Source organism: Oncorhynchus mykiss, chromosome 1 (assembly GCF_057628025.1).
Source record: "Oncorhynchus mykiss isolate SJ-2025 chromosome 1, ASM5762802v1, whole genome shotgun sequence".
Taxonomy (NCBI): Eukaryota; Metazoa; Chordata; class Actinopteri; order Salmoniformes; family Salmonidae; genus Oncorhynchus; species Oncorhynchus mykiss.
In genome coordinates, this window is record NC_143022.1 from 68,299,977 (window position 1) to 68,709,284 (window position 409,308).

At 44.5% G+C, this 409,308-nt stretch overlaps 10 protein-coding genes across 27 annotated transcripts; 5 read left to right on the plus strand and 5 right to left on the minus strand.

Annotated features, from left to right (window-relative positions):
- The first annotated feature begins 46,047 nt into the window (after positions 1 to 46,047).
- Positions 46,048 to 51,200, plus strand: prop1 (PROP paired-like homeobox 1). The gene is made up of 3 exons (XM_021608196.3): positions 46,048 to 46,298; positions 47,033 to 47,256; positions 48,996 to 51,200. Exons 1-3 carry the CDS (start codon positions 46,160 to 46,162, stop codon positions 49,392 to 49,394), a joined length of 762 nt encoding a protein of 253 aa, XP_021463871.1. The 5' UTR covers positions 46,048 to 46,159; the 3' UTR covers positions 49,395 to 51,200.
- On the minus strand, positions 50,718 to 53,882 carry mcfd2 (multiple coagulation factor deficiency 2, ER cargo receptor complex subunit). The gene is made up of 4 exons (XM_021608207.3): positions 53,684 to 53,882; positions 53,015 to 53,198; positions 52,650 to 52,809; positions 50,718 to 52,519 (listed from the first exon to the last, which is right to left on the minus strand). Exons 2-4 carry the CDS (start codon positions 53,179 to 53,181, stop codon positions 52,388 to 52,390), a joined length of 459 nt encoding a protein of 152 aa, XP_021463882.1. The 5' UTR covers positions 53,182 to 53,198; positions 53,684 to 53,882; the 3' UTR covers positions 50,718 to 52,387.
- Positions 53,883 to 55,126: 1,244 nt separating this feature from the next.
- On the plus strand, positions 55,127 to 100,925 carry LOC110527046 (tetratricopeptide repeat protein 7A). 8 transcript variants are annotated; one of them, XM_090237440.1, is made up of 21 exons: positions 55,127 to 55,377; positions 58,537 to 58,700; positions 60,423 to 60,591; positions 64,586 to 64,716; positions 64,862 to 64,986; positions 65,311 to 65,389; positions 65,588 to 65,757; positions 66,700 to 66,763; positions 66,934 to 67,071; positions 67,661 to 67,744; positions 68,337 to 68,441; positions 70,136 to 70,253; positions 70,626 to 70,683; positions 70,808 to 70,880; positions 71,003 to 71,163; positions 77,233 to 77,349; positions 77,892 to 77,998; positions 78,874 to 79,008; positions 85,161 to 85,363; positions 91,686 to 91,762; positions 92,606 to 93,812. In XM_090237440.1, the coding sequence occupies exons 1-20, from the start codon at positions 55,245 to 55,247 to the stop codon at positions 91,722 to 91,724; spliced, it is 2,373 nt and encodes a 790-aa protein (XP_090093566.1). In that variant the 5' UTR covers positions 55,127 to 55,244; the 3' UTR covers positions 91,725 to 91,762; positions 92,606 to 93,812. The 8 variants fall into 8 exon arrangements, with proteins under 8 accessions (XP_090093566.1, XP_021463889.1, XP_021463887.1 ...); XM_021608214.3 differs by having other exon boundaries at positions 78,859 to 79,008; positions 92,606 to 92,720; XM_021608212.3 differs by lacking the exons at positions 91,686 to 91,762; positions 92,606 to 93,812 and adding an exon at positions 99,156 to 100,925 and having other exon boundaries at positions 78,859 to 79,008.
- A 7,303-nt stretch (positions 100,926 to 108,228) lies between these two features.
- On the minus strand, positions 108,229 to 113,053 carry stpg4 (sperm-tail PG-rich repeat containing 4). 3 transcript variants are annotated; one of them, XM_021608227.3, is made up of 7 exons: positions 112,811 to 113,053; positions 112,423 to 112,479; positions 111,910 to 112,161; positions 111,661 to 111,725; positions 111,456 to 111,501; positions 109,524 to 109,628; positions 108,229 to 109,278 (listed from the first exon to the last, which is right to left on the minus strand). In XM_021608227.3, exons 1-7 carry the CDS (start codon positions 112,883 to 112,885, stop codon positions 109,168 to 109,170), a joined length of 711 nt encoding a protein of 236 aa, XP_021463902.1. In that variant the 5' UTR covers positions 112,886 to 113,053; the 3' UTR covers positions 108,229 to 109,167. The 3 variants fall into 3 exon arrangements, 2 of the variants coding, with proteins under 2 accessions (XP_021463902.1, XP_090093609.1); XM_090237483.1 differs by lacking the exon at positions 112,811 to 113,053 and adding an exon at positions 112,626 to 112,749; XR_016496596.1 differs by having other exon boundaries at positions 109,034 to 109,278; positions 111,456 to 111,581.
- A 5,113-nt stretch (positions 113,054 to 118,166) lies between these two features.
- Positions 118,167 to 123,061, minus strand: calm2a (calmodulin 2a (phosphorylase kinase, delta)). Its single transcript, XM_021608230.3, has 6 exons — positions 122,986 to 123,061; positions 122,031 to 122,061; positions 119,773 to 119,916; positions 119,586 to 119,692; positions 119,376 to 119,511; positions 118,167 to 119,285 (listed from the first exon to the last, which is right to left on the minus strand). Exons 1-6 carry the CDS (start codon positions 122,986 to 122,988, stop codon positions 119,257 to 119,259), a joined length of 450 nt encoding a protein of 149 aa, XP_021463905.1. The 5' UTR covers positions 122,989 to 123,061; the 3' UTR covers positions 118,167 to 119,256.
- A 19,039-nt stretch (positions 123,062 to 142,100) lies between these two features.
- Positions 142,101 to 170,438, minus strand: si:ch73-105b23.6 (uncharacterized). The gene is given in 34 exon segments (XM_036982882.2): positions 142,101 to 142,308; positions 148,470 to 148,632; positions 148,919 to 149,047; positions 149,389 to 149,575; positions 149,837 to 149,904; positions 150,058 to 150,078; positions 150,197 to 150,316; positions 151,316 to 151,435; positions 151,689 to 151,881; positions 152,061 to 152,239; positions 152,370 to 152,522; positions 153,586 to 153,819; positions 154,213 to 154,512; positions 155,460 to 155,535; positions 155,656 to 155,870; positions 156,392 to 156,541; positions 156,708 to 157,311; positions 157,594 to 157,773; positions 157,882 to 158,049; positions 158,714 to 158,847; positions 160,021 to 161,418; positions 161,421 to 161,591; positions 161,594 to 161,705; positions 161,707 to 161,825; positions 161,828 to 162,025; positions 162,028 to 162,054; positions 162,229 to 162,351; positions 162,543 to 162,959; positions 162,962 to 163,793; positions 163,795 to 164,147; positions 164,150 to 164,284; positions 164,287 to 164,628; positions 164,807 to 164,862; positions 170,434 to 170,438. Coding segments are annotated over 34 exon segments (7,842 nt in total). The 3' UTR covers positions 142,101 to 142,148.
- Positions 170,439 to 172,832: 2,394 nt separating this feature from the next.
- LOC110527082 (tumor-associated calcium signal transducer 2) lies at positions 172,833 to 177,187 on the plus strand. The gene is made up of 7 exons (XM_021608241.3): positions 172,833 to 173,089; positions 173,574 to 173,675; positions 175,345 to 175,603; positions 175,850 to 175,915; positions 176,005 to 176,167; positions 176,309 to 176,548; positions 176,729 to 177,187. Exons 1-7 carry the CDS (start codon positions 173,032 to 173,034, stop codon positions 176,750 to 176,752), a joined length of 912 nt encoding a protein of 303 aa, XP_021463916.1. The 5' UTR covers positions 172,833 to 173,031; the 3' UTR covers positions 176,753 to 177,187.
- A 5,599-nt stretch (positions 177,188 to 182,786) lies between these two features.
- Positions 182,787 to 251,395, minus strand: plekhh2 (pleckstrin homology domain containing, family H (with MyTH4 domain) member 2). Of its 6 annotated transcripts, none has more exons than XM_021608248.3 (30): positions 251,143 to 251,395; positions 235,658 to 235,807; positions 213,352 to 213,414; positions 212,532 to 212,681; positions 212,212 to 212,295; positions 211,889 to 211,970; positions 211,618 to 211,797; positions 203,130 to 204,016; positions 202,974 to 203,049; positions 202,772 to 202,866; positions 202,425 to 202,602; positions 202,089 to 202,222; positions 195,740 to 195,853; positions 195,122 to 195,208; positions 194,796 to 194,954; positions 194,182 to 194,262; positions 193,896 to 194,075; positions 191,887 to 191,995; positions 191,601 to 191,713; positions 191,219 to 191,398; positions 190,528 to 190,625; positions 190,228 to 190,405; positions 189,503 to 189,658; positions 188,842 to 188,939; positions 188,594 to 188,735; positions 188,071 to 188,216; positions 187,603 to 187,732; positions 186,382 to 186,468; positions 186,114 to 186,263; positions 182,787 to 185,845 (listed from the first exon to the last, which is right to left on the minus strand). In XM_021608248.3, exons 2-30 carry the CDS (start codon positions 235,778 to 235,780, stop codon positions 185,660 to 185,662), a joined length of 4,446 nt encoding a protein of 1,481 aa, XP_021463923.3. In that variant the 5' UTR covers positions 235,781 to 235,807; positions 251,143 to 251,395; the 3' UTR covers positions 182,787 to 185,659. The 6 variants fall into 6 exon arrangements, 4 of the variants coding, with proteins under 4 accessions (XP_021463923.3, XP_021463918.3, XP_090093624.1 ...); XM_021608243.3 differs by having other exon boundaries at positions 202,089 to 202,225; XM_090237498.1 differs by having other exon boundaries at positions 202,947 to 203,049.
- A 78-nt stretch (positions 251,396 to 251,473) lies between these two features.
- Positions 251,474 to 355,908, plus strand: LOC110527084 (THADA armadillo repeat containing). Of its 3 annotated transcripts, XR_016496608.1 has the most exons (39): positions 251,474 to 251,652; positions 252,477 to 252,556; positions 252,658 to 252,767; positions 256,465 to 256,598; positions 256,888 to 257,042; positions 257,132 to 257,164; positions 257,283 to 257,331; positions 257,556 to 257,749; positions 258,060 to 258,154; positions 258,312 to 258,535; positions 258,694 to 259,412; positions 260,107 to 260,258; positions 261,320 to 261,475; positions 261,649 to 261,756; positions 261,906 to 262,029; positions 262,677 to 262,825; positions 263,119 to 263,350; positions 263,774 to 263,909; positions 264,002 to 264,138; positions 264,276 to 264,428; positions 264,519 to 264,574; positions 264,754 to 264,914; positions 272,366 to 272,475; positions 276,275 to 276,407; positions 277,212 to 277,334; positions 277,730 to 277,852; positions 278,016 to 278,107; positions 281,760 to 281,849; positions 285,854 to 285,985; positions 289,452 to 289,620; positions 301,750 to 301,853; positions 307,261 to 307,343; positions 315,612 to 316,018; positions 319,742 to 319,866; positions 330,636 to 330,708; positions 330,806 to 330,956; positions 331,303 to 331,425; positions 354,733 to 354,902; positions 355,136 to 355,908. XR_016496608.1 is itself a non-coding variant. In XM_036982928.2 (38 exons), the coding sequence occupies exons 2-38, from the start codon at positions 252,484 to 252,486 to the stop codon at positions 355,460 to 355,462; spliced, it is 5,829 nt and encodes a 1,942-aa protein (XP_036838823.2). In that variant the 5' UTR covers positions 251,474 to 251,652; positions 252,477 to 252,483; the 3' UTR covers positions 355,463 to 355,908. The 3 variants fall into 3 exon arrangements, 2 of the variants coding, with proteins under 2 accessions (XP_036838823.2, XP_090093618.1); XM_036982928.2 differs by lacking the exon at positions 264,519 to 264,574; XM_090237492.1 differs by lacking the exons at positions 264,519 to 264,574; positions 354,733 to 354,902; positions 355,136 to 355,908 and adding an exon at positions 342,800 to 342,923.
- Positions 355,909 to 358,600: 2,692 nt separating this feature from the next.
- Positions 358,601 to 361,619, plus strand: LOC110527092 (mRNA decay activator protein ZFP36L2-A). Of its 2 annotated transcripts, none has more exons than XM_021608259.3 (2): positions 358,601 to 358,675; positions 358,912 to 361,619. In XM_021608259.3, the coding sequence occupies exons 1-2, from the start codon at positions 358,625 to 358,627 to the stop codon at positions 360,094 to 360,096; spliced, it is 1,236 nt and encodes a 411-aa protein (XP_021463934.2). In that variant the 5' UTR covers positions 358,601 to 358,624; the 3' UTR covers positions 360,097 to 361,619. The 2 variants fall into 2 exon arrangements, with proteins under 2 accessions (XP_021463934.2, XP_090093653.1); XM_090237527.1 differs by having other exon boundaries at positions 358,916 to 361,619.
- Positions 361,620 to 409,308: the final 47,689 nt, after the last annotated feature.

Consider the following 409,308-nt stretch of genomic DNA (forward strand, 5'->3'; position numbering starts at 1 on the left):
CCTACAGGGCAGGCGATGTTGCCAGGTAGAAACAGAGACGAGCCCCCATCACCTACACCTCTGTCTTGCACCTGCTCTGGCCTCTGCCAAGCCATTTTGTGCTACATTCACAATGTACTAATGAAAGGTAATGTTATGGTTTGGAGGCAGAAGGGCAGGAAAGGGTGTCATTGTCAATAGTATAATTGAGGCATGTGTGTGATAGTTAAATCAACTAGATGCTCTTTTTCATATCCAACCCTCCCTCCCTCCCTCCCTCTCTCTTCTGTGGCCTAAATCCAATCAGACAGAACTTATTGTTTTCAGAAAGCTTGGAGATTGCATGTGAAAATCACCCATTTGTATGATCTATGAAGGGCTGTGGAGGACTGTTTGAAGGGGGAAAAAATAGGTTGACATATAAGTCACTTGCATGTGCACTTGTATGTTCTATATCCACATCCATGTCTGTCTATCACCCTGACATCTTGTATGGGATAGCTGTTAAAAATTCACTCTCCTGCACACACACACCTACTCTTTGCCACCTGTCTATCATGCTACGGCGATGGCCTACTGGCACTAATCACTGGCTAAATGTACCTCACCAGGATCTACATTTACTGTGCTGTGCGCATAAAGGGCCACTGTGTTTCCTAATGGGTGCCCCTCTCTTTCTCTGACCACATCCTCAACATGACCCTGCTGATGCTGCTGGGATATGTGGAGGGGACTTAGGGGCTCTTGTTTATGCTGGTGGCTGCTTTCCCCTCCACGTTCTGCGGCCGCCCCAGCCCTGTTTGGGAGCTAGGCTAAAGTTAGCATTAAAAGAGAGTAGCGCCTTAGTCACACAATGTACCATTGAAGGCCCGGTTTCCTGCTGTGGGAATGGGGGGAGAGAGGGGGGGTCTAGGGATTTGTTGAAGTAATGGCACTTTAATTGTCTGTGCGCGTGTTTGTGTTTTATTTGTTCAAGGTGGAGATGTGGGTGTGAGTGGAGTATTTCATTTGTGTTCATACATCACAAGCAATGTTGGAGGACAGATTTATGATATGTGGAGTTGCAGACTCGTGTGTGTGTGTGTGTGTGTGTGTGGACCACATATTGGGGGTCTGGTGGAGGGGATGTGGAGTCTGCTGTGAGGGGTACCCCCCTATGAACAATGCCTCTTGTCCACCAATTCTCAGGCAGGCCCAATGTTAGGCTAGTTCCAGGATCTCTTCTCAACTTACTTGTTATAAATCTGAGACCGGCAGGTCATATCACCAGCCAACCCTGTTTGACCACATCACGACCCCTGGCCTGGATCAAGGTTTCAGCTCTTAGAGGAAAAATACAAGTTTTATTCTCATCTTTCCCCTATTTTTTTTGGAAAGCTGGGTAAAAATGCTATATGCAAACGAGGGGGGAAAAATGAAAAGATGTATGACTAAAGAATTATTATTTTTCATTATTCTTCTCCCTTATATGCAATGGAGTGTACTGTAACAATGGTCGCAATCCTCTTGTCACTTTAATGCTGTATGTGCACATCGGTTGCCATGTGGGTGCCATGGCAACAGGACTTGACAATGATGGGGACTAATGGTTGTCATTCTACAGCACCATTGTGTTCCCAGACTGCCTTATTCATTCTGACCAATCACGAGCCCTTTCATATCTGGGGCCGCAGGCACTGCCACAGACTTTAAAAAAAAACTCTGGTCAGACGAATATCGCCGTTCCATTATTATAGTTTTTTTTTTTTTACTGTTGTCAGGAAGGATTTGGAGAGTGCAAATGTTCACATTTCAATGTCTTTGTTATTCTGTGTATCTGCTTCACCATTCAGACAGTTGTTTCTTTCCATTATAACCTGTTCATTTTAAAGAGCCGTATGATGCGACACTTGTAGCTGTCACTCTTGGTGCTTGGCTTATGCTTCATTGTCTTAATATTCCAAATAAAACTGTTAAGCGTAATCTACATTGGGCCGTGTTTGATTTCAGATCTCTCATTCTTCTCTCTTTCTCACTGTGCCGCATTTTCTTACCTTTCATCGTTCTCTACCATAAATGAAAGGGATAATTCACAAAAATAACTAAATGTGTTTGTTTCCTAACCTTTTAAAAAGTGACCTGGGGACACCGTGATCAGTAGGAGTATCTGGAGCCAGCCCACTTACTTAATACTGTATGTATTGCCCACCTCTCTGCATTCTATCCTTGGTCCCACCCCTTCCTCCCAGCTCAGGCCTGGCTGCTGCTCTTGTCTGGTTCGGCCCACCTAGGGCAAGCCTCCCCACTCCTCATCCTCCCTTTCCCATCAGGGCCTACCAGTAGCTGACTGGAGACACGAGCACGACCCTAGAGTTTAGTATTTGCTCCTTGAAATGAAGTATAAATAGCATGTGGGTTATCGGTTTCAAGTTAGCTAGCCGAGACGTATAAATAATTGAAGCTCGTCCAGAGGGAGAGAGGGGGACAAGCAAGCACAGGATATAGGCTTGCAGGGTTTGACTCAAAAGCTTGAACCTGTTGAAAAATCTCAACAGAGCTCAATACATAAATACCTGAACATGCATAAAGCTCACAATCCTGCTCAACACTCAGCATGTTTGAGGAGATAAGCCTGAGGAAGGTGCTACACAGATTTGCTCAACTTGATCACATAATGAGTGGTTATTTGGCATGTAAGGTGAATTTTAGATCAGTGATTCTGAGCAGCACCTTTCTGCAAGCAGATCCCCAACAAATATGCTGCACTACCAATGCCAACACTACCAATGCCAACATCAAGTTCACTTGTAAACTCGCCTCAGGCCCTTCAAAGCTTCAGCCTTCAGCCACAAATACCCCAAGGTGCTCAGGGAATTTCCAATAAGTTGTGGAATCCTGAGCTGGACCAAGACACCACTGGAACGAGGTGGGGATTCTAGCAGTGAGCTCTGGGCCAAACCCACAAGACCTGCTGGGCTCTCGCTCTGTTCAACCTGAGACACCTCATCAGTAGCGAGTCTTAGTGTTAGCCTCCACAATATACACACGTATCTTTCTTGAGTTTATTGAGCTGGAATAAGCAGTTATTGTTGGAAGCACCATCAACGAAAAGTTGCCTCGGTTCCAAAACACACGTCTTCTGGAGACTTGTGGGAGGAGTGCTGATGACGTCGCCCACTGTATGCGCTTTCGGTAGTCTGATTGTGTCCAGACTGAGGAGAAATCCGCACACAATGCATCCCTGACCACCACCTGAAGTGGTCAGACAGATCTGAACACAATCAGACCACAAAGCAACTTTTGTGTGTCTAGACCCGTCGAGCTTCGTACAGTGCATTCAGAAAGTATTCAGACCCCTTGACTTTTTCAAAATGTTACATTACAGCCTTTTTCTAAGATTGATTGAATTGTTTTATTCCCTCATCAATCTACACACATATATGAAAGAACAAAGGTTTTTTTTTTTACATTTTTGCAAACGTATAAAAAAAAACTATCACATTTACATAAGTATTCAGACACTCTACTCCTTACTTTGAAGAACCTTTGGCAGCGATTACAGCCTCGAGGTCTTGGGTATTACGCTACAAGCTTGGCACACCTGTATTTTGGGAGTTTCTCCCATTCTTCTCTGCAGATCCTCTTAAGCTCTGTCAGGTTGGATGGGGAGTGTCACTGCACAGCTATCTTCAGGTCTCCGGAGATTTTCAGTCGTAAGAGACCTGACTAGTCTCCCAGTCCCTGCCGCTGAAAAACCCCCACAGCATGATGCTGCCACAACCATGCTTCACCAAAGAGCTGGTGCCAGGTTTCCTCCAGACGTGACACTTGGCATTCAGGCCAAAGAGTTATATCTTGGTTTCATCAGACCAGAGAAACTTGTTTTTCATGGTCTGGGAGTCCTTTAGGTGCCTTTTGGCAAAGTCCAAGTGGCCTGTCGTGCCTTTTAATTAGGAGTGGCTTCCGTCTGACCACTCTACCATAAAGGCCTGATTGTTGGAGTGCTGCAGAGATGGTTGTCCTTCTGGAAGGTTCTCCCATCGCCACAGAGGAAGCTCTGTCAGAGTGCCCATCGGGTTCTTGGTCAACTCCCTGACCAAGGACCTTCTCCCCTAATTACTCAGTTTGGTCGGGCGGCCAGCTCTAGGAAGAGTCTTTTTTTTTTAATTATTTTTTTTAGAGGGTGGATCAGATTTAATATTGCGGATAGATTGTTGCTTCCGTCCATGTAATTGTCTGCATCATTTCCAATCCCCCATATTTTTGGGGTAAATATATTAATACACATACCCACATATATACAGTTGAAGTTTACATGCACCTCAGCTAAATACATTTAATCTCAGTTTTTCACAATTCCTGACATTTAATCCTAGTAAAACTTCCCTGTCTTAGGTCAGTTAAGATATGATATGCATACGATATACGTTCAACTCTAGGAGCTAGAATGCGTCTCCTTCCTGAGCGGTAATACGGCTGCGTGGTCTCATGGTGTTTATACTTGCGTACTATTGTTTGTACAGATGAACGTGGTACCTTCAGGCGTTTTGAAATTTCTCCCAAGGATGAACCATTTGGAGACAATTTTGAGGTCTTTGCTGATTTCTTTTGATTTTCCCATGAAGTCAAGCAAAGAAACAGTTTGAATATAGGCCTTGAAACACATCCACAGGTATACCTCCTATTGACTCAAATTATGTAAATTAGCCTATCAGAAGCTTCTAAAGCCATGACATCATTTTCTGGAATTTTCCCAGCTGGAATTGTGATACAGTGAAATAATCTGTCTGTAAACAATTGTTGGAAAAATTACTTGTGTCATGCACAAAGTAGATGTCCTAACCGATTTGCCAAAACTCTAGTTTTAATGATTCCAACCTAAGTATGTAAACTTCCGACTACAACTGTATATCCATATATATACGTAGACTACCGTTCAAAAGTTTGGGGTCACTTAGAAATGTCCTTGTTTTTTAAAGAAAAGCACATTTTTTGTCAATTTAAAATAACATAAAATTGTTCATGTTGTAAATGACTATTGTAGCTGGAAACAGCTGATTTTTAATGTAATGTGTACATAGGCGTACATAGGCCCATTATCAGCAGCCATCACTCCTGTGTTCCAATGGCACGTTGTGTTAGCTAATCCAAGTTTGAAAATAAAAGAGCGCCGCACACTCTAGGAGCTCAGATGCAAAAATGTAATACCAACGTTTCGACAGCCAAGCTGTCTTCATCAGGGTATAATCACAAACACTGTGGGATGACTCGTTTATATAGTGTCAAAAGACACAGGTGTCTGTAATCATGGCCAAGAGTGGCCTAATATCATTGGTTAATAATCAAATATTAAAATGTCATACAAAGAACAGCATACAAACAACAAATGGATAGCATACGATCATAGATTAATTCGTATGCTATCCATTTGTTGTTTGTATGCAGTTCTTTGTATGACATTTTAATATTTGATTATTAACCAATGATATTAGGCCACTCTTGGCCATGATTACAGACACCTGTGTCTTTTGACACTATATAAATGAGTCATCCCACAGTGTTTGTGATTATACCCTGATGAAGACAGCTTGGCTGTCGAAACGTTGGTACTACATTTTTGCATCTGAGCTCGCCATCACGGGTGTTCTCTCCCCACGAAAACATTGTAAATGTGTTATAATCACCGTCTAAACGTATCTATAATCAGCTCATCTTGATGGAACACAGGACGGTCAGTCTGCGCGCTAGGAGTCAGTGCGTTCTGAAAGCGATGAACGAGACCATAGAGTGTGCGGCTCTCTTTTATTTTCAAGTTTCTACTCCGCTAGCCAGCACCTCGTCTTAATAGGTGTGCGTTTCTTTTTCTTCTAGCTAATCCAAGTTTAGCATTTTAAAAGGCGCTGTGTACTACTCCCTTCACAGATAAGTGCAAACTGGCACTAACCTGAATAGAAAGAAGAGTGGGAGGCCCCGGTGCACAACTGAGCAAGATAACAAGTACATTATAGTGTCTAATTTGAGAAACAGATGCCTCACAAGTCCTCAACTGGCAGCTTCATTAAATTGTACCCGCACAACACCAGTCTCAACGTTAACAGTGAAGAGCCAACTCCGGAATGCTGGCCTTCTAGGCAGAGTTGCAAAGAAAAGGCCATATCTCAGACTGGCCAATAAAAATAAAAGATTTAGATTGGGCAAAGAACACAGACACTGGACAGAGGAACTCTACCTAGAAGACCAGCATCCCGGTGTCGCCTCTTCACTGTTGACGTTGAGAGTGGTGTTTTGTGGATACTATTTAATGAAGCTGCCGGTTGAGGACTTTTGAGGTGTCTGTTTCTCAAATTAGACACTCTAATGTACTTGTCCTCTTGCTCAGTCTATGAAGGAAGTAGTGCACAGCGTTGTGTACTACTCGTTGTACGAGATCTTCAGTTTCTTGGCAATGTCTCGCATGAAATAACCATAATTTCTCAGAACAAGAATAGACTGAGGAGTTTCAGAAGAAATTCTTTGTTTCTGGGCAATTTGAGCCTGTAATCGAACCCACAAATGCTGACGCTCCAAATACTCAAATAGTCTAAAGAATGCCAGTTTTATTGCTTCTTTAACCATCACAACCGTTTTAGGATGTGCTAACATAATTGCAAATGGGTTTTATAATGATCAATTAGTATTTTAAAATGATCAACTTGGATTAGCTAACACAACATGCCATTGGAACACAGGAGTGATGGTTGTGGATAATGGGCCTCTGTACACCTATGTAGACATTCCATAAAAAATCAGCTGTTTCCAGCTACAATAGTCATTTACAAAATTAACAATGTCTACACTGTATTTCTGATCAATTTGATGTTATTTTAATCAACAAAAAATGTGCTTTTCTTTCAGAAACAAGGACATTTCTAAGTGACCCCAAACCTTTGAAAGGTTGTGTGTATATATAAACATTCATACATATACACATACGTATATACACATACACACTTTTTTTTAGAATATACCTACCTTTATTATTCCCTGCAAACCCTACCACCACTCCCAAAATTGGAGTAAACTAATAAACAATAACACTTAGGCTTCTACTTCCGGCTTATAAATATGTTGTGTCTTTGGCATCATTAAACTGAATAATAATCTTTATCAAATAACTCTAATTGTTATTACGCAATTAAACTGATTAATCATGTAACTGTAATTAACTAGGAAGTCGGGGCACCAAGGAAAATATTCAGATTACAAAGTTATATTTTTCTTAATATAACTTTCAGATATTTTTAATATCTGATCCCTTAGTCTTGTGATTAATGACGTATTCTTTACCTCACGTTATTCTCATTCCAAACGTTGTAAATTGTTGGTTATCTGCACGAACCCCGTTTTCACTATGAGTCATCCATACATCGATTGTCTTAAGATAGTTAGTAAATAAATTAAGTAATTCCCATAAATGCATCACAGAAAACAATAGATAGTTACAAGGAAATGATAGCGGAGTTTCCCTATTGGGATACACCGGTATCGCAGCTTTGTAGACAAAAAGGGAAGTGGGGATCAACTGAGATGAGACACTACAAAGTTGATAATTATAACAATTGAAATGCTAATCCTTTGCACATGAACGCTCACTCATTCGGGAATAATTGCAATCAATATATATATTTACACTCAGTGTCGTCGGGATCTCTGTTGAAAAGTTTGTTTCTGTTAGAGATTTTGTCTGCTCTCTCTCTCTGTCGTGGTTAGATGGAGTGACATTCATTCATGTCGATATAGAATAGATGTTTCGGCGGTTGTCGGTCTTCGCGTTCAATGATACCGAATTCCTAGCTGCAGACTAGTAATTAATATCAAAGACTTGTTCTTATTCTGTCGGTATCGATAGTCTAAGAGTTTAACCACGTGGGATGGTTAAAGGATTCAGCAATCTGGTCTCAAACCTTGGCCCTCTCGTTATCGAGGTAAGCTGGTCTGCAACCTTTGTCCTCTCGTAATTGTGAGAGACATGGTCTGGTGATAGAAAACCCAGGTGGGGGTTTTATTCGGAACATCAAAAAGGGCTGTCTCATGATGCCCGGTCCTGTCTGTGCCCCTGGGGGCGTGCCAAGGACTTTTTAGGGTATTGGAGTGTCCTTCATTAAACAGTACAAAATCACATTACACAATTTCACAAACAGTTCCATTCTCACTCATTCATTTTATACAACAATTAGATGTAAAGCCTCATTACTGAGGCTATTGTATAAATAGCGTTATGGTAATGTGGCCGTATTGTCTCTCATGAGTTTCACAAAATTGTACCAAACGGACCAGTTCATAGCTGGATTCTTCACCGATATTTTATACCTTCTCCAGAACATAAAGGTTGTTCGGTTCTCCAGTTCTGTTGAGGTGTAAGAAATTCCTTTGTTCTCTCTATGAAACTCACTCTCTCTCTCTATACTGTGGCCATGAGGAGATAATCTCCTCCAGGAATTTACGACCTGAGGTCGCAGCAGCCGAGTGTAGGAGACAGAGAGAGGGGGATGGTGATCGCTGTACCCAAAGAGGGCAACGTCATGACACATACTACACACATTTTAAAGACACAATCTATTTTACAGTAGTTATATTTTGTTTTTAGTGCTGGCCTTCCTCTATTTCTGATGTTCATCCAGTTTGATTTCTATTTGATATATATTTGTAACTGTTTTATTTCATAAATGTTCTGAACCTATATACATTTTACAGACCCCGTATGTTTTACATTGGTTATCTTGTTATTAGTCCCACCCTTCAGCTCCATTCAACCCCTTCCATCTATCTCTTAACACCATCCATATTGAATTTCTATTTGCCATATATTTTTTAAATGTGCGGTGATGCTTCACAAAAGTAAATTAAAGACAAACATTTTTGCTAAAATAATTATATTATTGGTGGATTGACTATGACTTTTCAAATCACCCAGTATTGCTATCTGCAGCGTTAGTTCTGGGTAAATGTTGCAATTCTTCAGCCATTCCTGGACCTGTGACCAAAACCAAGCTACCAATTTTGGTCTTTAATGCAGGGTCGACAGAAAAGTTCCTTACATTTTCCCCCTTTCACTTGCCTCTTCCATTTTTGTGGTAATGCTGCAATTAATTGGTTGTAATTTTGGGTAGAGCAGACATTTCCATATGTCTGTGTTAGCTGCATGTGTGACATAACTCCACCAGTCCTATTTAGGATATAATTTACAAAGATGATATATTTTCTAAATCTTATAAAATATATAGATATTTTTGTTGTTGATCAATTAGTATATTTGAGTTTAACCACAATATTTGTTGTATTATTTGTTCTGTCTTTTCAGGTGGATTAAACTGGAATTGCAACCAACTTTCTATGGCTTGTTTAAAAAATAACAATATTTTGGAGATTATTTTGTTTTCAAATAACCGAACGTGAGCAGTTGCAATCTGAATAAAGATAAAAAGGCCATTCTTGAACATGGGGTGAGACATTCTTACAAAAAGTGGTTCTCTAGTAAATTAGTATGACTGATGCCTTTAGTGAGAGGTCTAACGCTTTAATATTTAATCATTTCTGTCCTCCGAATTCATATTCATTATATAAATAGGCCCTTTTAATTTAGTCTGGCTTGCCATTCCAAGTCAAATTTAATATTTTTTGCTCATATCATTTAAAAAGCAGGTTGCTATGTGTAGGCAAAACCATAAGCAAATAGGTAAACTGTGATGTGACTAAAGAGTTAAATCAGGGTGATTTTTTCCACAAATAGACAAGATATTGCTACCATGGAAAGGAAAATACCTATCCATTTTTGCTAACTTTCTATTAACATTTATTGAAGGGGGTCATTTCTTTCTTTCGGGATTTGTATACCGAGTATGTCCACATACCCGTCAGACCATTTTATTGGTAAACTACATGGGTATGTAAAAGTTGCATTTTTTTGTGATCCAATACGTATTATAGTACACATATCATAATTTGGTTTTAATCCAGAGAGATTTGAAAAAGTATCTAGATCCTTCATAAGGCTGTGGAGGGATTCTAATTATGGATTTAAAAGAAAACATGAATCATCAGCGTACAATGACACCTTTGTTTTTAAGCCATGGATTTATAATCCCTTAATATGATTGTTGGATCTAATTTTAACAGCTAACATTTCGATGGCAATAATAAATAGATATGTCGATAGTGGACAACCTTGTTTTACTCCTCTTTTGACCGTTTAAAACTTTAAGATGTAGCCATTATTTACTATTTTACACCTAGGGTTACTATACATAACTTTAACCCATTTTATAAGAGATTCTCCAAACTTGAAATATTTGAGGCATTTAAATATAAACTCCAGTCGTACTTTATCAAAAGCCTTTTTAAAGTCAGCTATGAAAAACAGGCCTGGTTTCCCAGATATTTAAGAGTGTTATATTGTTTCCAGTACTTGTCTTATTATCTCCAATGTATCGTCCATGTAAAAAACCTGTCTGATTAGGATTAATAATATCTGACAAAACCTTTTTAATTCTATGTGCTAAGCATTTAGCTAGAATTTTTGCATGACAACACTGAAGTGTATGAGGCCTACAATTTTTTTAATGGATCTTTATATCACTTGGATCCTGTTTCAGTAATAATGAAATCAGACCTTCTTGTTGAGTGTCTGATAATCTACTATTTAATAGGAGTGGTTAAAACATGCTAATAATGGTTCTCTGAGTATATAAAAAAAAAACGTTTGGTATACCTCCACTGGTAATATGGCCTTCACATGAGTCTTTCTGTACAGATGTTGATTTTACTGTGTTAATAGGGAAAAAATCCATACAATTAGCTTCGGTTAGTGGAGATGGAGGAGACTGAAACGAAAACATATGCATAAAGTACTTCCTCTTTCAAAATATTGTTCGGTGAATCATGTGTGACTCCATAATTTGTAACACGTTTCAGTAAAACATGTTTGGTAGCATTTCTATGTTGAAGATTGAAAAATAATTTTGTGCATTTTTCCCAATATTCCATCCAATTCACTTTGTTTATAATATATTACACGGGATCTTTTTTGATTAAGTTCCTCCATTTCTTTTTGTTTTTCCTCCAACTTACTCTGAGCCTCTATGGCACAGTTTCTATTGCTATCTATCTGTACTGTTAGTCCTTCAATTTCCTTTGTTAATATGGACTATTTTGACCTAAATTGCATTTTGTTTTATAGATGAGTGCTGAATTGCATGGCCTCTAAAGGCACATTTAAAAGTGTTCCATACAATAAGGGAATCTGCTGTACCTATGTTATGTTTGAAAAAGTCTGTTATATAAATTCTTCTTTCCTAGTTAAAAACAAGTTATCATCCAATAGGCTTTGATTACATTTCTAATATCCTCGCTCACGTGGAAATTCTGTAAGAGTAATATATATGCCAATTATGTGATGGTCCGACCGCATTCTGTCCCCTATCAACACTTTTTAAACTTTTGGTGCCAGAGAGAATGACATAAGAATGTAATCAAGATGACTAGCTTGATGAAGCCTCCGCCATGTACAGTATATCTCACTAGGTCAGGGTATTTAAGCCTCCATATATCCACTAATTCCAATATATCCATGACATTCATGATTTCCTTAAGTGCCTGAGGGTGATAGTTTGTAGTGTGATTTCCTTTACGGTCCATAGAGGTATTTAAAACCGTTATGTAATCTCCCACCATAATAATAGAGTCTTGTGTTGCTTGTAGGGTTGATAAATTATTATATATATTTTCAAAGAAGCTTGGATCATCATTATTTGGACCATATAGGTTAATGAGCCATATCTGGTTATGGTCCAATAACATATTTAAAATCATCCGTCAACCTCGAGGATCTGGTTGGACAATTTGCACATTTGGATCAAAATGACTGTTAATTAATATCATCACCCCTTTTGAATTTCTTTGCCCAAGGGAGAAATATATTTCACCTCCCCCAGTCCTTTTTCCACAAAACTTCATCTAAAATTGTTGAATGAGTTTCCTGTAAACAGTAGACATTATATTCCTTCTCTTTTAGCCAGGTAATTACTGATCATATTTTATTATCTGCTAAGCCATTACAATTATAACTGGCTAAACTTATTTCAGCAATTACCATAAAGAGACACAAGTTTCAATTATATTTGTCACAATATATGTTTGTAAACTTACCATTAAAAAATAACATGATGATTGAGTGTCCATACCATGATATTTGCATTTGTAGCCGATGTGTAATGGCAAGCTAGTAAGCGGGGGTGCGCGCTAATAGCGTTTCGATCGGTGGCGTCACTCGCTCTGAGACCTTGAAGTAGTGGTTCCCCTTGCTCTGCAAGGGCCGCGGTTTTTGTGGAGCGATGGGTAACGATGCTTCGTGGGTGTCAGTTGTTGATGTGTGCAGAGGGTCCCTGGTTCGAGCATGGCGAGGGGACGGACTAAAGTTATACTGTTAAACATTGCTACTAAGTAAACCTCCAATTGGTCCCCACTCTCCACCCGCTAAAACCCTTCCTCATCCTGAGTTGGGTTGTCATGCCAATGACCGGCAGACCACACCCGACCCCACCGTATCCCATGGCCCCGGAGAGACCGGGACCCACCCTTCGAAAAGTGCCACCCACAGAACAGAAGCAGATCAACCGTCAAAAGCATTTCCATCGCCCTCACCTTGATTTCGTATTATATATAGCTATTAAAAAATATATATTTTAAACAGGATTTTTATCTTAATTTCCATAATTAGCTATTCATATTTGTAGTAATGTAGGCAGTTTATGCAAAGGATTGTTACCTCTTACCAGTATTGCCATTACAAAAATTACATTTGGGCAAGAAATTATTATTTTAGCAAACAATTTGTTATTCATCCTAACGTCTTTTACTCCCTCACAACAGTTGTGGGATACACACACACACACACACACACACACACTCATATACTAATACACACTCACACTCAGATGCTCAACAGTTGCACCATCCCAGAACCCAACTCAGGAAAGGCATGCAAAAATGGGGAGATTTGATTAACCATTGTCACATCCTAGGTGATGGAGATCAGATATACACCCTTCCCCTGAAACGCCACAATAATTTGCTCCCTCTCTGAATATCTGAGTATGACCCCCCCCTGGTTACTGCAGCTAGTGTTGCCAGCACTGCCACTGCCTGGGTGGGGGCACCCCACCGGAATCCCCTCCGGCTAGGTACAAGGTCGTCAAGGTTCTCATTAGCAGCTTTGAGAATTTCATTGTGTATTATGTTCCCCCATCAGGGGGCTCTGGCTTTGTAGGACCAATCCTGCCAGGCAGGCTCAGAATCTTGAGGAGGCGGTGCTTCTCTAGTAGGTCTCTGACCACATACAGTGGGGCAAAAAAGTATTTAGTCAGCCACCAATTGTGCAAGTTCTCCCACTTAAAAAGGTGAGAGGGGCCTGTAATTTTCATTATAGTTACACTTCAACTATGACAGACAAAATTGGGGAAAAAAATCCAGAAAATAAGTATCTTTATAATATAATATAATTTAATTATTTATAATATAATAAGTCTCTTTTAGCTTGTTTTTGTCTTTCTCCAATGTCGCAGATTTTTCGTCACTCATCTCGAGGCCTTCAACTCTTTTATACAGTGCCTTGCGAAAGTATTCGGCCCCCTTGAACTTTGCGACCTTTTGCCACATTTCAGGCTTCAAACATAAAGATATAAAACTGTATTTTTTTGTGAAGAATCAACAACAAGTGGGACACAATCATGAAGTGGAACGACATTTATTGGATATTTCAAACTTTTTTAACAAATCAAAAACTGAAAAATTGGGCGTGCAAAATTATTCAGCCCCTTTACTTTCAGTGCAGCAAACTCTCTCCAGAAGTTCAGTGAGGATCTCTGAATGATCCAATGTTGACCTAAATGACTAATGATGATAAATACAATCCACCTGTGTGTAATCAAGTCTCCGTATAAATGCACCTACACTGTGATAGTCTCAGAGGTCCGTTAAAAGTGCAGAGAGCATCATGAAGAACAAGGAAAACACCAGGCAGGTCCGAGATACTGTTGTGAAGAAGTTTAAAGCCGGATTTGGATACAAAAAGATTTCCCAAGCTTTAAACATCCCAAGGAGCACTGTGCAAGTGATAATATTGAAATGGAAGGAGTATCAGACCACTGCAAATCTACCAAGACCTGGCCGTCCCTCTAAACTTTCAGCTCATACAAGGAGAAGACTGATCAGAGATGCAGCCAAGAGGCCCATGATCACTCTGGATGAACTGCAGAGATCTACAGCTGAGGTGGGAGACTCTGTCCATAGGACAACAATCAGTCGTATATTGCACAAATCTGGCCTTTATGGAAGAGTGGCAAGAAGAAAGCCATTTCTTAAAGATATCCATAAAAAGTTTGCCACAAGCCACCTGGGAGACACACCAAACATGTGGAAGAAGGTGCTCTGGTCAGATGAAACCAAAATGTAACTTTTTGGCAACAATGCAAAACGTTATGTTTGGCGTAAAAGCAACACAGCTCATCACCCTGAACACACCATCCCCACTGTCAAACATGGTGGTGGCAGCATCATGGTTTGGGCCTGCTTTTCTTCAGCAGGGACAGGGAAGATGGTTAAAATTGATGGGAAGATGGATGGAGCCAAATACAGGACCATTCTGGAAGAAAACCTGATGGAGTCTGCAAAAGACCTGAGACTGGGACGGAGATTTGTCTTCCAACAAGACAGTGATCCAAAACATAAAGCAAAATCTACAATGGAATGGTTCAAAAATAAACATATCCAGGTGTTAGAATGGCCAAGTCAAAGTCCAGACCTGAATCCGCAATCGAGAATCTGTGGAAAGAACTGAAAACTGCTGTTCACAAATGCTCTCCATCCAACCTCACTGAGCTCGAGCTGTTTTGCAAGGAGGAATGTGAAAAAATGTCAGTCTCTCGATGTGCAAAACTGATAGAGACATACCCCAAGCGACTTACAGCTGTAATCGCAGCAAAAGGTGGCGCTACAAAGTATTAACTTAAGGGGCTGAATAATTTTGCACGCCCAATTTTTCAGTTTTTGATTTGTTAAAAAAGTTTGAAATATCCAATAAATGTCGTTCCACTTCATGATTGTGTCCCACTTGTTGTTGATTCTTCACAAAAAATACAGTTTTATATCTTTATGTTTGAAGCCTGAAATGTGTCAAAAGGTCGCAAAGTTCAAGGGGGCCGAATACTTTCGCAAGGCACTGTATCCTCTCTGACTAGTTCAAGTATGTCCAGTTTGTCATTTATTGATTTTAACAGATTGGTTTCGATCTTTACCATTTCCGGTGGTGAAAAGATGATATTGTCTGGGTCTATTGAAGAGTCACATTTTCGTTTCGAGATAGGTTCCCCTGTTTTGCTCTCCATCATGTTTGGGTGATGCTTTTGTAATATTTGTCGATAAATCTCTCTAGTCTTACAATTTGTTTTGTGTTGTTATCCAGATTGAAGGTTAATACTCACCAGTTTGTGAAGTGCTAATATTTATTCTAACTTACCGATATTGAATATTACATTTTTATCTTGAAGTGATCTACACTGCTGTGTTCAGTACGTCATCTTGATCTAGGAAGGGACTTGGTGGTTCCAAACTTCTTCCATTTAAGAATAATGGAGGCCACTGTGTTCTCGGGGAGCTTAAATGCTGAATAGATGTTTTGGTACCCTTCCCCAGATCTGTGCCTTGACACAATCCTGTCTCGGAGCTCTAAGGACAATTCCTTCGACATCTTGGCTTGGTTTTTGCTCTGAAAACTGTGGCCGGCTGCGACAGAGCCTGGGCGCGAACCCAGAGACTCTGGTGGCACACTGCGCCACCCAGGAGGCCCGTAATTCTTATTTACAGATGGCATACAAGTTTGTTATTAACGTACATGAAAGTTCAAAAAACGCATTTTGCTAAAAATTTGTTCAAAGTTAAAATTCCTCTCCTGTGAAGTAGTGATGCGCGACATATGCCTAGTTTCCTGAAATGAGTCACATTTTTCAGCAGGTGATTGTCAAGCAAACTGTCGGTCTCACGGTATTTGACCGTTAATTAACATAAACACATTTAGCATCTCCTGGCTTCCACACATAGCCTACAAGCCACTGATGCAGACCGTTGGAACATCTACATTTTAAAAAGTCTAATAAATCCATTTAATATATCCTACACCATCACAATTAATCCATAATTTATTTTCGACAGGTCTAAAGAAACATGATATGAAGAAAATGTGGTATATTTCAGAAGAACAGAATAGCATACACTTGAGTTGTCCTTATGTTAGGCCCTGATCTGGCTATGCCAAATGGCTGTGGGCTACACTAGTTCATTTAGCAGACAAGATTTGCTTAGAATTCTGTGGCATTATTTCATATTATTTATAGTATGAAGAATAAAATTGAGCATAGCTGAATAAAATAGAAAGGATGTTTTCTCCAACCGATTTCTGAGGGAGTGCGCACAGCACTATTCTGTGTTGAGCTGTTAATTAACAAAGAAACAGGTCCTCCTATATGCTTAATTTAGAGTTATTTATGTAACTTTAGTTGTGATACAAACGTTTGGCTATATGTTTTCGATATTTAATACATTCTAAGGCTGCATGATGCAACTCTAATGTTGATTTGCAGTAGCATGAAAAGCATGAGCTCTGCTTTGTTTCTTGCACAGACTGCACACACTTCATCAGTCTCTCATTCACAATTTGACAAGCACTTGATAATGCCTCGAATTTCCCGGGGGTATCCCCCTAGTGTGGCTGTAATGCCCCCTAAAAAAATCTGCACCTTTTGCGGCCAGTGGCCATTGTGCTCTTTGGGCTAAATACAATCATTATAATTCCCTTCTCCTGGCTGCGTGCTCCGAAGCACCTCTCACTCACATGGCTCTCTCAGATATTTCAATTCTTATTAGCCAATGCCCGTCACGTGATCTGGTTATTCTCACAGACATCTATCTCAGCTCCGAAGTCGGCTACAAATGAAGACAGACACATCGGGGATGGACCTGCGCTCGACCTTCTTATCAAATTCCGAGGTAATATATTGAAGATTTTTGAAGAACTGGGGTGGCAGGTAGCCTAGCGGTTAGAGTGTTGGGCCAGTAATCAAAATGTCACTGGTTCAAATCCCCAAGCCAACTAGGTGACAAATCTGCTGATGTGCCCTTGAGCAAGGCACTTAACACTAATTGCTCCTGGAAGTCGTTCTGGATAAGAGCGTCTGCTAAATTACAAAAATGTGACTGTCCACATTTACTTTTCATCAGCCAACAACATTAGTAGGCATAACAAACAGCAAAAGCACTAGCCTATGTCAATCTACTATCCCCCATAGTACAAAAGTTGACCTATTCTATTGGTCACCTTGTCCTTCTGTGCGAGAAATAAATATTCCAAACAGTCTTGGACATTTGTGGGATGCGATAGATCCCAAATAAATACCGCTACTCGCATCAAAAAATGTTTTAAAGCAATGAGGCTGATACAACAGATCAGAACGTTTATCTTAAAATATTGCTAAACTATTAAGCTATTTCTTCACATAAGCACAGCAATGTGGACATTGCAGTAGGCTATAATGTTCCAAAATTCTATCAATTAGCGGGAAAACACCATTCTCAAAAGTGACCACACATGCGATTATGCATGTAATGCTTTATTATAAAGGTGCATTTTTATGGTGAAAATGATCTTCCCCAAACTTGAAACTCAAGCACTGCCTATGTATGCCAGTTATGTTCTACACCGGTTGTAAAGCAGATGTGCTTAATCTTAAATTATTTGGCCACTTTAGTTGTGATGCAAACCTTATCAAAACATATAGGCCTATGGGCTAGACCACATGAGGTGAGGGACTATGATTTGAAAAAATAGCAAAAAATTGAATGAGCTGTTTCTTGCCTTACTGCACACAAGCTGGGCATCATTCACAAGTGATAATACATCATTCACAAGTGATAGGCTAATATTGTTACCCATCAGATTATTCTTGATTTAATCTTGCCTTTACATATACTAAATAATATATGTGTGAAATTAGTTTTGTTTTAGAAAGGACCATTATCATGAACCTGTCTCGGAACAGGAGCAGGGGGAAAAAATACATCTATGCACTTAAATAGCGAATGGAGGACGCCTTTCCCTGTGGTACATTTTCATGCCATTTTCATGGCAGTAAAGCGAATCATTATGCTTAATATTAGGAAAGTTGAGAGATAAATATAGTAAACCTAATTTATAGAAAGCTGATGGGATCCTCCTCTTTTTAATAGAGGCCATCAAAACTCTGTTTTCTCACGCAATTGCATAGCCTATAGAATTGTTGCACAACATGAGCTCATGGGCTCTCATGAAGTGTTTGATTAGATTTTCCATTACATTTGCATTGATGTCAGAGTGATTAGAGGGACAATAGAGTGTTGAGTACTCGGCAGTTAGCAAGTTTGGTAGGCTACTAATGACCAGCAGCATCGAGCTTGGAGAAGCCTAGTGACCGTGACTAAACTCGTGACTCGTGACTGCCGGCGTGGCGGTTATATGGTCTCCGTAACAACCCTATCAGTTGTAAGGATTCAATCCATGGTGCTGAATGGAAAGCTGTGCTGTTGAGACAGTTTTATGTAGGCCCTAACAGTTTGTTGGCAAAGTTATAGTACAATTCATGTATTGTTTAGTGTTGCCCCACCACTGCAGCCACCCAAGGCATAGACTGTTCTCTCTGCTACTGCATGGCAAGCGGTACCAGTACACCAAGTCTAGAACCAACAAAACCCTGAGCAGCTTCTACCCCCAAGCCATAAGACTGCTAAACAAGACTGCTAAATAGCTCATCAAATTGATACCTGGACTACCTGCATTGACCCTTTTTTGCACTAACTCTCTTGCACTGACTATGCACACACACTGGACTCTACCCACACACACACACCCACACATACTGACATTGACACCCCAACCAACCAACAAACACACTCACACACTTAATACGCCCACACACACATAATATGTGCACACATGCCCTACTGATGCCATACACAAACTCACAAACACACACTCACCCCATATGCTGCTGCTACTGTCTATCTATCCTGTTGCCTAGTCACTTTACCTCCATCTACAGTGCCTTTAGAAAGTATTCGTACCCCTTGACTTATTCCACATTTTGTTGTTACAGCCTGAATTCAAAATGGATGTAATATATTTATTTATTTACACACAATACCCAACGATGACAAGGTGAAAACATGTTTTTAGAAATGTTAGCACATTTATTGAAAATTAATAAATATCTCATTTACATAAGTATTCACATAACACCCCTGAGTCAATACATGCTAGAATTGCCTTTGGCAGCGATTACAGCTGTACGTCTCTAAGAGCTTTGCACACCTGGATTGTACAATATTTGCACATTATTCTTTAAAAAATGATTCAAGCTCTGTCAAGTCAGTTGTTGATCATTGATAAACATCCATGTTCAAGTCTTGCCATAGATTAGCAAGCCGATTTAAGTCAAAACTGTAACTTGGGCACCAAATAACTTTTAACAAGGCACAGCTGTTAATTGAAATGCATTCCAGGTGACTATCCCATGAAGCTGGTTGAGAGAATGCTAAGAGTGTGCAAAGCTGTCATCAAAGCAAAGGGTGGCTACTTTGAGGAATCTCAAATATAAAATACATTTAGATTTGTATCCCACTGTTTTGGTTACTACATGATTCCATATGTGTTATTTCATAGTTGTGATGTCTTCACTATTATTCTACAATGTAGAAAATGGTAAAAATAAATAAAAACCATTGAATAAATAGGTGTGTCCAAACTGGTACTATATATATAAAAAAATATATATTTAACTCTTAATTGTTGGAAAAAAGACCCATAAGTAAGCATTTCACTGTTGTATGTTTTTACTCCCAACTTAACGGAGGGTAGCTCTCCAGAAAACACTGTTAGAGTGCCATGCTCTAGTGCCTTTCTAAGTATACATTCCTATCAATGTTGTACAATGTCACTGAGATATCTGATTCTGAGAGATTAACTGTGCTTCCATTAATGCCAAATAAATGTCATAATCAAACTCCTGCTTGTTGATCTGACTCCCCCTCGCTCCTGAACCACTTACATTTTAAAATGTTATTACACTTGTCGAGCTCACAGCTCCACATTTCTTCACAAGTCCAGCATTCAACAGAGATCCACACCACGTGGCTCTCACATGTCATCTGCACGCAACCGGGCCTACAGTACTAGGAAGGAAAGAACAGTAGGGAAAAGGGAGAGAGCTGCTTCTGCGTGCCTGTCTCTCCAGTGTTGGACTGCCTCCAAGTCTGTGGCGGCAAAGTGAGCTGTGACCTCCTGCTGACTTCATCCAGCCGCGCGCACACACACACACACACACTCACACGCACATGCACATAGGCTCCCATCCATATTTCATACCAGAAATAAATCCCCAGACAGTATTTTAGACCTCCTCCAGAGATAGCCCAGCCACTGGGAGGAGGTGGAGGGGGCAGGGCCAGAAGCTGTGCCTCTCCTCTCTGAACCAACCGAAAGCCCTGTGGCCTGAGCCAAGAACAACAGACCTATTGAATATGCACCGTCATCTGGAGAAAGAAGACTGTGCGGGGACTACAGAGATAGCAGCCTACACATCCAAATGTAATTCAAAAAGTGTTAGTGGTGAAAGATATTCAACAACTTTGTATTTTTTTGGTACTTAGATTTGAGTACTATCTTGATTTTCCCCTAATTGAATCCTAATGCTCTTTATCTTTTTAACCATTCTTTAGTAAATTGAGCTACTGGATGTAATAACTTCGCTTAGTGATCCCTAGCCTATTCATAGACGCTAGCTATTCACAGGGGGGTTTGTTCAGAGCCCTGACGCTCGGTCTGAACGTTTAAACACATCGCTTGCAGTACAGTTTTGGAAACATAAGGCCCTTAGCTTTCGTATTATCGAGAAATAATTTTCAAAAAACAAAAGGTTCAATTACTACACACATCATTATAAGGTTAGGGTTAGGGTTCCCGCACGGCCATACCGTATTTCCTTGTTCCAGTGCTTGTTTACAGAAGACCAGCAGCAGACAGAGTTGACCACCTTTGCTAATTAGCTGATGTAGCACGCTCCGAACAACCATGTGTACCGGATGAAATTACTCTTATCTCCACCTGGCACAGCCAGAAGAGGACTGGCCACTCCTCAAATCCTGGTTCCTCTCTGGGTTTCTTCCTAGCTTCCTGCCTTTCTAGGGAGATTTTCATAGCCACCATGCTTCTACATCTGCTGATGTATAAAGGGCTTTATAAATACATTTGATTGATTGATGCCATAAAAGTGTTGTAAAAGTGTTTTAAGACAGTCTACAGTAAGTGTATATTTTGCATTTGTGGAATTATTTTTATGCGATGTGAAAGTAGAATGCTATATGTTTCCAAAACCGTATTGCAACCAAACATTATTACCGTTTCTAATCGTTAAAACTGAGCGTCAAGGTTATAGTTCACATGGTCCCAGCTGTGGGTGATACTTATGGCTGAGGACCCTAGGGATAAGGCAGAATGCCACCTTGGGTTCTTGAGAGCAAAGTGATCCCCAACCTCCTCACACCCGCCCCATTGAAAAAGTTCCCACCTGTCCAATATCTGGGAACCAAAATCTGACTCTCTCCCCCTCGCTCACCCTGCCAAGTCAGTGAGTGAACACCCAGCTAGCTCCTTCCTCACCTCTTTCCCAAATTTCCCCCTTCCATCTTCATCACCAGCACCCCTCCCCCTCTCCCTCCCCTGTCTTCCCAAGAAAAGACAGACCACATGTTAACAGTGAGCATCTGGACTGACCTCCCCTTCTGGCAGATACACTGGAAAATGTTAGTGGGCATGTCCTTCTGTTAATTCCTCTGGGTGGGCCATCATTGTAAAATAAGAATTTGTTCTTAACTGACTTGCCTAGTTAAATAAAGGTTAAATCAAATCAGGCGACGGACAAGTGGCTAATCTGCCCTTGCCCTCTGTCCTGCTAGCTAACGTTCAATCGCTGGAAAATAAATGGGAAGAACTGAAAGCGCTTATATCCTACCGACGGGACTTTAAATACGGTAATATCTTATGTTTCACAAAGTCGTGGCTGAACGACGACATTAAGAACATGGCAGGTTATACACTCTAAGGGCATGACAGAACAGCAGCCTCTGTTAAGACACGGGGCGGGGGCCTATGCATATATGTAAACAACAGCTGGTGCACGACATCTAAGGAAGTCTCAAGGTTTTCCTCACCTGAGGTAGTGTGGTCTACAGCTTATCATGACATACTCTATCTACCTAGAGAGTTTTCATCTGTATTTTTCATAGCTGTCTACATACCACCACCGACCGATGCTGGCGCTAAGACCACACTCAATGAGCTGTATACCGCCAGAAGCGAACAGAAAAACGTTCATCCAGAGGCGGCGCTCCTAGTGGCCGGGGACTTTAATGCAGAGAAGCTTAAATCCGTTTTACCTCATTTCTACCGGCATGTTAAATGTGCAACCAGAGGGAAAACAAATCTAGACCACCTTTACTCCACACACAGAGACGCATACAAAGCTCTCCCTCGCCCTCCATTTGTCAAATCTGACCATAACTCTATCCTCCTGATTCCCGCTTACAAGCAAAAAATAAAGCAGGAAGCACCAGTGTCAATAAAAAAGTGGTCATTTGAAGCAGATGCTAAGCTACAGGACTGTTTTGCTAGCACAGACTGGAATGTGTTCCGGGATTCTTCCGATGGCATTGAGGAGTACACCACATCAGTCACGGGCTTTATTAATAAGTGCATCGAGGATGTTGTCGCCACAGTGACTGTACTTACATACCCCTACCAGAAGCCATGGATTGCAAGCAATTCACACTGAGCTAAAGGGTAGAGCTGCCGCTTTCATGGAGTGGGACTCTAACCCAGAAACGTATAAGAAATCCAGCTATGCCCTCTGTTGAACCATCAAACAGGCAAAGCGTCAACACAGGACTAAGATCTCATCGTACTACACCGGCTCCGACACTCGTCGGATGTGGCAGGGCTTGCAAACTGTTGCAGACTACAAGGGGAGGCAGCTGCCCAGTGACCAGACGAGCTAAATTACTTCTATGCTCGCTTTGAGGCAAGTTGCACTGAAACATGCATGAGAGCATTGGCTGTTCCCGGACGATTGTGTGATCACGCTCTCCGCAGCCAATGTGAGTAAGACCTTCAAACAGGTCAACATTCACAAAGCTGCAGGGCCAGACGGATTTTATTTTATTTTATTTCACCTTTATTTAACCAGGTAGGCTAGTTGAGAACAAGTTCTCATTTGCAACTGCGACCTGGCCAAGATAAAGCATCGCAATTCGACACATACAACAACACAGAGTTACACATGGAATAACCAAAACATACAGTCAATAATACAGTAGAACAAAAGGAAACAAAAAGTCTATATACAGTGAGTGCAAATGGGGTAAGTTAAGGAAATAAATAGGCCATGGTGGCGAAGTAATTACAATATAGCAATTAAACACTGGAATGGTAGATCGGCAGAAGATGAATGTGCAGGTAGAGATACTGGGGTGCAAAGGAGCAAAATAAATAAATACCAGTATGGGGATGAGTTAGGTAGATAGCCTATCTGTAAACATCCCATCTAAGTACAGGTGCAGTGATCTGTAAACTGCTCTGACAGCTGGTGCTTAAAGTGTGAGGGAGATGTGAGTCTCCAGCTTCAGAGATTTTTGCAATTCGTTCCAGTCATGGGCAGCAGAGAACTGGAAGGAAAGACGACCAAAGGAGGAATTGGCTTTGGGGGTGACCAGTGAGATATACCTGCTGGAGAGCGTGCTACGAGTGGGTGCTGCTATGGTGACCAGTGAGCTGAGATAAGGCGGAGCTTTACCTAGCAGAGACTTGTAGATAACCTGTAGCCAGTGGGTTTGGCGACGAGTATGAAGCGAGGGCCAACCAACGAGGGCATAGAGGTCCAATGGTGGGTAGTGTATGGGGCTTTGGTGACAAAATGGATGGCACTGTGATAGACTGCATCCAGTTTGTTGAGTAGAGTGTTGGAGGCTATTTTATAGATGACAACCCCGAAGTCGAGGATCGGTAGGATGGTCAGTTTTACGAGGGTATGTTTGGCAGCATGAGTGAAGGATGCTTTGTTGCGATATAGGAGACGATTCTAAATTTAATTTGGGATTGGAGATGCTTAATGTGAGTCTGGAAGGAGAGTTTACAGTCTAACCAGATTACCAAGAAGTGTACTCCGAGCATGTGCTGACCAACTGGCAAGTGTCTTCACTGACATTTTCAACCTCTCCCTGTCTGAGTCTGAAATACTAACATGTTTCAAGCAGACCACCATAGTCCCTGTGCCCAAGAACACTAAGGTAACCTGCCTAAATAACTACCGACCCGTAGCACTCACGTCTGTAGCCATGAAATGCTTTGAAAGGCTAGTCATGGCTCACATCAACACCATTATCCCAGATGCCCTAGACCCACTCCAATTTGCATACCGCACCAACAGATCCACAGATGATGCAATCTCTATTGCACTTCACACTGCCCTTTCACACATGGAGAAAAGGAACACCTATGTGAGAATGCTATTCATTGACTACAGCTCAGCGTTCAACACCATAGTGCCCTGGGACTAAACACCTCCCTCTGCAACTGGATCCTGGACTTCCTGAAGGGTTGTCCCCAGGTGGTAAGGGTAGGTAACAACACATCCGCAACGCTGATCCTCAACACGGAGACCCCTCAGGGGTGGGTTCTCAGTCCCCTCCTGTACTCCCTGTTCACTCATGACTGCACGGCCACTGCACGGCCAGGCACGACTCCAACACCATCATTAAGTTTGCTGAGGACACAACGGTGGTAGGCCTGATCACCGATAACGATGAGACAGCCTATAGGGAGGTCAGAGACCTGACCGTGTGTTGCAAGGACAACAAATTCTCAAATTCAACGTGATCAAGACAAAGAAGATGATTGAGGACTACAGGAAAAGGAGGACTGAGCACCCCCCCATTCTCATCGACAGGGCTGTAGTGGAGCAGGTTGAGAGCTTCAAGTTCCTTGGCGTCCACATCAACAACAAACTAACATGGTCCAAGCACAGCAAGACAGTCGTAAAGATGGCACAACAAAACCTATTCCCCCTCTTGAGACTGAAAAGATTTGGCATGGGTCCTCAGATCCTCAAAAGGTTTTATACCTGTACCATCAAGAGCATTCTGACGGGTTGCATCACTGCCTGGTATGGCAACTGCTCAGCCTCCGACCGAAAGGCACTACAGAGGGTAGTGCACACGGCCCAGTACATCACTGGGGCCAAGCTTCCTGCCATCCAGGACCTCTATACCAGGCAGTGTCAGAGGAAGGCCCTAAAAATTGTCAAAGACTCCAGCCACAGACTGTTCTCTCTGCTACCGCACGGCAAGCGGTACCAGAGCACCAAGTCTAGGTCTAAGAGGCTTCTAAATAGCTTCTACCCCCCAAGCCATAAGACTCCTGAACAGCTAATCAAATGGCTACCCAGACTATTTGCATTACGCTGCTGCTACTCTCTGTTATTATGTATGCATAGTCACTGTTATAACTCTACCTACGTGTACATATTACCTCAATTACCAGTTCAGTTACCCCACCACAAACTGCATTTCTCCAGCTCTCTTTTTTTGCTCTCTTCTACATTTTTTGTCCTCTCTCTCACTGTCTTTTTTTTCCTGCCTCTCCCTCTCTCCAAGTGTAGCCTAATGTATCATTGTTGCTTGGCTGGCCTTCCTGTAAACTCTAAGCCCAGGAGCTCTGCTAACTCTCACCCCAAGCTTCCCTGCCTCTTGAAGGCCCCGGTGTGTTCTCACTTAGAATACTGGTATCAGGATCTCACTCTATATATGTGTTTATGGACTCGATCCACCATTATATTTCATCTCTCTTTCCTGCGAAAGCGAAAGGTGGAGCAGTGTGGGCCCTGAACTGGAGCTAAATAGGCTTTGTGGTGGAGCAGTGGGTTGTGTGGTGGAACTACCACTTTGGCTATGTGGTGGAGCAGTGTGAGCCTTGTGGTGGAGCTACATGGGCTGTGTAGTGGAGATGCCCAGATGTGTGGATGATTGGCTGTGTGAACACTCAAACAACACCTTTCATTCTACAAATTCAAAAGAATAATGGAAACCATAAGATGAAGCCAGGGGGTGTAGTTTCCTGCATTCACTGCAGGCAGACAGGGATGGCAGGTAGAGTCTGAATGAGACTAAGGAGAGAGAGAAAAGGCTCTCTGCAGTTTCCTTTCCCACAGCCTGTTCCCAGAAGGATGAATCAGAGAGGGAAACCACAGAGTGGCCATGAGCCCTTTTCATTCTCTGTTCTCCAGCCCAGTGCAGTGAGGGGGGCCGGGGCTTGACCACAGCGTCTCTCCTCCTCTCCCCATCCAACCTCCCAGGGGAGTCTTGTGACTCACGCAGCTGCCATTACAGGACTTGCTACCATTTCAACACTTTTCATGGGAGTTTAAGCTCCTTTTTAAATGTGTTGGTTTGAGTATGATACGTAAAACCCCTTAAGAGGTCCACCAGTAAATAAGGACATAAAAACACATTCATAAGCAAAGCAGAACACACCCTAACCACTTAAACATCCATTACCTCGTCATGCCCCGTGTCACCTTGGCTTGTCGACATAACCTTATGTTAGGCTCTATGCTTGTTTGTGAGGTACTAAATAAGCTGTTCCAAAACGCTAGTAAATGTGTTGTGCTGTTGTTATTTAGGACCACAATGTTCATGTTGCCCAATGATTTATCACACAGGGAGCTGGGCTTATATCTTTACATGGAACAGAGCCAGAGGTTGAGGAATTGCACTGTCCGTAAAGATTCCTCTGTTACTGGAATTGTGAAAGAAAATGAGAAGAGACAGGAAGAGACATTGTTAATTAAATGGAATGTGATCGGTGGTGTCGTGCTAATATTTCCCTGGTGAAATATGGTGTTTTGGGGGTTAGAGAGTTGGGCCAGTAACCGAAAGGTTGCTGGTTTGAATACCCGAGCCGACAAGGTGAAAAATGTGTTGATGTAGCCCTTGAGCAAGGCACTTAACTCTAATTTGCTCCAGGGGCGCTGTACTGCTATGGCTGACCCGGTAAAACAATATGTTTCACTACACCTATCCAATGTATGTGACAATTAAAAAAAAAAAAGTGTTTTAACACAATATTTGGTGTCGGGAATGGTGTTAGCGTCAAAGCCTCAGCTCAGAGGCTGTGTGTCTACTTGTGGGCTGAACCAAGTGTGCAAGGGCCTGAACCTCAAACAGGAAATGACAGAAGTCTGTACACAAGCTAAAAATAATGCCCGAGAATAGGACTGGGGAGGCTGCGGAGTACAGCAAATATTATTGCAATTAAACCACAAACCTCCCACTGGTCTTATTTCAGAGATAAAGCCTGGCCGGGAGGTTGGTGAAAAGGAAAGAGAAAAGGGAGATAGGTGAGAAAGAAGCCTTCACATAGAACAGCTGGATTGCATATAAAGAATATCGTCGTGAGGAATCCCATTAAAGGAAGCCATGGTGCTACCAATCACCTTATCTCCAAAACCCAGAACTAAAATCGAACATAATTACGTCAGATGCTCAATTCAATTCTGGGGGAGACGTGTAGGAAAGGATTCTGGTCGTGTTCCACTGCTTAGATGTTACATGCATCAACCAATGGGTGCGTTTCACGTCATCGACTGTGTCATTGACTGACAGATTGCTATAACATACGATGTGGTAAACTGATGGGTAAAATACCCATCCATGTTTTGTAAGATCTGGCAACGTCTAAGCAGTGGAACGCGACCTCTCGAAAGAGGAGCAGAAGCAGGGCGGTAGCTCCACTCCCTCTCTTTGTAAATTACGAGTAAATCTAGGGGCCAAATTTCCCCTTCCAAAATGTGAAAGATGCCAACACCTGCAAAATCGTGATTCGTCCAAGGGATCAGTGACAAAAACATCTGGGCACCGGAAAAAAAAACATTGTCGTTAGTTGTGGCATCCCACAGTCTACGATACCATTTATGATATGTGTGTCTGTCCACGAGAGATTACCCATTCTCTGACAGGTGGAAAAAAAATACTTAATCCGTCTCTGTTATTGTGACTGGCTTTATTTGTTTTGTTTTTCTCAATGGTTCAGCAAGTGTTCTCTCTGTCTTCAATATTGTTGAGAAGAAAATAAATGAAACAAATCCTCCAGAAATGTGATGTTGGCACATATCCCCATCCCACTCCTCCTACCCTTCCCCCTTAGCAAGCCGAGGCACCCTGGCACTCAACGGCATGGGGCTAAGAACGGTACGCTCCTCCAGGCGCACGCAATGTGCTGTGCTGAAATTTCCTGCAATAAAAACCTGATTGGGAAGATATCCATTAAAAAGTGTGAGGAAAGAGCTGCGAGCATGCCAGCCAACTGGAGAGAGAGAGAGAGAGAGAGAGAGAGAGAGAGAGAGAGAGAGAGAGAGAGAGAGAGAGAGAGAGAGAGAGAGAGAGAGAGAGAGAGAGAGAGAGAGAGAGAGAGAGAGAGAGAGAGAGAGAGAGAGAGAGAGAGAGAGAGAGAGAGAGAGAGAGAGAGAGAGAGAGAGAGAGAGAGAGAGAGAGAGAGAGAGAGAGAGAGAGAGAGAGAGAGAGAGAGAGAGAGAGAGAGAGAGAGAGAGAGACAGACAGACAGACAGACAGACAGACAGACAGACAGACAGACAGACAGACAGACAGACAGACAGACAGACAGACAGACAGACAGACAGACAGACAGACAGACAGACAGACAGACAGACAGACAGACAGACAGACAGACAGACAGACAGACAGACAGACAGACAGACAGACAGACAGACAGACAGACAGACAGACAGACAGACAGACAGACAGACAGACAGACAGACAGACAGACAGACAGACAGACAGACAGAGATAAGCAGGGTGGTTGATGAAGGGGGATGGAGAAGTTAAAGAAAAGAGGAAGGATATTGATCAATATTTTCCTAGTTGACCATGACACAGGGTGATAGGCTTTGCTCTTCAAAAAAAAAAAAAACATCTAGTCCCCAGAAGAAACTTTAGTTATTTTTTTCTAGTCCTGTTTTCATTTAGCATATGGCAAAGCTCGCTCTCTTGCTGAGTTTCCCAAACCAAAAGCTATTTACTGATTCACTCTCTCATATAATTATTCCACTGGACTGCTTTTTTTACATTGCTTTTCCAGCGCTGCCTGTTCTCCATTTGGGGTGACATCATGGCCTCAATGGGGCCCAGGTCCACGGCAGCCTGGCTCCAGACCTGCAGGTTCAGGGTCACCTGGGAGTCGGGGGAGGACAGAGAGAAATTCAGGGATAGAGAGAGGAGAGGGACAGAGTCAGGGAGAGAGAGGGGGGGGAGAGGGAGGGGGGGGGGGGTAGGAATCAGGGGGAGAGAGAGAGAGAGAAAATCAGGGGGACTGGGACTGTGAGTCAGGTGGAGACAGAGAGAGTCATGGGAGAGAGAGGAGAGAGACGGGGTTAGGGGAGAAAGAGGAGAGAGACTGGGGATCAGCGGGAGACAGGGAGAGCGTCAGGGGAGAGAGAGGAGAGAGACTGGGGGTTAGCGGGAGACAGAGAGTCAGGGGAGAGAGAGGAGAGAGACGGAGTCAGGGGGGGAGAGAGAGAGAGAATTGAATGGGGACAGAGAGAGAGTTGAATGGAGACAAAGAGAGAGGAGAGGAACTGTTTGCCCGACGAGTCAAATGAGATTCTTCCCTGCTCTATCATTCGCTACACAGGGCGTGGCATGGCATTTGGACGGATCAATGTGGTTGGGTAGCCAGGCAAGAAGTCAGGGGGAAACAGCAAGAGAAGGAGCGAGAGGAGGGAGACTAAGAGACTGAGACTGAGCCAGATAGAGAATGAAAGAGACGAGAAGGAAATAAACTCTGTTGAGGATACACATCCCAGGCAGCTCTGAGAGAAGTCTGCTCTGGCAACACCTAATGTGAACATTTTGAAATATTACGAAAAAGGAAAAAGCTCATAGTATGAAATATGGACATGCACTTACACTCTGAGCTCTCTGGTCATCTGTGTACACTATTTGAAAAAAGGGTTCAAAAAGAGTTCTTCGGCTGTCCCCATAGGATAACCGTTTTTGGGGTTCCATGTAGAACCGTCTGTGGAAATGGTTCTATATGGAACTCAAAAGGGTTCTACTTGGAACCTAAAGGGTTCTACCTGGAACCAAAAATGTTTCTTCTAAGGGTTTTCCTTTTAAGTTCTAGACAGCACTTACATTTTTTTTTAAAAAGTCTATGACAGGGCGGCTGCTTTTCTGGTCTCAAGTGGGTCACATGGCTAATATATTAACAGTCCTTGTTACAGATGGTTGCATACAGTCTATAAATGGCTGCAATGTTCCCATTCACATACAGTACAGCTTTTTTACCATAACCCCTCTGAATACCCATAACATGCCCACAAATCTCCTGTCATACTCAATACAATACTTGCCACTCCAGGGCATGTACTGTAGGCCTATACATTTTCATTCTGTTTTTTTTTTTTATAATGTTCCCTAGTCTATATGTTTTGTCTGGTGTTAAGCTGTGTTGACACATTACTCTTCCCCTCCCAGCTGTGAGTTATTGTCCCCAGTCCAGCTGTTACGGTGTGGGGGTTGGCATGGTGGGAAATCTCCACAAACTCTGCTACAGGTAACTGCCAAAATAAAGGAAACACCAACATAAACTTCTACAAGTGTCTTGAACTATTTTCTTGAACTCCTGCTTGCACAAGAAATTCCATCATTTGGTGTTTTGTTGATGGTGTTGGATAATGCTGCCTCAGGCGCCGCTCCAGAATCTCCCATAAGTGTTCAATTGGGTTGAGATCTGGTGAATGAGACACACACACACACACACTTTAAACCCCCTGTTCTCCTTTTGAGACCCCTCTTTCAAAGTCACTGAGATCTATTCTTCTAGCCATGGTAGCCAAAGTAATGGGCAACTGGGCATTTTTATACATGACCCTAAGGATAATGGGATGTTAATTACTTAATTAACTATTGAATCACACCTGTGTGGAAGCACCTGCTTTCAATATACTTTGTATCCCTCATTTACTCAAGTGTTTCCTTTATTATGTCAGTTACCTGTAGCTTTTGCCCATTAATCGACTGACTGACACGAGGCCACGAGAGGAGAGTCTGGCTCCAGGTGGACTCACGTGCACGCCGACATACACATACACACACACACACATACATTCTCTGACTGTAGGCGGTTTGCTTGTCAGTTAAAATAGTTAAACACTTGTGATATAATGCACAGCCGGGATATGCAATTTATCCTCATAGTGAGATATCTGCATTTTCTAAAATGTATGACTGTCTCTGCCCTTCCTTCAAACAACTCACAGCAAGATGAAACATTGCACAACATCATATTATATACGGTATCTAACATGATATACTCAATGTTGTGTGTGATGTGTTATTCTGCCTGTGTGGTGGGAGGTGTAGCATGCATGCTTAAGGCTACATTCTGAAAGTAATAACTTATTTATAGATCCCAATGCGTCAGCTCGTAAGGAATAGATATTGCCCATTCTTGAAACATGACTTCGTTCAAACCCAACACACCTACCCAGAGATCTTCACAATTCAGGACAGAACCATGTTTAGACAGTCCACACAGTACAGGCTTGATTCATGTGAAACATTTGTGTACGTGTCGAGGGAATAAAATATCTGGATAAAGCGAAACGCCTGCTGACACTACCATGATGTGTGCATAGAAGGCAAACGGCATAATCTGCAGTGCAATGGTTGTGAAATAGAAATTGAGTGGTCATGCATGCTTGCAAATACATGTGCAAATGTGTGCTTATGTGAATGAGTGTACATGTGTACTCCATCTCGACTGTCAATGAGAAATGGGGGTCTTGTCACATAGGCCATTGGGTCATACCATGGTGGGAGATTTGGATAAAGCATCAATACTCTGGATGCTTGGCGGCCATTGGATGACTGAGCATGGTATGGAGATGGGAGACAGGAAAAGGAAAGCTGCTCTAAAACTGTTTCCGTTAGAACAGGCTTTGGTAACCATGGCTACCGGCGCTGAGACACAGACCACCTCAGAGCTGTTCAAATAACTACTTAGAATCTCGATCACGTTATTTTCATTGAGGATTAGCTGGATAGTGTTAGTGAGCAATGGGGGTAAATGAGAAAAAGATGGAGAACAAGAAAAAGGGAAGAAAATGAAAGGCTCCACGGGAGAGTGGCGTGTGGCGGCGTGCCGGTGCTGGGGTTTTGAGGCTCAGCTGTTGGCAGGACAGGGGCTGGAGGATTTACAGAGCTGTTGTCTGGATGCCTCTCCTGTCCAGACTCCCCTGGCGGTGTCCTCTTTCCTGCAGACTGGTTTATTGGCTCCCAGGGCCACCTGAGTTCCTCCCCGTCACTCACTGAAGGCACTCTGACACCCCTCTCTGAGGGAGACACAGGCCCCAGCCAGAAACAACCCCTATAGGCCCCATCACATTAAGCACTTGTGTAGTTATGAAACGATTGGATAGGAATAAGCAATATGGTTGTAGGTCCACCTTACCTGGCTTCTGAGATTAATTTCAATTGTTTCCATAGGCTATTGCATAGACCTATCCAATATTTTAATATCTATACATGAAGTGCCTAGGCAGTATGGGATGTTTCTGAACCAGACCATAGTGTAGAGCTCTGTCTGTCTGCCTGCCTGTCTGTCTGTCTGTACACATGGCCCCTACTGTCCCCAGTTATGTGGGCGTAATACACCAGTACACCAGACAGCCCAATAATAGTCATATGTTCTCTACTGGGGGGTCATTTTCACTGGGCCATGCCACACAGTATATCAAATGTTCATGTAAACTTAAAGGGAAAGTTCAGCCAAAAACACTTCTGGGCCCTTTATAACACTTTCCTGGTCATTTGTCAGTACCCCAGGCAGTTTTTAGGTGCATTGCTTGAGTATTTAGACGTAGGTAATAAGCTGATTCTACCCCCGCCTTCCCCATAGAAACGCCATGCAGCGTTAAAGTCCATCATAAATACCTCCCAAACACACCTCTCTGACCTCCCATGACCGCAATAGTCCTTCTAATGACTTTCTCTGCACAATTTTTCAGCTAACCTATTTCAGTAGGCACATTTTTACCAATACATTTTGTTATTTTGGTAATGAAATCCAGGAAGCAGAGGAATGCGTGTCACGAGTAGAGACCTAGGTCGGGACTTCCGAGGTGGGTGTGGTTGAAGGATGTAAACCATGATAATTTGAGTAAAGAATGTCAGATCGAAGAGGACATTGGAGACCTGCTTTATTTTCAGAATGGTAGTGTTGTGCCATTTTGGTTTGAGCCAGATTATACTGAGGCTGAGTTGTTCCATTTGCGACCTAGAGAGAGACAGGAGTGCCGACCGCATTATCTACCAAGAGAATTCTCTTTGATTATAATCACAGGCGTGTATATCCCCCCCAAGCAGACACCTCGACGGCCCTGAAAGAACTTCATTGGACTCTATGTAAACTGGAAACCACATATACCGAGGCTGCATTTATTGTAGCTGGGGATTTTAACAAAGCTAATCGGAAAATAAGGCTCCCTAAATTTTATCAGCATATCGAATGCACGACCTGGGCTGGCAGCATTCTGGATCATTGCTACTCTAACTTCACCGACGCATACAAAGCCCTCCCTCCTTTCGGCAAATCTGACCACAACTCCATTTTGTTGCTCCCAGCCTATAGACAGAAACTAAAACAGGAAACGTCCGTGCTCAGGTCTGTTCAACGCTGGTCCGACCAATCTGATTCCACGCTTCAAGATTGCTTCGATCACTTGGACTAGGATATGTTCCGGATAGCCTTAGACAACAACATTGATGTATACGCTGATTCAGTGTATACATCAATTAGCAAGTGCATCGGTGATATTGTACCCGCGGTGACTATTAAAACATTCCACAAACAGAAACCGTGGATTCGCGCAAAACTGAAAGCGCGGACTTCAGGTTTTAATCATGGCAAGGCGACCGGAAACATGACCAAATAAAAAAAGTGTAGCTATTCCCTCCGCAAGGAAATCAAACAAGCTAAGCATCAGTATAGAGACAAAGTAGAGTAGCAATTCAATGGCTCAGAAATGAGAGGTCTGTGGCAGGGTCTACAGTCAATCATGGATTACAAAATGAAAACCAGCCCTGTCGCAGACCCCGACGTCTTGCTCCCAGACAACTAAACAACTTCTTTGCTCGCTTTGGGGACAATACAGTGCCACTGACACAGCCCGCTACCAAAACCTGCGGGCTCACCTTCACCGCAGTCAACGTGAGTAAAATATTTAAACGTGTTAACCCTCGCAAGGCTGCCGGCCCAGACGGCATCCCTAGCCGCGCCCTCAGAGCATGCGCAGACCAGCTGGCTGGTGTGTTTACGGACATATTCAATCAATCCCTATCCCAGTCTGCTGTTCTCACATGCTTCAAGAGGGCCAGCATTGTTCCTGTTCCCAAGAAAGCTAAGGTAACTGAGCTAAACGACTATCGCCCCATAGCACTCACTTCTGTCATCATGAAGTGCTTTGAGAGACTAGTCAAGGAACATATCACCACCACCCTCCCTGACACACTCCAATTTGCTTACCGCCCCAATAGGTCCACAGATGACACAATCGCACTGCACACTGCCCTAACACATCTGGACAAGAGGAATACCTATGTAAGAATGCTGTTCATTGATTACAGCTCAGCATTTAACACCATAGTACCCTCCAAACTCGTCATTAAGCTCGAGACCCTGGGTCTCGACCCCGTCCTGTGCAACTGGGTCCTGGGCTTTCTGACTGGGGCCCCACAAGGGTGCGTTCTCAGCCCTCTCCTGTTCTCCCGGTTCACCCATGACTGTGTGTCCATGCACGTCTCCAACTCAATAATCAAGTTTGCAGACGACACTACAGTGATAGGCTTGATTACTAACAACGACGAGACGTTCTACAAGGAGGAGGTGAGGGCCCTCGGAGTGTGGTGTCAGGAAAATAACCTCACACTCAACGTCAACAAAACAAAGGATATGATCGTGGACTTCAGGAAACCACAGATGTGTATAGGGAGTGGAAACCACTCCCTATACACATCGACGGGACAGTAGTGGGGAAGGTGTAAAGTTAAGTTCCTCGGCGTACACATCACGGACAAACTGAAATGGTCCACCCACACAGACAGTGTGGTGAAGAAGGCGCAACTTCCTTTCATTCTGATTTCCTTTCTTGAAGACCAATAGTAAGAACCTCCGTCCCATCTTTTGTAATTATCCATTTTAGAACCATGAAGAAGAGTATCTATGTGGAAGACCTTTGCACTAGCACGAAGTAGGTCTTTGTTTTTTTTTATACTTTTGACATTAAACACATTTATTTGGCATTTTAATTCCGAGACACCAATCGTTGTTTATGTAACAATAAATAAACAAAGTTTTTAATGCATTTTAGGTCATTTAGGAAATTCAGCATTTTTATATACAAATACAGGAATATAAATAATCAAACAATGGGCCTAAAATCTGTCTGGGGTACTGACAAACAAACAGCCAGGCAAGTGTTATAAAGGGCCCAGAAGTGTTTTGGGTGAAGTTCCCCTTTAACAGAGAGAGCACTAATTGTTTGAGTTCATGGTATCTGCTAGTTTGGCCTAGTACAGGGGTTTTCAAACATGGGTCTGTTGCCTCTAGAGGTACTGCAGGGGGTCCACAAAATGTCTGCATTTTATGTCTCTGCATCAATGCTAACTAGCGTTAGCACAATGACTGGAAGTCTATAGGAACAGTTAGCATGTTCATCCGACTCTGGGGAAGTAGATAAAGGGCTTCATTGCAAAAATGTCGAACTATCCCTTTAATATGGAGGAAATTTGGAGCAAATTTTTTTTCTGTAGGCTATAGAACATTTTTATGTGGGCCATCTAAGTGGCAATTTTCTGGATGGAAAAACAGTTTTCTGTGTTTTTGTTTCAGTGTTAACTTAAATGACCAAAATCAAATAGAAAGCTTGCATAAAAGATATTGAACTAACTAAAAAATAAAGAAACAGGCATTCAGGCCACATGTCCAGTGATTTTGTTATAATGTTTGAGCAGAGGAACACAGCATTATCCATTAAAAAAAATACATAGAATGGCAGGAAATTAGCTATAAAACTGCAAAATTGTCTCTCAGCTCATTGGCAAACTGTGTAGAATTGTTGGAAATGATCTTCAAAATGTGTACAAAATATTGAAATTGTCTACTAATTCTATTCATTTTAAAATGTTGGTTACTTCTACTTTCCATTATAATTCCCCTGATGATAAGACAAGATGTGATTTGTTTTGTTTTGTTGCTAACATATGATGGGTTGCCAGTTTGCCTGGGCATGAGTCCCTGGGAAAGAACGTTTGAAAACCCCTAGCCCAGTAGGCCTATCCCACTGGGCAAAAACTGTCGGAATCAACATTGCTACATGTCATTTCCACCCCCCAAAAATCTATGTGATGACATTGAATCAACCTGGAAACCTAATTGGATTTGCAAAAAGTCCTCAACACAGGAGTATTTAGTCTTTTTATCATCCAACTTTTAACCTATATTTTAAAATATTGTTTTATTCACATTAGTTGACACCTCAACCAAATGTAAATCCAAACTAGACATTGAACTGACGTCTGTGCCCAGTGGGGATGTGTAAAGTAAACCACCCCTGGGGATCTGGGTTAAGAATTTCCCCTCTACAATGTGGCTACGTGACCTGTGACCAACCAGAGAGCCCCAGAAGACTCTGAGTCGTCCCCATTGACACCATGGGTGAGAAAAGACAGAGATGGCTTTATAAACTATTGAATGAATGTTAAAAAACAGCACACGAGTGACTGACTGTTAAAAGATGAATACGCACAGCACTATAGTGGAGTTCTCTCTCTCTTTCCTTTGATTTCTCGTTCTCTTCTCCCTCATATATGCAGTACTGACAGTCACTCAATTAGTCATGTCAGCTGACAATTTTTAGATTGGTAAGTTAGTCTAGCCAGCTATCTAAACTTGTAGTAATCACGGCCGAATATCACCCGGGCACGAAGGGCATGTGCCCAGGGGCCCTGACCTCCAGGGGGCTCCCCATTTATTTTGTAAGTCACTCTCCCTCAGATATCATGAAATGACAAATCCACAAAAAAACTATATTTTGGTATATCTTTCATTTTGCATCGTCATGATAATGTGTCAGGTGAACCTTTGCTTCTTGACAGTCCATTATCTTTAAAACGTGACTGCTGACATGCAAAACATTTTGGGACTGAATCAACAGTGGACTAATGAAAAAAATACCAAAAGATTTTTGAGTGTAGTTTTGTGTGAGGTATTCCTTTAACAAGGTGTAAGTCTTAGCAAAATGGGTAGAATTGCAGGAAATTAGCTTTAAAAACGGCACAGTTTTTCTCTCTGCCTCATGGCAAAATGAGTAGAATTGTATGACATTTTTTATAAAATTGCTAAACTTCTCTCTGCCCTGTAGCAAAATGTGTACAATTGCAGAAAGCTTGCTTTAATACTGCAATATTTCCTAACAAGTAAATGTGTAGTATTTCAGGAAATTAACTTTATAACTTAAATTATAAAGTCTCTCCATCGTCAAGAGGGGGGCCACTAAAATGCTTTGCCCTCGAGGTGGGGGGGGGGCTCCCCAACTAAATCTCGCTTAGGGCCCCCAAAAGGCTAGGGCCGGCCGTTCACACACACACACACACACACACACACACACACACACACACACACACACACACACACACACACACACACACACACACACACACACACACACACACACACACACACACACACACATACACACACACACACACACACACACACAAGAGTCGGCAGGATAGTGGGGAGTTGGGTTACATTCCTTCCATCGGGGCTGCGATTCTACCAGCCAGGTCACTCCCAGTTCAGTCCCAGGAAACTGTGAGGGAAGAATTTCCCCTGTGAGTCCATACTGGACAAAAAAAAAACAGGCAGGTAGAGGGATTGTCGGTTTGGTCCAGAGCTTCATCTCCTCGTCCCAGTGGTATCTGGGTCCAACTCAGGGTTCCACAACTTATTGGACATTTCTTGGGATATTGTAGCCACTTTGAGCTATGGGTGAAGACAGTTCAGCTGCCCAGACCCTGAGAGGCATCTCAAGACACATCACATCAGCTGACCTGTGCACCCAGTCACAACCTATTTAGCATGACCATCTTACAATCTTTAAATATGCATCACAAAGACAAACAGATGTTACAAAAATATCAGTATTTCCCCATAGAATTCATTTAGACCATATCTGTTTCAGAGAGAAAGACACTTTTATATTCACTCATTTTCCCAATAGTGATGTGATAAAACAAATTTAAGTCAATAAAAACCATACCCAATAACTGGTGAAAAAATACCGGAAATAACAGAATCTCCGCCAGTCTCTCTCCTGTCCTTTCTCTAATTCCATTTTTTCTGTTACCTACAGTGTGTTTAGTTTATCCACTGAGTTCTTTCCTAGCTGAAGGAGTCGAGATGGATCCAACAGCGCTTTGGCGTGGTTGTCTCTCTGGGGGACTCTACAGTACATCACCCAGCCTGGTTAGGTGAAGGACTCACCGTCACCACGCCAATACAGAGAAACTTTCCATCCACTGCCGCTATACCGTTCTTAGACAGACAGACAGACAGACAGACAGACAGAGACAGAGACAGAGACAGAGACAGACAGACAGACAGACAGACAGACAGACAGACAGACAGACAGACAGACAGACAGACAGAGAGACAGAGACAGAGACAGAGACAGAGACAGACAGACAGACAGACAGACAGGCAGACACACACACACGTACACACACACACACACAGAAAGAACACCCCTGCCCGATTCCCGGTTCAACCCGTACCAACCAGCTGTAAGTGGCCAGGGCTCCATGAAGAACCCTCCACTGGAGGTCCCCTGACCTCTTTGGTACTGGGGGTTTGTAAAGCCCCCTCCATCTAAAACCCACCATACTCTCCACCTCACATACGCCCTGCCACTGATGTGCCTTCACTCCTGTTAGGCTTCTAATGTTCCTTACCTTGACCCAGAGGTTGTAGAGGGCTTTACCTCCCACCCCTTCAAACTCCCCCAGGCTTGGAGTGTTAAATTCTAACAAGTCCTCCAGACCCCTTGCCAGTCTCCAATCTCTGCCGTCACCTGCAGTGGCGGAAACATTGGTGGCCCCTTCCCCTTTGGCCGCTCAAACACCCCCCTTACCGGCTCAGACAGTGCCTCCTGGACCTCCTCCAGGAATCTCTCCAGCAGCTTAAAAGACGTTATTCCTGTTTGTTGTGCCAGGACTTCCGAGGTTTTCCACCCCTCCTCTCCCAGCAGTCCCCAGGTCACCCAGCCTTTGTAAACTCGCTGCCATCGGTTGCCTCTGCAGGGTGGCCGACTGAACCGATCGCCAAGGGACGGCTGGATTGTGGAAGATAGGCTCCTCCCACACCCACAGCCCAGGCTCCACATCCCCTTCTCGTGTGGGCCTTAGCAGCTGCCAGGCCCTCTTCACTGCAGAGTAAAAATCTGAGAGACCTGCTGTACTTAGCCTCTCCAGCTTCATGAGGAACAGCTGCCGGTTCAACCCTAATCCGCCAGCTCTCCTCAGCAGTGCGCCTGCTGGTTCCCTCCAGCCGACATCAGTATGGTACAGAAGTCTCTGCGCCGCCTTTAGTCGGAAAGCAGCCACCCTGCTCTCCTCCTTCGTGAATGGTCATATACAGCACTGCCGCCCTCAGCCAGTGATGGCCCGACCAGAAAAAGTCCACCAGCTTGCATTGCAGGTCTGCGAGCAGACCGGCAGGGGGGTTGAGGACAGCCAGTTTATGCCACATTGAAGATGCCACCAGGTTGTTGATTATCAGCACCCTCCCTCTATATGACATTTGGGACAGGAGCCACCTCCACTTGGCCAGTCTTGACACCACTGCCTGTGACAGCCCCTCACAGTTTTTCCTGACCCACTTCTCCGAGCCCAGGTACACCCCAACACTTTAAGCCCTTCACAACACCCCTGCAAACCCCCTAGAAGCTGAGGAGGGGCCCTATCCTCCAATGCCCCACATAACAGAGCTTTGCTCTTGCCCCAGTTTACCTTAGCTGACGAAGCTCCCTCGTACACCTTCAGACTGGTCTCTAGTGCCTGCATATCCTGACCATCCCTGACCATCCCAGAAACATCATATGCATATGCTGACACTGCTATGTCTGTCACCACACCCATGCCTGTCCAGCACACTCCCTGCATTCTCCTGCGTAGCAGGCCCAAAAAGGCTCAATGGCTAATGTATATAACTGCCCTGTTAGAGGGCATCCTTGTCTAATTCCCCATCTCACCCAGACTGGCCTACTGAGCCCCCCTCCCACCTTGACCATACATGATGCCCCAGCATACAACAGCTTCACACAGGTCAAAAAACTCTTCCCAAACACAGACATCACATTAAACAGATACCATGGTCCACTCTATCAAAAGCCTTCTCTTGATCTATAGAGACCAGTCCAAAGTTCACATTAGAACCTCTCGACATGTCCAACATGTCCCTGATTAAAAACAAGTTGTCCGTGATTGAGCTTCCCGGTACACAATATGTTTGGTCCTTGTGTACTATCGAGTCCAGATGGGACTTCAGTCTGTTAGAGAGGACTTTAGCAAATATCTTGTAGTCCGCACAGAGTAATGCCACAGGCCTCCAGTTCTTAAGTTCACACAAGTCCCTTTTTTTGGGCAGGAGAGTCAGATCCGCCCGACGGCAGCTCATCGGCAACTCTCATACCCAGACGCATTCACGCAACACGCAAAAGTCCTGTCCAAATATTCCGCAGAATTTTTAATAAAACTCCACTGGGAGTCCATCGACCCCCGGTGCACGACTGGGAGACATCTGGTTTAAGGCCTCTGCCAGTTCATGGGACAACAGAGGAATGTCCATTTCATCCCTCTGTGCTAGAAAGAGCAAATGGAGTCCTGCGAACAACAAGTCCTATACGACGCCGAATAAAACTTCACAGTCCGCTCCCTAATCTCCCCCACCACAGAGGTCACCCGCCCATCAGACAGCCGTAGACCATGCATACCCTTGGCTTCACCGCTCTGTCTTTCCAAACCAAAGAAGAAGGAGCTGGGAGCATCCATCTCCTTGATCGTGGAGAACCTAGCTCTTACAAGTGCTCCCTTTGCTTTAACCTGGAAAAAACTACCCAGGTCCCTACGTAATTCAGCTAAATTAGCCTGAAGGCCTACATTGCCTTGCACTACAATCTCTACTTCCATCTCACTAATACAACGCTCTAGTTCTCCCAATATTCTCCTAGCCTCTGAGGATGAGAGAGCTGTATACTGTTGACAGAAAAGCCGAATTTGGACTTTCCCCACATCCCACCATTGACTCAGAGACTCATACTCCTCTCTTCGCTGCCCCCACCTTTCCCAAAAGGTCTGGAAACCTGAGCAAAAAGTGGCATATTGTAAGAGCTTTACATTAAACTTCCAATAGGATGCCTGCCGGGGCCCTAGTGAAATAGACAGCCGAGCCATGGTTATGTGGTGATCTGAAAACCTCACCGGAAGAATGGTAGCGCCCAACAGCCTATTGCTCCGATTAAGTTGGGCTGTTAAACCGATCAAGTCGGGCTGCACTCACCCTAGCCCCAAAAACCTTCACCCAAGTGTACTGTCTTGTGTTGGGATGTTTAGTTCTCCAAACATCCACTAGGTCAAACTGATTAATGATGTCCCTTAACACTGACACTGAATGAGGCTCTTCCCCGTTTGTCTTTCGTAAAAATCCATTGTACAGTTCCAGTCCCCGCCGACCACCAGTGTCTCCTCAGGTGCTACATGTGAGAGTTCCTGTCTAAGACACCCAAATAGAACTCCCCTCTCTCTCACTGTGCCTTTCCACCAGAGCCCCCAATCGACTTCACTCAACACATCACTATGCGTCTCCTGCAGAAACAACACCTGTACTTTTTCTTGTTTTACATATTCACCCAACATACTCCTCTTTCCCACATCTCTGGCACCATTTATATTGAGCGAGCCTACCCAAAGAGTCTCCATAAGAAGTGGGAGAAAAGCCAGCAAAGAAAGAGACCAATAGCAAAGCTCAAAAAGCCCCAGTGCCAGAAATAAACTATACATCTAAACAAAGTCTGAAGGTCGACCCTTTCGCACTGTTGTGACCCACTTCCTCAACCTAAACTGTTTCCTGGGTGAGAGGACTCCATGCCCCTCATTTTTCATAGCATGTTGTGCTGATCTTACAAACTTTCTCAGATCAGAAAAAAAGCCTTAAGATGAACTTTTTTCCCCTTGGTCTCATTCAGGAACCTTGTCAGTTCCCTCAACGTGTACTTTGACCCTTCTGCTTGACTGGCTGTCAGCTCCGGACCCATTGAAGAGGAGTCTGAAAAAAATTACTCCTCATCGTCCTCTTCCTCAGACTCACTTTCCTCCTCATCTCCATCTCCCATCCTGACCACCTGCCCTTCCTCTCTGGCCCTTTCCCCCCAAGCACCAGGCTTGTGATGTTCCTTGGTGCCTTTGACCACACCCTTTTCCCTTTTCCGCTTGACCACACCCTTTTTCCTTTTCCTCCTCCTCCCCCTAGTCTCTTACACTTCCCCACTATACTCTCCTCAACCACTAGCATAACCTGACTAGACCCAGCCTTCATCTACGCCACCATCCATAGCATGACTATGCCCAGCCTCATCTACACCACCATCCATAGCATGACTAGGCCCAGCCTCATCTACACCACCATCCATAGCATGACTAGGCCCAGCCTGATCTACACCACCATCCATAGCATGACTAGGCCCAGTCTGATCTACACCACCATCCATAGCATGACTAGGCCCAGCCTGATCTACACCACCATCCATAGCATGACTAGGCCCAGCTTGATCATCCATAGCATGACTAGGCCCAGTCTGATCTACACCACCATCCATAGCATGACTAGGCCCAGCCTGATCTACACCACCATCCATAGCATGACTAGGCCCAGCCTGATCTACACCACCATCCATAGCATGACTAGGCCCAGTCTGATCTACACCACCATCCATAGCATGACTAGGCCCAGCCTGATCTACACCACCATCCATAGCATGACTAGGCCCAGTCTGATCTACACCACCATCCATAGCATGACTAGGCCCAGCCTCAGCTACCACACCATCTCTTTTTTACATTTTTTATTTATTTATTTAACCAGGCAAGTCAGTTAAGAACAAATTCTTATTTTCAATGACAGCCTAGGAACAGTGGGTTAATTGCCTGTTCGGGGGCAGAACGACAGATTTGTACCTTGTCAGCTCGGGGGTTTGATCTTGCAACCTTCCGGTTACTAATCCAACGTTCTAACCACTAGGCTACCCTGCCGCCCCGTGACTAGGCCCAGACTCATCTACACCACCATCCCTGACATGACTAGGCCCAGCCTCTGCTGTCTGCATCTCAATGCCCCCTACACGTTGACCTCGATTTCTCCCACTGGCGCTTGTGCCCTCACCTTGTCTACGGCCTTTATGTGGGCACGCAAAGCTCTTATACCCCAAATCCTCACACTCAAAACACTGTAGACTATCTGTGCTAGCAAACCCTGCGTAGAGCCCTACGTAGAGCCCTCCCCATGCTTCACTTTAAAATGCACATTTAGCTGTTGCTCATTGTTATTCAGAAACACAAACACTTGCCTCCGGAATGAAACAACGTGCTTAATGGCATCTGTCTGAAAACCTGCCGACAGTACACGAAAACCGCTAGCACACTTACCAAAACGACTCAGCTCTTTCCTGATTGGGATCATCCGTAATGAACGGAGGCAAATTTGCAACTACCACCCTTGTCGAAGGGGTAGAAAGAGGTGAAATTGGCACCAACACACCCCGTACAAATATTCCACTAGCAATTAGCCTACCAACCAAATTTGCTCTTTGCATGAACACAACCACAGCTTTGTTCATTCTAGAAGCGGAATGTATAAATTCAGCTCCTACCTGTTCACCGACTGCAAGCAGAACCTCCTCCACTTTCACTCCATTCTCAGGAACACACCTGAATCCATGTCGCAACGACATCCTCCGGGCTAGACTGAGAAGCCATCGCACACACCACACCTTCCAAACCCCAGGAAACTAACTCTATCCTCTTCCACCCTAACTTTGAAAAAAACCTGTGCATACCGCTAAAACAAATAGTGCATTAACCCTCCACCACAGAAAATAAAATTGAAAGAAAAGACCAAGGACAGAATCAAGAAAGTTAGTTAGGACAGAGCCTTCCACACCAAACACTCGAACTCCAAAAACTCCCAGCATGCACTGCGAGAGAGAGTGAGAGACAGACGGATTGACGGGCAGGTGAGCGGATACATAGGCAAATTGAGTCAGTTGTTTAGGCCAGTGGTTGGGAACAGGAAAGATCAATGTGGGATCTGTAGAGCACAGACATACATGATGGTGAGAGGAGGCTCAGGCATCATTATGTCCTCAGAGACAATGAATGCACACATCCTTTTTTAAATCCAAGGAATCAAATGAGGCCTTTTTACATAAAGAGACATTTGAACAAGGAAAGGGACATTGTCAAGATAAGATCTTGAAGTTTATTCATTCTAACATGGATTTTTTGGGCAATTCAACAAGAGCTTTTCCATGCGAAAGCTGATCAGGTATTCAGTGGGTTTCATAATCCAGGTATCATGAGCAGTGTATAAAACCTCACAGGGGGTCATGCACGCTTATTGCAAGTTGTACAATGCATTATAACTGCAACATAATGCATTATTCCTGCAGGCTATGAAGTGTTACCCTTTTTTTCTGGGAATACAAACAATCCCTAGTCCCTACTACACCCTTACATGTCACCTCCTCAGATGTTATGTTTCTGACTCTTATTAATAAGTGCTTTGACGAGGATGACAACATCACATGGAGGTGAGATCAAATGTCCAATGATGACACCATTAAACAAGCAGGTTAAATGGGGATGTGCTACTTGAAGACTCTCTTGTACGTGTACACACAGACACACCTGTACAGCTCCTGTGATGGCCCATACCATATAAATGTAAAGTATAATTTCTTTCGCTGAGTATAAATTGACATCGCTTGCCCACTAAAAGTTGCTGAATCGGCCTACATGCCCCCCTGTCATGACTTGGGTATATTTGGGACTCTGCCCAGTGTCCACTCATGTGAAAAGGCCATTCTTCTGCACTGGCCTGCGCCGAGTTTAGCATCATGGGAATGACTGCCAACACTGTCATACCAGCTCAATTCCCATGAGAAAACATTTGAGTTGAACCAAATAAAACGAACGGAAGGGAGTAGGGTCGTTTGAGATAACATGTTGAAAGAAAGACAGAGACGTAGCTATGAAACTGTAATGTTTTACCTACAGCCTAATAAGTCAGGATGAGAGAGGACAGGAGAGTGTGCTGGGGAGGGAGACGAATCTGTACCAAAGAGCAGTCTCCCTAGCACACGCTCATGGACAGACGGTAAAGGTTGTGTTGCCACCTAGTGGACATAGGCACCATTGCAATTTCACTCAGAAAATGTCACTTAGTTTGTTTTATATGTCCTACTTGCACTTCAGTAATATTGTAAAGAAGTGAATGAATGCACACATCCTTTTTTAAATCCAAGGTAGATTATGGTATTATGCTCGATTGCATATAAAGAATAAACATGATAAATTAGAATACAGGATAGACATTTTCTATGAACATCATTTTCAATGGAATCAATCCCATAGACAAGCATAATGCTTTAATTCTTGTGACTCAGTGAGCACTTTGTCACTTTCGGTCTGCCTTGAGTAAATCTTGTAGCCCATGACCTTTTGTGACCTTACGTGACCTGAGAAGATACTTGAGGAAAGCCATAGCCAGGTAAATGTAGAGGTGGGTGGGAATGGCATGTGATGTCACGGCTAGACACGGTGGGAAAAGCAACAGGTAGCTCAATGTATGCTAGCGTTCCTGACTGTAGCATCACAGACCACACCTGTGAAGATGGCCCAGGTTAAGTCACCCGTGGATGGTGTCAAGAGTCAGCAGCAGCGTGCAGAGATGTACTCTGATATTACCATCGTCAGCTCCAGCGCAGGTTAGTCCAAATGCTATTTTCTGTCAAAATTCTATTGTATCAGTCAAAATTGTATGCTGAAGTTACGTTATTAATAACAAATTATACATGGTTGTAGGCCTTTAATTTATATCTTCATGATTTAAGTGTAAATATCATGAGTTAATGTTGTAGTATTAGCCAATTGTTTTCATTCAAATATTTATATGAAAATGTACTGGAAAATGTAAGTCCTTTATATTTCTAGACTTTGAGGAAAATGATTGAAAGAATAACAAACAAACAGAAATGTAAAATATAAAATACTATTTTGGCCAGTTCCCTGTTCCTTATGTCTGTTTGCCATCCAGCGTAATGTGAACAGCCAGTCAACTATGTCAACCAATTTGACAAATTAGTCACTGTTAGCTATTGTTAACTTAATCTCGGTCAAATCCCCATGTCTCTGGTATCTCTTTCTCACGAGATTGAATTTGGTCAGCAAAGCCTCGTGGCTATTAGGTTGCTCGAGGTTGATGGGAAAGATAAAGTCATGTAATCCCTATTTTTTTTTTAAAAGGACATTCATCAGTGAAATGTGTCCTCACAAATTTGGGTGACTTCCTATGTGGTGAACGTGAAACACAAGTAGGTTTATAGGCCTGGCCAGCCTACCTCATGAAAGGTGAACTAGAGCATAATCAAGAAACTCAGCCACAATTTACTGTTCAATTCAAAGTCCTCACCCACTCAACCTATTCTTATCCCGCCTACAGATGTGGGCAGCCCAGCCAGAAAAGGCCCATTTGACAGTATGGCCCTAGGCCTCAGCAGGCGTGGGAGAGCCTACCCATCCCCAGCGCGCAGGCGCCATCGCACCACCTTCAGTCACAAGCAGCTGGACCAGCTGGAGATGGCGTTTGGACAGAACCACTACCCCGACATCTACTGCCGTGAGGAACTAGCGCGGCTCACCAAACTCAATGAGGCACGCATACAGGTCAGTGGGCTTGGGCCTATTTATCCGTACACCGGGATTTCATACATTTTTTATCCTGGGTGGGAAAGTTGATAATAATTGCAATGTCTAACTCAAACAGTTTTCATTTACAAAGGAAAGGCCATGACATACAGTGGGGCAAAAAAAGTATTTAGTCAGCCACTAATTGTGCAAGTTCTCCCACTTAAAAAGATGAGAGAGGCCTGTAATTTTAGGTACACTTCAACTATGACAGCAAAAATGAGAAAGAAAAAATCCAGAAAATCACATTGTATGATTTTTTATTAATTTATTTGCAAATTATGGTGGAAAATAAGTATATGGTCACCTAAAAACAAGCAAGATTTCTGGCTCTCACAGACCTGTAACTTCTTCTTTAAGAGGCTCCTCTGTCCTCCACTCGTTACCTGTATTAATGGCACCTGTTTGAACTTGTTATCAGTATAAAAGACACCTGTCCACAACCTCAAACAGTCACATTCCGAACTCCACTATGGCCAAGACCAAAGAGCTGTCAAAGGACACCAGAAACAAAATTGTAGACCTGCACCAGGCTGGGAAGACTGAATCTGCAATAGGTAAGCAGCTTGGTTTGAAGAAATCAACTGTGGGAGCAATTACTAGGAAATGGAAGACATACAAGACCACTGATAATCTCCCTCGATCTGGGGCTCCACGCAAGATCTCACCCCGTGGGGTCAAAATAATCACAAGAACGGTGAGCAAAAATCCCAGAACCACACGGGGGGACCTAGTGAATGACCTGCAGAGAGCTGGGACCAAAGTAACAAAGCCTACCATCAGTAACACACTACGCTGCCAGAGACTCAAATCCTGCAGTGCCAGACATGTCCCCCTGCTTAAGCCAGTACATGTCCAGGCCCGTCTGAAGTTTGCTAGAGAGCATTTGGATGATCAAGAAGAAGATTGGGAGAATGATATATGGTCAGATGAAACCAAAATATAACTTTTTCGTAAAAACTCAACTCGTTGTGTTTGGAGGACAAAGAGTGCTGAGTTGCATCCAAAGAACACCATACCTATTGTGAAGCATGGGGGTGGAAACATCATGCATTGGGACTGTTTTTCTGCAAAGGGACCAGGACGACTGATCCGTGTAAAGGAAAGAATGAATGGGGCCATGTATCGTGAGATTTTGAGTGAAAACCTCCTTCCATCAGCAAGGGCATTGAAGATGAAACGTGGCTGGGTCTTTCAGCATGAAAATGATCCCAAACACACCGCCCGGGCAACGAAGGAGTGGCTTCGTAAGAAGCATTTCAAGGTCCTGAAGTGGCCTAGCCAGTCTCCAGATCTCAACCCCATAGAAAATCTTTGGAGGGAGTTGAAAATACCAGCAACAGTGTGTGAAAACCTTGTGAAGACTTACATAAAACGTTTGACCTCTGTCATTGCCAACAAAGGGTATATAACAAAGTATTGAAATAAACTTTTGTTATTGACCTAATACTTATTTTCCACCATAATTTGCAAATAAATTCATTAAAAATCCTACAATGTGATTTTCTGGATTTTTTTTCTCATTTTGTCTGTCATAGTTGAAGTGTACCTATGATGAAAATTACAGGCCTCTCTCATCTTTTTAAGTGGGAGAACTTGCACAATTGGTGGCTGACTAAATACTTTTTTGCCCCACTGTACTTACTATCCATTGTCCTATAAAATGGTTAAATCTCAAATTCAACCCAGTTAAGTTAATTTTTTATTGTATTTCACAGGTATGGTTCCAAAATCGCCGTGCCAAATACCGCAGGCAGGAGCGTGCGTCTCAGAAGCTTTTGCCAATGGCCATGATGCCAGGGCACGGGGCACTGTTGGGCAGCATGTGTGTTCAGTCCACAGGGTTGACCCGTCAGTACTACCCTCACTCCCTGGCTCACCATATCCCCCGGTTCCCTTCTATGCTGCCCTCAGGTGGTTACTCCCACTCCCACCACCCAGGCTCAGCCAGCCAGTGTTCCTGCCCCACAGTCCCACCAGAGCCACAACCCCCCCGCCAGCACGAGGAGTGGTACAGCCCACTACGGAACATTGGAGCCCCACCCAGCAACCTGGCCACACCTGTGTTCTCCCTGACCTCCATGCCTGCTCTAGACCCTGGCTCTCACTGGAACTAAAGAAAGAGTAACTTCTACGTCGGGAAGTAGACAAGCTCTTATAGGCTGTGTCTCGAACAACTAACAGTTATTCATTGCACCTTAGATTAGATGACAAAATATAGTTTTTTGTATCTATACAGTGATAGCTAGTAACTAGAGAACAGGAAGAATTTAGAGAATAGTGAGAATGACTAAACTCCTTCTCCCATTGAATACCTGACGTTGCATGTTTTCTTGAAAGTTCAGGGTAGCCTAACTGAGAGAAAGACATTTGCGGGTAGTCTTGAATTATCCATATAGATGGTCTGAAATATATACTATACATCTTTCTAACGCCTTTTATATTTTCACAGTAAATAAAGTAGTGTGTATTGGGAGTGATTTGTTTGTTTAAATGTTAAATTGATGCTAGAAAGGTTTTGTATCATTTCAGCCAGTAGATTTGAAAGTAGCGTTCACAAGTCAAAACGGGTCCCCACAATTGTATACAACGTCATCCATTTCGTACAGTGCCTTCAGAAAGCATTCACACCCCTTGACTTTTTCAAATTGTGTGAATTTAAAATGTATTTATAGATTTGTTTTTGTCACTGGCCTACTACACACACGACCCCATGTCATAGTGGAATTATGTTTTTAAATATTCTGACAAATTTGTTCAAAATGAAAAGCTGAAATGTTTTGAGTCAATAAGCATTCAACCACTATTATGGCAAGCCTAAATAAGTTCAGGAGTAAGAATGTGCTTAACAAGTCACATGGACTCTTTGTCCTGAATACAAATGGTTATGTTTGGGGCAAATCCAATACCATACATTACTGAGTACCACTCTCCATATTTTCATGCATAGTGATGGCTGCATCATGTTATGGGTATGCTTGTAATCATTAAGAACTGGGGAGTTTTACAGGATAAAAAAAATTATGGAATGGAGCTAAGCACAGGCCAAATCCTAGACGGAAATCTGGTTCATTCTGCTTTCCAGACAATAAGGTGCATTTCCCTTTCAGCAGGACAATAACCTAATACACAAGGCCAAATCTACACCGGAGTTGCTTACCAAGAAGACAGAGTATATTCTTGAGTGGCCGAGTTACACTTTTGACTTAAAGGGATACTTGAGGATTTTGGCAAGGAGGCCCTTTCCCCAGAGTCAAATGAACCATTTTTATCTCTGCGTGAGGTTTGAAGGAAGATGCTAACTAGCGTTAGCGCAAAGTCTATGGGTATCTGCTAATTATCATAACCTACACCTCAGACAGATCTGCACTAACATGCACTCAAGAAGGCTGCAGTATGCGAATGCCACTGAGACATATTCAACATAAAACAAAAGAGAAGACATTCATATATTTGTTTATTGCAGCATATTACAAAGACAACACAGTTGCATGTGTCTACTACTCTTGTCATTTTATAGATTTTAATAACACATTTCTATTCAAGTAACCTGTATTCACCGAACAACCTCACTGAATGATGAAATTAGAACTCTTTTGTAACAAATAAAGTTTCAGTATTCATTTGGAAGTATTATAAATGGGTTGAATATAGACCTGGGCCTTATAGCATAAAGACCTGGTAACCTAATGATCTGTAACTGTTTGACAGCAATGGAGCTCAATTGGAAAGAATCAAGTGTGGTCTAACTACACATAATGTAACATCATTACTTCAATAGCATTTATAGCAACATAACCCTGCATTCTACTTATAGCACATCTGTACAATTAAGTTAACCCTTCAGTATTCCTGTCACCCAGAGGTCTCACTGTGCTATAAGTCAAAGTGAATCCAGTGATGAAGAAATCACAATGCGCACCACAACACATCTTCTGTATTAAAATTTGGATTCTGTTCATCTCAAGTATCAGCCCTGCTGTAAGCCGAATTGTGCGTTCAGGTTGGTGGGTAACAGACTATGTAAGGGATGTAAAGTACGTGTGGATCAGCAGAAAAATGATTTGTGATTAACTGTGTCTGACCAGAACCAAACCCGTACCAAGTGTGGCTTTTATGTTACCTGAGTCGCATTCGGTTCGAACAAATGGGAGAAAGCGTTTTTGAAAACAAGAATGAGCAGTAGGACTTAGCCCAGGTATTACCGCCTCCGTTTCTAAACACTGTCTTCCATTTTGTTCCAACTGAAAGCAGGCCTGTTCATGGCTCGTTTCTGAGCGTCAGACAAATCCTCCAGACCTGCTTTGCCATTCCCACACTCCCACATACTCTGTGGTACAGTATACTGCATCCGGGCTGTAACATTCCCACTATGAGTAAATAGTACAAGAATGGTGCAGTAGTAGTAAAGGCCACTCTTAAAGTTAAGGACCACAGGCAGTTGTCATAAATGGCCTAACATGATTGGATGCATAAATATCAAAACCTTTGGTCCATAATCCTGGATTTTATACAGCAAAGCAGCACTTAGGTAAATACCTGCTCAAGAATTTCATTCTAACATGACTGAACTAGTTTAGTTGCTAGCATACAGTAGACACAATTGGCAGTTTAATAATTACAGTAATAATTGAATAATCTACTGTGTATATATATCAGGGCTGGGCAAACCTTTCAATCTGGCCCACAGGAGTTTTGAGTAAAACCCATTTATTTTGTTTTGGGGGACGGGGGTTAAAAACTGCAGGTCACACTTGAACTTCTAAAACTAGATAGAAAGTATGTAGAAATGATAACGGACCTAAATAGTTTCAAATGACTGCCCTTTTTCTGACCCGCAAATAAGTTTTGACAAACAAAAATTGGTCAAAACAAAATCTGTGTGACCCTCCGTTGAATTTCGAAAAATCCCAATGTGGCCCTCAAGCCAAGACGTTTGCCCACCTCTGGTATAGATGCTGTCTGGACGGATGAAGGATAGTGATAGCCCCACAGAGAGCGTGAGACATGGACACCGGCTCAGGTAAATTAACGTTGTGTGGTGGAGAAAGTGGTGTGGTGGTGTGCAGTGCACGGAGCCAGACCCCAATAGTTAGGCACCGTCTCTCCTCTACTCCAGAGACCTGGCAAACTCGGCGTAGTCTATGTACCCGTCGTTGTTTTTGTCATTGTCCCTCAGAACATCATCTATAAGGCTTGTGAGGTCCTCCTCTTTCATAGGCTGGCTATCCTCTCCTTTTTCCTGCAGAAAATGTGGAAACATGGAAGTGCATGAGTGTGTAGATGAATAAAGTACATACAGTATGTGGCATCATTGGCTGATAATATCTTTTTATTTATTTTTTACATTATGTTTTTCCTTTCACACATACCTCTTTGTGCACATGAGTGATGGCTGTGGCCAACTCCAGCCCATCCAGTAAGTTGTTGCCATCATAGTCGTGCATCTTAAAGTAGTGCAACTGCAGCTCCTGCGGCGACATATCCGACTCCGGCTTGTCAATCACACCTTCCAGATGCTCCATGATGTGTCTTAAGAGGACATAGGAGAGACACTGCTCAGTGCATTAAGCATGCACACATTGTCCGCCAAATGATCGGTAAAGCTTGGAATAGAGCAAACTATTTAGATAGATAGATAGATAGGATTACTATCTATCTATCTATCCATCTGTACTTCTTCTGTTGCAAAGCATTAAAGAGCGGAGGATCCTAATGAACACAACCCTTTACTCACTCTCTGTCATGGACCATGTTCTTGTCCAGGTGCATGTTAGGACGGTGACTCTCCGGTGGGTGTTCGTGGGCTGCCTGCTCATGTGAACGAACAGACAGCAGAAAGCAGGAGACCAGGAGTAGCCAGCCCCACACCACGCTCCTCTTGCTACTTACTCTTAACACCATTCTGGGCTGTACAGTAACTACACAGATACAGACACAGACAGAGAGCGTGAGCAAGGGACATCATTTTAACAACAAAGTTCATCAAAGCTGAATAATATGAACAATGGTTGCAAGCAAGGTGAAGGCACAGAACAGCCAGTGTCGCTCGTCACTGAATGGCAAGAGCTTTTACTAGAAATAGGTGATCCATCTATGAGCCCATATGTTAACTTTTGGAAACACATACGTGGCAGAAGAATCAGAAGATTGATCAAATGGACTTGAAATATTTTCTGGCAATAAAAAGCTTCATTGTTTTCAGTGATATGTTATTATATGTACAGTTCAGAATTTCAATCTAGCTAGTGATGTTGTTGATAGACACATGGCTGGCTAAAGTTAATAATACTTGCACTTAGTTGGTTTAAGAACATCAGTTAGTTTAGCAAGATCATTCATTTGGTGATAACAAGCACACCGTAATGGAGCTGCAGCGATATGAATGATTAAAATGCATACTCACCAGTTGACAAACAGACTTGGAATAGTTCGCTTGTAAATTAACTACATGTATTTTCTTCAACCTTTTTGGGCATTACTGTGAGCCGTAGTCACCTTTCAACTCACGGACACGACAGCTAAATTCTGATTGGATATCGGCATTTTGCGTCAGAGATTTGTAGGCGTGAGGTAGCCAAACCCAGACACCTGTGCAAAACAGGAATGTGAATGTAGTTGTTCACTGGGTATTTCGTTGAATTTGTTAAGTAAACACATTTGACAAGCAAATATCAACCTTTCATAGGGAAAATGAAGCCACCAAATCTATTTTCCGAATATTTGACGGTGGATTACCAATAGAAACTTATCCTGACCTAAACATTAGTTTGCTGTGTAGCGAGTCAAGTGTTTCGAGCTGTCGTTTTCCAATGTTTTTGTGAAAGACCGATTTAGCAGCCGTCCTGGGAAACTATGCCATCAAAAATGTGTTCTACCATCATGTCAAGGTCTATTAAATAATGTATTGTATTCTTGACAAATAGTCATTCAGATAATTGTTTGCCCCACCACGTTCTCCCTAATAAGGCACTCGCCAATTATATGTGTACATTTTTGTATTCCGTTTGTAACATGTACAGTGTTACATTCTTTGCCAATGGTTTTTCAACAGCTGAGACCCTCATAGTCACGCGTTACCATACAATGATGAATTGTCTGAGCAGACCATATGGCAGGTGTAGGCCTAGCTACCTTGAGCCACAAAACCTGAAAGTTGGGCAATGAAAATAGTTGACAATTGACCTTTTAAATACAGTAGCCTATTTAGGATTTATTGAGGGATTGGACATACACTGCGGTAAAAATCCGGAATAATAACTTGCCACCTGTGCGTCTCTTAGATCCACAGTTTGAACTTTACTGTTGTATCTATACCCTCTGCACTCTAGTGGGCTATTAGCGCTAATCCCAGGAATTGATCTAGTTAGGGAAAGCTTTTGAAGGGAAATCTAGGACGGTTATCTAGGGCAAAAGGCACTTCAAAGCAAAACGTTTTCAGCAGCCTATAGGCTAGCTAATGTGTTGCTTCTACAGTATTACAATGTAGGGTAAAGAAAAATAATAATTCTACAAGAATTGATTTTCCCCCTAAAATAGTTTAGGTGTGTAGACTATTATATGTTGACTGGCTATAAAGCAATCATAAGCTACTTCATTAAATTGTTATTATGAAAAATAAACAAATCTGAATCTGCAAAAGTACACACAAATCTCCCAATCTCATCCTCAAACTGAAGCACCTGTCCTACAGTAGCCTCTGAGTTGGTATACAACTCGTTAACAGCATTGCTTTTTTTAATTGTGTGTGCTAGTCCACATTGACTGATTGGTATTTAAGAATAAATGATGATTACATAATATTTTGACATGTCCACCCAAAATGTTAATGAGGAGGGACGTTCGGGCAGCCGCACATGCTCATAGATGGCATTACACTTTATTCATGATTTGTTCGCCAGTCCGCAGTTACTCCCCGGGTATCAGGGGAGTACGTTCACCGAGACAGATCGGGATCTAGAGCGGGCATGGCATCCAATAGGGTCTCTTTCTCGCAATACCGTCTGGAAGCGGAGATCGACCGCTACAGAGCAGAGTGCCAGTGGGACAAGATACCCACTATCGTAGAGCAACTCGTGGCCGCCAGATTTCACGAAGACGGTGAGTGATAACTAACTACCTGTTGGATTCTGGTATAGGTTTCTTTTTCCTGACTAAGTTTTTGTCACATGTCCAGACAGGGATGGCAATAGTTCCGCATGAGTTGGACTTTGTACTCTGCAAGTAAGCGCTTACTCTGCAAACAATGAAAACTAACAGCTTTAGGTATGCCCAAACTGCAGTAGCTTACAATTCGAACAACTACATTACACCTCTCAATGGACAATGTTTAAAACACAGAATATATTGTAGTGAAAATGTATTATCTGATTGTCACTATCACTGTAATTTGTTCATTTTAAAAAATTATTTTCCATGTATTATAACACACCACTCAAGCACATTCACCAGGAGTGCAGTCTATATATTCAAATCTACTGTGTACTCAGTCTGAAGTGGGTAGCCAAATGTAGCTACTCACCTCATGTCGTTAAAGTAAACATGGGGTAAGGTGACATGGCTCACGACCTTCCTGCGTGTCACTGTTATTGTGTTAATGACCAAATCTTGTCATTTGATGTCATTTGATCAGCCAGATGGAACTTCCACTGCCCACCTGAGACTGTTTTCACCATGCCTGCAGGTGTACAGAACTTCTAAATGTGTTATGCCAGAGTTTGTAGAATTCAAGTCATCCCTAGCTGGTCTTCTGTTAAAGTCTGTCTTGATGTTGACAGTTTGCCCATAGTTTTGCCATTCTTGATTTTGCAACAACACTGTCCCTAGTTGTTAAAAAAAATTATAAGTGAAATGCTTGTGTTTCTAGCTCCAACAGTGCAGTAATATCTAACAATTCACAACAATACATACAAATCTAAAAGTAAAAGAATGGAATTTAGAAATATAGAAATATTAGATCGAGCAGTGCCGGAGTGGCATTGACTAAAATACAGTAGAATAGAATACAGTATAGATATGAGATGAGTAAAGCAGTGTGTAAACATTATTTAAATATTTTTAAAGTGACTAGTGTTCCATTATTAAAGTGGCCAGTGTATATAGGGCAGCAGCCTCTAAGGTGCAGGGTTGCGTAACCGGGTGGAAGGCGGCTAGTGATGGCCCCACCAAAAATCTGGGCTAATAATGTAAGAAATAACACACACACAAAAAAAAAGAATACTGCAAAGTTACTTAGGAGCTAGAAGCAGAGCTGCCCTATCTGTCGGTGCCGACTACAAGTTGCAATTCAAGACCAGGGTGAAATCACGATCAGTCTCTGACCAGGACGTTTTGAGATCAGAACAGTGTGCTGAAGATAATGTACAGTGCCTTGCGAAAGTATTCGGCCCCCTTGAACTTTGCGACCTTTTGCCACATTTCAGGCTTCAAACATAAAGATATAAAACTGTATTTTTTTGAGAAGAATCAACAACAAGTGGGACACAATCATGAAGTGGAACGACATTTATTGGATATTTCAAACTTTTTTAACAAATCAAAAACTGAAAAATTGGGCGTGCAAAATTATTCAGCCCCCTTAAGTTAATACTTTGTAGCGCCACCTTTTGCTGCGATTACAGCTGTAAGTCGCTTGGGGTATGTCTCTATCAGTTTTGCACATCGAGAGACTGACATTTGTTCTCATTCCTCCTTGCAAAACAGCTCAAGCTCAGTGAGGTTGGATGGAGAGCATTTGTGAACAGCAGTTTTCAGTTCTTTCCACAGATTCTCGATTGGATTCAGGTCTGGACTTTGACTTGGCCATTCTAACACCTGGATATGTTTATTTTTGAACCATTCCATTGTAGATTTTGCTTTATGTTTTGGATCATTGTCTTGTTGGAAGACAAATCTCCGTCCCAGTCTCAGGTCTTTTGCAGACTCCATCAGGTTTTCTTCCAGAATGGCCCTGTATTTGGCTCCATCCATCTTCCCATCAATTTTAACCATCTTCCCTGTCCCTGTTGAAGAAAAGCAGGCCCAAACCATGATGCTGCCACCACCATGTTTGACAGTGGGGATGGTGTGTTCAGCTGTGTTGCTTTTACGCCAAACATAACATTTTGCATTGTTGCCAAAAAGTTCAATTTTGGTTTCATCTGACCACACATGTTTGGTGTGTCTCCCAGGTGGCTTGTGGCAAACTTTAAACGACACTTTTTATGGATATCTTTAAGAAATGGCTTTCTTCTTGCCACTCTTCCATAAAGGCCAGATTTGTGCAATATACGACTGATTGTTGTCCTATGGACAGAGTCTCCCACCTCAGCTGTAGATCTCTGCAGTTCATCCAGAGTGATCATGGGCCTCTTGGCTGCATCTCTGATCAGTCTTCTCCTTGTATGAGCTGAAAGTTTAGAGGGACGGCCAGGTCTTGGTAGATTTGCAGTGGTCTGATACTCCTTCCATTTCAATATTATCGCTTGCACAGTGCTCCTTGGTATGTTTAAAGCTTGGGAAATCTTTTTGTATCCAAATCCGGCTTTAAACTTCTTCACAACAGTACCTCGGACCTGCCTGGTGTGTTCCTTGTTCTTCATGATGCTCTCTGCGCTTTTAACGGACCTCTGAGACTATCACAGTGCAGGTGCATTTATACGGAGACTTGATTACACACAGGTGGATTGTATTTATCATCATTAGTCATTTAGATCAACATTGGATCATTCAGAGATCCTCACTGAACTTCTGGAGAGAGTTTGCTGCACTGAAAGTAAAGGGGCTGAATAATTTTGCACGCCCACTTTTTCAGTTTTTGATTTGTTAAAAAAGTTTAAAATATCCAATAAATGTCGTTCCACTTCATGATTGTGTCCCACTTGTTGTTGATTCTTCACAAAAAAATATAGTTTTATATCTTTATGTTTGAAGCCTGAAATGTGACAAAAGGTCGCAAAGTTCAAGGGGGCCGAATACTTTCGCAAGGCACTGTATACTCCAGTCACAGACTTGGTGTCAGAACACACCACCAGAGACGGGAGAGGAGTGTTTGCAAGTTACTTTTATTGCCATCCAGTGACTTCAGTTTTAGGCTCCCCTGGTGTTTTTTTCTCCCTTCTCTCAGGGGCTTGTGGGAAATTATGCTATGATGGATTGGGCTGGGTTTATTTTGTGTCCCAAAGCAGCTGACCCCTGACCATGGACTCCCACTCTGCACTCAGCCCACCAACCCCTTTCACTACTCTGAATTCTGTCCTATTTCCCTGTGCCCTCCTCCAGATGACTACGGGACGCTGTTATTGGCAGAGGCCCTGCTGGAGGAGTGTCTGCAGGACAACCTGAGGCTGTTACGCAATGCTACGCCTTTGACGGACATCAACCAGCCCAAACTGTCCCGGTCAAAGGGCTACCTCAACTCCATCCTGAGCAGGGGGCTCCTGGGGGTCAGTCTGAGCATCTCCCCTCTGTGTCACCTCCCTCTACATCTTACTTCCTCCTATTCTACTTAGCTTTCTATCTCGTTAACTTGTTTCACCATGTTTCCAGTCAGTCTATTCTTTATACAGTGCATTTTTCCACATTTTGTTACGTTACAATCTTATTCTAAAATTGATTATATTGTTTTTTCCTCATCAATTTACACACAATAGCCCATAATGACAAAGCGTAAACAGGTTTTTAGAAATACTGAAATATCACATTTACATAAGTATTCAGACCCTTTACTCAGTACTTTATTGAAGCACCTTTGACAGCGTTTACAGCCTTGTGTCTTCTTGGGTATGACGCTACAAGCTTGGCACACCTGTATTTGGGGACTCTGCAGATCCTCTCAACCTCTGTCAAATTGGATGGGGAGCAATGCTGCACAGCTGTTTTCAGGTTTCTCCAGAGATGTTCGATCGGACTCTGGCTGGGCCAATCAAGGACATTCAAAGACTTGTTCCAAAGCCACTCCTTTCTTTGTTTTGGCTGTGTGCTTAGGGTCATTGTCCTGTTGGAAGGTGAAACTTTGCCCCAGTCTGAGGTCCTTAGCGCTCTGGAGCAGGTTTTCATCAAGGATCTCGCTATACTTTGCTTCGTTCATCTTTCCCTTGATCCTGACTAGTCTCCCAGTCCCTGTCACTGAAAAACATCCCCACAGAATGATGCTGCCACCATCATTCTTCACCGTAGGGATGGTGCCAGGTTTCCTCCATACGTGACACTTGGCATTCAGGCTAAAGAGTTCAATGTTGGTTTCTTCAGACCAGAGAATATTGTTTCTCATGGTCTGACAGTCCTTTGGGTGCCTTTTGACAAACTCCAAGCGGGCTGTCATGTGCCTTTTATTGAGGAGTGGATTCCATCTTGCCACTGAACCATAAAGGCCTGATTGGTGGAGTTCTGCAGAGATTGTTGTCCTTCTGGACAGTTCTCCCATCTCCACAGAGGAACTCTGGAGCTCTGTCAGAGTGACCATCGGGTTCTTGGTCACCTCCCTGACCAAGGCCCTTCTCCCCTGATTGCTCCGTTTGGCCAGGCAGCCAGCTCTAGGAAGAGTCTTGGTGGTTCCAAACTTCTTTCATTTAAGAATGATGGAGGCCACTGTGTCCTTGGGGACCTTCAATGCTATTGAAATGTTTAAGGTACCCTTCCCCAGATCTGTGCCTCGACACAATCCTCTCTCGGAGCACTAGGGACAATTCCTTCGACCTCATGGCTTGATTTTTGCTCTGACATTTACTGTCAACTGTGGGATCTTATATAGGCAGGTGTGTACCTTTCCAAATGTCCAATCAATTGAATTTACCACAGGTAAAGATGATCAATTGAAACAGGATGCACTTGAGCTCAATTTCGAGTCTCATAGCAAAAGGTCTGAATACTTATGTAAATAAGGTATTTCTAATTTGTATCTTTTATAAATGACCAAAAAAACAAAAAAAACTGTTTTTGCTTTGTCATTATAGGGTATTGGTTGTAGATTGACAAGGATTATTCTAATTTTTAAAATCAATTTTAGAATAAGGCTGTAATGTAACAAAAGTGGGAAAGGGCAGGGTTCTGAATATTTTCCGAATGCATTGTATACAGTATGTACCTGTTTTCTCTGTTACCCTTCACTTAGCCTCTCGAAACAGCCATCGTGTTGTGTCTCTCTCTCTCTGTATGTCCCCACATAGCCCAGGCACTTGAACGAGGCTCTTCTCCTGATGGCCAAAATACACTATGTCCAGGGTCATTACCGTGATGCCCAGGGCATGTGTGCAAGGGTGGGCATAGACGAGCTGACGGGGGACGAGCAGCCCGTCTACCACCTGCGTCTGCTCGCAGAGGCCTTTGTCATCAAAGGTACCAATCCTTTCATAAGCAAATACTGGGTGGTATGATATATGGAAAACGCATAATGTTTAACCGGTGTGGTATTTAGTTATGGAAATTTTTTAGAAGACAGACTAAGCATTCTGTGTTACCTGAAATGTTGACCTGAATATGACCTATATCAGGGATGTGCAACTTTGATGGGGGTGAGGGCCACAAAAAAAGCTGAACTCATCATTATTACTTAAGCAGTAATGCCCAAGGGAGTGTGGTATATGGCCAATATACCACAGCTAAGGGCTGTTCTTAAGCACGACGCAACGCAGAGTGCCTGGATATAGCCCATAGCCATGGTATATTGGCCATATACCATACCCTGAGATGCGTTATTGCTATTTTAAGCTGGTTACCATCTTAAATTAGATCAGTAAGAGTAAATGTTTTGTCATACCCGTGGTATACGGTCTGATATACCACGGCTGTCAGCCAATTGATCCGAGGGCCTTCAAAATTGTGCGGCCTGCAGGCGCCAGTTGCCCATCCATGAACACTCAATGCACAAACTAAAGGAAGGACCAGGGCCTATTTTCATAAAGTATCTGAGTAGGAGTGCTGATCTAGGATCAGGTCCCCCCTCTGTCCATTCATTATAATCTACATAGCAAAACTGATCCTAGATCACCACACCTACTATGAAACGCTTTATAATTACAAGCCCAGAGCTACAAATGATGATTATTTCAATCAGGTATCTGGTTTTAGTCTCCGTCTGTACTGTGTAATGATTACATGGATCTCAAATATGATTTGCATACTGGCATTACTCTCTCTCCCACGATTTAGACAAAGAGACAGCCAAAGCCTGCAGACTAGCACGTTTCCCTGAAAAACACTCAAGTTGAACAGCACTGTGCATAAATGTACTTAATGATCTACAGTGCCTTGCGAAAGTATTCGGCCCCCTTGAACTTTGCGACCTTTTGCCACATTTCAGGCTTCAAACATAAAGATATAAAACTGTATTTTTTTGTGAAGAATCAACAACAAGTGGGACACAATCATGAAGTGGAACGACATTTATTGGATATTTCAAACTTTTTTAACAAATCAAAAACTGAACAATTGGGGGTGCAAAATTATTCAGCCCCTTTACTTTCAGTGCAGCAAACTCTCTCCAGAAGTTCAGTGAGGATCTCTGAATGATCCAATGTTGACCTAAATGACTAATGATGATAAATACAATCCACCTGTGTGTAATCAAGTGTCCGTATAAATGCACCTGCACTGTGATAGTCTCAGAGGTCCGTTAAAAGCGCAGAGAGCATCATAAAGAACGAGGAACACACCAGGCAGGTCCGAGATACTATTGCGAAGAAGTTTAAAGCCGGATTTGGATACAAAAAGATTTCCCAAGCTTTAAACATCCCAAGGAGCACTGTGCAAGCGATAATATTGAAATGGAAGGAGTATCAGACCACTGCAAATCTACCAAGACCTGGCCGTCCCTCTAAACTTTCAGCTCATACAAGGAGAAGACTGATCAGAGATGCAGCCAAGAAGCCCATGATCACTCTGGATGAACTGCAGAGATCTACAGCTGAGGTGGGAGACTCTGTCCATAGGACAACAATCAGTCGTATATTGCACAAATCTGGCCGTTATGGAAGAGTGGCAAGAAGAAAGCCATTTCTTAAAGATATCCATAAAAAGTGTTGTTTAAAGTTTGCCACAAGCCACCTGGGAGACACACCAAACATGTGGAAGAAGGTGCTCTGGTCAGATGAAACCAAAATTGAACTTTTTGGCAACAATGCAAAACGTTATGTTTGGCGTAAAAGCAACACAGCTGAACACACCATCCCCACTGTCAAACATGGTGGTGGCAGCATCATGGTTTGGGCCTGCTTTTCTTCAGCAGGGACAGGGAAGATGGTTAAAATTGATGGGAAGATGGATGGAGCCAAATACAGGACCATTCTGGAAGAAAACCTGATGGAGTCTGCAAAAGACCTGAGACTGGGATGGAGATTTGTCTTCCAACAAGACAATGATCCAAAACATAAAGCAAAATCTACAATGGAATGGTTCAAAAATAAACATATCCAGGTGTTAGAATGGCCAAGTCAAAGTCCAGACCTGAATCCAATCGGGAATCTGTGGAAAGAACTGAAAACTGCTGTTCACAAATGCTCTCCATCCAACCTCACTGAGCTCGAGCTGTTTTGCAAGGAGGAATGGGAAAAAATGTCAGTCTCTCGATGTGCAAAACTGATAGAGACATACCCCAAGCGACTTACAGCTGTAATCGCAGCAAAAGGTGGCGCTACAAAGTATTAACTTAAGGGGGCTGAATAATTTTGCACGCCCAATTTTTCAGTTTTTGATTTGTTAAAAAAGTTTGAAATATCCAATAAATGTCGTTCCACTTCATGATTGTGTCCCACTTGTTGTTGATTCTTCACAGTTTTATATCTTTATGTTTGAAGCCTGAAATGTGGCAATAGGTCGCAAAGTTCAAGGGGGGCGAATACTTTCGCAAGGCACTGTATTTCCTAATCCCCATGGTAGGAGTTATTATAGGCCTGTGATGACTATAACCGTGTATGGTTTTAGAAGTCGCCCTTTCTAGGGTGTCTGAATACAATCATAATAAATAAATAAAACCTTTGCTTGATTAGAGAGATCAGTAATCTCAGGTATGTTGATATGAATGTAGTGAAATCTTTACTCCAAAGGCACGAACAGACCAGTAAGATTGTCGAGTGTCTACCGGCCGAGAGTACTTAGCACCTCTGAACAGAGTGCCGGCAGGAGGACCCTATAACAGACCGAACCGCCAGCAAGCGAATGAATGGCAAATGAACGGCCCCCCTACCATACAGGCCGACAATCGGTCTGGTGAGTTTTCTCCTTTAGGCTGTGAAAGAAAGGAAGCGTTGGCCGTGTGATCATTTACATGAGGGAGGAAATTTGACTTGACAGATTGCTATGCGTTGATTCTCTTGCCAAAGGTATTGTTATGTGTGTGTGTCTTTGTGTCTGTTCGTTCTTCAAATCACTTCCTGGTTTAAGACTTCTCTTGGAAGTGATTACAAATCAAATGGGAACTTACTCAGATTTGAGTCCAAGTAATGCAGTAAAGATGTCTCTAGGGAACCATCTATATATAGTTGGACTGGAACTATGAGTTCTGTTAGGCAGAGTTTCCACATGAACACACACACACACACACACACACACACACACACACACACACACACACACACACACACAGTGAAACAGAGGGCGTTGTACATTGTCACACACAACACACTGCTGGTCCATGTCTGGATAATTGTGTTTGAGAAGCGTCACATCATCATCATGAGATGCATTACATTCAAACCAGTCATAGCTTCCTGGCCGTAGACACGTCAACGTCATCACAGTGTCTGCTGCTTAGATTGAAGGGAAGATTTCATGAAGCAGCCTTGTTGATGTCTATCATTGAATAAACCATAATGGACTATAAGTAATGTTAGTAGAATAGTACTAGAGTCAAGCCAATATGCTTAAAGAGAAGATCTGATGGGGATCACTCAGCTATGTACAGGGCTTGACATTGCATAGTTTCTCAACCTCCTTCCAAGGTTTCCATTATATTGTTTTGTTACTGTTATGAGATAGGAATATTTGTTAGATGAGGTCTTGTCTATTGGCAGCTGCTCCTTATTTGATTAAGGCTGTTGTCTGGTCGTGTCCTCCCTGCCTCCCTGCAATCCTGGAGGTCTCGTCTCACTCTATTTATTTATACTAATAACCATATTCCCCCTCCGGCCATCTGTCCCAAGCTCATCCTCCCATACACTCATTGTCTCGAAATTACACATTATCCATACAAAACAAGCCGGCGTCTTCCTACAAGCAACAGTGCTATTTGTTTTCTGTGTCAAATGTCTTTCTTTCTTTCTTTCTTTCTTTCTTTCTTTATCCCTCTGTATCTCTCTGTATTTCTCTCTCCCCTCTCTCTCTCTCTCTCTCTCAGGTCTGTCCCTGGACCACCAGGCAGTGTCAGCTGCCTCCCGCGTCCGTCTGTCTGAGCGAGAGGAGGAATGCCTGTCCTGCTACCTAAGGGCCTGTGACACAGCTCTCGTTTACCTGCAAGAGCTCGATAAGGTGCGTGTGTCTGTGTGTTTTTGCTTGTTTTTTTGTGTTTTTTTTTACCCCCAATGCAGATAATACATGTTATTTCATGATACAAAGCGGCACAAAACCACTTGGTGTATGTGTTTACCAACTGAAGTTGTTACTGTGTTGGCAGATGGTGGTCACCTCTAGTTCTAAATTAGGTAAGGCCAGTTTGGCCCCTCCACCACTGGACATTGACCTGGGCTTCTTCCAGCAGGCGGCGCTACAGAGCGCGTACCTGTGTCTGCTACATAGGGGGTGAGTAAATGGTCCGGTAGAGCAGTCAAAGATGGTGGAAGCTTCGCTCTCTTCCTGTCTGGAGCAGTGCGTTGTGATTTCAGCCACAGCAAGTGGCACTTTTGTTTTTGACCAGTAGGTTTCAGTATTGCACCTCAGATAGGACAGAGTCATTGTTTGTAGTGGCGGGATTGAGCTCCGGTGCGCCACTCATTGATGCGTAGATGGAGCAGCATGCTATGCTGCTGGCACTGACCAACAAGGCCCTAGGCACTGAACACCCTGTCTGTCTGTCCGTCTGTTTTGTCTGTCTGCATGTCTCTGTCTGTTTTATCTGTCTGTCAGTCACCTGGCCCAGGGAGCCCACCAGCTGCGTAGGGTCCTCGGGGTGGTGGAGTCTCGAGGCTCCCAGAGCTTCAGGAAGGTGAGGAGGACTCACATTGTCACCTAGTTAGCAGGACGAATCACTGGCTGTCTACCGGTATATGTATTTTACCTTTACGGCCTGGAGGTTTTCCTGACAACGCGACTTGACTTAGTCAGGAAACAGTCCTGGCCCTAGTTGTGCCCTAGTTATATTTTCCGGGCGCTGTATGGCATGTTTAATTAATGTGCCTCATAGGCTGCAGCGCGGAAGCTGGCTGAGGTGTTGCTGAGCTCGGTGAGTGAGGACAGCTACTGGGCCCCCATGTCCCTCCCACCCTCCGCCTGGCTGCAGAGAGAAGGGAACGCCGGGCCGAAGGACGCCATCTACCCCTCCTCCAAACCACCTCAGCGCTACAGTACTGACAGGTCTGTAGCTCTCCTCTCTTCTTCTTTTCCTTCCTCTCTTTCTTTCCCTCTGTCTCTTGCCCCCCCCCCCCACCCTTTCTTTTCTGTTCATGTGTAATTGCATTATTCCGCTGATATTGCTCAATCATTTAACTTCACCACTGGCTTGAGAGATCAACTCACATTCCCATTCAGGGAGAGATGTGTGTGACCCTGCTTGAACCGTTGAACCTTAAATAGTCCCAGAGCTTCGACAAGACAGACCTTCCTAGAGGCCCAGTCCACCATTCCGGTCATACAAAACCCACACGTGGAACATGACTTGATCTCACCACAGTCTGACTCCTATTGGCTCGGAACTCTGTGGACTCGTGTTTCCTGTGTGGAGTTTTTTAGAGGCTTTGTCAGGGACTTACCTTTGGCTGTTCCAGCGGATCTCATATAAGATCTTGTTGGTATGCGCCATCCTCAGAGGATATCGAATGCTGCGCCCCAAACAATGTGCGTGAGTGAGAGCACAAGAGCAGGAACGGAGAATGCACTCTGGGAAATAAGGTTGCTGTTGTTGTATGCCCGATTCGTTGTCAAGGGTTCCTCCTTTAGAAGTGCCCTGATAGTGTCTTGTAATTTTATCTTTAGTCGGTACGTCAGGGGATCAGCCAGAGAGCAGTCGAGATCGAAGGAGAGAGAGAGAGTGAGATGGTTCAACTGATTGGTGGGAGGAATGGGGAATGTGCCAGAGGAAAAAAGAGAGGTACACACGTGCTTACACATTTTGTGCACGTGCGGGTGAGAGACACCCGAGAGAGCGGCGTGCTGTGATACTGTTGGGGTGGTCAGAGGGTTGTGTTACACCACCAGCAGGTGGAGTGGAAACAGGACACTCCCCGTGATCTAGCCAACGAAATGGGGCTGTTGCGTTACTCGTCACTTCCTGCTCCTATTTCCTGTGTCTCCTCGCAGTGTCTTCTGTCCCCAGGACGTGGTCGAGGAGGCAGTCCTCCTGCTGCTCATCACAGAATCCATGGTGAGACATTGATTTTAAAAAGGCTTTGACAGGTGTAAGGCTAGCTTTCACTGGTCCCGTCAAATCAGGTAAAGGAAAGGACTGTAGCAGATTAGAGGCACTTCATAGGCCTACTATTGCAACAGACTTGTGTTGAATCTGATCCTGAATCTGTACTCTTCCCCCTATAGGCCAGCGGAGATGCAGTCATCAGCCGAGCGCCCGACCATAAGGAGGCGCAGGAGACCAGTCTGCAGGACGCCACCTCTGTCTACGACCTGCTGAGCATCGGCATGGCCAGGAGGGGGCAGTATGCCATGCTGTCTGAGGTGAGACTGCCTCGAAAAACACTGGAGGCTAAAGGGAGGATAGGAGATACTTCAACAGAATTAGCTCTAGACTGTGTGAAGGGAAAGCCCTTGCCTGGCAACTTTGTAATGCCCCTTGTTGTGTCATATACTTTCAAGCAGGGTTTTGTGCTCTCTCTTTCTCTGTCTTTCTCTGTATCCTTTTCTGTCTTTCTCCCCCCTCTCTCTCTCTCTCTCTCTTATTCTCTGTCTCTCTGGCTTACCCAGTCTTCTCTCTATTTGCATTCAGGTTGGCAGCCATTTTTCTCCAGGTGAATGAGAGTGAGCACTGGCAAACAGGTGAACCCTCTCACGTGTGGGGCCATGCAGGGCGCCACTAGGCTAGCTAACAATAGACGCTGGCTATGTCTGTCTGCCTGGCTAACTTCCTCCCTCTCATAGGTGTCACAGTGTGGAGCTTGCTAGTTAGAGCTCTTTAACTTAACCTCAAGCCCTCAACCTTCAACCTCACTCTTCTTCAACAACGTGTGTTGATACGTCTGCCCTGCGAGCTGAAATGCGTGTGTGCGTGCGTGTCTTGTGTGCCTGCACGTATGTATGTGTTCTCCAGTGCCTGGAGCGGGCCATGAAGTTCTCGTTTAAGGAGTTCCACCTCTGGCACCAGTTGGGCTTGTCACTCATGGCGTGTGGGAAGGTGAGCTTATCGTCGTATCTTTTCACACATACCCCACCATTCACATGCACAGACACACGCACAAGCGCGCGCACACACACACACACACACTTTCTATCCTACTGGCACCACTACCTGCTCGCAATCATATAGGCTCACTCATCCTCTAAATGTTGCTGTGAGGTTGCGTGTGCGATAGCGCTGACTGAGCGAGCGCTCATTGGGAGATGATGAGTAGTGTGACACAGATAGAAAGTTCTGGAATCTGAGTGAAACAGGAGGATTGATCTCCTCCTTTGCCTGGCTGCCTGCAGGACGAGGCGACTCTGGAGATCAATGGAGAGCTCTGGAAATAGTCTGTTCCCTATAAGGATGGGGGGGGGGGCTTCAGTGTCATCAGATCCGCTTCTTTTTCAGGGCCAGCCGTGTGTGTGATAGTGTTTGTAGTGCATTGATGAATGGCCTATATGAATCCGTATCTGTGTTACTCTATATGGATAGTAAATGTGTGTGTGATCTATACTCCTGTTATATCACTTGACTACAGTATGAGAGTGTGTGTGTGTGTGTGTAAGCATGAATATGTGAGTGTGTGTGTGTCTGTGTTTTACAGGGTGTGGGCGCCGTGTCTGTGCTCAAGGAGTGTGCCAGGATGAGAGCCGAGGACCCCTCACTGCCCATGTTGGCTGCCAAAGTCTGCATCGGCCAGCTGCACTGGGTGAATGACACACACACACACACACACACACACACGCACTCTTTCTATTTCACGATACATGTACACAACATACCATGCATACCATCCATACAGGAAGTCTGTCACCATCCAGAATAGCTGCACCCATTATTCCACACTAACAACGCCCTACCCACCCCTCCACTGTGGTAGCCAGCCCAGTACTGGCTGTCCCGTTGATCCAGGAGGGGGGGGGGGGGGGGGTTGGTGTAGGATTAGGAGACGCGTGACGGCATGGCACATCTGTCAGTACAACAGAGGAGCTAGAGATCATGGGTGTCTCGAGAGACTAAGGCGCTTACAGCCGTAATCACAATAGGACACTGTGGGACCACAGAGCAACGAATGACAATACATCTGGACCCAATAACCGACCATGGAAACACATTTGCACTGGAAAGTCTGGGAGTCTGAGACTTTTGGGAGTGATTCGAGGACCTTTGAATCCTAGTTGGTTGGAGTGGAGTGACCAATATATATATATATATATATATATATATACATACAGTGGGGTCCAAAATGATTGGCACCCTCGATAAAGACGAGCAAGGACTGTATAAAATAAATAATTTGGGGAAATGTTGGACCTTTATACTGCTATCATTATTTTTGCTCGGAGAAAGAGATTTTGTTTAACAAGTATTATTGTAATTTGTTCCACAAAGAGACAGGGTTCAAAATGATTTCACACCCCTGTTTTCAATACCTTTCAGAAGCTCAGGATAATAGCACTGAACCGTTTTCTAAAATGTTTCATGGAACTTTGTTGATAGCATCCGTATTCCGAGAAAGAGAGGGATCGCAAGAGAGGAGGAGGATGAAGAGGAGGGAGAGGAGAGCTAGAAAGAGAGGGATTGAGAGAGAAGAGGAGGATGAAGAGGAGGGAGAGGAGAGCTAGAAAGAGAGGGATTGAGAGAGAAGAGGAGGATGAAGAGGAGGGAGAGGAGAGCTAGAAAGAGAGGGATCACGAGAGAGGAGGAGGATGAAGAGGAGGGAGAGGAGAGCTAGAAAGAGAGGGATCGTGAGAGAGGAGGAGGATGAAGAGGAGGGAGAGGAGAGCTAGAAAGAGAGGGATCGCGAGAGAGGAGGAGGATGAAGAGGAGGGAGAGGAGAGCTAGAAAGAGAGGGATCGCGAGAGAGGAGGAGGATGAAGAGGAGAGCTAGAAAGAGAGAGGGAAGGGCTTATGGTACAGGAGTAAGACAGGAGAGGGGGGATAGTCCCCCCCCCCCATACCTTACACCGAGTCACACAGCCCTGCTCAGCCACACTCTGACTGCAGCCTGGCGCTGTTTGAGGGGGGACTAATTTGTTAAGCATGAATTGCTATTTGTTAAAATCAAAGAAATCAGGTAAATACATCATTTTTCTCTCTCAACTCTATAGTGCGCTGTTCTTCACCTGAATCTACAGAGTCCTCCTCACACTAACCATACACTGCCTTTTAACACTATTCAATGTCATTCTTCCCTCGATGTCATTCTGCCTACCATACAGGCCTTCGGATACGAACTCTCTATACTATACGAATAGAAAAGCTCACTAAACAAGACAAACTGAACACGCCTTTAAACCCTTGAGCGCACAGTTGGTTCCATAGTAAGTACTTCAGCAGACTAGAGACTGTACTACTAGACACCCGTATTGCGTCTGACTGTTATCTCTGCGTGTGTGATAGCTGGAGGAGGCAGAGGCCCTGTCTCAGCGTGTGGTGTCCATGGGAGAGGAGGCTGCAGAGTTTCTGCCCCGTGCGTACCTGACTGTGGGGCTGTGCTGCAGTCTGCAGGCCTCTGACGGTAAGAGACATCACTGCGAGCTGCTGTCGAGGCAGGATAGGTTTCCTGTAACCTTCCTGTAGTCCCTTGTCCAGATACAGTGAGAAAACGCCACTTTACAGAACCCACTGAACTCACTTGTCCTGACGATCCATCGTTTCCCTTCCTAATTCCCCATCCCCATCACTCTTTGCCGTAACTAATTCAGAGGTAAACTGTGTATGGATGAATCTGAGGTGTTACTCGCGAACAGTCAGTGGTGCGAAAGACAGTAGAACTGTGCGGGGAAAAAAATACCACGAACCTCATTATAATCTACTATTAGAAAATGTCCACTAAAATGTCATGTTCTCCACTAATGGATTTGTCCCTCTGTACCTAATCTCTCTCCAGCCACTCTGAAAGCTCAGCGGGATGGGTTCAACAGACGAGCGCTGCAAAATCTGCAAAAGTATGTACCAACTGCCAACCTCTCTCTGTCGGTCTAGGTTGGTGTGTTTGTTTCTGTAGTCAGCGTGCGCTACAGTTTGTGTGTTTATTCTGCTTTGTCAGTGAGTGTGACCTCTCTACTGCAGAGCCTATGCACTGGACCCCAATGATGCTAAGATTGCCCTCTACCTGTCGCTCCAGCTGGCTCTTGTACGGCAGGTCAGTCAGCACGGCCACACACGCACTCACCATTAGGGCTCGTCTTAGTGGTTCTCCATTTTGGATCTTATGCCTCTCTAGTCCTTGGGTTTCTGTTCTTCACTGTGGGTGTGTGTGTGCAGGTGGCAGCTGCCATGGATCCCCTGCAGGTGGCTCTGTCTCTGCATGGGGACGACCTGCACTCTCTCCACCTGCTGACCCTGCTGCTCAGCGCCCAGAAACACCACCAACATGCCCTGGAAACCCTCACACTAGCCCTCAGTCAACACCCCGAGAACTTCAAGTAGTAACCCACTCTCTCCTGTAGTCTATCTGTCTGTCTGTCTGTCTGTCTGTCTGTCTGTCTGTCTGTCTGTCTGTCTGTCTGGTCTGTCTGTCTGTGAGACCAGCTCCGGTGTGTGTCACCCATACGGGTGCTCCGGACCTTTCTGTGGGGATAGGGTGTCTTACCACGGACGGACACACACACACACACACACACACACACACGCACACCGAAGGCTTTATTTAGACGTGCCAGACCGGGCATCTGCAGTGCGCCGCGGAGACTACCCTCACACACCTTTACCCTATTCACACTGCCGCACTGACTTTACCATGTAGGTTGGTGCTGCAGTACTCCCTCTCTGTTTGAGAAGCAGAAAATATTATGCAGTAGTAAACATACACTGACACCCTGCATTATACTCACATGTCACCATGCAATTGACCCGTGCCTCAGTGTTGCCTCTTTCTATTAGAAGAATATGGATATTTGATAGCCACGTGCCATTTATAGTAGGTTGCAGTACCACCTCACCTGAGCGTCTGCAACAACCATCTAATACACGTGTTCTTCACAGAACAACCATTTGGGGTCAGTGTTGGTCTCCATGATCTCAAGAAGAGGCAGAGAGGGACACAGCGAAAATAGATAAGAGATGCATGAGTGGGATATAGAGAAAGGGAACTAAAGAGAGAAGTGGAGTCAAAGAAGGACAGAGAAAATCAAACATGCAATTGATATTGTATTTGTGGCTGTATACTAGATCATCTAAAGCGTATATTGTAGCGATCTCTCTACCTCATATTCATATGCGTGCGCACGCACACCCACACACACACACAGACACACACACACACACACACAGACACACACACATCTTCTCCATAGAGACACTTGACTGCATTGACCCATTTAAGAGCTCTTTGCCAGGCTCAGCCAATCACAGCCCTCCCTGCGCCAGGAATGCCCATCACCCCGGTAACCATGAGGTCATATGGTGGAGGGAGCAGTCAACATCAGTTGTTTTTCCACTCAGTTGTTATGGAGAAATAGAGAATGGGTATTTTCAGCCCAGGCAGGGACACATACAGTGCATTCGGAAAGTATTCTGACCCCTTGAATTTTTCCATTTTGTTACGTTACAGCCATATTCTAAAATGTATTAAATTGTTGTTTTTCCTCAATACCCCATAATGACGAAGCAAAAACAGGTGTTTTTTCTTGGTGCAAATGTATTAAATTAAATTAAACTGAAATATCACATTTACGTAAGTCAATCCTTAAATTGACCAAAGTACTTTGTTGAAGCACCTTTGGCAGTGATTACAGCCTCGACTCTTCTTGGGTATGACGCTACAAGCTTGGTACATCTGTATTTGGGGAGTTTCTCCTATTCTTCTCTGCCGTTCCTCTCAAGCTCTGTCAAGTTGGACGGGGAGCGTTACAAAACAGCTATATTCCTGACTAGTCTCCCAGTCCCTGCCACTGAAAAACATCCCCACGGCATGATGCTGCCACCACCATGCTTCACCGTAGGGATGGTTCTCCCATCTCCACAGAGGAACTCTGGAGCTCTGTCGGAATGACCATCGGGTTCTTGGTCATCTCCCTGACCAAGGCCCTTCTCCCCCGATTGCTCAGTTTGGCCGGCCGGCCAGCTTTAGGAAGGGTCTTGGTGGTTCTAAACGTCTCTCTGAGTTCTACAGACAATTCCTTCGACCTCATGGCTTGATTTTGCTCTAACATGCACTGTCAACCGTGGGACCTTATATAGACAGGCGTGTGCCTTTCCCAAATTTGTTTTATAAAGATTACTATTATTAAAATAATTTTATTTCACCTTTATTTAACCAGGTAAGCCAGTTGAGAACAAGTTCTCATTTACAACTGCGACCTGGCCAAGATAAAGCAACACAGATTTACACATGGAATAAACAAACGTACAGTCAATAACACAATAGAAAAGTCTATATACAGTGTGTGCAAATGAAGTAAGATTAGGGAGATAAGGCAATAAATAGGCCGTAGTGGCGAAATAATTACAATTTAGTAAATAAATACTGGAGTGATAGATGTGCAGAAGATGAATGTGCAAGTAGAGATACTGGGGTACAAAGGAGCAAGATAAATAAATAAATACAGAATGGGGATGAGGTAGATTGGATGGGCTATTTACAGATGGGCTATGTACAGTTGCAGTGATCTGTTAGCTGCTCTGATAGCTGATGCTTAAAGTTCATGAGGGAGATATGAGTCTCCAGCTTCAGTGATTTTTGCAATTCATTCCAGTCATTGGCAGCAGAGAACTGGAACGAAAGGCGGTCAAAGGAGGAATTGGCTTTTGGGGTGACCAGTGAAATATACCTGCTGGAGCATGTGCTACGGGGGGGGGGGGGGGGGGGGTGCTGCTATGATGACCAGTGAGCTGAGATAAGGCGGGGCTTTATCTAGCAAAGACTTATAGATGACCTGGAACCAGTGGGTTTGGTGACGAATATGAAGTGAATATGAAGCGCAGTGGTGGGTAGTATAGGGGGCTTTGGTGTCGAAACGGATGGCACTGTGATAGACTGCATCCAAATCCAAATCATGTCCAATCAATTGAATTTACCACAAGTAGACTCCAATCAAGTTGTAGAAACATCTCAAGGATGATCAATGGAAACAGACTGCACCTGAGCTCAATTTCGAGTCTCATAGTAAAGGGTCTGAATACTTATGTAAATAAGGTATTTTTGTTTTTCATTTTTTAAATAAATTTGCTAAAATGTCTAAAAACCTGTTTTCGCTTTGTCATTATGGGGTATTGTGTGAAGACAAATGTAATCCATTTTAGAATAAGGCTGTAACGTAACAAAATGTTTTTTTTTAAGTCAAGGAGTCTGAATACTTTACCAAAGCGCTGTATGTGTGTAGAAATGATGCTGAAGATTTGGTTTGAGCAGGTTGTGTGAGGGTTTGTGCACGCGTGTGCATGCGAGGTGGCGCTAGTCATAGAATCTCTGCACCACTGTAGCACAGACACTGAATCCTTGTTGTTTCTCGCTCAGTTTCTGTCTTTCTTTTTCTCCTAACATACAGCTTTTACACTACAATACATGGACATTGATAATAATATGCGCGTAGACACTTATTACTGTAGTGTAAACACGCAGATCTCGATTCATTTCTCACGTCTCGTATGCCATGTCCGTAGGTAGCCTCTAAACACAAATGTCTATTCAAGCCACATGGTGCCACAGTTCATTTATTAATAGCAGACAGCAATTGGGTGAAACAGTTGACATGTGTGTGCAACCGATGTGAAATGGCTAGCTAGTTAGCGGTGGTTTCAATCGGAGACATCACTCGCTCTGAGACCTTGAAGTAGTTGTTGGCTTTTGTGGAGCGATGGGTAACGATGCTTCGTGGGTGACAGTTGTTGGTGTGTGCAGAGGGTCCCTGGTTCGAGCCCAGTTAGGGGCGAGGAGAGGGACATGTGGACATTGTTCTTATATTTGAGACATTTTATTGAGCTTTTACCTTAAAATGCAGTAATAGCCTGTTGCATTCTTTTTTTAAATCTTTCTGTCTATGTTTGAAATTTTAATCAGCCAGTAAACAGGCGAGCATTTCCAATCTAAATTGAATTCTATCTAGCACAGTGAGAGAGCTGTAGAAAGGGAAAGGGAGAGGGGGAAGGGAGGAGAGAGAGAGAGTAGTTTCACAGTTTGTTCTAAAGAGAATGATTAATCCCAGCCTTTGATTCTGCATTCATCTTGCAGGATGTTAGTGTGTGTGCGTGTGTGCGTGCGTGAGTGCTTACACACACACACACACCCAGGAGGAAGCCCACTAACACACGGCACATCACTCCACTACTAAACGCTGCTCGGCACGGGGGCTAATAGGAAACCCTCAGCCCCAACTGGCCCCACTGACAGGCGTATCCTTAACATCACATCCCTCAGCAGCAGTTGTCATCCTCATGTCAGATGATCCAGTAGGCATCTCTCCTCCCTCCATCCCCCCATCCCTCGCTCCATCCCCCCAGCCCGCCCGCCCACCCGTGACCAAGTAACGAGCCACATTTCACCGGTAGTTCTTCCCCCGACGAAGGCCGTCTCGCTGCGCTATTGATCGCTAGTGCTGTCTGGCAGCCAGAGATGAGGAGAGGGAGGAATAATTGGAAGAGGATTCAGTTGGGGGAGCAGTCAGGCAGGCAGGGGAACAGGGAGATAGACAGGAATGGAGACAGACAGGCAAGCAGATAGGCAGAGAGGGAGACAGGCAGGCAGAAAGACAGCAAGCAGGCACAGACGGGCGTCTCTCGCTCTCTCACACGGTTGAAAGAAGGCCCTAACTCTCTCTCTGTCTCTCTCTTTCTTTTCCCGTTACATACTCAACCTCTCTCCATCTATCACACACAGAGCAGATGACTAGCCCCCACTGTACGTGTGTGTGGAGCCATTGGAAAATCTGGGGGAGCGTCTGTATTTGTCCAGTCTATTTGTCTATTGGTGGACATTGGCCATTGAAACAGGTCTTCCTCCTCACCCATCTGTTGGAGAACAGAGGACCAAAGCTCTATAAACATACATTGATAAACATGATGATCCTATATGATAGTATTGTCAGGTCCTGGTTGATGTGTCAACAGTATGTGCTGACCTAGCAAACACAGCAATGTTGTGTCAACATTGAGTCTATATTGTGGGGTGGTTGTGTATGTTTGCTGATGTGTTTGGTGCGGGGGTTCGAACCGGTTCAGGAATTAGAACCGAAAACTGGAAAATGTCAAAAATAATCACATGTGGGAATGAAAGTGATCTATGCTGTTCCGGAACAGAACTGTTATTTTAAAAGCAAGCGAACTGGTTAATAACGTTATTTTACAATCTGGGCATTTTTTTTTCAGTCCCACAAAAAAACGCAACAAGCCCTCCCTCTGTCACTCAACATATTCCAGTGTCTGCCAGCCAGCTGAAAATCTTTGCCAGTGTGTGTGCAGGCTACCTGCCCCTCCCCCTCTGAAGCATCGCTGTAGCCTACTGACGTCACAAACGTGATTCAGGAATTAGGGAGAGATTTTTAATTAGAGAACAATGCATTGATACATTCTTTCAATGCTAGTTACAGATACTCAGTGGTGGGAAAAGTACCTAATTATCATACTTGAGTAAAAGTAAAGATGCCGTAATAGAAAGTTACTCAAGTAAAAGTGAAAGGCAGCGAGTAAAATACTACTTGAGTAAAAGTCTAAAAGTATTTGGTTTTAAATATACTTCAGTATTAAAAGTAAATGTAATTGCTAAAATATACTTTAGTATCAAAAGTAAAAGTATAAATCATTTAAAATTCCTTATATTAGGCAAAGCAGATGTCACCATTTACTTGTTTTTTTAAATTTACGGATAGCCAGGGGCACACTCCAACACTCAGGCATTATTTACAAAAGATGCATGTATTTAGTGATTCCGCCAGGCCAGGGGCAGTAGGGATGACCACATGTTCTCTTGATAAGTGCTTGAATTTGACAATTGTCCTGTCCTGCTAAGCATTCAAAGTGTAACAAGTACTTTTGGTTGTCAGGGAAAACTTAAAGTACAATATTTTCTTCAGAAATGTAGTGACGTAAAAGTTGTCAAAAATATGAATAATAAAGTACAGATTAAAAAAAAAAAAAACTACTTAAGTAGTACTTTAAAGTACTTTTTACCTTAGTACTTTACACCACTGCAGATACTATAGTTATCACGTTTCACATTGGATTTATTTACTACAAAAAAGTAAGACGTATTTCTTATTCTGGTGACGCTCTGCACACACAAGCTTGTTAGCTAGCTAGCTAGCTCTGGTCCGACCAAATCTCTGACGTTCAAAGACATTCGAAGTTCCTCCATAGAAGCCGGTCCTCCGTAGGTATAATTCTGTGGGCCTAATACAGATAATGCATGTCATCATCACAAGATACCCAGGGCTTCGGCCAAGCCCTGTCTGTTCATCGCGCATGTCAACAACTATTGATTGTATCAATGTGGTAAGTGCTAATGGTGTACTAATTGATGTATGCTGTATTGTTGTGTTAATGTCCTCCTTGTCACTCAGCCTGCTGTTCACTAAGGTGAAGCTGGAGGAGGCTCTGCATGGGCCAGGTATAGCACTCCAGACCTGCCAAGACATGCTGCAGCTCTTGCAGAGGCGCTATGACTTCATACGCACCAGGTACGTGGATGTTTCTGCCTGTCTGTCTCTCTGTTTGTGTACATGTTGTGTTTGTTACATGTGGGTGCGTCCATTCCGTGCATGTGTGTGGGTGTCTGTGTCTTGTGTGTATAATAGGGACGATACCAGTATCGTAGCGCTCCTTAGTATCGTGGCAAGGAAACAAAACACGAAGCAGATTTATCTTCATTAGGAAAACAGCCCAAATGTTGGAAACAAACATCATCCAGAGTCTCCAGAGTCACATTTTATTTATTTTCCTAACAATAGCACACAATATTTTATATACAGCAGTTTAGGTCTGAGTTAGTTCTGCTTCCTGTTTTCATAATTTCCATGGAAAAAAATATGATAATACTTGTATTCTCCCAGGCCTAGTGTATAACATGCCTGTATTTCATGTGTACATGCGTGCATGAGTGACTGTGCGTGCATGTGTCTACTGCACTATGGGTGCATGTCTGTGTAATGGCTGCTGCTGTGTGCTCAGCGGGAGCTTTATAAGATGCTGTGTATTGATTAGCTGTCATGTGGTGTTGCAGTGAGGGGGATGACAGCAGCAGTATCCACCCACCAGAGCCACTTCCACTCAGCCACAAACCCAGCGGTCTCCACCTCACCCTGCCAGACTTTCAGGACCCTGAGACTGGTGTGTATACTGTACACAGGCTCTTGGGGAGTGTACTGGTGTTTATTTCACCTTGTCTCGTTGAGCATAAAAGCTATTTTGCAAGAGAGACCAGAATTTGCATCTTTACCAAATACGACCTGCTGTTTTGTAAATTAGGGGTTTTCGTGCATGTGTACTGATTGAGAATGAGAACTGTTCCCGGACCAGATTGAGTGTGTATGAGGATACATATATCATATCATCATTCTGTTTTACTGTATGTGTGCTGAGTCTCCACTTTTCCTGGATCAGGCTCAGTGTGTATGTGTACTGACTGAGTATCAGTTCTTCCTGGATCAGGCTCTGTGTGTATGTGTACTGACTGAGTATCAGTTCTTCCTGGATCAGGCTCAGTGTGTATGTGTACTGACTGAGTATCAGTTCTTCCTGGATCAGGCTCAGTGTGAATGTGTACTGACTGAGTATCAGTTCTTCCTGGATCAGGCTCAGTGTGTATGTGTACTGACTGAGTATCAGTTCTTCCTGGATCAGGCTCAGTGTGTATGTGTACTGACTGAGTATCAGTTCTTCCTGGATCAGGCTCTGTGTGTATGTGTACTGACTGAGTATCAGTTCTTCCTGGATCAGGCTCAGTGTGTATGTGTACTGACTGAGTATCAGTTCTTCCTGGATCATTCTCTGTGTGTATGTGTACTGACTGAGTATCAGTTCTTCCTGGATCAGGCTCAGTGTGTATGTGTACTGACTTAGTATCAGTTCTTCCTGGATCAGGCTCAGTGTGCATGTGTACTGACTGAGTATCAGTTCTTCATGGGTCAGGTTTATTGTGTATGTTAGTGTATAATGTTGTGTGTGTGTGTGTGTGTGCTGATTGTCAGCTCTCTCTGGGTCAGGTTCTCAGAGTGGTCCGTCCCTCGCTGCATCTCGTCTGGGGCAGGCCACTTCAGAGGTGTCAGCCATCAGCTCCGCCCACAGACAGGGTCCCGCCTACATCTGGACCACTCTGGAGCGCATCTGGCTGCAAGCAGGTACAGGAGGGAGGGGGACTACACTACTATCTAGTCTACTACACTCGAATGTACACTGGAGTCGGCTAGGAAACGTGTGTGCTTCTTACCCACTGAAATTAGCTACAGGAGGGAGTGTAGACTCTACCACTCTAGTGCTGGAGGTACTAGTGTACACTCCACTGGAGTTAGCTAGAGGGTATCCTACCCTAGAATTGTGACCTGAGCAGAGAGAAAGGCCGCCATTATAACATTGGATGAGTTAGGGTCGAGTCCACCGTGTACGATTTGAACCTTTAGACTGAACCTTTACATTTTTTCACTGCAAAACCCACTGAACTCTCTAGATTACATCACATCAGATACACATATACTGTATCCAGTGGCGGCTGGTGTCGTAGGTAACGTGGGTACACAGGTCGAGAGATGGATTGGAGTAATCAAGGGGACACAGTGGCACATTCTTACACACTCTTGCCTCCTTCTAGCTGATCTGCGGTGTGTAATCATTAGTCCAAACAGTTATTGGATATATTCAGGTAGGTCCCTCGACGTTTTTTGTTCCGTTTGCTTCCGTTTAAGAAACGTTTGGCAACAGAATCGGCAGAATGAATGAATCACCTGATCACCTGCACACACAGTTCACTTTCAAAGCAGCCACATACGTAACTGCTAACCGCTACACAGTCTACATCGTTGTTACCATATTAACGCTGTAGTCAACAAACTACATAGAACTAACGCATTTGTAAACCCACAATCCAATCCATGTGTACAATCACGCAGTACAGACAGTGTCCAGTAAGCAGTTTAGCAGTTACACTGGCGGGCCCCTGTAACAATAAACTAATAAAACAGAATGCTTACCTTGACTTGGAAGAGTTGCAGTGTTAGATAGCCATAGCCAGCTAGCTAACATAAATAGCATTCTTCTCTGTATTAGCTAAGTGACAGGTAAACTAAGAAGAAAAATACTACAAATATAGCTAGCTTTCTCTGCTGCTGCTTCTCCTTAATTTTGAAGAAAGGAATTTGTCTTCCTCCGAGTCAACTACCCACCACACGTTTTGCACAGCAGTGCTAGCTAGCTGTAGCTTTTGCTTTCAGTACTAGATTCATTATCTGATCCTTTGATTGGATGGACAAGATGTTAGTTCATACTGCAAGAGCTCTGATAGGTGGGTGGACGTCCTCCGGAAGTCGTCATAACTGTGTAAGTCTATGAAAGGGGGTAAGAACCATGGTGCTACCCAAGAGGGTGCCGTTGAGGCTACTGTAGACCTTCATTGCAAAACAGTGTTTTAATCAGTTATTTGGTGACGTGACTATATTTAGGATAGTTTTATCTAAAAAAGGATCAAATATATTTATTTTTTAAAATGTATTTACTGAGTAGGAGAGTCCTTGTCTTCCTCCTATGAGGAGCCTCCACTTACTGTAACTTCCTGCCCAAAATCTCACATCATGATTGGTCAAATAGTCAGGCAGCATAAACACACACACACACACACAGCACTGCTCTTCTCCTCAGGGCAGGACATAGGAAACAATCAGCATGACCTGGCTCCATACTGGCTCCATACACACACACACACACACACGCACGCATGTATGCGCGCACAGACACAGCCACTATGAATGATTCATTTATATTATTGGTGTTGTTCATTTTGGTGAGAGTCCAGGTGAGGAATATGAAAAATAGTTTATATAACAGGGAATAATGCTTCGAATAACTATTCTTTCTCCGAATTAAAATAGGGATCCTAAATAGCCTTTTTTTATCTTTCTGACTAATGTTATATGAGTGTATAATAGCGTGCACACAAAGCTCCCATCTGTGCCCACTTCAAAAAACAGATAAACAAACATTTATTCAGTCTGTCTCTCACACACACAGACACATACACACATGGGTATGCATCCACAGACACACACACTTTACTGGGCTAGTGCACTTTGGAAAGTATCCATACCCCTCGACTTATTCCTCATTTTGTTGTGTTACATCCTGAATTCAAAATGGATTAAATATTTTTTTTGTTTGTCGCCCATCTACACACAATACCCCATAATGATGGTGAAAACATGTTTTTAGAAATTTCTGCAACTGTATTGAATACATAATCATCTCATTTACATAAGTATTCACACCCCTGAGTCAACACTTTGTAGAAGCTCATTTGCCAGCGATGTGAGTCTTTCTAGGTCTGGATCATTTCTAGGTCTCTCCACATCTGGATAATGCAACATTTGCCCATTATTATTTTCAAAATTCTTCAAGCTCTGTCAAATTGGTTGTTGGTCATTGCTAGAGAACCATTTTCAGGTCTTGCCATAGATTATCAAGTAGATTTAAGTAAAAACTAACTCGGCCACTCAGGAACAGTCACTGTGTTCTTGGTAAGCAACTCCAGTGTAGACTTGGCCTTGTGTTATTGTCCTGCTGAACGGTGAACTCATCTCCCAGTGTCTGGATGAAAGCAGATTGAAGCAGGTTTTCCTCTAGGATTTTTCCTCAGCTTAGCTCCATTCTGTTTCTTTTTTATCCTGAAAAACTCTCCAGTCCTTAACTATTACAAGCATACCCATAACATGATATCCATAACACTACAAATACCTAGGTGTCTGGTTAGACTGTAAACTCTCCTTCCAGACCCACATTAAGCATCTCCAATCCAAAATTAAATCTAGAATCGGCTTCCTATTTCACAAAAAAGCATCCTTCACTCATGCTGCTAAAAACATACCCTCGTAAAACTGACCATCCTACCGATCCTCTACTTCGGCGATGTCATTTACAAAATAGCCTCCAACACTCTACTCAACAAATTGGATGCAGTCTATCACAGTGCCATCCGTTTTGTCACCAAAGCCCCATATACTACCCACCACTGCGACCTGTACGCTCTCATTGGCTGGCCCGCGCTTTATATTCGTCACCAAACCCACTGGCTCATCTACAAGTCTTTGCTAGGTAAAGCCCCGCCTTATCTCAGCTCACTGGTCACCATAGCAGCACCCACCCGTAGCACGCGCTCCAGCAGGTATATCTCACTGGTCACCCCCAAAGCCAATTCCTCCTTTGGCCGCCTTTCCTTCCAGTTCTCTGCTGCCAATGACTGGAACGAACTGCAAAAATCACTGAAGCTGGAGAGTCTTATCTCCCTCTCTAACTTCAAGCTCCAGCTGTTAGAGCAGCTCACAGATCATTACACCTGTACATAGCCCATCTGTAAATAGCCCATCCAACTACCTCACCCCCATACTGTATTTATGTATTTATCTTGCTCCTTTGCACCCCAGTATCTCTATTTGCACATTGATCTTCTGCACATCTATCACTCCAGTGTTTAATTGGTATATTGTAATTACTTTGCCACCATGGCCAATTTATTGCCTTACCTCCCTTATCTTACCTCATTTGCACACACTGTATATAGCATTTTTCTACTGTATTATTGACTGTATGTTTACTTATTCCATGTGTAACTCTGTGTTTTATGTGTCGAACTGCTTTGCTTTATCTTGGCCAGGACGCAGTTGTAAATTAGAACTTGTTCTCAACTAGTCTACCTGCTTAAATAAAGGTGAAATAAAATAATAAATGATGCAACCTCTACTTGAAAATATGGAGAGTGGTACATAGTAATGTGTTGTATTGGATTTGCCCCAAATATAAAACGTTGTATTCAGGACAAAAAGTGAATTGCTTTGACAATTTGTTTGCTGTATTACTTTAGTGTCTTGTTGCAGACAGGATGCATGCTTTGGAATATCTTTTCACTGTGTCAATTAGGTTAGTATTAAGGAGTGACCATGATGTTGTTTACCATCCTCAGTTTTCTCCTATCACAGCCATTGAACTAAGTAACGGTTTTAATATCACCATTGGCCTCATGGTGAAATCCCTGAGCTGTTTCTATCCTCTCTGGCAACTGAGTTAGGAATGACACCTGTATGCTTCTCACCCATGTACACACAATACTCCATAAAACATGTTTTTGGAGATTTTTGCAAATGTATTGAAAATTAAATACAGAAATATATAATTTACATAAGTATTCACACCGCTTTGCTATTACACTCCAAATTGAGCTCAGGTGCATCCAATTTACTTTGATCATCCTTGAGATGTCACAACAACTTGATTGGAGTCCACCTGTGACCAATACATTTTTTTGGATATGATTTAGAAAGAAACATACCTGTCTACACTGAGTGTAGAAAACATTAGGAACACTTTCCTAATATTGAGTTGCACCCACTTTCGCCCTCAGAACAGCCTTGCTTCGTCGGGGCATGGACTGTACAAGGTGTCGAAAGCTTTCCACAGGGATGCTGGCCCACGTTGACTTCACAATCCCTCTACAGTTGTGTCACATTCACTGGATGCCCTTTGGGTGGTGGACCATTCTTGATACACATGGGAAACTGTTGAGCATGAAAAACCCGGCAGAGTTGCAGTTCTTGACACGTCTCAATTGTCTCAAGGCTTATAAATCATTCTTTGACGTGTCTCCTCCCCTTCATCTACACTGATTTGTAGTGGATTTAACAAGTGACTTCAGTAAGGGATCATAGCTTTCACCTGGAGTCACCTGGTCAGTCTATGTCATGGCAAGAGCAGTGTAAGGTCCCACAGTTGACATTACATGTCAGAGCAGAAACTATACCATGAAGGACAAGGAATTGTCTGTAGATCTCAGAGAAATAATTGTGATGGGGCATATGTCTGGGGAAGGGTATAAAACCATTTTCAAAGTGTTGAAAGTTTCCAAGAGAACAGTGGTCTCATCGTTGAGAAATTGAAAAAATATGGAACTACCCAGACTCTGACCAAACTGAACAACCGGGCAAGAAGGAACTTGGTCAGAGAGGTGACCAAGAATCCAATGACCACTCTGACAGAACTACAAAGTTCCTTTGATGAGATGGGGTAAACCTTCCAGAAGGGCAACAGTCTCTACACCAATTCAACAATCTGGACATTATGGGAGAGTGGGCAGATGGAAGCCACTCCTGAGAAAAAGGCACATGACAGCACGCCTAGAGGTTGCAAAAGAAAGGCACATGACAGACTCCAAGCATAAGGTAAAATATTCTGTGGTCTGAAGAGACAAAAATGGAAGTACAATTGGAAATGAACTTTTCTTCCACTTTGACATTAGAGTTTTTTGTGTAGATTTTGTGTTTTAAATCCATTTCAATGCCCCTTTGTAACCCAACAAAATGTGGAGAAAGTAATGTGGTGTGAATACTTTATAAAAGGCACTGTACAATTTCACGTTCATTTAGTCAACGTTAAAAATATTAACATCCCAAAATGCCCTTTTTTTGACGTTGTTCATTTGAATACACATGGTTTTGAACTGTACAAGTACATCACATTTCCAGATTAGTCTCTACTAATTCTGAAGGTATGATACATGTTATGAGTACCACCAACACACTGAATGGGAAAATGGATTCAAAAGGTAACTCCCTCTGCTGGTGACTTGCTGAATGTGCAATCCTAAAGGAGGGCTGTGAATGATTAATGACCTATAATGTAAATGTCCATGTATAATATCGGTTATATCATTACAGGACCAGAAAATGTCACGTCTTTAAAAAGTATATTGTAAACTAAATAAAAAATAGTCGTTTTGAGATATTAGTACTTGTCATATTGAATAAATTAATGTTAATGTGCATTTCAGAATCTAGACCTACTTCATTTTTGAGAACACTATAGGTAGTATAATGACACCAAGATGTTGCCTGTATCACGTACAATTAACAGATCATTATGTCTTGCATGTATAGGTCTAAAATGGGACTACAATGGTTTGTGATACAAATGTAAAAAGAATGTCAAACATCCTTCCTCCCAATGTAGTTCCTATGGAAGAATTGCCAGAACAATCTGAGAGACCCAAAATATTTTCCACTCTCGCTGGCGTGGAATCGCTGCAGTTGTAAATATTGTAAATGAGTATAAGTTCTCAATCAACTTACCTGGTAAAATGAAGAGAAATGAAAAGAGAATCATTTATGTCGAACAACGCTGGCGTGTCGGCCTGACTTTATCTGCACGTACTGTACTGCTTACCACGGTGCTCATGCTCTCCCCCCCCCAATCCCTCTCTCTCTCTCTGTCTCTCTCTTATCCCCTCATCTATCTCCCGTAGGAGAGTTGTTCATGGCAGACGGACGTGTGAAGGAGGCCCAGTTCTGTGTTCAGGAGGCAGGGGTGCTCTCTCCCAACTCCCACTCTGTGCTGCTGCTGAGGGCCCGGCTGGCCGAGCTCAAAGGGAACCAGGATGAGGCCAAGAGCTTCTATGACGAAGCCCTGGCCATCCACCCCAACGGACACCGCATACTGCTGCACCTGGTGAGAGAGACACAGGCACACACACACAGGTTTGATGAGAGAAACACACACACATACAGTCCAGCTGAGAGTCACACACACAAAGGCCTGGGGCACATCAACAGACCTATTATCATCAGTAATGGCAGATTACCATCCCCAAACTTACCTGTGAGCCATAGCACTCTGTAAGAAAGGGTCCAATCGTAAAGATTCCCAGACCTACCTCATCTCCTGATCTCTTTCTAACTCCTACTCTCTGCTGACCCCCCTAATTTCTCTCTTCTCTCCCTCTCCCATCTGTGCTGACCCAGTGGATTAATCGGAGCAGCTCTGACCCCTCTCTGTTGTCATGGTGAAAGACTAGAGAACTAGAGAATGTGAACTCTCCCATTACCCCACGTGCCGGCTCCATGGTGACCATACATTGGTTGTGATGCCGTAAATGCTTCTCTGACTTAAAACAGTGGCTGCAGTGTGACTACATATAGGCTCTCTCTCGCTCTTTGTGTGTGTGTGTGTGTGTGTGTGTGTGTGTGTGTGTGTGTGTGTGTGTGTGTGTGTGTGTGTGTGTGTGTGTGTGTGTGTGTTGGGAGTACACAGCCCCCATGGGGTGAGAGAGGGTGCTTCTCTCTTCCATATTTGGCCAGTGGGAGTACCAATCCCTGGGGTGATGAGGAGCTGAAACACAGCCAGCTGGCACTGGCCCACTCTGGATCTCTCCTACGACAGATGTGTCACTGTGTGTGTATGTGTGCGTCTGTGCTTGTGTGTAAGCAGAACAGCATATTATGTCAATCATGCTTGCTCCAATCCAAGTATTACCAATCCAGCACCAATAGTGCGTTTGCTCCTCTCTCTGCCTGTACCAATTTTCTGTAATGAGGGTTTTGGTGTTCGTCCGAACCTCCTATCCCTTAACCCCGGAGGCCGTTTTAACATGGTCCTGTTCTTTGTTTTATGAGCTTAATTTACAAGCAAGCTAATAATAACTTGGTTTAATGAGCTACGGTAATTAGCAATGTAGCTATCGCAGCACCGCTAGCGCATGTTCTCCAGACTCGCTCTTCTTCTCTTCGCTCGCTGCCTAGCAACAGCTCATTCCCTCCATCTTTCTGGGTGTTAGTACCCAAAAATATACTCCCTCAACTCCCCCATAAAACTGTGTTATACAGTGATGATGTAATCTGTGTTCAACATAACCAGCGGGTTACTGTTTTCACACCGAGGACGAGGATTAACCAGACAGTGGTTTTAGTCTATTCACTAGGTCTATGCAGTATTTATAACCAGCACAGGACCTTACAGTGATGAGAAGAACATTGTTTGTCAGCCCTATATCTGTTCTCACACCACTTGCCACAGGAACATGAGAAGGGGAGTATGAGTCAAGGAACAGATATTTAGAAAACCCGATAGCGTTATGAGAGTGGATCACACTTTCTCATGTTATCACACACACTCGTGTGTGTGTGTGTGTGTGTGTGTGTGTGTGTGTGTGTGTGTGTGTGTGACTAAATGTGTGTAGGATGTGTGTGTGTGTGTGTGTGATACATTATGAAAGCCAGTGTGGTATGACTCATCCCCAGGGCTAGTTGGATGGGTGTATTTTTGGATGGGTAGTGATGGCTAGGTTGGGAAGCCAGTGGATCTGAACTGAGCTGTGGCCTTCCCTGCACTGCCTTCTTCCTGACTCTGCTGTTAAATGATTCTCACCACCACTCTCAACATCCTCCACATTCCAGCACCTCTGCTCCTCTCCTCTGCTCGGCCTGCTGCTTTGCTGTGAGTCAGTTGGCTACACAGTAGGTCTCTTCTCACTGAACCGGCCGCTCTCTTCCTCCTCACACTCTCTGTCTCTTTCTCTTGTTCTTCTACTCACACACGTACACACACATTCACAGACAGATACAGACACTCGTGTACAAACACACAGTCAAGGACAATGACTTAATCTCATAGAATTAACTGTGTTCCAGTGATCAAATGGCCCTCTCTCTCTTTCCTCCCTCCTTTTCTTCCTCTCTATCGCTCTTCTCTCTCTGTATGGGGGAGGCTGGCAGCTGATTTGATAATGCAAATACATTATTTATAACACTTCGCGCCTTCTTTGGCTCTTTATGGGATTGCCTAGCAACCAGGGAAATATATTCTATTGAGCAAGACCTCTGATAACCAGATAGAAATGAATATAGGAGGAAGGGAGTTGACTTGTTTGCATGTGTTCACCCCTTTCTCTCTCTTTCATTCTCTCTCTCTCTCTGTGTTTGTTTTCCCTCCCTCTCTTTCCTTCTCCCATCCCTTTCTCTCTCTTTATCTGAATGGGTATGCATTTGAGAGATTGGATTCACTTGTGTATTATTGACTGTTGACACAAGGCGTCTCATATCCGTGGCCCGCCCTGGCTGTGTGTCAGGTCACGGGCAGGTTAGTCTCCTTCTGATGCACTCTGAGTCTGGCGAGCGAGACTACGGTCATGCGAGCAGGCAGTGGGACAGGGAGGGGGAGATGAAGAGCAGTGATAGAGACAGGGATATTAGGGATAACTAAGGCTACCAGGGATAGGGGTTTTAGGGATAGGTCAGGGGTTTTCAAACTTTTCTTGCCCAGGGACCCCTGCCCAGGTAAACCGGCGACCCAGGGACCCCCATCAAATGTTAGCAAAAAATATAGAATCACATCGTTTCTCATCATCTGGTGAATGATCATGGCAAGTAGAAGTAATCAACGTTTTAAAATGAATACTTTTGGTCGACAGATTCATTATCTTGACCTCCCCACAGTTCATTTGGAAGAGGGAGTGTAAACTCTTAACAAAGTATTAAGTAGAAAGGTACCTTGGCAGCGTAGAGAAAAGTTTTGAAGCTAATTTCCTGCACTTCTATGCATTTTGCCATGACTAATGCTTGGCTAATTCCTCTACTGGATGGACATGTGGCCTGAATACCTGTTTTTTTTTTAACGTTTTATTCTAGCTTTTATTTGATTGTTAGTTATCAAAAATTGTATTATTTAAAAAGATATACTGTACACTACCATTCAAAAGTTGAGGGTCACTTAGAAATGTCCTTGTTTTTGAAAGAAAAGCTTTTTTTTTTGTCCATTAAAATAACATCAAATTGATCAGAAATACAGTGTAGACATTGATAAAGTTGTAAATGACTATTGTAGCTGGAAACGACTGATTTTTTATGGAATATCTACATAGGTGTACAGAGGCCCATTATCCACAACCATCACTCCTGTGTTCCAATGGCACGTTGTGTTAGTTAATCCAAGTTGATAATTTTAAAAGGCTAATTGATCATTAGAAAACCTATTTGCAATTATGTTAGCACAGCTGAAAACTGTTGTCCTGATTAAAGAAGCAATAAAACTGACCTTATTTAGATTAGTTGGGGATCTGGAGCATCAGCATTTGTGGGTTCGATTACAGTCTCAAAATGGCCAGAAACAAAGAACTCTCTTCTGAAACTCGTCAGTCTATTCTTGTTCTGAGAAATGCTATTCCATGTGAGAAATTGGCAAGAAACTGAAGATCTGGTACAACGATGTGTACTACTCCCTTCACAGAACATCACAAACTGGCTCTAACCAGAATAGAAAGAGGAGTGGGAGGCCCCAGTGCACAACTGAGCAAGAGGACAAGTACATTAGAGTGTCTAGTTTGAGAAACAGACGCCTCACAAGTCCTCAACTGGCAGCTTCATTAAATAGTACTCGCAAAACACCAGTCTCAACGTCAACAGTGAAGAGGCGACTTCGGGATGCTGGTCTTCTAGGCAGAGCTGCAAAGAAAAAGCCATATCTCAGACTGGCCAATAAAAATAAAATATTAAGATGGGCAAAATAACTCACTGGACAGAGGAACTCTGCCAGCATTGCTGAGTCGCCTCTTCAGTGTTGAAACTGGTGTTTTGTGGGTGCTATTTAATGAAGAAAACATTTTTGGGAAATTATATTAATTTATAGAAATACAATTAGGGCTGTGACAGTCATGAAACTTTGAATGCTCGGTAGTCAGCTGTTCTTTCCACACACACTCCTGGCTTCTGCCAGGAGTCTCACACTTGGTCGCAAGTGGATCTTCCAGCAAGACAATAACCCCAAGCACTAATCAAAATCCACAAAGAAATTGTTGATTGACCACAAAGTCAACATTTTGCAATGGCCATCTTACTCTCCAGGCTTGAACCCCATTGATAACCTGTGGTTTGAATTGAAAAAGGCAGTCCATAAATGATTATATATATTTTTTATATTTAACCTTTATTTAATTAGGCAAGTCAGTTATGAATAAATTCTTATTTACAATGACGGCCTACACCGGCCAAACCCGGATGACACTGGGCCAATTGTGCGCCGCCCTATGGGACTCCCAATCATGGCCGGTTGTGATACAGCCTGGAATTGAACCAGGGCATCTGCAGTGACACCTCAAGCACTGCGCCACTCAGACCACTGCGCCACTCAGGAGCCCCAAAAGAGCTGACGACTACGGAAAAGTTAAGAAAACCCCCCTGATGAAGTCAAAATTAAATGTGGAGAATAAATTCAAACACTTTTGAGATTTTGAGTAGGCTACAGCCTGATATTTGTCTCAGCCGTCATCACATGCTACCACTGATATCACCGCGGAGCAATTGTATGGAATGCATATTAGGAACTCCATCACTCCTTCTCTTCAATTCTCCTCAACCCTGCAGCATTGGTCAATTATCACCCCTGCTCAAGTCAAGCCTCACTTCTCTTTTTCACCGCTCACGATTGCACTCATTTATTCACAATGAGCCTTTCCATTGGCCCAAATACATGCTAAGAGCCGACAACAACAACACATGTGGAGGTATCCATTTGGGAAAATGTAGCTAGCTTATCTAGGATTCAATTCATTTAAATGACAATGTTGCTAGATAATATGGATATTGTTAGCACTCCACTGGCCGCATGTAAACACAACCACTCCACTTCCTGGATCTGGGCTATAACCTATTGCAATCTTAGAATTATGGTACACCGCCAAAGCTTAATATGGCTAAATAACATGGGTTGGTTTAATCAGTTAAAGCAATCCGTGCCCATTTCAACATATTTCCCAAAATGTAAGCAAATGAATTGGGTATAACTCATTGATCCTGCTTTGTAAACTAGACCTACTGCATCTAGTTGGGGTGCTAGCTAGCCTGTATATAAAATAACATAGCTCGCTTGCAAGTGAAGTCCTCTAGTTTGTGTATGTAAACATGTCATTTCCCTAAGCTATTGTTGCTAGTATCTTTGAAAATAATGTAATCATTATGATGATAAATGATAATTGCTAGCTGGCTCTTTGAATTGACATGTCTCGTTGGCCAATAGACATGCTCATTGTGATTTGGAAAGAGAGAAAGAATGTGGTGTAATGCAAGGTTGAGAACTGACTGATGCACGGATGAGAGGGGTGAGGCAGAGGTTTGATGCCTGACCAATGCAGGGGTGAGGCTTGAGGAGGAGGGGTGACACTTGACTAATGCGGGGTTAACTAGGCTAGGTAAGGGGTGAGGTCTGATGAGGAGGAATGTTCCTAATATGTATTCCGCACACTGTTGATTTCACCAACACCTCATCCAAGCCCATGTGGTTCCTCCTAAAAAAAGACTCGATCTGTGGCACAACCTCATCAAGGTCCTCTTCAAGCTCTTCAAGAAGTCAGGCAATTAATCATGAAATATAACTGCAACTTTATTCTCACAATTTTGGCTTTATTCTAAAAAATAAAACAAATTAAACAGACTTTATTCTAGAAATTAAATTGAAATCAAAATATTTCAAGTTTATTCTCAAAGTTTAATCTATACTAATTTATAAATTCAGCCAAAGGGTTCAATTTAGCCACCCTTGTTTCTAGACAACCATACACAAAATGTATAGTTTGAACAAATATTTAGGAAGAGGTGATTATTTCATGGAGTCTGTGAAGGTAGAAACCACCTGGAAAAAGTGGTAAGCAAGTTAGGCCCAAAATATGGATTTTCGCCAAGTCAAATGAATGAATTGTATTAGAGTTTAAAAATGCAGAGTTTCATCTCAGCCTATGCTGCCCTTCAGTCCCTAGACTTTTTGGCCCTGGCAGAGACATGGATTACCACAGAGAACACTGCTACCTCCAGCTAATCTCTCTTCGTCTGACTATGTGTTCTCTCAAAGTTTGAATGCATCTGGTGGCACAGGGCTACTCATTTCTCCTAAATGGAGATCCTTTTTGTCTCCCTCACTCACCTGTCCATCTCCTCATTTGCACTCCAAGCTATCACTGTCCCTTGTCCACTCAAGCTTAACATTGTTGTTATCTATTGCCCACCAGGTGCCATTGGAGAGTTCCTCAATGAGCTTGACACCTTGATAAGCTAATTTCCTGATGATGGCTCACCACTTATTATGGTGAGCCAGACTTCAACCTCCCGACTATTGCCTTCGATTAATTTCTTTCCACCCCTTTCCTCTTTTGACCTAATCCTTTCCCTGTCCCCTCCCACTCACAAGGCAGGCAATGTGCTTTACCTCATCTCTGCTACTTTTCTCACTGCAACTCCCTTTCAGGTCTCTGATCACTACTTGGTTTCCTTTTCTGTCTCCCACTCCTCCAATCCTACCCACTCAGACTCTGTCCAGGTGTTCATGCGCCGTCGCAATCTTCACTCTCTCTCCCACTACTCTCTCCTCTTCTAGCCTATCATCTCTCCCTTCTGCTAAATCCCTAGTCTCCTGATTGTGCCGCTTCAATTGTGCCTCTCCTGATTGTGCCTCTTCAAACCTACTAACCTGCCTATGACTCTCACTGTCCCCTTTCCCCCTGGCCGGCTCAGCCCTCTCCTCTTAATTCCTGGATTCCTGGCTTTTGAACCTTGCTTGCTAACAGAACAGGGCTGCGGGCATCTGAAAATGGAGGAAAACTAAACGTCTGGAGGACTTATCATTCTTTCAATCACTCCCATCTACGTTCTCTTCCTCTGTACCTGCTGCTAAAGCCACTTTCTTTCACTATACATTTCAAGCTTCTGCCTCTAACCCCAGGAAACTATATTCCACCTTACCTTCTCCTCCCTCCTTAATCCTCCACCCCCACCCCCTCACTCCTTCCTCTCTGTGAGCGACTTTGTCAACCACTTTGAAAGGAAAGTTGACGACATCCGCTTCTCATTCACTCCGCCTATTGAGTCCACTGGTACCACTTACATATCATTACCCTATGCCTTGAGCTCTTTTTCCTCTCTCTCTCTCCAGATGAAATCCTGCGACTAGTGATGTCCGGCCGCCCGATAACCTGGCTGCTCGACCCCATCCCCTCCTCCCTTCTCCAGACCATCTCTGGAGACCTTCTCACTTCCCTCATCAACTCATCCCTTACCACTGGCTGCGTCCCCTCTGACTTTAAAATGGCCAGAGTCACTTGCCTCTTCGAGAAAACAACACCCTTTCTTTTCTTTCCAAAACACTTGAGCGTGCTCTCTCTGACAAACTCTCTCAGAACGATCTTATTGACCTTAACCAGTCAGGCTTCAAGACTGGTCACTCAACCGAAACTGCTCTCCTTTGTCACAGTGGCTCTCCACACTGCCAATACTGACTATTTCTCCTCTGTTGTCATCCTCCTAGATCTGTCTGCAGCCTTCAACACCGTGAACCATCAGATCCTCCTCTCCACCCTCTCGGGGCTTGGCGTTTCGTGCTCTGCACACTCTTGGATTTTATCCTACTCTTACCAGGTGACGCGGAGAGGATGTGTCTACACCACATGCTCTCACTACTGGTGTCCCCCAGGGCTCAGTTCTAGGCCCTCTCCTCTTCTCTCTATGCAGCAAGTCACTCGGCTCGGTCATATCCTCACATGGACTCTCTTATCATTGCTGTGCGGATGATATTCAACTCCCCCCCCCCCCCCCTTCTGACACCCCGGTGGCGACACGCATCTCTGCATGCCTGGCAGATATCTCAGCTTGGATGTCAGCCCACCAGCTCAAGCTCAGTCTCGGCAAGACAGAGCTGCTCTTCCTCCCGGAGAAGGTCTGCCCGCTCCAGGACCTCTCCATCACGCTTGGCAACTCCACAGTGTCCCCCTCTCAGAGTACACCCAGAGTACAAAGAACCTTGGCATGACCCTGGACAACATCCTGTCATTCTCTGCAAACATTAAAGCAGTGACTCACTCCTGCAGGTTTATGCTCTAGTACAGCTGTCATCAACTAGATTCAGCCGCGGTCCGACTTTTCATTGAGAGGATTGGTTGAGGGGCCGGAACATAATTACAAATAATTTGTCATTTCTTTCAAAAACAAGGACATTTCTAAGTGACCCCAAACCTTTGAACAGTAGTGTATATGTGATCTTATACAAATGTGGGAAAGGTTTGAAATGATTACGTTTTAGTCAAATATTACATCTGTTTGGGCTTCTTGCGATAAATTTCCAGCGGTCAAACACCAGTCTCAACGTCAACAGCAAAGAGGCGACTCCGGGATGCTGGCCTTATAGGCAGAGTTCCTCTGTACAATGTCTGTGTTCTTTTGCCCAACTTAATCTTTTATTTTTATTGGCCAGTCTGAGATGTGGCTTTTTCTTTGCAACTCTGCCTAGAAGGCCAGCATCCCGGAGTCACCTCTTTACTGTTGACGTTGAGACTGGTGTTTTGCGGGTACTATTTAAGGAAGCTGCCAGTTGATGACTTGTGAGGCGTCTGTTTCTCAAACTAGACACTCTAATGTACTTGTCCTCTTGCTCAGTTGTGCACTGGGGCACTCCTCTTTCTATTCTGGTTAGAGCCAGTTTGTGATGTTCTGTGAAGGGAGTAGTACACATCGTTGTACCAGATCTTCAGTTTCTTGGCAATTTCTCGCATGGAAAAGCCTTAATTTCTCAGAACAAGAATAGACTGACAAGTTTCAGAAGAAAGTTCTTTGTTTCTGGCCATTTTGAGCCTGTATTCGAACCCACAAATGCTGATGCTCCAGATACTCAACTAAGTCTAAAGAAGTTGTATTGCTTCCTTAATCAGAACAACAGTTTTCAGCTGTGCTAACATAATTGTGAAAGGGTTTTCTAATGATAAATTAGCCTTTTAAAATGATGAACTTTGATTAGCTAATACAACATGCCATTGGAACACAGGGGTGATGGTTTCTGATAACGGGCCTCCGTACGCCTATGTAGATGTTCCATAAAAAATAATCAGTTTCCAGCTACAATAGTCATTTACAACATTAACAATGTCTACACTTTATTTCTGATCAATTTGACATTATTTTAATGGACAAATAATGTGCTTTTTTTTCAAAAACAAGGACATTTCTAAGTGACCCTCAACTTTTGAACGGTAGTGTATCTCTCTATTATGTGTTGAAATACTTTGGAATAGATTTCCAAAGTTAAAATCAAATGGTGCTGATTTGCTGGTGTGTTTAGTCTTTTATGTCCAACAATAAAAATCAACATTTAACAACATCCATAGTGTACGACCCTACCTCACACAGGAAGCGGCGCAGGTCCAAATCCAGTCACTTGTCATCATGTCCCATCTGGATTACTGCAATTCGCTGTTGGCTGGGCTCCCCGCTTGTGCCATCAAACCCCTGAAATGTATCCAGGATGGTGCAACCTGGTTGGTGTTCAACCTTCCAAAGTTCTCCCATGTCACCCTGCTGCTCCACACACTCCACTGGATTCCAGCCAAAGCTTGGGTTCACTACCATGGTACAGTGGCTTGCAAAAGTATTCACCCACCATTTTTCTTATTTTGTTGCCTTACAACCTGGAATTAAAATGGATTTTTTTGTATCATTTGATTTACACAACATGCCTACCACTTTGGAGATGCAAAATATTTTTTATTGTGAAACAAACAAGAAATAAGACAAAAAAACAGAATTTGAGCGTGCATAACTATTCACCCCCCCCCCCCCCCCCCCCCACACCTTTTGCAGCAATTACAGCTGCAAGTCTCTTGGGATATGTCTCTATCAGCTTGGCACATCTAGCCACTGGGATTTTTGCCCATTCTTCAAGGCAAACCTGCTCCAGCTCATTCAAGTTGGATAGGTTCCCCTGGTGTACAGCAATCTTTAAAAGTCATATCACAGATTCTCAATTGGATTGAGTTCTGGGCTTTGACTAGGCCATTCCAAGACATTTAAATGTTTCCCCTTAAACCACTCGAGTGTTGCTTTAGCAGTAGGCTTAGGGTCATTGTCCTGCTGGAAAGGGAACCTCTGAACCAGTCTCAAATCTCGGGAAAACTGAAACAGGTTTCCCTCAAGAATGTCCCTGTATTTAGTGCCATTCATCATTCCTTCAATTCTGACCAGTTTCCCAGTCCCTGCCGATGAAAAACATCCCCACAGCATGATGCTGCCACCACCATGCTTTAGTGTGGGGATGGTGTTCTTGAGGTGATGAGAGGTGTTGGATTTGTGCCATAATAGTTTTTTCCTTGGTGGCCAAAAAGCTCAATTTTAGTCTCATCTGACCAGAGTACCTTCTTCCATATTTTTGGGGAGTCTCCCACATACCTTTTGGCTAACACCAAACGTGTTTGCTTATTATTTTCTTTAAGCAATGTCTTTTTTTCTGGACACTCTTTTAAAGTCCAGCTCTATGGAGTGTATGGCTTAATGTGGTCCTGTAGACATATACTCCAATCTCCACTGTGGAGCTTTGCAGCTCCTTCAGGGTTATCTTTGGTCTCTTTGTTGCCTCTCTGGTTAATGCCCTCCTTGCCTGATCTGTGAGTTTTGGTGGGCGGCCCTCTCTTGGCATGTTTGTTGTGGTGCCATATTCTTTCCATTTTTTAATAATGCATTTAATGGTGCTCCGTGGGATGTTGAAAGTTTTGTATATTTTTTTATAACCCAACCCTGATCTGTACTTCTCCACAACTTTGTCCCTGACCTGTTTGGAGAACTCCTTGGTCTTCATGGTGCGGCTTGCTTGGTGGTGCCCCTATATTTACCTACAGAGCAGCAAGAGGAACTGTCCCTCCCTACCTTCAGGCTTTGCTCAAATCCTATACCCCAACCCGAGTACTCCGCTCTGCCACCTCTGGTCACTTGGCCCTCCCACCTCTATGGGAGGGCAGCTCCCACTCAGCCCGGTCATATCTCTTCTCTTCCCAATAGTGGAACCAGCTTCCCCATGAAGCTAGGACAGCAGAATCCCTGCTCATCTTCCAAAAACATCTGAAACCCTACCTCATCAAAGAGTATTTTAAATAATCCCACAGCACCCCTCCCCCAACTAACACTTGCACCACTCCACCCACCCACCACTAGCACTGGCTTTGCTGATAGCTACTTTATTGAGGAAATATTTACTTTCCTTCTGACCGAGATATGTGGTTGTCCCTCCTAGCAATCTTAAGATGAATGCACTAACTGTAAGTCGCTCTGGATAAGAGCATCTGCTAAATAACACACATTTCTATAAAAATATGTCAATGTTAAGTCCTAAACCTAGCTTGAAAGTGCATCCTTGTAGCTGTGTGGGCTCATATAGTCAAAATGTTTGACTTGGAGTAAGTTGAGCAAAGTGGATATTTTTCAAATCCTTCATGATTGATGTATCGTAACGGGCCCACAATGTGGTTGGTTGCTAAAGTCCATTTTTTTTAAATATATCTGGCAGTTTTTGCTGCATAACATTTAGAAGTTATTCCTTTTTATGTTTAGAAGAAGTGACTGCTAAATCCGAACTCCCGTTCATATCAGCTGGTAGCATAGCTAGCATACAGAAATCGGTGGTGGTAATCTAAGTTGTTTTTAACTCTAATGCAGTTGATTGGTGAAGATGACAGAAACATGCATTGGGTTGACATCCATACAGCATTATACTCCGATTTTTACCTCAATATAGTGTGAAATACACATATATACAATAGACTAAATGTAGGTTACATTTTCTGGAGAGTAATGAAGAGATTCGGGATCTGTCCCCTACGTGTTTCCAAGGCATTTCCATTGTTTGGGTCGAGTTCCATTGACCTCTTTACCACTTCTGTGTTTGAGCCAATGGCAAGTTGAGCAAATGTAAGTGTTTTCTTCCCAGGTGTAGTACAAGGCATAATCACTGGGATGTGAGGTAACAACAGGGCCAGGCCTCTGTTAAAAGTATTAAAAAGTACAAAGTGTGTAAAGTCTATGTTAAAATATGCTTAAAATTATTAAGACAAAAAAGTGATTGTGTTTGTGAAATAAAGCTAGACGTGGTTTTAAAAAAGGTAGTGGCAATATTGAATTCAGTACAGAAATTTGTAGGCGGCTTAACTTACCCTGTCCTGCGGTTGAACTTACCCTGTCCCGCGTCTTAACTTACCCTGTCCCGCGTCTTAACTTACCCTGTCCCGCAGCTTAACTTACCCTGTCCCGCGTCTTAACTTACCCTGTCCCGCGTCTTAACTTACCCTGTCCCGCGTCTTAACTTACCCTGTCCCGCGTCTTAACTTACCCCATAGCCAGGGTAATTTGTGCCAATAGACCACTTTTTTTAGACAAGCTATGTTTTCAAAACTGTAATGTATACATTCATTCTGCTTATTTCCAGGGATACACAACACCCTGAAATACATGTAGAAATATTTGTTAGAAAGAATACTATATTACCCTTGATGAAGTGATGCTGAATGTAAAAATGTCTCACCCCACTCTCCCCTACATCCCCGTTTTTCTTCGCTTGGCCCTTATACTCTTCCGCAGACAAAGGATTTCAAGGATCTGGGAAGATTCTGTATAGAGGAATGGTCTCCTCGCAATGGGGTGGTGCAAGAGTAATGGAAACAGGGGCACCAATCATGTTTGACCCCTATCTTTACAATATTACTGTAGCTCAGTATTTGTATTGCTTACTCTATACAGTCTTTTCTTGCTCATCTTTATCAATGGTGCCAATAAATACAGACCTCACTGTATATCCTCCACTGTGTCCGAGTCTGCACCCCATCAGATCTCTGTCTGTCTTTTCTTCTGTTCTTGTCAGCAGCAGAGAGAGGAAATATACAGTATATGGGGGGGATATGATGTGAGTAACAGCAGAGAGTGGCTTGGAGACGGAGAGACGGAGGGAGCAGAACATCAGAAGGAGGTTGCATCAGAAGCCCCGAGACAGCTCTCTGAGTTTCAGCCCAATTAATCTGGAGTTTGTGATCAGAGCCTGCATAACAAGACTTGTCTGTTTGACCTCAGGCAAGCCCCGCTCTGGAGGCTGTGTGCATGTGTGTGGGTGTGTAGTTCTGTGTGTTCATGCCGTTGACATGAACACACGTCGGTTGCGTGATACCCTGTTATGCTTGCTAGACTCTCGAGACACACAGTGCCTCAACAGAGAGAAGTTCCAAAGAGACATGTCACGCCGCACTGACCACTACTGCCCTCTCACACGGCCACAAACGCACACAAACATACACTCACTGAACCAAACACCAAAAAACATACACTTCCTCTCACACACACACATACAGTATACAAACACACATCGGGAGTAGTCATCCTCATCACACGCACGCCTCATCCTTCCTGGGAGTGCCTTTGGCTGCAATCACCCAACACGTCAGTACAAATAGAGTTGGTACAAACAGGATCTTTAATTTAGCAATATCTCATCATCTCAGAAAGCTGGACTTGGCATCTCTGACACACCAAATATCTAGTATCTGGTTTAGATACTGCCAACGCTAGGTCCAAAGTCAAAGCTAGATCTCGCTCTCTCTGTAATCTCTCAATGACTTATCCCCCACGCAGACTCACTTTTTGTCTCTTCACCCCCTCCCCTCCCCTTGCTTTCCCCTCCTCAGGGCCAGTTGTTGGTGCGGTGTGGGCGTCTGGGTCTGGGGGAGAAGGTGCTGCGGGACGCGGTGCAGGCCGAGAGCACGTCACACGAGGCGTGGAGCGGCCTGGGGGAGGCCCTGCAGTTACAGGGCAGCAGCCAGGCTCCAGACTGCTTCCTGACAGCCCTGGAGCTGGAGGCCTCCTGCCCCATCAGGCCCTTCACCATTATACCACGCGAGCTGTGAGGAGCAGACAGAGGCTACTACTGTATGGCGTGTTTATGAATACACACATGTGCACAGGCACACACACGTATGATCATTTAAACGTACACATTTGTGCAATATATCTTCTCTTGCCCTGTCTCACTCTTTTTGCTCTATTCTCTCTTGCCCCTCTCCTCCCTTCTCTGCTCTCCTCATATCTACAGTGAGCTCCAAAGGTATTGGTACAGTGACACATTTTTTGTTGTTTTGGCTCTGTACTCCTGCACTTTGGAAATAAAATGAAATGACCATGAGGTTAAAGTGCAGATTATAAGATTTAATTTGAGGGTATTTCCATCCAAATGGGTGAACCATTTAGAAATTACAGAACTTTTGGTATGTAGTCGTCCGTCCCCCCCATTTTAGTGGACCAAAAGTTCACCTATATGTTTATTAAAGTAGTAAAAAGTTGAGTATTTGGTCCCATATTCCTAACACGCAATGACTACATCAAGCTTGTGACTCTACACATTTGTTGGATGCATTTGCAGTTTGTTTTGGTTGTGTGTCAGATTATGTTGTGCCCAGTAGAAATGAATGGTAAATCATGTATTGTGTCATTTTGGAGTCACTTTTACTGTAAATAAGAATAGAATATGTTTCTAAACACATCTACATTTATGTGGATGCTACCATGATTACGGATAGTCCTGAAGGAATCGTGAATAATGATGTGATGAGTGAGAAAGTTACAGATGCACAAATATCTTGGGGATATGATATTTGTGCGTCTAACTTTCTCACTCATCATTATTCACAATTCATTCAGGATTATCCGTAATCAGGGTGGCATCCACATTAATGTAGAAGTGTTTAGAAACATATTCTATTCTTATTTACAGTAAAAGTGACTCCAAAATGACACAATACATTATTTACCATTCATTTCTATTGGGCACAACATAATCTGACACCCTAACAAAAAGCAAATGCCTCCAAGTTTGTAGAGACACAAGCTTGATGTAATCATTGTGTGCTAGGAATATGGGTCCAAATACTCAACGTTTGACTATTTTAATACATGCGTAAGTGAATTTGGGGGGACTATGTACAAGAAGTGCTGTAATTTCTAAACGGCTCACCCGATATGGATGAAAATATCCTCAAATGAAAGCTGACAGTCTGAACTTTAACCTCAGAGTCATTGTATCAATGCTGGAGTACAGAGCCAAAAACAACAACAAACGTGTCACTGTCCCAATACATTTGGAAGCACACTATACATCTATGACTATGCATTCGTAAGAACCTCTCAGATGCATTCATAGACAAGTCTATGGTGACACTGTTATACAGACCACATACATCCACTCTCAGGGATCCTTTCTAAAGTATCATTCCATTTTCTTCTTGTTAAACGAGATCCTTCAGCCGGTGTGTGTGTTTTACTGAAGCCACCATTGTGTGGTGTTGAAATCACTGATTTGCTAGTATTGTATCTAACTGTATTAATCATAATATGATTCATTGTGTGTCTTGTTTAAAACTAATTTTTAAATCATTGTCATCATAAACAATGACTTAAAATCACTGTGGGATTGTGTCCTCATCTGTCTCGTCATTTATGACTAATCTTCATCACTTCATAGTGCCTAACCAAATTAATATGGGCAGTGGGACTCGAGTTGCTATCTTATGTAATACTGCCAGCACAGTTTCTGCCTCAACTCACAACCCCCTCCCTCTCTCTCTCTCCCTACCCTCTCTATCCTCTCTCTCTCGCTCTCTCTCGCCATCTCTGTCTCTACCTCTCTCTCCCTCCCTCTTTCTCCATTTCTAACCACCCTCTCAGTTCTCGCTCTCTCTCTGCCTGATGTGATGTGGCTTGGTTGCCTAGCAGCCTCCCATGTTTGAGTAACTGGGGAAGCGGAGAGATATCTAGTCTGCTGGACAACACACACACATACACCAAGGCAGATTATACCACTGGTGTGCTTTTCTATGGGCCTGACTGTGTCTGTTTGATGTCAACTCTCGCTGCTGTAATGAATTGTTCTGTTCTCTGTACATTGATTTCTGTTTTGAGAAGAAGAATCCCAGTCTCTTCTCTGCAAGCACAATTTATTAACCCTTTCACGCACCAGGATAGAGTTATGACTGAAGAGTATTTAAATCTGTCTGTTTCACATAGGTCTACTTCGCTCACACATCAAAAGCCACATGCACGTCCCCATTTTCTTCTGATCCCTGCCTCTACTACCTCCACCACTCTCTCCCTCTGTCCTCCCCCACATTAGCCCGTGTGTGACAACTGCGTCTGGCCGGTGGGTTGGAGATTAGTGACTTAATCCAGAGGTTTCCAAACCTTTCCTCAGGGACCCCCAGTTATTTCATTGTTTTGTTGTAGCCCTGAACCAGTTGACCTGATTCACCAGTCAAGGACTTGATAATTAGTTGACAAGTTGAATCGGGTGTGTTAGCTCGAATAGATCACATGGAATGGCTGGGGATTCCCAAGGAGACAGCTGGCCTAATCCATGCGGTTGTGGAATGTTCTATATTGTGGCGCGGTCAGGACAGCCATGACGAGGCTGGTAAAAGGAGACATTAATGAATAGGCCTGCCTGCCGCAAAGCCTCTCAGGATGACATCAGATGACGAAGGGCTCCGGACAGTTTCGCTCATCGCCAGGCTGAATAATTAGCCTACGTGCCTTCTAAAACACACACCCAGTACTGTATAGTAGGCTAGGGGAGGCCAAAATTAGAGAGAAGAGTTCTATATTCTCCAATCAATCTAATTTGTTTATAAAGCCCTTCTTACATCAGCTGATGTCACAAAGTGCTGTACAGAAACCCAGCCTAAAACCCCGAACAGCAAGCAATGCAGATGTAGAACCACGGTGGCTAGGAAAAACTCCCTAGAAAGGCCAAAACCTAGGAAGAAACCTAGAGAGTAACCAGGCTATGAGGGCTGGCCATTCCTCTTCTGGCTGTGCTGGGTGGAGATTATAACAGAACATGGCCAAGATGTTCAAATGTTCATAGATGACCAGCAGGGTCAAATAATAATAATCACAGTGGTTGTCGCTAGTAGCACGTCTGCAGAGACAACGGAATTGTCTCTTAATAGCTCTGATTGTCCCTAGGTCTTTGTTCTCCCATATGTATAGGTGGGTCCCAGTGGCTGTGTGGCAGCTTCATGTGATGTCAGGTGGCCTTGGCAGGGTTCTCTGGTTACCCTCAGGGGTGGCTGGGCGGCCAGGTCCCTGGTCGCTCTACTTGTGCACTGTTGGGGCTGAGGGGGGTCAGATGTCTGGGCCCAGTTACACCCCTATTACAGCCTGCCTGTTGTTTCAGTGGGGAAAAGTAGTGTTGCACGTTGTACCGGTACCACAGTACCAAAATGTATGATACCAACATTTTAGAAAACTGTACTACTGTCTCATATGAAGCATGCCAAGAGTTTTGTCCCTATAGAAATGTAATTACTAGGAAGTTTAAAGACCGCCAGAACACGGCAATGTTCTAGTAATTTGATTTCTATGATTAGCCCTTTACTGTACTGTATGTGGGGTGGTATTCAGGAGAAAGAGGAAGCAACCTTATGAGACTGCCAACATCCAGGGAGTTATTGCAGGGCAGAGGGAAGTTAAAGGTCCAGTGCAGTCACAAATGTGATTTTCCTGTGTTTTATTTATATATATATATATATATATATATATATATATATATATATATACTACGGGTCAAAAGTTTTAGAACACCTACTCATTCAAGGGTTTTTCTATATTTTTACTATTTTCTACGTTGTAGAATAAGAGTGAAGATATCAAAACTATGAAATAACACATATGGAATCATGTTGTAACCAAAAAACTGTTAAACAAATCCAAATATATTTTATATTTGAGATACTTCAAAGTAGCCACCCATTGCCTTGATGCCAGCTTTGCACACTCTTGGCATTCTCTCAACCAGCTTCACGAGGTAGTCACCTGGAATGCATTTCAATTAACAGGTATTTTTTTTGTCTTCACTATTATTCTACAATGTAGAAAATACTAAGAATAAAGAAAAACCCTTGAATGAGTAGGTGTTCTAAAAATGTTGACCGGTAGTGTATATACAGTTGAAGTTGGACGTTTACATACACTTCGGTTGGAGTCATTAAAAATTTCTTGTTAACAAACTATCATTTTGGCAAGTTGGTTAGGACATCTACTTTGTGTATGACACAAGTCATTTTTCCAACAATTGTTTACAGACAGATTCTTTCACTTATAAATCACTGTATCACAATTCCAGTGGGTAAGAAGTTTACATAAACTAAGTTGACTGTGCCTTTAAACAGCTTGGAAAATTCCAGAAAATTATGTCATGGCTCTAGAAGCTTCTGATAGGCTAATTGACATCATATGAGTCAATTGGAGGTGTACCTGTGGATGTATTTCAAGGCCTACCTTCAAACTCAGTGCCTCTTTGCTTGACATCATGGGAAAATCAAAAGAAATCAGCAAAGACCTCAGAAAAAAAATTGTAGACCTCCGCAAGTCTGGTTTGACCCAAGTTAAACATTTTAAAGGCAATGCTACCAAATACTAATTGAGTGTATGTTAACTTCTGACCCACTGGGAATGTGATGAAAGAAATAAAAGCTGAAATAAATCATTCTCTCTATTATTATTCTGACATTTCACATTCTTAAAATAAAGTGGTGATCCTAACTGACCTGACAGGGAATTTTTACTAAGATTAAATGTCAGGAATTGTAAAAAAATAAATAATAATAATTAAAAAAAATAAAATAAAACTATTTGGCGAAGGTGTATGTAAACTTCTGACTTCAACTGTATATTAAAATGTAATTTGTGGAATTTCTTTCCTTCTTATTGCGTCTGAGCCAATGAGTTGTGTTGTGACAAGGTAGGGTTGGTATACAGAATATAGCCCTATTTGGTAAAAGACCAAATCCATTTTATGGCAAGAACAGCTGAAATAGGCAAAGAGAAATGACAGTCCATCATTACATCAATAATCTCAAAGATAAAATACATTTTGATTTGTTTAACACTTTTTGGGTTACTACATGCTTCCATATGTGTTCTTCAATAGTTTTGATGTCTTCACTATTATTCTACAATGTAGAAAATAGTAAAAATAAAGAAAAACCCTTGAATGAGTAGGTGTGTCCAAACTTTTGACTGCTACTGTATATATACACTACCATTCAAAAGTTTCGGGTCACTTAGAAATGTCCTAGTTTTTGAAACAAAATCACATTTTTTGTCTATTAAAATAACATCAAATTGATCAGAAATACAGTGTAGACAACTAAATGTGCTTATCTTTCAAAAACAAGGACATTTCTAAGTGACCCAAAACTTTTGAACGGTAGTGTATATTCCCACACTATGAGGTTGAGCAGAAATATGCCCTTGTAGTGTAAGAGCTATTTGAAATGACTGCCTGACATTTCAGCCTGTTGTGGTGGGATGTAGTTTTGGCCTGCCTGGTGACATCATCAAGTCGTAAATGTGTTAATAGACCAATAACAGATATTTTTCGGTTTTCCCCTTCCCTACTCCAGACAGTCCTAGCAAAATTATTGATTGAGAAAGTGTTCTTTGCTAAGAAGCATTTTTTTCTTCTCTTTTTGACCATTTTAATTTAAAACAATCACAGTAAGGTACTTAATTGTTACCCAGAAAGGATTTGATATTGAGATAAAAACAGCTGCATTGGACCTTTAATAGAGAGGATGCTAACAATAGGTCATGTGTGGCAATCTGAACTTCAGGGCCTGGAGGGCAATTATGTTTGGTCATTGGTGTGGGTTTTCACATAAACCTAGATGGTTATATCTCTTTAACAATCAGTAAAGGAACCGGCAACCTAGCAATACATTCTAAAACAATGTTGACACATGAGGCAGCAGCCAATGAAGCGGCAGATATCCAATTGAAACGTTTTCTCCTTGATAACGTTTTGAGGTTAACCAGTTAATGTAAATGAGTTACAGCAGCAGAGATATCACCAACCTTGCCCCCCCCCCCCCCCCCCCGGGTTCTATTTCACCAAACCGACTCACCTGATCGCCCTCAAACAGCCTTGGCCCGTGTCCATGTGCCCAACATCATGCCAGCGCCATTACGGGATAAACAATGACCCCTTGTTTCACTAACAGCAGCCTATTCAACCTTATTAAACTTTTATATGTCATTTAATAGAGCTGTAATGTCGGCCTATCGCACCTGTCAATTACATGGTAAAGAGATACCTGGTCATCTGCTTTGGTGTCATGCTGCCTTCTGAATTCTTTAGCCAGCCGTCAACACCGTGGTGGCGATGGGAATGGATGTGACCCTGCCGGAGAGGACACAAGTGAACAATACTCCATGACAGCTCTGTCTTCATGGCTTACCATTGGGCTACGTGAGAGGGCTGGAGTTTTTCAAGGTGGTCATGTAATACAAGGAAGGGAGGAAGCAGCAGTAGATTGTGTGGGGGCGGCCATCTTGGTTCATTGCGTTGTAAACAAAGGCTGTTTTTGCTCGTTTGGCGTCGTGGGTTCGTCAATCTTTAGAGTGACGTGGACCGTGGAGTGACTGATGATGCTTGTTGTTGTATCTCCAGAGACAGTATGAGCCAATTCAGGACAGACGTCCTTACCTCAAACAATGGAAAACACAAATAGCATGGCAATTTCTTTGAACTGCTCGGTTTGATGTCGGGTCACTTCCTGTTCAAAGCTGCCAATTATATGGATTGGAGGATTTTAAAAACATCCATTATCATGTCGCCTTCACAATATTATCCTGAATTCATTTAGCTATTCCAGAAACCAGAAGGTCATGTTTGGGTTGTCTGTTCTGCCCAGTTGTCCTTGTTGACACTAGATGGTTTCAAATGAAAGTGAGGGACTTAATCCCACAATAAACCTTGGCTGCAGCCAACCCAACTGCCTCAAAACCTGAAGAGGATTTTACATGGAGTTTAGGAGGTGATCAATTGAACAAGCTTATCTCCTTTCCTTTGCTTTTTGATAACACAAAGTCACGCAATTGCTAGAAAATAAAATGTAGCCTAGTGGCCTAGGTGCATGCTTTACCTTCTCTGAGAGTCATTTATTCTGCATTTGTTTTGGAGAGGTTGATCCTGGTTCAATCATATGTTGGTTCAATCATATGTCAATCATATCCTTTTCTCACTAGCCCTGTTTATAACTGGTTCTAGCATGCATCCTTTGTCCTGATCTTGTTCACATTCTGATTGTGCCCATGTAACGGATGTGAAACGGCTAGCTTAGTTAGCGTGGGCGCTAAATAGCGTTTCAATCAGTGACGTCACTTGCTCTGAGACCTTGAAGTAGTAGTTCCCCTTGCTCTGCAAGGGCCGCGGCTTTTGTGGAGCGATGGGTAACGATGCTTCGAGGGTGACTGTTGATGTGTGCAGAAGGTCCCTAGTTCGCGCCCGGGTATGGGCGAGGGGACGGTCTAAATTTGTACTGTTACACCCACATTTGTTTGACGGGTGTAGACAATCAAAAGACACATTGTGATCTGATTGTGATCAGATTTCCTGATCACCTCCAGAGGTAGTCGGAGACCCATTGTGTCTGGATATAAGGATCTGGACAGTGAAACCATTTAAATCATCATTATATTGCCTTCTAAAATCATTGACAGGTGGCACCATTGGCTTATGGCATACATTTTTCTTCAAATTAAATCTTATTTTGAAAGAATATCTGTAAAATAATGTGCATACGGGGGAGGGACCAGGAAATCTGGTCACAATGCAGACACAGCAGATGGATGATGTAAGTGACACATGTTTGAAAATGTGGGCACAATCGGAATGTGGACAAGATCAGGACACATGTTAGAAGCAGGTATAAATGGTGCTAGGCATTGTGGTCAGCCTAACCAATATCTTTCATTGACTCAGGACCTAAAAGAGGGGTCGTGCTAAGTCCTCACTATGGGGCATATGTTACAGATCAGAGTGTTGTTATGATGACCCTGAGGGATTGTAAAATAAGATGTACTTTATTGTTCATTAACTTGCAGAGAACTTAAATGTGTTTTTATGATCATACGCCATACCCCCTGAGACAAACACACCCCGAGGGAATGGAAGCAATGGGTCATCCGCAGTGCAGCGCCTCTGGAGCAATTGTAGGGGGTTTAGGGCCTTGTGCAAGGGTGATGGTAACTAGGATGATGCCAGCAACCCTCTGGCTCGCTTCTCTAACCACTAGGCTACCAGTTGCTGGCTATAGTGTACACCTGACCACAGCCTACAGCGATGATGCATCCGCCAGAAATGTCTGTAAGCTTTAAAATGATATCAAACTCAACTGTTTATATTTTCCAGTGATGAAGACATGGATGTCTCATGGTATGGCGGGGATTGCAAAATGGGTCCATTTTGAGCACCTTTTATTTCATGAATGTTTTGGCATTCGTGTCCAAAAAGTCACTTTCTGAGCACTTCTTCCATTGGCAAACATGTAACAACAGTGTTGTTTAAATCCAAAGGGATGCTGTCAAAAAGAGATTGAATTCAAAATGGATTTACCCACTTACAGGACCGGGCTTATAGGGACGTATTTCTGTCAGCCTCAGAGTGTTCTCCTTAGTCCCCTACACAATGACAACGTCAATAAGAGCCCTGCACTTGAAACACTTGAGCCACTCGTATGTGTCGCAAGCTGAAGACAAGGACGTGAAGTGTTGGAAGGTTTAAACTGATGTGCTAAGATAATGACGTTATGGATATATTTGGGAATATGGCGAGAATGCAGACATTATGAACTGACATCTATGCAGGGCAATGGAACGAGTGAGATACATAGTGATGTCTCGAAAGACGTCAAGAACAAGTACTCCCTGATTTTTTTTATTTAATTTTTTTATCACATAGCAATCTGATGAGAATGTAACGTGGTTTCAGACAATCGGAGCATCCAGGACCGAGACGATCTATTGTAAAAAATAAAAATAAAATGTTTGTTTTTTAAACACAACTACTTGGCCTACCTTCCACAGGCCTGATTCCTATCAAGGCTATGGTCTATGTTAGAGTAACCTGAGTCCAACATTACCCCGTGTTAGTCTTTTTCATTGACAGTAAGGATAGGTAGTGATAAGAATAGCCCTTTCGTGGTGTGACACTGGCTGCTCCGCTAATGTTGAATGTGCAGCATGCCAGCTATGTGCATGTGATGGATGACTGAACTGCATTTCCCCCCTCACTCACGAGTGCATAACACAGCAGATAGTGTGGAGGCACAACAGCCTGCCAGACAGGCTGCCAGCAGAGAGAGAGGGGAGACAAACTGGGGTAGGCAGAAGTACAAAGGGCTGGATTCAATCCGTAGTGCCGAAGATCGGACGTTTTTAGGAAATGTTCGATAGAGCCGAGATATGCATCGTTTAACGTGAATGCAGTCTCCGTGAAAACACTGGCTTTAAATTTCAATCCCGCTATAATGCCGATCTTCTACGGATTGAATCCAGCCCTTAGACAACCAGCGTTGCAATGCAGATTAATATTGTTTAGTTTCCCTGGTTAGTGTCTCTAAAAATGGACTAAGGTAAAACAAATGTTTTTGATAATGGTGGGCCTATGTGTCTGGCAATAGTAAGAGATGCGTTTGTGGGTAAATGTAGTCAAGTGCATTTGACAACGAAATCAGGGTTTTTTCTTTACTCGGGGGGAAAATAAGCAACATGATCACCCAGTGTCACGTGCATTCTATCAGACAGTAGAAGTGGGGGGACTAGGGAGTCATAAAAAGGGATGGCTGGATGACACTGTTGGACGATCTAGAAGACATTGCGGAAGAAGAGACCGTGGGCCCTGCCCATGTTGGCCTCCGTCCCCAGACGGTGACCCATCTGCCAGGACGGCTCATAAGTCCCCGGTCCTGGAGTCCTCTGCCAAACAAGGTCAACAAACAAACACTCACTAAAAGCACAGCTAGCTCGGTCTTCACCTATCATTACTGTGGGAGAGAGAATAGCATACCATACCAAGCATTAAAAATGACTGTTTACATTTTTATAACTATCTGAAGTGACATTATGCTTAGGAGAGTGTTACTACTCTCAATGGTGATGAAGGTGACTCTGTGTGTGTGTGTGTGTGTGTGTGTGTGTGCGTGTGCGTGCGCGTCACTCACCGACCGCACACTGTGAAGACGCGGCACAGTGGATCTGAAACAGGACGTGACTCCTATGGTCGGGCCCGTCCTCATGTTGTAATGTCCAGGAGCAGGGCCCTCTCTCTGAACACAAACAGGAACCATTTGATTCACTATTTACAATAGGCTAACTCACTCACACAGGCAAAGAAAACTGCTCAGAGGGACCACGGTTGAATGGTTGTCTTGAGGATTATTTTCTGGCACGAATCACGATTGCGTAAGTATTCAAGGTCTAAAGCTGGAAGTTGGATCAGTGAGGCAGTTCATATTGTATGCCTTATTTATACTTGATCCACGGCATATCCGTTATATGAATTACGTGAGGTTCAAACTACTTTATTTCAATAGCCCCCAGCTCTCATTTTCCCCTGCTGCCCACTATAACACACGGTGTTGGCCACAAGCAGAAAATAGCACACAGCCTATCCTAGCCTTTCCCGTTCCTGACATAAAACGTTTTTACGTCGCTGAGCCAGTAATCCATCCCTAGCCCTCCTGATGCGGTGATTCATAGCACAAAGAACGAGAGAAGAGGAAGAAAAAAAGAAAAAAAGAAGCCTTTCTATGTCCCTGAGCTCAGACTAGCTAGCTATAGCTATCATTATTTGCCATTTGATTGCGCTGGGCAAGTTCACTTGATCCCCCCCCCCACCCCCGCCTGCCCGCCAGCCCTCAGGGGAGCTGATCTGCGGTGACGGTGTTAATGCAGGTGTATTTCACAGGAGCTTTTAGAAAGGACACAGAGGACCAAAGCACACTCGCCTGCCCATGATGAGCTGTCCTGGTGATCTGCCTCTGTGCAAGGCGCCTGGCCTACTTTTCGCCGCTGTCGGAGCGAGCGCCACATTCTCCTGGTGTGGCACAGATAACTGGCCCATGCCGCACATTAATTATGTGTGTCAAGAAGGACCATGCCGCAGCGAAGGTCCTCGACACCTCTATTCCCATAGATACGCCACGTGTGCATAGTGCAGATACCCCGAGCTGTTCTCTTCGACCACAAAACTTTATCAGAGGCCATGGCCAAACAATAAAGATTTTATATAGATGATCGCAGATAGGAATAAATAAAATAAAGCGGAATTAAAGTCTCCAAACATGGTTTGTTCGGAGTTGCATCTGCACAGACACTGCACAGTGCACACAAACAAATCTGGGGCACATTTAGGCCCGAGGATGAATAAATTAAGTCAAATCACGAGAAAAAAAACAACCCCCCTCTTTGTTGGGTTTGCAATGCCTTAAACCCTGGGGATATTTCTATGTGAATATGTGAAAATCTATTTCACATTTGGAGCCTGCAAAGAGAAATACAAAAAAAATCCTCCGTTGCTCATTTCAATGAGATTGATAGGGATTCGCTGGCTGACTATTTTCAGTGTAAAACATTAAGACTCTGTGACCCTTGACCCCCTGATATATGGCGAACCTGCTTCAATTCGTCAAGCAGACAGCTGTCTGAATGGCTGTGGCTACAAATATGATTGCCACGGGACTTGTTGAACTGTTTAACCTTTGACAATAAACTTGCTTTGGACTAGCCCTGACACACCACTAGCGGTGAAAAAAGCTCCCCACTACATAGTAATGGCACCCTTGAGATGTCCCAACACATTTCCTTCTCTGTTAACGCGAGAGAGCTGCCAACACTGCTCAAATATGTGCGCACTTGCTGCACACTGCAGCACACACAGTGCAACCGAACATGAAACATTGATCAACACAGTGCCATAATAGGCATCAAACGCGGTCAGAGATAATATACCGTAACCTCCATAACATACTGTAGGTCTCTAAACAGACTCGGTTATGGGTGTCATAACCAAACCGACTGAAACACGTAGGTCTGCAGGCCTTTGTTGGCAACGTAATTGGCTTAGTCATAGCTAGTGGAGACTAGATACTCACAGGCAGAAAGCTGGCACGCTGCACTGCCGAACGAAACATCACGTGTCTGCAAGGAGAGAAGAGAGAGAGAGTGGTTCGAGAGGAGAATAGGTGCTGTAGAGAAGAGGCCAGACCTGTTGTGTGGTACTGGAAAGGAGAGGTCAGGTGGTTATTTGTACAGGAAAAAGATATCAAGGGGATGATTCATATATCAAGGAGTGCTTACTTGCAGGGTATCTTGGGCACTGGTTTCTGGGTCACATTGTAGTGGCATGGTGAAAGGTCTATTTCCTGGACAAAGATGGACAATATAAAACATTCAGGTTAAAATGATAAATAAAACCTCATTATTAGAAGATACATGAATGCTGATAACAGCCCCTTCTCCACGCCTCCCCATCTCCTTTCCCCCACACCACACCACACCACCTCCCCTGGTCCCCCTCCTCTTGTCCCCTTCCCATCCTCTCCCCACCTTGTCGCGGATACCCAGAGTGTAGTTTTTTGGGCGGGGGCAGCTCTTAAAGGAGTAGGAGGCCTGGCATTGGAGGGCCTCCTGGGTGGAGTCAGTGAAGCAATAGGCTCCCGGCAGCAGCAAGTCCCCCTTACGCATCTGCATCTTGGTGTCTCTCCCCGTACCCTTAAAGCCATACGTCCTACGGACCGGGTTCAGGCCAGCCTCCTCAATGAAGTCCCGGATGTGGTAACTCCCAGGGATGGGCGTATCCTGGAGGGATGCGAATGAGAGGAAAATGTTTTTTTTTATTTTTATATCTCCTGCACACATGATTTCCCGCATATATGGGAAAAGGAGATTGAGAAGGCATTTTTGGACAGCATCATCTTTAAATGCACTGGATAGAGAGTTTTATCTAATATTTTAATATTACATAAATTCTACATAATTCCATAATCTTAATAGTAGAACTGTGTGAAGATGCTTGACTGAAACCAACTGTTGTTGTTTCCCCTCACTGAAAATACCTACTTTCAAAGTACCCATCCACCATCTGCCTCTGTCACACTGGTCCCCTTTCTCATTACCCTGTAGATGCAAGATAGACCAAACAGTAAAAAAGGCTTGTAATACAGGCAAAAGGCTTGTTTATGGACTGTATTTTTAGGAATACGTGACAAAATAACCGACTTAATTTATTTCTACATCTACCTTTACATTTTAGTCATGAATACCTATAGCTACTGTATTTCTTTGCCAAGAGACTGAATCCAACTTCAGTGTACAGTCATAATATCCTATGACTGCCAACTCCTCCTGACTGCAAAGATGATAACACTTCACAGGCTATTTCTGCTCTCAACAAACCTCTTTTCTCATGACAAAGATACAAAATTACACTGACTAGTCTCAAGCTTACCCTCTCCTCTGTCCTGCATGATGCATCATCGCGGGATATGTCACTAACGTTGGACATATTTTTTCCTACGGTCATTGTTTTCCCAGTACTGTGTGTATGCACTTCGCCGTCGGCTGTTTGCTCTCACAGAGATAAAGTTACAGCTTCTCAGACCGTGACTGTTACTAGTAGCAGCCCCAGCAACAATACATTTTTCAACAGGCTGACACTGTGAGATGCAGCGGACACTGTGTGACCCAGGTCAAAGTTTAAGATGTTGATAATGACACAAATGAATATTGTCATAGTTACTGTGCCAGTGTTCCCTTTGTAACGTCACACAGGCCTACTGCACGACCAGGTTAAAAATGTGTCATAAATGGTTTCCTAGTGGCATGTCACAATAGGATAATATGTTATGGTGTGACAATTATCTTTAAGCTAATTTTTGGCAGGTTAGTTGTAATCCCATCTGGATTTTTAAATAAGTGTGAATGGCTGTGCTTAGACAGTCAGCCCAATTCTGATATTTTTTTCACTAATCGGTATTTTGACCAATCAGATCAGCTCTGAAAAAGATCTGATGTGATTGGTCAAAATACCATTTTGTGAAAAACAGATCAGAATTGGGATGCCTGTCTAAACGCAGCCACAGAGTATCAGTGAGAATGAGTGGTATGCAGCTATTACTAGATGCATAGCACACTTCTACCCAACAAACTTGGGCGGTCATATAGACACATCATGTATGTATGAAAACCCATCATAAAATAAAGTTAGTAGTTCTTATTGAACATTATATCAGATTTCTTCTCAGAGGGTTATGGCTAGGTTGAATAACTCAAGTAAGGGGCCCCCTTATAAGCACTTGTCTCTAGTGGCTTAGTCCAAACTTTCTTCGCCTCATAGCACATACAGCTGAGTGATATGCAGTGTAAGTGCTGTGCAACACACTATGAACCAGAACTAAAAAACATAATCTAGATTGGAGAGCCTGCTAAGAAATTTGTGGGAGCAGTAGCAAAATGTTCTGCCCCGTTGCTAAGCTACATGGAGCATATGATTTCAAGTAGCCAGGAATTCATGTTTACACTGCTTGTCAAGGGAGTCTCATGTCATGTTTCAAGTTTCATGTTTTTAATGTCACAGGCACAAGTACAGCGAAAGGCCTTTATTGCAAGCTCTAACCCCAACGATGCATTAATCAATAACAATGTAAAACTAAAAATAACAAGGTAGAACAAAAACACACAATAAGAAATAATCTAAGAAATCAGAAGAACACGATAAAGTAAGTACACATACTATACACAGGGCCATTTCCAGTACCATATTTACAATGTGCAGGGATACTGGAGCGATAGAGGTAGATATGTATAGAGGTAAGGTGACTAAGCATCAGGATATATGAGAAACAGAGTAGCAGCAGCCTATATGATGATTGTATGTGAGTGGGTGTGATGCAGCCAGTCAAGATGCTCTCAATGGTACAGCTGTAGAACTTCAGAACTTGTGTGTGATTTGGACACCGAGGAACTTGAAGCTCTCGACCAGCTCCACTGCAGTCCCGTCGACGTGGATGATGGTGTTGTAGTCGTGAGTGAACAGGGAGTACAGGAGGGGACTAAGTACACACCCCTGTGGGGTCCCCGTGTTGAGGGTCAGTGTGGCGGAGGTGATGTTGCCTACCCTCACCACTCAGGGTTGGCCCGTCAGAAAGTCCTCAATCCAGTTGCAGAGGGAAGTGTTCAGCCCCAAGGTCCTAAGCTTGGTGACGAGCTTGGAGGGGACAATGGTGTTGAATGCTGAGATGTAGCCAATGCAACAGCATTGTCATATAGGTATTTCTCTTATCTAGGTGTTTGAGGGCAGTGAGGAGTGCAATTGAGATGGCGTTGTCTATGGATCTGTTGGGGCAGTATGCAAATTGGAGTGGGTTTAGGGTGTCTGGAATGATGGAGTTGGTGTGTGCCATAACTAGCCTCTCAAAGCACTTACGGATGCTACAGGACGGTAGTCATTGTGGCATGAAGCCTTAGAGTTCACAATGGAATATCATCGGGCCTGCGGCAGTGGCGGTTGGTGCTGTTTAAGATGAGGGAGGATGATATACAGTGGGGCAAAAAAGTATTTAGTCAGCCACCAATTGTGCAAGTTCTCCCACTTAAAAAGATGAGAGAGGCCTGTAATTTTCATCATAGGTACACTTCAACTATGACAGACAAAATGAGAAAAAAAATCCAGAAAATCACATTGTAGGATTTTTAATGAATTTATTTGCAAATTATGGTGGAAAATAAGTATTTGGGCACCTACAAACAAGCAAGATTTCTGGCTCTCACAGACCTGTAACTTCTTCTTTAAGAGGCTCCTCTGTCCTCCACTCGTTACCTGTATTAATGGCACCTGTTTGAACTTGTTATCAGTATAAAAGACACCTGTCCACAACCTCAAACAGTCACACTCCGAACTCCACTATGGCCAAGACCAAAGAGCTGTCAAAGGACACCAGAAACAAAATTGTAGACCTGCACCAGGCTGGGAAGACTGAATCTGCAATAGGTAAGCAGCTTGGTTTGAAGAAATCAACTGTGGGAGCAATTATTAGGAAATGGAAGACATACAAGACCACTGATAATCTCCCTCGATCTGGGGCTCTACGCAAGATCTCACCCCGTGGGGTCAAAATGATCACAAGAACAGTGAGCAAAAATCCCAGAACCACACGTGGGGACCTAGTGAATGACCTGCAGAGAGCTGGGACCAAAGTAACAAAGCCTACCATCAGTAACACACTACGCCGCCAGGGACTCAAATCCTGCAGTGCCAGACGTGTCCCCCTGCTTAAGCCAGTACATGTCCAGACCCGTCTGAAGTTTGCTAGAGAGCATTTGGATGATCCAGAAGAAGATTGGGAGAATGTCATATGGTCAGATGAAACCAAAATATAACTTTTTGGTAAAAACTCAACTCGTCGTGTTTGGAGGACAAAGAATGCTGAGTTGCATGCAAAGAACACCATACCTACTGTGAAGCATGGGGGTGGAAACATCATGCTTTGGGGCTGTTTTTCTGCAAAGGGACCAGGACGACTGATCCGTGTAAAGGAAAGAATGAATGGGGCCATGTATCGTGAGATTTTGAGTGAAAACCTCCCTCCATCACCAAGGGCATTGAAGATGAAACGTGGCTGGGTCTTTCAGCATGACAATGATCCCAAACACACCGCCCGGGCAACGAAGGAGTGGCTTCGTAAGAAGCATTTCAAGGTCCTGGAGTGGCCTAGCCAGTCTCCAGATCCATAGAAAATCTTTGGAGGGAGTTGAAAGTCCGTGTTGCCCAGCAACAGCCCCAAAACATCACTGCTCTAGAGGAGATCTGTATGGAGGAATGGGCCAAAATACCAGCAACAGTGTGTGAAAACTTTGTGAAGACTTACAGAAAACGTTTGACCTCTGTCATTGCCAACAAAGGGTATATAACAAAGTTTAGAGATAAACTTTTGTTATTGACCAAATACTTTTTTCCACCATAATTTGCAAATAAATTAATTAAAAATCCTACAATGTGAGTTTCTGGATTTTTTTCCCTCATTTTGTCTGTCATAGTTGAAGTGTACCTATGATGAAAATTACAGGCCTCTCTCATCTTTTTAAGTGGGAGAACTTGCACAATGGGTGGCTGACTAAATACTTTTTTGCCCCACTGTATATATTTTTTTATGAGCATGGCCTTATTTCTATATCAGCATATTGGATGACTGTCAATCGCTAGGTTTAGGCTACTACATGAATCGTAGACTGTTCTCTCTGCTACCGCACGGCTAACAGTACCAGAGTGCCAAGTCTAGGTCCAAAAGACTCATTAACAGATTCTACCCCCAAGTCATAAGACTGCTGAACAATTAATCATATGGCTATCCGGACTATTTAAATTTTTCAACAGAATCGGCATAGTGAATACACCGCTGATCACACACAAACACAGTTCATTTTCATAGCAGCCACATAAAAACAACATGATCACTGCTCGTTGAATATATAATTTGCAACTATCTATGGGCTCTCCTCTCACCTTTTCCCTTCAATTGTGGACTTCAATCACATCAGCTGTCTGTGACCAGTCAAAAAAACCTTTCCAAACCTTAATACTTGGTATTTTAATATCATGACCGCTAACAGCCACACACAGCCTACATGATTGTCATGTCATAGTCAACATACTAGAACTAACATGTTAGTAAACCCGCTACAATCACGCAGTACGGTGTACAGTCAGAAAGCAGTATATCAGTTACAACGGCTGGCCCCAGTGGCAATAAATTAATAAAACCAAAAGCTTCCTTTGACTTTGAGTTCCAGTGTTGGCTATCCACTAGCTAAGTGAAAGTTTAAAAAATACAACCAAGCTCCCTCTCGCTTCTCTTGAAATTTTCACAACTGTTCAAATACTGTCTTTCTCTGAGTGAAATAATCACCACACTTTATGCACTGCAGTGCTAGCTAGCTTATGCTTTCAGTACTATATTCATTATCTGATCCTTTGATTAGGACATGTCAGTTCATGCTGCAAGAGCTTATGCTGCAACATCCTCCTGAAGTTGTCATAATTACTATGTAAGTCTATGGAAGGGGGTGAGAACCATGAGCCTCCTAGGTTTCGTATTGAAGTCAATGTAACCAGAATAGGATGGAAGCTAGCTGGTGCGACCCTACAGAGTGCTGCTGAGGCTAATGTAGACCTTTATTTCAAAAGTGTTTAAATTATTTGGTGACCATTATATTTGGTATAGTATTATCTAAAAAGGTTAACTTTAATGTTTCTCATTTATGAAATTCACTGATAATCCTCACCTTCCTCTGAGGAGCCTTCATTTGCCCACGGCCTTGGGGGTATTGACCTGATTAGACTTAACTCACTTTGGCCTCGGAGAGCAAGATCAAATCTTCTGGGTCGGCACAATGTAAGACTAAAAAAGGAACACACGATCCAATGTTTAATCTCGTCAAATCTGTCAAGACCATCTGCAGATTTGCATCTCATTAAACTGTATAAGTCACACATTCAACACCTTACTGAGAAGGAAAAACAAGTTGATCATTTTTAGAACTGTTCTCACCATATACTAGCCTCTCAAGGTGAGAAACAGGTGTCAAATGCATTTGTGCACTTTGTGAAGTACACACGTTGATCATAATACTTGGGGTTCTCAAAAGTACGTTATTGTGAGTAATCCTATTGCCTTGCTGGCAAAGAGCAACCTTTCCAGGCCCACTCGTCAAAGTGCTGTATGGTAATTCCTGATTGACCGTTAATAACTAGAACTTCTGGTCACCCTGCATGGTGACTAACTGTACAGAGGATCAAGAAGCACAGGTGAGTTACACAATAGCTTTATTTCATCTTCAAACTTAGCATCTCTGCAAATTAACAAATTCAACATTTAACAAATGAGCGCTGTTCCAATTACAGCCTTAGTGCCAACATGCATACCTGCGATTCAAGCATCTCGTGATAAAGACTTGTGCCAAAGACACGAGGCAGTCAACTTCTGCCTCATACCAAGCCAATATGATCAGATGACGCCAGTTAGCAAAAGACCTGGACAGTAAATTGATAAACTAATATTAGAAATATAATCCTTTGATCCATCAAGTCAATTTATTTTTAAAGGACTACAAATTTGATCAGAGCTTAGCTGAATGTTATGAGGCATTGGCTAAGACATTCTGTGCTCATGGAATTTACCTGATCACTTTAGTAAATATCAAGGCCTATGCAAAAATTAATGTTTATCAAAACAAACAGCTTTCCTTCATACAAAAGATCACTATTACACAACGGCAACAATCCATTACGGTTGAGAAAAGACAATTTTCAAATCTGGGTAAATTGTAAATTTTATTGGAAAACAAAAATATACAACTTGGAATGGATTATTTGAAGCATGGCCAAAGGCCATAAAAAGTAGTGAGTAAAACATTAAAAAGCATAGTAAGATTAAAACAAAGTAATTTTCTGGTAAAGAACAGCAGATACAAAAAGAGTTTAAGTGTACCTACAAGATACACCTGTGTAGTTTAAAATTCTTTGCAGTAGTGCAATGCTGAGAGATTTCCATATACACTTTGTCCGTAGTCCATGCAGTGTTACTCCTCTAGGCCATTTCCATGGCAACATAGCTGCCCCAAGTGACAGGTCACCAATGTTGCCACGCATCCAGAACGGAGCCGACGTGACGATTCTAAGCGCTCGCCAACCCCTGGGGCTGCGACAGGCACCCGTTTGTACAACCACACCGTCACTCCAAAACACGAGGACAGCAAAAGAAAGGGACATGGGGACTCGGAGCCTATGCAGTTTACATGCAGTTCCTTTGGACAGCAGGGAGGGGGGATATTAAGATTTTACAGATAAATTCCACAGAAAAAAAGGCAAATTATTTATACAACATCTGTACAAGGCCTTCACTTCGCCGTCATCATTTGTACGAACTCTGCAAGGGAGAGAAATAAAGAGCCAATGTTACTCTTTCTATGTCCAAAAGTGGGTTCTTCCATCCGTTTAATTCATATTGTGTACCAACCTTCATAATTGACCTGGCCATCTCCATCAATGTCTGCTTCTCGGATCATCTCGTCAACTTCCTCATCGGTCAGCTTCTCCCCGAGGTTTGTCATCACATGGCGCAGCTCAGCAGCACTTATGTAACCGTTCCCATCCTAGAGCAGAGCACACGTTGGTTGAAGAGCACTAACCCAAACGTTGTCAGGACGAAGGCAGATGGGAGTGTTACCTTGTCAAAGACACGGAACGCTTCTCTGATCTCCTCCTCGCTGTCTGTGTCCTTCATCTTTCTCGCCATCATGGTCAGGAACTCTGGGAAGTCTATCGTTCCATTACCTGGAGAGGGAACAAACGGGCTTAAAGAATATCTTGTGTGTAGTGCCATAAGAGGTGTTGCGTCAGAGCTGGCTCCTCACCATCAGCGTCCACCTCGTTGATCATGTCCTGCAGCTCAGCCTCTGTGGGGTTCTGGCCCAGAGAGCGCATTACGGTTCCCAGCTCTTTGGTGGTGATGGTGCCGTCGCCATCCTTATCAAAGAGCGAGAAAGCCTCTTTGAACTCTGCAGAGAGTGAAACAAACAGTGAGGTCCACAGTTGGCAGTTCAAGAGGAAGACGTGACACAGGAAACAGATACTTTTGGGGGGGGGGGGGGGGGGGAGAAAAAAGGCACTATTAACCTCAACATTAACAGGGAGAATTTGTTCTGAATAAATATCAACTCCTCGAAAACTCTGCATCAATACACCCCACCCTGAACCCTGTCAGCTCAACACCCAAAACGTAATACGTCACTCATGTTCCAGATGACAAACCAGCTAGCTGCATTACCATAAGCGTTTGGGTGTTCCAACACCGACTGCTCCGTTTGTTTACACACAAAGGACCGACGGCATGAACAAACAGCAAAGGCAGGATAGGAAGCAGAATGAATGACAAGCTGTTTGCCAGGAGCTTTGTTGAGCAGTTGCGGCATGCAGCAGCTTGTCAGTTGTGAAAACCAAGACGTGGCCTGCAGTTGAAATTACTTTGTTGCAGGGGTACTGGGTAATAAATACTTTCTGCCACTGTCAAGAAACCCTTATGGGTCTACAAACAAAAACACCCTAATTGCCTCCACTATACCAAACAGAAAAATAAGCCTAAAAGTTAGGGAAGACCTTTGAAATACACTGTACAAAACAGTATGTCAGGGGACACTTGCCTACAAATGACAATTTTCAAATGATGCTCTAGATAGGTAGCATGTCCTCAGCAAACACCATGAACCAGGATTTACACTTTGAAAGCTTACACCAATAGGGATGTTAGTGGTTAACCACTGAAAAATACATTTGACCAGCCATGCTTATCAGCCTATAGGTTATTTTTCATAATTGTGGCATTAAATTGGCACGTGTGTATTTGTTAGTCGTCATGCATTTTATTTAACACACAAACAGAGCCTAGTTTGGAAAGAAATAGCCAATGATTTGTCCAACAGCCCGAGTAGCTCCTCAAAAAGCCTACTGGGGTGAAATCTGCTTTTGTAAGCCCAGTCACTGCACAACAAATAACTTGAAATGCTATCACGTGTTAACATGTGGCCACAATTATAAAGGACCCATTTTTACTTCTCATTATCAACTCGTAAAGCAACCCTCCTAGTCAAATGCACAGGCTTCCATGTGAAAACCCAGCCATAGAAACAATTTTATACAGACTTCCTCATGCCACTAACCAGCATGTTATTGGTTTTCATAGCAACTTTCCTAGTCATTAAAAAAACCATCATAGTTGCTATTAGATTCCACCTCTTCAGTAGACTAATCTGTAACTGCTGGCATTAGTCACAGTTTAGACAAGGGTTCCACGAGTTGCATTTTGGCAATGTTTGAAATGTACAAATTGCATGCTCAATAATAGAATTGACTGTAAAACAAAAGCCAGCTCGTTTCCATTAAGCTCTTAATGAAAAAAGTGTAGTACTTGTATGCATGCATAGTATCAGGGGAAGAGGGAAAGGTTGACTAACAGTCCGTTTCTACAGCCTTATTTTGGGTCTAAGCAGTTAGCAGTAAAATGTGCTTCTTTTTACACCACTATAAAATAAATCCGTCAGCATTTTCTGAAAGCTGAAAACCAAAACAGGTGTCATGTCAACTTAAGTGGCTAGTGAAGTGAAAACCACTATAACCGAGGCATGACTTCCCCATGATTCATCACTGTCCTGGAGGGGAGAGCCACTACAGGGAAATCTCAGAAGACCACACCAGTTTAAGTTCCTCGATACCGGCATTTATGGCAAGAGTTTATTTTTACTGGCGGAAAAGGCACGATTGTCAGCATTCCTGTCATTAACTAGCTAGCCGCATTCCATTCAACAGCGAGAGGACACACCCATGTCAAAGGCTGCCGCCAGCACAGTCTGGCAGTTGATCAAGGCATGGGACCTTATGATCACTTTCTGATTACATCATTTGTGACTACGAAACCATAAAAATGCAAAGTGTGTCACGTTCCATGAGTGAGTCCTGTAGACTTGGGTTTAAGGCCTGTCTAATTCTTGTTTTATGACCAGCTTGTCCAACGAAAGCCTTAAAAGGCAAAAATATAAATCCAATGCCGGGTAGGTGGGGGGAGCCACAGTGGGCCACGTGTCAGGGTAGGGACCAGATGAATACAATGCTGTCTTACCGGCAATCTGCTCCTCTGTTAGCTGATCAGCCTGGGGGGAAAGGAGAGGGAATTTAAAACTGGGCCACATGTGAAGTAGCTAAGACTAGTTGACTACTGAGTCAACCTTAACTTCGTAGATGGCCAGAGCTAACGTTATGCTGCAGTTATGTATAGTCACATTAGCCAACATTCAGAACTGCATATAGCTACTGCTAGCTATGAAGCTAGAACGTAATTAACTAACATTTCCTATCCAGCTTGTTACCCAATGCCAGAAGCAACCTTCAACCATAGATTAACTTTAGCATGATCTATACTTCAACCCTTGAGTGGCTGGGTTAATAGTTAGCAAACTAGCTATAAAAAAAAAAAACACTCCTGGAAACTAAGTAAAATAGTCACATTTTTGCTGACTTGCGAGAGCATCGCCAAGACGAAGGTCCACGGAAACATTAGCTAACGTTACTTTAGCTACGTAAAGTTAGCTTTTCTATCGGCCGTGATCCATATGACGTTAGCTAGCTAGTTGCAGTAACTGTTAAAGTTATCTAGTTACTGTAGCTAACATCTCAAGTAGTTCGCATGTTAGCCAGGTACCCCTATTTGACCTAGCCAGGTCGCTCTCGTTTTGATGCCTACAAGGTTGATTACATTGTAAATGAAAGCGTTACCTAGCTACAGCAAATTGGCGGTAATCTTTGCTAACGTTAAGTCTTCTCTAACCAGTTAGCTGGCTAATATAACAATCAACATTGCAGTGACTACCAGTTCGTATAATACTAAGAGATTAGATTTCTTTAGTAACTGACTCACGACAATGCCGGTACCTATGAATTAATTTCCGCGGCGACAAAACAAGGTTTGGCCATTCAAACGCAGTATGGCTGTCAAGCAACCACTCATTTGTCAAGAAAAAGACGTAAGGATAAACGCTGAAACATAAACGAGAAATAACGTGATTTGCTTCACTTACCATTGCGATATACCGAGTAACAGCGGGATATAGAAAACAATTTTTGTGTCGCTAACTTTGCAACCTCGCAGAACGCACTGTCTGGCAGACAGTTTGACGCGCCTTTAACGGTTGTTCTTTAACTCCTCCCCCATGTGCTATCCCTCCGCCAACTTCGTTTCTCGTCATTTTCTCAATTAGTAAAATCACGCATTTATTAGCATTCAAAAATGATATGAAATGTAAAATGACCTCGACTCTGTAAATATTTCCCCGACATTAATTTATATCCCAATATCTAAACAAAAAAGTGCCTGTAGCATACTGAACTAGCTAAGTGCGCATGTATACTTTCTGCTAGTCAGTGAAAAAGTACAAGACGTAGTTGGATGAAATAGCTAGCTCTGATTGGTGGGTTTGTACCTGCAATGCGTCACTGCTTGGATTTGGTCTGCGGCTGCATTGTAGTCCACACAGACATGGAATTGCCACAGGCTCAGCATAGAAGACGTAGCAGTCTGTAGTGTAGGAATGATCTCGTAGATTGAATATCATACATAAGGCTGTAGATGGAAGTGACATGCATTCCGTTTCAGAGAGCTGCTCATTATAGTATACATTGCACAGACTCCATGATCCACTTTTTCTGGTGGGGACCGTTTTCAAAAAAGGTAGTGCCACAGCTTTCAGAATCAACACATTTTATTATATTTTATTGCATCTCCAATTCAGTGAAACATGTTGGGAAAGAGATTCTAGATGTGTCAAACTCATGTTGCCCTAGGATGCCGCATCAGGTCTTTAACGAGGTCTAGAGGGCTGCACTGAAAATGTGTTATATTTCCTCACTGTCAAAATTTCAACCAACACAAACCCCTCTCTCTAATATAGCCCCACCAAGCCAAACAGAACTGACTCCAACCACACATGACCATCTTTTCCTCTTTATATTTGATTTCGTTTTCACTTAACTTATATTTTAGATAGGCTACTACCTATCTTTAATTTCCCTACTTTACATTTATTTAGGGCCTACAACAACTATCTTAAACATGCTATTTATCCCTTTAGCACTAAACTGTATAATAATTAATATAACTAACCCTTCCCCCTATTTGCTACCCTTACCCTAATACGGGTTCTTATCCTCTAAACCAGTGGTTCCCAAACTTTTTATAGTCCCGTACCCCTTCAAACATTCAACCTCCAGCTGCGTACCCCCTCTAGCACCAGGGTCAGCGCACTCTCAAATGTTGTTTTTTGCCATCATTGTAAGCCTGCCACACACACTATACAATACATTTATTAAACATAAGAATGAGTGTGAATTTCTCACAACCCGGCTCGTGGGAAGTGACAAAGAGCTCTTATAGGACTAGGGCACAAATGATAATCAATAATTTCTCTTTATTTAGCCATCTTACATATAAAACCTTATCTGTTCATCAAAAACTGTGAATAACTGTCACGGCCGTTAAAAGAAGAGGACCAAGGTGCAGCGTGGTGAGCATACATACTTTCAATAGTAGATGTCACCAACTAAACAATACCAAAACAAACCGTGCCGCTTAAGGCTATGTGCCATCAAACAAAGTTAACTTCCCACAAAGAAAGGAGGGGAAAAGGGCTACCTAAGTATGGTTCCCAATCAGAGACAACGATAGACAGCTGTCCCTGATTGAGAACCATACCCGGCCAAAACATAGAAACACCAAATCATAGAAAACGAAACATAGAATGCCCACCCCAAATCACATCGTGACCAAACCAAATAGAGACATTAAAAGGCTCTCTACGGTCAGGGCGTGACAATAACTCACCTCAGGTTAATGAGAAGGGTGTGCTCGAAAGGATGAACATAACTCTGCAATGTTGGGTTGTATTGGAGAGAGTCTGTCTTATTAAATCATTTTCCACACACAGTCTGTTCCTGTATTTAGTTTATGCTAGTGAGGGCCGAGAATCCACTCTCACATAGGTATGTGTTTGCAAAGGGAATCAGTGTCTTAACAGCGCGATTTGCCAAGGCAAGAAGCTCTGAGTGCAGCCCTATCCAGAAATCTGGCAGCGACTTCTGATTAAATACAATTTTCACAGAACAGCTTGTTGCAATTTCGATGAGGCTCTCTTCTTCATATATCGGTAAGTGGACTGGAGGCAGGGCATGAAAGGGATAACGAATCCAGTTGTTTGTGTCATCCGTTTCGAGAAAGTACCTGCGTAATTGCGCAACAAGCTTACTCAGGTGCTTCGCTATATCACATTTGACATTGTCCGTAAGCTTGAGTTCATTTGCACACAAAAAAAAATCATACAATGATGGAAAGACCTGTGTGTTGTCCTTGTTAATGCAGACAGAGAAGAGCACCAACTTCTTAATCATAGCCTCAATTTTGTCCCGCACATTGAATATAGTTGCGGAGAGTCCCTGTAATCCTAGATTCAGATCATTCAGGCGAGAGAAACTCGTCATTATGCAAGCGGTCAGACAAGTGAAAAAACGTGTCAATACTTCGCCCCTTGATAACCAGCGCACTTCTTTCTGTATGTTGTAAAAGCGTTACATGGTTGCTGCCCATTTCTGCATAATGCAGAAAATACATGAGCGTTCAAGGGCCCTGCTTTAACAAAGTTAACCATTTTCACTGTAGTGTCCAAAACGTCTTTCAAGCTGTCAGACATTCCCTTGGCAGCAAGAGCCTCTCGGTGGATGCTGCAGTGTACCCATGTGGCATCGGGAGCAACTGCTTGCACACGCGTTACCACTCCACTACGTCTCCCTGTCATGGCTTTTGCGCCATCAGTACAGATACCAACACATCTTGACCACCAAAGTCCATTTGATGTCACAAAGTTGTCCAGTACTTTATAAATATCCTCTCCTGTTGTCCTGGTTTCCAGTGGTTTGCAGAAGAGGATGTTTTCCTTAATTGACCCCCCATAAACATAACGGACATATACCAGGAGCTGTGCCAGGCCCGCCACGTCTGTTGACTCATCCAGCTGTAATGTATAGAACTCACTGGCTTGTATGCGAAGCAGTAATTGTTTCAAAACATCTCCTGCCATGTCACTGATGCGTCCTGAAACAGTGTTGTTTGATGAAGATATTGTCTGTATAGTTTTTTTGGTCTTTTCCCCCCAGCATTGTCCCAGCCATATCCGTGGCAGCAGGAATAATTATGTCCTCCACAATAGTATGGGGCTTGCCTGTCCTAGCCACTTGGTAGCTCACCATATAAGACTCTTCTAGCCCCTTCTTATTAATGGTATCTGTTGCTTTTATACATGTTTCACTACTCAAAAGTCGTCTTTATTCTCGCTCAAAAAACTCCCGTGGCTTATTTTTCTAATTGTCATGTTTCGTTTCTAAATGTCTGTGCAAGAGTGAAGGTTTCCCGTGAGAGAGTAACGGTTAATGTGATTGGATGTTAATTATTTGACTTTGCTACCTGTATATGACATTGTGTTGTTATTTTGTTGAACACTAGACGGTTTAATTGTATTTTTGGGCAGTGAAACGAGGCTAATCAGGCGAGAAGTCCTGTTGGAAAATATAAATGTACCGTTTGAAAACGTGAAGAAAAAAAACATTGAAAAAATATGAATATGTGAATTATGTTTTAATGTGAATCACATTTTTATTTGACATACCCCTGACGGCATTGCGCATACCCCTGAGGGTATCCCAGTTTGGGAATACCTGCTCTAAACGTTACCCCAATCCGGTCCGTGTCCTCTCCCCCACCCCTCCCTATTAATCTAATATTATTGACTTTATAGTCATCTACTATCTTATCTAATTTCTTAGTTCTCTTTTATCCTTCTAAAGTTAGTTTAAAATAAAATCATGTGGTTCCCAACCAGGGGTACTAGGACCCCTACGGGTACTTGGTCTATCCACAGGGGGTACTTGAGAAGACTCATGAGACCATGGGCCTATGGGTAAAATGCACATGAGGGGGTACTTCAGGGGTGCTCCGGGCAAAGCAAAATTCAGTTGGTGGTACAGTAACCAAAAAAGGTTGGGAACCAATGCCCTAGAGCACATTTGAAATTACATTTAAAGCCACATTTAATCAGAGAAATGTATTGATCTAACCACGCCCTCCCTCCTTGATCCCACCCAAGAGAACTACATATATATGGACAGAAAAGAGCAGCTCTGCTATCCCATCAGGCCCAGTTAGTCTTAAATGTCCAAATTGGCAAAAAATTGTCTATCCATAATTTTTTGAATTTTCTATGCTCTCTGACTGTCCAGCTTGCATTTCGGTGATTATTAGCGAGCTGGAAACTTTATGAATGTAGGTCCATTATCATTTCTACACAATTTTGATTTTTTTTGTCATTTTACAGTATATTGAGTTTCCCCCCCCCCAAAAAAAATTTGATATATATATATACACACATATACACAGTGCATTCGGAAAGTATTTCACATGTTGTTAAGTTACAGCCTTATTCTAAAATGTATTAAATTGTTTCCCCCCCTCATCAATCTACACACAATATCCCATGTTGACAAAGCAAAAACAGGTTTTTAGATATTTTTGCAAATTTATTACAAATAAAAAACTGAAGTATCACTCAGTACTTTGTTGAAGCACCTTTGACAGCGATTACAGCCTCGAGTCTTCTTGGGTATGACACTAAAAGTTTGGCACACCTTTATTTGGGAAGTTTCTGTCATGTACTGTCATGTTGTGTCTTGTCTCTGTCCTTTCCCTTCATCCTGTCTCCCTCTGCTGGTCGTTGTTAGGTTACCTTTTCTCCCCCTCTTTCCCCCAGCTGTGCCTTGTCTCCTCCTAACCACCTCGTCACCCCTTTTCCCACCTGTTCCCTTTTTCCCTCTGATTAGGTCCCTATATCTCTCTCTGTTCCTGCTCCTGTCCTTGTCGGATTCTTGTTTGTTGTGTTTCATGCCTGAACCAGACTGTCGTCATGTTTGCTGTAACCTTGTCTTGTCCTGTCGGAATCTGCCGGTCCGTCTGAGCCTACCTATGTTTGGTAATTAAAGAAGCTCTGTTTAAGTTAATTCGCTTTTGGGTCCTCATTCACGCACCGTAACAGAAGAATCCGACCAAGAATGGACCCAGCGACTTCGGATCCTCTCCACTCAGCCGTCGGGATCCAGGGAGCGATGCTAGGCAGACACGAGCAGGAATTGTCTGCTGCTCGACATGCCGTTGAGACCCTGGCCACCCAAGTCTCCAACCTCACAGAACAGGTTCACCATCTCCGCCTCGATCCACCGGCCACTTCCAGGGCTTTCGAATCTCCGGAGCCCAGAATCAATAACCCGCCGTGTTACTCTGGGGAGCCCACTGAATGCCGCTCGTTCCTCACCCAGTGTGATATTGTGTTTTCTCTCCAGCCCTACACTTTCTCCAGGAGCACTGCTCGTGTCGCCTACGTCATATCTCTCCTTATTGGACGGGCTCGTGAGTGGGGCACGGCAATCTGGGAGGCAAGGGCTGAGTGTACTAACCAGTATCAGGACTTTAAGGAGGAGATGATACGGGTTTTTGATCGATCTGTTTTTGGGGAGGAGGCTTCCAGGGCCCTGTCTTCCCTATGTCAAGGTAATCGATCCATAACAGACTACTCTATTGAGTTTCGCACTCTTGCTGCCTCCAGTGGCTGGAACGAGCCGGCTTTGCTCGCTCGTTTTCTGGAGGGTCTCCGCGCAGAGGTAAAGGATGAGATTCTCTCCCGGGAGGTTCCTTCCAGCGTGGATTCCTTGATTGAACTCGCTATTCGCATTGAGCGACGGGTTGATCTTCGTCACCGAGCTCGTGGAAAGGAGCTCGCGTTCTCCGTTGCCCCCCTCTCCGCATCACTACCATCTTCCTCTGCCGGCTCGGGTGCTGAGCCCATGCAGCTGGGAGGTATCCGCATCTCGACTAAGGAGAGGGAACGGAGAATCACCAACCGCCTCTGTCTCTATTGCGGTTCCGCTGGTCATTTTGTCACTTCATGTCCAGTAAAAGGCCAGAGCTCATCAGTAAGCGGAGGGCTACTGGTGAGCGCTACTACTCCTGTCTCTCCTTCAAGATCCTGCACTACCTTGTCGGTCCATCTACGCTGGACCGGTTCGTCAGCTTCCTGCAGTGCCTTAATAGACTCTGGGGCGGAGGGCTGTTTTATGGACGAGACCTGGGCTCGGGAACATGACATTCCTCTCAGACAGTTAAAGGAGCCCACGGCCTTGTTCGCCCTGGATGGTAGTCCTCTCCCCAGGATTCAGCGTGAGACGCTACCTTTAACCCTCACTGTTTCTGGTAATCATAGTGAAACCATTTCTTTTTTAATTTTTCGTTCACCTTTTACACCTGTTGTTTTGGGCCATCCCTGGCTAGTTTGTCATAATCCTTCCATTAATTGGTCTAGTAATTCTATCCTCTCCTGGAACGTCTCTTGTCATGTGAAATGTTTAATGTCTGCTATCCCTCCTGTTTCCTCTGTCTCTTCTTCACAGGAGGAGCCTGGTGATTTGACAGGGGTGCCGGAGGAATATCACGATCTGCGCACGGTGTTCAGTCGGTCCAGGGCCACCTCTCTTCCTCCACACCGGTCGTATGATTGTAGTATTGATCTCCTTCCGGGAACCACCCCCCCCCCCCCCCCCCCCGGGGTAGACTATACTCTCTGTCGGCTCCCGAACGTAAGGCTCTCGAAGATTATTTGTCTGTAGCTCTTGACGCCGGTACCATAGTCCCCTCCTCCTCTCCCGCCGGAGCGGGGTTTTTTTTTGTCAAGAAGAAGGACGGGTCTCTGCGCCCCTGCATAGATTATCGAGGGCTGAATGACATAACAGTGAAGAATCGTTATCCGCTTCCTCTTATGTCTTCAGCCTTCGAGATCCTGCAGGGAGCCAGGTTTTTCACTAAGTTGGACCTTCGTAACGCTTACCATCTCGTGCGCATCAGGGAGGGGGACGAGTGGAAGACGGCGTTTAACACTCCGTTAGGGCACTTTGAATACCGGGTTCTTCCTTTCGGCCTCGCTAACGCTCCAGCTGTCTTTCAGGCATTAGTCAATGATGTCCTGAGAGACATGCTGAACATCTTTGTTTTCGTTTACCTTGACGATATCCTGATTTTTTCACCGTCACTCCAGATTCATGTTCAGCACGTTCGACGTGTCCTCCAGCGCCTTTTAGAGAATTGTCTTTTTGTGAAGGCTGAGAAGTGCACTTTTCATGCCTCCTCCGTCACATTTCTCGGTTCTGTTATTTCCGCTGAAGGCATTAAGATGGATCCCGCTAAGGTCCAAGCTGTCATTGATTGGCCCGTCCCTAAGTCACGCGTCGAGCTGCAGCGCTTTCTCGGCTTCGCGAACTTCTATCGTCGTTTCATCCGTAATTTCGGTCAGGTGGCAGCTCCTCTCACAGCCCTTACTTCTGTCAAGACGTGCTTTAAGTGGTCCGTTTCCGCCCAGGGAGCTTTTGATCTCCTCAAGAATCGTTTTACATCCGCTCCTATCCTTGTTACACCTGACGTCTCTAGACAGTTCGTTGTCGAGGTTGACGCGTCAGAGGTGGGCGTGGGAGCCATTCTTTCTCAGCGCTCCCTCTCTGACGACAAGGTCCACCCATGCGCGTATTTTTCTCATCGCCTGTCGCCGTCGGAACGTAACTATGATGTGGGTAACCGCGAACTGCTCGCCATCCGGTTAGCCCTAGGCGAATGGCGACAGTGGTTGGAGGGGGCGACCGTTCCTTTTGTCGTTTGGACTGACCATAGGAACCTTGAGTACATCCGTTCACGTCTCAATTCACGTCTCAATTTTGGAGGGAGTTTTGCCGTTTGATTGGGGCTTCCGTCAGTCTCTCTTCCGGCTTTCACCCCCAGTCTAACGGTCAAGCAGAACGGGCCAATCAGACTATTGGTCGCATCTTACGCAGTCTTTCTTTTCGCAACCCTGCGTCTTGGTCAGAACAGCTCCCCTGGGCAGAATACGCCCACAACTCGCTTCCTTCGTCTGCGACCGGGCTATCTCCTTTTCAGAGTAGCCTCGGGTACCAGCCTCCGCTGTTTCTTATCTCAGTTCGCCGAGTCCAGCGTCCCCTCCGCTCAGGCTTTTGTCCAACGTTGCGAGCGCACCTGGAAGAGGGTCAGGTCTGCACTTTGCCGTTATAGGACGCAGACTGTGAGGGCTGCTAATAAGCGTAGAACTAAGAGTCCTAGATATTGTCGCGGTCAGAGAGTTTGGCTCTCCACTCAGAACCTTCCCCTTAAGACGGCTTCTCGCAAGTTGACCCCGCGGTTCATTGGTCCGTTCCGTATTTCTCGGGTCATTAATCCTGTCGCAGTTCGACTTCTTCTTCCGCGATACCTTCGTCGCGTCCACCCGGTCTTCCATGTCTCCTGCATCAAGCCCGTCCTTCGCGCCCCCGCTCGTCTTCCCCCCCCCCCCCCCATCCTTGTCGAGGGCGCACCCATCTACAGGGTCCGTAGAATTTTGGACATGCGTCCTCGGGGCCGTGGTCACCAGTACCTCGTAGATTGGGAGGGGTACGGTCCTGAGGAGAGGAGTTGGGTTCCCTCTCGGGACGTGCTGGACCGTGCGCTGATCGAGGATTTCCTCCGTTGCCGCCAGGTTTCCTCCTCGAGTGCGCCAGGAGGCGCTCGGTGAGTGGGGAGGTACTGTCATGTACTGTCATGTTGTGTCTTGTCTCTGTCCTTTCCCTTCATCCTGTCTCCCTCTGCTGGTCGTTGTTAGGTTACCTTTTCTCCCCCTCTTTCCCCCAGCTGTGCCTTGTCTCCTCCTAACCACCTCGTCACCCCTTTTCCCACCTGTTCCCTTTTTCCCTCTGATTAGGTCCCTATATCTCTCTCTGTTCCTGCTCCTGTCCTTGTCGGATTCTTGTTTGTTGTGTTTCATGCCTGAACCAGACTGTCGTCATGTTTGCTGTAACCTTGTCTTGTCCTGTCGGAATCTGCCGGTCCGTCTGAGCCTACCTATGTTTGGTAATTAAAGAAGCTCTGTTTAAGTTAATTCGCTTTTGGGTCCTCATTCACGCACCGTAACAGTTTCTCCCATTCTTCTCTGAAGATCCTCTCAAGCTCTGTCAGGTTGGATGAGGAGCGTCGCTGCACAGCTATTTTCAGGTCTCTCCAGAGATGTTCGATCTGGTTCAAGTCCGGGCTCTGGCTGGGCCACTCAAGGACATTCAGAGACTTCTCCCGAAACCACTCATGCAATGTTTAGGCTGTGTGCTTAGGGTCGTTGTCCTGTTGAAAGATGAACCTTCGCCCCAGTCTGAGGTTCTGACTGCTCTGGAGCAGGTTTTCATCAAGGATCTCTCTGTACTTTGCTCCATTCATCTTTTCCTCAATCCTGACTAGTCTCCCAGTTCGTGCCGCTGAAAAACATCCCCACAGCATGATGCTGCCACCATCATGCTTCACCGTAGGGATGGTGTCAGGTTTCCTCCAGCTTGGCATTCAGGCCAAAGAGTCAAATCTTGGTTTCATCAAACCAGAGAATCTTGTTTCTCATGGTCTGAGAGTCATTTTCCAACCTTTTAACCTTTCTGATCTCCCCATCCCGGATCCGGGTTCGTGAATACAGACTCAAGCTCATTACCATAACGCAACGTTAACTATTCATGAAAATCGCAAATGAAATGAAATAAATATGCTAGCTCTCAAGCTTAGCCTTTTGTTAACAACACTGTCATCTCAGATTTTCAAAATATGCTTCTCAACCATTGCAAAACAAGCATTTGTGTAACAGTATTGATGGCTAACGTAGCATTTAGCATTAGCATTCAGCTGGCAACATTTACACAAAAAAACAGAAAAGCATTCAAAAAAATAATTTACCTTTGAAGAACTTCAGATGTTTTCAATGAGGAGACTCTCAGATAGCAAATGTTCAGTTTTTCCTGAAAGATTATTTGTTTAGGACAAATCGCCCCGTTTTCTGCGTCACGTTTAGCTATGAAAAAAACCCTGTATCCAGGATTGTGTAAATCTATCAGCAAGCTCATTAGCATAACACAACGTTAACTATTTATGAAAATCGCAAATGAAATGAAATAAATATGCCATCTCTCAAGCTTAGCCTTTTGTAAACAACACTGTCATCTCAGATTTTCAAAATATGCTTCTCAACCATAGGAAAACAATCATTTGTGTAAAAGTAGCTAGCTAGAGTTAGCATTTCGCGTTAGCATTTAGCGTTAGCATTAGCGTTAGCATCCAGCACGCAACATTAACAAAAACATAAAAGCCTTCAAATAAAATCATTTACCTTTGAAGAACTTCTGATGTTTTCAATGAGGATACTCTCAGTTAGATAGCAGATGCTCAGTTTTTCCAAAAAGATTCCTTGTGTATTAGAAATAGCTCCGTTTTATACATCACATTTGGCTACCAAAAAAAATCCATAAATTCAGTCCTCAAAACGCAAACTTTTTTCCAAATTAACTCCATAATATCGACTGAAAACATGGCAAACGTTGTTTAGAATCAATCCTCAAGGTGTTTTTCACATATCTCTTCATTGATACATCGTTCTTGGAAACATGCTTTCTCTCCTGAATCCCAGGAGAAAATGCCTGCACCTGAAGATTACGCACAAATTTAGACAAAGGACACCGGGCGGACCTCTGGAAAATGTAGTCTCTTATGGCCAATCTTCCAATGATATGCCTACAAATACGTCACAATGCTGCTAAGACCTTGGGCGAACGACAGAAAGTGTAGGCTCATTCCTTGCGCAATCACAGCCATATAAGGAGAGAATGGAAAACAGAGCTTCAGAAATTCTGCTAATTCCTGGGTGATGCATCATCTTGGTTTCGCCTGTAGAATGAGTTCTGGGGCACTTACAGACAAAATCTTTGCAGATTCTGAAACTTCAGAGTGTTTTCTTTCCAAAACTGTCAAGAATATGCATAGTCGAGCATCTTTTCGTGACAAAATATCGCGCTTAAAACGGGAACGTTTTTTATCCAAAAATGAAATAGCGCCCCTAGAGCTCTAAGAGGTTAACAAACTCCAAGTGGGCTGTCATGTGCCTTTTACTGAAGTGTGGCTTCCGTCTGGCCACTCTACCATAAAGGCCTGATTGTGATTGGTGGAGTGATGCAGAGGTGGTTGTCCTTCTGGAAGATTCTTGCTCTGACATGCACTGTCAACTATGGGACCTTATATAGATAGACAAGTGTATACCTTTCCAAATAATGTCCAATCAATTGAATTTACCACAGGTGGACTCCAATCAAGTTGTAGAAACATCTCAAGGATGATCAATGGAAACAGGATGCACCTGAGCTCAATTTCAAAGTGTCAAGCAAAGAGTCTGAATACTTCTGTAAATAAGGTATTTCTGTTTTTTATTTTGAATACATTTACAAACATTTCTAAAAACCTGTTTTCGCTTTGTCATTATGGGTTATTGTGTGTAGATTGATGAGGAGAATAATGCTGCAACGCAATAAAATGTGGAAGAAGTCAAGGGGTCTGAATACTTTCCGAATGAACTCCGTGGATTCTAGATGCAGCATACCACCCTGCATCCCTGTGTTGGCTTGCTTCTGAAGCTAAGCAGAGTTGGTCCTGGTCGGTCCCTGGATGGGAGACCAGATGCTGCTGGAAGTGGTGTTGGAGGGCCACTCTTTCCTCAAGTCTAAAAAAATATCCCACTGCCCCAGGGCGATGATTGGCATTGCCAAGTGTAGCATGCCGTCTTTCAGATGGGATGTTAAATGGGTGTCCTGACTCTCTCTGTGGTCACTAAAGGTCCCATGGCACTTATTGTAAGAGTAGGGGTGTTAACCCAGGTGTCCTGGTTAAATTCCCAATCTGGCCCTCATGCACCATCAATGGTCACCTAATCATCCCCAGTTTACAATTGACTCATTCATCCCCCCTCCTCTCCCCTGTAACTACTCCCCAAGTCATTGCTCTAAATGAGAATGTGTTCTCAGTCAACTTACCTGGTAAAATAAGGCTAAGATAAAAATAAAATATGCTAGATGAGATAATAGGTCAGACATGAGTGCAGAGGTTAAACAGCCATGTTCGAGTTAGCTGACTCTACTCAACTCCACGATTTACAATGGAGTTGAGCGGAGACTAGTGTGGGCAGACTGGAGCTCCAACATCACATGAAATTAAGTTTTCATCAATAGAAATTCCTAGTTTTTTATAGACATACGTGTGTTTGTGCAGGTGAGTGTGTGTGGGGGATCTGATGTGTGATAACAGACGTGACCAGGTGTGCAGCAGTCAGTGGCTGTCAGCTGACTGTGGATTCTCAGGGCTAATTGTGTTGGTAGTGTGGATGGGAGTATCTGATAGCCCGATTTAATATGCTTGGCTGCTCTCCTGTCTCCCACTGGCCACCTGTCTCTGTCTCTGTCCCTGTCCCACAGGAACCACAAGGCAGGGGGAAGATGGAAACTCTTAGGCTGAGGAGGATTTGAATAACCATTGAGAATGTAACAGAATCTATCTCTCTACCTCAAGTCACCTTTCTCAGTCTCTTTCACTGACAGTCAAAGGTCTAATGAAGTTTCTTCTTCCTAGCAGTGGTGTAAAGTACTTAAGTAAAACATACTTGAAAGTACTACTTAAGTCGTTTTCTATGGTATCTGTACTTTACTTTACTGTTTATATTTTTGCCAACTTTTACTTTTACTTCACTGCATTCCTAAAGAAAATAATGCACTTTTTACTCCACACATTTTCCCTGCCACATTTTCCCTGACTCTCAAAAATATTCATACATTTTGAATGCTTTGCAGGACAGGAAAAAGGTCAAAATCACGCTCTTATCAAGAGAACATCCCTGGTCATCCCTACCGGCTCTGATCACTAAACATGCATGCTTAATTTGTAAATTATGCCTGAGTGTTGGAGTGTGCCCCTGGCTATTCGTGAATAAAAAAAACAGGAAAATGGTGCCATCTGCTTAATATTTTTAATAATTTATACTTTTACTTTTAAGTATATTTTAGCAATTACATGTACTTTTGATGCTTAAGTATATTTAAAACCAAATTAGACTTTTAATCATGTAATATTTTACTGGGTGACTTTCACTTGTACTTGAGTCATTTTCTATTAAGGTATCTTTACTTTTAGTCAAGTATGACAATTGGGTACTCTTTCCACCATTGCTTCCTAGAGAAAACATTGAGATAATTTCCTTATGAATGTCACACCCTGATTTGTTTCACCTGTCTTTGTGCTTGTCTACACCCCCCTCCAGGTGTCGCCCATCTTCCCCATTATCTCCTGTGTATTTATACCTGTATTCTCTGTTTATCTATTGCCAATTTGTTTTGTTTCGTGAAACCTACCAGCGTTTGTTCCCCTGCTCCTATCTGTTCTTGCACCTGTTTTCTTGTCCTTCCCGGTTTTGACCGTTCTGCTTGCCCTGAGCCTGTCGTTCTATACCTTGCCCCACCTCACTGGATTATTGACCCCTGACTGCCCTGACCCTGAGACTGCCTGCCCAGACCCTGAGACTGCCTGCCCTGACCCTGAAACCCGTTGCACCCTCTCTGGATTACTGACCTCTGCCTGCCTTTGTCCTGTTGTTTGCCTGTCCCTGTACTAGAAATAAACTTTTGTTTCTTCGACACTGTCTGCAGCCGAGTCATACCTGAAACCTGACAAGGAACATAAATGCTGCCTGTTGTCTCTAATAGTCCTCTGTTAGACCCTTTGGGTTGGTGACATACTGTAAATGAAAGCAGAAAGAGCAACAAATGTCTTCTCTATTCTCTTTCATTTCATTCTGTTCACAGAGCTTTAGTATTAGATGTGACGTGTGATCTTGTGAGCAGATTCAATGTCACCTCCCAGGCTTTTCTCTACCTAATCTGGAACATGTGTATTCAGTGAAAGGTCTTTTCCTGCAACAGGATTTTACTCTCAGTGCAGATTATGTCAATCGGAAGGAGACGGCGCAAAGGCTTAAATCTGTCACAAGAAACCAGATAAGCTGGGATCTGTGAGTGTTTCGGTGTGAAAATGCACCATATGAGGCGTTTATGAACTTTGTGACGAAAATGTTTGTCTCCGTATTTTAAAGGAACTCGGTGTGACAAATGATGTTCTGGTTAAGTATTGTTTAATTTATAATGCTGCAATTATGTTATTGCAAACCAAAGATATTAATGGCCACAATGTGGGCACAGTCACACCATTATGTTTTTCCATCTCTATCCCATCTATTATAGTGGTTCCCATACATTTGTAGAATCAGCTGGGTGGTGGTTGGTGACATGCCCTCTCGCTCCCCCTGGGTCCCTGTGGACTTGTTCCGAATCAAAGGTGATGGTAGGTGCGAGGTTAATATGGATGGGGCTGATTGGAACCCTGGAGAAATTAGTTCATGGTCTTTAAAACATTAAACCAACTCTGTGATGTAACTTGTGAGGGGTTCATGGGGGGATGTGTGTGTATACTGAATATATATATATATATATACACAGTGGGGAGAACAAGTATTTGATACACTGCCGATTTTGCAGGTTTTCCTACTTACAAAGCATGTAGAGGTCTGTAATTTTTTATCATAGGTACACTTCAACTGTGAGAGACGAAATCTAAAACAAAAATCCAGAAAATCACATTGTATGATTTTTAAGTAATTAATTTGCATTTTATTGCATGACATAAGTATTTGATACATCAGAAAAGCAGAACTTAATATTTGGTACAGAAACCTTTGTTTGCAATTACAGAGATCATATGTTTCCTGTAGTTCTTGACCAGGTTTGCACACACTGCAGCAGAGATTTTGGGCCACTCCTCCATACAAACCTTCTCCAGATCCTTCAGGTTTCGGGGCTGTCGCTGGGCAATACGGACTTTCAGCTCCTTCCAAAGATGTTCTATTGGGTTCAGGTCTGGAGACTGGCTAGGCCACTCCCGGACCTTGAGATGCTTCTTACGGAGCCACTCCTTAGTTGCCCTGGCTGTGTGTTTCGGGTCGTTGTCATGCTGGAAGACCCAGCCACGACCCATCTTCAATGCTCTTACTGAAGGAAGGAGGTTATTAGAATACTACTTGAGTAAAAGTCTAAAAGTATTTGGTTTTAAATATACTCAAGTATCAAAAGTAAATGGAATTTCTAAAATGTACTAGATATCTAGAAGATAGCCTGACTCCTTCGAAGAAGGTAGCCTGGATCGGTGGCAGCTAGAAAGCCGGTGACCTCGACCACCGAACGCCGCCCGAACAAGGAAAGGGAACAACTTCGGTGGAAGTTGTGACAAACGCAGCATTTATGTTTAGTGACTCTGCCAGATAAGAGGCAGTAGGGATGACCAGGGATTTTCTCTTGAGAAGTGTGTACTGGACCATTTTCCTGTCAAAATTTAAAGAGTACTTTTGGGTGTCAGGAAAAATGTAAAAGTACATTATTTTATTCAGGAATGTATTGATGTAAAAGTAAAAGTTGGTAAAAAATACAGAGTACAGATACCCCCTCCACCAAAAAAGTAGTACTTAAGTACTTTACACCACAAGCTCTTGGTGTCGCACCACAAGGTCAGGGTCATGTGTAGGGGAGGCGGGCTGTAGTCAGGGACTCTGGCACTGTGTCCACCACTTCATTTTAATTAGTGTCACTGCTCAATGTACTGTGACATCATGCCTGGATACAAGTTGTTATTGTCCTTCTATACAAGCTAAACAGTAAGCAGATCCATACATAGTTACCTTTTACAGAGCAATGACTTGTTGTTTTCACAATTGCATTATCATGAGCCAAATATGATGCCCTCAAATCTGATAAGAGGATTTAGCATTGCTGGTATTCCCAAGCTATTTCAATCATGTTCTGATGAAATGGATATGAACAGTGTTGAATCCAAATTAATCCTTCTAATTCTGTCCATCTGTGAGTATCTTTGTAGCTCAAGTCATCGGCTGGCTTTTTTTTATTAATCTGAGGTGCTCAGAAGGACACCACCACTTAGAAACTGTCAAACCGAATCCCTGCTGTTGATCTTAGCGCTCAGCTCTCTCTCTCCTCCTTCTGGCGTACCTCCAGGTGTCTGCTGCAGTCAGAGTAGGATCCCTGTTCAAACGCTGCAGCCTTCAGTTTAGCTCCAGACTAAACTATGCAGGATAGAAGTAGGCTAAGTGCTTGTCATATTTTCATCTTCAATGCTTAATTCCTTTTATTACAAAGGTGAGTTATTCTGGTATTTCTTCATTCGACCTGATGTTTCTTCATGCACAGGTGTCAGCTGTGTTGCTTTGCCATGTCATCTCTCAATGACTCTTTATAGCACTTTTCCTATGCATATTCTGAAGAGGACTTTGACCTTATCTGTGTTCGCTTCCTCCAAAGGATGAAATCAAGAGGAACTGTGGCACTGCAGAGGTGTGGTGGGCGGGGTGGAGGGGGATCCACATTCAGGAAGTGGGTTGGGTATTGCGGTGGCAGTGCCCTGCCCTTGACCCTAGTGTTGCTGCCTCTCTGCGGTGCTGGGAACTGCAGAGCTGCGCTGTGCACCGCACTCAGATGATCTCATCTTGCAGGGGGCACCACACGGCATGCTGCAGCCACTTTCTAAGGAGCCAGGGCTGCAGTCTGAGCAGGTGACTGCTGTGCTACTCAGCTCAACTCAACCTCCCACAAGCAATGTGATTGATCAGCCTCTCTGCTGCCCCTGTCTGGGTGACTCGCTGCTGACACCTAATGATTGGAAAAGGTATAACACCTCCACAGGATGGGAATGGTCAAAGTATGGTGGTACTGTAAAATATTGATGGTAATATATAGCCAAGCAGATACACTATATGTACAAAAGTATGTGGACACCCCTTCAAATTAGTAGATTCAGCTATTTCAGCCACATGTATAAAATTGAGCACACAGCCATGCAATCTCCATACACAAACATTGGCAGTAGAATGGCCTTACTAATAAGCTCAGTAACTTTCAACGTAGCACCATCATAGGACGCCACCTTCCAACAAGTCAGTTCGTCAAATGTATGTCCTGCTAGAGCTGTCCCGGTCAACTGTAAATACTGTTATTGTTGTGGAAACGTCCAGGAGCAACGTTTCAGCCGCTTAGTGGTAGGCCACAAAAACTCACCGAACGGGACCGCCAAGTGCTGAAGCACGGAACAATGCCCTGTCCTTGGTTGCAACACTCACTACTGAATTCCAAACTGTCTCTGGAAGCAACTTCAGCACATTAACTGTTCGTCGGGAGCTTCTTGAAATGGTTTTCCATGGCCCAGCAGCCGCGCACACAAGCCTAAGATCCCCATGTGCATACAATGACATTCTAGACGATTTTGTGCTTACAACTTTGTGGCAACGGTTTTGGAAAGGTCCTTTTCTGTTTCAGCATAATTCTTATTTACAATGACAGCTTACTCTGGCCAAACCCTAACCTGGACGACGCTGTATTTCCGCCCTATGGCACTCCCAATCACGGCTAGTCGTGATACAGCCTGGAATCGAACCAGGGTCTGTAGTGATGCCTCTAGCACTGAGATGCAGTGCCTTAGGCCGCTGCGCCTTAGGCCTCTGAGCCCCAAAATGCCCCTGTGCACAGAGCGAGGCCCATACAGAAATGGTTTGTCAAGATCGGTGTGGAAGAACTTGACAGGCCTGCACAGAGCCCTGACCTCAACTCTATCGGACACATTTGGAATGAATTGGAACACTGACTGCCAAACATCAGTGCCCGACCTCACTAATGCTCTTGTGGCCCAATGGAAGCAAGTCCCTACAGCAATGTTCCAACATCTATTGGAAAGCCTTCCTAGAAGAGTGGAATCTGTTAAAGCAGCAAAGGGGGACCATATTCATTACTTAACTCCATATTAATGCCCATGATTTTGGAATGAGATGTTTGACGAGCAGGTGTCCACATACTTTTTGCCATGTAGTGTGTTTCACCATCTGTGCCTCTCTGTAACATGGGTGGCAATAGTGAAACATGTATCCCCTTGTAAACATGCAACCCCCTTTGTTTTCTAATTGAATCGATTAAAACATCGTCTCCAAGGGATCATGCATTTAGTTTCTATTAGAACATTGAGATGTATCATTATTAATATTGCATGTATTCCATAGGTTTAAGGCAAAGGAGACTCCTCTCTCTTCAATCTCTTCAATGTACATGACAATAGTAATTTATTTTACTTCTATAGCGCTTTTCATTACAGAATGAGTCTCAAAGCGCTTGAAAAAACTGAACAAACAAGAATCAAATAAAACAGCTATATAGATTCGGGTCTGGATTACTATTTTCAGCCAGAGTTTAACGTTTTTTTTTTTTAAAGATTTCAAGCTACCAAAAGATGGAGTGACAGTCAAGATTGAACCACATGGCTTGAGTAGAGGGAGGATGTGGTCAACAAGGCGTCTCTCCGATGCCTCGCCATCCCAGCCATCGACTGACTGCGACTTCTCTGTAGCCGCTGACTCTCTCTGGTCTTGTAGATCGATATGCTGTTTTGTTTTTGAGCTCTCCACTCAGGATAATGGTGACAGCCCTTTCATAACTTATATAAGGGTGTTTGAGACCCATGTATGACAAAGTTTGTATGCTCGGTGTATACTACTCTTACCGACCGGTCGTTAAGGAAACCTTGAATTGGATTCAAGTGCTTCTCGTTCGTTCTCCGTACCATCAAGACTCAGAACCCCACAGTACCCTCCACCACAGTGCGAAGTCCAACACAAAGCGGTAGACATTATGCTCTAAAGTAAAACAGCTGATGGACTGAAGTTTAAGAAGAGGACCCCACAACATGTCAGATAAATCAAATGACTACAATCTTCTCTGTGTTAATCCGTTGCATGTACAAATATGTGGCAATGCTCACGCTGTAATATTAATACAAATGTGCTTAACACATGCATATAATAACTATGAACAGAAAGCATTAGGTGTCACATGGGAAATACTTAAGGCACATGAATGGCTCCATGTTTGTATGTCTACGGGTTTATTAAGTTCCCTCGCCCAGAGCCGTCCAGCCTTTACTTCGATGTACTTGCTAGGAGTGCTTGTCAGAATCACAGCACGAGATATACGTAGCTTCTCTCTGTGTCCACTTCTTCTTTTCTGAAATACATTGGACTTTGAAAGTCCCTCAGCTTTAAGCAATTGGTTATTACAGTACAAATAATATATTTACTTTGTTTTATTTTTGACATGTACAATCATAATAGCGCTGTCAAGCGTGTGTGAAGTTTGTACTGCGATGCTTCCTGGGTGTAAGGTCGTCGATGACGCGCGGGCTGACGTGGACGTTGTAGTGTAGAGCCGGGTCCGAGTAGTTGAAGGGCGGAGGGTTGTACTGCTCCTGAACATATTCGGGTAACAACTGAGGAATTCTGCACAGAAACAACACAAAGGAATGAGAGTTGTCCAACAGTAACACTTACATCTGGCACACTCAGTACTGACTTAAAAAAAAGGCCATTATGCCATTAGACATTAATACAGTAACACAGCCATAATCCAAATATGTTGCATAATCTCTATCAGATGAAGAGCACTATGTGTGTCCGTGCGATTCTACAACATCCCCAATGACACCCCCCCCCCCTAAATATTTTGTTGTTGTTATCAATTCTTTACAGTCATGTTTTTTTCCATCCTAATTTTAAACAATTTGTAGAAAATACACTTTATGACACTGTCATGGAGCATTATGACCATCCTGTGTCACTTTACTTGGACTAAGAAAATGCAATCTATGACACTGTCATGAACCATTATGACCATCATAATCATATAAGCCAGATAGGCCAACGTCACTTCATAACACTGTCAAGAAGCATTATGACCATCATAATCATACAAGCCAGATAGGCCTACGTCACTTTATAACACTGTCAAGAAGCATTATGACCATCATAATCATATAAGCCAGATAGGCCTACGTCACTTTATAACACTGTCAAGAAGCATTATGACCATCATAATCATATAAGCCAGATAGGCCTACGTCACTTTATAACACTGTCAAGAAGCATTATGACCATCATAATCATATAAGCCAGATAGGCCTACGTCACTTCATAACACTGTCAAGAAGCATTATGACCATCATAATCATATAAGCCAGATAGGCCTACGTCACTTTATAACACTGTCAAGAAGCATTATGACCATCATAATCAGACACATCGATGGCTCTGAACGAACTTTATTTAACTCTCTGCAAACTGGAAACGATTTATCCGGAGGCTGCATTCATTGTAGCTGGGGATTTTAACAAGGCTAATCTGAAAACAAGACTCCCTAAATTTTATCAGCATATCGATTGCGCAACCAGGGGTGGAAAGACCTTGGATCATTGTTACTCTAACTTCCGCGACGCATATAAGGCCCTGCCCCACCCCCCTTTCGGAAAAGCTGACCACGACTCCATTTTGTTGATCCCTGCCTACAGACAGAAACTAAAACAAGAGGCTCCCACGCTGAGGTCTGTCCAACGCTGGTCCGACCAAGCTGACTCCACACTCCAAGACTGCTTCCATCACGTGGACTGGGAGATGTTTCGTATTGCGTCAGATAACATTGACGAATACGCTGATTCGGTGTGCAAGTTCATTAGAACGTGCATTGAAGATGTCGTTCCCATAGCAACGATTAAAACATTCCCTAACCAGAAACCGTGGATTGATGGCAGCATTCGTGTGAAACTGAAAGCGCGAACCACTGCTTTTAATCAGGGCAAGGTGTCTGGTAACATGACCGAATACAAACAGTGCAGCTATTCCCTCCGCAAGGCTATCAAACAAGCTAAGCGCCAGTACAGAGACAAAGTAGAATCTCAATTCAACGGCTCAGACACAAGAGGCATGTGGCAGGGTCTACAGTCAATCACGGACTACAGGAAGAAATCCAGCCCAGTCACGGACCAGGATGTCTTGCTCCCAGGCAGACTAAATGACTTTTTTGCCCGCTTTGAGGACAATACAGTGCCACTGACACGGCCTGCTACGAAAACATGCGGTCTCTCCTTCACTGCAGCTGAGGTGAGTAAGACATTTAAACGTGTTAACCCTCGCAAGGCTGCAGGCCCAGACGGCATCCCCAGCCGCGCCCTCAGAGCATGCGCAGACCAGCTGGCCGGTGTGTTTACGGATATATTCAATCAATCCCTATACCAGTCTGCTGTTCCCACATGCTTCAAGAGGGCCACCATTGTTCCTGTTCCCAAGAAAGCTAAGGTAACTGAGCTAAACGACTACCGCCCCGTAGCACTCACATCCGTCATCATGAAGTGCTTTGAGAGACTAGTCAAGGACCATATCACCTCCACCCTACCTGACACCCTAGACCCACTCCAATTTGCTTACCGCCCAAATAGGTCCACAGACGATGCAATCTCAACCACACTGCACACTGCCCTAACCCATCTGGACAAGAGGAATACCTATGTGAGAATGCTGTTCATCGACTACAGCTCGGCATTCAACACCATAGTACCCTCCAAGCTCGTCATCAAGCTCGAGACCCTGGGTCTCGACCCCGCCCTGTGCAACTGGGTACTGGACTTCCTGACGGGCCGCCCCCAGGTGGTGAGGGTAGGCAACAACATCTCCTCCCCGCTGATCCTCAACACTGGGGCCCCACAAGGGTGCGTTCTGAGCCCTCTCCTGTACTCCCTGTTCACCCACGACTGCGTGGCCACGCACGCCTCCAACTCAATCATCAAGTTTGCGGACGACACAACAGTGGTAGGCTTGATTACCAACAACGACGAGACGGCCTACAGGGAGGAGGTGAGGGCCCTCGGAGTGTGGTGTCAGGAAAAGAACCTCACACTCAACGTCAACAAAACTAAGGAGATGATTGTGGACTTCAGGAAACAGCAGAGGGAACACCCCCCTATCCACATCGATGGAACAGTAGTGGAGAGGGTAGCAAGTTTTAAGTTCCTCGGCATACACATCACAGACAAACTGAATTGGTCCACTCACACAGACAGCATCGTGAAGAAGGCGCAGCAGCGCCTCTTCAACCTCAGGAGGCTGAAGAAATTCGGCTTGTCACCAAAAGCACTCACAAACTTCTACAGATGCACAATCGAGAGCATCCTGGCGGGCTGTATCACCGCCTGGTATGGCAACTGCACCGCCCTCAACCGTAAGGCTCTCCAGAGGGTAGTGAGGTCTGCACAACGCATCACCGGGGGCAAACTACCTGCCCTCCAGGACACCTACACCACCCGATGTCACAGGAAGGCCATAAAGATCATCAAGGACATCAACCACCCGAGCCACTGCCTGTTCACCCCGCTATCATCCAGAAGGCGAGGTCAGTACAGGTGCATCAAAGCTGGGACCGAGAGACTGAAAAACAGCTTCTATCTCAAGGCCATCAGACTGTTAAACAGCCACCACTAACACTGAGTGGCTGCTGCCAACACACTGACACTGACTCAACTCCAGCCACTTTAATAATGGGAATTGATGGGAAATGATGTAAATATATCACTAGCCACTTTAAACAATGCTACCTTATATAATGTTACTTACCCTACATTATTCATCTCATATGCATACGTATATACTGTACTCTATATCATCGACTGTATCCTTATGTAATACATGTATCACTAGCCACTTTAAACTATGCCACTTTGTTTACATACTCATCTCATTTGTACATACTGTACTCGATACCATCTACTGTATCTTGCCTATGCTGCTCTGTACCATCACTCATTCATATATCCTTATGTACATATTCTTTATCCCCTTACACTGTGTACAAGACAGTAGTTTTGGAATTGTTAGTTAGATTACTTGTTATTACTGCATTGTCGGAACTAGAAGCACAAGCATTTCGCTACACTCGCATTAACATCTGCTAACCATGTGTATGTGACAAATAAAATTTGATTTGATTTGATTTGATTTGATATACGCCAGATAGGCCTACGTCACTTTATAACACTGTCAAGAAGCATTATGACCATCATAATCATATAAGCCAGATAGGCCTACGTCACTTTATAACACTGTCGAGAAGCATTATGACCATCATAATCATATAAGCCAGATAGGTCTTCGTCCCTTTATAACACTGTCAAGAAGCATTATGACCATCATAATCATATAAACCAGATAGGCCTACGTCACTTCATAACACTGTCAAGAAGCATTATGACCATCATAATCATATAAACCAGATAGGCCTACGTCACTTTATAACACTGTCAAGAAGCATTATGACCATCATAATCATATAAGCCAGATAGGCCTACGTACGTGCATGCCCTTATATCAGTCATCAATCAAAAAGAGGGTGCATTGTCCGGCTCCTGAAATTTGCTCCTGCATTTATCCCAGTAATCAGCAACAGAGCATTGGGGTAGGTGCATGTCTGATGTGTGTGCAATAACAATGATCATTTAATATGGTAAATTCTTGTTGTTGTTGTATGTAACAAACATACTATTGACATATAGGCTATGGTGTTTTGGAATGTTTTGCCTTGTGTGGTAGTTTGTGTGGGTTTTTAAACTCTTATGTAGGTGTCATAACCTGTTTATAATATAGCCATGGATGGTTATGACAAGTTATGTCAGCTGTTATGACATACACTACATGACCAAAAGTATGTGGACACCTGTTCTTCGAACATATCAAAGTTGGATGCACAGAATCGTCTAGAATATCATTGTATGCTGTAGCGTTAAGATTTTCCTTCACTGGAACTAAGGGGCCTAGCCCGAACTATGAAAAACAGCCCCAGACTATTATTCCTCCTCCACCAAACTTTACATTTGGCACTATGCATTGGGGCAGATAGCATTCTGCTGGAACTACTCGCTTCAGCAGGCGGCGGCCCTGTTCTGTGAGCTTGTGCGGCCTACCACTTTGCGGCTGAGACGCTGTTGCTCCTAGATGTTTCCACTTTACAATAACAGCACTTACAGTTGACCTGGGCAGCTCTAGCAGGGCAGAAATGTGAAGAACTGACTTGTCAGAAAGGTGGCATCTTATGACGGTGCCACGTTGCAAGTCACTGAGCTCTTCGCTAAGGCCATTCTACTACAAATGTTTGTCTATGGAGATTGCATGGCTGTATGGCAGATTTTATACACCTGTCAGCAATGGGTGTGGCTGAAAAAAAACAAATACACTCATTTGAAGGGGAGTCTACATACCTTTGTATATATAGTGTATTATGACATGGTTATGACAGGGTCATAATGTGTTATGGCGCTGGATGTCAAGTGAAGTGTTACCAACATTTCAATGGTGTATCAGCTAAATTGCAGTGGTCTGAAGGGATAGGTCCATTCTATACATTCTATTTCTATGATTGAAATGACACCCACCCCGTATTCAAGAGCATGGCGGGCACAACACAAACACCTCAGATTATGTACATTAGGGTCTATGCTACAACATATGCGGAAAAAATATATAAGATGTATAAAATAGTTAGACAATCCTGTTTGGCAAGCTTTTAAATTATATCAAGCTCAACCGTACACTTTTATCCAGTGATGTCGACTTGTCTCATGGTATCGTGGGATATGCAAAATGGGTCAACTTTGAGCACCTCTACCTCCGGAATATCTTGGTATTTAGGTTCAAAAAGTCCCTTTCTGACCACTTTTACCATGTATGGAAAGTTCAAAAAGGGGTGCGGTCAAAAAGTGAACTCAAATAGAATGACTCATACATTACACTGTGGCTTACAGTATAAAGCAGGGCCAGGACTCTGCAGGATTACGTGTCTCTAGACTACTGCCACCTGCTCCAGATGCTGTACATCTGCAGACTGTAGCCCTGCAGTCATGGAGATAATACACAAACAGGGCTGATGGACATACGGACACCAGATGTACCTCTATTATCCTGCAGAGGTCAGGTAGACCAACACAGTGTTAAGGTTTTGTTCGGCTTTTGAGAACTACTGTGGATTTCATTTGATGCGATTACCAGTGCAGTTAGTGTCTAGCTAGTATATTGAGGTTGTCGGTTCATGAAGTTTGTCACGTATACTCCCTCTCCGGCCTCTAGGTCATCAGGCTGCTGATTACCCCGCACACCTGTCACCATCGTTAAGTGCACCAGCGCCTCATGACACTCACCTGGACTCCATCACCTCCTTGATTATCTTCCCTGTATCTGTCACTCCCCTTGGTTCTTTCCTCAGGTGTCAATGACTCTGTTTTCATATCGGTGTGTTGTTTGTGGTTCGTGGTCATTGTTTTGTTTATTTATTAAAACACTCACTCCCAGTACTTGCGTCCAGACTCTCAGTGCACTCGTTACAAACTTGGTGTCGTGTTTCCACCCAATCTTGTGTTTTTGTGATTATGTTCTGCCTTGTAGTTCTGCTGCAATAACAGTAAACATTGTGAACTGAACTGAGGGTAAACTATGCATCTGTTACTGGAAATATATATATATATATATTGTGGTTTCAGTATCTTTCGGGAAGGTACTATATACCATTAGGTCTGTGTGAATGTTGTGTACACCATGTTACCGTCTGTGAGGATATTCAGCCTACTCACTCTCCTGTGATGGTCTTCTTGCGGGAACAGCAGAAGCAGGCGAGGGCAGACAGTAGGAGGAGGACAGGGATCCCGATGCCTAAAACCAGGCCCAGGATCAGGGGCTTCTTATCCTCCGCCATCTGGGCCACGGCTATCCCCGTCCTGTTCAAACCACCCATGTCTAAATAGTGGGCCAACAGTGGAACGTTAGGTTTAATAGGCCATTAACACATTATTGTGTCATACTTAGGGCCCCCCAAAAAATCTTGGTCAGTTCCCAAGTTAACAACATTTAGTAGCTGGCCAGTGCATTTGGTTCTGGGTTCAGAGAATGCATGCTTAGTGGAAACTCTTTTCCATAACCATAGTATGAAATTACCACGTGAAATGACCAGGAAAAGCATCACACCCTGGATATTTGCATAAAATGGTAAATGGTCAACAACCCATTTTTCCCACAGCCTCACCTAAAATGCAGGATTGGGTGTAGTCGACGTCGGTGGTCCCGTTACACACACACCTGTACCCTCCGTAAGTGTTGGCACAAAGAGCAGGTTGCCTACACACAGCCTCATTTGATTTACACTCATCCAAGTCTGTGAGAGAGAGGCGAGAGGATAAAAGAGACAAACAATTTGTAATACAAAAAACATCTCAATTCTTGCTGGCAAACACCGACTTAGGACTGCATCTTTGACAACAGCATTAATCATAATCACCATTATCGTCATTGTTGACATGATAATGCAAAATGTGTGGTTCAAGTTACGCCCCCCCCCCCCCCGAGAGCATTGTTTTACATTACATAGTGTGACAGCCCTGCCACCTGTCAGGGATAATAACGCTTTCCTTCTACTATTGCAATCAATCATTTCTGAGTCTGACAACTCCTCGTGACTATAGAGTAGAGTTTAACAGAGAAACGCCTTCCTTTTACCTCCAACGTCAGCGGTTTTGATGCTGTAGTAAGCACTGACGCGGGTCAGGTAGTCTCTGATGTACCAGTGGGGTGTGTCACTGGACACGTTGATCCTGTACTCATCCAGACCTGAGCCCTGCATCGGCCGTTTCGTCACAGCGCTGTAGAACTTGTTCTGGAAGCCCATTGACAGAATCTCCTCCAGCTGTAGGACGGAGAAGTTTGTCATCATTGGTATAAATACACATATCGCCACATCATTATATCACACCGCTCAGCCATGATCTAAATTTACACACACAATCCTAGGAGCCAGAGTTTTCCCCTTTCCATTTCTGGACTGGTATCCCTGGTCAGGTCATGTGGTCTGAAAAACCGTATGGCCCAATAGCTCTTTTTATGTGTTCCACACACACAAATGTAGCAATTCTTCATTTGGAGCCCACACACACCCTCTCTCTCTCACCTGCCTCAGCCCCTCTCCTCCAGACCCCTGGTTCCTCCAGCCCAAGGACACGTTGAAGACATTGAACCCTGTCAACAACGTCAACAACATCAATAAGATGGGGCCTAGACCCGAAGATGACCTCACACAACCACAATGTGGTCACGATCACCATGGTGACACAGTAGTCATGTCTTGCTGTGCAGTATTGGGGGATTTCTTTTGAAAAATAGAAGGCTTACCTGGTGGATTGGCAGAGTCCCCTGCAAAGGAACAAATGAAACGGTATCATCATTATACAGAGATAATAATGCCCTGCAGAAGATACTGTTTCATGCAGTACTATACTGGAACAGTAACTGGGCCGTTGTGTGTACGTACCACAGCCATCGGTTTCCTCAGTGCTCTGGTAGCGACAGGAGCATCGGACGGACCCTGGCGTGTTCACACACTCAAACTTAGCGTTACGACAGGCCGATGGATCCAGGCACTCATTTATGTCTGAGTCAGGAGGAATATTACCATTATGTACTGTAATCTCTTCAGAAAACAACTGCAATATGGCTCAGAGACACACTACATGGCCAAAAGTATGTGGACGCCCTTTCAAATTTGTGGATTTGGGCTATTTCAGCCACACACGTTGCTGTCAGGTGTATAAAATCGAGCACACAGCCATGCAATCTCCATACACAAACACTGGTAGTAGAATGGCCCGTACTGAAGAGCTCAGTGACTTTCAACGTGGCACCGTCATAGGATGCCACCTTTCCAAAAAGTCAGTTCGTCAAATTTCTGCCCTGCTAGACCTGATCTGGTTAACTGTAAGTGCTGTTGTTGTGAAGTGAAAACATCTAGGAGCAACAATGGCTCAGCCGCGAAGTGGTAGGCCACACAAGCTCACAGAACGGGACCAGCGAGTGCTGAAGAAGTGGTGTAAAGCTCGCCGCCACTGGACTCTGGAGCAGTAGAAATGCGTTCTCTGGAGTGATAAATCACGCTTCACCATCTGGCAGGCTGATGGATGAATCTGGGTTTGACGGATGCCTGGCCTGACGGATGCCTGGCCTTGACTGGCCTGCACAGCCCCTTGATCTCAACCCCATCGAATACCTTTGGGATGAATTGGAACGCCGACTGCGAGCCAGGCATAATCACACAACAGGAGTGCCCGACCTCACTAATGCCCTTGTGGCTGAATGGAACCAAGTCCCCGCAGGAATGTTCCAACATGTTAATGCCCATGATTTTGGAATGAGATGTTCGACGAGCAGGTGTCCATATACTTTTGGCCATGTAGTGTATTTTACATTGTTTTCAGAATGTATGTATACTGTAGTGACCTTAACTCAACACCTACAACGTCATTGAGAGGTTTGGATCTCTTGTCGTGAAAGCTATGGTGTTGGCTTGACTTTCACAAAGTCCAGGGTTCAAGCCCCGGTCAGGACTACCCCCTGACTTTGCTACAACACAGTATGTTTATGTCAGAGTCAGTACCTGTGCAGTTGCGGCCGTCCCCAGTAAAGCCAGGCTTACACCTGCAGGTGTAGTTGTACCCTGAGCTGAGGCAGTCGGCCATCGTGTGACAGGGAAAGGGGAAGGGAGGGAGGCAGAGGTCTGAGAGGAAAAGAAGGAGAAACATGAATGAGAACAGCTCAATGGTAATGAATAGGGCCAGGAGTTTATCTGGATGAGGAAACACTCCTGACTAGTAGTAATGAATAATTTCCTGAATACAGGTAAAAGAAGTTGCTAGCTGAGTCGTGCTCATAAGGGCAGGCAACACAAAGCGAGCAGGTAGCCCCAACCTGTTTTCTCTCCCGTTTAGTGCCTAATGAACACACCACCTTGTTATCCAACGTATACCAACCATTCTCAAAGCACTTGTATCCCTGCTTGTCCCCGTAGATGGTGGGTGAGGGGCACTCTCCACAGGTGAACTGGTCTGGCTCTCCCTGGGACTGGCACTGCACTCCTGGGAAGCAAGGCTTCCCTTTACACACGTCGGTGGTATTCCCACAGAATTTCCCACTGAAACCCTTAGGGCACAGACACCCTACCACCTGGGAGGACAAGGCACAAAGGAAGGGTGCGTGGGTTGATCGGCATGGGAACATCATCTCACACTCAAAACACACAGGACTAGTTCATATTGCGCTCTGGGAGAAAACACCCAAGCCCATATGGAAATACTCCCCTTACTGTTTTGTCTGTCAGTCTGTCTGTCTGCATGTTTGTTTACCAGAAATCTCCCCTGCAGATGGTTGTCCACTATGCTGTTATATTGGCAGGTGCCACCGTTGAGGCAGTTGCACACCTGCAGGATGGGGGTGAACTGAGAGCTCAACAGCTGGTCATCAACTCTGATGGTCAGGTAGACTGGCTGGATGTTGAGTGGTGTCCAGGTCAATATACCATCACCTATAGGGAGAGACACATTAAGGAATTATAGGAAACTTTGCCAAGGGGGGGGGGGTTGCATGTGTGAGTGTGTATGTGAGTGTACGTGTGTGTGTGTGTGTGTGTGTGTGTGTGTGTGCTTCTAGCTCACTTTTCCCAACAGATGCTTGTGGTGGTCTGGGGAAGAGCAGTGAGAAGCTTATAGGGTCTAGGTTGGAGTCTTGAGTGCTGATCTGCACGCGGACGGTGGATTTGACCTTACAACGGATCACCGTGGGCTCAGTCACTATGGGAGGCATGTTCCCTACATAGGAGAGAAATTGAAGCATGTCAAACCCAACTCTGGAACTCGAAGCCAGTTCCTTTGCTTTTTTTCATTGTTCCCCTTTAATAACGGACTGATTTAGACCCGGGACACTAGGTGGGTGCAATTAAGTATCAGTAGGATAGAAAACCAGCAGGCTCTGGACCCTGTAGGCTAAGAGTTGAACACCCCTGACCTATAGAGAAGCATGTCAATTGACCTCAATCAACACTACACTGCATTCAATAAATTCTTACGGAGCGATTGGCAGAATGCTGTGGAGTAGGATGAAGTTGCACATACTAGGCCAGTGGTGGAAAAAGTACCCAACTGTCATACTGTAGTAAAAGTAACGATATCTTAATAGAAAATGACTCAAGTAAAAGTGAAAGTCACCCAGTAAAATACTACTTGAGTAAAAGTAAAAACGTATTTGGTTTTAAATATACTTAAGTATCAAAAGTAAAAATAATTTCAAATTCCTTATATTAAGCAAACCAGACTGCGCCGTTCTCTAGTTTTTATGTATTTACGGAAAGCCAGGGGCACACTCCAACACTCAGACATCATTTTCAAACAAAGCATTTGTGTTCAGTGAGTCCACCAGATGAGGTAGTAGGGATGACCAGGAATGTTCTCTTGATAAGTACGTGAATTGGACCTTTTTTCTGTCCTTCTAAGCATTCAAAATATAACGAGTACTTTTGGATGTCAGGGAAAATGTATGGAGTAAAAAGTACATTATTTCCTTTCAAAATGTAGTGAAGTAAAAGTAGCCAAAAATATAAATAGTAAAGTAAATATACGCAAGTAGTTTTACTTACGTACTTTACACCACTGATAGACACTGATATAAGGTTAGTTTTGTGTTTATCCCCCTAAACTAGCCCAACTAGGCTAATATTTTAAGATTAGACTCTGTAATTGGGGAGGGTAAACTGATCCTAGATCTTTGTCCAGAGGGCAACTTTGACCCAGAGCATGTGACTCGAAGAGGAAGTGCAAACATCTACAATAAAGATACAAATTCTTGATCCTCTGACTGACATAACAGTTGACTCACCAAACACCGTAGCCAGCTTGTGGTACAGCTCCTGGGACTCCAGACTCTGCAAACCCAGTCCAGTGTCGTTAGAAGCCAGGATGTCATGAACACACTGCAAACTGCCCTGACATGTCCTCCTCAGTCTGTCTTGTACAGCTGGACTCACTGACATCAGCTCCTCTGTCGAGGCTGGAGTAAACCGACCAGTGGGTGGGATGGAGAAGAGCAGGCTCTCTGGAACAGGCACAGCCCCTATGGAACACATTACAAGACATCCGTCAGAACCCTCAAGATATCTCACCATATTTGACATTAGACAAAGTGACTGTACAGACATGACCTTATATGTAACCGAGGGGCTCTGTGTGAATTCGTACCCACTTTTCAGACCAAGGATGAAAGGGTGAAAGACCGCTCCTTTAAACACCTAGCAATGTCTGCGAATGGCTACTTACACATGAGTGGAGTTAGGGGTACTTAATCTGCGTGATACACTATATTTGAATTAGGGTAGAGGGACCACACTAGCACGCTACCTAGAATGAAGCAATGTATTGGACATGGATTCTAAGTGGTATGTTAGTATTGACATTCAATGTGCCGCCATCTCCTTCAATGTGAAATATTGACTTAAGCCTCACTCACAGGACAGGCCAAATTGGCGCAGGCTCTCCTCCGGGGGAGGGTTGCTCTTGGGGGAGATCATCAGCTTCCCGTCAGACTGCAGGAAGTCATCGGTGCGGTTGGAGCTCCAGAAGCCCAGGAGGCCCACTGTGCGGTTGTAGAAGGTCTGGGGGACCTCCACCAGGGCGGCCAACTGCTGTGCACCACCACCTCCACCCACCCTCCACACCACCACGTGGAGCCCCCCAGCGTACACTGCCGCACAGCTACTGGCCGAAGTACAGCGCACCGCAAAACCCTCCTTGCCCATGTGCACCACACCTGCAAGGACAGCAGAGGGCACTGTTATGTCATCTTAAAGGGATATGAGGACAGCGTTCCATTGCTACTGCAATATGCTGGGTCCCAGCCCACTCGGGTGTGGAAGGGAATGAAATTGCAGACCAGATAGCCATATAATTAATATTCATCTTCCACTGGTTAGAGGCGAGGCCAAATGTAAGATCAGAACCATTTTGATGGACGTGTGGCAGAAAAGATGGGACTCTGAGCCCAAGGGCCGAGTGTCATTTATGTGCCCTCGATAGAAAGGTCGGTGGACCAAGATTCAAAGGTCAGATTAGGAAGGAAGAGGTGGTGTTTGCTCGATTGCGCCTAGGACTTTGTACACTGAACTCGTCATTACATCCGGTTGGCCAGCATGTGAATGGTTTGTGTCTGGAGTGTACGGTCGAGGAAACGGTGGAGCACGCGTTGTCATAGTTACATTACATCCGGTTGGCCAGCATGTGAATGGTTTGTGTCTGGAGTGTACGGTCGAGGAAACGGTGGAGCACGCGTTGTCATATTGTCGTAAGTATGTGGAAGAGAGGGAAAGCTTGAAGTGCAGGGTCGTTGAGATTGGACTGCATTGGTACTGCGTTAGGTAGGAGGATTTAGAAACGTGGAGCTTAATGTTGTAAACTCTGATTGACCACACACTCCGGCCCAGTAAGTGGCGGCATGCACCTTCAGCGTTTGTTTGCGGAACCGCCATCCATGATAGCATAGAAGAAGAAGACGCTACTGTAATATTGTATGTAACAAGGGTTGGAGAATGATGTTCCAGGTCGTTTGTAAAAGTTGTATAGAGATTTACTATATTCCTAAATTGCATTGTCTAGTCTGGTAGAATAGTAGTGAAAGGTTTCATAGTAATTGTCCTGTTTCTGTGACATGTTTGTTATGGTAGGCCAAGTGTAGGCCTGTGCACCGCTTAGATTTCTTACCGACAAAGACTGGGACCTTCACATTATCCACCAGGACCTCCAGTCCCTCTCCTGACTCTGCACACCGCCACTCAACCTGAACACACACACATTCACACAGAGGCAAGGACAATCAAGCACGTGAGATCTACAGCCCATACATAATACAACCCATAAGACAGACACACACACACACACACACCCACAACACACTGACCTTGCCGATGCCCTGGTGAAAAGCAGCCATCCTCACCACCGTGGGGACCCGTCTAGCCTGTCCGTCCGTCTTCAGCTCGCACGTCTCACCCTGCAGCGTGAAGATATTGGAGCCCGTGTAGGAGGAGAGGCGCACAATGACAAACTCGCCGAGGGCCTTGAAGGAGTACTCAGTCCCATCGAAGGTGATGAAATGAAGGCTGCCGTACACCATGCCTGCGGACAAGACAGAAGGAAACAATTCACTAACCGAGACTTTACACAGGACATTTACACTCATTTACACTAATGGGTCCAAGCAGACAGGCACACAGTGAAGGATCTGTCTATTATCGCATAATGGGACCAAACATGTGGGCTATATATCATTGACAAACAGTGACAAAATTATGTATTATTAAGCAACACGGCCCGAGGAGGTGTGGTATATGGCCAATATACCACGGCTAAGGGCTGTTCTTATGCATATTCTTATGCATACGCAATGTGGACACAGCCCTTAGCCGTGGTATATTGGCCATATATCACAAACCCCCAAGGTGCCTTATTGCTATTGTAAACTGGTTACCAACGTCATTAGAGCAGTAAAAATAACTGTTTTGTCATACCCGTGGTATACGGTCCGATATATACGATCCGATATGTCTGTGACACAAGTCAATAATAATTCATTCAATGAGTTGACAGGAGTTGAAAGTAAATGACCCCCATTCCGCTGAGTATAGGTAAGCTCTCACCAATGCCCTGTGTTGCCTTGGCCGCGGTTATGCAGCAGTCGGGGCTCACCCAGCCGTAACCTTGGCAACGGTCCAGGGGTCTCTTGGCCAGATAGAGGTGGCACAGAGGAGACTGGATACAACACCACTGGAACGGAAGGAGATCCTCATCTAGAGATGGAGGGGGAGAAATAAGACGACAACAGGCCATAGGGATGAGTTTGCTGCTTTAAAAGACATGCAACTGGTGATCACTTCGATGAATGCCGTTATTGATTTGAACAGCATCCCGAATGGCAGGTTGAGCTTTCACTATATGACGTAACTGAGACGGTACCTATGTGTTTCTGTGCAGTGGCTCCAGAGAAGTAGCGCTCACTGTATCCAGCCAACAGGGGACCTTGTGGGTCATACACACATCTCTTCCCTGAGCCGTGCCGATTGGACAGGATGGACTGGAATACGTGACCCCCACTGCCCCCCCAGCGCAGCCCCCGTAGCTCCGTCACCCGTACCCGATCCTGCTGGTTGGGGGGCAGGGTCTCAGGCCCGAAGGCCAAGTCCTCCAGTGCTTGGGCGCGGGTACAGGGGCACGAGGACACCCCCTTGGCCCACTCCTTCGGCTCGGGCTCTTTTAGGGCCCACACCTGGCACCTCATCTTTGGGTCCTGTTCGCGCTCTGTGGGCCCTGTCAGGTCATACACCAGCTGACCCAGCTGACCTGTGTTCCCCTTCACCTCCTGAGGTCTATACCGCCCCCCTGGGCCAAACAGATTTGTTGGATCCGTGGTCTCGTTGAAAAAGTGGGCTCCACCGTCGGTGTAGCCTGTGAGGGCGTCATGGTGGATCCTCTGGCCAGGACCCCAGTACATCTCCCCAAAGCGTAAGAGGGCAAAGGAGCGCTCCCCGTCCGTAGTCAGGATGCACTGGAAGGTGTTAGCCTGGAACAGGCCACAAGGTGGCACCACAAGAACAAAAAGACAGGGAGAGAAGTGATATGTGAGGACTGATGAATCAGGTAGGTTACATTCTCCCAGCTAACACTTGAGCAACAATGGATGCTAATCTAGGACAGACATCTGGGCATACACTACCACACCCTGTAGCATCCAATAACCCACTTTCCTGCTAGACGTACAATTATGTTTAGCGCCAATAGACACCTACAGGAAATGCCTCTATTGGAGATGGACCTGATTGGGACATGGACATTGAACCAATACCTCAGAGTAGTTGATTTTCTGATAGGAGACAGCCATCACATGATCCCAAGTGATCTTTAAAATCCAGGCTGGGGTGAACGCAGGTTTGTCGTTCCGTTCCTCAAACCGCGTCACATCGTCCGCTGTACGGCTGAAGACAATTTGGGAATATCTATCTGACATATTCAGCTTGTGGTATTCCTATGAGAGAGAGACATCATTCAGATTAGATGAGATTAGTCCAATGACTGTCATCCCCACTTTGACTCCACTCTGACCCAAACTCACCCCTAACCCTTGAAATCTCACCTGATAGAACAGCTTCCCCTCCCCGAGGGTGAGGTCAGCATCGTCCCAGAACACGGCCAGCATTGCCAGGCCCTCGTTGCCACGGAAACCCGTAGGGAAAGGGACAGGAAGCAGGAACTGCTCGTTCTGACTGATAGACTGGAACTGAATGAGTCCATTATCTGAGAACTAAACCAGAGAGAGAATGATTTATTTATTATATATATATATATATATATATATATATATATATATTAATTGCCAAACCTACAGTATGTCTTATGAAACATGCATTCTAGTCAAAACTATTCTGATTTGTCCTTTACTATAACATTTGGAAAGATAATTTGACCAATGAGAAAGCATTATCGATCAAAATATTGGTACTGACTTGGCCAAGCAGATTGTCACTGTAATGGTGCACATCTTTGTTGTCATAATAATACATTTCAAAATTGTGGTAGAATACGTCTTTCCCAGTCTGGCTTTATACGGTACTGTAGAACCAATCCTTTGGCTTCTTTGAGTATTGCTTATCCTTAGTTCCGTCAAAGGTGATTATTTTATTTTGGTGAATGTATGTGTTGTAGTTTTGCACATATAGTGTTTTGTTTGTTGTTGTTTTTTTGGTGTGTGGGGGGGTGGGGGTGGGGGGGTAGATCAGTTTTAATATTGCAGATTGAGTTTCACAGCAAAGGCCATTTCAGAGAAAAAAATACACTGATGTACATCTTCTTGCATCTGCATCGAATAAAACACTGTAGAATTAAAAAATAGTACTAATCATTTATCTTGCTGTCTTCAGTTCAGGGTTGCCAGTCTCAGAGTTGTGAGTAAAGATGTGGATACTTACATAGACCCGATCGTACAACTTGCCTATGAAGGGGAAACCCATAGGTGGTGTGATGTAAGGAGAGTTCCCATCTTTTGTGTCCAACCACACTCCTATATCTCCCACCTCATCACCAAACGGGTACAAATCACTCTCTGTGAATTACATCATTGTAATTGTGACATTTTTATACACTTTTCACACATAGAAAATATGCAGCAAAATGGCAATTACTATATATGCTGCAAGAATATTCGAAGAAGTAAACAAGCTCTTTACACTATTTAGCACTTCAACTACTTCAAGTGTACACTCGACACATTTAGTATGTGTTCAGCATACACTACCGTTCAAAAGTTTGAGGTCACTTAGAAATGTTCTTGTTTTAAAATAACATAAAATTGATCAGAAATACAGTGAAGAGGCGACTCCGGGATGCTGGCCTTCTAGGCAGAGTTCCTCTGTCCAGTGTCTGTGTTCTTTTGCCCATCTTAATATTTTATTTTTATTGGCCAGTCTGAGATTTTCTTTGCAACTCTGCCTAGAAGGCCAGCATCCCGGAGTTGCCTCTTCACTGTTGACGTTGAGACTGGTGTTTTGCGAGTACTATTTAATGAAGCTGCCAGTTGAGGACTTGTGAGGCGTCTGTTTCTCAAACTAGACACTCTAATGTGCTTGTCCTCTTGCTCAGTTGTGCACCGGGGCCTCCCACTCTTCTTTCTATTCTGGTTAGAGCCAGTTTGCGCTGTTCTGTGAAGGTAGTACCAGATCATCAGTTTCTTGGCAATTTCTGGCATGGAATAGCTTTCATTTCTCAGAACAAGAATACAAGAACAAGAATACGAGTTTCAAAATAAAGTTTCTGGCCATTTTGAGCCTGTAATCAAACCCACAAATGCTGATGCTCCAGATACTCAACTAGTCTAAAGAAGGACAGTTTTATTGCTTCTTTAATCAGGACAACAGTTTTCTGCTGTGCTAACATAATTGCAAAAGGGTTTTCTAATGATCAATTAGCCTTATAAAATGATACATTTGGAGTGATGGTTGCTGATAATGGGCCTATGTACGCCTATGTAGATATTCCATTAAAAATCAGCTGTTCCAGCTACAGTAGTCATTTACAACATTGACAATGTTACACTGTATTTCTGATCAATTTATTTTATTTTAATGGACGAAAAATTAGCTTTTCTTAAAAAAAAAAGACATTTCTAAGTGACCCCAAACTTTTGAACGGTAGTGTACATGCAGAGACATTCATTCCCTAACCACAGAACACAGAGCAAAGTTAACTTGCAGCGTAGCTTCATGAAGGAGTAGCCCACCCTTAGCCAGCTCAATACAAACAGTGTTGTTAGAGGCACAGGAGCAGTTGAAGGACCCTGGGTAGTTTCTACAGGACGTGTGGGCGGGGCATGCCGAGGGCGACACACACTCGTCCTGGTCAACACACCCTCTGTCCCCATGCCCCCCTCTCTCCCCCCTGGTATCCCAGCCACTGACACAGTGGCATTGGAACCCCCCCACAGAGTTAGAACAGGTGGCAGCAGAGTGGCATCCTCCATTGTTCTGTTGGCACTCGTCCAGGTCCACACACAGGGCCCCGATGCCCAGGAGTCCTGGGTGGCACACACACAGGAATGACCCGGGCGTGTTGTAGCAGAGGGCGCGTTTGTGACAGGGCGTCGTCAGGACGGAGCACTCATCCACGTCCTCGCACCAGGTGCCGTTGCCCGTGTAGCCCTGGGAGCAGAGGCATGTGTAGGAGCCTGGAGTGTTCCAACAGCGCGCCGAGGGGTGACACACCTCGGCACCCTTACTATTCCCACATTCATCCGTATCCACACACGCTCCCACATCCTCATGGTACCCCCCGGGACAGTCACAGTGGTACGTCCCGGGCAAGTTAGTGCACACCTGGTCAACGCGACATGTGGTATTAAAGAGGCACTCGTCAATATCCCCGCACACCGTGTCATTGCCTTGTGCCCCTGGCTCATACCCGTCCAGACAGGGACAAAGGAGGGAGCCAATAGTGTTTTTGCACACGGAGTGATCAGGGCAGGGGGCGCCCTCCGGGTCGTTACACTCGTCTACATCCTGGCAATCTGTGCCGTTCAGGAGGAAGCCACTATTACAGGGACACTGATAGGAGCCAGGGAGGTTTATACAGGTGGAGAAGGGCTGGCAGACAGAGACCGAGGTAGAGGAGTTGGAATACACCTCAGAACACTCATCCACATCCACACACTCAGTATCGTTGCTCCAGAAGCCCACGTAGCATAAGCAGAAGAATGAACCAATGGTGTTCATGCATGTTCCGTTGATACAAAGCGGCCCGAGGTCGTGGTCCGAACAGTCCTCGATATCCTCACACCGATCATTTATACTGAGGAATCCTACGTTACAGGGACACAGGAAGCTGCCATAGGTGTTGACGCAGGTGCTGTTCTCAAGACAGGTGGAGTTGTCCAGGCATTCGTCGATATCCTGGCAGCCTGTGCCATTGCCCTGGTAACCGTCCCAGCAGTTACAGACAAAGGAGCCGGGTGTGTTCTGGCAATCTGAGCTATCCGGGCATCGCGCCAGCCCCAAGACACACTCGTCAAGATCCAGACACTGAGAGTTGTTACTAGCCAGGAAGCCCAGATCACAGCGGCAGCGGTAGCTGCCCTCTGTGTTGGTACAGGTGCTGTTGTCAGGACAGGTGTAGTTCCCGCCTCACACTCATCCACATCCATGCAGTGTGTCCCATTGTCCTGGTAACCATCCCAACAGTCACACGTATAGGAGCCTTCTGTGTTGAAGCAGTAGGAGAACTCCGGGCAGTACTCCCGCCCCGATTGGCTACACTCATCCACATCCCAGCAGGCCACCCCGTTGCCATGGAAACCACCTGGCAGTGGCAGTAGAAGGAGCCCTTGGTGGGGTGGCACGCTGCGTGGGGGTGGCACGCCCGGCTGGCGTTCAGGCAGTTCTCCACGCTCACACACGTGCCTGCTTCGTAGGCTAGTCCCCAGAATGCAGGTGCAGTTGTACCCCCCGGGGGTGTTGTGGCATGTCAAGTTCCTCCCACAGGTGGAGGGTGAGAGACACTCGTCCACGTCCTCACAGACGAACCCGTCCCCTGGTACCCCTCCTGGCACAGACAGAGGTAGGAGCCGTCCGTGTTGTTGCATTGGGCCAGGCGACTGCAGTTGTGGGGCTTGGTGGAGTTGTCGGCACACTCGTCAACATCCTGACACTCAATGCCAGTGCCCTCGGTGCCAGACGGGCAGATACAGTTGTGTGATCCGGCAGTGTTTGAGCAGCTGGCAATGGGGTGGCATCTCCATTTTGGTTTTGGCACTCATCAATGTCTATAATTCATCCAAAATGGGACAGTGTCAGGAAAACAGCCCCACAAGTTGCTAAAAGAAAGCTCACAAGAGAATCCACACAAAAGTAGAGCAGGTACGATATACATGAACAGTCTTAACAGAGTTATGTGATGTAAACTGATGATAGAAATTCTAAGAGAAATGTGTGCTTACCAGAACAGTTCTTCCCATTGCCAGTGAAGCCACTGAGACAGAAACAGAGGTGACTCCCTACTGTGTTCACACACTGGGCAAACTCACTGCACTCCTTGTCTCCAGACACACACTCATCCACATCTGAGGGGAGGGAGGGAGGGAGGGAAGGAGGGAGGGAGGGAGAGAGAGAGAGAGAGAGAGAATATTACCTGATTAACATCTTACAATTTTATAGTACAACATATTCTAAATCATTTGTAACACCAGATTTTGAAGAAAACACATAGGATTTTGCAGTAGTAGTATATTGTGACTAAATCAAATCCTCTTACCAACGCAGTTTGTCCCGTTCTGTCTGTAGCCCACTTTGCAGAGACAGTAAAAAGAGCCTGGGATATTCACACACTTTGTCTCATTCTGAGGGCACACATTCTTCTGACACTCATCTATATCCGAACAGGCGAGTCCATCCCCCTCAAAGCCTAGGTCACACACACACTGGAAGCCAGCGGGCGAGCGGTGGCAGAGCCCATGACGGTGGCAGGCAGGGGCACACCGGGGACTGGGGGCCACACAGGTGTCATTATAGGCCACTGTGCCATTCCTACAGGAGCAGACGTAGGCTCCGGGGGAGTTGACACACTTTGAGATGGGGGGACAGGTGGCGGCGTTGGAAAGGACACACTCATCCACATCCTGGCACCGGAAGCCATCCCCAAAGAAGCCCTGCTGGCAGGAGCAGGAGAAATCCCGGGTATGTTGGCACACAGTGCCCGTGAGTGGCATGTGCCTTCTTCAGCACACTCGTTCACATCCTCACACCTGGAGCCGTTGCCTATGAATCCGTGCTTACAGGTACAGGTATGGGAGCCCACTGTGTTCAAACATGTGGCGTTGACGTGGCAGGGGTTGTTGACTTTGCACTCGTCGATATCCGTGCAGGCCTTGGTCGCTGTGGGGCGGGCAAAGCCCACCCGGCAGGGGCACTCATACGCCCCCTCAGTGTTTGAGCAGCGTTCATTGAGGTGGCATGGCTTCTCCATGGCCTGGCACTCGTCTATGTCCTGGCATGTGGTGCGGTTGACCAGGTTGAACCCAGGCGGACACAGACAGGAGAAGGAACCTTTACTATTGACGCAGGTGGCTTTGTTCTGGCAGCCTCCGTTTTCCACCAGACACTCGTTCACGTCCACACACTGGATCGCCCCATCCCCGGAGTAGCCTACCTGGCATTGGCAGTTGAACGTGCCCGCAAGGTTGGTGCAGAGGGCATTGGAGTGGCACTGCTGTGCCAAGGAGCACTCGTCCAAGTCCTCGCAGGTGATGCCGTTGCCCCTGTACCCTGCCCTGCACTCACAGGTGAAGGAGCCCGGGAAGTTGGCACAGGTGGAGAAGGGGCTACAGCGCCCGATGCTACACTCATCCAGGTCCATACACTTGGAGTCGTTAAAGGTGTAGCCCGTGCCGCAGTCGCAGTAGAACGACCCCCTGGTGTTGACGCACGCGGCCGAAGCAGGGCAGATATTAAGGGTGGCGCACTCGTCGATGTCGGTGCACTTCCTTCCATCCCCTAGATATCCCGGTGCGGCAGGAGCAGTCATAGCTGCCCAGCACATTGACACAGGCAGCGTTGGGGTCACATGTATTCTCCCCATTACACTCATTGATGTCCCTACATGCCAGCCCATTCCCAATGAATCCATCGAAGCAGGCGCAGCGGTACGAGCCCAGCGTGTTGACACAGTCAGCATAGAAACTACAGATGTTACCAGCACACTCATCAATGTCCTCACAGGTTTGCCCATTGCTCTGGTAACCAACACTACAGGTGCATTGGTACGATCCCGGCAGGTTCTTACAGCCTTTGTAGCCAAAGGAGGCCGAGCATACACCGGGAGTCTCTGAACACTCATCTAAATCCAGACACAGGTAGTTCCATTGCCCTTATAGCCTGAGTTACAGGTGCACACATAGGAGCCAGGGTTGTTAATACAGGTGGCATTCCAATGGCAGATGCCACCGTTTGTGCATTCGTCAATGTCCGTGCACTGAAACCCATTGCCATTGAAGCCTCCCTGCACTTGCATTCTCGCCCGCCTTCTCTATTCGTACAGAGGGCACCGGCGTGGCAGCCGCCGTTCTTCGTCTGGCATTCGTTGACATCCTCACATTGGACTCCGTCGCCGAAGTAGCCATCCAGACACACACAGCTGTAGCTGCCCAGTGTGTTGAAGCAACGGGCCTTTGGGTGGCAGCCGTGGAGGCCGGTAACACACTCGTCAATGTCCACACACAGTAGTCCGTCTCCATGGTAGCCAAACCGACACACACATACAAAGCTATTGCCTTTAGCCTTGAGGCACTCGGCATGGGTGTGGCATTTACTTCCCACCGCTTCACAGTCACTCAGATCGGCAACTAGAGAGAAAGGGAGAAGGAGGAGAAAGAAGCACTTGTTAGAATAGAGACAAACGTATTTATGCAATGACTTTATTTAGAACTCATATACTATACTACACCGAAACAAAATGTCATTGATAAAGAGAGAGATGACTACAGTCAAGATGACATGCAACCAGATTGTGGACAGACTCACCCACAGAGCAGTATCCCAGCACTGCACAAAGACACACCAGTCTTAGCAGTGGCAACCTGCAAGAAACAGAGTACAGTGAAAATGGTGACATTGAAATGCATAACATAGAAGTTTGCAAATGTATTTGACACTGCCTTGAGACTGATTTGGAGGGTCTGGAAGTCCTGTTATTTGTCAGTGCATTAACCTTCATCCCTTGCATTTGTATGAGTCGCTGTTTTTTTTTATCATAGAGCTCAACTCTGGGGAAAGTAGGTCAATTCCTTGTTCTGCTTAATGGTGGTAGGGAATTTGTTAAATTTGTGGGATCCTTTTTGTTTGTTTGCGTAACCCTCTTCCACTCCAAACAATGGTGCAGGGTCTACTATGACCTTAACATTATTTTTGAGACAAGAATCATCCCACTACAAGAGATCAGTGAAAAGGTACTGATATTATTATCCAATTATAACCGGAATATTATTCAACATTGATGGGATAAAACAGGGAGTAAACGAAACAAAATTATAGAGGTTGCTGCTATTCATAATTGGGTTGGAAATATACATAATTTTGTCAGACATATTCCAAAAAAGTATTTGATATTATCTGGTGATAAAACGTGATTTTGAGTATACAGTACCAGTCAAAAGTTTGGACAATCCTAATCATTCCAGGGTTTTTCTTTATTTTTTACTATTTTCTACATTGTAGAATAACAGTGAAGACATCAAACTATGAAATAACACATATGTAATCATGTAGTAACCAAAAAAGTGTTAAACAAATCAACAGCTATTTTATATTTTCGATTCTTCAAAGTTGTCACGTTTCTGACCTTTATTTCCGTTGTTTTGTATTTATTTAGTATGGTCAGGGCGTGAGTTGGGTGGGCAGTCTATGTTTGTTTTTCTATGTTTTGGGGCATTTCTATGTTTTCGGCCTAGTATGGTTCTCAATCAGAGGCAGGTGTCATTAGTTGTCTCTGATTGAGAATCATACTTAGGTAGGCCTGGGTTGCACTGTTTGTTTGTGGGTGATTGTCTATGTTGATGGCTTGTTTCAGCACAGGTCTCATTTTGTAGCGTCACGGTCGTATTTGGTTTATTGTTTTTGTTACTCGTTTGTATAGTGTTCAGTTTTTCTTGATTAAAGATTTGCCATGGACACTTACCACGCCGCGTATTGGTCCTCAGATCCATCTCGTCTCTCCTCTTCGGATGAAGAGGAGGACGGCCGTGACAGAATCACCCACCAACCAAGGACCAAGCGGCGTGGTAGAAAACAGCGACGACAGCAGCAGCAGCAGCAACAACAACAGCGGCCGGTATCACAGGACTCCTGGACTTGGGAGGAGATACTGAACGGAGAGGGACCCTGGGCACAGGCTGGGGAATATCGCCGCCCCAAAGCAGAGCTGGAGGCAGCGAAAGCTGAGCGGCGGCGATATGAGGAGGCAGCACGGCAGTGCGACAGGTACGAGAGACAGCCCCAATTTTTTTTGGGGGGGGGGGCACACGAGGGGTGGAGCTAAGCCAGGTAGCAGACCTGCGCTCACCCCTCGTGCTTATTATAAGCAGCGCGATACTGGGCAGGCACCGTGTTATGCGGTTTAAGCGCACGGTGTCGCCAGTACGTGTCCATAGCCCGGTGCGCTATAGGACAGCCCCCCGAGAGTGTCATGCGAGTGCGGGCATCGAGCCAGGGCGTATGGTGCCTGCTCAGCGGGTCTGGTCGCCGGTACGCAGTTTTGGTCCAGGGTATCCTGCGCCGGCTCTGCGTGCTGTGTCTCCGGGGCGCTGGGAGGGTGCAGTGCGTCCTCTGCCTGCGCTCCGCTCGTGCCGGGCGAATGTGGGAATGGAGCCGAAGGGAGAGGTGCGTGTAGTAAGCACTAGATCTCCCGTGCTTACCCACAGCCCGGTTCAACCTGTGCCTGCACTCTGGGACGGTCCGGGCTAGAGTGGTTATCCAGCCTGGGGAGGTGGTGCCAAGGTTGCGCACCAGAGCTCCAGTGCTCCCCCACAGCCCGGTCCTTCAGGTGCCTCCTCCTAACCCCAAGCCTCCTGAAGGGCTCCCCAGCTGGTGGTACCTGTGGCAGCCCCACGCACCAGGCTGTCTCTCTGTCTCCTCCCTGCAGGTGGTCCCGCCTGTCCGGCGCCGCTGCCGGAGTCTCCCGCCTGTCCGGCGCCGCTGCCGGGAGTCTCCCGCCTGTCCGGCGCCGCTGCCGGAGTCTCCCGCCTGTCCGGCGCCGCTGCCGGAGTCTCCCGCCTGTCCGGCGCCGCTGCCGGAGTCTCCCGCCTGTCCGGCGCCGCTGCCGGAGTCTCCGCCTGTCCGGCGCCGCTGCCGGAGTCTCCCGCCTGTCCGGCGCCGCTGCCGGAGTCTCCCGCCTGTCCGGCGCCGCTGCCGGAGTCTCCCGCCTGTCCGGCGCCGCTGCCGGAGTCTCCCGCCTGTCCGGCGCCGCTGCCGGAGTCTCCCGCCTGTCCGGCGCCGCTGCCGGAGTCTCCCGCCTGTCCGGCGCCGCTGCCGGAGTCTCCCGCCTGTCCGGCGCCGCTGCCGGAGTCTCCCGCCTGTCCGGCGCCGCTGCCGGAGTCTCCGCCTGTCCGGCGCCGCTGCCGGAGTCTCCCGCCTGTCCGGCGCCGCTGCCGGAGCCTCCCGCCTGTCCGGCGCCTCTGCCGGAGCCTCCCGCCTGTCCGGCGCCTCTGCCGGAGCCTCCCGCCTGTCCGGCGCCTCTGCCGGAGCCTCCCGCCTGTCCGGCGCCTCTGCCGGAGCCTCCCGCCTGTCCGGCGCCTCTGCCGGAGCCTCCCGCCTGTCCGGCGCCTCTGCCGGAGCCTCCCGCCTGTCCGGCGCCTCTGCCGGAGCCTCCCGCCTGTCCGGCGCCTCTGCCGGAGCCTCCCGCCTGTCCGGCGCCTCTGCCGGAGCCTCCCACCTGTCCGGCGCCTCTGCCGGAGCCTCCCGCCTGTCCGGCGCCTCTGCCGGAGCCTCCCGCCTGTCCGGCGCCGCTGCCGGAGCCTCCCGCCTGTCCGGCGCCGCTGCCGGAGCCCCTCTGCCCAGAGCAGCTGTCTCTCTGTCCGAGCAGCTGTCCTCTGTCCCGAGCAGCTGTCTCTCTGTCCCGAGCAGCTGTCTCTCTGTCCCGAGCAGCTGTCTCTCTGTCCCGAGCAGCTGTCTCTCTGTCCCGAGCAGCTGTCTCTCTGTCCCGAGCAGCTGTCTCTCTGTCCCGAGCAGCTGTCTCTCTGTCCCGAGCAGCTGTCCCTCTGTCCCGAGCTGCCCCTCTGTCCAGTGGGGTCATTGAGAGGGGTGGTCATGCTGAGAAAGCCACGGAGGCGGACAATAAGGCGGACTAAGACAATGATGAGGTGGGGTCCGCGTCCCGTGCCAGAGCCGCCACCGCGGACAGACGCCCACCCAGACCCTCCCCTATAGGTCAAGGTTTTGCGGCCGGAGTCCGCACCTTTGGGGGGGGGGTACTGTCACGTTCTGACCTTTATTTCCGTTGTTTTGTATTTATTTAGTATGGTCAGGGCGTGAGTTGGGTGGGCAGTCTATGTTTGTTTTTCTATGTTTTGGGGCATTTCTATGTTTTCGGCCTAGTATGGTTCTCAATCAGAGGCAGGTGTCATTAGTTGTCTCTGATTGAGAATCATACTTAGGTAGCCTGGGTTGCACTGTTTGTTTGTGGGTGATTGTCTATGTTGATGGCTTGTTTCAGCACAGGTCTCATTTTGTAGCGTCACGGTCGTATTTGGTTTATTGTTTTTGTTACTCGTTTGTATAGTGTTCAGTTTTTCTTGATTAAAGATTTGCCATGGACACTTACCACGCCGCGTATTGGTCCTCAGATCCATCTCGTCTCTCCTCTTCGGATGAAGAGGAGGACGGCCGTGACAAAAGTAGCCACACTTTTTTGGTTACTACATGATTCCATAAGTGTTATTTCATAGTTTTGATGTCTTCACTATTATTCTAAAATTTAGAAAATAGTAAAAATTAAGAAAAACCCTTGAATGAGTGACGCCCTGACCATAGAGAGCCCTTGGTTCTATATGGTGTTGTAGGTCAGGGCATGACTAAGGGTGTTCTAGTCAATTATATTTCTATGTTTGGGTTTGAGTATGGTTCCCAATTAGAGACAGCTGATTATCGTTGTCTCTAATTGGGGATCATACTTAAGGAGTCCCTGTTCACACCTGCATTGTGGAATATTGTTTGTGTTAGTGTTTTGTGCACTATGGCGGTCACAGTTGTAGTAGTTTGTTTAAGTTTCACAGTAATAAAAGATGTGGAACTCAACTCACGCTGCGCCTTGGTCCGTCCTTTCCGACGAGCGTGACAATGAGTAGGTGTGTCCAAACTTTTGACTGCTACTGTATGTTTTTACTAATCATTTGGCATTAACTGCTGTTTCTTTGATTAGTCCACAAAATGAACAACCTTAGAAGGAAAAAAAAGGACACTGAACTGGAATCCATTATTGTTTGTGCAAAGAATGTCCTTGACTGTATTGTTGAGCCTCCAAATAGGTGAGACGTCTAAGTCCAGAGGGGTTGGAAATACAAGTCCCCTAACAATATCCACTGAATAGAGGAAACTGACAAGAATAATCCCTGTTTTCTGATTGGGTTACAAGCTAAATGCTAAGACTCCCTCTAGGCCAGGTTCAATTAGTGTGTGTCCGTGTGGAGGCCTGTGGTGACAGAGCTCCATACGTATAAACCTGGGTGGTGGTGAGTTGTTTTACATAAAAATACAGTCTACTGTAAGTCCCAGAGGACCTTATTCTACACAGTAAAGGTATGCAGTTACAGTGAACTAAAAGGTCATGTTTTCCTCTTACCAAACCCCTACATTTCAACATTAGGTGCAGTATCACTGTACTCTATGGGTAAGTTACTGGGCCATGAAGTGTAGGCTATTTGTTTTCAGGTTCAGAAATGGTTCAAGTTGAAATCTATTAGACTGTAATTGCTCTAATACAACATTCCAGTTTCAATGTTGAAACCCAAATGATCTATATCACAACTTGGCAAATGAAGGTGAACGAGACATGCATTTACCATTGCCTTCAGTTACGGATACGTTTACTGAGTACCAAAGAACGGGTATAGATTGTTAAAACATCTAGAAGACTATATGGTCAAGGACCAATGATGTGCATTTACTTTGATTTAATCAGGGGAGACCAGGTTCTCCTTTTCAGTGGTGCCCTGAGACCTTAAAGTAAAAGATGAAAAATATATAGCAAGATACAATCGCAAGTACATTACATCAGAACAACCCTAACATCACAGCCATCATAGACCATGTTATTAAATCAATCGATGTAAGGATTGCCTTTGAAATGTTCCGTCCACCTTGCTAGGGAAAAGTGTGTCATCAGACAATGTCTTTATGTTGGGTTTCCTGCTCAGTGTCACGGACACCGGAGCACATGAAGAATTTGGCAATACGTTATTAAAATGACCATCAAAAATGTTTCTAAATCACAGAAAATAAGTATGAAACGACCAATTAGGACCTTTCCAAAATGTATCCTTTAGAACCCTTGTGTGTCTAAAAGTCAGAGTGCACCAAACAACTTGCATAAAAATATATGTATATGACTCAAAAAGGACATCAGACATTTACAGGTATCATAGCAGAGATTAACTCACCGCATATTGTTCTATATTCTCAGAGTCTATGAGGCTTTCATTGGGGCTGAGAGTGCAGACTTCTCTCGGCTGTAAGGTGTGTGTCTCTCCGTCTCTCTGAGATGGATGTGACCGTGTCCTCTCTCCTTCCTTACCCAGGCTGTGTGCCAGTTCCTCCACTCCTGTCTCTTGTCTCCCAGAGGGACCCAAAACAATAGGAGTTCTAACATACCTGAGAGCCCTCTGACATCTTAAACCGCTGAGAAGGGGAACACCCATATTTTTCATTATGTATCATTCCTCTCACAATAACTGGACAAGTCCCCTGAGGCATTAATTGTCCTCCTCACTGTAAAGGGATAGAGTCAAATAGACAAGGAACACTGGTCGGGATAGGTTCATCTGTAACGAAGTGTTAGAGTTTTACAGTGTTATTCTACTGAGAATAGTTCACAATTATATGATGTGGGCATTTTACATTTGGGTTTCATTCTACATTTATCATGATTACTTATTGTTTTCTCAGAGGAAGGCCTTTGCATAAACTATACAGAATGTGCCTCTAGGAATCAGGGCCCACATTCACAAAGCATCTCAGAGTATATATTTTTTAACCTTTATTTAACTAGGCAAGTCAGTTAAGAACAAATTCTTATTTACAATGACAGCCTAGGAACAGTGGGTTAACTGCCTTGTTCAGGGGCAGAAGGACAGCTTTTTACATTGTCAGCTCGGGGATTCAATCTAGCAACCTTTCAGTTACTGGCCCAACTCTATAACCACTAGGCTACCAGGTCTCTCTTCTTATTCATTAAGGTCTACAGGCAAAACGGATCTGAGATCAGTCCTCCTAATCTGAGACGCTTTGTGAATACGGCCCCAGGAGTCCAAATAGTAGGAGTAGGAGTGCTGATTTAGGATCAGTTTTTGCCTTTTAGATCATAATGAATAAGATCAGGACAGATCGTAGATCAGCACTCCTACTCTGAGATGCTTTGTGGATACATTGCAGGTGCTTCACTCGTAGACCTGCTAATCAGCTGTGTGGTGAGATAAAGGCTACAGGTAGATAATATATGCTCGGTTATAAAGTAATAAAGTAATAAAGTAAGTCTACTGTGTTATAAGGCCATTTAAAGGGAAATTACCTGTCTGGTTTATCAGTTCCATTCCCAGGTGGAACAATCACTTGAATAGAGTAAAAATAAAAAGCTTTGATATTATCGTATTTCAGAAAAATATCATGATTATTCATGCTGTACAATAGTTGTACAATATATTTCTATTTAATGTCGAAATACATTTTTCACTGGTGGATCAGTAAATAATTTTCCACACTGCATTTACTGATGCATCTGAGAAATGTGACTCATAGACAAATTAGTCATCACCGTGGAGACTGGGTCAGTAACATCAGCAAAACTGATCAGTGTTGTTTCAAGCTTTGGTTCAGTTTTGTGTGAAAACTTTACCTGGGCTGTTTAAATGATACTGAATCTAATGATATACATCAACAATGAAGCCTGTAGTTTGAAAACTTATTGTACAACTGGTATTTTGCAAGGTATGTGTAGAAGAGAACAGCAGGGGATGAGCATTGTAGGGGAAATAAATGTATGCTTTTTTTACAAATCTTGATTATTTTCTCAAAACAGTTTACCAATAAAGCCTAGATATTCTAATTACCTCATCTTATTTTTCATTGCTATTAGTTTGATTATATATATATATATATATACATATATTCTGCACAAAAACCTATTTTTTTGCGACTTACATTCCATCCCTGTGGTAGTTGCTAACCATTGCTATGAATGCTAAAATGCCGATATTACTGAAACATATAACACTTGTTGGCATGTCCCTCTGTACTGGCACAGACCTCCCCCTTGACTCATGTTGTTCTCTCTCGTTCTCTCTCTCGTTCTCTCTCTCTCACACACAGAGAGAGAGAGAGAGAGAGAGAGAGAGAGAGAGAGAGAGAGAGAGAGAGAGAGAGAGAGAGAGAGAGAGAGAGAGAGAGAGAGAGAGAGAGAGAGAGAGAGAGAGAGAGAGAGAGAGAGAGAGAGAGAGAGAGAGAGAGAGAGAGAGAGAGAGAGAGAGAGAGAGAGAGAGAGAGAGAGAGAGAGAGAGAGAGAGAGAGAGAGAGAGAGAGAGAGAGAGAGAGAGAGAGAGAGGAGAGAGAGAGAGAGAGAGAGAGAGAGAGAGAGAGAGAGAGAGAGAGAGAGAGAGAGAGAGGAGAGAGAGAGAGAGAGGAGAGAGAGAGAGAGAGATTGATTTGATTGATTCCTAATATGGTCAAGACGGGAAAAGAAGGTGAGCCAGGTAATACACCATACACCCCTTTCCCATTATGTAAATTAGCTGACGTCATGAGACTGACCTTTCTTATAAATCAAGCGATTCTTAACTACAGCATCATATAGCAATAGACGTTACAACGTTGTTCCAGAAAGCGTTTAAACAGGTGTAGCAGACATACCGTTGCTCGTTTGGTGAACTAGGAATCATTGGAGTGTGTAAACTGGTTGAACGAGCGGTAGCTGTGAGGAAGAGAGTACGCTTGTGTCGTTCAGGTGTTTACTCCATTTTTTTTCTCGGTTTTTCTCAAATTCAACTATGAAGATTTGGATTGCACTTCTTCTTGCGACTTTCGCAGTGGGTGCATCAGCTCAATGTAAGTTGCTTTTTAAAATAGGTATTTTTAACAAGGAAAATGTATTCTAATCATTTTGTTTTCTAACAAATACATATAGTAATGTTTACGGTAGCCCTGACCTCTAGCCAACTTTCAAAAGTTGGAGGCCGTTGGCTAAAACGTATAATTTGCGTGGGTAATTGTATTGCCCTCTGCTCTTAACTGCCTACATATAGACAGCCAGGTCTAATCAAGCTTTTCGGTATAACACCGTTTGCTTAAATATTACAATGACGTAATTGTATGAATTTTAGTTACACTCAAACCATCAGTTTCGGTGCGCAAAGAGCGGTCTGTTGTGTAACCGGTTCGAGTTCTCTACCTGTAGGCTTAATTACACCCTCCAGGGGGATTCATTTGTCACTTCGTTCTAGCATATAATGGCTATTTTTCTAGCAGACATGTCAATTACTTCACCGGTTAGCCTCATGTAGACTTGACGGGTTTAATTTGTCTTCCACAGGCACATGTGAGAGTTTCAAGTGGGCTACATGTGATGGCACCCCTTGTCAGTGTGGCGTTATGGTGGGAACTGGTGAAATGCAGAACCTGAACTGCTCTAACTGTAAGTACCTCATCAATAACAGGCCACGCTCATCTAATATTTTGAACTTTTTAAAGGTGCAGTCATGATTTTTCTCTCGGTTAAAATGACAATGCCCTTGTAAGAGACGTTTGACAAGATGGCCTGATAATTCAGCCTGTTTTGGCCTGCCGGGCAGTACATTTTGTTATTAATTGACCAATGAGTTCCAAACCTCTTTGCTGTTTCACTGTGGCTGGCAACCAATACATGTTGCATTACCACCACCTACTAGGTTATTACTATTTTATACTTTGTTTGGTGAAAAGGGGGATACCCTGCCATCTGACCCTACACGTTAATAACCCACCACCCTATTCCACTATTTTAAACCTGTCTGGTCCAGCTCAGGCCAATGGCCTGGAAGGATGGGCCACCAACACACACACTAAATCTTCTGACCTATTTGCATATGCAGTCACTAACTCTACCTACATGTACGTATTACCTTGACACCGGTACCCCCTGTATATAGCCCGCTATTGTTTACTGCTGCTCTTTATTTGTTCTTATCTTTTTTTGGGGGGTGGGGGTATTTTCTTAACTGCATTGTTGGTTAAGGGCTTGTAAGCATTTCACTAAGGTCTACTACAGCTGTTGTATTCGGCACGTGACAAATTTAGATTTCACCTCAAATCTCGTACACCCAAATACTTCTCTGCAGCTGCTACCAGTTGATAACCATTGCTTTGAATGCTAAAAAGCAAATCTTACTGAAGCGTATCCTTCTGTACTGGCACAGATTTACTCACAAATCCTCTCCGGATCCCTCCCCCTTGACACCTGTAACAACGTAATGGATTTGGCACAAAAGCTTGTATGGGATAACTGAAATATCCTTGCATCACTTTGTCGGGCAATAACTCAACATCAACACTCAAAAGATCCAACAGACTTCCGTTTCACTGCTCACGCCACCCAGTCTGCATCGCACCAAACGACGAGCATCACAAACACTGGGAATATTCCCCTTCAGTTGGTCCACTTTTACATTTTATGGCTGCTCCAGTAATCAATCCTGTCAACTGCAGTAACCATTCCCTCTGACCGGCAGAAACACAAGCAACTTTCACAAGACCACTTCAGGTTACATTCAGAATTCACAGCACCAACTCATTTTCAGCTACCCTGAAACCACATGTGGATCAGTTTAAAGGCAGGTGTCCACTTTCTCAAAACGTCACTCCTACTGTCACTAATCTTTATCAGTGCAAGCCTTGGGCTCTGAACTTAACCACACCCGCCACCTCTGATCATTTACCCTTTTTCACTTTAATTTGACCTCTGACCTCGAGCCAGTGTGCGGCTTAAACTTTCCACCATTTGACAACCCCCCCCCCCCCCACCGTCGTCAAACGATTCCTGCTTTCAAGACCTCTGCCAAGAAAGACTTTTCAGTTTTCACCACTCCCAGACCGTTGTAGCTATATTCTTGAGAAATTGCTCTTTCCTAAGAAGCTATTTATTTATTTTGACCATTTAATTGAACACACTTGTTAGCCATAAATTATTTGATATTGCAATGACTGCATTGGACATTTTTATATACTTCCTGTTTCGAATACTGCAACAACAGTCTGTGTTCATGGGTAGAAAAGTGTCACTCCCTGGATGGTGCTATTTTCAATATTTATTATCCCTCTCCTGTCAGTGGTCCCCAAATGCTTCCTGATGAAGGCAGAGATGTACCGTGCTAGGAAAGGCCTGTCCACTCGTACCGGAGGAAAGCCAGACAAGACCGCCTTTGTGGACAACGATGGCATCTACGACCCAGACTGTGAGACCACTGGTGCTTTCCGGGCCAAGCAGTGCAATAACACTAAGGAGTGTTGGTGTGTCAACAGTGCTGGCGTGCGCAGAACCGACAAGGGAGACGAGAGCCTTCGGTGTGAGAAGTTGGTGGAGACCTAGTAAGTGCCTATCGTGTATTGTAACTTCTCATGATTTTAGAATAAAGGGTTTGCATCATTCATGCGAGATGTGTTTTTGGCCTTGCCGTACAGCCTATGCTACACATGTGAACCATACATGCAGGATGAGTAAGTTGAGATGAAGGGTAGAGATGCCAAAGAGTGATAGGCTTCATCTCAATTCTGAAGCCTAAGCCATTGTACCAGGTATTTAAATCTAATCTACCCCCTGTCCCTTTCTCCTAGTTGGGTTCGCCTGGAGCTCAAGCACAAGCCAGTGAACAACGCTGTGGATGCTGCCAAGTTGCAGGCGTAAGTAGTTGTCTATTTTTCTAGAATTAATATTACAGCACTTGGAAATTGTTGCTGCGTGGAATAACTGAACTTTTGTCCTAATGCAGTGCCATAGCAACTGCCATCCAGAACCGTTACAGCTTTGACAAGACCTTTGTGAAGGAGGTGGAGTACGACCCTGAGGCTCGCCTGATCGTTGTCGATGTCAAGAAGGAGAAGGGAGACCGCAAGGCCGACCTGTCTCGTATGGCTTACTACATGGAGAAAGACGTAAGCCATGACCTCTCTTTGCTTTGGGCTTTCACTAAAGTAACAAAGATCAAGGTTGGAAAGATGCCTTCTGACCTCAATGGGACTTCCCAGTTAAAATAAACTTTGTCAAAACCCAGATTAACCTGTGACTATTCCCAGGTTAAGGTGCTGCCACTGTTCAAGGACCAGGCTAAGTTTGAACCCAGTGTGGACGGTCAGAAGCTGGAGATGGAGGATATCTTGGTGTACTATGTAGACGAGGAGGGCCCCACCTTCACCATGAAGAGGCTGACCGGGGGAGTTATCGCCGTCATCGTGGTGGTCATCCTGGCCGTGGCCGCCGGACTGCTGGTCCTCTACCTTGCGAGGAGGCGAGAGCGGGGGTACAGCAAAGCAGAGGTGAGTGGTCCAATAGTTCTCATTGATTTTTAAACGCTTGAAATGTGTAAAGTGGTCATGGTTTTATTAATGCAACCCTCTCTATCATTACTAGTTTACGATCATCAAAACCGTACTAACCTGTTGGAAAAAAAACAATTGCCCCCTGATGATGCCTGATGTTTTGTTTGTGTCTTTCAGCCCAGAGAGATGGAGGCCATGTAGACAAAAATTAACCACAGAGCTGGTTCTACGCTGAAATATTAACACCTTGTATAGTGCCTTTTATATAACATTCTGTTTGCAATTGTGTTTAATATTGTTACTTGAGGGATGCCGTTTTGGAAAGGATTGGTCAAATCTATTTAGCACTATTACTACTTCCCAGCATTTTTATTTATGAGCTGTTGCTTTAACCGTGTAACCTTTTGATTTAAATGAAGATGTTTGAATGCTGTAGATCCCGCAAACTTGACTCTGGACATAAACGCCAGTTCCACTTCAATAATAAAATGTTCCACACTAGTCAGGGACTTATTTAGATCTGGGGCACCAGGTAGGTGCAATTTTAGTATCAGGTAGAACAGAACCGGCAGGTTGTACGGTTTCATATGAACTTTGTGTTTTTGATTTTTTTTAATAAAGTGTGGATTTTAAAATGTATCTTGTTTTTTTTAAATATTTGTCAATTGTGTTTCTTCTTCAGCCAAGAGATTTAGCATTTGAGCCAGGTACTACTTTTTGTAAGGTGTCTCAATGGAAAATTACTGTGCAGAGTCAGATTAGAGGTGTGTGGTGTTTAGACACCTTAGCCAAATGCATATAAGTTATTCACAATTCCTGACATTTTAATCCTAGTAAAAATTCCGTCTTAGGTCCGTTAGGATCGCCACTTTATTTTATGACCCCAAGCTTTATGCTTGGGGTCATTGTCCATTTGCGACCAAGATTTAACTTCCTGACTGTTGCGTCAATATATTTTCCTTCATGATGTCATCTATTTTGTGACGTGCACCAGTCCCTCCTGCAGCAAAGCACCCTCACAACATGATGCTGCCACCCCCGTGCTTCACGGTTGGGATGGTGTTCTTCGGCTTGCAAGTGTCCCCCTTTTCCTCCAAACGTAACGATGGCCAAACGGTTTTATTTTTTTTGTTTCATCAGACTAGAGAACATATTGCCAGTCTTTGTCCCCATGTGCAGTTGCAAACCGTAGTCAAATTTATGGTGGTTTTGGAGCAGTGGCTTCTTCCTTGCTGAGTGGTCTTTCAGGTTGTCACTAGATACTTTTGTACCTGTTTCCTCCATCTTCACAAGGTCCTTCGCTGTTCTGGGATAGATTTGCACTCTTCACACAAGTACTTTCATCTCTAGGAGAAAGAACGTGTCTCCTTCCTGAGCGGTATGACGGTTGCGTGGTCCCATGGTTTTTTTACTTGCATACTATTGTTTGCACAGATTAACGTGGTACCTTCAGGTGTTTGGCAATTGCTCCCAAGGATGAGCCAGCCTTGTGGAGGTCTTCAGTTTATTTTTTTAGGATTAGGGTGATTTCTATTGGTTTTTTTTTTTTTTTTTTTCCCATGATGTCACGCAAAGAGGCACTGGGTTTGAAGTTAGGCCTGGAAAAACATCAACAGGTACACCTCCAATAGGCTAATTAATATAATTTGAGTCAATCAGAAGCTTCTAAAGCCATGACAATTTTCTGGAATTTTCCAAACAGTTTAAGGCACAGTCAACTTGGTGTATGTAAACTTCTAACCCATGAATTGTGATAGTGACATACTCAATAATTGTTGGAAAAATGACATACACAAAGTAGATGTCCTACCCAACTTTCCAAAACTATAATAAAAAATTGTGGAGTGGTTGAAAATGAGTTTTATTGACTCCAACCTAAGTGTGTAAACTTCCAAAGTAAACTGTATTTAATGCTGTCTGTCGCCACCCTAGCAATAGGGATTTGTTGTCCAGAGCAGTATGGAGGGCTGTCAAGCGCCTGCCTATTCCTCTTTGGATTGGTGGATACATCTTGTTGGAATATTTGAGGGGTGTTAGCTGCCTGTATTCAGTGGAGAGCTACTAGCCACGTGAATATGCATAGGCATCTCGACAACTCTAATCTTTTCAAAGTTGCCAGGATGTCGAGTGTCCTGTATCAGTACACAAGCTAAATATTACGAAACTTCTATTTAATCAAATAAACCTCATGTAGCAAATATACAATTTTGTCACAACACAACACAATGTCTCAAGTTGAGGGAGCATACAATTGGTATGCTGACTACAGGAATGTCCACCAGGGCTGTTGCCAGAGAATTGAATGTTAATTTCTCTTCCGTAAGCCACCATTTTAGAGAATTTGGCAGTACGTCCAACCGGCCTCACAACCACAGACCTTGTGTATAGCTTCATGGGTGTGAGTGGTTTGCTGATGTCAACATTTTGAACAGAGTTGCCCATGGTGGCAGTGGAGTTATGGTATGGGCAGACAAGCTTCAAACACAATTGCATTTTATCGATGGCAATTTGAATGCACTGAACTACCATGACGAGATCCTGAGGTCCATTTCTTTTAAGGTATCTGTGACCAACAGATGCATATCTGTATTCCCAGTCATGTGAAATCCATAGATAAACACAATTTATTTATTTAATTTGACTGATTTCTTTATGAACTGTAACTCACTAAAATCGTAGAAATTGTTGCATGTAGGCATTTATATTAAGTATATGTAAACATTGTTACCCCTAAACATAATTGTATGGCTAGTATTGGTCATGGCACTTCTCTGAACCTCAGCCATGCACATTTACACATCTCTGACTTGATCCCAGCTGAGCTCAAGCAGTGAAGAAACGGGAACCACTGAGCATGTTTTCACACATTATGTACTTCAGACATGTTTGAACACTGTACAAACTAATTGTCTGGGTGTGTATTTGGATATGTTGCCAAACAGGACTGCTAATCCATGTTATGTGGAAATGGCTTCCATCTTCTCTATAGTTCCTCTGTAGTGCCCCTATTTCTCTTTCTGACCCCACTGTCCACAAGTCCCGAGTATGTCAGTCAATCCAGTAGAAAAGTCAACTATGGTTTGATTTCACTTTGTTTACATTCAGAGACAGTTTTGTTATTCTCCCCAAGGTGAAAAGACTCAATAGGGCGTGGTCACCTCTGGTCTCTGCTCCATGTGAGTCACACGTTCAGTATCTGTTATACTCTGTTAGAAATGCCACTGAGTGTCTGGTCTCTATAGACCTTACTATCATGGGATCATTGATACTTTTTGTGGGGGCTTTTGAAAGTATGCCTGTATTTTTTCCAGGTATATTCAATACATACAGATGAGCTATGACCATGAACGCTTGAATGTGTGAATTGTTTATGAAAGATCTATTATCTCTGAGCTTGTGTTAATATTAATATAAATTGCTTTACATTGAGAATGTATTTTCATGCCAGTCGATTGAGAAGGGCCTATGTGTAGATATGACACCACCTGTTTCATGGGGCACTCGGTAGCTTAGCAGTTAAGCGCATTGGGCTAGTAACCGAAAGGTTGCTGGTTCAAATCCCCAAACTGAATAGGTAAAAAAACATCTGTAAGGCATTTATCCCTTATTGCTCTGGATAAAATGGATGTGGTTAGTCAACCTCGGCTCTGAAACTGTTTGGCATCACATCAGCCCTGTTTGTTAAGTTTAGGTCCACATAATTCTCTATGCTATTACTAACCAGGAGGTGGACTGAGTTTGTGTGAGGCATGCCATCTCAGGATGGTAAACTGTATTTACTGCTCTCTTATCAGACCTGTTGGTGTCAGAATGTCAAGTCAAACACCTTAAGGTATCAGTAGAATTGTAGTTAACCAGTCTCTCTATGCACCATAGTGCCCTAAAAACTCAGGACCCTGTCTGCGGTGCAAACACTTAAACGACACCCTATCCCCTCAGCCCACAAATTAAGTGGACACTTCTGATGTCGTATCATGACGAGTATAGCGAGGGAGGAAGGAATGATATTTAAATGGACCACCCTTGGCTGGATATTCGTCACTCGTTCGTCTCGCGTTGTGTTTTCAGCCATCGGTAGCTTGTGGGTGCTTTATATGCGCTACAGTCAATTAAGAGTGCATGTCTATTTATATTAAATATATAATTATTAAGATATCCCTACTGTATGATTGCTAGCAAATTAATTATCTAACTAAGGTCAGCCTGCCTAGCTGGAACTTCTGAAGGATTTTTTTCATTTCTACAATTTCCAAAAGATGACTAACAAAAACACATTTTCTTTTTACGAGACGTGTTTGTGCCATCATGTGCATTAGTAGCACAATTTCGAACTTACTTGCATTAATTTTTACTTACACTTGTATGTTGACACATCCGCCACGCTGATCCTCAACACGGGGGCCCCTCAGGGGTGCGTGCTCAGTCCCCTCCTGTACTCCCTGCACAGCCAGGCATGACTCTAATACCATCATTAAGTTTGCCGATGACACAACAGTGGTAGGCCTGATCACCGACAACGACGAGACAGCCTATAGGGAGGAGGTCAGAGACCTGACCGTGTGGTGCAAGGACAACAACCTCTCCCTCAATGTGATCAAGACAAAGGAAATGATTGTGGACTACAGGAAAAGGAGGACCGAGCACACCCCCATTCTCATCGAAGGGGCTGTAGTGGAGCAGGTTGAGAGCTTCAAGTTTCTTGGCTTCCACATCACTAAAACTAACATGGTCCAAGCACACCAAGACAGTTGCGAAGAGAGCACGACAAAACCTATTCCCCCTCAGGAGACTGAAAAGATTTGGCATGGGTCCTCAGATCCTCAAAAGGTTCTACAGCTGCACCATCCTGACGGGTTGCAGCACATCACTGGGGCCAAGCTTTTTGCCTTCCAGGACCTCTATACCAGGTGGTGTCAGAGGAAGGCCCTAAAAGTTGTCAAAGACTCCAGCCACCCATGTCATACACTGTTCTCTCTGCAACCGCATGGCAAGCGGTACCGGAGCGCCAAGTCTAGGTCCAAGAGGCTTCTAAACAGCTTCTACCCCCAAGCCATAAAACTCCTGAACATCTAATCAAATGGCTACCCAGACTATTTGCATTGCCTGCCCCACCCCCCCTTTACGCTGCTGCTACTCTCTGTTATTTTCTATGCATAGTCACTTTAATAACTCTACCTACATGTACATATTACCTCAATTACCGCAACTAACCAGTCCCCCCGCACCTTCACTCTGTACCAGCACCCCCTGTAAATAGCCTCGTTATTATTTTACTGCTGCTCTTTAATTATTTGTTAATTTATTTATATTTTTGTACTTTTCTTAAAACTGCATTGTGGGTTAAGTAAGTAAGCATTTCACTGTAAGGTCTTCTACACCTGTTGTATTCATCGCATGTGACAAATAACATCTGATTTGAATAGTATATCTACATCTGAGAGAGAGATTATTAGCCAAATTGACAAGGGTTACGATTGTTGCATTTGAAAGGTGCAGGGCAAGAGATAATTTCCACATTATGAACACCAGAAGCTAACTATTGAAAACCTGTCTCAGCTTACACACATTGTTGGGTTTGGTGTTTGGTTCTGGAGATTATTCTTTTACTAGCAGTATGGCTACAAATAATTAGCATTTTTGGATGTTTCCAGGTGTCAACATCGATTAACCAATGAATTGGACACCTGTCTATCAAAGTGTTATAATCATGCATTTGGTACATGACTTATTGTCGAAGGATTTCCTTTCTCACTGGAGTTTCTCTTACTCCTTAAAACAAAAACTAAAATACTACACAAATATACAAAAATAGCCTTAAAAATTAATACTTGCTATTTTCAATAGTCATTACAAATTGTTTTCTCTATGTTTCCCATTCCAAACTCTTCCTCCTTCTACTGTTTCTCTCCTCTCCTAAGCAACACAAAGTACCTCTCTAACTAGTTTAGACAGGTTTGGGTGTCAGATATTCCCCTTCCGCCCACTGTTCCTGGAATGAGGGTGTGTCAGTTCCCCGACAGGCCCTATTGAAAGCTCCACAGCATCAGCCAAAGAGAGAACAACAGTCAATACTACTGGGAGATATATTTTGGAACAGTTTTTTAATTTAAAAAAAAAAATAAGTCTGTTTTAATAGGAGAATTACACTGTTTAAAATGGCGGCAGGCAGTCGGTTAACCCTGGACCATCTCTGTGGGGATTCCAAATGCCTGTCTGTAGCACAACTCCAAGGGTGTCCGTTTGCCAATGGCGTTTATTTAAATATTTGTACAATAATGACCATTTTAAAAGATGCATTCTACATATATTTATAAAAATGTATGGCATATCAAAATAAATACCTAAGTCATACAGTATAAGCTTGTATTTTGGGAATGACACGCAGCATGAACAGCAAAACACGCACGAGAAACAAGGAACATACAGCTCAAAATGGGTTCAGATTCTAATGAATGATCATACTGATCTAAACATATGCTTTCCAGTTCAACTTCATAGTAACGTGATGCAAAATGGAACAAATGGGTCGTGCTTTGGTTTAAATTCAATTTGTCAACTGTCACACCCTCCTTCCACTGTAATACAAAAATTGCACTCCTTTACCCCCCCCCCCCCCCCCCCCCCCCCCCCAGGCCCACAACACATATACTGAATACTGGTAAGTAGTTTCCTCATTCTTCATCCTGGATGTACTGAAAGGACAAGTGAAAACAACATGGCGGTCACTGGTCACCTACCAGTAATCCAGGTTGAGTTTTGGACCATTTCAGTTCCCCCAACAGGCCACTCAGTAACCAAGAGGTGATCAAGTGGTGTCCGGTAGAGACATCACCATTCATTTTCTGTGTTCAGGGTTCACTCTGACATTGTTTTAAGGCTTTGTTTTACTGTTGACAGTTGAAGCTGATTTAAGGATTGTAATGTCGATTCGCTCTCCTTAAATGTAAATCATCTGATTTATTCATTTCAGTGTAGTTAAATAAAGGTTCAATGTAAAAAATAATAATAATGTTTTAAAAATTGTTTCAGTCTCTGAACTTTTTAAGCAACATTTTCGCAGTCTCCTGAATTAGCCTAGTGTGCATTGGCGCACATGTGCAACTGGCCCGAGCTGGTTTTCCCTGGCTAAACTATGCTAGTTTTCATCCTCATTGCCAAACTTCAGAATAAATACATTTTATTTTAACTAGGCAAGTCAGTTAAGAACAAATTCTTATTTACAATGACGGCCCACACCGGCCGAACCCGGACGACGCTGGGCCAATTGTGCGCCACTCTATGGGACTCCCAATCACGGCCGGTTGTGATACAGACTGGATTCAAACCAGGGTGTCTGTAGTGACGCCTCTAGCACTGAGATGCAGTGCCTTAGACCGCTGCGCCACTCGGGAGCCCATAAATAATGCAACTTCAGAATCCCTTTGCTAGTGATGCAATCATTTAGTTAAGAAATTCACTGGAATGCAGCAATGATATCCTTCGTCACCGCCATCTTAAGACAGATATCTTAAACCAGTCATGACTATTCAACAAAAAAATAAATCATTTTGAAGTTACTTTCCAGCAAATGTCTTAGTTACGTGATTGTATAACTAGCAAGGGAGTTTTGAAGTTGATGCAGTATTTCCTCACCACTTCATAGGGCTCGACCATCTTTTAAAGGGGCAGTGCAGTCTAAAACATGATTTTCCTGTGTTTGATATATATTTCCACACTATAAAGGTTGGAATAATACTGTGAAATTGTGAAAATGCCCTTTTAGTGTACGGGCTGTTTAAAAAAGGTGCCTGACATTTCAGCTTGTTTGACTGGGTGGAATTTTGGACCGCCAATCGACATCACCAGGCGAGATAAGTTAATAGACCAATAACAATGAGAGTTTGCCCTCATCTCTGTCAATAAAAGCTGGTTTTAAGGTTACACTTCCCTCCCATTAGGCCCCTCACTCAGGCCACTCTCAGACAGTCCGAGCAACATTCTTGCTGGAGAAATATTGGACTTTTAATACACCAACTACTCATAAAGCGGTCTTTCTCAATACTGTACTGTGTCACTTCCACTTACCCAATCATGTGCATCAATCACTTCCATTGCATTCTTTCCCACGTCTCCACAAACTAGCCACTTACACCACTCCCTTTCCTCAATCTCTGTACTGTCCATGCAACCAACTTCGCACGAAGGAAGCTTATTCATCTCTCCACTCCAACCATAGTGGGCCAGTTGGCTAAAACAGCAACCCCAACGTCATCCTATGTCCTTTCAATAATCCTGTTCTACATGGCACTTGTACTTAAGGCTATATCATAGGCTGATCGTGTTGGTTTCCTTTACCTTATTTCACACCCAGAAATATGAACAACAAAAAAAGGTCCTCTGTTGGAAACTGGCATTATAGGCCGCAGTAGAAACAGAAGAAAAATATGTAGAGGCGCTATACAACGGCGACCCTGGCCGTGACCCCACTCCTTGTGGGTGTCTAATGGGGAGTTGGGATATGCAACAAACAAAAAACATTTGGAGTACACACTAGTGTGTAACAGGACAAATATAAGCACCCCCCAAATTATTATTATAATAATAGAGGTACAAAAGTTTAAAGGCAGGAAGTAAACTGTGTACAAAGTTACAAAAAATAGAAAACAAGCAATAGAAAATACTGAAAAGCTTAAACTAGAGAAGGCTTTAGAGTTTAAGGCTGTCTGTCAATAAATAACACTGACCTTGCTCTTTGGTGAGCGAACAGACTAATCTACAGCGGATGAATTAAAGTGCACAGGGATGAGAAAAAGCTCACTATGGACCATTGTACCATGTACCCACTGTACCATGCCATAAGTCTCTGCACTGGAGTTCGTCAGTCCCCTGTCACGTGATCAGAGACGAGACTGGGTGGCGTCATTATGCCACAACGTGTCAAAACGTTTTGCAATGGGAAAAGTAAATGGCTGTTTCTTATTGGACAGGTTAAGATTGTACCCCCCCCCCCCCCCCCCTGTTTCACTCCATTTCGTACCTACTGAACACAACCCTGATTCCACGTACTCCGCTGATCCCCTGGCCTGATATAAATGTATGTAGCTGTTCTTGCAGCTTGTAGAAGGGCGATCACAGGAGAGTAGGTGCCTTGCTAGGTCTGCCTGCCGCTGGTGGTGATTTACTCCTTAGCTCTTTGCTCTTGAGATTGACAGGCTGAGCCACCAGCAAGGCAGGGGCAGAGAGGTGGTGGGTGGCGGCTTTCTGTTGATGGGCACTGTTGATGTAACTGGAGATGAGAAGGGTCATCTCCCTGTTCTGCAAAACAAAACAGAACCTTTTCACCTCTTTACATAAGTGCAAATCTACCTGCACATAGTTCACCTGAGCCTCTGAAATCGGAAATGGCTGTTGAGAGAGAGAGACAGAGAGAGAGAGAGAGACAGAGAGAGAGAGAGAGAGAGACAGAGAGAGAGACAGAGAGAGAGAGAGAGAGAGAGTAGGAGAGTGAGAGTGCACAAGGGAGTAAAGAAGAGAGAGAGAGCAGGATAGGGAGAGTGTGTTCTTGTGTGCCTCACACACTAACCTTGGAGGTGGCCATAGTGAACAGGTGTTTCTCTGTGGGCTTGTCTTTGGTAGCATTACTGCCAATGCTCTGGCTTACCACCAGCATAAAGTCCTGATTGCAGCCTCCAAACGTCATCAGGTTCTTATAAGGGTGGGACACCAGCAGTTTCTACACAGTAAAGGGGAACATGGAGAGTGATGGGCGTAGTGAGCGGAGAGACTAGTGGGAAACCACAGGAAACCATGCATAAACCAAAATATGAAAAGATGGTAGTAGAAATGCTTACAATGGAGTTGTGCTCCAGCACGCTGATGCCATCCTCATGCACTGCCAGCCACAGGTGGGCACCCTGCTCAGGAGAGGGCGTGATGGACTGAACGATCACAGGGTCAGAGAGACAAATCAGGGGAGAGCACAGAGAAAGAGTGATAGGTGGTTAACATCTTCATTCAATGCAAGGAACACATATATATGCCTGATTACCGACAATGATGAGACAGCCTATAGGGGGGAGGTCAGAGACCTGGCCTTGTGGTGCCAGGACAACAACCTCTCCCTCACTGTGATCAAGACAAAGGAGCTGATCGTGGACTACAGGAAAAGGCGAGCCTAACAGGCCGCCATTAACATCGACGGGGCTGTAGTGGAGCAGGTTGAGAGCTTCAAGTTCCTTGGTGTCCACATCACCAACAAACTAACATGGTCCAAACACACCAAGACAGTCGTGAAGAGGGCACAACAAAACCTTTTCCCCCTCAGGAGACTGAAAAGATTTGCTATGGGTCCCCAGACCCTCAAAAAGTTCTACAGCTGCACCATCGAGAGCATATTGACCGGTTGCATCACCGCCTGGTATGGCAACTGCTCGGCATCTGACTATAAGGCGCTACAGAGGTGTAAATAGTCCGGTGGCCATTTAATTAATTGTTCAGCAGTCTTATGGCCTGGGGGTAGAAGCTGTTAAGGAGCCTTTTAATGTGTTGCTTTTTAATTAATTTTTTACTTTAGCTCATTTGGTAAAAATGTTACTAACTCTTTCTTGAACTGCACAGTTGGTTAAGGGCTTGTAAGTAAGCATTTCACAGTAAGGTGTTGTATTTGGAGCATGTGACAAATAAAGTTTGATTTGATATTGGACGATAAAACACACTGCTGACTAAATCATGGCTTTTTATAAAGGCTAACTTGTACTATGTAAGGCTAAGTGTGTACCTGCAGTATATTGTCCAGCTGGTTCTCTCTCTCTCTCTCACACACACACACACACACACACACACACACACACACACACAGCCATTTCTGTGGTGTTTTTTGTTTCTAAAAGAGCCAATATTAATGTGTGCACCACCACATTGTCTCTTCGTGTGTTGCAGGTCATAGAAAAAACCCAATGCTCAGTGTGGCCAATAATGAGGTCATCTGAAATGTCAACAAATATTTAAATGTGTATGTGGAAGTATTTTTAAATAAAATCATTAGTCTTTGTCCAGTACATAAACACACACACCTCTGCTTCAAACAGCTTGGCCCCGAAGAAGGGCCATTTCCTAGCCACAGTCAGGTAGATGCGTACACACTCGGATGAACTTCGACCCCTGAGTGATGCCCATCGGGTGGACAGACGCTGGCGCAGTTGCCTGGGGGGGTGGGAGAGGGTAGTTTATCAATGACAGAGTGTGTGTGAGGGGGATGAATAAATAACTGAAAGTATTTGAATCAGACCAAGAGAGAGTAATAATTACCCTTCGAGAGGTGTGTGAAACTTGGGTAAAGAAGGAAATAATATCATACCCGGGTCCAAATACTATTTGAAATCTTTCAAATACTTTTAGCATTTGCTTTAGCGTGCCCTGAGTGTCATATGGTCGGGCTTTGCACTTTTAAAACTATTCTATTGGTTCCTTTGCGTCAAACAAGTCCAGACAAACGGTTTTGAACCCAGGTCTGTATAATGTAACACATTCTAGCAGCTTACCTGAGTTGTTCCTCAGTGGATGTCCTGCGGTAGTGTTTTGGGTAGAACCTCTCCAGTACCTGTTTCAGGGTCTGGTTGGACTTGGTCTGGGCTGAGTTGGGGCTGGCTGGGGTGGAGAACGGACGCTCAAAATCTCCAAACTCCACCTGAGACCAAAAACAATGACATTAACATTAAAAAAGGGGACACTAGGCTTTACAGTGCGATACCGTCTAATGTCCACGACTGACAGGGAATACTTTAAAAGGTTCCCATTAAACCTGTCTATATTCTACAACTCTGAATACACTGTTTACTTTCAAAACAAGGTGAGACAATGACAAGTTGGCAAACTTCTCACACCCAGGCTAGGGGTACTGCAATGGCATTCAATACAATTGCAAAATCCCCATTCAACACATAGACAAAGGCAGAATAGATGATACGTCATTTACAATGGGCAGACAGTGAGGAGAGAGAAAAGACACCAATGATGTGTATAACTTATGTGATGATGTACAGTAGGCATATGGACGTCACAGACCTGGGCAAGCAGGGCAGACATCTCCAGAGCCAGTTCCTTGTTGACAGGGAAGTGTCCTGCTGCGATGGCCTCGTTGGCCTGATAGACCAGGAGCAGCCTCTCTCTTTCGGACTCACCTCTCACCTGAGGAGAGAAGTAGAGCCTGCAAACCCACACCCAGACACAGGTAGAGTGTTACAAAAGGTTGACTGGTGGCGAATGAGATCTCTACATACAAACAGTATGTGAATGTAAAGTGTCAAATCTACCTGTTCTTGTAGGTGAGCCTGACAGTCCTGGTGTTCTCAGATTTGCCCGTGTGCTGCTCCTTGGAGGCCTGCTCCCATTTGGAGATGATGTCACAGATCTGCGAGAGAGGAAGACATGCAACTTTTGTGATGAAGGCTTTGTTGGGGGAAAAAAATGAATAAAGAACCCTGAAAAGGCCATTCGAACCAATTTGTTCAGCACAATAACCGTGTCTACATATGTGAAAACGGCACCTTTTTTGGACAAATTTTTCGGACAAACAAATATCAGGTTAAGAAGCTCTGCCCGATGACATGATCAAAAGTTAAAACATTGTAAAAACTGTGATTTTCAAATGCAAAGAGATTCGCGTTGACGTGGGGAGCAAGAAAATACCCTCCCTCCGGCTAGAAACTCTGGAGAAAAGCATAGAGAAGCATTTTATAGGACCTTTAATCTGATCTTTTTAACCACCGATCATAGAAACACGCCATTTCTACATATGTAGACACTGGTATGGTGCTGAAGACAATGAATATGAGGTTGAAAAGTGGCGGAATTGCCCTTTAAGTGCTTTTCTAATAAACACAGCGGATATTGTCCCACATTTTTAAGTGGAGAAAACTCCTTCATTTTATTTGTGTGTTGACTCTGTGAACGCGGCCAGCTATTCAGTCTGACCTTGATGCCCCCCTGTAGACAGTGCTCCAGCTCTCGTCCAGTAGGGTCGTCCGTGTAGAGGCTGAAGCCTGATTGACCAGTTTTCCTCATGCCTGTGTCTTGGTTCAGCCTGCACTGAAATTCCTCCACTGTGGTAGAGGCATCAAAGCCCACTACCTGTATGGGGTACAATACACTGTAAATGTGTGTGTGTGTGTGTGTGTGTGTGTGTGTGTGTGTGTGTGTGTGTGTGTGTGCGCGCACTAGGGTTGCATAGAAACTTTATTTTTTTTATCAGATTACATCTAGTTGCCTTTTGGGTACTTCAGATTATCACAGGTGTCTGTAATTATCTCACTGTGTGGCCTTATCACATGTAGAATATATAAAATAATCAAATAAGATTATTTTGTGAAAACCACTGGTGTTTAATACGAGGGTTTCAGCACGAAATATATTTGATATATTTTACCATGTCAAATGTCTTTGTTGTAAATGTTTTGATACCAAACTGGTGGCCGTTGTGAAAAAAAGTAAATAGCTGAAAGTGTTGCAGAGTTTAAAAAGTGATTTAAGTATAAATGACCAAAGCCACCATAGACTGCCATATATGACCTGTTAATTACCAAAATTACAGAAGATTCCGTTAACTTTGGTAAATTACCGGTTAGCTCGGCAACCCAAGCATGCACACCCGTGCCTCTCTCCCTGTGTACACCAACTGGTAGAGAGCGTATGTGTTGTACCTGGTATGTATTGTTGAGGAAGTGAACAGGTACACTGAAGGGCAGTGAGTGGTGGTATGGGTTCCTGAGAAGGATAGACAGGATCTCCATACGGGACGCCCTGGCCTGGCGCTCACCCTTCTGCTGTGTCCGCTCTACCGACCTCTGACAGTAGATGGCGTATTTACCCACCTCTGTTCTGAGAGAGACACAGGGGAAAGTACAGTCAAATCGCAGGTAAACACAGGGTTGGGTGAGCAAATGAGCGACTAGGAAGTCAGACTAGGGACAATTTGCATGCGTGCGTGTGTGGGTGCTCACCTTGAGTCTCCATGCCTCTTAAGGTGTACCTGCAGCAGCCAAAGGAAGGGGTGCTGGGGCAGAAAAAGACCCACACACAGAGCCAGGAACTGCCAGCCCTGTAGAAGACCATACACACATACACTCCGATTTGTTAACTCCGTATACTAAACATCCGGAACACCTTCCTAATATTGCATTGTAAACCCAGCCGCATTGTAGTTCTTGACACAAACCGGTACGCCTGGCACCTACTACCATACGCAGTTCAAAGGCACTTGAATCTTTTGTCTTGCCTATTCACTCTCTGAATGGCACACATACACAATCCATGTCTCAACTGTCTCAAGGCCTAAAAATCCTTCATTAACCCGTCTCCTCCCCTTCATCTACACTGATTGAAGTGGATTTAACAAGTGCCATCAATAAGGGATGAAAACGTTCACCTGGATTCACCTGGTCAGTCTATGTCACGGAAAGAGCCAGTGTTCTTAATGTTTTGTACACTCAGTGGATAAGGGCAAACTCTGTTTAAATCCATTGCAGTTCACTAGTTCATATTCAAATACATACTCTGCATGCTACAGTTTAACGCATTCGCAACAATCTATTCATGGCCGCCAAAAGCCATTGTGTTTGTCAGGTGTGGACTGTATGTCGTTTTTCATGTACTCCTGCTGCCCCCGGATGGTGCAAGAGTGTGTATGTGTACCTGTAAGGGCCAGGGCTGCCCTTGGGGCTGTCTCTTGGTTGTCTGTTTGATGAGCTGACAGAATAACTCGTTCTGTAGCTCCGGGTGGGTCAGGCACACCTGCAAAGCACTCTGGGCCAGGGACACGTGGTAGTCAATAGCTGGAGCATCGATGGCCACGTTGATGAAGAGCTGGCATGTCTAGAAGAGTGGGAGAGAGGGGGACAGAAAGAGAGAGAGGAGATAGAAAGAGAAAGGAGGAGAGAGTCCTTGGAAAAAACGGACATAGCTCTTTGAATATCATTTATTGTCAAACGACTGCAATGCTAACCAACTCTCTTTGCGCGTACATGTCTGTTGGTGTGTGTGCGTGAGTGTTTGTGTGCGTGTGTGTGTGTCCTACCTTAAACAACTTGATGGCCTCAGTCTGCAGGGCCTGAGAGGGCAGGGTGGTGAGGGCAGAGACCAGACCCTCTTTACTGAAACACAGCATGGGGTGTCTCCAGCTCTGAGAGTCTGAACGAAAGAGCAAGAGAAAAATAGCAAGTTAGGAAAGCGCAGTCCAAACTATTGACATACTGAGGAGAAGTCTTGCACGCCCGACTTTACAGGCTCTTCAGCTGTTGAAAGTCACTAACTGTTGAGATACTGAATCAGACAAAAGTCAGGAAGAGCAGTATGACACTCACTTGGTTCTCCCTCCACATTGAGCAGTTTGCCCACCAACTGCTCAAACTCTGTGCCCACCTTGCCCAAAGTGGTGCCCGCTGCCACTGACAGGTGATACAGCCAAGCATCCTAAAGAAACCAGAAGACAGGACAGAACTTTCACGTAGCTTTAAGTGTTCATCCCCGTCGGATTTTTTCACACTGAAATGGATTTAATTGGGATTTTATGTCACCAATCTACACAAAATACTCCATAACGTCAAAGTGAAAAGAAAATGATATAAATGTTTACAAATTTATGAAAAATAAAATGCATTAACCCACTTTGTTACCTAAATAAGTTCAGGAGTAAAAATGTGCTTAACAAATCACTTTTTAAAAATGTATTTTTATACCTTTATTTAACTAGGCAAGTCAGTTAAGAACAAATTCTTATTTACAATGATGGCCTGCCGGCCAAACTCGGATGACACTGGGCCAATTGTGCGCCGCCCTATCACGGCCGGTTGTTTTACAGCCTGGATTCAAACCAGGTTGTCTGTTGTCTGTAGTAGTGACGCCTCTACCACTGAGCTGCAGTGTCTTAGACCACTGCGCCACTTGGGAGCAACATAAGTTGCATGGACTCATTATGTGTGCAATAATAGTGGTTAACATGATTTCTGAATGACTACCCCATCTCTGTACCCCCCACCCATACAATTATCTGTAAGGTCCCTCAGTTGATTAATGAATTACAAGCACAGAGTCAATCACAAAGAGCCGGGAGCTTTTCCAATGCCTGGCAAAGAAGGGCAACGATTGGTAGACGGGTAAAAAAAAAAACAGACACTGAATATCCCTTTGAGCATGGTAACGTTATTAGGCTTTGGATGGTGTATCAATACACCCAGTTACTACAAAGATACAGGTGTCCTTACAAACTGAGTTGCTAGAGAGAAAGAAACCGCTCAGGGTTTTCACCATGAAGCCAATGGTGATTTTAAAACATATACAGAGTTTAATGGCTGTGATGGGAGAAACCTGGATCGCTCAACAACATTGTAGTAACTCCACAATAGAAATGAAAAGGACGCCTATACAGAATAAAAATATTCCAAAACATGCATCCTGTTTACAACAAGGCATTATAGTAATACAGCAAAACAATACAAAAAAGTGGCAAAGGAATTAACTTTCTGTCCTGAAAACAAAGCATTATGTTTGGGGCAAATCCAACACAGCACCATAGAGTACCACTCTCCATATTTTCAAGCATGGTGGCTGCATCATGTTATGGGTATGCTTGTCATCGGCAAGGTCTGGTGACAATAACCTAAAACACAAGGTCAAATCTACACTGGCGTTGCTTACCAAGAAGACAGTGAATGTTCCCGAGTGGTCTAGTTACAGTTTTGACTTAAATCCGCTTGAAAATCTATGGCAAGACTTGAAGTTGGCTGTCTAGCAATAATCAACAACCAACTTGACAGAGCTTGAAGAATTTGAAAAGAACAATGGTCAAATATTGCACAATCCAGGTGTGCAAAGATTTTAGCGACTTAGCTACCCAAAATACTCACAGCTGTAATTGCTGAAAAAGATGTCTCTAACATGTATTGACTTAGGGGGTGAATGAATACCTATTTAAATGTGTGTTTTATAAAGAAAAAAAAAAAAAAAAACTTTGACATTACAGAGTGTTTTGTGTAGATCTTTGACCATTTTATCCCCATTAAATACATTTAAATTCCACTTTGTAACACAATAAAATGTTAAGAAATCTGGGCGGGGGGGGGGGGGGGGGGGACTTATGATAGGCACTGTACAGTATATTGGCTAAATACTGCAGTATTAGCAGTATCTACCACTTGGGTAAAGCATGGTGCTTGCAACACCTCAGTTGTGGGTTTGATTGTAGCATATGGAACACGTACTAAAATGTATTCCCTGTAGGTAATGTTTGTGTCTGTGTGACCATACTGTACTGGCTTTTTATCATGGGATGTTCTCTACCATGCATCCATACTGATTTTGGCTCCTCTCATACCTTCTCATGTCGGGATTCAATGAGCAGGTAGGTGGGGCCCTGCTCCTGGGGATGGACAGCTATGGTGTGGGGCGGGGCCTCTAAGCCCCTCCCGCATGACTTCAGCTCCTCATCCGAGTCATGTGACCTGTCCACCTCCTCCACCCGAGCCTCCCACAGCTTGATCTGACCTAGGGGGAACTGATGGGGCACACAAGCACACACACATGCACACTGCGTGTTGGTATGGTGAATGGGAAGATAGGTGAGAGTAGAGTGTGTGAGTATTAGTGAAGGAGTTGTGTACCTTGTCTTCCTGACTGCGGAAGTAGTAGAGTGTTTTACCGATGAGGGCACACCACACCCGCTTGGAGTAGCCATGTTTCACCTGACAGAGATACAAAAAAAGTTACCTTCACTTCAATGAGGCACTGGTCATTGGTAACCACCTTAGTCAACCAAATGTCAACAGTCAACTCATAGAGTCATAGTTCAAATAGAGAGTTTAAGGGTCAATCTGCAGTTCAAACAATAACAAAGCCTTGCACCTGGCCACTGTTTTGGTAAACAGAGATGCAGAAATGAGTAGGGCTGAAGAAATGTAACCACTCTAAAATGTATAGACAGAGCTATGGATGCAAGGGCATATCATCCATGATATCAAAATGCTAGTTTAAACAACATTTTGAGGCTGTACAAGGTTTGTTTACAATGACATTGTTTATAAACAAAGGAGTAAAAAAAGCTTATATTTCGGGTTCTGATTGGGTTAGACAGTTGAACTAAGCTCATGAGGCATTTATAAGTTATATTCCTCAAGAACCAATAGATATATATTATGAATTTTAAAAAGTAACAAAACGGATGTAGCCCCTTTAAAGTTCATGGCTATCAGGGATATTTAGTGATGTAAGTCAGAACCTTGATGAGGTGGCCCTTCATCCCGGGTCGTATCTCAGGCTGAGCAAAAAGTGGGCTGGCTGTTTTGACCCTCAGAACACTCTGTAGAACCCTCAGCCACTCCTCTAGCAGGTTGGGAGAGTCTGCCTTCAGATAGTATACCCTCTTCCCTGTAACAATCTGAGATCACACACGCACGGCACGCGCACAAACACATACAGGAAATGATAGTTAATGCTAAAAATGTGCAGGCAAATATCCACATGAACACACTCCTGCTCTCTCTGTCGCGCACACACACACACACACACACACACACACACACACACACACACACACACAAGTACCTGGAGCACTTGCTTCCCATCACCGCGGGCGATGCTACTGGTGGCGTTGACCTCAATCTGACCCTGTGGTCTCCGGATGACATCACTCTGGGAAGACCAATCACATGGGCTTGTTCAGTAAATGACATAAGTGAGTGTTACAGTTCACTAAACCAAATCATCAGAGCAGTCATGAGAGCTACAGACGTAGAGCTTCATTTGATCACTCTTTTGTTGACGTGTATTGTATTCAAGGTTTAATAAAAAGGCTTCTAAAGTTTGTAATTTCCACTTTAAAATGTCAGACTTCAACAAAAAATGTATATTAATTATAATCCACATAATAATTCACATTTCCTGTTGCTACAGGTTTATTTGAGCAAACTGGCTCAAATTAAGATCAGTTTTCTGTAGACTTGAGCCTGTACAAGGAGACATGGCAGAAAAGCACACACTAAATATAACCTCAGCTATATATAAACCCATAAATAACAGATCCAAACTGTGTCAGTCCACATTCATTTCAAAGCAAACTCTTGAGGACAGTTGGTATACATGATTTGAGCGAGTGTGTGTGTGTGTGTGTGGGTGTGTGTGTGTGTGTGTGTGTGTGTGACTGTGTGACTTTCTTTAACTGACCGGTGACTTGTAATAGAGCAGCTCTCCATCTTTGAGGACAAACCAGCGCCTCTTCCATGTCTTCTTCCACGTCTTCACCATCTTCAGGAGGTACCCTGACTTCTCCATGGGCTCCTAGAAACCCATGAGGCGGGGAGTGGTGTGTGAGTATAGTATCAGCTGTAGGGTATACAGTGCATTCGGGAAGTATTCAAACCCCTTGACTTTTTCTACATTGTGTTATGTTATAGCCTTATTCTAAAACTGATTAAATCGTTTCCCCCCCTCAATCTACACAATACCCCATAAAGACAAAGCAAAAACAGGTTTTTAGAAGCGTAACTAGTCTCCCAGCGTAACTAGTCTCCTGAATGCCAAGCGTAACTAGTCTCCCAGTCCCTGCCTCTGAAAAACATCCCCACAGCATGATGCTGCCACCACCATGCTTCACCGTAGGGATGGTGCAAGGTTTCCTCCAGACATGACGCTTGGCATTCAGTTCAAAGAGTTCAATCTTCATTAGGTCAGAGAATCTTGTTTCTCATAATCTGAAAGTCCATTAGGTGCCTTTTGGAAAACTCCAAGTGGGCTAGCATGTGTATTTTACTGAGGAGTGTCTTCTGCCTGACCACTCTCTGGAAGGTTCTCACATCTCCACAGAGAAACTCTGGAGCTCTGTGAGAGTGACCATTGGGTTCTTGGTCACCTCCCTGACCAAGGCCCTTCTCCCCCGATTGCTCAGTCTTCCATTTAAGGATATGATGGCCACTGTTTTCTTGGGGACCTTCAATGCTGCAGAAATGTGTTGGTATTCTTCCCCAGATTGTCACAGGTCAGGTTTTCTCCCTTGAGTGGACTACCTGTGGTTGCCACTGAAGAGCACCCTTGGGTTTATTCTAGTATCCAGGTGACCCTGATTTGGCTTATTGGGATCACCAGTTGGATGACTATTTAGGTTCCTCTGTGGACTGTGCCAGTTGCTCAGTTCTCATGTTTTGTTCAATGTTCTCGTGTGCCCTTGCTTTGTTGTTTTGCTATGAAGACCTTAAGTAAATATTCTGGACTTACCCTTACCTCTGCCTGCAGTGTTTCTCTGCGCCTGGGTTCAAGTTCGTACTAGCACTAATATCACAGTAGACCTGAACCACTGGCCCAGTCCACAGAGGAACCTAAATAGTAATCCAGCAGGTGATCCCAATCAGGGTCACCTGGATACTAGAAGAAACCCAGGGATGCTCTCCAGTGGCAACCACAGGTAGTACATTCAAGGGAGAAAACCTGACTTGTGACAGGAGCTTATCGTTCTGGCCATCCGGATTGACAACCGGCTTCGGGAATGTCGTCATGAGCGGATGGAGGGGTCCCGAGTTGGTTCCAGTGTTTCGGGCTCCGCTGAGGGAGTCGATTCTTCATTTGTTCCACTGCCGTATGCTGAGCCTGTCCACCGTCAGGGTTCTCAATGTGGCTATGGTTCTCCTTCAGAGGAGCCGATGCAATTGGGAGGCACCACACTTTCCGCTCTGGAGAGTCAGATACAATCTCCAACAACTGATACGGTACGCACCTCGCACATTAGCTCGCCAAAAGAGGCTGCCACTCACTAAGCTGGACACTCCGTTGTCGGTCACTATGCTAGATGGTCAACCCCTAGGGCCTGGGAAGGTGAAACAACTCACCATGCCTATTCAGCTACAAGTTCTGGATGACCATGTGGTGCTTATCCAGTTACATCTGGTGGACTCTCCTGAGCTTCCCCTGGTTCTTGGACATCCATGGCTTTCCACCCATAATCTTCAAATTGACTGGCCTTCGGGAAGAGTTCTGGGATGGAATCCTTCATGCCAGTTCACCTGCCAGCAACTCTCTCCACACCTTTCCGGTCCTGCTCGTCTGGAGACTTCCAATCCTCCTGTTCCTCTGGCTGGGAATGACATGCTTGATCTTTCCCGCGTACCTCAGGATTACTGGGATTTGGGTCAGGTCTTCAGCAAACAGAGGGCCAGCAAACTACCTCCTCACAGGCCCTACAATTGTGACATCTACCTCCTGTCCGCCACCACTCCTCAGAGAGGGCTGTATTCTCTCTCAGGTCCAGAGACTGCAGCCATGAACAGTTATATTGAGGAGGCGCTGGCAGCTGATTTTATTCAGCTGTCCACTTCACCTGCAGGAGCTGGTTTTTTCTTTGTTGGGAAGAAGGATGGGGGATTACGTCCCTGTATTGATTACCGGGGTTTAAATAATATTACCATCAAGAACCGTTATCCCCTTCCATTTATGTCATCAGCTTTTAAGAGGCTCCAGGGAGTTACGGTTTTGTCTAAATCGGATTTACAGAACGCATACAATCTGGTGTGCATCAGACAGAGAAGAGTGGAAGACAGTGGAAGACAGTGGAAGACACTCCTAATGGACATAATGAGTACCGGGTCATGCCGTTTGGACTTACTAATGCTCCAGCCGTTTTCCAGGCCCTGGACAATGATGTGCATCACGACTTCCTTCACCAGTTCGTGTTTGTGTTCCTGGATGACATCCTCATCTTCTCCAAGTCCATGGTTGAACACGTCCAACATGTCCGGCAGGTTCTTCAAAGACTCCTCGCTCATCATCTGTTCATGAAGGCCAAAACGTGTGAGTTTCACGTTCCTCAGATCTCCTTCCTTGGGTATATCGTGTCTCAGGGCTGTGTACTAATGGACTCCAAAGAGGTAGGAGCGGTGGTCAACTGGCCGTGACCCAGCACGGTCAAGGAAGTTCAGCGTTTTTTGGGTTTCGCTAATTTCTACCAGATATTTGTGAGAAACTTAAGTGTTGTGGCAGCGTCATTGACAATGCTCAACAAGGGCTCGGCTGGGCATATATGCTGGACCCTGCTGCTGAGAAGGCATTCCAGGACCTGAAACGTTGTTTTCTTCCTGCACCCATTCTCGTTCTTGCAGATCCTTCTCTCTCCTTCGTGGTAGAGGTGGATGCCTCTGATGTTGGCGTGGGGGGGAAGTTCTGTTTCAGCGCTCGGTGAAAGACCAAGCTTCATCCCTGTGCCTTCTTCTCCAGGCATCTCACTCCAGCGGAGAGGAACTATGATGTCGTTAATCGGGAGCTTCTTGCGGTCAAACTGGCTTTGGAGGAATGGCGACACTGGTTGGAGGGTTTGGAACATCCCTTTACGGTTTGGACTGACCACAAGAACCTGGCCTACATCCAGGAGGCTAAACGCCTCAACCACCGACAGGCTCATTGTGCTCTCTTCTTCACTTGGTTCAGATTCATGTTATCATACCGTCCGGGGTCTAAGAACGTGAAGCCGAATGCCCTTTCTCGCCAGTTCCAGTGAGGATTGGCCGCTTGAATCCCTCATTCCCAGGTTGCTAATCCTCGCGCCAGTGTCCTGGTGTATAGAGACTGTAGTGAGGGAGGAGCAGGGTAGGAGGCAGTTCCAGACGGCTGTCCACCTAACAGACTTTTCTGTTCCTCTTGGGGCACGGTCCAAGGAACTTCAGTTCACTCGTCGCGTTTCACCTCTCATCCGGGAGGGCAGCGAATGCTAGAGTTTTTGAGGAGGAGGTTTTGGTGGCCCTCGGCGGAGGCAGACACTCAGACCTTTGTGGCTGCCTGTCCGACATGCGCCCGGTACAGGACTTCTCGTCAGCAGTTTCTGGGGCTTCTTCATCCACTGCCAACACCTTCTCGACCCTGGTCCCATCTCTCTATGGATTTCATCACGGGCCTTCCATCCTCAGAGGGACACACGGCCATCCTGGTCATTGTGGACCGCTTTTCCAAGGCGGCACATTTAATTCCGCTGCCTAAGCTTCCATTTGCCATTCAGCATTATTTCCGCCTCCACGGACTTCCTCTGGACATAGTCTTCGACCGGGGCCCCAGTTTGCCTCCAGACTTTGGAGGGCATTCTGTACTCTTCTGGGGTAATCAGCCAGTATGTCCTTGGGTTATCACCCTCAGTCCAACAGTCAAACTCAGTGGGTGAACCAGGATCTGGAGAACACCTTACAATGCTGTGTGTCCGCCAACCCCCCCCACTTGGAGTCAGCACCTTCCCTGGGTGGAGAATGCTTACAACACTCTCTAGTGTTCCTCCACTGGCCTGTCACCATTCCAGGTGTTATACGGTTACCAGCCCCCCTTGTTTCCAGATCACGACTCATCTCTCGTTGCCGCTGGACATGGAAGAGGGCTCGTCAGCGCTCCTGAGGTCCTCAGCTCGGGTTCAACGACAGGCCAACCGTCATCGCCGCCTGAGTCCCCTCCTCCGTTCAGGCCAGATGGTCTGGTTGTCTACTAGGGATCTGCCTCTACGCGTGGAAGTTGATTCTCTGGTACGTTGGGCCATTCAAGGTTCTACGGCGCATCAATCCAGTGGTCTATCGTCTTCCCAGGTCCATGAGGGTTCATCCTAATTTCCACATCTCCAGACTTAAGCCTGTGATGTTCATTCCTCTGGTTCCAGCCATTCGGCCTCCACCTCCGCCTCGCATGATAGTGGGACAGCCAGCCTATACGGTGCGAAGCATCCTCTCCAGTCGTCAGTTCCGGCGAGGGACTCAGTATCTCGTGGACTGGGAGGGTTACGGGCCTGAGGAACGTTCCTGGGTTCTGGCCCGGGACATTTTGTACCCAGGACTCATTCGGGTCTTCCGTCGATGTTCAGCTGCCCGTGGTGGAACCCTTACCTCTGCCTGCTGTGTTTCTCTGCGCCTGGGTCCAAGTTATTACTAGCACTAATGTCACACAGATCTGTGCCTCGAAACAATCCTGTCTCGGAGCTCTACGGACAATTCCTTCGACCTCATGGCTTTTCTCTGACATGCACTGTAAACTGTGTGACCTTATATAGACAGGTGTGTGCCTTTCCAAATCATGTCCAATCAATTGAATTTACCACAGGTGGACTCCAATCAAGTTGTAGAAACATCTCAAGGATGATCAATGGAAACAGGATGCACCTGAGCTCAATTTCAGGTCTCATAGCAAAGGGTCTGAATACTTTATATATATATATATATATATATATATATATATATATATATATATATATATATATAAAATACAACTTATTTACATATCTATTATTATAATTTTTTTAATTTTACCCAATTTCGTGGTATCCAATTGTTGTACTACTATCTTGTCTCATTGCTACAACTCCCGTACGGGCTCGGGAGAGACGAAGGCTGAATGTCATGCGTCCTCCGATACACAACCCAACCAGCCGTACTGCTTCTTAACACAGCGCGCATTCAACCCGGAAGCCAGCCGCACCAATGTGTCGGAGGCTACACCGTGCACCTGGCAACCTTGGCTAGCGTGCACTGCGCCCGGCCCGCCACAGGAGTCGCTGGTGCGCGATGAGACAAGGAGATCCCTACCGACCAATCCCTCCCTAACTCGGACGACGCTAGGCCAATTGTGCGTCGCCCCACGGACCTCCCGGTCGCGGCCGGTTACGACAGAGCCTGGGCGCGAACCCAGGGACTCTGATGGCACAGCTGGCGCTGCAGTACAGCGCCCTTAACCACTGCGCCACCCGGGAGGCCCATATCTATTTATTATAGAAAAAAATATTTTCTCCCCAATTTCTCATCGCTCTAACTCCCCAACGGGCTCGGGAGAGGCGAAGGTCGAGTCATGCGTCCTCCGAAACATGACCCGCCAAGTCGCGCTTCTTAACACCCGCTCGCTTAACCCGGAAGCTAGCTGCACCAATGTGTCGGCCCGCCACAAGGAGTCGGCCTACCACCATGACGTGGAAATGCATGAAAAGTTTATCAGCAGATGAAAAAAAGTTATGGACTTCACATGGTGATTAACTATAGTTGATCATACAAATCTTCAATAGGCTAAATATCGAGGGTAGGCTATTATTTGATTTGCTGGTGACATGATGATCGGTGCTTGGTTGCCAATTATCAAATAAAATGATTATCCACAATTTCATCATATAACCTGTCCACGTTATCAGCAAACTCTTATCAAGAGAGCGTGCGCCAAAACCAGATTGGGCAAGTTCGCTGTATTATTGGAACAGTTAATGAGACAAAACCATCGGTAGAGTTGAAAATGCAATGGAAACACATATAACTTAGATTTTTTAATTCGGTACATACATGGGAACATAACTGCTAAAGTGTTTTTTATGTGCAGTACGTCATCACGCAGCGCCTTTTTATCCGCAACGAGTCAGTTTGATGGAAACGCCCCTCTGGTGGCGTATTGTATCATGCAGATTTTAGAATATTGGAATGAAAATCAAATCAAATCAAATCAAATCTGTCGCCAGTTGGATGGAAACCTAGCTATAGATATAGAGAAACGTGGCTTGTGCTCAACAAAAAGACAATGTTCTTACACTCTTGCCGTTGTCGCGGGTGCTGGAGCAGGTCTTGGGCAGTTTCTGCTCTGGCTCAGAACACTCTGTGTCAGTAGAGTAGGCATCAGGAGGAATGGCATAGTCACTCTCTGATGTCATGGACGACATGGACACTGCTGGACAAGCAGGGACAACACAAACAGTCATGAGAACATGGTAATAAACACGTATGGATTTGGTTTTAATATGAAGCAATGTGAGATGCGTACTCTTGTGTGAGTTTTCTTGTAGTGTGTGTGTGAGTGTGTATGTGTGTGAGGTGTCTGACCGTGTGTGTCTGTATTTATGAAGAGTCTGTGTGTGTGCGCGCAGTACCTCTCTTGAGGGAGCGGGGGCTGCCGGGGTTGCTGTTCTTGCGGGAGCCGGATCTAGAGGGGTGTGAGCTACATTTAGATGCTTCCTCTACTTCTGAGCTGGACGACTCCTCTGAGCTGGACGACGACTCTGAGCTGCACGACTCTGAGAATGGACTAGTACTCAGCAGAGTGGCTTTCTAGAGAAGGTAATACACACCATCAGCTTGACACACACACACACACACACACACACACACACACACACACTAGAGGGTCACATTAAAAGCAGGACTTCTGTGGGTGACACACACACACACAGTATATTTGCACACTCACACGTACACACGTACACATGCACACACCTACCCCCTTCAGCGTAGTGTAAACAGGCGTGGTCATGTTCTTATAGATGAGGGATGTGTAGAGCACAAAAGCAGGGTACGAGGACTGGAGGGAGGGGTCTGGAACAGAAATGACAGTTCAATCAGCCAATCACAGAGCCTTCTACAAAACACAGGGCCAATGGCAGAACGGTACTGACCCAGTAATTTCGTCTTCTCTCGCTCACCTTTGCTTGTCTGGTCTGTACATGAGGTCTCTGACAGCCTGATGCCAGACTTAGCCACTGCATATATCCGGCTTTCCTAAAGTAACAGTCAACACAAGCAAAGCATAAAACACTCAAAGTATGTACAATAAAAGGTAGATAGAACTTAGTGCTCACCCAGGAGGGGAATCTGTGTAGAGGGGGTGTTGGTGGTTTGCTCCCTGGCACCGTGGGAGGGGGGTCTGGGTTCTCTGGGGGCTCCTCTTCGTCTGTGGCGAATGAGGCTGGTGAGGTGCTCAAGGTTGGCTTGGTGGCTGGCTGAGGTGGAGTGTCTCTACTTGTCTCCATGCTGACCTCCTGTTCCTGATCCAGGTCGGTCTCCTGGGGCCTAAGGGGGCGGAGCATGCTGATGGCATTGCGTGTCCGTCCATGAGCCGCCTCCGTGCTGATTGGCGGCTGGCTCAGGTGTCTCTTGGCCAGGGCCACGCTCATCACTCCAAATCCAGCGGTCGTCCGCAGGCGGGGCTGCTTGGGGGAGGCAGGGAGGTCCCTGGAGTCCTGGGTGGAGGTGGGGCGCTTGGGGGTGAGGGTGGGGGTGAGGATGGGGCTAGGGGTGTTGGAGGGGTCACTGGAGGAGGACGAAGAGTCTAGTCTCTGGGACTGGAAGCGTTTGTTGAGTTCGTCCGAGGAGCAGTCCTCAAGCTTCCTTTCCCTGACCCCGTCCTTCTCCGCCAGACCCCCCTCCCCGGACCCCGGCAGGTGGAAGTGGGGGCGCTTAGTACGCTCCATGTCATCATCGAACAGAGAGCTGCTGTCATCGGACGCCGTGAGGTAGGTATCGCTGCCGGGACGGCTGTACTTCAGAGGACACCCCCCTCCCTCACTGAAACGTCCACCCTCGCCCTCTGAAGCAGCATTGGTGAGCACAGAGGACACACAGCGAAACTCTGGCCCTCCTGCGCTCTCACACACACTCTCAGACTCCTCCTCTGAGGTAGCATCCGCTGCTCTGTGGCCTCCACTCTCTGCCCCGGAGGAGTATGATGTCTGGTTAGTGCCGTTATCTGTCAAAGTAAACAAACACACTCCATGTCAATATCATGTACCAAATAACATACCAAATCAATGTTCTTCAACCCTGGTACTGGGGACCCACAGACGATGCTGTGCAGGCTTTTGAATTATGATTAGTTAAGCTTCATAAGGTGTGTTAGCACAAAACTATGAAATAACACACATGGAATAATGTAGTAACCAAAACATTTGTTAAACAAATCAAATATATTTTATATTTGAGATTCTTCAAAGTAGCCATCCTTTCCTTGATGTCAGCTTTGGTTACTACAGAATTCCATATGTGTTATTTCATAGTTTTGATGTCTTCACTATTATTCTACAGTTGAAGTCGGAAGTTTACATACACTTAGGTTGGAGTCATTAAAACTCGTTTTCAACCATTCCACAAATTTCTTGTTAACAAACTATAGATTTGGCAAGTTGGTTAGGACATCTACTTTGTGCATTACACAAGTCATTTTTCCAACAATTGTTTACAGACAGAGTGTTTCACTTATAATTCACTGTATCACAATTCCAGTGGGTCAGACGTTTACATACACTAAGTTGACTGTGCCTTTAAACAGCTTAGAAAATTCCAGAAAATTATGTCATGGCTTTAGAAGCTTCTGTTAGGCTAATTGACATAATTTGAGTCAATTTGAGATGTACCTGTGGATGTGTTTCAAGGCCTACCTTCAAACTCAGTGCCTCTTTGCTTGACATCATAGGAAAATCAAAAGAAATCAGCCAAGACCTCAGAATTGTTTTTTGTAGACCTCCACAAATCTGGTTCATCCTTCGGAGCAATTTCCAAACGCCTAAAGTTACGACTTTAATCTGTACAAACAAAAGTATGCAAGTATAAACACCATGGGACCACGCAGGAAGAAGACGCGTTCTGTCTCCTAGAGATGAACGTACTTTGGTGCGAAAAGTGCAAATCAATTCCAGAACAACAGCAAAGGACCTTGTGAAGATGCTGGAGGAAACAGGTATAAAAGTATCTATATCCACAGTAAAACGAGTCCAATATCGACATAACCTGAAAGGTCGCTCAGCAAGGAAGAAGCCACTGCTCCAAAACCACCATAAAAAAACAGACTACGGTTTGCAACTGCACATGGGGACAAAGATCATACTTTTTGGGGAAATGTTCTCTGGTCTGATGAAACAAAAATAGAACTGTTTGACCATAATGACAATCGTTATGTTTGGAGGAAAAAGGGGGAGGCTTGCAAGCTGAAGAACAGCATCCCAACCGTGAAGCATGGGGGTGGCAGCATCATGTTGTGTGGTGCTTTGCTGCAGGAGGGACTGGTGCACTTCACAAAATAGATTGCATCATGAGGACGGAAAATTATGTGGATATATTGAAGCAACATCTCAAGACATCAGTCAGGAAGTTAAAGCTTGGTCGCAAATGGGTCTTCCAAATGGACAATGACCCCAAGCATACTTCCAAAGTTGTGGAAAAATGGCTTAAGGACAACAGTCAAGGTATTGGAGTGGCCATCAGAAAGCCCTGACCTCAATCCTATAGAAAATTTGTGGGCAGAACTGAAAAAGCATGTGCGAGCAAAAAGGCCTACAAACCTGACTCAGTTACACCAGCTCTGTCAGGAGGAATGGGCCAAAATTCAACAAACTTATTGTGGGAAGCTTGTGGAAGGCTACCCGAAACGTTTGACCCAAGTTAAACAAGTTAAAGGCAATGCTACCAAATACTAATTGAGTGTATGTACACTTCTGACCCACTGGGAATGCGATGAAAGAAATAAAAGCTGAAATAAATCATTCTCTCCATGATTATTCTGACATTTCACATTCTTAAAATACAGTGGTGATCCTAACTGACCTAAGGCAGCGAATGATTACAAGGAATGAATGTCAGGAATTGTGAAAACTGAGTTTAAATGTACTTGGCTAAGGTGTATGTAAAGTTCCGACTTCAACTGTACAATGTAGAAAATAGTATAAAATAAAGAAAAAACCTTGAATGAGTAGGTGTGCCCAAACTTTTGACATGAAGCCATTCTAATAGAACTTTTTGAATGGAATGTATGGGACACGATACTAAGGCTACCATTACTTATCATACAAGCACTGTTTTGGTACAAATTATATATACAGTGGGGCAAAAAAGTATTTAGTAAGCCACCAATTGTGCAAGTTCTCCCACTTAAAAAGATGAGCGAGGCCTGTAATTTTCATCATAGGTACACTTCAACTATGACACACAAAATAAGAAAAAAAAATCCAGAAAATCACATTGTAGGATTTTTTATGAATTTATTTGCAAATTATGGTAGAAAATACGTATTTGGTCAATAACAAACAAGCAAGATTTCTGGCTCTCACAAACCTGTAACTTCTTCTTTAAGAGGCTCCTCTTTCCTCCACTCGTTACCTGTATTAATGGCACCTGTTTGAACTTGTTATCAGTATAAAAGACACCTGTCCACAACCTCAAACAGCCACACTCCAAACTCCACTATGGCCAAGACCAAAGAGCTGTCAAAGGACACCAGAAACAAAATTGTAGATCTGCACCAGACTGGGAAGACTGAATCTGCAATAGGTTTGAAGAAATCAACTGTGGGAGCAAATATTAGGAAATGGAAGACATACAAGACCACTGATAATCTCCCTCGATCTGGGGCTCCACGCAAGATCTCACCCCGTGGGGTCAAAATGATCACAAGAACGGTGAGCAAAAATCCCAGAACCACACAGGGGGACCTAGTGAATGACCTGCAGAGAGCTGGGACCAAAGTAACAAAGCCTACCATCAGTAACACACTACACTGCCAGGGACTCAAATCCTGCAGTGCCAGACGTGTCCCCCTGCTTAAGCCAGTACATGTCCAGGCCCGTCTGAAGTTTGCTAGAGAGCATTTGTATGATCCAGAAGAAGATTGGGAGAATGTCATTTGGTCAGATGAAACCAAAATATAACTTTTTGGTAAAAACTCAACTCGTGTTTGGAGGACAAAGAATGCTGAGTTGCATCCAAAGAACACCATACCTACTGTGAAGCATGGGGGTGGAAACATCATGATTTGGGGCTGTTTTTCTGCAAAGGGACCAGGACGACTGATCCGTGTAAAGGAAAGAATGAATGGGGCCATGTATCATGATATTTTGAGTGAAAACCTCCTTCCATCAGCAAGGGCATTGAAGATGAAACGTGGCTGGGTCTTTCAGCATGACAATGATCCCAAACACACCGCCCGGGCAACGAAGGAGTGGCTTCGTAAAAAGCATTTCAAGGTCCTGGAGTGGCTTAGCCAGTCTCCAAATCTCAACCCCATAGAAAATCTTTGGAGGGAGTTGAAAGTCCGTGTTGCCCAGCAACAGCCCCAAAACATCACTGCTCTAGAGGAGATCTGCATGGAGGAATGGGCCAAAATACCAGCAACAGTGTGTGAAAACCTTGTGAAGACTTACAGAAAACGTTTGACCTCTGTCATTGCCAACAAAGGGTATATAACAAAGTATTGAGATAAACTTTTGTTATTGACCAAATACTTATTTTCCACCATAATCTGCAAATAAATTCATTAAAAAAAATCCAACACTGTGATTATCTGCATTTTTTTTCTCATTTTGTGTGTCATAGTTGAAGTGTACATATGATGAAAATTACAGGCCTCTCATCGTTTTAAGTGGGAGAACTTGCACAATTGGTGGCTGACTAAACACTTTTTTGCCCCACTGTATATACATATATCATTCTAATCCTCAGATATCACACATTTTTTTTTTTATCATTAGGAGAATGCTGAAATTTGATCCTCTCAATTTCCACCACATTTCTGGATACGTTTAAAGAAAACATACATAAGGGACACTTGGTTCATTTTATTGTGTTCTCCACTCCACCTCAAACATTTTAAGCAATCATTGGGCTGTATATGTACCAATCATTTATTCGATATGGCCATGTGAATCCTGTCCAACTAGAACCAAAGTAGCTGGCTGGTGGTCATTTTGGAAATGGGGTCTTTCAGAGTATAATAGATGATTCAATCTGCAATGGCACTATACATCTTTATGTAGTAGTTGACTCACTTTGTGAAAGTGACCTGTCTCTCAGCTGGACATAATGCATTCCTATGGGATTTTATTGACGTGTACAGGGCAGGTTTCCAGTCAAATTACTTAAAATGTACACAAAACAAAATATCATATTATACATCATTGCATTCAGTAGATTTAGTAGATTTCAAATATTACTTTTAGAGTGTTAACCTGTAAACTATTGGAACTATCCATGAAAACCACATGTTCACTACTTTTCAACAAAATAAATAAAGGATATGTATATATGGCATCTTTGGGCCATTTTATTGTGTTTTCCAGACCCCCTCAAACATTTTAAGCCATCATTGGGCTTTAGGAACCAAATATTATTATTATTATTTTTCCACCTTTATTTAACCAGGTAAGCCAGTTGAGAACAAGTTCTCATTTACAACGTCGACCTGGCCAAGATAAAGCGAAGCAGTGCGACAAAAAAACAACACAGAGTTACACATAAACAAACGTACAGTCAATAATACAATAGAAAAATCTATGTACAGTGTGTGCAAATGTAGAAGATTCGGGAGGTAAGGAAATAAATAGGCCATAGAGGCAAAATAATTACAATTTAGCATTAACACTGGAGTGATAGATGTGCAGATGATGATGTGCAAGTAGAGATACTGGGGTGAAAAAGAGCAATAGGATAAATAACAATATGGGGGTGAGGTAGTATGGTGTGCTATTTACAGATTCACTGTACCTGTACACAGCCATTGAAAAGCTGCTGCGACAGCTGATGCTTAAAGTTAGAGAGGGAGAAATAAGAGTCCAGCTTCAGTGATTTTTGCAATTCGTTCCAGTCATTGGCAGCAGAGAACTGAAAGGAAAGGTCGGCCGAAGGAAGTGTTGGCTTTGGGAATGACCAGTGAAATATACCTGCTGGAGCGTGTGCTACAGATGTTGCTGGGTGACCAGTGAGCTAAGATAAGTCGGGGCTTTACCTAGAAAAGACTTATAGATGACCTGGAGCCAGTGGGTTTGGCGACGAATATGTAGTGACGGCCAGCCAACGAGAGCATACAGGTCGCAGTGGTGGGTAGTAAATGAGGCTTCGGTGACATAACGGATGGCACTGTGACAGACTACATCCAGTTTGATGAGTAGAGTTTTATGGAGATATGGCTTTGTGAATCTTTTCCAATACGACCAAATGCAGCTGGTTGGCAGCTGTACACAAGCCCTGAGTGGAGCAGCATACTACTGAGATGAACTTGATCAACCAAGTCAATTTCTCCTGTTGACTCTCTCTCAATGCCACACACCTGTCACTAATTATCAGGCCTGCCCTGATAGGCTCATTCACCTTCAGTTGGTATTTAAATCCTGTCAAGCCATTCCTCAGGTTTCTTTCCAGTTGTGTGCGTCCAAGTTAAGAGTACGTTTGTTTCCTATTTTCCATGTCTATTTTAGTTAAGTTATAACATTAAGAGGTCGTGTAATTTCCTTATTTGAGATATATTGGATTCATCCTCATCACCTTTACGTTATGCAACCTGCTTACAAGGTCTCTCCTTTGTTGCAGATCCACACACAAATGCAACTTTACCATGTTCAACCACAAGTAATTTAATAAATATGGACAAAATCTGTGCTGGAACAAAAACAAAAAAAGTACCACAATAAAATAACAATATGGGGTAAAGTGACTATGCATAGATAATAAACAGCGAGTAGCAGCAGAGTGTAATTGCAAATAGTCCAGGTGGCCCTTTGATTCATTGTTCAGCAGTCTTGTGGCTTGGGGGTAGAAGCTGTTAAGGAGCCTATTGAACCTAGACTTGACGCACCGGTATCGCTTGCTGTGGGGTAGCATTAGAGAACAGTCTATGACTTGGGTGACTGGAATCGTTGACAATTTTTTGGGCCTTTTTCTGACACAACCTACTATATAGGTCCTGGATGGCAGGAAGCTTGGCCCCAGTGATGTACTGGGCCGTATGCACTACCCTCTGTAGTGCCTTATGGTCGGATACTCGAGCAGTTGCCATACCAGGCGGAGATGCGACTGGTCAGGATGCTCTCGATGGTGCAGCTGTAGAACCTTCTGAGGATCTGGAGATTCATGACAAATCAAGTCTCCTGAGGGGGAAAAGGTGTTGTCATGCCCTCTTCATGACTTTCTTGATGTGTTTAACCATGATAGTTTGTTGGTGATGTGGCCACCAAGGAACTTGAAACTCTGAACCCCCTCCACTACAGCCCTGGCGATGTGAAGGGGGCTGTTCGGCCCTCCTTTTCCTGTAGTCCACGATCATCTCATTTGTCTTGCTCACGTTGAGGGAAAGGTTCTTGTCCTGCCACCACACTGCCAGGTCTCTTACCTCCTCCCTATAGGCTGTCTCATTGTTGTCGGTGATCAGGCCTACCACCGTTGTGTCGTCAGCAAACTTAATGATGGTGTTGGAGTCGTGCTTGGCCACGCAGTCATTGGTGAACAGGGAGTGCAGGAACACGCAGCCTTGTGAATGTTGGCTTCTGGTTGGGATATGTACGTACGGTCACTGTGGGGACGACGTCGTCGATGCATTTATTGATGAAGCCGGTGACTGAGGTGGTGTATTCCTCAATGCCATATTCTAGTCTGTGCTAGCAATAGAACGGACGGTAGAGGTGGGTTACCCACTCGCCCAAAAAATTCTCATCTCCGCCCCCTTTATTTCCTTCATGTGAATGACGGGGATTAAGGCCATTATATCCTTTGCGTCCGACTCATTATAGAAAATACCTTCGTCCAGTTCGAGGTGAGTAATTGCTGTTCGGATATCCAGAAGCTCTTTTCGGTCATAAGAGCATCAACATTATGTACAAAAGAAGTAAAAAATAAGTTACAAACAATGCCAAAAAAACACACAAAATAGCACAATTGGTTAGGAGCCTGTAAAACGGTCACAATTAAGGTCACAATCAGAATTGTCTATATTATCTGTGTTTTTTTTAGTTGGTAGATAACATTAGTTTGGCATGATATTACCATATTTTCTTCTACCAGGAAATCCACATGGCAGTCATTTTATTAAAATGGCCACCCTGATTGACTGACAGGCTTCCCAGACAGCCTCAATCTTTAAAATGTTCCTTAAGATATCTAGTATTAATGTACCAAGTTTGATACTTGTATCATAAAATGGAACAATAAATTCACCTATACACTGGACTAGTGGTTCTCCTGGACCAGAAGTGAAGAACATACGATGTAGGATCTTAATTTGATCAGTCTTCTGATGCTAAGAATTGTCCTGTGGAGCAGGAAATGCAAACGTGTAGTATATTCAAAGTTTAAAAAGGTTTTTAAACTTTGTAATTTCCACTTAAATGTCAGACATGATTTGCCTTAACAAACAATGTATCAACACCTACAAAAATCTCCATGAATTATAATTCACATTTCCTGTTGCTGCAGGATAATTTTCCTGCTGTAGAAAACAGGCTCAAATGAAGATCCTACATCTGTAGTACGACATTGAGTCATAGAAATTATCAGTGGTGGTCATCCAGTAGATATGAGGAGGTAGGGACTGACCAGTGTTGTTCCCCCCTTCGGCCTCGGGCTGGGTTCTGAGGGTCCTCTGGACGGGCTCGGGGCCTGTTAGGACCTGGGGGTTCTTCCCTCGTACCTGGAAACAGCCAAACGTCAGGCTGCTGAGACGCTGGGCTTCCCCGGGCTTAGACTGGACACCAACTCCTCGCTTTTGCTCCAGGGCTGGAACACATACATGAAACGGAGACTTTAAAATGTCTAGCCAGGGGACTTGGGTGTGTGTGTGTGTGTGTGTCTTTCCTGTGGTCCTTACCCTGCATCTGTTTCTGTATCTCCTGGATCTGAGCCTCCTGCTGAATGTTGGTCTCTCTAAGAGCAGCATTCTCCACCTCAAACTGGGAACAGCACAAACTCTTGTAACACCAAAAAGCATCAACACTAATACTATACAAAAACACACACGCTTGATTTACTTTCCTTGTGGTGGCCAAACAATTGATTCCCATTGAAAGTCCTATTTCCCTGACCCTAATTGCAACCCTATAAGCCTAAAATAGCATTTTTCCTTGTGGAGACTGGCAAAACGTTTTCCTTGTTTTGTTATCCTTGTGAGGACATACACTTGATGTACTGTACCTCACACAGCTTCAGCATCACCCACTCTTTGATCTTTGCTGCTTTCTCCTCCACAGTCTTAGCATCCTGGGCTCGGATCTGTTTCTGGTAAGGGAGAGAGACAGATATCAACACTGATCTAGGATCAGCATACCCTCCCCACAATCCTAACCTTAACCATTACGGGGGGAAAGAACAAAACTGACCTTAGATCACTGTCTAGTGGCAGCTCTTTACCTACTCCTCCAGCTGTAGTCACAAACACTGTTCTAGGATCAGCTTACCCTCCCACAATCCTAAACTTAACCATTAAGGGAGAAAGTCTAGGGACAACTGTTTACCTGCTCCTCCAGCTGTGTCTCCAGCAGGGTGATGACATCATCCTTCTCCTGTAGGAGAGACTGTAGGTCCTGACAGCGTTTGAACAACCGCACCTCAGAGTCACCTGACTGACCGTCTGGAGCCTTCGCCTTCTCCTCCATCCACTGCACCTGAGAGAGACACACACACACTGTTACAAAGAGTATGCATACGCACACATCACACATAATAGAATGAGCTCAAGAAATATACAGGTAACTTCCCAAATAAAGGAAACACCTGAGTAAATGAGGTGTATGTCAAAGTATGTCAAAAGGACAGGTGTGGCTCCTGAGTTAATTAAGCAATTAACATCCCATCATGCTTAGGGTCATGTATAAAAATGGTGGGCAGGCCATTATTTTGGCTACCATGGCTATGGCCCCATAGGATGAAAAAGCCCCCATCCACAGGGCACGAGTGGTCACTGAAGGGTTTGACGAGCATGAAAACATGTAAACCATATGCCATGTCTCAGTCACCGGATCTCAACCCAACTGAACACTTATGGGAGGTTCTGGAGTGGTGGCTGAGAAGACAGTTTCCACCACCATCAAAACACCAAATGATGGAATTTCTCAGGCAAGAATGGTGTTGCATCCCTCCAGTAGAGTTCCAGACATGTGTAGAATCTATGCCAAGGTGCATTGAAGCTGTTCTAACTAGTGGTGACCCAACACCCTATGAAGACACTTTGTTGGTGTTGCCTTTATTTTGGCATTTACCTGTACATGTAACACATACACACACACACACACACACACACACACACACACACACACACACACACACCTCATTTACCTGCTGGTGAGCTTTGAAGGCACGTTTGTCTGCCTCTACCACCTGCGTCTCCAGCTGCTGAATCTGTAAGGGGGAGAATGATGGACGACATGTTTATGTTCCATGTTTACATACACAGTCCCTGACTACATCCTCAGTCCCACTCCCCTCACTTGCACTGAATGATGTGAACGAGACCTTTCATTCCCCTCTTGGTCTAGCACATTAACACAATGTTTCTGCAGTCTTAGAGGAGAAATATCAACCTCCGCTCAAGCCCAAATGCAACAACTACATCCAAATAAAGAATGGGAGGTGGTGCATATTAGACATAGTGAGTGTCATTACTGATAACACTTCCTGATTTATGTTCCTAAATGGAAGAGGGAACCGTTACATTCTCCAAATGCTCTTGCCTTGAGCATCCATTGTCAAATATATTTTGTATTCGATTAAATTTTTTTTTTACTAATAACAAAAATGCATCTATGTCATCACTAAACCTGTATAGTAAAGACTAACTCTTTGCCTACTTATGTGAGACTTGACTCCTGTTGTACTGCCCCTCTTGGTTACGGCTACAGTGTGTTACACGGAAGTCTGGTTGGACGTGAAAGTGTACGGGTGACAAGTCTCATGGTTACAGCCGGTCCTTTGTGTGCCCTGACCAGAGAGGACTCTTAGAAAGCTGCCAGGCTCGTGTTAAACCACAGAGACACAGAGAGCGCCATTAATACCAGAGAACACCACTGTTTACACTGCAACGAGACGCCTAACAGATCTAGTGCACTTCGCACGCCACTTGGTCACAATTACAGTGGAAACACCCACGCACGGGCACGCACGGGCACGCATACATACACACACACACACACACACAAAGGAAAGAACGCACTGACGCGCACACAGACACAGCTTTGTGGGAACGGGGAATGTGGAAGAACTTATGAGTAGCATTCCTGTCAAATGCCTCAGCTCAAAGTGGCGGAAGTGGCAGAGAAACCAATGTCTTCTGAGGAGGCACACGAAGAATCCCCAGCCCTCTGACAAACACGGCCTTAGAATGTGCCGCAACAAAGTCCCATTACAGCAGCGGCATTCTATCCAAAACACACACACACAGTCCAGTATTCTGTGATCATGACATCATGGTGAGGCTATAGTGGAGCCTGTATAGACTGGAGAGCTGGCTCCAGAGTTGCTGTTGGACTCTCATTGCTCTGGCACTGGTTCTACTCAGCAATGTGTTTCCCTTTAGTTCTAGTAACTGGGAAATGGACCCAGCCCAGCCGGACCCAGAGGTTAGCTGATGCTATGCCCTTACACACACACACACACACACACACACACACACACACACACACTCAGAGTTTCCATTGCAGGAGAATAATACGTTTGGAAGACTCGCCATGTGGATCAAAACTGTAATGTATGGGTTTTCTGTGTGTGTGTGTGTGTGCGCGTGTGTGTGTGAGTGTGTGTGTGTGTACATAGGGAGCAAGAACCAAGGACGTTGTTTTATGGATATTTCAGTAGACCTAAAAGCCTAGTGAAATATTTTAAAAAGGGCAGTCAGTGAAGGCAGTGGTACACAGCAAATCCTGTCTGAACCAGTCGGGTCCGCTCTGTCTTCCAACTCCGGCTGAGGGAAGGAAGGCCTGGAGCCTATTCACAGCAGGGGCAGACTGTACACAATTGTACACACACACTACCCTAACTGTGGCCAGTGTTGTGCCAGCTGGACCAAAGGGTGTGTTCAGATCAAAAACACACATGAAACCTGCAGAGGGGTTGGGTTAAATGTGGAAGATACATTTCGGTTGAATGCATTGAGTTGTGCAACTAAACCCTTTCCCCTTTTCAATACGGCACCATACACACACACAGGGCATAAGCGACATCCTTTTTTTTGTTACTTATTTTTACTCAGTCAGGGTTTCAACTCATTTTTAGATAGATAAATGAATCTAGCCAGCTATCTAAAAGTAATCATGGCAGATTTACAGACCGGGCACGTGCTCAGGGGCCCTGACCTCCGATATCACATTAATATGGCATAAGTTATGGCAAAATTTCAGGAAATTAGCTTTAAAACTTCAACAATTTCTCCCCCCCCCTCTGCAAAATGTGCAGGAAATTGGATGTAAAACTGCTAATTTATCTCTCCGCGCCATGGCAAAGTATATAGAGAGTATAATTGCATGACATGAGTTATACATTCTACATATGTAGAAGTTCAGAAAACTTGCTTTAAAAGTGCAAAATGTTATCCATGCCCTATGACAAAATATGAAGAATTGCAGGAAATTTAAGCTAAAACTTTGTCAAGAGGGGGGCCACTTAAATGTTTTGCCCACTAGGTGGGGGCCCCCCAACCAAATCTCGCTTAGGGTCAGCCCTGCACACACATACAAATGGACACACGCACATGCACACAAAGGGGCAGGCAGACAAGCACACACACACACACACACACACACACACATCTTCTTAGGAAGGATTCTTCAGAGCCCAAGGCCGTCCACAAATGACAACCCACAGCTTTCTCTCAATGCACAGATATAGCATCAGGCAGAGAATAGAACTGTAATTACAGGCAGGGAATTCCATGGTGGCATAATGAGGCTGAGACTCAGATTTTTCACTTTAAAAGTATGCCAAACAAAAACCATCGATTGCAAAGTTAACCCTTTACACTCATGGGAATTGGCCGATATGCAAAGGGCAAAATTGAGATGCTTCTTACAGAAGACATATGAAAAGCATATGCATAAACATGGTAGCAATTGAAAAGGAACAGTTTGGAGATTATAGGAAAATTATTTGACCAAAAGTTGAGAACACAACAGTTCACCTGACACGAGACCGAATCCAAAAATTACACTTTTGATTTTGTTCATTTGACAATTTTACTGTACCCTTCGTTGCATTTGTTGATAAAAGAAATCAGAAAATAATCTGGATACATTCAGTAACACGATAAGGATATTCCTGGAAAATGTGGGGTAGGTGCAACAAAAGACAAAATAATTACAAGGGTTCTCAGTGAGAGGACTAACTGGTGTCTCCAAGTGGTCACACACCTCTCCAAAAAGCCTGTTCTTATTGTCAATTTATTAAAAAAAACAATGTCAAAGTGTTAAGCTTTCACAATGCAATTCAGGGAAACAGATCAACATTTTGGTGCATATAGAATGAAGTTGTGACTGCATTCAGCAAATGTCCTTCGCCAATAGACAAACATACCCTGCGTTGTTCTGAACAGAATGAGCCTATGACGCCATGTCATCTTGTAACTCTACATCACACATGGTGATTATAAACGTTGACACTGTATATAACATTAGTTTTATGATATGGAAATGTGAAGTGCACATTTGGACTCACAGGTGTTAGGCTTGCTTGCATGACTTCAAATCGGTATTTATTGATCCTCAATGTCTCATCTTTTAAAATATATAGAGTCCTCTTAATTTACAGCATTTTCCTCACTCAGACAAAGAAACGTGCAAAAGTTGCCCAATTAGCGGGAGGGATGGTGGCAACTTCTTGACGCGCGAGGTGCTCAAGTTCAGAACAGCTGCCAGTCAAAACCCATCCAGCGCTGTGAAGCGCAGTCAGAGCACTGGTGTCATGTATAGCAGGTTACTGTACAGCCACTGTGTTTATCAGAGCCCAAATCTGCCATTTTCAAGTTGTATATGGGTATAAGTATAAAGGGCTACACAAGCCATACAACTCCATGCACGAGCCATACAACTCCATGCACGAGCCATACAACTCCATGCACGAGCCATACAACTCCATGCACGGCTTATTATGTCAGAGTTAATGGACTGCTGTCTTTCCATCGGCCCTATACAGTGGTGTAGTGGTGCCTGGAGAAGTGGGTCCTGTGTGAAGGAATGGCACCCTGTGTGAAAAATGCTGTTTTCCTTTAGATTTGTCAGATTTCCACTCTCAAAATCACACTTGAAAAAATATACTAAAATGTTAAGTTCTAAGTCCACAACAATGCTTAAACCACATCAGCAGACCGTCTGGGGGAGAACAACAATAATAAATGTCTGGGAGGGTGTAATTGCCCTTTTAATTCAATTGAGCAAAACAAATTATTATTTATTTATGAATTGATCTTTAATTAAATGAGTTGACTCTTCACATGGGATGATTTCACTGAACAACAAAAGAAAGAGAATATTGAATGATCCCCAATGATCCATCGCAACTCTCAAAAATGTTTTCAACATACATCTGCAATATGATAGTCTAGAAACTAAAGCTTTGGTTGTCTCCCTCTCAGGCTTCTATGTCTTCTCCCTGGACCTCCTCAATGTACACCTCTTAAACAACGGACTCTGAGGCCTCATCTTCACTGTCACTTTCCAACCTTGTTGAGGATGGCTCCTTGTCACGCTCAAAAAGCCTCAAATTAGCCCGGATGGCCACCACTTTTTCAACCTTGTATTGGTCAGCCTGTTGCGTGCTTTGGTGTGTGTGTTCCCAAACAAGGACCAGTTGCGCTCTGAGCGGGCTGATGTTGGTGGGATTTGGAGGATGATGAAGGCAACAAGGGAAAGAGCCTCAGATCCACAAAGTCCCTTCCACCAGGTGGCTGATGAGATACAGTGCCTTGCGAAAGTATTCGGCCCCCTTGAACTTTGCGACCTTTTGCCACATTTCAGGCTTCAAACATAAAGATATAAAATTGTATTTTTTGTGAAGAATCAACAACAAGTGGGACACAACCATGAAGTGGAACGACATTTATTGGATATTTCAAACTTTTTTAACAAAACAAAAACTGAAAAATTGGGCGTGCAAAATTATTCAGCCCCCTTAAGTTAAATACTTTGTAGCGCCACCTTTTGCTGCGATTACAGCTGTAAGTCGCTTGGGGTATGTCTCTATCAGTTTTGCACATCGAGAGACTGAAATTTGTTCTCATTCCTCCTTGCAAAACAGCTCAAGCTCAGTGAGGTTGGATGGAGAGCATTTGTGAACAGCAGTTTTCAGTTCTTTCCACAGATTCTCGATTGGATTCAGGTCTGGACTTTGACTTGGCCATTCTAACACCTGGATATGTTTATTTTTGAACCATTCCATTGTAGATTTTGCTTTATGTTTTGGATCATTGTCTTGTTGGAAGACAAATCTCCGTCCCAGTCTCAGGTCTTTTGCAGACTCCATCAGGTTTTCTTCCAGAATGGTTCTGTATTTGGCTCCATCCATCTTCCCATCAATTTTAACCATCTTCCCTGTCCCTGCTGAAGAAAAGCAGGCCCAAACCATGATGCTGCCACCACCATGTTTGACAGTGGGGATGGTGTGTTCAGCTGTGTTGCTTTTACGCCAAACATAACGTTTTGCATTGTTGCCAAAAAGTTCAATTTTGGTTTCATCTGACCAGAGCACCTTCTTCCACATGTTTGTTGTGTCTCCCAGGTGGCTTGTGGCAAACTTTAAACAACATTTTTTATGGATATCTTTAAGAAATGGCTTTCTTCTTGCCACTCTTCCATAAAGGCCAGATTTGTGAAATATACGACTGATTGTTGTCCTATGGACAGAGTCTCCCACCTCAGCTGTAGATCTCTGCAGTTCATCCAGAGTGATCATGGGCCTCTTGGCTGCATCTCTGATCAGTCTTCTCCTTGTATGAGCTGAAAGTTTAGAGGGACGGCCAGGTCTTGGTAGATTTGGAGTGGTCTGATACTCCTTCCATTTCAATATTATCGCTTGCACAGTGCTCCTTGGGATGTTTAAAGCTTGGGAAATCTTTTTGTATCCAAATCCGGCTTTAAACTTCTTCACAACAGTATCTCGGACCTGCCTGGTGTGTTCCTTGTTCTTCATGATGCTCTCTGCGCTTTTAACGGACCTCTGAGACTATCACAGTGCAGGTGCATTTATACGGAGACTTGATTACACACAGGTGGATTGTATTTATCATCATTAGTCATTTAGGTCAACATTGGATCATTCAGAGATCCTCACTGGACTTCTGGAGAGAGTTTGCTGCACTGAAAGTAAAGGGGCTGAATAATTTTGCACGCCCAATTTTTCAGTTTTTGATTTGTTAAAAAAGTTTGAAATATCCAATAAATGTCGTTCCACTTCATGATTGTGTCCCACTTGTTGTTGATTCTTCACAAAAAAATACAGTTTTATATCTTTATGTTTGAAGCCTGAAATGTGGCAAAAGGTCGCAAAGTTCAAGGGGGCCGAATACTTTCGCAAGGCACTGTATGTTGGCATGACTGCCATATTGCATCGCCATCCCAAAGCCCTTGCTTGGAAGTGTACTTCGCCAGACTGCCAAGAACCTTGTCCTCATTCAGGCCAAGGTGGCGAGACACGGTAGTGATGATACCATAGGCCTTGTTGATCTCTGCACCAGACAGGATGATCTTGCCAGCATACTTGGGGTCCAACATGTATACTGCGGCGTGTAAGTCTGAACATCAGACAGGTTGGCATTGTCTCCCTCAATCTGTGCAATGGCTACTGCTATAGGTTTCAGGAGTTTCAGGCTGCTTACCATTCTCTCCCAAAATACATCATCCAGGAGGATCCTTTTGATGGGGCAGACTGTGATATGGCCATTTCTTGGAGAGACTCCTTCCCCTCCAGGAGACTGTCAAACATGCTGACAACACAATCCCAACAGGTGCTGCTGGTCAGCTTCAATGTGGTGCTCTTATTCTTCTCACTTTGCTTGGTGAGGTAGATTGCTGCTATAACTTGATGACCCTTCACAAACCTAACCATTTCCTTGGCTCTATTGTAGAGTGTATCCATTGTTTTCAGTTGCATGATGTCCTTGAGGAGCAGATTCAAGGCATGAGCAGCACAGCCAATGGGTGTGATGTGAGGGTAGGACTCCTCCACTTTAGACCAAGCAGCCTTCATGTTCGCAACATTGTCTGTCACCAGTGCAAATACCTTCTCTGTCCAAGGTAATTGATGACTGCCTTCAGCTCATCTGCAATGTAGAGACTGGTGTGTCTGTTGTCCCTTGTGTCTGTGCTCTTGTAGAGTACTGGTTGAGGGGTGGAGATGATGTAGTTAATTCTTCCTTGCTCACGAAACATTCGACCACTCACCAGAGATGATTCCAATACAGTCTGCTTTCGCTATGATTTGCTTGACCTTCACTTGAACTCTATTGAACTCTGCATCCTGCAAATGAGTAGATAAAGCATGACTGGTTGGAGGGGTGTATGCTGGGAGAAGAACATTCAGAAATCTCTTCCAATACACATTGCCTGTGAGCATCAGAGGTGAACCAGTTGCATACACAGCTCGAGCAAGACATTTTTCAGCATTTCTCTGACTACGTTCCTCCATTGAGTAAAAAAAACTCCTGATTCCAGGAGGACCATAAGCTGTTGCTATCGATAAGGTGTCTGATTCATCATTTTCACCTCTAATAGAAGTAGAGGGACTTTTGTCAGAGGTTGCTTGTTGTGAGCGCTGAGGGAACTTTATGCACTTGGCCAGATGATTCTGCGTCTTTGCATTCTTCACATACGATTTGGTGCAGTATTTGCAAAGGTGCACAGCATTTCCTTCTACATTAATTGCAGTGAAATGTCTCCACACATCAGATAATGCCCGTGGAATTTTCCTGTAAAGATTAGAAACCATTTTGTAAAACAAAATGAAATACAATTCCATGTACAAATAAATAGTTAAGCAGTTAGATTAATCAACTCATTTGTAAGATAGATTTTTTTTTAAATGAAACATGTTTGGAAACAGGTGAATTAACACTCCTCGGTTAGCAGGCTCAAGCAAGCTAAAACCAACATGGTAGCAAAAACTAACTAGCAGAAACTGTTAACAAGTTAGACATTAAACACACTTTGCTGTAGGCTACTATTTACTAGTTAACAAAAAATATTGTCATATAAAATATATTCACCCCACCCAGTATTGTAATCAAAACTTACCAGAAAGCATGTAGTCCTTGGCTCAGACAGTGTAGTAGTGTGGGCTCAATAGCATCTCATTAGTGTGCAAGATCTTGAGAATCAGCTGTACATGTTATGGAAGAATGCACTGCTCATGTGATGGAAGAATGCACTTTGCATTTGCAATTCTGTTGAATTGGGGATAGTTGAACCAAAATATGCCACAAAACCTAGAATTGCCATTTGTGTATCCCACAAAAAAGGTTCACTGTTAAGCTAAATTCCTCAAATTCCAGGGCTTAACTTCCCTTGGAAAATCTCTGAAAAAACTGTAGATTTACCATAAAGTTTCCAACCCTAGTTATACTACATAATTAATAAGTTGTATGCCTCCACTACACTACTTTGATACGCAACAGAAGGGATTAAGAAGCGAGTATAGCAATCCCCACTGACAAAAAGTGGGTATAGGGTGTATACCTGTGTATAGCCTCCACTTCCTTTGTTTTATAAAAAGTGCACTTTCCTACATCAATCAATCACATTTATAAAGCCCTTTTTACATCAGCCGATGTCACAAAGTGCCATACGGCGACCCAGCCTAATACCCTAAGCAGCAAGCAATGTAGATGTAGAAGCACGGTGGCAAGGAAAAACTCCTTAGAAAGGCCGGAACCTAGAGAGGAACCAGGCTCTGAGGGGTGGCCAGTCCTCACTACAAGAGTGCACTGGTTTTTACAGTTGGTGTCCTTTTAGCATCACACGCTGAAGGCCGATGTCCAATAGGTTCGCCACTGCACATACATGTCTATAATAGATATAAAGAGCTACAATTTCCCCGTTTACTATTAGTAAGCACGCAACTAACCCCCACTCTTCCCTACCAGCGAGTCAAGGAAATTCGGACAAAGAGGATATTTTTCAATGAAAGTAAAGGACAGTAATGTTACGAGTAAAGTAGGAATCCCAGGTTTCAATAGGCCATAACATATGAATGTTTCAAGAAAGGAGTGTATATATTTGTTGTGGTGAAGCTCTTTTATGTGCTGACTGAATGGAAGCTGATGATTGAGTTTTTTACTCCGCTGGTCTCAGGAAGAAGTTAGGAGTCCTCACTGTCCGATACCGAGTCAAGACCAAGTAAAAATGTATCTGACACGCGGACATCTTCTTCTTTAATGAGTTTTAACGGCGGTTGGCATCCAATAGATGTTGCATTACCGCCACCTACTAGCCTGGAGTACAACTCCATTATACAATTTACCCTACCATCTAACAACACACTCTCAAAAACATTTAAATAATAGAAAATAACACCATCCTACTCCACTATTTAAATCTACGTAGACCTACCACAGGGCAACAACCTGAAAGGAAGGGACACCACCACTCAACACACCCTGTAACTATTCTGATGTCAAGTCTCGCACACCCAAATATCTCTCTGCTGCTGCCACCACAACCTCAATTTTCTGCGATCTACGTTCCATCCCTGCAGTACAGTTGATAACCATTGCTATAAATGCTAAAAATCCGATCTTCTTGAAACATCTATCACTTGTTGGTTTATCCCTCTGTACTGGTACAGATCTACTTCTCACACCACTCCTCTCGGTATCCCTCCCCCTTGACCCATCTTCCTCTACTTTCGTCAATAAACTGGACAGTTTTATCTCAATCTCTTCATTCAAAGACTTAATCATGGACACTCTTACTGACAGTTGTGTCTGCTTTGTGTGATGTACTGTTGTCTATACCTAATAATGTTTGTACCATGTTTTGTGCTGCTACCATATTGTTGTTATGGGGCGGCAGCATAGCCTAGTGGTTAGAGCGTTGGACTAGTTGCAAGTTCTAACCCCTGAGCTGACAAGGTACAAATCCGTCGTTCTGCCCCTGAACAGGCACTAGGCCGTCATTGAAAATAAGAATTTGTTCTTAACTGACTTGCCTAGTTAAATAAAGGTTAAAAAAATTTGAATGTAGTGTTGCTACAGTGCTGTGTTTTCATGTGTTGCTGCCTTGCTAAGTTGCAGTCTTAGGTCTCTCTTTATGTTGTGTGTGTTTTGACCTATATTTATATTGTATTTATTTATTTTTATTCCCAGGCCCCCGTCCCCGCAGGAGGCCTTTCGGTAGGCTGTCATTCTAAATAAGAATTTGTTCTTAACTGACTTGCCTACATAAAAGGTACAAGTATTATTATTTTTAAATTCACTGCCTCAGCATATGACAACTTCTGCACTACTCTAACCGTGGAAACCTCAACCTGCCTCTCTCACACAGAACATTTCTGATCACCAGCCACACGGGCACCTCTACAATTAACACATACAACTACTTTCCCCAATGCTACACATTCCTTTGTCTCATGCCCTTCTGCACACTTCTCACATCTAGGAACCTCCCTCCTACACACTGCTGCCACGTGCCCATAAGCTTGACACCTGTAACAATGTAATGTATTCGGCACAAAAGCTCGTACAGGATAACTTACATATCCTAAGAACATCAAAACTCAAAAGAACAGACAATGACTCTTCTGTTTCACCACTCACGCCATCCTGTCTGCTCCACACCAAACAACGAGCAAAACAAACACAGGGAATCTTCCCCTTCAGTTGGTCAACTTCTACATTTACCGCTACCCCAGTAATCACTTCTTTCAATGGCACCATTTTCTTGAGCGCAAAACAATTCACATTTCTTGCCCGCATTCGTTTAACGCAGAGCGCCTTCTTCCTCTGACCAGCAGAAACACAAACAATTATTACAAGACCACTTCTGGTTACCCTCAGCGATTCCACAGCACCCAACTCTGTTTTCACCCACCCTGAAACCACAAATGGATCAGCCAAAAGCCAAGGGTCCACTTTTTCCAAAAACCTCACTCCTACTGTCACTGACTCATCTTTATCCTGACCCTCGGTAAAAGCCTCGGGCTCGAGAACTTCCTCACACCTACCACGTCCGATACTTAAACCTCATTCACTTCCATTTCTCCTCCTGTCTTCATCTCACTCAGCTTACACTTTCTACCATTCCTCTTTAACAAACATCTACCTTTTTCCCCCACCATTTTTTACCGACTCAAGCTCACTCTCTCTTCCTCCCTCTCTCTCTTAGACCTCCTCTGCCTCTCTTTTTCCCCGTCCATTCCTCCACTGTACTCCAAGTATACGTCTCCTTATGATAATACTGCACCTCTCCTGTGATAAATCTTGTTCTGGGCTTCTCAAGGGACACCATTAAACCGGCTGTCACAATCTCTGTACAATCAGAACGAACCCTTTGGGATGTAGCTCTCAACAGGGCATCCCACTAATAACGTTAGCTGCTTTGTCTTGAGGTTCTTCTTTTTCCAAAAGCTACTGCGACGCTTTTCCATTTTAAACAAGCGCGCTCTTCCACCCACCATCTCACCCTAGACTCGAACATACGATGGTGACTCCTTTTCTCTGTGGGTTGGTTGGGCTGCCACAACACACCTGGCTCCCAGACAAGACCCTCAAAAGTGGTCTCGAGACCGGACTCCTACAACACTGGTAGCAGGTGAACCAACTTTGGTTTGTGACTACTATGACTCCCCCATTGTAGTCAATTCAGTTGCAGTCACTCTATTACAGATTTCTGTAGGATGGAACATGGTTGAACAATTTATATATGCCTTAAAAAAAAATAATCTTAGCTTTCATTCGATTGACACCTAATTTGATGTGCCCAGGCCATATAGCGAGTACAGCTGTACTGTACACACACACACACCCACACACACACTTGTGTGTAAGGATACATCACTGTCCATCATTTCCTGAGCAGCTCTAATGGGACTTTGTTACTGGAATTTACACTGTGGTAATCTGTGTTATGGTCCATTACCAAGTCCCTGAAATAAACTCCCAGTCAGACAGCTAGAATGACAACGTCGAAATAACATGAACACACAATGTTTACACACTTGAAACACACACACAAAAAAGGACTCAACAGAAGCCATGTCAATGCACATAACCCCTAACATCTCTCCATCATTCCACCCTTCTACATCCTCACTGGATCCAAACTCCAGTTTGCCTACCATTCCTGGAATTCCGGGCCTGCCTCATTGTGGCCAGCCAACCAGCACCCCACACACACACACACACACACACACACAACCCTCCATCCACAGCCTAGCCAGCTCACAAAGCCTCCCTCTGTAGACACCAGGCCTACATATTTACTCCGCAGTAGCTCAACATCATAGCAGCTGAACACTACAGTAAAGCAATGGTAATAACTGATTTCCGTGCAGTGGCTCCATCAGCTATAGAGTCCTTCCAAACAGCAAACACTTGACTACTGGTGAGAGGGAGACTTGTGCTGAGGGGATAGAACTGTAGCCCTCACACACATCTCAGTGATTACAGCAGACACAGAGCCCCTTTGAGTCACCTACACAAACACACACGTCATATGCTCACACAAACACACTTGCGCACACACACGCTCATATATTCGCCCGCGCTCACATGCAGTATATGCCTGCACACGCACACATTCGAGCACACACACATGCATAGACATACACACATGCATAGACACGCACACACACACACGTCTGTCATGGGGAGGAAACCAGTGGAGAACCAAGCAAATATCTCAAGGTTAGAGACGTAGGCGGAATCCCATCTTGAGATTGGTGGCGGCTGGGCTTGCTCTGAAATCGGAAGCATATGTCTGTGTGAACACTGCAGGGGGTGTGGAGAGGCAGCACAGTCTTACTAAAGAGATACAACTGGCTTTTCTCTCTGAGTGTTTGTGTTAGTGCGTGTGCATGTTTGTTTGTGTGTTTATATGTGTGTGTGTGTATGTGTGTGCCTACGATAACAGACTTCTCTTTTGCCACTGAGTTTGCGGATGCTATTGCCATCCTACTGTAAGTACAACAGTCTGGCCATCGGTAAGGTAAAACTATGGTGGTCCACTCTACTTACTTCACAGCCTTGAGTGTGATTGACATGCCCTTGTCAGAGAGATGATTGGTCCACGTGACATTTAACCCCAACACCCCCACAGGAGGCCACCACCCACATAAATGTGGAATCAATCTGGGAGTGAAAGGCAGGAAGTGGGGGGAACGCTAAAACCAGAGCACATTTCTCCACCCCAAATGTGGTTCCTGTCTTTTAACATGTGTGTGTGTGTCGGGATCTGGACCATAAAAGTAGGCCACTGAACGTCCAGGTCCCAAATACTTCATCCTCCCTTTCTGTGTCGACTCTACTGCTCAGGGTTCTACTGTAGTGGTGAGTGGACTTACTCAGTAAAAAGGCGACAGCAGGAGTAGTATTAAAAGGGCCTGTGAGTGAGAGTGAGACTGAGTATAGGAGACAGAGAGCGAGAGAATGAGAGGAAAATAGTCTGGGACAGAGAGAGAGTAAGAGAGAAACGGAGAGCGAGAGAGACTGAAAGGGGTAGGGAGAGAGGGTGCAAAGCAGCATCCTGGGAAAATAAAACACACATGGTCTCTTTGTCTCCAGTATGAGCTGTGTGGACCACTGTTCCAGCTGGCTAGTTCAGGGGCCAAAACCAACGCCCTACCTAGCCCTCCACTACCTCCCCAAAATACCACAGGCAAGGTGTGGGTGAAAGGAAATCATTACAGAGAGTGAGAGAAGGGAGAGAGTGAGGGAAAGTTGAGTCAAAATAGAGTGAGAAGAAAACGTAAGTGTGGGAGGGTGAGAGAGAGAGACAGAGAGAGAAAAACTAGTTGTGACCCACATTCTTCCATCGTTCCAAACATGGAGAAATGTAGACTGTCTCTCTCTCTGCCTCGGTCACTTCCTGTGCAACACGCTCTCTGTTTACAAACCCAGGAATTTCCTCCCCTGGGCCGCCAAATGATTACAAGAGCGTTTATTTCTACTCCGTCTCTCCGTTCCCCCTTTCTTTACCTTCACTCTCTACTACTTGACCAACGTCCCAGGTTTTCCTACAAATGTGTACCTTCTCTCTATTCCCTTAGTGAGATACTCAGAGCTTTCTGGTAGCGGTGATGACATCAGTGTGGTTGGTGGTCTTTCTTTATCTTGATGCTTCATCTCGTTTCACCTACCCAGCACACCACTCCGGATCTCAAGTCCTCTATTAACGAGAGAAAAGCTCCACTCTACTCGCGTCTCGCTAACACAACTGTAGAGCACTGTACCACAAAAAGAAACACACCTTCGGCCTGGGTCACATTAATACTGCACTGCCCACTCAGCAAACTAGCTCCCCCCCCCCACACACAACCTGGTGGCACCTGATGCTACCTGATCCTGATGAGCCATACATTTAAATAAGTTTTATGAGCCCTATATTAAAGACATTTTATGAGCCCAAGCCCGAAAAAGCCCAAATGATTGTGCCATTATCCAATAGGCCTACATTGCCTATAATATATAGGCTACCACACTTCACACACAAGATACAACAGAAAAACATAGAAGCCCATAGATGTAGCTATGCTCTCTTGGGTAAATAAATGATACAAGCTCCAGTAGGCTAATATTTTTGAAGGTGGACTGTATTACTGTACTGTATTATATATGACTGAAATTGCTGGGAGAGAACATGCAAAGATGGTGCAGGACATGCAGCCTACAAAGTTACAATTATAAGGCTAGAAAATTTGATTTCACTTGGAAATATAGTAGGGCCTAGTTTACATTTGTATAATTAGAAGGCTGACGCATATCTAGGGCACCTTTCATAATATTTCCTACTGTGCTACATCGCTTTTAACAGTTAAATGAAATACGTTTCGTGGTCCTCATTTTCATCGTCGTAATGACATGCTTGAATAATTAAGGACTAGAACCAGATGCAGACGGCTTTCACTTCTCTTCACGAAGATTGCATGGTTATGGGTGACGGGTCTAAATTAATAACTGACACAGCCATCACGCATTCGCTCTTCTCCCCATGAGTTCTACTGGCTGCTGAAAACAAGAGCTTGCATCCTTTTTCTAATAGCCTTTTAGTAGGATATAAGAAAGGCACCCAAACTCTTAGTCGTGGGAATAAGAGCTAAGGAGCATTTTTTTAAGGCCAGCGGTGCACAGGTGCGTATTGCACAAGAGACAGAGGCTATACACCTATGCATAGCCCATCATTCATTCGATATATGGCTAATACCGCATTGAATGAATTACCTGAAAGGGGTAGGCTAGGACATCTATATGAAAAGGATGATCTATTTTGAATGGAATTGTTGGAATGGAATTGTTGGAGAGAGAGAGAGAGAGAGACTGCGAGAGCGTGTTCCCGTAAATCTACGTAGTTTTGTCCTTGAGCTGTTCTTGTCTATTAATGTTCTGTATTATGTCATGTTTTGTGTGGACCCCCTAATAAAATACCAAATACCGTATGCACTGATTTAAAGCAACTATATTCGAGTGAAATAAATAAAAATGTACTTATAAAAAAAACTAAGATGGCTCCCGATAAGCAGATGGCGATGTGTAAATTAGACGCGCATTCAGTCATTATATTACGGTATCATAGGCTATGCTGCAGCAAATATAGGCCTACCTGTCACAAGAAAAAAACATGAGATGAAACATGCATTGTGAACTGCGCTCCGCCTGAGATGAGCTGTCTGTCCCGCCCTCAGCGTTGATAATTGATCATGCAAAAAGAAGGCTGTAGAGAAGCCAGATTTAGACATTTTATATAACTTAACAGTTCCATTTCACATCATGCTGTTCATAGAAATAATTTATTGTAATTTACCAGTTTCTCGCTGTTATTGATCCCGGGGAAAAGGGAGTGGGTTTGGGCGGGAAATATTGGTATAGCTCGTTAACCCGTTATCCGATATTCAACCCTACCCCTGAACCCTGGTGTATGTTTATGGTGTTTTCATTTTACATTTTTATTTAACCTTTACTTAACTAGGCAAGTCAGTAAAAAAAAAATTGTATTTACAATTTAGAAGTTATGAGGCCTACATTGTTATGAGGCCTATATTACACATGCAGTGCCTTGCAAAAGTATTCTTCCCCCTTGGCGTTTTTCATATTTTGTTGCATTAACAACCTGTAATTTAAATGGATTTTTATTAGGATTTCATGTAATGGACATACACAAAATAGTCCAAATTGGTGAAATGAAAAAAAAAAAACTTCAAAAAAATAATCTAACAGAAAAGTGGTGTTATGAAGCTCCTAAATAAGATCTGGTGCAACCAATTACCTTCAGAAGTCACATAATTAGTTAAGTGAAGTCCACCTGTGTGCAATCTAAGTGTCACATGATCTGTCACATGATCTCAGTATATATACACCTGTTCTGAAAGGCCCCCAGAGTCTGCAACATCACTAAGCAAGGGGTACCATGAAGACCAAGGAGCTCTCCATATAGGTTAGGGACAAAGTTGTGGAGAAGAACAGATCAGGGTTGGATTATAAAAAAGTATCAGAAACTTTGAACATCCCACAGAGCACCATTAAAACCATTATTAAAAAATGGAAAGAATATGGCATCACAACAAACCTGCCAAGAGAGGGTCGCCCACCAAAACTCATGAACCAGGCAAGGAGGGCATTAATCAAAGAGGCAACAAAGAGACCAAAGATAACCCTGAAGGAGCTGCAAAGCTCCACAGCGGAGATAGGAGTTTCTGTCCATAGGACCACTTTAAGCCGTACACTCCACAGAGCTGGGCTTTACGGAAGAGTGTCCAGAAAAAAAGTCATTGCTTCAAGAAAAAAACAAGCAAACGCGTTTGGTGTTCGCCAAAAGGCATGTGGGAGACTCCCCAAACATATGGAAGAAGGTACTCTGATCAGATGAGACTAAAATTGAGCTTTTGGCAATCAAGGAAAACACTATGTCTGGCATTAACCCAACACCTCTCATCACCCCGAGAACACCATGCCCAAAGGGAAGCATGGTGGTGGCAGCATCATGCTATGGGGATGTTTTTCCATCGGCAGGGACTGGGAAACTGGTCAGAATTGAAGGAATGATGGATGGCGCTAAATACAGAGAAAATCTTGAGGGAAATCCGTTTCAGTCTTCCAGAGATTTGAGACTGGGACAGAGGTTCACCTTCCAGCAGGACTATGACCCTAAGCATACTGCTAAAGCAACACTCAAGTGGTTTAAGGGGAAACATTTAAATGTCTTGGAATGGCCTAGTCAAAGCCCAGACCTCAATCCAATTGAGAATCTGTGGTATCACTTAAAATTGCTGTACATCACCAGGACGCATCCAACTTGAAGGAGCTGGAGCAGTTTTGCCTTGAAGAATGGGCAAAAATCCCAGTGGCTAGATGTGCCAAGTTTATAGAGACATAGCAGCTGTAATTGTATAGAAACTTGCAGCTGTAATTGCTGCAAAAGGTGGCTCTACAAAGTATTGACTTTTTGGGGGGGGGGGGGGGTGAATAGTTATGAAGGTTAAAATGTTCTTTTTTTTATCCTTTTTATTTCTTGTCTGTTTTCCCTAAAAATCTTAAAAATCTTAAAAAATGTCACAAAGCATCTTCAAAGTGGTAGGCATGTTGTGTAAATCAAATGATACAATCTGGAATTAAAATTAAGGGGGGTTTGTAAGGCAACAAAATAGGAAAAATGCCAAGGGGGTGAATACTTTCGCAGGCCACTGTATATTACATGGTTAATGATGAAATATGGGAAAGATATCATTCTTTCAAATAGTTAAATTGTTCAAAATGCACCCAATCAACTTCAATACACCATAGGCCTAAACAAAAGCACAATCATTTTCCTAAAGATTGTTTGGCTCAACAACTGAGCGGTAACTGTAATTCAATAAAGTCAGTGGCATCCCAGAATGCATTGCGTGATGGAGCCCTGTGGTCAGGCTGCTGTTTACATTAACCTCTAATCAGGCCTCCCTGGAGACCTCAGAACTAGGCCAGCGAACTACAGGGGCCAAGCTGGCCCACCCCACCATGCAGGCCAGACCAGACCATGGCTTGGGCCGTCTCTCTCTTTCGCTCACTCTGTATCTCTCTGGGTCGTTCCACCTCAAAAGCACAAGAAAGATAATTTTGACACCCACCATCTCAGATTGTTCTGAAATAGTTTCTGTTCTTAGAAACGGATAGTATTAAATAGCATTCCTTCCACATTATTTTGTTGAAATATAATTTGATTTCTGAGAAATGAAGCAAATAGATTGCATCCAAATTGGCCATTTTAATTGACAGGTTATTCAATAAGTACACTGAGTGTCCTAATATTGAGTTGCACCCTCTTTTGCCCTCAGAACAGCCTCAATTTACCAGTCGTGGACTCTACAAGGTGTCAAAAGCATTCCACAGGGATGCTGGCCCATGTCGACTCCAACGCTTCCCACAGTTGTGTCAAGTTGGCTGGATGTCCTTTGGGTGGTGGACCATTCTTTATACACACGGGAAACTGTTGAGCGTGAAAAATCCACACTCAAACCAGTGGACCTGGCAGCTACTACCATTCCCAGTTCAAAGGGCACTTACAGTGCATTCGGAAAGTATTCAGACCCCTTCCCTTTTCCCACATTTTGCTAAGTTACAGCGTTATTCTAAAATTGATTAGATTAAATGTTTTCCTCATCAATCTACCCCATAATGACAAAGCAAAAACAGAGTCCTTATTTACATAAGTATTTAGTCCCTTTGCTATGAGACTCGAAATTGAGCTCAGGTGCATCCTGTTTCCATTCATTTGTCATCCTTGAGATGTTTCTACAACTTGATTGGAGTCCACCTGTGGTAAATTAAATTGATTGGACATGATTTGGAAAAGCACGTATCTGTCTATATAAGGTCCCACAGTTGACAGTGTCAGAGCAAAAACCAAGCCCTGAGGTCGAAGGAATTGTCCTTAGAGATCCGAGACAGGATTGTGTCGAGACACAGATCTGGGGAAGGGTACCAAAACATTTCTGCAGCATTGAAGGTCACCAAGAGCACAGTGTTCTCCATCATCCTTAAATGGAAGAAGTTTGGAACCACCAAGACTCTTCCTAGAGCTGGCCGCCCGGACAAACTGAGGCCTGAATTCCAAGTGTCAGGAGGGAACCTGGCACCATTCCTACGGTGAAGCATGGTGATGACAGCATCATGCTGCAGGGATGTTTTTCAGCGGCAGGGACTGGGAGACCAGTCAGGATCGAGGGAAAGATGAACGGAGCAAAGTACAGAGACCCTTGATGAAAACCCGGCTCCAGAGTGCTCAGGACCTCTGACTGGGGCGAAGGTTCACCTTCCAACAGGACAACGACCCTAAGCACACAGCCAAGACAATGCAGGAGTGGCTTTGGGACAAGTCTCTGAATGTCCTTGAGTGGCCCAGCCAGAGCCCGGACTTAAACCCGATCTAACATATCCGAAGAAGGTTGGACTGAAAACCCACAGGACAGTAGATCTCCAGGAAGAGGGTTGCACTGAAAACCCTCAGGACAGTAGATCTCCAAGAAGAGGGTTGGACTGAAAACCCACAGGACAGTAGATCTCCAGGAAAAGGGTTGCACTGAAAACCCACAGGACAGTAGATCTCCAAGAAGAGGGTTGCACTGAAAACCCACAGGACAGTAGATCTCCAGGCAGAGGGTTGCGCTGAAAACCCACAAGACTTTAGATCTCCAGGAAGAGGGTTGGGCAACCCTGCTCTACACTGATTAAAGTGGATTCAACAAGCAACATCAAATAAGGGATCATAGCTTTCACCTGGACCCAGGTGTTCCTAACATTTTTCTAACAATGTGTTAGACATAAGGAATGGTCAAAAACAAAAAAAACACGGACCCCCCCCCCCCCACGCATATCCCACCCCAACAATAAGTATATAGTATCAGTTCTCTGTCTGACAAGTAATGTGGAGATGCAGCTCAGATTATTGTTTCCTTATCCTCTGTAATGTATTCTCAGTGAATTTGGTCATGTTTTTTTCCTGTTGTTCAGAGAAATTACTCATTGAAGTTGATAGGTTTATGTCCTTGTAGGCAGAGCTGCAAAGAAAAAGCCATATCTCAAAAAATAAAAGATTAAGATGGGCAAAAGAACAGACACTGGACAGAGATACAACTTTTTCTTTGCAACTCTGCCTAGAAGGCCAGCATCCCAGAGTCGCCTCTTCACTGTTGACGTTGAGACTGGTGTTTTGCGGATACTACTTAATGAAGCTGCCAGTTGAGGACATGTGAGGCGTCTGTTTCTCAAACTAGACACTCTAATGTACTTGTCCTCTTGCTCAGTTGTGCCCCCGGGGCCTCCCACGCCCATTATTATTCTGGTTATTAACTGGTTAGCCAGTTTGCGCTGTTCTGTGAAGGGAGTAGTACACAGCATTGTACGAGATCTTCAGTTTCTTGGCAATTTCTGGCATGGAATTGCCTTCATTTCTCAGAACAAGAATAGACTGACGAGTTTCAGAAGAAAGTTATTTGTTTCTGGCAATTTTGAGTCTGTAATCGAACCCACAAATGCTGATGCTCCAGATACTCAACTAGTCTAAAGAAGGACAGTTTTATTGCTTCTTTAATCACGACAACAGTTTTCAGCTGTGCTAACATAATTCCAAAAGGGTTTTCTAATGATCAATTATCCTTTTAAAATGATCAACTTGGATTAGCTAACACAACATGCCATTGGAACACAGGAGTGATGGTTGCTGATAATGGACCTCTGTACGCCCATGTAGATATTCATTTTTTTTTTAAATCCGCAGTTTCCAGCTACAATAACCATTTACAACATTAACAATGTTCACACTGTATTTTGGATCAATTTTATGTTATTTTAATGGACAAAAAATGTGCTTCTCCTTCAAAAACAAGGACATTTCTAAGTGACCCCAAACTTTTGAACGGTAATGTAATATATAGCTTTAACTCTGCATTTTTGGAAAAGGAGAAGTAAGTAAGCATTTCACTGTTACCGTCTGTTGTTAATGAAGCATGTGAGAAATACAATTAGATTAGATAAAGGCTAAAAAGTTAGCATTTGAAGGAAACCAATTTGGGTACACTATCCCTTTAATGTTGAGAGGGTGGGGGTTCTTTAAAAAAACAAACACATAATAGCAAGAACATCACCATTTAGTGCTCAGAACCTGGTAATATCAGAATGCAGAATGGGACATAAACCTAACAACCTCAATGACACATTTCTCTGAACAGGTGGGGGGGAAAAAACATCACCAAATTCACTACATTACATAGGATGAACAAACAATATTCCGAGCCACAGCTCCATACTACTAGTCAGACATAGAGAATTGATACGGTCTAGTTGCTGTTGGTTTGAGAGGTTGCTGTTGGTTTGACGTGGGGGGTTTCCGTGGGTGGCTTTTTACAACTTCTTTGAATTCCTCGTGTCTTACTCATTGTAAGAAAAAGTTTGGTCCAAATCAGATGTTAAAATATTTGACTATCATATGAATCCTATGAATTAAAAATGGCCAATTTGGCTCCAACCAATCTCAGATATTAAATTATATTTCAACAAAATAATGTCGCAGGAATGCTAATCTTATCTGTTTCTAACTATAGAAACAATTTCAGAACATTCTGAGATGGTGGGTGTCATGGCTTCCTGGAATGACACACACACACACACACACACACACACACACACACACACACACACACACACACAGCCTTGCCGCCTGCCACATAGCCAAGTCTTCGTCATCCTACCTCATTCTTGCTCTCTCTCCCTCTACCTTTCTCACAGTTCTACATTACTGCACACACACAAGCACGCATAAACCATACCCCACCACTCCATAACCTAGATAGTAGAACACTATTCCACACCATACATGGACTGGTGTTTAAGAAGATCCTGCACTTCAACACAAAGAGAGAGAGAGATGGAGAGAGTGTGTTTGTGTACGAGAGAGAGAGAGAGAGAGAGAGCCTAGGAAAGAACAGCTCTCCCAACTGACCTTTCCCCACAGCAGACACTCAACAGACGCTTCAAGTCTGACTGACTTTAATAGAGATGGCAGTTCATTTAGAGTCAGGCTCCGAACAGAGATCCTCGGGCAAGAGGATGTGCCTCTCCAACGTGGGAGGAAACCCGTGGATAAAACCACTTCCTTGTTCTGTAACAGTAACAGTTAATAACAGCTCCAAATGAGGGAATGTGGTTGAGATGGAATATTTTGCTCAGTCAGCATGAGATACGCTGTGAAACGGTCAGTTAAGTGTGCTAATGAGAAAGGATGAAGGACTGGCTGCTTGGAATGGTAAAGGATGATATTCCAGATGACTGTTTTGGGGGGGTTTGAGAGTGTTACGGTCTTCTTTAGCCGATGCGTTACTGCTGGTGTGTTTGCTTTAGTTTGCTTCCGATAGGAGAGCCTGGGATGTAAGGCTACTTGGGATCATTTAACATTTCATTTGATACAACTTGTTACTTAGGACCAACCTTGTCTGCCGTTAGCTCTCTGATCTTGATGATCTGCACCCGGAACTTCATGAGCAGGGCTTCCAGGACGAAACACTTCTCCTTCCAGTCCTCCTGTCCCAGAGCCTCCTCTGCCTCTGCCATGGCCCCTGTCCCTGCCCCCTCCAGCCCCTGTGGAACACAAGAGAAAGATACATGAATGACAATGGTGTGGTCACCTCTATTTAGTATTGTTACTTGGGAATTCTGATAAGAGGGTGGATGAGATGCATGCAGCTGAGACGGATAGACACAGAGTAGCTGTTGTTTTGAAACTGGAACTGTATTTCCCCATCTGGCACCCCTCAAATGTTCCAAGGCTTGGCTTGACTAGGCTGGACTGGACACAACTGGTAGTCAAACAGAGCAATGTGAGAGAAACGTGTATGGGCAATTCCACAATAACAGAATTACACTTTGACTCCATTTTTTTTTTCAAATTGAAAATGTACAAAGGACTACTTTTAACAACAAAAAACAACTTGATACAAAGATTAAGGAAGAGACTATTTAATTGCATAGTAGAAAACTCTTTAAATCAGGCAGCTGCGAGGGAGATCTACGGTATCTCTGGTTTCACAGGGAAGAACTCCAAGAGTAAATGGTCACGTCCCTTATATAGTGGGAGGTGATCACACAATCATATTGTTATTTTATACAAGCAACAGTTCAGGAACAAAATGGCCTTGTGTCAGGGTGCAGGCATACCAGAAGTTTATGAAAGGAATAACATCACAGTCCAACACAGAACATATGTAAGAGAAATATTGTAAAATCTCCCTCAGGTTTTTATGCGACCATATTTTCCCAAAACTGTTAAATATCTGCTCTGAATTAAGATTCACAGATGTCTGCAGAAAGAATGGGAGGTCAGATATTCAGCTATGACATGGCATCTTGAGTTTGAAAACATATATTTTGGTTATTGAACTACAGTAAGTGAAGTGGATTTACACCTGGTAACAGAATTATGGGAACAGAATTACATCATGGGTGCCTGATTGTACTACACAGAAATGAATAATTATGCAAATAAATGTCATTCTCCTCATGTTTCACAACTTTCGACATTACAGCGCAGCAGAGCACAGTGGAGTACAGTGCAGTACAGTAGAGTACAGCAGAGCACAGTGGAGTACAATACAGCAGAGCACAGTGGAGTGCAGTACAATACAGCAGAGCACAGTGGAGTACAGTGCAGTACAATACAGCAGAGCACAGTGGAGTACAATACAGTAGAGCACAGTGGAGTACAATACAGTAGAGCACAGTGGAGTACAATACAGTAGAGCACAGTGGAGTACAATACAGTAGAGCACAGTGGAGTACAGTGCAGTACAATACAGTAGAGCACAGTGGAGTACAATACAGCAGAGCACAGTGGAGTACAATACAGTAGAGCACAGTGGAGTACAGTGCAGTACAATACAGCAGAGCACAGTAGAGCACAGTGGAGTACAATACAGTAGAGCACAGTGGAGTACAATACAGCAGAGCACAGTGAAGTACAATACAGTAGAGCACAGTGGAGTACAGTGCAGTACAATACAGCAGAGCACAGTGGAGTGCAGTACAATACAGCAGAGCACAGTGGAGTACAGTGCAGTACAATACAGCAGAGCACAGTGGAGTACAATACAGCAGAGCACAGTGGAGTGCAGTACAGTAGAGTACAGCAGAGCACAGTGCAGTACAGCAGAGCACAGTGGAGTACAGTGGAGTATAATACAGCAGAGCACAGTGGAGTACAGTGGAGTACAATACAGCAGAGCACAGTGGAGTACAATACAGCAGAGCACAGTGGAGTACAGTGCAGTACAATACAGCAGAGCACAGTGGAGTACAATACAGCAGAGCACAGTGGAGTGCAGTACAATACAGCAGAGCACAGTGGAGTACAGTGCAGTACAATACAGCAGAGCACAGTGGAGTACAATACAGTAGAGCACAGTGGAGTACAATACAGTAGAGCACAGTGGAGTACAATACAGTAGAGCACAGTGGAGTACAATACAGTAGAGCACAGTGGAGTACAGTGCAGTACAATACAGTAGAGCACAGTGGAGTACAATACAGCAGAGCACAGTGGAGTACAATACAGTAGAGCACAGTGGAGTACAGTGCAGTACAATACAGCAGAGCACAGTAGAGCACAGTGGAGTACAATACAGTAGAGCACAGTGGAGTACAATACAGCAGAGCACAGTGGAGTACAATACAGTAGAGCACAGTGGAGTACAGTGCAGTACAATACAGCAGAGCACAGTGGAGTACAGTGCAGTACAATACAGCAGAGCACAGTGGAGTGCAGTACAATACAGCAGAGCACAGTGGAGTACAGTGCAGTACAATACAGCAGAGCACAGTGGAGTACAATACAGCAGAGCACAGTGGAGTGCAGTACAGTAGAGTACAGCAGAGCACAGTGCAGTACAGCAGAGCACAGTGGAGTACAGTGGAGTATAATACAGCAGAGCACAGTGGAGTACAGTGGAGTACAATACAGCAGAGCACAGTGGAGTACAATACAGCAGAGCACAGTGGAGTACAGTGCAGTACAATACAGCAGAGCACAGTGGAGTACAATACAGCAGAGCACAGTGGAGTGCAGTACAGTAGAGTACAGCAGAGCACAGTGCAGTACAGCAGAGCACAGTGGAGTACAGTGGAGTATAATACAGCAGAGCACAGTGGAGTACAGTGGAGTACAATACAGCAGAGCACAGTGGAGTACAGTGGAGTACAATACAGCAGAGCATAGTGGAGTACAGTGGAGTACAATGCAGCAGAGCAGACTATGGTAGCGTTCAGTACAGTGCAGTAGAGTACAGTACGGTAGAGTTCAGTAAAGTAGATAATTCAGTACAATATACTGTACTCTACACTACTTGTATTTACTGTACTGTATTGAACCGTACAACTGTATTGTATTAGACTGTTCTCTACGGTGGCCTACTCACTGTACTGTAGTGTATTGTACTCTACTGTGATTTGATTAGGATCTCTTTTAGTCCTCATTTGGACGAATCTTCCAAGAGTCCTTAAACATTAAAATACAATTTATAATATGATCATATTTTCACATATAACACACTGTTACAAACAGACTAAATACACTGACAAATTGACCAGATGAATACTCTAACAGTCTGAAAAGATAGACTGATTCCTTCATCTACCATAGTCCTGCTCAACCTTCCAAGTTCTGACCTTGAAGTCAGAACTTTACATACACCGTAGTCAAATACACTTAAACTCAGTTTTTCACAGTTCCTGACATTTAATCATAGTAAAAATTCACAGTCTTAGGTCAGTTAGGATCACCACTTTATTTTAAAAATGTGAAATGTCAGAATAATAGTAGAGAGAATGATCTATTTCAGCTTTTATTTCATCACATTCCCAGTGGGTCAGAAGTTTACATACACTCAATTAGTTTTTGATAGCATTACATTTAAATTGTTTAACTTGGGTCAAACGTTTTGGGTAGCCTTCCACAAGCTTCCCACAATAAGTTGGGGACGAGTTTTAATGACTCCAACCTAAGTATATGTAAACTTCCAATTTCAACTGTATATTTAAATGGTTCTAAAGTATTTTTTGAATGTATATATTGAAAGGTTTCTGGTTTGTTCAGATAAATTATTCAATTTCTTTATTGCTCAGAATCTAAATGTTAGCCTATTTCTCTTTTCTGTCTGGATAACACAGGCATAAGGAAGGTAGTTTGTACAGTTGAAGTCTGAAATGTACATACACTTAGGTTGGAGTCATTAAAACTCGTTTTTCAACCACTCCACAAATTTCTTGTTAACAGACTATAGTTTTGGCAAGTCAGTTAGGACATCTACTTTGTGCATGACACAAGTAATTTTTCCAACAATTGTTTACAGACAGATTATTTCACTTATAATTCACTGTATCACAATTCTAGTGGGTCAGAAGTTTATATACACTAAGTTGACTGTGCCTTTAAACAGCTTTGAAAATTCCCGAAAATGATGTCATGGCTTTAGAAGCTTCTGATAGGCTAATTGACATCATTTGAGTCAATTAGAGGTGTACCTGTGGATGTATTTCAATGCCTACCTTCAAACTCAGTGACTCTTTGCTTGGCATCATGGGAAAATCAAGAAATCAGCCAAGACCTCAGAAAAAAAAATTGTAGACCTCCACAAGTCTGGTTCATCCTTGGGAGCAATTTCCAAATACCTGAAGTTACCACATTTATCTGTACAAACAATAGTACGCAAGTATAAACACCATGGGACCACGCAGCCGTCATACCGCTCAGAAAGGAGACGCGTTCTGTCTCCTAGAGATGAACGTACTTTGGTGTGAAAACCTCCATAAAAAAAGACAGACTACGGTTTGCGACTGCACATGGGGACAAAGATCATACTTTTTGGAGAAATGTCCTCTGGTCTGATGAAACAAAAATAGAACTGTTTGGCCATAATGACCATCGTTATGTTTGGAGGAAAAAGGAGGAGGCTTGCAAGCCGAAGAACATCATCCCAACCGTGAAGCACGGGGGTGGCGGCATCATGTTGTGGGGGTGCTTTTCTGCAGGAGGGACTGGTGCACTTCACAAAATAGATGGCATCATGAGGTAGGAAAATTCTGTGGATATATTGAAGCAACATCTCAAGACATCAGTCAGGAGTTAAAGCTTGGTCACAAATGTGTCTTCCAAATGGACAATGACCCCAAGCATACTTCCAAAGTTGTGGCAAAATCTTAGTTTGAATGTATTTGGCTAAGGTGTATGTAAACTTCCGACTTCAACTGTATATATTAAGTAAAGAAGTGGCCCAAGGCAGTTGCTCTGCAGTAGTCCACAGTTTAAAGCATGAGGGGAAGAAAACAACCCATTGATATAGGTTGACTGTTAGATATCATTGTACCCAATTCAATGCTGCCTCCTTAAACCCATAATGCAATCATTTTTTCAAAATCATTTAAATGATCCATTAAATCAAATGCTGTGCTAAAATCAAAAAACAATTCACCCACAAACCTGCCGTTATCTATAGCATTGAGCCACTGGTCACTCATGTCAACCAATTTAAAGGTAGTAGAATGTTTTTTTTTGCGATAAGCATGCTGATTGGCTGCCATCAGACTACTCTTTTCCATGTACTCCCATATTTGTCTACTCACAATAGCTTCCAAAATCTTACTGAGTGAAGGGAGTAGACTAATTGGTCGACTATTGGCAGGAGTAAGGGGTTCTTTGCTGTCTTTCGGGATTGGACACAGTTTAGCATGCTTCCATGCATTTGGAAATGTCCCCTTTTCCAGTGACCAATTAAATATTCCGTGGAGCTGCAATCTGGGGAGCAGCACAGCAAAGTTAAACTTATGATCTTACGGACAATGTTTTATCACCTGTAGATTTACCATCGGGTAATGCCTTCAATAGGTTTAACACCTCCTCTGCTGACTCTGTTTATAGACTAAAATAACATTTTTTTTTGTTGTTGCTCATAATATGATCAATCTATTGGACAATAGCTTGTTTGGAAGAATGGGTGTTTACATTATCGCTCAGTCAATTCATTTTCTTTGTAAAAAAAGAAAAATCTGCAAAATGATTGGCAATATCAGCTGGTTTTGTTATTGTTCTCCCGTCAACCACCACACTAGATGGGCATGATGAAATAGATGTGCCAAGTAAACCTTTGACAATCAAAAGCATTTAGAAAAAATAACTTTTTTTTCTTACGATTTAATTTAACTGCATGATTACACAGTGTTCTACAATTCTGTTAATGCATTTCTGGTTTAGATTTGGCTGCTAAGACTTTTGCAAGATTTCTTTGACAAAATGCCTCAATCATGCAGTTGATCATCAATCCATGAAGATGGACGAGCCCCAACTGTACTCTTTCAGACTGGTGCATGATGGTCCATTACCTCAGTGAGCAAATCAATAAAACATTCTGTTGCGTGACTTAAATCATCCTCTAGATAAATCAGCTCCCAGGGTACAGCAGCCAAATCATTTAGAAATAGCTCATGATTAAATGTTTAAAAATGTATCTTGACCACAATCCTTGGGGGTTTCTTTGGAACCTTGGTGTTTATGGTTATGGTCACAATATTATGGTCTCTCCAGCCCACTGGCATTGATCTGGCTTTTAACCATTGCAATGGTACATTACAGAAGGTCAGATCAATGCATGTGTACTAACTTAGTTCGTGATCTAGTAGTATCATTAACCATTTGTTTCAAATCACAGCCTTTGGCATATCTCATCAATTTAGTTATATTTGATCATTATTATGAATTTTCCTATTTATATTAAAATCACCCAAGATAAATACATCTCGGTTACTATCTGTGGCCTGGTCAAACCCAGATAGGACACCTTTGAGCAAGGAGTTCAAAACACACATCCTACCAATATGGCTGCCTGGTGAGACAGATGTACTTGAGCCCATAGTGCCTCTATTTGACATACATTAAGGTCATCCCTCCTCTAAAAAGGTATAGGATTACACCATTCCTATTCCTGTCCCTTCTAAGTAGACTATATCCATGAATGTTCATTTGCCCATCATATACAGATGCATCCAAATGTGTTTCGGTCAAAGCTAAAATATGAATATTATTTATGTTGGCCAAGTTAAAGACCTCATGTATTTTGTTAGGAAGACTACATACATTAACCTGAGCTATATGCAACCCTTTCCTTGTCGAGTGGAGATCAATAGAGCATGTATTCATTATAGTGGAGATCAATAGAGCATGTATTCATTATAGTGGAGATCGATAGAGCATGTATTCATTATAGTGGAGATCAATAGAGCATGTATTCATTATAGTGGAGATCAATAGAGCATGTATTCATTATAGTGGAGATCCATAGATCATGTATTCATTATAGTTGTCATGATTCACTACAACACAAACTCAAATTTCAACATTAAATTAAAATAGCCAGGAAGGTACTCTAGAGTCCCGATACAGTTGCCCGTTGATGTAAAGTTTATCCATCACCATGGAGACTCGTTGATTCAGGCAACGCTTTTCCTTCATGATGGGATACAGTTTTTTCTCCTTTCACTGATCTCAGTGGGGAAGGGGTCATTCAATCCAAAATCAGTGTTTCTGAGTTCTCTGCCCCTGCTCTTCGTCATTTCCTTTTGCTTAAAATGGTCAAAATATGCAATAATAGCCCGTGGCCTATTTCCAGAGGCCTTACCTATTCTATGGACTCTGGAGAAAGTGACATTACGCACGACATCTGTGGGCAGTTTTATTTGAGTCGAGACCGTCTCGGGCAGTGTCCTCACAGCTTCTGCTGTTGTCATTCTCCAGTATCCCTGATTGATCGACTGTACATCAAGCAAGGTTTCTTTAAGTTGTTTGTTCTCCCTTTGCACCACCTCCGCCTTGCCATGAATAGAGGCTACAGTACCTTTTCAGCTCCGTGTTCTCTTTCCTTAGGACATCAATCTGACATTGGCTGAATTCTAGACTGGCACATAATGCATTGAGGTCCTCTCGTAGTATATCCAAGATATCAAGTTTGGCAAGCCTTTCATTGATGGATTTCAACAAGTCAACATCCATATCTGTAAACCTCTCCCCACGCGCGCCCTCTTGTTTGGAGAAGGTCAGATGCCATCGTTGATACCGCTTGGCCAACTTGGTTTTGGTTTGTTGTCCTTAACAGTTCTTGAATCCTCTGAAACCAGCAACATGTTTCTTTGAGCTCGTAAGTATCTCTCGTCAATGAATCGGTCATGCTCTTCAATGGATTCTGAATCATCCAGCATGTTTGCAGACTCTACTCACTTTATAGTACTGTGTACTCACTTTACAGTATTGTACTGTACTCTACTGTGCTAAACTCACTGTTCTGTATTGTACTGTCCAAACTAGGGCTGGGCAGTATACCGTATTTGACTATATACCGGTATTGATGCACTGACCAGTTTGGGTTTTTAACTTTATCTTCTATAATGGTATTTAAATGTTTGGTTTGTTATTAAAATGTGAGACGCCGTGTGTAAGGTCCATTTGTATAGTTTACTCCGCTACTTAAGGCATCCCTCCGCTCTCTCCATGCCGCTTTCCACAGACCTAGTCCCACAAGAGCATTTGTTGTTGCTCGACTACGAGACACTTTCGTTCAGTCTGCATGTTCAGTGCAGCACATGCAGCAACGTTGATGACAAAGATGTTGTTTCTACTTTGATCTTAATATCAATACACAAGCGTTCTATAATTACAATATTTGTTTGTTTCTTACATCTGCAAACAGCTAGTTTGCATTTTCTTAGCAAGTTAAGCTAAATCGTGTTAGCCACTAATGCTATTCGCTAGCTAATAAAAGGACTGAGTCAGAGCAAATGTCGCTATCTAATACAGCCTGATACCAATACTGGTGGGGGCTTAAATCTGCATGTTGTTTGTGCAACAGTATCTTCTAAATCAAAGAGGAATAGCCGAAGCATCAATATTTTGCTTACAAGGATATAGATGTAATGTAGCCAAAGATTATAGGGTCCCCCAGGAAACACTGAACATCACTTTGGTTCCTACCCTGTCACAATAACTCGTCCATGGCATTTTCATTCGTTGTCATGTCAAACACTGTATTCAAAGAGCCCACTATTATTTATATTCTAACTATAGAAATAGAATAAACATTCTATTTCAATGATTCCAAAAGTTCACCTAAGTGTTCGCAATTGCAACATTTGGTTAAAAATAAGGCCCAGTATTTTTCCCCATATCATGGCAGTGTGGAAATTGATGGAAATGCAGGAAATAATTTGAGGTTGAAGTTGAATTGAACAGTATAAAACAATTGGAATGGAGAAAGACCCATTGAAATCATTTAGAATATATGTGTTGCCACCCAAGGGTCACGCACTACTTACTCATGAAGCACATACTGTCAAATACAGGCAGACATTTGAAAAATACCATGATGTGATATTTTGGTCATATCGCCCAGCCCTAATCCAAACTTGTGAAACATACGTCTAATTGCCAATACTTTTCAACATCAATGGACATCCAGTGCCAGTCAGTGGTCAGTGGGTGAGGATGCTGGTTACAGTAAGTGGAAAGAGAGGTGACATTCACTGGAGAGTGAGAGAGACAGGCAGAGAGAGAGAGGGAGGGGTTGTCCAGAATCAGACTGTAACACTCTTGGTTTGACCACTAGACAACAGAAAGACAAAGAAAATGGAGATTAACATTAACCAGTGGAATGTGGAATATAAGACAGTAGCAGGTGACCTAACTGTGCTATGTGACTACTAGGATTTCCCATGGTAGACTATTAATTTGCAGTCATTTCATTACTGATTTTTTTGGGTACCAATTTGGTAACGGAATTACGAGTTTTAATAATTCATAAACAAAATTGATATCAGTAAAATCACTAACAAATTGGTAGGTGTTACTTCTGTGAACTTTCATTATCCTCCCTCCTCATGAGGGAGAGAAAGAAAATAATATCTTAAAGATTTGTGGGGTTTTGGTAACGGAACTACAAGGCACAAGGCAATGTTTTTTATACTTACACAGTTAAACAATTTCTCCAAAAATAAAATATACATTTTGATATTAGTTGGCAGGGGTCTTTAAGTCAACATTATTGTGTTTTGATGCATTTCTGATACCTTTTTAAGACCTTTTCCATCTACAGTATTTATCCAGAAATCAAAGCCTTTACTTACATCACATTTTTAAGATGGGAAATTATTGAAAAATGTAACTACGCCTTCATTTTCCAAAAACATTGACTCTTAGCTTTAATTTGACACCCGATATGATATGCTTCTATGAACTTCACATGTTGGTGCTCATTGGTCGTTTTCGATGGAAATACCCTTATCATGAAAAACACATGTTAGTGGGATAAACAAGAGAGAGGGAAAGAGAGAGGGATTGAGAGAGAGTGAGCAAGAGAGGGAGACAGAGATAGAATGAGAAAGAAAAAAGAGTGAGTAAGAAAGACTAAGTAACTTTTATACTATAATAACCTCTCATTATAGCCTTGGGCTCCACACACAGGGAGCACAAACATGTGTTGAAGGCAATTAACTAATTTCCACTGGCTGTTTTTGTTGGGTGTATGTTGTGGTAAACAATGACTAAGACCTGGACTTTGGGTCTGTATCAGTCTGAAAGAAAACAACGTAATGTGCCAGTGAAAGAAGAATAACATACCATTTCTATTATTCTGTATCAAAGAAGAACAATTAGTGTGTATTACCAACATCTAAAACTCATTATCCTAAAAGCCCTTACAGAAAACCCTAAATCCTATTCTCTCATAGGCCTGCACCTCTTAAAACAATCCATAATAATCCTTGGCCTCCACATGGCTCTCGCTTGGTAATACTTTCTGATGAGCCTGATAAGCCCATTTCCCCAAAGAGCTATGACGTTTCCCATATCTGCTTCCCATATCTGGCCTCACATCACAAATCTGTCTTCCATGTGTCTGCCTCCTCTCAATCACTCTTACCCCATCTCACTGAATCTGCCTCTCCTTCACTCCCCGCTGATCTCTCCTTTACTCCTTCCCTCTCTCCTTCACTCCCCGCTGCTCTCTCCTTCACTCCCCGCTGCTCTCTCCTTCACTCCCCGCTGCTCTCTCCTTCACTCCCCGCTGCTCTCTCCTTCACTCCCCGCTGCTCTCTCCTTCACTCCCCGCTGCTCTCCTTCACTCCCCGCTGCTCTCCTTCACTCCCCGCTGCTCTCTCCTTTACTCCCCGCTGCTCTCTCCTTCACTCCCCGCTGCTCTCCTTCACTCCCCGCTGCTCTCCTTCACTCCCCGCTGCTCTCTCCTTCACTCCCCGCTGCTCTCTCCTTCACTCCCCGCTGCTCTCTCCTTCACTCCCCGCTGCTCTCTCCTTCACTCCCCGCTGCTCTCTCCTTCACTCCCCGCTGCTCTCCTTCACTCCCCGCTGCTCTCCTTCACTCCCCGCTGCTCTCTCCTTTACTCCCCGCTGCTCTCTCCTTCACTCCCCGCTGCTCTCCTTCACTCCCCGCTGCTCTCCTTCACTCCCCGCTGCTCTCTCCTTTACTCCCCGCTGCTCTCTCCTTCACTCCCCGCTGCTCTCTCCTTCACTCCCCGCTGCTCTCTCCTTCACTCCCCGCTGCTCTCTCCTTCACTCCCCACTGCTCTCTCCTTTACTCCTTCCCTCTCTCCTTTACTCCTTCCCTCTCTCCTTTACTCCTTCCCTCTCTCCTTCACTCCCCGCTGCTCTCCTTCACTCCCCGCTGCTCTCCTTCACTCTCCTTCACTCCCCGCTGCTCTCCTTCACTCCCCGCTGCGCTCTCCTTTACTCCCCGCTGCTCTCTCCTTTACTCCCCGCTGCTCTCTCCTTTACTCCCCGCTGCTCTCTCCTTCACTCCCCGCTGCTCTCTCCTTCACTCCCCGCTGCTCTCCTTCACTCCCCGCTGCTCTCCTTCACTCCCCGCTGCTCTCTCCTTTACTCCCCGCTGCTCTCTCCTTCACTCCCCGCTGCTCTCCTTCACTCCCCGCTGCTCTCCTTCACTCCCCGCTGCTCTCTCCTTTACTCCCCGCTGCTCTCTCCTTCACTCCCCGCTGCTCTCTCCTTCACTCCCCGCTGCTCTCTCCTTCACTCCCCGCTGCTCTCTCCTTCACTCCCCGCTGCTCTCTCCTTTACTCCTTCCCTCTCTCCTTTACTCCTTCCCTCTCTCCTTCACTCCCCGCTGCTCTCCTTCACTCCCCGCTGCTCTCCTTCACTCTCCTTCACTCCCCGCTGCTCTCCTTCACTCCCCGCTGCTCTCTCCTTTACTCCCCGCTGCTCTCTCCTTTACTCCCCGCTGCTCTCTCCTTTACTCCCCGCTGCTCTCTCCTTTACTCCCCGCTGCTCTCCTTCACTCCCCGCTGCTCTCCTTCACTCCCCGCTGCTCTCCTTCACTCCCCGCTGCTCTCTCCTTCACTCCCCGCTGCTCTCTCCTTCACTCCCCGCTGCTCTCTCCTTTACTCCCCGCTGCTCTCTCCTTCACTCCCCGCTGCTCTCTCCTTCACTCCCCGCTGCTCTCTCCTTCACTCCCCGCTGCTCTCTCCTTCACTCCCCACTGCTCTCTCCTTTACTCCTTCCCTCTCTCCTTTACTCCTTCCCTCTCTCCTTTACTCCTTCCCTCTCTCCTTCACTCCCCGCTGCTCTCCTTCACTCCCCGCTGCTCTCCTTCACTCTCCTTCACTCCCCGCTGCTCTCCTTCACTCCCCGCTGCGCTCTCCTTTACTCCCCGCTGCTCTCTCCTTTACTCCCCGCTGCTCTCTCCTTTACTCCCCGCTGCTCTCTCCTTCACTCCCCGCTGCTCTCTCCTTCACTCCCCGCTGCTCTCCTTCACTCCCCGCTGCTCTCCTTCACTCCCCGCTGCTCTCTCCTTTACTCCCCGCTGCTCTCTCCTTCACTCCCCGCTGCTCTCCTTCACTCCCCGCTGCTCTCTCCTTCACTCCCCGCTGCTCTCTCCTTCACTCCCCGCTGCTCTCTCCTTCACTCCCCGCTGCTCTCTCCTTTACTCCTTCCCTCTCTCCTTTACTCCTTCCCTCTCTCCTTCACTCCCCGCTGCTCTCCTTCACTCCCCGCTGCTCTCTCCTTTACTCCCCGCTGCTCTCTCCTTTACTCCCCGCTGCTCTCTCCTTTACTCCCCGCTGCTCTCTCCTTTACTCCCCGCTGCTCTCCTTCACTCCCCGCTGCTCTCCTTCACTCCCCGCTGCTCTCCTTCACTCCCCGCTGCTCTCTCCTTCACTCCCCGCTGCTCTCTCCTTCACTCCCCGCTGCTCTCTCCTTTACTCCCCGCTGCTCTCTCCTTCACTCCCCGCTGCTCTCTCCTTCACTCCCCGCTGCTCTCTCCTTCACTCCTTCCCTCTCTCCTTTACTCCTTCCCTCTCTCCTTTACTCCTTCCCTCTCTCCTTCACTCCCTGGCCCTCTCTCCTTCACTCCTTCCCTCTCTCCTTCACTCCCTGGCGCTCTCTCCTTTACTCCTTCCCTCTCTCCTTCACTCCCTGGCGCTCTCTCCTTTACTCCTTCCCTCTCTCTTTCACTCCCTGGCGCTCTCTCTTTTACTCCTTCCCTCTCTGCTTCCTTCCCTGGTGCTCTCTCCTTTACTCCTTCCCTCTCTGCTTCCCTCCCGTGCTTTCTCTCGTTCACTCCCTCGTTCAATTCCACATTGCATGTATGTGTGTGTGTGATGAGGTGATGTGGGGAGTGGAGGACATCAAAGGACAGTTGACCCTCGGCCCCCAGGGAAAGGGAGGAGAGCTGTCTCTATCTCCACTCGCTTCCTGTGAGGAGAGCCAGAACAGCCCAGAGAAAGACAAGTGATGATGTAGTACACCATTAGTGACATCGGTGCACATACTGAGGCCTTGTTCGTAGTTTTCAGTTAGAGATCTGGTGCTTACATTGATCCAAGATGTCATTGAAGAACGTTCTCTGTACGGCAACGTTTTTTTAATTTTAAGTATCATGTAATAATATTTACAGAATAACATTAGTCTCTACTGACTATGATGACTATCTAATGATTGTGTACAATCATTTTGTATTGGATTGCGTTTTATTATATTGAATCCATAGGGCATCCTACAGTAAGTCATAAATCACGAGCAAAACCCAATTAAAAACAGTTAAAAAAAAAAAAAAGTTACTTGGTTAGTTACTCTCATGCCTTCACAGATCATGTCAAATCACTTTTGATTTAGGGTATTTAAACATTTCAGCAGCTTCAGTGCTATACATTGCCTTCAGAAAGTATTCACACCCGTACTTTTCCCATATTTTGTTGTTACAGCCTGAATTTGTAATTGATTAAACTTAGATGATATTTTTCACTGATGGAATTTGTTTGTCGAACATTTTTGAAATTAATACAAAATGTAAAGCTGAAATGTCTTAGGTCAATAACTATTCAACCCATTTGTTATGGCAAGCCTAAATAAATTCAGGAATAAAAATGTGCTTAACAAATGACATAAGTTGCATGGATTCAGTGTTCAATAATAATGTTTAACATGATTTTTGAATGACTACTCCATCTCTGTACTGCACACATACAATTATCTGTAACGCCTACCAATCGAAAAGTGAAATTAAAGCACAGATTCAACCACAAAGACCCGGGAGTTTTTTCAATGCCTCAAACGAGGGCAGCTATTAGTAGATTTGTAAAAATAGAAAAAGATGCTGAATATTCCTTTGAGCCTGATGGAAGTTATTAATTAAGCTTACGTGCAACGTACCAATACACCCAGTCACTACAAAAATACAGGCGTCCTTCCTAACTCAGTTGCCGGAGAGAAAGGAAACTGCTCAGGGATTTCACCATGAAGCCAATTGGGATTTTAAAACGGCTACAGAGTTTAATGGCAGTGATATGAGAACTGATGGATCAACAACATTGTAGTTACTCCAGAATACTAACCTAAATGACAGAGTGAAAAGAAGGAAGCCTGTACATAATAAAACATATTCCAAAACATGCATCCTGTTTGCAACAAGGCACTAAAGTAATTCTACAACAAATGTGGCAAAGAAATTAACTTTTTGTCCTGAATACAAAGCGTTATGTTTGGGGCAAATCCAACAACACATCACTGAGTACCACTCTTCATATTTTAAAGCATGGTGGTGGCTGCATCATGTTATGGTTATGCTTGTCATCGGCAAGGACTATGGAGTTTTTGCGGATAAAAATAAATGGAATAGAGCTATAAGCACAGGCAAAATCCTAGAGGATAACCTAGTTCAGTCTGCTTTCCACCAGACACTGGGAGATGGATTCACCTTTCAGTAGGACAATAACCTAAAACACAAGGACAAATCTACACTGGAGTTGCTTACCAAGATGACATTGAATGTTCGTCAGTGGACTAATTACAATTTTGGCTTAAATCTATGAAAATGTATTTTTAAAGTGTATTTTTAAAGAATAATGGGCAAATATTGTACAATCCAGGTGTTGCAAAGCTCTTACAGAGTTACCCAAAAAACTCACAGATGTAATCGCCCCCAAAGGTGCCTCTACAAAGTATTGACTCAGGGGTGTGAATACTTATATAAATGACATATGTCTGTATTTCATTTTCAATACATTTGCAAACATTTCTAAAAACATGTTTTCACTTTGTCACTGTGGGATATTGTTTGTAGATGGGTGATAAAATATATATATATTTACCAATTAGAATTCAGGCTGTAAAACAATGAAATGTGTAATAAGTCAAGAGTTATGGACACTTTCTGAAGGCACTGCATAATTATCTCATTATGCTACTCTATACACAAGATTGTGATCATGAAAATAAATATATGTCAAAACTGAATTCCTACAGTACAGTTCTACAATGCCAGATATTGCTAGAGAGCAAATGACACTCAGATTGATAGCTCTCCTTCCATCTCTCCAATAAAGAGAAAAAAGCATCAATATTCTTCTACATTCTTGTCTTACCCTGAAAATGGTTGACGAAAGCAGACGGTGAGAGATGTTACTCCATATCAGTTATTCCATCCATATTCCTCTTGTTGTTCATGTCGTATTATCCTAATTACGAAATAAAATCGAAGAGTTTCTTCCTTTCCAAGTTTTCATTTCATCACTAAGTTGAAAGAGGGTTGGCTCTGGCTCCAAGGCGTGTTTTCCAACAACCTCGTCCAATCGAATGTTGTAAAAGCGTGGCCATGTAAATTTAAACATGTAATGTATCCAATATGATCGACATATTTTTCAACCAATGAACGCTGTCAATTTTGTTCCAACAAAATTATTGGCCAATAAGAGAATCCTCAGTGCGGGGTTATGGAAACTCCGGAATTGACGTTATACACGTGTAGCATGATGGTGGCTAGCAGCAGCTGAGAGAAGCCACATAAAATATTATTTGTGTTATCAGGTTGTTAATTGCAATTTTGCATGTTTATTAAAAAGTCCTTCCCTAAACGTGAAATCACTCAAATTCTGGTGAGTGGGTATTTTACGCTACGTTAGCTTTAGTAGCTCCCTCTCTTTTTGCATGCTAACGTAACGTTATCGTTACCTCTCTAGCTCATGGGTAAAGTGAACTTACATGTATGTTTCATTGAGCATAATTTAGCTAGCTATGCATGATCTCTAACGACAATAGTTTTTTTTAAAGTTATCAAATATAACATGTTACGGAAAAGTATAGCTATACTTGTCTTGCAATTAAGACTAGCTAGCTAGCTAGCTAGCGCGTTGTGCTGCGTTCATAACCTTGTGGGAAGGTGGTACTTCTAAGTTGTGAAGCGTTAAATACCAGTTGAATGCATTCACGTGCTTTGTTTTGTTTTTTGTTGAGAAACGCGGATTGTCTGATGGTCAACAAGCTGCGTCAACCATATTAAAACCATAATAAAAGTACAACTATCATGCTTGTAAACAAATGACTGTTCAGAACCCGTAATAATAGATGGATTTTTATTTAAAAAATGCTGTTATTGAGATCATTCCCCTAGTAGTTGACGTCAAAAGAGGTCAACATGTGGGAGAAGTCGGGGCTCAGGGAATTATGGATACGTTTCCCACTAATAATTACCAGTTGGAGGGGCGTGAATGAGGATTTATCTTTCCCATTTGTATGAGGTAAATACCAACTTCCCACTTGGTTATGAACACCGCATTATTCACCATCATAGTCGCTCTCGAGCAAGTGTCTGGGTGCATTTCCAATGTATGACAGTGGTCACCAATCCTGTCCCTGGAGAGCTACATCCAGAGTGTGCACTGTGCTGTCTGTTTCACTCTTCACCTGGTTGTCCTGTCAGGGGAGCCATGGTGACAAAGAAGAAAACGGTGAAAGTGGAGGCTGTGGTATTGGACAAGGACAGGCGTGACAAGTTGATAGGTGAGATGATGGAATTGGTGTTAGCGACTGATTATTGTAACTGTGGTGCTGTTTTTTTCTGCTGTGTAAAGTGATTCTCTGTATGTATGTGTGTTTTTCAGTGTCTCTCTCTGTGGATGGAGGAGATGAGTGGATCAGACAGCTTGCCCAGACCTTGCAGGACTGTCTGGCGTTGACTGACCCAATGCAGCAGATCCAACTGGTCAAGAAGGTTTGTGTCCATTCTCCCTCTCATTACCTCAACTAACTGATAGTGTTTGGTATTTTAGATTTGGGTCACACCTAGGGCCGGGTCGATACCAATATGCCGATGCTCGTTAGTATCGTGGCAAGGAAACAAAACACAAAGCAGATTTAACTTCTTTAGGAAAACAGCCCAAATGTTGGAAACACATCATTATCCAGTCACCTTTATTAAATCAAATTGTATTTGTCACATGCTTCGTAAACAACAGGTGTAAACTTATGGGCCCTTCCTAACAATGCAGAGGAAAAAATATAAATAATTGAAAAATAATAACACAAGGAATAAATACACAATGAGTGATGATAACTTGGCTATATACGGGGTATGTCGATGTGCAGGGGTACAAGGTAATGGAGGTTGATATATTCGGAAAGTAATCAGACCCCTTGACTTTTTCCACATTTTGTTAGGTTACATCCCTATTATAAAATGTATTAAATACATGTTTTTCCTCATCAAGCTACACACAATAACCCATAATGATAAAGCAAAAAAAAGGGTTTTTAGAAATGGTTGCAAATTTGTAAAAAAGGTATTTCTGTTTTTTTATACAAGTATTCAGGCCCTTTGCTATGAGACTTGAAATTGAGCTCAGGTGCAGTCTGTTTCCATTGATCATCCTTGAGATGTTTCTACAACTTGACTGGAGTCTACCTGTGATAAATTAAATTGATTGGACATGATTTGGAAGGGCACACAGACAGAAGCCATTCCTCAGTAAAAGGCACAGGACAGCCCACACAGTGAGTCCATGCAACTTATTATGGCACACACCTGTCTACGTAAGGTCCAACAGTTGACAGTGCATGTCAGAGCAAAAGCCAAGCCATGAGGTCGAAGGAATTGTCCTTAGAGATCCGAGACAGGATTGTGTCAAGGCACAGATCTCGGGAAGGGTACCAAAACATTTCTGCAGCATTGAAACAACACAGTGGCCTCCATTTTAAATGGATGAAGTTTGTAACCACCAAGACTCTTCCCATAGCTGACCGACCGGACAAACTGAGCAATCAGGGGAGAAGGGCATAATTTGATCAGGGAGGTGACCAAGAACCCAATGGTCACTCTGAGGAGATGGGAAACCTTCCAGAAGGACAACCATCTCTGTAGCACTCCACCAATCAGGCCTTTATGGTAGAGTGGCCAGACATAAGCCGCTCCTCAGTAAAAGGCACATGACCTCCCGCTTGGAGTTTGCCCATGAGAAACAAGATTCTTTGTCAGAGGAAGGCCCTAAATAAATTTCAAAGACTCCAGCCACCCTAGTCATAGACTGTTCTCTCTGCTACCGCACGGCAAGCGGTACCGGAGCACCACGTCTAGGTCCAAAAGGCTTTTTAACAGCTTCTACCCCCAAGCCATAAAACTGCTGAACAGCTAACCAAATGGCTACCTGGGCTATTTGCATTGACACCCCCCTTTTTTACGCTGCTGCTACTCGCTGTTTGTTATCAGTGCATAGTCACTTTACCCCTACCTACATGTACAAATTACCTCAAGTACCTTGACTAACCTGTACTCCCACACATTGACTCTCGTTATTGTTATTTTATTGTTGCTCTTACATATATATTTTTTTAACTTCAGTTTATTTAGTAATTGCATTGTTGGTTAAGGGCTTGTAAGGAAGCATTTCACGGTAAGGTATACTATACACCTGTTGTATTCTGCGCATGTGACAAATATAATTTGATTTGATGAAACCAAGATTGAACTCTTTGGCCTGAATGCCAAACATCACGTCTGGAGGAAACCTGGCAACATCCCTACGGTGAAGCATGTTTTTCAGCTGCAGGGACTGGAAGACTAGTCAGGATTGAGGGAAAGATGAATGGAGCAAAGTACAGAGAGATCTTTGATGAAAACCTGCTCCAGAGTGCTCAGGACTTGAGACAGGGGCGAAGGTTCACCTTCCAACAGGACAACGACCCTAAGCACACAGCCAAGACAATGCAGCAGTGGCTTCGGGGCAAGTCTCTGAATGTCCTTGAGTGGCCCGGACTTGAATTCGATTGAACATCTCTAGAGACCTGAAAAAAGCTGTGCAGTATCACTCCCCATCCAACCTGACAGAGCTTGACAGTATCTGCAGAGAAGAATACGGGTGTGCCAAGCTTGTAGTGTCATATCCAATAAGACTCCAGGCTGTAATCGCTGTCAAAGGTGCTTCAACAAAGTACTGAGTGAAGTATCATTTTCATGCCATTCATCCGCCGCCATCACCTCATGTTTCAGCATGATAATGCACAGCCCCATGTCGCAAGGATCTCTACACAATTCCTGGAGGCTGAAAATGCCCTTCATGGCCGGCGTACTCACCAGACATGTCACCCATTGAGCATGTTTGGGATGTTCTGGATCGACATGTACGACAGCATGTTCCAGTTCCCGCCAATATCCAGGAACTTCGCACAGCCATTGAAGAGGAATGTGACAACATTCCACAGGCCACAATCAACAGCCTGATCAATTCTATGAGAAGGAGATGTCATGCTGCATGAGGCAAATGGTGTTCACACCAGATACTGACTGGTTTTCTGATCCACGCCCCTACTTTTTTTTTTTTTTAAGATATGTGACCAACAGATGCATATCTACATTACCAGTCATGTGAAATCCATCGATTAGGGCCTAATGACAGATCTTGTATGAACTGTAACTCAATAAAATCTTTGAAATGGTTGTTTTTATATATATTTTTATTCTGTATATTTAGCAGTCTTATGGCTTGGGGTTAGACGCTGTTCAGGGTCCTTTTTGTTCCAGACTTGTTGCATCTGTAGCGCTATGACTTAAGTGGATGGAGTCTGACAATTTTTAGGTCCTTCCTCTGACACCGCCTAGTATAGAGTTCCTTGGATGGCAGGCTGTCTCATAGTCGTCGGTGATCAGGCCAACCACTCAGCAAACCTAATGATGGTGTTGGAGTTGTGCACTGCCATGCAGTTGTGGGTGAACAGGTGTGGACTAAGCATGCACCCCTGTGTTGAGTGTCAGTGTGGCAGGTGTGTTGTGGCCTACCCTCACCACCTGAGGGCTTCCAGTCAGGATGTCCAGGATGCAGTTGCATTGGGAGGTGGTTAGTCTCAAGGTCCTGAGTTTAGCGATGAACTTGGAGGGCACTGTGGTGTTGAACACTGAGCTATAGTCAATGAACAGCATTCTCACATAGGTGTTCCTCTTGTCCAGGTGGGAGAGGGCAGTGTGGAGTGGAATAAAGATTGCGTCGTCTGTGGATCTGTTGGGGCGGTATTTCTTTATTTTCCAAGCTATAGCACATATTTTACACGCAGCTGCTTTTTAAAGGGCCAAATAGTTTGGTCTGCTTTGTTTTCATTTTTGCTATGAAAAAAATATTGTAATAGTAGTATCGTCACAGGCCTAGTCACACCTCTGGTAGTCTGTGGGTTGGGTTGACATAAACAGGCAGAGATGTGAGAACTGGCTCAGAAGCAGGTCAAGTCGACATGCACTGCAACAGAGAAGACGCCAATATTGAGATGAGACTGTCAACCACAAGTCCTACATGACACAGACCATTAGGCCTACAATACTGTCATCCAATTAACTTCTGCACATGTGTTTTCATCTCTGCATGTTTGTCCACCCCTCCCCGGTTCTCCTGGCTTGTCTAATCATGTCAGTGTGTCTCTCTCTCCAGGCAGGATCTCAGTTGGAGCTGCTGAGTGAGGAGGAAACTTCCCGTGGGCCTCTCCTCCAGGCCTGTCTGCACACCATGGCCCTCATCTACACCTCCCTGCTGGCCAAGAACCCCCTCCGTAGGGCCAGCGCCAGGTACACCTCCTCTCCTCAGCACATCTTCCTCTCCCTCAGTCTCTGGAGAGCTACAGGGTGTGCAGGCTTTTGTTCCAGCCCAGCACAACCCATTCAACTGCTGATCAACACCTTAATGAGTTGAACAGGTGTGTTAGTGCTGGGTTGGAAGTGGGACAAAAGCCCACATATCCAGGACCAAGTATGGTGAACACGGTTCTACTCTTTTATTTTTAAAGAAGACTAGCAAACAAGGTATAGAATCGCTACAGTAACGTAAACACTGAATCTACTTGTTCTCTCTCGGCAGTGCCCTGAGCTCTGTACCGGACTGGCTGCAGGAGCAGACTGTCATCTGTCTGTCCGCGTGCCTGTCGGAGAGTCTGTCCACTGTGGGCTCAGACCACAGCTCATACTCGCACCTAATAGACTCTATCACAGCTTGTCTAGATGCCTTCCCTCTCGGTACGTATGGAATCCCCTCGTTTAGACTGTCTCTTGTGTTTGGTATAATTTGAATAAGATACGCGTTTTAATGCTCTATTGCCTTTCAGGTGAGAGGTGTATACACAGGCTGCTAGCAGAGGGTGAGTGCTGGATCAGTTTTAGGTTTATATCAAGCATGCTCAGGACGGTGAGCTCAAACACAGAAACGTAGTTCGTTGATGTCTTTGGATAATATGCCTCTCCTTCTGTTCTCCCCAGTGTTACCGTTCCTCCATAAGGCCTTGAGTGAATACCTCCAACTCAACAGGTAAGACCGGCTGTGCTGCTAAACCCCACAGGACGGCAGGCCTGCCTTCCAGACCGGTACGAAAACACCTGGTTCAACTAATAAAGGACTTCATTTGTTGATTAGTTAAATTAGCTGTGTTAGTGCTGGGCTTAAACCAAAACCTGCACCCCCCCCCCCCACACATGTAGCGCGTGCCCTCTGACTGACTGATGTGTGCTTGTCGCCCCCTGCTGTCTCCTCAGTGGCCTAGCAGGTCGCCATGTGGTCCAGGCCCAGCTCATGCACTCGTGTCTGGCTGCGGTGAAGGCCTCCATGCTGGTGGTGCAGAGGTCCCAGGAGCTCATCAGCGCCGCCCTACAGGAAGTTCATCCTCACTGCACCCTGCAGCTCACCCTCCGTGGCCTACTGGACTGCTACACACACATCCTCACAGATGGTGAGGACCGTGTTACACTAGGGGTTTATTCACAAGGAACCAAACTGAAGCCAACAGAACGAAAAAAGGAGGGACCTACCAGAATTTTTCCAATAGAAACTCTCGTTTTCGTTGCAAAATGTCAGTTTGGAGTAAACCGTTTCTGTTGAAAAACGTTTTGCAACTGTTTGCTGTGGCTTGGTCTGAATGAATACAGCCCTCGTTACTCAACATCAGCTCATAAAGTCTGGGCACTGAGCATCCGACACCTTTTCCATATATCTCATTATCTCCCCTCTCTCTCTCTCGTCTGCCCCCCCCCCCCCACCAGAGAACTTCCTGCAGGCGGTGCAGAGCACGGCTGGCATGGCAGTGGTCCTGCTGACCCGGTCTGTCATGGGGAGTGGAGATAGAGTGGCCGCAGTGGTGAGTGACCCCTACACCCGAAACACTCACAAGTACCCTGAATTAATTATTTTGGGTTGTTCATTTATACTAGTAATGGCCATGATGTTGAATGATGGAACTTTTTGTCTTGTCTATTTCTGTATGTTTTTCTGTCACTGTCCATCTGCCTGTCCAGGTGGCAGGTCTCCTGCAAGGTTCAGAGCAGAGTGGTGAGTGCGCCCCCGTGTGGCTGACACAGAGCTGTACGGGGCTGTATGACAGTGGCCGTCCCGCGGGGGTGTCCCTCTACCTGTGTCATGGGGCCCTGGCTATGCTAAACTGGAGAGGGGCAACCCAGGGGCCAAAGAGGGAACAGCTGCTGCTGCTGGTTCCTCACACACTGCTGGCGCTGGACACCAGGTTAGAGACACACACACATGCACGCGGACACGCCGCACAGACACACACGTATGCAAACATACTCACACTTGTGCGATTGCTAACACCCAAATGGTTGTCATTTTGGTTGACTATTGTTCTGTGTGTGTGTGTGTGTGTGTGTTTGTGTGTGTTTGTAGTGTAAAGGAGTCCAGCACAGCCATGGTGGTAGCCCGCGTGCTGACCCTGTGGAGCGGAGCCGCCTTGGAAAGCCTGCAGGGTGGGCTGTCGTCTCCCCCAGGCCTGCTTCACGACTCCCTCCGCGGGGGCTCAGAGCTCCAGGGGCACCTGCTGGAGCATGTCTACACCCACTGGGAGCACCCCTTGGATGGGGTCCGCCACCAGACCCGCGCCCTCTTCAAGAACCTCCTCCTCCTGCACCAGCACAGCAGCCCTCTAGCCTTTTCTGACCCCTACAGGGACCCATACTTTACCCAGCTAACCCACAACCTGCTGGGCCTGGAGTGGCACCAGAGAGGGAAGTATGGCTCTCTGGCCTGCCTGGTGGAGCTCCTAGGGGCAGGGTACCTGTTGGCTCTGGACCCCCAGCTGCCCTCACGTCTCCTGGGCTTGATGGGGGACCAGACCCTGGCACCTTACGCTAGCGACCTGCTAGAGAGGCTGTTTGTCAGTCACAAGGCCCAGCTGGTTGAGGAAGGTGGCACCGGGGGCACAGAGGCGGACATGGAGAGGTGGCACCAGACCTGGGTGACCCCATTGCTTCAGGTGCTGTGTAGAGCCAGGCTGGACCAGACCACCTATATCCTGGACTATTTCCTCCCCAAGCTGCTGCGCTGTTCCCCCTCCAGTCTGGCCCACATGGTACAAGCCCTACAGGTCACCCCACCCTGCAGCGCAGGTAGATATAAATGTACACATGCACGCATACCAGGAGTCGTGTTAATGCAGGATTCTGTGTTTTTCACTCAGAAAGGGAAAGATACATGTTGCTGTGTTTTTATAAACGCAAATATAAAATGTTTCTTATTGTAAATTCTGTTTGGCTTCAGTCAGAGTTCACTCCCCGTCATAAATGTAGAAGGACTAATTTCCTGCTTCAGTTGCACTTCTCCACAGAGATGAAATATATTAGCTCTCATCACGTGTAGGATACTTTTCTATGCTACTTTTCTCCGGTGTAGTTTTTCTTGGGTAGCAAGTTAAAAGGCAGGTAACTTCAACCAAAACATCAGGAAATGCAGCTGGCTAAATTCTTTCTATGATAAACATTAGAAATATGATGGCCATGAATCGTTTTTGCAAAAAATAAATACCTTGCTTTTTCATCGTAAGTACATTTGTGTGGCTGCTAGCCAAATAGCTTTGTACTTCTGTTGTCATCTGATGAAAACGATTTTCTGCTGAATGTGTTGCGCTTAATGTATTTTGTGTGAAGGAAAACTATAGACGCACACCCCTTATTACTCTATTTAAGCCAAAAAATATTTTCTAACAAAGGTTATTCTGTTGATCTGTGTTTTGAAAATGCACACATCCCTATATATACAAAATGTTGAAACATTAATAGAATTTTTGTCATGGTGTATGTTTAGGACCTCCGGGCAGTAGGGGTGCTTTGGGTGCTCTGATGACGTGTCTGCGTGCAGCACGTGCCCAGGGGGTGGTCCAGTCAGAGGAGGGGCTGTGGGGGGGACTTGTACCCCTCTTTCTGCTCCGTCAGGCTCTTGTTCACAAACACGACCAGGTGAGGAGAGAGCTGTGTGTGTATATTCATACATACATACATGCATACATACAGTTGAAGTCGGAAGTTTACATACACTTAGGTTGGAGTCATTAAAACTAGTTTTTCAACCACTCCACAAATTTTTTGTAAACAAAATATAGTTTTGGCAAGTCAGTTAGGACATCTACTTTGCATGACACAAGTAATTTTTCCAACAATTGTTTACAGTGTGTCAGAAGTTTGCATACACAGAGTTGACTGTGCCTTTAAACAGCTTGGAAAATTCAGTTCCTCTTTGCTTGACATCATGGGAAAATCAAAAGAAATCAGCCCAAGACCTCAGAAAAACCTCCAAGTCTGGTTCATCCTTGGGAGCAATATGCCTGAAGGTACCACATTCATCTGTACAAACAATAGTGTGCAAGTATAAACACCATGGGACTATGCATCTATATCCACAGTTAAACTAGTTATCCACATAACTTGAAAGGCTGCTCAGCAAGGAAGAAGCCACTGCTCCAAAACCACCATAAAAAAGCCGGTTTGCAACTGCACATGGGGACACAGATCATACTTTTTGGAGAAATTTCCTCTGGTCGGATGAAACAAAAATAGAACTGTTTGGCCATAATGACCATCGGTACATTACGTGGTACCTTCAGGCACTGAGTTTGTAGGTCGTCCTTGAAATACATTAACAGGTACAGCTCCAATAGGCTAATTTACATCATTTGAGTCAATCAGAAGCTTCTAAAGCCATGACATAATTTTCTGGAATTTTCCAAGCTGTTTAAAGGCACAGTCAACTTAGTCTATGTAAACTTCTGACCCACTAGAATTGTGATACAGGGAATTATAACAATTGTTAACAATTAAACAATTGTTGGAAAAACTACTTGTCATGCACAAAGTAGATGTCCTAACCGACTTGCCAAAACTATAGTTTAACAAGAAATTACACACACGCACACTTAGTTTGGAGTCCATTAAAACTTGTTTATGTAAACTTCTGACTTCAACTATATATTCCTACATATACACTGTGTGTGTGCTAATAACGTCATTCTTTGTCTTCTCAGGTGCGAATGGACGCTCTTGGGTTATTGTGCGAGAGTCATCGTCGCACAGAGGTTCTGACCTCGCAGGAAATGGAGCTGCTTCATCACTTCCTGCCCTCCAGTCTAAACAGCCAATCACCAGGAGTCAGGCAGCTGACTGTCAGCCTGCTCAAAAAGGTCAGACACTGCTTTTTAATCCATTATTGTGTTATACATTAATGGGCATTGCAGAGACCCAGATTGAGATTACGCATGCTCCTGGACTAAAGCACTTTCAATGAATTGCCTATTGAACGTCCTTTTTAGTCTAGGTGTAGACTGACAAGTAGATATCTATTGATTGTGTGTAGCTGCTGTGCAGAGTGAAGGATAGTGGTCAGTCACTGCAGAGGAGGCTGGTCCAGGAGAGAGACCAGGGACAGAAGGACAGAGACCAACACATCCTGGACACGTACAAGGTACACTATGATCACGGGTTATATAGGGCTCAATGATCTGTACCATGTATCCTCAGTGGGGAAGACACTGATGGCAATGTTTGGGGAGATGGGAGGGAGAGTTTCAACCTAAAATGCTCTGTATACAACGTGTGTGAATGTGTGCTCAGGAGTTCCTGTGCTGGCTGTGTGAGAGCCTGTTCGGTGTGCTTCTCCCCGGGGCCTCCTTCTCCACCTGCCTGACAGCCCTCCACCTGCTGTGCCAGCTGGCCCACCTCTTCACCTTCAACACTGGTACTGTACACACACACACTTTACATCATCTTCATCATCAATTACTTCTCCATCATTATCATTCTTATCACTGTAATCATACACCGCTCTCTCTCTGTCGCGCGCTCTCTCTCTGTGTCGCGCGCTCTCTCTCTGTGTCGCGCGCTCTCTCTCTGTGTCGCGCGCTCTCTCTCTGTGTCGCGCGCTCTCTCTCTGTGTCGCGCGCTCTCTCTCTGTGTCGCGCGCTCTCTCTCTGTGTCGCGCGCTCTCTCTCTGTGTCGCGCGCTCTCTCTCTGTGTCGCGCGCTCTCTCTCTGTGTCGCGCGCTCTCTCTCTGTGTCGCGCGCTCTCTCTCTGTGTCGCGCGCTCTCTCTCTGTGTCGCGCGCTCTCTCTGTCTGTCGCGCGCTCTCTCTCTGTCTGTCGCGCGCTCTCTCTCTGTCTGTCGCGCGCTCTCTCTCTGTCTGTCGCGCGCTCTCTCTCTGTCTGTCGCGCGCTCTCTCTCTGTCTGTCGCGCGCTCTCTCTCTGTCTGTCGCGCGCTCTCTCTCTGTCTGTCGCGCGCTCTCTCTCTGTCTGTCGCGCGCGCTCTCTCTGTCTGTCGCGCGCGCTCTCTCTGTCTGTCGCGCGCGCTCTCTCTCTGTCGCGCGCGCTCTCTCTCTGTCTCTCTCAGGGTCTGATGATTTGTTTGCTCTGGGAGAGGTGGTGACCCCTGCACAAGCGCAGAATGTCCTCTACTGCGTCGCCAGCAACTTCCTGGAGGTCAAGCAGCTGGCCTCTGCGTTGCTACGGCAACTCCCTCCGTCTGCCGTGGGGCTGCAGGTCAGTGAGACGATGCTTCGATGGTTCCGTAGACCTGCCCTTGGTCACTCTATGTGCAGAGTTGTGTACTCTATGCTATATCTCACTTTAGGTACACACAACACTTACACCTTCACACTGCAGTGTGGTTAGTGGGACATTAACCTGTACCTCTAAACTCAAGTCTGGATTGAAACTTAGAGGTGGTTTAATCAAAGAGTTGGCCGACTGGAGATCTTGAATGTGTGTGTCAGATTGAAGTTGTGGTGTACTTATGGCTGCTTTATCCATTACCCCCCCCCCCCCCCATATAGGAGCCAGGCAGGATGCAGACTCTGCTCCAGGCAGCTTTGGACCTCAGCACCAGCACCAAGCCTTTTGACAGTGTCACGGCTGCCCACCTCTTCAACCTGTTCCTCTGCCAGCCTGCCCTGCCCCAGGCCCTGTTGCTCTGTGCCCAGGAGCAGGGCCTCTCCTTCCAGCCTCCTGCTCTAACCCAGCCCCAGGCTTTTGAGGCCCTCACCCTGGAGACGAACACTCTGGCAGGTAATGCTGATATTGATTTGGTTTCTCTTCTTAAAATCAAAGCACTTTACATTGTATGGGGTTGCAATGAAGTTATTTTAACTGCACCGGCTGTTATATTCCTCATCTCACAGATATGGCTCTGTGCTTGTGTTGTCAATGTGAAATGGCTAGCTAGTTAGCACTGGTGCGCGCTAGTGGCGTTTCAATCGGTGACGTCACTTGCTCTGAGACCTTGAAGTAGTGGTTCCCCTTGCTCTGCAAGGGCCGCGGCTTTTGTGTAGCGATGGGTAACGGTGCTTCGAGGGTCACTATTGACGTGTGCAGAGCGTCCCTGGTTCGCGCCCAGGGCGAGGGGACGGACGTAAAGTCTGTACTGTTACACTTGCAGTAATTGACATGACCATGCTACACTGTGGTGTGATTGTGTGTGTTTTGTTTCAGTGGTGCAGTACTTGTTGCTGTGTCTGAAGGCTGAGGTGGTGAAGGCAGAGTCGTCTCTCCTGCTGGCGGCAGCCTCCTACCCTCTCTACGGCCGAGCCCACTGTATCACTGCTGCCTTACAGGAACTCAACACCGGGTGAGGACACGCGTGCGCACACACACACTCTTGTCTTAGTCAGTCTGTGTGTATTGTTTATCTTGTTTGTTGCCGTGCGTTTGTGTGTCCAGGTGTCTGACTCTGACAGGCCAGTGGAGGAATGTGATGTCGGAGCTCATCACAGTGTCCTATAGGATGTCTGACGTAGTGTCACCTGTCGTCCAGAGCTCCTCCCCCGAAGGCCTCATCCCCATGGATACCGACTCAGGTCAGCACCTCTGGTCTAGATTAGCGAGTGATGATGCCTCATAACTAGTGCCCAGAGTTGGTTTTTGGTAAGCGAAAAACACCTGACCCTGCACAAGGCAGATGGTGTATTAACAGTGTGTGTGTGCCTGTTCTCAGAAACGTCCGCTGGTCTGCAGAGGATCCTGCAGGAGATACAGCCTCGCGACACCAACGACTTTTTCACCAGCGTCAGAGAACTGGACACCGAGCCGTCTGGACAGGAGAACGGACCTGCGGCCCCCACAGACAGACCACAGCATGACAGCACAGGTCAGCAATACACATTTCCACTCACTCACTGAACTAGGATATATCATGTCAACATGTTGTGCTGCTGTTGTGTCTTTTGTGTTCTATCAGACTCCTCAGACACAGCAGATGAGGGGTGAAACACCGACCCCGTCAGGACAGAACCGGTACTACAGCCATCTGTGTTTCACCACCCCTCACCAGCTGGGACAGTTGTTATGCACTATTAGTGGATACAACACAGTGAAAATACCATTTTTGTCATTACCCATTCCAGAAAGCTTTTGGGTGGGTCGTGTGCTGTGGTGTCCAGTGGATTTTCAGTGCGCATCTGCGTGTGTTGTAGGTGGTAGTGGTGAGGGCTACAGGGTGACCGCTCAGATGGTGTTGGTGTGCTGCTGGAGGAGTATGAAGGAGGTGTCCATGGTGCTGGGTCAGGTGTGTCAGAGCCTCCCCTTACAGACCTCCAGCAAACACTCTGACCAGGGGCTCATCACCGAGGAGCAGGTGAGAGACAGACACACACTTAAACGTGAACTCAATGCCATCTAGTTTACCCGAATATGTAAAGACAGCCTGACACCCAGTGGATACACGCTTGAACAAAATACCAGTAGAACACACAATTCCAGTTAACTGTATGTTGTTGTTTATATCCAGACACATACACACGCCAACACACTCCGCTTTTCCCACCATGGATGTGGGCCTGGAGGTCGTGTTTGGGGATGGCAACGCATGTTTACTGTCGTGAAAATCTTCAATTAGCATCCGCCCTCATTAGCGGAACGCTTTCATTTTAGGACGACCTGCTGTTTAACGCCCACGATTGCCTCGTTTCCCAACTTTCCTCGCATTCTTTCCAAATCACTTCCACTACCCCCCGACCCGCTCCTGAATAGATAAACGTTAAAAACACTCCGACCCCCCCCCCCCCCCCATCCCCTGTTCTCTCTGGCCACATAGCAAAACACCAACAGACAGCCCGCTCAGTGCTCAGACACCCCCTACCTCACTCCCTTACCCCAGGCCAGCACTGTCAAATAGGCTGTAGCGTTTATGTCCGCTTGATCTCATGTTGTCTCTTTTTGGTCTCGTCTCCTTCTGTGCTGTGTGCGCCTTCCCATTTACACCAGAGATCTGAATATAATGAAGAGATGCTCATGTCTCCGTCCTAACAATGGGAGTCATCCCAAAGGCGGGAATGCAGGCGACGAGCTTAGTTCCAAAACAAGCCCATAGAAACACATTTGGCTTATTTCGGGACAGATTTTGGCGAGAGAAACTTCTCGCTTTGCTTCTTCCTCTCAGTTTACACACACACACCAAGCCCCTCCCCCTGCCACTCACGCCAACAAAGTTGAGAGATCACTTCTTCCTCTCTGACGAGCTGTTTCAACTCGCTACTTGCATTTGAGGCTTGGTCCAACAGAGTCGGTCACATGGACCTTGAAACACATTGAGGCATTATTTTACTGTTATAGATGAGAGGATAACCTTTCTAGTGATAGACCGTTTGTCTCAACTATTCAAATAGTGCGCAGCGCAGACACTACTAAAACGAGTTTTAATGAACATTGATTCTGGAAAATGAATGCTCAGGTTGACGTCCGCAGCATTGCGGTTCCATCTACCGCTAGCAGCATTTTAGCCAAATACTGTTATGCTAGCTGTCTAGTATGTGTTTTATAAATGTGCAGTAAGTATTAAACACATTTATATAAGGATTTGGCACCTCCACACTCTGAGAAAAAAATGTAGGCCACTTGATTTTGACATCTGAAGTGGACAGGTTAGCATGCTGTTCAAACAGTTGTTTCCCACATATGCTGAGCCCTTGTTGGCTGCTTTTCCTTAACTCTGCGGTCCAACTTATCCGAGACCATCTCAATTGGGTTGAGGTCGGGGATTGTGGAGGCCAGGTCATGTGATGCAGCACTTCACATTGAGTCGTGCATAAGAACAGCCCTTAGCCGTGGTATATTGGGCATATACCACACCCCCTCGTGCCTTATTGCTTAAATATACAGTACCAGTCAAAAGTTTGGACACAACTACTCATTCAAGGTTTTTCTTTATTTTTACTGTTTTCTACAATGTAGAATAATAGTGAAGACATCAAAATTATGAAATAACACACATGGAATCATGTAGTAACCAAAAAAAGAGTTAAACAAATCAAAATATATTTTAATTTGAGATTCTTCAAAGTAGCCACCCTTTGCCTTGATGACTACTTTGCACACACTTCTCATTCTCTCAACCAGCTTCATGAGGTAGTCGCCTGGAATGCATTTCAATTAACAGGTGTGCCTTGTTAACAGTTAATTTGTGGACATTCTTTCCTTAATGTGTTTGAGCCAATCAGTTGTGTTGTGACAGGTAGGGATGGTATACAGAAGATAGCCCTATTTGGTCAAATACCAAGTCCATATTATGGCAAGAACAGCTCAAATTAGCAAAGAGAAACGACAGTCCATCATTACTTTAAGACATGACGGTCAGTTGTTATCATTAGTAGGCTTGGTATAGGATCCTTGTATAACCACCCTCGAGCTGTAGGACTAAGAACCCGTCCTGTTTAGTCTTGATGTAGCAGCTTCAGCACGGACAGAGCAATAAACACAAGCTGTGCTGTGGTGCCTTTTTGTTGCAGTAGGGAGGAGAGGGAGACGACATGCGCCAGTCACACAGGCACTCGCTGTCAAGAACGGGACGACTCTTGGTGGACCAAGATATTTTTAGTCAAGGACAGCCGAGAGAGCGAATATTGCCAATAAGTTTGAAAAAATCTAGATTTTTAGGATCAATCCAGTTTTCTGTGTTTGTAGAATGGGTCTTGTCTGCGCAGACAGAAAGAACCCTGTCTAACCTGCCACAGAGATTGGCACGCTCAGTCAATACTACTGTGTGTGTGTGATACATCTTTCTAACACGTGTAGTCAACCTCCCCTAGCCTACGGCAGCGCACTGTTTTGCGTTCCGGTTGCCATGGCGACGTGGCAGATGTTTCTGTGCCTGGTCGGCGCCATAGCAACTTAAACATTAGTCACAGTGGCTGGCCGATGGTGTTTAATCCTTCATATTCATGGGCCTGCCTGGGCTTCAGATGGTAGACTGAGACGGTCCACAGAGCCAGGACCGTTTAAACCCTGGGGGGCATTCTGCGATACGTCTCCTCCATCTTGGGAGGCCCCCGTAGTCTATAGAGATGTGTGTTCTGTGAGACGGGAGTGGAATGGGACACTGGTGGCGATGTGACTGCTCGTCTTTCTGTGTGCTTGGTGCCGGTGTGAATCTGAGGTCCTCCGTGGTTTTACAGCTGTAGTGTTTATTTGTCCTGGCCTGGAATAGATGGACCGTTTGGTCTTGAGTGGAGACACAGCCATCAGTGTGGCCTCTCTGGACTGTGACACTTCCCCTCGTTCTCTCTTTTAGCATTTTACTATTGCTGATAACATCTGTTTATTGTGTGGCTCATGTTTCCCCAACCAAACACCTTTAAAAAAAAAATAGAAACAGGAACAAGGGTAAGGGTCAGGAACAAGGATAAGGGTGGGAGTATGTATCATTGCTTTCCTGGAAGTGTTGTGGACAGAGTTGGTGGGATATTATCCACACTAAGACATTGTTTTAAACCATTGCATATACTCCATCATGCGCATTCATTGAAATGTTTTTTTTTTTTTTTTACCCAACCCAAGAATGACAAACCCAATGCAAGAATGTGTCATCAACTCATCTGACCTCATTGCCCCAAACTGTGATCCTACACCCTGCTGTATTGCAGTGCATTACCAATGTAACCACTGCAGTACCAACCCAATGAGTGTCCCATCAGATCTGCTCATTCACAACTCTGAGTCTAGAGTGCAACCTGAGGACAGAGCTGACCTCACTGCAGTAAAACTCTAGTGAAAGCCACTAAGGGAGGGCAGTGACCTAACCGCCGTGCGGTGCTGAGCTGGGCCCTCGCTGTGGCCGAGAGTGGGGCAGCTATTTAAGGTGCAAGGCGTTTTGTGTAATCGTTAAATTTCCACTGGGGTTCCTGGTTGGTGGGGGGGAACTTAATTTAGATGGGACACTTCCTGTTTGCAACGCGCCCATTTCTCAGAAAAGCTAACCTTGTCTCCCAACGTCCTAATTACACAGGGCTGTATCAGTGACCCAAATAGCTGCTTTTCCTCCTGACGACTGGGCAGGCTGCCGGGCCTGGACTGGCGGTGGGTATGAGAGCCTTAAGGAGGGAAAACTGTTGCTGATGCGCTACTGCTACTGTTGTTGATCTGATGCCATTGACTGGAGGGCCCGTGGGTATTATGCAACAGGCTAAGAGAGCAGGGCAATCAAGGAAGTAAGACCATAGAAATACTCAACATTGACATTGGCTGTAATGCTACGTATATTGGTATTGAATTGTTCAGTACGGGGACCTCTGTTCTCACTGTGAAACCCGAATGAATACATAACACTAGGCCTGTAGGCTCTGCCTACACTGCGTTGTATGCTATTGCCTCGTGAGTAAATCTGAGCTGAAAAAAACAACTTTGAAGGCTATTCCGTTAAAACAAGTACAGCCTATGCACACAATGTAATCAAAATTCTAATCTTAACTGGCGGATTTCAAACTGTCCTTGTGTGAGGCGCAGCCCGGGAACTTTGTAGGTGGCGGGGTTCGATTAAACCATCGTTTAAAGTTTGGAAACATTTTGGCTTCACAGTTGATTACAACTGCGATTGACAGAGATTGTGGATACAAATTTAACAGCATGTTTTCCACTGCTCAACGAGAATAGCCTCTGCAGAGTGCCGTGTGGAGCTTGTTGGCCTCCGTGTGTGGCAAAGCAAGTTAGAATCAAAATTCTGGAATAAACTGTTTTATGATAACTGTAGGCTACAACGAACAAGAACCAACAGTTAGGCTGCTATTTAAAAATCTGAATAAAGGTATTGTTATTTAACTGTAGGAGAGGAAGAAAGTGCATGCAGACTCAATTTGGCTAGCTAGCGTAGATAGCTATTTTAGCCAATTCGCTTCTCCAGGTTTGATGCAGTCAAGACGGGTGTACTACTTTATCATATTGGATAATAAATATCCGAGCAATGACAAGCTAGAAGTTAGTCTACTAGCGCAAGTCAGATTGGTTGCTGCCTGTCCCTCCCTTTTGGCTTCTGTTTCACTCGCTCACAGTACACATACCGCAAGGCAACCTCCCTCGTCCTGTATTGGCTATGGTTAATCGAATATCTTACAAATTGACTTTTTTGCTGCTTCCCTCAATCTTATCCGACCACATCCTATATATGGAACTGGTCGTCCTCGAGTCCGTTCGGAACGGGTCTCTATATTGAAAAATGTGTGTTGTGCATATTTTTCCTGTTCAGAAAGCCCCAGGTCCATTTCGGAATGGGTCCACATTTTTTTAACCTCTATTTGAGGCCCAACATGACAATCCCTGTCACAACAAACAATGCCAGGAACATTGTGAATAATGTCACAAACTGTTTTTTGGGCCACAAATAGAATGCTTTTAAATTGGTCTTATTTGCCAAATAAACAAAATATTACAGTAACAATTTTCCGTAACCGTAAACCGTGACCCCAAAACCCCAATATGTACCGAACCGTGGGTTTGGCGATCCGCTACACCACATACAATGTTAAGTATTAAGTCAGGGTCAAGGTTCAGGGAAATTCCATAGGGGCTGTTGTGTAGATGACCAACACCAGGTCACAGAGCTTTCATCCCAGAGATAGAGCAGAATTAGTACTATTCATTCCATTAAACTAGGATGTAAAATATGTGTGAAACTTAGTGTATTACAGTTGAGATGTGGCATTTAAAATGCACTTGTAAAACAAGTTGGCCTGGGATGTTGTTGGGGATTATTTTGTAGTGGGTCTGATTTTTATAAACGTGTGAAAATGAGAGAGGACTAGGGTCCTTATTTGGGGCAGTGCTAAAAGATGCCTGTCCAAATCTCTGGCTTTAGAGGGGATAATCCAAACCAGGTTGTGTGATGAAACTCAAGAGGGTGTGTGGAATTCTAGAAGTACCCCGTTCTCATTCCCACAGAGCTGCCCCTAGGGCTGGTATGGTGATACTATTACCGCCACACTGGCGGTCACGAGTCATGACCGCAGTCAAATTCCACGTCGCCGTTGAGTCATTATAACTGGGCTTCTCCAAAACTGCGTTCTGATGCCGCGGATGGTCATTAGTAGCCTACCAGACTTGCAAAGGCCAGTCGCTAGTGGCCTGGTACTCAGCGTTCTTGTCCCCCTAATCGATCGGACATCAATGCAATCAAAAATCTAATCAAACACCATGAGAGCCCTAGCATTAAGAGTTTGAACGGAATAGGATCGCTTGTTTTGCAGAGAGATCCAGCTCATCATGGCTGGTTGCTGAATAGATTGAAATAAGTGTTCCTATAAGCCCAAGCCCATGTTGCACAACATTTCCATAGGCTTTGCAATTGCGTAAGAAAGCAGTTTTGATGGCCTCTGTTAAAAAGAGGAGGGTCCCACCCGTTTTCTACAGGCTTGCTATATTTATTTTTCAACTTCCTTAATATTAACCACATTGCTTCGCTTTACAACCGGAGTAGCTTACCTGGCTGGCATGAAAATTGACCGTGGGAAAAGCGTCCTCCGTTCGCTATTCAAGTGCATGCAGATGCCAAGTCTTTTATACCACCTGCCCCTGTTCTGACCGGTGCATGATCAAAACTAATTTCACACACATCATTTAGTATATGTAAAGACGTGATTACATTGAGAATAGTCTGACTGGTGAGAATATTAGCACTTGTGAATGATGCCCAGCGCGTGCCTCGATCACACCTCTGCAGCGTCGTTGCGTTTTGGTACACCAGAAGTACATTCTTTTCCAATGGACCGCTGTGTCTGCCTCGCAGTGTTGCGTTGCAGAGGCAGTTGCGTTGCGTTCTGTGTGGTCCATACGTTGGATTTATTGACCGTATGCTTCAAACTGTATGTATAGACAGCTTGGCAGCAGAAGGTGATAGTTGAACAATTGTTGCACACACATCCAGATGCTGGATTACGCAATGACACTGTAGGTGTGACCGGAGGCGTAAGGTAAGAAACCGCATGGATTTTTTGTTGTTGTGTAGCCCACAGACGTATGACATAGCCAGATCAGGGCCTAACATAAGGACGACTCAGAATATGCTATTTTGTTCTTCTGAAATAGGAAACATTTTCTTCATATCATGTTTCTTTAGATTTGCCTAAAATAAAGAATGGATTTTTTTGTGATGGTGTAGGCCATATTAAATGGTTTCATTTGACTTCTTTTAAATGTAGGTTTCCAAACGACCACATCAGTGTAGGCTATGCGTGGACCCAGAAAGTGCTAAACGTATTTATGCTCATTAAAGGTCAATTGCTGTGAGAACTGGCAGTTATTTGCGTGACTGTTACCGGCTGACAAAATTGTCATGACCACCACAGCCTTAGCTGCGCCCCCCCAACCCCACCCCTCCGTCCCTCCCTGTGCCCTCTGTGCCACCCCAGGCTTGCATAGTGCCTGGGTCCAGCCTGTGGTAGAGACAGTGTAATGACAGGGCGAGGAGGCCTCAGCCTGCTCCACCCTGCTCTACCTCACCTGGTTTACCCCCACATGTTGACTAACTACACCAACACGTGTGGGCTGTGTTGATATGCTGTAATGTTATGACGGTTTAGTTAATTACATGACCACATGTCATTTTATCTTGTAGCTAATCACTGACTTATCTGTTTTAATGCTAGTGAAATGTCAATCAAGACTAACTTCTGTGTTTGTTTACCTAACCACTTTAAATCATCCAGAGGAATGAAGAAATGTTATGTTCCCATATGCCACACCCTCTTTCTCTCTTCTCATGCCTCTCTTCCCTTCTACTCTCGCTATACCTCGCTGTCGCTCTATACCGCTCTCTTATCCCAGGTGGAGGGGGTGGGCCTGTACTTCCGTCAGCAGCTCCTCCAGTCTCGTCACCGAGGGGCCTTTGAGCTGGCCTATGTGGGCTTTGTACGTCTCACTGACATGCTGCGCAGGTGAGTTAGAGACAGATAGAGCGTGCGCCCACAAACACACTATCTACATCAATACCAAAGTGCACACTTGGGAGGTGCAGCTGGGGAGGAATGTGCCCTCCTGTTGTGAAAAGGGCTGCTGTTTTTCCAGGGGCAGTGGACCAAGCTGGCCAGATCAAACAATCCACTGTGTAGGATGGGCGGAGGACAAGACACACACACACGCACACACACACACACACACACACAGAGAGACTGACACACACACACCCATCCTATCCTAGAGCCCAGTAGAACATACCAACCCAGAAACAAAACCGAGCTTCAAAAGCTGGGCAGTTAGGCACCCCATAACCAACAACCCCAAAACCCTATTCCGTGTATTTAATCCAGACTACTGTTTCCACCCTAGCACTCTGGCTCACAACACACACCCACACACACACACACACACACACACACACACCCTTGTTCTGACACCAACCTACAAGAACATTCCCCTCATCAAATCACTCAGGCATTTAGATGTATTTATTCAGAATATGCGCTTCGCTTTTGAAAGGGCAAGATGTTCTCCAAAGCTTATCAGGTTCAGGGCTTCGCTCTATGGCAGAAAATCGAACCGATAGGAGATCTGGTCTGGGAGCAGTTTTTAAACAAATAGAATAGAGCTGGGACAATAAACTTAAAATGACCGACACTAACATTGCCTTCCTCTTTCCGAAGCATCTGGCTTACTTACGTCTGTAATTTCCGGTGATTTAGCTACACAACGGTCCTGTAGATTGTTCTAAAACCATAGTTTGGTCAACAGTAATAGACTATACATTATATTGATTCCTGCCATGAAAGTATCTGCCTGTCCCCGTTTTGCTTTCGGCTGCTGATTCATTCTCTTGATCAGGTGATTCCCTGATCCACCTCTACGCAGACGGCACCATTCTGTATACATCTGCCCCTTCTTTGGACATTGTGTTAACTAACCTCCAAACAAGCTTCCATTGCCATACAACACTCCTTCCGTGGCCTCCAACTGCTCTTAAATGCAAGTAAAACTAAATGCATGCTTTTCAACCGATCGCTGTCCGCACTACTAGCATCACTACTCTGGACGGTTCTGACTTAGAATATATGGACAACTACAAATACCTAGGTGTCTGGCTAGACTGTAAACTCTCATTCCAGACTCACATTAAGCATCTCCAATCCACAATGGAATCTAGAATCGGCTTCCTATTTCGCAACAAAGCCTCCACTCACGCCGCCAAAAATACCCTCGTAAAACTGACTATCCTACCGATCCTCGACTTTGGCGATGTCATTTACAAAATAGCCTCCAACACTCTACTCAGACTGCATCCAGTTTGCTATCACTGTGCCATCCGTTTTGTCACCATAGCCCCATACACCACCCACCACTGCGACCTGTATGCTCTCGTCTGTTGGCCCTCATGACATATTCATTGCCAGACCCACTGGCTCCAGGTCATCTACAAGTCTTTGCTAGGTAAAGCTCCGCCTTATCTCAGCTCACTGGTCACCATAACAACACCCACCCGAAGCAAGCGCTCCAGCAGGTATATCTCACTGGTTATCCCCAAAGCCAACGCTTCCTTTGACCGCCTTTCCTTCCAGCTCTGCTGCCAATGACTGGAACCAATTTGAAGTTGGAGACTTATCTCCCTCACTAACTTTAAACATAACCGATCGCTGCAGCTGTACACAACCCATCTGTAAATAGCCCATCCAACTACCTCATCCCCACATTGTTTTGATTTACTTTTTGCACACCAGTATTTCTACTTGCACATCATTATCTGCACATCTATCACTCCAGTGTTAATTAGCTAAATTGTAATTACTTTGCTACTATGGCCTATTTATTGCCTTACCACCTCACGCCATTTGCACACACTGTATTTAGACTTTTGTTCTGCTGTATTATTGACTGTATGTTTACTTATTCCATGTGTTGTTTGTGTCGCGCTGCTTTGCTTTCTTGGCCAGGTCGCAGTTGTAAATGAGAACTTGTTCTCAACTGGCCTGCCTGGTTAAATAAAGGTCAAATAAAAAATACAAATTCCCTCTCCTCTCTGTGCGCACGGAGGAGGGAGAGATGCGTTCTGAGAAGCGCAAGCATATTGCTTAAAATGCTAAAAAGACCGTTTTCAAAGCAACTACTGCTCTAGTTACAGACAAGAGTCACAGCTTTCTGTGAGTATGTCATGTGTTTCTCACCTCTTAATGTTGAGTTCGTGGCACCACTTTACAACCAGAGTAGGCTGAAGTAAGTGTAGATTTGATGCGCCCACAGAGCCGAGCGGAATGCGCCATTTGCTGCCTACATCAAGTAGCCTCGACCAAGAGCTGGAGAGTTTGATCTACATTTACTGATCAATTTAATCAATTAGCCTACATGGCTAGCAGCCATGTATTTAGCGTTTGCAATCTAGTGAATTGTCTTAAGTTCCCACTTCCTCAGGTGGTTAACAATATAGCCTATACCCTGGGGTCTCCCAACAGATCGGTCACTAGCTACGAGTAGCTCGCAGCCCACCTGAGCAGCTCGCGAAACATTTTTTATTTCACGTGTTCCACCGCAAACTGTCATGAACAAATATCACAAGTATCAGACACCTTAAGCTCCCGCCTACTATCCAATCTAATCCACGTTGACATGATTGCAGCCCTAGTTAAGCACAATTGGATTAAAAAGTAAAACATCTGGCAATTCATTTCTAGCACTGTTTCCCTTGTATGTCTGTGTGGTTCGAGTTTGTCTATCATTTACTTTGTGTAGGCTGTTAGTGATAATGGTAACTGTCTTCAGGGTAGACAGACTTTCCACCAAAACCTTCTCAATTTACATGTCAACTGCAAAGTACCTGGCAGAATAATATCATGTTTGTTTGTATCATTCAAGTGGGCTTTTGTTTGCAAACTCTTGCAAAATGCACAATTTTAAAGGGTTATTTTTCAATAATTTATTTTGCCCTCAAATTGTCTTCTGATGTTATTTAAGCATTGACATGGGCTCAGAAATGGAATTGTTCCTCTGTAAATAATTTGTCATTTTTAGAGTGAAAAACAAAAACATCCAAAACCAGGAAAAATACAACGGAGAAAACGGAATCTCGGGAAAATACAGAGTGCCTATTTGAAAGCTATGGGAAAATGAATAAGTAGCTCAGGGCATGTTTCCTAATTTAAAAGTAGCTCTCACGCTAGAAAAGGTGGGCGAGCCCTGCTATAGGCCAGTATGCACAAATATGTCGGCAAATTCTCTGACGAGTCGAGCCTAAATGGTGTCATTCTGGGTCCTGTTTTGACAGGTCGAGCATCAAAATATCAATCATGCATTACCTGGATGTGTTGGATGAAATAGCTGACTTTTTAAATCGTAGGCTGCCATTTGAATTGTCTAACTTGTCACTGGAAAAATGTGTCTAGAGCCCTGCCGCAAATATTAACCAACTGTCCGTTAAACATGTTTTTTGTTGTTGTGTTTTGTTAAAAAAACAAAATAGTGACATTTGTCGTGATATGACTTAATGTTAGGTCTGATAAACTATTCTGGAACAGCAATACACTCTGTTGTCAGAGACATGACTAAAGAACCACAACGTAGTCGCTGTTAGGATTTTAGTGAAACAATGTTTTGTGTGAGTGCGTTATACAGCTTTAATGCCACATACAGGATATTTGCAAGATATTATGTGTTCGTGCGTGTGTTCTGTAAATGTTTTTGACATCGCCGTTCAGCCGTGGCTAATTAAGAGCCTCTAATGAGATTTTTTTTTCTTTTTGTTTTTTTGTTTAGGAGTGGAAGCAGAACCCTGCAGCAGCTGCCTGGTCGCTGGCTCACGGAGGTCCTACAGGAGGTCAAGTCCAGCGACCCCTCCTCCAAACTGTGTGCCACGCGCCGCAGCGCAGGCATCCCATTCTACATCCAGGTGTGTGTTTATGTTTGGAAAGGAAATTCTTGGCATGCCTCTAAAGCATTCATGCCAATAAAGCAGTCATCCTTCTCTGTCTCTGTCTGTCTCTGTCTGTCATTATCACATATTAGAGGGGGGAGAGGGACACTTTAGGGAGAGCGGTGGTCGGGAGGGAGGACGTGGACTGCGGGAGAGGAAGGGAGAGAGATTGAAGATTAAGTAGGTACTGTGAGGTAGCAAGAGAAGAGAGCGATATTAGGGAGAGGGTAAAGAGAGGAGGCTGATCTCTGCACCTTGGCAGGCTTGTGCATTCCATTCCTGCGGTGAAATCCGGAAAGGGCTGGCCGGTGTGCTGCTGGCCTGGGACAGACGTCACAGGAACCAGCCCAGACCCTCTGCCCCCAGGCCAGAGACACAGCTGTCTCTCATCAGCACCCACAGCCGGCCAGCACGCGGATGATGTCACCACGCCAGAGGTGTTTGTACAAAGGCTTGTGTTACTTAATGACTGTAGTGGCAGTGATCCCAATTCTGATCCTTTGCCTAATTTAAGGGCAAAAGAGCTGATCTATTGGTTAAAACACCAATTAGTGCTACAAAAGTTCAGAATTATTTTTCTTGTCTCTTTTCCATCTTCTGCACCAGTGGCAACACAGTGGAGATCTGTCAGAGGGCCGCTATTCCATGAACCAGTTACTTCCTGATTAGTGCTGCTGCTGAAGGAAAGGATGATTTTATAGTCCAGACTATTGGCATGCAGGCTGACGCACCATCTGTGGCCTGTCTGACCTCATTGTGTCGGTCTTTTCTCCTGTCCAGGCCCTGTTGTCATCCGAGCCCAAGTCGTCCAGCTGCAGCCTGCTGAAGATGACCATGAGAGAGCTGACCGCCCTGGCCATGCCCTCTCCTGACAGAGCCACTGACCAGACCACTGTCCCTCAGGTACCAAACACTACTGCTGAACACAGTTTGTCACCTGAGGCAACAATTACTGGAGGGATCACACGTTACAATGGGAGAGTGGTTGTAATTGAATTCGGCTCTACCTGAGCTTGTCGATTTTGGAATCCTCCCTGGGTGACATTTTGAACCGTTTTGAGATTCTGAGCCTAGCACTGATTCAGTACAGTAACTATAGGCTAAGTGCCTGTACTGTATCCCAGGTGTTGTGGGTTTCGATTCCCCCTGGGGCCACCCACACGGAAAATGTATGCACTGATAACTAAGTCGCTTTGGATAAAGGTCTCTGCTAAATATCAAATTGCATAATATACATTGTAGCGGTTACATGTATGATTACACGTGCAGTATAGTGACGTCCCTGTTTGTCTCTCTAGGTTCATGCTCTCAACATCCTGAGGGCTCTGTACAGAGACACTCGTCTGGGGGAGAACATCATTCCCTTTGTCTCTGAGGGAATGCAGGCTGCTGTCCTGGGCTTCACCTCCCCCGTCTGGGCTGTGAGTCCCCCCCCCTTTCTCTCCACTCTGAATCTGTCCTGCAAGACGATACCACCCACTCCTCTTCGTCATCCCTCCCTCCCTCATCCCTCGTCTGACTGTCCTGCAACATGATAGCCTTCTGAATGTCATCTCTCTTCTTCCCCTTCTCTCTCCGTCTCAGGTGAGGAACTCCTCCACCCTGCTCTTCAGCACTCTGATCACGAGGATCTTTGGAGTGAAGAAAGGGAAGGACGAACACTCCAAAGAGAACAGGTCTGGATCCCTAGCGAGTCTCCTAGACAACAGTTCTGACTGCAGTAGTAAAGCAGCAGTATCCCACACCTGCTTGCTCACCCTCAGTCCTTCTCTATTGGACCTTCGCTGACACATATTAGTGCAAATCTCCCGTTGGCATTTATGCACGGTTTATACACAAAAGCCAAAGGGCTTTTGTGTGAGTTATGATTTGACCTTTGATCTCTACCTGGCATGTTGTGCTCTGCCCTGTGGATTCTCTCCCGTACCAGCAGGGGGCAGTGTGTCCACACCAGGCAGGCCTCCCCTCGGCCCCAGGTCAAAAGTCCTCAGGCCTACTCGACTCTCTCGTTCTCTCTTTGCTTGAAGAGTATGGCAGGAACATAGTTGAATGCTGCTATTCCCTGCAAGACTCTCACACTGTCTTCAGAGAGGATAGATGCTCTGCACTCTCCAACTCCCCTTCTGCTTTCCTTCTCTTTTACCCCCGTTCTGCTCTTTCACTCTCTCATGCTTTTTCTCAGTGTGATATCCAGGACTCTTGGCTCTGGAATGATTTTAACATTTTTGTTTCAATCAAGTCTAGTGCATGTAGGCTACATTGTACACCCATCTACAGATGGACATGCACGATCAGTGGCACACAATCACACAAAACAGACATGCTCTCTCTCTCCCCCCAGCATTACACCTCCACCAGTTGACAGCAACGCTCCTGTTGTCTAGCACTGACCTCCCGCACCCCTACGCGCTCTCCAGTCATTGCTCCACTGGCCTTCACTTCTGACCTGTGTGTGTTTGTTACTGTGTGGGGGAGGGTAGTCTTTGACAGGACCCCTTGCAGCGCTCACTCTGTTCACCCTCCACCCTACTCGTCTGTCATCAATCCCCACTCACTCCAGATGTGACCTCTGTACATACCCACAATGCAGTGCTTGGACGGACGGACGGGGCGCTCGCTCGCTCGACTCTGTCCCGTGAAGGGTGAGATTAGCCGCCGAGGACAGCTCCGAGCGAGTGCCTCGTCAGAACACTGCATTGTGGATATGGACAGAGAGGTCACATCTTGAGTGAGTGGAGATTGGAGGGAGAGAGGGGGGGGGGGGGGGGGGGGGGGGAGAGCGAGAGAGAGAGCAGGTAGGTAGAGACTTGCTGAGGCTTAGAGGAAAGGGTTTGATTGCTTGTTTACAGTGATAGTCTTACAGTCCTGGGTTAAAAGCCCGTTCCTGTGTAGATGCTGTGTGTGTGATAGGGTTATTTTGAGCTCTTATCCACAGTGACAGGTACCCATGGGGGCAGAGGAGTTGATCTGAAGAAATGTTTTTCCTTCTCATGATGAAGTCCAATCAAGGTCGTTTTGGCCCGTCCAACCGCACAGTCTGTTTTCATTTAGTTTAATTTGCTTGTGTGGCCAGAAGCCTTCTGATCCCTCCGGGCCAAGTCAATTGTTTTTGGAGGTTTTTTATTTACTTTTTCGCTGTATGTTAGTCTGTCTCATGTTGTTGCTGTGTGCACGCATATGTGTGGGAGCGAGAAAGACGTGTGTGTGTGTGTGTGTGCTGTGTCTATACTACTCTTGTGTTCTGGGTCTGGCTCGTGTTATTACTGTGATTATTTGGCTGTGTGTTCTGGCTACAGTCGATGCGTTGTGACAGGCTGTCCACTCCAATGGCTGGCTGGTTGCTGGTCTGTTTGGTCAGACTGCTGTGTGCGTTTTGCCTTTGGTGTGTGTGTGTGTGTGTGTGTTGGGTTGGCTCCCATGGCTCCAGTGGAGGTGAAGTGTATCAGATCCGTCAGGCCAGCTGACCACTGGCCTGTGTGTGTGTGTTAGATTTATTTGTACGACGTTTGAATCTGAAGGTGATTGTTTGTTGTGTTTTATAATATGGTTATTTCTTTTTTTTTTTTTTTCTTATATCGTTCCGCGTCTGGATTTTATTTGGATAACACTCCTCAAAGTTCATAAAGAGACTTTTGCTCTGCAAACCCAAGCCAACAGCTACAGTATATCCGTGTTCTCAGTCTTTACCTTTTCGCTCTCCTGCTTTTGTTAAGTCATCATTGTTATTTTGTGAGGCCTGCTGGCCCCGGCAGGCAGATAAGACGGAGCTTGTCCTCAGACACCTTCCCCCCCACTGACCCTGACCTGGCTAATCTGCCCAGACATGACCTTTAACCTCTGACCCCATGGAAGGGTCGAGTGGAGGAGTGAGACGTCCCACTGAGAGGGCCTCATTATGGAGGGAGAGAGGGAGGAGAGGCGAGGCCTGTCTGTCTACTGTTACAGTCCTCTGCCATCTCCAAGGCCTTCTTCTTCGAATACTTAGAAGTGCAAGTCAATCTTGTAGGTAGCCGGGTTTTATCTCCCTGTGAGATAGCTGACATCGTAGAAAAGCCTCAAGGCTTACAGAAGGAAGACGAGTCGTACCGTTGCAAGGGGTTAGTGTGTGTGCATTCGCGCAGCCGCTTGTGCATGTGTCTAGAGGTCAAAGGTGATTTACGTGAATAGGTCAGAGGCCTGCAATCGACCGGTTTTGTAGGCATGTCCTCGTCTGCTCTACCGTTTTATGTGTTCATGCCGTTCAGCCTGGCAGGAAGACTACGTTAACCCTAAGTGAAAGAATACAGGTCTTTGTGCAACATGTAACTTCTACCCCGTTGGCCCACCTCAGTTGCAAACGGGGGAGCGTTTTCCATGTTGCGCGTTGACGCTGCCACCACATGCGGGCCCCGCCGACACAACAGATATACCTCGTTACCTCGACGGTGCCCCGGCTCTCACTCGGACCAGGCCTGGTGGGGAGGGAGGGAGGAAAGGAGAGAGGGGTGTATCCCTTTCGGGGGGGGGAAAGTATTTGTCGCAGTTTTGGCCGAAGTTTATGTGAGCTCTGCTCTTTACGTTGTTGGGTTACGCTGTTTGGCTTTGCAGGCTAACCGAACCGTTTCGTCCCCTTACGTTTCAGGGCACTTGATTTAGACTTTTTGGCTTTTACTAAAAAAATATTGGCTTGACTTGAATGGTGGCATTTAGCTTTTGGAGATTACACTGCCAAAGTTCAATGTTGTCAGTTTATGCATAGAATGCCGTTCACATGCAGGAACGCACACTTTTCCCCCTCACACACACACACTACCCCCCTCCAAACACGCACATAAAGTGACCAACAGTACAGTCCACAGTACATTTATTTCCAGACACGCTGCTTGCCTTGCCTGTCTTGGGGATAAACAAACGATGCAGGCTGAAATGAAGTGTGTTTCCCTCTGGGTCTGGGGTGGTTGCTAGTTGGCATGAGCCTCCTGAGAAGCCGACCCTGCTGGCCGGCTCCTAATTAGCTTTTTATTGGCTTGTAATGCTTTGAAATGGAAGGAAGTGGTTTAGAAGCCAGACAGCGCTGGAGAGGTTGTTTTCTTTCTCTATACAAGTGTGTTTCTCTCTCTCTCTCTCTCTCTCTCTCTCCTTTGCTTTTCTCTGCACAGGGAACTTATGTAATTATCAAATGGTTTACAGAGCTGGGTAGGGTGCACCCACTGCTGATGTTACACAACTGTTCAAATAAGACAGATGTATCTAGTATGTGGCTGAAGATGTTTTACTGTACACAGATACATCAGTTGAAATACTCCTGTACAACTTCTCTCCTCCTCATCCCTCTTTCCTTCTCCCTAGGATGACGGGCCGGGAGTTCTTCACTCGTTTCCCGGCGCTCTATCCCTTCCTCCTGAGCCAGCTGGAGGAGGCTGCAGCGTCGGTGGACAGGTGAGAGTTAAGGTTCAAGCTACGCCGAGAGGGACGTTCATGTCTGATTCACACTACAGAGCAATGCCGAGAGGACAAGCTGAGCTGTGCTGGCCTGGTTCCACATCCACCAGAAAGTTACTTGAATTTGATGGAAAATAAAATCCAATATACAAGCCAGCACAGTATACTGTGAGACCCATATTATTTACCATTTATTTCTGATAGACAGTAAATAATCTGAAACACAACCAAAACAAATAGAAAAGGCATCCAACAAATGTGTAGAGTCACAAGCTTGATGTAGTCATTGCGTGTTAGGAATATGGGACCAAATACTCTACTTTTTACTTACTTTTATACACGTAAATTAACTTTGGGTGTATTGTGTAGTGTGCTGCAAATTCTAAGCAGTTCACCCGATATGGATGAAAATACCCTCAAATTAAAGCTGACAGCCCAGCAGCCTTGTCTTCTCCTCCTCTTCTCACCCTCCTCTGGTTTCTGTGGGACCCTAAATGAAACCCTTGCTTCATTAGGCCCGTGAAGCTCGTTAAGGCTATTGGCCGGGCTGATGGACAGTTTCCTGGGAGAGATGGAGCGATTCGGAGGAGGAATGGGCAGACTCCTCCACTCTCTGGAAGAGTCTTGGCCTTCTTATCTCTACCAGTTAGCTTCCCCCTAAAAGCTTTTGGACTGTGAACAGGCTCTCCAGTCAATGTTATCTTAATATGGATCAAATTAATTGGATGCGTTTTCAGACTCTCTTCCTCCCTCCCTCTATATTGTTCTCTCTCTTGTTCTATCACTCTCACCTTTCACTCCCAGTCCCTCCATTGCCTCTCGTAGAAGTCATTAAGTTTCCCACGAAACTAAACCCTCGGCCCCCTCAACCTCCAAATAGAAAGACCGGGACTGTAAACTTCTCTCAGATGTGTACCGTCTGTTTAGGTCATATAATACAGTCAGTCGGTGATGGAGCAGAGCTGGGTCGTCTGCTCTGTGGAGCCCGTACAGGGCGCGGTGCAGTGCTTCACAGTAAGAGGCGTGACAAACCAGAACTTCCCAGGCCCAACTCCATCCAGACCCATCTCTTCTCTTCTGTTAACCTGCCCGCTTGTCAGTCCTACTCTGACATCAGGGTAATTTGCGAGGCTCGTGAACTATTTTACCCCCCTCTACCCTCACTTTCTCTTTCCTCTCATTTCCTGTTAACCTTTTTTTCTTTATCCCCCCCCCTCCCCTTACCTTTCATGTCCATCACTCCCCCTCTCTCTCTGTCCATCTCAATCCCTCCATCTCTTGTAGTGTTGTCATGACACCAGAATTTTGACTTCGATGCCAGGTTTAGTATCATAATACTCGATGCCAGGTTTAGTATCATAATACTCGATGCCACGACGATGCTGAAACGATAGCAAAAAGATACGACGGCATAAAAAAAAGAGGCCATTTTAGCCAAAGTCACAGAATGGCACTTGATCCAGACAAACTCGGCTGCTGCTCTGTTCAATCGTTGGGCGTTTTAGTTCAACTACATTTGAATTGTCTCATGTCAACATTTTTCAGACAACTGTATATGCATTAATGAATCAATTATACATTCATACAGTCAATGTGGTTTTTACCAATCTAACTACAAAACAAAAATGGTAATCATGTATTGTAATGGTAAATCTCTGTTGATAAATTGACTTTGTTTGTCATCTGTAGCCTCATGAAAATCAGCCAAAAACAATCTGTTTCCCTTCCATTTGGGACTTAAAAAAATAAATAAAAGCTCTGTCTCGTAACAAGTAATGATGTCGGAGCGCAGTCAGTTGGCTAAGACAATAGATCATCTTTGGGAGAGACGTGAGAGAGACCGAGTAAGTGGATTAATAACGTTTTTGGTGGCAATCGGCATGTTTTGCGTTATGGTTTGAAAGTACAAGGGTGGTGAATTGGCTTTATCTGTCAGCTAGCAAGGGAAGTTAGCCTGCAAAGCCTGAAGCCACCAGTATCTTCTTGTGTTGTAAAGTTCTCTCTGTCAGCTAGCAAGGGAAGTTAGCCTGCAAAGCCTGAAGCCACCAGTATCTTCTTGTGTTGTAAAGTTCTCTCTGTCAGCTAGCAAGGGAAGTTAGCCTGCAAAGCCTGAAGCCACCAGTATCTTCTTGTGTTGTAAAGTTCTCTCTGTCAGCTAGCAAGGGAAGTTTGCCTGCAAAGCCTGAAGCCACCAGTATCTTCTTGTGTTGTAAAGTTCTCTCTGTCAGCTAGCAAGGGAAGTTAGCCTGCAAAGCCTGAAGCCACCAGTATCTTCTTGTGTTGTAAAGTTCTCTCTGTCAGCTAGCAAGGGAAGTTAGCCTGCAAAGCCTGAAGCCACCAGTATCTTCTTGTGTTGTAAAGTTCTCTCTGTCAGCTAGCAAGGGAAGTTAGCCTGCAAAGCCTGAAGCCACCAGTATCTTCTTGTGTTGTAAAGTTCTCTAGCCTCCATGGCCATGTATGTTTTGAGAACAGTAATTAACGTTTTCAACATTTCCTAGCGATGTGCCGTGTCAAGTTATTCAAGTGTGTTAACTTTGTCCGGCATGAGTAGGGAACTAACCTGATGCAGCCTAGAATCCCAGTGGAGGCTACCAATGAGTAAGTGGAGCCGGTACGGTGCGGGCCACAGTAAGGGTGTCGGCAGCGCGGGTTGACAGGCTTGCTCTGTGAGACAAATTAGTACCGAAATGTAAAAACAATTACTAAACCACTCTTTCTCTATATTCAATTCAAATGGCATTATTGGGAAGCATTTGTTTGCATTGCCAAAGCAAGTGAAAATAGATAAACAAAAGTAAAATGAAGTGTAAACATTACACTCACAAAAGTTCCAAAGGAATAGTCATTTCAAATGTCATATGTCTTTCTACAGTGTTGCAACGATGTGCAAGTAGTTAAAGTACAAAAGGGAACATAAATCAACATGAAATATGGGTTGTATTTACAATGGTGTTTGTTCTTCACTGGTTGCCCTTTTCTTGTGGCAGCAGGTCTCTCTCTTTCTCCGTCCGTCTCCAGCAGAGCTTCATATGTTAACAATTCCTCTCTGGTGCTACATGACATCACTCGTGGCCGTGCCTGACTGAAATCGGATGCTAAACACATTACGCAGGGCCGTAATTAGCGGACTGTAACGTTTCCTAATGCTTGGCCAGGCCATCCCAGAGGAGCCGGTGGGGGGGGGGGGGGTTGTATTGTTGAATGGAATAATGAAAAGCATAAGGCCCAGCTGGCAGAGTGGGGTGGAAGGGGTTCTGGTTTGGGACCTTCTATGGCCTTTGCTTTCTTTCATCCACTTTTCTCTCTCTCTCTCTCTAGGTGTTTCAGATTGACATTGCCAACCATGAAATAGTTACCACTGCCTCACAGGGACGGTTTTTATTCTGAGTCGGGAGAGCGTGGGGGGTGAGGGAGATGTAGGATTAGAGTGGAAGAGATACAGGGGCTAGTAGGAGAGATGGATTGAAATGGGAAGAAACTACAATAGAGGTGTGTAAAGGTTGTCTGAACACAATAGCATGCTTGCACAATGAGCCTGTCCAGACGGGTCATTGATAAGTAAATGAAGCTCACCGGCTCCCACTTTCTGCCCCCCCTTATTCTAGGGGATCCTTTTCTTGTTTTTCCTTGCTCTCTCTTTTTTTTAAATGACCCCACCCTGTCCATTTTCTTGCATGACGGTGAAGTCGAATGTTTAATCTTGGCAAGCCAAAACCTAACCTCTCGTCTGGATACTGGATTTGCTTCTGGGACAGGAGGACGTTACTTTGGGACTAATGCGAGTGACGACAAAAAAAAGCCCTTCCAACATTCCAACTGTGGGGGCACCTCTGTGACATCTCAAAACCAGCACACCGGAATCATTTTTGTGATGATAACAGCCCGATAAGACATAACATTTTTATGTTTCAGTCACGAGAGACCAAATGCTGGTAAATCCGTGTACCCCAAGTATTACAGATGGCGGATAATAACTGAAACTCTCTGTTCGTCTGTTCCAGTGACAGGGGTCAGGTGATTCTGCACCCCAGCCTGTTCCTGTTGCTGCTGGTGTTGGGGCGTCTCTTCCCCTCACCCATGGACGGGTCTTCTTCCCCCCTGGGCCTAGCCCCCTTCATGCCTTTCATCATCAGGTAAGGACACGCACACAGCTATTGGATGTTAGAACTCACATGAGGTACTGTCATTCACTGTCCTCCTCCCACTGTGATTAGCTAAAGTCATACTCTTTTGGATCACACATGGGCCACTGTGTTTCGTTGATACTGTACACAATAAGGTAGGTCACCCAGTATGTTTTGGCATATGTGAGTAGACTGTACCACACCGGAACAATGTCTTATCTACATCTAACCAACCATAGCTGTCCCCAACCCTAACGGTGCCAAGAATAGACCTAATTTCTGGTCTATAAAGTGTTTATGACGGTGTTTAGCCGGGTGTGGAGGCTGCGTGCGTGTCTGTGAGTGTGTGTGTGAGTGTGTGTGTGTGCGCGTGCCAAAGGATGCATGTGTGAGGGTACTCGTGTACTCGCCACATCTCACGGCGTTCCCAGATTCCCACTCCCTTATCTCTGCTGCTCTGACCGTGTCGTGTGTGTGTGGGGGGGGGGTCCGGGCAGACTCATGGGAAACTGCGGATCGGCTCGCACATTCTTCTAATTTCTTGGAGCTGGAAGAAAAGGCGTAAAAATATTATTGGAACATGTTCCCCCGCAGCACCTGCAAACCGCCCAGTAGCCGGAGGCCACGCCCATCCATATCACAGTCGTATGAAGTATTTTTCCGCCAATAAAGTAGTACTCAGCAAAATCTGTACTAGTATGAAAATACAAGTGCAAGTCAATGTTTATACGGGCTGGGGGACAGATGTCTTATTTAAGATGCTCTTTTGAAGAGGTACTCCCTTAGACCAGTGTAACCCCAAAAGTACTCTTCAACTTCTCCTTCAGCCCTAAATGAGTTGAATGAGGTATGTTTGTCCCAGGCTCCAACAGAAATGTGTGCTGTTGGGGCTACTCCAGGACTGGAGCTGGGAAACACTGCCGTAGACCATAAGTAGGCAGGGAGGACGAGGAGAGGAGGGCTGTGTGTGTTCGGTGCCTGGGACAGAGGGAGGACAGGGTCAGGGAGGACAGGGCCTTGAGGTTGGAATGCTCTGTGACCGGCCAGATAACGTTCAGCGGAGGAGCTGACGCACGCACACACACACACACACACACTCCAAGTGCACACAGTTCCACTGTAATAACCACTGAATGAGAAAAAGCTGTCTGAAGACATAATGATACCCTCTAAGATGTTATGCAACAGGACACTGACCAAGCTGCTTTACTCTGTGAGTAGGGTCTCACTTTCTTGCGTTCTAGTATGTTTTATGGTGTTTGTCCTGAAAGATTTAAACCCCTATTTATTCCCCCCCCCCCCCGACGTAATGTATGCTTTGTGCTCAGTCACCTCTCTGGCTCAACTCCCTATGTTGCCTGATGGATAGAGGATTGCTGGTTTGGTACAGTGGGGGTTAACCGCTCCAAGGCCAGAGTGCTGGCTGGCTGGTTCTTGTCAGTGGAGGTATGCAGTGCACATCCCCCTCAAATGAAACCCACATGTTGAGGATGTTAAATATAGCAGGGCCCTGGCTGCTCTGGTTCAGGCCTTGTGTCTCTCTCTCTCTCTCTCTCTCCCCCAGGCGCGTGTGGATGTGTCTGGGAGGGTGATAACGATCTGCCACCTCCTCCCCTACCTCCTGGACTTATCTCCACTCTTATCCCAGCAGTCTTAATCCACCTTTACATCCCGATCTCCCGCCATCCGTCTCATCCCCAGCTCCCTTCCTCTGATTTGCCTCTCTGACCGATCTCACCATCTCTTGCGTTCCTCTATCGGCTCAGCCCTGCCCTCGTCAGTAAGGGTGATTGGGTCGCAATATTTCCCCCGTCCCTCCCTACCCGTGACTCCCTCCATCTGTGGAAGATGAACAGACTGTTTTCGTTCTCTCTCCCTCTCTTTGTGCCCCTGGCTGACTGGCACTGCTTCTGACTAACCTGATACCGTTTATCGTTTTTCCACTATCCAGACCAAGCGTCTCTGACTCTGCATGTCCTTCCTCCCTCCCTCTTTTCCTCCCTCTCTCTTTCTCGCTGTGGTCTCGTCTCCTCTGCCGATCTCATTTCACTGTAACAGTCAGTATCCATTCCTCCCTAACGGGCTCCATTAAGGCTCAGAGTGGAGCTAGTTTAGTGTTAACAGAGACAGTCGCTAGGGAGGAAACTGGACTGCCAGGACCCAAATGAGCCCCAGATGCCTCCACTGGCCCTCCCCTCCTCTGGGCTGGTGTTTAGAGCAGATCCCGTCCCCAGTCTGTGTCCTGACCCCCTGGAGACGACTTCGGACGGCCCTGTTTCTAAAATTACACCCCTCCAAACGGTCATTTCCTCTACAAAGAGTTTTAATGGGACAAATTAGCACTGATCGTTAACATATGGGGCCCAAATGGGGCTGTGGGGGTTGATGAGGCAGGGGGCAGGCAGAGGGGTTGTTCATTAGGGGGTGTGTGTGTGTGTGTGTGAGAGAGAGACAGTTCAGAGCAGAGGAATTATAACTGTTGTATCTGTTTGACACAGGGCCTCTTGTTTCGGTCTGCGAGTTATGACACAGCAGGTGGAGGGCCATTTGTTGACAGTGTATGTGTGTGTGATTCTAGTGTATGGGTAGAGAAGGGGGAGGGACAGTTGTGGCGTTTGGAAATGTATCTTCCAGGCCAAGCTAACTCTCAGAGCAGCAGAACGTCTTAATTGAGACATTTCGTTCCATAAGCCGCCGCGGTGATGGATGGACGCTCCTCTGGAGTTTCCAGAGTGGCATGGCGAAAGGCTGTTTGTTTGGCTTGAGCCGCTCGTAAAGCACTCGGCTCCTCTGCGGCCCCGTAAACACACACACAGTGTGACGCAGCAGGCCCCGGCTACAAACAGCCAACGTCGCAGCAGCTCCCAGTCACCTCACCCTTAAATTCCCTTAACCCTAACTCTCCTACCCCGTAACTCTCCTGTCTTTCCTACCCCTCACCTCTTAACCCCCGTGTTGGCTGGGGAACAAGATGCTGAAAAAGCCCCAGTGAGACTTGCTTCTCACCATTCAGACAATACATGGAGGGGCCATGTCTGTCTGTTAATGTAAGTCAATCAGTCTGTCAATCGGTCCTCAAAAGTCAACCGAAAGGCCCTCATACCCACCTCCCTCACACGTCTCACCCATGTCCCGCCCATGCCGCCTCCATGCAAGCTTTGACATTGGAGAGGGACGGGCGGACCGTCACTAGTAAACAAGGCTAATTTTAGCAGGTGTTAAGGGTGACTGAACAGGGACCACATTCCCTGACACCTCTCATGTACAGTAGAGGACTGTGTGTGTGAAAGGGGATCGTCCTGCTTCCCTGAGAGCTAGATAACGGATTATTATTCAGTCTCCGACATCAATCCACTCATTGGTTTGGAGTTATTCTCATACAGTATACTGTTCACCCAAACACAGGGGTGTGTGTGGGCAGTTAGTATGGCTTTTTATAGAATCCTCCTCCTCTAACCTGCCCTGTTTGTTCCAGGTGTGGTCGTTCTGCGGTCTACCGGACCCGTGAGATGGCCGCCCGGGCCCTGGTCCCGTTCGTCATGGTAACCCAGGTCCCCTCCACCATCCAGACTCTACTGGAGGACCTGCCTCTGGAAGCCGGGCCTAGAACCCAGCAGAACCACATCCACGGAATCCTGCTCCAGGTCTAGAACCAATTCCGCTCTCTGATACTGGCGACACACTGAAAAAAGACACCCACACCCACAGCGCTCAACACATCCTGTCAACACAGTGCACATCCCATCAGCCCCATTATCACACTGTGACAGTCCAGGGTAAATACATATTTAGTACTATCAACACATTCTGACAACACAACCAAACACTCACACAGTAATATCAACACAGACTGATGAGTCATTGGCGCTGGGCTCACTCTTAATGGGACATGGGGGGACAGTGTGGCCCAAATCAGGGGTGGTGCAGAGTCAGGGGGAGGAATGAACAGCTTTGTTTAGTATTTTCTTTCCGTGATCTGACAGTTACGATTTGATAGTGGTTTCTTGTATTCAATACTGGCTGGGTTTCATGGAGGTCTATGGGATAGAGGGAGAGGAATGGGAAGAGAGCGATGGAAACTGTTAGGGGGGGTGAGCGGGAGAGAGAGAGAGAGAGAGAGAGGGAGCGAGGGAGCCAGAAAGAGAGCGATGGAAAGTGAGGGATGGCAGGGGATGTGCACTCCCAGAGGCTTATGTGAGGCTTTGGAGGAGCAGGGTTTGTTTTCTTTCATGTCATGGTGGTCATATGTGGAGCTTCCACAGATCTCTTTCTCTCTGTCTCTCTCTCTCTCTGTGTGTGTCTCTCTCTCTCTGTGGAAGATGACAGGGGGAGCCCTCTCTCTCTGTCTCTCTCTCTCTCTGTCTCTCTCTCTGTTTCTGTGTGTGTGTGTCTCTCTCTGTGGAGAATGACAGGGGGAGCCCTCTGTGGCCAGGGAGGAGAGAGAGGCGATGGGCTACATACCCACATCTATCTGTTTGCGTGCCTGCTCTTGCCTCTTTGCAGCCAGGCACTTCACTTCAGACGATTCACCACAGATATAGACTGGGCAGGAACGCAGCGTGTCAGGTCCCGCTTGGTATATCTGAATGCGCAGGGGTGTCTTTCCCGTGATGCGCCCCAGATAAACTGGAGTGTTTGGATATGCTGGGTCGTGTTTGGCTGGGGGGGAGGGCCGGGGTTGTATGCAGGCGTAAACACTGTGGAGGAGAGAGGTAGAGATAGACGAAGCGTACGTGTAGACCGGAGCATCACCCAGGGCCCACTAGATAGCGGAGATACTGCCGGCCTGTTTTTGCTGAAATGACGAGGACAGTGCGTTCAGCTGCAGGGTATGGCTAATGTATGTTAATGTGTTCTGGCCACTGTCAGGGAGTCAGTTGGTGTGTGTAGCAGATGTGGGAGTCTCTTCTTCCCTATTGGAAAAACCTTCCTGGCTTTCATTTTTGAAGATTTAACATGTTGCTATCCAGAATGCCCCTTCTCACCTCCATCGACAGTGCACAAGCACACAGCATACCTGCCGAGACCCATCGATACCCACTACTAGTACATTGACCCACTCTTGCCGGCTTTCTCTCCCACACCCCTAGCTGTGTGACCTGCAGTGTCCTCAGAAGACGGTCCCCAGACAATCGTGCATCAGCAGGCAGGTTAGAGTTTATTGGAGAGATGGGTATTTGATTAAAGCACCACAGAACACCGTGTTCGCCAGCAGCGCTCCGGTCTACCCAGTAAGTTTCTGTTGACGCAACCCGGGCTCCCCTGGACCTGCCTAGCGAGGAAACAGGTGGACCAGCACTAACAGAACACGACGTCCCTTCCTGCACGCTCCAGCGACGCCATGTAGGCCTGTCTACCCAGTACGTCTGGCGCGGTCAGTAGTGTTTTGAGGTTGTGCGGTGGGGAATGAATCCTTTTGTGTATTTTCACATCACAAATCCGGAGTTGAACTCTAGACTCTCTCATGGATTTTTATTTTGTATTTTTTTTAAAGGTTTTTGTAGCCTCAGCACTATTCTGTAGGAGACGGAAATCTGTACCCAGGCCTGTTTGTGCTGTCTTACCAAGTCCTATGGTTGACCATGGCAAGTTGGCAAGACAGCACAAACAGATCTGCGACCAGGCTATAGCTAGAAAGGGTCTGTAGGGAGTAGTACTAGTTCAGCACAAACAGATCTGGGACCAGGCTGTACTGTCGCTGGACAGGGTCTGTAGTGTGGGTAGTGAGTCGTACATGTATGTAGGCTTGGGCGGTATACCACTTATGCTGGGGTATTTGGAAATAGTCACTGGATGGTTTTTCAATACCTTTGAAACTGTTCATACATTTGAATATTTGTAGCTACTTTTTAAGTAAATACCTGCGGTTAACTTGTGCAATATGTTTCAGCTGTCGAAATGTTTCGTTATGAAGCTTACCGGTAGTATCCAGTCATGTGGTGTTTGTTTACAAGCACACAACGACGATAGACTGGAGCCTTGTGAGTCACTCAATGTTTTGCAGCCCTCTCCAGGTATGGAATTCACAACTAAATGTTTGCCAGCTGGATATCTTATAGCTATTCAGTTAGCTGTCTAAAATGTGCTCAATGCTCTGCAGTTGTACATTTGGTTTGCTAATTTACTACAGTGGCAAGAAAAAGTATGTGAACCCTTTGTAATGACCTGGATTTTGGCATGAAGTCGCAACAATAGACAAACACGGTCTGCTTCAACTAATAACACACAAACTACACGTTTTCATGTCTTTATTGAACACACCGTGTAAACATTCACAGTGCAGGGTGAAAAAAGTATGTGAACCCTTGGATTTAATAACTGGTTGACCCTCCTTTGGCATCAATGACCTCAACTAAACATTTTCTGTAGTTGCGGATCAGACCTGCACAACGGTCAGGAGGTATTTTGGACCATTCCTCTTTATAAAACTGTTTCAGTTCAGCAATATTCTTGGAATGTCTGGTGTGAACCTCTCTCTTGAGATCATGCCACAGCATCTCAATCAGGTTGAGGTCAGGACTCTGACTGGGCCACTCCTGTACTCCCTGTACACTCATGACTGCACGGCCAGGCACGACTTCAACACCATCATTAAGTTTGCCGATGACAACAATGGTAGGCCTGATCACCGATAACGAGACATCCTATAGGGAGGGGGTCAGAGACCTGGCCTTTGTCAATGTGATCAAGACAAAGGAGATGACTGTGGACTACAGTAGAAGGAGGACTGAGCACACCCCCATTCTCATTGAAGGAACTGTAGTGGAGCAGGTTGAGAACTGCAAGTTCCTTGGTGTCCACATACCAACAAACTAACATGGTCCAAGCACACCAAGACAGTCGTGAAGGGGGCACGTCAAAACCTATTCCCCCTCAGGAGACTGAAAAGATTTGGCATGGGTCCTCAGATCCTCAAAAGGTTCTACAGCTGCACCATCGGTTGCATCACTGCCTGGTATGGCAACTGCTCAGCCTCCGACCGCAAGGCGCTACAGAGGGTAGTGCGAATGGCCCAGTACATCACTGGGGCCAAGCTTCCTGCCATCCAGGACCTCTATTCCAGGCGGTGTCAGAGGAAGGCCCTGAAAATGTGTCAAACTCCAGCCACCCATGTCATACACTGTTCTCTCCGCAACCACACGGCAAGCCGTACCGGCGCGCCAAGTCTAGAGCCAAGAGTCTTCTAAACAGCTTCTACCCCCAAGCCATAAGACTCCTGAACAACTAGTCAAATGGCTACCCAGACTATTCACATTGCCCCCCCCCTCTCCACACCACTGCCACTCTCTGTTGTCATCTATGCATTGTCACTTTAATTAACTCTACCTACATGTACATACTACTTCAACTAACCGGTGTCCCTGCACATTGACTCTGTACCGGCACCCCCCTGTATATATTATTTTTTACTGCTCCTTATTTGTTACTTTTATCTCCTATTCTTATCCATCTTTTTTGAAACTGCGCTGTCAGTTAGGGGCTCGTAAGTAAGCATTTCCTTGTAAGGTTGTTGTTTTCGGCGCATGTGACTAATAACATTTGATTTGATAGCCTTACATTATTCTGATGAACTTGGGAATACATTCTCCTGTCGACGATAGCAAGCTGTCCAGGCCCTTGAGGCAGCCCCAAATCATGATGCACCAACGTACTTTACAGTTGGGTTGAGGTTTTGATGTCGCTCTGCCTTTTTTTCTCCACACGATTTTATGTTTCTTTCAAACAACTCAACTGTAGTTTCATCTGTCCACAGAATATTTATCCACTTGTGGAACATCCAGGTGCTTTTTCTGAACTTCAGACGTGCAGCAATGTTTTTTTTTTTTTGGACAGCAGTGGCTTCTTCCATGGTGTCCTCCCATGAACACCATTCTTCTTTAGTGTTTTATGTATCGTGGACTCGTCAACGGAGATGCTAGCATGTTCAAGAGATTTCTGTAAGTCTTTAGATGACGCTATAGGATTCTTCTTAACCTCATTGAGCATTCTGCGCTGTGCTCTTTTATATTTAAAAAACAATTTTAATCTTTTTAATTTGGCAAGTCAGTTAAGAACAAATTCTTATTTACAATGACGGCCTAGGAACTGTGGGTTAACTGCCTTGTTCAGGGGCAGAACGACAGCTTTTTTACCTTGTCAGCTCGGGGATTCGATCTTTCGTTACTGGCCCAGCGCTCTAACCACTAGGCTACCTGCCACCACTAGGCTACCTGCCGCCCCTTGCAGTCATCTCTGCAGGACGGCCACTCCTAGAGGGAGTAGCAACAGTGCTGAACTTTATTCATTTATAGACACTTTGTCTTATGGTTGACTGATGAACATCAAGGCTTTAGAGATACTTTTGTAACCCTTTCCAGCTTTATGCAAGTCAACAATTCTTAATCTTAGGTCTTCTGAGATCTCTTTTGTTTGAGGCGTAGTTCACATCAGCCAATGCTTCTTTTGAATTGCAAACTCACATTTTGTGAGTGTTTTTAATAGGGCAGGGCAGCTCTAACCAACATCTCCAATCTCATCTCATTGATTGGACTCCAGGTTAGCTGACTGGAGTGGTGTAAAGCTCGCTGCAGTTGGACTCTGGAGCAGTGGAAACAATGAATCACGCTTCACCATCTGGAAGTCCGACGGACGATTCTGGGTTTTGCGAATGCCAGGAGAACGCTACCTGTCCCAATGCATAGTGCCAAGTATAACGTTTGGTGGAGGAATAATAGTCTGGGGCATTTTTTCATGGTTTTGGCTAGGCCCCTTATTTCCAGTTAAGGGAAATCTTAACTCTACAGCATACAATGACATTCTAGATGGTTCTGTGCTTCCAACTTTGTGGCAACAGTTTAGGGAAGGCCCTTTCCTTTTTCAGCATGACAATGCCCCCATGCACAAAGCGAGGTCCATACAGAAATGGTTTAGTTGAGATCGGTGTGGAAGAACTTGCCTGGCCTGCACAGAACCCTGACCTCAACCCCATCGAGGACCTTTGGGATGAATTGGAATGCTGACTGCGAGCCAGGCCTAATCACCCAACATCAGTGCCTGACTTCGTTAATGCTCTTGTGGCTGCTGCGAGGACTTGATTCCATTCAATGTTCCAACATCTAGTGGAAAGCCTTTCCAGAAGAGCGGAGGCTGTTCTAGCAGCAAAGGGGGACCAACTCCATATTAATGCCCATGATTTTTGGAATGAAATGTTCGACGGGCAGGTGTCCACATACTTTCGGTCATGTGGAGTAGTTATAAAGGTATGACAGTCTAGATACCGCCCAAGCCTACTTACGTGACTGATGAACGAGAACACAGGTCACCACTCCATGCTCTCGCTGGCTCAATGTTCTAATACAACAACCCCAGCTGCTCAGGTCTGCTCGGACCCTTCAAAACACACACACACTGCTCATGTCTCTCCACCGTCTGCACAAATGGAAATAACTAACACGTCCCCGGGGTGCAGTTGACCTCCGACTCGTCACGATTGATGATGGGCTTGTTTGTCTGGGCTTGCTTGTTTGTCTCAGAACGTTTGTGTGTGTCGGTGGTGCCATGTTTATCATTGGTTTTGTTTGTGTGTCGTTTGGATGCTTGTGTGTAAATGTGACAAAATTAATAGAGGGTATGCTTTTTTTTTGTAAGCTTCTTATTCAGTAAGTTTTTGTGTGTGGTTTGTGTTTTCTGGTGGGTCCTTGCATAAGGCTGTACTTTTGTGTGTGTGTGTCTAGCCGTGCCCTGTGGTCAGTCCCTGGTTGTGGATGTGGGAGGGACTGCAGCCTGATAACAGGCTCGGAAGAGTCCTCCTACACCACCACTATTTTTACCGGTCTAAAAGTGACACACTCACCCAACACACACACTCAACACTGACTGTAAAACGCCTCACAAAAAACAAACCTTACAAAGAGAGTTTGATTTTGTTTTGTTTTCATCTCAAACGTTGCCAAACCATTCCCATAAAGTTTCCCCAAAGAGGTGGTGTCCCTCATCAAAACGACAGGTCAAACGATAGGTCCACCTCCGCCACGGTTCCATCTCCAGGCAGGGACACAACAGTGACCTCTCACCCCCATCTCCCTTCTTCTTCCTGGGCTAAAACATCGGACCATGACCCTTCTGCTTTATGGATCTCATCTGACTGGGGCTTCTTTATTTTAGCTCCGTCTCATCCCATCTCTCTTCTCGTCCCGCCTCTGGTTTTTGCTCAGTCTCATGCTTTTTGTAGGAAGGTTTGGGTTCTATTAATATTCCTGTTTCCTCGGATCGAGTCCGGATTAATCCGGCTGAGACTCCCACTAGGGACTTCCCAGTTCAGAGTTTGGAGGGGGCAGGGAACGACGGCGACAGGGAGAAAAGAGGGGTGTGGTGGGGGCTGTTTGTGAAGGCCAGTGGGCGTTGGCTGGGAGCCAGGTCTGGTGCTACGTGGTCTGCCTGGTTTTCCCCTGTTGCCTTCCCTGCATGGTGTAATGAATGGCTTCCTCCACTGTGGCTGTGGCCCAGCTAAAGAGTATACTTACTAGGGCCCAGAATACACCGAGTACACAGAGGACCGAGGATGCCGAGTACACAGGCACTGCGTCAGAATACATCCTATACAGACTACACATCATCTGACCTAGCCTCAGAATATCGGTCTTGGTCTCTCCATTGTAGCATCGGCAATATATCAACTAGGGTTTGCAAGAGTCGGAAACTTTCCAGTAAATTTCCAGAATTTTTCTGGAAATTTTCAATGGGAGGTTAAGCCTGGGAATTTGGGGAATTTTGCTTAAATTCATTTTAAAAAAGTTAGCTTATGACTGAACCTTTTTTGTGTGATACACATGGCAATTCTACGTCTTGTGGCATATTTTGCTTGAACTATCCCCAATTCTTCCATTACACTAATGAGCTGCTATTGAGCCAACACTACTACACTGTCTGAGCCAAGGACGACATGCTTTCTGGTAAGTTTTGATTACAATACTGGGTGGGGTGAATATATATTTTATATGACATTATTATTTTTTTAACTAGTAAATAGTAGCCTACAGCAAAGTGTATTTAAATCATTTCTAACTTAACAATTTCTGCTAGTTAGTTTTTGCTACCATGTTGGTTTTAGCTTGCTTGAGCCTGTTAACCGAGGAGTGTTAATTAACCTGTTTCCAAACATGTTTCATTTTAAAACATCCATCTTACAAATGAGTTGTTTAAACTGCATGGACTTGTACATGGAATTGTATTTGTGTTGTTTTTTTTTTCCTCATTTTATTCCTAATCTTTACAGGAAAATGCCATGGACACTATCTGATGTGTGGAGACATTTCACTGCAGCTAATGTAGAAGGAAAAGCTGTGTACATTTGCAAATACTGTGCCAAATCATATGTGAAGAATGCAACAAAGATGCAGAATCATCTGACCAAGTGCATAAAGTTCCCTCAGCGCTCACAACAAGCAACCTCTGACAAAAGTCCCTCTACTTCTATTCGAGGTGAAAATGATGAATCAGACACCTTATCGATAGCAACAGCTCATGGTCCTCCTGGAATCAGGAGTTTTTTTTACTCAATGGAGGAACTTAGTCAGAGAAATCCTGATGAATGTCTTGCTCGAGTTGTGTATGCAACTCTTTCACCTCTGATGCTCACAGGCAATGTGTATTGGAAGTGATTTCTGAATGTTCTTCGCCCAGCATACACGCCTCCAACCAGACATGCTTTATCTACTCATTTGCTGGATGCAGTTCAACAGAGTTCAAGTGAAGGTCAAGCAAATTATAGAGAAAGCAGACTGTATTGCAAACATCTCTGATGGGTGGTCGAATGTTTTTGGGCAAGGAATAATTAACTACATCTCCACCCCTCAACCAGTATTCTACAAGAGCACAGGCACAAGGGACAACAGACACACCGGTCTCTACATTGCAGATGAGCTGAAGACACTAGTGACAGACAATGCTGCAAACATGAAGGCTGCTTGGTCTAAAGTCCTACCATCACATTACACCCATTGGCTATGCTGCTCATGCATTGAATCTGCTCCTCAAGGAAATCATGGCACTGAAAACAATGGATACACTCTACAAGAGAGCCAAGGAAATGGTTAGGTATGTGGGTCATCAAGTTATAGCAGCAAAGTGAGAAGATGCTGCCCAGTAACACTCGTTGGGGTGGTGTTGTCATCATGTTTGCAGTCTCCTGGAGGGGAAGGAGTCTCTCCAAGAAATGGCCATATCACAGTCTGCCGATATGGACAAGATGGCGCCGACAGAGATGGTCGCCTCGCTTTAGCTTCTTTTTTTATGTATTTTATTTATTATTTCTTACATTGTTAGCCCAGGAATTCTCAAGTCTTATTCCATACAGCCGGGAAGAACTATTGGATATAAAAGAGATTACATCTTAACAACATTATGACCAGGAATACGTCTTTCCCAAAGCGGATCCTTTGTTCGGACTTCCACCCTGGACATGGGATCTTATCCCATAGGCCGACCCAAAACAACGCGGTCGCCGCAGGAGAGACAAACGGAGCGGCCTACTGGTCAGACTCAGAAGGCGAGCACACCATCCACCGCTTCCGAGCATATTACTCGCCAATGTCCAATCTCTAGATAACAAGGTGGACAAAATTAGGGCACGAGTTGCCTTCCAGAGAGACATCAGAGATTGTAACAATCTCTGTTTCACGGAAACATCGCTGGGATATGTTGTCAGAGTCCCTCATTAAAATACAAATCAATTTATAACATTTTTGACATGCGTTTTTCTGTATTTGTTGTTGTTATTCTGTCTCTCACTGTTCAAATAAACCTACCATTAAAATTATAGACACATTTCTTCGTCAGTGGGCAAACGTACAAAATCAGCAGGGGATCAAATACTTTTTTCCCTCACTGTATATACTCAAATATCTGGCCACTTTAATAAATTGACTTAATAAAGGTACAGTTGAAGTCGTAAGTTTGCATACACCTTAGCCAAGTACATTTAAACTCGGTTTTTCACAATTCTTGACATTTAATCCTAGTAGAAATTCCCTGTCTTCGGTCAGTTAGGATCACCACTTTATTTTAAGAATGTCAAATGTCAGAATAATAGTAGAGATTTATTTCAGCTTTTATTTCTTTCATCACATTCCCAGTGGGTCAGAAGTGTACATACACTCAATTAGTATTTAGTAGCATTGCCTTTAAATTGTTTAACTTGGGTCAAATGTTTCGGGTAGCCTTCCACAAGCTTCCCACAATAGGTTGGGTGAATTTTGGCCCATTCCTCCTGACAGAGCTGGTGTAACTGAGTCAGGTTTGTAGGCCGCCTTGCTCGCACACACTTATTTCAGTTCTGCCCGCAAATGTTCTATATGATTGAGGTCAGGGATTTGTGATGGCCACTCCAATACCTTGACTTTGTTGTCATTAAGCCATTTTCCTGACTAATGTCTTGAGATGTTCCTTCAATATATCCACATAATTTTCTGTCCTCATGATGCCATCTATTTTGTGAAGTGCACCAGTCCCTCCTGCAGCAAAGCACCCCCACAACATGATGCGGCCACCCCCGTGCTTCACGGTTGGGATGGTGTTCTTCGGCTTGCAAGCCTCCCCCTTTTTCCTCAGGTTATGTCGATTTATAGGACTCATTTTACTGTGGATATAGATACTTTTGTACCTGTTTCCTCCAGCATCTTCACAAGGTCCTTTGCTGTTTTTCTGGAATTGATTCGCACTTTTCGCACCAAGGTATGTTCGTCTCTAGGAGGCAGAACGTGTCTCCTTCCTGAGTGTTATGATGGCTGCATGGTCCCATGGTGTTTATACTTGCATACTATTGTTTGTACAGATGAACGTGGTACCTTGAGGCGTTTGGAAATTGCTTAGCTGATTTCTTTTGATTTTCCAATGATGTCAAGCAAAGAGGCACTGACTTTGAAGGTAGGCCAGGAAATACATTCACAGGTACATCTCCAATTGACTCAAATTATGTAAATTAGTCAGAAGCTTCTAAAGCCATGACATAATTTTCTGGAATTTTCCAACCTGTTTAAAGTCACAGTCAACTTTGTGTATGTAAACTTCTGACCCACTGGAATTGTGATACAGTGAATTATAAGTGAAATAATTTGTCTGTTAACAATTGTTGGGAAAATTACTTTTTATTCACATAGTAGATGTCCTAACCGACTTGCCAAAACTATAGTTTGTTAGATTACTTTAGATGATCAAACTAGATATTACTGCATTGTCGGAACTAGATGCACAAGCATTTCGCTACTCTCGCATTAATATCTGCTAACCATGTGTATGTGACCAATATACGGTGCGGCAGGTAGCCTAGTGGTTAGAGCGTAGGACTAGTGACTGAAAGGTTGCTGGATCGAATCCCCTAGCTGACACGGTAACAATCTGTCTTTCTGCCCCTGAACAAGGCAGTTAACCCACTGTTCCTAGGCCGTCATTGAAAATAAGAATTTGTCCTTAACTGGCTTGCCTAGTTAAATAAAGGTAAAATAAATATTAAATACAATATTTGATTTGACAGCCCCATCAAGAGGATCCTCCTGGATGATGTATTTTGGGAGAGAGTGGTAAGAAGCCTGAAACTCCTGAAACCTATAGCAGTAGCCGTTACATGGATTGAGGGAGACAATGCCATCCTGGCTGTTGTTCAGACTGCTGCAGATGTCAGAAGTCCGTACTGCCCTGCCCACTTCACTGTTGCTCCAAGCAGAGGAAACTGCAGTTCTGAAAAACATCAAAAAGCGTGACGACTTCTGCCTGAATCCCATACACGCCGCAGCGTACATGTGGGACCCCAGGTATGCTGGCAAGAGCATCCTGTCTGGTGCAGAGATCAACAAGGCCTGTGGTGTCATCACTACTGTGTCTCGCCACCTTGGCCTGAATGAGGGCAAGGTTCTTGGCAGTCTGGTGAAGTACACTTCCAAGCAAGGGCTTTGGGTTGGAGATAAGATATGTTGGCACAACTGCAATATTGCATCAGCCACCTGGTGGAAGGGACTTTGTGTATCTGAAACTCTTTCCCCTGTTGCCTCAATCATCCTCCAAATCCCACCAACATCAGCCCACTCAAAGCGCAACTGGTCCTGTTTGGGAACACACACACACTAAGGCATGCAACAGGCTGACCGATACAAGGGTTGAAAATTGCTGGCCATCTGGGAAATGTGAGGCTTTTTGAGCCTGACAACGTGCCATCCTCAACAAGGTTGGAAAGTGACAGTGAAGATGAGGCCTCAGTCTGATGTTCAAGAGGTGGACATTGAGTAGGTCCATTGAGTAGGTCCAGGGAGAAGACATGGAAGCCTGAGAGGGAGACAACCAAAGCTTTAGTTTCTAGACCATCATTTTACAGATCTATGTAAAAATGTTAAATATATCCAATGCCGGAAACATCTACATTTAAATGGTATTAATAATAATTCCCGTGAATTCCCATGGAAAGTTTCCACCTCTGAATATTCCCCAAAATGTGCATCCCTAATCTCAACTGAGTATTATTATCATTAGGCCATTTTGTAATGCACGTAACAAAACGTTGTGTCTTTCTTGGTCCCAAACAGCCACATGGTAACTGCACACAACGGTTTTCAGACCAATGTAAACTACTTAGACTTTGTTTGTGAACGTCTCCGAACCTCAGCGATTGTTTGCCTAGTCGAACGCACGGCACTTCACGCCTCAGTCGTTCAGCTACACACACGGTTATTACTTAACCAAATTAACCAAAATTAACCAAAATTACTTAACCAAATGGTTTGTGTTTGTGTGTGTGTGTGGTCTAGGTGCTGTTCCTGCTGCGCTCCTACCAGACGGATACACACAGACCCCAGGCGGCAGGAAGTGACATCAGCCAAGCCCTGCGCCCACGACTGTGGCTCGCCTCCAGGTCACCACTCATTTGCTCGCTCTCTCACACACACCGCAACACAGATAACCATCCGTTCCTGATATTAAGAATAGCTTCTTTTTCCACTGCCCATCCTCTCTTTGGCTGAGTTCCCTTCACACCCCACACAGGCTTCCATTTCAAAGGAAGCAACCCCCCCACCACAACCACCAGTCTTTCTGCCCCATACCAGGGCCTGACCAGGTAAGCAGGAGATAGCACAGAGGGGTGTGGAGGGGATTAGCTAGCTTGCTGCGCTTGGTCCCAGTGACTCCTTATTAAGATGCTGAGGTGGATTCTTGTTCGCTCAGGCGCTGCACCATCTGTCCGTTTGATCGCTTGCCGCTTCACAACCCCCTGCAGAGATACAGGACGCACACGCTGGCGGTGGGGCAGAGAGACTCTACTCCACCCCCCCCCCGTAGTGGAAACAGTCCTAGGGGCAGTCTACAACTGAGCTCATTTGAAGCATCCTTTACCTACCACTAGCGAATGTGATATGTGGGCATTGTCAAGTAGGAATTCAAACTTTGCAAACAACTCTTGCGTTTTCACACACACGGTTTTGAGCTATAGTTCGAATCAGTTTGACTATTTGTAGCATTGTATTTATTTAATTTTTTTATTTTCGTCTGGTTGGTTTCACATTGCCAAATGTCAAAACAAACAAAAATCCCTAGACAAAACCACTTGTCCATGCAAGTCATTTATTTATTGGACAAAAATGCTCACGCTCACATTTAAATCCATTTATGATTATCATGAAGCATCACTTTGTGTCCCAAACTTCATTTTACTTTCACTTTGGTCTTCCAACAACATGCAGAAGGAAACGGCGCAGCTGCTCTGACTGCGCCGTGAATAGGCCATCAGTAACCCGTATCTCTGGTTTAGTGAACTCATAAATGCCCTGCTACTCACAGAATGTCTCAAGTAATGATGCTGCGTGCATCTCAAAGTGCTTGCAGTCAAACCACCAGTATTAATGCGCGACTCTGGTTAATTTAATACAATGTTACAAATAACTCTGAGTCAAATGATAGCTCCAAACTGAGTGAAAACGCCCTAAGTGCACACAAAGTAAAACAATTCCATGGGATGTCAATGTATGAGTGCATAACCATTGAATTCTAGCTTGAGTCAGTTGTTATCCTCCAATTTTTTAGGCTTGCGGTCACTAAAGTTTTCATATTCTAGAATGAGTCAGCATCAGGCTACTGACCGTCAAAATGGCTGCCTGCTCTCCCAGTGTATTCAACGTTGACTACAGAGGCCCATACTAACACACTTTTTAATGGTTCACCATACCAGTGTCTTCATACAGGTAACTGCCAAAAGAATGGAAACACTTAAATGAGGGATACAAAGTATATTGAAATCGGGTGCTTCCACACAGGTGTGGTTCCTGAAGTTAACATCCCATCATGCTTAGGGTCATGTATATTAATGCTGGGCATGCCATTATTTTGGCTACCATGGTTATGGCCTTATAGGATGACAATGCCCCCGTCCAAAGGGCATGAGCGGCAACTGAATGGTTTGATGAGCATGAAAACAATGTGAACCGTATTTCATGGCCGTCTGTCACCGCATCTCAACCCAACTGAACACTTATGGGAGGTTCTGGAGTGGCGGCTGAGACGACGGTTTCCACCACCATCAAAACACCAAATGATGGAATTTCTCAGGCAAGAATGGTGTTGCATCCCTCCAGTAGAGTTACAGACATGTGTAGAATCTATGCCAAGGTGCATTGAAGCTGTTCTAACTTGTGGTGACCCAACACCCTATGAAGACACTTTGTAGGTATTGGCTTTTTTTTGGCAGTTACCTGGATGTGGCCATTACTAATGCCTAAGGATCATATGGAGTGCATTGTTTTGCTTGACATCTGACGCTTTACTAGGCCTGACCCTGAACAGGCGTGTTCAGTTTGGTATGGCCACAAGCGTATCTTCCTGAATTAGATCCCTTGGCTCTCCTCTGCAACGCCTCAATGGGCTCGGGAGAGGCGAAGGTCGAGTCACGTGTCCTCTGAAACATGACCCACCTAGCCTCCTACTTTGTATTTACTGCTCGCTTAACCCCGGATGTCAGCTGTACCAATGTGTTAGAGGAAACACCATTCGACTGACTACCTGAGTCAGCTTGCAGGCACCCGATCCTGGCACAAAGGGTCGCAAAAGCATGATGAGCCGAGGAAAGCCACGGGCCAAACCCTCTCCTACCGCGGGTGGTGCTGGGCCAATTGTTTGCTGACCTATGGGGGCTCCCGGTCCCGTCAGTGGTGCCCCAGTAATGCACTGCAGTGCAGTGCTTTTGACCGCTGCCTCACTCAAGACCCTGACACTTCAGGATCTTAAATACAGCTTCACAGTGCTGGAACAGCCAGGTTGGGATGAGGCTCATCCCTTTACAAATCTGTTCTCACTTAAACCTCACTCTTCTCTTCCTGTGTGTGTGTGTGTGTGTGTGTGTTTGTTTAATATCCGAGTGATGAAAATGTGACGTCAACATCACACACTGTCCCCCTTGTTCTCACACACGCGCTTGTGGGCTTTCGCAGCGCTAAGTTCGAACGCTGTGGTCACACGCTTGACGAGCACACACATATACACCCCCCGTCTCTCTCTCTCTCTCTCTCACATACACACACACACACAAGCTGCTCTGGTGTCTGTTGTACATACACATAGTTACGTTCATGTATATTTACAGAAGTCTGTCTGGTGACTCACTGACATATTACACACACACCATGGAGATGATGGGACTCTGTAGGCCCTTTGGCATCTCATGTGACCGCCTCTATCCTGGGATTTTTCATCTTCATGAATAGGGATGTGGCGGTCACCAAGTTTCATCAGCCGGTGATTGTCAAGCAAATAACTGCCGGTCTCACCGTAATTGACTGTTAATCAACATAAACACATTTAGCATCTCCTGGTTTCCACATATAGCCAACAAGCCGCTGATGTTCCATTTTTAAAAGTCGAATAAATCCATGTAATATAGCCTACACCATCACAATAGACCGGTCTCAGACTACATTTTCTTCATATCATGTTTCCTATTTCAGAAGAACAAAATAGCATACTCTGAGTTGTCCTTATGTTAGGTCCTGATCTGGCTATGCCATATGGCTGTGGGCTACACTAGTTCATTTAGCAGACAAGATTTCCTTAGAATTCCATGGCATTCATTTTATATTGTTTTATAGTATGAAGAATACAAATGAACAAAGCTGAATGAAATAGAAAGGATATTTTCTCAGAACGATTTGAGGGAGTGCACATGTGGCTATTCTGTGTTGAGCGATTAAAACCTCTTAGGGATACCCTTTTTTCCAGTTTTCGCCTAAAATGACATACCCAAATCTAACTGTCTGTAGCTCAGGACCTGAAGCAAGGATATGCATATTCTTGATAGCATTTGAAGTTAAACACTTTGAAGTTTGTGGAAATGTGAAATGAATGTAGGAGAATATAACACATTAGATCTGGTTAAAGATAATACAAAGAAAACAACTTGCTTTCTTTTTTTTATCATCTTTGAAATGCAAGAGGCCATTATAAACTCAGGAAAAAAATAAACGTCCTCTCACTGTCAACTGCGTTTATTTTCAGTAAACTTAACATGTGTAAATATTTGTATGAACATAAGATTCAACAACAGATAAATAAACTGAACAAGTTCCACAGACATGTGACTAACATAAATGGAATAATGTGTCCCTGAACAAAGGGGGTGTCAAAATCAAAAGTAACAGTCAGTATCTGGGGTGGCCACCAGCCGCATTAAGTACTGAAGTGCATCTCCTCATGGACTGCATCAGATGTGTCAGTTCTTGCTGTGAGATGTTACCCCACACTTCCACCAAGGCACCTGCAAGATCCTGGACATTTCTGGGGGGAATGGCCCTAGCCCTCACCCGCCGATCCAACAGTTCCCAGACGTGCTCAATGGGATTGAGATCCGGGCTCTTCGCTGGCCATGGCAGAACACTGACATTCCTGTCTTGCAGGAAATCACACACAGATCGAGCAGTATGGCTGGTGGCATTGTCATGCTGGAGGGTCATGTCAGGATGACCCTGCAGGAAGGGTACCACATGAGGGAGGAGGATTTCTTCCCTGTAACGCCCAGCGTTGAGATTGCCTGCAATGACAACAAGCTCAGTCCGATGATGCTGTGACACACCGTCCCAGACCGTGACGGACCCTCCACCTCCAAATCAATCCCGCTCCAGAGTACAGTCCTCGGTGTAACGCTCATTCCTTCGACGATAAACGCGAATTCGACTTTGACCCCTGGTTAGACAAAACCGCGACACGTCAGTGAAGAGCACTTTTTACCAGTCCTGTCTGGTCCAGCAACGGTGGGTTTGTGCCCATAGGCGACGTTGTTGCCGGTGATGTCTGGTGAGGACTTGCCTTACAACAGGCCTACAAGCCCTCAATCCAGCCTCTGTCTATTGTGGACAGTCTGAGCACTGATGGAGGGATTGTGTGTTCCTGGTGTAACTTGGGAAGTTGTTGCCATCCTGTACCTGTCCCCACAGGTGTGATGTTCGGATGAACCGATCCTGTGTAGGTGTTACACGTGGTTTGCCACTGTGAGGACGACCAGCTGTCCTGTCTACCTGTCGCGCTGTCTTAGGCGTCTCACAGTACGGACATTGCAATTTCTTTGCTCTGGCCACATCTGCAGTCCATATGCCTCCTTGCAGCATGCCTAAGGCACGTTCACGCAGATGAGCAGGGAGCCTGGGCATCTTTATTTTGGTGTTTTTCAGAGTCTGTAGAAAGGCCTCTTTAGTGTCCTAAGTTTTCATAATTGTGACCATTATTGCCTACCATCTGTAAGCTGTTAGTGTCCTAACGACCGATCCACAGGTGCATGTTCATTAATTGTTTATGGTTCATTGAACAAGCATGGGAAACAGTGTTTAAACCCTTTACAATAAAGATCTGTGATGTTTTCAGAAATTTACAAATTATCTTTGAAAGACGGGGTTCTGAAAGAGACGTTTCTTTTTTTCCTGAGTTTATCACTGAGTCCAGGCGCAATTTAGATTTTGGCCATTTAGATGGCAGCTGTGTGTGTGTGTGTGTGTGTATACGTACGTACGTATGTATAATGTATAATGTATACACATACATACACACACACAGCTGCCATCTAAATGGCCAAAATCTAAATTGCGCCTGGACTCAGTGATAAACTCAGGAAAAAAAGAAACGTCTCTTTCAGAACCCCGTCTACTACTAAAAAAAATTTGCTTAAAGTAACCATTTTGAATGTTTTATCCAAATAACAGTGACTCACGTCTAGCGCAATGCTCAGTGCTAACTCTCCTTCCTCTCGCCCATCCCCTTCCTCCTCAATATCTCCCTCCTGTTTCCAGGCAGAACCTGTGTTTAGTGACCCGAGCTGTGTTTGTGGACGTGCTGGGGGCCGTGTGTGGACCCCTGGCTGCTCCTGTTGGAGGTAAGTGAACCAGACAGACAACTGATAGGCAAGACAATGGAGAAAATGGAGAAGTGCTTCAAGTCCAGGTTTTTACTGTTGCCTCCTTTTCAAACGGTTTTCTCTCATTTGATGCCAACTCAATGTGACCCTTCCAAGTGTGGCATGGAACACATTTGAGTTGGTTTGATATGGAAACAACTTTGGTTTGAGGTGGACAAAAGAAAACCCTGGAGTACAAATAGCGGTAAAATGCGGTTTACACATTTTCGGCCAAGCCTTTTCTGAAGGTGATTTCTATACCCTGGTGAATGTTATGCCATAAACGTCTGGCTTATCTCTCTGGTCTGGAGAGTTCACTTCGATCACTTAGCATGACCTCTCCATTTTCTTAATGATAATAACTGACGTGTGTTGGCATGGCCTGTCCAACTGTCCTCCATTTTGACCGATTCACAGAACTGTTGGTTGGTTTGTGGCCTGGGTGATTTAGGGAAGTGGGCGGGTGCGTGTGTGTGTGTGTTCGTCTGCGTGATCATGGTCTCCACAAAGGAAGAATGTGAAACCGAAGGCGAGCCTCTGACAGATGGCGGGATTGTGCCTGTGACCCAGTTAAAGGAGGAGGGGTGTTGTGTGTGTTTTTGGTCCATGTGCTCAACACATGTCCCGGCCAGTGGAAACGTTTACGGCTGTTTTAAAACAAGTCTGCATTCAGCCTGGCCGCTGGAACCTTACATAACAAATACACTGCAGCCTCTGAACCCCTCTCAGCCCAACTTTGCCCTATCCCTCTGTCCTTCTATACCTAATTAGCTACCTCCCCTGGAGGGATATTTTGTTGGGTTGTTGGGTTAGAGTTAGTGCCATTTACCAGGGGCATGGGATGATGAGAAATCATCCTTTTTCACTTTTACTGGCATCATCCACAAAGTAGGAACTGGAAATGTATTGGGCAGTTCCTGCAGACAGTCACATCGCTGTGTAACCAACACATCTCTGAGGGGTGAAGGAGGAGGGTGGGGGGGGCTCTCGACGGCGGCACAGTTGATCCCTCCCTCCCGCCACCTCTCCCGTCTGCTCCAACCAAGCCAGTAAAAACAGCAGCAGCACATTTTGGAGTTAGGAGCTCTCTCTTGCTCTGTCTGTAGGAACTTTCTCTCTCTCTCTCTCTCTCTCTCTCTCTCTGTCTCTCTCTCTCTCTCTGTCTCTCTGTCTCTCTGTCTCCGTCTGTAGGAGCTCTCTCTCTCTCTGGCTCTGTCTCCGTCTGTAGGAGCTCTCTCTCTCTCTCTCTCTCTCTGGCTCTGTCTCCGTCTGTAGGAGCTCTCTCTCTCTCTCTCTCTCTCTCTGGCTCTGTCTCTGTCTCCGTCTGTAGGAGCTCTCTCTCTCTCTCTCTCTCTGGCTCTGTCTCCGTCTGTAGGAGCTCTCTCTCTCTCTCTCTCTCTCTCTCTCTCTGGCTCTGTCTCCGTCTGTAGGAGCTCTCTATCTCTCTGGCTCTGGCTCTTTGTCTCTCTGTTTCTGAAATCCAACCCCACTGACTCCATGGCCAGCACTATCCTTACCGCTCAGATGGGTTATTCACTTGACTCAATCCACCTTAAATGATCTCAGTTAAACACACACACACACACACACTCAAAGTCGTTAGCACCATCTGGAGCTGATCCTAGTGTTGAATCACATGTATTTGTATTACTAGAGGATTTGGCTTTTCTGGAAAGGGTTGTGTCCATCACACACACAAATCATCAACATCAACACACACATTCCCATAGACGCACAGTCTCAAAAACATGCTCCGACACACACCCACCCACCCAGGGCCTGTAAGATAATTAGAGGGAGTGATGCCAGCAGGTTGTACAGGCTCCTCCATCATGGGAAAGAGCACATCTGCAGCACAGACACACACACACACCGTCTGGGGTTTTGTTTTTCACAGTTTGGGTAATGACGGGGGAGCATGATGTAAAATCCAGCTGTGAATGTGTACTGGTAAACTCAAGAAACTGAAGTACGGACATACCTAGACACACACACACACACGTATTGAGTGGGTCAGCACAGTACTCTACCCTTAGTACTCTACCCTTACCCTTTGTTTTAACCAGGCTCTAATGTATATACACACCCTGGACAGGGTCAACACGGGCCATGACTCCAGCAGTACGTACACACACACACACACACACACACACACCTCTTTCTTACATAGTGGGCTTGCATATATCAGGATATATTTCACACAGACATTCACACACCAGCACAATAATTTATTCTGACACACATACCTTCCCAGTGCATAACATAACAAACACGTATAACCTCCAAGCCTCACACAAGTTTGCTCTCACACAGACACTTTCTAAGAGGGAGCGAAAGGAAATGGTTTGTGAGTTGGACTGGGCGTTTACGATACATCTTGGATTGGATTATGAAAGTCTACACAGCGAGAAGTTTGTTTACTTTTAATCTAAATACACCGGATGGATATTTACACGTTTTAAAGCAGTGCAGTGTTACCCCGGCAAAGTTTATTTAAACCAAATGTGGTTTCATTTTTGTTTAAATATTTGACGTGTTTTGAGTAGACCCACACCACATAGTGCCGATATAATTCTTTCACGTACTCGCTCTCAAAAACTCTCGCATTTCCACGTTCAGTGTATTTCAGGTTTGTCAATGCAAGTTTTTGCTGGAAAATCATTATTGTGAAAAATGGTGTTGTTTAAAAAAATATATATATTTCACCTTTATTTAACCAGGTAGGCAAGTTGAGAACAAGTTCTCATTTACAATTGCGACCTGGCGTATCGTGGATATTTCTGTTATATTGTGTTATGTTTTAGTATTTGTAAGACCCACTGCCAAACTGGACAGGCTATTGAGTCATTTTAGAACCAGTGGTCAGTCAATGTGCCCCGGGCCTGTTTTGAGTCGACTGTCGTACTGTGGTTTTTCTGTATGACCGACTGTGTTTCCTCTGACTGCTGTCTGGTCATGTGTCAAGTCGTTAGAAAGACACGCGCACACACACTGAGATACTGGCCTTTGGCATCCAGTGTCCACACACACACATACACACACACACACAGAGAGATACTGGCCTTTGGCATCCAGTGTCCACACACACACAGAGAGATACTGGCCTTTGGCATCCAGTGTCCACACACACACAGAGCGATACTGGCCTTTGGCATCCAGTGTCCACACACACACACAGATACTGGCCTTTGGCATCCAGTGTCCACACACACACACACACACACACACAGAGATACTGGCCTTTGGCATCCAGTGTCCACACACACATCTCTGTGTGTGTGTGTGTGTGTGTGTGGACACTGGATGCCAAAGGCCAGTATCTCAGTGTGTGTGCGCTTGTCTTTCTAACGACTTGACACATGACCAGACAGCAGTCAGAGGAAACACAGTCGGTCATACAGAAAAACCACAGTACGACAGTCGACTCAAAAATGACTCAATAGCCTGTCCAGTTTGTGCGAGTACTTCCGGCGCCGACAGAGATGGCCGCCTCGCTTCGCGTTCCTAGGGAACTATGCAGTTTTTTGTTTTTTTACGTGTTATTTCTTACATTAGTACCCCAGGTCATCTTAGGTTTCATTACATACAGTCGAGAAGAACTACTGAATATAAGATCAGCGTCAACTCACCATCAGTACGACCAAGAATCTGTTTTTCGCGACGCGGATCCTGTGTTCTGCCTTACAAACAGGACAACGGAGTGGATCCCATGCAGCGACCCAAAAAAACGACTCCGAAAAAGAGGGAAACGATGCGGTCTTCTGGTCAGACTCCGGAGACGGGCACACCGTGCACCACTCCCTAGCATTCTTCTTGCCAATGTCCAGTCTCTTGACAACAAGGTTGATGAAATCCGAGCAAGGGTAGCATTCCAGAGGGACATCAGAGACTGTAACGTTCTTTGCTTCACGGAAACATGGCTCACTGGAGAGACGCTATCCGAGGCGGTGCAGCCAACGGGTTTCTCCACGCATCACGCAGACAGAAACAAACATCTTTCTGGTAAGAAGAGGGGCGGGGGCGCATGCCTTATGGCTAACGTGACATGGTGTGATGAAAGAAACATACAGGAACTCAAATCCTTCTGTTCACCTGATTTTAGAATTCCTCACAATCAAATGTAGACCGCATTATCTATCTACCAAGAGAATTCTCTTTGATTATAATCACAGCTGTATATATCCCCCCCAAGCAGACACATCGATGGCTCTGAACTAACTTTATTTAACTCTTTGCAAACTGGAAACCATTTATCCGGAGGCTGCATTCATTGTAGCTGGGGATTTTAACAAGGCTAATCTGAAAACAAGACTCCCTAAATTTTATCAGCATATCGATTGCGCAACCAGGGGTGGTAAAACTTTGGATCATTGTTACTCTAACTTCCGCGACGCATATAAGGCCCTGCCCCGCCCCCCTTTCGGAAAAGCTGACCACGACTCCATTTTGTTGATCCCTGCCTACAGACAGAAACTAAAACGAGGCTCCCACGCTGAGGTCAGTCCAACGCTGGTCCGACCAAGCTGACGCCACATTCCAAGACTGCTTCCATCACGTGGACTGGGACATGTTTCGTATTGCGTCAGATAACAATATTGACGAATACGCTGATTCGGTGTGCGAGTTCATTAGAACATGCGTTGAAGATGTCGTTCCCATAGCAACGATTAAAACATTCCCTAACCAGAAACCGTGGATTGATGGCAGCATTCGCGTGAAACTGAAAGCGCGAACCACTGCTTTTAATCAGGGCAAGGTGTCTGGTAACATGACCGAATACAAACAGTGCAGCTATTCCCTCCGCAAGGCTATCAAACAAGCTAAGCGTCAGTACAGAGACAAAGTAGAATCTCAATTCAACGGCTCAGACACGAGGCATGTGGCAGGGTCTACAGTCAATCACGGACTACAGGAAGAAATCCAGCCCAGTCACGGACCAGGATGTCTTGCTCCCAGGCAGACTAAATCACTTTTTTGCCCGCTTTGAGGAAAATACAGTGCCACTGACACGGCCTGCAACGAAAACATGCGGTCTCTCCTTCACTGCAGCCGAGGTGAGTAAGACATTTAAACGTGTTAACCCTTGCAAGGCTGCAGGCCCAGACGGCATCCCAAGCCGCGCCCTCAGAGCATGCGCAGACCAGCTGGCCGGTGTGTTTACGGACATATTCAATCAATCCCTATACCAGTCTGCTGTTCCCACATACTTCAAGAGGGCCACCATTGTTCCTGTTCCCAAGAAAGCTAAGGTAACTGAGCTAAACGACTACCGCCCCGTAGCACTCACTTCCGTCATCATGAAGTGCTTTGAGAGACTAGTCAAGGACCATATCACCTCCACCCTACCTGACACCCTAGACCCACTCCAATTTGCTTACCGCCCAAATAGGTCCACAGACGATGCAATCTCAACCACACTGCACACTGCCCTAACCCATCTGGACAAGAGGCATACCTATGTGAGAATGCTGTTCATTGACTACAGCTCGGCATTCAACACCATAGTACCCTCCAAGCTCGTCATCAAGCTCGAGACCCTGGGTCTCGACCCCGCCCTGTGCAACTGGGTACTGGACTTCCTGACGGGCCGCCCCCAGGTGGTGAGGGTAGGCAACAACATCTCCTCCCCGCTGATCCTCAACACTGGGGCCCCACAAGGGTGCGTTCTGAGCCCTCTCCTGTACTCCCTGTTCACCCACGACTGCGTGGCCACGCACGCCTCCAACTCAATCATCAAGTTTGCGGACGACACAACAGTGGTAGGCTTGATTACCAACAACGACGAGACGGCCTACAGGGAGGAGGTGAGGGCCCTCGGTGTGTGGTGTCAGGAAAATAACCTCACACTCAACGTCAACAAACCTAAGGAGATGATTGTGGACTTCAGGAAACAGCAGAGGGAACACCCCCCTATCCACATCGATGGAACAGTAGTGGAGAGGGTAGCAAGTTTTAAGTTCCTCGGCATACACATCACAGACAAACTGAATTGGTCCACTCACACAGACAGCATTGTGAAGAAGGCGCAGCAGCGCCTCTTCAACCTCAGGAGGCTGAAGAATTTCGGCTTGTCACCAAAAGCACTCACAAACTTCTACAGATGCACAATCGAGAGCATCCTGGCGGGCTGTATCACCGCCTGGTACGGCAACTGCTCCGCCCTCAACCGTAAGGCTCTCCAGAGGGTAGTGAGGTCTGCACAACGCATCACCGGGGGCAAACTACCTGCCCTCCAGGACACCTACACCACCCGATGTTACAGAAAGGCCATAAAGATCATCAAGGACATCAACCACCCGAGCCACTGCCTGTTCACCCCGCTATCATCCAGAAGGCGAGGTCAGTACAGGTGCATCAAAGCTGGGACCGAGAGACTGAAAAACAGCTTCTATCTCAAGGCCATCAGACTGTTAAACAGCCACCACTAACATTGAGTGGCTGCTGCCAACACACTGACACTGACTCAACTCCAGCCACTTTAATAATGGGAATTGATGGGAAATGATGTAAATATATCACTAGCCACTTTAAACAATGCTACCTTATATAATGTTACTTACCCTACATTATTCATCTCATATGCATATGTATATACTGTACTCTATATCATCGACTGTATTCTTATGTAATACATGTATCACTAGCCACTTTAACTATGCCACTTTGTTTACATACTCATCTCATATGTATATACTGTACTCGATACAATCTACTGTATCTTGCCTATGCTGCTCTGTACCATCACTCATTCATATATCCGTATGTACATATTCTTTATCCCCCTACACTGTGTACAAGACAGTAGTTTTGGAATTGTTAGTTAGATTACTTGTTGGTTATTACTGCATTGTCGGAACTAGAAGCACAAGCATTTCGCTACACTCGCATTAACATCTGCTAACCATGTGTATGTGACAAATAAAATTGGATTTGATTTGAGATACTGGCCTTTGGCATCCAGTGTCCACACACACACACACAGAGATACTGGCATTTGGCATCCAGTGTCCACACACACACACAGCCAGTTTGTGGTGGACCGCCTTTAATTTCCTCACTGAATCCCGGCTGTGCCCCCCCCAAGAGACTCAGCTATTTTGATGAATGCCATTATAAAAACAGCTCTGCTCTCAGCCTAATTATGTTTTCCCTCTCTCACTATTTCTCTCCCCCTCTCCCTAACATCAGTTTCCTGGCCTAGTTGAAAGGGAAGTCAGGAGTTTGGGCTGCTCCCTGTTTGACTTGATTCACTTCCCTCCAGCTCTGTTTGGGTTGTTGCCGTTACCCTGCTGCTCCGGCCGGCCTCTGGAGTTGTGGAACACTGGTACGGTGGAGTTGTGTACGATCTAGATTGAGTGTTTGTGCACGTGTGGATACTTCTACATGGGGTCTAACTGGAGAGGAAAGGCCTGACAACCCAGATAGGGTTGCAGTGTCCTTCCCCCAAATGCAGACAGGCTGCTCTTCTCGCTCGTGCGCTCTCTCTCTCTCGCTCTCTCGCTCGTGCGCTCGCTCTCTCTCTCTCTCTCTCTCTCTCTCTCTCTCTGTGTGACAAGCTCCCATTTGTCTCCAGTCATCCTCATCCCACCGGTCCCTTCTCTCTCTCGTCCCGTTGTCATTCCTGTCCTCCCATTATGGCCATTACGGGCCGCTCATGTGGCCGCCGGACTCTTTGAGGATCTCGTTCCACGGTAACCCGGCCCATCTCCGCAGTAACCCTAGACCGTCCCCGGGGAATGCAGCATTTCCCTTCCTTTTTGTCTGGCTCATGTTGAGTGGCGCTCGAAGGGGGCCAGGTTGAGTTGCACTTTTTCTTTCTGGGGGGTGGAGGGAGGTGGTGTGTGGGTTAATATTAAGCTGGCTGTGAAAGGAGGCCCTGTGAAGATGTCTTGGATCTTGGAGCATTGTAGCAGGGGAGGGGGTTGGGGATAGAGCTACAGAAAGATATTTGGTTACCAAAAAACTTCCTGGTAGCGCGGTAAAGCTGTGCTTCAGGGAGAACTGGTGTGGGTACGTGTGTGGTCATTGTACGTCTGTCAACCAATGGAGCCAAGACAGAACAGACAGACTGAGTGTGGAGGTGTGAAGTGACTGGCACAATGAGGAGCCAGTCCAACAGAGTACAACAGAGGCGGTACATCCGTCACCTGTACACCCCAGAGGGTTGGCAGCACCTCCCTCAAGTGTGTGTGTGTGTGTCTTTGTGTGCATGCAAATGTTCTCTAACTGTTTTCCGTCTCTCCTTAGACTCCGAGCTAAAGGAGTTGCGTGAGGAAACGCTGGCACTCCTGATGGCCTCTGAGCTGGTGACCCCTGGAGGCCCCTCTGCTGTGTGTGGCCCCCCCGGCACCACCCAGTATCTCCTCAGCCTGGCACGCCTGGCACTCAGCGCCAGCGTGGAGAGCCCACTGCTGTGGGGCATGGAGGAGGATGGCAACACATCGCGAGGACCCCTGCTCCTGGGGTGTCTGCTGCAGTGCCCGCACTACGAAGTCCGTGAGCTGGCCCTGGGAGAGGTCCTGAAGAGGCTGGAAAGAGAGAGGGATGAAGAGAAGGGGGAGGGGGAGAGAAGCTCTCACTGGCCCCAGGAGACCATAATCTCAAACCTCACTACCCTGGCCCTGCATGAGGCCCACCCTCAGTCTCTGGCCAAGGTAAGACACCATGGGGAGGGCCACTAGGACCAGAGTTTTTCCCTCATGTCTGGTCATGTTTTAAGCATAAACTCCAGGGCCATGTTGATGGTTATTTGGTAGTTGGTCATGTAGCTGGTGTTTTATGAAGCCCGTGGGGGGGAATCAAACCTACAACTCCACCCATCTCAATTGTGTTCAACCTCCCTCTCCCCAGTGACAAACTCAAGACAATTATAACAAATCAATTACATGTAGAAATCTGTTTTCCTTATTATTGCGTGAGAGTCTTCAAGCGCCATATGGCTACGCCAAGAGAACCTCTCCCTCCCTTCTCGGTCCCTCTGAGGTTTGGTAACTTTCCACTCCTCCACCAGGCAGCACCTCCTGCACCACGGTGGAGGTTTAAGTGAAAAGGCAGCCTGTTTATCCCAGCTAGAATCATATTTCAATTCCTCATGAACACTGGACAGCCATCCATTACCCAAATCTTTGCCCTGCCATTTTTATCATTAAGCCGTGTAAGAGTTGACAGGACTTGTCACTACTGGGAATGGTGTGTGCGTGCTCGCATGTGTGTGTTTCATTGAAAGCTGTTTTATTGCCCAGCCGTTAATGTTTAAGCAGCCGGTCCGTTAAGCCGCATCTCTCCGCGCCAAGGACACCGTTTCCATGGCTAGCCCTCTGCTCCAGTAAAGCATTCTGGAAGGAAACACTGCGTTTGGGCCTGACTTCCTCTGTGGGTTGGATCTGTTGGCCTTTAAAAGAGCGGGAGCAGGGCATTCCGCTTCCTGTGAGACTGACCTGCAATCCTCCTCAGCCCAGTCTCTCACTTTACAGCTTTAGAGTGCTTTAAAAGTTTCAGACGGAACGGCTATTTGCTGAGTAAGGTGTGTGTGTGTGGGGGCTTGAAATAATTCCACTTTTCGAAATCGCATATCTGGATCTTCAAAATACATGTTCAGTTACTTTTACTGCTGCTGCGCGAGGGTGATGTGGGGCGGTGTGTTTGGGATCATTGTCAGCCACCTTTCATCTTCAATTCCCTTGCTGATGGAAGGAGGTTTTCACTCAAAATCTCACGATACATGGCCCCATTCATTCTTTCCTTTACATGTATCAGTTGTCTTGGTCCCTTTGCAGAAAAACAGCCCCAAAGCATGATGTTTCCACCCCCATGCTTCACAGTAGGTATGGTGTTCTTTGGATGCAACTCAGCATTCTTTGTCCTCCAAACACGACGAGTTGGGTGTTTACCAAAAAGTTCTATTTTGGTTTCATCTTCTTCTGGATCATCCAAATGCTCTCTAGCAAACTTCAGACGGGCCTGGACATGTACTGGCTGAAGCAGGGGGACACGTCTGGCACTGCAGGATTTGAGTCCCTGGCGGCGTAGTGTGTTACTGATGGTAGGCTTTGTTACTTTGGTCCCAGCGCTCTGCAGGTCATTCACTAGGTCCCCCCGTGTGGTTCTGGGATTTTTGAGATCATTTTGACCCCACGTGGTGAGATCTTGCGTGGAGCCCCAGATCGAGGGAGATTATCAGTGATCTTGTATGTCTTCCATTTCCTAATAATTGCTCCCACAGTTGATTTCTTCAAACCAAGCTGCTTACCTATTGCAGATTCAGTCTTCCCAGCCTGGTGCAGGTCTACAATTTTGTTTCTGGTGTCCTTTGACAGCTCTTTGGTCTTGGCCATAGTGGAGTTCGGAATGTGACTGTTTGAGGTTGTGGACAGGTGTCTTTTATACTGATAACAAGTTCAAACAGGTGCCATTAATACAGGTAACGAGTGGTGGACAGAGGAGCCTCTTAAAGAAGAAGTTACAGGTCTGTGAGAGCCAGAAATCTTGCTTGTTTGTAGGTGACCAAATACTTATTTTCCACCATAATTTGCAAATAAATTCATTAAAAATCCTACAATGTGATTTTCTGGATTTTTTTTTCTCATTTTGTCTGTCATAGTTGAAGTGTACCTATGATGAAAATTACAAGCCTCTGTCATCTTTAAGTGGGAGAACTTGCACAATTGGTGGCTGACTAAATACTTTTTTGCCCCACTGTATGTATCAGTGTCACATGGATATTTTCATTTCATTTAGAAAAAGCCGTTTCAGTGTTAAAATAGGCCTATAAAGGGCCTCCCGAGTGGCACTGCATCGCAGTGCTTGAGGCCCCACTACAGACCCAGGTTCAATCCCAGGCTGTGTCATGACTGGGAGTCGCAAAAAAGCGGCCCACAATTGGCCCAGTGTCGTCCGGGTTAGGGGAGGGTTTGGCCGGAGGGGCCTTAGTTGGCTCATCGCGCTCTAGCGACTCCTTGTGGCGGGCCGGGTTCCTGCAGGCTGACTTTGGTCGTCAGCTGAACGGTGTTTCCTCTGACACGTTGGTGCAGCTGGCTTCCGGGTTAAGCGGGTGGATGTTAAGAAGCGCGGTTAGGCGGATCATGTTTCGTAGAACGCATGACTCGACCTTCGCCTCTCCTTAGCCCGTTGTGGATTTGCAGCGATGAGATGAGATCAGACCTGCATTTGGGAGAAAAACAGGGTCAAATTAAAAATAATAAACATAAAAATGAACACAAGTACTCACACTAACGTCTGTTCAGATATTCAAATAACCGTGCACATCCCTGGTGTGTGTTTGTGTGTGTCAGGGAGGTTGTGAGCTTGTCTGTTGTTGTGTGTGTGTTTTAGGAGTGTGTGATTTCATTGCATGGTGAGACAGGAACCCATCAAAGGGGGTAGTAAAAATGAAAAGCCATGGAACAGCAGAGAGACCAGAGGCTAAAAATCGTACTACTTTAATATTTGTCTGAGACGGCAGCACTGTCACAAGCTGAGGGACACAGAAGCCGTAGAACCTGCTCACGTCCCGTCCAGACTGACACCCACTCTCACTGCTATCCCTCTAATCCCATACAGGGATTGTTTTAAAGCTTCAATAACAGCTCCATGCTTTAAAAATAAATGATCATCAAAGAAATATGCAGGAGGAATGTCAACAGGTGTTGGGGTTTCTGAGGGAAAACAACTCTTTCCTCCCTCGACTCGCTCGGCTGATCCCTCAGGTTGAGGTGGGACTGGAGGAAGGTAGATGTAGTCAGGTCCTGGAAAGTGGATAAGGGGAAAGGGAGAGAAGGACAGACGGGTTGACAGATCTAGCGATGAGGCAGAGAGTGAGCGAAAGGGATGAAAGCCAGAGACACACAGAGGTACAGGATGTGTGTGTGTGTGTGTGTGTGTCAGCTGTGTGCCCGTGGTTTGGGTTAGCTGGGAGGATCTGAACGTCCAGAGGGGTAAAAATATCTCCAGGGCAGAGTGCCAACTCACACAGGACAGACACCAGAGCTGTGGGCCTGAAGCTAGGACCCAGTAGTTCATGTTCAAGACTAGACATTAGTCAGGAAAAAATCCTGCTCTCACTTCACCTCTATTTATTTTATTTAACTAGTCAAGTCAGTTAAGAACAAATTCTTATTTACAGTGGCGGCCTACCCCGGCCAAACCCGGACGACGCTGGGCCAATTGTGCGCCGCTCTATGGGACTCCCGGTCACGACACAGCCTGGGATTGAACCAGTAATTTCGATGACTTGTATTCAATTATTAGTAATCGAATACAAACCTTGAATCGAGTATTTTAATACTCAGATGTGGTGCTGCTCAGTCCTACTCTTTTTCTCTCCTTTCCTTCTCTTTCTTTCTCACTCTCTCTCTCCCTCTCCATCCCTCTTTCCTCAGGTGCTGCAGGTGCTGTCTGTCCTCAGCGTGAACTCTGACCTGCTGTGGAGGGACGGTCTGCGGAATCTGACCCAGACAGAGGTCCTGGAGCGGGTTCTCACTCTGGCTGAAGGCTTTGCCCACAGGTGAGCCCAGCCACCAAGGGCCTGAAACATCAATACACTATTATCCTTTTCACACTACTGAGCTGAGTCAAGCCAATCAAACCCAGGCTTGCCTGGTTGCTCATCCACCACCACAGTTGTTGAAGCCATGCTTGTAAGGCAATGTGGAAAACCAGCACAGTAATGGTTCAGGTCAGCGGACTCGGCACGCTAGTGTGAATCAGGTCTACCCGCACAGTCCTTAACAAAAGTCGAGTTTAGGATGGGTTAGGATCTCCGTCAGTAAGCCTCAGCACGTCCACAACACTGAGTCATTGAGTGCTTTCTCTTCTTATCCTATCAGCCTAAGATTCCATTACTACGATTCCATTACTTTCAATATCAGGCATAGTGCTCTTGAACTTCTCCCAGTCCAGCCTGTGAGACGTTATGACATAGGTCACACTCTCTTCCAGCTGTGCAGTGCCTTGCAAAAGTATTCATACCCCTTGGATTTCTTCACATTTTATTGTTAGAAAGTGGGATTACAATGGATTTAATTGTACATATTTGTCAACAATCTACACAAAGTACTCTGTCAAAGTGGAAGATTAGATGTTTGATAGAAATTTGTCATGGCATAAGTATTCAGCTTCCTGAGTCAATTGAAAAGAAAATACCTTAGAATTAAAAGCACAGTTTGCAGATGTAGTTGCAGTGTAGCTGACTAGTGGTGGCTATTTGACAGCCTGATGGTCTGGTGGTAGATGCTATTGGCCAGTCTGTTTGTTGTAGACATGATGCTCCTGTACTGCCCACTTCTGAGTGATGGAAGCAGGAAGAACAGGCCGTGGCTCAGGTGGCTGAAGTCCCTGACGTTCTGCTTGGCCTTTCTACGACACCTGGTGTTGTAGGCAGTGTTCGGATGAGCGTACAACGCTCTGTAGTACCTTGCGGGCAGTGGAGTCGCTGTCTCCTTTGGCAGCGATTTACAGCTGTGAGTTTTCTTGGATAAGTCTCTAAGAGCTTTACATACCTGGATTGTACAAAATTAGCCCGTTCTTTTAATAATTCTTCAAGCTCTATCAAGATGTTGGGGATTATGGCTAGACAGCAATTTTCAAGTCTTGCCATAGATTTTAAAGCAGATTTAATTCAAAACTGTAACTTGGTAACTCAGAAACATTCATTGTCTTCTTGGTAAGCAACAACTGTAGATTTGGCCTTGTTGTAGGTTATTGTCCTGCTCAAAGGTGAATTCGTCTCTCAGTGTCTGGTATAAAGCATACTGAAGCAGGTTTTCCTCTCGGATTTTGCATGTGCCTAGCGCCTCCCCATTTTCTTTTTATCCTGAAAAACACACTATTTGCCGACGTCAAGCATACTCATACCATGATGCAGCCACAACAATGCTTGACAATAAGGAGGCAGTTAGTCAGTGATGGGTTGTTGGATATGCCCCAAGCATAAGGCTTTGCATTTAAGATTTTTAAAAATGGTATTCCTTTGCTGTGTTTTTTTGTTTGTTGCAGTATTACTTTAGTGCCTTGTTGCAAGTTTTTGAATATTTGTATTCTGTATATTTGTTTTCTTTTCACTCTGTCATTTACGTCGTTGTTGTGGAGCCACTACAATGTTGTTCATCCAGCCTCCGTTTTCTCCTATCACAGCCGTTGAACACGGGGACTGTTTTAAAATCACCAATTTTTGTGAGGTAACATCCTGAGCAGTTTCATTGCTGTCCTGTAGCTCTGTTCAGAATAAACGCTATATTTGATGTGTCTGGGTGGTTTAATACATAATCCATAGCATAATTAACTCGACCATGCTTAAAGATATCCATTGAATGCACAAACATTAGGAATTCTTTCCATGACATAGACTGACCAGGTGACTCCAGGTGCAAGCTATTATCCCTTATTTGATGTCACTTGTTAAATCAGTGTAGATGAAGGTGAGGAGAAGGGTTAACGAAGGGATTTTAAAGCCTTGAGACAGTTGAGACATGGATTGTGTATGTGTGCTATTCAGAGGGTGAATGGGCAAGACAAAAGAGTGAAGTGCCTTTGAACAGGGTATGGTAGTAGGTTCCAGGTGCACCAGTTTGAGTGTGTCAAGAACAGCAACTGTTGGAAGCGTTGGAGTAAACATGGACCATCATCCCTGTAGAATGCTTTCGACAACCTTGTAGTCCATGCCCCGATGAATTGAGTCTGTTCTCGGGGCAAAAGAGGTACAAATCAATATTAGGAAGGTGTTCCGAATGTGTTGTACACTCATTGTATTCTATGTCTGATTTTATTGTTAACCATCTAACAATCACCATCTTTATGAAGCTTTCGAAAAGCTGCCTGGTGTTTGTAGCTGAGTCTGTTTTTAAAATAAATACTTGACTAAGGGACCTTACAGATGACTGTATGAGGTACAGAGGAAGGATTAGGCATTCAAAAATCATGTCAACCCTTATTTCACACAGCTAGTCAATATAACTTATGTGATTTCTTAAGCCAAATGTTACTCCTGAACTAATTTAGGCTTGCCTGAATAAAGGGGTTGACTATTTTAGTTATCAAATTTGTATTCATCTTTTTTTAAAAATATATTTTTTAGTAGATTATTGACAAAAAAATGACAAATCAATTTTAATCCCACTTTGTAACACAATAACATTGAAGAAATCCAAGGGATCTGAATACTTTTGTAAGGCACTGTATGTTATGAGGAGGTTGGGAAATAGAGGGAGGTGAGGGAACTTTAGGAATGACCTCAAAATGGCCGCTGGTAATGGGGCCCTGTCCTCAAATCGAATGTTATTTGTCACATGCTTTGTAAACAACAGATGTGGACTAGCAGTGAAAGCCGGCTGCCAAAACGGCCCTAAGCCATCCATGATTGATGTACAGGCTTGAATGGAGAGGTGGGAGAACAGTAGGTGAGGTGCAGCCTCCCTCCTTTCCCTCTTCTCTCTCTCTGTCCGTCTATGAAAGGACCCACATACCTGTGGTTGTGAGGATGCCACTCGTGTATTCAGAGCCAAAGCCTTGGATTAAGGAGAGAGATTTACCCAGCATTCCCTTCACTCCGGGTCTTATGTTAGCTGCCCAACTGGCCCGTGCACTTGGCGACAGGTGTGGAGATCTGTCCGACTGTGTGTGTTCATCCGTGTGTGTGTGTGTGTGCGTGTTGACGTGTTTAACTATGTTTGACCAGTCCCCACAAGAATAATAAATTAACAACATTTTTACCAACTGACAACATTTTGTTAGTCCCCACAAGGTCAAATGCTATTTCTAAGGGGTTTAGGGTTAAGGTTAGAATTAGGGTTAGGTTTTGGGGTTAGTGGTTAGGGAAAATAGGATTTTGAATGGGACTGAATTGTGTCCCCCTCCCAGTACCTGTGGGACACCCCACACCTCTGTACACACACACACACACACCACTGTTTTAACAGTGAGAGAATGAGAGTGGAGAATAAGGATTGGATTACAAAGACTTGCCTCCTCTAAAAAAAAATATATATAATAAAATGGCCAGGCCACAATCTGTACGAAGCATGTTGTGGTTGACGGACAGCGACTGTTGTGGATTGGGTCAAGATCATCAAGTTCCCTGGCGTCCACATCACTAAGGACTTAACATTGTCCACACACACCCACACAGTCGTGAAGAGAGCACAGCAGCACCACTTTCCCCTCAGGAGTCTGAAAAGATTTGGCTCGGATCCTCAAAAAGTTATACAGCTGCACCAACAAGAGCATCTTGACTGGCTGCAAAACCCCTTGGTGTGGCTAATGCACCGCCTTTGACCGCAAAGAACTACAGAGGGAGGTGCTGGCTACCCAGTACATCACTGGGGCCGAGCTCCCTGCCATCCAGGACCTCTATATCATGTGGTGTCAGAGGGAGGCCAGAAACTGCCGAAGACGCCAGCCACCCAAGCCATGGACTTTTCACTCAGCTACCGTCTGGCAAATGGTACCGGAGCAACTGTGAATGCAGGAGTGGCTTCAGGACAAGTCTCTGAATGTTCTTGAGTGGCACAGCCAGAGTCCGAACCCGATCGAACATCTTTGGAGAGACCTGAAAATAGCTGTTCAGCGGTCACACTGTCAATCCAACCTGACAAAGCTTTAGAGAATCTGCAGAGAAGAATGGGAGAAACTCCCCAAATTCAGGTGTGCCAAGCTTGTAGCGTCATACCCAAGAAGATTTGAGGCTATAATCGCTGCCAAAGTTGCTAAAACAAAGTACTGAGAAGGGTCTGAATACTGTAACTGTGGTATTTCTGGTAAAAAAAAAAAAAAAAAACTTTTGCCAAAACTCCAGTATAGATTTGGCCTTGTGTTTTAGCTTATTGTCCTGCTTATAATAGTGGCACTGAAGGGGATAGCTGCCGTTTTACGGGCTCCTAACCAACTGTGTAATTTTGTTAGGTTTTTTTCGCATTGTTTTTAACTAATTTTGTACATAATGTTGCTGCTACCGTCTGCTATGACCGAAACAAGCTGGACATGATTGAAAGGTGAATTAACCTCCCAGTGTCTGGTGGAAAGCAGACTGAACCAGGTTATCCTCTAAGATTTTGCCTGTACTTAGCTCCATTCCATTTATTTATTTTTTTCTGAAACTCCTTAACGATTACAAGCACGCCCGTAACATGATGCAACCTGGAGATTGGTAGTGTACTGTATTGGATTTGCCCTCAAACATAAATGTTTGTATTCAGGACAAAAGTTGAATTGCTTTGCCACATTTTTTGTAGTATTACTTTAGTGCTTTGTTGCAAACAGAATGCATGTTTTGGAATATTTGTATTCTGTACAGGCTTCCTTTTCACTCCGTCATTTGGGTTAGTATTGTGGATTAGCTATAATATTGTTGATCCATCCACAGTTTTCTCATATCACAGCCATTCAACTCTGTTTTAAAGTCACTGTGGTGAAATCCCTTGTTTCCTTCCTCCCTGGCAACTGAGTTAGAAAGGACACCTGTATCTTTTAGTGACTGGGTGTATTGATACACCATCCAAGTGTAATAAATAACTTCACCATGCTGAAAGGGATATTCAATGTCTGCTTGTTTTTTTTTTTTTTTTTACCAATAGGTGCCCTTCTTTGCGAGGCATTGGAAAACAACCCTGGTACAGTGCCTTGCAAAAGTATTCGGCCCCCTTGAACTTTGCGACCTTTTGCCACATTTCAGGCTTCAAACATAAAGATATAAAACTGTATTTTTTTTGTGAAGAATCAACAACAAGTGGGACACAATCATGAAGTGGAACGACATTTATTGGATATTTCAAACTTTTTTAACAAATCAAAAACTGAAAAATTGGGCGTGCAAAATTATTCAGCCCCTTTACTTTCAGTGCAGCAAACTATCTCCAGAAGTTCAGTGAGGATCTCTGAATGATCCAATGTTGACCTAAATGACTAATGATGATAAATACAATCCACCTGTGTGTAATCAAGTCTCCGTATAAATGCACCTGCACTGTGATAGTCTCAGAGGTCCGTTAAAAGCGCAGAGAGCATCATGAAGAACAAGGAACACACCAGGCAGGTCCGAGATACTTTTGTGAAGAAGTTTAAAGCCGGATTTGGATACAAAAAGATTTCCCAAGCTTTAAACATCCCAAGGAGCACTGTGCAAGCGATAATATTGAAATCGAAGGAGTATCAGACCACTGCAAATCTACCAAGACCTGGCCGTCCCTCTAAACTTTCAGCTCATACAAGGAGAAGACCGATCAGAGATGCAGCCAAGAGGCCCATGATCACTCTGGATGAACTGCAGAGATCTACAGCTGAGGTGGGAGACTCTGTCCATAGGACAACAATCAGTCGTATATTGCACAAATCTGGCCTTTATGGAAGAATGGCAAGAAGAAAGCCATTTCTTAAAGATATCCATAAAAAGTGTTGTTTTAAAGTTTGCCACAAGCCACCTGGGAGACACACCAAACATGTGGAAGAAGGTGCTCTGGTCAGATGAAACCAAAATTGAACTTTTTGGCAACAATGCAAGACATAACGTCTTGTGTAAAAGCAACACAGCTGAACACACCATCCCCACTGTCAAACATGGTGGTGGCAGCATCATGGTTTGGGCCTGCTTTTCTTCAGCAGGGACAGGGAAGATGGTTAAAATTGATGGGAAGATGGATGGAGCCAAATACAGGACCATTCTGGAAGAAAACCTGATGGAGTCTGCAAAAGACCTGAGACTGGGACGGAGATTTGTCTTCCAACAAGACAATGATCCAAAACATAAACAAAATCTACAATGGAATGGTTCAAAAATAAACATATCCAGGTGTTAGAATGGCCAAGTCAAAGTCCAGACCTGAATCCAATCGAGAATCTGTGGAAAGAACTGAAAATTGCTGTTCACAAATGCTCTCCATCCAACCTCACTGAGCTCGAGCTGTTTTGCAAGGAGGAATGGGAAAAAATGTGTCTCTCGATGTGCAAAACTGATAGAGACATACCCCAAGCGACTTACAGCTGTAATCGCAGCAAAAGGTGGCGCTACAAAGTATTTAACTTAAGGGGGCTGAATAATTTTGCACGCCCAATTTTTCAGTTTTTGATTTGTTAAAAAAGTTTGAAATATCCAATAAATGTCGTTCCACTTCATGATTGTGTCCCACTTGTTGTTGATTCTTCACAAAAAAATACAGTTTTATATCTTTGTTTGAAGCCTGAAATGTGGCAAAAGGTCGCAAAGTTCAAGGGGGCCGAATACTTTCGCAAGGCACTGTAGTTGTTGTGGAATCTGTTTGAAATTCACTGTTTGTCTGAGGGACCCGACAGATAGTTGTGTGAGGGGGTACAGATATAAGGTATTCATTCAAAAAGAATGTTTAATACTGTTATTGCGCACAAAGTGTGTCCATGCATCTTATTATGTGACTTAAGCTAATTTTTACTCCTGAACTTATTTAGGCTTGCCATAACAAAGGGGTATACTTGGAATACTTGACTCAAGACATTACAGCTTTTCATTATTTATTAATTTGTAAAAAATAAAAATAAAATGGTATTCCACTTTGACGTTGTGGGGTATTGTGTGTAGGCCATTTTAAATTCAGGCTGTAACACAAAGGTTTGAGTTTATTTTATTTTTACAGGGACAGTGCACATTAATCAACGTTTCAGTAAAAGTGCCGGTTTTAGCCAGCCGGCTAATTTTCAACCGCAGTCCCTGGGCAGGATATTAAAAACAATTACAATATAGACCATCATTGAGCAGCAACAGGACAAGCAAGACATAGCATACAGACAGAGCAACATAGTTCATAAAAGCAACAGAGTGTTTCCACACCTCACAAGCAACAGACATGGAAAGCGGCAATACACAGCTAGGGATTATGTTCACAAAGCTGATTTGACCTTTAGCCATGTCTTCATGCATTTTGTGAAAGTGTGATATGTGGTGCATTTATGTGTGTCTGATGGCAGTGTATTCCAGACATGGGAAGCTCTCACAGAGAAAGCGGATTTACTAAAGGTGCTTTTCCTTAAGGGAACTATACAGTCACCTCTCATGGCAGACCATGTGGATCTGCTGCCATATGTTTGGGTTTTCTGTTTAACAAAAGTACTGAGTGGAGAGGGAGCCAGGCCATTTTAGGATCTTGAATACAAGACATGCGTCGGTGTATTGCACAAGATTTTCCCAGATCAGGAGCTCATGCTTTCTGAGGATATAATAGTGATGATGGCTACTGGGCTTCCTATCAAGCACTTTGAGAGCCTGTTTGTAGACAGACTGAATAGGTTTTAATGTTGTACAGCAAGCTTGGGCCCAACTAGTCGAGCAGTATGTTAAGTGGTTGAGAATCATTGATTTGAAGTACAGTTTTGCTACCTCCTAGTCAAACAATTTCGTATAAATCTGAAATTAGCTAGGTTGAATTTGGTTATCTGAATTACCTTTTTCACATGCTTTTTAAAAGAGAGGTTGGAATCAAGTATGATGCCAAGGTACTTAACATCAGATACCACCTGGAGCTTCTCCCCTGACACACAGACATCTGGCTCAGTAGCATCTGTTGCCCTCTTTGTGAAGAACATGCAAACAGTGTTTTTCACATTGAGATGCAAACACGAGTCACTGAGCCACTTTGTAACCTGGACCATTACAGTAGTGAGTTCTTGTGCAGCTTGTTGTTAGCTCTTTGCATGCACATATCACTGTATCATCTGCATACATTATTATCATAGCTAAGAGTGGGTGACAGCTCATTGCTCACTCTGACACACTGAGTTCTGCCATCAAGGCATCGGGGGAAAAGTTGAAGTTGGACAATTTTGTGATGAGAATCTCATGGTTAACAGTATAAAAAGTCTTCCTTAGGTCCAGAAACACAGCCCCAACAACGCCCCCTTTGTCCATCTTGGACTTCACATTTTCCAGAAGAAAACAGTTGGCCGTTTCTGTGGAGTGTTTCGCTCTGAAGCCAAACTGCATGGAGTGTAATGTGAAGGGGCTGTTGTTGAGGTGGGCAATCAGTTGTTCTGCTACGCACTTTTCAACAACCTTTGACACCACAGGTGTTACTCACGTCAGCAGGGTCATTAAGATGGCCATTATTATGGTCGACTTTCATACCCTTGGAAACACCCCGAGACCAATAGTTGTGTTGGTGACCTTAGTAAGGGGGCCAATGAGTGACTCTTTGTAGTTTTTAAGAAAGGTAGAGTCCAGCCCAAACACATCTTTGGCTTTAGAGTTCTTTAGTGAGCTAATCACCTTGTTCACCTTTGACTCAGAAACCTCCCTTATGATGAAGACAGGTTGAGCGTCATTTACTAGCACTGAGTCCAAGAAACCAGTGGAGGGGTTCTGTGTCAGTATCCTGACAGAGTCAATAAAGTAGGAATTGAAGGCTATTGCTATTTCGACTGCATCCTGTGTTAGATTGTTATTCACCATGATTTCTAGTCTTTTTGCAGTGTTACTATGGTCTTTCCCTGTTTTACTTTTTTAGATTCTCCCAGATCAATTTAGAATTTCCCTTTGCTTCACCAATTATGTTCATAAAAAAGTTTGCCTTGGCCTGTCTGATTTCTCAACATGGTAAACCTACGTCTGTCCTGCTCTAATTTGGGTCTTAGGGCTATTTTTAGAGCATAATCACGTTCTTTCATCAATTTCCTGATTTCTCCAAGGAAGAGTGCTCTTCTGGCCAGGTTTGGATTTGATTTTCTTTAGGGAACTATTTATTGTGGATAGAAAAACCTGACTATCAGCTTCCACGTCTGTATAGGACAAGAGATCATTCCAGTTAATTCCCTTAATTGCGTTTTCAAAATAGTTTAATTCACTCTTAGGTATTCTTAGTTGATCCGGCTTTCTAACAGTAGAGAGGTTAAACCTGCTCTTAGACAGCTTTCTGGCTACAAGTGTCAAATGAAGAAAGTCAAGGGGTGTGAATACTTTTTGAAGGCACTGTATCTAACTCAAATACGTCATACCTCTGCACATTGATTGGTAATGCAACAATTCCAACAATTCCAAAGATTTGACTAAGTAAGTTCATATAAGGAAATCAGTCAATTTAAATAAATGTATCCGGCCCCGCTCTATGGCGTTCACATGACTGGGAATACAATTTTTTTTAAAGGTAGGGGTGTGGATCACAGTATCTGGTGTGACCACCATTTGCCTCATCCAGCGTGACACATCTCCTTAGCATAGAGTTGATCAGGCTGTTGATAGTGGCCTGTGGGATGTTGTCCAACTCCTCTTCAGTGGCTGTGTGAATTTGCTGCATATTGGCGGGAACTGGAACACATTGTCGTACACGTCGATCTAGATCATCCCCAATGTCTGAGTATGCTGTCAATGGAAGAACTGGGACATTTTCAGCCTCCAGGAATTGTGTACAGATCCTTGTGACATGGGGCTGTGCATTATCATGCTGAAACATGAGGATCTCGTCACGGCATCTCGGTGCATTCAAATTGCCGTAGACAAAATGCAATTGTGTTTGTTGTCCGTAGCTTATGCCTGCCCATATCATAACCCCACCACCACCATGGGGCACTCTGTTCCCAACATTAACATCCGCAAACAGCTCGCCCACACAACGCCATACACGTGGTCTGCGGTTGTGAGGCTAGTAGGACGTACTGCCAAACTCTATAAAACGACATTGGCGGTGGCGTATGGTAGAGAAATAAACATTAAATTCTCTGGCAACAGCTCTGGTGGACAATCCTGTAGTCAGCATGTCAATTGCCCGCTCCCTCAACTTTAGACATCTGTGGCAATGTGTTGTGTGACCAAACTGCACATTTTTAAAGTGGCCTTTTATTGTCCCCAGCACAAGGTGCACCTGTGTAATGATCATGCTGTTTTAATCAGCTTCTTGATATGCCACACCTGAGAGAAATAAGCTTTTTGTGCATGTGAAATATTTCTCTGATCTTTTATTTCACCTCATGAAACATGGACCAACACTTTACATGCTGTGTTTTATATTTTTGTTCAGTGTCTTTTATTTTATTCCTCTTGTGTTACTATTTTATGATTTATTTTTAAACAGTGTCGTTGGGAAGGGCTCTTAAGCAACCATTTCCCGGTGAAGTCTGCATCAGTTGTATTCGGCGCATGTGACACATTTGATACGTTAGCTCTGTGTGAATGTTTTTACACACAGCTTTATTGAATGGTGTTGTGTAGGGGCTCATTTTCTTTGTGCAGTGTGTTACTGCAGTGTTGAGTTGATAAAGGTCTCACACTGTCCTTGTGTTTTACTGTTTTGTGTGTGTGTGTGTGTGTGTGTGTGTGTTGTATTCCAGTGTGGAGTTGCACTGTGCTTCCCTGACCCTGGCCTCTAGATTGGTGGTGCACCTAGCACACAGTGACCCTCAGGTAAGAACCACCAATGATCCAGCTGGGAAATTGTGTGCGTTTACCATGCCCTGCAGTGACATAAGTTTTGTCCATGTTTATGTCCTTCTCCGATCAGGGTGTGGCTGCAGTAGCGTGTCTGGGGCGCTGGGGGGCGCTGGTGTCTCAGTCCTGCGGTGTGGAGCAAAATGCAGAGGTCAAAATGATGGCTGCAGAGGTACTGGTCAACGCCACACCCACCTTGTTGACCAGCCCCAACCTACCATTGGGTGAGTAGGTCTATATGGAAGTTGAATGTATTTGTGGGAGCTACAGTTGTTTGTTTTTGGTTTGTGTTGGTATTTTCTGGTTGTGATTTTAAGGACACAGCCACAAAGATTGTGTGTATGAAAATTACAGGTAGACAATGCTTTTAAAAAAAAATTGGAGTCATCCGCGGAAGGATGCTGGACACCGGTGATTATTGTCCGCCAAAAAAACCTTATGCAACCCGTCCATAAAAGAAAAATCGATAAGTTGAACTTTAAGGCAGAAATGGACTGTGACGAATGCAAATGTAGTTTAATACATGTTCATACATCTCTCTGTGTCCTAATGAAGTTTTGATTGTGCCAGGTGTGTCCCACACAGTGTCTCTGTGGAGAGGTCTGTTCACTCTACTTCAGGACGAGGACCAGGATGTCCGAGACAGAGCTGCTGACTTCATCTCCAACCTCCCTACACACCTACTGAACCCAGGTACGCTCACCACCTCAGCACAGACACGCACGCACTGAAACACACACAAGGGCTGCTTAACCAAATTCCATCTGATTCGAAATCGAACATTTTAGTGCTTGAGTAGCACTACATCCAGCTGCTACATCATGTTTAGTTAGTGCTTGTGGATGTGTTGTAAATACTTCAGATATAGAGGTCATATACAGTTACCCCATAATCTTTCTATTACCGTCTCTGTCACAGTGTCAAACATACACACATGTTGGGGAGGGGCACTGACGCTGTTTCTCGCTAAGATTGGGGAGGGTTCCCGGAATGAGGGGTGCTAAATCTAGTTTGGCGGGGGGGGTGGTACACCGGTGCTGGGTATCATTTGTGTGTGTGGTGATTCGTCATAGCTCTGAAGCGTTTGTTCTTTGTTTTGCAAAGTATTTTGTGACTCCAGCTCTTGGGACATGGATGCGCTCTCAAACTTGAAAAGGAGAGCCGCACGCTCTAGGAGTTCAGATGCAGTCATTTAATAACCTAATATCCAAAGTTTCGACAGACAGGCTGTCTTCATCAGGTGAAACATTGGATATTAGGTTATTAAATGATTGCATCTCAGCTCCTAGAGTGTGCGGCTCTCCTTTCGTTCTTCAAGTGTTTTACTCTGCTAGCCAGCACCTCGCCTAAACAGGTGTGCGTTTCATTCGCCTCCAGATTGCGTTCTCAAACTAACACACACTGCCCCACTCACTGAAATATGAGACCGCTCAAAAACACCCCTTTTGTCGCGCAGGCAGGCACTCACTCACAGCACCAGAGTTTTGACTAGGGTTTGGAACTGAACTTATTTTCCAATCGGTTCGCTGTGAACAGAACCACTTTTTTTTTTGTTCAGTTCCACTTTTCCGTCCAGCAGAATAAAATTCTCAACCGGTTCAAAACAAAATAAAACTAGCAGTTTATATTATTCCTTTCTGTTCTTTTTTAAAACGTCTTAATGTTTTATTTTATTTCACATTTATCCCAACATGAAATTACTTCACCAGTCGATAGAGCAGCTTTATGGAACAGGCAAGCTATGTACATGCGTTGGAGAGACAAGTGTAGTGTAGGGTGCGACATGCTGCTGAAATTTTTGCAGGTGAGGAGAGTGCTGGCAATCTGTTGTTATGACATGCATTATCTGAATTAGGCCTACGGATGAGCGGCTTCTATGAAGGAACTTTGAATGTCTTTTAATTTCAGGGAATTGTCTTTTAATTTCAGAGAATTGTCTTAACATTGGACCAGCGCTAGCCCTTGATCATGACTCTCAGTTCCATTACATTACACATAATGCCTCCTAGAGTTTGAGAGCTAGACCAGAGCTAGCTAACAACCCTAGCTAGGTAACAAGCTTGTGTGTGCAGAGTGGCACCAAAATTTTAATTAAAACATCTTACCATTTTGTAGTTAATAAATCCAATGTGAAACGTGATAACTGTTTAAGTGATAATGCAAGAAAAGCTGGTGTTTGGAGGATATATTGGCACGGGTGTTAGGCCCAATATATCCAGCCAACACCAACTTCGAGGGTATTATCAATTTTATACAACGGGTTACCAACCTATTCAAATAAGGTTATTTGGTGAATTTATTCATACTATACTATTTCATCCTTCCACAAGTCAGAGACACGACCCAGTCGACCCATTCTTTTCCCTTGCTCGCTAGCCAGCCAAATACGGCTTTCTTAGTCACGTCAAACAATGCAGCCAGAATAACAGCAAAGTAGCTGCATTAGTTTAAGCTGTTTTCTAGTGACATTTATTTTTGTAACAAGCTTGTGTGTGCAGAGTGGCACCAAAATTAAAATTAAAACATCTTACCATTTTGTAGTTACATCCATAACAATGATCTAATGATGCGTGATTTCGCCTGGTATAGAAAATGCGCTCTCTCGTCAGGAGACTGTTGTTCAGAGGAGCTAGCCAACAACACAGCTAACACAATCACTTCAAACTGAAGCTGGAAAGACTGCAAACTATCTGCATTTCATTGTACCTGTTTTCTATTGACATTTCATTGTTTAGATCCATAAAAATTATCCCAGCTGATTCATGATTTCGACTGGCTGTCTGTCTCGTCCCGTCTCCCAACGCGTTCATTACTATGGGCCAGCTGGCGACCGAATTTCAATATTTAAACAATGTTGCAAATGTTGGACAGACAGCAAGGTTTATACAAATCTCCGTGGTAGCCGGCTAGTGTTGGCTATCTAACAGTCTGATGATAGAAGCTGTTTTTCAGTCTCTTGGTCCCAGCTTTGATGCATCTGTACTGACCTCGCCTTCTGGATGATAGTGGGGTGAACAGGCCTTGGTTAATGTCCTTGATGATCTTTTTGACCTTCCTGTGACATTGGGTGCTGTAGTTGTCCTGGAGGTCGGGCAGTGTGCCCCTGGTGATGCGTTGGGCAGACTGCACCACCCTCTGGAGAGCCCTGCGGTTGCGAGCGGTGCAGTTGCCGTATCAGGCAGTGGTACTTTCAATTGTGAGTTTGTGAGGGTCTTAGGGGCCAAGGCAAACGAGATCCTACCGTCCTAGGGAGCGGGCCGTATCGGTGGCGCTGTGTTATCCTCAAAGCGGGCGAAGGTGTTTAGCTTGTCCGAGAGCAAGACGCCAGTGTCCGCGACGTGGCTGGTTTTCCCTTTGTAATCTGGGATTGTCTGTAGACCCCGACACATATTTATCGTGTCTGAGCCGTTGAATTGTGACTCCACTTTGTCTCTGTACCTACATTTTGCCTTTTTGATTGTCTTACGGAGGGAATAACTACACTATTTGTATTCAACCATGTTCCCAGTTACCTTGCCATGGTTAAATGCCTTGGTTCGCACTTTCAGTTTTGCGCAAATGCTGCCATTTATCCAAAGTTTCTGGTTTGGGTAGGTTTTAATAGTCACCGTGGGAACAACATCCCCTATACACTTTCTGATGATCTCAGTCACCGTGTCCATGTATACATCAATGTTATTCTCAGAGGCTACCCGGAACCTATCCTAGCATGATCAAAACAATCTTGAAGCATGGATTCCGATTGGTCAAACCAGCGCTGAATAAACCTTAGCACAGGTACTTCTTGTTTGAGTTTTTGCCTAATAGGAAGGGAGGAGCAAAATGGAGTCTTGATCTGATTTGCTGAAGTGAGGGCGGGGGAAGGCCTTGTAGGCATCTCGAAAGGGTGATAACCCCCCCCACTGCTTTTCTAGTGTTTTTCCAGAGCGAGTACTACAGTCAATGTGTTGCTAGAACTTCGGTAGTGTTTTCCTCAAATTTGCTTTGTTAAAATCCCCAGCTACAATAAATGCGGCCTCGGGATATGTGGTTTTGTTTGCATAAAGTCTAGTGTAGTTCCTTGAGGGATGTTGTGGTATTGGCTTGAGTGGGAATATACACGGCTGTGACTATAACCGAAGATAATTATCTTGGGTGGTAATACATTGATTGAGGTATTCTAGGTCGGGTGAACAAAAGGACTTGAGTTTCTGTATGTTATCACACCATGAGTAGTTAATGATGGAACATACACCACCACCTTTCTTCTTCCTGGAGAGTTTTTTTATTTTTCTGTCTGCACAATGAACTGAGAATCCAGCTGGCTGTATGGACAGGGACAGTTTATCCCGAGAGAGCCATGATTCTGTTTAACAGAGCATGTTACAGTCCCTGATGTCTCTCTGGAAGGAGATCCTCGCCCTGAGCTCGTCTACTTTATTGTCCAGAGACTGAATTAGCAAGTAATATACTCGGAAGTGGTGGATGGTGTGCACGCCTCCTGAGTCGGACTAGAAGTCCACTTCGAATACCTCTTCTCCGCCGGTGGCATCATGGAGCAGCCTCTGGGATAAGTTCAATTACCCTGGAGGGTACGAACTAAGGATGCAATTCGGAGAAGTTGTATTCCTGGTCGTAATGCTGTTGAGTTACAGCTGCTCTGATATCCAAAAGTGCTTTCCGGCTGTATGTAATATCACAAAAAAACGTTCTGGGCTAACAATGTAAGAAATAACACACACAAAAACAAAGTTGCTAGAAGCAGAGCTGCCATGTCTGTCGGCGCCATCTTACATTGTTTCCCATTGTTTCCTATTGTTTCCTAATTATCCTCTCTCCCTCTACTCTCCCTCCTCTTCACTCTCCTCTTCCTCTCTCGCTCCACCCCTCCCTCCTTGCTCCACATCTCTAACCCTCCAATCATCTCGAACTCCTCTTCCTCCCAGCCGTTTTCTCCTGAGCCCTGACTCTCCACATCACTTCCCTCACTTTCACTGACCCAGAGGTACTGAGTAACAGAGGGAGAGGAGCAACAAATAGGATACAATTGTAGGTGGAAAATGATCTCTCTGTCTCCCTCTCACACGGTCTTTTTCTCAACCATTCACATACTCTCTTCCTAACAAGGGGTTTCCATATTAAAACGTTACACGCTTCCCATTCGTTTCTCTCTCTCCCCTTAAATCAACGATTGCTTTCTCGACTGACAGACTAACTACAGAGTTTGCCAATGTTAGCTGATTATTTACAACAGTTTCCAAAATAATTGTGTCGGTAGAAACGGGACAAAACAAGCAACTTGTTAGCTGGCTATGTAAAAAAATATCCAACTTATCATATGAGCTCCATTGCGCGGGCATCTACCCTAACTTGACCGCTGCACGACACCTGTTCCCCAAATTTCACAACATCAAACATCGACTGCATCAAACATACAGTGCTGTGAAAAAGTATTTCACAATTATTTCATGACGAAGTATTCATGGCCTTATGTGACAAAGTAATTGCCCCCCCTTGTTAAATCATGAATTTACTGTGGTTAATCACATTTTTTGGAAAGCCGAGTTCAATTTCACTAGCCACACCCAGGCCTGATTACTGCCAGACTTGTTGAATCAAGAAATAACTTAAATAGAACCTGTCTGACAAAGTGAAGTAGGCCAAAAGATCTCAAAAAGCAAGATATGCCGCGATCCAAAGAAGTTCAGGAACAGATGAGAAACAAAGTAATTGATATCTATCAGTCTGGAAAGGGTTACAAAGCCATTTCTAAAGCTTTGGGACTCCAGCGAACCACGGTGAGAGCCATTATCCACAAATGGAACAGTGGTGAATCTTCCCAGGAGTGGCCGGCCTACCAAAATTACCCCAAGAGCGCAGCGACGACTCATCCAAGAGGTCACAAAAGAACCCACAACAACATCTAAAGAACTGCAGGCCTCAATTGCCTCGGTTAAGGTCAGTGTTCATGACTCAACTATAAGAAAGAGACTGGGCAAAAATGGCATCCATGGCAGAGTTCCAAGGCAAAAACCACTGCTGACAAAAAAATAACATAAAGGCTCGTCTCACTTTTGGCAAAAAACATCTTGATGATCCCCAAGACTTTTGGGAAAATATTCTGTGGACTGTCGAGACAAAAGTTGAACTTTTTGGAAGGTGTGTGTCCCGTTACATCTGACCATAAAAGTAACACAGCATTTCAGAAAAATAACATCATACCAACAGTCAAGTATGGTGGTGGTAGTGTGATGGTCTGGGGCTGCTTTGCTGCTTCAGGACCTGGATGACTTGCTATGATTGATGGAACCATGAATTCTTCTCTCTACCAAAAAATCTTGAAGGAGAATGTCCGGCCATCAGTTCGTGACCTCAAGCTGAAGCGCACTTGGGTTCTGCAGCAGGACCATGATCCAAAACACACCAGAAAGTCCACCTCTGAATGGCTTAAAAAATAAATTAAATAAGGTTTTGGAGTGGCCTCGTCAAAGTCCGGACTTGAATCCGATTTGAGATGCTGTGGCTTGACCTGAAAAGGGTGGTTCATGCTCGAAAACCCTCCAATCTGGCTGAATTAAAACAATTCTGCAAAGAGTGGGCCAAAATTCCTCCACAGCGATGTGAAAGACTCATTGGCAGTTTTCGCAAATGCTTGATTGCAGTTGTTGCTGCACAAGCAGTTATTAGGTTTAGGGGGCAATTACTTTTTCACATGGGGCCATGAAGGTTCGGATAGATTTTTTCCTTTAATAAATCAATCATCACTACCCAAGTAAACACAAAATGCAGTTATCTTTGTGTAATATTAAAATTAGTTTGATGACCTGAAACATATAAGTGTGACAAATGTGCAACAAAATAAGAAATCAGGAAGGGGGCAAATACTTTTTCACAGCACTGTATATCTGTTGTTGACTTATTTCACTCACCTCGACATCATCGCTTCTCAAGGACGGGTCCGACTCCGTATCATCAACCAACACAGAAACAGTCACTTTCACGGTGAAAAGTCCTGTCTGCTTTGGGGCTGTCATATTGAGTAATGAAGTAAAAAATAAACTTTGAAAAGTGAAATGACACAATCCCCTGTTTCTGGTTAATGACAACAGCCACCCATATACCACAACAGATTGTTAACAAGTACATTTTGCGATATTGACACAGATATTATTGTTAGAAAAACAAGGCCTTTCGAAGCCGCTATAGTAATTTAAAGAAAGGCCGTCGACAGCCGCAATGGGTTCTAAAGGGCTATTAACTAGCATTGAAAAAGTGTATCCTTTGTTCTCGTAAAAAAAAAAAAAAATCCCTAATTTCTGAATCATGCCTGTAACGTCAGTAGCTACAGTAGACCATTCATTTCTCGGTCGGAGGGGAGGAACAGGTAGCCTACACACACACTGATGAAGAGTTTCAGCTGGCAGGCAGGCAGACACTGGAATATGTTTCTGACTGACAGTCAGGGTTTACATATGTGTATTTTTTTTTTTTTTTTTGTGGGACTGGGTAAAAAAAAATAACCGTAAAGTAAAATAACGTTATTAGCCGGGGCTCTCGAGTGGCACAACGGTCTAAGGCACTGCATCTCAGTGCAAGAGTTGTCACTGTAGTCCCTGGTTTGAATCCAGGCTGCATCAGGCTGCATCATATCATTTCCGTTGGTGTGTTTTTACATTACCCAATTGGGAAAAAATCTTGCCACATTGAGAGCGGTGTGTTTAGGAGTCCCATAGGGCGGCACACAATTGGCCTAGCGTCGTCCAGGTTTGGCCGGGTTAGGCCGTCATTGTAAATAAGAATTTGTTCTTAACAGACGTGCCTAGTTAAATAAAGGTTCAATTTAAATAAAAAAAACTGGTTTCCATGCTTTTTAAATAACTGTTCTGTTCCGGAACAGTATAGATCACCTTCGTTGTCAGTTCCCTGAACCAGCTCCTACCTCTGGTATTGACATATGTCTGCTCAGTGTGACTTTCTCTCCTCAAGACACACTTCCTTTATTTTCCCAGCTTCTTCTCCTGGCGAAAACACAGGAGCCACCCTTATTGTCGCTGCATCTGCCTCCAGTGATAACATCACCTCATTGTTCTCTAATAAAAAGAACATCGATGTCTATACATCAATGTGTACGTTGGGGCCGAGCAGGGTCAGATACGAACCAGAGGACTAAGACTGATATGCTTTTTCTACAACAGGATGGGAATAAAATGAACATAATTGCTGTGTGTTTGTGTGGTGTGTGTCCTGGGGATCCCCTGTCATTTCTCCCTCCTCACCACACTAGTCATTTCCTGAGAGTTCAACCCTGATGTGTGGGCGTCAGAATTCTTCATGGACTCTACAGAGCGTACATTATTCTGCTGTCCAAAGGGACACTGTGTGTTGATGTCCTGTCTACATTCAGCCCAGCCACCGTGTCTGCCTACAGAGTACTGTAATGGGGATGGGGGCATGTTTACGACCTAACGTGGCAGGGTAAAGTAGTGGTGGTGTCAAGCCAAGGCCATGTAATGACCAGCTCTCTGCCTTTTGATATGGAAGTGAATCAGACTCAATCCCTTCACCCCAGTAGACCCAAGCAGGTACTCTACTTCATATCCACAGACGTATTTCAACGTAGGGGTGGTTATATAAAGGAAGAGGGCTTGACTTAGTACACAAAAAACACAATGTAGTACAATATATGGTATGGTAGATTGTCAACCACAGTAGATGGTCAATTGACTTGGAAAGTTAGTCATGTCCTCGTTTTTTAAAATGATCAATTAATCAATTTACCAAAGAGCACATTCTCTATCTACAAAGATCTACTATTTTGTATCCTAGCAGCACTTCCCTCTTTTTTTGTTTCTTCTACAAGTTAGTTATGCATTTAGAAGTATGAGAGAGAGAACAACCTTTCAACATTTTGTTCTATAGTATTATACAGTCCTTGTAGCCTGATAAGGCTGAACTACAGTGGAGCCCTGTGTTTCCCCTATATGTATAAATCATGGCCGCCACTGAAAACAAAATAATCAGGATGGTAAAATGTTTTCAGTGTAAACTTAAATGACTAAAACCAGAAAGTACGTAGAAAAGATGCATTGCTACATCACATCTTTTTTTAATAAGACCATCTTTGAGAACTAACAATAACCAAAATAAAAATTTGACAGTCAGGGAGAATATGAAATTCCAAAACCGATAGAACAAGGCACAAGCCAATGGCGAAATGTGTATAATTGCATGAAAATAGCTTTGAAACTAGAATGTTTCTCTCTGCCCAATGACAACATTTGTAGAATAGCAGGAAACAAACTTTAAAACTGTAAAATGCTGTCACTGCGGCCAAGAGGAGGGCATCTAAAACCGTGCCATAGGCCACGCCCACTACAACGGATTTCTATTAGATTATGATTCAAAAGTGCCAATGCAAAGTTGCACCTTTTTCTGTTGGAGTTATTTCATAAAACTGATCAGAATTCCAAAGAATGCTGACGTCATGCCGGGAAAAAACCATTTAGGGGATGTGACGTTAAATGGAGGGCATGGTTATCCAGCCTATTCCCTATGATGTCAAATTAAAATGTGTTGGAAATACTTAACACCATCTAACCAGTTATTAAATAATGTTATCGGTATATGCAGTTACACTAAGTGACCAAAAGTATGTGAACACCTGCTCATGGAACATATCATTACAAAATCATGAGAATGAATATGGAGTTTGCCACCCCCTTTGCTGCTATAACAGACCACTCTTCTGGAAAGGCTTTCCACTAGATGTTGGAACATTGCTGGGGGACTTGCTTCCATTCAGCCATAAAAGCATTAGTGAGGTCAGGCACAGATGTTGGGTGATGAGGCCTGGCTCGCAGTCACCGTTCCAATTCAACCCAAAGATGATCGATGGGGTTGAGGTCAGGGCTCTGTGCAGGCCAGTCAAGATCTTCCACAAACAAACCATTTCTATATGGACCTTACTTTGTGCACGGGGTAGGTGCCATAGCTTCAGCCGGTGCAGCTCTGTGGAGCCGCGGGCCCCCTATGTAATTTCAATACCACCCCACCATGCCCAAGTATTAATTGTTGACGTGGGTCCATCAACTCTAAGATATGTTGAAGATCTTTCTTTAACACAGGCTATATGATAAATGATCCCACTGATGGTTTCACCAACAAAAAGTCAGCATGATATTTTAGTGTATAGTTGACAAATTTTAATTTGCTAAATAAATCACATTATTCAATAGTTTCAATACCATGTTAAGATAATGAAATGCATTCTGGGATTCATTGTGCAAATACTCTCCAAAGCCTTGTTGTTTCTGTCATTGTTTTAAGCAACAGTTGAGCTAGCTATCAAGAGACAATGGCCAGGGGGGAAATTAAGTCGAGAATAGAAAATTAAGGATTTAAAAATCAGCTATGTATCGACAAAAAAGTGGAGCCCAAAAGAGGAAGGCCAAAAATGAGAACGCAAAGGAGGTATCAGAATTAGTTAAATTAGATTCCTTTTTCAAATGCAGTTCAAGTGCAGCTGTTGCTAGCACAAGCAATGTAGCGGGACCAGAAGAGGATGTAGGTTTGTCATCGCCAGCAGCAGCTTTTGGCGGGTCAAGTGAGCCAAGGCCAAGCTGTTCCATCGTGCCAGAAACGGCAACTTTGACAGAGGAGGATACAGGTTGTCAGGTATCGGCGGATATGACCCTGAGCACAAGCCAGACTATCCCTGGGCTGGGCAGGGAGGAAGAGGAGCAGGGCAAGGCTAGAATCGTGGCGGCTGAGGAAACAGGTGGAAGTGGGGCTGATGGCCTTTTAACCTATCCAACTGACAGGGGGCATTATGCAACAAATATGGATGCAAAGGTTAAATAGCACGTTATTGCATAAGGCTCGTGTAAGCCTACTGGCCCATTCCCAAGAGATAAAGAAAGGCGGTGTTTTTCCGAGTCGTATTACACCACTACAACCATGGCTGGAATCAAATGACCACGTACATGGCTATGTTATTCGGCCAGGCTAGATTGGGCGTATTGTGAGCCTTGCTGGCTGTTCGGAGATCGGAGTGCCCCTTCTCTGATGCATGGGTGAATGGGGTGAGAGATTGTTGCCATCTAACATACAAAATAGCATGTCATGAGACATCCCAGATTCACATGGGTGCCTGTTTTTGTATATGAGCAATGGAAGCTCAATGGCGCTGTTGACGCAGAAATGCAGCACATTTGTTCTAGCGCATAGTTAGGGGCACTGTGAAAAGTTGGGACAGGAATCGTCTCAGTATAATTGAACTGTCATTTTACGACCCAGTTCTGAGAACTTTTAGAACGCACCCCAGGATCTGTTAATTAACTATCTCAGTCCTCAAATCCAAAACGAGCTGATTTTATATCTTAAGCGAGCGAATGAAGTGTGACATCCAGGGAGAGATGCAGGATGCCCCATTTTTTGTTTCTATTATTATGGACACCGGATGTATCCAAAGTAGACCAGTTAAACCAAGTTCATCGCTTTGAGAGTGATAAGGGATGCCGATAATGTCGCCACAGATCTGACCGTCAGTCGTTTTTGGGATTTCTGGAGGCTGCTGACATCAAGCGGCTGAGCATCAACTTAAAGTCCTGGGCAGCATAGAGGATAATGGGCGGGATATTTCAAAATGTCCTGGGCAGGGGTATGATGGATCTGCTAACATAAGCGGGGTCTATTCGGGTGTGCAGGCCAGAATATTTGAAAAAGAGCCGCTTGCTGTTGTGCGTTGCGTAGCGCACAATCTTTACCTTGCTCAATGTCTCTGTTAAAAATGTGTCAAGAGTTTTTAAACAGTTTTATGAGACTGTTGAACTGTTATACACCTTCTCCGGGCATAGCATAAAGAGATCAATGTTGAGTGGTATATTTGATTTTGCACCAGGAAAAAGAAAATGTAACACTAAAATGACTGTGTCCCACCCGCTGGTCATCTAGATAGGAGTCCCTTGCCACCCTGAGATACAGATATGTGGACGTAATGAAGGACCTCACCAACATTGTGCTTTTAAGTGACCAGAAGAAAGAGAGGGAGGATGCAGCAGCACTGACATTTTGTTTTGTTGTTCTGCAGACTAAGGTTTTAGAAAGTGGGAACGTCGTCTCCAAAATGCTACAGGCCAAAGATGCAGACCTGCACAGAGCAGTCAGCCTACTCAAGGACATAGGGGTCCTGTCCGGACAGGATTTTGAGAAGGACAAAGTCACTGGAAAAACCCTTGCCGACAAATGGGGAGCTCAGAGCGCATTTGAAGACACTCTGAGAAGGAAGGCGAGGCTTCATTTTGATGAGCTATGCGAGGACGAGCGACTGTCTGATGGGGAAAGTAGTTTTAGAGTCAACGTCTTTAACGCAAACCTTGACATCGTTATCCACCAGCTGTCAAACGGATTTAAAAGACTCCATCCATCCCACTACACTGGCCAATGCAGATGAGGAACTCTACGAGACCGCCAACCGGCTGGCTGAAGATTACAGCAAAGATATATCTTCCCTGGCCATTTACTCTCTTTCAGGGCCTATTGTAAGGAGGAAATAGCAAAGCACACTACAGTTAGAGACCTGGCCAAGATGCTCATTGTGGATTTACAGGCAGTCATAGAAAGGAGCATCGCTGTAACGGTAGCCAGTGCCGAGCGCTCCTTTTCAAAACGGACAACAATGAAATCATACCTGAGCAGCAGCACGGGACAGGAGAGACTGTGTGGGTTTTACATTCTGTCCATTGAAAACACCAGGGCCACAGATTTGAATGCCATAATCAACGACTTCGCAGAGTGCAAGGCCCGTCGAATGCCAATCAAATGAGTGAGTATAGCTTAGATTGTTACAGGGCAGGCTACCCAGACAGCCTATATAAATCAAGCTTTATTGAGATTCATTTACATTGCTTGTCAATCTATGACTATGCTCGATCTGTCTTTGGAAACCATGTTGTGGTGCACAGCCGCTGAGCCATCTGTTTTAACTAGGCTATAGTAATAATAGTAAGTGCATACGCATCATATACTGTTTAAAGGCATGCTGCCATTTTAAGCTATCTCTTTAAATGCTCCACTTCCTTGATTTGCTGGTGTTTTTGCTATAGGCCTCTGCAGGAGTTAGATCATTTGAGATACCGGTATGTCAGTTTTGCCACCGTGCATAACCTCAGCGAGCATGTACTAGGTAATTAGCTATGTTTCGGTGTTTCTGTCGAGGTGGATCTATATATTTATGTTTTATAATATAGGCTATTGCCTATTATTAGCAGATAAAATAGGGTGTTTTTTGACCGCTTTCTGCTTTCCGTGGTGCTGATCGACTTATGGGTTAATTTCTGACAGCGTCCATGGTGCTGAATGTATTGGCTATATTGCGGCTTCTCTGGTAACTGCTTCAAATGTGCCCTTAGATGAGGTTCTACTCTGCTGTTACAATGCTTAGTAATATTACCAGACAGCCTTACCAGCAAAATTAGTTACATTTTAAGGGAAATTTGTTTGGGCACCTGGGCCCATCATGATTAAGCTATGCTACTGCATTGGGTCATTGTAATGCTGAAACCAGAAAGGGCCTTCCCCAAACTGTTGCCACAAAGTTGGAAGCACAGAATCGTCTAGAATATCTTTGTATGCTGTAGAGTTAAGATTTGCCTTCATTGGAACTAAGGGGCCTAGTCCGAACCATGAAAAACAGCACCAGACCATTATTCCTCCTCCACCAAACTTTACGTTTAGCACTATGCGTTGGGGCAGGCAGCGTTCTCCTGGCATCTGCCAAACCCATATTCGTCCGTCCGATTGCCAAATGGTGAAGCGTGATTCATCACTCCAGAGAAAGCATTTCCACTGCTTCAGAGTCCAATGGCGACAAGCTTTACAACACTCCAGCCAACGCTTGGCTTGTGTGTGGCTGCTCTGCAATGGAAACCCATTTCATGAAGCTCCAGATGAACAGTTCTTGTGCTGATGTTGCTTCCAGAGGAAGTTGGGGAACTCGGTAGTGAGTGTTGCAACCGAGGACAGATTATTTTTACACACTTCAGCACTCTGCGGTCTCATTCTGTGAGCTTGTGTGGCTTACTACTTCGCGGCTGAGCTGTTGTTGCGCCTAGATATTTCCACTTAAGAAAAACAGGACTTAAAGTTGACCAGGGCAGAAATTTGACAAACAAACTTGTTGGAAAGGAGGCATCCTATGACGGTGCTACGCTGAAAGTCACTGAGCTCTTTAGTAAGGCCATTCTACTGTCAATGTTTGTCTATGGAGATTGCATGGCTGTGTACTTGATTTTATACGCCTGTCAGCAACAGGTCTGGCTGAAATAGCCAAATCCACAAATTTGAAGGAGTGTCCACATACTTTTGTATATACCTTGCAAGTACAGTGCCTATGGAAAATATTCTTTTTGACTTTTTCCACATTTTGATTCATTACAGTCTAATAAATAAATAATAAATAAATAAAATTCCTCAGCAATCTACACACTACCCAAAAATGACAAAAAACAGATACCTTATTTACATAAGTATTCAGACCCTTTGCTATGAGACTTGAAATTGAGCTCAGGTGCATCCTGTTTCCATTGATAATCCTTGATGTTTCTACAACTTGGAGTCCACCTGTGGTAAATTAAATTGATTAGACATGATTCGGAAAGGCACACACCTGTCTGTATAAGGTCCCACAGTTGACAGTGCATGTCAGAGCAAAAACCAAGCCATGAGGTCGAAGGATTTGTCTGTAGAGCTCAGAGACAGGATTCTGTTGAGGCACAGACCTGGGGAAGGGTACCAATACATTTCTCCAGCATTGAAGGTCCCCAAGAACACATTGGCCTCCATCATTCTTAAATGGAAGGAGTTTGGAACCACAAAGACTCATAGAGCTGGCCAGCTGGCCAAACTGAGCAATCTGTGGAGAAAGGCCTTAGTCAGGGAGGTGACCAATAACCCAATGGTCACTCTGACAGAGCTCTAGAGATCCTCTGTGGAGATGGGAGAACCTTCCACAAGGACAACCATCTCTTCAGCACTCCAACAATTAGTCATTTTTTTGTACAGTGGCCAGATGGAAGCCACTCCACAGTAAAAGGCACATGACAGCCCGCTATGAGTTTGCCAAAATGCACCTAAAGACTCTCAGACCATGAGAAACAAGATTCTCTGGCCTGAATATCAAGTGTCAAGTCTGGAGGAAACCTGGCACTATCCCTATGGTGAAGCATAGTGCTGGCACAATCATGCTGTGGGGATGTTTTTCAGGGACTGGGTGACTAGTCAGGATCGAGGCAAAGATGAATGGTGCAAAGTACAGAGAGATCCTTGATAAAAACCTGCTCCAGAGCACTCTGGACCTCAGACTGGGGCGAACAGGACAACGACCGTAAGCACACAGCCAGTACAACGCAGGATTGGCTTCGGGACAAGTCTCTGAATGACCTTGAGTGGCCCAGCCAGAGCCCAGACTTGAACCCGATCGAACATATCTGGAGAGACCTTAAAATAGCTGTGGATCAACGCTCCCCATCCAACCTGACAGAGGTTGAGAGGATCTGCAGAGAAGAATGGGAGAAACTCCCCAAATACAGGTGTCCCAAGATTGTAGCGTCATACCCAAGAAGACTCAATGCTGTAATCGCTACCAAAAGTGCTTCAACAAAGTACTGAGTAAAGGGTCTGAATACTTACAGTTGAAGTCAGAGGTTCACATACACCTTAGCCAAATGCATTTAAACTCAGTTTTTCACAATTCCTTGACATTTAATCCTAGTAAAGATTCCCTGTTTTATGTCAGTTTGGATCACCAATTTATTTTAAGAATGTGAATTGTCAGAATAATAGTAGTATTTATTTCTGCTTTAATTTATTTCATCACATTCATCACACAAGTTTGTTAAATTTTGGCCCATTTCTCCTGACAGAGCTGGTGTAACTGAGTCAGGTTTTAGGCCTCCTTGCTCGCACAATCTTTTTCAGTTCTGCCCCCAAAATATTATATAGGATTGAGGTCAGGACTTTGTGATGACCACTCCAATACCTTGACTTTGTTGTCCTTAAGCCATTTTGCCACAACTTTGGAAGTATGCTTAGGGTCATTGGCCATTTGCGACCAAGCTTTAACTTCCTGACTGATGTCTTGAGATGTTGCTTCAATATATCCACCAAACCTTCCTCCCTCATGATGCCATCTATTTTGTGATGTCAAGCAAAGAGACACTGAGTTTGAAGGTAGGCTTTGAAATACATCCACATGTACACCTCCAGTTGACTCAAAGGATGTCAGTTAGCCTATCAGAAGCTTCTAGAGACATGACATAATTTTCTGGAATTTTCCAAGCTGTTTAAAGGCACAGTCAACTTCGTGTATGTAAACGTCTGACCCAACAGAATTGTGATACAATGAATGATAAGTGAAATCATCTGTCTGTAAAAAAATTGTTGGAAAATGACTTGTCATGCACAAAGTAAATGTCCTAACCGACTTGCCAAAACTATAGTTTGTTAACAAGAAATTGGTGGAGTGGTTGAAAAACTAGTTTTAATGACTCCAACCTAAGTGTATGTAAACTTCCGACTTCCACTGTATGTAAAGCCAGCTGAAGTTTTTTTTAAAACTGCTAGCTAGCCTAGCCAGCTAGACAACCACCAATGTCGACATAGCTAAGTAGTAAGCCGGATAACAACTAGTCTAGCACAGGCAGGAACCCACAGCTGAGTTAGCTACCAACGTAAAAAAAAAAGAGCCATGACTCGTCCTCCAGAGTGAGAGTCAGCTAGCTAATCCAATAGCAATATAGTGAGGTAAATCCACATTGAATTTTCCCGGTTTGTCTCCACTGCTGACACTCGCAATGTACTAGTTGGTCAGTAGGAAATTGATGTCACAGGCTTCACATTCACACTTAGCTTAGCACCTGGATTCAGTCAGTCTCATTCCGATTCCTGCTTTCCACTGGTTAAACTAAGCCATCGATGTCCTTTGGGTTGAAATTAGCACCCCATATAAGTAGCCGTGCGCACGGTTCCCATACTCCAATCCACTTGCTTCAACCGGACAAACTGTTCCCGACTTCAAAGCCTGCTTGCTTCTTGTTTTCGGCCACAAAAGATTGGGCCACACATGAGTCGTAACACCGTTCCTTGTGGTTATTACAGTACTATGCAGGTATTACTACACTAGCTACAAACAACGTAAATCTACTACAACACTCAATCGCTGACTGGACTACCAAACTCACAGGAGAAGAGGCGTTGCAGTTTTATATGGTTTCTTCTTTGTGGATGTACAGTACCAGTCAAAAGTTTTGACATAGCTACTCATTCAATTGTAGAATAATAGTGAAGAAATTAAAACTATGAAATAACACACATGGAATCATGTAGTAACCACATGGAATCAAAATAGATTTTATATTTGAGATTCTTCAAAACAGCCACCTTTTGCTTTGATGACCGCATTGACCAGAAGAATATAAAATCCATTTTGATTTAACACTTTTTTGGTTACTACATAATTCCATATGTGTTACTTCATACTTTTGATTTTTTAAATATTATTCTACAATGTAGAAAATAGTAAGATGGAAGAAAAACTAACTTTTGACTGGTACTGTGCATCGAGTTTCACAGTATTACCGGTGAGCTACTATCATTCCACTATTAGCGCCAGATATATCATAGACATTTCCTGAAACTACAATGCAAAAAATCCTGTCTCTATCACCTTTAATTATGTTACTTAATTACGGTGACAACTGTAGTTGTGGATGTTATTGTCTATTCCATTTAGAATGTTCAGCATTTAGTTACCTATTAGCTCAGTGGCATTGAACTGTCAACCTCATAGTTCAGATATAAAGTGTGGTTCTCTGCAGACTGAATAGCATCAACAGTAGTGGTCTTATGGGCTGTGCTGACCTGTCAGGCCATTCTCAATGAACCATCATTGAATCCACGCTCTCAGCCTATGTCAATATTAACTTCAATATTATGTCGTGTGTGTGTGCCGCTCTGTCCAATCACTTACAGCAGCATGATGGTAGGAGGATATGCAGATTTTTCACCTATAAACCACGTTTTCTGTTTTTAACTGGGAATCGTTCAGTCATTAAACCAGGGTTAGTAGTGTATGAATGGAGCTTGCATTAGGGCTGGGAATCGTCAGTCATTAAACCTGGGTTAGTAGTGTATGAATGGAGCATGCATTAGGGCTGGGAATCGTTCAGTCATTAAACCAGGGTTAGTAGAGTATGAATAGAGCATGCATTAGGGCTGGGAATCGTTCAGTCATTAAACCAGGGTTAGTAGTGTATGAATGGAGCATGCATTAGGGCTGAGAATCGTTCAGTCATTAAACCAGGGTTAGTAGTGTATGAATGGAGCATGCATTAGGGCTGAGAATTGCCAGGGACCTCACGATACGATATGATCACGATACTTAGCTGCCGATACGATATGTATTGCAAGGCCGTTAACCCCCACCAACTTCTCCCCGGGCGCCGATGATGTGCATATCTATTAAGTTAGCCCCCCGACTGCACTGTTGTTCAACTGACTATGTATCCCCGTCCCCTTTCTATATGTATTGCGATTCGACACTGATTTTATTTGCGACTCGATGTTTCAAACAAATTGCTCACCATATGTCTGCTGCAAGGGGGCAAGAGAGAGCCATGACAACCTAGTTTTGATCAGTCATGGAAATGAAAGTGCTGAAAACAAATTGACTGCCTATTTTAAAAGAAAAACGAGAACAAGCTATGAAGGATAAATCCTGGCGTTTTGGTTCAGGTAAAGCCAACTAGCAAAATAAGTATATTGTCAAAATGATACATATTGGGACGTTCATTTTTATGTGTTGTAACTATCAAGTCTCTTTTTTAGCCTGGAAGCACCCTTCTGTCAAATCTGAGGCCCAGCTTAGTCTACTGATGACAACCGAAGAAAAAGCTTTGAGGTGAAGTAATATTCTGTAGTTGTCACCGCAAGCGGAGAAAATCACGTACAATTAGAACTAAAATCACTCCTGAGTGTCACTGTTACTTTAGACTGGTCTGGAGATGGCCAGATAGTCCCACCAGCACTGGCGTAGTACAACCGACTTTTATATGTTCATGATTGTTGTGATTTCTTGTTATTGATTACTAGAGTAGAGGCTCTTCTTGCGAGGCTAGTCTTTATCTCGCACACTGGTTCTCGTTGAGCTATAGGAGGAAGTTGGGGCTCTAAAGTGTTTTTATTTCACACACCAACACCTCTCTCACTCTCTCACTCTCGCTCTCTCGCTCGCTCTCTCGCTCTCTCACTCTCTCACTCTCTCTCACACACTCACTCACACACACATGTCCTGGTCTCCGCACCTCTGCACAATCTCCAGTGTGTGTGTCAGGGTTTCCCTTGATGGCTTTTAGCAAAATCTTATATGAAAAGCCGATACATTTTAATTGTTGCCGGCCAAATTGAACGGGAGAAAAGAACACTGCCATTTGTAAAATAATGCTTTATTATTAATTAACCAAGTGTCCATCTAACGTTTTTATGCAGGTGAAGTACATGTTGGATAAAGTCCTGATTACATTTTTCGGTAAACCTTCCAAATGTCAATCAAACTAAATACACTAGACAAGTTGGGACCTTTTTGTGTCTAAAATTTATTAATTATGTTGGTGGGCAAATATTGATATAATAACCGTCATATCGAGTAGGCTAAATGTGCGCTCTAGCCAACCGTGCACAGATAAAGTGCGCTCTGGCAGGAACCCACCAAAAAACCAGCTGATATAAAGTATAGAGGCTGACAGCTGAGTTAGCTACCAAAGTAAAAAAAGAGCCAGTAGCATGACCTTGCTGAAGAGCTCAGTGACTTTCAACGCAGCACTGTCATAGGATGCCACCTTTCCAACAAGTTAGGTTTCTGCCCTGCTAGAGCTGCCCTGGTGAACTGTAAGTGCTGTTATTGTGAAATGGAAATGTCTAGGAGCAACAACGGCTCAGCTGCAAAGTGGTAGGCCACACAAGCTCACAGAAAGGGATGCTGAGGCGCGTAGTGCGTAAAAATCGTCTGTCCTCGTTTGCAACACTCACTACCGAGTTCCAAACTGCCTCTGGAAGAAGCAATGTCAGCATAAGAACTGTTTTTCGGGAGCTTCATAAAATGGGTTTGCATGGCAGAGCAGCCTATGATCACCAAGCACAATGCCAAGTGTCGGCTGGAGTGGTGTAAAGCTCACCGCCATTGGACTCTGGAGTGATGAATCACGCTTCACCATCTAGCAGTCCGACAGACAAATCTGGGTTTGGCGGATGCCAGGGGAACGCTACCTGCCACAATGCATAGTGCCAACTAAAGTTTGGTGGAGGAATAATGGTCTGGGGCTGTTTTTCATGGTTCGGCTTAGGCCCCTTAGTTCCAGTGAAGGGATATCTTAATGCTACAGCATACAATGACATTCTAGACGATTCTGTGCTTCCAACTTTGTGGCAACAGTTTGGGGAAGGCCCTTTCCTGTTTCAGCATGACAATGCCCCCATGCACAAAACGAGGTCCATACAGAAATGGTTTAGTTGAGCTCGGTGTGGAAGAACTTGACTGCCCTGCACAGATCCCTGACCTCAACCTCATCGAATACCTTTGGCATGAATTGGAAAGCAGACTGCGAGCCAGGCCTAATCGCCCAACATCAGTGCCCGACCTCACTAATGCTCTTGTGGCGAAATGGAAGCAAGTCCCCGCAGCAATGTTCCAACATCTAGTGGAAAGCCTTCCCAGACGAGTGGAGGCTGTTATAGCAGCAAAGGGGGGACCAATTCCATATTAATGCCCATGATTTTGGAATGAGATGTTCGACCAGCAGGTGTCCATATACTTTTGGTCTTGTAGTGTATCTTATTTGTCACACGTGCACAATATAAAGAGCCTATTCTGAGAGGAGTATCACCTCAGTGAGTGCTGCTGCTGCAGCTCCTCACCTCGTTGCTGCTGGAGTGAAACGTGCTTTTATATTATCCCAGTCATTGCGCAGCAATTCTAAATGGAATTGCGTGTTAACTTGTTTTGATGGCCACCATTTTAAAAATGGCTCTTTTTTATTTCTCAACTGGTAATTGAAGCGGCCTCTTCACCCACCATTCATGTACATAGGCAACGGTAGGCAGGCTATCAGCGCGTCACCCACCCCTTTGCAATGTGAGCTGGAGGCATGCATTTTGAGAACTGATACTTAATTGTTTGAAACCTGAACGTTTTACTTCATATTATGAAGCGTGTCTTACCTTGCTTCAAAGTAGCCTAGGCAAAATCCGACCATTTTGAAATCTGGAGGCAATTATTTCATAAAGACTTCCTCATATGCCATAACCAGCATCTCCTGTTCTATTGGTTTTCGTATCAACTTTCTTTCGTTGTCCAGAAGCCAAAAGCACAACCCTAGTCATATTAGCAAACTATCCTAGTTGATGAGTCTTTTAGATTCACAACAGATTTTCATCTCTGTCACATATGGAACCGCTTGCATCAGGTGCGCTGTTTAAAATTGTGTTTCCCTGTGAATTGCATTTTGGCAAATGTTTGAAAATGACACTTTAGTGGCAGCTTCATTACAGGTGTTGCATGTTCTGTTAAGATTACCATAATCTAAGTGTGTAATTTCTGTCGTTCTGAGCACCTTGGATGGATGCCCTAATGGATTACACACCCAACGCATATATGGGTCCGGTAAATTAACATTTTCTCGGTCACGAAACCCTGGTGTGTGTGTGTTACTGCCAGTGAATGTGTGTGAGCATATAGGTACAGGTATACAAAAGCCTACACCGTAGTAACCCAAGATTGTCACCATTTTGTGTATCAGCACTCAAAATGTGTTTCTCTGATCTGTGGGGAGTGAAAGATTAAGCAGGGCCTTGTTAGAAATGCAGATGGAGGGGTCTGGGGCAGGGGCCTGTGTGTTCCCAAGGTTAGGGGTCCAGGTGGATTAAAACTGGGCATAGAAGTGGCGTACTGTGGCCCCCTATCTCTCTGATGTGGGTGGCTGAGCAGCTGAATGGAGCGTGGGCGTGTAACTCCCCCCTCACACTCCAACACACAGTATGATGACGCCAGGAAGGCAGGAGGGTCCACCAATATATCTTATTTTACCACTATCATTACAGCCCTCCTCTGTCATTGGTACACCCGACACCCCCCCAGCTGCAGAAACTATGTCCCGGATTTGCGGAACACCAAAGCTCCCTTCTCTCTTTCCTTATGTCCAAACTTTTTTTTTTTTTTTAATTAGTTCCAGCCCAAGACTCGCACCACATATTGATTTCAGGAATTAAGCATCCTGCTTTCCCGCCGGAATTTGGCTCTGTTTCATAGCGAAACATGGCACAGAGCTTGCTGGCTGCGTAACGGTGCAGAAACAAGGCGGATGGGAAAAATTCACCCCCCAAAATACCGTTGACGTGACCGAAGGGCAGTACTTGGAACAGGCATTGATCTCTCTGAAATGAGTCTAAATCTATTTCCAGTGCAGCTGTAGCTCATACAATGCCCTACAGTACCTTTCCTCATGTTATGGTTTTATGATGAGATTTTTTAATTGTGGGACTCCATATACTTTGTGTCGTGTATACTCCTGGATTGTTCTCCACACTCTTTTTTTATTCTAGCCACTGAATGCCAACTGTAGTGGTGGGTCAGTCACTCCCTGCCAGCCCCATTAACCAACAGGAAGATGGTGGCACTGCCCCGTCTTCTCTCCGATAAGATTGTTAGATAAACACTATTACTCACATAAACAACACACTCTAACACCGACACTCTTGCCCCACCACATACACACACATGACTAATAGCAGGGGAAAGCCAATCCCCTGAGAGGAGTGTAGTGGATGTTGAGTACTGTAAGCCGAGGACAGACCAGGGGAAATCGTGTTAGTGAAGTGTGAAGCCTCCCAAAAGTTCATCAATTGAAAAGTGGCTAGTTTCCTATTATGCCTTAATGTTTGGGGCTGGTTGTGTTTTGAAGCATGCTGGGCCAGGTCCAGCGGTGAAGCCTGTCACCTTCTCTCCCCCTCTGGGATGAATGGCTGGGGTGACACCAGAGCTGGGACAACCCAGAGAGGGGGCGGCACAACACTTTGGTTTGAGAAAGGAACATGCCACTCCGGCTCAACACACAAAATCCCTGATAATACCGTACAATTACCATCTTCCTAGGTTCGGAGTGGGTTTCCATGAATCTCAAGTCCTTGGTTTTACACCCTTTTAGAGGGGAAATCCAATCTTCCTGAACAGCTACTATCCCCAGCACTGTTGGGGTGGTGGTGGTTAAGGAGTGGTTTGGGATGATGTTGATGGGGGTTAAGGTGATGCCCCCCCCCCCCTTTATATTTGTTTTAAGTCCCCTTTTGGGCATGGTCAAGGGCATGGTCAAGGGATAATAAGACACAAAAACGCACATAGTTGCGGAGAGCTTTCACATTGATGCGTGGATTCGTTACATCTAGGGCTAGAGGCTGTTGCTGGATGAGCGTTAATACTGTCATGTCCTCCCGTCTCTTCTCTCTTCACTTACGCTCTTCCTGTGCTCTCTCCCATACTCTTTCCCAGCTCAATCCTTGGTGTGTTTTATTTAAATATCTTTCCCATAATAGGTTCCAGGCTCAGAAGAGAACGCACACTTGGTCTGGAACATAAAGACAGAAGCGCATCAATCTTGTGTATAAGCTTGGCATTGATCCTGTGTCAGGCAACCGGTTGGGAGCAGACTTGATTTTTTCTTCTCCTGCTCCTTATTTAGTGTTATTTGGGCCTAATGGTGACGGATGTTGTGAACCAAAAGAACATCCACATTGTAGCGTCGTCAGTGCTGCTGTACTAGAACAGTGCTTCTCGTTCTGGTGCCTGTTCACCCCTAAAGACTCCCCTGCTCTCCAAACCATACTTACCCCTGTCTCTTCTCTCCAGATTCCCAGAATGTGAAAGTAGGTATGTGAACCCCGACCTCATGTTGTTGACTCTGTCCCCTGTGTCCCTAGATGTGGCCTGTGTCTCGGTGTGCCCACCTGTTGCCCTGGACATGGGTGTGGGGTTGCTATGCCAGCTGTTCCAGCTGTGGGGGCAGGTGCCAATGGGCATCCTCACCCTGACAGAGTGGCTGCTGGGAGACCAAGAGCAAGAGACAGCCACAGCAGAAGCAACTGGCCTGGTAAGGAGACACACACACACACACCTCCCGAAGAGTTGGGATTCAACTGGATAAGATTAGTTGGAATGGAGAGTTGACGTCTATGTCCTTTGGCAGAGTATCTTCTTCATCCCAATCTCTGAAATGCATTAAATAATTAAATGTACTTCATTCAATCTGAATCCATTCTTTACCCTTTTCCATTTGAACACAATAGTTCTCATCTTCCATTCATTCTCATCTCCTCTGCTCAGGATGAAGAGGACTTCCTGTTTGAGAAGGGCGATCTGAACCTTTGGGCCGAGCCTGTCCAGTGGGCACGGCTACTACACAGACACCTGGGTGTCCTCTTCAAGGCCCCAGGGTTGACGGCTCTGAACCAGAACCAGGCAGAGTTGCTCAGACTTTCAGCCCAGGCAGAGGCCCTATCCCTGGCCACCCAGCAGGCTCTAGAGGGCCTCCCAGCCCTGCCCCAGTTTTCCTGCACCATAGAGCATGCCCGGCTGGCCCTACAGCAGGAGAGGGCCACACTGGCTTTGGCTATACTGGGGACCCTGAGACAGACTGGGCTGTCAGGCTGAGGACCAGGGAAGATCAATGTCGGTCTAAGACACCATAGCCACTAGTAAGTTAACATTCTTGGTCGGTTTCCGGGGTCAAGACCAGAGTAAAGGTGGATTTGGTATTGTAGATTGAATCCTCTCGATAGATATGCAGGTTGGAGTTCTGTCAAGTCTTCACTTGTTAAGATAACTGATGGTGAAAAGGGGGTGGAGTATGATCTATTAACCACAGTTATGGAATTACATTTTTCAGCTATGAGACATCACTTAGTGCCTGGAAATGCATCAACGGTCTCGCTACTCCAATACATATTTTGATTTGAACAATTATGCAAGCAGTACACATTTTAACGACTAACATTTTAATCAGCGGCGGTTGTATTTGTTTTAGAAGGGAATGAACTGCGGAAAGTGTTTATGTTCGAGTTTTGTTTCTGTTTTTCAAATTAAAGATGCCTAATTCATGTGCCTCGTAATTTTTGAAAACAACCGCAGGGCGTTATGTATGTGTCCTCACAGCACCTTGTACAACAGGACTGAGCACTGAGGCTTCAACCTATGTGCTGGGACATAGTATTCCTTTAGCTCTACATGTGAAAAATAACACTTTGTGCACTGTTCTCATATACACTACACTGTAACAGGGAAAGGGAAAGGGCTAGTCAGTTGCACAACAATGTATTCAACCGAAATGTGTTTTCTGCATTTAACCTAACCCCTCTGAATCTGAGAGGTGCGGGCTGCCTTAATCGATGTCATCGGCGCCAGCGGAGCAGTCGTCGTTGTTGGGGGGGGGGGTTTAACTGTCTTGCTCAAGGGCAGAACGGCAAATGTATACACCTTGCCGGCCTTGGGGATTCGAACCAGCGACATGTATACAGTGCACTCTACCCTACATAAACATTGCCTCCAAGGATGTTGTGCACTTCGGACATTTAGATGAAATCCACACAACACCCGGAGTCATAAGGTCCTCAAAAACAGAAGCACCAACAGTGTGGTTTTAATGGGGAGGAGGGAGTAAATCTGTTGACAATGCATGGGGTTGCTAACGCAGATGTTTACCCTAAATTACACTCGTAATTCAATTTGTTCTGTTTACAGCTGTCCTCGGATATGTTGTAAGAGAGGTCATTTTCATATATTTAACTTGTTTTCCAGTGGACTCTTCTCCACCATTTGTTTAGGTTTTTATGCCCCCTTGGTGTCCTAGGTTACGTAATTAGGAGGGCAATACAATGGTCCACTGTCCCGTGCCTGCGACCCGTGCAGACAGCTGGACAGTCTCGCTCTGTAGTACTGGCAACGTTCCCTGTTACTGTAAAAATTCTGTCATGTTTTTTGGAACGCTTGGAACACCCCCCAATAAAAACAGCACTGTCTGGTGGGAGAGTTTTTTTTTTTTTGAGGATGAGGACATGATCAAGGGATTTCTCAAAAGTACGAGGCTTGCCTTGTCATTAGACTATTTATCATAAACGCTCGAGCTCAAATGTAAAGGTTCGTAGTAGTAGAATCCAACCCGTTGTCATTTGGTTTCGAGGGTTGCTAGTTGGCTTTTTTTATATCCAGCTCTCAGCAGCTGAACTACTCACAGTATTACTATTGAATGAAGCACAATACACTTTCAGATTTGGGCAATTGGGAAAGACTTGATGGTAACTGGTGTCACAGAAACCTGCCATTTTTGGTGATATGTTTTCTACAGAATTGTAACATACTCCAAACAAAAATATATCCCTTGTGGGACCCTAGTATAGCCATGCTGCTCTGCACCTCATTGCTAATGATGCAGTCTTTCTATGGTGTGGCTGTGAACTTGGTTCAGCTCCAAATTAGAGTATTTTCATTCTCACATTTTCATAGCTTTCGGGTGGTGTTAGTGTTTGTTACATCACACTGACAAAATAGGCTATTTTAAATTGAAATCATGCCTTGCACCTCAGCAGGTGGCGCTCAAGTCTGTAAAATCATTTTGGGCGTTGCTCTCAGGGGGGCAGTGTTCCACTGCTTTTTAAAATGGTTTTTTTTACAGAGATTCACATTCCTTCAGTCAAGTCTCGGTGCACTATTCTGAGGTTGTGTGCGGTTGAGCCACAGTGTAGAATAGATGGCTGAACGCTCTGTGTTTGAGTGGCTTCAATGAGTACTACTTTGAACTCGTGTGTCCTTGTTATATTTCAATTAGCCATCTTGTGTAAATGAACTGTGCTGCACAACAATTCAACTTATGCAATGTATATGTTTTTGTTGTTGTAATAAGTCGGTTATTTCACCACGTTGGAGTGGGAAATTATATTTTGTATTTTGTAAGAGACCAGGTACAGGGCTTCTCCAACCCTGCTCCTGGAGAGCTGTAGGTTTTCGCACCAACCCCAGTTGTAACTAACTTGATTCCGTTTATCAACACGCTATATGAATCGGATGCCCTAGAAATCAGCGATGGAGTGAATCTATGGGACAATAGTTTTCCAGGAACATCATTATGCAACCACTCGGGTACAAACCTAAAAAACAAAAATACATTGCACTCTGGCTGCGTTCATTCATACGATGTCCCCAAACACTTGCTATCCCTCTCAAACGTGCGAAACCGAGAGAGAGAGAGCAGTGGTCCTTACAGTTTGTATTTGCCTAAACGTGTACAAAAAAAGTAACTTTTCCAGCAACTACTACTGTACGCTATTGCTAGATTCAAGCATAGAGCTCCTATTTAATTCCCAGTATTAGTATTCTAATGACAAATTCTATGGAACTTTACACAAGTTCGTGGTGTGATAGAATTGTGGAGGGGTACAATTTCAAGGCGGCCAACCAGTGACTGGAAGACGATTGAATACCGGGGGCGTACCCTGCAGAAAACTTTGCTACAACTTCAGAAAACTCCACCCACGCGAGCCACCGCGAAGCATTTATATCCATGTGCAGAGGGAAAGCAGTTAGTGAAGCAGTCTGGCTCAGCGCTTCTCTAAGGAAGAACCTGCAACACACAAGGAACTTTCACCTACTTGTTGATTCCTCTCCACCGCTGGAATTGCACATTCGTTTTTCCTTCTAACGCTCTAAAAAAAAACAGTCGTGGCACCATTTTACAACCGTTGCCTCGTGCATTGAAGGATCCTGGTCGGTCCTCTATGAGAGCTACTGTAACGTTACTGCGACAGAACTTCCGAAAAAGAGATGTCTGCAACCATCTTGTCCGCTTTCTACGACATCGACATGCTTTACAAGGTATGTTTCCCCATTGTTTGGAGTTGGCAAATATTTTGTTTTTACCAAGTCTGATGGCTAGCTAACTTAGAGCGCACACTTATTTTCAGTAGGTTGCAATAACGTGTTGCTGGCACGCGCATGCAGTTTTAACTTGTAACAAAGTGTACGTTTGCAGTTTTGTTTTATGAGAATGCGTGTTCGTCCAAAACCGCGTTATTGGAAATGCATTGCTAATTTGTCTTTTCTCTCAACAGCAAGATATGAACATGAACGCTGTGAATCACATCAATAGCATACTGGACAAGAAAGCGGTGGGGCCTCCAGTGACCACACACAGCTCCAATAGTTCTTTCGCGCCGGGATTTTTCCGTAGAAGCTCGACCACCAACATGGAAGCAATGACCAACAACAGCAACAAGTACTCTGTCAACTCCTACAGTAATTTGATGGAGAACGCAACGAGCAGCAGCACTGCCATTATGAACAAGGAGAACAAGTTCCGCGACCGGACATACAGCGAGAATGGGGACCGCAGCCAGCAGCTGCAGATCGTGCAGCAGAAGCCAGTTTCTCAGATCAACTCCACCCGCTACAAGACCGAACTCTGCAGGCCCTTCGAGGAGAACGGAGCGTGCAAATACGGAGAGAAATGCCAGTTCGCGCACGGCTACCATGAGCTGAGAAATTTGTCTCGTCACCCTAAGTATAAAACCGAGCCCTGTCGCACTTTCCACACTATTGGCTTCTGCCCCTACGGTCCCCGCTGTCATTTTATCCACAACGCGGATGAGCGCAGACCCGCTCCAAGCAACGCCAACGTGCAGGGGGAACCCAAATCGGCTCGCGAGCTCTGTGGCTATGGTCAAAACGGCGACGTGCCGCAGCAAGTTGGGTACAACCGGGACAGACCAAAGCTTCACCACAGCCTGAGTTTTTCAGGATTTTCCAGCCACCACGGACTTGAGTCGCCACTACTCGAGAGCCCTACGTCGCGCACACCACCACCCCCCTCAAACTCCTCTTGCTCTCTCAACTATTATGAGGACGTACGGTCTCCCAACTCCATGTCTTGTGTGAACAGTGCATTCAGTTTTCCTGGACATGACCTGAAAGCCTTACTTGCTCCCCTGGCCTTGCATACGCAAAACGGCTATGGCAACAACCATTTCAATGGTGCCTACTACGGGAACATTCAAGCCAACATGTGCCCCCCTTCTCCCCCCTCATACAACATGAGCCACTTGCAGTCCCTGCGCCGCCTGAACGATTCACCGGTGTTCGACTCCCCTCCTAGCCCGCCCGACTCCCTCTCAGACCGGGAGAGCTATGCGAGCGGGTCCCTCAGCTCTTCTGGGAGTCTTAGCGGCTCTGAGTCTCCGAGTTTGGATGCTGGGAAACGTTTGCCAATCTTCAGCAGGCTGTCGATTTCTGATGACTAAACATCCCATGTTATTTTCAATGGATCAAATTTGTCCATGACATGGCATTAGTTGTTTTTCCTTTTTGTAATGAGGGTTGTATAGAATTAGATATCAACAGAAGGCATTCCATCGGTGACTTACACTTTTGCGCTGCAAGTAAGGGCAGTATTTGTCTCAGGCAAGCCACACTTCCCTGGGATAGATGTGTACAAAACTTGACACGAGACTGTAAAGCAGATTCAGATTTCCTCCATCCTGCCAAGAAATGCCTTGACACAATGTACATTTTTTTCTTCTAAGTATGTGTTCCTTTCTGAAAGCTTAAACTTCCATTCCAGAACTTTAATCTTTTTTTCACAGCGCCACGCAGTGGTTTGTTTGAGTAGTATAGTTTGTTGCTTAGTTGAAGCACTCTGAGTTAGGTTTGTTTGGGGAAATCACTGCAGATGGTTGAAAATATATTTTATATATTTTTTTAGCTGTTTTGAGTGATTACATAGCAGTGCGTAACTGGCTATGAAATATTTAACTTATTTATTACCTTGTGAAAAAGTGTAGGCTATATGTTGGTAATTTGTCCATACTGTATTTATCAAGTATGATGAAGCAATAGATCTATATTCTTTTATGTTTAAATTATGATCGCCATTATTAATCTGCATAAAGTGGAGTGTATGTCCTTTTCACAGTAATATATATATATTGTTTTTGGTCTCCTTTTGTAACTTCACTTGGTTATTTTTATTGTAAATTAGTAAAAAAAAAAAAAAATCTTAATTTAAGAGAACGTATGTGATATTTATTTCCTAAATTTTGTTTACGTTTATTAAAACAAAAGTTTGCGTGATTTGCTGTTCTGAGGTTGCTTGTAAGAGCTGTGGAAGGTGTTTTGAGAATCCTTATCTAGATGTTTCTGTAGAATGTATAAACAATGTGGTTGTGCAGACCGTCCAAACCTGAGCTAGCCTTGCATATTTTTTTTTTTCTCCATAGATCAGACTCGGTGACAAAGAACCCAAGTAAATAAATTAACCAAAAAAGTATTTTGTGTTCTGTTTATACGAGGTCACACTGTGATTCCAGCCACGCGCTAAAGAATGTAGCAATCCCTTGTGCCCCAGTATTATTGTGTAGTGCCTACAGGGTTCACCATCTTACATGCCTTAATATTAACCAAATAAAGTATTTTTCCTACATATATCTTTTCCACAACTTTAATTGAATGTAGTGTTGGAGCTGAATTACTTTTGAAGGTTGTTACCACTTATCATAAGACCCTGGGACAACGATACTATATTATTCCCCGTTCCTCTACTTTTGATTTTGTTTGATATTGACTAGTTCAGGGGATGCGCACTATGTAATTTTTTGACTACTTTTATCAGAAGTAAAGCTTTTTGAATGTAACTAAAACGGACAAAAAGACAACCTGAGTTGTAATATAATTATTTTTGGAGAGTCAGTTCACTACAAATTGAGTGTGAGACTTTGTACTGTACATTTTCTTTTGTAGTTCTCCCAATAAAATGATTTTGAAAATAGTTTTGTGCTGCTTGGTCTGATCCTTCACAGAAAGAATGAAGCAAGTGTCTTGGTATTTCTGGGAAGATCTTTCTCTAGTGTCATCTGTTTTCAACACTACACCCTCAATCATTCATACAGGAAGGATACTGCCTCCTAAAGATACTAGCATGTTCAGGTTTGCCATGCTCCTAACAAAAACACACTAAGTTATAAATCACCCCCAGCATCATTGAGGGGAAAAGGCCTGAGTCATTAGTGAACGCACCCATCTCTGGCATAGCTGTATCAAGTGTCTATCCTCAAAGGCCTACTCTGACCTTGTCTTGGCTAGGGGCCAATGGGGCTTTGTGTTGACTTGAGTAGACCCTCAAGCACAACAACCAACCCCAACACTAGTGGGAGGTGAGGCTGAGGAACCTACCTTTTTATGTGATTTTGTTTTATTATACTTGTCAGATCTTAGACCAAATCTGAATTGTAAGTAGGTAGGGTCTAGTGTTAAGTGATAAAGCAGTCTCCATACATACTTCACTAATAGGATACCAAATTAGGATGATCATACCAGGTGTGGATGTCATCCCCACATTGTATGTTTCATCTGTGTATGGATGAGAGTAGCCATAACCTCCTGTTATGATTTAGTCTTGAAATAAATCTGCAGAGGTCTCACGCCTGTTTGCCAGGTCTGGAGCAGGTAGATAGAAGTCAAACGGGCAGGGTAAGTGAGAGTTGTTAACCCATTTTAAAAGGTATTGCAGCACTATTTGTTTTTCAGGAGCCCCTCAAGGAACTCTCCACCCATTTTCAATTGTCGATTCTGGGAAGTTATCAGAACCCACAAAGTCATTAAGAAAATAAAGCCCTGGAAGCTGTGTAGTGCGGAAAGTTCACGCCAAGATAAGGGAGGGTGATAAAGGCTGAGGAAATATTTACAGAGTCCTCAGGTTTTCATAATGAAGTGTTTATGAAGAAGAGAGCTGAAGGGCCCACGATGCCTGCGCCAAGTAGGGTTCACGTACCTGTGTGTGTGTGTGTGGGGGGGGGGGGGGGTGCATGCTCCTACAATGACAGGAAATACTCTGACTTCTGATTACGGCAGGAAGAGCCCAGTTCCTCACCTCCCCTGCTGTGCAAAGTCTTTTTTATTTTCCTTCTGACCGGGTCGGTGGGATGGCTGCTTCTAGAGGTTCCTATTTTTGCAACAGTGCGTTTGCTTGAGAGCAGCTTGGCTTGTCCTGGCATTGTTTTTGTCATGCTCAGTAAGGCGTGAGCCACATCATGACTATTACCATGGAACTTATTTCCAGAACATCTGAGAGAGGGTAGTGTTTACTGAGGATGGAGCAGATCGAGCGTTGACAACATCCAGGACCGCTATGAAACTATTATCAATCAATCAAATGTATTTATACAGCCCTTCTTACATCAGCTGATGTCACAAAGTGCTGTACAGAAACCCAGCCTAAAACCCCAAACAGCAAGCAATGCACATGGAGAAGCACAGTGGCTAGGAAAAACTCCCTAGAAAGGCCAAAACCTAGGAAGAAACCTAGAGAGGAACCAGGCTATGAGGGGTGGCCAGTCCTCTTCTGGCTGTGCTGGGTGGACATTACAACAGAACATGGCCAAGATGTTCAAATGTTCATAGATGACCAGCAGGGTAAAATAATAATCATAGTGGTTGTCGAGGGTGCAACAGGTCAACACCGCAGGAATAAAATGTCAGTTGGCTTTTCATAGCCGATTAAAAGGGCTCTATACCACCCCTCTGCTACCAGTACTCCAGATTACCCAACAGTCCAAATGATATAGCCCGTATGAGTTAGACAGCACCGTTCGCTGTATGGAGAGACCCAATAAGAGAGTAAATGTAAAATAATCCCCTATCTGTGTTCTATTCATGTCGTCTTGACACATGTACACATAACAGCCAAACATGATGGGTATGTGTGAATCTCACAGAGAAGGGAGGGTCATGGCCTTGGGTATTTGGTGAAGCTGTAAAATGTGACATGGCCTATCCACCTCAGTGAAGCTTCACGTCGATTGGTTGTGGCTCACACGTGATTGACACCTGAGAGCATGGCCATATGCAGGTGTCAGTGAGCTGACAGGGTGTGTGGTCTATAAAGGAATGCCACTGTGAGTGTGAATGTAGGATCCACTTATGATCATTATCTTGCACACATCCATAGGCCCGCATCCTTAGGCCCGCATCCTTAGGCCCCCAATGAACAGGATGTAGGTCATTCGTGCTGTTTCAGTAAATTAAACCTGACTCTGGTTGCTGTGGACTGAGCACCCTGAGACAAACACACACTAGAATTATGGAATAGCACCTTAAGTGGGAGTGTTAGTATGAAAATATTTAATGAGTGGTGTTCATATGGGAGAGTTCTTGGCAGCGTTTAAGTCCATGACTCCTTTCACTTAAACGATATTACTGAAGAAAGAGTTCGTAGCATGGAACAGAAATCCTTGTGTGTGTGTGTGTGTGCGCTCGCGTGCATCCGTGGATGTGTGTTTATGCATCGCTAGTAATTACATATAATCATCCAAAATGTTTATACTGTACAAATAGTGTAGCTATGATGGGTGGTGTGGTATAAGAGAGCCTGGTCGTGAAGAAGTGTTCCCGCTCAGTGATTACCCAGGCAGGCTGTGTGGAATTGTCATGCAGCTGGAAAGGTATATTTTACGAGGGCCACAGAGAGACGGTTCTATAAAAAAGGGGCGAGACAGCCTTTGAGGTTTTACCTGCATCTGGGAGGAAGTTAAAGGGGTCAAAGGTCGCCTTACAGGCGGATGTTGGTTGGGGAGACTGGCTGACTGCTTGGTAGAGAGAGGGCGGTGCTTTTACTCACGTCCATATTTCATATCACTGGGTTTTAAACAAAGGCTGTGTTGATACCATCTCTTTACAGAGGGCAGGAAATGACTGTTTGTACATGCTAATGATGTTATATTTCTTCCTAATTCCCTCTGTTTTTCCCTTTGGTATGTCCCATTTTTCTACCGAACCACACGTGTAGGCTAGTATTATGTTAGGCTTTTGCATACCCATGCACACACTGGTTGAGCATTCATATAAACACTTTTTTTTTTTTTGTGGTCAGGTCTGTGGATTTGGAAAATCCATATCCGCCTAACTAATATTTATCTTTCGACCCACAATGTGGTGAGTGTTTTGGTGAACTATGGCTGCCTTGCATCACCCAAATGCAGTGGTGTAGTGGTGCCTGGAGAAGTGTCTACCCTCTACAACACCGCTGCCCAAATGGGTGCTACACATTGGTGGTGGAGGGGTGTTTTGGACTGTGTCTATCACACACGTTGCGTTATTACACAGATATGACCGGTATTACACAACCACCGCCTCTGGCTGGGACAGACTAGTTCTAGTTTGTGTGGTTCAGACAGTGTCTCTTCCCTTACATGGAGCCCTCTTCCCTTGGCCGTGCAGCTCATCTAAGCCTTACTGCTGCACTTCCATCAATAAGGCCTTTAAGGGTCAGAGGACCAGGGGCCGAGTCCAGGCACAGACCACCTTTATCCTACACGTTCAGGCTGCTCATTCATGGCAGTGCAGGAGAGCACACACACACTCCATGGCGCGCACACTCTGAGCGGCCTCTGTGTGCTCACACACGCCCCGCCGTGGACCGAGCAAATAACCCCCCCCCCCCCCCCCCCCCCATCTGTGGACTCGAACTCAGCCCACCTTTAGCTGCCTGCACACTCTCAATGGTACACGCACATACAAACACAACCACACACACACTAGCATCACAGAACTATACTGTCAATAAAGATGCGTTACATTTGGAAAACAGAGCTCACATTAGAGTGAAATTCAATAGCTAAAACAAACTATACTCCCCTCAACAGTTACATGTTCTCTCTCATACCCCTGCGATGTCAGACAGTTTAGAACATGTCTATGTAGCATGTACAATATGGGTCCTTGACCAACGGGTGTGTGCCACTGTGCGTTCTAATAAATGGGAGGTCCAGAGTGCATTTAGTCTTTAGTAAAGATGGACCCTCACCCTCTCCTCACGAGGACAGAGTGTGATCTCTGATGGCTCAAAGTGGGTCAAATACACAGTGCCGCGTGGCCCTTCTAACATACACTCCCATGTATTCTCACGTTACATCACTGCTGGAGAAGAACTGCTCCTCTGTTTCACCTTGGGGGCTGAGAACGAGACTTGTTTGATTCATCATTTAGGGGTTACTGGGAAATGTTCACAGCCATCGTATTGCGCCAGGCCGACTGAGTAAGAGGGGTTTTGGAACATTTGTTTAACGTTGTGGTAATGTTAGACTGTGATTCACAGATGTATTGACCTGAATCAGAGGATCTCTCACATTTTGTATCAGTGTACAGTACAGTGCATGGTTTATTTACCTACAGCCAGACCGTATGTAAGGTCTAATTGCTTGGCAGACTGTTTTTAGAGTCTATAACCCATTTACTCACTGAAGTTAATGGCCTTAGTCAGCTAGGAGTCACGTGTCTCGACTGTTCAAAGCAGACACTGTAAGACATTGTAACAATGACTAAACTGTAGGCTACTACCATTTCTAACCACAGAGTTAGTTCAGTTTCAACCGAAGGCCAAAAAGCATATTTACCTTGCTTGCCCCCCTTGTTTTCAAAGTGGTTCAGTCCAAAATCCCCCCTGATTGATCCCCCCTTCTTCCCCAGTGGTTTGGTCCGAAAGGACTCCTGAGGCGCCTAAGGAAATGAGAGGTTGAGATTTCTCCCTCGATAAGTTCCAACCTGTTAGTATGTTTTTCTAACGGCACGTTACACTGCTGTCGAGCCCCAGCGATGTATTTCAGATTACTTCAATTTTAAGGCTGGAAGTACTTCAGTTTGCCATTCAGTTTGGTGTTTATGAGAGAAGAGTTAGATAAACGGTTTATGAAAATGCTCCTGCTTTTTTATTTCTGGAAAAGTATATGAGCTGATTCTTTACAGGTGGAGTGTTTTGGCTGGTTTCGGTCAACATTAATTCCTGTCAAATATCTCAGATATAGAGTCATGTTCATGGGAGTCGTTTCCATGGCAGTGGCTTTACAGGATTTTATTCTCCTGGAGATGGGGAAAAAAAACATAGTCCTAGTTTGAGAAGAGGCCTGGTTGTCAGCACATTGGTCTCTAAGGGAAAACAGTATGATCTGTGAACAAGTTCACTGTGTGAGTCATGAGGAAGAGTAGTCAACTCACCATCTCACTTATCTTCACCTCCTTGACCTGACTGTGAAACTCATCAGCCTCTCTTTCTCTCTGTCTCCATTTCATTTATGGTTCTCATTCTCTCTCTGTCTTTTTCTTGCACCGCGAACCCTCTCCCTCTTTATCTTTATCCTCTCTGTGAGTCTCACTCCCTCTTTCCCTCATTCTCTATTTCTCTTCTTTCTATTTCTCAGTCTCTTCTCTTGCCTTGTCTTCTCGCTCTCGTGCTCACTCGCCTGCTCTCTCTCGCTCCGTCTCCATCTCTCTCTCTCTCTGTCTTTGTCGCTCTTTCTCTCTCTCTCTTTCTCTCCATCTGTCTCCCTCTCTCTCTTTCTCAGTCTGTCTCTCTCTCTGTCTCTCTCCCTCCCATGTGGTATTTAGAGGGATTATCTCGCCTCATGATGTACAATAGCCTTCAGCGTTGCCCTGACAACCTGGAGCGGTGTGGTAACCAGGTTACCTGTTGAGTGAGTTCCCGTCTTCATCCCTGTGTCAATATTTCACCTGCAGCAGCTAGACCTTGGGGGTTGCGACACTGACCTACTTTTCCCCACGGCGGAGAAAGAGATAGCAGCTAGGGCCTGTTCTGATCTACCAGACAGGCCTTCTACTAGAACTGGTCAAGTTGTTTTCTTGCTCTCTCTATCAGGCTTAAGTTCTCTTATATAACCGTTATTTAACCAGGAAGTGCTCATTGAGATTTGTAATCTCTTTTTCAAGAGCGTCCTGGCCAAGATAGGCAGCACCAAGTCATTACAAAAATTACAGACATACAACATGAAAAACTACAAGTAATCTAGTAAAAACCATAGAATTTACAAGAGTATAACAAAATCATAAACATTGACGGGTCAGGGAATCAGTCTCAAAATCCTTCATCAGTGATTTAAAAACACCAATCGGAACACGTTCTTCCAGTTGAAAAGCCCATTTACCAAATTCAGTTTGGACATTTGGAACAGTTAGTAGGATAAAGTCCTGCGAACAAAGAGAGTACGCACCACATTTCTGAACAATAAAAATGGCCAAATAAAAAGGTAGTAAACCCAAAATGGCTTTGTAAATAAAAGTATACCAGTGCCTGAGCCTACGAGTGACTAGAGAAGGCCAGCCAACCCTGGTATACAAAGTGCAGTGGTGCAGTAAGGGTTTTGCAGTTTAAAATAAATCTCAAAGTGCCATGGTAAAGGGTGTCAATTGATCTCAAACACTGAGCGGAAGCATTCATATATAAAATATCCCCATAGTCTAGTAAAGACATAAATGTAGCTGATACTACTAGCCTCCTTCTGGCTTCAAAAGAAAAACAGGCCTTATTCCTAAAATAAAATCCCAACTTCAGCTTCATTGTTTTTGTAAGTTGTTGAATATGCAATTTAAAAGAGAGGCCATCATCAACTAAAATTCCAATATATTAATATGAGGTTACAGTCAAAATCGCATTGCCCCGACAGGTAGTAATAGTAAACATTACACAACCAACACACAACGCCATTCTGACCAGGCACTCCGAGAAATAACAAGGCTACACAGGAGCTCTCGTACTGCATCAATTCAGACGATTGAATTGGAAGATAGGAAGTTACTATGTGCTGGATACAAATACACTCATTCTTTTCTCATCAGTTCCGGTTTGTGTTTAGTCAGGTTGCAAATACGTTGTACTTTATCTGTCATTAATGAAAAACAGGATAATACCTCAGGAGACAAAGCTGTTATCACCTTTCCCATGGATGGAATAGTGAAAATCTCATCTCAATATCGACAAACATATTACATATCTTGCCTCAAGTCATAGGCCTAGTTATCTAAAGATAACACGGCCTCATCCAAATAGCAATAGTCTTGCACATGCCCAATACTACTGAATGTGAAGGACTTGGACTGGGGGTTTAGGGTACTAAGTCAATTCTGGCACTACCGCCTGTGTGTGCTCACTGGAAATACTGTTCCATCCCATAAAACTGAGTGTGTTTGTACGCACCTCAACCACTGAGGTTCCTTTTCACATTACCAAATATTGTACATTCCTTCTGATGGTAAACACACACACACACACACACACACACACACACACACACACACACACAGAGTTGAGTGCTCAAACATACACATGCTATCTGTGAAATGCCACTATATGACTGGTTTAAGGGCATCATGTATTTAATTATTTATTTACCCCTTTTTCTCCCCAAATTCGTGGTATCCAATTGGTAGTTACAGTCTTGTCTCATCACTGCAACTCCCGTACGGACTCGGGAGAGGCGAAGGTCGAGAGCCGTGCGTCCCCTCGAAACATAACCCTGCTTCTTGACACAATGCCCACTTAACCCGGAAGCCAGTCGCACTAATGTGTCGGAGGAAACACCGTGCACTTGGCGGCCGTGTCAGCGTGCACTGCGCCCGGCCTGCCACAGGAGTCGCTAGTGCGCGATGGGACAAGGACATCCCTGCCGGCCAAACCCTCCCCTAACCCGGAAGACGCTGGGCCAGTTGTGTGCCGCTCCATGGGTCTCCCGGTCGCGGCCTGCTGCGACAGAGCCTGGACTCGAACCCAAGGGCATCATGTCTGAGTGGGATGTGTGATTCACCACAGGATCTGTGTTGTTCAGCCAGTGACCCGAGGAGCTTCATCTGAACCTATGTAAACCCTGCAGTCTCTCTTTGTGTGTGTCTGCGTGCATGTGTCTGTGTGTATGTCTTTGTTATGTTTAAGCGTACAAATATGTGTGTGCAGGAGTAGAGAACATAAGCCAGGGCGTCGGTGATAAATGACCGCCTGTGATGTCAGGGCCCAGTGTGTGTGTGTGTGTGTGTCATTAGGCTGACTCCTCCCCCAATCACCTGGGCGCCAGGTAGGGAACAAGAACAGATGGAAACATCTGCAGACACGCCCCCATCCCTCACACCTACACTATCCTGTCTCTCTAACGTCACAACAACTACCTTGACCCTAACCTCTCACCCATAGCCTTGCTGCACCCTTCCATGCCATTACTAGCCAGATACATCTGCCTGTACGTTATCCATTAGAAATAAAATTGGCTACATTGCCATATTCGTGGTGTATTTGTGTACTGTAGTTGTTTTACTTTCTACACCAGGTTTACAATTTGCTATGGAAATCAGGAGGGTGGCATGCATATCCCAAACACATGTTTACCGGCGCTTTTTCATTTTCTTTATCAGGGAACTAATCCAATTCCTTCACTTGGTGATGTCATCTTCGTCTTTAATGTTACAAATCTACTTATCAATGTCCTCGGGACCACTGGGTTTCACCATCACTTGAAAGGGACATCTCTCTCGCCACCTATCTGTGGAGATTTCACAGTTGACAGCGGCCCTGTGCTCATGGACAATGAAACGTTTTCCCTGAGGCGCCCAGTGTTGTCAGAGCCAGCGATTGTTCTCAGCGTTTTATTTTGGTTAGTGCAGCTTCGGGGGAAGGAAGTTTGCAGCACGGAGCCAGCAGAGAAAGAGAGAGATTGGGAGACTTGGTTTGTGTCTGAGAGCTGCCTGAGCACAGAAGGACCCATCCTGTTTATTCACCGGGAGACACTGCATTCTCCGTCCACCGCTGCCCATGGGACCATCAAGATTAAGTGTTCCTGCAGTAGAACAAATGCCTGTTACAGAGAATTGCATGAATCATGCAATGTGGTGTTAATGTGTTATTTTAGTTCGAATGGGCACCCAGTCCCTAAATGGTTTGTGTGGCTAACACACACGCACGCACGCACACACACACACACACACGCACAAACCCACACACACACTTTCCATTCGCGTCAGAGAGGCAGGCAGCATGTGGTATTTCAGAGGGTTCAAAGAAGTGGATTAACAGGAGACCCCATGCAGCTGTCACCACTATAAAAACACAAGGCCTGGTGCATCCCGGGTAAACACCGTCGTCTCTGGAATCTAGCCAGCCTGTCAGCCACCACCTCCAGAACCCCTCCAGACCCCAGACCTCCACCAGGGGCCCTGCCACCTGATAGGGGCCCACTCCACGTCACCTCAGTCCCCCTCGGTGCCACGTTGTCACCCCAAGGAACCTGCGTGGCGTTGTGACGTGCCGCAGGGGCGTGAGAGAGTTCATCTGACTGAGAGAAAGAAAAAGAGGGGCAGCCAGGCAGAGCTGTACAACCTCAGAGGAATTCCTCCTCCTAGCCACAGGGCCACAGCTGATCACTGCACACAGCAATTTAGTCACCTCAAGATACACACACACACACACACACATTTTATTTTCCCCCTTTCTTTTCTCAGCAGGCAGGAAACATGGACAAACATTGAGGAACAGCTTAAGACAACCAAGCTGTCGCCTAACTGGGAGAAAACATCATGAGGGCAGACACAGGGACAGCGAGGGAGAGATGAGAAATGAACATGCTTTGTTTTGATAATGGGATCTATGAGAGAGAGATGAATGGGTTAAACTGCTGACTGCACTTTGAAAAGCTAGAATTCACCGTATAACGATAAGGGGAACGATGTAACACTGGGTGGCCGTATCATAATGGAGCTTTTTGTGTCAGTGAGAGGTGAGGTGCTCTGTTGAATAAAGAGGTGTTGAACATCATTTGACCGCATCGCTTCTCCATAAACACCAAGCACATGATCTACACCACCCCGACTGACGCAGAGCAAACATGGACCTGGGATACTGTGAAGAGCTCTCTCTCTCTCTCTCTCTCTCCATCCCTCCCTCCCTCCCTCCCTCTGACTAAGCAGCCAGCACGGCTCAACGTTCAACCTCTCTCAATCGCCGTTCAGGCAAAAAAAATTGAAGGCTGCGCCAGACATTACCATGGCAACCCCATGTCAGGGTGGACGTCACTGCCAGGCCACCGCTCTCTGGCCCACTGTGTTTTAATTGATCATGAGACCATGGAAACAGGAGGGGTCAGGCTGGAGGAACAGCAGGCCTTAGTGCATTCAGTAGCGGTGTGTGGGTAAAATCACTGAGGAAGCCAAGCCAGAAAACAAGCCATATTACAACCTGTGTGTGGTGATAATTGTGTTGTTTGCTCTATAACCTGTTAGTTCATATGCCTTAACGCCGTGATAATGTATACAGGCCTAAAGGCCGAGACAATAAGGAGACACAGTGGCAGAATAAAGTCAACCACACCTTTGTTTCATCACAGAACCGGAGAGCAACCTCTGTCCTGTGAAGTCCACAAAGCATATTGCGTGTAACAAACAGTTACATGACCTACAGCATGGTCAAGCGAGTATTTACAGACTACTAAACAACTATTGATTTAGAACCACAGAGACTTACCCCAAGTCGCAACGAAAACAAGCTGCCTCCTCTATTCCAGCACCATTTCAACTTCAACATTTTAACATCAAATCACCTATGCTTAGTCTAATACAGTAACAATTAAAAGACACCAAGACAATTTAGTCCAATCAACGTAAGCTAAGTATGATGTGGCTGTCCATGGTACTGATTTGTGTGTGCGTGTGTTCGTGCAAATAGAAAAAGCATGTAGACTCACACTACCTGTAGAGAAACGCCAATGCCGTTATCCTCTCTTTCATGTTGACGATCTATGACTCTGTCCTAGGCTACCAGGATAAAATTCTTGCTCGCTAGCCTAACCTGCTTTCATGGGCAATGTCTACACTTTCTACATCTAGGTACATATTGAACTTCCATCCTCTCAGCCCAGGGGCACAATGTATGAATTTATGGTTGGATCAGAATCACTGTTATAATCATTGGGGCAGTACAGAGAATTAAGTAAAACCACAAGTCCAAATCCCTTTCTCCATCCATGGCTAATTTAGGAAAGGGACAATTTTAGCTAGCTAGCCACCGCAGCAACACAACGAGATGTAACAATTCTAGTTGTTTCTGTCAATTATGTATTTCTCTTGATGCAATGTGATTGGAGTGAAGCCAAATCTGAGCTGGCTTCCTTATGACAATTTTTTTGGGGTGCTCCAGCTCACTCAGTTTAGCTCAACGCTGATTGGCTATTTTATGCTTTTTTTTTATTAAGGGAAGCCAAATGCACACTGGCTTCTTTTGCATTCAACGCTATGGGCTGCAACAATGTCATACTATTTATGACCAGACAGCTAGGCTACCACTAGGCTACCCTCTAACCACTAGGCTACCCTACCCTGCCGCATATACTGAGATCATGTGACAGGTCATGTGACACCTAGATTGCACACAGGTGGACTTTATTTAACAAATGATGTGACTTCTGAAAGTAATTGGTTGCACCAGATCTTATTTAGGGACTTCATAGCAAAGGGGGTGAATACATATGCACACACCACTTTTCCGTTTTTTATTTTTTTAGAATTCCTTTAAGTATTTTTTTTTTCATTTCACTTCACCAATATGTACTATTTTGTGTATGTCCATTACATGAAATCCAAATAAAAATACATTTAAATTACAGGTTGTAATGCAACAAAATAGGAAAAACGCCAAGGTGGATGAATTCTTTTGCAAAGCACTGTAGCGCGTAACAATGGTCTGCCCTCAGTTGCAACTCTCACTACCGAGTTCCAAACTGCCTCTGAAAGCAACGTCTCATCGGAAGCTTCATGAAATTGGTTTCCATGGTCGAGCATGGAATCACCAATGCCAAGTGTCGGCTGGAGAGGTGTAAAGCTCGCCGCCATTGGACTCTGGAGCAGTGGAAACGTTTTCTCTGAAGTGATTAATCACGCTTCACCATCTGGCAGTCCAACAGATGAATCTGGGTTTTGTAGGGAAATATGTAATGATTTGGAAATGTCTCTGGGAATGAGGTTAGGGGGGTAGTTAGGGACACCGATTATAAAATAAATTTAGTTTGTGTTATAAACTCATTAGACTTTTAGTCTCCTGGTCTTTTACACACAGACTCCCTGCACTGCTCCCAAAGAGGATAGACAATAACATGCAACAGAGTCATATTATATTTATAATCAGCAGACATACTGTTAATCTCCTGTGTAGAGTGCCTTGTTGCCAACCTGAATGTAGCTTTTAAAGGGGCCATCTAAAAGTAACAACTAGCCCACTGTCAATATAGAGTCAGATTAAGATGAATACTTTATGAAATAAATAATGCAAATACTGAGCTATACTGTTGTCACGACTTCCGCCGAAGTCGGGTCCTCTCCTCGTTTGGGTGGCGATCGGCAGTCGGCGTCGCCGGTCTTCTAGCCATCGTCGATCCACTTTTCATTTTCCATTTGTTTTGTCTTGTTTTTCCACACACCAGGTTTCAATTCCTAATTTACTTGTTGTGTATTTAACCCTCTGTTCCCCCCATGTCTTTGTGTGGGATTGTTTATTGTGGTACTTGTGCACGTTCCCCGTGAGTGCACGACGGGTTATTTTTGTGCCCATTTATCTTGTTGTTCTGGATGCCGTTGGTTTTTCTTAATAAATCTTTGGTTATTACTCAGTTCTGCTCTCCTGTGCCTGACTTCTCTGCCGCTAATTACGCACCCAACTACAACTGTATGCAAAATAAAATGGATATTGTATTATTCTATACTAATACTATTGCTCAGAGAAAGATATTTTATTTAAAACGATCTAAGAACGATCGGGGCCACAATTGTTTTGAAAATGCTTAATGAGATTGGACAACAAGTTGGGATGGATCTTAGACCATTCCTCCATACAGAATCTTTCCAGATCCTTGATATCTTTGTCTGCTCTAATGGACGGCACTCTTCAATTCAAACCACAGGTTTTCAATGGGGTTCAAGTCCGGAGACTGATGGCCATTGCAAAATGTTGATTTTTGTGGTCAATTAACCATTTATCTGTGGATGTTGATGTGTGCTTGGAGTTATTGTCTTGCTGGAAGATCCACTTGCAGCCAAGTGTCAGCCCACAGGTGTAAATGGACAAAGAGCTCTATCTTCATGTAATCTGACCATAGCACCGGTTCCAATTCCAGTGCCAATGCCATTTATCAAACTTTAGGCGGTGCTGTGGTCAGATGAGTAATAGAGCTCTTTGGCCACGCACATCAAATCAAATGTACTGGGCCGTACGCACTACCCTCTGTGGTGGGTTTGGTGTCGAAAGAAAGATGCACATGCATGCAGAAAATACCTCAATGACTACTGTAAAATATGGTGGTGGATCTTTGATGTTATGGGACTATTTTGCATCCACTGGTCCTGGGGCCCTTGTTAAGGTCAACACATTAGTGATGTACAACACATTACTTGTGTACATGATGGCCATTGCACATTAGAGCAATATGGATGAATAAATGCCATTATTCACAAAGTTATCATAGTACACACATTTATTTGTAAGCCTAACATTGTAAAAAAGACGGTATCATTTTTTATGAGTTATTCTGTAGTAAATTATAGTACATACTATAGTATACTATGGTAACATTTCTTAAGGGACAGTCTATTACAATGTAGTATAGAATTGTATAGTAAGTGCTACAAAAAAATGTTTTGTCTGTACAAGCATTTTTAGGAACAACGTCGATCTTCTAAAGTCCACTACTCGGTGTCCACATCACTAAGGAAATAACAGGGTCCACACACACCCACACAGTTGTGACGAGGGCACCTCTTCCCCCTCAGGAGGCTTAAAAGATTTGTCATGGGCCCTCAGATCCTCAAAAAGTTCTACAGCTGCACCATTGAGAGCATCTTGACTGGCTGCATCACCGCTCGTTATGGCAACCGCAAGGCAACCAACAGCAAGGCGCTACAGAGGGTGGTGAGCACGGCCCAGTACATCATGATGGCCGAGCTCCCTGCCATCCAGGACCTCTACACCAGGCAGTGTCAGAGGAAGACCCAAAACAATTGTCAGACTCCAGGCACCAAAGCCACAGACTCCAGGCACCAAAGCCACAGACTGTTCTCTCTGCTACCATGACAAGCGGTATCAGTGCACCAAGTCTGGAACCAACAGGACCCTGAACAGCTTGTGCCACCAGGCCATAAGACTACGAAACAAGATAAAAAAAACTGGCTACCTGAACTACCTGCATTGACCCTTTTTTGCATTAACTCTCTTACACTGACTCTGTGCGCACACACACTGAACTCTAGTTACACGGACACCCCAACACACACTCACACACACATACACACACACACACACACACACACACACACACACTCTCGTTATTGTTATTAGTTGTTCACAATTTATTCCTTGTGTCACTATTTCTATTTAATATTTTTATCTTTAACTCGGCATTGTTGTAAAATAATCTGTAAGCATTTCACCGTTAGCCTACACCTGTAGTCTATGAAGCGTGTGATGAATTCCATTTGATTTTATTTGACAAGACACCCAACTCTGTGGTATATTGCAAAGGCAATTGCCTTTTCGATATTATGCCATCAAAATTGCAAATACATTCATCAAGAACTCGACCGCCTGCAAAACGGTTAACGCAACCATACTTCTCTCTTAAGTCCAAGCAGACAAAACAGAAAGCTAGTCTGTGTTTTAAAAATCCCAGTAGATAAATACATTTTCTTAAAAATGACGATGATCAAAATTGGAAGTACAACTATCCAAAGGTGCAGATTTTCATCCCAGTTACTCTCCTTTTATGCATATTTCACCAAACAATTTCATACACATCAAATGAATATTATTCCTTCAGGATCACAATCGAATTCCCTGTATTCAATGCAAAGGTTTGCTCATAGTTTTGTGGACGTTCCATTGGCGCACAGAAACACAATCCACAATAGAAATAAGTAAAGGTGAATATAATGTAGGAAAACCTTATTGGCCTAAATCCACATATAAATACTACACAATTCTATAGTAAGCACTACATGATCAAGGTATACTACAGTGTATAGTGTTCTACAGTATACTACACAATTCTATAGTAAGCACTACATGATCAAGGTATACTACAGTGTATAGTGTTCTACAGTATACTACATAACTAAATAGTAAGTATTACACACGATTGAGGGATACAACAGTGTGAAGTATAGTATTCCAAGTACTATAGTACTTGAGTATTCTATGAGTAAACTATAGTATTTTTGTTTGTAAATCAAGTACATTTAATTGCTAAAATATACTTAAGTATCAAAAAGTAAAAGTATAAATAATTTCAAATTCCTTATATTAATAACCTTTTACTGCCGTGGACTAAATCAGGGTCACACAAAGTATTTTTGGTAGTCTTAAACAAATCTACTTTAGAACAAAAGTATAAACCTCACACACATGGCTATAGGCTTAAAAACACCTGTACCATGTCAGATATAGAGTTCAAATGATTTACGTTTTGTGTTGCATCCCAATATCACACTTTAAATACGTCACAGAAGACTGAAATATAACAAAACCGTAAACGAAGAACACTGGATTTTCAGCGTTTTTGAAATTTTATTTTAATACATTTTGAAATTATGTAAAATATTAATACTATTCCACCCATGAGGCCACTAGGTCATTTGACTGCCGCAAAGGGCTATGCAAACCAGAAGGCACCATTTTCTTGTTAAAATAAAAAATTGCCACGGGCACACTCCAACACTCTGATATATTTTAAAAACGAAGCATGTGTGTTTATTGAGTCTGCCAGATCAGAGGCAGTAGGGATGACCAGGGATGTTCTCTTGATAAGTGTGTGAATTGGACCACTTTCCTGTCCTGCTAAGCATTCAAAATATAACAAGTACTTTCGGGAAAATGTATGGAGTAAAAAGTACATTATTTTCTTTAGGAATGTAGTCAAGTAAAAGTAATAGTTGTCAAAAATATAAATAGTAAAGTACAGCTACCCCCAAAAACGACTTAAGTAGTACTTTAAAGTATTTTTACCTAAGTACTTTACACCACTGCTGGACACTGTGCTTAATCGTTTTAACTGGGTGGTGCATTCCAGAACAAAGACAGGCTAGTGATCATCGACCAACCCATATCTAGACTACGACCCAAAATTACCCCTGTCACTGACCCATGGGTCATGCAACATATGAGTGGCAGTGTGTGTGTGTGTGTGTGTGTGTGTGTGTGTGTGTGTGTGTGTGTGTGTGTGTGTGTGTGTGCGTGTGCATGTGCATATTCTACTATAAGAAAAATGCAGATAAGAAACCATCTTTGTGGTGGTGATATGTGTATGTGTCACAGGAGGTTGGAGGAACCTTAATTGGGGAGGACAGGCTCGTGGTAATGGTTGGAGTGGAATCAGTGGAATGGTATCAAATACATCAAACACATGGTTTCCAGGTGTTTGATGCCATTCCATTCAATCCATTCCAGCCATTATTATGAGCCATCCTCCCCTCAGCAGCCTCCACTGGTGTGTGTGTGTGTGTGCATAAAGGTGTGTGTGAGAGATTGTGTTATGCAAACCCATTTCCCACACTTTCCCCATCATGACGTGTTAACCAGCCGTGTCTGTGCAGTGTCTGACATGGCATGACGTCAGACAGGTCTATTCATATACATGTGTGTTTGGGTTGTGTTAGCGTGCAACACACACTGAAACTGTCTAGGGGGGAGTTGACGTGGTTAGCCCTGACTCATCTCATCCTGTACGGTTGTGTGTACGTCTGCACAGCTGCAGACCAAAAAGTCACCTCTTCACCTACGTGGCCTAGGCTTCCTCAGAAGGGCCTGTCTGGAGTTCAATGATCGAGACAAGCTTCCACAGTATTCGTCGCAGTGTTCCAACAGCATTGGTCTGGGGTCTATCTGTCCCTGTCTGACCCTCTCCTCCAACACTCGTAATCTGTTAAGTTATTCATGTCTTGCTACAATGCATGATTATCATTTTTGTTGCACCACATTATCCATACTCATGTGTCTGGTTAATGGAACATATCTTACGTGGATGTGGGAGTCATTGCTACAGAGGAAGTAGAGACAAAACAAGCTGATGTCAGTTCAGCTTTATGTTTCTGATTTGATTTCTCTCATTCTAGCTTTAGAGAATTGTGTGTGTTTGTGTGTGTGTGTGTGCGTGGCACCTTAATTGTGGAGGACAGGCTCATCAAACACATGCTCCGTTCCAGCCATTACTATGAGCCTGTCCTCCACAATTAAGGTGCCACACACACACACACAGGCAGCCTCTGTGTGTGCGCGCATGCGTACATGTGTGTCTATGTGTCTGTACTTTTTGACACTGTCATGACCTCATGGAGGGTGTTCCCGTGGACTCGAGGCCTATGACTTGTGCCACAGAGGCCAATTTGGGACATAAAACCCATTCCCTGGGGACTTTGAGTTGGACAACTGTTTGTATTGTGGATATTCCAGTCCCAGACCAGATTTGGGAACATCTTTGCCCTCAGGGCTGAGACTATGTGACTACCCTGGCTATGTGCTTTAACAGGGAGGGAGGATGTCTGACTGTCCCCCATCACATCCAGTGCACATTTGTACAGTGCCGATATTAGGACAGCGTCAGTCTCAGCGGGAGTTCATCAGACTGAGGCTATCCTAATGTGGACACTATTCCTGATCCGCCTCATGTTCGTTAAGAGAATAGTAGAAGCTTTATCCTCCCTTGTGATTATTTCCTGATTACATGTCATAGTCATTGTTTAGGGAGGCGGCAGGTAGCCTAGTGGTTGGAGAGTTGGACTAGCAACCGCAAGGTTGCAAGATCAAATCCCCAAGCTGACAAGGTAAAAATCTGCTATCCTGCCCCTGAACAAGGCAGTTAACCCACTGTTCCTAGGCCCTCACTGAGAATTTCTTCTTAACTTACTTGTCTAGTTAAATAAAGGTTAAATAAATAGTTGAATCAGGTTATGGGCTGTTGTGTTCATGGATGCTGAGGGAAGTCAGGCTTCCCCCCCAAAAATGATCAATACAATTTAAAACATATATATAAAACAATTTATCTTTCGTCTCTCTGTGTTTAATTTTCCTACAATTAGCAAGAGGCTGAATGTATCTCACAGGAGAAACCATCCGAGCAATCGAAAAAGCGCCCCTCTGTCTCTCTGCATGGGGCTGGGCTTCGCCAGTGATTTTACCCACGCACCACTGCTGGTTGTAGTAGATAAACAGCCTGTCATGCTTTGTTTCAGACACTTTATGTTTTGGGAAACATTACCCCCCCCCACACACACTGGGTCTCCTGATTCCTCATACAGTATGTAGGGCAGCTGATATGGGACCAGGTCACTGATAAGGAACCAACATCTGTCGCTGGGATCAAATCCCAACGCAATGTTGGACAGGACTCAACTTCCATCAAAATACTCACTGGTAAAATGACAGCAGCATAAACATTCCTATTTGTGTAGATAGTGAGATGCAGAACTAACATTCATCCAGTATCCCGTATCCAGTATTCATGAACATCTGTGACCTCAGGAAGTGTTGTTGGCCATCTGTGACAGGAAAATGGCCAGATAGTAGAGCAATATTTAATATGAATGTGCTTTTGACAGGAAGGATGGCAGAAGGAGACACTGAGAGTGGAGAGAGTGGAGAGAATGAGAGTTGGAGCACTTGGGGCAAGAGGTGCCTTATGGCAGAAGAGACAGGAAGTGACATCACCGTGGGGATACATTCTGCACCTGTTTATTGGCCAGACTGGCTGTGCTTCTCTGGCCTCCAATCATGCTGCGTGGGAACCATGGGCAGGCTGACTGACAAGCACAGACGGGCAAACATAACACACTGTTGGCTTAGGGTGTGTGTGTGTGTGTGTGTGTGTGTGTGTGTGTGTGTGTGTGTGTGTGTGTGTGTGTGTGTGTGTGTGTGTGTGTGTGTGTGTGTGTGTGTGTGTGCGCGTGTGTCAGAGAGACAGAGAGTCTGGTTTTGCGCGTGTGTGTCTGTGTGTGCTTTTGTGAATGTTTGTGTGCGTGACTTTATTGTGCATGTGTGTGTGCGTGCGTGCGTGCGTGAGTCTGTACTATGTGCATGCGTGTGTGACACAGTCTGGAAGGCAGATTTGATGATAGTAGCTCCCAGCTCTGATTTGGATGGCTGCAAGATGCTGACAAGTGACTGTTATTTCATGGCCCCGCTGGGGGCCAACGTGAAGGAACATGACTATGAAAAATTCCCTCCCTGTTCCTCCTTGCTGTCGGCCGGGGGCTCATTGGAAAAAGAGTGCAGTTCGGAAAACCACTTCATTCACGGATGTGCCATCCCATTAACCAAAGATTCCATTGAATCGAGAAGAGACGAGAGTAGACAGGAGGGGACAGGTGGTTCCTGGGTAGAAAGGTTGACATTTGATCAGATTGGTGGCCGTCTCTGGGAGAGGGAAGAGAGGAAACAGGGGTGTGTGAGACACAGAGTTGACAGCTCTCTGTCACAGGCTGGGCCCACTGAGACACTCAGGAGTCTTTCCATCCGCTCTCATATCCTGTCGATGAGAGCGAGAGAGCTGCCTCTCCCTTTCTTTCTCTCTCCATCTCCCTATCTCGCGCTCTCCCCCTCTTTCTCACGCTCTCTCTGTCTATCTGGGGCAGCAAGGTAGCGGCAAGGTAGCCTAGTGGTTAGAGAGTTGGACTAGTAACCAGAAGGTTGCAAGATCAAACCCCAAGCTGACAAGGTACAAATCTGTCGTTCTGCCCCTGAACAGGCAGTTAACCCACTGTTCCTAGGCCATCATTGAAAATAAGAATTTGTTTTTAACTGACTTGCCTAGTTAAATAAAGATAAAAAATAAACTCTCTCTCTTTCTCTCTTGCTTTCGCTTCTACACTCTCAGAGAGCAGCTAGAGAGCCCTCTACCTGTCTATCTGACTCTCACTCTGTCTTGGTTGGCATCAGTGGCGACGCGTCATTCAGGGCAGGGCAGAATCTACGGGTAGAGCTCGAAAGTTCAAGCCCCTCGGGTGCCACCATAGACTTACATTAGAAGTGCCCATCCAAGAAGGCTCAAGGTCATTGGCCACAGATAAAATGACGTCAAATCACATTACATCTACCGTAGCTTTGATTGGACAGATCATGTCAACATTGTACTTTCAAAATCTTAGCTAGAAAAGCAGTCATCATCATGCGTCAAGTCAACAATCTACTGGCAAATAATTTTCAAACCTTGTCATATGAAGAGAAATTAGAGATAAAACCTATTGGTGCTCAATCGGCCATTGGACATAAACATTACATCACAACTTGGAAATCGCAAATTCAACAATGAGTGCTAAGGTGCCACTGCAGCTCCGGGTTCGATCCCAGGCTGTGTCACAGCCAGCTATGACCGGGAGACCCATGTGGCGGCGCACAATTGGCCCAGCGTAGCCCGGGTTAGGGGAGGGTTTGACCGTCTCGTAGTGCTCTACCGACATCCCGGTGGGATGGGCGCTTGCAAGCTGACTTTGGTCGTCAGTTCGACAGTGTTTCCTCCGATACATTGGTGCGGCTGGCTTCCGGGTTAAGTGAGCAGTCAATCCAGCATGACTTCTGCCTCGTTCAAAATAACTGGAAACTCAGAACTGGGAAATCTCAGACTTCAGTGAGTTCAAGACAACTGGGAACTCGGATAAAACTAGCTCCAACTGTATAAATGATGTAATATGCCAGGTAGATATGTATACTGTAGCCAAGAGAGTGTATGTTGTGTAATAAGCTGTTAGTAGCACATGTGCCTCACCCTAATAATTTGATCCCTTATCTCCCTCATAACTTAGCCTATTTTTCTGACTTGATGGTGCACATGTAGCCTACAGCCTGTTTTAGAGAAATGTCATCATCGAATATTGTAAGAGCTTTCACTGTCTGCTTATATGCCCCCTTTATTTCTCCTACAGTTTTGACTGGGTGTACAGGGAGAAAACTGTAAGAATGGCCCATGTTCTGAATTCTGTCGCTGTACATTTCAAAAGTGCTGAACAAATAGTTATATTGACTATGTCCTTCCTAGCTCGCTCATTAATGTCTTAATTGAAATGACGGATTGCCTCTTATCTGCTCGTTGTTCCCTTATGCCATAGTTTGTACATTTCAATTGTCAGTAGAATCCACATTTGTTTAAGGAAGTCAGCCATATCAGCTATGTTTTATAAAAGGCAGTAAATGAGGCTGAATTAAATGTTTAGTTGCCAGACAAGGCTCCGCTAATAGCCAGGTGTAGCAGTGGTAAGGATTCACTCCATGGCGCAGAAAAGAAAGCTCTGCTGTTGGGACAGCTTATATAGGCCCTAACAGTTTGTGGGCACAGTTTGTCACTGTTATAGTGCAATTAATGTATTGTTTAGTGTTGTGTTGTGTAGTGGCTTTGCTGGCAATGCATCCCCCCAATCTTTTTTTGTTTGCCCCACCAAGATTTCCATGCTAAAATCGCCACTGGTTGGCATTGAGTCACAGACCAGGCCAACTGGAGAGACGCTCTTGGCTCCAGACGCCTGTCAGTCCACCGAAGATCCTGCGGCGAGTGTCAGCACTGTAACGACGTTCGTCTGTAGGAGGAGAAGCGGACCAAAAAGCAGCGTGGTGGTTACTCATGTTCTTTAATGGAAAACTGAACGATACATGAAATAACTCAAATCTACAAAACAACAAACGGAACGTGAAAACCTATACAGCCTATCCTGTGACAACAAACACAGTGACAGGAACAATCACCCACAAACACACAGTGACACCCAGGCTACCTAAGTATGATTCTCAATCAGAGACAACTAATGACACCTGCCTCTGATTGAGAACCATACTAGGCCGAAACATAGAAATACCCAAATCATAGAAAAACAAACATAGACTGCCCACCCAACTCACGCCCTGACCATACTAACTACATACAAAACAAAGGAAATAGAGGTCAGAACGTGACAAGCACCTTTTTTAAATGACACACTTCCTGGCATCAGAGGTAGTGGAGAAGTGTGGGAAAAAAATAGAAAGAACAACGATAGTCAGTTATAAATGAACACAGTATCCAAGTATGGAATCATGGAGGAGGAATCATAAGGATTACACTTACATACAGTATGTTGGGTTTCAACAAAAAACATTCTCCAATTAGTAAAATGATTATTATCCGTTCAACTTTCCTTTGATATCCCTTATTTCTATTGACTCGTGATATTCCTTATTTCTCGATCAACCTTCTTTCCCAGTGCATTTAGCTAGATTCTCTGTTGGCATGGAGCCTGTTTTCTCTGAGGAACCAAGGCCTGTCTCATAGTGAAGGTTGCTCCTCTTTCCTCTGCCCTTGTAGATGTGGACCCAAACGATAAGATACACAAATGATTGTCCCCATAGGCCATTGTGGCCTAGGTGTTTTATTCATTCACACTGTGGAGAGGCAGTGGAGGCTCAGAGGTTCTGGAAAGGCCCTATCAGCAGAGAGATACACTCCAGCACTTTTTAAAACAGCAGATACCAGCGCTGACAAAGGTTAAATCAAGGCTGTGTGAACAAAAGGCGAGCTGGCAGTGGAGGAGTGTTTACCCAGCTAGCACATAACGTTCTGAGAACCATATGTTTCTTAGAGCTTGGTGAGAGTGTGGTTGTCCTATGGTTATTTTGAATACAACCTTTCCACAACGTTCTGGGAATGGCGCAGGATCGTTGATCGGCTTTGGAGAATTCTCAGCACATTTAAGGGACTTGACAAAATAATGTTATTTTCTTGGTATTTCATTACTTTAACAGAACTTTACCTAGTTCAAACATGGTTGCATTTCATTTCATTTTTGGTAATGTTCCTGGAATGTTCTCCAACTTGTTTGACATTGGGAATGTTCTCAAATAGTTCAGAGAACTTTGACAAACAACATTCTTCTGTGGGAATTTCAGTACTTCAGCATAACGTTTCCTACAGGTTTCCTTATGGTTCTATTTAAAGTAATGTTCTCAAATTGTTTCGAGAACATTAAGAAACAGCATTCTTCTGTCGGAATCATTTTCGTCAACATCCGCTGAATTGCAGAGCGCCAAATTCAAATTAAATTTCTAAAAATATTAAATTTTCATGAAATCACAAGCGCAATATAGCAAAACACAGCTTAGCTTGTTCCACCTGGTGTGTCAGATTCCAAAAAAGCTTTTCAGCGAAAGCATACCAAGCGTTTATGTAAGGACATCGCTCTCAGCAGACAAAACATTACAAACAGCTAGCAGCCAAGTAGATTGGTCACGAAAGTCAGAAAAGCAATAAAATAAACCGCTTACCTTTGATGATCTTCGGATGTTTGCACTCACGAGACTCCCAGTTACACAATAAATGTTCCTTTTGTTCCATAAAGATGATTTTTATATCCAAAATACCTCCATTTGGTTGGCGCGTTATGTTCAGAAATCCACAGGCTTGAGCGGTCACAACCAGGCAGACAAAAATTCCAAATAGTATCCGTAAAGTTCGTAGAAACATGTCAAACGTTTTTATAATCAATCCTCAGGTTGTTTTTACAATATATAATCGATAATATTTAAACCGGACTGTAGCTTCTTCAATAGGAGAGAGAGAGAAAATGTCTGCTCCAAGCTGTTGCGCATGCAAAACACTGCTGGCACCCAGCCATTCAATGACGCAATGTGATCTTTCTCGCTCATTTTTCAAAATAAAAGCCTGAAACTATGTCTAAAGACTGTTCACAACATGTGGAAGCCATAGGAAAAGGAATTTGGTTGATATTCCTTTAAATGGAGCGAAGGCAGGCAATGGAACAGAGAGCTTTCAGGAAAAACAGCACTTCCGAGTTGGATTTTCCCCAGGTTTTCGCCTGCAATATCAGTTCTGTTATACTCACAGACAATATTTTGACAGTTTTGGAAACTTTATAGCATTTTCTATCCTAATCTGACAATTAAATGCATATTCTAGATTCTTGGCCTGAGAAATAGGCAGTTTCATTTGGGTACGTTTTTCATCCAAACATCAAAATACTGCCCCCTACACTCAACAGGTTAAACTAAGCTAGCAGTATTATTGAAATTATTATTGAAACATTCAATTTCTGTTCCCAGAACAGGCAAAGTCTCAGTTCCATTCTCAGAACGTTTAAAAAATGTTCACTTTTACGGGTCAGGAAACGTATCACTTTATTCCCAGAACCAATGGGAAACCCAAAAGGTACGTTCCCACAACTTCCAAAGGAACCAAGTGTGCTAGCTGGATAGTGTATGTGTGTGTGCATGCACCTAATGCTTGTGTGTGTGTGTGTGTGTGTGTGTGTGTGTGTGTGTGTGTGTGTGTGTGTGTGTGTGTGTGTGTGTGTGTGTGTGTGTGTGTGTGTGTGTGTGTTTTAGTGTGTGTGTGTTTTAGTGTGTGTGTGTGTTTTAGAGTGTGTTTTAGTGTGTGTTTTAGTGTGTGTCTATGTGCATATCTTTCTCTGTGTGTATTGAACTCATTAAACTCCTCCTGTGTTTATTTCTTTATAGAGCCTTGCTGCTGGATGTGAACTGTGTCAGTGAGCTGGGGCATAGTACATGGTGCAGGCCTGGATGACTGGAGGAGTGGAAGGGCAGGGCCCCTGGGTTAAAGATTGACCTGTCATCCCAGGCAATGATCTACAGCCTGCTGCTGAATTCCAACTCTCCCAGATCAGGCCCATCAGCCCTGAGCCCTGAGTCGAGCCCACCGATAAACCCTCCCACCTATAATGTTCACCTCTCCGCCCCTCCAGACAGACAGACACACATGCCTGCACATACACACCTTCTAGCAAAATGTGAGAGATCGCCTCTGAATTCAATTCTGGTGGCACTAATATCGCTCCTTATTCAAACACTCTGGGACAATGCAAAGGTCGGTTGTCAAATCGAAACCTGTTGCCTGTGAAAATACAACACGGCATTGAGTTCAACACCACTTTGAATGATGCTAACAGCTTCAGCTGAGTGAGTACTGTATGTCTTGACAGACACTAGACTGGACGCTGGAACATAAACAGAGCCGTGTCAGGAAGTGGGGGGTGTCGGAGTGAGAGAGCAGCCACGCCAGGAATGCCAACATGAGCCGTGACTCTGGGGCGAGCAGGGCCCTACCCAGCAGCCTCCACACAGATGTCACCGCGGGTCAACAGCAGGTCACAGGTCAACACAGAACGAAGAGGGAGGGGGAGAGATAGCAAACTAGATATAATAGAAGAGCTAAGCACACAAGGAGGGACGGAAGGAGAAAGAGAGAGTACTCTGGATTAAAAGAGCAAAGCGGAACTCATGATCAGTGTTGGAATTAGTTATTAGATATTACTCGTTACATTTAACAAACGTAGCGCATTATATTACTTTCTCTCACTGAAAGGTTGTGGTTAGACTGTGTGTACACAGATCAATAGAGATGTATAGAGTGCACACTCGCCACTAGACGGTGAAGCCCTCTATGGGCTCTGCTATCGTAGAAGCGATCAATGACAAAGATCAAAGGTGTGCCCTCTATACATCTTTAGGGACTGCAGCTGTCATGACATTTCTCCAAACACCCTTTTCCCGCTCACTCGAGAACTAAATGAGGAAACAAGTCGACATCGGATCATGGAAACATGCTCCGGGTAGAGATATGATTCTGAAAGTAACTCATCCATTACTTGACAAAGTAACCATAATTATATTACCCAGTTTAAAAAGTTATATTACTAGTTACTCATTAAAAGTAATCTGATTACGTAACGGGTAACCCTAACACTGGTTGAGAGAGAGAGACAGACAGAGAAAGAGAGAGAGAGAGCGAGGGGGGTAGAGAGATAGACGGAGAGAGACAGAGAGAGAGAGAGAGAGAGAGAGAGAGAGAGAGTGAGAGAGAAGACAAGGCAAGAGAAGAGATTGAGAAATAGAAATAAGAGAAATAGAGAATGAGGGAAAGAGGGAGTGAGACTCACAGAGAGGATAAAGATAAAGAGGGAGAGGGTTCGCGGTGCAAGAAAAAGACAGAGAGAATGAGAACCATAAATGAAATGGAGACAGAGAGAGGCTGATGAGTTTAACAGTCAGGTCAAGGAGGTGAAGATAAGTGAGATAGTGAGTTGACTACGCTTCCTCATTGTCACTGTAAAGTAAAAAATATGACTGAGTGAAAGTACTGGAGTACACAGCAGTGTTTCTGAAAATAGACAAAAGACACGCCATTTCAGGGCCTAATCCTTGAACCATCCGTCTCTGTGTAGAGCTACAGGGACTACAGTAGATTTGTTGCAGTGTTCAGGGACTGGCTCCACCACTGGGAGAAAGGGAGAGAGAGAGGGGGGAGATATAGGGTCAGCATCATGCAGGAGAGTAGAGAAGAGGAAATGTTTCTTAGAGTTGGCAGAGCATGGTTGTACTATGGTTTTTCTGCATACAACCGTCCCACAACGTTCTGGGAAGGGTGCAGGATACCCAGCTAGCAAATAACGTTCTGAGAACCAGAAGTATCTTAGGTGGGAGTTTCAGTACTTCAGCATAATGTTTCCTCATGGTTCTCTATAAAGTCATGTTTTCTGAGCGCTCAGAGAACGTTAAGAAACAATGTTCTTCTGTGGGAATAACACCATTCTAAGAATGTTATTTAAAAACATACATTCTATTCTCAATAAAAGTCTCTTTATCCTCCATCTTGTTTAGTGTGTTCGTTCTGGTGCGTTGGCCACGCCAACTAATTGGCCACATCTGATCTAAATGAGCACTTGTTTACTTTGAAACGGTGCCTGTTTAAATAAGCAAATAAATGTACATGTGTCCTATGTGTGCTTGAGTTTAAAACAGGTAACCTAAGCTAGCAGTGTAATTAAAAGTCTTATTGAAATATTCATTCAAAAACCACCAAATAACCTACAATTTCCGTTCTCAGAACATTAAAACCTCCCAGGAAAACTTTCAGGGAACCATAGTAAAATGTTCTCAGAACCTCCCTGGAACTTAAGAATTTGCATTACCGGAACAGGCAAAAAATTCACTTCCATTCTCAGAATGTTTAAAAAACCTTAAATTTTTACTGGTCAAGAAACGTATGGCTTCATTTCCAGAACCAATTTAAAATGTATGTAGTTCTGTCCTTGAGCTGTTCTTGTCTATTGATGTTCTGTATTATGTCATGTTTCATGTTTCGTGTGGACCCCAGGAAGAGTAGCTGCTGCTTTTGCAACAGCTAATGGGGATCCTAATAGAATACCAAATAGGAAACCAAAAATGTACATTACCACAACTTCCAAGGATCTAATTGTGCTAACTGGGGCGGGATACTTTCTGAAAATGTGCTTTCTGGAACACCTTACAGAATCATCCCATTGTCTTAATCCCAGCATGGTGCATGATAAATAGCTTAGGAACTCTACTAAACAAAAATTAAGAAATATTAAACATAGGATAGATGACTTCTTCAAACACAAATTGTTCTTTCAGTTGATAATGGCAAATTGGGACACCTTGATTGGCAAAGCGAGACACTTAATTCTTTATTGTGAAGAAGTAGAAATGAGAGTACATTTCAATATTTTAATGTTAAACTTCATTTATTCATACAAATGAAATGTATTAAAACATTATTTCGGTATTTTTGTGGAACATTAATAATTATCACTTAATATTATTATTATTATTAATATCATCAATCTTGATTAGAATTATATCCCACTGGGCACAGACGTCAGTTCAAAGTCTTTTCAAAATTGGTAACGTAATTGAATAGAAATGACATGGAAACAACGTTGATTCAACCAGCGTGTGCTCAGTGGGATGATGTATATATCCTCTTAAACTCGAACACCCTCTGGTGGCATTTTCTAAAAGACGTATAATATTGTATACTACACTCTAAACATGTACAAATTCCAATAATAACACTCTTTTGGTGACTTGACTGACATTGCATACTCTATGACTATGACCACAGCGCATGATTTATGGCCTTTATGGAGGGTGGTGGGGATTTTTAGGACATAAGGAGGAGTAAGATTTGAGTTCAATTTCCAAAAAGACAAGGGCTGTAGCAGATTTTTTTCTGTCTGAACAGGCCCTTTACAGAGCCAAAAACAACCGCTCAGAGTTAAACAGGAAATGTAATTGTATAGCCTGTAAACAAAATACAGGCCCCTCAATTTCAATGACTGTTTTATTATTGTCACCAGAGTCAAATACAGCAAAATAAACTATTTTGTCATATACCTGAATGGTTATGAATATAGCTAGCTAGGGGTTTTAATGTTTGTGAGGTAATATCTTTCTAAGTAAAATGCAGCTATGCTAGCTTTTGCTAGCAAGCTAGCTGATGGCAGATTTGAGGAAAATTAAATAGAAAATGTTATCCTATTTAGAAAATGGATTTCTGTTAAGAAAACGTTCATTTCATAATGCACCCTCCCTAGGGAAGGCATGGGAGAGCACGAGCAAGCCAGGGACTCAGCCCCCGTAATAGGGTCAGAGGCAAAGAATACGAGTTGGAGAGAGGGGAGCCGGCCAGAAAGAGAGATGGCAAGGGTGGTTTGTCACTCCAGTGGTTTGCTGCTCACCTTCGCACCCCTAGACCAGACTACACTCAATCATATTAATTCTAGGATCAGTAAAGAGGCCTGCGTCTTGTGACTGCAGCACACATGTAGGTATGTACAGCAGGACCAAATCAAAGAGATAGGTAGAAGCAAGTCCATGTCATTTTTTTACCTTTATTTAACTGGGCAAGTCTGTTAATAGCTACGTTCTTATTTACAATGACAGCCTACCCCAGTCAAACCCAGACAATGCTGGGCCAATTGTGATCCACCCATGGGGCTCCCAATCACAGCCAGATGTGATACAGCCTGGATTTGAACTGAGATGTAGTGCCTTAGACCACTGCGCCACTCTGGTGCCTTTTTAGGTTAACAGTAAAACCTTGAAATCAGCCCTAGCCTTAACAGAAAGCCAGTGAGGGAAGCTAGCATTGGAGTAATATGATTAGCTTTTTTGGTTCTAGTCAAGATTCTAGCAACCTTATTTAGCACTAGCTGAAGTTAATTTAGTGCTGGGTAGCTGTTTTGACCACTAGCCTGCCATTGCCTGAAAGTCCTTTGGGTAGCAGATCATTCTTGATACACACAGGAAACTGTTTAGCGTGAAAAACCCAGTAGCGTTGCAGTTCTTGACACACTCAATCCAGTGCGCCTGACAGCTACTACCATGGCATGGAAAAAAGCTACTCTTTAAATATTTGTTATACAGTGGGGCAAAAAAGTATTTAGTCAGCCACCCATTGTGCAAGTTCTCCCACTTAAAAAGATGAGAGAGGCCTGTAATTTTCATCATAGGTACACTTCAACTATGACAGACAAAATGAGAAAAAAAATCCAGATAATCACATTGTAGGATTTTTAATGAATTTATTTGCAAATTATGGTGGAAAATAAGTATTTGGTCAATAACAAAAGTTTATCTCAATACTTTGTTATATACCCTTTGTTGGCAATGACAGAGGTCAAACGTTTTATGTAAGTCTTCACAAGGTTTTCACACACTGTTGCTGGTATTTTGGCCCATTCCTCCATGCAGATATCCTCTAGAGCAGTGATGTTTTGGGGCTGTTGCTGGGCAACACGGACTTTCAACTCCCTCCAAAGATTTTCTATGGGGTTGAGATCTGGAGATCAACCCCTTCTTACGAAGCCACTCCTTCATTTCCCGGGCGGTGTGTTTGGGATCATTGTCATGCTGAAAGACCCAGCCACGTTTCATCTTCAATGCCCTTGCTGATGGAAGGAGGTTTTCACTCAAAATCTCACGATACATGGCCCCATTCATTCTTTCCTTTACACGGATCAGTCGTCCTGGTCCCTTTGCAGAAAAACAGCCCCAAAGCATGATGTTTCCACCCCCATGCTTCACAGTAGGTATGGTGTTCTTTGGATGCAACTCAGCATTCTTTGTCCTCCAAACACGACGAGTTTAGTTTTTACCAAAAAGTTATATTTTGGTTTCATCTGACCATATAACATTCTCTCAATCTTCTTCTGGATCATCCAAATGCTCTCTAGCAAACTTCAGACGGGCCTGGACATGTACTGGCTTAAGCAGGGGGACATGTCTGGCACTGTAGGATTTGAGTCCCTGCGGCGTAGTGTGTTACTGATGGTAGGCTTTGTTACTTTGGTCCCAGCTCTCTGCAGGTCATTCACTAGGTCCCCCCGTGTGGTTCTGGGATTTTTGCTCACCGTTCTTTGACCCCACGGGGTGAGATCTTGCGTGGAGCCCCAGATCGAGGGAGATTATCAGTGGCCTTGTATGTCTTCCATTTCCTAATAATTGCTCCCACAGTTGATTTCTTCAAACCAAGCTGCTTACCTATTGCAGATTCAGTCTTTCCAGCCTGGTGCAGGTCTACAATTTTGTTTCTGGTGTCCTTTGACAGCTCTTTGGTCTTGGCCATAGTGGAGTTTGGAGTGTGACTGTTTGAGGTTGTGGACAGGTGTCTTTTATACTGATAACAAGTTCTAACAGGTGCCATTAATACAGGTAACGAGTGGAGGACAGAGGAGCCTCTTAAAGAAGAAGTTACAGGTCTGTGAGAGCCAGAAATCTTGCTTGTTTGTAGGTGACCAAGTACTTATTTTCCACCATAATTTGCAAATAAATTCATAAAAAATCCTACAATGTGATTTTCTGGATTGTTTTTCTCATTTTGTCTGTCATAGTTGAAGTGTACCTTTGATGAAAATTACAGGCCTCTCTCAAATTTTTAAGTGGGAGAACTTGCACAATTGGTGGCTGACTAAATACTTTTATCCCCTTCTTTTATCCCCTTCTTATCCCCTTCTTTATATCACAGTCCATGGTACAACGCCCTAACCTAAATCCGCTCTGGTACGGGGATAAGAGAAGAGAGACTCTCAAACATATGTACTAATCTGTCTGTAACCATTATTTTCATTCCTTTACACAGTACAGAGGCCAACACTATAGGTCCGTATGAGCCCGGGTGGGATGCTTGTTTTCGCTGTTTCACAATTGGCACCACTATGGCCTGCTTCCACACTGCTGGTAACGTCCCCTTCTCCCATACTGTATTAATTAACGCCAGTACCTCCTCCAGTAGCAAATCATCCAGGTGTTTAAGTTGTTCGTAGCAACAAGTTGTATCGCCCGGCGCAGATCATTGGTTGTTAAAACACGTTGCTCTGGTCAATATTGTCATAGTTGGGCTCAAGTTCATCCGCTCTGTCTGACATCAATACTGTCCATGTCATAGCCTGAAATGCTTTGACACATAATTCAGCTTTACCTTTATCATTTACGGCAATCTCTTCTCCATCCTCCAACACTGGCACAGCCAACCGTCTGTAACTTCTAGACATTCGACGAATCAACGCTCACAAGTCTCCCACTCTGTACCGCCCCCAATTTCCCCCAATATTTCCTCCAACATTCCCCCTTAGCTCCCTTAATGACCTTCCTCACTACTTCCCTTTGGTCTTCACACTCCTCCACTGAACTCTCCATTGGATATCGTCTCAGGGCTCTGTGTGCCATATTTATAGCACAAACCGCAGCATCACAATCGTTGTTTCACCAGGGCACACAGATCCGTGCCCTAGGGGGGCCGGGCCTTCTCTGTGGAATAGTAAGAACAGAAGCTTGAATTGTCATTGAACACAGGGATTCATTCCATTCTTCAATGGATCAGTCACTATTAACCAACCTTATTCACTCCTTCTGCACAATTATCTGCAAATTCCTCACACCGAGCTTTTTCAGAGTACAGGGGTCTAGGTCTTTAATTCACTTCCACCAACAGTTTTCGGCCAAAAGAGCTCGGAATGGGACAACCCAATCACTTCCATTGTTTTTACAGACTAATCCGTGGTTATAACTTTCCTGTTCCGATCCATATTGGCACGACCTCAAAGCGGGTTGTCTGCATTAAAACGCCCCACCCATATCACAGAAGCCTTGACCGCAGCCACTATCTCATCAAGTGCTCCAATCTCCAGCGGCATGGGTTGTAAAAGTTCATTACTGTGATTCTACCCCGTACACTCCACACTTTAACCGCTGAACATTCCACCTCATTTTTTAAAACAATTTTTAAATGTTTTATTTAATAAACAGGTTGGCTGACAATGTCACAAAAATGTGCTTTGTTATGATTCTGAATGGTCAGATAGCTAGCAACAATGACAAGAATCTTTCATGTGGGGAATTGTAGGTTGCTCGTTTCAGCTCGTAGTTTTATCTTGTTTTCGAGACCATGTCTTGTCTTGAGGTGTTTTGACTGATTTCATGTCAATGCTATTATGGCAACATTCGCTAGCTAGCTAACCAGCAACTCTACAGATGTGTTTTGGAGACAACAAGTGCTCGTGCAAATGCATGTATGTTTTCAATAAACGTTTGGAGACTAAATATAAATGACATGTTGTCAAAAATCTAAGCCAACCCCGTCTGTTTTTCCCAATAGTTTTTGTTATGAAACAACCAACCGTCTATGTTAGAATATATAAAAGGGTGTGGTCTGAGCAGATGACTGACTGTGCCTTGGGTCAAGCTGACCTCAACGCTACAGATAACCTGGCCATCAATAGAGGCTCTCCAGCCCCTATAGGGCCTACATCAGGGGTAGGCAACCCTGTTCCTGGAGCGCCGCAGGTACTGCAGGATTTTATTCCAACTAGACAACACACCCGACCAACTGGGCTAATTGATCAGTTCAGGGATTGCCTAAAGTCAACACACCTGGTCTTCCAGGTCGGTTAAATCAATTCTAGTGACTGGTCTAGTAATGGAAATAAAGATGGAAGGCCGGCTGGATGAGGCGAGATCAGGTGGGACCATTCTAACCAATGAGAGGGCAGATATGCGTGTGAACAACAAGCCACACCGATAGAGGACTAATCTATGTATCTGTGCCATTATAGTGTTTGTGACAGACTCACATAGCAAATGAGCAATTACATTTTTTGTTAAACAAATTTGAGACTCTCTCATTGACCCCCGTACAAAAATTCCTTACATCGAGGCCTTATTTACGCGGACAGATTTTGGGCAGAGTAAAACCTCTTGCTTTGCCTCTTCCTCTTGGTCCCTAGTCTTGTTGAGGGGAGTAGTGCACTGTGGGAAAATGTTGCCTTATAGTAGTGAAGGATTCTCAGTAGGGCATTGCAGGCCCCAACAGGAGGTACTGAGGGGCAGAGCCTGACTGTGGTTTTCAGCTCACTTGTCATTTTTACAGACATACTGGCATTGCAAACTGCCACTTTTCCTCCCTATGGTGTTCACATGGAACATAACCCTGGCAAAGCTGTGATTTCTGTGGCCTTGCACTTGCTTTTTTTAAACACTCGTTGTTTGGTGTATTTGCAAACGTGCATAGTGTGTTTATCCCTGTCCAATTTCAAGGGCGTTCTAAACAGTGTTTCTTTCCTTGTTGCTGCCAGAGCGTTTGTGTGTGTGTGTGTGTGTGTGTGTGTGTGTGTGTGTGTGTGTGTGTGTGTGTGTGTGTGTGTGTGTGTGTGTGTGTGTGTGTGTGTGTGTGTGTGTGTGTGTGTGCGTGCGTGCGTGCGTGTGTGTGTGTTCTTCTCGGTGCCTTAGCCCACATGACACCCTCTAGTGTGTGTGTGTCCTTTGGCCTTTCAGCAAAGTTTCGTCTCACTGTCATGAAAGTATGTTAATCATCCAAGCAGTGCTTTTTTTTCCCGCTGGTGAGCTGTGTACGTGTCCTTTTCCATTCTACTGTGAAGAAAGCTCATTATTGTCATTGTCTCAGGCTGAGTCACTGGCCCTGCACTGCAGAAGGATAACTTTACACTTGGCTGTCAGAGACACTAGAGCCAGAATGCCTTCTAGCAGCTTCAGACCATCTAACATTACAGAGAGGATCTGGAGTTTTTTCTCAACATGTGACCTGGCAAGGAGCTTTTCCTGTTCAGTTCACAGGGTCAGGAAAGAGGAAAAACCCCTGGCCCAAAGTATAGTATGGAATCTTCCCGTCCTACTATTGTGATGAGTAGAGGAGTTTGAGTGTGTGCGAGGTTACTGAAGACGAGTTACGTAAAGGTGCTGTGATGTGGTCAGTGGAGCGTGAGATAATGGCAGGTTAATGGGCTTGACAGGAGGCCGGAGAGTGACCCCACACTCCCTACACACAACTCAGCGGTCAGTTCATCTCATGCATCCTTAGTGGTAACTCCATAACTGTTTCGACCCATCTCTTTCTTTGCAGTAAGCCTCAATGTTTATGCCTAACTATACAGTAGACTATCTTTCATTCTCAAACTCTTCTCTCTCTCTCTCTCCGCAACACGTCACTGTATCATCTCTCTCCCTCCATCGTCTCTCTCCCCCTTCTAAAATCAGCTGAAAAAGCACCGCTTCAGAGAAAGGGACTGCTGCAGTCTTGAGTATGTCTGGAATGAGAAAAATGACTGACTGGTTGTGTTTCCCTGGGGCAAGTAAGTCTTCCCCTTTTAATGAACTCTTGGTTTTCCATGCTTCAAGTCAAAGGCCAAGTTTAACTCCAACAAAAAGTTGTTTTGACCAGGGATTCATCTGACACTGGAAATAAAAGTGTACATCTGGTCGTGAGTTCATTTGCAATTTATTAAAGGTTGAACTGATTAAATATTGAGCAGAATATTTCATTTTGTTAAATGTATGGCTTATTTGAATAGTGACCAATACAACAGACACATTGAAACATTGAGTGAATAATCGTGTTGCACAATAGTGATCATAGTGATCATAGTGATCATAGTGATCATAGTGATCATAGTGATCACAGCTCACACATCACACAGATTTTCAACACCGTTCAGGCCGCAAATGTTCCCCAAAACAACACTTGAAGAGTGACTGCCCCTAAAAAACAACTAATCCCTTTGGAAATAGGCTATGTGGCATCTATATGAGCCAGAAACAGTTATTCTAGTATAACTACAAAGTGTAAACAGGATCATTTTGGTCATAAAGTCAGTCTAGTCTAAAACGGAGTTTGGAAGCTCAGTGTGTCACAACGAGTAAATTAAGGTTTACAATTATGTCAACAAGTCATGCCCCCTTTGACAAGCTCCACGTGCAACCCCCCCCCCCACCAACCCCCCAAACTCCTATGAAAAGGAAACGCCATCATGAAGCCTCTGATATCGACCTTAGTTACTGCCCTGATGACACAGACGGCTTCATCAACAACGACAGGTAATGTGCGTTATGTGAAAAGTTGTATAAATAAATAACCAGCTTGATAAAATAGCAGGCTAATTCCCCTAGATACAACAATAGAGTCATTTTAGTTGTGAAGTGCATTAGCAAAAAGCTTTGTTTAGAACCAAATGCAGTTTACCAACGCTGTCTATCGTATCACCCTGTCACAGGCCCTCCCAGTCTACACCACCTCATAAGATTACCTGCTGCAGTTGTTTGAGAGATGTCCAGTTTGCAGCCGAACATACAGCATGGAGAAGACCAGCAAGGGGCCCCTCATCAGCAACATGCAGACGTGCCCTCGCTGTGAGCAGCTAGCATAGTGGTTAGAGTGTTGGGCCAGTAACCGAAAGGTTTCTAGATCAAGTCCCTGAGCTGACAAGGTAAACACCTGTTGTTCTGCCCCTGAACAAGGCAGTTAACCCACTGTTCCAAGGCTTTCATTGTGAATAAGAATTTGTTCTTAACTGACTTGCCTAGAATGGAACAGTCAGCATGTTGGTAAGTATCCAGCCAGAAACCTTCACCTGTCAGCAGAAACATCTTTCACAAGCTCATCATTTGTACAAATACAGAAGGTAACCCACTTCATTGCTTTGATTCATTTGAGAACCCAGTTGTGAAACCTCCTTTATGTAAATCAACATTATTTGATGCTTATTTTCTACTTCTTAGTTGCGTACAATGTCCAGAGCGTAACCTAGTCTGGTGGAACCAGCCTGATCGTCTGAAGTGAAATAGAAAGGCGAACGCAGCGATCAGGTTGGTTCCACCGTGCTACTCATAACCACCATTGATAATGCAATCAGTGCTCTGTGTGTGTTTGTGTGTGACTGACCCAGTATCTTTGATGAGGGGTCAGGAGCTGATCTACGCTGCTATCCCCGTCAATTGGGCTCTGGCAAAGACCTCACCTCCAGCCTCACCTCTTGCCTGCTCACCAACGGTGGTCGATGGGGAGAACGGAATTAGGTAGGTTTAGTCTGACTTGTTCAAACTTCAACATAGTAGCTGTTTGTGTGCGAGATATTACCTATCATAACGGCCATTGGAAATAGAACAGTGATTATGTGTGTTCACAGAAACATGTATGGAGCCAGCATGGAGACTCGCAAGATGATGCAAGGAGGTCCAGACTGACAGATGGGCTTCTACACCTGTATTGCTTGCTGTTTGGGGTTTTGGGCTGGGTTTCTGTACAGCACTTTGAGATATCAGCTGATGTACGAAGGGCTATATAAATACATTTGATTTGATTTGATTTTGATTTTGATTTGATGCCTCTGAATGGAGAGAGAGACCTGACACTGCGCTTTAACATTTTACTACACTTTTACTTGTGTTGTCATTTTTTTAAATAATTGCATTGAATGGTATCAGTCAATATGGGGAGGGAGAAACCCAGTGAGTTCTGCACCAAGATCAGGGGAACTCCTGTTGTATACGGGACACCACACAGGAAGGTATGACCACTGACACGTTTGCCAAAGGTAGCCCCATTACCATTAGACAAAATCCTGATAGGCAAAATACCTGTATTGGCTGGGAATGACAATGGAAGATGAAAGGTGGACATCGTTATACACTGAACAAAAATATTAAAGGCAACATGTAAAGTGACTGGCCCATGTTTCCTGGCGGCCAGCATTTCTTCAGGAGCAAGCCAAAAAACGAGGCCAAATCAGCGGGTTCAGGTCCCCTCTAATTGCTGACACAGCCCAAACACAGCAACCACATGTCGATATTGGTGTTTGAGATACAATACACACCCATACCAGTAACCCCATTGAAAACAATAGTGCCTTTTCTTGTCTTCAATGCTTAAGCTGGCACACATACAGTACATGTTGATTTTAGGTCAAGTTAGAGCCGGTTTGTTCTGTGAAGAATAAAGTCAACGTCTCAGCTGTACGATGAAACCAAACCGACTATGCAGTTATTTGGGTTACCCACGGTCAGTCATTATAGCATCACGGTCATTATAGGGCTGATAAGATTAATACACATACGCCATTATCTTAAACTTAGGCCATTCTACAGTAGCTCAAGTGTTGTGTGTTCATGGTTGAGACAGTTAAACACAAACGCAGGAATGGATGGGAACGCGCACACACACTTTGTCCCTAGTCAATGTTCCATGTGAATGAGGACAATGGCGGTTTGTGGGATGTGGAAGAAGGAGGGGTAGTAGGTAGGGAGGGAGTGGGCCTGCCCTAGTATTACATAAACAGGTGCAATAGAAGGCAATCAGATTACCACCAACTGGTTAATCATTACAGGGGCAAAGGCAGTGATTGTGACTGGGCAGCCTGGTCGGCAGGCCCGTGTAGTCAGTGAGCAGGACTGTGGCCCAGGAGCCAGGCGTTATGTAACAGGTCAGAGAAACGCTGCTCTGGGTCATTGGGCTTCAGGCTGCGGGCTGCAGAACAGACCATCAAAGAACGGGTTAACATTTAATGCTGATTTAATGTAAGTCAGGGTTCCCCGACTGGCGTACCGAATTTGACCCGTTGGTGATTTTATTTGGCCCCCCCCCCAAGTTCCAAGCAAAATAATATATTTACATTTTTGTTGAACATGAAAGACTAAAATACCAGCAAAACAGCTCTGTAAGAGTTTTGAAAGGACTGTCTGGGTGGTTTTAGTGAGAATGGTGATGGCTGCCAAAAGGCTCCTGTCAGAGAGACTCAGAATCAGGACTGGCTCTAGGAACAAAGGAAACAGGTGGCAGTTATCAAATCAACATAAATCCACAATAAGCATACACTAGGCTAGAATTACCCTGGCACAATTCAGCAATACACATTTTCCATATAATGCTTCTCAAAAGGGTAGCAATAGTAAGTCGCGATAGTGAAACGTATAAGTCATGTTTAAACACAGCCAAAACTGTAGCTCAAATCAAAGTACACAGCAAGACAAAAACATCAGATTACAACTCACTTTTGGTCAAGGTTGCACACTGTTGGTCTTCAGATGATAGTTGCCAGACAGTGGATTGTTTGGTGTGGTGTGTGTGTCTCAATTTGGAGTGGCAATGTGTCACTGTTATAGTGTGTTTAATAGTGAACTGGGTATTTTCTTCAGAATATCAGCAACAAGCTCCGTGTGATTTTACTTTTGGAAATCTGTTCAAACGTATTTCCACGCATCATAGAGAGATATACACTGAGTGCACAAAACATTAGAAACACCTTCCTAATATTGAGTTGCACCACCTTTTTGCCCTCAGAACAGCAATTCGATGGGGCATGGACTCTACAAGGTGTCAAAAGTGTTCCACAGGGATGCTGGCCCATGTTGACTCCAACGTTGCTCATAGTTGTGTCAAGATGGCTGGATGTCCTTTGGGTGGTGGACCATTCTTGATACTAATGGGAAACTGTTGAGCGTGAAAAACCCAGCAGCGTTGCAGTTCTTGACACACTCAAACCGGTGCGCCTGGCACCTACTACCATACCCCGTTTAAAGGCACTCAAATATTTTGTCTTGCCCATTCAACCTCTGAATGGCACAGATACAATTGCCTCAAGCCTTGAAAACATTCTGATTGAAGTGAATTTAACAGGGGACATTAATAAGTGATCATAGCTTTCACCTGGTCAGTCTATGTCTTGGAAAGAGCAGTTGTTCCCTATGTTTTGTACACTCAGTGTATGTAATCCCATACAAATGTAGTCAAGGTTAAAAATTATTATGCTTTAGTCAAATATTATATCTGTTTGGCCTTCTTGCATGCAATTTGCAGTCTGCAAATTATTTGTAATTATGTTTCGGTCCCCTGACTATCTGCTGAAGAAAAAAAATCGTCCTGCTGCTGAATCTAGTTGATGATCCCTGCTGTAGGTGTTTTGCCAGTTATTTTCCATCAGTTTTGAAGTTGGAGCCTTCACCATGGCAAATGAAAGGTTAACCAGTAGAGTGAAATGAGATGAATGTTGGTTTTGGCAAAATATATATTTTTTGACACACACACACACACACACACACACACACACACACACACACACACACACACACACACACACACACACACACACACACACACACACACACACACACACACACACACACACACACACACACAAAACTTCTCATCCTCTCTCTCTCTCTCTCTCTCTCTCTCTCTCTCTGTCTCTCTCTGTCTCTCTCTCTCTCTCTCTCTCTCTCTCTGTCTCTCTCTCTCTCTCTCTCTCTCTCTCTCTCGGTCTCTCTCTCTCTCTGTCTCTCTCTCTCTCGATTTATCAAGACGAGTCCCCCATGCTTGTCTCAAAGCAGTGCGCTGGTTCTGTCCCAATCAAAACAGTGCGAAAATGATCAACTCGGCGACCACATATGACTGACTATTGGTTTAAATTAGCTTAGCGGTTGGATATGACTTCGGGAGTTTCAGTAGGCCTTTAAGCAAGAATTTGATACATGCCTTCAAATGCATTAGCCTACTTTAATCAAATTTTTTCATAATTCAGATGATCATAACTAAGGAGAGTTTTCCTCTCTCTGCGCTTTTATCCAGGCCCAATGGCTACATTGTTCTCAACACCAGTTTAACTCAATATACTGTTTTCTGGAAATCAGGCCAAATTGGCACACACACACACACCTTTTTTACATTTATTTTTTTACATTTTAGTCATGTTTGAAAAGGTAGGGTTTCAGGGGTTGCAGGGGTTTGATGGCACAAGTGGGGAGCCCAGCCAACAGCGAGTTGCAGTAGTCTAGACTGGAGAGGACAAATGCCTGGATTAGGACCCGCTCTGCTCTCTGTTTTAAGTAGGGTCATACTTTACGGATTTTGTAGAGCATGAACCTGCAGGAGCGGGTCACTGCTTTGATGTTTGCAGAGAACAACATGGTATTGTCCAAGGTCACGCCAAGGTTCTATGCACTCTGGGAGGGCGACACTGTAGAGTTGTCAACCGTGATGGAGAGGTCTTTGAGTGGGGAGGCCTTCCCCTGGAGGAAGAGCAGTTCTGTCTTGTCGAGGTTGAGGTGGTGGGCCGACATCCAAGTTGACATATCTGCCTGGCACGTAGAAACGCGTGTCGCCACCTGGGTGTCAGAAAGGGGGAAGGAGAGAAGTAGTCGAGTGTCATCCGCATAGCAATGATAGGAGAGACCACGTGATGATATGACGGGGGCCGAGTGACTTGGTGCATAGAGAGAAGAAGGCCTAGAACCAAGCCCTGGTGGACACCAGTGGTGAGAGTAAGGGGTGCAAACATAGATCCTTTTGGATGCAATCCAAAAGTGTGCAGAGCCTGAGACGCCCAGCCCTGAGAGGGTGGAGAGGAGGATCTGATGGTTCACTGCGTCACACACACACACACACACACACCGTTGCAATGAAAGTAACGGAGTACTATAAAGCTGCATGGCATCTGTCTGTCTGTCAGTGTGAGTCCAGGCCTACTTATCCCCACTGAAGAGAAAGATTGACTATAAGACAGAGATTTTGATTGTATTTCTCCCCTTTTGACTTGTATTAATACTGGAGTTGTCTGAATCGGATCTATAGGTTACACTCAATAATGTACTGAAAGTGTACCATTTAAATAAAAAAAATTATTTACCCCTTTTTCATGGTATCCAATTGGTAGTTACAGTCTTGTCCCATCGCTGCAACTCCCGTCTGGACTCGGGAGAGGCGAAGGTCGAGAGCCATGCGTCCTCCTAAACACAACCCAGCCAAGCCGCACTGCTTTTTGACACAACGCCCGCTTAACCCGGAAGCCAGCCGCACCAATGTGTCGGAGGAAACACTGTACACCTGGCGACCGTGTCAGTGTGCATTGCACCCAGCCCGCCACAGGGGTCACTAGTGCGCGACAAGAACATTCCTGCCGGGAAAACCCTCCCCTAACCCGGACAACGCTGGGGCCAAATGTGCACTGCCCCATGGGTCTCCCGGTCATGGCCGGCTGAGACAGAGCCTGGACTCGAACCAGGATCTCTAGTGGCACAGCTGGCACTGTGATGCAGTGCCTTAGACCACTGCGCAACTCGGGAGGCCGACCAGGTTCTTCTCAGTCAATAGCTTTTCCTGGTCAAAGCCTTGGGTGCTCGCTGTCAATGATGCATGGCTTTCATTTCAGCCCAGAGGTGCAGTGAATTCAAAGGTGAGAGTGTTCTGTCAGAAAGTCCATCCCTGCTACCAAATAAAACCCCAGATAACCCCATCACCTTGGACCAATATCTTCCTCAGCCAAGCCAGGGGGCATCGAGGGCATTCTCTCTCTCACCCTCTCTCACTCTCTCTGGTGTCTTGGCATCCATTAACTAGTTACATAACCAAAGGTCTGAGAACCTGGTGGCTGTTCAAACAAGAATGCATCACACAGGATTAGCCGATGACAGACGTGACCCACATACTGGGACTAGCTTGGCGTTTCCCTCCATACCTGACAATCAGTCACGGTCAAACCCCTTTTGGACCGCAATCTGCACTCTAATCTAGATTCTAGAACACTCTTGTCATGGTTATGGTTGAAGGCAGGGCCAGTAGTCAATGGTTTCAAACTTTGAAAAGGGCTGCACTTTGGTATGAGATGAGATATTGCGTGTATGGGAACCTGGGCCAACATATATCTTACCCTGAAACCTGTCTGTCAGTGGGTTATTTATTGAGTTTCCATGGCTTGTTTAAAACTGAGTCACCACAGATAAGGGTGTCTTTGTGCTTAGCCTGATGACTTTGCTGCAGCTGATCTGAGGTCTGTAAAGAGACGCAGCTCTCTGTCTGTGCAGGCAGCCACATGAAACCCAACAACACAGAGAGAGCTAGTGATGTGAGGCTTATTGATGCACACGGGCAGCCACGGCCTTGGAGCGAACACACACAAACAGACTCCTATTAGAGATGGAGAAGGGAACAACAGAGAGCTTCTTTCACTGTTATTCAGGTCAGATGGTGCTATACCAAAACACAGGGGCCCGGCAGATTGGACCAATCACGTAACCAGGCTCACCATGGCTAGCCCCTCCAGCCATCACCCAGACAACCACCGTGTACCCATCTGCGTAACCAGGGAGACACGACAGTAGTATGCGAGAACTTACCCGCCGGGTTACATCAATCATATTTACACATCTTGCCTCATAAAGAGAGAGTGGCAGCAAGTGAGAAAAGGTGATCAGACCCAGAAATCACAGAGCAAGGAGGACCCGTTTTGGGCCCGTTAGGTGGCAGTGGCACTGGGCTAAGTGACCGAGCTCCGTCTGTTCCTCACAACTTCAGCTGGACTTTTTTTTTGTTGTCTTTCTTTTGGTCTTTTTCCTTTTCACTTGTGTGCATATGTGAATGTTAACCAAACAATGGCAGGAAACCGGTTCAGCAGATCATGGCTGTCCCTACCCTCCAGCTGTTGCTCCACTCTTAACCTTGTCCGTGGCTTTACAGTGCTCGCTTTCTAAACATCCCACCCGATAGTTAATCAAGTTTACATTTCTGCCGGTGCATCCAGTTGTTCCAGTTCCAGTTGGTATCTAGTTATCTATCAAGACCTAGCATATTATGAAAACACCAACATATATGTCCTACTTTGTATAGCCTAATATTTTGGTGTGTCATGTATACAGTATTCTGACTGTATGATGACTGTATAAAGAGGTATGGAGCAATTTATGTACTAACAGAAATTGTACTTGATTGTACTTAATTTTGAATTTCTATTAGGATATATCGAATTTGAATTTAACACAATTTGTAGTGCACAAATTGAATCATTTGAATTCCTAAATTGAACTTGTATTTCTTTTTTTGAAACTAAAATGAGTGACTATTGCATTCAGTTTTCAAATTCCATTTCAATTGAATTCAATATTCATATATTCAGTTTCAGCATGGTAGATATTGCATTCCTTGTCTGTGTATCAAGTATAGAAATATAATTTCAAGTTTATCAAAGTGTCATATATGCATTCAGGCTCCGTTTTAAAATGTGGTACTCTAAATTCAGATTCAAAACCAGAGACAACATCCTGGTACTTTGCCAAAGTAGAGGATAACAAATAGAATGAAATGCTCACTAACCAGGTTTCCATCCGACCATTTCATGCGTATGAATTACCTGACGCATGAAAAAAGTCTCAAATGGGCTGATGGAAACATGAAATGCTGGTACAATTTTTAAAATGTCGCCAGACAACTATAACTTGTGAAAGCAGTTTATTAGGCTGGGGTTTCCCCATAACCCCCCCCCCCCCCCCCCCCCCCCCCGCTTTGATGATTTGAATCAGCTGTGTAGTGCTAGGGCAAAAACCAAAACGTGCACTCAGGGGGGCCACAGGACCGAGTTTGGGAAACACTGCATTAGGCTATAGACTAAATGAGTTATGGTGAACTTCACAGGGTGGTGAACGTGCATGGTGATGAGCTTGATGCTCCTTTCCAATAAATATTGAGGGTCTTATTCTGGTGACATGATGATCGATGCTTGGCTGCTGTTTGACACTTATCCATAATAATGTCATAATGTAGGTAGCCTGTATCTGCAGTCTGTTGGCTAGAGCACATGTGTCAAGACCAGAGTGGTCACATTTGCTACTTAATTTGTGACAAAACCATCAGTAGAGCTAAAAATGCAAACAGAAGCTTCTGGCAGTTTCTGAAGCCAACGTGGCATGTTGAATACATTTTCCGTTTTGGCTATAAACCAGTATGGCCCCATTCCTGAAAGCTAAGACTCTCTGTTCCCCTCTATGATGATCACAGGCCACCTTAAAAAGGAGTGTCACAAAAAACACAATTTGTCCCAACAAGAATACAGTTGAATAGCCCTGTCATAGCCCTTCTAAGGATAACCTTTCCACTCCCTGTTTAATCTTGCTCTTGCGATTGACAGGGTTTGAACCATGTCTCCTGCATGTCACAAGACTGTGTTATCTCTCTCTTTCTCACTCTCTCTCTTTCTCACTCTCTCTCTCTCTCTCTCTCTCTCTCTCTCTCTCTCTCTCTCTCTGTCTCTCTCTCTCTCTCTCTCTCTCTCTCTGTCTCTCTCTGTCTCTCTCTCTGTCTCCCTCTCTCCCTCTCCCTCTCTTTCTCTCTCTCTCACTCTCACTCTCACTATCACTCTCTCTCTCCCCCTCTCTCTCTCTCTCTCTGTCTCTGTCTCTCTCTCTCTCTCTCTCTCACACACACACACACTCTCTCTCTCTCACACACTCTCTCTCTCTCTCTCTCTCTCTCTCTCTCACACTCGCTTTCTTTTCTACACCAGTGGAAAACCTGCGTGACACACACCAAAGCATTCGGGCCCCCAGACAGCCCCAGATAAGCCATGTTTTAAATGTTTTATTATAGGAATTTGAAATGGGGTGGGGGGGAGGGAGGTAAACCACTGAGGCTTTCCTGTTGAGGTCCCTGACTATCAATCGGATCAACCTCACAGTCAGAGGTGTCCCAAACAAGCATTCTGTACTCTCTCTCTCTTTTTCGCTCCCTCTCCCTCCCTCATTCCCTCCCTCATTCTCTGTCTGTCTTTCTCTCTCTCTCTCTCTCTCTCTCTCTCTCTCTCTCTCTCTCTCTCTCTCTCTCTCTCTCTCTCTCTCTATCATCATAGATAAAGAGGGGGATTCTGCAGGAAGAACTGGTTCCTGTTCAGACTATGGCTGTCCTCCATGGATGACTTCTTGAAGCCTGGATGTTGGAGAGTGTTGGAAGGTGTGTTGGGAACAGAAAGTCCTTCAGTACTGTTAAACAGTTTGTTTCTCTTTTTTAGTTTAAGGGTGAAAGAGAGAAATTGTCATATGTTCCCTTGTGAGGAAACTGTATATACGGGCTGGCTGATGCGCGAGTGTCAGTTGGGTAGGAAGCCGTGCTTTGTTATGAATCTGAACGGTCAGATAGCTAGCAACAATGACAAGAAGCTGCAACGTGGGGAATCGTAGGTGTTGTTCAAATGTATTTACGTTTTCAATAAACATTGGAGACATAATAACGTTGACATGTTGTCAACAATCTAAGTCTGTTTTTCCCCATAGTTGCGCACATGTCGGTTTTGTTGCTAAACAACCAACCCGTCTATAACAAGTGAATGGGTACAAGTGTGAGTGAGTGTTGTCATGGGAATGAGAGGGGAAGGAATCACACTGCTGACCTCACGTGGGCAGGAGCACACACACAACACTTCCCCAGCAGAAAATGAAACAGCTGGAGGTATACCTCGGTTCTGTGGGCAACTGAGTTGATTGACAGGTGGTTTAACAGTCCCTGATAAGCACTAATCTGCTGGGTCCTTACCTGAGGCAGGGCAGCGTCGTTACTCCAGACAATCACGAACAGGGGATGGATAAGCCCCCGTGCTCGGCAGACACCCCACTGTCCAAGCCAAAGCACTCCCACACCACAGGAGCCTGTCACACACACACACACACACACACACACACTTTCCCGCCAACCTCTAACACTGCCTCCCTCCAACACCAGTCTGAGTTCGTTTGGAATGGAGACATTTTCTTTGATCTAAATAGGAATTTCCACAAGTGTCCCGTTTGTTGGAGAAAGCACAATGTCTAAGTTAAAAAGCCTCCATCTCCATTCAGCCTGGGCCCTCTAAACTCCCTGTAAGCCCCCGGGGGCCCCGGCCCCAGCCAGGCCCTCTCTGTCTCTCGCACTCTAAAAGAGGGCTGCAAGGGGCTCTGAACAGTGGGCCTCCTTGTATTCTCTCAGTCTCAGCAGAACCCATTGAGTGGCTCACAATGTGCTGGGCAGCCCTTTACTGTAAAAAGGGCCCTTTTCTCTGGGGTGGCTCTGAACTGCATCGGGGAGAGGGAGATGCTTTTCACAAGGCTCCAATAGAGGCATCTGCAATCTGTTGCTGCTTCCACTGGCCCTCCCTTTCACCTCTTCCTTTTACAACAAACTGGCCGCAAACAAGGACAAATCCACCATGAATTTCTTAGCGCCTGGCAGCCGCTGCCCGCTCTCTCTCTCTCTCTCTCTCTCTCTCTCCCTCTCATTCCCTCTCTTTCCCTCTCTCCCCCCTCCCTCTCTCTATCTCCCTCTCTCTCTCTTCCTCCTCCTCTCGCTCTCCTCGTTGTCTTTTGTGCGAGGGACCTCTGAAGGCTTGTTTTTCCCCACCGTTTCTATCTCCCTCTCCCTCTCTTTCCCCTTCTGTCCATCTTTCAGCTGCTTCCCATTCTCTCTCTCTCTCTCTCTCTCTCTCTCTCCCTGAGTGAATTGTGGAATAAATGGGTGAGGGCTAACGAACAGAATTCCTATAAAAGGCCTTTCTTTACATGGCCACTGAATGGGATTCTGTTTTACAGCCATCCACAGTTCCCCCTTCAGACTCCTCTGGGGGCCTCACATTGTAGAGACGAAAGTGAGAGCCACACGGATTGAGGGTGGAGGAAGGGGTGGGGGGGGGGGGGGGGTATTCTTCACATTAGGGGTTTGGATGAATGCTGGAGGGTTGGGCGGTCGGCGCCGTGGGGTGGGAGAGGGAGGTAGGCAGCTGTACGGTGGCACAGCAGCCTGGGGCAGTGATGGATGTTGACACAGACTCAGGGTATAAACCCAATTTCAACTGTGATAATTTACAATAACACATGGCAATTTGTAGCCTATTCACGTTTACAGTGAACATGGTCCATTACATAAGCCACGGTGTTGATCTAGAGGAAACACAGGGGGTGTGTTCATAAAATGTTGAAGTCACAGGAAATGTTGCAGTAAATCTCAATTCTAATGTGGGAATCGCTATACTACACCGACAGATGTTTTCTCTCCCGGATCTCCCATACAGTTGACCTTTTATAAAACATGCCTCAAGAAAGCGCACACTGAAAGGACTGGTGCATTAAATCTGGAGCACCATTCAAACCCACCTGTTTTCTTCCCCTTCCTCCTCCTTCCTTTCCTCCTCCCCACATCCTTAGCTTCCTTTAGGCAGAGAGAGAAGAGGAGGTTCTCTTGAGGTGCTGGCTGCTGGTTGGCTGAGGACTTTGATCACAAAGCCTGGGTTACACAACATCATTTCAAGGGCAAACACCCTTTCCGTCCCCGCCAACTCCCTCCACCCCTGCACCCCCAAACCCAGGGGAGCACTCATGCAAGGCCACGATTCTCCTCTGTACACATCTGCTGTGGTGGGCAGTCTACAATGGGCAGACGAGTGAGGGGAGTGAGGGGGGCACTTGGCTTTGGTAGAGGTCTGGGGCAGATGCCTCGAAATGCCGCGCGGGCTTCCATGGCGATAGTCTTGCAGTGTTTACTGCCCCCAATAGTCCCTCTGTCTCCCTTCTCTTCCCCCTCTCCAGGACCACTGTGCCCTTCCTCTTCTAATGTAAATGCTGGGCTGGCAGGGGGATGGAAAGTTGTTTTTTTTCCTCCTCCTCCGTCTGGGTTCTTGTTTGGAGGCTGTCTGGCCGTGGCGGGACGCTGGGCTCTCCACTGCTTTATGGCGTCAGGGTTTCTTTCAAAAGTTTCCCTCTCTCTTTTCTCCTTCTTTCTCTCTCTCTCACTCTTTAC

Coding starts and splice junctions, on each gene's coding strand:
- LOC110527092 (XM_021608259.3), top strand. CDS start 358,625: ATGTCTGCAACCATCTTGTCCGCTTTCTACGACATCGACATGCTTTAC. Junction 358,676..358,911: donor ACATCGACATGCTTTACAAG/GTATGTTTCCCC, acceptor TTCTCTCAACAG/CAAGATATGAACATGAACGC.
- mcfd2 (XM_021608207.3), bottom strand. CDS start 53,181: ATGGTGTTAAGAGTAAGTAGCAAGAGGAGCGTGGTGTGGGGCTGGCTA. Junction 52,810..53,014: donor AACATGGTCCATGACAGAGA/GTGAGTAAAGGG, acceptor TGTCCTCTTAAG/ACACATCATGGAGCATCTGG. Junction 52,520..52,649: donor TCACTCATGTGCACAAAGAG/GTATGTGTGAAA, acceptor CATTTTCTGCAG/GAAAAAGGAGAGGATAGCCA.
- LOC110527084 (XM_036982928.2), top strand. CDS start 252,484: ATGGTGACAAAGAAGAAAACGGTGAAAGTGGAGGCTGTGGTATTGGAC. Junction 258,536..258,693: donor CTGCTGGCGCTGGACACCAG/GTTAGAGACACA, acceptor GTGTGTTTGTAG/TGTAAAGGAGTCCAGCACAG. Junction 261,757..261,905: donor ACATCCTGGACACGTACAAG/GTACACTATGAT, acceptor ATGTGTGCTCAG/GAGTTCCTGTGCTGGCTGTG.
- prop1 (XM_021608196.3), top strand. CDS start 46,160: ATGCTAGCGTTCCTGACTGTAGCATCACAGACCACACCTGTGAAGATG. Junction 46,299..47,032: donor CATCGTCAGCTCCAGCGCAG/GTTAGTCCAAAT, acceptor TCCCGCCTACAG/ATGTGGGCAGCCCAGCCAGA. Junction 47,257..48,995: donor TCAATGAGGCACGCATACAG/GTCAGTGGGCTT, acceptor TGTATTTCACAG/GTATGGTTCCAAAATCGCCG.
- LOC110527082 (XM_021608241.3), top strand. CDS start 173,032: ATGAAGATTTGGATTGCACTTCTTCTTGCGACTTTCGCAGTGGGTGCA. Junction 173,090..173,573: donor AGTGGGTGCATCAGCTCAAT/GTAAGTTGCTTT, acceptor TGTCTTCCACAG/GCACATGTGAGAGTTTCAAG. Junction 173,676..175,344: donor GAACCTGAACTGCTCTAACT/GTAAGTACCTCA, acceptor CTCTCCTGTCAG/TGGTCCCCAAATGCTTCCTG.
- stpg4 (XM_021608227.3), bottom strand. CDS start 112,885: ATGACCGTAGGAAAAAATATGTCCAACGTTAGTGACATATCCCGCGAT. Junction 111,502..111,660: donor GTGCCCAAGATACCCTGCAA/GTAAGCACTCCT, acceptor CTCTCCTTGCAG/ACACGTGATGTTTCGTTCGG. Junction 109,279..109,523: donor GTCTTCACAGTGTGCGGTCG/GTGAGTGACGCG, acceptor CTTGTTTGGCAG/AGGACTCCAGGACCGGGGAC.
- plekhh2 (XM_090237496.1), bottom strand. CDS start 235,780: ATGGCAGAGGCAGAGGAGGCTCTGGGACAGGAGGACTGGAAGGAGAAG. Junction 194,955..195,121: donor ATGGGAAGCAAGTGCTCCAG/GTACTTGTGTGT, acceptor GTGTGATCTCAG/ATTGTTACAGGGAAGAGGGT. Junction 189,659..190,227: donor TCCTCAACAATACATACCAG/GTACAACACATA, acceptor TACCCCATACAG/GTAGTGGGCTTTGATGCCTC.
- LOC110527046 (XM_021608212.3), top strand. CDS start 55,245: ATGGCATCCAATAGGGTCTCTTTCTCGCAATACCGTCTGGAAGCGGAG. Junction 70,684..70,807: donor GCGCTGCAAAATCTGCAAAA/GTATGTACCAAC, acceptor TCTCTACTGCAG/AGCCTATGCACTGGACCCCA. Junction 71,164..77,232: donor CAACACCCCGAGAACTTCAA/GTAGTAACCCAC, acceptor CTTGTCACTCAG/CCTGCTGTTCACTAAGGTGA.
- calm2a (XM_021608230.3), bottom strand. Junction 119,512..119,585: donor CGTTCCGTGTCTTTGACAAG/GTAACACTCCCA, acceptor GCTCTGCTCTAG/GATGGGAACGGTTACATAAG. Junction 119,286..119,375: donor TGGCCAGGTCAATTATGAAG/GTTGGTACACAA, acceptor TCTCCCTTGCAG/AGTTCGTACAAATGATGACG.